The sequence below is a fragment of the Bemisia tabaci genome, chromosome 3, assembly GCF_918797505.1.
Source record: "Bemisia tabaci chromosome 3, PGI_BMITA_v3".
NCBI lineage: Eukaryota > Metazoa > Arthropoda > Insecta > Hemiptera > Aleyrodidae > Bemisia > Bemisia tabaci.
The window spans coordinates 54,509,824-55,086,539 of NC_092795.1; the positions used below are offsets into that span (position 1 = coordinate 54,509,824).

General features: G+C 39.2%; 8 protein-coding genes and 1 long non-coding RNA gene across 14 annotated transcripts; 4 read left to right on the forward strand and 5 right to left on the reverse strand.

Moving 5' to 3' along the window:
• The first annotated feature begins 9,672 nt into the window (after positions 1 to 9,672).
• Positions 9,673 to 328,333, forward strand: SLO2 (slowpoke 2). The gene is made up of 28 exons (XM_019045466.2): positions 9,673 to 9,961; positions 25,138 to 25,587; positions 265,134 to 265,213; positions 268,719 to 268,818; positions 271,027 to 271,225; positions 272,611 to 272,685; positions 275,393 to 275,476; positions 285,400 to 285,494; positions 286,404 to 286,587; positions 288,827 to 288,991; positions 289,580 to 289,780; positions 290,314 to 290,531; positions 294,012 to 294,161; positions 295,181 to 295,410; positions 295,777 to 295,905; positions 297,295 to 297,439; positions 304,091 to 304,153; positions 305,196 to 305,301; positions 306,168 to 306,412; positions 307,332 to 307,466; positions 308,203 to 308,314; positions 308,989 to 309,174; positions 310,453 to 310,584; positions 311,808 to 311,846; positions 313,514 to 313,588; positions 318,210 to 318,415; positions 322,015 to 322,435; positions 324,626 to 328,333. The coding sequence occupies exons 2-28, from the start codon at positions 25,322 to 25,324 to the stop codon at positions 324,800 to 324,802; spliced, it is 4,218 nt and encodes a 1,405-aa protein (XP_018901011.1). The 5' UTR covers positions 9,673 to 9,961; positions 25,138 to 25,321; the 3' UTR covers positions 324,803 to 328,333.
• Positions 37,545 to 58,882, reverse strand: LOC140224327 (uncharacterized). The gene is made up of 2 exons (XR_011899629.1): positions 56,404 to 58,882; positions 37,545 to 38,863 (listed from the first exon to the last, which is right to left on the reverse strand). It is a non-coding gene; the product is annotated as an uncharacterized lncRNA (long non-coding RNA).
• Positions 328,334 to 334,229: 5,896 nt separating the features above from the next.
• Positions 334,230 to 359,395, forward strand: LOC109033065 (organic cation transporter protein). Of its 2 annotated transcripts, none has more exons than XM_072298853.1 (12): positions 334,230 to 334,431; positions 346,816 to 346,901; positions 347,809 to 348,037; positions 348,402 to 348,579; positions 349,280 to 349,383; positions 350,161 to 350,315; positions 350,984 to 351,152; positions 351,557 to 351,683; positions 353,390 to 353,546; positions 355,212 to 355,394; positions 356,080 to 356,264; positions 356,983 to 359,395. In XM_072298853.1, exons 2-12 carry the CDS (start codon positions 346,883 to 346,885, stop codon positions 357,151 to 357,153), a joined length of 1,677 nt encoding a protein of 558 aa, XP_072154954.1. In that variant the 5' UTR covers positions 334,230 to 334,431; positions 346,816 to 346,882; the 3' UTR covers positions 357,154 to 359,395. The 2 variants fall into 2 exon arrangements, with proteins under 2 accessions (XP_072154954.1, XP_072154953.1); XM_072298852.1 differs by lacking the exon at positions 334,230 to 334,431 and adding an exon at positions 342,015 to 342,265.
• Positions 359,396 to 361,215: 1,820 nt separating this feature from the next.
• Positions 361,216 to 394,217, reverse strand: LOC109033036 (sortilin-related receptor). 2 transcript variants are annotated; one of them, XM_019045444.2, is made up of 22 exons: positions 393,657 to 394,217; positions 391,204 to 391,458; positions 389,892 to 390,053; positions 386,919 to 387,182; positions 386,150 to 386,409; positions 385,192 to 385,405; positions 383,406 to 383,591; positions 381,900 to 382,173; positions 380,277 to 380,469; positions 379,336 to 379,726; positions 377,290 to 378,946; positions 376,483 to 376,744; positions 373,922 to 374,325; positions 373,254 to 373,462; positions 371,615 to 371,855; positions 370,951 to 371,049; positions 369,982 to 370,391; positions 369,326 to 369,609; positions 367,766 to 367,962; positions 366,946 to 367,143; positions 366,010 to 366,024; positions 361,216 to 365,480 (listed from the first exon to the last, which is right to left on the reverse strand). In XM_019045444.2, exons 1-22 carry the CDS (start codon positions 393,858 to 393,860, stop codon positions 365,416 to 365,418), a joined length of 6,444 nt encoding a protein of 2,147 aa, XP_018900989.2. In that variant the 5' UTR covers positions 393,861 to 394,217; the 3' UTR covers positions 361,216 to 365,415. The 2 variants fall into 2 exon arrangements, with proteins under 2 accessions (XP_018900989.2, XP_018900990.2); XM_019045445.2 differs by lacking the exon at positions 366,010 to 366,024.
• A 510-nt stretch (positions 394,218 to 394,727) lies between these two features.
• On the forward strand, positions 394,728 to 414,298 carry LOC109033055 (uncharacterized). The gene is made up of 14 exons (XM_019045478.2): positions 394,728 to 394,911; positions 396,369 to 396,555; positions 397,233 to 397,395; positions 398,383 to 398,518; positions 399,034 to 399,200; positions 399,891 to 399,996; positions 401,034 to 401,280; positions 401,855 to 402,000; positions 402,520 to 402,691; positions 403,206 to 403,371; positions 404,337 to 404,471; positions 404,911 to 405,095; positions 405,968 to 406,170; positions 408,667 to 414,298. Exons 2-14 carry the CDS (start codon positions 396,489 to 396,491, stop codon positions 409,678 to 409,680), a joined length of 2,907 nt encoding a protein of 968 aa, XP_018901023.1. The 5' UTR covers positions 394,728 to 394,911; positions 396,369 to 396,488; the 3' UTR covers positions 409,681 to 414,298.
• A 1,082-nt stretch (positions 414,299 to 415,380) lies between these two features.
• On the reverse strand, positions 415,381 to 418,235 carry ND-MWFE (NADH dehydrogenase (ubiquinone) MWFE subunit). Its single transcript, XM_072298854.1, has 3 exons — positions 417,966 to 418,235; positions 417,046 to 417,138; positions 415,381 to 415,512 (listed from the first exon to the last, which is right to left on the reverse strand). The coding sequence occupies exons 1-3, from the start codon at positions 418,065 to 418,067 to the stop codon at positions 415,465 to 415,467; spliced, it is 243 nt and encodes an 80-aa protein (XP_072154955.1). The 5' UTR covers positions 418,068 to 418,235; the 3' UTR covers positions 415,381 to 415,464.
• A 224-nt stretch (positions 418,236 to 418,459) lies between these two features.
• Positions 418,460 to 426,810, forward strand: LOC109033046 (Zinc finger CCHC-type containing 7). The gene is made up of 5 exons (XM_019045456.2): positions 418,460 to 418,798; positions 419,858 to 421,763; positions 422,671 to 422,879; positions 423,303 to 423,434; positions 424,949 to 426,810. The coding sequence occupies exons 2-5, from the start codon at positions 419,882 to 419,884 to the stop codon at positions 425,228 to 425,230; spliced, it is 2,505 nt and encodes an 834-aa protein (XP_018901001.2). The 5' UTR covers positions 418,460 to 418,798; positions 419,858 to 419,881; the 3' UTR covers positions 425,231 to 426,810.
• Positions 426,811 to 431,190: 4,380 nt separating this feature from the next.
• Positions 431,191 to 451,046, reverse strand: LOC109033047 (sodium-dependent neutral amino acid transporter B(0)AT3). The gene is made up of 10 exons (XM_072298851.1): positions 450,792 to 451,046; positions 448,671 to 448,895; positions 443,459 to 443,569; positions 441,822 to 442,063; positions 440,567 to 440,708; positions 439,152 to 439,353; positions 436,737 to 436,896; positions 435,883 to 436,045; positions 433,681 to 433,881; positions 431,191 to 431,513 (listed from the first exon to the last, which is right to left on the reverse strand). The coding sequence occupies exons 1-10, from the start codon at positions 450,996 to 450,998 to the stop codon at positions 431,379 to 431,381; spliced, it is 1,788 nt and encodes a 595-aa protein (XP_072154952.1). The 5' UTR covers positions 450,999 to 451,046; the 3' UTR covers positions 431,191 to 431,378.
• A 59,491-nt stretch (positions 451,047 to 510,537) lies between these two features.
• norpA (no receptor potential A) lies at positions 510,538 to 547,092 on the reverse strand. Of its 4 annotated transcripts, none has more exons than XM_072298857.1 (21): positions 546,864 to 547,092; positions 535,249 to 535,428; positions 534,570 to 534,629; positions 532,882 to 533,019; positions 530,714 to 530,793; positions 530,055 to 530,190; positions 529,506 to 529,606; positions 528,618 to 528,784; positions 527,761 to 527,971; positions 527,312 to 527,405; positions 525,705 to 525,869; positions 524,434 to 524,764; positions 523,236 to 523,393; positions 522,560 to 522,766; positions 521,856 to 522,020; positions 521,418 to 521,622; positions 520,195 to 520,573; positions 519,280 to 519,483; positions 517,758 to 517,923; positions 517,151 to 517,231; positions 510,538 to 516,111 (listed from the first exon to the last, which is right to left on the reverse strand). In XM_072298857.1, exons 2-21 carry the CDS (start codon positions 535,417 to 535,419, stop codon positions 516,043 to 516,045), a joined length of 3,288 nt encoding a protein of 1,095 aa, XP_072154958.1. In that variant the 5' UTR covers positions 535,420 to 535,428; positions 546,864 to 547,092; the 3' UTR covers positions 510,538 to 516,042. The 4 variants fall into 4 exon arrangements, with proteins under 4 accessions (XP_072154958.1, XP_072154957.1, XP_072154956.1 ...); XM_072298856.1 differs by lacking the exon at positions 546,864 to 547,092 and adding an exon at positions 540,149 to 540,386; XM_072298855.1 differs by lacking the exon at positions 546,864 to 547,092 and adding an exon at positions 536,468 to 536,807.
• Positions 547,093 to 576,716: the final 29,624 nt, after the last annotated feature.

Genomic DNA, 576,716 nt, shown 5'->3' on the forward strand with positions numbered 1-576,716 from the left:
CGATGTTTTTAAGAGCCTGGACTCAAGATCCAATGTGTTTTTTTTCCAGTGTACTACGAGAAAACCTGGACACTATAATGCTTTATTTTGTGAATTTGACCTCTTAATGGTATGCCACAGTTATTTTAGAATTAGGAAGGATTAATGGTCGTTGGATTTTCCGTAATAAAACATTTAGTCAGTCAAAAGCTGACAAAATTGCTCTTACCCGAAATAATCGGTCAGCTGCACTTAGTAGTCTTAAAGATCGTGCTTTAATGGTTTAAACTTATTCATCAGAAATATTTTTCTCTCAACATGAAGGAAGATTTCGCGCACCGTAAATCGACGCCATCCACCGCTTCTCTGCATATACCAGGATTTGTTTCACATTGGTTCCATTCAGTACGTAAGCGATGCACGCATTTCCATCGGTTGTTAGACATGAACGCGGAAACCATGGTGGAAGAAAGCACGGTACTGCGACGGTGGATGATGTCACCTACTGTGTTTTTCGATCAGCGACTTATTTGTTGTATTAGACGCAAAAACTTGCCGTTTAAGTGGATTTCTTACTTTTTTGCGGATTGTATGCGTTAATTATCTGATGTCTAATGTCTACTATGTCTAATGCAACTGACCCATTAAGGTAAGCTGTAACGTACGTGAGTATTCTTCCGGTCAAAGATGAGTCACAGCCGCCGGTCTCCATCCTTGGTTTTTTATTTTCCTTCAATTTCAATGTCCCTCCAACGTCAACATCAAGTTCTTTTGCCAAAAATGTAATCCTCGCAAGTCCATTTCTTAGGATGCGACTATTTCGACACGACTCTTTGCCTACTCTTTGAAATGAAGGCGAATCACAATCTGCGGCGGCACCGATAAAATACGTTATTCGCCTCGATATTTGAGGATGCGACTGTTTCGACGCGAGGGAGCCGTTTTTGCCTACTCTTTGAAATGAAGGCGAATCACACTCTGCGGCATCAGCACATTGTTGAATATAATAAAATTCCGTCGCCACGTTGAAGATGCGATCGAAGCAACTTCGACTCTTCTTTAAGGCGAATTTCACCAGACTGTATTTGGTTATAATTGACTAGGATTTGCTCAAAATAAATAAAAATTAACTATAATTGACTCTGAATTACTTTGATATCTTCTCAGTTGAAGTCTCATTCGGCTCGATTCACGAGTCAATTGATGGGACTTATTTTCTGTGTGAGAACAGAATGGTATTATAGTGTTAATATAGGAAGTAAAAACACTAAGTAACACAAGCTGTTGGTTGATTTTTTTGTGTGTGTGTTAGTTTTCCCTGTGTCATCTCGACCAAATCTTTGTGTTGAAAATTTGCGACCTCGTTAAAAATTAGTCACCAACCTCCAGGATCGGAATAGGATCGCATCGGTGTAAATCCGGTGTGCCAGTCGCAAGTCGCAGCCTCTGTGTAGAGAGAGGAAAACAAAGAGTACAAAAGTTCGGCAGGACACTTCCTTCATGATCCGATGTCTCTGAATAGCCTATAGTGTGGGTAGATTTAACACAAAACTGTGTTGAGCAACCCAGTCCTATAGGTTAACCTGGGTGACACACTGGCACATACCACGCTGGGTATAGTCATTTGCCTGTTGACAATCTCACTGTGTTCAAGGATGCTCCGAGATTGCTGACGGGGGTGCTGTCTCTCACGTGGCTTTGTCGCCCAAAGCTCGAAGGAGTCAAATAAAAAGTCCGAACTTTGGAGACCGAGGGGGTCTTATGTCTTGCGTTTGTTATGTGCTGATTGCATGCTCGTTGGTTCGTGCGTTGATAGAAATTTTTGTATTCTTGTTTTACTTTTGATTAATAGGAATTGAAACACAAACCAACACAGATTGTGTGTTAATTTTGGTGCAGTTTGCGTTGAATTTAGCGCAGAAACCCGCTTCGAAAAACCCAGGAAGCTTTAAAATCGCGTTAAACACAGCGTCCCAGCATTGAGTCGTAGGAAAGTCACAAAAAATATCGAGCGTACCGCACAACGACATTGCCGTTTTCGCACAACCCCAGGAAGCTTTAAAATCGCGTAATACAGAGCGTCCTAGAGTTGAGTCATATGAAAGTCACAAAAAATGTCACGCAACCCACACAACCGGATTGCCGTTTTCGCACAACCGAGGAAGCTTCAAAATCGCCTAAAACAGAGCCTAGAGTTGAGTCATATGAAAGTCACAAAAAACATCGCGCGAACCGCACAACGGGATTGCCGTTTTCGCACAACTCAGGAAGCTTCAAAATCGCGTAAAACACAGCGTCCTAGCGTTGAGTTGTTCGAAAGTCGCAAGAAATATCGCGCGAACCACACAACGGGATCACCGTTTTCGCACAACTCAGGAGGCTTCAAAATTGTGTAAAACGCAGCGTCCTACAGTTAAGTCGTTCGAAAGTCACAAAAAATATCGCGCGAACCGCACAACGAAATTGCCTTTTTCGCACAACCCAGGAAGCTTCAAAATCGCGTAATACACAGCGTCCCAGCATTGAGTCGTAGGAAAGTCTCAAAAAATTTGCAGCGGCTAATAAATCGCTCAGTGCACATACGATCTCTCATTGTGAGAATGAGATCAATTTTGAGACTCCGAACGTGTCAATGACGTCAGCAGGTCGATTGTTGAATCGTTATCGAATGATTCTGATCGATAACTCCCTATCTTCACAATGCTATATATCGATCAAGGTCATTCGATAACGATTCAACAATCGACCCGCTGGAGAGGCCAATTCTCCGGAGGCTAGCAAGATTGTGACCAGCACAGACGACAAAGAGGGAAGTTGCAGAATTATCTCCAAAAACAACGAATCAACTGAGAAAAAACATACGGTAATTAGTTTTGAGAGTTACAATCAGCACGATGAATATACAAGTGAGATATTAACTGAAAGCTATAGTGAACAAAACAGTAATACTGCAAGTTTAATCGATCATCCTTCCTCTCCCCCTCCTCCACCCAAGCAGGTAATGGCGGAGGCAGTCTTATGGAATCAGACATACCCGAAAAAATTAATGAAAAAACTCTTTCTCATCCTTTTCAGACATAGATGCAGACTTAGGTAGGAAAAAGGAACCTCAAACGAGTTCTCCAAAACACAAAAAGCTTATTAAAGTTTCTAATCTGAAATTGAATCTTCATCTGAAGGAAGCAATAAAGGTAAAAAAGTCAGGAGGGTAGTGAAAACTAAGGAGAAAGTAAACATTGGAATGAAGGTTAACAAATAGCCCTGGAAACACTCTATTTTACTAAACAGGACAGATTTGGATTCAGAGGAGGTCCAAACCGACAAATCGAAAGAAATTTCTATTCAACAAAAGGAGTGAATGTTGTATGAATTTATTGTTAAAAAAATAGTCTTAAACCTAAACTTAGGTTAAGAGTTAGTAATTAATAACCATTAGACAAATTGTAATTGACACCCCAGATGGGGTGGTTATAAATTCTTTCAATTAATAAAAAAAAAAAAAAAAAAAAAAAAAAAAAAAAAAAAAAAAAAATTCAACAAAATGAGACTCGCGAGCGAACCCTAGGAAAATGCGAGAGAGGAAACTGGTGAAATTGTTCGAGAGCAAATGCCGAGGATGATACAATTTGATGATAATAAAGATTCGGAAGCAGCTTTTTACCATGAGAAAGTGACTCCAACAAGATGGACAACAATGTTAGAGAGTTAGATACTTCAATATCTCCCTCAATTAGTGTAATTTTCAACCAATCTTTGAACTTTTCTTACCATTCCCATAATTTTACTTCCTTGAATCAGCAGCATAACTACAAGGGTAATACTTTAATTTTGTACTTACGATGTGTCACTTGAGTTCGGTGTTTTTCCCTTTTTCGGCTTCTAGTTTTTGGCTGATGTGATTTATCAGCATTTTCTATGTATGAACATCCTGGTTCTTTTGCTGGATGAGATACCTCAGAATCATTTGCAGATATGTTGTCCTTTTCAATCTTAGTGTTCACTCTGTACAGAGAAAAAAGGTGGTTAGTTTCTTTTAAATATGGATTGAGATCCCACTTGCGTTGGATGTAAGTACCGTTGGTCAAAGAAAAAATCACATTGGAAACTTGCATAGGGTGGCTCTTATTTTTGAAAGTTGAGGAAAGTTCAGGTGAAGTTTACTCAATATATGCTACAATGTAGCAGAAATAAGAATAGTTTTGTTAAAAATAAATTAAACACATTTTTAGACGTGTCTCGGGCGCTGTAAAGGAGGCACATCTAAATATTGGTATTTTGGAAAGTGTATTGTTTTTTCTCAAGAAAATTAATCAAATTACAGTCGTTGAGAAGTGAAATTTTGTCAGTTTGTCGTCTCAACAGTTGGATCGCCGCAAACGGCCGATTGAGGTGCTGAAACCATTCTCTGACGCGAAAAAAAAACTTCAATAATCGGCTCACTGGACTCATTCTCTAGTCCGAGAAAGAAGAAAAAGCGTTGAAGACTCCATTGAATAATCCAAGATGAGCTGCGGGCTGATTGTTGAAATTGATTGACAAAGCGATAAACAAAGGAGACACAGGGAGTATGGAGCAATCCTATTGGTTGGCATGGGTGGCACCTATTGACTTGGGGAGAAATTGATGGTCCATCTATGTGCATGGTCTCTCGTGGGTTACCGATAGTTAGTCTATCACCTACCTTTTGTCCATCGCAACTACCTGCTTACACCAGTAGGATCCCTCCATAGCCATTATTTCTTCTTTGTCCATAGCTTTGTCTATCAATTTCAATAATCAGCCCGCTGTGCATCATTTTCGGTTTCCTGATTACTCGTCTCGATTAGCATTATAAATGGATTGCGTTAAACAGAAAGGAACCAAGCCACATCAGCTATTGCCAAATTTAATAGAGCAATTAAATTTTTTACAAGAGAACGATTTTGCGGATTCTTTTGACATTTTTGAGGAAATTGCTTCCTACCACTCAGAAAATTCACTAAAATTTGCAGAAAAATCCGCACAACCGTTTTCACGTAAAAAGTTAAATTGCCCAATTCAATTTGGCAATAGATGATGTGGCTTGGTTCCTTTCTGTTTAACGCGGTCCAAATATCGTTGGTTTTATGCTGTTTGGCAACGTCGGGCGGGAAGGTATCTGCCACCGTTGAAAGGATCGCGATGCGAGCTCGCCAGGACTGGCCTGCGGGCCTGACTCGGGAGACAGAGCGTCATCGCGGAAAAAAAGGGAAATGAAGGGGAAAAAAGCAGATAAGCGGGATGGCGGGATCGGGATGCAGGTAGGAACCGCAGGAGGCAGCGCGGTCACTCATCTCTCTCCCACCTTTGTCGTGGCGCATTCCCTCTCCTCCCTGGAGATGAGGACGAGGATTCCCGGCAACCGGCACCGGCACAACAGAACCAATTGCTCCTCTCGTTTTGATCGGCCATTAATGCCTACGGTTTTCGGCTCGATCTTCCGCTCACACCTGTTTCAAGAGTCAAGGTGCGAGGCGTGCGCCGCACAGTAAGGAAAAGTAACAGACCTCTGATGTGAATATCCACACTTCAAAATTGGAGGGTATGGATTCGATCGATCAGCAATCCCGTGAGTCGATCGGCAAACCCGTTAGTTGATCGACAGACGCGTGAACCGATCGACAGACCCGTGAACCGATCGACAAACCCGTGAATCGATCGACAAACCCGTGAATCGATTAACAAACCTGTGAATCGATCGACAAACCATTGAATCGATCGACAAGCCATTAAATCGATCGAGAAACCCGTGAATCGATCGACAAACCCGTGAATCGATTAAAAAACCTGTGAATCGATCGACAAACCATTGAATCGATCGACAAACCATTAAACCGATCGAGAAACCCGTGAATAGATCGATAAACCTGTGAATCGATCGACAAACCCGTGAATTGATCGACAAACCATTAAATCGATCGACAAAACAGTGAATCAATCGACAAACCCGTGAATCGATCGAATTTTGTCGATTGCGGTTTACGTTTTTGTGTTTCGATCGATTTATGGCGATCACATCGACATCGGTTTTTTAATCATTTTTTGGTCGATTCACGATTTCATTTTACCTCGATACCCTACTAGTAACCGAGCCTCTTGTTGTGAATATGCACAGTTAAAAATTTCCGCGTTTCTTTTCACTCTGTGTTACTTTTTTTGTGTCAAGCAGCTTAAAGGACTTAGTTTCTCAAAACAATTTTGTGTTAAAGTGACCCTAATCGCAGACTACTCTGAGACATATCATGAAGAAAGTGCCCTGCCGAACGCATGTACTCTTGTTTTCCTCCACCCAATCAGAGATGGCGACTGGCGAGTGGCTAGCGCGTTGGACTACCACCGATCTGTGGTCCAGGTTCGATCCTGGGGGCTGGCTACACATTTCTATACGAGGTTTTCAGCACGAAGATTTGGTCGATTTGACGCAGGAGAAACTAACACACAAAAAAATCAACCAACAGCTTATGTTGCACGTAAGCGCACATCCTCCGCGCTTTGTGTGTTTTAAACTCACACGTGAAAGATCTCGAATCGCATGATGCTTTCGACGGAATAGCCGTGTTTGCGCCCTTAGGAATCTCCTTAAGCACGTAAAGGCACATCTCTTACGCTTTGTGTGTTTCAAACTCACAAACGAAAGATCTCGATTCGCTTGATGTGTTCGACCAAATAGCCGTGTTCACACCCATAGGGATATGCAAAAGCACGTAAACGCACATCTTCCGCGCTTTGTGAGTTTTAAACTTACAAGTGAAAGATCTCGAATCGCATGATGCGTTCGAACGAATAGCCGTGTTTGCACCCCCAGGGATCTCCATAAGCACGTAAGCGCACATCTTCCGCGTTTCGTGAGTAAGTGAAAGATCTCGATTCGCATCATAAGTTTGACCGATTAGCCGTGTTTGCACCCCTAAAAATCTCGAAAAACGCGCAAAAACACATCTTCGGCGCTTTGTGTGTTTTAAACTCACAAGTGAAAATCTGGAATCGCATGATGCGTTCGACCGAATAGCTGTGTTTGCACCCCCAGGAATCTCCGAAAGCACGTAAACACACATCCTCCGCGTTTTGTGTGTTTTAAACTCACAAGTGAAAGATCTCGAATCGCATGATGCGTTCGAACGACTAGCCGTGTTTGCAACCCCAGGGATCTCCAAAAGCATACACAGAGGGAAATTGCAACACAAAAGTTCGGTTAATGCGGGAAGTAAAACACTAAATGACTCCAGCCTTCGGTTGACAACGGAACTGTTGCAAACTTTTGTCAGAGCAAAAATAAAAGTTGTTTCTTTAAGTGAATGTCTCAAAAATCACGATGAGCGCATTACCGAAGTCTGAAATGCACTTTTAACTTCACAATCTGCGTAAGAAATCCGCGTTTTTTTTAGCTTCCTGCTTAAAAAACTATACTACGGCACAGGTGAACATTCCGTTAGAAGTGTCGTTCCATCCAACCCTTATGCAGTAGGTATCTACACAATATTCAACATGGCCAACAATAATCCACCAAAACCTATGTGCTTGGACGAGATTCTAACAGTTTTCGTTAACAATCCGGCGTGTTTACATTCACGATTTCTTCGCGTTTATGAAGATCCGCTTTGGTTGATGTTCGCTGCCGATGTCAATTTGCGCGCGGAAGCGTCCGCTGTGTTCGGTATTGCTACTGCGAGAGGGTTGAATGGAACGACTCATCTAAAAAAATGTTCGCCTGTGCTGTGGTATCATTTTGGAAGTGGGAAGCTCAAAAAAAAAATCGCAAATGTCTTTCACAGATTGTGAAGTTAGTGCAGTTCAAACTCTGCTGATCTATCGTAATTTTTGAGACACTTATCGATAGAAACAATTTTTATTTTTGCTCTAGCAAAAGTTTGCAACAAGCCCATTAAAAAAAAAAGCCAACTAGGTTTACACACGTCCAAAAAATCAGGAAAACATTCAAGACGACACTAAGTATTTTTTCATTAAGTTACATCTGAACAGGAAGTCTGCACTGTTTTAAAAAATGCGAGGATGTGCAGGTGACTTCGGCGAGAAGCAAGGTAAAAAGTCTTCAATGAGTCCCACAACTTTTGTACTAAAAGAATAAATCACTTCCCTTTAAACCCTCCAGTGTGGTAAAAATGGGAACGTTTTTTTGGACATGGGTTGAATATGGAAAATCTGTCATTACTTCGCACAATTTGCACGAAATTTTAAAACCTGTAGCTTGTCAAAAAGCTGAGGCTATGTTTGTTCTAAAACCGGTCTGGTTTTCTTTCTAAAATCAAAAATTTAGAGACAGTAATTGGGGAAACTCATCACTTAAAAATTCACCCTTGTAACATGAAACACGGAAATCTTTCTGTGTAGGAATGGGCGTACTCCTCTTCACAGGTACTCTACGTCAGCGACGCGACGATCCAGCTCGATCTTAATGAAGCCTCCAGGCTGGAAATTTGTGGGGGGGGGGGGGGCTTAGTATCCCTCTGGTTTTAAAACCAATAGTTTGTTAGAAAGCTGAGGATATATGGTCGTTCCAAGACAGGTCTGATTTTCTCTTTGATATCAAAAATTCAGAGACATTAAATGGATAAACTCACTTTAAAATCCACCCTCGTAACATCAAACACGGAAATTTATACCTGTGTAGGAATGGAAATACTCCTCTTTACAGGTACTCCACGTCAGAGAAGCAACGCGACGATCCATCGTGATCTCTAAGAAGCCTCCAGGCTGGAAAAGTGAGAGGGTTGGGGGAGGGGCGGCGTAGTATCCCCGGTTTTAAAACCAATAGCTTGTTAGAAAGATGAGGATATGGTCGTTTGAAAACCGATCTTGTCTTCTTTCTAAAATCAATAATTTAAATTGGTAAACTTACTCAAAATCCACCCTCGTAACATCAAGCACGGAAATGTTTACCCGTGTAGGAATGGGCGTACTCTTCTTTACAGGTACTCAACGTCAGCGACGCGACGATCCAGCGTGTGATCTTAAGGAAGCCTCCTCTCCAGGCTGGAAAAGTGAGAAGGTTGGGGGGAGGGACGGCGTAGTATCCCCGGTTTTAAAACCAATAGCTTGTTAGAAAACTGAGGATATCCTCATTCTAAAACCAATCTTTTTTTCTTCCTAAAATCAATAATTTAAATTGGTAAACTTACTTAAAATCCACCCTCGTAACATCAAGCACGGAAAGTTTTGCCTATGTAGGAATGGGTGCACTCTTCTTTACAGGCACTCAACGTCAGCGACGCAACGATCCAGCGTGATCTTAAAGAAACCTCCAGGCTGGATGAAATATTTTAAACATATAGCTTGTTAAAAAGCTGAGGATATGATCTTTCTAAAACCAGTCTGGTTTTCTTTTTAAGATCAATAATTTAGAGACACTAAATAGGTAAACTCACTTCAAAATTCACCCTCGTAACATCAAGCACGGAAAGTTTTACCTGTGTAGGGATGGGCGTACTCTTCTTTACAGGCACTCAACGTCAGCGACGCGACGATCCAGCGTGATCTTAAAGAAGCCCCCAGGCTGGAAAAGTGAGAGGGTCGGCGGGGGGGGGGGCGGGGGGCCTAGTATCCCTGTGTGGCTCGGGGGCAGTGGAAGGGACCGAAAGGTGCACTCTCTCGCTCGTGGGCCCGGGGGTCGGGGGGGCCGGGGCCGGGGCTGCGGATCGATGGGGGTCGGGGGTCCCTGGGCGCTATTCGCGATTCGCGACGTGGACCCGCAGATGCCTCCGCGTCCTCCAACCGCGCGCACGTTCCACCCTCTGTGAGTCGCGCCGCGTCGCCTTGTGCTCGTGCTCGTGCTCGCGCTGTGCGTCTTGGCGCGCCACCCGCCGACGAGCGGCTCTTGACACAGTTGCATCTCGCCGAGTGCACACGGGTCCACTCTCGCCCGACCCGACGTCTCGACGACCGAGTGTGTATCGCCGGAATCGGGGCGCCTGTTTTTGCCGGGGAATTCAGAGGAAAATCATACACTGTAGGCCCCATATCCAAGACGTTGATGAAATTGCAGTTTTGTTTTATTTTTATCAATTGCTTAACTGCCAAATTTAGATTTACAGTAACTAATTATACACTGGAAAAACTAAAACACATCGGATCTAGAGTCCAGACTCTTAAAAACATCGACAAGAAAAAGGACTCTTGATTCAATCAGATTTAAGCCTAAATCAAAAGGAAATCTGCTTAAATCTGATTGAATCAAGAGTATTTTTTCTGGTCGATGTTTTTAAGAGCCTGGACTCTAGATCCAATGTGTTTTTTTTCCCAGTGTATTACCAACCAGGGAAAAATTGTCCATAGTAGGTCCGATATCTAAGACGCTTATGAAATTGCAGTTTTTTTTATTTTTATCAAATTTTTAACTGTAATTTACATTTACAGTCACGAAAGTTAATTGCTACCACTCTCAAACAAGAGTTCAATCTTAAAGCAATGGCTTTTAAATGGTTCCGTCTTAAGAACCACACTGAAATAAAAGTGTCACAATCCGACTGTACTCCTAGCTGATTTTGGTGCCAGTTATAAGAGTAGACACACCAGCTGGAGGTTTGGTTAATTCAACCACCACTCTGACAGGTGTAACTACTCTCATATCTAGCACCAAAATCAGCCGGGAGTATAATTGGGATCGTGATTCTTTTTTTCGTGGCATGCAGTCAACTTGCAAGAAAACCCGTAAAAAAAGCTGAACGCGTGAAAATTAGGCGTGGAAGGCCCGGAATCAAAACAATTCGTGCTTGCCACAAGTATTTAACTTCGTAGTAATGTCTTTTTCGATAATTCCGATACTGCAACTATGGTGCCCTTTTGCAAAGTAAAAAGTCCGTAAGATTAATATGCGAAAGATAACGATACAGAAAAGGCACACAATTCAACAAATCTATGAATTAGACAGGATTTTATAGTGTAGGAATTAGAATTATCTCCCAAAAATAAATATTACCATGAAAATGATTCGCAATTAACGATATTTTTCCAAGAAACTTGCTGAAATAGAATGAAGCTAAATCAGGTGGAAAATCATAATGGTGGAAAATGGAGTGAATTTATGAGTGAGACACGGATTCCTGTAAAATTAACTCTACATTTTTTAGTTTCTGTAATCATCAGGTCAATGTTTGGAAAGAACGGTTCAACTTGTTTCATTTTAAGTTGATTCCATGTGCAGACGAGCCAAGCAATCTTGCAGAAAAGGTGTGCAAATCACGATGTGTCATGAGTTAGATCCGAAAAATTTAACTTCGCTGCCAGATTGCTTTTAGAGTTTTATGTTCAAGCGAGTAAAGGTCAAATGTTGCCAAGAAAATGGAAATAAAAAATTCTAACGGTAGTGATAAATTAAGAAAAATAATCGTCTTATTTTCGCGGGAAAGTATTTGGACTTCGTTGCCTCAGTACCTACTTCAGTCACTGAAGTACTGAGGTCTCCGAGCCCAAAAATCCACTGTGGTCAAGAAAACAGCAAGTACTCCAGTTATTGCGTCATTCATTGGTGGTTGGTGAAGTGCGCAGCTCAGATTCAACAGGAAGACACTAACCTTGACATTTTGAAGAAAACCCGATAGTGCAAAATCTAAAGTAGACCGTGGGCCACAGAAAAAGTCAATAAGTCGTAGAGGCCTTTATGTCAAGCTTCAGCTATACTGATTCATGTCGTTAATTTTTATCATGAGGCTCAGATTTAGAGATTATCTCCACTCAATTATTCTGTGGCGGTGCCTAGCATTGAATGAGTTGGGACTTGAAGAAGCATCCCTTATTTCACTTTGCCTCTTTTATTGTTGCACTCGAGGGCTCTCAGTGAGGTAAAAAAACCCACACTGGAAAAAAAATACATTGGATCTAGAGTCCAGACTCTTAAAAACATCGACAAGAAAAAAATACTCTTGATTCAAGCAGATTTAAGCTTAAAGCAAGAACCAAGTCTCTTAATTTGAGCGGATTTCCTTTTGATTTAAGCTTAAATCTGAGTGAATCAAGAGTCCTTTTTCTTGTTAATGTTTTCTAGAGTCTGGACTCTAGATCCAATGTGTTTTTTTTCCAGTGCATCTCGGTTAGAAAAAACACCTGTCCCCTTTCATAACAACAGAATTAATTGAACTCCAAACTTCATCCAAACTTACAGAAATCGACATAAATACTTATTTGTTTTTCTTTTATGTTCACCCAGACTTATCGCGTTGGTGTACTTTAATTTTACAGTATGCATTACGTTCGGTATCATATAAGTTATTGGTGAACGAGTAGTGTGACAGCTGGATCAAACTTTGCGTATTGTAATAAAGCGCACATTCTGTGGGAGGTTATATATTATGTGTGTCGGACTACTTCAAAGTGTGGAGAGGTAATTTTAATGAGACCAAGCTGCAATACGCACTCTGCGTGCTTCGAAGCAATTATTTGTGCAAAATAGTAGGCACAAAGTTCCTGGTTCGCGGAGTGAAATAAATCATGGATCACTTCCCTCGCGCAATTTAATTTTTGTCGCGGCAGTGCGTGAACCAACGCTCTGTTCCGCGAATTAATTGAACTAACCCACGGTTAATTAACAATGTAACGAACTAAATTGGCATGAAATCTACGTTGACTCACCGCGAGCGGTGACGGCATTTTAGCTGGCCTAATTTTGGGAGGAGCTCGTCGCTTATATGAACGTATTTATGCTGAAAGATCCTTTGTGCATAGGGTTTGCTTGCAATGAAGCTCCTTCCAAAATAACCATGTTCATTTAATCTAAGTTCCTTTTAGTATTATCCATGCAGAAAAGAACCATGTGTTGAGTGCAATCAGAAAGAAATATGTATGCACACAGTTTGTTTCAATTTAATTCAAGTTTACCAATTTCTTTTAAAAAAAATCCGTCCGTATCTTCGGTGAAACTGCCAGAACGCATATTTTGATTCGCGGCTTTCTATCTTCGTTTACACAAACTAATTGCGGTAGACGCACGAACTGTAAGACAGAAAGTTGGAATTTTTTGAGCTAAGCGTAGCAACAGCATATCTCTTTGAGAAAAAATTGTGCTCAAATGAGTTTCTTCCCTCTGTATTGAGATTTTCAGTTTTCTGGATTTTTAACGCACTTTGGCTAAACAATTCAAACTTAACATCTTCGTTTAATGGAAAATCATTTAAAGGTCCTGATTTTTAATGTGTTCTCGAAGAATATTTAATGAAAATGCCAAGCAGTAATGTTAGTTTGTTTTGCTTCGAAAAATAGTATATGGACGACAGTCTTAAAATAGCGCCATCAACTGAAAGACTTCTTTCGAGGCTAAAATTCTTTCATCCGGCTCCTAAACCCACTCATTTCTTTTAAAAACCATTAAGCACAGATCATTATTGGATTCCGAATAATTATGTCCTTTCCTGTTCGCTGGACGCATGCAACGCGCGTCTCCTCCTGAGTCAATAGTTTCTAAAACCACCGTTCAACAAGCACGAGAGCTGAACTTTAAATCGGTTTAAGGTAACTGCCCAAGTGACTCTCCAGTTAGTTGCCTTGTAAAGGTGAAGTTTACGCTTCCCCGTGGAGCCGTGAATGTTTAAACGTAGTTAGCGGACGCGTGAAGTAACTCTGGTCATTCTCTACACTGCCGTGCTAAGGAAAAACGCCGTATTACCCTTTGTGCGTCGCCAAACTTCCTTCAATAATAAACGAATTAATTCGGAAAATCGTGAATATTTTTCTTCAAAATTTTCAGACAATTTTGTTGGCAATTTGATCTAAAATACTTGCAAATTTCAAGGAACAGTACGAATAACTTTCCTCAAAAATATACATTCTATCCGGGGAAATTTGAAAACCCTGGTATGTTCATACGACGTTTTTCTTTGGCACGGTAGCGGTAGTTTAGGTGTGCGTCAGTGGAGAGAGTGCGTGACCAGTCTGAAATATCCCTCAAGGACCTAACAAATCGGCAAAGTTTTCTCGATTTATCCCTGAAAAATTAACTTGGTTACTGTTCAAGACTTATTTTTTATGATTACTGTACATAATTGTTTACTTACTCGCTAGGAAGCTAGTCTAGAAGTACCTCGTTGGAAAGGGATGACAACTGTGGACTACATTTTGCATTAAGAAGCTTCTACACATCTCCGACTCAGTTTAGAAACTTTTTTTGTTTCATTATTTCCCATAAGTTTTCCAATACAGAGATCCATTTCACCTTTCACTGATGAGCCATATTGGTTCCTTATATCAAGATATAGTGCATTTATTTCATCTAGGTCCTCGCCAAATTGACGTATTTCTGCCAAACAGATTTACAAAAACTATGTGCGAGTGGAAAGGATGGAGTGTGCTTCAGAAAGCTCCATAAGAAGCAATGTTAAAGTGGGCGTGATTCCCTTTGGAGAAATGGAACAGCAGGATTTTACATTCTATCAAGCGGAACTGTGTGCCAACTGAATGTGGCACTCGTGAGCCATGGGCATGCGACAAAAGCGTTGTGGACAGGGCTCATGAGTTGATGACTCCCACGCGGAGCCGCGGCAGTGGCTTCGTCACCGCTGACGTCACTGGCGCTTTATGATTCCCATTCATTCTTACGGCCCTCCACTAACGAGCATGGCATACCCCCTCTTTCCCACCTGTCTATTGTTCCGTCTGGCATAAGTACGTCCAATTTATGTAGGGAACTCGTTTTCCTAATTGTTTAAATTGAGGATTCAATTTCACAAAATACTTTCGAACATGAAGTTGGAAGGGTTTTTTTGCTACAAAATCATAGGAAAGAACGCAATTTTTATCAAATTGTTGAAATTGGCCCGAAAATATTAAGAATGTTCATAAAAGTATTCTAAACAGTATTGAAATGTGGCCGTCCGCGGTAAAAGTGACCTCAGTCCCCGAACACTGAAAATTGAGTCATTGATTCCAGAATATATACTAGGGTTCAACAGAAATTTTAAGATTTAAAAAAAAAAAAAATCCAAAATGAAACCGGAGCTAGAACTTCGCAGTTTAAAAAATAACTTTCGAGAAAAAGCCAGTATAATGTCTCATATACCAAGATCAAAGTGCAACATTCTCGAAACATTACCTATGAAATGTTATCGGTACCCTACATCGCGTACTTGAACTTAAACGACTAAAAGCGACTTATTCACTAAGTCTTGAAAGAGCTGTTTCCATCAGAAACGTTAAGATCCAATTTTTCGACCCAACTCAACGAAAGTCGTTTAACTGACTTTTTGACCTCCAGGAACCAGCGTCCCTTTTTGGAACGGTCACAAACAGAACAACATTTAAATATGCATCCGTGTCAAATGTTTCTAAATGTTCGTCGATGTTGCTTATTCAAAAAGGATCTAAAAGAAATGTGTAATTTCGTAAGAACGTTTCTACTGAATGCTGATACGTTTGTCAGGAAGAAAATGATGAGAGTGCTGTCAGCGGGTCGGTCCAAAGACGATCTACATCAAAAGATGTTTCTCTCACACAACGTGGCAATAGTGTTTCTATGTTTCATCCTGTTTCCGCATTGAGGAAAACTTTGCAGAAGTTTTGTTCTGGACGGCTATTCAACTACAACTTTGGATCCATGTTGAGAGCTTGGGAGTCCATGTCTACGGGGACAACTTGTCTCTCGGATAATATTACATTTCGGGCTGATTAAATCGTTTGTTTCTGCTTTCGCTATAGCTCTTTTCTTTATTGCCATGAACACTCGACTCGAAAGAAGCGCCCGTAAAATACCTGAATGAAGCCCTTAGTTAGACTCAAACAATATTATTCATCGGGACTTTCAGCGCACCGAGTGATTTTCTGAGGCAATTAGATCCTATTGTTGTGCCCATATTGTTCTTTTTCTAAAAAATAATGATCATTTCCGATTACGGTGTCAAATAGCTGCTTATAATGAATATATGTATATTATCCGAGTCAGAGTAGATCATCACACAATGATGCTCGGATGAAAATTTACGACAAAAATGAATCCTTACCCCGTGATTAGAGTATCGGGCTCGAGCCATTAAATGAGCGTTATCACTCCTAATTTTGTGGTTAGGTAGCATCATTTCCTTAATGCATTTTGCAACGATATTTATGATCCCGTAATACGATACAATTACTTGAATCTAGAGTTTTCTTCGCAATGAGCTTTTGAATTTCCCGTCTTTGAGCTTATACATACTTTCAACGCAGAGTGGAAAGTTCTCTTGGACTTACCGAGCGGTTACAAGGCTCGTGTTCGGAATAATTTACCCGCTGAGGCAACCCCAGTTTGACGAGAGCTCGTCCTACGGTCTTCTTTCCCTTAGCCACAATTTAAAAATTGGCAAACGCTGTTTTATTCCTCTCCCTCTCTCTTTCATCAGAAATCAGTCCATTCATCTCTTAATGTAATAATATGCTCATCGGTGGAATAACTTTAAGAACTTTATCGAAGATGCCATCATCATAATCCTGAAAGACAATTTTGAAATAAAGCCTTAAAATGTTATCAGCGCTATTCACGTGGGACACACTTTAAAATCGTTCTAAATCCCTTAAAATACTTTCTCACAATGTATTATTTACTTAGTAACAGTCAAGCATGAAAATCAACTACAAAAATTCATACGTCGTTTATAGTACCCGTGTATTATTGTAGGTATGTATCACTGTTACGAGACTTGTTATTCTTCAATATTTACTTACTTTTCCATTTAAATCAAATTATGTGGTATTTGAGAGTCGCAAAAATCGTATTACATGGGAGACATGCCTCAACAAATCGCAAGTACATGAATAAACATGATGGATGAGAGGGTTCCTTGTCTGCGGATGGTATGATGACAGCAGCTATTATGATAGTTGCAAAGCGACGCCCGCAGATAGCCATGTAGGCAAACAGATTTGCACCCATAAACGATGCACCCAGTAGGACGAGTGAATGGATCGCCTTGGATCGTTTTTAAGCACAACTTTTACCTACACCTCTACATGAAATTATCAAGAAAACTGTTTTACAAAAGGCAAAAAAAATCCGTTAGTTATATCTTAATGTTTTGGTTTACATGGATGAAGTGCGCACACATGCGATAATAATTAGTTGCGCGTAACCGTAAAATTCGGTCTCTGTCGACCAGTGTGCGCTCAACAAATCAGAGAAGTTCGGCCACATGCATTGTGCGCAGTTCAACCATTTCAACTGAATTTTCGTCCTTTTCGATTCATTCCTTTTGAGGATTTATACAACACTGAACGCGTTGCAAAAATAATCGTATTTTTATAATGACTCCCTTTTTTAATTTTTGCCAAGCTCCAGATTTTGGAAGGTTACCTAAATTATAATGAATATAAGGTGTGAGTTCCGGGTGTCGATCGGAACGCGAAGAGGTGATTCTAACGCCGTGTCAGTTCGCCTGTAATTTTTAATGTAGGCAACTTGGGGGCTCCCTCGTGTTCGAATAGTGGTATCATCGCCAAAACGAGACGCTCACCATAGAGAAAGAAAAGGGGTTTGCATTTCGCGCATCTTGGAATTTTTTTGATGACGAAGGTCGGTTCAGCGACTTTTATCATCGATTTTCTTGGAAATGGTGTCGTTTATGGGAAAAATGCATTCTACAAAAAGTGTTTAAAATTATATCATGAGTTGATTCAAGCAAAAAAAATCGGACGTTATGGTCCGTTTTTCATACTTCGAATTCCGGATTTTGCTGATCAGATTGTACCGACCTACGTCACAGGGTACACAATCCTCAAGATGCAAGCACCTCCTTTTTTTCTCTCTATGGACGCTCACTTGTATCTTCAGAACATCATCAGTAACTCCAATGGAAACTTATCCTAAATCGAACCTTTCCACCAATCGTGTGAATAGTCTGCGAATGAAGAGTCATGACGTCACTATGCATACGCTCGTATGATCGCGAACCCGTTTATTAGGTATGTTGACGGGTGCGCTTTATCGTATTCGTTCTTTGTAATATCGAAAGCGTCGAACACTGCCAAGAAATGAATTTCGAAGAGTATTGAACATTCCAAGCATCTGCAATGCTCACGTTCATTAGACGTTCGTATGTTTGCAGATCCTTCGTCTCAGTGGCGCGGCGTGCTTTGCGATGTATCGATTGTTATGCCATTTAAGCCTATGGAAAAGGATCGATAAATAGGGTGTTCGCAGAGTTATATTAACACCTTAATAATCGATTCTTTACCATAGGTTTAAAGTGCGTAACAATCGATGTATCGCAGTTCACGCCACGCCACTGCTTCGTCTCTGAATTTCCATTGTACGTTCAGAGCCGAAAATGGACCACTAGACAAGGTACGAATTTAAGCATTCTGATACATGAATCTTAACCAGAATTTCACGTAAAACACGATTCGCGCAACGAAAATTACTGGAACCAACTCCTAAAGGAGATATTTACATTTTTATTTCACATTGGTTAAGAGGAATTTGAACTGCCCGCTGACAAGAAACTCAAAGCTCTACGTGAGTCAAATCGCGCACTACAACGGTTTCAGCAAGCTTCTCATAATCGAGCAATGTTCCTTTACCACCATGTGTTGTTCCAACTATAAGCAATTTGCTATAGCTGAGCCAAAGTCTCAAGATTGAGGTTGCCAGATTTTTATAACGCAGAGACTGTCACGATAAACGTTTAGCGCGATGTGTATCACGTAGAGCATTGAGTTTTCATGAGCGGGTGGTTTGAATTCACGCGTCAAGAATCATTAAATATCTTTGAAAGGAGTTGATTTCGGTAATTTTCGTTGTGCGCGTCGTGTTCTATGTGAAATTTTAGGTAAAAAACATGTATCAGAATGCTGAAATTCGTACCTTGTCTAGTGGTCCATTGTACAAATTGCTTGAATTTCAGTCATAAGATCCTGGGAATACGTACTCCTCATGGCTTTCACGCTAATATCGTCGCCCTCTGGCGTAAGGGCGTATCTTGATTTCCGCACGTGAGCCTTGTTCTCCGTATATAATGCTATGCTTTCCTGGGCGCTTGTGAAAATAGAGGTACGCCCTTACGTCTGAGGGACGGCGATTTACCAGGGAGCTTAGGCCTTGTCCACATGAGCGCAGTTTGCGGAACTTATTCCTCGAACTTGCTCAGTTCCCGGAACTTATTCCTTGAAACGAGGCATGCTGTCCACACGGGTTCGTCCGAACTGGAACCGGAACATCAATAAAACTATACAATTATTGCAAAATAATAGATTATTATGACCGCCAAAGTAACAAAAATAAATGTGAAGATCATGTGTAAAGGACGTGAAAAACAAAAACAAGCAAATTCACATCAAAAGAAACATTTAGAAGCTCGGAGCACGGGGGAAATTCCAGGTTTTGGAGGAATAAGTTTCAGCTCAGCAAAAAACTTGTTCCGGGAACAAGTTCCTCGAACTGAGTTCCGCGAACCGCGTTCGTGTGGACAAGGCCTTATGCCTTCACGAGTGATTAGTCGCGAACAAGTCCATCGCTTCCGGAAGCTACAAATCTAAGTCTGGCACCTCGTGTGACGCTCGCGGTATTACAAAGCGAGCTGGGAGTTTTATTGGACCTTTAAACTATAAAAAGAACACGAGAATGTGAGCTCATTCCGAACACTTCTCAGCGTTCGCGGGAAACTCAGTAATAAGGAAAATAAGTACTCCTGATCGCAATTAAATTCCGTTCCTGCCTAATGTATTCTGAAGACTTCCGCTATCCAAATTCCAGGAAAATATCCCCGAATTCTATTAACGAGCCTTAATACACGAGAATATAGCCAAAATGGCAAAAGAGCATATGTCCTTTGCGACATTGGAGATTTCTTACTCCACATTACTTTTTCTTAGGAAAATTTGTCGATGTAATTTTTTTATGACACCCGTGACAAATCTCCTACGTTACTAGAATACTCATCATAAATTTTAGGTTAATTGATCTTCCCTATGTAATGTAAAAAAAAAATTTACCATCGCTGGTAACACCAGTTGTGGTGCCACTGAGGATCCATCTTCCCTTCCTGACGATCCTTCTTCCTCTTCATGGCTTCTCCTTCTATCCTTCTTGTCCCTTTTCTTCTCCGTAAGAAATTTACGGATGTCAGCATCGCTAACTCCTTGACATGAAAGTAAAAAATAAAAAATTAATTTATCACACAAACACGACGCAAAAAATGATACTTACACGTCTTTACTGATTTGAAAGCAAGGAATTTTACCTCTCATACATGGTTAAAAGAACTTGCAAAATCCTCGCATCGTTGAAAACATAAAAACAAGCTGTTATACAACCCATTATACCTCAAAGTCACAGTCTTAAAATATATAATCCTTTTAAAAAGAAAAAGAAACTGGTTCCATTGTTTTTATTTTTTGCAATACCTTTATTCATCCTAACATGTGCTGTCAGTTTAAAAAAGTAGAATGCCAGTTCTAATTTACCTCACTCCTCCCACTTACTGGAAATCAGAAATCCTGTCGTACAAGTTGTTGAATAACATGATCACTGATGAATCTCGAAATTATGAATATTTTTTCTTCAATCCCTATACTTTTGAAGGATGGAAGGCGGGCTGTTTACCATTTGTCAACTTTAGGGTGTGATGTTGTGGTTGGCAGGCTGCTATGAAGTACAATCTTTCCTCTCTGGTCGTCTTCTAACTCATTCCTGGTCATACCAACCATTAATTAATCATTGGAAAAAGAATGCACCAATTAAGTTTGTATGTTCCAAGGAAGAAAACAATCAATGCAATCACAATTTAAAAAGGCCAGATTTTATCAAGAGCGGAAAGCAAAATACCAGAATATTCTTCAGTCTTACAGCTTACCGATTAAACTGCTGATCAAAATCAGTGGTACATCGTCTTCGAAATCCTGCTGGATTGAGCAGCACCGCTTGAAGTGTCTGTGCGCCTCTCGATACTCCTATATCGGCCAAAAAAGAAAATATTAAATAAAAAAGACGAAGAAACGAGTTCATTTATCCGTGTTTGAACTTACATGATATAATTTCTTTCTTTAAGGAAGAATATCATTTTCCTACTTCTAGTTTGAGGAAAATTGACTGCAGCATAACTGTATGATTGAAAAATTTAAATTCTATAATCAAAATTTGCCACAACTGGAAAAATTAGGGCCTTCATTTCCCTGATGTAAATTTTGATGCTGAGCCATCTGCTTCCATTCGACCCTGGTTTTTGCAGATGAATTTCTTCTGAATCATTAAATCAAAATTTTTGTAAGCCTTATCGTGGTTGTGGTCACGGTCATGGCACAATAGATTCATAATTTTTGGTTTTACAGTACACAAACATCATGCACTGATGGAAATATTTTTATTCTTGTGTTACTTTTGGTTGGTGAAACACAATCCAACGCAAATTTTGTGTTGATTTTGGTACAGTTTGCGGTGAATTTAGTGCAGAAAACAATGGAGGGACTGCACTGGAAAAAAACTCCGGCCGTGGGAGCCGAAATTACGGGCTATATATAGATACCGTTCGTTCCGGGCTCAAATGCCTGAAATTCCGGCTGCTGGAGCCGTAACTTCGATTGCTCCGGGTTCAGAGGCCGAAGCTACGGCTCCAGCAGCCGGAATTTTCAGCCTCTGAGCCCGGAACGGACGGTTTCTCTATATAGCCCGTAATTGCGGCTCCCACGGCCTGAGTTTTTTTTTCAGTGTGGGAATATGTATTCCTCCGATTGCGACTGTGGTTTACACCATTTGTTCTTTATTAAATTTCTTTAAGATAACTAGTTGGCATATCCTCTTGCGTTTTACTTTATCAGATTATCATTTTACAGTTATCAGAGCACCTACCGTCCTTTTCTGTAATCAGATCATACATGATAATCTAGCGTGTACTTCAGGGCTGCACTGAGAAAAAACTATGGTTTATAAACCTATTAGAGGTAAATATGGAACACCTATAATAGTCGTAAATAAACTAATGATTCTCGGTCTGTGAACCATACTAAGGTCTCTGTACCTAATTAAGGTACCCCGTACCATAACTAAGGTATATGTGCTATTATTATATGTAGAAGTACTACTATTAGTGGTGTTCCATATTTACCTCTAATAGGTTTATAAGCCATAGTTTTTTCTCAGTGTGTGACCTCTAAGGAAGTCTACTTATTGTACTCTCCACAGTCTTCTTTAATTTAACTGATTGATCTTTCTTTACTTTTATGATTTGGAGTATATGGTAGCCTCAATGTCACCATCTTGTTTGATCAACACCTAAATTACTGCACTTTTATGAGTTGAATTACGGAACTTGGCAGACACTGTCAATGGATTCGCGGAGCACCCCAAGTGCTGACGTTTCTCGGAAAAAAAAGATTCTCCTCCACTATACGTCCTTTAACTTTCTTGAGAATAATTTTTTTACATTTAGAGTTGCAAAAGGAGAGAGACCAGTACTTAGATAGTCATTGAAACCAATAATCAGTAATTATCCTTGTATTTTTGTAAAGTTTTAAGATAATTACTCTGTTTTACTAATTCTGTCCTACAATTTTTTCCGCTTACCTGTGTTTTGTAGAGGCAATTATATTCATGTTAATCTTTTAATTCTGAAAAAAAGCTAGCAAGCCGTCTACGTCTGCGGTCTCATGCTTTGGTTTCAGCGAGGTAGGTACTTCATGTATCTGCTTAATCGACACTCTAGTTTGGATTCTTCCACGTATGACTGTGTCTTGCAGTCTTATCATTTAGATAACATCTTTCAGTGAACTCCAATCTGGAAACCCTACTCATCAGCGAATAATTTTTCCCATTTTCAAAGTGAGAATATTTCACTTCACTTCTGAAAAGACTGTGGTCGCCTTCCAGCTAAACCTCCTTAGTCAACAGCATTTCATGCCGTCTAAAAACTGGAATACTGACTTGGAGGTCTCCCCCTACGACTTTACGTTTGTTTGAATTAACAATAGACTTACATGGGAAATTTTCCTCGTAGATGTACAGAGACCAAATAATTATCCTCAGGATAATTTTTCATAGGTTCAATCACAGCCACCCTATTTCCCTCTTAAGCCAATGGATACTTCCTGATTCTTCCTGTCCTTTGGCACATACCTCACATTCATACCTCAATTTGCAAGATTATCTACTTCAAGTACTTAAACCAATATGAGCACTCTAAAATCTGTCGATATTTTTCCCAAAAATGATGAAAAAAATGACCAATTGTTTCATTCAAGTCTATTGGTATACTTTCGTTAAAACAGGAGAAAGAAGTTAAAATGGAACCTTTGAACTATCAAAAGCGGATCCAAAATTGTAAAGCCCATAAAGTAATTGACCCGAAGAGTAGAAAAAGTGGCAAAAATAAACTGACTGACAACCTGTGTTATTTGATTATCGCTTTTGCACTTTTACCCTATTGATGTAAAGATAATGAATTTAGATTACATCCCATGACATGACTAAAAAGTTTTAAGCGGAGGTAAATATGCAAAAAATAAAGCCATGAAACCAAAGGAACTTTCCCAGCAAAGGAAGCAGGGAAAATTCCCAGACATGCTAAAAGTGAGCCATACTCAGTATTTTGGGCGCTGAGTTCGAGAATGACCTTGCTTTTCCTCATGAAGTACCAGCTTTTGATGAAGAACGTTATGGTTCTTTGGATTTGACCAGCAATATTAGTCCCCCTTATCTCTCTTGCTCCCCCACCCTAGTGTAATAAATTTATGAGCTTTACACCAAATTTAATACAGTAAGGCCTCAACTGATCAGCTTTCACAGGACTGACAATTGATGCAGAGTCCATTAGCTTGAAGCCCTTCAAGCAACCGGAACATTGTTCCTTAAAATAGCTATTCCATAAATTAATGTCTCACTGTATTTACGATACAAAAATCAGTGTTTAAAAAACACGTTATTCGTGGAATAATTACATGAAAATTATTTATTTCTGACTGTATAAGAAGGAAAATAACATCAACAACGAAATTCCTTCAAAATTAGTTAGTTTTATTTTACAATAAAAATTCAACAATGCAAAACATCGAAACAAGTTTCGATATCACCTAAAATAACGAATGAAATTTCTCTCAGTGTGTATCGAGGAAACTTGTATGGCATACGACTTATCGAAGGACTTATCAACGTAAGAACTATACGTTTCATCAGGCAGTCTGACTCAGCCTAGAGTCGGTTTTACCCCTTTTTAGTGTAAGGAGACTGCATTGAAAATGAAATAATGATCCGAGCGTTTGGTTTTCCATAAAGATGGAACTATACCTATTCTATTTGCCAAAGCGAAAAGGTTCGTACGATTAAATGTCCGTTCATTTGACTGAACTTCCTTCCTCGGTTCAAGTGAGAGTTCAGTTGACGAATTGGATAGTTCGATCAATATGAAGTACTGAAATGTTCCCGGTTTATTTTTTTTCATTTTATTTTATTTTTTTTCCCCCGGTGTGTTTCTCCAAGTCATCTCCAAGAATATGGGAAGGCTAAATCAGACTATCTTTTCGTCCTCAACGCGATCTATGAAGATTGATTCAATCAAGTCGGAAATTTATCCACATCATGGAACATAAAATAAGCGATAAATACACTGAAACAAACATACATATACTATGATAGGCTAAATGAAGAAGGAAAAAAAAAAACAGCTAAGGCGTTTCAAGCCAATTACATGCCCATTCTCAACCGGAACAAAAACAAAATGAAAATGAACATGTAATTGAAACCTCCTTGCTGTGCTTATTTCTATTATCGAGCCTTGTCATACTCGTTTTTAATGCATTTTTCTTGTACGTGGAAAAAAATTGATTGTTGATGTAGCATTTATACTGTTGAAAAACATGCAACAAGCATATCAAATTTTTTTTTTTTTTTTTTTTTTTTTTTTTTTTACTTCTTCAAATAGCCCACAAGGGCTAATCCCACACTTTAAGTCCCATCCCCCCTCCGTCCCTACTGAACCAGTCCCAGGCAACCATTGTTTGTTGTTTGTTGTTGTTGTTGTTGTTGTTTGATACTGTTAAATACTGATTTTACATTTTGAAAAAATGGTCATCAACATTGAATGTGTTCATTTAATCTTGGACGTAGTTATCGTAGCTTTTTTTTAAAATGTAAAATCAGCATTTATAATTTTCGCACATTTTTTAACATTATAAAGGCTGAAACAACCTTTAATTTTTTTCCGTGTATTTTATCGATGAATCGGACTTTAAATTTGTGTCGTGTCATAGAACCTACAAGGAAGCGTGCGGTGCTTCATGGAACGGTCTGTCTCTTCGACCATCCGATGTTGGTCCAGCGTCGCGCCGAGTGACTGGATGTGAGCTCAACCATTGGATCGGTCTCCGAATATGTGTTGAACACGAGTGCGTGCGGGGACTATGAGGTGGACATTTGGCGTGGTTCGATGACAGAATGTCGGACAAAGGGGGGCCACGGAGCCGCTGGTCCCTGTACGACATCTTCAAAGGCGGGAGCGAGATCCCTTCGAGCGAGTTCCTGCTCCAAGAGGAGCCGTACCGGACCCCGCCCATCGTGCGGGTCAACTTCTCGCCGGGGATAGAGAGGCCGCCCGGGTCCTCGCGCCGCGCCTCCAGGGTCGTCCAGCAGCTGAGGAGGACCTCCCGAAGCATGAGTGCCTGGAGCGACATCAGCCGGTCCAGCTGGAAGCTTGATGACAGGTAAGGTCTTTCAATATTATTTATTGTATTTATTTGATCTTTGGCACAGAAATGTAAGCTCCTGGTAGAGCCATTGTACAGGTCAATTACACAGTATAACAAACTTTTAAACAATGCATATTCACATTACTTTATCAAATGTCTAGGTACTGAGAAATTCACTAATGTCATAATAGGCTTTCTGCAACATTAGCCTTTTTATTTGCCTTAGAAAAGCGTGAACGTCATGGGATCGGAGGGAGTTCTTAATGTCTAAAGGGAGAGCATTGAAAAGTTGGATAGATGAGTACGTTACATAGGCCTCGGTCGAGACAAGGGAAGTAGGAATGTTGCAGATTGAATGATGGCGAGTATTAAATCTATGACCTGGGGTAAGATTGGTAGGTGATAAGATCCCATTATTGACAGCATACTTTAAACATTCAAAAATTTACAGTGAAGGGAGTGTAAATAGGTTGTTGGTAACTATTATGCTACTTCTAACGTCAATACACGAATAGACCCCGAATGATTTAACTAACAAACACAAGAAAAAACGGGTACTGCTAATGACAAGTCGCTCTTAGGCCTTGTCGGTGCTAGGTCATTTTTCCTAATTTTTGTTTTCCTACATCAGGTTTTCCTATTACTTTTTTCCTACTCGTTTTTTGTCCTATTACAGTAAGTCCTACGAGTGAGATGTCCCACTGGCTTTTTTCGTAAGGGTGTTTGTCCTACTAATTCAATAATAATTGAAACGTAAACATGAGCTGAGTAGAGGGAAATTTTTCAGAAAGAGTAAAGTTTTCTCAGCGAGCCGAATATAAGTGCGTGAACAGGAGACATTACAAGCTGAGCCTTCTATACCCTCAATATAAGGAGGAGGATGAAGCTCCACTACTTACGGGCATGCGGCCACAATTTTAACTTGTGAGGTACTTATGTTGTTTTTTTACTTTCTCGATCCCCTAGTTTTAAAAAATTTCTTTTTTTTCTTTAAGAAATTTTCTTCTTTAAGAAATTTCTTTCGATTTGTCGATTTGGACCTCCTCTGAATCCAAAGCTGTCCTGTTTAGGCCTTGTCTCCACGGGACGTTTTCATGGGATTTGGCCCAAGTTCCAATCGCAGGAATGAAACTCCTGGGATTTTTCCCAGTTACCGTCTCCACGGGACGGGGCTCATACAGTCCTGCGACTAGTTTGCGCGGGAAGATAAATTAGTTAAAGTCGAGCTGTTTTGTGAAAATGTCATGCACTATGTTGTTTTCGACGCCTTTAATTTCACGTATCCTCTCATTTCGAACGTGGTCCTTTCTCGACCCTCCGGCCAATCTACGCCAGTAGTCCATTTCGGTTGCCCTAAGAATGTCCTGGGACCGTTTTTCACCTGCCATACCTCGCTGTCATAGGTTAATATGCGTTTGATGATGGAGTTATAAATTCGGGAAAAACGGGTAACCAAGGCTAAAAAAAAAAATCAAAATACTAATGTAACCTTGGATTTTTATGCATGAGTAGCACATGAGAATGAAATTACTTCTCAAAACAAATTCAAAATTTCCTTCGAATAATAGTTTTCAATGAGAAAAACTAATGAAGATATCAGAGGTGCGAATTTCGATCCGATAGATGGATACAGACTAATAGTGACCTGTGCTGCGGAAGAGATTTTCTACTTCGCCGGGGTACATCCGTTTAAATTTACGTGATGCGAAATGTAGGCTGAATTGTTCTACGCGTTTTTTGCCTTCATTTCGTCGCGATTCCTTGTTTGTTGGTGGTGAAGTGCTGGGCTTGAAAGGAGAACTAGAAAGCCATGTTCACTTTAAAACACATACATACATAAAAGTCGCTTTACAGCACTCCCTCGCGCTCTACGACTCCTAACCTCCACTGCTCTCTTTCAAACCACAAATCTTGGGGGATTGAGCACCTTAACATTTCTGCTTCAATCCCTTCCCTCCAACCTTTCATTGGGCGCCCTCTGCGTCTTCTACCAGGAGAAACCCAGTCAAGGATCTTCTTCGGCAACCTGTCTCCTGCCATTCTCTGGACATGACCATACCAAATGAGTTGTTTTGTCACAATGTCATGCACGATGGTCTGTTTGGCATCCATGATCTCCCGTACCGTCTCATTCCTGACGCGATCCTTTCTGGAAATACCAGCGGATCTACGCCAGAAGTCCATCTCTGTTGCCTCTAAAACCCCCCGGGTCCGCTGTTTCATCGGCCATACTTCACACCCGTAGGTTACAATGCTCTTGACAATCGCGTTGTAGATCCTTCTTTTGTTCTCTGTGGAGATCCTTTGGTCCCAAAGGACTCCATTCAACATAGCGATTGCCCTCCTACCCTGCATATTCCTCTTCTTGATGGCCTGGTCCAATCTTCCATCCTGGGTTAGAAACACTCCTAATTATTTGTAAATATCACAGCTTTGAATTTGCCGCCCATCCTCTAATTCTATACTTTGCTGATTCCTGCCAACCGTCAACTTCTCGGTTTTGCTGACGCTCACCTCGAGGCCCCATTTCCGATACTCAGCCACCAACTTTTTGGTAACTCCACAGCCTTTGCGATTCCTATGCGGCCTTCTGGTCGGCAGCCTGTTAACGACGAATAAACATGATCAATCCCGGCCTTTGTAAAGTATAGGCAGCATATGACGAAATTCGCTTTTGTGATCACGTGAATCATGGAGGATTTGGACGATGGGTAAAGAACATCTACGAGGGCATCGTACAGTGAACCAAAATAATCAGTCATCAATGCGGTATCGACTGTGATAATGCGGGAGGGGATTTTCACTCTTGGTTCTGTGAACTGTGTGGCCATAATATCAAGAATTCCGCTTGTTGGTACTTGCCTGTCTGGAGCTTTTGAAGCTGGTCGAGGCGGAGGGGCGGTTCCTGGCATTGTCCGTTTGACAACAGTTTTTGGCTGCTTTTCTGGCGGAGCTTCTAGCGTAGTTTCAGCCGGTCTCTTCTGTGCAGATGAACCTTCACCACCTTTAAAACACGCTTATTCATTTTAAGTGACACACAACCATCTGATATATCATATCACCAAAGAGGACATACGCAATGCAACGTCCATGCCGCCATGATGGCCGGCTCGCGAATGAGGGCTGTTGTCGTCGATGGATGGTGAGCCACCGACAACCCCAACAGTCCCCTTTCATCAGCCTCACTTCGTGCGTAGTGATTATTTCGAAGTCCTCATCTTGTTGACGCTCCTCGGGCTCTGGTGTAGTCAGATCTATGATTGGTCCTTCGCTGTATATGCCGGGGTTGGTGGAGGAGACATGTAATTGAAAGTGAAGCAAGGTTTAGGTGAATATTTAAAGGCTACGGGCCGGCTAAGTCCCGTAGTTCCGGCGGAGAGAGGGACGCTACCTTTGCTAATAGTTGGTCTTTGGTGGCAATTCTTAGTTTTTGTCCTACGTTGCCCTCTTAAGGCTGAATGAGTGCCCTGCGAACTAATGCCTCTGTACATGAGTATAGAAGCGCCGCAGTTGCTTAGATTTTCTTGTTGAGTCACAGACACTGTATATCGTCACCTTCCAGGCAAAGTATCACAAGCGCCATTCGACGTTTAAAAATTTCCGCCGCCATTATATTTTTTTACAGAGAAATTGTTCAACGAAGCTGTCCGAAAATTTCACTGAATTTTCTTTGTGCTGCCGATAAAATTTAGTGAAATTTCCAAACAGATTCAACCAACAATTTCTCAGTAAAAAAATATAATGGCGGCGGAAATTTTTGGCGCTTGTGATACTTTGCCTGGAAGGTGACGATATGTGCTCCACGTGGACCTTGGTACCAGCCCTGTGCAGAAATCTCGCATTAGAGAGAGGGACATGTTGGCCGTCTTATCGTCATACATCGAATCCATGCGGATGATTAGTTTGCTTTGAAAATCGGCGCATACTAAGTATTGCCCGGTCGGGCAATGCACTCTGGGATAATAAGCAGATCCGGACGCCTGCCTAATTTTCTCATATTAATATTTCAGTTTTCAATTTATTTATTTTCTTCAGTTTAAAATGTACAAAATAGTTACAATCAACTTAACTCATCCGTGAGTTTAACTCGTGTGGATGAGTCAGTTTTACATATTTAATTTAAGTGTTTGCATCCACACCTTTGATATTCACCTTGTTGTAACAGTGAGGTGAAATGTTACGCCCTTTTGTGATGAGGGTGACACAATTTTACATCTTAGCTGATAAAGAAAAATGAAAAGCAAAGCATTAGGGACGCGTTTGAGACAGTGCACAATTTAAAAAGCATTGAATTTTTAACATAAAAGTGTCCAAGAAGTGATCTGAAAGTAGGAATTGTGATTTCGGAATTGAGATCAAATATTTCGATTGGCCCTCCTCTTAGCCAGAAAGGTCACGAGCACACATCGATAGGTTTGCATATTATGTCGATTGAAGTTGGATTTTTCGTCCTCGTAGTTCAATCCTACTGGTAAAGTGCCGATTCTCAGTAATGAGAACATTTAATTCGTTTCTTATGCTGTGAGTAAGTGCTTCTTACAAGAGAGAGAGAAAAGAAAATCGACCAGCATACCACACTGCACTTATAATAGACAATCATAACAGTATTGCCTATTGCGCCTGGGCTTTTGGGAATGGACCTCAAAGGGATCAGGGGGCGGGGGCATACTCCTAGTAAGCTGAAAACAAAGTCTTCCGCCTCAATTTCGGAAAGTGGTAAACAATAAATCTGATTTGCATTTTTCATCGTATAAAAGGTCGCTTTAAGTCAAGCTGCTATAAGTCTCTGACCTTTTTATTTGAAACACGCTCATGCGTTCTGACTTTACTTGCGTGTCGATTAAATTGACTTCAACATGAAAGTATCTCGGGCTCTGAGTAAATTTCCTTTAAAATCCGTACAAAAATTTAAATGGGGTTGCGAGGCGTGACTGGCGTCCAATGAAGGACTCGATGAAGCATGTGTGGTATTGATTTAGCCGGAGATGCCCCGGCAAGCAGGGTAGCACGGAGGAATTAGAGGCATTAGGGTCTGCTACGGTCCAGCTCACTGCAAGATCATTTCGGGAATATTAAGTAGGGTATGCCGCCACGCCACAAAATAACGTAAACGTAGCTCTCAGGTTGATAAACGACTCCGAGAAACCGCTCTGCTCCGAGTTGAAGTGCATTCTACGTGTGCTAAAAATGACCGTATTACATCTCCATTGATGTTTTTTCTGACAGAAAATGGGCTCAAATTAAACTCCACTGAAAAAAAAAACACATTGAGTCTACAGTCCAGACTCTTGAAAACATTGACAAGAAAAAATACTCTTGATTCAATCGGATTTTTGCTTGAATCAAAACGAATTCCGCTTAAATTAAGAGGCTTGGTTCTTGAGTTAAGCCAGATTCTGATGGAATCAAGAGTACTTTTTCTTGTCGATGATTTTAAGAGTCTGAACTCTAGATCCAATGTGTTTTGATTTTAATTATAATCATACTCGATGTCTAAAAAAGCCAATTAATATTAAACCTTGTGTTTTCTGTAGTTGTAGCAGCGGTATCACGGCCTGAAATGACGTTTATAAGAAGTGCAATATTGATATTAGAAATAAATGAGGGCATCATGGCGTTCATGGCGAAATTTTATAATCAAAAAAGTTTTATCACCTATAAAGTTTGTTTAATTGCAAACACTTCCCGCTGCGGGCGGACCTTTCCTACATTTCTCCGAGGGATCAATGCTTCAGTGCGAGAACACTCCTGTGTACACCGGTGCTAAGCGCCACTTCATCAAAAATTGCAATTCTTCAGCTCCGAAGATGAAATTTCGAGTTCATGTGGAATGACATTATCAATGAGCTCGAGCTCGTCCTTTTACCTGACTTCTAAAATTAATTATAAGCCAACTTTTAGGAGCTTTTTGCCGTTCTATCGGGAATTCATGACTCAACTTTCGCGCACCCGAGGATAATTACGAAACTGAGAAACGTGCCCCAGTTCGGAACTTTCTTTCCATTACCAAGATGTTTTCTCTGGCTTCTATTATTTTGTTTGATTTTCTCGTCCGAGCTCAGCCGTCGAACAGGCATTTGGCTTCCTGTTGACGTGGCGGTGCTTCATTCCCGTAGAACTTTGCGTATGCCTCCTCGAAACAGAATTCAGGGTTGCCACAGTCAGGGGATACCGGGAAATGTCAGAGGAAAATCGTCAATTTGCATTCTCGAGTCGATTTGACGTTTCGAACGACGAATTTTCCCTGAAGACTATTTCTAACTGTCTTTTTAAAAATCTGACATTTTTTCAATTGTCAGGGAATTTCACCAAAAAGTGTCAAGGGATTCGGGGAATTTAATTTTCCAAATTCTGCGGCAACCCTGAGAATTTCAAGCACAAATGTCTCATAACCCCGGGTGGAAATTGAGTAGGAGCTGGTGTCTGCAATCGCAAAGAGATTGCTATAATTTTCATGAGAACTTTCTTCCGAGGGTTTTTTTTTTGTCTTCGTGCAGTTTTTAATAGAAGGACTCAACAAGTGCTCTGCTGAAAATCGAGGAGTGAACTTTGGTTCCAGAGTATTTGGATCCACCTATGTTGACAGTGTGGAGTGTTATCTTTTTTCATTTTCTAAAGGGTCTGCAAATATTGTGTGAGCACTGGTCTGAGGGACTCTTCATGTGAAGTTCGCCTTCTATTTCTATGTTGGTAACAAATCTAGACCATTCTCATGAAGTAGTGAAGTGGCGTAACTTGCCAAGCGCGGAACTGCCCCCAGACTGTATTTCTGAGGCCCCCTTAGTACCCAGGCTTGATTGCGGGATTTTTAAGAAAATTAACAATTCCAGTTGGTGACTTGGCCTTTTAGATCCGTTGGCCCTCCCGCATCGAGGGGCCCTTCATTTTCTACGCCACTGTCACTAGGTAAGACGGAGCAAAAAAAACCCAAAAGAAACAATGACAACTCGCGAAATGTAAATTCTGAAACTGACGCAGAGGTTCGATTTGTTGACCAACACGATGGTATCGGATGGAACTAACCAAAAAGCCAAACATGAAACGATGACCGATAGCTGGACTTCATTTTACAATTCGGAACTGTAACTTCCAACCCATCTGTATAAGCTCTTATCTGGATAGAGAAACTAATGGTACATACGATGGTTTTAAACTGAGGCACAATTTATCTTAATATATAAATTGAAAAATAGAATGAAATTGTGAATCAACCACTGTACTAATTGCGAGGGGCGTTGGTTCATTTGAAAGGTGTTGTTCTCAATGCTTCGGGAAAACTATAAATTATTTTCTGGGGTTCGTCCCCGATTTTTAAATCCCTAAAAACTCATAAATTGGATGAGGGGAAGTGGGGGTTTTTTGTTTTTTGTTTTTCGGAAAAGTTTTGTTGCTACGCATCTTACTTTACTGTTTGCTGTCTTTTTATCAGCTGTTTTCATTCAACAATCATCATTAAGTGAGGTTACTTCCAACACTCAACTGCCATCAACTTACATTTTTCTTTTCCCGCGTTTTTTTTTTTTTTTTTTTACGGTTTTTCATGATTGGTTCCATCTTTTTCCTATTGCCAATTTTTCCTCATTAAGGCAATAACCTCCAAGTTTTTTTTCTCATTTCCGATCAGAACTTTTCACGCTGTTTCTTTTCAATGTGTATAAATATGTTTATTATTAATTTCCATTTTCATTTCATCCTTTTTCTTCTGATTTATTTTTTTTAAATTTAAAAATTGAACTTTTCAGTTATGATTTTGTTAAAATAATAATAATTTTTACTAATTTTAATTTTAAATTTAACAGTTGTTATGAGTGAAATTTTCAATGACCGAGGCGGTCGTCCTCCAAAACGTGGTCGCGTTTTCCAGAATTCTTCGCATGTTCGTTTAGTGAAGCAAGAACTTAACTCTGTTATTAGTATAGAAAATCAAAGTTTCATTTCTTCATTTCGGAAGTATAAAATTGATGATCAGAACTTTGATGAAAATTTTGTTACCAAATTTTCAGTCGGTTCAATGAATATAATTTGTCATCATTGTGATGCTCGCCATTTTCAGGGTGAAATGTCCAATGGTCATTTTAATAACTGCTGCCAAAATGGCTTAATTTCTTTACCGAGTATTCGGACAAATACCGATTTGAAATCATTATTTTTATATTCTCCAAATTTCATAAAGCATATCAGAAATTATAATAGTGCTGTTGCTTTTGCCTCTTTCTCTGCAAATCGAATTGATATTCCGGGTGATGGACCTTATTGCTTTAAAGTTCAAGGATCCATATATAGGTAAGTTTATTTAATATTTACCGTTACGTAACGTACTTTTTTCAGTTTCTCAGTCCGTCCCTCCCTCCTTCCCACCCCTTAACGCATCCGGAATGCAGCTGCATTCCGGACCATGAAACCATGGAACCATGAAAAAAAGAACAGCAAAAATTAAAGACTCAAAGGGCAACGGGGTAAGAAAAAAGAAAAATTATTAAGTAGCGCAATTGTGGAATGGGAAACGGGGCGGAGAGTCTAAACACCAAAAAAACACCACTGACAATTAACAAACGACAAAAAAATTGAAAAATTACATTTCAAAAGCAGCAGAGAGAGGATTTTCTATTGTATGAAGATTAAAACAAAATTTTAGTTTAAAGTTTACTAAATAAAATTACAATTTTTGAAAACATTTGTTGCATTTATTCTCTCAAAGAAATAATTAGACCCGATTCAAAGACAAAACAGAAAACTAAATGAAAATTAATAAATAAAAAAAAAAAAAAAACATGTGAAAGTGAAAAGTGTACAGGAAAAATAAGGGGCTGCGGAGCAGCCCCATAAGCCCCTAGTAGTTCCTAATTGCAAAATGAAGTCCAACTGTTGGTTTGGTCGAGGCCGTTGAGACGCAATGACTGGATAGCAGGGAAACAGGAGGTCCAATCTCGAAGTCGGAGGGAACTGAAGTTCCCATAATAATAAGTGGCGATGTGACAATCCGCTAGCAATCTGTTTTCTCAGGAAGAATGTAAAAGTCCGAAGTTGGTGTTCAGTCTCGTCTCGGCGATATCTCTACCCCCTTCCCCTGCAACCCCCGCATCAACGATCTCTCTATCGTTCTTTTACTTCTCGGGTCAGGCTGGTTGTTTTTTACTACTGAATCGTCCCATGGAGACTCTTTACAACGAGGCGTGGCACAGCTTTAGTTCGCCCAAAAGTACCATCTGCGAACGTCGTCTCCCGTATAAAATCGCGATTGATCCATAAACAAAACGTCGTGTTGCCTCAAATTGCGGCCGTGGCCATCGTTCTCCAAGCCCTCTCGATAAAACGAAATCTCACCGACGCACAGTGGATCGACTCTATAGAAGAGGTCGGACATACTTTCGAAACTTTAAACGGTAATAACTACGATTACACAAATTTTAAGGTTCTAAAATTGGTTTCATTGGTTTTCTCGTGAAATTTTCTTCCAAAAACACCCATTAAAATTTAAAATGTGAGGAAATAAACATCACAATTCGCAGCAATAGTCAATAATTTCATGTCCGACCTCTCTGATCCACTGTGCGACGCGACGAGATTGCATGCAGATCTCGAGAGTAAAACAAAATCGTAGTATTTTCGTGATTTCATCCCTTCCGTCTTTTGATCACGTGAGCGTTTTATCGTTCGGCTCGACCAGGTTTTCTTCGAATTCAAATAATTAAGGTGACTTCCCATTTACTTCTTCCGTGGAGTTCTCCGAAAGAAATACAAAAAGACCATTTCCCCTTTGACCTTTGGAAACTAATAGGCAGGCTGCCCGCTGAGCCTCAGTGAGATCGTTAAATGCACCGAGTGCGGAGTCCTGGGCTTCTCGTTAGTGATTCCATGCATGTGAATATCTCGTCTCTGCCTCTCGGCTCCTTCCACGCCACTTAAAAAGAGTTCGCGAAATCTAATATTGACGGTGGAACTTCCCAACCGCGTATCTCATTTTGCAATTTTGCTAACTTCCTGTTATATGGATTGCATTTTGCAAAAAGGAACCACTAGCATTGCAATGTTGCTAAGATTGTGCAACTTCTTTTGTCTCGGAGGAAAACCCCGATTATCCATTCATAGTTTCTATTTTACTCGCTTAAAACCGTAAATTTATGACACAAATTACCATCTAACTTTCATAATTTTTCACGATTTCTGCAATTTTATTGCAAAAGATGAAGTTGCACAATCTTAGCATCATTGCAATGCTAGTGGTTCCTTTTTGCAAAATGCAATCCACATAGCCGGCGCCGCTTATTCGTCGTTTTCCTCACAAAAGAACATAATTCAATTTCAAAATTGCAGAATTTCTTCGCGCAAATTACTTTTATACCAAGAGAATTTTTGGAATTTCAAAAATTACACTGATTTTTCCTATTACATCGTGAAAAAGTTGGGCGTGTTTTTAACTAATATTGCTCGGGTACGGTTTTGTGAAAAATTGAATTATTTAAGTAAATTTTGCAACCTCGGAATGGAGTTACTTTCCCTCGTTCGGTAAACGACGTATTCTGCCGTGCTAAGGAAGAACGCCGTATGAACATTCGAGAGTTGCAAAATTTTCTTGGATAAAATTGTTATTTTTGAGGAAAATTATGAACATTTTTCTTTGAAATTATCAGACACTTTCGGTCAAACTACGAACAAAATTATCTGCGAAATTGGCGGGAAAATATTCAAAAATTTTCCTGAAAATAAGTGATTTGCCAGAGGAAATTTGGCAACGCCTGAAGGTTCATACGGCGTTTTTCCTTAGCACGGCAGTATTATGATCAAAATAAGTTTGATTCTTTTCAGTGGCTGATTCCAAAGAGCGACGAGGAAAATAAAACGATGAAATTATGTAAAAATATACCCACGTTAATTTTCCTGTGAAATATATAGTTGATTTTCAGATCAAGGGAGGAGAGAGGATTAACTTTTCGTCACCTCCCGGCCAAATTAGCACAAGCGCCATGCGACACTTCAAAATTTCGCCGCCATTTCATTTTTTTTACGAGAAATTGTTGGTTGAATCTGTTTGATAATTTCACTGAATTTCATCGGCAGCACAAAGATAGTTCAGTCGAATTTTCGGACAGCTTCGTTGGATAATTTGTAAAAAAATAAAATGGCGGAAATTTTGAAACGTCGTATGACGCTTGTATTACTGTGGTCGAAAGGTGACGATTTGTGGTTGAAAACGGTAGCGAAAACGGTGACGCTAAAGATAACGATAACAGTTACGTTAGCGAGAACGATGAGTATGCATTTTGCATCGTTTGTCAGACCGTCCGCCCAATCAAATCGTAAAATTGAAACTATCCGTCTGACAGTGTTTAATGGGCCTCGAGTTGAAACCGATTATCGAAGAAAATGCAGGGAGTCAATGAAGAGTAAAAGCTCAAATTATCGAGGGGAACAAAGGAGAGAGGTGGAGTGATCGGCAGGAGCTTTGAAGTTTAATGAGTATAAAGGAGTGCTCGACGATGCTAAACTTATTAGCTGAGCAACCCAACACCAACATCGACACCCCGTCCCGCATTTTCCCGGAATCTCCGATCCACTTCAACTTGATTCTCCTCTCCACTTAATCCTCACACAATGCAAGGCAAATTGAGAATATATTAACTTCAGCGCTCACTGAGCGTGATCTTCGAGATTACCGTCTCAGAGAGCAAGAGAAGCACGAGTATGTCCGATCAATTGTTTTCGAAGCACGATACACAAACGCGATCGAGCGATAACTATCGATTTATTGTATGTATATGATGAGATAAATTTTCGTAGCCCGAATATTACATACAAGAAACACGCAATGGTACAGGCCCAAGGCTAAAAACAAGTTTAAAATGTATTACGGAACGTTTCGGGGCTGAACAGCTCCCATCATCAGCCGAATTTTAAAAATATGTTTATAAATATGTATATAAATGATAAAATATGTATATGTATTTTATATGTAATTAAACAAAAATCACGAGTACTTTTCAACCTTTTTATTACATTTTGCAATCTTCACACTACATTTTACAAACCGACGTTTCGGAGACAAATTCTCTCCATCCTCAGGGCAGACGAGTTGTTCATGGCGAGGCGTTCATGTTGTTGTTGTATTGGCGACTAAAAAACACAGGAACAACAAGCAACCAAGGCTAAAAACAAACAAAACATAAAACAAGCGGGGCGCATACGTTTCGGGGTGGTTTTAACCCTCTCCTCGACCAGGAAACAATTAAATATGCAACATGTCACTATAATCAGAATACCTAGACCCCATTTAGTGATAGCAAAAAATGTCATCACTAAACAACATTTTTTGTCCTTATGGGCGGCATGAGGTGACCGTTCCTGAGCTCAACATTTTTGGTTTTTCCTTTGTTGAATTATCCACTACATGTACATGTTAGGTGTGAGAAATGAAGAAGTATTGGAGTTACGGTATAGACGCCAGGATGTCTGTATTCAATGTGCCGCTTCGACATCTGCCCTGGCGGCTAGGCTTACATGCAGTGTTGCTAGATTCCGACCCTGGCAACTCCCTTCTTTTGTAAGGGCCAAAAAAATGAATAGAAAAAGTTGCAAAAAAACAGATTTTTTTTTGGCAACAACCTCGTCCTTAAAATTATTCCTATGACTAAATATAAGATCAGACAAGCTTGTGGTGCGTTTTTCTGTGTCGCTTGGAAGTGCCAAAACTCCCTTCTTTTGAAAGGGCCAAAAAAAAATGAACAGACAAAGTTGCAAAAAACAGATTTTTGTTTGGCAACAACCACGTCCTTAAAACTAATCCTATGACAAAATATAAGATCAGACAAGCTTGTGTTGCATTTTGTCTGTGTCGCTTGGATGTGCCAAGTTTTTATGGATAATCACTTGGCGAATATTGCCAGGTGGAGAGACATGGAAAGGATCTGGAGGTGGACTGGCTTCCTTCACTTCCTGCTGCAGTCTGCCAGGCATTATCTCTTCATCAGTGTTCATCGATGTGTTGGCATCAGTGTCAACCTGTTTCTTCCCCTTCTTTCTGTTCGTCGACTGTTCGCTTCTTGATTTTATGGAACTTTTCTTTGACCGTTGGACTCTTGCCTCTTTTTTGCTGTGTCGCAAAGGCATTTTTCGATATTTCCTTGGGGTCAGCAAATTCCATCAGTATGTGTTTTAGGTAGAAATTATCCAGCTTTGGAAGCATTTCCTTCCACATCTGCTCACCATAAAGAATTTTCTCTATGTGACAGTCCTTCAGGGTCCACACGACGAAGTAGCAGAACTTCGTGTCTGTTATTGCCAGTTGCCCTTGGACCTGGTGCATCGATACATAAGATATTCATTCAAAATGTAAAACATAAAATAAAAATATCATCAAAAATATAAAAATAAAGTATAATATATAATATAAGAATAAAACATAATATAAATATAAGCACATTTCGGTTTGAGCTTGAACTGCCGCTGGGTTTGACGATCTTTGTATAAATAGGTTACCTTCTTGTTGGTAACAGCTTCTTCTGTGGACATGTATCGAGCGCTGTAAGGGCATTCGTCTTCTATGATGGCATCTTCTCCGACGACGACTCTGTCAGGAGAAGCTTCGAGGTACGGTCTCTATGTCAATAAATATGCCACAACTTTTTGTCGATATGGCAACTATGTGCGCCTAGCCCCCTAGGCTCCTGCGGAAGCGGCCCCTTCAATACACTTCTGTCATGGCGTCCTATCACCAAAGTCGGTTTTCTTCCTTTCTTGCCATCTATGTTGTTAAGCCTCATCCAAAGCAGGTAAAAGTATTGACAGTTTTAGTCTGAAGTCCAGTTGGGGTGGTGAATGCTGCACAGGCGTCACTTTCGTAGTCTTTTTCCCATTGCACCTGCATTGGATTGAAGCGGGCTCTGTATACAATTTGCTCCTTCAAATCTCCATCAAAACCGATACGGCACAACAGATGCAGCCAAAGTCTGATGCAGTGGCCCTATACAACCTTTCTTGTCCCCATCGTCCACGAATATCTTGGTCTCTCGTGAGAGGATTCTATTATTTCACGCCTTTCTACGTAAATCAACCTTCAGCAGAGCGAGTCTGCGAGCCAAAGTCTGATGCATTGGCCCTATTCGACTTTTCTTGTCCCCATCGTCCACGAATATCTTGGTCTCTTGCGAGGGATTCTATTATTTCACGCCTTTCTATATCAACCTTCAGCAAAGCGAGTCCGCGCTCCATTTGTTGCTGGAGCGAGGCTTGGGGCAAATCAGGCTTTTGACAGGTTTTGCCGTGGTAGGTGGAAGGATGTGGTGAGAATGAATTTCTTAATTTACTAATTTTTAAAGCATACATTGTTTAATAATTGCATATATAATTACCAAAGAAAGTAAAAGATAAAAATAAGAAGAAATGAGAATATATTGAAAGGGAAAGATATGAATTTAAAAATAAATTAAAATTCATAATAATCAATTTTAAAGATTGTAACAAAGATAGGAAAGTGGATAAAAGTAAGCCTTCTAATTTGAGTAAATAAACCAATCAGCACCAAAATTCAAATGAAACTTAAGGAAAATTTATGAGTTCTAGTAACTTTTTCGATTATAATTACACCACATGTGTAAGTTAAAAGAACTGCAACACCCCTTATAAATAATATAATTAGTGCATTTCCATAATCGTATCTTCATTGGGATCCGATGAAGGATTGGCCAATGAGTTGTCGGAGTCTGACTCTGATGCTGAAGAATCAGCGCCAAACAGTCTTCTTTGGACCTTCAACGCTCGTTTCCGCTGAGCATTCCCAGACGCACGCTTGGCTCGCTTCTTATCCATTTGCTTCAGTAAGCTTGGTGGACTCTCTTTATATCTGAAGCGGTGCATTTTTGACCTCCAGTGCAGCCCATTGTTGAAATTGAGGCCTGCGCCATGCACACGATATGTGTAGGACGACCTCCTTCCATAAAACACCTGTATTACACTTGTCCCATCCTTCTGTGTGCATTTTGGTTACTTGGATTAAAATCGGATCACTGAGAGTTGCATTTTTCAATTCCTGATACCTTTCATTGGAAATTTGGAAATTTATATCAAGGCAGTGGACAATTTCCTCTAAGTTTATTTCATCTTCTGGGCGGGAAGTTTTGATGAAATTTCGAGACAGCTTGTCTGCTACATACATTTTCTTACCCGGTAGATATTTGACTTTTAGGTCGTATGCAATTATTTTTAACAACATATTTTGCCTCGCTTGTTATCCATTTGCTTCAGTAAGCTTGGTGGACTCTCTTCATATCTGAAGCGGTGCATTTTTGACCTCCAGTGCAGCCCATTGTTGAAATTGAGGCCTGCGCCATGCACACGATATGTGTAGGACGACCTCCTTCCATAAAACACCTGTTTTGCACCGGTATATTTAGAGATAAGACTCATCAAAGATTCACAAAGATTAGTTGTCTGGTACTCCGTAATACTGCTAGTATGTTCTGTCGGACGCCCAATTATATCACTCAGTTCAAAGAGAAAGGCAGTGCTTAAGTTGTAAGTGTTTTGTCTCTGACCACTCTTTGGACAATATTCCATCCGGCACTTGGTGTGATCTCCAGTGCAGTGAGCACCCAAGTTTCGAATAATAGCAGATTTACTGTTAGCATCCTCATTGCTTTCGGATAGGTCCTCCACTACGCTCCGTACGGTTTTCCCTATTTGTTTTATTCGGTTATCTTTCAGGAACTCTTTCTCGTAATTTCTATTATCTTCTCCTGGTACCTTTTCTTTGCTCTTAGACCATTTTGTCTGCAACTCATACAAGTCTATCGTTCGATTCTTCAAAAGGTGATTCACACACTCTACCTTAAAAATCTGTCTACCGTACGGGCACCTCTCAACCAGTTGTTTCAAAACACTGGAGTCTCCATCGCCAATTAATTTTTTGTAGCGGATACCATGAAGCTTCTCGCTTTCTAGAAAGCCCTGTACAATGATATCTGCCTCCATCGCCGGTGAACTTTTCTTCCAATCCTTGAAACACGTATGCTGGACAAGGACATGTATCGAGCGCTCTGTCGATGCTGATAATTGCATAAAAATTGGGCTTTTTAAATAAAAGTTTGCCCACACTATGCAGTTGCTTCAGTCGCTTCAGAATTGAGGAGCATTCCGGAAAAGTGGCACATACGCATAAGGGCATTTGTCCTCTACGATGGCATCTTCTCCGACGACGACTCTGTCAGGAGAAGCTCCGAAGCAAGGTCTCTCTATGTCAATAAATATGCCACATTTTTTCATCTGAAGTCCAGTTGCGGTGGTAGGATGCTGCACAGGCGTCTTTTCATGGTATTTGCCCCATTGCACCCGGACTGAATTGAAGGGGGCTCTGTATACCATTTGCTCCGCCAAATCTCCATCAAAACGGATACGGCGCTAACAGATGCGGCTAAAGTCTGCTGCAGTGGCTCTATACAACTTTTCTTGTTCCCATCGTCCACGAATATCTTGGTCTCTCGTGAGGGATTCTATTATTTCACGCCTTTCTATATCAACCTTCAGGAGAGCGAGTATGCGCTCCATTAGTTGCTGGAGCGAGGCCTTGGGCAAAGCAGGCTTTTGACAGGTTTTGCCGTGGTAGGCGGAAGGATGTGATGAGAATGAATTTCTTAATTTACTAATTTTTAATACATACATTGTTTAATAATTGCATATATAATTACCAAAGAAAGTAAAAGATAAAAAATAGGAAGAAATGAGAATGTATTGAAGGGAAAGATATGAATTTAAAAATAAATTAAAATTCATAATAATCAATTTTAAAGATTGTAACAAAGATAGGAAAGTAGATAAAATTAAGTCTTCTAATTTGAGTAAATAAACCAATCAGCACCAAAATTCAAATAAAACTTTAGTAAAATTTATGAGTCATAGTAACTTTTTCGATTATAATTACACCACATGTGTAAGCTAAAAGAACTGTAACACCCCTTATAAATAATATAAACAGTGCATTTCCATAATCGTATCTTCATTGGGATCCGATGAAGGATTAACCAATGAGTTGTCGGAGTCTGACTCTGATGATGAAGGATCGGCGCAAAACAGCTTTCTATGGACCTTTAGCTCTCGTTTCCGCTGAGCATTCCCTTGGCTCGCTTGTCATCCATTCGCTTCAGTGAGCTTGGTGGGCTTTCTTTGTATCTGAAGCTGTGCATTTTCGACCTCCAGTGCTGCCCATTGTTGAAATTAAGGCCTGTGCCATGCACACGATATATGTCGGATAACCTCCTTCCATAAAATACCTGTTTTGCACCGTTATATTTAGAGATATAAGACTCCTAAAGATTCGCAAAGATTAGTCGTCTGGTACTCCATATACGATAATAATATAATACTTCTATAATAATATAATACTAATTCCCCTCATTTGTTGCTGGAGCGAGGCCTGGGGCAAATCAGGCTTTTGACAGGTTTTGCCGTAGAAGGCGGAAGGATTTAGTGAGGATGAAGGTATTGAAGGTTCATTGGGATCCGATGAAGAATTGGCCCATGAGTTGTCGGAGTCTGACTCTGATGATGAAGAATCGGTGCAAAACAGCTTTATATTCTATGGACCTTTAACTCTCGTTTCCGCTGAGCATTCCATCCCGTTGGCTCGCTTGTCATCCATTCGCTTCAGTTAAGCTTGGTGGGCTTTCTTTGTATCTGAAGCGGTGCATTTTCGACCTCCAGTGCTGCCCATTGTTGAAATTACGGCCTGTGCCATGCACACGATATATGTAGGACGACCTCCTTCCATAGAACACCTGTTTTGCACCATTATATTTAGAAATATAAGACTCATAAAGATTCGCAAAGATTGGCCGTCTGGTACTCCATAATACTATAATAATATAATACCACTATAATAATATAATACTACTACAATAATATCATACTGCTACAATAATATAATACTACTAAAATAACATAATACCACTATAATAATATAATACTAATTCCCTCCAATTCACGGAAGAAGTTCCGTGTCAGTCCGAAATTTATTTTTTTGCAGGAAAAACTCATTTCACCCATTCCTTGGCGCCTGCCGTGAATGAGGATTTTGTGGAGGGTTGCAGTCATCGGCTTATCGGGGAATAACTGCATGTAAAGTCTACCAGTTTTACACCTACCGATTGCGGTGAACGCACGGGTCAGCATATCTCTTTGAGGGAAAATTGCGCTCATGTGAGCTTTTTCCCTCTCTAATGAGATTTCAGCTTTAAGCTGAACTTTTTACGCACGTTGGCTAAAAAAAACTCCAACGTCCCGTCTAACCAGTTTCATGACAGTATTCCTTGAAAAGTTCAATATTTAGTGGCAATTTGCAAGAGATGGCTACCAAGATGGTTTGCAGGCGCTCTATCAACCGAACATTGACGTTGGTGATTTCGGAAAACAGTTCGGGATTGCTGAATGCTTTTCTGGCTGTGCTGCCTGAGTTGGTGTTACCTGATCCTCCACTTTTGGGGATATCCAATCTGAGGTTCATGTTCTCCCAAAAAAGGCTCTGAATTCTCTTCTTGTTCAGTGCATACGCTTTTTTCTGGTCATCTAACTTCATCTGCCACCCAGCTATCCCATCTTTGTAGCCCAGATGGAGGATGCATTCAAACAACCGGATCCAAGCATGCAGAGAACTAATACCGAACTCAAGGGAGCTTTCTCGTGGTTTAAACTTTGGAGAGCCAAAATACTTGATGTATCTAAAATCCTTGATGCATCTAAAATCCACAGGGGTGGCACCGCAAATAGGACACGATTGCGTTGATAACGTGTCGGTCAAATAATTTAGAATTTTGCCATCGACTAAGGTCATTTTAGACGAGGCTGAGTAACAAGGCTTTGTTCATTGTTTATTTTAATTGTGACCATCTCAAGACTCGATTTCCTCATCCAGCTCCTCTTTTTCTGCCATCACCAACTCCTTTGATTCCTTGGCAAATTTGAGTTTTAAGGGTCTACAGAATCTGACAGATTGTGGTGTCCTATTGACCCATAAAATATCCCCGAATCTAAGGTAGTGGCAAATAAAGATGAGTCCGATCTACTAGAGCTTTCATGAGAAGTTTGGAATTTTTGGCAGCAAGTAGACTGACTGGTGGTGCCATCAAAACCCTAGCTAAATGTCATCTCGGCGTTGGCCTCCTTACAATCTTTACACTTTCTCTCAAAAAATGTTTCAAGGACTTCAGATTGTAACAAAGCGATTCGTCTATATACACAAGCGACACAAGGTAACACATGTTGTCTGTCTAAAAATATACGTGGTTACTGTGCGGGTTCTCAGCGCCCGTATCAACTAAAATTTGCAGAAGTTGTCGCGCACTCTCATGAACAAAGATTCACGGAGTTTATTTCCGACAAAGAATACTGTTTCCTGCAAAGGAGAAACTTTGAACTCATTTTTAATATGAGATACATAATCAATTAAAAGATATACACACACACATTTATGAAGAATTAACAGAATATTTTCCCGGATGCATTTTGACTAAAATCCATCTTCCGCGAAAAAAAATTCACAAAAACACAAGAAAGAGATAAAGATGTATCACAATGCAAGTTAAAGACTATGATAAAAAAAAAACTAAGGAAAAGTAACGAAAGAGTTATCAAAAAATTAAACACAGACAAAAGTGTGAAATCAACATTCAGGTGGAACAACGAGTGATAAGGATCGAACTATGCGAGCACTAAGAGGGACTTATCAGTAAACATAGTGCAGTCGGGAAAGATCTAGCTATGCAACACGTGCTGCAGGTTAATTTGAGAGATCCTCGCGTAGGTCTGTTAGGCTGGACACACTTTTCTGTAAGTCATTTTGTGCGTTTAACAAAGGAATGTTTTTTTAACATAGCACGCCTTATTTCAATAGATTCTAGTGCAATGAGCGTTTTCTCATTGTTATTTATGTGCGCAATTGTTAAACTATTTTGAATATCAGTCAAGGCATGGTTGGTCTCTATTGGATGTTGGTAAATGTTCGAATGAGGGTCTTTCAAATGTTCCTCAAAACGCTTAACGCTCATTTTTAATGCAAGCCTCGCACGCGTTATAATTTAAGTATTGTGGTTAATGTATATTACGATCATTGTTAGGGAGGCGTCGGATGCTATCAGTGGACGGCCAATGATAGCATCGGCCGAAATCGAGGGCCAATGACATGACCGACCGGCCAATGATGTCATTGGCCACGAAGCCCGGTCGGACCTTTCGGTCATGCAGAGCGGAGTGTCATCCCTGAGTGCTCTTAAACAGCAAGAACAATCTGAAGCCTCCCACGTTTTTTCGAAGATAAAACTGAGGAAAGCTTTTTACGCTGAAGGGACGCTCTGGACTGGCAAGCTTAGTCGTTGTAAATGCTGTCATAAACTATTATAAGATGTGACCCTAGATCGATTACACTCATTAGCCAATGCACATTGCCAATATTGCAGGGAATCAGAATGAAATCCAATTGGTTAAGATGTGACCTTAGATCGATTACACTCAATAGCCAATGCGCATTGCCAATATTGCAGGGAATCCGAATGAAATCTAATTGGTGTATATCTACGGCCCTAAAGCGGCCTGGCACATGCCTAGGGCTGTTTTGGAGATAGCTCGAATAGAAAAAACTGTCCACCACGAAAATCCGCGGTAAGCCCGGATTCTGGGCGGCCCTCTTTTGTAGTAGCGCACCGTATGCGTTTACCATCGAATCGTTTAACCACTCGTTAAGGAGTAGTTTGGCAATATCGCTGGATGAAAGCTCCATTTTTAACTTGCTCTGATCAAAGTGACTGTGAGTTGGCTATGTGACTGTGACTGAGAGTCTTCGTAAATGGACCGCGTTTAGCGGCATGGAACGCCTTCAATTGATGCGTGATACTTCACGCATTCCGGAGAGTTTGAATAGTTGTATCATTGCGCCTTGATAAAGCGACGTAATATTCCAGTTAAACCGTATTAAGTAGAAAGGAACCAAGCCATATCAGCTCTTGCCAAAAACTGGGCAATTTAATTTTTTAGAAGAGAACGTGTGTGCGGATTCCTTTGGAAATTTTAGGGAATTTGCCTCGCACTATGCAAAAAGTGCACTGAACTTCGCACAAAAATCCGCACAACCGTTTTCACGTAAAATTAAATTGCCCAATTAAATTTAGCAATCCCTGATGTGGCTTGGCTCCTTTCTGCTTAACGCGGTCCAATTGAAGATCTGCTGTCAGACCACAATGAGCATGTCACAATATTGACCAATTGAGCACCGCGGTGGTGATAACCTCGCTTTTTGTTTTGCACCGCCACGCGGGGCACGTGGGAGGGTTTTTGCGTTTGGCCCAGATATTCCAGACCAAATTTTCATCAAAAACCAAAGTCTGTCATCGGTGTCAAACTTGCTCCTAATGTAAACAAACGAACGGCGACATAGTCCGGACATAAACAAAGCGTACCCAGAGCGGACTTCCTCGAGATGTTCCAGACTCAATTTCTCAGCGTTAGCGTTTCTTCGATTGAGCGTTTTTGCAGGCAAAGACCCCCTACGAATGAGCAGGCGATCACAGAGCGGGAGTAGCTGGTGGAGAGTGCATGAAGCTCGCTCGGACTAGAGTCATGCTAGAGTCCCTTTATACTGAGAGTCAAGACAATTTGAATCCATTTCTGATTGGTTCCCGTATTTTAGGCCTCCACAGTGTCACAAACGGGAATAAAGATTACATTTTCACCAATTGCAAAGATTATAATCTGGAATGGACCAGGGAATTACGGGTTCGGCAAGGAACAAACGGAATGAGAGGAGGAACGGAGAAAGGCATTTGAGAATGGGCCGATCAAAGATTACGAAAAACGTTCAATTTCTGTAATCTTTATTCCCGTTTGTGACATCCATGAGCCGAATTGTCTTGACTCTCAGTATAAAGGGACTCTAGCTCGGACTCCATAATTGTACTCTGTTGCTCTCTCCTCTCCTCTACTCTTTGCACATCACATAATGGCGCCAAGCACAAATTTCACTCTCCGAGAAAAATTAAACTGCTCAGCTCAGGGAATTGACCTTTTCATCGGGATTAAATTTCTAAAAGAGTTCAAACGAAGTACTAACCAGGGTAATTCTCAAAATTCTTTGGCAAGACATTTTTCTGATATAATTTAAGGATTACCTAAGGAGGGAAAATCTTTAGCATATCTGGAGAAATCACAAGCTTGTGTGGGGGCCCCGCAGCGTTCTGAGGCATTGAAATCAAATTCTAAACGTACCTACTTACATTTTGAATTTTGATGGAAAGTAAGGGGGGAGGGGCTTCATTTATATCTGAGCCATGGGGATGCTAGATGATGAGGGATGAGTTTGAGGATTTTTGCCCTCAGCAGAGATGTTTTCAGGAGCATTGAGGGAACTAGTTAGGAGGAGGGGGGAGAAATATTACCCTCTCCTGACTTCAAGAAATATGAGGGCTTTTGCTTAGTTAGCTGTGTTGCTAGACTTTCATTGTGGAATTTGTAATTCTACCAAAAATATTTCCATGTGAAGATGAACCATTAAGCTAAAAATTCAACTCCGCATTCGCACAAATCTATAAATTTTTTTTGTGGCACAATGGTACAACTTCTGGGAAACATCCTGTTAAAGGTAACGAGGCACTTAGCATATTTCTTGAAAAATTTGCTAAAAAATATCTTTGCACATTTCTGCTTTTGATAACTTATACCTACAAAAGTACATAACGATCCAAAAAGTGGTGAATTTTACCAGTCAGGCATCAAGGGGTGAAATATGGGAGCATAAATATAGCATTAGGTTAGCTAAGATGACATTTGAATCAGTGAGTTCGAAAATACGCACCAACTCGGAAAAAAAAATTTTTCAGGAAACACCTAAAACTTCGCAGCGGGCGAAGAAGTTAGTTTAAGAAAAACTTTTTTGGTGCCAAAGGACGCAAGAAGTACCTACTCTAGAGACTTTTAACGCACCAAGTTTCAGATACTGATTTTTCATAGTCTGCCCTGAAAAATTTATATTTTTTGACCTGAATAACGCTTGAATATTTATATAACTTGTTGGCACAAGGTATACTGAACCGAAAAAAGAAAACCGCATCGGATAGTCACCCGTTTCCCTTGATCGGCCAAAAATTGGTATTTCCAATGAAATTCTTCGATTCTTCCCTTTTCCCGTCGCCGTTTCGAGCACTTCCGATTGCAATTTCGAAATATCCTTTTGCGTGCAGATGCTTCTACTTATCCAGAAGTGTAACTAAACCGTAAAAAAGTGAAAATCGAAAAAAACCCGTGTTGGAGTGTTTCCGAACTCACTGATTCATTTTACATTAATGGAAACATGATTATGTGGATGGATAAGGTGGGGAGGCGGCAGACGATAGGATGGGTTAGAGTAGGTATTGGTTAGAGAGTGCTCGAACTGCTCTGAGTTCCCGTCGCGCCACGCAGCCATCTTGCCTGCTCATTCCGAGGGGGTCTTTGCCTGCAAAAAGTAAACATCCGTTTCTTCACCTCGACAAAAGAACTTTCGTCCGCGTCTAACATTTATCCCTTTCGTAAAATCAAATATCAGTTACCCCGTTGATCTGTTCATGGTGATTTCAAGTGAAATTGCGGCGAGATACTCCAGACTCCTAATGTAAACAAAGCGGCCTGTACCTGGTCGAGATGTTCCGGACTCATTTCTTCATTTACGTTTCTTCATCTCGACCAAAGAAGTTTCTCGCGCATTCAAAGTAACATTTTCCGGTTCCATTGTTAGAGAAGAAACAAGTCATTTTGTTGTAAGTTAGGATAATATTTGTGTTGATTAAGTGGCTTGAGCATTGGACTACCTGGCTGCGCCTTGCATAGCTGCCTCTATATCAAGATGGTTGGGAGAAAAGCTTACTGGTTGATGTGCGAATCTGAATCCCAAATCCCTAGGAACGGTAGTTGTGAAAACCAGACGGATGTACAATGCTAGGTACCTTGCTCCTCACTCACTTTCTCATGGATGTTCGCTGGTCTCTCCAAGGTTCTGGTTTTGCGATGCGTTGAAGCCAATGCTTTAAGTTCAGCTATAACAACCAGGCTTCGGAGATACTAATTAACAATCCTAGCAGTCACCAAATTCTCCAGCAAACCCGCATAGTTGTCTATTAACAGCTGAAGAAGCAATGGAAACTGTATTTACCTATGACAACAAGATTTTTTCCGTTGGAACTCTGATAGTAAGTATGAGGGGGAACTATCACCTTTAAGGCACGTTTCTCCATGAAGTTTCTTGTTTTTTGGCATCAAACTAAGTAGAACTCAAGGAAAATGAAGCAAAACTTTACAAGTTACCATGTGAGGTTCATCTGCTGAAAAAATAGAATAAAGTCTAAAATTCCTAATGAACATCACCAAGATGGTTCTGCCACCAGCAGTTCATTTTTTAAGGCACGGATCAAATACGGTTATCTATTATTCTCACGGTGCCCATCAAATTATAGGTAAGAAACCTAGTCCTGTAATAATAATGGCATGGAATGACGGGCTCTAATTGGTGACTTGACCATCCCCAATAAGTTATCGAAAGAATTTACTTCTTAAAAGATCCTTTGCGAATAAAGCCAAGTAAATATGCAGATAAAAGTCCCTGTGATATGTGAAGTGTACTTATTCAAAGTAATTTCAAAGGGAAGGGATGAAATGTTCAAAAGGTAACGTCCAAATTTGCAAAGTTGTAGAGGCGCTAGGCACAAATTGGACAAGGTGCCGCTAAGTAATGATTAAATGAATTTTTTATTGTTATTAATTACGGAAAAGAGGAAAAGAGAATCAGGCCGAATGCGAAAATCTAAAATTCGAAAAGTGTAGGGTGTTGTAGGAGCCGAACCTTCTTCGAGATTACGGGCGGCGAGCGGCAACCTGATTGGCTACGAAGATTGCCGAGCATGGCCGAAGGCCTACTCGCCGCTTGGTAGGTGTTGACGGCGGTTTGACAAACAGCAGTTTTTGGTGAAATGTGGTCCGGAATATCTGGGCCAATCTGTTCACTCCAAAGACATAAAGACGGAGCGCTCGTATCTAAAAGCACGGGGAAAAAGTGAAGCTAGGTTCGGCGCTGCGCGCTTGTGTGAGTGTGTAAATGAGCGCGGGAATCCATGGCGGCAAACGGAAATTTGATTTGAACTTGTCCTCTTGATTTTTGCACATTTCTTCTTTGAAACGTATTTTAAATTCCTAAAACGAATATACTAAGAAAGTTCGGTCTGCGTCCTAATATAATACACCTACTTTTGCTCGGTAACAGGCAGTAATCTCAGATAAAGTTAGTTTTTCTTCTGCTCATGGTGGTTCTGCAGGTTCAAACAGGCCGTTACAGTTCTAGATCAACGTTACTCCCAAATGAAATTAATCGGTCGACGACGGACTGAAACTAACTTAAAGTTACAAAAAATATGAGTGTGTACCTGAATTTGGGCAAAAATCAACCTAAAATACTTTGTTTCCGCAATTTTATTTATTAGTTCCCGCCCTACATTTGAATTCAAACTTGTCCCGATTTCGCCGCCAATCCTCTAGCCAATAGTAGAGGTGATTGAAAAGAAGCTCTAGAAGCTTCATTTTTTGCTTTTAGTGCTCCGTCTTTATGTCTTTGGTTCACTCACGTGGGAGCACCAAGGTGGTGATAACCTCACTTTTTTGTTTTGCACCGCCACCAGAGACAAGAGACCCTCCACTAGTATCTTGGCCATGGTGGAAGCTTTTACTTTCGGGACTTCAGCATTCTACTGTTGACTTACCTACATGGTTGATGTTCAACAACGTGTTGGCAGTTTCGTTTTGCAAACAAGCCGAAAATGGCCGACGTTTGGGAAAGTTGTTTGGCTCATGACGTCATCCGAAGCTCATCATCGACCATGTAGGTAAGTCAACAGCCGAAACTAGGGTGATGACAGTTGCTCCCTAATAATTGTCCATAAGGAATTGTTGAAACCCCGAAAGTAAAAGCTTCCACCTGTCGCTAGGAGGCCAGTGGAGGGTCTCTTGTCTCTGACCGCCACGCAGGGCACTTGGGAGCACCGCGGTGGTGATAACCTCACTTTGCACCTCACTTTAAGGCCACGCGCGTATAGGTTATGTCCCGCACGTGTTCACGCTACCCGAATCTTTATCCCTTGGGATCTCGCGATCCCACGGGTCGATTTTCGAATTTTTTACGCCGTTCGATGCCCTAGGGCCTACTCAGCTTTCTGACACTAAAATCACCGTCATGCGTGAAGAAAAAACCACTATTTCGCAATGAAAAGGAGGAGCACGATGTGCTCGCCTCCACGCACTGCACTGAACTCCCAACAACCTCCACAGACCACAATGAGCATGTCAAATCTAGCTAATCTCCGATATTTTGTATGCCCGCGAACTCTCTGAGTATTCCAGTCAGATCTACTTGAAAAAAATGGATACATAGCTGAACTTTTCAAACAATAAAAGAAACCGAAAATATCCAAACGTCCCAGTTGACTTAATTTACGCTGCTAGGTTGTTTTTTTTTGAAGCATCGCGAGCTCCGATTGAAAGGCAGAAAGTCCTCGCAGAGCGCAAGAAGGAGTAATAATGATTTCATCAAATAAGTTGTTCTCAGGGGAAGGAATCAAAGTGGTCAAAAACAGGATAGTGGACCGAACTTATCCTTAAGGCTTAACTATAAGTCACTATATGGTTTTTCTTCGATATCTGACTTTCTCCAAATTTTATTTTTCAACTTAAATCGGCAAAAATCGCTACATTTGTAACTTTTCCTCCGTGAAGACCCATAGACGTCGCTCCTTTGACGTACGGACGAATCTTGATTCCCACGTAAGACCTAATTTCCGCATAACTTTGTGCTTTCCAGGGCTTATGAGGAAATAGAGATACGCCCGTACGTTAGAGAGGCGACGATAAGTGGAGTTGCGGAAATGAGGGTAAAGAAAATGTGACTGTTGTGCAAAGACACAGGTGTAACTGTTGGACCGCGATTGAGTAAATAGCACTGTCTCGGACGAAACAACGCGGTCAGCTAGTTACCTAACTGGTCAATTACAGCGAAGGAATTAGTTTCATTATCACAAATAAACTGTTTCTGCGACTGTTTCTCGTTTGCGCTGGGGGAAAATACCGCGGGGGAGGGTCTGGGGATTACACGAGATTAGTGAGTCGCGCCGCTAAGCTAGTGCTCTTGAAATGTGTTCCGGTCAAAGATAATTCCATTTCATTCTCACGAGTGAGTTGGTAACTCAACTTCAACCCTTTTTTATAACTTCAACTGCGCGCGTGTAGGAAGGGACTCTTCTTTTTGTATTTCCGACGCATCTTTTGTGCGGTTACCACACACTTTTTTTAAGGCGCATTTTACCGAAATAATATTTCTGGTAAAAAAGTTACAGGGGTGGTCAGTGACTTTTGGATAACCCTGTATACTGTCATCTCCAAATTCGTCACCAGTGAAAATCTTCAAACTTGCCATCGCTCCGTGTTCCCTATGTGAAATGTATGGAAGCACGGTCTGCGCGGTGTTTTATGTACTTTTAGTAAGCGAGGCTACAAACAGGCGTGTAACCGTTAAGTTCTGTGCTGATAGCTTACCAACTCTAACAGGTTTCGCACCGCAGCACCGACATCAATAACGTCTGGTTGCAACTATTCCTGCTCAAGAGCTGTCTATATTGCAGTGATAGAAAATTGAAAGCGCCTTGTCTTGCTTTTTACACGCGCATCCGTTTTAAAGCAGCACAGTCATTTTAGACCATCGTCGTAGGAAAATATCGATTAACTTGATTAGCTAGCAGCGGAAGAAGTTTTAACTAATGATTTTACTGAATTCTGTGTAAAATATATCTAGCCTCTTCATCATAGTACGTCTGGACTCTGGAATAGTGTGTCAGTGGACCTCCCAACCCTCGAGAGCTCAAAGATAACTTGTTGGAGACTTTTTAGGGAAGTAATCTCTTTGCGTCATGACAAACGTATCTCAGTTCTCAAATTCTCCATAGCACAGTTTTAATATCGAGCCCTACTAAAACTCAAAAAAGTCATCCTAAACTTTTGAAGAAAATCGCGTTAAAAATGTCCCTTTTAAAGATATATTTTTAACAGAGACTACAGAGAGTTTTTGGCAAATCTGTAGTTGAAAATTGCTTATACCAGCGTACCATGCCCAGAGAGGATTGCATCTGAACTGTTTCGTAGTCTCAGTCAGGAAGTTAGTAATCACAGATTAAATCCTTTTTTCCTTGTGGATATTGAATAATCTGGGAGACTAGAGTAAAAGCTAATTATAAGGTTTCTTTTTAATTCTGATGTGTTGCTTTCCATAAAAAACCTTATCTTCTCTCATATAACGTTTTAAAGAGTCATCCAGGCTTCGTATATTTCGGGGAAATAATGCAAAATTTACCTAAAAAGGGAGAAGAGGTATATTGTCAACATCTTTTATGGCTAAGTTTCAACTGCACAGTTCGAGCAGTTACGCCCGAAGAGACTTTTTCCGATACATTAGAATCTGTAAAGTGTGTTGTGTTTTTTCTCAGTCCTGACGTAACCTGATTCCGAATTTTGACAAACTGTGTTTAAAACACAAGGACTCAATTCGGTGGGCTAATGCATTTTCCCGAGGTAATTTATTTAAGCTGAAATTCTGAAAACGCTTTAAATTCTCCAATCGTTCGGGAGTAACGAAAAAAAACACACTCCGACCCTCTCCTAAAATTCGTATGATACTTAATTCTATAATTTCACACATATCTGTTTCTCGCAGATCAATACGAGCTATTACACCTTTGCAGGCCATGGGTCGTGAAACGTTTTCTTGCCCACATTGACAGAATGGTATTTACATTATGGATTTTACTTCGCATGTCAAGGATTGCTGCATTGAATGTTCTTGAGGAGTTTCTATTAGCCGCATACATAGATAAAGGTTGATCGAAACGTAAATATTTGGTTTTTATATATTTTCAAGCTGATGTATCAGCATCTAACTTTTTAAGAGCCTTCGGCAACGTTGGGGTGCATAAATGAAATGCTGACTCAAGCTAAAGTGCCAGCTAAATGTGAAAGTTTACTTTATCATTAGCTGCCATCATTTAAGCCATATTTCATTGACCCGCTCAGATATCCAATACGGGGTGAAAAAAACGCCCACTTTAACGGAGGCTCCTTGCTTTTATAATGAAAAATATATGCAACTTGGCTCGCGACAGCAATGTCAACATAATTACCGCTCAGGATCTTGGGACTGCGCTCGGAAATGCCCTCCTTTCTAATATGATTAATACCCTAATTTTAAAGATAGTTGCATATTTTAATTTATCCTCGTGCTTGATCTTATTTTTAATTTTCTCAGTATCTTTCTTGCAGTTTGCCTCTCCTTAACAGAGGAATGATACAGAACGGTTTTTAACAGATAACAGAACGGAATGAATCACCGGAAGATACACAACTAACTTAGAGCTAATAATATCGGCTGTTTTCACAAAACATTCTATGATGAAATAATGTGTAGGGTGCATGTTATACGTATAGTGAATGGGTACTTCGCACACAGAAAGCTTTGAGCAGAAATCTTTGTACGCGAACTGGAATTTGACTTAAATACGTTATTTAGTTGGAAAGTACTTCGAAGAAAGAATAAATAATGTCAAAAAAAGCATATCGTCATTGCATAAAGTGCTACACACTAAAATAAAAGAAGCAGCATTAACAAAAAAATAATAAATACGTAAAATATTTTCACGCCGCAGAAATCCCAATGAAGTAGACGCTCAGTAGAAAACTTCAATTTGCCATCATCCGCTCTTTCGCAGTAATTAAAATGTATATGGTAGTAAAAACTTATATCGTGTATTATTCATACATATCCAAACCAAAAACACATGAGACAACGAACGCATGGTTTGGAAAAAGCAACATATTTATTTCGAAGATAACCCAAATGTTAGAGAAGATTTCAACCATTTTATACGGAAAACATCTTTCGATGACAGTTGACTGACTACCGAAATGCGATTAATTGTTCCGCGAAGGGATCTGGAGAAGATACGTCTCTGAAACAGGAAACCACGAAGCCAAGCGAAAGTCATTTATCACTGGAAACAATGTGTTCTTCACAGCTGTAATGCTCAGTCGCGCTGCACGTCGCTGACTTCCGTTTCCAAAAAGTGCGAATTTGTTTAAAGATTTGAGCTCTTTTCATGGTTGGCCAAATGCGCCATAATGTACGTACATTTCGGAGAGAGATGAAAATTTCAAGCCGCACCTTTTAAAATTTTCTTGAAATGATAAGGATTCTTAACATACTCAAGTCGGAATTTTCCTCGCGGAGAAAAGAGAATCTTTACTCTCAATCATTGATGCTCATGGTGGATCCCAGACCCTACCCTCTTTTTTAGTTACAATTTTTGTTTCGCATTACACTTATTTCAGCCCCATAGTATCAATGCTGATTGTTACCGGGACCGAAATAATGCTTGCCAGAAAAGTAACTTTGTAACCAAGACCAGAATAGTAGGAAGTACCCAGAATCGAACAAGCACCGTAATCAGCGATTATTCTCTCTCTCCGTGCCATTACACCAAATCATGTGCAACTAGTTTTCTTTGTGCACACACATCATGGCATAGCTAAAAAAAACTAATATTAATGTAGTATGTTTTCTTAAATATCCTCTTTAATATGATTTCTTGGTATGCGTCAATTTTTTTCCCACATTCATCAGGCTATTTAATTTTTATTACTTTATCTTTTTTTTCTATTTTCTTCAAGAACTTTCAACGAAAAATTGTGATTTTTCGATGAAAATCAACCTATGCGGAAATACCCCCGAAAAATGGCATCACGAACCTGAAGGAGGAACAAGGCGTAAATTTGACCAACTTCGTGCAAAGGGGAAAACTGCCGGCAGGATTTTACGTGACCTGTTGAAAGTTTGTTAGCGATTTGGTCCTATTGGCCCGTGGCCAGGCTTTTCTTTGCAGTTAATGTTGAACTGACGCTCGTGCTCTGAAAACAGAAGAGGTGTCAGTCATTTTTAATGAAATATTCTCGCGTGAAGCATAGATAAAAGTTAACCTTTGCACACTAATCAACCTATTCTACTGCCATGTATTGAAGGAACTGATTATGATAATACAGTATTCTCTCGCTATAACGACACTCATTATAACGAAAAGCTCTCTTTTGCGAAAGAATCGATCGGCCCCTTGCTGATTCGTTATAGCGAGAGAGTATTGCACTCTTTCAAACGGAATTTTTCATGATATCGCTGAAATTCTTCTCTAAGAATCTATCTATAATGGACCACCAGGCGAGGTACGAATTTAAGCAATCTGATGCATGTTTCTTAACCAGAATTTCACGTGAAACACGATTCACTCAACAAAAATTATTGGAACCAACTCTTAACGAAGATATTAACGTTTTTATTACACATTGGTTACGAGGAATTTGAACTGCCCGCTCACAAGAAACTCCAAGCTCTACGTGAGTCAAATCGCGCACTACAACGGTTTCAGCAAGCTTCTCCATCGAGCAATGTTCATTTCCTTCCACGTGTTGTTCAAACTATAAGCAATTTTCTATAGCTGAGCCAAAGCGTCAAGATCGAGGCTGCTAGATTTTTATATCGCAGAGACTGTCGTGATAACGTTTATAGCGCGCGATCTGAATCACGTAGAACATATAGTTTTCATGAGCGGATGGTTTGAATTCACGCATCAAGAATGATCAATGATCTTCGTAAGGTATTTATTTCGGTAATTTTCGTTGTGCGCATCGTGTTTTACGCGAAATTTTGGTTGAGAAACATTTATCAAAATGCTGAAATTTGTACCTTGTCTAGTGGTCCATTGACTAGAGATCCATTCTTAGTGCTATTCAATGGATGCGCTCTCAAATTTTCCTTAGTTTAACCGCATCACCGATTCACAAATTATGTATAACAATGCTAATTTTCACATTCGGCCTACGGAGCATCAAATATATCTCATTGCCAATTAATATGCAACCACCCATTTCAACCAAAAGGATTGCTCCCTACTCCCCATGCCTTCTCTGTGCATCGCTTTGTCAATCAATTTAAATTATCAGCCCGCCGGCACCTAGGGAGTGAAACTCGGCGGATAGAAAATCACAAAAGCGGGAAGTTTGTCCCCCGGATATTATCCATTGCGAGATGATATCTTGTCAAAGCAAGGCTCGTGCCAAAGGCCCATTTAAGCGCTCCTAAATGGGGTGCTGCTCTTTCGACTTGTTTTCTCACAAAAGAAAAGGTGTTCCAAACATGCAAAATGCAAATATTAAAATGTCCGCTTCTCCTCACGGCATGTTTCATAACGGCTCACTTTATGCACCAAGACACATAGCGCAGCGGCGCCAAAAAGGTACGCAAATATGTCTGTAATTCTCCTCCTAATTCAGATTTTGAGACCTAATGGCGAGTAGGTATGCATTTTAATAAAAAGGGGTAATTTTTGTTGCATACAATAATTTGCCTCCCGCTGCCCCCCTTCAACCAACTCTGTACGATAGGTGTGAGATTGCTATTAAATATGCCTTTTTGCAAAATGTTTCTACTGGATCAATGTAACTCACGTGTGAAATTCTTATTTTTTATCAAACGAATTAGGTCAGAGACGTGTCGGTATCCGGCTTGTGATCTTGATATTTATGTACTTATTATTTATTTATTTTTTCATATAAGTTGTATTATCTCTACTAATGCAGCTCCTATATTAATAGCACGTCATTCAGAACAACTCAAAAACTCGCTTTAGTAATGGTTGGGTCAGACTGACTCACTTTTACTAGGGCGCAGCTCAGTAAATCGACAAGTTCTACAAATGGACACAACCTCTGCAGGAGAAATAAGACGAAATTCACTAACTTTTTATACATCTCGCCGACGCATCGACAGAAGCAATATAATCCTAAATAATGAAGCTCTTAACTTATCTTTTTGATTTTCATGCAGAAACCCTTCATTTTTCTAATTTTATCTTAATTTCCCCAAGAAAATCAAGCCATATACGAACCGAACTTTTAATATAAAGTTCAACGTGTTTGGTTACGCGACACAACAACGCACACAGCACACAGCGTGAAATGTTAGTACTTAAAACTAGTTCATTTCACCATCAGGGTACTCCGAGTCGCCTCTCATACCACTTACCCCCGTGTAACGTACCCCCGTCTCCTCACACCCCCGTATTCATTTTTATTTTCAAGGATTGCACCCGACGCGCCACGCAGAATCAACTCATAAAAATCCAGCGCACTGGCTTATACAGGGTGTTTCGAAAGTCCCGCTCGCCTCTTGAACTCTCGAGCCGTCCGAGATGATAGAAACGGAAATTTTGGAATGTTTCCAATAGAAACCCGCCCCCCTCCCCCCACCATTGGAACCTCTATAATATAAAAGGTTTTCATATCAGGTAGGAACATCCCCAAAGGTTTTTTTTTATCCCTACCTGTTCAAAAGTTATAGGGGCACCCCCCCCCCCCCTCCAGTAGAACCTCTATGATAGAAAAGGTCCTCCTATTAGATATGGACACTCCCAAAGGTTTTTTTTTTTTTTTTTTTTATCGCTACCTGTTCAAAAGTTAGAGGGAGAAAGCGTGACTTATAGAACACCCTGTATTTCCCACTGACGTCCGTACCAGGGCGAGCGTGTAAATTCTTCGTTACTTCGTTTCGAGGTTGTACTCATTGCCCGAGTCGGAAGATTACTCCGATTGCTGATCAAACTCGCGGCGAAACCAATACCAGCGCCGTTCCACGTCTCGAAAATCGTAAGACGGGCACTTGTGTGAACTTTAACCGGAGGAAAGGGGGCACTCGGCGGGGGGGGGGGGGAGTAACCAGTAAAAGCGCATATCGATCGGAGCACCGCCACCTCCGTCCCCCTCCCCTGCAGCGGGAATTGCATCAGAGTACTGCAACGGCAACAGCATACACCCCCGCGCCCTCCCCCGTGCACACTCGCCCCCGGTTGCCCAAACTTTATAATGCAACTGATGCATCCACTTACCCTTAATCATAAATTCAACGTTAATCTCAGTTAGGGCTCGGAGTAAATAAACTGCCGGGAGGACGGGGTCCCTCCGTAGGTTCGCTTGCACGAATCGTGCATTGAAAAGGTTAATAGTTTTTTTTTTTTTTTTTTTTTTTTTTTTTTTTTTTTTTTTTTTTTTTCAATTCCATCGGTTTTCATACTTTATTAAGCTTTTTTTTAATGACTGAAGAAACTCATCTCGCGTGTTATTATCAATGAAATGAGAAAGTATACCAGATCACGCATTGTTTGTGTTATAATATATTTTACGTACTTGAATGCATTTTGGGAATACATTCCATCATCGGCAATTTTTTTTCAATTATGACCGTCTTTTTCTCATTCATACCGCTCTTTAAATAATAATGATATTGAAGCCTAAATGAACCCTTGTGTGGCCAGAGATGGGGACGAAGTTGGTCAAAATACATCAATATGAATAATACATGGAGAAATAGTACATTAAAAAACCATGAAGTTACGTTCATACTTTAAGTGACGCCAGATTCTGGAAGTATGTGCAGATTTCAGTAATTGGAAATACTTTATTTTATACTGACTTCAAAAAAACTCATCAATGTCGTAAATGCACAAATCAGCTAGGTGCATATTTTACCTTTGGAAAAAAAGGAGGTTTGGAGGTTGATTGCCCTAGTTGAGGGTTCGAAGTTTCTAAGTGGAAGAGGTTTTGCCATTTATCCTTTGAATCCCTGGTTGCGCTTGTGTTTGCGGTTGTGGTTGCGCATAGCGTATGTGAAGCTTCTTTTATGGTGCTTTTTTGGAGGGGCGCCGGGTATCCTCCTTAACCGCCCCCTCCCTCCCCCTCCCCCCAGCAGGACTCGAACGATTCTTTCATTACGATCAGAAACAAAGTCACAGATTTCATAACACCCCATTATATGATTGTGGTTGCGTATAGAGAATGTATGGCCTTTTTTTGGTGCTTATTTTGGAGGGGCGGGCGCCGAGTATCCTCCTCAACCGTTCTTAACAGGGCTCGGACGATTCTTTCATTGCGATCTACATTGTACATCTGAATCAGATAAAAAAAAAAGAGATAAATTTATGTTTTAAGGCAAAAAAGTTTTAACCAGAGTAGGTTAAGAGCAGGAACATAATCTAGCTATCTAAAAACTCGCGAACTCAACAAGATTTCAAGTTGTACGTTTTCTCAAATACTAGCTGCATCCTCCAAGCATAATCTTATTTTCACTTTAAAAGCGGAATGTGTGGGAATGTGAGATGTTTGGTCGGAATACAAATTACATACAACAAAGAAAAAATGCGATCTTCTTAAGATGCTATCGTTCATTTCAACTAGAGCAGCTCGTGTATTTAACGCTGTACAGCTATTGTGAAGTAATTTGAATTCGTCCTCTTTATTTCCTGGTAATTTCCCTTTCAAATTCAAAGATCAGTAATACTTTTGGACCTTTAAGAACTCCGGAGGAAAAGTAAACAGCGTCAACAAGTTAGTTTGTCAACATCGTATGGATCGGAGACAACAAGTTTCATTCCCAACTTTCCTCCACGATTCGCATTCAAAATTAAGTGTTCTGCTTGCAGATCGGTAACCTCCTCAACTTGAGATCTCCTGCAATTTTCACTTTTTTCTCTCTGCTTCAACTCAGACCTCCGGAAAAAGCTGCTTTTTAAGGACTTCTCTTATCAGAATTGGATGTATTTTTATCGAATGGAACTAAGCGCCATCGGTGGAGGAAGTGAGAGGGGGGGGGGGGGCTTTGATCGGCGGGAGTTGCGGAACGCGATGCTAGTTCCGTCCTATATTCGCAACACTTTTCCATGACGCTTAGTTCCGTTTGGCAGAACGCGCTATCCGGGATCTTGAAATTCTCAAAAGGATCTCAGTTAGGAGCGTAGTTCCGTTCAACTGAAATACGTTCAATTGTAGTCGGTACAACTTCATTTGGAGCTGTTTTTTATTTATTAATATGAGATCCAAAATGTGCATGTGCATACATGTCTTTTCCAAGTGGTCAAGTGGTAATTCCAAGTTGATTTAGATAATTTCAATCGGAGCCTCGAGTACACAATAGTAGTGGCGTGCCGTGCTTTGCGATGTATCGATTAGTCTGCCATTCAAACTTATGGAAAAGGATCGATATATATACTATACGGGTGTTCGCAACGAACACCGTAACAATCGATTCTTTACCACAGCTTCAAATGGGGAAATATCGATAATCGTTCACCTCTCGCCACTGTAGTTTTTCTTCTTTCTGCTCCGAGGTAATCGATGCTTTCAGCATCAAACGCGGCACCTGGAAGATACTGCGGAAATTGTCAGGCATATTTGCGACACGACTTTCTTTAAGTGTACAAATGATTTTAATTTTTCCCCTTTTGCAGGCAATATCAGCCTCTCTTGCTGCATTTAATATAAAAATGGCTGAAGTTTCCTTTAGACGACAAAGGCAATTCGCAAAACTTTCTATCAGGATCTCTCATTCAATTTTTAGCCTTGAATGCGCAATGCACTCCTAAAAGAATAATCAAGATTGTATTTTTTTCATCATTAGTCCAATCCATAGCTTACAAATATAGTCTTAAAAGAGAAATCAAGATCGTGTATCTGGCATCGGTCGTTTTAAAATGGTAGCTGTAGTCCCTTATCTCTGTGGAAAACCTACAGATGAATCGAGAAAAAATTACCAGTAATACTTATTTTGTGCTCATGAAATTCTAAATACATTTCCATTAATCGAAATAGTCAGAACTTCGTGTGTTTTATTAAAACTTTTTCATTATTCATCATTTCATATTCATCCCATGTTCTCGCCTCAGCAAAGTCAATTATGGTGTTGGGTTTGTGAAGAAGGAGCAGAAACTTCTCTTTCTCTTCAATACCGTTACTTTTCCGCGTGCAAATACTCACCCCAGGGATTTCGATAGAAAATCTCAAACCAGCAGTCAATTGTAAGAGTAGTAGGCGAAGTACGTCTTTATAAAATAATGCGTTAACAGATGACTGCCTCCTCAATTTTTCGATCAATTTATCGACCTTTTCTACTCTGATTTTCTTGCGGTTTTGATGGCACATTTTCGTATCCGCGAGTCGGACAAATACATTCCTTACTGCATAGTTTCATTCTAATTTTTTTAATCTTACAGGTTTTTAAATGTTTTCCAAATGAGATTTATAATTCGGGTTGAAAGAAGTTCCTATAATTTGTAATGCATTTTGTATGATTGGAATTCAAGTTTTGCGTGGTATTTATACTTAAGCCCCGTTAAGCGCTAGATACACCTGCGAGTAGTAAGTGTGTGTAAAGCGCGTTTAGGCCACTCAACGGTAGCATCGGAGCTCATCGATGAAATTTACATACCTTTCGGTTTACACCTGCTAGCACAGACTAGAGTACCTATATTGAGAGAGTATGGCCACTGGACCCCATGGAGAGGCTTAGGACCCAAAAATGGCGGTGCTTTGTTTTGGTTTTTGTGGATGGGAGGGGGGTCATTGCCAACTTTTGACGGTTGTCACCAACCGCACTTGCTGCCAACCTTACTACATCTCAGATAATTTTTCTCAAAAATTGCACACGATTAGCCTTAAAATTATGTAAAGATGTCGCATTAGTGCATTTGAGTAAATTTCTCGTTACGATAAGCAAAGAAAACTACATTTTGAGTCATTTTGCATTACATTAATTTATGGCGTCCGCCATTTTTGGGTCCTAAGGGCTCCATTTAGCCTAAGATGGCTGAGCCAATCAGAGGTGGTAACCCCAGTGGCCATACTCTCTCAATATAGGTACTCTAGCACAGACGCGCTTCCTCCTTGTTTGTTTACAAAACACATCCTATAACCTTTGAATCGCATTTTCACGGTGTGACGGTACTGTCCTGAAGGGAAAAAACAACGATTAACAGCGAATTAACAGTTAGTAAGTTTTGCAATCGCCGGTTCCTTGCGACTTGTTCACTTTCTTCAATTCAGCAGAGTATGTCCTTGATACTTTTCAGTTTTAATTCTAGAATAGCTGGTGAAATTGTCGGGGCCAAATTTGCGGCTTTCAGGCCCTCCGCTAATTTCCGTCAGCTCTCCGATTTGCGGAACCCATTTTTCTAATCTCCAACTGACATGTCATATAGGGACGGGTAGTTTGGGAGGAGCTCCAGGAACAGCCCAATTTAGCTGGAGCTCCACCGACTATTACTCAGTTCTGCAGCTGGTTCTGATGATTCTAATGAGTCTAACTGTACATTTACCATTTTTACAATATTGTAAAACACGCGTGATAAAAGTGAAAATATTTGACGTGACACTGGACACCGCTCTCACTTGAATGCAACAGCAACAAAAACATTGATAATACAGGTACGTGATTTCGACCAATAGGAGTCGAGAACGGCGCGAGCTACACGCAAAAAGTAGGATCGGATCCCACTTTTTGAGTGTAAACAGAGAGTCCGTTTAGCTTGTTGCGAGTTGCTGTATACACATGCCAGTTCAACACGCGCTCGCAACAACCGCTTAACACGCGCTTGCAACTCGCAGGTGTATCTGACCCTATATAAATTCTGGGCAAGTTTATGGCACGCTGCGGCGCAGCGTGCTGCCAGCTCGAACGCCTACAAACCTAAGGGGATACTTCAAGCATTGCGCAATGCGTGAAGTAGCCCCTTACAAACCTAAGGAGATACTTCAAACATTGCGCAATGCGTGAAGTACCTAGCCCTTTAGGTTTGTAGGCGTCAGTGCACGTTTCGCGCTGGCAGCACGCCGCGGCTCTCCCTGCGGGCGGGTGGTGACCGATTTTTCGCTGGGAGAGCTCCCCGGCGGAGAAACTCGTGTATCGTGTAATTTTTTTTTTTAAATTTCGACTTTTAAAATTAAACGCTGGTCGTGTGAAGTAACTAGTGAACTCTCAACTCTAGATAAAGTGTAATAATGATTTGCGGGTCGTGCGCCATGCGCGTTCGCAACAGGCGCTTGCTTCTCGCAGGCGTGTCTAGCGCTTTAAGCAGAAAGGAACCAAGCCACGTCAGCTTTTTCCAAATTTAATGTTTTACAACAGGACGTTTGTGCGGATTCCTTTGAAAATGTTAAGGAATTTACTTCGCATCATGCAGAAAATTCCCCATGAAATTCGCACAAAAATCCGCACAACAATCCGCACAACCTTTCTACTTAACGTGGCCCACTTACAACTAATTGTGTTTGTAAGGATTCCTCATTGTCCCCCCCCCCCTTGTTTTCTTTCGTTTATGTTTGAATTGTCATTTATTGGTTAAAAATACAAATTTATAACGGGAGAACTAGGCCCTTCGCTAAAGGCCTAGCAATTATAGACAAAAACAGAGAGAACATTAGAAATAGGTAAAAGAAGAGTGAACATAAAATAAGGCGAAAGCATGAGATATTATAAATGAACCTAAAAGCAGAGAAGCCGAGACTGTGAGGGAGGCTGCAGGACAAAGAAATGCAGAAATCTTCATTGCTTGGTCGTTCATTTCTTTCTCGTGACTACATAGGGAAAAATTTTATTCTCTCATAATTTCAGGAAACATATTTTCACTGCCATACAGCTAACACGAAATTCGTTTTGAAGCAGTTGTTGGTCATGATAACCTCCGTTTTTTGCTCAGTCCGCCACTTTTACTTATCCGCTTATTGATGACGTAGATTTGTTTGTGAACATGCAACCTGTTGACTGCAGACTTGAATAGTCATCGGATCGAACGATCGGATACTCAGCGCTGCGCAATTTGGACTGTACAAACGCGTCTGAATTCGTTGTGTCGAATCTCAAGTAAAAAGTCGCACTTCTGCACCTCATAAATTCATTTTTAGTGTATTTTCCGAAGGAAATACACTATTGCATTCTCCCATGATGTCGGACCCAGACCTGAGACATCGTGAAGAGCACCGATCAAGGGTCGTAGATCACGAAAATATATGCTATTCAAATTCATGTGTATATATATATGTATGTATATATATATGTATGTATGTATGTATGTATGTATGTATGTATGTATGTATTTCCGCCTTTTGAAGATTTTTCGATTTTTGAGTGGTTATATCTTTCTTAAGTTGAAAGATATTTTGACCAATTTTTTTGCATTTTGTAGAGACTCATTAGGACTAATATTCTGCGAAAAAAAATTGAAATTTGAGGCAATAGATTTTGAGGGGTGGGGCTCGAAAGTGGGGGGAGGTCAAATCTTGTCCACTCGATAACTCGAGCGAAAATGAATATTTTGGGCTGAAATTTTTACGGGTGGTAGTTCTCCCCTAGGACTGGTTTGGTATTGAATTTGAGCTAAATCGGCCGTGCCGTTTAAAAATGGCGAGCTTTGAAAGTTTTAGGCGAGGGGTGCGCGGCATGAGGGGAGCCGACCGGAGCAGGGCCGCACAGTGGGTCGGGGGAGAAAGTTTTTGGACAAGCTGATCGTCGCACAGTGGGTCAGGGGAGAGAAGTTTTTGGACAAACTTTTCGTCGCACAGTGGGTCAGGGGAAGGAAGATTCTGGACAAATTGTTCGTCGCACAGTGGGTCAGGTTAAATGATCTGTTCTTAAACAAAATCTCACCATTTAACCGTCACAACCTTTCGCAGCGCGTTCGCTGGCAACGTACGCAACTACTATCTTGTGCTCAAGAAATTAATTCATTCCCTTACAGATTGATCCCCCCCCCCCCCCTTCGGAAAATACACTCTTCCCGCGGTGGACGCGCGGGTCGCTTAAGAAGACAGAACAACTGGAATGGACACTCAAACTAAAAAGCGCGCGCGGAGCGCGCGTCTACGATACGCGCGCGAAGCGCGCGTCCTGGGGGGGCTTGGGGGGGCGAAGCCCCCCCCAAAAAACCGGCGCGGAGCGAAGCGGAGCGCCGGTTTTTTTACGGAATCGTGCGAAAACTTGACATCATTTATCGACTAAGCCTTTGCCGGGTGCCCCGAAGGTGTCTTTAGTTTTGCGGCGTTCCACTCAGGCGATTGCGCGAAACGACAAAGCGGCGACATAGAGTCGATATCATTTCAATAATCGCCCCGCTGCTGGTTTTAAAGCTCACCGATTACTTTAGCAAAACAAGGGACAGAAACCGAACCAACATTATTTTTGTAATCTAGTGAATTCTGCAGGATTGCAGACTGTAACCATCATACGGAATTGCATTTCATCCTCCATTTTTCTCATGTTTGGATGCGCTCGTAGACTAAATTTGAGATTGAATCTCTCTGCTTCCTCAAAAATATACAACATTCCGCTTTGTGCGGATAAGGAGAATAATAATGTGTTTATTCGTGGCTATGGGATTGTGAGATAGAGAAAGCGAAAGTCTGAAATAGGAAATCTTTAAGCATTCACGCCAAATGTTCTACAATAGATCTAAGGAGAGTAAGTAGTCCACCTCGTGGATTGTCTACTTGTACATGGGGATTAGCAAATCGATAGATAATTTTCCGCGTGTTTGTGTATTGGAATCCTGAAACTTGTATCATTCATTCATTGGCATTTTCTTTAACTCTCGCTGAACTCATTTGTGACTTATAGTTCAGGAATTTACCCGGAGTTTTTTGACCACCGGAAACTCCCAAAAAATCAACTTAAAACGCCCCAAAATTTGGATTTTCAGAACAGTCACTTTAACGCGGGAACGTATCCTGCACTTTCGTGACGTCATAGTACATGACAAACCTGATGTCTTCATCGTTTTTGAATGGGTCTGTTCCTAAAAGAGCTCATTGTGAGTTGTAAAGGTGCTTTCAAGATTGTTTAACAGCGCCATTGTTCTTTTCGTGAAATTCGCCATTTGAAGCAGTTATCAAGTCACAAATCCCCGCACTTTGCAACAGGCTCATTGAACGGATGAGTTCAACGCTGCAACAGCCGGAATTGAAGAGGGTTATGACGCTGGAACTGTAAATAGTACCGCGAACAAGCTCTTCATGTGAACTGGAACATTGAACTGGGTTCTTAATGAGAAACATGTTTTACATTACGTGCAAGGAATTCGCGAGGGACTTCGCCGTCACGATGGGGATTGCAGACTTGCGGTTTCACGAAGGGTCTCGTGCCACACTGCCGTGCTAAGGAAAAATGCCGTATGAACCCTCAGGCGTTGACAAATTTCCTTCCTTAAAGCGCGAATTCGCTGGTAAATTTATGAATATTTCCCTCCCAATTTTTCAGATAATATATTTCTCAATTCCATCCAAAGTCCCTGAAAATTTCAAGGAAAAATATTCATAACTTTCCTCAAAAATGAACATTTTACGGAAGGAAATTTGGCAACTCTCGAATATTTATACGGTGTTCTTGCTTAGCACGGCAGTACATGAAGTAAGTACGGGCACGTGCAGCGCATGCACTTTGAAATTGCCGCTTGCCCACTCAGCACACAGTCCTCGACCATCACGCTAGAGAGCGTTAGGTGGCGAGGAGTTGAAATCCAAGCAGCACTTACTTCCGGCTTTTTCCGAGAGAAAGCGCTGGTGGTTCAAAAATTTCACCTGACGTCTTCTCGTCCCTAGGGCCCGTTTGACCGCAACTTTGAAATGCATTAGCCGTTCGTTTAATTTGTGTTCACGTTTGTTGGAAGATCGACTGGTTTGGCTTTTAATTGGGAACGAAGCTCCCTATCGCCGCGCATTCTCTGCGGGCTTATTCTTGAAATTGATAGACAAAGCGATAGATAGAGTAGTCGTAGAGAGTTAATGGGTGGTCCCTTTAGACTGAAGGAGGAAATGATGGAGTAACTATAGGGGCTTTCGTGGGTTACCGTTAGTTAGTCTATTACCTATCTCCTTTGTCTATTACAACCACCTTCTTTCACTGATAGGATTACTCCATATCCCTTTTGTCTTATGTGTCTATGGCTTTGTCCATCAATTTGAACAATCGACCTGAGGAGTCGTAAGCACTTTTTCCTGCACTTGCTTTATGTAGTATGACGGAAATCCGTCGTATGGCAACCCTATCCAAAATCGTCCAAGTGGTATTTTGGACTAATCTTACCTACAAAGGCTGTCTCATTATGGCCCGGACTGGTGCTGTAAGTCGATAATTAATCACCGGATTGAGCTGATTTTGAGCTGATTTGAAAGATGAAGTCAAAAGAAAGCGATTGCGCTAAAGATCACTTTCTCTGGATGAAAATTGATCAAGTTATGGCCCTTTAAAAATAAGTTGAAAAAACCTGGTAGAGTATTTTCCTACAGCCTGTTTTTAAAGTGCCATAACTTGGGTCAATCTTCATTCAAATAAAATGATCTTCAGCACAATCGCTTTCTTTTGACTTTATCTTTTGAATGAGCTCATCAGCTCAATCCGGTGATCAGTTTTCGAGTTACAGCACTGGTCCGGATCATTGTGGGAAAGCCTTTGTATGTAAATAAATTTTTCCCTGTTTGATTATTACGCCCTTCTCTCTAACTGATCGCAACAAACGCTTTGACACATTTTTGGAGGCGTGACACGGCATTTTCATGCCGTGAGCAGATGTGATCATCCAACCTCCAAGACAAGACAAGGATTAAAAACTTTCGTGAGTAAATTGAGTGAGAATGAATCACAGGAGAAGCAAATAAAAATAGTGTTATCCTTCCGTATTCCACCCAGAAAACGTTCGATTTGATCAATGCGGCGCCATTTTGGGTTGGATTGTGGAGAGGAGGAGGAAGGGAGAGCAGACGGGAGCAGTGGCGTGGCGTGCTTTGCGATAAATCGATTGTTATGCCATTTAAACCTATGGGAAAGGATCGATAATCAGGGTGTTCGCAGCGAACACCTTCATAATCGATTATTCTCCATAGGTTTAAATGGCATAACAATCGATACATCGCAAAGCACGCCACGCCACTGGACGGGAGCAAGCATTATTTAAAAATGAAATAAATTCAAATAGGAAAGAACAATCTTTTTCTTGTCATATTCAGCGTGAATTGTCCAAAGGCTAGCACAGCCGTCTCCTTGTCTTCCTCCCGGAAACTTCATTGCAGTTTAATTAAGTTATTCATACAAAGGGAAGGCAAATCTAATTATAATGTAAATTCTGCTCTCGAGAGTGCAGAACCAAGCGTCTAATAGCTTTTAAATTCATTCCGGAAACGATTTTCCCGCGGAAGTGTCCTCCGCAAGGTGAATGTGATGTCTCGATTAAGGCATTGAACTTTTTGTTCCTTCATCTCCTAAAAGTAAATAAAGCATGACTTGGGTAATTGACATTTTCTCATTTACTTTGCGCACCGGAAACTCTCTGCAAACCAAGGTAGTAGAATCTCATGAAATATTGCCGGAAACGTCAGAAATTTATAATAATTGTTAATTAGTTCCTGAGGATCAAGGGTTCTTAGAAGTAAGTGCGGGTTGCATTTAGCAATTGAAAAATAAATTCAAGAAATACAATTAATTTCACAGGCCCGTGAAATTTCCAGAAATATTTCTCTGAAATTTCCAATGTTTCATAGCTTTCTTTCGTTTCATGCCAGTCACCCTGATGCGCTGATAAGGGAATAAGCTCGAGTTCCCGAAAATGCCGATAGATCGCGCGACAATTCTCCTGCTTTGGAGCGTTCGTTGTATGGTGCCAAATTTTGTCGCTTCGTCAAGCGAATTTTCGCGATCGAGAATCATTCACCGTTGAATCATATTCGACGCTTGAACATTTTTTTTAAAAATGATATTCGACTTTTCGTTGGTCTCACCGGAGACCGTTGAAATCCATCAATTTGAAATGTTGAATTTACTTCGGGACTTGAATTCGATTTTTGAATTGATGCAATCTATGCCAGAAATTTCATCTTTCACCAGAATTTTGTTTCGTCATTTCTCTCTGTTCTTGTGTTTTTTCAATGCAACTCTGCTGTCTTTGCAATTTGCTAAAAGTTTCTACTCCCAGTTTCTCATCCAGCCGCTTCCTGTAGAGCGTTTTCTCGCTTTCATGCTGTAAGCTATCGATGTTGTAGTGCACTTGTTCGATCTTCGTTTCCTTGTGGCTGGCACTTCTGATGTTGCAAAGTATTCTTAAAGCCTCAACGGTATATGTGGAAGCAGGAGCTGGCCCCCAGGCATCAGACTCTGCGGGTGGGGCAATAATGGGGACCCAGTCTCCATCAGGGTGTCCATTGAATCCTCTACAGAGGCCGAAAAGGACCGCGGCCATTGCACCGGAAGTCAAAAGGTCCAGTGCCGCTGGACTTTGTGCGCTGAACTTGTTCCTCGCCCAGGCACCAGCAAGAGATACTGCCCTGACAAGGGACGCATTCACGAGGACGGGTAGTTATATGTCATTTGGGAGACATTGCGGTCGTCCGCCGTGGTGCTTGATCGGATTTGGACTCAGCCATAGAGTACATAGAGTCGTAATGTAAATGGGAGAGCTAGCGCCATGTTCTGTTCGACGAATTCCGAGCCCGATGTGCGCCGAGTTCGGGTCGCTTTTTCGATACATTTTCGATCCAAAATGGCGGTGTGGAATACGTGGTAATTCCTATCTCCTTTGTGTTTGTTGTTGTTGTTGTTGTTGTTGTTGTTGTTGTTGTTGTTGTTGTTGTTGTTGTTGTTGTTGTTGTTGTTGTTGTTGTTGTTGTTGTTGTTGTTGTCATCGGATGGCCGGGTACCCATGTATCGCAAACAATCGATTATGTATCGAAAAAGTGACCCGGCGTCACACAGGAGTCTCGGAATTCGGGACATGGAAAATGCTTAAAAGTGGCGCCAGCTCTCCCACTTACATTACGACTCGATGTACTCTATGGACTCAGCGCGAAAAGAATCAGATGGAAGCCGCACGAGAGACGAGAACCATAAAGAAAACGAGAAATTTAAAAATAAAAATAAAAATTTAAAATAACTTATATACCTATGACCTGAACAACGAAGAAGATTTGCGAAACGGAAGAGCTCAACGCCCAGTCGTCTTAAATCTCGTTAATCTTCTCCTCAATTACATTTTTAAAAAAATCTGAACTCTGATTAGCCCCTTCTTTCACCAATCATCGGCATCGCTCAGCACTCATCAATTTGTTTGATGAATGATATTCGATCGCGAAAATTCGCTTTTTCACACGGCGATGGAACTTCTATCGTTGAGTCCAAACCGCACCCCCGGCCAAGCATAAGGCTAAGTCGAACTTAGGTGCGGTCGAGACTCTTCCTAAGTACATTTAAGTACGGTGGAAGGACCGACAAAATTTGTCGCCGGATAATGAAGAAGGTGAGCGGCAATTTCCGCAGTGATAAAACTAAGTTTCTGTCTCCATTTTTGATTCTTTAAACTTTTTCGAATGTCGAATTCATGACCAAACAATCATTTGTCGTTTTTTTTTTTGTGTGTGTGTGTTGGGTAGCCAGTGTTTTAGGTTAAAATAAAATGTAAACTCACATTAACTTGAAATTGAAGAATTAATTAGTCGAAGCTTTTCGGACTTAGCAAAAAACATAGTTTGAGACAATACATTATGAATTTTGATAAATGTCAGTTCATACAAACGTTCATTCATATGATGTCAATGTCTGTCATTATACATTGACATCATATTTATGAACTGATATTAATCAAAATGAATCTTGTCTTAAACTGTGTTTTTTGCTGAGTCCTGACGATTGCTGAGGCCGGAAAGTTTCGACTTATAACTTCTTCAATTTCAAGTTGATGTGAGTTAACATTGTATTTTAACCCAAAGCATTGGCTACCCAACAAACCAAATATACACTGCTACCACCATAATGTTGTATATCAACACTTTCATTTGTCGGCGTTTAAACTTGAGCCGCCATGAACTTGAGACTTAGATGCCGAATTTTTCGTTTTTACTCAGCTGTTAATTCGGAGTGCAAAATTAGCACCGGGAGAGGGGGGGGGGTGTGTGTTAGGCGCGGGCCAAATCAAAAATGCAAGAGCTGAGTGCCCCAGTTATCCCGCCGAGACTAGTTGGAACTAGTATTACGACGACGGAGACCGAGGAACGTCGAAGTTATTTTGCCTGAGTTCAAGTCAACCGATGTTATTTTGGTTCTCTTGCTTGGGCAAACTTGTATTTCCCATTACACTTTGGGCTTGTTGTTGTTGTTGTTGTTGTTTTTTAAGCTTGTCTCTTTGCCGATTTTTTTGATGTAGAATACACGGTGAAAAACCTATGGCTTTATAGACCAAGCAGTGGTTCATGTGGAACACCACTAATAGTCGTAAATGAAGTAATGATTCTCGGTGTGTGAACCATACTAAGGCACACATACCATCACTAAGGTATATGTGTCGCAGGCAATCTGCACTCGGTTTGCGAATTGCCTCGGCAATATGCAAACTGCCTAGCCCAGGCACTTCGCAAGCCGCTAGTGCGATAAATAAAACATGTAAAATATCACGGTAAAGAAAGAAAGGAAACAATCATAAGTTTGCCTTCTTGTGGTGAAGTCTCAGTAGAGTTACGAAATGAAGTAGCAGCTGCACCATGGTTGGTAGTGGTTGCGCGGATGATCTCACGAAACTCGAGTTTAAATATTATTAAAGTTGTACGCGTTTTTACAGCGGTACACATCGCTAAATTTTAGCTCTCTTTAAAGCATTTTCATGCGGCATTTGCTTCTCAGCATGACAGATAGTAAACAATTTAGTAAACTCTCTGTTGATGGCTGCAGTAACTTGTTCCTTTTTTTTAAAATTAGTGCTTCATTTTATCCCTCCCACCATGCTCAGTTCTTGTGTGACATTTAACCAGTTTATCGTACAACTTTCTGTATGGAACCGCGAAAATAACAGGATCTTCAGGATCGCTAGTGTTACTCGAAGATCGGGCCACATTTTTAGTGTTCTTTTTTTTTCTTGCTTGTTGTTTTCTTATTCGACCCAGAATATTTTTTGGCATAATGAATTGGTGAGGAAGTTTTTCTCCGGTTCTTGGTTACTAATTCATTTTTGCTTATTTAATTTATCTAGTACGGAAGTGAAAGGTGACTGTTTCGCCAAAGATTTATCCATTGTATCACTCAAAACTTTTTTAACTGAAAAATAAAAGGAGAAAATACACTACACACGTAGCCGATCAGTAAAAAAAGGCCGCAAACTAACCTAGAGGTTAGTTCTTCCCTAAATTCTTTATGCAGTCTTCAAACTCGATTTTTCAATTGTTGGTTCGAATGAAAATGGATCTAAATCGTTTGAAGAAATTGCATGTAAATCGGGTCTAGATATTAGATAGAATGCATTCATATGATTGACTTCAAATCATCATCAAAAAGCTCACACCATTCGTAATCTTTTTATCATCAACCTATGATAAGCAAACAAGACAAAACAGTTTTTTAAATGATTCAGCTGCTTGATTTTTTCTCTTTAAGAAAATTTCATGGAGGGGAAAAAGGATTAGACGATTTAAGTGCATTATCAGGGCACCAGTTATTTATTCGGTGGGAGTGTCTCTTTTCAGAAAGTATCCGCTATTAAGCAATATCAACCGAAGAATGCAAGTCCTATAAATTAAGACCCCACAAGATTAAAAATGATGCTTGAGAGCATCTCAAGATTTTTGCGGTTATTAAGTGGATCGCAAAAGATTATTAATCACCGAGACAAAGTGCGCGAATGCACTCTTGGCAGGTTTTCGTGGAAACGTCAGCTACTTAAATTTTGAATGAGTAAAAAATATTTTACTCAAAAGCGCAATTTGGCAACTCTTGTCATGGGGATGTAACAATTGGATGGGAAATAGATCGATTCATCTATTGCCTCCTCCGCGTCAGAAATGGGCAGACCTATCAAATTCAGCTTGAGGTCTTACATCTTCTGAAGTACTCTCCTGAAAATTAGTCTGATCACTTCATTTTCATAAAAAGCCACTCTAAAAGCAAGACGGAAGCCCCGTTCTTGATGAGATTTTTTTCTAGGCTAGGATTCTTGTCTTTCCGCCCTATCAGCCATCTGATTTCCAGTGTTGCAGCACTAAAGTCAATGTTTCGCAGCACTAAAATCAACGTTTTGCAGCACTCAATCAATGGTTGTAACCTCCCTCTTCTCCGATCGAATGAAACAATTTAGTAATCTCGCATTGCATTGCATAAGAAATATCGGCAGTTCTTGTCTAGCGGGAATATTTCTTACATCGATAAATGCTCCATAATGCTAAGAGAAGGTGAACACTAACAATGAGTGCAAATAGTGTACTTTCTTCGGATAATACACAAAAATGAAGTCGTGGTATAATGGACCTAATATGGACTCAGTGGACAATTGTATTGAAGAAATCTTCCGTTCCTCGTAAAATCGTCATTATTTGTCCAAAAGACTCTTTTAAATTGTTTGGTTGATTAATATCGACGAAATTAAGCTTTCTTCTGTATGAAATGGACTTAGTTACTATTATTTCAAGCAAGACAGCAATACATATGAGTTATTATCTGCATGTATAGTTCTCTCGCGGAATATTGTGGACTAATGCTGTTTAGTCTAAAATAACGTCTATACTTGTTTACTCTTTATTTTCTCATAACTCTCTTATTCTTACAAACAAGACAAAGTTTGCTGTCTTCGCCTAATCAGTCAGTTTTTTTGAAATTAAATCAGTCAAATTTGAGGAAAATCCAATTATAACAAGATTAGCTAAAAACATCTTTTTGATGACGCGGCAAGCTGCCTGGCGGTTAATCCTTCGAGAATACGTGCATTTTCAATGAGATAACTATTCGAACACCAATGTCGTGGGGCTGCATATGTGTCGTTTTGAAGGCGTCTTTGCGCCATCGTCCAAATTAAGTGGCATTTACATGCGCTGGCAAAGCTGGATTTGAATGCCTTAACCACGCATTTCCGTATTATTTGAATTTTGTCAAACGAACAGGTTGATTATTGAAATTTATAGATAAAGAAGACTTATGGAACATAAAGCGATTCTAGCGGTTGGAACGGATAGTTGTCATATACTTGGGGGAAAATGATGGACTACCTATAGGATCTCTTGCGGGTTGGCGTTGGTTAATCGTAAGGAGGTAATACTTACCTCTAGTGTCTACTGCAACCACCCGCTTCTACCAATAGGATAGCTTTATTTTCAGTGTGTCGACTTTGTCTATAACTTTGTCTATCAATTTCAATAACAAGCCCTCGGGAAGGTTCTCGGTCTGTCTGAAGGTCTGTTCAGTCAGTCTTCGGTTATTGTACGTATTTCGCAATATTTTTTCTTCAATTTAAGATGACATGAACCTCTCCTCTCTCATTTTCATCAGTAGAATGATCAGGTTAGGAATAGAATAAAATCCTTAAATTTTATTGCGGAAAAGGCCGAAAGTTCGCAAAATTTGTAATTTCATTCTCATTTGTGAGGTGCGTTTGCCGACCCAAGGGTAGTTTTACAAAGTGATATGAGTTGGATTTTCTGCAATTTCGTTTTCAGTTGAAAGTTATTTAAGTATAATTCTTTGTCCCAGCGCCATTTAATTTTTTCCGTTTGAGTGTGGCAATTTCAATGGAAAGGACTTTACTCCAAAGAAAAGTCTTTGGGCAAAATTATTTCACCCTATGCGCTTGTATTTTTCTTGAAACTTGGATTTCCCAGATCTGTTTCAGTATTTTTCCAAGAAAAATAATTTTTCAACGGAGAACCGTCGAACAAATTAAAGTTAAAAATTCTGCGTCTTTCTTCACGAGGGTCAAATTGAATCACTCTAAATTTCAGGGAAATTCATGTGACGATTCTCGTATGAACAGATAAAATGTAGGTAAGTGAGAAATATTAAGACAGCACAATCGAGTTATCTTCCTTCGTGCGGGAGATGACAAATTGAGATGCGTGTTTTATAGTTTCATTCTCTACGCCACAATTCGACTAATATTGAAAGGGAAAATAAATACTCGCTCGCGAAACTTCATTATCATTTAAGACATAAGAAAAAAATGAGCTTTTAGTGTGATTTTACTAAAAATGGGCCTCGGCCCCTAACCCCCCCCCCCCTAATTTTAGCGTGTACCCCAAAATCGTTTGACGTGCATAAGGAGACTATAGATGTGGTGTTCTCTGCAAAGTTTGAATGAAATCGAACAGACAGATTCTGAGATATCGCTGTAGACAGATTTGGGGGACGCCGGACGGACGTACACACATTTTTTCAAGCATGGTTATTCTGACTCCTGGGACCTTAAAACGTCCAGAAATGATGAAATTTCACCTTTTTTTTGCCTTAGAGGATGACAATACTTCTTCTACCCTAGGGTAGCGAGAAAGTAAAAAATCGAAGAATAAATAATTGATCCTAACAGGAGAAACAGTTTACCATATACTTCTCTGCCGACTGTCAAAGTATGTAAAACCCATCTATGTGTATCTATAAAAATACACACGGATCATTAGTTTTGTCTGTTCATCAACTTTGAAACGTCAGCTTTCGTTGAAAGAAGGAGTTAAGTTCCTTGACACTGACTCTAAGGATTGAAGGTGTCACAGAAGCGGCTATTAATAGGGCTCAGGAATGAACGCATCTTGGCCGAACAAATAAATCAATACATCGGATAATCATTCTTCAACGCGCCTGTATCCGAGAGCCAAGTGATTAATGCCCTGCTTTTAAATAGGGAAGAAAAAATAACGTCTTGGAGGAAGGATTCTCCCGGTTGCCAATTCGCCACGAAAGAACGTAACTACATTTCAGTGTCGCCGAATTTCCTCGCGCAAATAGATATTTTATCCGCAGAATCTTGGGCATCTGTAACTGAAAATTGCACTGATTTTTCATCTGGTCTCATGCAAAATTCAGAATTTTTTTTGATGAAAATCGCTCAGGTACATTCTTGTAGAAAATCGAATCGTTTGAGTCAATTTGGCATCCTTGGAAAGGAATTACGTTCCGTCTTCCGCGATGACGAATGATTCGGGCGTCACACAGTGAATCGAGTCAATTAGAGAGGTCGGACATGAAATTTTTGACGAAAACCGCAAATTTGTATGTTTAATTTGTCACGTTTTAACTTTTAAGGGGTGCCTTCTGAAGAAATTTTTACGAGGAAACCGACGGAACCACGTTTAAAACCTCATAGTTTTGTACAAACGGAGTTTTAAAGTTTTTTAAATTTCCAAATTTTGTCCGACCTCTCACATTGACTCAACCCATCGTGCTTCATCGGAAAGAACCCTGCATTATCACGATATTTCCTCTCGTTAAAAGTGACACACCCATCATGATTAACAAGTTTTAAGATCACTAATTCCTCATTTCATTTTTTACTATAGCTATAAACCCAATGCTTCGCAAGGTCATATATGTTTGGTGGTGGAGTCAGAAAAAAGGGATTACAGGTATTCATAAATTTCTGCCTAGTATGCAATCAGTTAGTCTCAAGGTGTTAGTTTCTAAACTCTAGGCTTTGGGACATCAAAACTGTGAGTTAATTCTTCGAAGTTACTTCGAAACAAAAATGATTTACTTTCTATTTGCGTGTAGTCATATAATGAACTATTATTTAATTATTAATTTTTGAGAGACAGGGTACACATGAAATGGGTAACGTTTCCCAAAAAGGGAACCAAATGATATCAGCTGCTGCCAAATACATTTATTCTTCTTAAAAGAGAATATCGGATTCTCTTAAGAATCTCAAAGAATTTGTAGCATACCACGGAGGTAATTTTTTGACACCCACAAAATCCTCCCACAAGGTAGATGTTTCCAGCATATCTGATACTCAAGGGAGGGTATGCATATGTTGTGATTTAAGACGCAACATAAGCTGATGCGGTCTCCAATAGCTAGGGGAGCAAATAGAATAGAGAGAGAAATAGGACAGAGGAAAGAAGAATAGGGCGAAGCGATCTGGCAACCTCGGAACGACGAGTTCCGAGCCTATCATAGATAGCGCATGGATGGAACCCGTCGAACTCAAAGCGGCCAGTCCATAAAGCGAGAAAATGGGGATAGATCTACATGACAGAGAGAAAATGCACTATAAAAATATGAAAAATATGCACTCTAAGCACTCACCGAAGTCCTCAGTCTGGTACAGCCATGCGGCGCTGAAGCGGCATGCTCTCGACGTCACGGGCGAAACCTGGCGCCATCTCACTCGCGTAAGCTAGAAATCTAGCCTAGCATGGTAACAGCTCTCAAGCGGGGGCGTAAAGGATCAAAAGTGCGGACATATCAGGAAAAAGGGAGCGGTAGCTAAGGGCAAGGGTGCGGTTGGGCGACACAAGCACACTCTCATTCATACCATCATAACTAAAGCAGGAAAATGGTCGTCTACTACTAAATAAGCGAGCTTGTTTTACCAAGAGTGATGAGAAGCGGTAGAGCGAAGGCAAATGTCAGCAAAAGCGGCGATACCAAAGGTAGCAGCTGGGCAGCAGTAGAGCAGCAGGGCAGTAGCAGGAGAAAGCACAGAAGCGCGGCGACGTTCTCGGCGTAATCGACGTAAGTGGGGCGACGCGAGCTGAAGTCTGAAATGGCTCACTGGGAAAGTAGGGGAAAATCTCCAATCAGCTCTGATTGGCCGATCAGCCGCCTCGGGGCTCTCTCCTCCTGCTGTCCTGCAAGCCCGACTTGTAGCGACAAATATAGCGAAAAAATACGATGAAAATCGGCGCCAACATAAGCTTTCAACTGAATATCGATTGCTCCCCATAAAACTGTCCCTCAGAGGTATGAAATTTCCCATAATGGTACTTAAAAGGACCGCACTGAAGATCGTCGTTTTCAAACTTCGCGATCCGATTAAATTTGGGACCACTAATGTCCTTCATTTTAGTGACAAAAACCTTAAACCTATTTCATACGTCGTAGAATGGAATTTAAAGTAAGGTCATCGTTGATCGGAGATCGCGTTAATTTATGGATATAATGAGAGAGGCTGGAGTTAATCCTCTATTTTCGATGTATGAAACTGACCTTTAATGAAATTCTAATTGGTTTGGGAAACCTTTTCCTACATGCACGTTCGTGAAAGTCTGTGTGATTGCGTTTGACGTAGCTACGTTGCTACGTGTGACTTACTACTGCTGGAGATTAGTATTCATTACGTGATTACATCAAAGTCTTCGCATAAGATTCATGTTCAGTGGATAACAATTTGCACTATCCACGCCACAAACATTAGCCCTCTTCGCAGACATTTTTAAGTAATTCTCTCAACATTACATCACGTATCATTTTTCAGCAATTGTGTATTGAGAAATGTTGGATTTTTACGAGTTAATTTTTCTCACTCGAGTGTATTTAACACTGGGATGAATCTGCCGTTTCAAGCAAGAGGGCTGTTCGAAAGTATTTTTGAATTTTTCATATAGTTTTCCCTTTGGATTTATCTTTTTTCCTCTTCCAAGATTTACGTGAGGTTCGTAATATATCAGAGGGCTCTCTAGGGAAAACTGACTGTATAGAAAGGGCCATTTTACGAAATTTTACGCAGTTAATCCTTTTTGTTATAGCGTCATTCATCTCGTGTGCCACTAACAACTCAGATAACATTGCTCTTATTGTATGGTCGAAAACCGAATGTTTGTAAGCGCTTAAGGCTGCTAGCCCATCAAGAGTCTTCTCTAGAATCCCTTTTAAATTCTTCGCCAATTCTTCTTGCTCGGACTCTGTGAGCTGGTCAATGTCACACCATTCATTTTCCTCTCCACTCGAATTCAGAATTGTGGTTCGCACCTTCTTTTCTGGTGGACCAGTATTTTGCTCAACAGTAACCGTCTCTACTCTCTTGGTTGGTGATATGGGGGCTATAGGAATTGCTGAGGATGAGGGCTGGACTTAAAATAACTTCTATTCGCTCTTGATTTCCTGTCTGCAAAAATGGAAAAGGGAAATGAATAAAGGCTGGAAAAAGAAGTAATAAGAAGTAAAGAATATACAAGTAAGGAGATAACTACAAACTTTCATACCCTTCTTCATCTGGAACAAGTCAGTGCTCATATCAACGATGAAACTTCCAAACCATGTATCTCGGTTTGCAAAATCGCAAGCATCCTGCCATGCTAAAAAAATTTTTCTCTGTGCGAAGCAAATGCTGATAAAACTTTGATGTTGATATGTTTTTCCTTTAAAAAATGAAATAGCAGATATTTTTAAACTCCGGGTAGTAGATACGTGGTTTGGGATTTGTAACTTCGATATGCAAGATTGACTATCAGGTACGCTACAACTACCAAAGAATTAAGAAATCTAAAGAGTTTGCTTTTAACCAGACCAACAGCAATAACATCAAACAGAAAACAATTAGAAAGAAAGGAGGTAAAGTTTAACAATTCATTATTAAATTTCAAATTACCATGCTTCTAGAATGTGAGAGTAGAGTCACTGTTTGAACTACGCCATTCGATTTTAGTGCAAAAACCAAGATGACAGATCAAGGGCCCTCTATAGCACCACAGCAATTAAAGATAAATAATTAATTTAAAAAAGTTGGGCACATTGATGATACTTAAGGTGATTTGCCTCGACGTGATCAGACTGACGAGTGATATTTCGCATCGATTAAGTTAAGTTTTACTTGTTTTTATGTGTTTTTGCAGCTGAAAATGAGCTGGTAACAGCTCGAAACGTCCTGCCTTTTAGTGTTTTAATAATTTTTTAGCCTTGTTTACCCATATTTTAATTAAATCTCCTCTTTTGTAGAAACTTTCCTGGGTTTTTGAACCTAGATCAAACCTTTATTTCAGATTTTGTCATTTTGAAATGTAACCATTAATATATGACTATTTCCGTGACTACCGATATTTTCGCACAGCTTTCGTCTTAAGGTTTGCCATTATTGAACACTGTCTTCGCTCTTATAAAATCAGGGTCCAACTCCCAGTTTTAATGGTCCTGAATTTAAATACACAGCATTTACGGCAAAATCAGTCGAGCAGCGTTGAGAAAATTATTCACATTACATGTGCACACACATGCAACAGTACATGAAAAGTGAAGCTTCCGATGTCGTTCGAGAACATAATAATCGGACTGCGGTTGCTTCTATTTCAGAGGACAGCTCCGATGGATGACAAAAATGCCAGTGGCGTGGCGTGAATTGCAATGTATCGATTGTTATGCCATTTAAACCTATGGTAAAGAATCGATTATTAAGGTTTTCGCTGCGAACGCCCTGCTTATCGATCCTTTTTCATAGGTTCAAATGGCATAACAATCGATACATCGCAATTCACGCCACGCCACTGAAAAATGCGGTTATAATGCGCTCTGGTACCCCGAGGGTGAAAGTATTAATAGGGATTCGATTTCATGCGACGAGGACAAAAAAATAAGCAGGAAAAAAAGCGACTTTCGAACGGCAAAAAGTAATTGCTCAGTGGTAGCCTCCGTATCTCAATGATATGAATTTGATATACCGTAGCTGAACACCCGAAGGTCATGAAAAGCAGCATCGCATTTCCGGATGATTTCTTTTTTCCGGAGGTATGCACGCAAGATCCAAACCGCACCGGTAATTTTCCCCACATAAACGTGGACTCCGGCCTCCGATGACTACTCTTTATCTAGTGAAGTAAATTTTAAATTTCAGCCTAGCTCCCTGATTTCGAGAGAATGAGGAATTGAAAAACCAATCGCACATCGTGTGAAAGAAAATCTTTCTCTGTTTCGTCTCGCCGTGGGCTTCAATGGATGCTAATAATTGAATAAGTCAAAGCCAGAGGGGCTCAATTGACAAGCATTGCGAAGTTTCATTGTGGCCTTTAATTCACAACGCATGTTTCCAGTATGTGCTTACGCTTCATAAGGTATGGGTCGGAGCCTTCTACAGACTATAAAAAATTAGAGTCCATTTTAGAACGGACTCTGACTCCATACCGTATTAACAGTAAGTTCACACACCTGCTTTTCTATACACAACATGTTTCCAGCACATCTCTGCTCTAGTTGTGAAAGCCTCGCTAACGACGCGAATCCAAATTCTCTTCGGCCTGCCCACCCGCAACATGCATAGCGCCTTCAACATCGAAGAAATACTTCAAGCACTACACTGTCACACCACGCTCCGTTGTGCGAATCGCCTACACTGCGCCTGCCGGAGTTTTCGCCTAGTTTTGAGGTGTACAAGTCGATTTGATGCACAGGTCGAGCCCAGAGACAAGAGACCCTCCACTAGTAACTTGGCTATGGTGGAAGCTTTTACTTTCGGGACTTCAGCATTCTACTGTTGACTTACCTACATGGTTGATGTTCAACAACGTGTTGGCAGTTTCGTTTTGCAAACAAGCCGAAAATGGCCGACGTTTGGGAAAGTTGTTTGGCTTATGACGTCATCCGAAGCTCATCATCGACCATGTAGGTAAGTCAACAGCCGAAAATATGGTGATGACTGTTGCTCGCTCATAATTGTCCATAAGGAATTGTTGAAACCCCGAAAGTAAAAGCTTCCACCTGTCGCTAGGAGGCCAGTGGAGGGTCTCTTGTCTCTGGTCGAGCCTGTTCTGCACGTGTGAACAATACCCCGAATCATGTCGGGGTACAAAGGATCGTTATGGCGGTTGAGTCTCATCGGTCTGCTTTGTAGATACCCGTGTGGATTTTATCAGTTTCATAAAATTGGACAATTCCACCAACACCGAAAAAAATGACGCTAACTTATCATTTTGGCTGCACTGGAAAAAAAAACACATTGGATATAGAGTCCAGACTCTTAAAAACATCGACAAGAAAAAATACTCTTGATTCAATCGGATTTTTGCTTGAATCAAAACGAAATCCGCTTGAATTAAGAGGCTTGGTTCTTGATTTAAGCTAGATTCTGATCGAATCAAGAGTACTTTTTCTTGTCGATGTTTTTAAGAGTCTGGACTCTAGATCCAATGTGTTCTTTTTCCAGTGTGTCGTGTGTACGAGCAGTTCATACCTCAGATTTTCCAAGCAGTATTGACTCTTACCACATGGCCATTTTTTCAATGTAGCATTAGTATTGTAGGTGATGCATTTAAACTCCTCTGAACTTGATTATTTCTTGCTCGGCTGTCTTTGTCAGTATGCACCGTTCGTCGACGTGTGTCAATTTACGTTTCTGTATTGACGCCAGGTGTCCTTAAAGAGCCCTTTCACCGACACGCTTCGTCTCTGCTTCAATTTCGTAGGCTAATTTTGCGAGTATTGTAACGGGAGATAGTTTCGTCTAAACTGCATGCAAACAAACGTCGTGCGGAAGGGAGAGGCGTTGCTCCGGGCGGCTTCTGCCTAACACATTGAATATTAATAAAGCTGTCTCAGGTGAAAAAGCGTCATTTGGGAGGTTCCCCTGCATCGTTGCTGAACATGGCGAAAAGAGGTTGCATGGCGTGTGTTCGGGCTTTTGTTCACCATTTGACAGCAGAGTTTTTCGCTTGAATTTCCAGGCGATGTTCCGCAATGTCTGTTTGTAATCAAGTTGCTCCCAACTTTGCGAGAAGAATTCAAGATTGGCGCTCTATGCGCTTCAGTGGCGAGGCGTGAATGGTCGATTATCGATCTTTCCTCATTTGAAGCTGTGGTAAAGAATAGAGTATTGAGGCTTTCGTTGCGAGCACCGCTAATCGATCCTTTTCCATAAGTTTAAATAACGGATCGATCGCGATTTATCGCAAATCACACCACGCCACTAATGTGTTTGTTGGCAGAGATCTTGGCTTTCGAATGATTTTATCAACACGTCAAATGGTTTCTTTTTCCCTCGCTTTTTTTTCTTTAGCGCATATCGATTCTCTGTCTGTTGAGATACTGGACAAGAGGAACCAAAGCTTTCTTTCACTTGTTTTCTTTTTAAAATTTTCAATTCTCTTCATGGTAAAATGAGGGGCTTGGAGGATAAAGCGCATAAGTGCAGTTTTCGAACACCAATTTCAGGTAACTTAGTAATTTCAACTAAAACCAGTCTAAATATTTATTCTGTGAAATATTCACAAATGAAAGCCGATTTTTTACCTATCAAAAAGTGGGTTGGATAACTTACAGGTATTAAATATCGGAAGTAAAAATGACGTCATTTGTGTAAATTGTGTTCAATTTGTTCAATATTTTAAGTGGACATGTTGACATTTTGCATGGAAGCTGATTAGTGATTCCTGAAATTCCCGTTTCTTCTTCCCAGAGAGACCCTTTATTCGGTCAGGTGTTTTAGCAACCGATCATCCGTTATTTTCGTATTTATCCGTACTACAAGCGTGTGGTAGGTTTAGGTATTGTGAGCAATATCATTCTCAATAACATAAATTTTTGTTGTTGTTGTTGTTGCTAATTTGTCATCAAATAAATAATTACAAGTGCCTCGGGCGGTCGTGTAATTGCAGAAATTCCGCCATCTGGCATTCCTCGGCTAACTCTAAATGGACCACATTAAAGCAAACAGGAATCAAGCCTCATCAGCTATCGCCAAATTTAATCGGACAATTTAATTTTTACATGAAAATGGTTGTGCGGATTTTTGTGCAAACAGTGACTTTTCTGCATAGTGTAAAGCAAGTTCCTCAATTTTTTTAAAATAAGGAATCAGCACAAACGTTCTCCGGTAAAACATTGAATAGCCCAGTTTAAATGGTTATAATATCAACTGAACACGGTCCAACTATCTACGAGAAATGAAAAAAACATTTATTCAACAGAGTTTTTTTTATCGTAGAAGAAAAACAAGCGGGAAGGCTCTAAAACGATCTTACTAGAGAAGCGCTCAGCTGTTTTCTATGCAGGCATGTTCTTCAGCTCCCCGAAAAAGATGAGCAACTTTGAGTGAAAAAACTCGCCTCACCAAAATTTCAACTATCCATTTTGAGAAAAGTACACTATCTTTAAAAAAATAATTTGTAGAAAAACTATTATCGTTCTTTGTTCTTTAATAATAAAAAGCATTTAATAGATCGCATTTAGCAAAAAGGAACCAGCGCGATTACAGTGTTTTCAAAATCGCGAAACATCTCGTTTTCTTTTAAAAACTCCAAACATATGTACAGTATTACAATCCACACCATTAATTTCCTTTAAAATTGACAATTTTTGGGAGGGAAGCAAAAAGAATTGCTGTTTGGGGAGATTTTTTAGGTGATTGTGAAGAAGCACAATTTGTAAAACACTGTAACGGCGCTGATTCTTTTCGCTAAATGCAATCCTGATATAGCTACAATGGAAAAAAAACACATTGGATCTAGAGTCTAGACTCTTGAAAACATTGACAAGGAAAACGACTCTTGATTCAAGCAGATTTAAGCTTAAATCAAAAGGAAATCCGCTCAAATTAAGAGGCGCTTGGTTCTTGATTTAAGCTTAATTCTGATTGAATCAAGAGCACTTTTTCGTGTCGATGTTTTTAAGAGTCTGGACTCTAGATTCAATGTTTTTTTTCCAGTGTATGTACAGTATTACAATTCACACAATTAATTTCCTTTAAAATTGACAATTTTTGGGAGGGAAGCAAAAAAAAATTGTTGTTCGGGGAGATTTTTTAGGTGATTATGAAGAAGCAAAATTTTTAAAACACTGTAACGGCGCTGGTCCCTTTTCGCTTAATGCGATCCCAACATCGCTATAATAGAAAAATCTTTTCTAAATATCCGAGGCCCGGCCCCTATCCGCCATCTCCTTGTTGAGCAGGTGCGCCCTTTGAGAATTTTTTTCGGACAGGTCTAAATAAAAAAGCGCTACCTATCGACTGGGCCCTTAACAACTGTTTGGATTCTAGGTTTACGGATCTCGGTGGATAATTCTACATGATGATCAAATTTCGAGTCTCCAAGCGCATAATTTATGTTCCTTGTAGTCTCTACTTTGAAGAGGAGTTGATCCGTTCCGCACCAATCACGAACAAGTTCATGCTCCCTCTCCGAAGCCTTTAATCTTAACAAATTACACGTAACGCACGTGTTTATCAAACAAGCAACTTACCCCTTTTTACCCGGTTTCGCGGGGGCGGGAATAAGGGTACAATCATCGTCTGATGTTTATTTATTCCGCTTTGAGACGGGTCAAGGTTCCGGTCAGTTACTCCAGTTCCGAATCGATTCTCGAACTGTGGGTAGTAAACCTACTCGATACATTCCTACGTTTCGCCGCGCTAGAATGCGTCGGGGGACCGTTTCCGATCCACGTCTAGCTTTTCGATGTTTCCCGACGATTTCTCACGGAGTTCAGTGGCGTGGCGTGAATTTCGATGTATCGATTGTTATGCCATTTAAACCCATAATAAAGAATCGATTATTAAGGTGTTCGCTGCGAACACCCTGTTTATCGATCCTTTTCCATAGATTTAAATGGCGGATCAATCGATATATCGCAATTCACGCCACGCCACTGACGGAGTTGGTTGACGCGAACCATGCACAGAGCGTGTACGCAACCTCGGCAACTTAATTTCATGTTTGTACTGAGCCTCTACTCCGTCAACTCGTCCTCGACCGTTTTGAAATTTTCGCTGACAGTTCAGCCCTCAAGTCCTTGACATTCTGGGACGCAAACTACAGGAGTTGATCCTCTATTGCTAACAGCATAGCTACAGATTGCTTCGACACAAGTGAAGTATTGTAAGAGACCAGCAGGCCGATTATTGAAATTGATAGACAAAGCTATAGACAAAGAAGACATAGAGGGTATAAAGCAATCCTATTGGTTGAAATGGGTGGTTCTCATAGACTAAGGGGGAAAATGATAGACTAACTGTCGGGTCTCTCTTGGGTTGCCGTTAGTTAGTCTATTACCTACCTCCTTTGTCCATCGCAACCACCCGCTTCTACCAACAGGATCCCTCCAAATCCTTTTTGTCTTCTTTGTCTATTGCTTTGTCTATCAATTTCAATAATCAGCCCGCAGTAGTGAGCGCGAGAAGCCATTGTCAGTGCTGCCGTGCGAAGGAAGAACGTCGAATGAGCCATCAGAGGATTTTCCGCGGGAACGTATACGGTACATTCGTGACGTCACAGTACATGACAAACCTGGTCTCTTCATCAAGCGGCTGTCAATTGCTTACGGTGAAATAAATTAACGATACGCAAACGATGAGGAGACCAGGTTTGTCATGCACCGTGACGTCACGAAAGTACCGGATCCGCTCCGGCGTGAAAGTGACCGTTTTGACAATCCTAATTTTGGGGCGTTTTTAAGCTGATTTTCGAGGAGTTTCCGGTCAAAAAACTAGGGGAAAATTTCTGTGACATGAGGATCTGTAGTTCTACCGATACAAGGCACAAAGAAATTGTGCGACACTTCCGTTTTCTAATCATAGTAATTTACCCCTCTCAATTTCTCAAACCAAACTTTGCAGATACTTGTTCTTTCAAAAAAATCGCACAGATCTACTGATGTTTAAGCTAGTCGGTCAACGAGATCCAGGTCTGACCCAACGACAGCCTCTCGTTTCTCATCAAAATGGATGCTGTAAATGCACATTTTTTACGATGGGCTCGATCTGTCATCTCATCCCATATCACAAAAAAAAACCCTTTTCCGGGTTTCGACCCTTCCTCTCTTCCCCCCGTAACAAAATCCAGGATTACCCCTGGCTAAATCCTCCTTTTTAATTTCCACAGGGTTTAGATCAAAGGCTGAAAAATATTTTTCATCGAAAAATGTTGCAATTCTTCAGATATAAATGGTTGCTTAAAACTGGGCTTTGCCGCCTCTCTCTCCTCCGTAACTCAAAGTTACACGGCCGGGGCTCCCTCTATCTGACGAGCTTTGTACACCCTGCAGCTCCTGCAAAGGAGTCGTATCACTCAACAGGCTTAAATTGATGGGCTTGGTTAGATAGGCAACTATTTCAACGTCTGTTCGGGCATGTTGCATAATCGCCGACTTGAAGGCTGTCTCAATAGCAGTGAGCAACGCTTATGTAGACGTTATATGCGCTCTCTATTTACCTGTCAAAAATATTCCAAGGAGTTTCCTGTTGGTGCACATAGAATCAGTTATGTATCACCATTTACGAGAAAAAATCCAGGGTCAGCTTATAAATACGGTGATTTTAGGGTTTTTTTTTTTTTAGCGAAAAGCGTCGTTTCGCCCACCGATTTGGTAGCACCGCGCGGGTAATATATTGGATTGGATGAAGGAGTTTCACGCGTTATGAAATGCGGCAAGGTCGGCTCGCTCATCGATCACAAAGTGCGGTGCACCGATAGTCGCAGAGTTGCCAAATTTCGCCGGAATGGGAATGCAACGAGTGGGAAAGTAGAGTTGGACCACTAAATTTGACGACATGCACTTAATATTTTTTATATTGAAAAGTAATGTTTTGATCTGGGCTATAGGAACCAACAAACATTGCAGGCCACAGCCTTGGATCCTGTTTTCCTCGGTTTTTCCCGTTCGCAAGGAACATGTCAAAACTTTGTATAACGTTATTAGGTTGAGAATTGAAAGATGAGAAGGTCAGTTTGTTCCTCATAGTAGTTCCCGGTCGGCGAAGAGCTGTGGCGATTCTTGAAAATCGGCAACACTGTTTTTCCTCCATTTGAATGTATGTTGAACAATCGATTCTTGGTGAGAAATGAAAATCTATGTTTTTAATGGATTCAAAAAGAAGAGAACAACTTTATCAACTTGCAAAATCGCCACTAGCGGAGAGGACTAGGAAGATATAACCGAAAATTCAACCAAAAGTAATTTCCCATGTCTATTCTCTTTTGTAAACATCAAACGCCATCTTCGTAAATTATTCTCTGTTGTCTGAAGAAACACAATAATTTACAAATTATAAATTATTGTATTTTAAGTGCATTATACTGCATTTATTTCATTTGTAAATTATTGTGTTTTCTCAGCCTCGTCCCCGTCTTTTCTTGTCCTATTTTATATCTATGTTTTAAATGTACATTATCTATACATTTAGGAGCATGGGGTGCGAATACGCGAGACTAAAAGTTTCTGTTCGCAAATTAAAGTGATTTTTTTAATACACTTTTTCCAGCATTTTACGTGACGTTTGTGAACTCAGTATCCACCTGAACGTCCATTCTGATGCGCATCATATTTGCTCCATTCGAGTAGATAAAATACACGAAAAATACAGCATGCGACGGACAAGGCTTAAATGGAAGTATTAATTCAACTAGGATGTTTCGGGCTAGTTACATGCCTACTCTCAACTGAAAGAAAGAGAGTTGTAAATTATACCAAGAACTTGAACGATTTAACTTTACTTTTCGTTCCAGTTGTGAATGGGTACGTAATTTGCCTGACACGTTCTGGTCATGTTCATTTTCCCAATTAGCCTCATCATACGTATTTTATAGTGTATTTTTCTCGTATTTTATTGTTGAATCAAGGTATTTCGATCGTGCTTCTCTCATCATTAAAGTAGATATTGTCATTCAGGTATCCCGAGAGAAAAATGCTCGGTAATAGCTAGATACAAATCTTGTATATTTCATGTATTGTTCATATTGTATCATGTTGGTTCACATGTTGAACACCGAACTGGAATTGTGCGGAGTTCAGTATGAATAGAAGTTCAGGAACTGTCACCGAACTCTTTTTCTCAGTGAAGGCGTATTCTAGTCCAAGGTGAAGTCATTCAATCCTTCGAGGAAAGGGAAATTCAATTTTTAAATCCTCATAGCTCTCCTCTGTCCTGGCCACCACGTTTTTCAACCGCGGACTGGCGTCTTGTGATTTAGCCAATAGTTTGCGGTATCGCCGGATGCTGGATTAAAAAAGAGGACGAATCGTAGAAAGAAACAAAGGCAAAAGCTGTGTTTTAGTTGCATCTCCGAAGCCTCCACCGCATGTCGCATTTTGGAATGATGTTAACAAGCGTGCGCCGAAGAAAATTCCAACCTCCAAACGAAATGCCTGAAATCTTTGCTTTGTTTCGACGACCGTGTTGTGAAATTAAACCGAGAAACAGGGACGTCGGTCAGAATTCTCATGGGCGAAATATAAAGTGCACGTTTGCAAAAATTTGGCGGTTTATACGGTGCTTCAGGAAAAAAAAAGTGGCAGAGCACCGAACTGTTTCAAAGCACATTTACCTTGTTTACGGGACGAAAACTCGAAGTACATGTCGACAAAGCATGCAGATTTTATTTATGAAGTAAAAAGTTGAGGAAATCGTGTAAGCGAAGCGGAGTTAACTCCAGATATATAACTGGTGAGCACTCTCTTGCGGGAGCTGCATCAATTCTTAATAAGGGGACCTTTTAGCTGGAAGTCAATTGTGCATTCAGCGGACGTTAAAAACACAGTAACCATACAGAGAGGTACAGCTTACTTTTATAGGGAACAATGGACAATGTATAGTTAATTATTTCGCCGCTTTCGAAATGGTGCTGCATATGCTCACATTACACGTTCTGTACAGGTACGCAAGAGCCGTGCCGTGCTGCTCGCATGAAACAGCTGTATTTGTGATGAACTAAACCGTAAAATTAGTTTCCCTGAGAGCTTCCCCGCGATTTCCTTACTTGCGAGCAAAATTAATTTGCGCTTTACTTCCATTGTACGCACCATATGCAACAGCGTAATACAATTATCCTTCCTTTTTCCGGCACTCTAATACCACTTTTCCTCCGCAAAATCATTCGATTAAGAATTTCCTCGAACGAAAATGTATTCTGCCAATTCCGGAGGGACAGAGAAAGGAAGCAAATAAATTGTGGAGGCCTAGATCTAACGGTTGAACTAAACCGTGACTGCATGGAATAACGAAACATTTTGATGAGCATTTATTTTGAATCGAAATTATCTTGCTATACTCAGAAATATTTCGGCACTTTAATTCAATAAAAAGTCCAATCACTGTAATTAAATAAAAATTCCAATTACTTCGATTCCATAAAAAGTCCATAACTTGTTTGTTTGTTTTTTTCGTTTTGTTTTGTTTTGTTTTATTGAAAGGAGTGGAATGTGTATTTGAATAGACCAATGTCATTCGTAATTACGAATCAATTTCAACTGATCAGCTTGACAACCCTTATTAACAAATACTCGTTTCCGTGCGTTCAGTTGCCTTAGGTCATATCTCTGGAAAAGATGTTTATGGTGTGTTGAACATACGTTTCGATTCTAACCAGATGAAATGGCTCACTAAGTGACGAGTCCTAAAACGTGTTGGGGTCGCTGTTCACCTTTTAGTTCCACTCATCGCCACCGCTTCAATATATTTAAGATCATAGCCATACATCGCGAGGACCAAATCCTTTGAAAAATCAAAATGCCTGTCCATAGATCTAGATCGATCATTTACAAAATTTCTTAAAATAATTGAAATCTTAAAGCCCTCATGTATATTGAAAAATAGTAACCGATTTCGATGCACATTAGTTCTGACACCGCAATAGGATCTTGAATTACGTTTTTTAGAGTATGTTTTTTTTTTTTATTAATAGCTCTAAATTCTGTTTTTCCGATATTCCCAAAATAATTTCTTCAAATTGAAATCTATCGATCGGGCAATAAGAACGCATTGCACCCAACTTGAGGATCCATCTTGACAGTATAAAATGTTTCGGCTAAGTTCTCCCTTCATATTTGATCCTAGTTCGAAAGCCCGCAAAGCGGCGACCCTGTTGAATGGCTATCTGTATTTCTTGCCCGTCCACCCTCCTTGGTTTTTTTATACGGATGAAGAAAGGAGTATCTAATGCGGATGATTGATATTCTAGAATCACTTATTCCCTCGCTCCGAAAAGAACATCCGATACCAATCCGACGGAAGCGCGGAGGAAGAAATTGGACGCGATGATGAACACCCGATCCCTGGCACCTGTTTTTTTTCTCCTTCTTTAAGTGTCTCCTTTGTTACACCGAGGGAACCGAGGCGGAGGAAGATCTGGAGATGACTCCGCTGGCTCCGCGCATCCGGCCGAGGAGGTGGAAATTCCGGATTTTCATCGCACTCCTCTATCCGAGCGCGACCCACCCCTTTCCGTTAACAAGATTAGATGAGCTTTAAGAAGCTGGAGTGTGTTATTTTTACCCCTAAATTGAGCTCTTTCACCCCGCCGCCCGCCCTCCGAGCCGCGTTTCACATACTTGCTCACGTACACTTTGTCAATTACCGCGGAAAATGATGTAGGGGTGCGGGGCCTCCGGTTGCAGCCCCCCCCGGTTGCGTCGTGTTCGACGTCGCGGTTGTGTGCGGCTCCGAGAATGACCGACGCGGGCTCCGCGCGGCGTCGGTCGCGGCGCGCAAGAAGAGGACGGGCGGACGCCGTGCTGCGCCGCGGCGCCCGGCCAGCCGTCCTGACGAGCAGGTGAACCTGCGGACGCCTTAGTATCGCGTAAATACCGGCACTTGCACCACGCGCCCACCCTCCTGGCTCGCAACCGACTCCAAACCCTCTTCCCAAACTCTGTTGATGCGTCACTTTGATTCCTCGCTTTTTTTACACGCGCTCTTTTTCAGTCGTTCCTCCCTCGCTCTTGATCCTACTTCCCGCCCGGCTGCGCCGAGTCCACCCCCGCCCCCGCCCCCTCGGCCACCCCCTCGCGTACCGGCCGTATTTATTCCCGACCGAGTAAACATAACCCCACTTTTCGTCAAAGGTCGCGCGGTGTCCCGTTCCCGCCAAAACAGCTCCGTTCAACGTGCCTGAACAGGTCTCCTTTCGGGAAAACTTCATCCTGCCACCGATATTTCTACTCCAGAATTTTTCTACGTGATTTTCCTCTTTTTTAACTCTACTTGTTTCACTACTTGCGTTCAATTTTATACAAAAGACATTCTCGGTTAGGAACTGCATCCTTTTTGACGGCAAAATAAAAGTTCGTTTTGTGTATTTCTTTGATTCGTTGTTGGTCTCGCAAGACTCAGTGTTCTTACATATTGAACAGTTCTTTCGTGCGATTCGTTTCAGTTTGATTACACAAAGTTTCTAGATTTACAATACTTCCGCGTTGATGCGCAGTCGTTTTTCCTACTTAGTGAAGGACTAAGCTGTCCAACTGTCATAATTAAAGACAATTTAGTTCTCTGTACCAGTAAGCAAACGCTTCACCTGCGGATAATCGGACCTGACACTTGAAAAGTTAACGAACTTTGTCCGAGTGAATTACAACTAGCACATTTTACAAGAGTGCGGGTGAGTTTCATAAGTTCATTTAATTATGTTCCAACAGGTGCTGCTTACCAGAGAGTGACTGATCGTATCGACATTTTACACTCGGATTTCAAAATGTGTACACAATTTTGTCCAAACTATTTATTGTATAAATGAAGAAATATAACTATGTTCATGAAGGCGATTGCTTTCCTCCAAAATTTTATCAAAGAAGCTCTCGAAATATTTAAGGCAACTTATACGTTCCTGCACATGTGCCCTTAAAATCCCTCCCCGGAATCTTTACCCCCCACCCCCCCTTCAAAAGCATACATAATTGGTATTTTCAAATCTATAAGAGGAGAGCCGCTCCAAAATTTAAATACCTCACCATCAGGAATGAAAGTTGGAAATTATGAGAAATTCGTCGAAAGCGAGTTATCTAAAAGCTGTAAGCAAGTCGTGGGACAGGTTCATTTTTTAAAATTTGACTCTCTTGATTGCATTTAACAAGAGGAGAGTCCGGACAAAATTGAATTCCTCCCATGAGGACGTCTTTCTGCCAAACGGAACTATGTGCATTATGACGTGAGCCCTGTTATATGCACGTATTCTTATGGGTCTCAAGGCTCATATCTCAATGCACATAGTTCCGTTGGACAGAAATACGTTCATAAATGAGATCCAGCATTCGAGTATCTCAAAAATTTATTGATTTGAGACCATACACTGAGATATTTGTGCAGACATATTGAGTGTACCGCTGAACCATCTTCGCAAACTTTTGACAGTTCCATGATTGGGGAAATTCTATCTAAAGTTTGACACGCATCCCGAGTTAGATAATAATATACCCCACATGTCAACACAGAGGTGTAGATAAGCAAACTTCTCTGAATGTTATCCGTTTCCCAAAGAAAAGAAATCGATTGTCTGCGCTCCAACATACTGATCAAGCGGAGGGCAATACCTCCGGGAAGTTATGTTTAAGGAAGGGATGAAGTCTTGGAGTATTCGAAAATTAAATGTTCCAGAAGACATGCTTACCCTTTTAGCAATGTTGAAGGGTTGCGAGTTTCAACACTGAAAAATCACAAGCTATCAATAAATAATCAAACATGAATAGGTTAATTTTACATTTTACCTACCATCATCTCGATTATAAGGCGAAACTCTTAAATTGCTGTGGGACTAATAAATCATGGAACTATCCAGTGCCTTTTTTCCCCCGCTCTCCTATAAAGGTGCACTACTTGGCATAAACTGTCTTTATTTTTAAAGTACAGGCGGCTAAATGTATTTTTCAGTTGTGTGGGGGAGGGGGGGGGGGGGCAAAAATTATGAGGGCACTAAAAGTTTTCTTGTATTTCAGAACAAAGTTGTCGCATTGCTGATTCCATTATCATTGTAAAAAGTATTAAATATTCCCATCGTTGACGGAACTACTTAAAAGTCACGCACGATAACTTGGATTCGCCTTAAGTAAACTGGTTTGATCACAAAATGAACTCAGCTTCTTTACAGTTTCCTCGAATATTCAATTCTGAGCTGCATAATCGCGTATGCTTTCTTTTTTACTCTTGGATGGCCGAAATGAACATCACCGACCCATTTTGTTCGCAATATCTCGGATACGAAGAAAATGTGATGGGATGTTTAATAAATAATAATGTACGAATTCCGAAACATCGGGGTACGTTGCTCACTGCACCCCCTGAAAATGATCAACATGATCGAGAAAAGTGGTCTCTCGGGTTGGAACCGACATTCCCAAGATAAAATAAACAATGCATCATTTAAACCTCGTTGTGGGATTCGGAACTACTTTATTTGGCTCAGTTTAGATACCACGTATGTACTATTAGTTCCCCTATGTGCACATGAGTGGTCGCTCGTATGTGCTAGTAACTGTTGTTCCTAATTGCAAAATTTAGTTCATTCGGCTCACTCTGGAAAAAAATTGTTACAATCCCAACCGTACTCCTGGCTGATTTGGACGCAAGATATAGGAGTAGTTGCTCTGGCCAGAGGTATGATTGATCCAACCACACTTTCGGTAGACTCAATCGTACCTTTGATTGGTGCAACTACTCTTATATCTCGCACCAAAGTCAGCCAGGAGTTTAGTTCGGATTGTAATATTTTTTTCCCGTTTATGATGGTTTGATTCATCCAACCTCACACTGGGAAAAAAAACACATTAAATCCAGAGTCCAGACTCTAGAAAACATTCACAAGAAAAAGGACTCTTGATTCCATCAGATTTAAGCTTAAATCAAAAGGATATTCGCTCAAATTAAGAGGCTGGGTTCTTGATTTAAGCTTAAATCTGATTGAATCAAGAGTATTTTTTCTTGTCGTTGTTTTTAAGAGTCTGGACTCTAGATCCAATGTGTTTTTTTTCCAGTGCACAGCTAAGAGTGCTGTGATGAGTTCTGTTGAATAGGTATTGGCCGGGACAAAATTAAACCGATAAATTGCTAGTTTCTATATCATTGGATTCGGAGCTTCGTCGAGCTGAGGAAATGCTATCATCGAATGAAAAAGAGGGCGAAAGGAGAGAAAGGAAAGCGAAGAGAGAGAGCGCGATGCAAAGACGGCGATACTTGGTTATGCATGAGCATGCATTTAAATCGGTGCAACGAGAGTCCGGCGCGGTCAATACACACGTGATACAAATCGTTACTCACGACTCGCGCGATATGAATCTGATTCCTTCCCGGCTCGTCGCCGACGTGGTGGGACACCGGACAGCCATCAATTTCCCTCGCAAGCCGACCTTCGTCCACGTACACCCTCTACAGTATCGATTCGGAGCACTTTTAATAATTAAGACGCATACTTGCACAGTTCCAGCGGGGGTCCCCACCGGCTCACGGTGGATCGAGCCAATCGGAGAGGTCGAACATGACATTTTTTACTATCACTGCACTGAAAAAAAATTCTCGGCGTTTTTACCAAGGTCCGTTGGTACCTTTACCATTTCACTTTTTTTCCAATTATTGGTAATTTTACAAAGACAGACTGGTAAGTTTACCTAAAAACCGGTATTTTCACTGTTTTTTCCAGGTAAGAATACCACTTTTATTGGTAATCAATTCCCGGTAACTTTGCCATTTTATCTCGGTAATTCTACCACAGTCGATAAAAAATATTGGCGTTTTTACCAGGGATCAGTAAAATTACCGAGAAAGTCAATAATTTTACCGAGATTTCTCGGTAAAATTACCAATTCCATAAATGGTAATTTTACCAAAAAAAAACTGGGATCAAATAGAACCCTGAATTCTTAGTAATTTTACCCTTTTCTTAGTAAATACACCGAGATTTTTTTTTCAGTGTGAGAAAAAAAGTTCGGTAAATCCGAACTAGTTTGGATCATATGGAACCACGATTTTGTTCGGTACACACAACCGAATTATTCGGTCTGTTCAACCGAACTGTTCGGTTCGTGCAACCGAACAATTACAGAATGAGGAACAACTTAATCAGCCAAAATACACAACAACATCAACCGACACAAACTGTATACATACATACATATACTGTATGTATGTTGTAACGGTACAAACCGAACAATTACAGTTCGGTTCAGTGGACCGAAAAGTTCGGCTGAGCAGACCAAATAATTCGGTCGTGTGTACTGAACAAAATCTTGGTTCCATATGAACCAAACTAGTTCGGATTTACCGAACTTTTTTTCTCAGTGTAAAACTGCAAATTTTGATGTTCAATTCGGCACATTTTAAATTTTAATGGTTGCTTCTGGAAGGAAATGTCATAAGGAAACTAATGAAACCATTTTTAAAAGCTCAAAGTTTTGTATGAACGGAGTTATTAGCTTTAAAAGTTTCCAAAGTGTGTCCGACCTCTCCCCTTGATTCGATCCACTGTGCGGCTCAACTTCGGGAGGACACCACCTACCCGAGCTGAAGAACGCCTTCACTAAACTGGGCTGGCAAGGTCAAGAGCGCACACAGAGAGTATTTTAAGAGTGGGGTCAAATACCGCTGGAAATGGAGCACAAGACAAGGTACGCAAATCCAATACATGTTTCTGAATCAAAATTTCCCCTAGGGCACAATTTGCGCAACAAAAATTACTGGAAATAACTCAGTAAATTGGAATTTTTTAGCCAACGTGCGTTTAAAATCAGCATAAATCTGAAAATATTAACACAGGGGGAAAAAGCGCATATGACCACAATTTTCCCTCGAAGAGATACGCTGTTTGGTGCAGCACTGAAACTGTGTCTTTCACTGTGTGAAATTAACTCCTGAACAAAATATTGAAGGTTCCTTTACGCGTGATTTCTAACTCCCGCTCGGGAAAAACATTGGTCTACGTGAGTCAAATCGCGGCAGTTTCTGCGAAACGAAAATATGGCAACCTTAATCTTGAAGTTTTGGCTCAGCTATAGCAAATTTTCAAAATTTTGAACAATGAAGGATTATTTTTTTCACTTAAAAGGCATTTTTGCTTAACTTCATCTCTCTGTTCATTTGTCAAAAACTACAAGAAATTCTTTTTATGGATGACCTGCGGTACTAATCATTTTCGAATGGATGGCAACTCGCTTAGTGAGGACCAATACAATATTATGTCTTATGTCGCCGTGTACTGTACGAAAGTTCTTAACTAAATCTCAAGGTTGAAAAATGTCCCTTTCGCTAATCCTATCTGTAGTAGGAGACTGTGTGTGGGGAACTACTAACTGAAAATTTTACCGTTTTTTTTCTTTTTTTTCTTCTAATTTTACATGCTAAAATCTGCTAAATTTTGGTCTGAGATTGCACAGCTGTATTCTGTTGAACTAATTTGACCGTTGGAGTGAACTTTGCAACTCTGGAGTAGAGTCATGTCCCCTCGTCTGGGGAGCGAGGAAGTATAATGGTATCGATAGGCACACGCTTATGAAGACACCAGAAATTGGAGCAATTGCGTGACTTAAAAAACAAGTTATTGTAGTGGTGTATCGATTTCCTAAGAAAATAGGGGGTAATCTCGACTGTCTATTCTCAGGCTTCGGTCTAAAGATTCGTCATTGTATTCTTGGACATTTTTCATCGAAAGAATTCGGGATTGAGGTCAATGGAAACTAACTAAGCAGACTCAAGAATCGGTCATCTGTCTTGCAACCGATTACGCTAAAAAATTTGGAATATTGTGAAGGATCGGTGTAGAGATTCCTGATAGGTTGTGCTTTATGGATAGGTTTACTTTTGTTGAAATACTTTAGCAAATATTAAGTTTGAGAATAATTTACGCCCAAAGGAATGGATGGAGAGAAAACTCAACCCAGAAGTTTGGTTGATACAGGAAGTTAAACACAAAATAATCCAAATCTGTAGTTGACTCATGTGTTTCCCAGTCACTCCTTTTTTTGCGCTAAATTTACCCCAAACTGAACCAAAATCTACCAAAACTGCGGGTTGGTTTGTGTTTCTCTCCCTTTAATAACCAAAAGTAACACACATCTTATCATCAATGGAGATTCTCCAAGTCATTTTTCAGCATTACAAATACTGTCCCGTAAAGCGTCACGGTAACTCCTGTGGAAAAGATGTGAAAGCTTATCATATCCCTTTCAGATCAAATCAACTTCCCTACCATACGTGAGCTCTAATGATTATATTTTCAATCGTTGCTTTAGTTTTTATTAATCACAAATTCTGCGCGATATTATGAAAATAAATGGGCACGTGTAAATTCCTACACGAAAGTTGGAAATTCCTACACGAGAGAAAAAGAACGAAAAAGCAGAATGTAAACTCCTAGACAAGTCACATGAAATCCCTGAACCGAAAGGTCTATGTGTAAATTCCGCCACCAAATAGAAAACGCAAAACTTACGATTGTAAACTCCTAAGACCACGTTCATTGTGTTCACCGAACAGTGTTGCCGTCCTGCTGCCGCTTTGTCTTCAAGTTTTTCTTATTGTAATAGGATAGCGCTTTCACCAACTCGTAGCCTAGGTTATTTCATGTTTATCATGCTGTTGAAATTTTTATTTTATTTTCCTTTCTTTCAGGAGTAGTGTTACTACTACTACCTTCTTTTTGAGCCGCTCCTCTCCTACTGACACGCTACGTATTGTTATATAAGAATCAACTTGAAAATCCTTCAATTTGTCAATAGATGTGAAAAGATTCGGGTGGTGATGAGTAAAGGATTTATTGAATTGCGCATGGAAAGATTCCTATGCGTTCGTCGTTTCTCTAGAAAAATTTGAAGAATCCGCCTGTCGCGCCCACATTTCAGGAGGGAACCTTGACGTTTCTAAAATAAAATTATCCAATAGTAATCCATATATTTGCCAATGTCAGAATTGTGTGGCATATCGGCAATAAAATCGTCAGTGAAGCAATCTTCAATATCGTCTATTTTCATTCATGGCAAGCCAAAAGTATGCACTAAAAATTTGTCATCTTCATTATTTTGATCGCAATATAAATTTTGAAGTCACAGTGCTTGTATTTTTCTAAACCAGGCTTGGGTTAAGTGGAAATTACACCCTCTGATCTTTGCCAACGGCCACTCGCTAGCAATCGCATTATGTATGGCTCTTTCATAGTCAACGAGTATCACCTCTGGGGAAAAATTTAAGCCATTTTTCTGGCACTCTTTAACAAGTTCTTCGAACAAATTAGTGTAAGATGTTTCCGACTTTCCATCAAGATATGCATAAACAAGAGGAATAAAAAAGCCATTTTTCTGGCCGTGTATTGTAAATAACTGTGTAAAAATAGGCATGCAATACTCAAAAGTACCATCCATCAGCACATTTTCGATATTTTTGCAAAGGAACTTAAGATTTGCAGCACACGTAAATATTATTATACGTTTTTCAGCGTTTATTACCGGGCAGAAGTTTTCCCCCCTGTTAGTCTTGATTTCCATATTTTCCAGTGTAGCAAAACGCCTCGTCAGCACTTGCCGGCAATTTGGGCAGGAACTTTGATTTTGAATTATATAAATTTCTTGTGATCAAGTCAATATCTTTTTGTGTTAAAAATAGTTCATTCTCAGAACTTCTTAACTCCTTCCGCACAATTTTTATAGGCACACAGGTACGGGTTTCCTTACTGGCTTCTATTTTTAATATCAATCGATGCATATTCATCACTTTATTAATCGAGTAATTTACTGGAATTTACCGAGCTAATAGACCTGGATCGTTACGATCGTTCCATTTCACGACGATACAACTATTCGACCACATGTGAGCCCGCATTTCCTACATTGATAATGAAGGCGAGCCGACATTAAGTTAATGTATCTATTGCCCGTTTGGTAAAAACCTCCTTTATTTTCTCATGTCTTATCTTTATAACACACACTATACTTTTCTACTTTTCCACCTTATAATTTTCCGTGTCTAGTGTTACACTGTGTTATGTAAGATTAACGCAAAGTACTTGGTTGCCCAACACTATTTTTTCTTAAATCGACTCGAACCGTAAGTCTGCACACCTTGAAGAGAGAATAGGTATTAAAGGAAAAGACACAGAATATTCGCAGAGGATTGGACAGCATTGTCAGCAATGCGACAATATTAGTATTGATAGTATATTTTTTAAATATTGAACCGATAATATGAAAAGTATGTAACGTGAAAGTCCAGAAAAACAAATACCCGTGCGTTCTCATGAGTACACTGAAAAAAGAAGATTGGTAGAATTTACCATTCCTTCACGCTGTATTTCACACAGCGTCGATTTCAGAGTCAATTCTGCCAGAAGAAAGGTGAACGTTACTATATACTTGTATAGGTAACCATTCCTCTGGCAGAATCGACTTGAAGATCGGTAGAATTTACCATTCCACCACGCTATGTGAAATACAGCGTGAATGAATGCTAAAGTCCACCAATCTTTTTTTTTTTTTCAGTGATAACACCATCAGATTTTTACAACTGAAGCGGATAGTGTCATCGGCCCCGATTACTCACAAAAGTGAAGCAAAGAAAACAATTTTTTTTTTAAAAAAAATAAGCAGAGATTATACCATCCTTTGTATTGATTACACACAGTATCACAATCTTCCACAACCATAATCGCGGTTACTGCGTCCCAGATGTAGGAATCGCGAGAATAAGTATCCCGATGAAAAGACTCTGGAACCCGCAAGGATGTTTGTAATTACTCTTTCGGGAATGTTCCGGTCTTTCAACAGGTGCGAGTGCAAGCACGAACAGCCAGGTCTACGGGCCAACTTTGTTTATGAAGGAACTTGGAGTTTCCGCCAACGCTCACCGAGCGGTGTCGCCGCGTCTCACCAAGTGATTCCAATTTGAATCGTTCGTGCGGAAAACTAATGCTTCATAACTCCGATCTGACAGCCGTGTTGCTAAGTGCCGACGACGTTGCGGTAGCTCATTCCGCCGTTTAAAATTACTGAGAGTAAGTGCTCGGGACTCGATGCGTGCGAGTATCAAGCTTAGGTGAATGCTCCAGTCCCGCAAGTGAAACCGAGTCGACGGAGCACTTAATAAGTAGTCCAGGCGCCTGGTAGCTAAAAATGAGGCTACCTGGAATTTTGGGTACACAGCGATTTTTTTGGCTTACTTTATGTTTTTTGGGTCGCTGAATCCGAATCTGAAGTTTCCGCACGCGTATCTGGTGAGCATTTTCCGCTATTTTGAAAAAATGGCCTAAAAAGGCCTTTTTTTGCGGTTTTTTTTATATAGCGGCTACGGATGAGGAAAAGTCCCGGATTTAGCTAATGTTTTGAATAGCTGACAAAATTTGGAAGAAAATGATATATAAATATGCTAGGTTTGCTCAAAAATTGAGGAACCTCGGATTTCGGAACTTTAGAACGCTTCGGAACTTGGCTGACCGCGGCGAGCCGGATCGCGCGTTGACGGGGACGCCGCGAAAACGTGAATAGGCGCGATGTTCACGATGCTGTATCTTCCTCAATTTTTAAGCAAACCTAACATATGTATACACCATTTTCTTCCAAATTATGTCAGCTATTCAAAACATTAGCTAAATCCGGGACTTTTCCTCATCCGTAGCCGCTATATCAAAAAAACAGCAAAAAAAGGCCTTTTTAGGCCATTTTTTCAAAATAGCGGAAAATGCTCACCAGATACGCGTGCGGAAACTTCAGATTCGGATTCAGCGACCCAAAAAACATGAAGTAGGCCAAAAAAATCGCTGTGTACCCAAAATTCCAGGTAGACTTACCAGGCGCCTGGACTAAAGCGCGCGGGATAAAAGAATGGCGGCGGTCACTACCACCTAATCACGAGTACTAAGTTCACTAATCGGAAGTTTGATTTTGGCTGTCATTGGCACACCATTGGATCTAGAGTCCAGACTCTTAAAAACGTCGACAAGAAAAAGTACTCTTGATTCAATCAGAATCTAGCTTCAATCAAGAACCACGCCTCTTAATTTCAGCGGATTTCGTTTCGATTCAAGCAAAAATCCGATTGAATCAAGAGTATTTTTTCTTGTCGATGTTTTCAAGAGTCTGGACTCTAGATCCAATGTGTTTTTTTTCCAGTGCGGGTATCAACCATGTATTTTTTGTATGGATTTCCCCATACAAGTGAGTAACTTATTCGATGAGAGTTGGGTGTGGGCAAAGAAAATGGGAAATCGCCCGATGGGAATGAGGATGGGATGGGTTGGTAATGGTAAAATGATAAGTCAGCATCTTTTTTTTTCGGCGTTGGTGGAATTGTCCAATTTAATGATACTCATAAAATCAACACGGATTACTACAAAGCAGATCCATAAGACTCTACCGACATCGATCCTTTGTACATCGACATAATTCGGGATATTCTCCAGACGTGCAAAATGTGCTCGATCTGTGAATCAAATCGATTTGTACGCCTCAAAACAAGGTGGAAACTCCGGCAGGCGCAGTGTAGGCAATTCGCACATCGGAACGTAGTGAAATGGTGTAGTGCTTGAAGTATTTCCTCGATGTTGAAGGCGCTATGTATGTTGCGCGAGGGCAGGCCCAAGATAATTTGAATGCGCGTCGTAAGCGAGCTAAAATTGTGAAAAGTGCATCATGCTGGACGGTGCTGGGATAAAAATTATCAAGTATCGCTCGGACACTGATTTAATAGTGTAAACTGTTGCAGTTGTCCTAATGTTTTTTTGATATTGCCTCGACTGTGATCACTACCATCTAATCACAAATACGAAGTTTGATTTTGACTGTCATTCTTAAAATGCAGTTTTTTCTGAGGTATCAGCCATGGATTTTTTTGTATGGATTTCCCCATACGAATGAGTAACTTATTTGAGGAAAGTTGGATGTGGGCAAAGAAAATGGGAAATTGCCCGAAAATGGTATGGGAATGAGGATAGGATGGGTTGGGGAATCGAGAAATCCATTTAAAAAATCCATGGCCGCTAACTCTGAAACAACTGCATTCCTGGTTATAAATCGATGGCCGAAGTGTAAAACTGCGTATCTCTGTTTGTGACGTTGCATGCCGCCTGCCTTAAATTATTTTTCCTTAAGCAAACTTTTCTACATAATATCTTTACAACTGCCTTGATTTTTCTTATCCGTCAGTAGACTATCCTGTATAAATTTCAAGGAATAAAATTGGTTTCTTTCTGTTGAAGAAAATGAAATTGGAGCGGAAATGTTGAAACACAACCACAGAGATACGTGCTTATGCACTTTAGCCATGGATATGCAATATCGGGGAGTTCTACTAAATATTAAGTTTCTGGTAGCAGTTGTCCTGCGGATGGTATGGGGATCCCATGGGGTTTTGGCCGGTCGAAATATCCGTGGGAGTTCGCCCGGTTCAAAGCGCCTTGCGGAAAATGAATAAGATTTGGCAGCTGCGCCATTCAAATCGAACTGTTCAGTATCGGTACCGGTGGGGGGGGGGGGGCAGTAAAATTAAATTTGAAAATTGAAGAACTATTCAATTTACCTGGATTAGAGGGTGCGTGAATGGTGCATAATTGAGCAAATTGCTTTGAAGAAGCAAAAGTATAATCACCTAAATAATTACTACTAATAAATAGAATAGAAAAACAAGCGAGGCAATATCTACAAACTATGAGAATAAATGCAACAGTTTACAGTATCAAATCAGTGTCAGGGCGGTAATGAATATTTTTTATCCAAGCTCTGTTCAGCAAGATGGATGCATTTCTCAAAATTTTAGCTCGCTTAAGACGCGAATCTAAATTCTCTTGGGCCTGCACGCCCGCAACATACATAGCGCCTTCAACATCGAAGAAATACTTCAAGCACTGCACTATCACGCCACGTCCCGTTGTGCGAATTACCTACACTGCGCCTGCCGGAGTTTTCACCTAGTTTTGAGGCGTACAAGTCGATTTGATTCACAGGTCGAGCCTGTTCTGCACGTGTGAACAATACCCCGAATTATGTCGGGGTACAAAGGATCGTTATGGCAGTAGAGTCTCATCGGTCTGCTTTGTAGATACCCGTGTGGATTTTATCAGTTTCATAAAATTGGACAATTCCACCAACACCGAAAAAAATGATGCTAACTTACCATTCTGGCTGTAAAAAAGTGTGCGACACTTCACAAAACGCTGAGTTCACCGCCACAGCAGGTACTATAGCAATGTCAAAACGTAAAGCTAACCAATGTGGTGGTTAACTCAGCGTTGTGTAAGTTGTCGCTCTCTTTTTTACATTTAGAATGTTAAGTCAGTATCCTTTTTTTCTCGGCGAACTCTGCGTCAAAAACTCGGTTTGTTAAAGCCTATGGATATGGACCAACACAACCACCTGAGGATGTGATATTCGGCTAGCACGGTATTGAGAAGAGCACCTTTATCGACAGAGTATGGCTACTGAGAGCTCCACTCGCGATTGGCTCAGTCATCTTTGGCCTTCTTCAGAGCTTTTAGAACCCAAAAAATGGCGATCGTTACATGCAGACCATTCCCAAGCGCTTTGTGGTTTTACTTGCATGCATGTATGATCTGATCATAAAAACTCACGTTCCGAAGGTGAATCCAATATTGTGCATTGCATTTGAAATTGGTTGTTTAATTTGGACCTCTACTATTGGTAATACAATGACCAATAATTAGGAGAGGTCCAGGTTACCAACTTCAGTGGGTAAAAAATGGAGCACACGGAGAAAAATCTATGGCTTATAAACCAGTTAGTGAGTCATATGGAACATCACTGATAGTACATATACCTCAGTTATGGTATATATACCATACTATGGTACGAGCTACCAAAGTATGGTTCACGGACCGATAATCATTAGTTCATATACAAGTACTATAATGGTGTTCCATATGAACCGCTAATTGGTTTATAAGCCATAGCTTTTTCTCAGTGCAGGGGATGAATGTCAAGGGTTGGCAACAACCCTTTCTCACCCGCTCCCATTTTCTCTCACCTTCAGTCGCCGCCATTTTGTTTGATCCTGAAAGCTCCAAGTAATCCAGTGTCAATACTCTCCCTAGAAAGGTACTCCAGTGTTAAGAAGTGACCCTCATTATAATATCCATACGGAGGAAGGCTGTTAAGAAGCTCGAACGATCAAGGCTTATCGAACTGACAAGTTCTCAAAGGGACTACTTATTTGCTTGAACGACAACCCGGCAAAGAATGAGGAAAACTGTATCATTTGAGTCGGGCAGTCGTAAATACGCGATGAGCCGTTGCATTGTCCTTCTCTCAAACAAGGTGAAACGTTAATCAATGGCGTGCTCTGACGAATGGCGAATGGCAAATGTAGTGAATAATTTATCACGAGCAGTTGTCGGCGCGGAGCTCGGGGTGCGAAATTGAAATTGAAGAGGAGAAGATTGAGACGAGTCGGGTTTAAATGAAGATCAGGAGCCAATCTCACCCGCTAAGGGCAATAGTAATAAATCCGCTTTAGCCGCCGCCAAGAGGCGCCGCCCCGTCCCCAATAGCTTTTCGTGCCATTTCCAGGCTTCCCCCCGCAGGAAAACGTGATCCCCCCTTGGACAAGCACATTATCGTCCGACGAAATCTCTCAATATGCGGTACTTCATGCAAGACTCTATTTTTTCGTCATTTTTGTGGAAATCCGCTTTAAATCCATGGTGAAACTTCTCATTTTATTTGATTCATGGGCTACTTGCGTTCGTTGCAGAATCACGTTTTGATGGTTGAACCTCATACGTACGTCAAGAGAGACTGATGAAGTCCATTCTTTCGTCCCTATGATGACGCATTTAGAACCCTTTTGATTGGAAGGAGGGACAACTGTTGCTTCGCGCTGTTTGTATAGTAGGGCGGGAAGGATAACTGAAAGCGCAGGATTACCACTTGTGTAATATTATTTAAAGTTTTTAATAAAAAATGGATATTATAAAAAAACCTTCCTAGTCCGTCTATTTATTGTATGGATTCCGGTAGTTATGTTAGAAAAATTATCACGGCCAGGTGAAGCGGGAGGGAGCAAATTGTCCGTTGGTGTGCGGCACAACCTACCGTGGTTGTAACCTTGCAAAAATGAATTTTGGATATGTTTCCTGTGGGTAAAACGTAACCCTCCAGAATTAAAAACCGTCATTTACCGTATTTTACTTTTTAGAACTTTAACTTCTCATTTTATTTGATTAGTACACAAGTAACTTGTTACGTATATTGAATCAGCATTACGTTTTAATAGCTGAAGGTTGTACGTAAATTAGCAAAGAGTCAGAAGCACTATTCCTCACCAATTTTCACTGCAATTGCGGAGACCATTGACTGCGACCACACTGATAAAAATATGTGTGTTCTTGTGTTATTTTTGGTCAATATAGGAAGTGAAGCACAAACCAACCCAAATTTTGTGTTGATTTCGGCACAGTTTGCGGTGAATTTGGTGCAGAAAACAAAGGAGACACTGATAATATGCATTTCTCCGATTTTGACATCGGTATTCACCACTCGTTTTTTATTGAATTTCTTCAAAAAAACTAGTTAGCATTTTCTCTTGAAATTTTGTACCGAAAGCTAGGGCTATTTAGTGTTTTCCTTCCCGTCTTAACAAAACTTTTGTGTTAAAATTTCTCTCTGTGAACGCCCTCCCAGTGTAACAAATATACCCTATATTCGGGCGCCCTATACACGTATATAGGTGATGATACCAGGAAAGGAGGAACCCTAGAATGTCCGAGTCTGTTGGTTAACTAAAGCTATCATTTATAATCCACTATTTTTCGAATGGACGTGCGTTTGAAAAAAAAATATGAATCGGTAATTGTACTCACTACAAACTGAAAATATAGATTTTAAATGAGGAAAACTTTAGTGAACGACAAATAGAGATTCGTGCTCTGTGAGTCTACCCGCAGGAAAGTAAGTGAAATACGCATCGCCGGACACGCAATTAAGAGCAGCGCGACTGCGCTCAAATTTAATGAGCAAACGGCAGAAGTTTCGAGAAGCGATTATACACAAATTGCAACAGTTAGATGGTTTTCTAAGTGGAGCTCGAGCAGGTTTTACGCCGAGTTACATCAAAAGAACATTTAACTTCATAAATAAATTAAAAACCTTCCAGCTACAAATAGGGTAAAAAACGGACGGGGAGTAACGCTGCCACTGCTCATGACAATATTCATCGAGGCGCGAAAAAATGCGCAGCCATTGATACGTTAAAAATGGTCAGGAATTTTCCTCGGCCCCGAGGTGAATGTATTCAGTTGAGCATGCAAGTCCAATGCATGATCCAATAAAAAAAATATGCTATTCAGCGTGATCATGTTAGTCTTTACAGCCTCTACGCACACAGTCCACAAATCCAAAAAGTTAGCAACGTCGTTTTCTCTCCTTTTAAACCTATGAAAATGTATCGATTATGTGAGAGGCCTGCGGGTCGATTCTTGAAATCGATAGACAACACGGTAGACGAAGAAGACCAAAGGGATATGGAGGGAGCCTATTGGTGGAAGCGGGTGCGGTTGCAATGGACAAAGGACGTGGGTAATTGACTAACAAACGGCAATCCTCTGGAGACCCCACAGTAAGTTCATCATTTTCTCCCTTAGTCTATAGGAACCACCCATTTCAATCTGTAGTATCCCTCCGAGGCCTGCGGGCCGATTCTTGAAATCGATAGACAACACGTAGACGAAGAAGACCAAAGGGATATGGAGGGAGCCTATTGGTGGAAGCGGGTGGTTGCAATGGACAAAGGACGTGGGTAATTGACTAACAAACGGCAATCCTCGGAGACCCCACGTAAGTCCATCATTTTCTCCCTAGTCATAGGAACCACCCTTCAATCTAGTATCCCTCCGTGCATTATGTCTTAGTTTCTGACAGTATGTCGATCATTCCTCCTGACAAAGGCACGACAAAGCAGCGATAAGACATAGCCGACCAATCACGCTCCGCCTTTTAACCTATGTCATCTATGTCGTCCCGACAAACAAGAAATTTCAATAATTGCCCCGCTGTGTCCATCAATATCAATAATCAGCCGATTAACATATCACAACTCGTGCTCATCGGATTTACCATAATAGTAAGGAAAAATAATTTTAACAAGATTTCTTGGTCAGAGGTACGAATTTTTCTCGGCAATTTTTTTTACTTTTGGAGGGTTGAAACTTATTCTCAGGAATTTTTAAGACTAGGAAAACCGAACGGAAAGAGACTTGAGACCGCTTGATACAGTGTATGCGTATATTCATCTAAATTAAAAGCAGAACATATCGGGCCCAAACAGAACAAATTACCTCGTAAAGAACTTTCAGCTCTTGTTTCCGTCACGTTAAGGATTTCTCGTTAGAGTTGCTTTTTTTTGTTTTTCTTTAATATCTTAGGATCATTTGCATAAGTGGCGGCAGCTACAGGTCACAGCTACGACCTTTTGCTTTAAATTTGGCCGAGGAACTTCACGAGATCAACCTGAGAATACGAAAGAGGACAGCATTCTGCATGAGAAATGTTATTTTCACCTCGGATGGACTTTCCGCTGAATTACACACAATTTCTTTCTCCTGTAAGTTGAACCGCATCCCTTTTTTCCTGATATAAAATGCGAAAAGTCACAGAAGAGCTTCAAACTTAGCATCAAATCCGAGTGGAACTTCTTGCCAATGTTAACGCAAACGCAGCCTGCGACTTTAAAGTGAGTTTTCAAAACTCTTAGCCCCCTGCCCCCCTTTATTTTTGGTTGCAGAGCTGGTAAAAACCGGGAAATTCACTACAAATAATGCCCGAAACTAATGTCCAACTTGAGGAGGACCCTTGAAACGTTGCGATCAGTCGGAGCATTGAAATACAAGGACTGCCACCCCCTTAAAGTACGGAAACATCCAAAACACCCCCGCTGCCCCCCTCATTTTTCGTTGCGGAGCGGGTAAAAACCGGGAAAATCGCCAGAAATGATGCCCGAAACCACTGTAGAACTTGACAAGAACCCTTGAAACGTTGCGCTCAGTCGGAGAACTGCAACACAGGAACTGCCACCCACTGCCACCGGGAAATTCGCCAGAAATGATGCCCCGGTTCTTACCAGCTCTGCAACGAAAAAAGAGGGGGGCAGCGGGGGTTTTATGGATGTTTCCGTCCTTAAAGTGGACGGCAGTTCCTGTGTTGCAGTTCTCCGACTGAGCGCAACGTTTCAAGGGTTCTTGTCAAGTTCTACAGTAGTTTCGGGCATCATTTCTGGCGATTTTCCCGGTTTTTACCCGCTCCGCAACGAAAAATGAGGGGGGCAGCGGGGGTGTTTTGGATGTTTCCGTACTTTAAGGGGGTGGCAGTCCTTGTATTTCAATGCTCCGACTGATCGCAACGTTTCAAGGGTCCTCCTCAAGTTGGACATTAGTTTCGGGCATTATTTGTAGTGAATTTCCCGGTTTTTACCAGCTCTGCAACCAAAAATAAAGGGGGGCAGGGGGCTAAGAGTTTTGAAAACTCACTTTAAAGTCGCAGGCTGCGTTTGCGTTAACATTGGCAAGAAGTTCCACTCGGATTTGATGCTAAGTTTGAAGCTCTTCTGTGACTTTTCGCATTTTAATGCAATGTTTCATTGTAACTAGGTAAAGGCTACTTGCTGTTGCGTGAACAATCCCTTCCGTTGACGCACGCTTGGTGACTGTGTTCCGGTTTCTCTTTTCTGGTTTTTGATGCCACTTTGGGTCTCGCTTCTTCGTTTCCTGCACCGTTTTTTCCTTTTTGAAGCTACAGGTCGGGGGTATGAAGGGCTCCGCAGTTGAAGGTTTGCACTAAATGGTGAAATGGTGAAGAAATCGCGTAAGCGCCAAAATTGCGAATGCTAGAGAAACTAGAAAAACCGTTTTATTCGCTTTGTTGACAATTTTCGAATTCCAAAAAATGTATATTCTTCTAGGGAGGCCTTCATTTTGCCGGACAGATGTGATTTGATGGTTGATACCAGGACATGTGAGTTATTTTGTTTAAAATATGAGTGTAAAACATTGCTGACTTGATTGATTATACCAGAGAAAAGAAAGAAAACACAACATATCTACCACCAAAATAGAGATTTGCGCTTACGTGATTTGGTAGTAATCGGCTCAATTTATTACAATTTGCACCGAGCATAATAATGAAAATATTCAATATGAAAAATGAGGCCTTTATCTCTGCGATAAGGATGTTTTCCACTTTCCAAACATGATGCCATTCGGTATTTGCATTAAGGCTTAAGTGAGAAAACAGTGCCGATGCAGCAATAAAGTTTTCCAAATCTTTTGAATCTATGTTAAATTGAATAGGATAACACCTCATTGTTCTGTGCGAGCTCTGATTCACAATGGCAACTGGGAGGACACCTCCTCATTCGGCCGAGATTGATGCGCTGCAGTACTGCCGTGCTAAGAAAGAACGCCGTATGAACATTCGAGAGTTGCCAAATTTCCCTTGATATAACATGTATTTTTGATGGATTTCATGCACATTTTTCTTTGATTTTTCCAGACATTTTAGATTAAATTGCGTGCAAAATTATCTGAAAATTTTGGGAAAAAATATTCACAATTTGCCCAGTAAATTTGGTTTTTATCAAAGGAAATTTGGCAACGTCTGAAGGCTCATGCGGCGTTCTTCTTCAGCTCGGCAGAGTAGGTCTGGCTCAGCTTATAAGCCGGAGGGTGGAGTCGTCGCTCGATTGTTTTTGGATTCCGTGCGTGGTCATTATCGTGGTTCGCGAGGCGAAAGGTCATTTAGGGTCACCGCGATGGGTCTCGTGATTTCCCATGCCTCTATACTCCATACCCTCTGCACCAGTTATCATCCATGCCCTCTCATCAGATCAATAATTTGTCGGTCACCGTGCCGAACGCTCATTTCAATCAGAGCTCCGAAGCCACCCGCTTACACTGAAAGGTAATTCGATGGACGCCACAAACTGGAGCGAGTCAATGGGAGAAGTCGGACACAATCTGGAAACTTTGAAAGTCTATATTTTCGAAAATATGAGACGATAAAGTTCAAGAGTGGCTTTAATGAGTTTTCCGTGAAAATTCCTTACAGGAACACCCCTCCATATTGAATTTGTGACTATTTAAACATCAACATTTGAAATTCCAGCCGATAAATTAATTTAGTTTTGAAGTATAACCAAGGTGATGTAATGATCGTTTTTTATTAATTTACTTAGGACCTTTCAGCGTTTCGCCATCTTCAGAGTACAGTCATTAATACATAAATGTATCACAGTTATTACACTTTCGTCCTAAACTTAATAACGCACATCAAGGCACATCATACACAAAAAAAAACAAAAAAAAAATATCATTACATCACCTTGGTTATACTTCAAAACTAAATTAAAATGGTGTTGTTCGAATCAAACTTTATTAATTGATAAATTAATGTTCGACCTCTTCTATTGGGTCGATCCACTTTGCGCCATATCGTCACCTTCCGGCGGAAGTATCGTAAACGCCATGAGACTTTTCAAAATTTCCGCCGCCATTTTACTTCTTTACAGAGAAATTGTTGATTGAGTCTGTTTGAAAAATTTCACCAAGTTTTATCGGCAGCACAAAGAAAATTCAGTGAAATTTTCGGCCAGCTTCGTTGAAATATTTCCGTGTAAAAAAATAAAAAGGGTGGCGGAAATCTTAAAGCGTCGCATGGCGCTTGTGATACTTTGACCGGAAGGTGGCGGTATTTTGTGTCGGAACGACATGCGATGTATCAAAATGCAGTATTTATTTGGAGGAGAATTATCGCATTTGATATGGATATCGAAACTGCATTTGAATGCGACATTTTTTTACTTATAAAACCCTGCCTTTATTACGTTGAATTTGTTTGTCAAATTTGGTAGGTGAATTCTTCAGTCTCGTGACAACAGAAATGCTATCTTTTTAAAAACTAGATAAAAATGACAATCAGCTGAAGTCGTGGAACTAATCGATACGATATATTGCGTTTCGACACAAAGTATGGCGTCCATCGAATTTCCTTACGTTTTTTATTCGCACAGTTGTTAGGCTGTGTACAACAGTGTGACGAAGGGGTTTGCGCATATTTTAGATCTCCTCTGCTCAATATATGTGCATATGAAACATAATCATCTCCTAATAAAATATTTTCTTTGTTGCAGGTGAGTACAGAATATGCTACACGTCACTCAAACTCTCTTCAGTGGCGATTCATGTGTGAGTTATGTACGATTTAATTTAATTGTCGTAAACATGTACATCAACGTGTGATCTCAGTCGTGGACTGTTCTCCCGGAACTTAATTGCGAAAACTTCTCGTGTAACTCATGACTTTCTGAGGTTTCTCATACCACTTTTACACTTTTAATGTTACTGCACTTATACACCTAAGGATGAAAGCATTTAACAGTTCCTATTCCAGTACACGTCCAGTCCTACGTAGGTCGTAGGCGAAGGCTTCCCGAGAAACTCATGATTTTATGAGGTTTTACATTCAGGGTGTTCGAAAAGTTCCCGCGTAACTTTTGACCAAATTGAGGTAGAGACTTGAAACTTAAAGGACGGACCCACGTCAAAGGGACCTACTTTTTGACTCCCCTAAAATTTTTGGGGGGCCCTCTGTGGGAGGTAACGAACCTCAACTTTTTTCTCAAATGGGAACACCTCTTTTGTGGTACCTCGTTCGAAAGAACATAAAAAAAATGCAATTCTCATTTTTCATTTTTGGATCAGGAATATCCACGAACACCAATAAAAGGGACATTTTGAAATCGTGAAATTGTCCAAATCATCAAAATACACGTACCCTAACTCACTTCTATTGAAAGTTCACTGCACGGAATTCAAGCATAACGTGCTTGAAACACGACTGAAATATTTTAACCCCCCCCCCCCCCCCCCCCCGATACCTACCCAGTTTTTAATGACAATACAGTCACAGAAAATCCGCAACGGTTTAAAATAAAAGATTTTTTCCGCCTGAAAATCGTGAGTAAGGGCCATTAATTAGTAATCTTACCTTCCCAATAATTGATTAAGTGTTCGAACTATATAATAACCCATCGCTGTCTGACAGTGTTACAGCCCTCTCGTCAACATTGGCGGATCTAGCAATTTGGCAACATCGGATTTCCTTCATTTAAACCTATGGAAATGTATCGATTCCTGAAGGGACCAGGTGATCCGGCGAGAATCGATTATTTAGCATAGGTTTAAATGGAGGAAATGCGGTGTTGCCAAATTGCTAGATCCGCCTCTGCTCGTCAATTATCCTCTAAGTTCTGTTAGATCCGCCGGTGCGGTGGTGTCTGGTGAACGATGCTTTTTAGGTGTCCCCATGAGAAGAAATCCAGAGGTGAGCAGTCCGAATATCTTGGTGGCCATTTGATGGGACCCCTTTCTGCCGATTCAGCTTCCAGGAAATTCGTTGTGCAGATACGCTCTAACATCCAGAGCATAATGTGGGGGCGTCCCGTCCTGTTGGAAGATTGGCCATGACCAGGTGATAATCATCAAAAGTCGGCAATGACTTCCCTCCCATCGTCAAACACCAAAACAAAGCGCCGTTATATTTTGGTCCTAAGCTCTTCATGGGGCTCAGTAGCCATGCTCTCCCTGCCTTATGCAGGTATTCTAGCGCTAAAAAGATAAGCTTGTGTCTGAGTTTGCACAGAGGCGGAACATCATCTTTCAACTGAGAAGGATGATTTGTCGAGGACCGCATTCTCGTCTTTTGAAGACGTCGGTTTCTCCCTTAGAGTAGGCTGTACCGCAATACTCGCATTAGCCGAGTTCTGCGGTGGGGTTGGGACGTTAAACACTCGTTGAGGTTACTCGTCGTGTATTTTCCTTATTCCTCTAAGTTTTTCAAACTTTCATGTCTATTTTTGGGATCAGGTGTGGAACTGAGAACGTTTTAGAGATATTTTGCTCTCAGTGAAGAGGCGTATTTTATGCTTAATGCCGTTCACCTCACTCGAAGAGAAGCGTGATGGAGGTGAGAGAAGGAACTTACAGAAAGGACGAGGATTTGAAATATAGGTTAGCGGATGGAAACTGTTTTTAAAAAAATGATGCTTTGCTCTTTAATGTATTTTTGCGTCTTAAACTAAGCAAGTCATACATTTTGTTTATATCTCCTCTCTGAAGTGGTGGCAGACATTGTTTCACCTGATTTTTCTTCTGCAGCAACTGTGAGACAAGACAAGGTGCTATCTCTTTCGTTGCTTTCTATTTACGAAGCTTTGAGCATTCTCTTTCTCAGGACTACAGCTGTTTCCAGCAGGGAGGTCAGGGATATCAAGAAGCTTTCAGGGCGTAAAAGGGGTTTGGTACGACTCAGTTACGACTGTTTTTATAATTCAACCATTTTGGCACCAAAGCAGCTAAAATTATAGTTTCTTAGAAATACCTGCGTAAAAAATGGAATCTTTTCCGCCGAATCTCGCCTATCACATTGGAATTGCAACATGCCACATCTTGCCTTCCAGAATCATTCATGCACTATTTGATTCATACCTTTCGCTGTTCATCTGTAAGAGATTTCCTTTGCTAAACCAACATTCATGTTGAGATTGCCATTATTTCACTGAGATATATACATGTACGTAGAAGAATAAGGTCTCTGCTTCAAGCTGAAAGTGAAAGATCTCGAATCACATGTTGCGTTCGACCGAATAGCCGTGTTTGCAGCCTTAGGAATCTCCAATAGAGCGCAAATACACTTATTCCGCACTTTGTGTGTTTTAAACTCACAAGTGAAAGATCTCGAATGGCACGATGCGTTCGACCTAATAGCCGTGTTTGCTTCCATAGGGATCTGCAAAAGTTTGTAAGCGCAAGTCTTACGCACTTTGTGCGTCTTAAACTCACATGAGAAATTTCTGGAATCGCATGATGCGTTCGACCGAGTAGTCGTGGTTGGCGCCCTAGGAATCTCCAAAAGCGCGCAAATACACATCTTCCGCGCTTTGTGTTTTAAACTCACAAGTGAAAGATCTCGATTTGTATGATGCGTTCGACCGAATAGTCGTGGTTGGAGCCCTAGGGATCTGCTAAATCACCTAACTGCAGATCCTACGCACTTTGTGTATTTTAAACTCACAAGTGAAATTTTTGGAATCGCATGATGCGTTCGACGGAATAGTCGCGTTTGCAGCCCTAGGAATCTCCAATAGCGCGCAAATACACATCCTCCGCGCTTTGTGTGTTTTAAACTCACAAGTGAAAGATCTCGAATCGCACGATGCGTTCGACCGAATCGTCGTGTCTGCTTCCATTGGGATCAGCAAAAGCACGTAAGTGCAGATCTTACGCCCTTTGTGTGTTTTAAACTCACAAGAGAAATCTCTGGAGTCGCATGCTGCTTTCGACCGAATAGTCGTGGTTGGAGCCCTAGGAATCTCCGCAAAAGCGCGCAAATACACATCATCCGCGCTTTGTGTGTTTGAAACTCACGAGTGAAAGATCTCGATTTATATGATGCGTTCAACCGAATCGCCGTGTTTTCTTCCATAGGGATCTTTTAAATCACCTAAGTGCAGATCTTACGTTCTTTGTGTGTTTTAAACTCAGAAGTGAAAGATTTCGAAGCGCATGATGTATTTGATCGAATAGCTGTATTTGCACCCTTAAGAACCTCGAAAAGCGCGCAAATACATATCTTCCGCGCTGTGTGTGTTTTAAACCCACCAGTAAAAGATCTTGAATCGCACGATGCGTTCGACCGCATAGCCGTGTTTGCAACCCCAGAGATCTGCAAAATCACCTAAGTGCAGATCTTACTCACTTTGTGTGTTTTAAAATCACAAGTGAAATCGCTCGAATCGCAGGATGCGTTCGACCGAATAGCCGTGTTTACTTCCATACGGATCCGCAAAATCACCTAAGTGCAGATCTTACGCTCTTTCTGTGTTTTAAACTCACAAGTTAATGATCTCGAATCGCAGGATGCGTTCAACCGAATAGCCGTGTTTGCTTCCTTAGGGATCTGCAAAATCACCTAAGTGCAGATCTTACGCTCTTTGTGTGTTTTAAACTCACAAGTGTAATATCTCGATTCGTATGATGCATTCGACCGAATAGCCGTGTTTTCTTCCATACGGATCCGCAAAATCACCTAAGTGCAGATCTTACGCTCTTTCTGTGTTTTAAACTCACAAGTGAAATTTCTCGAATCGCATGATGCGTTCGATCGAATATCCGTGTTTGCAGCAATAGAAATCTCCAAAAGCGCGCAAATACAAATCTTCCGCGCTTTGTGTGCTTAAAACTCATAAGTGAAAGTCCTCGATTTGTATGATGCGTTCGATCGAATACACGTGTTTGCAACCATAGGAATCTCCGATAGCATGTAAACGCAAATCTGCTGCGCTTTGTGTGTTTTAATTTTACAAGTCAAAAATCTGAAATCGCATCATGCATTTGATCGAATAGCCGTGTTTGCTTCCCTAGGGATCTGCAAAATCACTTAAGTGCAGATCTCACGCACTTTGTGTATTTTAAACTCAGAAGTGAAAGATCTGGAATCGCATGAAGCATTTGACCGAATAGCCGTGTTTGCTTCCCTAGGGATCTGCAAAATCACTTAACTGCAGATCATACGCACTTTGTGTGTTTTTAACTCACAAGTGAGATTGCGTGAATCGCATGATGCATTCGACCGAATAGCCGTGTTTGCGCCCCCAGGAATCTCAAATAGCGCGCAAATACACATCCTCCGCGCTGTGTGTGTTTTAAACTCACAAGTGAAAGAACTCGTTTTGTATGAAGCGTTCGACCGAATAGCCGTGTTTTCTTCCATATCGATCTGCTAAATCACCTAACTGCAGATCTTTCGCTCTTTGTGTGTATTAAACTCACAAGTGAAATTGCTCGAATCGCATAATGCGTTCGACCGAATAGCCATGTTTGCAGCCCTAGGAATCTTCGATAGCACGTAAACGCACGTCTTCCGCGCTTTGTGAGTATTAAACTCAGAAGTGAAGGATCTCGATTAGCATGATTTGTTCGAACGAATAGCCGTGTTTGCACCCACACGGATCTGCCAAAGCACGTAAGCGCACATGTTTTGCGTTGGGTTAAGTCAGGGATATCAAGAATCTTACAGGGTGTAACGGGGGTTTGGTAGGACTCATTTACTACTGTTTTTAAATCAACCATTTTGGCACCGAAGCACCTACGTATAAAATGGAATCTTCTTCGCCGAATCGCGCCTATCACATTGGAATTGAAATATGATGCATCTTGTCTTCAAGCTCAATAATGCACAATTTGATTCGTACCTTTCGCTGTGCATCTGTAAGAGATTTTCCTTGTCAAACCAACATTCATGCTGAAGATAGACATTAATCCCTGGGATATTTACTATGTTCGAAGACGAATAAGATCTCTGCTTGAAACTGAACCTGACTTTATACTACACTGAGAAAAAACTATGGTTTATAAACCTATTAGAGGTAAATATGGAACACCTATAATAGTCGTAAATAAACTAATGATTCTCGGTCTGTGAACCATACTAAGGTCTCTGTACCTAATTAAGGTACCCCGTACCATAACTAAGGTATATGTGCTATTATTATATGTAGAGGTACTACTATTAGTGGTGTTCCATATTTACCTCTAATAGGTTTATAAGCCATAGTTTTTTCTCAGTGTACTGTAAACCCCCTGATATAGGCGGCAATATAAGCAAATTTAGATTTAAAAAAAGGCGTGATTTTTTCGTTAAATTAGTGACTCAAACCTAAGATGTTGAGTTACCTCAAAGCTACGAGCTTAAAATGGTGAGAATAGGGGATTGAGAATATGAAAAAAAGCAAACGTCATTCATGCATGTACCCATTATAGAGTTCACCGATCATGTATTTTTCTTTTCTTTTTTCTTCTTCCACTATTTTGCTATAACAAAAATTGATTAACTTCTAGTATAAACTATAAAGAGACAAACATGTATGAGAGCAATTCTTCACCTCAAATCGTTTTAGGGTTAATGTGATTCCATATACTCAAGCATTCAACGGTCCCATCCAATACACACGACGTATTTCCATTTTGATCATATTATGCCTCTTTCAATGAGCACCGTCGATATATTGATAGGCGTACCCTTAAAATCATTCCATTGTACTCTATCTCTGTCTATTGTATATTTGTACTCCTGGATGTAATCTTAGCACTTTTCGTTCCTCAACGGCTTGTTATAGCCTCGAAGAAATTCACTCACTCGGTATTGGTATTCAAAGACTCAGTGCGGACACACCATAATGCCGATGATGCAGGGCGTCTTTTTACTGTCAAAAGTTCACGTAAATATGCATGAAGCCGGATGAGGAATAATTGAAGTTTCATTACTTATCTGTATGAAAAGATAACCTCGATTCGGCGTTGGCGTGTGTGTATAGTACACGAACGGGAGGGATCGTACATTAGTGTTGATGACTGCAAGGGTGCATTCTGTCCGTGCTTTGAAGCCGTAAACTGTTGGCTCTCCGCTCGAGATTCCAACAGGTGTGTAAGACCCGTGCGCCTTTCAAAATATTGTCCGTTGAGTTTGTTTTTCTTTGTACCGAGGAGTTCGCAAGAACAGGGCACGCTCGCCAATTCAAAGCGCTCCAGGGGAAAACCTATCCCCGTGCTGAAATGGCTGCTTTTCGTGGGAAGAAAATCGATGAATGTTGCTAAAATCGCATCTTGCGTGTTTTTACTAAAAAAATAATCATTAAAACAATGAAACAATTATCGTCATTCACTGTGCCATAGCGACAGATTTAATGGTGAGATATGTTGCATACTCATCGGCCCGTCACTAGGCATCAGTGGCGTGGCGTGAATTGCGATATTTCGATTGTTGTGCCATTTAAACCTATGAAAAAAGATCGATTATCAGGGTGTTCGCAGCGAACACCTTAGTAATCGATTCTTTACCATAGCTTTAAATGGCGAGATATCGATAATCGATTATTCACGCCACGCCACTGCTAGGCATCTTAAAGAAAAATAATCGCGGGTAACAACGCTAGAAAAAACGTATGAAACCAAGATATTTCGGTTGGAAAGTCCACAGCCTTCCTCTTTGGATGAAATGCATCTAATTTTTTTTTTTTTTTTTTTTTTTTTTTTTTTTTTTTTTTTTTTTAAATGGAAGGGGGCATTTTCATTTCCTACATGCAACTTCAAACTTATTCAGGCCGAGGGCAGTCCTGAAGGTATATTATTTTATTTACACTCCAGCGAAAAGACCTAAATTCTACCTTTTAATAAAAAAAGGACATCTGAGTTTGGTGTAGTTGAACTTTTTTTTCAATTCTTTCTTAAATCGGAGCATATTTCTGACAAACTTACATTTAATTCATTTCATTTGGATGCCGACTGGCACCGCCCTACCCTGCACCACCGAGCATTACCCTGATCTACTAAGTCAATGGATGACATCCAAAGTTTCCTTAATATTTTATTGTTTTCCAAAACGAGCTGAATAATTTTTTTTTTTTTTTATTCATAAGGACGACAGGTGTTAACGTCGATTCTAATTTATGTATGATGTGTGTGACGTTATGAGTTAAGTTCATAATATAATAGTGAACATCCTCTATGCAAAAATTCTGTAGAGAGACTTTAAACTTATTCTTTCATCTCAATACACGTTTTACCTTGTGTAAACCTTGCATAATATGTTTTACTTGGACACATTTGAAAGACAGGAATTCCTTCAATTCACTGCATTTTAGAAGAAAACATTTTCCGACAAAATTTTAGCACCAACTTCCAACTGACTTTTCTAAAAAAAAATTTGAGAACCTTATAGTTCGATAGCCTTGTAACCGACGTACTTGCAGATATGACAGGGAGCGATAGATGAGAAATGGTGATGCGGTTGTCAATGAGGATCGCAAAGAGTAAAACATTGCAGGAAAAGACGCTTACCAGAGATCATGCAACTAAAATGCTTAAAAACCATTAAAATCAAGTTGAAAAGCACGTTAAACTCTGTGCAAGACATGAGATATTGATGATCCCATGGAATTTTATCGCCAGAAAATCGCAACTTTATCGCATTATATCGTGATTTTTCCGTTGAAGAATGCGCTACTTGGGTGATGGTTGTTTCCCTGAAAGCTTAATGGTACACGACACTCTAAACCTACAACTGAAAAAAAATTCACCAAAAATTAATTTCTAATGATATTGCACTTCGAATCTACTATTCACGTATACGCGTTAGGATGTAAACCACCCCCTCTTCCTTCTTATACGCTATCTGAAACAATTAGAATAATAGGTGAACGACTGCATTGAGTTCGAAAGATATTAGACGCGATGCGGCAAGAAGGGACGTATCGTTCAGTATGCGTGAAGGCAGCGTTTCATCGTCTTAAAATCCTCAAAAAGAGAGGAAGAGTCAGGGAAGTCAGATGCGCAAGAATAATTTCCAAAGAGTGTAAAGAATCGAAATTAATTTCTTGGAAGCAGCCAAGTTTGACGGGAAGCTTTCCGTTGGAGGGAAATTAAAATTTGAACAAACTTATTAAATAAAGTGTACTTTGGCAGCTAGCACGTGTGAGATGATGACACAGAGACTGGAGCGGATATTAAAAGCCCTGAGATATGCATTTTGAAATCCGACTCCAGGTTTCGAGTGCGCAAATGGCTGCGGGGAATATTCAAATGTGTCTTCTTTTAATTTAAATTTTTTGGAGCGGCACACCTTCTACCCTCCGATGACGCGCGGAGTATTTTAAATATCACTGTGAGGACCTGCGGCGACGAACTTTTAGGAGCTTTTGAGAGGTCCTAACAATTAGCTTCGCTTCTTCAACTTCGTGTCCGCCTGATTTCAGGGTGTCACTGTGTAAAGTTTTATAATGTCAAAAGTACGCCCATCTGAAAAGAAATTTCTTGGAAAAGGGCTAAACCAAAATTCTGAGGTGAGGTTTGGATTGAATACTCTCTCCACCTTGCTCTCTTCATTACTCTTAATTTTAACTTTTCGAAGGCAAATCACAGGAAGGAAAATAGCCTCCTTTGTCTCGATAAGAACTTTATTTCCGAGCATCTGATCGTGTTCATCACGGATCAATTCATCAGGGCAACAGCAATGCTCCTGCGACAGGAAATCGCCGATGCCTGTTGCTCAAACGTCTTGCTTAGTGAAAGAGTTTATTTCGTACAAGGAAAAGAGACTCTTAACAAAAAACAACATAGAGAAACAGTAAGTTTGTCGCACTCTCATGATAAACCATCCATTCAATGATTCATTTCTTCCCTTTTCTCTTTTTGTTGGTCATAATTATAACACTCATCAAAACCATGAGCATTTTCATGTTTTTCTTTGAGTTTGAGTACCGAACAAGATCATTGGTGCTATGTTCAATAAATTCGGCATGGACAGTTTACGTTCACGCTCAAAACGCACTCACGCGTAAAAGCCTTGAAGAGTCAAAACTGATGGTGACTTATTACCTACCTGCGTTAGTGGTGTGTCAGGTGCTGGCACGACCTTCTTCTGACAAACTACACCCAAAACGAACAGGACGAAAACAAAATTTAGTGCGGAAAAATACAGATTCTCCATTGTTTTTTTCAATAGAAGGATCAGGCCAGCAGTAGTAAAATTATTGACCCTTATCCCTTTTCTTATTCCGTAAGAATTCTTCTTCGCTGTAAGTAACCAAAATTCGTATTTTCTTTCTATTCTCAGATAGAGGCATGCGATAACTATAATAAGATCACTTGTTGTACATACTGCCGTGCTATGGACGGACGCCGTATGAACCTTCAAGAGTTGCCAAATTTTCTTTGATAAAACACAAATTTCCTGGTAAACTTATGAGTATTTTCCTTCCAATTTTTCAGATACTTTGGTTCGCAATTTCACCTGAAGTACCTGAAAATTTCAAGGAAAAGTATTCATATCATTCCTCAAAATAGAAATTTTATGGATGGAAATTTGGCAACTTTCGATTGTTCATACGGCGTTCTTCCTTGGCACGGCAGTGTAGAATATGATCATTTTTTAACCGTCCCACCGTTTCTTCTTTCACGAAAATTACACGTGTCACGTTTACGTATAACGACCATGATCTGATATTTAAGTCCTACTTAGTCTTCATGACATAGCGGTTGCCTGGTGTTGAGGAGTCTACAAAAAGAATCACACTTACACACACAAAAAGAACCGAGATTTTACTTACAATGAAATGGAACTTCTTCAATTCAGTGGATACTGATGATTTCTGCCAGGTTCCGAAAAGCAATGTTCATCAGATAAGGCGGGAAAAAACTTAGCATCAGCAAAGAGGGCTCTTGAATAATTGCACCTCCGAAAATGGTTTTGATTATTATTGAAACCATCGACCTGAAGCTTCCTTCCGAGAGAAGATTCTCACAAACGGAGGAAATTTCGGTAGATTATACTATTTGCACTACTCATTCGCTTGTTGCTTGTGCTTTTTTTCGAGTGAAAATGACAGAAATTTGGGGGGGGGGGGGTTGTACTCTTCAACGGAGGATGGAATGCTTTCCAAATTGACAGAATTAATCGATGAGCCAGATTCATCGGTTGTCTTTGAATTAATAGCATTAACAGATGGAAGAGGTGTATCAATAATTTTCACATCTTGTAAATTGACTAATCTAACATCTTCATCAGTAATATTAATGTCATCTGAACTGATGGACGGAACTATTTCATCGGTTTCTGAACAAAGAGACAAAGGTGTGTAGTGAAAAAAAAACTAAGTATGATGAACTCATGTGAATTTGCCTCTCACTATCGAGTCCATCGCCGCAATTTTATTTATACACGCATTACAAATTACATTTTTCAGACATGAATATATTTTTTACACATCTTTTATTAATCTATTAATACAATCTATTGTTAATAATTGGACGTATTTCTGCCAAACGTAACTATGGACGAGTGCGAAAGATGGGGTGTGCTTTAGGAAGCTGCATAAGGAACAATGTTACGATGGGCGTGATTCCCTTTGGAGAAATGGAAATGCGGAATTTTACATTCTACAAAACGGAACTATGTGCTACAACTGAGTGCGGCACTCATGAGCCATGAGGATGTGACTAGAGCATTGTGGACAGGGCTCATGAGTTAACGACTCTGGACGTCGATCCCCATACCGAATACGTCGCCGCTGACGTCACTGGGGTTCAATAATTCCCATTCATTCTCACGGCCCTCGACTCACGAGCGCACCCCTTCTTTCTCATACCGGTCTCTCGTTTAGTGTAGCAGAAATACGTCCAATTACACTGAGGGATTCAAGGGATTTTTTTCTCTCCTTGGTTCACCTCTTGATCCGGGCTGAAGAACGCAATTGCTCGACAATCTGCAGGATTTCATCAGTCGAGATCTGCTGTAACCTCAGGGAATACGGCAGGGAAGTTGAACTTGTTCTTGCTGCCGAGTGGTGAGATCTTCAATAATAATAAAGCTCGCTCAATTATGTCTACCGCGCCTGAATTCTTACGACGGTGTCAATTTTAAGGAAAACTTGAATTTCTTAAAATGTTTCGGCAATGTAAAATTCAATCGAACCGTAACTTTCTGGTTGTTGACTTTTCTCTTTTTTCCATAGTCTTAAGAAGATGTATTCAGTTCGATAAATTGCTCCATAAATAAAAAATATTCACACTTGTCTATTTTTCTCTGATTTCCTTTTTTCTCGGCTTGTTTTAATATTTTTCATTTAATCCAGCAATATTTCTACTAAATTAAATTCATTACTAACAAAATCAAATTCTGAGTTTGTTCCGAATTATGTAAGATTTACGTCGAAAGCTTGTCTTGCGTCAGATTCTGTAGACCAAGCTGTTGGGTACATTCATGCAAAACTGTGCACGGAATCGCTCTAAGGAAAAATTAACGTTTGATGTAACTCTAGAATTCTAATGTTAGAATCCTATCTATGTCTTTACGAATATTGAATGAAAAAGAAAGATAGAAACAAACCCTTGAAGCTCCTCGATAAAGCAAAACTGGGGCATTTTTATTCGAAAACTAGCCCCGAGAAGCTTCATATCAAACTTGAAATTTAACCTGGTATGCGATGGTTGATTTTTTTTCTTTCTCTCAAATTTCGGTATTTTAACGCTCGGAAGTTGCATCACTTGAGAGGTAAAGTATCGGTCCAACCTCTTCTTTAAGTCTCATTAGCGCAAAAGTTGATCAGTAAAACTTTTAAACTGGAGTTTCGAGGCTTAAAAGTTGTTCTCAAGAAGTATCTCTTAACTAGCATTAAAGGTTTTCATTTTCCATGCGCATCGTCCTAACCCTTTTTTTTTTTGCTTTGTAGTCTGAGTTGTAGGCTCTCTTGTCTCTAATAAATTGAATCAAATATTTTTTCGACAATCCCCGGAAATACGTCAAATTGTGATCTCTAACGCCGTTCTGACAGAACCCAAAATCTAAATGAATCAGTGAGAACGAAAACACACCAACTCGGTAGCTCAAAAATGCTCAATTTTCATCAAAGAGAGTTAGTTCTTATAAAGGTCATCGACGTTAACGCATCTGTTCCAACTTGGACCTTTGAAGTGTACTTAAGTACTTGTCTTTCGGCACTAAAAATCTTTTTCTCGTGCTAACTTCCTCAACTACTGTGCAATTTTGCGTGTGGGTTGATTATTTTCATTTTTTCGAGTTGGTGTGTTTTCGCTTTCACTGATTCAAATGAAGTCAGGTTTTGTTCAGGCCATTCGCGGTTCCGAACGGGTCCTTCGGAATGTGCTAAGTTATAACTTCTCTTTCAAAATAAATCGTATTTTTTTTTTTTTTTTTTTTTTTTTTTACTTTTATTTATTTATTCAAATTTTCAAGATTAATCGACAACATGTACCACACTGAGAAAAAAAGTTCGGTAAATCCAAACTAGTTAGGATCATATGGAACCACGATTTTGTTCGGTACACACAACCGAACAATTACAGTTCGGTTCAGTGGACCGAAAAGTTCGGCTGAGCAGACCAAATAATTCGGTCGTGTGTACCGAACAAAATCTTGGTTCCATATGAACCAAACTAGTTCGGATTTACCGAACTTTTTTCCTCATTGCAGGAGGTGGAAGCCTTATCACATTTAGAACGGTTCTTTCGAGCGGTTAAGCATATCGAGACGGTCACCGCTTTAAGAAATGTTGAATGTGAAACTCAGAGCTCTTTGGGAATATCGCATACAATTACGTATTAAAAATAGTGATCTCTTTTCCTTTCAGCTTTACATTTAAAATTTAAATATTACCTGATTTTGACGCAAGTGAATCATGACAATATAAAGGTGGAAAATTTTAAGGACGTGCCGAACCTCCTCCATTCCGAAAACTTCAGGAAGGCTTACCGTCGTTTAAGTATATTCATTTGCATAGTCGGAAGCACTATCAGCTTTGTCAGTCCCACTGTAGCTTTACCCACCGCACGCAAGAATTGCTATATTCTTCACTCTCGCGAAAATGGTGGGTGAGAATGAATGTTATAGTCTATAAAGTAATAAAAGTAGCACTTAGAAGGGTCCTTTAAGCACCTCATCCGAGAAGTTTGTCCTCACGTCCACCCACTCACACAGCGCGACCACCACTGCAGACAACTGAAAATAATTCACATTTTGTCGAGTAAAATTAAGAATACTTCAGAGGTGTATAAGAAGACAATAATGTAAGTTAAAGATCAAAATCATCAGGTTTTTGTACTTCTACCTGAACGGACACGGATGCCCCATGAAACATTTGATGTATCGTAAGATTTATAATAAAAATAAAGACCTTATTTAATATTCGGTGGGTTGCCGAGTTGGCTATACCGTCGCATGATCCGGGTTAGCTCCTATGAAAAAAAGGCAGAGGAAGACATATTTTTTAAAATGGCAACGTTGCTTACCACCCATGAAAACTTCAGTTTCTTTTTTTTTAGGGATGTCAGGTTAGTTAGACAGGTGGGGGTAAACATATTTTTAGAACGCTATGATAATATTACTCATTAAGTCTTAAGGATCACAAAAGTATTAATGTGTGATGGTTCTTCAATGGAGTTCGCGTTATTGTCACCTGATTCTCGGAATATTTGCAGATAACCGATAATCTCCGGTTTTGCCGATCGAGTGGCGTGTTCGATAGCATTAAACAAAGAATTACTATCGTGTTAGAAGGATTATAAAAATAAAATGAGAGGGTTTTTTCACCGGAGTTCGCGTTATTTTCACCTGATTTTAGCACCATTCTTCCATGGTAGATGAAAATCACAGCTCGTAAAAACAAATTATTTGCTGCGGAATTACATTATGTGCAAGAACAAGGACAACCATCTCATCTGAATATAACTCATGGAGCCTCGCTCCGGAAATGACTGATTTTTACTGTCGTGAATTTCCCCTGCTTACGAGACCGAGATTACAAGAATGATGAATATTTGATGTCCTGGAATGACGCACTAAGATACAGGCTTGCGTTCCCATTATATTTTTATAACTTTTGGACATTCCCCGTGCCTTCTCTCCGTGTTGTTTTAATTTAAGGACGACCGCTCGTAAGCCGCGGCTATATTGATTATGTGTCCGTTGAGATTTGCTGCGGTGAACGTAAGGTTCTTTCGTCACAAATCTTTTTCCTCCCTTTTTCATTAATCCGTTGTCTCGGAGGGAATCACGACACAGTGAAGCTCTATTTAAAATTTATTAAAACGGGGATGAGATTTTGTTGTTTACGGGCTTAGAATTGAATGAGGCGAAGAATTAGGTGGCCATTTTTGCGAGACGGTCTTGAAGTGTTAGCGTAATTAAATTCGGGGCGAGGTGCCGCGTTGTCAATAGAAGCACGGGAGGAAAGACGCCAAAAGTGAAATGAAAGGGAAAGAGTCAAGCGCATGCATCAAACATGCTCAGCGCTACTCCTAGTGGAAACAAGATTTGCTCACCAAGGCGTGAATGTCAATGAACTGGAAGAATTTTCAAGTCCGAAAAAACTTGAGCGGGCGCCAAGTTCACGTCCAGAAACTTAGCTTGCGTTGAAGTTCGTTTGAATTATTTCCCTGAAGTATCTTAAAGACGAATTATTTCGTCACTGTTTGCATTTCAAGCTGCCACCCGCAGTCACCTAGATACATTCAGTGCGATAATTTACATCTTCGTAAAATAAATAAATAAAAAAAATCGGGAAAGACTGCCCTCAATGTAAGTTACGTACCCATACTTACATAAATCGTGAAATTTGGGGAATGTCGACCCTTGAACACTTAGTAAATGTCGGAACTAACTCGCATCTAGAGCACGCATTTGGTTTAAGAATTTGTTCAATATGATATTATTTATCCATACCTAAAAAGAAGTTCAATTATGTTAATTACGATGTTATTGTTAATTATGTTAGTAATGTTATTTGTATGGGACTGTAAATTATCCATTCCATTTTGAGTTGAACTAGTCAAATCAAACAATCCGTGCTTCTGCGTCGCTCATTTCACTCAATAAATACAAGTGGACATTTGACCACCGAAATTGAGGAAGAAGTTGGATGAAAATACTACCTATAAAATAATTTAATTGACTCTCAAGATATGGTTTTGCAGCACTTTCAAGTGACCTCTACGTAAATAGCAGTGGGCGCATAGCATTAAAGAGCTTGCCTGCGCTTGAATTGCTTTTCGAGAGCTTAGGAGCCAATTTTAGTTTTAAACGGTTGGAAAATTGTTGTCGTTAGCGCGAATCACTGAATAAAAAAGTAGCTTGGATCAAGTATGATAATTCTTGAATTTGCCGCCAAGAATTTTCTTTATCTTGCTTTAAGCTGACTTTTTCTTGATTCAAGAAAAATAATGATTGGGTTAAGCATAAAAGTAGCTTATATTAACCTGCAAAATTCTTGATTTAAGAAGAAATACTTCTTGGCGGCTTTAAGATACTTTTTTTCCAGTGAAACTCCACCGAAGGTATAGCTGTCAATTGAGTAGCTTATAGCGGCATGCACGGAGGTGCTGTATAGATTGTTACGATGTACTTCCTCGCATGTTAAATATGAAAAGTGTGAATTTCTACACGAAATTAGGCAGCATCGGTTATAATTGAGAGATAAATGTATCATCTAGCAAATAATAGCATATTATATGACACTAAGACGGCAACAGCTCACTTTTAATCGACTAGTAAAGCGCGAGGAGGCTCGGGATCGCAAAAACCTGAGCGCTGAACCAATGATCCCCAAATAATCCTATTAAACAGCACTCAATTAAATTTTGGCTTAACTACACCGTAATCACCTGTATCGGATGTAACGATGAACAAGTTGTGTCACTTTCGGCTCTATTAGAAATCCGCCGTTTCGAGATTTTATATTCCGACGGTCTTTGAGTCATTCAGCTTCAAAAATAGAAAAGAAAAAAACCTTATAACTATACTGTCTCTTGCATTCTTTTCAGCAAGGATGTGTTTTCCTTGAATAGAGTTAAATTTACTCAATTTTTTTTCTTTCCCTTTTCAATGGATTCATTCTTGGTGACAAGCGGCTCGATTGTTGATCCCATATCGAATGACCATGATCGATAGAAAGCATTGCTAAGATAGGGATTTATCGATCAGGATGATTTACTAACGATTTAACGATTGACCCGCCGGAAATACTCTATCAAGTTTGGTTTGATTAAGAAACATTAGTCCCAAACTTGGGAGATCGCGCGGCAGTTATGATTAAGATGTACATTTGCATCAAACTACATTTTGTGAATGAGCGTAGGTAAAAACTCAGCTGAGACGCGGTCTTTCTGTTTAGCCGTAATGTATTATTGGAAATATTCAATTTAAAACCTAATTTGTAAATGAAAGTTGAAATTGAGTGACAGCACTAAATTGTTAAGATTAAAAAGATGTAACAATTTGTATAGTCCATCAACTGTAACAACAATCAGTGAATTCCGTGCGTGTCGCGACTCATTTAGGTGAACACAGAAGTGTGTGAATGACTGGGAAGCTTTAAACTATGTTTTCATATCATGATTCCGCAGATGCCGCACACGAAACCCTTCAGATTCTCGTGTAGGCAGCACCGCATTACTCCAGAGTTAAAATAGTCGCATCACTTGGGTTCGATCAAGCTGGAGCGATCTCTCTTTCATTATTACTGACGTGTGTCAGTTCGTTGAAGTTAGCGGCTCGAGGTCTTACACAATGCCCCAGATTTTTGTTTGATTCAATTTGTAATGCTTCTGGATTTTGAAAAGTCGTATTGCTGAAATTTAAGTGATTACTAACTTGCCGATTTATGATGATGATAATTTTTTGTGTTCCATGAAATATTAGGCAATAAAATGTATATAATGAACAAGTTTCATCATGAAGATGCGCCTACTCCGACTATGACTTAAAGTAAAGTCATTTTACGCTGGCAACATGTAGGTTATTTTAACCGAAAAGGCCGCGTAATTGCATTGTTGCCAAATTAAAGAAACAATTGGAGCATCTACTTGCTAGCATCCACGCAATCTTTCGCATGTTACAACCACCTGTTGAAGGCCACTTGCGTATTTCTACAGATTTGTCCTCCTCCTACAGTGCCATTAATTTTCGTTTCTTACAAGCTTTTTAGCACTTTTTTGTACACCCGCGTCTCTCGTATTTAAAACTTCATCAAATAATTTTGTTCGTGTCGTAACTTAGTAAGAAGAGATCTTAGGGGCCGTCCCTAAATTACGTAACGGAATTTTTCCGGAATTTTTATCCCCGTTTTGTTACAAAAAGATAAAAATGTTTTTTTTTTCATCGTCAAAAATCGTCACAATAAAACCCCATTCGCAGTGTTTCATCTTGTACAAAAACTCATCTGTACATCTTGCACATATTATTTGTTGTGTATTTAACTGGCATTGTCAAAATGGTGATCGACTACAAGACCATTCGTCCATTCCTCCTTTCTCAAATCAGCCGCTAAACCGTGAACGAATTTTGACGTGCGAATACATCTTTTTCGAGGTAAATGACGCGTAAAACACGATTCGCACATGAAAAACGCGTAAAAGTACCTCAAAGACCGAGAATTACGCAGTTCAAATAGCGCAACCTTTCCGCAAATTTAAAATGCCCCGGTTTCGCGCGCGGAACCGGATGATGTCATCCGGCACCTATCAGAAGCGAGCACGGGTCTCTATGACTTCCGTCAAAAGTCTCTCTACCCCTCGTTTATGAACACAATCGGTAACTTGAAACTTTATCTTCAAAATCAAAGAATCGAATCTCATTCATGCGATCCGTAAGTAAACAAGCAACAATTCCGCATTGAAATAAGTTTCAATTGAACAAACAGCAGTGGAAAATGAGAATAGACAGCGAGTCGACTACCGCAGTCCTTCACTGTCATCATTTTCCCGCCATTACAACGCGTTTGGAATTCGCTCGAGTCTCTGAACTCTTCAAAAGCTGGCTTGTCCAGGATACTGGCTCCAAAATTACCCAATGAATCACCATGCAATCTACTCACCTGGCACTTTCAGAATACTAAATAAAAAACACAAGGTTTAGTGACCCATTGAATGAAATAGTATACTGCCTTGCTGAGGAAGAATACCGCAAGAGCCATCAGGCGTTGCCAAATTTCCTTCCGCAAATCACGAATTTTCAGCAAAATTTGCGATTATTCTTCGTCCGACTTTTTAGCGGATTTAGTTCGTAATTTGGTCTAAAAAGTCTAAAAATTTCCAGGTAAAATATTTATTACTTCTAAAATAAATGTTTTCCAAGAGGAAATTTGGCAACACGTTAATGCTCATACGGCCTTTTTCTTCAGCACGGTCCACCCAATCTCCATTTTCCTCGGCCCCATCCAAAGGTGAGACGATTTTCCCTACAATGTCCTGTATCCATCCTCGCTGAGCCAATTTGAGGTCCGAACCCTCGTCCTCCGGCCGGACTCGGGCGATTGGAAGTGTTTAAATTTTAACTAAATTTGCAGGGTGTCCACCCTCGCGGTCGTGAGTTAAACCCGCGGGTGCGGATGAGAGGGTGATTTAAGCCATCCTAGAAAAACGGACGTTGCGGGGAGGAAAAATTCCGAGGCTCAAGGGTCGAATTGGGCTAATTTACGACCGGTTTACGACACTCACCGACGGCGAATGAAAACGGGCGTAAATTTTATGCCTCCGTTCCGTTCCCCACGTGCTGGTCGCCTGAGGGGAATGGGAGTGTGCTGAGTTCTTCAATTCCAACTTGTAGTTTTCCAGCCCGCTTTGCTCTTAATGAGATGCTCGAGGATTCCTCCGGATTAATTGAATGTGTTACTTCGCTCTCAACCTGAGCCCCTCCGTTGTGGTTGCCCGTTGAAGCACTCTTTCGCCTTTGATACTGCATTCTCTTCCGAGCTAATTCGAATGGTCGGATTAGAGCTAAAGTCTACGTTAAAGTTGTGGCACCCTACCAGAGCTGGACCTTCCTGCGGTACGTTATAATCGGTTCAAATATAGGGTTTCTTCACAGTGGGGCTGACCACTAATTTATATTCAAAGAAAAAACAAGCAGGAAGCTCCAACGCATTGGCGTCGGAGAGCGGCTCTGGGGGCAGTAGTTGTAGTCAAGAATGAGGGCCTAGACACATTTTGTCATTGATGTACAATCCGACAACTGTCGATTCAATCAACGAAAACGATTCAAACTGTCGAATCGCCCCAATGGCCACGATAGTTGTTAGACGTTTACGGTTTCCCTGGTAACCTTTGTTTGCTATCAGCTGATATCAAGTATATGACTAGGAAGCTCCAACCCAGTGGTTAAAGCTTCCTTAACCGCGAAACTTTAAAATTCAAATTTTCAAATTTTGAACGTAAAGTACATTTTTTCCATCACGAGATAAAAGCACAAACAAGTTTTGAATTGTTGACTGTATCACCATGATTCCAAAAATACAATACACAACATAGCATTGACTAACAATAAAACAGTATGCAATAAAATAAAGTCATGACAAGGAACATAGCCGAAAATGGCGCCGATTCCCATCAACCAACGCGCGGTCTCTACAATGTAACATGCTGCATTGATACTCCCCAGCTGGGACCGTCCGGAATAGCAGCTCTAGTGCAAGCACCAGAGCCGCTAACAAATGGGAATGTTCCAATACGTTCGTATTAGAAAAGCGCTCGTGCGTTTACGTGGTATTGGAGATTCGTATGAGAGCAAATACGGCTGTTCGGTCGAACGCATCATGCAAATCGAGATCTTTCACTTGTGAGTTTTAAACACAGCAAAGCGCGGAGGATGTGCCTTAACGTGCTTTAGGAGATTCCTATGGGTGCAAACACGGCTGTTCGGTCGAACGCATAATGCAAATCGAGATCTTTCACTTGTGAGTTTAAAACACACAAAGCACGGAAGATGTGCGTTTACGTGCTTTTAAGAGATTCCTAGGGGTGCAAGCATGGCTCTTCGGTGGAACGCATCATGCTATTCGAGATATTTTACTTGTGAGTTTGTAACCCACAAAGTGCGGGGGATGCGTTTAATCGTGCTTTTGGAGATTCCTGGGAGTGCAAACACATTTATTCGGTCTAATAAATCATGCGAATCGAAATCTTTCACGTGTGAGTTTAAAACTCACAATGTGCGGTAGATGAATATTTACGTGCTATCGGAGATTCCTACTGGTGCAAGCACGGCTTTTCGGTCGAACGCATCGTACGAAACGAGATCCTTCACTTGTGAGTTTAAAACACACAAAGCGCGGATGCAGTGTGTTTACGTGCTTTTGGAGATTCCTGGGGTTGCAAACACGGCTATTCGGTCAAACGCATCATGCGGACCGAGATTTTCACTTGTGAGTTTAAAACATACAAAGCGCGGAAGATGCGCCTTAAGTGCTTAAGGAGATTCCTATGGGTGCAAACACGGCTGTTCGGTCGAACGCATCATGCAAATCGAGATCTTTCACTTGTGAGTTTAAAACACACAAAGCGCGGAGGATGTGTATTTACTTACTTTTGGAGATGTCTGGGGGTGCATAGACAGGTATTCGGTCTAAACGCATCATGTGAATCGAGATCCTTCACTTGTGAGTTTAAAACACACAAAGCGCAGATGCAGTGTGTTTACGTGCGTTTGGAGATTCCTGGGGGTGCAAACACAGCTCTTCGGTCTAACAAATCATGCGATTCAAGATTTTTCACTTGTACGTTTAACTAACGAAACGCGAATGAAGTGCGCTTACGTGCTTTTTCAGATCCCTGGGGTTGCAAACACGGCTTTTCGGTCAAACGCATCATGCGGACCGAGATTTCCACTTGTGAGTTTAAAACACACAAAGTGCGGAAGATGTGTATTTGCGCGCTTTTGGAGATTCGTAGGGGTGCAAACACAGCTATTCCGTCTAACGCATCATGCGATTCGAGATTTTCACTAGTGAGTTTGAAACACACAAAGCGCGGAAGATGTGCCTTAAGTGCTTAAGGAGATTCCTATGGGTGCAAGCACGGTTGTTCGGTCGAACGCATCATGCAAATCGAGATCTTTCACTTGTGAGTTTGAAACACACAAAGCGCGGAAGATCAGCCTTAAGTGCTTAAGGAGATTCCTATGGATGCAAACACGGCTGTTCGGTCAAACGCATCATGCGGACCGGGATTTTCACTTGTGAGTTTAAAACACACAAAGCGCGGAAGATGCGCCTTAAGTGCTTAAGGAGATTCCCATGGGTGCAATTCCGTGTACAGCACTAAAAATCGTTGATTCCGTGGGACGGAACATGCGGGTTGAAAATAATCAGGGTGGTGAGATTCAGTGCGGAGGCACTTAGATGCACCTCGCACCGTAGATCCGTCCTCGTGGGTCTTATTTTCTCACTGCAGAATCGAAACCGTCCAGAATACTATCCTAATGTTCTTTAAGTGTCGGGTACACGAAAGAACTCAGTGCACGTAGCTTTGGATTTTTCATCACCAATTATTCCGTACAAAAGTCGATAACGTTGTCATTTAACTGTGTACGGGGTCTCCAAGTGTCCAAGCCCCCTTTTTTAATCACGAGGCCGAATCTTTCCACCAAGAGATTTGACGGGTAGGTATAGCTTACAAACAGTAATAATTCCCAGGATGAAGTGAGCTTATTTGACTTGTTGAGAATATAAGAGGCTTCAATGCGGTGTCCTGATTTACTTCGAGAAACAAGTTTGAAGTTTCAAAATTACATTGAATGTCGTTGTTGAAAGATAGTTTCAATTGCCCTTGTGAAGCTTCAAATCGTAATGCACATGACGCACCACCGGCCGCGCTGATTGTCTGCTCGCAGTGGCTTGAGCTGGCACGTGCCTACGTGACTTTTTTAGGTGGGTTGGTGGACGCCGGCCTATTGAGTAGGTACAGACTGCGCCGCACAGTGGATCGAGTCAATCAGAAAGGTTTGACATGTAATTGTTGACTAAAACTGCAAATTTTGTCGTTCATCTCATCACATATTGAATTTCAAGGGCTTCTTACGACAGAAAATTTCACGAGGAAACCAATGAAACCACTTTTGAAATCGCCAAGTTTTGTATGAAATGAGTTATCAGCTTTTAAGGTTGCCAAACTTTGTCCGAGCCCCCCCCCCCCCCTCCCCATTGACTCGATCATCAGCATCTAGCGATTATTCTCGATCTTATCGCGATGAAATCGCGCTTTTATCGCCATCCAATTTATCGCGATATTTTTGAAATAAACATCACGAAAAGTGGCGATTTAATCTCAATTTTATCGAACCAAAAATTGTGATGTGTAGCGATTTAACCGCCATGTATCGCAAGTTTTAATGCGATAATATCTCGATATATTGCCACCAACATAATCGCGATTACCAACCTATGAAATCGCTATTTTTCGCGATCACTGCCACTGCGGTAGGCTCAGCACTTCCAGGCATCTTAACAAATAAAAGAAAATAAAATGAAGCAGAATTTTGAGCATTCCTCTTCGAAAAATCTCGTTGATATGCAAAATATACAATGAGGATGTCATCATCATAACAGAAGGATTTGGAAGCTATTTGGCTGAACTTTTAAAAACACGTAATTTTTTTTATTCTGTGGCTGGAGCTGTTGAGGGAAACTCATCAAGCTAAAATCATAATCAGTAATCAGTTTCGGGAAGGGAGTTGCGCCAGGAATCTCCATAGACGTTCTTCAAACAATTTCATCCAGAGTACATTCTCGAAAATTTCTTATCACAATGTATAACATTCCACCGTATAGACAATAAGTACATTCTATGTTGCGCGTGCTTTGGTTTTTAGTGTGGTAGGCAGAAACGTCATCGGTAAAATATTGCGCGAAAGGTTTTCGTGAAAATTGAGCTGAGACGTTAATGGAATGAAAAGTGTGCGCGAACGTGTTAGAAACCTACTTGAGCGCCCTCAAAACTTTCGTATGCTATCTTAACAGACTTACAGACCACGATAGTTCCAGACACTGCAATAAATAAATCACAGTGAACACTCCTTTAGATGATTAATTAAAGGGCTGTAGAAAATTATGGCTTCAGCAGGTTTTCGAGTTAACCATTTCTCCGCTCAACGCGAATATGTTCGTCATAAGCGACAATCACGTGTGGCAAGGCAGGAATAATCGATTATCGATATTTTCCAATTTCAAACTATGCTAAAAGTTCGATTATTAAGGTGTTCGTTGCGAACACCTTGTTTTCGAATCTTTTTCCATAAGTTTAAAACGCAGATCAATCGATTTTTCGCTGAACACGCCACGCTACTGCCCACGCGCCTTGTCCTCTGAGCTCCTCATTTTTGGTCGCTCAAGCGACAACACCATACACGAAAAATCAAGGAAAAGTTATGCTGCAGGAGAGGTGACTGAGCTCGAAAACGAGGGTTAGCGGATTTGGTTTTTCACCGCAGAAAAATAAACATTATTTTTTTATGCCAAGACGCAAAAGAGAGCGCTGCGCCATGATTAATCGACGACATGTGAGCTTCAACCGCTGGAAATATGTTTGTCCAGGATCCTCATTGCCGAACGTGACAAGTAATCCCTCCTGTCAGGGTCGAGAGTCTAACGGGAAAAAGGAGTTTTCGAGAGATTTGGCAACGGAGAGCACGGCAGGATAAATGAAAGCAAGGAGGTGAGTCGTGAAATCCTCGAAGAACTGCGGGTGGGGACTGAAAAGGATCGGAGCTTTTTGACAAGTTTGAGTGCCGTGGTATCATTTCGGACGTTCGCCGCGAAGTTTTAACGACCGGATTCATAGCCCTCGGAATAGGTTGCCTCGAAAATGTAACAATTTCTCGCGGCTGAGGTATACTTGATATCTGACAACGTGGAGCTATATTCTTATGGGCGGTGCGTGAGGTCAAATTGAGGGAGGCTTTTCAGTGAAAAATCTTCAACTTTATTCCGTATTTTTCTCCTTTATCCTCTTCTTAAAATGTTGCCTTTTTATTTTATCATGTAAAAATGTGACGGCCGGGCGTAGACGGATCCAGGGGGAGGGGGGCGTAGGGGGCGTACGTCACCCGTTCACCCGCGAAAAGAGAAGGAAGAAAAAGAGAACAAATAGAAAATGAGGGGAGAGACGAGAGGAGAAGGAGGGACGTTTGGATTATGTAAAATGTTCACGGCCAAGTTGACTCAAACTGCTTACTATATGTTTTAAAATGTTGGTTGTCCTAAACGCGTAAATAGATGACCTTCGTTTCTATATCAAGCTAACAATTCTTAACCTCGAATATGACCGTGCAATCCCTCATATCATATTTTCTTTGAACTACTGTTTTTAAAACGCAACATTTCAATGAGTCAGTTGGATTGTCATCGAATCGCTTTTTGATGGTTTAAGCTTTACAGGAGAGCGAAAAATAATAAGATCTGTTCAAAAATTAAGTTTCAACGTCCAGTCTAAACGGAGATATCGCCTTTCGCAAAATGTACGACTTTAGGCTGCGACTTCAATATTTTGAGTTTTTGGCACTCAGGTTTTTTTCCAATTACGGGCAAATATTTAGCTTCTACGCTTCCTCTCCTTATCCTTTCAATTCTTGTTTTTCCCTCTTATTCTTCTCATTCTTATTCTTCTTCTGCTTCATCCTCTATTTCCTTTTCGTGTTCACTCTCACTTCTCTTTTTGGCGTTGCAAATTAGTCAACAGCAGCATAGAACGAAGCATTGCGAGTTAATGCCTCGCGCCAATTTGCCTTCAGTTTTGCATATGCAACACGGACATCCATCAAGCACGAATAGTTGTATCTCTGCGCCGTTATCAACACGCGTCAAACTCAGTACTTAGGATCCTAACTGTATCGTGCGCTAACTTGTTATGGAGGATTACTGCTCCACGAACATAATCTGAGCGGGCCTACCATTATAAACCTTATTTTCGAGTTTAAAATACGAAGAGCTAACGAGTTTTCAGTAGTTTGAAAAATTACCTATCAAATATAAGTTTATTCAACACGCTCTACTAGGATTTTTAATGAGTAATTTGTCTTCAAAATATTCAATACTCGTTACCTCTTCGTCATACAATTTTGTAAACCATTAAAAATTGACCATTCGCCTGACGCGACGGATGTACTGGTCCCTTTAAAGCACACTAAGCATATGGCGCTCCGCAACGCCTAACCGTCTCATGAATATATTATGACAGAGATCTTCTGGAGGCTGGCATCTCTCTATCTTTTCCAGCATCTTTCAGCTGAAAGGATGATTGAAGCCATCTTCAAGAAATACTTATTTAAATTATTTGCCCCTGCACTCGGAAATGTGGTCTATAGAAGTGGACCTGCACAGGTCGTGTTTGCAGGGCAATAATTCCCCATAACACGTTAACACACGAGCCAGTCAGAATCGAATATACTGTGCTTGACGCGCGTTGATGACGCCGCAGAGATACAACTATTCGTGCTTGATGGATGTCCGTGTTGTATCTGCAGAATTGAAGGCGCGTTGCTTAAAACCAGTCAAACATTGCTATTCTCTTGCTATTCTTGAATCCCATGAGCTAAGTTTTACTGAGGTTTGTGAAGCTGAGACTCACATAGTATCTGATCTTTGCCGTCATGCGAACGTAGTAACAAGAGAACTTCGTCCTCCCTCACCCATCATGCCCAATTTCAAGCGTCGTGTGGGTTTTCGAGCGTATCTTTAGAGGCAAAGGAACACCGCTATAACTCAGCGACAAAGCGCAACTTATGAAACGGTCTATTAGATTTAGATGAGATTACGAGCTAAAGCATCTTAGTTTCCTTGTTCCGCACGAAAGTTAACTCAATGTATAATACACTTAATTTAACGAGTCCAGAATTGCGGTGGTGCCTTAATCTTGCTTTGAGTTCTATTAGGAACCGTATACGCAAAGTTTCTGCAGTACAAATTATTTTCGTCCAAATACTTCTCCTGTTATGTGCGTAACACGAATAAGCACTACGCTGATGTTTTATGTCTAGAGCTGATTATGCACCAATACGATTTTCTCAACGGCGAGCTAGGAGGAAACTCAGTGTTGCTTCCTCGGGTTCGTAAATTCAGTTCAGAATTTTAAGTTCTCCTCCACAATGTTGTCCAAGACATGCAACTGAGTTTGAAAATGATTTGCAACCGCAAAAATTGGGATTTTTTTTTTTTTTCGAATCCGAAAGTTAGATCCCTTAAGGTAATTTATAAGTTACCTGGCGCTCTACACGAGGTTATTCTCCGCTATACCAAAGGACGAAATTATTCAGTAGTGCCAACATGTTTTCTCATAGTCTCGGTTTTGATTATTGGATTGTTAATACAGATAAGAGGCATACAATACTTCTCCAGACAAATAGAAACAGAATAATTGCAAAATGGTTCAGAAAACAAATCTTTAATATTCACTCTACCCTTTCCCAAATTGCAGTGATCGCGATAAGTTGAGAGAATGCATCGGAGAATGTATCGCGACTTGATCGATGTCAATATTTCGTTACACTATCGGATATTAAAGATTGCTATTTCATCGCATAAATTGGCAATAAAATCGTGATAATATCGAAGGTGATTTATCACAATAGTATCGAACAAAAATCGCCGTAAATTAATATAAAATTTTCATTTCATCACACAGTATTTTTCAAAGATGAAATTTCGATTTTATCGACTGCAATTTTATAGTGATAAAATTTCGATCTTATCGAACGCAAAGCAGCGATAAAATTGCAACAATATTGAGGATAACCGCTCCGATGTTGATAATCCTATCGATTTAATCGTTAAAAAATCGCAACTTAATTTCAATATATCGCGAATTTTCCGTTGAACAATGCTACGTGGGTTGAGCGTATTTCATACTCAAGTCCTGATTGGTATACGAATCAATGTGTTGTTTTTCACAGCAGCGCAATTTCAATTGCGCGCTATTGACTCCGAAGACCCTTGATGTCTCTCTAAAATTGAGTCCTCTGACACATTATTATGAGCTGTTATTGAGCATATCTCAAGCATTATATTCTCGTCTCCCGAGATCGTTTATCTTCGACGCTAACGATTGTTGACAGGGTGACACGACTTCGCATTTCTGCGTCACCCTGTAAACAAGACGCAACTCAGAAGTAATTGTGGTCTCTCGTTTCCGCGGCAATCTTTCGTCAAGTTCGCACCTCGTTATATGGCCGCAGATATCTAGTTAAGGATCCCACACACACGCTCTCTTCACACCCGCGGCTCAAATGTTCAGATATCGATTTATGAGCTTTGTTGCCTATACCTTTAGTTGTGGAGGCTTAAAAACAACTGGATGACCTCAGCCCGAGTCGCCGGTTTTATGGTATTAACCTCCTCTTTTGATGGTATATCAAGGAACTCTTAATGATGCATTATATCAATTTGCAACGCATGTCTAAAATGCTAAAATGCACTGGGAAGAAAACCCCATTGGATCTAGAGTCCAGACTCTTGAAAACATTGACAAGAAAAAGGACTCTTGATTCAATCAGCTTTAAGCTTAAATCAAAAGGAAATCCGCTCAAATTAAGAGGCTTGGTTCTTGATTTAAGCTTAAATCTGATTGAAATAAGAGTATTTTTTCTTGTCGATGTTTTAAAGAGTTTGGACTTAGATACAATGTGTTTTTTTCTCCAGTGCGGGTGTAAAGAGCTCTACGCGTCACATACACACCAGAAAAAAAATAAAAAATCCGAAGAAGGCAATAGGAAAGTCACATTATTTTCACGAGGTAATATCAGGCGAATTTCTGTGTGAGGCCATGCTAATGAACTTAAATAGAGCTTTGTTATTACTATCGGCATTTTGCTCGAGTGCGTGGGGTTTGCGAAAACTTTTTTTGCGAACGCTTTTTCCGTATCGTGAATCAAATTTTTCTTCACGATAATGCCACCTTCCACCTTTAAAAATGCTGCACAGCCGCGTTTTGTGCACCTCCGCCTTTCAACGCCATCGTCTAGTTCCTTATGAAAACCAAACTTAAAATCATTGACCACGAAAAGATGTTTCCCCTTTTCGCTTTGCATGGTATCCATTTTAGCGGGTTACAACTTTAAGAAACCAGTCAGTTTCGCTCCCAGGTATGGTGCGGTAAAACAATGGTGAATGGTCCCTTACCATTTGCTAGGAAATAGCTTCCGCATGGTAGTGTGACTAAGTTCCCAAACACCTAACAGACTACATGAACCTCTTACCTGTATGAACCTCCACCTCTGCTTCCACGTAGAAAACTCGGAGGGTGAATGGCTCGTCATATTTGCCTGCCATTATGCCATTAATTGTTCACTGTTTATGAGATTCGTTGTTTTGAATCACTATTAGATAACACCAAACTTAAAATATCTTGAATCTCTTGAACACGATAACACCAAACTTAAAATATCTTGAATCTCTTGAACGTAGAACGCATAACAATTGAAGGGGGCTGCTCTTGAATCTTGTCCTTGTAGGTTAAGTCAGGTAGCGAAATCATGACACGAGACTTGCCGTTGCCGCCTTTTTTCGGCTCTGGCCTAGTGTTACTGCGGTGAACGAAAACTAATGTACGAGGTAAAAGCGAAAAGCATTGGACACTAAACACAAGGAGGAAGTTATACTGATGCTCAGAGATAACAGGTGCATTTCATTCATCGAGTTTATTTATACAAATTCGCAATTTTAGAAGAGTTAAACGCATATTTTACTGAATAAGACGCAATCAGACGCAAGACGCCCAATGGAACGCCAAGGCGTATATAAGACGCACCGCGTCTAATTAGACGCAAAACGGAGACACTGCTTTCGAACACAATGATTCATCATCAGGCACATAACACAGTTAAACATCTTTAAACACATTTTAGATATAGGTATAATACAAGAAAGAAAAAAAAAATGGAAAATTCCACATTTTTAACCATAAAATTGAACATCAGCAATGAGCTTACATATCAAGAGCCGTGGTAGAGGCGGTAGGCTTGGATAAAATCAGTGCAAACGGATTAGAAAACAAAACAAAATTAGCTAATTACACAGTATCGCACTCCAATAAGCAGCCAAGAAAATAAACTTAGATGTGGGAGGTAATACTAAATAAAATTAGAGTGCGCTGTTGCAGTCTAGAGATCTATGAATGCATGCGCCCAACGGGCGAAATCCGAACGAAAAGTATACACCTTTTCGCAGGTGTTTTTTACATTAGTAATATTGACATTTGTAGATGAATTACGGGTAACTAAGGTAAAAAAAGGATTTTTTTGGTAACATTATCAACAACAATGAGGATCCAGTGATGACTAACGTTTATGGGAATAATAATCTTTCTCAGACCTTTATAATTTATCTGGGGTAACACAAAAAGAATATCTTCAGGGGATGCATTTTTATCTAGAATCTTTTGAGTGAATGCAGTCTCAAGGGTGAAAATGCCCTGCTTGCCATAGCCATGAACTTGCAAGAAAATATCGATTACTGCATCATACAGCCTGCCTTTAACAAAATCTTCGGCCATATTTTTCCAAAATGCAACCTCTGTGTCTGAGATGTTAGGTCTAGAGACTTTAGTTCAACTTCACTAACATGGAGATCTTCAAATCTGTAAGGCACAGTTGCGCTTTCATAAGATGTTAAGGGGGGAGAAAAGCTGTGACCTTTCCTTCGGCGAGATGGTTTGAGATCTTAAAGATGTTATTACTGAAGTGACATTATTTGGTGATGGTGCACTTAGGACAGTTGCAACTGAAATTGATTGCGGATGAGAATTTGGTGCTAATGGGAACACTTCAGTAGCGTTGCCTTCTGCAACAATTGATACATTATTCTCTGTCATTGATACATTATCACTTATGTAAGTAAGAAGTTCTTGGGATAAGGCTTCAAATACTTCCTTATCTGGTTTTGCAAAGGATTTACGAGAAACTTTTCTTTTTTTTATAGTTTTATACATTTTTGGTTGACATGGGGATTTCTGGTTTGGAGAAAATGTACAGAGCATTGGAGGAACTTGTACGTTTGATTTCTTGTCTTGTGCGATAGTCTTAGAGGAACTTAGTGTTCCTGATTTCTTGGGTTGACTATTTAATTTACAGAAACTGATTTCAGAACTAAGGGAAGTTAAAACGTGGGACCGTAGATTTGAATTTGAACTTAATAAATCTAGTATACTGGGTACCGGAAAACTTCTTCAAAAAATTGTTCACCTTTGTTTCAAAATCATCTACATTTCTTTCCCCCATCAGTACTCGTAAGTATTTATTGATGAGTCGTCTTAAGGAACCTCTCCTAATTTTGTTTAAATTGTCTTGCCATGACCGAAGGACATGCCATTTGCATAGAAGATGCTTTCCGTCCCAATTTGAATTATCTTCTGAAAAAACAGATTTAAATGATTCCCACAAAGCAGGATCGTCGTCTGTCACAACAATATGTACCGGTAAATGCGGGCACTTTTTTTTGATCGAGCGGAAGAGAATCCCCAAGATTTGAGCATCAAGGTGATTGGTCACAAACTGCGCAAAAACTAAGCCTGACCCATATTCGTCAGGAATCAAAATATTCAATAAATTCAATAAATAAAAATCATAACGTTTGGTTTTGTGGGTGGCATCAATACACAGCCCACGACTAGATCCCTCTAGCATTTCTTTCAATTGCTGCTCAGTTTGAAACCCGTAAACAAAACGGTCTTTGTGGTATGGTAAACTATCAAAATTGGCATCTCCGATGTAAGTGGGACACCCTTGAGGCTTGTATTTAACATTGCTTTGTATTTTTACTTTTCAACAGAGAACTTACTACTTATTGGCTAAAATAATGGACGCCTTATGCACGGAGAAAAAAAGTTCGGGGATTTGCGCCGACCGGTTCGGTAGGCCCGACTTCGGCGTGAGGAACTGAATATTCGGAGGCGTATGCGGGCTTGTTCGGCATAACACACCGTGGTCCCAAATTGGCCTTTGTCTGCTGATCTGAGCATTTTTCGTTCTCCGTCCCGAAGTTTTTCGTTTTGCCGACTGAGTATTCGTATCAAGCTACCGAAGATTTTAGCAGACAGGGAACGACGCTAGCGCTCTCTGTCTCTGAACGCAGGAATTTGATGACTCCGCAAACCAGTGCGCGAAGCGCGACGTGCATCGTTCCGTTCGGAACAAAACTACGTAGTGCGTACGATCCGAAGATTGCGAGATGTGAGTTTACGAATTCCTCTTATCGTACACTTTAAACACACACGAAAGCATATTCTTATCCATTTCTAAATTTTGCAAGTAAAAGCCGTCCGCTTGAACGCCTTGATCCAGCTCGGCTGGACTTCAGAAAGTGCGTATCATTTGTTGTTTTCTCTCAATTGTAGAATTCAAAGTGACAATTGTTTCTCAAGTGACTCATTAATCATACAGTTAACTTCGAATATCGACTTAGAAATCAGCTCATAGCTTCTCTCAGTGCCGGAACTCAATTGTTTTTTCTCTTATCGACCTAACCTACAAAATCGTTTCGCTTATCCGCTTATAATCTAGGAAAGGAACTAAACCATCCAGATCAAATTGTAGAAGACAGGTTTGAAGTTTAATTACTTTACGAGACTTAGGTATGCCAGAGGGAAAGTTCATTGCCCATTTGCACATTTCAAAATGTTTATACTCAACTTTAAATTTCTGACCAGAGACGGTCATCTCTACTCTCATCTCATGTACCTTACTTTTGTCCAAAAATGACTCAGTTTTCTCTGTTTAGCTTAGTCCTAGTCACTCTCAAGTATGAGGAAAAGTTCACAAAGTTGAATTTGTGTTTCCAATTTGCTGAAAGGTTATCATTGACCTTGATTTATTTTATTTTAACTTATTCTTTCGTCTCCTACAAAACATCAAAGCCTGCATCGTTCATTATTATAGTTTCCAGCTCTTTACTGTAATTAAATTGCGAAACTATAATTTGATCATTAGCAGAATATCCTTCGATGTACACTTTCAACCCATAGAACTCGTAGCGCAGACTACAGAGCTACAGTGATTGGCACGGATGAGAAGTCTGTAAGTAAATTTATGCACTAACTTAACATGGCCCCATTATCAGTTACAGTGTTAATATTATGTCTAGATTTCATAGAAACGGTTACAGCTTCATGTTTGTCTCCCTGCATGCTTTGTTTTGGTTTGGCTATTATTAAGGAGTCAAGAGTAGAGAATTGGAAGTCTGCGGGAGAATTGATCCATTTATTTTCAACATTATCAGTACCTATACTTAGCCAAGTTTTACATTTGTAGAGAATGATGCGGTGTAGGAAAGCTTGAGTCCTCCTTTCCTCTGATTTCTTTCAATTGTAGATATGATTTTAAATTTATTATGTTTGTGTAAGGGAGTGTACATATTTTATTTATTGGTGATAACAAATGGTTCCTTATGCTGGGCACTTTCAATTTAATTATATACTTAGTAGACCTTTCGTACCTAATATTATCTATTTGCTATCTACCTAACTTATGTTCTTGTTTGTACCTTGCTAAGTGCAGTGATTGTTATCATTTAAAAAAATGCCTTGAAATTGAGCAAAAGATATTATCTGGTGTGAACTTTGGGAACTGATAACGGTATAATGTGCGTTTATAATTTGAGTATGTACTCTATCCTCGTTTCTTTCCTTGCTATCTGATCTGAGGTTTTTTTTTTTTTTTTTTAATTTTCATCATTTTTTCATGTTCCATAGAGAGAGTAAAATGAAGTAAAATAATAGAATAAAATAAAATAACGAACAAATCCATGTAAATTAGATATATCCTGGTTGTCCACAGTTCAATTCGAACATTAATGCAAGTTTTTCGCCGTCATATCCAAGCGTCCGGCATAGCTCAGTAGGTAGGGTCTTCGATTAGCGTTAGGTAGGTTCTAGGTTCGATCCCCGATGTAGGCAAAAATTTCTACCCATCAAATCATTGTTCAGACGTTGTAATACTCTTCAATTTTTTTTTTTTTTTTTTTTTTTTTTTTTTTTTTTTTTTTTTAAATTTATTTGTGGGGGGTTGGGTAAAAGGCCCCCTCCCCTGGCTAAGAGCAATAAGAGCCCCCCTGAATTTAATGCAACCTTGATAAGATCCACTAGACTTCGATTCATGCATCCAAGAATTTCGGTTAGGTGTACAGAAGCCTTCGGCACGATGAGCCGAAGTTCGGTTCCCCGGACCGAGAACTTCGTGCTGACAACCGAAAAATTTCGGCTCGTTCTACCGAAGAACTGGAGTTCAGTGAACTGCTATAATTGGTGTTCCATATGAACCAATCATAGCGGCACAGGCAACCGAAGTTCGGTAGCTGACGCCGAACTTTTTTTCTCCGTGTGGAAGAGAGGTTGATCGAACGTAACGAAGCATTTCTTTTTTACTTTCTCGCTTTCTTTTGATGCAAATAAAAGAGCCGAATAGATAGTTGGCATGTTTGTTGGATCCAAATTGATAAAAGGTAGTGTCATTACATAGGAGGTTTCAAATTCAGGTTTATCTTTTAAGATGTGTCTCATAAAACCGTGCCATCCTGTAAACAATTGAGGATTACTACCACTGATCGTAATCCCCGAAAAATACAGAATGTTGTGAAGTTGAATTGTTTTTTGGGACATGTTTTTCTCCAAACTCTGTGACACCTTCTTAACAGTTATGTTTCGCAGTCCTTGGTATTTTAAATTATGGACATATTGAACCACAGGAATGTTGAAAGAGCCATTGATTGTACACGATTTTATTTTAGAAACGACGTGACTTGAAATAACCTCAGATGCGGGGGTGATACACTTAATGCCTCCGAGAGCATGGAATGTGTCTTTTCCGGATAGGGTTCGTTTGTTGTAGTCTGCATTATCAAAAACAAATTGCGAAAAAACGCCTTCATTTTAGATCGGTGGTCCCTCATTACACAGAGACATTTGATATGAATTCACAAGATGGTATGAGATACATGTGCCTAAATTATTTAATATGTCGATCAAATGGCGTGAGCCAAAGGTTCGGGCTGGGTACAAACCCAAAGCACACTGAATGGGAGAGATAAAAGTGCGGGGCCTGCAGATGGAGATTATCGAGTGACAAATATTAATTTGTTTCCGCAGTAAATTCGGGTTTTCATTTATACTTTTATTTTGGCTCTCTTTCGATGTCACAAAGTTTATAAAATTTTAAAGAGAATCTGGAATAGTTTCCTTTCCGCCATTTTGAATAGACTGTGCTGAGGGATAATTTTATGAGTCATAAGTTAAACTCTGAATATCAGAGCGTATTATCTTTGCAGCAGCTTTGATAATTCGCAACTTTCCCTCTGCTTCACTCTCATTAATTTCCGCGGCCCATTTTTTGGGGAAATGGTTTTCGAGAGAGTGAACTAAACACACAATTTTAGTGTTCTGAGGAAAGATAATTCTTTGTCCAAATTTATTTTTTAAAGCAGCCTTTAACGATGTCATGGCATACTTGTCGGTCATCTCTACGCTTAAAGGAAATTTTGCAATTAAATCTGGTATACTATGCTGACACTCGTCTGCGCTCTCTAAATACTTGATGATGTCCTTGATCCATTCTGTCATACATTCAGACTTGAGACGTCCCCTGGTTTGAAACTTCTGAACTCGATAAAAAGATGCATTACATTCCGTATGATAGCGCACTTTAGCCGTTATTAAATCTCCTATTGCATTGATACGAGCTATCACTGTTGCTCCCCAAGAATCCTTTCGCGAGTAAGCCACTGAGAGAATGCTACCTACTTTATTTGGATCTGCAAGCAGACAAGTTTGTTTGTTATCCTGTGAAGGTTTTGATTTGGTATTCAGGTTTTTACCACAAAAAAGGCAGCGAGAAGTCCGGCAAAAAGCTGAGGCTGATGGAAGAAGAGTCGTGGAGGTTCCGGAGGTGGAAGCTACCTCCCTCATCTTTTCATCAGCCTTGATGGAAGTTTTTCTTGTGTAGGATTTTCGGCACTGGACGTGTAACACAAGGGATGGTTTTCCAGCCCATTTTTCATGAAAATTGTCGTTCCGTGCATAGCTTGCTTGGATCAGCGTCGGGAGGCCGGAAGTAACCGTTACGGTTGCGCCTTCTTTAAGACTACCATCACAAATTGAACAATCGACTTCCATATCGACTTGAATCTCATCTAGTCTAAAAATGGAAAAAACAAATTTATAAAAATTTTGAGTCATAAATTTATGGAAACCAAAAAAAAACCATGGTTTCAAAAACATAGATGTCCAACATTCGATAGGAATGTGTTCATCGATAGTCCATCGGTCCACGAGCACAATACAACACTTACTTAAAAACGGACACTAATTCAACAATACATAAAAATGGACACTAATTCATCAATACATAAATATGGACACTAATTCAACAATACATGAAAATGGACACTGATTCAACAATACTTAAACACCTTTCCAGACACAAAATCTGGCAAACAAAATACACTAAACAGAGTAAAACAATACATAACCACACACCCAACAACCCGGCACAAAGTGTCGCAGCCAATGCATGTCCCTCCAGTGATGATTTCAGTACCCGAGCAGATATGCATACGTGAGTTAGGTTTAGATGGTCAGCTTGATCTCGGCCCCCGATCACTTGTGTTCCTAATTTTATCTCCTGATCAGAAAAATTTCTTTTCTAGAGCCAAATCAACGTATAATAGCTTAACTCCTTAAGCGACCACCACGGTCGAAACCCTTCACTGGAAAAAAAAAAAAACACATTGGATCAAGAGTCGAGACTCTTGAAAACGCTGACAAGAAAAAATCCTCTTGTTTCAATCAGAATCTAGCTTAAATCAAGAACCAAGTCTTTTAAAAGCGGATTTCGTTTAGATTCAAGCAAAAATCCGATTGAATTGAGAGTATTTTTTCTTGTTAATGTTTTCAAGAGTCTGGACTCTAGATCCAATGTATTTTGTTTTCCAGTGTAAGGTAGTGCGAAACAGGTGGGAGCCATTTGGGGGTTGAACTGTCATGTCTTCGAGAGGATTCGCCTCTTTTTCTCTCGGTTACAAAAAAAAAAAAAAAAAAAAAAAAAAAAAAACACAAACAAACCATTGGTTTAAGACGGATTTATACCATCCATCCATCGCTTCTTCATAAATCAAGATAGGGACGCTCGGCGGAATTCCCAAAGTTCATCTATGAACCACCATCGAACAATTAAACGCTGTGGATGCAGCGAGAGCTTTCCTATCGATCGCTCGTCCATTCCATGCAAATCTGAACAGTCTCATTGTCATGTTGTTCTTTTAAATATGAGATTTTTCACGCTGTCGGATGAAGTTGGTTCATTTTTGTAGCCGACATGCCGGTGGAGCAGCGGATGAGTGGTATCTGCGCCACGGAAAAAGTTGAGGGGATGATGTCACGCGGGAACTGTCGACCAAGGCCGCCAGGTTGTGAAATAAAACTTGAATATTTGACATGCGCTTGCACTGAAAACAAATCTCGGTGTATTTACTAAGAAAAGGGTAAAATTACCAAGGATTCAGGGTTCTATTTGATCCCAGTTTTTTCTTCGTAAAATTACCATTTATGGAATTGGTAATTTTACCGAGAAATCTTGGTAAAATTATTGAACTTTCTCGGTAATTTTACTGGACTTCGTTAAAAACGCCAATATTTTTTATCGACTGTGGTAAAATTACCGGGATAAAATGGCAAAGTTACCGGGAGTTGATTACCAATAAAAGTGGTATTCTTACCTGAAAAAACAATAAAAATACCGGTTTTTAGGTAAGCTTACCAGTCTGTCCTGGTAAAATTACCAATAATTTGTAAAAAAAAAGTGAGATGGTAAAGGTACCAACGAACCTTGGTAAAAACGCAAAGAATTTTTTTTCAGTGTCGAGAAGTGCTAATTTTTCAGCGCACTCTGGCGACGATGCTGTTGACCTACAAGTTACCATCGAGTTCTTCCCTTCATCTGAAGAGGACGTAGAAATCGATTCCCGGCACTCGACGACTCAACTTTCATTGGTTCCTAAAATAGTGCACGGGTAATGAAACTTCACTCCTGTATAATGGACGGAGGGAGATGCTATTTTTCGACCTGGGAAAATTTAATAACATTAGTTCAGGACATTTTTCAAACATGACACTTTTATTCGAGAAACACACGCGTAAGATTTTGTAGCATCAAGGAAACGATTTCGCTTGGATTCCACAAAATCTTAACAAAGTTTTTCGATCAAGTGACCAAACGCTTTTTACACCCTGAATTTACCGTAAAAAATGCCCGCGACCTCTTTGATATTATCACGCCCACGGTAAAGCTACTGTCTTCTACCACTTCTTTTTTCTACTGGGGCTTAAGCCCTGCTCCTTCCTCTAGCCGCAACCGCATCAGACACGTACTAAAAGTTATAAAACTGATAATGTATTAAAAGTGATAAAACTGATAAACATTGACATTTCTTAAAGTTACTGTGACCATGTTTTCCCAGAGCTGCGACAAACCGCCTTAATTTCTTCGTACCAGCAGAAACGTTACTATTGAGTTGAAATAGTTGCACGTTGTGCCTGTGCAACAATCATTACGTTATGTTACATTCACCATGTTTGTACTCGTCAGTAAAATTACCAAATTCGCGTTTCAACCGAATCGTACTCGTGGGAGACATTAAATCTGGGTACCCGTAGATCAACCGTTTTTTTCTCTTTCTGAGCGGTTTTATAGTCAAGTCTAATGTGCATGATGCACATCTCTCTCTTAGTTCTCTATTTCACGTTTAAATCGTTTCAGTCTCTGTCTCTTTTGATGAGTTTAAGTTGTAATCTACACTGGTAAGTAGGAAAGAATCAAGCCACGAAAGGTATTGCCGAATTTAATTTTACATGAAAACCGTTTTGCGGATTTTTGTGCAAATTTCAGAGAAATTCCTGCATAGTACGAAGCAAACGATTCAAAATTTTTAAAAAAATCCGCACAAACGTTCTCTCATAAAAAACGAAATGGCCCAGTTAAATTTGGCAATAGTTGATGTGGCTTGGTTCCTTTCTTCTTAACACGGTTTAACTTGAATCTTACGTCGCTTTAATAAGGCGCAATGATACAACTATTCAAACTCTCCGGAATGCGTGAGGTATCACGCATCAATTGAAGGCGCTCCATGCCGCTAAACGCTGTCCTTCTACGAAAACTCTGCCCTTAAGGTGGTTCGATAGAGTGTAAAACTCTGCTGACTTTACGTTTATTTTCCCCATATGGGGTTTTAGTTTTCGTACTAATTGTAAGTAGTCTCTTTAATATTAGATTAAATCAGTTTAATCAAAGTTGCCCTCAGAGGGATATGTAATTCCTTTTACGACACCCTCTATAGAAGATAAGGAGGTGAATATGTCTTCACCAAATTGTATTTGTATTTTCTACAATAAACTTATCTTTTAAAACAAAACAAAAAAAAAAAAAATAAAAGGTGGTTCGATGGACGCCATATTTTGTGTCAGAACGACATGCGACATATCGCATCAATTGGTTCCATTTTTTCAGCTACTCGTCATTTTTCTCAATTTTGAGATCGCAATTCTGTTGTCAAGAGACTAAAGCACTCACTCACCAATTTTAACAAATAAATTCAACGTAATAGAGGCGTGGTTTTTTTAGAGAGAAAAAATCGCATTCGATACTGATATCGAAACTTCACTGAAATGCAATACTTTCTCTCTGAAAAAACCATGCCTTTATAATGTTGAATTTCCTTGTTAAAATTGGTAAGTGAGTGTTTTAGTCTCTTGACAACAGAATTGCGATCTCAAAATTGGAGAAAAATGACGAGTAGCTGAAAAAATGGAACCAATTGATGCGATGTATCGCATGTCGTTCTGACACAAAATATAGTGTCCATCGAATCACCTTAAGGGCAGAGATTTCCTAAAAGGACCGCGTTTAGCGGCATGGAACGCCTCCAATTGATGCGTGATACCTCACGCATTTCGGAGAGTGAATAGTTGTATCATTGCGCCTTATTAAAGCGACGTAAGATTCAAGTTAAACCGTGTTAAGTAGAAAGGTACCAAGCCACATCAACTATTGCCAAATTTAACTGGGCCATTTGGTTTTTTTTTTTGAGAGAACGTTTGTGCGGATTCCTTTGAAAATTTTAAATCGTTTGCTTCGTACTATGCAGGAATTTCTCTGAAATTTGCACAAAAATCCGCACAACGGTTTTTGTGTAAAAAATTATATTCGGCAATACCTTATGTGGCTTGACTCCTTCCTACTTGGACACAAAATATGGCGTCCATCGAATCACCTTAACATTCGCTTACCGTAAGGTGTGAGACTAGGGGCCGAGAGAAGTGGACAAAAAAGAAGTAAGCCAGAGTGTTCATCCGATCGTAAATTTCATTACTGTATCAATCGACGGATCATTCCTCGCGATGAATTTCCGACGTGAGTGGGGAGACCGGATCATCATTCTTCAAGTCACCCCATTGTTAAATCCATAGCACGCCACCACCGCCAGCCTCGTGAAGACCCACATCTCGAATTAGACGCCCCCCGACGAAACGATGTAACTATATTCCAACATCGCGAAATTCTAACTCGCAGACTGTACATGTACCGCGGAATTCTTTGGTATTTTTCACTAATGCATCTTTGAGTTACGCTCCAAAGTCGGTGAAATTTTTGACCGTGATTGAAGGTTAGATTGCTGTAAAAAATTGCGGATTGATCGGTCAGTTGTACTACGTTGGGATGGAATTACGTTTCTTTGTCTGAGGAACGACACATTCCGTTCATGCCAAGAATTCTGCTGCGCCAAGGAAAAACACTGAACCCGCGAACGTTTTCAAATTTCTTTCGATGAAACACGAGTTCTCAGGAAAACTTGCGACCATTTTTTTTCAATTTATCAGAAATTTTTTCGCAATTCTATTTAGATTATGTGATAATATCAAAGTGAAATTTTCACAATTTTCAAGATCAGTATTTTTTCAGGGTAATTTCGGAAATATTCGAAGATTACGGCGTTTCTTATTGGCACGACAGAATCTTTTTTTGACCCAATAAACTGATTTAGTGGTTACGTCATGGTTCGATCGTAAATAAACGTTACCTTGACTCTGATTTGAGCCACTGTCGTGTTTCTTGCAATCGAAATTTCTCGTTATAATGAGACACTCCGATCAATGACCTGGCAATGACTAAGTTGTGATGAAGTAACACAATTAACTTACACAGATTTTGTAAACGAACCAGCGAGAATGAAAACACACCAACTCGGAAAAATGAAAATAATCAAGACACACACTAAACTGCACAGCAGGTGAAGAAGTTAGTTCAAGAAACAGATGTTTCCTCCCGAAAGAAAAGAACTCATGGACACTTTAAAGGTCCAAGTTGGAACAGACGCGCTAACTTCAATGACCATTATGTATGTAAATTAACTGTCTTTAATGGAAATTGAGCATTTTCGAGTTACCGAGTTGGTGTGTTTTCGTTCTCACTGATTCAAATGTGATTAGTGGCCGTTCAAGCATAACATAACGCACTTGGTGGGGGGGGATCGATCCCAACGTTACAAATCCGAGCCGGGTGAAAAAGAAAACTTTGGATAAACCTGCAAAAAATTGAAAATCCAGCCTTTCTCAAATTAATCTTTTCACACCATGGTCGATCTCTTCCCGTCGTATTTCAGCGAAACATCTCCCCAAAAAAACTCTCGAATGTTTTTCAAGCCGTTTTCTCACAGCGTTTTCTTGATTTTTTTAAACTGGGGGGGGGGGGGTCAAGTCAACGTTACCTAATTCTAAAGTGGGGGGGGGGGAGGAATGCAAGGCTGCGTCATGGATGCGGTACAAGGGGGAGGGGGGTCCAAAAATCGGAAAAATTACGCTACGTAATACTTGAACAGGCTTGTATGGGTCTGAACCAATGACGTAGCCACTTAATTAGTCCACAGGATCGCGGGCAATCGTGAGGGGGGGGGGGGGCGTGAGGGTGTCTTGACCCCAGTTACGGGATGAGGAGCGGTAACAGGCGTGAGTAACTCGAGTACGGGAGGTTGCGTGACAAGGATTCGGGGCCGGGCTCGTCAAGGAGCATACGTGGTGTTTTTCATTACTGTAAGACGCAGAATCTCTCCATCCAGTTCCATTTATCGCCTTCCATTAACCGGAGCGAGGTGCGGCGGCGTTCCTTGTTCGTTAGCCGCCGCTCTACAATTTAATTAAATAAACGGGCTCCGGGAACGGAACCCAGCCGTGACGTCACATCGTCGCTCCTCCGACGTAAGCGCGTATCTCGAACTCCACGTGAACCCTCATGTCCGTATACCTCGATGCCCTCCGGGGCTCACGTGGGAATGAAGAACCGCCCCTGTGTGCGAGGAGCAACGACATGAGCAGCCTCCGCAATTTCCACCGACGGCCGACGGCTCCTAAGACCGTGCCGGATTCTCCACCATTGCGATTTGCCTCTGCGACAGACCCGCCTAAAGCTTTATCGAGAACGTCCGGCAACGGTGTCCGAACTTGTTTTGTGCCGCGTTTTTTTCGCTCGGGTGTATTTGCCATAATAACTTGTAATAACACTCTCCCTCTCTCTTCGTTTGTCCCGGTGTTAAGTAGTTGAAATTCATGACATTAAGGTGACAACCCTGTCGAGGAGCCTCTTCAGGTCTGCCCTCTTCGTTTTGGCATTAAATCTTGGAAATGTCGGGGGGGGGGGGGGGGGTGAGCTGGAGCAGTTTCATTCGAGTACCTTAAAATGTGGAATTTTACTCGTGAAAGGCCTGGTTCTTGAATATGTTGGCACGGAAAAAATTCCGAGTGAAGAGCTCTGGCTCAGAGATAATTTAACTTAAAGCTTGCTAAGTCTCCGAAGTTCGCACAGTTTCGGTGACTGTAAATCCTATGTCTTGAATCTTGGATTAATGGCCTAGGTTTTTGTAATGATGTGAGGTAGCTTTTGGATGGGATGGGGCATCAGTGTTTCTCGCGTTTGACACATGGTAGCCTTGTATGGGATGGGGCATCAGTGTTTCTCGCGTTTGACACATGAATAATCACTCCAATCGAAAATCCCTGTGGACTGTGGATGTGGAATGTGAAAGCTTGAATTCTCTAAAATATGGCAGCATCTTATGTCATCTTAGTGACTGAAAAATAATCGATACCTAACGATTCATAGCGTGGCAGTCTGGCCCACGAAAAATCGATTCTTTGCCTTCGAGTTAAATTTAGGAATCAGCGTTATGAACTCATGATAATCTACGCCCACCCAAAAAGGGATCGTCCCTAAGTTTTTTTCACAGCTTTTATGAATGAAACTTATATTTCTAGCACCTTTTCCCAGTTATATCCATGATTACTCGATATTTAGAAAACAGTGATTCTAGAAAATGCCCTCAGCTGGTAAGAATAAATATTCACCAACGATGAAACATTTTAAATTGTTGCTCCAGGGCATAGTTGTTAAATTATGATAAGGGTCACGATACCCTCGCCGTAATCTCTCGTTCATTTGATAACTTTCGGACGTGAAGTTTTATAAGCTTTTGAGCTTTATGAAAGGAAAAAAATGGAAATTTCACGGAACTTAGCCCATTCAATAAAAATATCAGAGCAACTCTCAGGACGGGTTAACAAGAGATTTTCTGATGGCGAAGTTTCAAATCCCAGACGCAAGGGAAAAGTAAATAATAAGTTTACCTAGAGCAATCGTCGATTTGAAAAGGAGGGAAAAATAACGAAGCTGGATGACAAAAGAGGGTACTTGCGCAATCCCAGTTCCATTCAGATTCAAATACATATTCCTTTTAATTAATTTAGAGTGCCGCTGAGAAAGATTTATTTCGAACAAAAGTTCCAATATTAATTACTGGTATACCTCTTTGTTCCTTTCATAACCCACCCATATCTACATCTGCAAAGCTTGTAGAATGGCATTGTTAATATGTGAAGAATCGTCCCTGCATCGTTTATGCAGACCTGAGATAATATTAGCGGACCAATTGTTGGAATTGATACAAAGTAGACAAAGAGAAAATGGAGCTATCTTTTCGGTGGAAGCGCGTGGCTGCAATGGACAAAGGAGGTAAGTAACAGACTAACTAACGGCAACTCACAGAATACCCTGTAGTTAGTTCATCTATTCCGCTTTTTGTCTCAAACAACTATTCAGTTCAACCGAAAGGTTTGCCCTATTTTCACTTTGTCTATCAATGTCATTCATCAGTCCGCAGGTCATTTCTATGATACTGGGAATCACACATGGACTCGGATTCTCAGAGGTAAATGACGTTAAATGGTGATCGTATAACATTGAGAATTTGGCAATTTTGGGTAGGGCTTTTCTATGAGGGCAGATATCGACCTTTATGCACGTCGCTGACCTTAGAGGTCCCCATTTTTCTCATGTATGACTTTCTGGATGTCAAATGTACGATCCCCAAATAATTTAAAATGGTAATTCCATAACGTGCTCGCTAACTCTTAGAGACTTCTTGAAGAGTGTTAATTTTCTAACTTTTGCTCACAAAACGTGTTACTATTTGTGATCTTAAGGGACTCTAACACTCATTGGCATTTATGAGCAAGGATTCAGGGATGATGATAACGACTTTATTTCCGCATTTTGAACAGTCCAAAAAACCCCTATTTTTGTGTAGAGTTCATCTTTCTATTTGGCTGCGCAAGCCGATGATACCCGGGTATCAAAAAGAATCGAACCTAAGTTTTTTGAGGTTTAATTAGAAGAGAAAAAGATCTCCATAGCGCAACGGGAAAATTTGATATCGATGCCACCACAGCCCGACAATAAAACAAAAAGTGGAACGCGACGATGCATCAACAGCTCTTTTTTTACTTCCTCGATTCTCCGAGGGCATTTCAATCGGTCATCTGGAGAAATTACCGATGAAATTCGGTTCTCAGCGAAAGATTTAAAGGGATTAGTTCCCCAGCGTTGTCACGCTACAACAATTAAGGAGGCGTTAAAGGAATGCTGCAAGTGAGAGGAAGAGCGGCGTTCCCGGATAGGAATCGATAGCTGCGCCAATGTTGTGACGGGACGGGAATCAATTGGTAATTCCGGCAGGGTTAAGGAATGCTGCAAGTGAGAGGAAGAGCGGCGTTCCCGGATAGGAATCGATAGCTGCGCCAATGTTGTGACGGGGAAAACGGGATAATTGCAGGATTGGTAATTTATCAGGTCAGTGGGCCGGCTCTGGCGGAGGTCGGGCTAGGAGGGCGAAAAAATCGATGAGCCCTAAAAAATTAATGCGCTGACAATGAAGAAATGTTGACGAATATTGCTAATGTATGGATAAAACGCTGCGCTCCGCGGCACGGCGCGGCGGGCGTCGCTTCAGACGAAGTGAATGAAATGAGCAGTAAACGCACAACCATATTCCCTCTCGGCTAAAGCAAACACTCCGATAAGTGTAAAGCCCTTGCAATATTTACTCATCTCCTGCAAATCAAATGAAGGGGAGCAATGGTGATTAAACGGCGCTCGCTTCACTCGTATTCGTGTTTCAAAACAGGAATGTTTTACTTAATCCTCCGATAATAAAATTAAATGTTTTTTTAGAATATTGTTAATACTCAGAAACGTGAAACAATGTGTAATCCTCCAAGTATTGTCATGAACAGTTGATATTATTGATTTTTCACCCCATCCGGAACTAAATAAAAATGATTATAAAAAATTAAACGAAAAAATTCAAAAATCCTACCTTTAAAAAAAAAGAAGAAAAAAATACATGCTTTCTGACACACATACAGTCATAGACAGTCTTGGCACGCACACAGTCATGGACAGTCTTGACACTCACACAGTCATGGACAATCTTGTTCAGCGAACAAGACTGTCTTGCTGCATGAATCAAAAGTCCAGTTTTGGTATTAAGAATGTTATTTTCTGACATGTAATAACCATATGAAAAGACAAATATATTCTTACCTGCACCACTTCAATTCATACTGGAGCAGAAGCCGATTTTTGGCGTATGCCTTCAGATTTTCTCCGATGCTGCTTTTTGGTCCCGGACTAAGAAAATGTGATACGGACGAATCTTTGAATACATATAAGTCGCTTTACAGCGCTCCCTCGCGCTTTACGACTCCTAACCTCCACTGCTCTCTTTCAAACCACAAATCTTGGGGGATTGAGCACCTTAACATTTCCGCTTCAATCCCTTCCCTCCAACCAACGAATATTTGAATTCCACAGAAAATTTTTGCTTTTATTCCTTTTGATTGCGGTTGATCCGTCAAAGCCGTATTTCCAGAGGAAATGCAAAAGATGGGGAATATCTGTTTGATGGTTAAACATAAGCTTAGAACGTGAACAACTGCGACTGACAGAATTATAGCACTATAACGGAAGGAAAAAAATGAATGGCGCGCACAATGGAAAAACTTATTTGGTAGAAACTTTGACTAGGTTAAAAGGAATCGAATAGTACAAATTACACTAGAAAAAGGACACTATTAATACTTGAAGGGTTGAAAAACACAGAGCGTAGCGGTTTTAAGACCCTGACGGCTCCTGATGACGGCTCGACAGATACTCGATGGGTTTTAAGCAAAGATTCATACTTCGTCCATTCGGCCTCTAAAAGACGGTTTGCAGTGATATCAAGTAATGCTTGCATTGAAATTTCGCCGGAGATTTCTGTAATTTTTATTGCATCATTTTCGGGCATGCATTTTTTCTTTTATTCTAAAACTTCATTATAAGGGGGAAGATGTCAGCTTTCCTGAGTTTGGAATCTTTCCTTGTGTTAACATTTTGGGATTTGGTAAAATTATTTTCCATCATGAAAGCAAGAGCTTTACTGGGTAAAAGTGGCACGGGCTCTTCGATATTTCGTCCTAATACAACGTTCTTGAAATCTACTACTTTTTCGGGTGTTGACGAAATAGCCCTAGCAACCTGTGATTTAGATCTTCCACCTGCCTTCTATAGTGCAGTTTGATATGCTACTTCGAGCTGTGTAGAGGAATGGCTGGTCGCCAAATCATGAACTTTTCGCTGCTGCACTTTTTTCCTAAAGTCTGTAGAAGGTCGTCTCGTTAGGATGGAGCGTTTGATTTGATTTCTTCTTCTGACAAAGTAGATACAAGTGGAGGCACAGTGATGGTTTCTGTGTCCCAGTCAATTAACTCAGTATAATTCGACGCATTGAAGACAGAGGGAGAGGGTGGGGGAGGATGGGGGGTTGCAGAGGGACTCTGAGTGGCCTCACATTCATTGCTGAAGGGCTGTTCTTGGCTGCTAAAATTCTTTCAACGGCAGTTTTCCGCACATTTCCGGCTAAGTCAGCGAGCATGGAAACCAGGATGTTTTCAGGATGCGCAAAGAAGGCGTTCCTTTGAATGGAATTGTGGACCACTTCCTTCAGTGTTGGCTCTAAATAATTGCTCAACTACATTATTTTCCAAACATACCTTGGGCCATCAACACAAGAATGCTGGGTTTTTGATATAAAACCACATTGGGCAGTAAACATTCTGGATGTATTTCACTAGCTGCTTCAATTCTTCACTTGGGTGTTCTAAAGTAATCTGTAATCGCAAAACTCTGTTCGTAGTTGTAAGCCAGCGCGAACAGAGTGTATGGCGCCTGGGGATCGAGCTGCAACTGCTGCAAGGCGCAGGGAGCACTCGCCCTTGGCCACGGCTAGGCACATTTCGTAGAGATATTTCTGATCAGTGCTGATTGTTTCGTAGTCAACAGCTGGAAGATTACAGGGCACAGCTTCAAACGTAACCACAAGTAACTCATGGCAGAGGATTATTGCTTTGCCTATTGCACCGCAGAGAATTTGCGGCTCAGTTGTGGGTCCATCCAAGAAAATACAAATTTTTCGTAATGGCAGCTCGTTGAAATGCAGCTAACAAATAAGCCATTGCACTGGCTGACCTCGCCTTCTTTCAAAAATTAGTACGGCCGTCTCGTGTTTTGATGAGCATTAAGAGAGGGATCTCCACAGAGAGGAAATACTACCTCGCCAAACCAATCTTCATGCACTTTTCTCAGCTGCTCTTCGGAACCGCGACATTCCTTCCACCTACGTCTGAATGACGTCTAACGTCATTACTAGCGAATATAATTTTCTCTCTCCATCTTCGGAAATAACGGCAGCGGTTATTTTGCGCAACACAAATGCCTTCAGAAGATCCATCAACCAGTTTCATCCAACAGATTCTTGAATATCATTGGCCACTTGGGAGCAAATTTAAGGGGGAAAAAGTATTCCTTCTGATTATCATAGAGTCAACTCAGTATGGTTGGACAAGGGCAGATTTTTAGTTTAAAGTTAATCTACCTCAAATGTGGTACATAAAAATAAATCATCCAGTCAACAAAAATTAGAAAAGTAACATTGCACAAACAATTACAATTTCTTCAACCACATTTAATAATAAGTAAAATCTTCAGCATAATGAGTAGATTGAGGTGCTGGTCAACCCAAATTTCATCACCTCTTGAAATGAATCCTCTCTTGACACAAAAACGACTGTATTATCTAAAAATTAAATAAAACTACTGTAAAATTGGTAAAAATAATTACAAACCTCAGACCTATTAAAAAAATAAATAATATGTATTTCTTGACTTTGATACACCTGACATTACAGGGATAATCAGCCCTTCCTAGAGGCCCTTTTGGGGAAAAAATCAATAATTTACCGAAATTTGGCAACAAGATTTACAATTTAAATTTGTCATAAACTATCGAAAATGGCATACAAATCTGCGACTTCACATAAATTTGTCATTTCAGCGATAATCGGCCTTCCCTGGAGGGTCTCATGGAATGTTATATTTTCGGCCAAATTTGGCATCAATGGATTCTGATGCAATTTGAAATTATTGAAATTGCAATAATATATGCTAAACTTGGCAACACCGCATAATATTTGACCGTGCTCCCTAGGTGGAAGAGACGGGCAACCTTAGCTATCATGTTGTTGAATCAAAACCCGAAGTCACATTTCAATGCACTGAGATGCACTCGGGAAGAAATAAATTTTGACCCTTAGGGGACAAAAGGAGACATTCAACTTAGCGTCATTTTAAACTTAAGGATATGTGGAATAAGACTTGTCAATTCCCAAAGCATTAAATAGAATTAAAAATTTAGAGCTTCCTGAAAATTATAAATTTCACTGATTTCTATCGTCTATCGGCGCATGTTTGCAGCGTTGAAAAGCATACAGATTTCAGCTCAAAATTAATGAAACTGGGGGAAAAGGACGTCATTTACCATCAGTTGGATCCATGTTGCCCAAAAATTCACATAGATGAGGCGTAACTTGGTAATAATAAACACTTTGTGACGCACTACTGAATGTGGCCAACGATCAGCTAATGAAGACTTGTTGCGCGCTCTGGTGGTAAGGCCTGTCCCAGTCTTATCAATCATTAATGTAAGATGATAACTCAGGTGATGATCCCTGAGAGTATGTATGACAAAACTGTGGTGCCAAACTTTCATTTTTTGCAACTTCAAAATTTGAATAAAGTTCCGTTTAATACGGTCTGTGGACCAAAGTGCGGCGCAGAGACACAACTATTCGTGATTAATGGATGCCCGTGTTGCATCTGCATAATTGAAGGCGCGCTGGTGCGAGGTCTGAACTCGCAATGCTCCCTTTTATGCTGCCTATGGGATTTCTTCGCTCAGGTTCAACGGAGAAGTTAGAAACGAGGCCCGAACACGTCTCTCCCATCCTCGACGTCGATGTTTTTTTTATTTTTTTAATTTGAGGTCTGATTCTTTTCTTAGGGTGTATTTGTAGACTTATATTTGAACTACATTTTGCAATTTGGAACTATAAATTCTAGCTCGGTTTAAAAACAACGTATGTGCCGTTAATTTTCCTATGCGCACAAGTGTTTTTCCAGAAGAGTCAGAATCCATAGTTCCAAATTGCAAAATGCAGTCCATTTAACGTTCATTCGCACGGGCACCATAATTCCCCCAGAATAGTCGTCGGGTCGATTTGACCCGGTTTGGGATTTCCAGGGGCTGTTGTCTAAAAAATGCCGTGACACTCGATTTTTCCTTTTTTAAAAATTCGATGTCTTATTCTTTTTTACGATTTTGAATACCTTTATTTGAAGCTCATGTGTACCGGCTCTTTACAACTCTTAGGCCACGTGTTTTTAGTAAGCCTCGGGTTAGTTAAACAAGACCTCTAACGTCTACGTGTTAACCTTCCTCAGAAGGAAGTTCCCGGGAGCCCTGATCCCTTTTATGAGGGGACCGAAATCGTCCAGAACCCTTTCCGACGAAGTAAGAAAGTAAAAAGTATCCAAGTCTAAATGAAAAATACAAACTCGTGAAGAGGAGCTTACACAAATGCTCAATGAGCATTTGTGTACGCTCCTCTTCGATGCATCCTCTTTGATGCATTTTGGCGTGGCGTGAATTGCGATATATCGATTGTGGTGCCATTTAAACCTATGAAAAAAGATCGATTATCAGGGTGTTCGCAGCGAACACCTTAATAATCGATTCTTTACCATAGCTTCATATGGCGAGATATCGATAATCGATTATTCACGCCACGCCACTGATGCTCTTCTTGGATGTCCTCCCACTCAATCTAGACTCACGGAACCGATTAAAATCAGCAAAAGCTATGCAGTATTCTTCCGTGCTAAGGAAGAACGCCGTATGAACACTTGAGGGTTGCCAAATTTTCCCGGACAGAAGGAAAGTTATTTTCCTTATTTTTAAGGAAAGTTATGCATATTTTTCCTCGAAATTTTCAGATATTTTAGAGTAAATTAAAAAAAAAAAAAAATTATTGAAATTTTTAATTAAAAATATTCACAATTTTTTATGTGAATTCATTTTAACTGAAGGAAACACTGCAACGTCTAAAAGCCCATCCGGCGTTCTTCCTTAGCACGGAAGTATTCTTGCGACTCGCTTTATATGCATCTTTGATCTGCTCCTATACCCAGGCCGGAAATTGCCTCTCACGAAAGCGACGGAGGACGTCAGAATCGTCAGAAAACGCATGATTGCACTCGCCACACCCTGGACCGAGTCAATCAGAATAATTGGACAAAATTCGGAAACTTGCAAAGCCCCTTTCATCCTGAAATTCGAGGTTTAAAAGTGGTTGTACTGGTTTCCTCGTTAACTTTTCATCCAAAAACACCCCTTAAAATTTGAAAAGTGACGAAATGAACATAAAAAACTTGCAGTTTTAGTTGAAAACTGAACGTCCGACCTCTCGTGATCGACTCGATCACTGTGCGCCAGTCAACTTTGATTCTCTCTGATTCCGCTGTTCTGTTTCTGTGTGTTGCAGGTACTTGAAGATGATTAAGATGATAAGCATCTGCGTTTGGGCGAGGCGTTGGTCTTGAGGGTGGGCTCTGCTCCGCGTTAGATATGTCGATGTTCTTTTTCCGATTGCACAACTTACAAAGAGCAGAACAAAAGCGGCGACAGCGGAAGAAAGGCGGGAGAGTGGTACGCAGGAGCCCGCTCACCCTGGCCCCGAGCCGCCTTTTCGAAAAACCCCCGCTTACCCCGTCGGACAGTCTGGACGAAGTGGCGCTTACCATCCCGAGGTATTTAAACCTCCCGTTAATAGTCACATGCTATCTTCAATACGTTTTACTCTCTTTCCTGGTGCATTTATCACTTCGAAGTAAACCTAGACGAAAAACATTGAACATATATATTTTTTATGGAAAAAAGTTACCTTTTTTCCCCTGATGTCCTAGTTGTGGGGTGGTTCACGATAACTGGAAAAGTTTTGACGGCAGATGTCACAAATCGAATGAAAGATTACACAGTTTGAACGGGTTTTTTTTTTGTATTATTCTTCGATAAACTCATTCCCCAATTCCTCTCCTCAATTCATACCACTTTTCTCCTGATGTATTCCAAATCCTCGGTCCATTCTAGTTCATAATAGTTACAATCAGCGGAAATGTAATCTTTTAATTAATAACGTCTCGAAATACCTAAATCAAGATGTAACACGGTTATAAAACAAATTCCATTCGTGAACTCACCCCAAAAGTTCCAAAAACGGGATTTCGTACATCGACTACGAGCGCATGGTCGTCAAAGCGGGAAATGCCCTCATTATCAAAATTTCCTCTCATAGATGGGGTTAGGGGGCTTAAGGGTTATGCATTATGCCTAATGATCCCTCCTCCCTTTAAACTGCCGTTGACCACCAACCGCGCGTTACGCAGTTACCCTCCGATTTAACGTAAACCCTTTCCACCCCTCTGCCATCGTCGCTAACAGTGATGAGGTGGCTGTTCGTCGGCTGAGTTAAAATAAAGTGCCAGGAAAAACAAAAGCGACAAGAAGAAGCGAGAGAGATAATCAAGAAAAAGCAGATCCACTTTGCCGTGTATCGGTAAAACTCTTAGCCTGCTGTGATAAATAAAACAAAATGTCCTTCAAATGCGATCTCTCCAACAGATTATATTGTGTAAGGGGTGTTCAATAAAAAGAGTTCTAATTTCACGAGGACGAAAATGCCAGTAATGACGTGAGATCCAGCGGCGAGGGGAGAACGGTCGATTTTCGATATTTCTGCATTTGAAGCTATGGTAAAGAATCTATTTTTGAGGTGTTGGGTGCGAACACCCTGTTTATCGATCCTTTTCCATAGGTTTCAATGGCAGATCAATCGATATATCGCTGAGCACGCCGCGCCACTCGTGAGATCTCTTCAGCACTTTAGCAAATAAAACCCTCGAGCAAACGAGAGGAATGACATTGGACGCCTAAGAATACCTCGTGTTCGCAGTTGCCGAATTTCCTTCGAATCAACGGGAATAATGTGAAATTTATGAGATCCCATTCACGAATCCAGAGGAGACCATCAATAAAGTAGTTGAAAGAAATATTGATAAGGGTGAAATTAATTACTTGGTTACATTGGCTGATGAGTTGCTGACATAGTAATTATAAAATGACTTCAGATGTTCGGCATGGATTGTCCGTCGACCCAGGCGAGCTGCTCGCTTAGCAACCGAGGAAAGTCACCTGAGAAAAAAATGTGTTTGCTCACATGGTCGAGAGCCCGAAATTAAAAATCTGAATCCACCTTTTCGCTGTTTGTTTAACTTGACGATTGCGCTCATACTTGAGTTGAAAAATGGGACGAATGTTGTATTTGTTACGGGGAATTGGGGAACTTTTGATGGTTTTATTTTTATAAAAAATTCGATGTTATATTTCGTGTTATTTGATCTCCACCGTTGTTTATTTGAAGAGGAAACAATTCGAGCCTGTGCAAATGTCAAAGGACCCTAGGCTATTAAACGACCACCACGTTGCCACCGTGTTGGTCTCTTTTTCGAGACCGAACGCGAATATGTGTAATTCAACCTTCAGTAATTTGCATGGATTTAGCAGAAAAGAATGTGATACACTGGAAAAAAAAACACATTGGATCTAGAGTCCAGACTCTTGAAAACATTGACAAGAAAAAATACTCTTGATTCAATCAGATTTTTGCTTGAATCAAATCGAAATGCGCTTAAATTAAGAGGCTTGGTTCTTGATTTAAGCTAGATTCTAATTGAATCAAGAGTTCTTTTTCTTGTCGATGTTTTCAAGAGTCTGGACTCTAGATCCAATGTGTTTTTTTCCAGTGTAACATTTTTAAAAAAATCTGAAAAGAAAGATTGCTCCAATTGATTCTGAGCTGAACCTTAGTATTCTTCCGCTATCAGTTGAGTATCCAAAACTTTTGAAAGAATTTGACAAGTCTATTCAATTAGAGACCGGATTTTGATGATAACTAGCCCATCGCACGTACCTGATTTGAGTTTTGGAAACAAGAAAACTGTCTGCAATTTGATGCAGTAGCAGTGATTAAGGAAAATTATTTCATGGAGCTGCGTGCAATCCACCTCAAGGAGCTCAAAACGAGTTTTTTTTTTGCAATTGAAGCGGGATTGACGGAAACGGATTGATGTAGGGTGGGGGGGGGGGGGGGTCGTGCAGAAGGATGTAAGTTAAGTAGGTACTAATATTATGGTAAGTCAATCTTTAACTTACAGCATGTAACAATATTCATTTAAATTATCTGCTAAAAACAACGACTGTGAGCAAGTGATTACTTTTTGGAAGGAATTCCCTCAAAATCGCAGAATTTCGCAAGGATGCCTTACTTTTAATCGTGTGCCAACGAAGCTAATTTGAACTTTTCAAATTTGTGAATATACTGTTCTTTCGTATGTTGTCAGTTTTCAGAAAAGTTCAAAAAAGTCCAACTCGGACGTCCGGTAGGCCAGCTATCACCAAAATCCAGGCTCTAATTGAACAGACCTCATATACGACGCTTGCACTCGAATTTCATTTTTCATTTCGAGCTTTATAGAGGAGGAAAATCTCAAAGCCCTCGTGGCTTGTTTTTAATTTGAAGTGCCCTAGTATTACCTTGCGAAACGCGCGCACATACTTGTCCTCTTTAAACAGACGGGACTGACTTGAAACCATAGAGATCATCTTTTCCTGGAGGTTAGTCTTCATCGAGGGGACTATGTTAAATTGTACTCTTAATGATCATGTAAATAATGCAGAGTTTAATGACCAAGAGAGGGTTTCCCCCGAATGGACCAACTCAAGGACTCTACCCTTGAGATTTTTACGCCCTGGAAAGTTCGAGAGTTAAGCAGATACAGGGCTTTTTCATCAAGCTTTGGACATACTTCACGCGGTCGGATAAGTTACTGCAGCGCGGCGTACCAAAACTGAAAGGATGATCCAAATTTAAAACCCACGGATTTCATTCAATTTACCGTATCTAAAACATCTCTCCAAAAAAATAAAACAAATCTTGTATAAATATTTGCAGTTTCATGCTTTATCACTTGAACGACGAAAATAAATGCATGCATACCAGTTGCTTTGCTTTCTGCTACCCGGTGTGTTATGTTGATCGATTCATTCAATCATCCGATTATTCGCACCGACCTCCTATCCTATTCGCCTCCCTATATTGCCTGAATATTAGGTACCTTAAATAGATCTTAAGTATGAGCCAGGAAGTGAAATTCCTTATTGCTAAAATGAAGTTCAATCTATCTGTCTGGGCCGCTTTCAAATACCGCACGTTTCGCGCCGTGAACAGGAATCAAAAACCGACCTTTAATTGTTCGGAATGATTTTACGGCTGATGGGCAGGGGCTTTTGTTCATTTTTTGACTAAAAATTCAAAATTTGCCGATGAGATTTTTCACATACTTGATCGCCAAAAACCGGGATGAATTACCTTATCACACTCTCAAAAATAAAACAGATGTGTCACCTTCAGTAAATCAAAGGGAGAAAATAGAAGAAAATAAAAGAAAAAATTCAAGCATAAATGTAGCTAGCTATCAAAGTCTATTTTGTGAAATATGTCACAATACCTTGTTTGACTTTAATAAAAGGCTTGGAGGACTTACGTAAAGGGCTTCCAATATGGCAGACGCAGAGTTAGCGTTGGAATTAGCCGATTCCGATTTAAGGGCCTGCAGTGCTTTCAGAAAGATTAGACGGTCCCCAAGAGGTGGTATTAATCGTTCAGCACACTTTTGGTCAATGCATTTGAAACTTTTCTGCGAGATACGTTGTTCTAAAAGCAGATAATGAATCAATTAAACAAAAAAGAGGGTACCAACAGGGAAATCTGCAAGTCTGGATATTTGAAATGAGAGGTGAACCACGAATGTCAATGTATGACTCTCGCTCCTCGGTTTGGTGCAATTCAAATGCAGTTGTCCTTTAAAGGACGGGAGGTCTGCACTGGACACCGGACTGCCCCAACGCAGTTTGCATTGGTTGGCGGTCAGGTCCCCCCCCCCCCGAAATGGGCCCTCTCGCACAATTTGTTTTCTATGTATGTTTATCTAAAAAACTGAGGACCTTCATATCACAGGAAGTATCCCGGTGTTTTTTGACCACCGAAAACCCCTAAAAAATCAACTTAAAACGCCCCCAAATTCGGGTTTGTCGAAACGGTCACTTTTACACAGGAACAGATCCGCTACTTTCGTGACGTCGCAGTACACCGCACTGAGAAAAAACTATGGTTTATAAACCTATTAGAGGTAAATATGGAACACCTATAATAGTCGTAAATAAACTAATGATTCTCGGTCTGTGAACCATACTAAGGTCTCTGTACCTAATTGAGGTACAGGTACCATAACTAAGGTATATGTGCTATTATTATATGTAGAGGTACTACTATTAGTGGTGTTCCATATTTACCTCTAATAGGTTTATAAGCCATAGTTTTTTCTCAGTGCGGGAAAAAAAAAAAAAAAAAAAAAAAATACATTGGATCTAGAGTCCAGACTCTTGAAAACATTGACGAGAAAAAATACTCTTGATTCAATCGGATTTTTGCTTGAATCAAAACGAAATCCGCTTATATTAAGAGGCTTGATTCTTGATTTAAGCTAGATTCTGATTGAATCAAGAGTACTTTTTCTTGTCGATGTTTTTAAGAGTCTGGACTCTAGATCCAATGTGTTTTTTCTCCAGTGTACATGACAAATGGTCTCCCATCGTTTACAATGTATTTCTCCATAAGGAATTGACAGCCGCTTGATGAGGTCAGGTTCGTCATGCACTGTGACGTCACGAGTGTACCGGATCCGTTCCTGCGTAAAAGTGACCATTTTGAATTGGTCGGTTCGTTAAACAGCCTTTTTTGAGTTTGAGGGGTGCTTTCAAGATTTTTTAAAACAACGTGAATGAAGGAGGAGGAGGGCTAGTCTCACTTTCCATCCAAATTGCTTATCCCTAGATTAGCTGCTCTTTCCTTTCAAATAGAGTGATCGGTGAGTGGACTTCCATCGTATTTTCTTGTAAAAATGCCAGTGTTGGCCGCAGACTGAATAATTGATGCAGGTAATGCAATTCAAATAAGAGCCATCGATGCACCGTAATTAAATCACTCTCTCAAGCGCATTGAGAATTTCTAAGTGGGGTCGTAGCACTAAGTGCGATTTCCTACCCCGCGGTAGATGGAATAATAAAAGCTGACAGCATCATGACCCCACCTAATTGACTGCAACCGAGTGGTGCATTTAATACGGAAGCACAGAGTTGACCCAATCTAAAAGCCCTTTTAAATTCTATTAATAAATCAATATTCACCCCATAAATGTATCCTTTGAGCGGAGCGGGGGAATTTTATTTGTGACAAGCGATCGAACATGCATTGGAAATATGCAGTATTTGTTACATCTAATTGGATTGAATGCAAATCCCGTGTTGACTCTCGCGCGCACTCTGAAATTCAGTGGTTGCAGAGATGGTCGAGTCGTTGCCGAAGGACGCTACATTATTTTCAAAACAAAGCTTAGGATTTTACAAAGATGCATTTTTATTTTACCACTAATACGAAGGGTTGCGAATGCATTTCGGGTAATTTCCCATATACAGAACATACATTGTCGACCAATGATTGAACGTAGTTGTTGTTAATGGACAGCTGTCCGATGTTCTCGAAAGCCGAAAAAAATGCGAAACACTCTCCCTACACGGAAAAAAGTGTTTGTGGTTTTTCCCTAAAATCGTGGCACCATCCCAATTGGATTGCACTTTGCGAAAAGGAACCAGGAGCATTCCAATGTTGCTAAGATTGTGCAACTTCATCCATTGCAATATAATTATTGCAAACCAGAAAAAATATGAAATTCACATGGCAATTTTTGTCGTATAACAGTTTTTAGCAAGTGAAGTAGAAATTGTTTATAAATAATCAAGTTTTTCCTCCAAGGCAAAAGAAGCTGCATAATCGTAGCAACATTGCGATGTTCCTGGTTCCTTTTTGCAAAATGCAATCCAGTATTTCAGATAATGTGGACAGTTCCAGTAAGTGTGGTAGTACTGCAAATTAAGTTAGGATAGCACCGCAAGTACTAACCTACTATATCGAGATACTACGAAAATTAATTGGAAATGTCCATATCATCCACTCTGGAAAGAAAAACACATTGGATCGAGAGTTCAGACTCTTGAAAACATTGACAAGAAAAAATACTCTTGATTCAATCAGATTTTTGCTTAAATTAAAAGGAAATCCGCTCAAATTAAGAGGCTTAGTTCTTGATTTAAGCAAAAATCCGATTGAATCAAGAGTATTTTTCCTTGTCGATGTTTTTAAGAGGCTGGACTTTAGATCCAATGTGGTTTTTTTTTCCAGTGCAACAACCTCTTGCTCTTTTTTTCCGTAAATACTGTGGCCATAAAGAAATTAAGATGTGAAAATTGCCATAAGGTACATGCTCTTTTTGGTCGAGTACACCTCACCATTTATACATCGATAGTAAAGCAGCGCATTATTTAAAACCACACAATTTTTTTGAACACAAATTTGATTGAAATTTGACGTAAGGAAGTTATTTGATGGATTACCTGCATTTCACAGCCAGCTCCTCGGCGCGAAACCAAGCGCAACTCCATTCAACGTCGTCTATTAAGTCTTCGCGCATTACCGATTTTCTAATTATAGTTAACTCCCTCCCACATGAACCTATACGGTTCGCTAAAACAAAGAACCGGGGTTGTTGTCGGACCGATGTTGTGGCAGCTGGCACAATCTGTTCGAGCCCTTGCGTGGTAACCTGGTATAACAGCCCTTATCTACCGCAGCTAGAAGCCTCCCTTAATTATACAACATGCATGCCACGTTCGAGGGGAACCACTCCTAGCTCATGCATAGTTGCTACACTACTTCAAGTGCGCCTATTCTCACACGAATTCACCGGACGCCCTCAAGCGGTTCTAGTTGTAGTACATTTTCCAATGAGGAACCACGGTTTTTGGCTACATTTAGGTTTATCGTGCGAAGTCCAGGGATTTATTGCTCCTGCTCCCCCCTTTGCAATTGTCTAAACCCCCCCCCCCCAAAAAAAAAAAAACCGGATAATTTAATAGGTGCATCACTGAAAAAAAGGTGCTTGGCGCAAGCATGATAATTCTTGAATTTGCCGCCAAGAATTTGCTTTATCTTAATTTAAGCGGAATATTTCTTAACGCATCATGGCAGGTCTAACGCATCATGCGAATCGAGATTTTTCTCTTGTGAATTTAAAACACACAAAGCACAGAAGATGTGTGTTTACGTGCTTTTGGAAATTACTCGGGGTGCAAACACAGCTATTCGGTCTAACGCATCATGCGATTCGATATCTTTCACGTGTGAGTTTAAAACACACAAAGCGCGGAAGATGTGCATTTACGTGCTGTAGGAGATTCCTGGGGGTGCAAACACAACTTTTCGGTCTAACGCATCATGCGAATTGAGATCTTTCACTCGTAAGTTTAAAACTCACAAAGCGCGGAAGATATGCGTTTACGTGTTTTTGGAGATTATTGGGGGTTCAAACACAGCTATTCGGCCTAACGCATCATGCGATTCGATATCATTCACGTGTGAGTTTAAAACACACAAAGCGCAGAAGATGTGCATTTACGTGCTTTTGGAGATTCCTGGAGTTGCTAACACGGCTATTCGGTCGAACGCATCATGCGATTTGAGATTTTTCACTTGTGAGTTTAAAACACACAATGCGCGGAAGATATGTGTACGTGCTTTTGGACTCTTGATTCAATCAGATTTAAGCTTAAATCAAAATTAAATCCGCTTAAATTAAGAGGCTTAGTTCTTAATATAAGCATAAATCTAATTGAATCTAGAGTATTTTTTCTTGTCGATGACTGTGGCACACGTTTAGTGTTAGTGACAAAAAGATCAATTGGATTTCGTATGTTACGTATAAAATTTCGCACCAAATCATTATTAGATAGCTGTGGCTCAAGGTTAATGGTGGTTAGAGTATTAGGTGGTTTTGGTAAAATTTTACTACCAGCCGGCTGGCTCTGGTTGAGTTGCACTTCGCGTAAAATTTTTCGTTTTGGATTAGTATTAGAATTCTGTCGCACAAGTTCAATACTGGTTGGAGTATCATTTAGTTCTTGCAAAATTCGATTGCTAGGTGGCTGATTCTCCTTGTGATGCATGTCGCGTAAAATTGCCCACACTGAATTATAATCACATTTCCGTCGCACAGTTTCGGCACCAGTTGAATTATCAAATTGCTGTTGCACAATGTTAGTACCCATGGAGTTATCAGGTTCTTGTAGCACAAGTTCACTACTGATGAACCCGTTCTCGTTCAGATTCACATCGACTATCACAGCTAAAGATGATGTTGCTGCTACAGTATGACGCTTAGGTTCGACTCTCTCAACGATGCCTCCGGTTGGTTGAGCTTGAGATGAGTTTTTGGGGGGCAATGGTTCATTTACAGTGTCACCACGAAGTGGCTGTTGTAAGGTGGCACTGCTAGATCTAACTTCTTGATTAACATTTTCATTCCTGGCCGTACCAGCTGTAGCTTCTCCATTTCCAAGGTTACGTTTCTTGACGTATTCCTTGCGAGCCTTTGATTTCTCTTGATCATAATACAGATTGGACTGTTCCGCAATATGATCTAACTGCACTCCTCAAGCAATAACCAGTTTGTTGAGAGATATAATTCAATGCTGAGCAATTTAAAATATAAGACTTAAAAAATTGATAATATTTCTCCAATTATCATTTTCAAAAACTGTTTATAGGAAGACTTATACAGCTCTGTGGCTTTGAGTGCAATCTACACACATGTAACCAGATAAAACCTAGCTCCATCAGATGTTGCCAAGTTTTTTCTTATTTTTTTTAAAAGAAAACCAGACAACTCTGAGACTTGAAATTTTGTGAGGACATTCATTTTTGCTTTTAATCAGAAGCACTTTCCTTATTTGCAGCTTGATTTTTTACAGTTGCACCGCTCACACCCCTGCCCAGTGCCTACGGATTGTTCTCGCACGGTTTCCCGAATACTTAGTGTTTCATCAGGGATGTCAGTTGAGGCCAGCCCTCGAAATTTTGAAGTTCAAAGCCGTTCCTTGTGAACCACGTTTCAATGATTCCCGATCGCGTACTTAATTGGTATTTGTCATCTTTAATTTTTAAAACGACACCGACCATATTCGCCGCATCACCTCCTCCCCGATCAAATTCCGGGAGGAATCGCATAACGCAATCGCCAACTTGAAACGCACCCAGTTTCTTGTTGGTTTGGTTTACCATTTTCTCTGCTTGTTTTTTCGAGTTGACGCTGGCTTTTTCTCTAGCAACAATTGCAGGATGTTTGTCAGGGCCGGAGTCACTTTCTAAGGGCAAAGCCGCCAAAATCTCAACAATCTGTAGTCTGTAGATGTTAGGTTGGGGATTGGAATCTACTTGAAATTTTTTCCATTGAAGTAGCCCAAATTAACACAAAATACATAAAAAATGAAGTTCATCCACAGTTCGTTTCACACTTCACTTTCGATAAAGTTTTACCGAGTCACTACGTTGCCTGAGCCGGTCGGTGCCTTGGTGGACTTAGAGCCCATTTATGAACGCGATTTTTGTCGCCGTGTCGCCGGCTACATCGAATCGCGCGATTTCAAACTACACGGGAGGCAATGGAGTCCTTTATGCAAGCGACAGCAAATCGCGGCGGCAAAACTGCCGCGGCGATTTCTAGATCATGTCGCTTGTAGTTAGAAACCGCCCGGCGATTTCCTGCCGCCCGCGATTTGTAACTACACGGAGTCATATGAGCGCATTTATGCGCGCGACAAGTTTCGGCGACCGCCGCTTGGAATTGAACTTCTTGAGAACGTGTTTTGGACCTTCCGCGCTCCAGAAAAACGGTGTCGCGGCGGCAGAAAAAAGGTGCCGCGGCGACAAAAATAAGGATCGCGCGATTCCAAAAAATGTCGCGGCGACAACTGCCGCCGGCGACACGGCGACACGAATCGCGTGCATAAATGGGCTCTTAGAGCCGAACAGCGCCGCCGCTTTGTCGTGCCTTGTCGATTAGACAGTATGTCTTGTCTTAACCCGTCCGAAGTATCCAATAATCGCAATGTGCTAAAGTTAAGTTGTCTGTCCGACAAGACACACTGTCGCCCGTGCTTTGTCGATCGGTCTCAACAATCAGGTTGCAGAAATGTCAAATCGCAAAAATCACCGGGAATCATGTTGATTCAGGAAAGTCAAATATAGATGACTTAGCGCCGGGAACACCGACAACAGCGAACGAAAAGGATCGGAAAACGGGAGAAACGCGGAGGGAAATCAATTAATTTCTAACACGAATTCCCGATGCACAAGATCTCTGGCGCAGGGATTGGCCGCATTAGCGGGGCAAGTTCGTGTTTTCACGGAGGGATTAAGAATTAACTCGCTCCGGCGGCATCGGAGGGATTACAGGAGGATGAGCGTGTAATGGAGACATTTTGAGTCCTGCCTCGCGCTCGCGCACGGCGTCGAGCGACACAACCGTCGCTGTTCCTTCATCTGCCGCTCCATAAGCGGCCGGGCTACGAACTATGCTGCCCCTCGATCAACTCCCAACATGCAAGCAGGGATCCCTCAGGTTCCCGTCAATGGATTTCTAATAGCCTGTCCATATTATCACCAGTCAAGAGTATAAATACTCAAGTACACAATTTTTAAGTTTTTCAAAAATCATACATGACACCTTAAACCATAATTTGAAGCACTGAATGGACCGCGTCTAGCAGAAAAGGAACCAAACCACATCGGCTATTGCAAAATTTAACTGGGCCATTTCGTTTTTTATTAGAGAACGTTTGTGCGGACTCCTTTGAAAAGTTTAAATAGTTCGCCTCGTACTATGCAGGGATTTCTCTGAAATTTGCACAAAAATCCGCGCAACCGTTTACGTGTAAAAAATCAAATGGCCCGATTACATTTGCCAATAACTGATGTAGCTAGGCTTGTGCTTAACGGCTCCTTTTCGGGAACGTAATTACTGTTACTGCTACTCAAAAATCACAGTGAAAAGTAGCAGTGATTTTTCACAGGATAAGGATAACCTAAAAATACCGCCATTGGCGCCATTTCCAACAGTTCGTTGACTCCGGTCGAATCACATGTGAAAAGTAGCAGGTGGCAGTTATGCTGTGATTTAACACAGGTTAACCTCATCAAACGATCCTTCCCAAATGCTTTCTACATCTTTAAAATTTAAAGTACCACTGATTTTCCACATCATAAACTCCTAAAAATCGAGGACGGTCGATAGTCTTTGATGAAAACATTCATTATTTTCCTGTCTAAAACTTTCTTGCCTAGGAGCCCAAATTTTCCTGGTATAAATTTTTTGATTGAAGGTTGAACAACGGTATGGGGGATTTGGGAGCAGCGGATGTGCTGACAGATGCTTCAGCATTGGAAGCTGTACTGGTAGAACCGGAGGGCTTTTCGGGACATCTTGGTGGTATGCCAGAAGTAGTAGGTCGAGGTTCTTGCTCCATTGGTTCATCTGCATCTTCTTCCTCGTCTATGTTAATAATACCTGCACTTGCCTCACTACCTCCTGCACTTCCACTACTACTTCCAGCATTTTTTTTTTTTTCGATTCTAATTTCGATAAATTTCGTTGTGTGCATCGTGTTTTACGTGAAATTTTGGTTAGGAAACATGTATCAGAATGCTGAAATTTGTACCTTATCTAGTGGTCTATTAAGACGTCTACCAATTTGGCATCTATAGAAACAGTACCTTTCATTTTAGTGAGTTTTAACAATAAATGGGACCAATGGGAGGACTAAACGTGGGAATTTACCTGAGCTGCTTCTGCAATGCAACTGTTTAATACTGGAGTCAAGTGCGCAAACTCTCTCTCTCTCTTTTCCTTTCTTTCTTTTTTCTTATTTTCCCCCGCAATTTTCATCTTAGTCAGTAGACAAGCAACAACGGAAGGCAGATATTTAGAGAATTACCACCCCTATTTATGCTCTTGGTGTCCTATCTGTGGTACCGCGGGGTAACCTACCGCGGTACCTCCCTTTTAGTGTATTTTCCGAAGGAAATACACTATTTCTTCTTAATCGCACGATTCCTCGATATTTTTTGAAAAAATAGAACGATCTCCTTTTTGGCTACTTTTCCTTTTATTCGTAGTGAAGTCCCTTTATTCGTAGTAAATTCAGCTCGAGCACTATCAAAGACTTCCTCAAGTAAATGATTTTTCGACCTGAATTTACGAGTGAAATCTCTTTTAATGACTTTACTGTCTTTCAAATTTCTTCCGTCAATGTTGCCACTTTTCAGATAGAATTGAAGCCTATTTAAGTCTTGTCTCTACCTCCATTAAATTATTGCTGCCAAATATTGCCCATGGTTAGATGCAGGGTATGGTTTGGCTATTTTTCTCAGCGGTTTGTAATTTTGATGAGGAAAATGATTTGTTTTTGGAGATACTTAAAAGTGTCGGCTTTCTGCAGAAATACAGACTAGATACGGTGAATATCGTACAATCTAGCAACTGGGACAAACGCACTCTTCCTCGAAACCCAACGTCAAGCTTGAGAGTGCACGAATCCTACGTTGTCAGGTTTAACCCTTACCTGCACGCATTAAGGGTTTTGAACTTTTTTTTGAATTTTTGTGTTTTCTAGGGTCCCTCGGGTGTAAATAAGTCAAAATATTAGTGAAAAAAAAAATTTTTTGACTTTTTTTTACCCGAAAATTTTGACAAAAAAGGGTGGTCAGTATGACTGACCACCGAGCAGGTTAGGTATACGCAAATGCCCTATTCACCTATGTTGATATAATTTTCGTGTTTTTTTCGTTTTTATGTAAAAAATTATTGTTGTCTCTCTTTATCCTCGCAAGACATCCACTCCCTGCTCCCCAACCCCCCTCCTCTTCCTTCACAGACCTCCCTTTCCCCTCCATACTAACTTTATTAGTGAAATATAAATGCTGACTCGGTAGGTTTCGTAAGTTTTTCACTTCTTCTTGCATGTTTGTAAGTGATAAAGTCTCTTTATTTGGAAATTGAGTAAAGCTAGTCTTAGAAAAATGTACAATTTATTATAAAAAAGTACAAAAAGAGAAAAAGTACAGAAAAAAAACTTGAAATTAGGAACATTATGAGAGTAACTGGGATGAGCAAGGAGGCAACAAAAGACTAGTCAAAATGAAATAAATTCATTTTTTCAAAATGAAACGCTAACAGTCCTTTTTCACATGAGACTAGCTATTGTAAATTAATAATTTTAGTCAAAAATTAAAATTAATGAACATAATCATAAAAATTATGAAAAAAACCTAAAAATAACTGAGAATATTAATTTCTCTTAGTTCAATGAATAACTTCATTTTTTTCAAAATGTAACTCTAATAGTCCTTTTCTACATGAGACTAGCAATTGTAAAATACTAATTTTGGCCAAAAATTAAAAGTAATGAACACAGTCATGAAAATTTCGAAAAAAATCTTAATAATAGTAATGAACACAGTCTTGAAAATTTTGAAAAAACACTTAATAATAACTGAGAATATTAATTTCTTTTAGTTCAAAAAAGCACCTAAAATTTGAGCACGTGCAAAAAAATAAATAGAATTTTGAGTAATGAACACAGTCATGAAAATTTTGAAAAAAAACTTAATAATAACTGAGAATATTAATTTCTTTTAGTTCAAACAAGCACCTAAAATTTGAGCACGTGCAAAAAAATAAATAGAAATTTAAGTAATGAACACAGTCATGAAAATTTTGAAAAAAAAACTTAATAATAACTGAGAATATTAATTTCTTTTAGTTCAAACAAGCACCTAAAATTTGAGCACGTGCAAAAAAATAAATAGAAATTTCGGTAACAAAATTAAAAATGAATACATGAAAAAAATGTAAACGAAAAAGATAGTAAATGCCAGAAACTTGTCGCAAAATAAATAGAAATTTCGGTAACAAAATTAAAAATGAATACATGAAAAAAATGTAAACGAAAAAGATAGTAAATGCCAGAAACTTGTCGCATGAATTCAGTCTACCACCACACCATCTCCGTCCTCTCCTCCATCACTGTCATTTCCATTTTTTCTGTGATACGGGGCGAAGCAATTTCTTGTCGGGGCCAAGCACAATGCCACTTTGCAAGTGGAGCATGCCCAGTGGGAACGATGCGCTTCTTTTTTTGTGCTACAGTGTGCACATCTTCGAAATGTACCAATTTTTGGGAGATGTGCGTTTGAGGTGTACCTAGTTTCTAAGGGAATGATAGGTTTGAATTTACTAACAGGTTGTGGTGTCGCTCTCCTACCTCGCGCAGCTGGTGTGGATACACCGCTAAGTCCTGAAGCAACAGCCATGCGGAAACTTTTCATTGTTAGCGAGGAACCTTCAGACTGAGATTTGAACATCACATAGCTATTCACCACAGCAATGTCTAGAAAATAAAAAAAAATGCGATGCCACCACTTGTTTGACTGGCGGTCAATCTCATACAGCGTTTTCAGATGATCCATTCGATCGACATAGCCCATGTGCTTATTATAATCCTTTACTGCCATGGGGCATGGAATATTTTGTGCTGTCCCATCTTTTTGTTTCCGACTGACTGATGTTCTCATTCTTGGGTCGTGGACCGATGAAATAAGGTGCACATCTTTTGCATCTTTCCAGCGCATGAAAGAGATTCCATTTGTGTCTGCTTTCCAGACATATTCACCGCGCTCATCATTTTCATACCCAGGTAGTTGTGGAAGATGTTTTCTTTTTTTCATAATGGTGCCACATGCATAAATCTTATCAGTCAATAACTCTTTCACCAGCTCATACCCAGCAAAATAATTATCAAAATATGCAATGTGGTTTTTTCCAGCAAGACGACGCGTAAGGTCTTGGACGACTCTCTTACCCAAATTTTTCTCTGGACTGTCAGCTTTGCCTGTATAGATTTGAAATTCACAACAGTATCCAGAGCTGTCTGCCCTAACCCAGACCTTGTAGCCCCGTTTTGTGGGCTTCTTGGGCATGTACTGCTTCAGGCTTGATTTCCCTTTGAAGCGAATCATTGACTCGTCAATAGATTGTTCTCGACTAGGGTTCATGGCATGGAGAAATGATGTGGTCAAAATATCAAGCATCGGCTGTAACTTATAGAGTTTATTGAAACCATCTTCCCCTTTTTTGGGGGCAAGAGTATTATCATTCAGATGAAGATTTCCAAGGATCCAAGAAAATCTTTTTTGCGGCATCAAAGAGGCAATGAAATGATCTCGAAGTTCTAAATGAGCAGACCAGTAGTCTCTGTAAGATGGTAGTTTTTTTATGCCCATGAGCAGGTTTATCGCCAAGAATTGTTTAATTTCTGTGTCTGTTACTGGTAAAAATGGCTTGCCTCTTTGCGTAGCATAAAGATTTGTTTGAAATACAATTGTTTGAATAAGTAAGTCTGGCCAAACTATATTGAAATAATCGGTTGGGGTTTCAATCAAATGAGGCCATGTAAAACCCACAGGCTCTGAAAATTCTTTTACGACCGGTGGTTCTGGATTGTCCCTCCAAGGGCCTGCTAATCGTACAGATAGCGGCACATCTTCCTCAGCCGTGTACTGAACCTCATTATCATCGTCGATTTGAGGTATCTCTTCCGGTAAGAAAACATCTAGTATGAAGCTATCATCAAGCCCGGGAGCGGGCTCAGCAATGGGCTCTAAAAATTCTGCAGCGGTCGAGGGCCCTGCGATGGGCTCAAAAACTTCTGCAGCGGTCGAGGGCCCTGCGACAGGTTCTAAAAATTCTGCAGTGGTACATTCCTCTGCGTTGGATTCTGCAACGTTAAATTCTGTAATGTTGTCTAAAGGCACACAGAGCATCTCTATATCTAAAGGCGAGTCACTTTTGGTTGGTTCACTAAATGTGAAAGGCTTCCTTGGGACACGGATTCTAGCGCCTCTTCTTGATGGTACTAGTGAAGGGTCCGCACAAGGCCGATTTGGACTGTAAGTTTTTATTGAACGTCTTTTATTACCTGATGAAATGGGTGTGCACCTGGTTTTGCCTGTGCTGGAACTCTTTGGAGTGAGTTTACGAAGAGCTGAAGATCTGGGAGTTATGACACTATCATCCTCGCTGTCTGGTTCCGGATCGGTCTCTGATTCATTATCACTGGGAATCTCTGCCAGGAGCTGCTCTATCTCTTCGTCCGTTACGTTATCCATATTAAAAATGTTGTCTGCACAAGAAGCATACGAAAATCAGATAAACTGGTAAAGGTTGAAAAATCAAAACACCCCGAAACAAAACACTGCGCAACACTATACCGAAGCTTGAGATTGACATGAATTCTGTCAAATATGATCAAAGATGGAAAATAATTTGTGAAAGATTGAAAGTTTGATTACCTGGAGGTCATGTAATTATTTGTGTAGTAAGTTTGAGACAAATAAATTAAATAAATCGCCACAATGAGGTGAGGGTGAATCCACTCAGCAACAAGTATCCAGTGCCAGCTTCTAGCCGCCTGCTTGGTGGTCAGTCATACTAACCACCATGTTCCAGCATGAATTAAATAATCAAAACTTTTGAATTTTTTACTTACCAAAGGAGTTTCTTACAGCAAAGTCTTCTAACTTTATACTCCGCCACTAATCCATGACCATTTGAGGCGTACAACTAACCTACAACCGGAAAATTGGAGGGAACGCCGGCGGGACCTAACCTCCAACGAACTCGCGGTAAACAACTAATGATAAAACAATATTGCCAACGTGACATTGCTTGGAAATATTTTTTTTCATATTCTGGACCACACTGAGAAAAAACTATGGTTTATAAACCTATTAGAGGTAAATATGGAACACCTATAATAGTCGTAAATAAACTACTGATTCTCGGTCTGTGAACCATACTAAGGTCTCTGTACCTAATTAAGGTACAGAGACCATAACTAAGGTATATGTGCTATTATTATATGTAGAGGTACTACTATTAGTGGTGTTCCATATTTACCACTAATAGGTTTATAAACCATAGTTTTTTTCTCAGTGCATACCCCGAGTATAACTACATGGTTGGTAAGAGTATATGGCGCAAACACGGCCAGGAATAATTATTTAAAAAGGTGGTCAGTGTGACTGACCACTGAGCAGGTAAGGGTTAATAGCAAGAAAAGGAGCAAACCACGAAGTATATTGTTTTTGAGGTGAAATGGGCAACTATGGAAAGCGCGCGTTGAAAGAGCTCAGCGAACCGACAGAAAACCACGAAAATGCATCCCCGAACCTCGCTAATTCTGTGGAGTCGGCGTGCGCGCTGTATCCTTTCAGGGATACCCAATGCGCGAAATCCGAAACTTCACCGCAATTAGGCGGCTTTCACGGTCGCGATCTGGACGGCGGTTTCCTGAAAACCGGATACCAATTATCGCGCTCGTGATTGCAAACCATGTGCGTGTGGTATTCGGCCAGGGATATCGATATGCAAGCTGAATGCAACCCTCCCAGTGGCGTCACGTGAATTGCGATATATCGATTGTTCTGCCATTTAAACTTATTGTAAAGAATCGATTATTGAGGTGTTCGCTTCGAACACCCTGTTTATCGATCCTTTTCCATAGGTTTAAATGGTACAACAATCGATACATCGCAAAGCACGCCACGCCACGGAACTCTCCGAATTTGATGGATGCACGTGATGCGTTATTTCACGAAAAAAGAAAAAAAAATTAATGATTAATGACCAGCAGCCACACAGTGAATCGAGTCAACGGGAGAAGTCGGTCAAAATTTCGAAAATTTAAAAGCTTTACCTCCGTTTACACCAAACTTTGGGATTTTAAAAGTGGTTCCAGTGGTTTTTCTTGTGAAGATTTCTTCCAGAATCACCCCTCAAAATTTAAAATGTGACGAAATAAAAATCAGAATTAGCAGTTTTAGTAAACAGTCTCATGTCCGACCTCTCTGATTGACTGGATCCACTGTGAGCCGGTCGAAATATCGGATATCTGTGTTTTTACTCCGCTTGAATTCAACTCTTTCGAATTCAGTAATCTGTATAAAGAGATTATTCGGTACTTTGTCGTTTCAATAAAAAATATGGAATCATTTGATTATAGAGGTACCTTCCATTCGCGTAAAAATGATGGTTGATTATAGCTGTTTATTTTTACAAGGGTATTTCTAATTGACAATTGAACCGAGTTTATCTGAAAGGATCCGACCCACATTTTCGGAAAAATCAAGTTAAGAAAGTTTTGAAGTCGTATATTTTCTCCTGCCAAAAATTGAAAGTCGCCAAAAAGAAATTAGTGGGTTGAAGTTTATTTTCTGCGTTGAGACTCCAGCAGGAATAAAACTTCAAATCTATTTTTCTAAGTTTCGACTTAATGTGGGTTGGTTCCTTTCTGATCAACTTGGTCCAAGTATCCCTGAGAGTTAATGGCAGCTGAAAGATAAGTGGTTGCGTTGGGTTGCAGTGGGCTGCACGCGTAGCTCTCGAGGCATCACTGCAGATAAGACAAACGGAAGCAAGCACAATATGGAAATGGAGCCAACGAAAGGACGCGAGTTGATGACGGCGCAGTGATACAACTATTCGTACTTGATGAATGTCCGTGTTGCATCTGCAAAATTGAAGGCGCGAGGGCGCGAAGCGTCGAGTCACTTTGACCTGGCCTGGGATTTTGGAAGCCGATGGCCGTGAACCGATCGACACCAATTCAACCGATAAAATATTAAAAAACCGGTGTCGCTTCGATCGATTCATGAGTTTTCCGACCAATTCACGTTTTTACTTCTCGATCGAATCCATATCCTACCCTTGGAAAGGATTCATTGATCAAATGAACTTCTTCTTGCATTCAGGAACCACAATTTCCCATTTCGTTTGAAATGCTTTATTGATGAAATGAACTCTTTTTTGCAATTTGGAAACCAAAATATCTTACTTCGTTTAAGATTAACGCCTTAACCGTCAGTTTCCTTTTACAGATGAGCTAGGAATTGTAGTTCCGAATAGCAAAATATAGTTCAAATGATTACGGCATTACGTTGCTGAGCGACGAGAGCACTTACACGTAAAAAGACGCTTCACTTGCAAGCTTTCATTTAAAATTTTTTATAAAAGTATATAATTGAAGAGAAGAAAATTGGTTGGGTCTGTAATATTTTATCATTTGAAATGACAATAAATCCAACAAACTTTTACAAAAGCTTCAAAATCATAAGTTGAAAACCGTCGACGCCGCAAGTTTGAATAATCGTATCAAACACATTGCGGCCGGCGCGGAAAGCATAGTAGCGCCTTACAAGACCGTAGGATACTTCATGCATCGCGCGTGCAGCACGGTGCGCGCGCGGCGGGTAGTATAGCGCCTTACAAGTCTGCAGGATACTTCATGCATTGTGCGTACAGCACGGTGCGCGCTCAATTCGTTGAAAAGTCGTATTTCCTTGGTGTTGAATAAATCCCGGTGTTCACAATTTCCGAACAGTATACACCGCGAGCTTTCAATCCTAGGACTACAGGATTGTAGAGATGTTGCAATCCTGTATGTTTTTCGGTGAAATCCCAACACACTCGGTTTTTTTCTTTTTTGTCAATTTGATCCCTGATTTTTATACAATGTACTTGTAGACCTATAGCTATAACTCGCACACTGTTAAAAATCATTGAGTAGAATTTGGTGTTTTTTAGTTTTTTTTTTCCTGTTTGACCGCTGAATCATTACTAAGGATGTATTTTTTAGACCTGTATCTAAACCTAGTATGTACCGGCAACATACAACCCGTCGAACATTTGTTTTCCGCAAGCTTTGGGTCAATTTGACCCGGCTTGGGCATCCTAGGGTCAAAGATCTAATTTTTTGTTGTCCATTTCTGAGATTCTTTGCTCGTATAACTTACGTTTATCGACACTAGGAAAAAGCTACGGCCTCTAAAGCAATTAGTGGTTCATATGAAACACCATACTGATAGTAGTAGGGGCGACATGTAATAACAGCAAGATTTTTAGGTTTTCGGCTACTCATAATGCAAGGAAATGAATGCGTTTGTGTGTCCACCATGTTAAGGGAAAATTGTATATATTTTAACATCCTCTCGCACATTGTTTTTTATTAAAGCATGGTCTGAATAGCAATTATTGCATATTATATTTGTAAAGCTGGCTGATAGCTCAGCTTTTTCTTCGTAATAATAGCGCATAGAACTTAGTGATGGTATATATACCTCAGTATGGTTCACAGACCGAGAATCATTAGTTTATTTAGAATAGAATAGAATAGTATTTTATTTTACCCAAAATAACGGGTTTATAAAAAGAGGCTCTTGACAATTATATAAGGTTCATTAAAAAAAAAACAAAAAACAAAAAAACAAAAGCATCATAAGCCAGGTTTAAATGTATAAAATGTGTAAAAGTGTAAAAATATAGGGTCTACTCGTCTACTCTTTCTACTCGTTTAGGATAAAAGATCTGATTTTCATTGCTGATGACAAAAACATATATAGTGCAGAAATGTGCTCAATTTTTGCTGATTTTTTTAGGATTGACATTGAACTTGGTACATTTTTAAAATAGAAGTTCCTAACGCTTTAAAAATGTACCAAGTTCATTAGTTTATTTACGACTTCTAGTGGTGTTCCATATGAACCTTTAATTGGTTTATTTTTCTCCGTGCACATCTTCCCCTGTGAAAAGTGAACTGTCAGCGACTGAGAAGTAAATACCCGCTGTGCTCGCCTTGATTTTCGTGCAGTAACTCTACTCAGTTGGCCGTATCTCTCGTGTGCAACAGAGCCATCGGCAAGAAAGTAGCTTACTGCCACGTGTCGCGATCGCAGTCGTCTTACCCCTCAGTCAACGTTTCCTTCTTCTCGAGTCTGGTTCATACGCCGAGCGGATAACGTGAGATGAAAAGAAGCCCCGTGCGGGGAATAATCGGATCTGCGGCACTCGTCTCCAATCCGAAATGCATAATGCACTTTGATTGTGAGCTGCGAGGAGTCCTCGCTATTACACGCGGATACATCAATTTAAAATTGCACGCCAGGAAAGGGATGCATAAAATTTTCGCCTGGATGACATTAGGGCGTAACGTTATTCAGAGATCCGCCTCGGGGGGCATTGAGAACTATGTGCATTGTGACGTGAGCCCTGTAATGCATATATTCTTATGGGTCTCAGGGCTCATGTCTTAATGCACATAGTTCCGCTTGGCAGAAATACGACCAAATAACCCTCCGATCTCTCGGTTGTCGAACGTTGATTTAAAAATCTCTCAGGTTGCATATAACATCTGAAGGGATTGGAGGACAAGACGTGTACGTGCAATTTTTTCTAGAAATACGTGATAAAACTTTTAAAATTTTACATTTTCCTCTTCTTCTCTATTTGAATTTATCTGATGCCCTGATTATACTTCAAAATTTCAAACAGGTTAAAGCCTCGTAGAGCTTAAATTACCCTAAATTTTTACACAATAATGAGCCCTCTAGACCAAACAACTTTAGTTTTACTTCATGTCTCTTGATTGGTACACTGTGTACTTGATTTATAGTAGTCAATGCTTGATTATCATGTAGAGATGTAATTATTTTTGCCGCTTTTCCTTTTGAAGGATCTTCAAATTTAAAATGAAGTTTTGTTGGAAAGGTCAAACAGCTCTGGAAAAGCGTGTGGCTTAAATTAAACATCAATTTTCAGGAGAGAACCTCAAGGTGAATTACTGACTATTAAAGGAGGAGTATTTAGTTTTTTATCATTCTATTCAGGTTCATTCTACTCAATACTGACAATGCATGCGGCCATATTTGATTTCACATTATTTGTATTATATTATATATATGTTTATTATTAGTATTAATTTTATACTAATACGGAATTATGCCGAAGTTTTAAAAGTTAGTAGCAATACCTTCAAAAAGCTCCTAAAATTGACATTTTTGCATTCATACTTTTCCCGCATACAAAAAAAATGTTGATAACTCCATGAATATCTCTATCAATCCCCAAACAATTTATCCCAAAGTACTCAGAAAAATATGCATCTGTAGAACTAGAAAAAAATGCAACAACAAAATTTAAAGTATTCAATTGGTTTACTACAAGCTTCTCTAGTAAGTCATTTGCGTATAAAAATAAATTAGAATGAAGGAGAACAAGCCACTTACGTATGATTAACGAGTAGAGGCCTAACACTTTAAGAGCCCATTTCTGAGGTTTATTTTTAGCTCGCTTCCCTTGTAGGGAGAAGGTAGACAGCAAACTTAAAGTCTCGAGAATTACATGAAGCACTGTGGCGTAAAAAATGCTCAAACCTTAATACTGGCTTTTAGTCCTGATTTCATCACAGATTTATTTCAAATTAATCTAGTTTTTCAAAAATTGCGCTCCTGCGCCTTGTCGACCTTTATTTAAACTGTTACAGAGGATTCATTTTTAGCGGAATTATTATTCTTCCAATAGTATTCTTTTTGACCGTGATATTTTATACCTTCACTTCCTCATCACTGAAAACATCTTATATTTTGTACGAGTACTAATCGATCCGAATTTAAGATCACTGGAGACGTAAAAAATATAGATTTTCTGAAATTCCTTTTAATGGAGAGCCATACATCATGATCAAAATGCCCCCCCCCCTTCAGCAACCTCATATTAAGTCATCCGCTGTGTTCCTTGATGGCGCGACTGTCCGTCGAAGGTACTGCATTGAGTTGCCTTTTACAGATTTGTTATAACAAAGCGCCGCTTTCGGTCGCAGACTTTCGAGCCTTACGTTCCGAACCCTACAGTACGATAAACCATTTATGTAGAAACTTGGCGTTTGGAAGGATCTAATTAGTTTTGCTTATCTACATGCCATTCAATCATCAAAAAGGCTGAATTTAGTGCGGAAGAACCATTACACTCTCAAAAATAATTGAGTTATAATCGACTTAAAGCTTTACTCGTATTTAATCACATTCCTAACGAGAAGAGGCTTTAGTCTCTTCGCAACGTGGGCGTCGAATAATTTTTTAGCCATTTTCGGCGAAGCCAGCGCTGTATCTTTTATGAATTTTCTGATTATGTGCCAAATATGCGGGTTTTTGAGCTTTAAGTTCACGATTTTTTCGCTTTACATTAAGTTTACTTGCACAGCTGCTCCCAGCTCTTTCCTTATTACTAAGTAATTAATGCACAGTAAAAACAGCGTTCGCCGGGGTATTACGAAGATCACAATATATGAAGGGAAGACAGTTAATTTGCTGTTCTCCAGATGTGTGGCATAATCCCCAGGGCGGGCGAAGCAAGGGTCAGTGGCACCCACTTTTTTAATTTATTTTCTGAAAGTACGGAGTTAATTAAGCTGCTTGGATTTTTATTAGATTTTTTAAAGCTCAAATGGCAAAGAACTCAGTCTTGAAAATGCCCAACATGGGGTCCGTTGGAAATCATTAGTTTCGGCGCTTATGACGTAGCCATGAGAGAAATGGCATATCGACGGTGTAAGTCGGCTAGTCGGCAATCACATAACTCGTTTGCGGTGTCTGAAAATCTCCGCCTCAATAATATTTTTTTACAGGAGAACAAATTGATATCATTTCTTGAAGTTTTTGCAGAATTTTCTTCGCATAGAGAAGAAAAATCACGACAGTTTTAAAGAATTGTCGTCGAGTAGTTTTCCGTTTAAAAAATAAAGTATGATAGGAAGTCTGCGACGTCGCAAACCGAGTTATGTGATTGCCGACTTACACCGTCGATATGCTGATTGGTTGAACTTAAAATAATCAAGCATAGCCTTGCTTTTGTTTAATGAACTTTTTCGTGTTTGAACGGAATCTTGCGTTAGAAAACCTATACTACAAGCTAGCGAGAATTCCGCGCGACTGATCTTTTTTCATGTGCGATGTCGCAGTAAGGAGTTCTTCGTGATTTTAATAGAATTTAGAATGATAGCCAATCTAATATCAAGCACAGCCTTGCTTTTGAACTTTTTAATAAACTTTTTCGCGTCGAATGAAATTTTACGTCAGAAAAACTATACTACAATCCAGCAAAAATTCCTCGCAAGTGACCTTTCGTCATGTGCGATGTAGTAATAAGGAGTTTTTTGTGATCCTAATAGAATTTTCCTACTATTCTTCAATTTCTACCATGTTGTCGTCTAGAAGGTATGAATTAATAGTAAGGGCATTGCAAAACCTCACACAAGAATCTATGTTCTTTTTAATTCTCTAATCCATCTGTACAACAAGAAATGCACACTGAAAGAGAATGAGTGCTTTCATGGCAAATTCGGAGTGAGTTTGAAAAGCGATACGTGCCTATTTCAGATTTTTAAGAAATTTCGACACAGGAGATCCTTGTTTCAAAGTCTCGTTTGTGTTTTAAAAACGATTGAGAATGGAATATGGAGCAGAGGTGTATTCGACGGGAGGCTGTAAACTGCCACCCATTTCCTGGAAACATGGACAACTGCCCCTCGTATAAATTTGAAAACTGCCACCCGACTTGACAACTGCCCCCCGTGTAAATTTGACAACTGCCACCGGTAGTGACAACTGCCACACTTATATTTTTTCCGTCCGGCACAAGTCCATCTTGTCACACCTCCCGCTAATTTTTTTTGAAAAACAAACTTATAATCGCCCCGAAAAATCACGTCATTTCCCCTTTGGCTCCCGCTTGAACCATAGAATCATCGCACATCTTGTTATGATGCTTGCACGAAACGCTGCACTGACTGTGAGTCCTGACCCACAAACTACTTGTAAACAGACATTATCTTCTTCACTCGGACGTTCCACTGATTGTGAGTCCTAACCCACAAACTGATTGTGCACAGACATTATCTTATTATTTCTACTTCTCCTGGCTTGAGATTCACAATCAGTCTTCCTATAATACCGCTTCGACCCTCTGTGCGCCGAAATTTATGTGGGTGGCAGTTGTCAAATTTACACGGGTGGCAGTTTCCTCCGGCAGTTTTCACTACCCGTGGCAGTTTTCATACCAGTTTTCAAATTTATACGGGTGGCAGTTTTCATACAAATTTCTTGAAAACTGCCACCCGGGTGGCAGTTTGCCGTCGCCCTGTTCGACAACGATGCCCAGGACTAAGCTGAGGCGCCAAGCTTTAAGGCGCCGCCGACTTGCTGATGAGATTAGGAACGGGGGTGTGAATTGAATCAACTCGGCCCGAGTTACAGACGTCACGTAGCCGAGCATATTAATTTAGCCCGGCGATCTCATCTCATATCATCGTTGCCGCCCCGTTGCACGCCCCGTCTCGATTAACGAGGCCAATCGATTGTTTGTCAATAACTTACTCACCCAGCTCAACAGATAAAGATTGAACTCGAGTCTCTTTATACTGAGAGTAAACACAATACGAATCCACGTCTGATTGGTTCCTTTATTTTAGGCCCTCACAGCGTCACAAACGGGAATAAAGATTAATTGCATAGATTGTAAACTAGAATGGACCGGGGAATCGGTGGCACGGCAAGGAACAAACGGAATGAGAGAAGGAACGGAGATAGGAATTCGGGAATGAACTGATCAAAGGTTACGAAAAACGTTCAATTTGTGTGATCTTTATCCCTGTTTGTGACGTTCATGAGCCGCGTTGTCTTAACTCGCTCTATAAAGTGACTCTGGACTTAACTAGCGGCATGGAAAACCACCCATTAGAAATGCAACGGTTAATGTAAACTGCTCCGAATCTGTCTGCATCCATGCGAGGATCTAAACGAAGACAAACTGACCCACTTCATTTCACTTTGTCCTCCATTCAGCGCTGAAGGAGCACCAAAATGAAACGCACAACTATTTTAACTTCCAAGTAGTTAATTTTGCTTATCAATTTAATTATTTATAATTTTTTTAATATTTTTATAATTCTTTTTTAAATTTAATTATTATTATTATTTATCACTCTTAAATAAATTGTACTGATGCACTTCATTTCACTTTGACTTCTATTCAACGCTGCAAGAGCACCAAAATAGAACATACAACTATTTTAACTTCCGAGTAGTTAATATTGCATATCAATTGAATTGAAGGCGAACCTTATTTCTTGCCCTTAAGTCAAGTTGTCTGTCTCGGCTCCCTCATCCATGCCTTGACCAATCTGAATTGTTAGTATGTTTTCACCTAGTGTAAGATGTGACTTTCCTGATATTTTCATTCCCGCACAAAATGTCTTGCCCCCCGCGGCAGCGTTGCTAAGTTGCAGACTCCAAAATATCGAATTTGATAATACAATGAAGGTTTCGAGGTATGATCTCCAAAATTTTACGAGAAATCTGCAATCTGAGAGTTTTAGACAAGGAAAGGCATATTTAAACAATTTAGAATTGCATTTTTGCCAGCTTTACGATCTAAAATGTGTCAAAATGACCCGAATCGCGTCGCAACCTCTAGAGCTGGATTTTTATTTTGTTCAGAATCGGTCATTTTGATTCTTCGGTATTCTAAACATTTAGGTACCATGAAAATTATGCCATTTCTTACTTGATGAGTGCAGTTAACTCAACAAGAGAGGCCAACGATGAGTCGGGGAAAAACGAGCGTTTCAGGTTGACGGAAAGTTCTTAAATCTACTCCATCAACAGGAAGTAGAATTTGAAAACTTTCTCCTATCCCCACACCTTATCCCTGTCGTAGTCAAAACTTTGAACATCCCAGCTAAAATTTCGCCCCCAATTTTTCCCCAAATACATGAAAAATAAAAACACAAATAAAATGAGTGGATAACAACGATTCAGAAAACATTTGAAAGTTCCTGAATTCGACCTCCTCTCACAGCGGATTGGATAATTCGAATCCAGAAGACTTCTCACTGTAATGAAATTTACCATCGATAATGTAAAGAATAAAAAATTTGCAAAAGATCACAGTAATTTTGAGTTATATTGAAAATAAACTCCCCGATAACAAAAGTAGTTCAATTTCGAGACTATTTCGAGACGTCATTTTAACAAAATTTTGTTTAGAAAAATAAAACTAATCAGTAAAACACTATTAAAAAGCCTTGTTAAAATACAGTTAAATATCGAGGCGAAACAAGCACTACAAAAACACTTTTTAAACTTAACGGACTATGGACATAACTAACTCACTATAACGGACTTTTCAGTAGCTTTAGTGTACTACAGAGTTTCGTGTCTGATAAAAGCTAATTTTTTGGTTATTGCTCGATTTCTGCAAACGATAACCTCCATTGAAAAATTCATTTTAGGACTTGGTTCTTGCTCATCAATATTAGGTTTACATTTCTTTCCTTTCTTGAAGGTCTTTGCATGTGGACTTGGTCAATAATCTGTTTACAGCAGAAATAACAATGGATGCTGAACAAAGCGCCGCTTCCATTTCAGCATTCCTGCTTCGGCTACTGGGCAGTAGAAGCACTATCATGCACACTCGAGATTATTTCCCAGTTTTACAACGATTCGTTCGATTTTAAACGGCTCAATTCAGACTGGCTCGATCGGAATCGGCCCGGACTTATTCCGATTAGCGTAAGTCATCGAGGTGCTATTCAAATCGGCCCGGGCCGATCGGATTCGCCCGGGCAGATTCAGATCGGTCCGGGCGAATCGCAATCGGCCCAAAATCGGGATTGGCCCATAACATACATACACTGGCACATCTTCCGCGCTTTGTGTGTTTTAAACTCACAAGTGAAAGATATCGATTGACATGATGCGTTCGACCGAATATTCGTGTTTAGCACCCTTCGGAATTTCCAAAAGCACGTAAGCGCACATCTTCCGCGTTTCGTGTGTTTTAAACTCACAAGTGAAAGCTCTCGAATCGCATGATACGTTCGAACAAATAGCCGTGTTTGCTTCCCTAGGGATCTGCAAAATCATCTAAGTACAGATCATACGCACTTTGTGTGTTTTAAACTCAGAAGTGAAATTGCTCGAATCGCATGATGCGTTCGACCGAATAGCCGTGTTTGCATCTCCAGAGATCTCCAAAAGCACACAAACACACATCTTCCAGGCTTCGTGTGCTTTAATAAACTACAAAAACCCTCAAAAACATTTTTCGGGCAAAAAATCCGGTCGAGGAAATTGACGTGTCACTTCCTTTTAATCAAGTATATGATAGGCAAAAACCTTTGATGAATTCCCAAGGTCCACTAAGACTAATAATCATCAAAAAGTTCCAAAAACTTACTCGAAGGAAAAAAATAAAATGAAAAATAAATCCCTTGCCAAAAATAAATAAAAAACCGATTTTGAGATAAATCCCTCGAATGAACTTGAAATCACAAAATCGGTCGCGGATGTCAACTGAAATTTTCCCCCCTTTAATTATGAGCTCCGCAACAAGCGTGACTCGCTTGTACCTTTCCATACACGAGCCGCACGAATTCATCTCTTCTTTTCTCCTCTCCTTCCGTCCGTGGACAGAGGTCCAAAATTTTTCGGATTTACTGACGCGACCGGCTGCGGCTCGATGCTCTCAGTGAATCGGTGCCTTCTTATCATCCCTGATGTCGGCTTCAAGTCGGTTGCAGTTTCACCAGTCGATCCATTTTACCATAACCGCATGTTAGACTTTTTCGAAACATGATTCATCTGAAACATGGATTTTTTTTTAAGGGAGCTTACCATTTGCTTTGGACGGTAGATAGGTTATAAGTAATAATTGTTGTGGCAATCGAATCAATTTTCAGATTAAGGGAGTTGCGTGTGACTAAGAGTGTCGGCCACCCGTTTGTTATCGGGACTTTAGTAGGACGTCATTTTCCTCGACCGGGGGTGGCTACCGCCACACTTGATCTCACAAGTGAAAGATCTCGATTTGCAGGAAGCGTTCGACCAAATAGCCGTCTTTGCAGCCCTAGGAACCTCCAAAAGCGCGCAAATGCACATCTTCCGCGCTTTGTGTGTCTTAGGCCCACAAGTAAAATTGCTCTAATCGCATGATGCGTTCGACCGACTAGCCGTGTTTGCAACTATAGGAATCTCCTTCAGCACGTAAAGCACATCTTCCGGGCTTTGTGTGTTTTAAACTCACAAGTGAAATGGCTCGAATCGCATGATGCGTTCGACCAAATAGTCGTGTTTGCAGCCCTAGGAACCTCCGAAAGCGCGCAAATACACATCTTCCGCGCTTGTGTGTTTTAAACTCACAAGTGTAAGATCTCGATTTGTATTATGCGTTCGACCGAATAGCCGTGTTTGCAACCGAAGGAATCTCCTATAGCACGTAAACGCACATCTGCTGCGCTTTGTGTGTTTAAACTCACAAGTGAAATTTCCCAAATCGCATGATGCATTTGACCAAATAGCTGTATTTGCTTCCTTAAGAATCTCGAAAAGCGCGCAAATACACATCTTCGGCGCTTTGTGTGTTTTAAACTCACAAGTGAAAGATCTCGAATCGTTTGATGCGTTTGACCGAATAGCCGTGTTTGCTTCCCTAGGGATCTGCAAAATCACCTAAGCGCAGATCTTACGCACTTTGTGTGTTTTAAACTCACATGTGAAAATCTCGAATCGCATAATGCGTTTGACCTAATAGCCGTGTTTGTACCCCTTGAAATCTCCGAAAGCGCGCAAATACACATCTTCCGCGCTTTTTGTGTTTGAAAATCACAAGTGAAAGATCTCGAATCTTATGAAGCGTTCGACAGAATAGCCGTGTTTGCATCCATAGGGATTTGCGAAAAAACTTAAACGCACATTTTCCGCGCTTTGTGAGTTTCAAACTCACAAACGGCAGATATCAATTAGCATGATGGAATCTTTTGATTTGTTCGACCGAATAGCCGTGTATTGCACCCACAGGAATCTCCAAAAGCACGTAAGTGCACATCTTTTGCGTTTCAATATGCCAGGGATATCAAGAATCTTACAGTGCGTAACGGGGGTTTGGTAGGACTCAGTTACGACTGTAATAACTCTGCCATTTCGGCACCGAAACATCTAAAATTTTACTTTCTTAGTAATACCTGCGTAAAAAATGGAGTCTTTTCCGCCGAATCTCGTCTATCACATTGAATTGAAATTTGATGCATCTTGACTTCAAGCTCATGAATGCACTATTTGATTCAGACCTTCCGCTGTTCATCTATATGAGATTTTCCTTGCCAAACCAACATTCATGTTGAAGATAGACATTATTTCCCTGAGATATATACCTATGTACGTAGACGAATAAGATCTCTGCTTCAAACTGAAGTAAAAGATATCGAATCGCATGATGTGTTCAAACGAATAGGCGTTTTTGCAACCCCAGAGATCTCGAAAAGCACGTAAACACACATCTTCCGCGCTTTTTGTGTTTTAAAATCACAAGTGAAAGATCTGGATTCGCATGATGCGTTCGACCGATTAGTCGTGTTTGGACCCCTGGGAAGTGGGAATCTCCAAAAGCACGCAAACACACGTCTTCCGCACTTTGTGTGTTTTAAACTCACAAGTGAAGATTTGGAACCGCATGATGCGTGCTTGCAGCCCCAGGGATCTGCAAAAGCACGTAACCGCACATCTTCCGCGTTTCGTTAGTTTTTAACTCACAAATGAAAATCTCGAATCGCATGATGCGTTATACCGAATAGCCGTGTTTGCACCCCTCGAAATCTCCTTAAGCACGTTAAGGCACATACATGGTAACGCGACAACGCTTGGGGGAATAGTGTTGGAGTATATCCCCTGAAATTTTGGTACTATCCCAATATTTGATTAATACGGACATTTTCAATCAATGGTGGTAGTACTGAAACATTCGGATTAGTTGCCTAATTTATCGGAGTACTACGATAATTAATTTGAAATGTCCATATCATCCATAAAAGCCTAGTTTTTTTTTTTTTTTTTTTTTTTTTTTAGTAAAAAAAAGAGATAGAAATATATTATTTAGACTTCGGTGAAAAGAAGTTGTTAAGGCGGGTACAAGCGGGGGACTGGCTGATTTGATAACGCAACACGACGAGCCTAAGCGTTCCCAAAATTTGGAGTGTTTAATAATCTATGATTCACAAAATACGGTAAATTTTGCCAAGAACTTCATTTCGTACGAACTTAGATTCGGCGATTGACGAAGCTCGAAAGGTGCTCGCTGTTGGCAGACGAGCTGGAATCTGCGGGAATATCTTATTATCGACGCTCAGAGGTGAAATCTGGCGAAAGAGGCTGCGTCAAAAATGGAAGATCCGCTCATGAATAGGGTCGTAAACTTGCGGAAAGGTTATGACCGTTATTAGATCCACAGATCAAGCTTATGGTTACGCGGTTGACGGGGCGAGCAATAACTCGGCGGATAAGGCGCTAAGCGCGGTGCCCGGATCCTGGAACCTCCGACGGCGAGCCGCGGTCGTTGGAATAAATCCCGGGAAAAGGTGTAGGTGTACACGGGGAAAGGGTTTCCCAGCAACACCCAGCTGCCGCGAATTATTCGACCTCGTACACGATTTTCCCGGACTCCCGCCAAATTAGCTCCGAATCGAATAACTCAAAATAGTCGATGAATTTCGGGAATTCGGAGAACATGCCGCGCGGGACGTTGAGCTCACTCAGCCAATGAAGCTCAGTTTTCATTTTTGTGTACCCCTGTAATTAACGTTTTGGACCCTTAACCCCCCTCCCCCCCGCTTCGATGCTCTGCAGGTAATTTACCGCAATTGGTCTATGGAGACAGTACTGTTTTTTCTAGATTAATCTTATGGATTGCATTTTGCAAAAAGGAACCAAGAGCGTTCCAATGTGGCTAGGGTTGTGCAACTTCCATTCTCTGGAATGAAATTACTGGAATCATCCAAAAACATAAGGTTGCAAAGGTAATTTTTGTCTTGCATTTATTGTTCATCGAAATTAAAGATCAAAGGACCTTATTCAAAATCGAGCATTTCCAACCTCGGCCAAAGCTTCGTATCCCGACTTCAATAAGATTATCAGCTGAGATACTGTGAATATAAATGCATTGATAACCTTATACATTTCATGGTACATAGTGCTCCTCGCCTCAGACACAATATAGAAACAATAGATCTACTCAAACAAGAAAAATAGTTTTCACGCATCATACATACACAATAATATTAAATCGCTGAAATAACTGCATTGTCAGGAATCAAGTCAAAACACGTTGGCGAAACAGATGACTGAACGTATTCATGCTAAAAAGAACTATGTGCCTAGGGGTTGTGCGTAATATAGTTCTCTTTACAGCATAAATACGTCCAACTGGCTGATAACAGTGAGATTTGTTTTACACCCTATAGCGAAAATATTACCTTGCGGTGAGGTAACCATCACCTTGAGGCAAGGTATCAGCCTTGCCATCAGTTGAACTGACCTCTCTACACTTTGTGTGTGACAAGAGATATGCCATTGAAGGCGAGGAAAAAATTATTCTAACGTGTTAAAGAGCCGCCCGTAAATGACGTAAGATAACGGAAGGAGAGGAGTGGAGGACTACTAGATAATCCTCTTCTTTAAGAGAGGACGGGAGAGGAAGATGTGGCACCTGACATCGGGGAGAAAGGGGTTAAAAATCGGTAAAAGTGCCTTATATCATTTATACACGACCCCCATATCGACTTGCGATGTAGCTGCGAGCTTTTTCCATGTTTATGGTAATTAATTGAAGCTTGATCCACCTTGTCTTCTTTCATACGGTTCTTTCGTATTCATGGAAATCATATCAATATTAATTTGTCGCTTTTTTCTGTCGCATAAATTTGCTCAAGTGCTGAAACACTGTTCCTCGTCAACTTCACGTGAATCTACTCGTGGGTGAGACGGTCCGCTGATAACTTTTTATTTTGCGACTTTGAAGATTTAAGTTAATGAATCATCATCCGTCATCCGGTGAAACTTTGTCGAGCTATCGAGCGCTGAGGCCATAATGTCCCTCTCACTCCACGCGTTTCGATCGTATCCATCAGAGGGGCACAGACGTTGCCAAGTTAAAGTATCAACACCGCAATTTCTTCTGGGTGAATTTGACCGGTACATTGACCACTACACACAACAATAAACAAGGCCACTGCGCTTATAAATAATGCACTGGCGCCTTCTTTTCATCGTTTAATGCTGTTTTAGGTATCGGTTTTTTTTCAAGTTTCACTCCTTTGTGTCGGTTGAAAGACATGAGGAGATGATGGCCGTATTTTATAAGACTCTAGGCCTATTCTGCTGCGGTAAGTAAGAACGTCGTAAATCCATCAAAATTTTCCCTCGTTTTTTGGAAGTTAACACTTCATTAAATAAAAACTGTTTTACCCATGCACCCTTAAATTTCAGGTTAAGTTTTTGATAGTATTTGCGAAGGAATTCTGCAAAAACACTGTCCCAAGGTACACACCTTTTTCTGCTATGATACACTGTTTCCCAAAAATGTAAAATGGTATTTACGCAGTTTTAGCGTTGCAACAGTGTTATTGAAATTATGGTGGCATGAGAAGACACGGTGGAATCTTGTCTAATCCATGCAGTGAATTGCATTTTGATGTCTTGCTATGCTCAATAATCGGTCTGCTGGTTTTTAGGTTTTAAAAATGTCTTTATTTAGGAAGGAAAGCTAAGAGACTGGAGCCTAGACCATATTTTTCACCGGAATGGTATCCAGCAGGTGATTTTCAATGCCCCTGGACTTTAAAATCTAAGAAAGTGAAGCTTAGGATATATTTTGAGCGGAACGGCAACGGTGGAGGTGATTTTTAATTCGCGCGCGCTGCCGATGCCGCAGCGTCTCATCAGCCCGGCGCGGCGCGGCCCGGCCCAGCGGAGTTTTGGCAGACGAGGACTCCATTTTTCTTCATTGATCCACGCCAACACGATTTTATTTGATAGGTATCACATTATGAAAAGCTGTCAGTTTAAGTAATCAACGCCACGTTGTCGAACTGGACTCACCAGTCGAAAAATCAAAATTACGTCGTCTAATTACGCGGGATCGTAACGACAATGCTCCCGCGCCAAGGAAGAACGCCGTATGAGACATCAGACGTTGCCAAATTTCCTTCGACAAATCACACATTTTCAGGAAAGTTTGTGAATTTTCTCCTCAGATTTTCCAGAGGATTTTGTGCGTAATTTGATCTAAGAAGTCTCAAAATGCCGTGGAAAAATATTCGTTACTTCAAAAATAAATATTTTCAAAGAAAAGATTTGGCAACATTTGAATGTATATACGGCGTTCTTAATTAGCACGGCAGAATGGCAGAAAGTATAGGTAAGTAACACTTTGCTCAAATTAAATAACGCGGAATTACTGTTTATAAAAACTCATTTGTTAGCATACTTACCTGAAACTTTTGTACTTTAGCCATTTATCAATAAAAATCTAACAAACAACACGCAGGACAGCGTAGGGATTATTGAAACTATATCAGCACGACTTTTTCAATAATGATTACACCACATATGTAAGCCAAAAGAACCACATTACCTCTCATAAATAATATAAACAATATAAATCTGTAAAAATAAGAATTAATAATAAACACAAGGAAAATTCTTGAAAAAATAAGACACAAAATGAAAAGTAACCCTACCATAGCCATGCAATATATCGCATTTCGATGTCCTATTAAGCCGCTTTAAACTTTCAATAATCGGCCTACTGGACATAGTCATATTCCTAGGCGCGAGCGAACGCCAAAGTAGGCGTTCGTGTGTATAGCAGTAAGGAAAAATAGTACTCGCTGCACTCTTTCCACGGTTTTCATCTCGCTTTATTGCAAGCAGCAATGCACTGTTTCTCCAGCGGATGCCACACCAACAATTTCCTTTCTCTTGTACGAATTTTCGTGAAATCTATCAACTCGTACACCGTGCCCGTTCTTTGAGTCTGGGTAATTTGTCTAGACTCAACGCAGTCCTTTACGTGACGGAGAATCGAACGTGTCACTCATCCTTAAGTCCCTCCGGATGTAATATGTTTTCGGCCGCAGTCACAGGTGGTATGACACTTATCGATTGTAAGGATTTTCTCAAATGTATTAGCGCAGGCCACCGCTGCACATGCTAAGGAAGGGTCGGGTCGTGCAATGCAAAATATCATCAAGTGAGATGACAGAGACGCAGCAGAGCACGCGCGCAGCAACGGGCCGATTATTGTTGCTCTGTCACTACGACAAGACAAAACCCCATCTTCATCATGCGATACATGTACGAGTAAATAGAATATGATTTTGATACTACTCCTAACACGCCGATCTAATAGCGCTTCCGCTCGCTCTGCTACACGCAATTTACTGACAGCAGTCCAGCCAGAGCTCCTTATGCAAATCGCAATATGATTTTGATGATTTTTCCAATATGATTCTCTCAAAAACACGACGTGTTATTCAAGAAGTATAACTTCACACGCGTTTGTCTCAAAGCAAGGTTTTTTTTTTTTTTTTTTTTTTTTTTTTTTTTTATTTGTATAGGTCATTATTGCAGCTGCCTCCTCAATTCTTTAATATAGAAGACAACTGACGTGCAGTCTATTTTTCCTGGGCACTGCCTACCACTGCGCGTAACAACACGGCGTCTTCTCGATTTTTCCTTGAAGCAGGTATGAAAAATGCTCGGCCAAGAAAAAATGGACCACTAGACAAGGGAAGAATTTCAGGATTCTGATACATGTTTCTTAACAAAAGTTTCACGTAGAACACGATGCGCACAACAAAAAATACTGCAATTAACTCCTTACGAAGATATTTAATGATTCATGATGCGTGAATTCAAACCACCCGCTCATAAAAACTCAATGCTATACGTGATTCACATCGCGCACTAAACATTATCATGACAGTCTCTGTGATGTAAAAGTCTGGCAACCTCAATCTTGACGCTTTGGCTCAGCTATAGTAAATTGCTTATATTTTAAACAACACATGGTAGGAAATGAACATGGCTCAATTGAGAAGCTTGCTGAAATCATTATAGTGCGCGATTTGACTCACGTAGAGCTTTGAGTTTCTTGTGAGCGGGCAGTTCAAATTCCTCGTAACCAATGTGAAATAAAAACGTTAATATCTCCGTTAGGAGTTGGTTTCAATAATTTTCGTTGTGCGAATCGTGTTCTACGTGAAATTCTGGTTAAGAAACATGTATCAGATTGCTTAAATTCGTACCTTGTCTAGTGGTCCATTACAATTAGTATAGGATATTACTAATAATACCAGGAACAGGTTGTATGCCAAACGGACCCCTGAAAAAAGTTCGAATTAACAGTAGTTTGAAAAGTGGGCTTTGAACCCACCTGTTGCCAGATTTTACAAAAAAAAATAATTTAATTTTAATTTTGCCACGTGGCAACACTACATATTACACCGGTGCCTGTTTATGCTCATTTAAATATTGGCACGACTTGGTGAGAATGCAGACTTTACGGAACCTAACCGAACGTAACCTAAGAAGACCGTATTTTCTAAATCCGCCCTATATCCTAACCACTAACCTAACCTAGGGTAAACAAGGAAACGGCATTTTCCAAACAAAGAGGAAACTAGGAATGATATCCATTTGTTCTCTTTTTACATACATAAAGCCGCTTTTATAGCGCCGCCTCGCGCTCTGCGACGCCCAATCGCCATTGCCCCCTATCCTCCCACAGATCATCACGCAATTGGCACCTTCTGATCTCCTCCTCCACCCCTGTCGCCAACCTTTCACAGGACGTCCACTCCTCTTGTGGACAGGACTTGTTCTCTTCTTAAGAAGGAAAAAAGGAGCCATACATTCCGACACCGCAAACGAGATACGTGGTTTGGGAGTTTCACCGTCGATTTGCATCCGCGGCGTGCTTTGCGATATATAGATTGATCTGTCATTTAAAGCTATGGAAAAAGGTCGATAAACAGGGTGTCCGCAACGAACGCCTTAATAATCGATCTTTTACCTCAGCCCCAAATAGAGAAATATCGATAATCGATCATTCACGCCTCGCCACTGATTTGCACGAATCTATTTGCATGACCGAAAAAATATTTGCTTTCTGTAAGCTTCAACATTTTTGCGTGTCGCTTATCAATGGCACGAAATCTTGCATGACGAAAACAATCAGTGATCAATTTCGAAGAGATGTATTTCCAAACCTGGAATATCGTATCATCATAATCTGTTGATTCCTTCGTAGGTTCTAAGTTGAGGACAATGTTCTTTTATTTTGGGATCTCTTTCCCCCAAATTCACATTTACATAAAAATGTTTAGTCTAGTTCAAATAACCACTACCTCGTATGCGCGATTACACAGATGCTATTAAGAGGTCATTTTTTAAAAGTTATGGAGGTTTTTTGTGTATCGCAACGATTTACCAAACTCATGGTATAAACGTTGTTCCTTAACTGAGCCAAATATTGTAGTTCCTATTGGGTCAGTTGCGCTGCTCACAGAATCGTATCACAGTATCGCTCCAGTAAATTGCATTGCCAAATAAGGCCTTCCAACCTGTTAGCATCTGTATTTCAACTTACCTCGCATATTTAATGCCCAATATTGCCGCGACTAAAATTGTAAACATTAATTAAACATTTTGCATTCGACGTGTTCAAAGCAAATATTACCCCCAAGTAAACACATCGAGACTCCGCTCTCCGTAGGTCGCGGCCGGGATAATATAAAACGCCTTCAATTGTGAGTGATACTGTGCAACACACCGATGTTTAAATAGTTGTATTCTTAGGTTGGAACCTAACTCCAGTGAATTGCATTGCCAAATGAGGCCTTCCAACCTGTCAGCATCTGTATTTCAACTTACCTCGCATATTTAATGCCCAATATTGCCGTGACTAAAATTTTAAACATTAATTAAACATTTTGCATGTGACGTGTTCAAAGCAAATATTACCCCCAAGTAAACGCATTAAGACTCCCCTCTCCTTAGGTCGCGGTCGGGCCAATATAAAACGCCTTCAATTGTGAGTGATACTGTGCAACACACCAAAGTTTAAATAGTTGTATTCTTAGGTTGGAACCTAACTCCAGTGAATTGCATTGCCAAATAAGGCCTTCCAACCCGTTAGCATCTGTATTTTCAGGACTCTTGATTCAATCAGATTCAAGCTTAAATCAAAAGGAAATCCGCTCAAATTAAGAGGCTTGGTTCTTGATTTAAGCTTAAATCTGATTGGATCAAGGGTATTTTTCCTTGTCGATGTTTTTAAGAGTCTGGGCTCAAGATCCAATGTGTTTCTTTTTCCAGTGTAGCTAAAAATAATAAGATATGTCCTAATAGCAAGTTTCCACATAGAATATCATTCCGCTTTGAAAATCTCGGTGCTTTCGTTGCTTTTATCCGATATTCACGTTGAGCAGCCAGTGCGAATGTGCGCCACACTGACTGATGAAAGCAAAGTGGAAGAAACTAAGGGTGCCACTACCGCGGTGGATAAAATCAAAAGCTCGACTGTTCAAATGACAATATCTCAATTAATATTGAACGTAGAAAGTTGCTGTTTTTTCAGAGCTTAATACTTTTGGCTTGTCGGCATGAATCATGCATCCAAACCCAGTTATGAGACCTGCGCAACTGATCCTTTAAGCATCGAAACACGATTCTGAGACCACCGCAACTGACCCATTGCAAAATACAGTCCAACTTAAACCATGATTATTGAAGGTTGACAGGAGTGCAAATCTACACCTGCTTTGATCACGACGTGTGCCTTTAATTTTCCTGTTTAATTCATAACAGAAAACACCTCTGTCTCCAAACACCACAGACAAACAGAATATGTTAAACTTAACGCAGCCCACCCAAATCGACAGATTATTTTCTTTTTTATCATGCGCCCTGTTTCTAGAAGCTTTCTCGTTTCAGTATTTGGGATTAACGTGTTTGATAGGTATATTAATATTTAGTCCCTTTTTTTCGTTCGAGTGATAAACGAGCTTTTTCGAAGACATTTTACACCTCTAGACCACCTTCTTATGTAGATTAAATCAGATAGATCGCACCCTTCGTATCATATTATTATGGAGGCCACGGAAAATTTCAAGGTTTATATTTTCGATCATTTTCGCTCCTTTTTTCTTCTTCGATCAAACTACAAGCCAATTCATCTCAAGATAGAAGGGCCACCTTTTACCTCTTGTCAGACATTAAAGCCTCCTCCTTCCTAAGTACCTAATGTAATTAATAGACGCATTAAGACGCTTTGGATAGTCATATCTTTCTACTTTTCAACCTTCCTTTCTCATCAGGAAAAGTTCCGAAGAAAAAACTCCTCGCTAAAGTGACCTTTACGTTCAAGTTTGAGTTCGAGTTGAGGTATAATGCTTCGAGTAAACTTTTTCCGTCGGTTTTCTGCGATGAAGAAAAATTTGTTCACCGCATCAATTTGTTCTCTTGTGTACTGCCGTGCCAAGGAAAAACGCCGTATGAGTTTTCAGACGTTGCCAAATTTTCTCTGTTAACCCTTCGACTCCTGAGTTAGATTTTCAGCCTCGTGTTCCCCCATCCTACTTTAGGAATGGCAAAAATGACTATTTTGAGTTTTCTTATCCTTAATAACCTATTTCTTAACCGAACAGCTTGAAATTTGTGTGCCTCATCCTTAAGTATGTAATAGTGAAGATCGTTACCAAAAGTTAATTATTAGTGCCTTTTTTTTTTTTTTTTTTTTTTTTTTTTTTTTTTTTTTTTTTTTTTTTTTTTAAATAAGGAACTCCGAAAATAAATATTTTTGAAGGTCCAAGACGAGAATACTCGATCGTAGGGGCTCAGTGCGGTTTTGCGATGACGAGTATTCTCGTCCGTATAGGAGGCAAAGGGAATCACGTTCGAATTTTCAGGGGAATTTGTAAATATTTTTTCCTTTAAGTTTTGAGAAAGTGTTATTTGCTATTGGAAATAAAGTAAAGAAAAAATTCAAAACGAACATTTTATCGAAGGAAATCTGTCAACTCTTGAATGTCCAAACAGCATATTCCCTTAGCACGGCGCACAGTGGATCGAGTTAATAGGGAAGATCGGTCAAAATTTGGAATCATTAAACGCTTAAAACTCCGCGTTTACGACACTTTGAGATTCCAAAAGTGAGGTCATTAGTTTCTTCTTGAAATGTTCCACTATCAGCACCCCTTGAAATTTAAAATATGGCAAAATAAACATCAAAATTTGCAGTTTTAGTCGAAAATTTCATGCCCGACTTCTCTGTTTGACTCGATCCACTGTGCGGCAGTACAGCGAATATTTCATTCGAGCGAAAACCGGCAAATCTGGCAATGGCGGATCGGCCGGTGGAGTCGCTACTTAAAAACCAACCCGACCAATACATCTTTGTCACTGACGGTTGCATCGGCACTCACGAGTTACACGCAGGGAACAGAGAGTATGATCCGCCGACGCTTTGCACTGGATAATTAACAAGTTCATCGCAAACAAATCACCCATCGCATTCAGGTGACGATTGGGCGGCCATTGATAAGTGATGAATCGATAGAGCCCGTTGATCCTCATATTTATCACCCATGATCGAGCTATGACAAGACAACATAACAAGCTGTTGCTCGCAATAGACCGTGCCAACACAATGCAGTTAGAGAGTTCCTCGTTCAGTCGCTTTGTTCCTCAAAGCACCCATCATTCAAGCTGGCTTTGCAGTTTGCAGACACCCGATTCGTAGGTGGATCTCGCACCCTCGTGACATGTTTCACTTCAGTCATGTCCGAAGCATCTGCTTGGATTCGAAAAGATTAACTTCTATCCTTGTATAATTCCAGGTCGATTTTTTTTAGGTCTCACGGTTGGTGGGCAGAGAACAGTTTTCACAGTCTTTAGGAGGTGAAAAAGATATACATTTACTTGCGGGGATCAATTGAAATTCAAATTTCACTTGGTTCTGGTTTATATCATCATCCAGCAGCTCATAGATGACATGGTCTTGCAAAGGCAAAAATTGAACTTTAGCCCTTTGTGACCTGGAGATCGGGGGGGGGGGGGTGGAAAAACAATTTTGTGTGCGTTTTATTATTCTTTGCGGTCTGAATAATGGGAGCATTTTCTTAAAATTTGTTTTCGTATTTATTATACATGTGAAGATTGTCTTTTAGAAAGGACAACAGGACCAAAACCACTTATAGTCATGAATTTTAGATGTCAGTTTATTATTCGACGTTTTGAGCATAAATGAGAGAAAATAGAGAGGTGATGCATAGAAGACAATTTTCAGAAAGTATGCAGCTCAGAGAAGGGTGTTCAAAATGACATATTTGCTAGGTTGATTTTCGCGACTGGTGTGTAGAGACCAGTTTTTGCAGCCTTTAGGGGGTAAAACATATATCAATTTACTGGAGGAGCAATTGGAATTCAAATTCCACTTATTTATGTGTCGTATAATCACCCCAGCATCTCATAGATATCGTGGTCTTGCAAAGTCATTTTGACTCTCATTCTTTGTCACTACCATGATCTAAGGAAGTCGGTAACTGATACCGCAATTTCCATGACAGTCAGAACTCAAGTCCATTTGAAATCATTGCACAGCACATAACACATAACTAATCTAATCCAGCCGATAGCAATATTATGGAGCCTTAAGTGCCACACTGACCCACTGAGACACTTCCAGAATGTTCCAGGTAAACACTTCTCCCGCGGCATTTAAACGCTAGCGTAGCGCGAAGTTTTAAAACTAACTTTGAGTGCGATGAGGCAATATTCAAAGACAAAATCGAAGCTTATCAAAGTATTTTAATGTACGCAAGAGCGAATTCAACAAAACAGGTATATGCCAAAATAGAATTTTCAATGTTTGCAACAACAAAGCACTCACATTTCTGAACTAGGTTGTACATATTCAGCTCAGCCCACGCATTTTTGTTTCTGTCTCCTTTTCCTTTGAAGTCGAATGAGTTGTGAAGACTTGGTGTGATGGTAATTCTAATAACATCACGAGTTGTTTTTGCTAATGATGTTTTGTCAACCTTCTTGTATAGAGTGTGGACCTGCAAAGGAAACAAAGAAAAATTTGAAGATCGTATTGAACACAGTTTCGGAAACCATTCTGTTGTAATCACGGACTTTGGCCCAAAGTTGTGCTTTGCCAACCTAAAAAATGTTCATACCTAGGGTACATGTTCTGATAGGGCCAAAAAAAAACAAAAAAAACGAATATATATTATTCTACATATTTGAATAAGACACAATACCGGGCTCCGAAATCGCTGCACAACTCCAATTAAAGGGAACATCATTGCAGGAGAGGTATCCAGCAGTTCACAATCAAAAGGGTCAAAGTAATTCAGAAAGGTTGATTTCGTATTCCGCACAGTAACGTATTTTTTGGCCTATCCAGTCAACTGGAAGGGTGAAACATAATGTCGGGTTCGCCATACCAGAAGTATCAAGCCGTTCTGATTCATATACCTAACTCAACGCCCCAATCGTCTAGGCTGAGCGAACCAGAATTGCTGGAGACTAGGATCATTCTGAAATGCCTGGTTATCCTAACCAGAAACTCTCGTCCGCAGAAACAGATTCGCGGCAACAATAACTGTCTGGTAACGCGAACCAGCGGATATATGTGCGTCAACCGATACAGCTGATAGTCGCATCCAGAATTCTGTTTGTGATAACCAGAATTCCCATAATCAGAAATTCTGATTAAGGTATGAAGCTTCTTTTTTTTCAGTGTATACTTGATACTTTCAAGTAATATTCTTGAGTATTTAAAGAAAACACGTAGCACTAAAAAGAATACATTTAGCACTAAAAACCTTTCGAGGGCGATTTTAAGCACGGCTGTAGGTATACTTGATTGAACATGTCTCGGCTGACGCGTAAAGACGTGAAATTCAGGGACTAACAGGTTAGGAGGGAAAATGTCGTCGTTCCTGGAACGAACTCTCATTGGTTGATTGAAATAAAAAATCCCCTCTTACAACTGCCGAGTTCAGTAATGCAAAGGGAGTTTAGAAAAAATAATGACCAAATCCATGTTGATTATTCACCTGATGTCCACTCTAAGAGACATAAATTAAATGCTGTCTCTGAGGAAACTAAACGTGGCTATGGATCAGTTTTATTTTTCACGACCCCCCATAATATCCAATATCCTTTTAATGAAAATATTTTTCTTTCCATCCAAAAACAGAGAAACCTAAGTAAGTCCGCACCCAAGATATTTTTTCTAAGATGGCGACTTTGAATATTTATTATAAACTAGAAATCTAGGTATGCAAATCATGATTCTCCCAACACCACTTCGACAGAATCTAAAATCGAAAAAAAACGCGGTTCGCCAAATTCTCTGACTTTGTCTGGAATGGAGCACATACAAATTTCGAATAGGGTGTCATCCTTTTTTCTTTTCTTTTTTTAAACAATTACAGTAAAAAAATAATAAACTGATTGTTCTGTTGTGTTTTCGACAATATCCTATACATTCAATCAAAGTTAATTTGAACGCAATTCATCAACACGAACCAGCACGTCACCAAATGCACGTCGCAACGCAGCAACAAATCAGCGCACCAATAACAATCGTTGGCTTATTATTCAAATGTTGGTTGCTCTGACCCTCGACATTTAAGCACTTACAGTTTCCGCTTCTCAGCGATAACCGGAAGCCCCGTCGCACAGTGGATCGAGTCAATGGGAGAGGCCGGACATGATCTAAAAACTTTAAAAGCGTATATCTTCATTAATATGAAATGTTTATGTATTGAAAGTAGTTTCATTGGTTTTCTCGTAAAATAATCCATAAAAAGCATCCCTTGAAATTAAAATTTCAACTAGATAAACGTAAAATTTTACAATTTTTGTGATAAATTTCATGTATGACTTCTCCCGAAGGCTCAGCTCACTGTGCGTCGTAACGCTCCCTAGGTACCGCGGAACAGCTTTTGTTTTTAAGAGTATTTAAATGTGTGCGTGTTTTATTGTTATGTCCCCTATTGCTTCCTGAATGCTTTTTTATGTTCATTATTTATTTATGTAATACTAAGTGCCCATTTTGTGTCCGCAAATAGACAAGCCTTCAGATCCCTACGATGCAGTGTTTCAAATAGTCTACGATGCTTTTAAAATTAGTTGTTTTTTGCGTTTTTTGTTTTCACTTTAACAGGGGAATAAAGCAGTCACTTTTTCTGAACTCAACTTTTTGTTACTCTTATTATGACTCTTAACACTCTCTGTTGACTCGTTAACTATGGCCATTTGAGGGCTACTTAGGGCCCTGTCATTAGGTAAAATGCCGAAAATTCCGTCAGGAAAATAAGAAATATTTTCTCTCTCCCGAGGGCTTGTCCATGGCTGACAGAAAATCCTCTTCAATTAATGTAAATCGCCGGCGTAAGTCCGCAATATCATATCTCGTTCGCGGTGTCTGAAAGTCTCCGCATCTATGTTATTCTTTAAAGTAGAGCAAATTGACATCATTCCTTGAAATTTTTGCCGAATTTCCTTTGCACGAAGGAAAATCACGGCAGTTTTAAAGAATTGCCGTTGAGTAGTTTTCGGTTTAAAAAAAAGTCTGCGACGTCGCAAACCGAGTTATGTGATTGCCGACTTACACCGTCAAAATATGATAAGCAATCGTGTGCAATTCGGACTAAACGGGGTGAAAAACTGATGATATATCCTATTTTTGAATGCAGAAACATCATGCTTCGACGCGACACACTAAATTACACGTAAAACTGGGCTGAAAATTCCCAAAATCAAATTTTATGTCTACCTTATCCAAGAGGTATGAATGTACCTCTTATACGAAGATAATTCCTCAGGACCCAATACAAGTGTTACTCCCGTACAACATTGATATTCTAGTAGTTTTGATTCCTAAACCCTATAGTCTCATTAACATAATTTTCAACGGTATTAGCAATTTTATTTTAGACGAGTGCACTCGTAAATTTAGTTTTTACTTCGTTCATGCCCGCTCATGCCGCTCATGAGACATGCATTCATCTCAGGAACAGAATTAAATTCGTTCGTGATTAATAGTGTAACCTGTTTTCTGCCGTACGAAGGATAAATGAATATTCGAGTGCTGCAAAATTTCTTTAGATACAACATTTATCTTTGAGGAAAGTTATTCATATTTTTCCTTAAAAATTTCAGATATCCTAGATCCAATTGCGAAAAAATTATCGAAAAATTTGAGGAAAACTAGTAGGCATTTTCTAAGAAAATTCGGTGCTTATTGAAGTAAATCTGTAAATGCCTAGAAGCTCATACAGCATTTTTCCTTCGCCGGCAATACTGGTGAGCCTCTGAACAACTGAAGCGGGGCAATGCAAAAAACTTCAGGTAAAATAAATATCCATGGAAAAATTACCTTACAATTTACAGTCCATCACTCATCGATCGGCGTCAACTTATTCCTCTGTGTTACAGGCTGCCAATTAAAGGGATTTTAAAAATTTAAATATCCCAGCGGAAAAAAGCGCCGGAGCGAGGAGATAGAGAGGGATATTTTATCGTCGGCGTTCCTTCCCCAGCCCTTTAATCCCTTTGTTTCCCCCTACCCCCCCCCCCCCCTCGCACCATGAATATCTTTCCTCAACCTAATTTAATTTGTTGCGTTTTCCTTCTTCCACATTGCTAAACCTAATTTTTGCTCGTGTTTTATACTGCTTGATCACGCCGTCGAGAAATCTTTTTAACATTCTTATTATAACTCTCGCTTTGAAATGGCAAAATTCGTTTTGACTGGCGCAGCGAAGAAAACAAAAGGCGAGATGCGACGATTATTGTATGCAGCTATTTATTTTACTGGATGCAGATGTTAGCGGACGATTACTTTAGCCGGCGATTCCAAAAGAGTGTAAAGTGAAACGGTCAGCTAGGATTTGGGGCATCTCGCATCCTAAAAGGTCATGCATTTTTAAAATTTTCTTTTCTCTCTAATCTTAGAATTTGTACGAGAGCGCAACTTTCCTTTTTATTTTATGCAGAAGATGGCAGATTTTGTGTCACAAGATACAGAAAATTCTCTCTAGATTAACGTAGATATACTATCTGCAGCGGTGTAGCTTTTCAAAAATTGAGACTTATTTGAGTAAATACGTAAATTAAAGGGTTTTTCCTTATTTTCTCCTCCAGACCAATATTTTGATTTGTGACAGCACAGTACCTTCATTTATAAAGGGATATTTTCATCGGTAGGATTAACCAAAGCGTTAAAAAGAAAAAAAAATTCCTAAAGAATAAAAGAGAAGATAATCCATTCAAATTCCAACCTGTGGTAGTAAACAAAAAGTCAATATTTGGTTACTTACTCCTCAACGGCATTGCTGCCGCCCTTGAAGCACCACTACAAATAAGACAAACGCAATCGACACAAGAAGAAAAGAGAGCAAGAGAAAAGCACGAGCGTCGATGACGGCGCAGAGATACAACTATTCGTGCTTGATGGATGTCCGTGTTGCGTCTGCAAAATTGAAGGCGCCATGGCGCGAGGTGTGAACTCGTTATGCTCCGTCCGATGCTGCGCTACAATGAGGTGTCGCCCAGATTTGGGAAAAAAGTAAAAAAGAGGTCCAAGTACGTCTTTCCTATCTCTGGTTGTCTTGACACTCGATTTTTTTCTTCGATTTGATGCCTGATTCTTTTTACTGTGGATTTGTAGACCTATATCTGTAGTTCGTTAAAAATCGGGGAGTGGATTCAGTGCCGGGGTCTATACAGCGCCAAAGAACCTCGAGTTATAATAATTCGGAGTGAAATTAGCACCATAAAAGCATATAACGCTCCGCAAAAAGATCAGATTCTTCTCAGTAATAGTGAAATTCACTCCGCGAGGAGAATATGTTCAGCTCATTTCACTCGGGGTTTTCACCCCAAAATGTTTAACACTGCGTGCACCGGCCCCGTAGAGCTCGCGGGTCACGTGTTTTTAGCAAGCCTTGGGTCAATTTGACACCGCTCGGGCAGCAAGGGGTTAATGTGATGTTGATGAAAACTATAATTTTTACGTTTTTTGCTGACCGATTACGATTTTTAGCATCTGTGCAGACTTGGCTGCGATTTTACCGCCTCAAACTAACGACAAACTAAAAAAAGCAAAAGTCTTATACTGCGTAAAAGCTTAAGCTTTAGTGGTTTTTCCTCTATCAAAATGAGGGAGCTCAACATATATGCATTTTACAATTCGTAACGTAAAACAACATGGGTACGAATATCTGGCGATTACTTCGATGGGAGAAGACAGCTTTAAGAAATCTACAATTCAAGCTTTTAGAAACTGATTTTGAAATATTACCATCATCTCCTTTTTTTAAATACAAGTTGTCGGGTTTCCGTTAGAAAACATCTCCCTCTGAGCTGTCAGCGCTGTCTGAGTGTTTCATGATTTTTTCAGCCATTGGTGATTCTGTAAAATTAAGAAGTAATATAGATTCCCACATTTAAGATTGCCTTACTACGTTTGGAATAAAATAAATATTTTTTGCTACTTTACGAGTGAGCAGATAACTTAGGCATATTCAATGTCAGCAAAACGGACACTTTGACAATCATTAAGTAATATTGTCTTGATGGGTTTTGTTGTAATTAGGGTACAATACGATCGGATTTTTTTTTAATATCAAATGGACCGATTTCTGATACCTTGTCCTAAGCATATTGCTAAAAATAGCAACAAAATCTGAAGAAAGAACAAAGAACAGCTTTGTAGCTGATGTATTTCGGAGGGGGCTTCAGATAATATAGACTGTAATAAGCGTAAATTTTTTCTCGCAATTCTTTTTTAATCAAACTGCACACAAAGCGATTTTCCTATTTCTCAGAATGTCGTTCTAGAATCTTCAATGGCAAGCTCAATTGGACTGAATGCTACTTCCATTCACTGAATTCACTCAGTTTTTCATATCTTTCAAGGAATTACCCTGCAATGTTTAATTGTTTCATGTATAAATGTAATCGAAATCCCCAACCTTTGTCGTCACAAATAATAAGTAAACTGCAATTTTTATGAATTTAAAGCTAGCTCTCCTACAAATTGTTTCGTCTCGCGCCCATTACGTTAATGGTTTTTATTATCACTAACGGAACACTTTATACGCACTACGCTTCGAACTACGCAATTTCAAACGAAAATACATTGAATGTCAAGTATGTCAGTGCTTATTAGCATCCTGGTGATATTTGATCTCCCTAATATCTAGTAGCCAGGACTAGATTTCTTTCTGTGTTAATCATTCATCTGGCTACGCGAATCAGCCGCTCGAGAAGCACTGCCAGATATTTTTTACTGGCTACTAGCGTTCTCGGCGATCGTATTAAATAACCATGAATGTAGTAACTACTCATTTTTTCTCGCTTTCACGAACATCTCATCGTTTAATTCATTTGAAGCTGCGCCAAAATCACCCCTCACCCCTCCCCCGAAATCCGATACTGTGGATAAACACAAATCAAAGCCGGGCACTTGTTGCAGGAATTGGCAAGTCATTTATATTGTTTTTACAATCTTCTTCAGCTCCACTTAATCCCCCGACGGAAGTCATATTTTCCCACGTTCAGTTTTACGCGGAAATACGCTTTACGTGGATCGCGTTAAGTATAAAGGGATTAAGGCACATCAGCTATTGTCGAGTTCAATCGGGCAATTTAATTTTTACATGAAAACGTTTGTGCGGATTTTTGTGGAAATCTCGGTGAATTTTCAGCATAGTACGAAGCAATTTTTTTACAATTGTTAAAGGAATCCGCGCAATCGTTTTCATGTAAAAGATTAAATTGACCACATGGAAATAACGGGTTTAGGATCGGGTACTGCGGCGCAGGGCCCGGCCCCAAACCCGGGTAGGTGAAATTGCTTCACCTAAACCTCGGAGGTTCAGGCCCAAGCAGAAGGTAGGGTCCAGCCCTACCTGCATATCGACGCCGAGCGTAAAAAATCCGTGCCCTCGCATGGATTCGAATCCCCATCGCAGAAATGGTAGACCACACTGAGAAAAAACTATGGTTTATAAACCTATTAGAGGTAAATATGGAACACCTATAATAGTCGTAAATAAACTAATGATTCTCGGTCTGTGAACCATACTAAGGTCTCTGTACCTAATTAAGGTACCCCGTACCATAACTAAGGTATATGTGCTATTATTATATGTAGAGGTACTACTATTAGTGGTGTTCCATATTTACCTCTAATAGGTTTATAAGCCATAGTTTTTTCTCAGTGAGCGCGGTACCACCAGCCTACGAGGCCTCGATGATTGGGGCGGCGAATTTACGCCTCTTGAGTGCAATTCTCCCTCTCGGCATATCAATGACACCTGATCATACGGGCATCAGTCCTCAGAGAAATGACGTTATTCGCTACTCCTGCGCATGCGCAGTAACTAAAACCTCAAAACCCAGTCGGTGGCAGCGTTCGCAACTAGCTCATGGAGGTCTCGTGCCTGTAATCTGTAGGGACGTGAGCTACCTCTCACTGCCCTACCTCTAGTTAGGGCCCCATCCTAAACTCGTTTTTTCCGTGCAGTTAAATTTGGCAACAGCTGATGGTGGCTTGGTTCCTTTTTGCTGAACGGAGTCCATATAATGTTTGTTCTGTCACGCTTACACCACACTGGAAAAAAAACACACACATTGGATCTAGAGTCCAGACTCTTAAAAACATCGACAAGAAAAAGCACTCTTAATTCAATCAGAATTCAGCTTAAATCAAGAACCAAGCCTCTTAATTTAAGCGGATTTCGTTTTGATTCAAGCAAAAATCCAATTGAATCAAGAGTATTTTTTCTTGTCAATGTTTTCAAGAGTCTGGACTCTACATCCAATGCGTTTTTTTTTCCAGTGCATCAAACAAGCAGTGATCTCTGACCTGAAATGTAGAGGAAGGAGAGTTGATATGAAAATGGTATGGTGGTTAAGCACCAATGGCGAGGCGTGATAATCAACTATCGATATTATCCCAGTTGGAGCTATGGTAAAAAATCGATTATTATGGTACTTCCTAAAGCTTTAGAGCCAATTTATTTACAAAATGACCTAGAATTAAGACGAAGCGAGCATTTCTACACGGAGGAAAATCTATGGCTTATAAACCAATTAGTGGTTCGTATGGAACACCACTAATAGTAGTGAAGGCAACATATAATAATAGTACATATACCTCAGTTATGGTAATAGTAACTGTTTTATGGTCGTTAGCATTCGTTTGGATAGGGTTTCAAATGAGATTTACAACCTTTACCCTTATAATTTAGTTATGGTATATATACCATATACCATACTATGGTACGAGCTACCATATACCATACTATGGTACGAGCTACCATAGTATGGTTCACAGACCGATAATCTTTAGTGGATATACAACTATTAATGGTGTTCCATATGAACCACTAATTGCTTTATAAGCCATAGCTTTTTCTCAGTGCACTCCGTAAAGAAACATTTCAGCGACTTTACTGCAATATTTTCGGAGGTAACCTCAAGCAATATTCAAGGTTTATTGACAGTGTGTAATTCACATGCCGTATACTCCTGTGATTATCCGAGAAGTTGCGTAAAAATTAACAAACACTAGGTTTTGATACAGTGTCCAACAACAATCACAAAAATTCAGCTCAGTTCACTAAACTAACGAAAGTCTATAAGCGAACTTGATCAACTTTTTAGATAACTTTAAAGTAGTTTTCAAACATTTTTGTTAATTATAATTAAAACGAAGATAAAAATCTGGGTACTTTCCATTTTATTACATGTTATTATACTCACATAGCTGAAATATTTTTCAGCTCACCACGAGCTATCGTCAGAGCTTCAACACAATACACTGGAAAAAAAAAACACATTGAATCTAGAGTCCAGACTCTTGAAAACATTAACAAGAAAAAATACTCTTGATTCAATCAGATTTAAGCTTATTTCAAAAGGAAATCCGCTCAAATTAAGAGGCTTGGTTTTTTATTTAAGCTTAAATCTAATTGAATCGAGAGTATTTTTTCGTGTCGATGTTTTTAAGAGTCTGGACTCTAGATCCAATGTGTTTTTTTTCTTTTTTTCTAGTGTACACAAAATTACTATTAACACATTCTTAATACTCAGAGAGCTTAAACACTCGGAGAGCGTGAATATCACTTAGATCTGAAAAGGATGACATTTGAAAGCCTCAGAAAGGCACGTCTTAAAATCCGACGAAAATTGATTTATTTGCCTGTGAGCGCCGGGGCCTTTTTGTTAACTTTATCAACGCACCCTACGAAGAAGGATCGTGAAACAATGCCTAAAATGAAGCCGGGCGATTTGATTAGGGTTATCAACTCGAGTCGAAAGGAGGCGTGCTCTCCAGCCACCCGGAAAACCCGCGGCTCCACGAGGAACACTTGTCGAATGTCAATTGGGGCGCCCTCAGCCCTCACCCCCAAGACCAGCGCCGCTAACAATCTTGCAGGCAAAATATTGTGAAGCGCTGTCAAGGTTCATACTTGGGGGTAGTAATTAGAATACAGGTTGTGGCCGGGGGGTCGGGGGACTAATAAAAGGCAGGGTACGGTAGGTGGGTACGGATTACGCGGTATGGTTGAGCGGGGGGGGGGGGCGCCAGGGACGCTGGAAAGGTGGGGGCCGGGTGCGGCAGGGGGAGGCTCTCAACGGTGCTGACTCCAGCGAAACGGTTCAGTTGGTGTTGACGCGTGGCGCGCTCCTGTTCATCCTTATTTTATATGGGGACTTCGAGTCGCTACAGTTCCTACAATTGCCTCACCAGCTGGGATAGTTATGACAGGATTCCGAGGTAGGTCCTCCTCTTCTCTCCTAGCGTCTTTCAGAAAGTCCGATTTCGGAATGCTTCCCACCACAGGTGGTGTTAGTGTGTCAGGGGGAGAAATGCCAGCGACATTGTGGAATGATCGTTGACTGTTTAGACCATTACACCTGAGGGTTTTTGTGAGCGGTCCCTGGACGGTAAATTTAACCGAACTCTCTTTGGGACTAGAACGATTGGTTCGTAAAAATAAGGGTGTTGCATTAGGTAACTGCCAAACATCAGAAATCCACTCGAACAGTTTTTCAAATTACCTAGTGTAGCCTTTCAATTGTTTCTAGTTAGTAGCCATCAATGAACCACGTCTAGCACTTATTTAGGTTTTCACCCTCCTATTCTCAAGCAATTTGGACTCCGTAGAAAAATTTCCAGGCTGAGTTTACTTCCTTCACTCTAATTTTCTAAACAAACAAGGAAAACCTCTCAACAAATCTTAAATTTCACGTTTTTTCATTCGTCCTTCTCCACATACTTTTCAAATGTTCATACTATACGGTGTTTCTAACATAATTCTCGCGGAAAATATCGGAAAGGTGGTAAAAGACATACCGCAAAGTGAAAGGGGGACAACGTGTTTTGATGAGAAGTACAAGGTAACCGAGCAGGCTGTCACACCCACAGTGGCAATATTCCCTGCACCTAAGCTTTACGTCAGGTTAGAATTGACCCTCCCACCTTCCCTCGCCATCCATCTCTCGGCGTCCGTCTCTCTTCCATTTAGGCAGCCGACTGAGTTCAACTTCCCTAGGAGAGGATGAGATCAAATTGTTCTCCAAATACAATGGTTTCTTGTACAATGAGAAGGTAAACTTACTTTGATAAAAAGACCTTAGATAATATTTTTTTAAATCTCATGCTGGGAAAAGATTCAGATCGCTTTTATGCCAACGTTTAAGGGAGTGCTCATAAATTGAGTAACGCACTTTTTCGGTATTTTTACCCGCCCCCTCCTCCTCCTGTGACGTATAAGCGCCTATCTTTTAGCGCGTCAAAACAAAATGGCGTAACGTTCTTTTTGATCCCCCTCTCCCCCTAGAGCGTCACGTAACTTATGAATGGTCCCTAATACGAATCCGATGCAGTTGACATGCGTTTGAGACTGCCTCGGACCCTATTTTTAAAAGCTCTCGATCGATTATTAAGGCATAGTTGTATTTAACAAGATCTTCAAAAATCTTACGATAAAGTCACCGGTAATGTTGCCAATTAACTATTGATATCGAATTCGAAGCTACCTTCAAATTTTCGACAGAATTGTTGGCTTTATTTGAAGATTATGGAAAATTGTGGCAGCGCAAATTTTGAATGATCGATCCAGATACTTAAATTTTGATTATTCCGAAGTAATCCACCTAACCTCTAAAATTTGAAATTTATCGATTAGTGCCTCCATTCCATGTCCGTCAAAAGTTCCGGAATTCGGAACTTTTTTGTTCGAATTTTTCCGACTCCATGACCGTCAATAGTTCCAGAGGATGCAAAAAATCCGGAACATTTCGGGAGTTTTAAAAGTTCCGGGAAAAATTCAGCAAATCTCAAAAGTTCCCAATTCGGCACTAGTTCCGGGAAACGCGAGCACTAATCGTATACCCGAAATGCATCGCGCCAACACTACGGATCCACCCCAACGCCTAGAGTCCCTTTATACTGAGAGTCAAGACAACACCCCCTCATGGAGTCACAAACGGGAATAAAGATTGCACAAATTGAACGTTTTTCGTAATCTTTGATCGGCCCATTCTCAAATTCCTTTCTCCGTTCCTCCTCTCATTCCGTTTGTTCCTTGCCGAACCCGTAATTCCCTGGTCCATTGCAGATTATAATCTTTGCAATCGTTGGGAATGTAATCTGTATTCCCGTTTGTGACACAGTGAAGGCCTAAAATACGGGAACCAATCAGAAATGGATTCACATTGTCCTGACTCTCAGTATAAAGGGACTCTAGTCAAAAGTTCCAGAAAATGCAAAAAATCCGGAACATTTCGGGAGTTTTAAAAGTTCCGGGAAAAATTCCGGAAAATCTCAAAATTCCCCAATTCGGCACTAGTTCCGGGAAACGGGAGCACTAATCGTATACCCGAAATGCCAAATGCATCGCGCCAACACTACGGATCCACCCTAACGCCCGAGAAGATGCTCTTGTTTACGCAACTTTCATTATATTTCACCTCTGATTGACGTCTCCTTGTATCAATACCTGCTGCGAGACGGCAATTGCCTTCGGTTAAACTCGTTGCTCGGCAATTTAGGAGCGCCAATGAACGTCGGAGCGGGACAAGACGTGTCACGGCACCGCGGCCGAGGGGGGGGGGGGGGGGGGGGGGCAGGGAGCAGAGTGATGTCCGGCTCGAAATAGCTGTGTAGATAACAGCGCAGCGCCGCACGGTGGATCGAGTCGATAGGAGAGGTCGGACAAAATTTGGAAACTTTAAATGCTTATAACTCCGTTTATACAAAATTTTGAGATTCTAAAAGTGGTTCCACTGGTCTCCTCGTAAAATTTTCTTCAAAAAACACCCCTCACAATGTAAAATGTGACGAAATAACCATCAAAATGTGCAGTTTTAGACAAAAATTTCACGTCCGACCTCTCTAATTGACTAGATCCACTGTGCGCCGTGAGGATCCCCGCTCCCCGGGGAGCGCCGCAACTTTACTTATCCCCTTGTTGTTTCCTTCCTCGAATTCGCGGCAACAAGAAAACTTTTTCTCGCGAGTCCACCTTGATAGTTTGCATGCTGAAAGCTCCTTCGCCGAGTCTCCTCGAAGTTCGGGCGACCTTTTGAGTCTTTTGAGTCTCCGTTTAGTGACGACCGACATTGACATGGACTTTGACTGTAAACTCTCACCGTAAAGAGACTGGTTTTCGTAAACTGTTGCACGGAAAGTTATTAGATATTATGATATTCATCCCTGTTTACGACAGTGATGAGGCGTAAATGATCGATTATCGATATTTCCCCGTTTGAAGCCACACCGGAAAAAAACACATTGGATCTAGAGTCCAGACTCTTAAAAACATCGACAAGGAAAAGTACTCTTGATTCAATCAGAATCTAGCTTAAATCAAGAACGAAGCCTCTTAATTTAAGCGGATTTCGTTTTAATTCAAGAAAAAATCCGATTGAATCAAGAGTATTTTTTCTTGTCAATGTTTTCAAGAGTCTGGACTCTGGATCCAATGTGTTTTTCTTCCAGTGTAAGGTGTTTGTTGTGAACACCCTGTTTATCGATGCTTTTCCATAGGTTTAAATGGCAGTTCAATCGATGTATCGCAAAGCACGTTTCCGAGACGAGACCTCTTCTTAAAGTTGACTGTATTTAGGTATTCCGATGCTTACGTACACCGTAGGCGTTGTTCCTTTCTCTAGCTATTTTTCTTGTTAAATATTTATTTAGAAAGATTAATATCGGGAGAATGTAGGCCACGTTAGTATTAAGCGAGAACTTTATCCCACGTTCACCATTGAAAAATTGTTTCGATATTATTGCTGGTGTATATGTTACCAAAAAGCAAAGCGAATCGAAAAGTCACGAACGCGCTCCTAAATTGGTTTTTTTCATCATTGATGGAAAAATAAATTGAAAAGGTGAGAGACCTTTGTGCGTATGACATGGCACGCATGACATGCGCTCTCTCATGATCTCTGAGGGTTGCCTTTTCACTCAAAATGAAGCAAAATACCACCTCTTCATCAAACTCGTCGACGCCCTCACCTTCACGTCATAATTTCGTAATTTTACGGAAATCCTTTATTATTTTCCCTTGCGTGGTCCAAATGTCTCGTGAAGTTGTGATTTGTTCATCCTACTGTTTAAAATTAAAATCAACAGTAACTCTCTTCGACCTCACACATTACCCCTGATAATGTCAATAACCTGAATGTACATCATGTTGAAATGATCTTGATTTCACTCAATTGCTGTCAATTAACAATAAGGACACGAGTATCACGCTTACACACAAAATAACGCGATTAAATTAACGCTGATCACTCAGCGTGAAACTTGGATAAAAGCAAGGTGAGGGGTGTCACTGCCGCGGTTGATGACGTCATGAACCGAATTTTTCAAAGCGCGATATCTCTGCTAGTATTGAACATACAGAAAGTTGCTGTTTGGGCGGATCTTATTATTGTCAACTAACCCACAAGAATCAAGCATCAAAACATGATTCTGTGACCAGCTGACTAATTTGTTTTTATAGTATAAAAGATGCGGTGTCCCACCCACAGATGGAGCATACAGTGCACTGGAAAAAAAACACGTTGGATCTGGAGTCCAGACTCTTAAAAACATCGACAAGAAAAAGTACTCTTGATTCAATCAGAATCTAGCTTAAATCAAGAACCAAGCCTCTCAATTTCAGCGGATTTTGTTTTGATTCAAGCAAAAATCCGATTGAATCAAGAGTTTTTTTTCTTGTCGATGTTTTTAAGAGTCTGGACTCTAGATCCAATGTGTTTTTTTTTTTTCCAGTGCATAATTTTATGAGCCGCCCTGCGCCGTACGCAGCACGCATGGCGCACGACCCGCCAATCATTATTATACTTCATCTAGCGTTGAGAGTTCACTAGTTACTTCACACGGCCAGTGCGTAATTTTAAAAGTCGAAAATTAAAAAAAAAAAAAAAAATACACGATACGCGAGTTTCTCCGCCGGGGAGCTCTCCCAGCAAGAAATCGGTCACCACCCGTCCGTAGGGAGAGTCGCGGCGGTGCGGCGTGCTGCCAGCGTGAACCGTGCACTGACGCCTACAAACCTAAGGGGATATTCCACGCATTGCGCAATGCTTGACGTATCTCCTTAGGTTTGTAAGGGGCTACTTCACGCATTGTGCAATGCTTGAAGTATCCCCTTAGGTTTGTAGGTGTCAGTGCGTGGAAAAACACGTTGGATCTGGAGTCCAGACTCTTGAAAACATCGACAAGAAAAAATATTCTTGATTCAATCAGATTTAAGCTTAAATCAAGAACCAAGCCTCTTAATTTAAGCGGATTTCGTTTTGATTCAATGCAAAAATCCGATTGAATCTAGAATATTTTTTCTTGTCAATGTTTTCAAGAGTCTGGACTCTAGATCCAATGTGTCTTTTTTCCAGTGTTACTAAATCGGATGGATTAATCGGTAGATTAAATCATCAATCGAGTCGGTTGGTTTCATACGAGGCGCGAGTCACTCACATTGTTAGAGCTCACATTTCGATTAAAACTGATTTTTAGTTACAGCCCGCGGTAGTACATCTAGGTTGCCGGTTGCCCCCACACATCAGTATTCAGACGGTTCCGCGCCTGCCAAAACTAAGTGGCATGGTGACAAGAGAAGCATCAAGGAAGTTCAAATCGCTGTTTGAACTACATATCGAGTATTTATGACAGGCTGTCACGTTGTCTCGCAGGATGGCAAAGTGAATGACAAGAGACACACGAGTTTGCGCCCTGCGCATCTCCACCCGAGAGCTTTTTCAAGTGGGAAGGAAGTTCACCCACGGAAGTTATCTGTTCTTGAACTTCGAGTTCATCAACTCTCTTAGTTGATCCTCACGTCACTCAGTCTCTAAAATACGCATTATCCTATTTAAATCAGTCAGCAGTAGTAGGAATGCTTGATATAAGTTCTTTTTAAAACTGCAAGTTTCTTATCATTATAGACTTCAATATTTTATACTTTACTGGAAAAAAAACACATTGGATCTAGAGTTCAGACTCTTGAAAACATTGACAAGAAAAAATACTCTTGATTCAATCGGATTTTTGCTTGAATCAAAAAGAAATCCGCTTAAATTCAGAGGCTTGGTTCTTGATTTAAGCTAGATTCTGGTTGAATCAAGAGTACTTTTTCTTGTCCATATCTTTAAGAGTCTGGACTCCAGATCCATTTTTTTTTTTTTTTTTTTTTTTTTTTTTCCCCTAGTGTTCATTTTGAAATTTAACGGTAGGAATGTACGAGTTCACGCAGAAAAATGTTTATCTCTTATTTTTTCCCGGTCACGTTCTCATACCACTCTATGCTTCGAAAAAATCAGCGAATAATAGTACTGGTCTAGACGATACGGTAGACAGAGTCTTAGCCAATGGCGAGGCGTGAATGATTGATTTTCGATTCACCTCCATTGAAGCTGTGGTAAAGAATCGATTATTGAGCTTTTCGTTGCAAACAACGTGTTTATCGATCCTTTAATAGGTTTAAATGGTAGATCAATCTATAATTCGCAAAACACGCCACGCCACTTAATACGCTGTAACACAAAAGTTATTTCTAGAGCCCTAAAAAGAGTCCATTGACTTTTCAACTGAATTTTAGTTTAGTAATTGGTAAATTTTTAATCAAATTCTCGTCAAGCATTACCTCTGAAATCATATGAAAAAATTTGGAGAAACTATTAACCATGCAAAGTCATTTTGAGTTTCATAGAACCGTTAAATTGTGCGTTTTTGAGATTCCACTGCAGCTTTAATAATGCATCTCCCACTCTGAATCTTTTCTAATTAACAATCTGACGTTTGTTTGTAGAGAAAAGCAAATTAATATTCAACAAAGACCGCGAAGGCAAAGTTATTTTGATAGTTCGTTGAATGGTTGGATCTCTTATGTAAGCACAAATACCTCCGGAGGTATGAAAATAAATCTGGAAAGTGATTTCTGTTTGGATGCGTATGTCACGAGCACACGAGTGAGCCACAAAAAAATTACGCTCATTTTCAGTAAAAGCAGCCGAAAGCGTCGGATCTCGACAATGGGGAACATAAAAATTCCATGAGCAAATAACTCAAAATATTCAGGAAGAGTGCTGAGCAAAGAAAGGAAACGTTTCAAGTAGGCATTATGTTAATATATAGGGCGCAGAAATTCAAATGGATACGTCAACACGCCAGCCCAATTATTCAGCCTTAGCCCGACTACGGGAAAAGCCTCGCTATCCGTCTCTTTTCGTCCATTGTGGCATATGCTTAAAAAATACCATCGAATTCATGATCTCAGTCCATCGATAAAAATATGCCATTTACCGTATTACTAATAACACGCACTGAATAGATGTCCCTCCGGTTTTCCTCAGAATGTTCTTCCATATTGTATATTTCAGAGAATCTCATCAAAAATATGAACACTGGAAAAAAAAAACACATTGGATCTAGAGTCCAGACTCTTAAAAACATCGACAAGGAAAATTACTCTTAATTTAAGCGGATTTCGTTTTGATTCAAGCAAAAATCCGATTCAATCAAGAGTATTTTTTCTTGTCAAGTTTTCAAGAGGCTGGACTCTAGATCCAATGTGTTTTTTTTTTCCAATGAAGAGAAACCATAGAAATTCCCTGATTTTTTTATTTCTGAGAGAAGAAAATGTAACTAATTATTAAAATTTGATTTTTAATGTGATTAAATTGTTATTGCTGCAGTTCTTAGCTGCTTGAAGCACATTTGCATTATTTTCTTAATTGGTAGGTAGAATTACGTGTATTTTCCAAAACCTGCATTAAGAAACTTGATGCACATTAGAATGTATGGTGACCTTGCCTCATGCGCATTCTAGTGTAACTACATTTATACACACACTGGAAAAAAAACACATTGGATCTAGAGTCCAGACTCTAAAGAACATCGACAAGAAAAAGTACTCTTGATTCAATCGGATTTTCGCTCAAATCAAGAACCAAACCTCCTAATTTGAGCAAAAATCTGATTGAATCAAGAGTATTTTTTCTTGTCCATGTTTTCAAGAGTCTGGACTTTAGATCCAATGTGGTTTTTTTTTTTTTCCAGTGCAGGAAACAATGATTGTGATCAATTTACGATCAACGTACAGATCGACCCAAAACGAGCATTCTTAATATTAATGATAAGATAGAAGTGGAAGGTAAATCTGCTCTTCGGAAATATTCTTCGTGTGTTAACCGAAAACCTTTTCAGTTGCGTGAACTCACCGACTTTTCACGCTAATCTTCCGCTCCAACTTTCCAGTGCTCCACTCTAAGTCTCCGCAGCTCATAAGCCCCTGCATTACTTTAAACTTTGTTATAGCTTTTGATTAAATTCGCATCTTGAGCATAAACAGTGAGGAGCAAGGCACTTCTTGAACGCCTTCTTAAAACATTTCGAGAACCTAACAAGATTTTAAAGTTAAACGCATTAACCGAGGCAATCTCCATTAACTTGCGCCCAACTAGTGGCGAATTACGGCGAGTCGTTCTTTCTCATACTTACCTCAGAAGGATTTGAAATCTTGACGCGGTCGGGTAAAATCAGTAGTTGTAGGGCGGGTTAAGACCTCAAATCTCACACCATTTTTCTGTTATTTGATAAATAGTTTTTTTCTAAGCTCAGATTTAGAATCTTCTTCGATCCGAATTCTTTGATCTCTTTAATTTGCATTCTACGTTATTGACTCATGTCAAAAGCAGGTCAAACCATTGGGCGGAATGTAAATTTTTCGATTGAAGCAACTGACTTTCAGTGATATGACTCGACCAGCATCATCTTTGCCTCTGCTGCCCGACTTTAAAGTGAGGCGTTATTCAAGCGCATAGTCTCCAAAAGAACCGTCTCAAACTTTTCTAACTCTCAGGAAATCGCGCAAAGTTGTTTTTTCTCATTTATCGATCAATTTTATTAGTAGATAGATATTTACCGGACCCGTGTAGTCCTACGAGAACCAGATCTGGGGTACAGCTGCATCTACCTACTAATAGTAAAATAATTCCAACTCTACAAAATGTACAGTTTTGCCAGTAATTGTGCAAGGCCACTCGTTACAAACAGAACCAAGATAGGAGATTGCTTATAATACTTTGTACCGTAGTTAACATTGAATATAAAATATAAAAAAGGAAAAAAAAAGATAGAACAATAGAGCCTAAGACTTTGTAAATGCCAAAAACTGATAGTCTTTACTTATGCACGATTTCGAGGGCAAAAAATTGTTACTTTTTCAAAAAACAAGAGTAGAAACTGGTGATCGTATGTTTTGATCCTGTCAATTGAATTTACTTTTTTTTGGTTCAATGTATGATGCCGAGCTGTTTTTAACATGGCCCATCGCAAATTAATGGTCATCTCGTAATTAAAAACTATGAATCGGCAAATCGAAGCAACAGGCGTATACATCTATTTCTGCGATGTTGACCAGATCAGCTAATCCCGAACGATGGTCATTTCGGCCCTTTCCGTACCTGCCCGTCGCTAACTTTGATTACGAGGTTTTTGGCTGCCGCACCGGTTGCGCAAACCTTGAAAAAACACCCGAAGAGGACGATCCTAATTAAAAAGGCGGCTTTCGAGATGGCAATCAGCTCAACAACTCGCTGTGTCACTCCTGACGAGGAGGAAGAAGCGAAAACATAGTAGAAGTAGAAGTGCTTAAAGAAGGAGAATTAAAAGACGAGGGTGAAATCAAGAGCGAAAGATGCCGCAGGGCGGAATATGAAAGACGTAGAAATTATGCGGAGGGCGGAAAATAATTGGAGCGGGAACGAGTACGCATCTTGCCCAACTCGGGGCCCGGGCAGAGATGCAAAATCGCGGGGTATTCATTAGTCAACATGCTCCTCGTGGAAGCCCTTCATTCAGTTAGCGCGATTCATTCTCGCTTCGGGATCCACGTCCCAGAATTGTATTCAGGAATGCCGAGTATTTACAGGCCACGCTGAGATACGTTCAAAGTTGCTGCATACGTTTGTAGCCGGCTCGTTGCGTTGAGACATTGCGCCGGTAAAAATATCAGAGAGGAATTCGGTGTGTATACCAAGGTGCTCTTCCCGACCCTTTCAACCAGAGCTCGCCTTTTGGCTCCCGCCGCGCGAAGTTTGAATCTCAACAATTTTTCAGTTTTGGCTGAACACAAATATAACCGTCTACTGTTGATAAAAGTGGACAAATTCAATGCAAGCGCATTCTTAAAAAATTAGATTAAATTTTCTTTTAGTATTATGACTGTTTTTTTTTTTGTTTTGTTTTTTTGTTTTGTTTTGTTTGTTTGTTTGTTTGTTTTTTTCCCCATTTTTATCAACAGCAAACGGTCATTCGGCCAAAATTCGGTTGAGCACAGGGGAGAATTTCATGAGCCGCAGCCCACCCGCGCCGCACTATGGTCCAAAACTAGGAAAATATAAGGATACTAGGAAAAATAGGAAAAAATAGGAAGAAATAAGTCGGAAAATGACTGTAAGATCACGAAAGTTTCGATGTGGATGTTATGTGAGTCGCTAATTTCGAATTTGACGTCAAATTGCCAAGATTTTAACACCCTGACGAAAGCGCCAGATACACCTGCGCGTAGCAAGCGCGTGTAAAGGGCGTTTAGGCCACTCAACGGTAGCATCAGAGCTCATCGATGAAATTTACACACCTTTCTGTTTACACCTGCGAGCCCAGACGCGCTTCTTCCTTGTATGTTTACAAACTTCGGGTAAGAAACTTCGAGTTTTAAGTATAAAAACAATGTATTTAACTGCAATGACATTAGTTTTTCAATCATAGTATCGGTTGAAATCAGGTTCTCAACAAATTCCTAGCTTCCTCAGAAAAAGGAAGAACTTTGACTTTCAGCTCAGGTCGTAAGGCAGATATCACAGGATCCGAAGATATCAAAAACAAGTTATAAATATCCTCGTTGGTCGCTATTCTGCTCGTTTTTCGAGAATTATGGGTCCTGAAATGTCTGTAATGTTTATTCATATGCTCTTGCGCCTCTTCAGAAAGGGCACCAATAGGCAGGATACAATTTGTAATGATATCTTTACCGTGGCAATGAATTGTATGCACTGTGGAGTGTGGGTGGTGAATAATACCAAGGGTACAAGGATACGGCAAGTTTACGTGTTTCTTTGGCATACTCATCAAACTTACTGTAATAATATAACTTACTATACTTTAATAATATAACTTACTAATACTATAATAATATAACTTACTATATAACCTACTTATCTATAAAACAATTACTTGTAATAACTTCTAAAACTACAGCTAAACGAATGATCAGAGCTTTGTCAATCTTAGTGATTTCGGAAACAACATCGCAATTACGGAAGAAACGCCTCGACGTATTACCATAATTCGTTGTACCAGCCCCTTGCTTCACTCTGTCAACCTCTATCCCTAGCCTTCTCGAAAGTTCATATTGGATGGCCTCCTTCGTTGAGTTTCTGATGTCTTTTGTTTTGTCCGTCACCCACTCTTCTTGAACGGTTCATTGTAACCTAAATGAGGGATGTATTCCATAGATCCCATCCTCGCATGTAAAGGGGACTTACCTAGCTTTAATCCCTCTTTTTTAGCAGGTCTTTTCATTACTGCTTCCAAGTCGTTCATTTCTGTGGGTTTTTCATCACAGAGAATGCAGTTACTTGTAGCAGTGGTGTCAGTGATGGTTGTCGCGGTTTTACCATCGATCACGGTAAAATGAAGACGATGATACATTTCTTCCTCAACCCGATCTTTTTCCCTGTTTAACTACGATGGGTGTCAATGAAGTGCCAACAATGAAGTGTAGATAAACCATACTTGTAGTTTTTTTTATTAGGAATAAATTTACCCACATCTAAACTATTTATCGCGCTAGGTTTGGCCTTGCAAATAACGCATACCGAACAAGAGTTCCACTTACGATGGCACTTACTTTACCGTCAATCATCGTAAAATGGAACTCGGATTCCACATTTACAAACTAATTATTGATATTTACGTCACATTTCTCAATACCGTTTTTAAATAAATCATCAAAATTTTTATATTCCTGCAGGATGATGTCTCTATTTTCCTTGCAGAACAAACATTTTAATGGTCTGCGATAGTGGGGCGAGGATGGTCGCGGATTTCGTCAAAGTATTGAACCAGATTGTTTTTCTTTGACAAGTATTGGGAGGAACGCTATAAAAAATAAAAATTCACCTGTTTGTGAGTTTGGATCTTTTTTAGTGTTCTGGTCAGTTCCTGAGTCAGTGTCATGATCCGATTCTTGATCAGTGTTTTGGTCTGTTCCTTGATCAGTGTTAATTTCATCTCTGAATGGGAGTTTATTTGTACTATGTCCAGAGCTACCGTCCATGCCCCATTTAAAAACAACAACGAATTCGCTAGAGGCACAATAATTCTTCAAAATTTCTTTCTCTAACATTAGGAAGAAACTACTTATTGTTTTATTTATCATGTCCTGAGTGTCTACTTGGACTCGAGTGTCTGACGCGTACATAATTTTAGGTAAGAATTGCTTTTTAAAATTATTCAAACTATAGAGGGAGGGCATCATACCCGCATGCACGTTGTTTACAAACTTTCTTAAAATATCATACTTCCGCTCAGACAAGTCAAGGTCTAGTGTCAATGCAAGTGTTTCATACACAGACATTACTCGCGTGTTCACTGGAGCAGATGGTGATTTCATTCTTGCCGCAAAATGCAACTCCTCTGCAGAATACGCTAGGAGAGGCCCAACTTTCAACTTTTTGGTTTTCGCACCGCAGTCTGAGAACCTTTTCTGGGGCGCTCCAACACCAGTTTTCTGGGAATGAGAAGGCTGTGGAAGACAATAGTCAGGAAATGAAACTAGAGTCGATAAAAAAGATTCTTTGTACTTTGTAACCTTTGATCGGCTTCGAAGATATTTGTTCCACATCTTGTCATAACTTAGGCATGTCATCCTGGCAAACTTACTCCAATTTTCATCTGGAACACCTTGAATTGGGAATGTCCCGCGGAGCTTTTCCTCAATTGTAGCTGCACGGATCTTCAGAGGTGTCTCCGTCCACACGTTGAAGAGTTCCGAGTGTTTTAGAGCACGACCTTGTGACAGAAAAAGCTACATAACTTCATTATGCGCAGCTAGACGCAGATGAGACTTAAAAATTCAGAATCTACATGAAATTTGCAATCAATATCCTTTGTCAAGAAAATACGATATTTTACGTTTTTTTTTTTAAAAAAAACGTCTTTAAAGTTAAAGTAAGAGGGAAAATGGTAATTTTGAGTTCCATCGATAAACATGCTGATTAGCGATGATTAAAAGTTGGAAAAAGGATTCTTATGATTAAATATACATTAAAGGACTTACCAGGAGTATTGACAGCCATTTTCATAAGAAAGTAAACATTCGGTAGCTTGTACCACTGCTGTCACAACACTAGCGCATCAGCTGGAGGTGTCGCCGCGCGCGGAGCTTATCTGATCATTTCCCCTCTCGCCCAATTCGATGATAATCAGTAAACAAACATTGCAAATGATACCACCAATTCCCCCTTTTTTCATAAATCTCATCATTTTTTCCATTTTACATGTTTGAAAATGTGAATTATTTCCATTGGACACTGCACTGTGTAGCGCTCCAACCTGCAGCTATTTGCGAAATCTTTTTTGACCAATCACTCTTTAGACTATTGCCCAAGAGCCTGTAAAAGTCTCAAAGTGTAGCTCAATGGAGCTTTTTTTAAATGAAACCTAAAACAACACAAAAATCGCATTTTTCTCATCCTAGGTTTAAGTGTCAATATTGGCACGAACAAGAGGTTTTTATGATTATGTTAATATATGATTTTGCAGCTTTGACTACGCTTTTACAGAGTATAATGTTGGTTTTTTTTTTAAAAAAAAAAAAAAAAAAAAAAAAAAAAAAAAAAAAAAACTCTTTCCATTAACGTATAGGCGATGATCACTTTAGCACCAAAAATAATCATTTTCTTCAGTGCCCGACAAGAGCCTGTTTGAAAGTCATTGAGGAAGGACCGAATAAAATTGATGCTACAACTTGATTTTCTGTATCATAAAGCTACAAAATCATCCAGATACTTTTGCCTTTTGGGGTGGATAAAAATTTGTCCACATCCTGAATTTTTCCCGCCCACCCGCTAGTGGCGGCGCGGCGTGCTGCCACACTGAAAAAAGTGCCTTGTCCGAGAGACAAGGATTCTAGTCTCCCAGACAAGACCGTCTTGTTATATTTGATCCACAAGGTATTCTAGTTCATGGGACCCATACAGTCTTGTTCAGGGAACAAGACTTCCTTGTTGCATAAGTCAAAAGTCTAGTCACGGTAACTAAATTGTCTAGTTCTGGGAACAAGACTTGTCTTGTCACAGTATTTGGAAGAAATTAAAATTGCAAAATAAATATCAAAAATGTTTATGAATCGCACGATTTATATGAAAATATATTTGTTCCCTACTTCCTTCACTTCTCTTACATCAGAATTGTCCCATTCGACCTTTCAAATTTTGCCGTCCTGATCGGGAAACGCGGGACCGTCTGATCACGGACCTAGTGTTCTACTGACCGAGCTATCTTGGCTAGTTATTGGGGGAGCCGAATTTTAAGTACAAGTACAGCCCACAGAATTACTTTTTCATTTTGTTGCTATCTCAAGTCTGTGGAATGCGTAGAGCATCAGATTGTTTGATATTTTTCTTTTTTACCATTTACTGTTTTACGAAAAGGAATTTACATTCTACATCAGATAGAAATGGACAATTTAGGCCGATAAAATGTGTTTCTTCAAGCAACGATGTTTCCTTTGTTCCGTGTCTATGATTCTAATTTTTATTATTATTTTATATCATGATAATAATTAATAATATATAAATAAATCAAACGTTAAACAAATAATTATATAATTAGGTATATTTGATTTTAAAACCTTACGCATCATGAGCGATTTATTTTTAAAAAAGAATTATAAACTTTTGTTTTTACCTTTTCATTGAACATCCTGACAAATTTTCGGGGAAAAATTATTAAGCGTAGTTCTTAAAATAGTCTTTCAAAATATATAAAATAATACGCTCTCTTTGAATTTGACCATTACTCGCGGTGCGTAGATAATCTTGTCACAGTGACAAGACTATCGAGTCCGGTGGCTCAGAAACCTAGAATATAAAACAAGACTGGTCTTGTTGCATTAACAAACGAGTATTGTTTCCCAAACAAACTGAGTTGTTTGGCAGACTAAAAGTCTTGTTCCTGAGACAAGGTAGGTTTAACAAGTTTATCTTGTCTCTACGGCTCTACTATTTTTTTCAGTGCAGCTCGAGACGCGCACTGACGCCTACAAACCTAAGGGGATACTTCAAGCATTGCGCAATGCGTGAAGTAGCCCCTTACAAACCTAAGGTGATACTTCAAGCATTGCGCAATTCGTGAAGTAGCCCCTTACAAACCTAAGGTGATACTTCCAGCATTGCGCAATGCGTGAAGTAGCCCTTTAGGTTTGCAGGTGTCAGTGCACGTTTTACGCTGGCAGCACGCCGCGCCGCGCGGGTCTCCCTACGGGCGGAGGGTGACCGATTTCTTGCTGGGAGAGCTCCCCGGCGGAGAAACTCGTGTATCGTGTATTTGTTTTTTTTAATTTTCGACTTTTAAAATTACACACTGGTCGTGTCACATTGGATCTAGAGTCCAGACTCTTCAAGACATTGACAAGAAAAAATACTCTTGATTCAATCGGATTTTTGCTTGCATCAAAACAAAATCCGCTTAAATCAAGAGGCTCGATTCTTGATTTAAGCCAGATTCTGATTGAATCAAGAGTACTTCTCTTGTAGTTGTTTTTAAGAGTTTGGACTCTAGATCCGATGTGTTTTTTTTCCAGTGCAGGGTAAACAAATTCGTATGTAGAAAACATGTTTTATTCAAATTTCACGAAGAGCATTTTGCGAATTTAAAAATCAGCGCATAGAAGCAAAATTTGCGTTTGATACTCACATTGCTATTGCAAGGAGAATATAGGTATGTCGCCGGCACTTAGTTAAAGACGTAGGCAAGTAGTCAAATATAATTTTTTACTTAAAGTTTGTCAAATTAAGTCTTGTGTGCAATACATAAATCGCTAAACATTTCACTCATCAGTGCTAACAAGAGAGTAGTTTTTATCATCGGATTAATGGTTTTAGCATTATTGAAATTTTTTTGATGTGGGGTTTCGAAAGCACTCCGTTCTTGATTAAACACTGCCAATGCGGTACAGTATTGTCATGTAGCCTACCTATCGATATAAATAAAGAGTTCGTCTGTCGTCACAGCACACAGCATGTCAGCGTGTCTCATGAAGTTCATTCAGTACGTTCGTGCAGTCTAGTATGTAAGATACCACTATTTTAACTCCATGGTCGAGGGGAAGTATACCCGGAGAATTGAAGGCGTTTTGGTCGCTCCGCAAACTCTTGCGAACACGCAAGCATTGATTCATTTGCTACCACGTTGATAGCTTTTTCTTGTTCAACATTTGTTTGCGAGTTTTTCGGGCATGTTCGTCGTTGAGATTCGTTTTCTTTCATTCATCCCGAATAATGAGTGAACTTTCGGTCTTCAAAATTGGGTAGTATCTTACTTCTTAACTTTACCTCCAAGTACTGGCGAACTTTCTTTAATTACAGCAGCGTAAGAAAAAAGCAAGAATAATTACGGTCGTGCATACATATAATACTTCATTTTATCTATGTTCTAAAGATTTTTGAAGGGTTTAAAAAATTATTCAGATCTGTATGCTTGTAGTTATGCACGAACATGGCGACGGGTTTGTAAACTGTACCCAGTACCGATGCAGGCAGAAAACGCGGAGAAAATGAAGAAAAAAAATATTCTTCCAACTTCTGTCGCACGTTTTCACGCCTCATTGATTTTGACTTTTCATAGAAAGCTTATGCATACCGTTATTTTTATTCATGAGATTATTTAAATTCGAACAGAGAGGTTGAGTCATGAAAAGATTATGCGAACCAACAAACTTAGAAGATATGCGTGTTGCGATGGATAGTACGCAAGCTCTAAACGCTTTTAAAGTATCGTTTTTTAACAGTGTTGTACCGCTGGTTGAAACAATCCTTTCTATTTTGACTGCCTACATTTTAAGAGCGTCAAATCAGATACACTTAATACACTCCATTAAAACATCTTGTCCATGTAGACAAAGTATAGAGCGTAATCCACGGTCGGTCTTCTGAGAGCTCTTTTCTGTACGGAGGCCAAATTATACGGCTTACATTGCTTTTAATAAGCAATGCTCTTAATTAAGAAAAGGGGTTTAAAAAAGCCCTTAACAAAGCTCATGTCATAAGACCCTCTTGACATAAGAGCGCAACTACATTCAGCGATGAGCCCTGTCACCCATAAACCCAATGCTTTCTTGGGCTCATATCTAAGAGTATAGTTCTGCCCTTTTGTCTGTCAACCGACGATATGGAGGACATTTTTTTGGTGCCCCAAGTGAAATTCATGAAGATAGCTTACGTCCTTTTGAGAGGTTAAAAAGATTTTACACGACAAAAACTCTAGAACTTTCACAAACTTCAAGGTAGATTCGGTCTGAACTTAGAATTCTCAGAATTGCAATTGGATTACATTTTTATTTTGTAAGAGTTATTTTATTATTTTATTTATTATTTATGAACGAATAAATACGGTCATATGTAAACCCTATGGCGCTGCCTGTAAGAAAGGGGTTGACCAGGAATGTCCACTCCTGCAACTTATCGGAACACTTTCTATCGAGAGACTCTTGCACCTAGTGTTCGTCACCTTACAATCGGACCGCGCTAAGCAGAAAGGAACCAAGCTACATCAGCTATTCCCAGGTAAAATTCTTTACATGAAAACCGTGCGGACTTTCGTACAAATTTCAGAAAATTTTCTGCTTAGTACAGAGAAAATTCCTTGAAATTTTCAAAGGAATTCGCACAAACGTTCTCATATAAAAAATTAAATTTCCCACACAGACGGATCCAGACACCTCAAAATGGGGCGGGGTGTCCAAGGGCCTTCCTCGGAAAATTCTTGAATTTTTGAAGCATCTAATATGAAGTTTGAATCAATTTCGTCATGAATTATCACCAAATACATGCGCCATTCCTTCCTCTTTCCTTCCTCCGTTTCTTCAATCTTCTCTCTTTTCTTCCTCCTCCTTTTTTCTGGCTACTGGGGAGGGGGGCGTCATTGGCGGATCCAGCAAATTGGCAACATTGTCTTTTCTTCATTTAAACCTGTGGAAATGTATCGATTCTTGGAGGGACCAAACGCTCCTACAAGAATCGAGTATTTAGCATGGGTTAAATGGAGGGAATCCGGTGTTGCCAAATTTCTTGATCTGCTACTGGGGGCTGCGCTGCGCTCTTCCCCCTGGATCCGCCCATGATTTCCCAGTTAAATTTGGCAATAGCTGATGTAGCTTGGTTCCTTTCTGCTAAACGCGGCGCAATTAAAGGCGCGGCGGCGAGCGGAAGGGGAAAGGCAACTAGTAATTTGCAAACTGATCGGGAAAAAGGCGGCATTTATTGGCGACTCGCGTGATGTAATCCGGCGGTGCTCACGAAGGTCGCCCCGTTTGACGGCGGGTCAAGTGTAATCAGGTCAGTGTGATGAATCAGCCCGAGCCGAGACGGATGTCTACATCAATAGGTTTTATCGATCAATCGCCCGCGGGGCGTTGTACACTCTCCCGAATCCGAAAATCGATTAAATAATTACGCGAACAAGTACAGGAATTATCTTAATTAAAGGGGAACTCCGTTTCGCTATCTTTGAATAAAACATTACCGTCGATCCGGCGCGGCCCGGCGCTTCCAACCTCCTCCGTCTTCCTGTCTCTTCCGGCCTCCTATCCCAAGGAAGAACGCCGTATCAACATTCGAGGTTGCCAAATTTCCTTCGATAAAATGTTCGATTTTTAGGAAAATAATGAATAGTTTTCTTCGAAATTTTCAGGAGTTTTAGGTGAAACTGCGCACTAACGTATTTTTGAAATTGGAAGAGAAATATTCATTAGTTTACCAAGGAATTTGTGGCTTATCGAAGGAGATTTGGCAACGCCTGAAGGATTATCCGGCGTTTTTCCTTGGCACGGCGGTATCCTTCGGGAGCGTTTCCTGCAACACTGAAGGACCTCATTTAAATTCCGCTCTCTCTCAATCCCTCTCACAATTAACTTCTATTCGCTCCGCCGAGAGATCATCGCAAAGGACTCAATTTTCCGTGTCTGTAAGTAGCGGCGGGAAAAATTACCGGTATGCAAGGCGAACTGAGTACCTTGGGTATTTTATCTCGGTTGGGAATCATTCTAATAGTATTGGCATTTTTGCAGTTGTTGTTATTTAATGCAGTTTCAGATTGGTAGCCTTTAGCAGGAGAGGGAGGAGGGTATTGGGACTAATTGGGATAGTTTTGGGAACTAATGAAACAGCACTTAAATAACAATGTACAGATAAATATAAAGCATATACTTAGTAAACATGAGTAAGCAAAGAAATAGAATAATTTAATAATATTTTAATGCTGTACCAATAAACCAGTACACTTAACTAAATTTTAATAGATAAATATAACGAATATATTTAATAAAATATAAAACAATTTAACAGATTATGTAATATTATAAAATATAGCATTTAGATATAAAAATTGAATGATGGGTGCATGTATGGGAAAGTAGAGAGATAGAAGAATATATTCAATAACATTAAATTGCTGCACCAATAAGAGCCGATGGGGATCTTAAGAGTGTTTTTCCTCAAAAACTCAAAACGAGATTTTTCGACCCAACTTGACCAAAGCCGCGCAACTAAAAAATTTTCCCCCGTAAACTACGACCTTGTTCCCCCATTTAACGCTCACAACCTCACAATCTCTTCATCCCTTTATTTTCTTCTTCAATTTTCAAGAGAGTGCAAAAACTCATCGATCGTTCCTCGAAGTTCTCGTTTTCTTGCAGTGACTTCTCGTGAAATTATGCACAGGTATGAATCAGTTGTTTATTTCCTCGATGAGTCTAGTTTTATAAAAGCCAAGGCTCATGCAAAAATGGACTTGTGTCCTTTTGAAAACAACTGATTATATGGAAAACGATTCGACAGTGCTCATTTGGAGTGATAAGTGAATAAGCGGTGGGAATGAGACTGAAAGAAGGGGTGTCGAAAGTAGTATCGTATGTAGGTCTTGATGGAATATTCATAACAACCCAAGAGTCCTCAATAAATTATTAGCTATCCCTTCAGCCTACCCTTTTGCACGATTCGCGAGCCGAAGATATTGTCATGCAAACTGAGACACCTCCCCTTCCTCTCTTTTCCTCCGTGACCACCAAAACGCCTCTGCGAATTGAACCACGGTCAATAACCATAGTTGCCAGAATATCCCGGCTTAAGCAATTGGTGAAGTGATCGTAATGGTGACAGTATTTTGAGAGGAAGATCTATCAACCGCGAGGTATCACTTCTCCTATTTGTGCCGTTAAGCACCAGGAGAATTGGACTACATTCTCTAATGAACTACTACTACTTTTTTTAAGAACTACTAATTCTGACTCAGTTCCGAAAGAACGTATGTACCATTGGTTTTCTGATGCACATACGTGTTTTTACGGATGAGCAAAACATCATAGTTCCTTATTGCAAAATGTAGTCCCATTCCTTGCCAGAACATGTGTCATTTGGTGATACCGGGTTGGCATGATCAGCGAGATTTTTTTTCAAGTGAAGGAATGAGCTTGACCTCCACACACTTCGTGACCCCTTGTATTGAGTTCAGGCCTTCTGTACCCTTCAGTGGCTCACGTAATACTTAAGAAACTCTCTTAGGCAGCAAGCCTTAACCGAGCGGTTTGCCTTCATCACGGAAAAAAGTGTGGTACTACCACAATTTGTTGGATGATACGGACATTTCTAATTAATTGTGGTAGAACCGCAACCCAAGTTAGAGTAGTACCGCAACATTTGGGCTGGTAACCTAATTTATTGGGATACGACCACGATTAATTCGTGTACTAACACAATTAATTCGTGTGCTACCACAATTAATTGGAAATGTCCATATCACACAACAAACTCTTGCTTTTTTTTATCCGTGATTTTAAGGGGTGGGCAAAAAATGTCTAAAATAAGCGGGAATAGTGGTATCATATTCGACCATGTAATCGCATTTCCCGTATCCAACAGTTTTTCCCCTGCAATATTATAGCTATCCTACCCAAACGAGAGGTGACTTTGCGTCATTTATGTGAGTCTCTGAATTTACGGAGCGTGACGGATGTAACGTCCAGAACTTTTTACGACCGGTGCGGTATTGTTAGTTTAATTTGTGCTCCGAGTGGGATAAAATTATACTATACTTCTAAATGGATCGAAGAACTACGTCTTACACCTGCGCTCGATTGTTGTATGATTTCGGCAACTTATAATTGGTCAAGAAGGGCATCATACGACTTGCGTCCCGCGGTCAAAAAAACTGATATCTGAAATTCGACTTGCGTCCCGCTGTGAGAATGCGGAAGAACGAGTGTGTCCCGCGCTCAAATCCAAATTTGAACTGCCATCATGATTGGCAACACCGCGCACCTGAGTCAAAATACTTTCATTTCAAATTGGAAAATATACAATAAAATTACCTGAGATGAGATGAAGAAACAGGCATCGAAATTTCTCCATACTCATTGGCAGTGCACGTCTTGAATTAAAAATTCGCTTGTGTTTTACAAGCACAGCAACAATTGAAATTGTAGCACTGAATAACGCCGGGACACTACGAGGGTACAAATTTAAAAGACGCTTCACGCACATATTTTAGTCGGGAATACTCCTCGCTCCCTAAATAACTTTGCATAAGAGCATTTAAATCTGCCTCTTTTTCAGTATACTTTTTCCTTTTTCTTCGACTTGTATTAATACTATGTGGTGGTACGAAGTGATGTGTGGACTGCCACTAACCAAAGATCACAATTTGGTCACGTGACTTAAACGGTGGTCTTGCCCAGGTGCCCTTCGTTGGTGACTTTCGTGACTGCTGCTGGTTTCCGCGGGCACTCGCGGATTCTTGGCAACCCCCAAAAAGTTATTTTCTACTTTTAGAGTTTTTTTTTTTTTTTCTTTGAAACCGGGGAGAAAACGCGGGGCACCTACTCCTCCCATGTGCCAGGAACGGGCGGCTAGTCCCCCCCCCCCCTTCGACAGCCGGAATCGGCTGACAGGGGGATCGAGAGGGTCACCCGCACCCAAGGAACACTTCTACGAAGTAATCCTACGACATTGAAGCTGGATTCACACGCTGAACTCGAGAACTGAACGTGGGCGTGAATGATCGATCATCGATCATCGATATCACCTCTACGGTGAAGAATCGATTATTAATGTGTTCGTAGCCAACACCTTGTCTATCGATCCTTTCCCATAAGTTTACATGGCTTATCATACGATATATTGCAAAACACACCTCTCAAGTACTATTGTAGTCTCTCGAGAACAAATCTGAGTCCATAACGATCCAGAGATCACCAGCAATAGCATCAAGTGGACCGCGTTTAAACAGAAAGGAACCAAGCCACATCAGCCATTGCCAAATTTAACACGGAAATTACATTTTTTACGAGAGAACGTCCTTGCAGATTCCTTTGTAAAGTTTAAGGAATTTGCTTTGTATTATGGAGAAAATTCACTGGAATTCGCACAAAAATCCGCACAACCGTTTTCATGTATATATATATAGAGTCGCTTTATAACGCACTCTGGCGTTCTACGACACCCAAACGCCACATATGCCTGTCTTCCCAGAGGTTATCGGGCAACTGACACCGCAACATCTCTTCGTCAACGCCCTGCCGCCAACCCTTTACGGGACGTCCCCGTCGCCTCTTCCCAGGTGGTACCCAATCCAAAACTTGTTTGGGCAACCTCTCCTCCGACATTCTTTGCACATGTCCATACCAGCATAACTGCCTGGACATGACGTCGTGCACGATATCTTTCTCAACCTTCATCACCTGGCGAATTCTCTCATTACGGACACGGTCCCGTCTCGAAATGCCGGCAGATCGCCGCCAAAAATCCATTTCAGTTGCCCTCAACATTTCTTGCGTTCTTTTCGTCAAAGGCCACACTTCACTACCATAGAGCAAGATACTTTTAACGATGGCATCATATATCCGGTGCTTGTTTGCCTTTGAGATGCTTTGATCCCAGAGCACCCCGTTCAGCATCGCGATGGCTCTCCTGCCCTGGATGATCCTGTCCTTAATTGCTCTATCCATCCTTCCATCCTGATCGAGCCAAACACCGAGATACTTATACTCGTCACACTCTTCGATGCGCCGTCCATCCTCAAGCTCTATGCTTTGCCGTTGATGCGCTGCTCCCATGACCAGCTTCTCTGTCTTGGACACACTAACGTCCATGCCCCATTTCCGATATTCTTCGACCAACTTCCGCGTCATGTAATCTGCATCTTCCTCATCTTGAGCTACAACGATCTGGTCATCGGCAAAGCATAGAGTATAAAGGGTCTGCCCATCAACGAGTGGAACGCCCATTCCCGCAACCTTATTTTTCCATTCCTTTAAAACGTGCTCTAGGTATACCTTAAATAGTGTTGGTGACAAACAGCAGCCTTGTTTTAGCCCTTTTGTGACGAAAAAACCTCCGGACAACTCTCCACGACATTTAATTCTTGCTATCGTCCCGTTATAAAATGATTTAATTGCCCCCACAAGTCCTTTGCTAAAACCCCTTTTTTCCAAGGCTTCCCAAAGCTTCACTAACGGCACGCTGTCATAAGCTTTCTGAAGATCCACAAACACCAAGTGCAGCTCCTGGCTGACCGCCCTTTTCTTCTCGATGACCTGGGTAATGGTGAACAGATGGTCGACGGTAGACCTACCGGCTCTAAAACCAGCCTGTTCTTCGGCTTCCTGGCCGCTCCAAAACTCTTCGACCTTTGCCTTGAGAATTTTACCATAGACCTTGCTCAAGGTTCCTGTGACCGATATACCTCTGTAATTAATACCTCTGTAATTAAGTACCCGTTTTCATGTAAAAAGTTAAATTGCCAGATTAAAGGCAATAGCTGATGTGGCTTGGTTCCTTTCTATTTATCGCGGTCCAAGTGTCGGGGGGCGTATAAGGACATGATTGTGCGAATGCTACAACGGTTTTTTCATTCTCAATGGCCGTGGTGGTTGCGGAAGGGCAGCTTTCGAAAGTTCGATAGGTCCCCAATAGCAATGGCCTTTAATAGCACGAGCTCTGCATTGAGCGCTTCCATTTTTAGTTGTACTCTACGTTTTGTCTCGGAGTTGGTTTAGTAGCCTGTCCGATTCAAATTCACAAGGGCTATGCTTTTCACCACACTTTCACCTAAGTGTGCTTGTTACTACCTTGGTTTTACAGAGGAAAAAGAGTCTGATCTACGGCTAGTTCGGAAAAAATCTGGGGCTCATCAGGGAATGAGAACTACACTGGAAAAAAAAAAAACACATTGGATCTAGAGTCCAGACTCCTAAAAACATCGACAAGAAAAATACTCTTGATTCAATCAGATTTAAGCTTAAATCAAGAACCAAGCCTCTTAATTTGAGCGGATTTCCTTTTGATTTAAGCTTAAATCTGCTTGAATCAAGAGTCTTTTTCTTGTCAATGTTTTCAAGAGTCTGGACTCTAGATTCAATATGTTTTTTTTCCAGTGTAGGGGAAAATCATGGAATCTATTTTTCCACCTTTTACGGACTATTTCATTTCAAATTTTGCGGAAATTTTAAGTACCCATTGTTATTTTTTTACACGGTTTATTTTATTACACCTGAGTCGACATTAATGACCTCTTTATTATTACAATAGAACAGCTTTCATTAACTAGATAACATAAACACCAGGAGCGCTTTCGGAATTGGAAATTTGAAGTGCACCAAAGTATCGGCTGAATGATGAGAAGTCTGTGTGCTGCCGATAAAACTCAGAAAAATTTTCAAGCAGATTCAACCAACAATCTCTCAATAAGAAAATAAAATGGCGGCGAAAATTCCGAGACGTCGCCTGGCGCTTGTGATATTTCGGCCGGAAGGTGATGATGTGTGGAAGAAAAATGCGAAATTTTGATCGGAGTTGTGACGTTTTCCCTGTGTACGGCAGTTAACTACTCAAATCACGTTCATTTATTTCTGAATCGTATATTTTTCCAATTCCTTACTACTAAATCGGAAATCGCCGGCGATTGCTGATTGCCTTGATGATGAACGTTTCGGCCGGTGCTTTTCCGGAAAATTCGGCAAGGCGGCGTCGAAGCAGCTCACGCGTGTACACGATGCGCTACATCGCCCCGTCTTTTAACTAACAATGAATAGCTAATGTTATTTTTTCCCCGGGTTGCCGGGCCGCCCGCCCGCCCGCACCCCCGACCGCGCGGGCGACGCCGCTCGGCGACCCGTCAACGGCGCTTTGTCCTTTCTTCGCGCACCGCACGCTTCATTTTTCCCTGTCCGGCCCGACCCGCTGCCCCTCCATAAATCAATAAGTTTTCCATTAATTCCTTTGCATACCTGTTAACCGCACTCCTTCCATCGCCGTCGGGCTCATCCTCCTTATCAGTGGCGTGGCGTGCTTTGCGATATAATCGATAAACATGCCATTCAAACCTATGGAAAAGGGTCGATAAATAGGGTGTTCGCAGCGAACACCTTAGTAATCGATTCTTTACCATAGCTTCAAATGGAGAAATATCGATAATCGATCATTCACGCCACGCCACTGCTCCTTATATCTCCTCTAATCACCCGCGCCCAGTGCGATTCCTCACTTCTTCCGCTCTCCACTCGGGTCTCGTCCTCGGAAATTGGTTCGAGTTCCGCGGAGCTCCCGGTGTTGGAATAATTGGCGGAAATGGCAGCACTGCCCACTTGCCGGGCAAGGCCGAAGTTATGACTGAGAGTAGCGCTCTCTGGACGGCGTCGGCGGGACGTCCTTCCTTGCGGCGCGGCGGGCCATGAGCCGTGACGGACGCCTCGCAGTTGTTCCGCCTCGCACCAATCATCGGTTCTCCGTTCTGCTCACCGGCGCCGGCTCCCACCTCGCATGGAACCATTGGAGCCGCTGCTCAGTCCACGCATGCGCAGACCTCTACGGTAAATCACGTCATTCTGTCTAGCACCGCCCGATCCCTCTCTTTAAGCAGCGTGTCATTACCCCGCGGCCTGATTTTTGAAGCTATGTCGCCACGACAACACGAAACGCACCCCTATTTTTATCATGAAAAAGTCGACTCGCGGGCACGCAAAATGGCTTTGCAAAAAGTTTTCGCACAAGATTCTCAGAGTGACGTAATGATCAACTTGCGGCTCACCAAATATCCCGACGTGTCATATCCCCGGCAAAATCAGCAACATGTGTGTAATAATGAAATGGTTTCCATTTTGAAGTAAGGAGCCACTTTCTCCGGCTCTTCCATGGAAACACCTCCCCGCACCAATGGACCAATGGAAACCAATGGCATTTATGTTGTTTCCATAATGAGCCGGATTTTGGTTCCTTATTGCAAAATGTGCTCCAAATCTCGCTGTAATTTGTTTCGCTGATCTAAAAGTATTATCTATCTATTTTACCCTAACCTCCGAACCTCCAATTGGATTGCATTTTTCAGTTTGGACCTAAAACTTCTTGCTCATCTAAAAAAACTGTTATGTGCATAAGGACACGAATGGCACATAAGTTGTTTTTAAACTGGGCCGGAATTTATAGTTTCAAATTGCAAAATGTAGTCCAATTAGTATCTTCGTTACTAATTGTTATCATCGTCATTTCCTCTTAAATGACGATGCAAAAATGTTGAACCTTGTCTGTGGGGGCATGGATCTTCTTGGGAGTATAACCACCCCCTTTCTCCCCTAACACGCCTCGCCAATGTCTAAAAAATAGTTATCAGAGTCCTCAAAGGCTTGAAACCCCGCCTGTACCGTTGATTTTTTTTTTCAATTTGACAGCGGAGGGCACCCTTCTCCTTCCTTTGAGGCTTTCGGAGCACGAAGATTTTGATTCTCACAGGTTTGATTCTCTGGGCCCTTTCATTCTTTCCCAGGACCCATTTAAAGCTTTGAATACAACACTTTTAAGGTCTCGAGGGCCCATCCGTTTATTCTGAAGCTTGAAAAACTGCACTGCGTTACCCTATAGGAAAAGTGGAAACCGTAATCCAACCAAAAAATCCGCTGAAAACTTCAAACGCGTTTTCCTCCAAACAAGGTCCTCCGGCATAGGCCATTATTGGAGCTACCGCATAATATCTTTAAAACAGAAAACGACTTACAGTTTCGTTACAGATCCCAATAGTTGCTGCTTGTAATACTTTAGCTTGGTCTTCTGCGAGTTTTCCGTGTAGTATTAGCGGACTTAGGATACTTTCCTCTCATCATGTTCAGCACTCATCATGATAAACTTTCCTTCAGTAATTTGTCCTGATACTATAAGAGGCAGGAAATGGAAGTTGCTTGAAACACGTTAGCAGAGTTGGTAACAGCATTTAAATGTCAATTACCCTTGTAACACTCTGATTTACAACCTACGTCATGATGGGGTGTTTTCGCACGTTTTGTCATGTCCATTTACAATTATCTTTCATTTTGGAGCTTTCACCCGGAAGCCTTGGTAGGATAAGATGATAAAATTAACTTCACCAAAGGCTTATAAGCCATTATGTTGAGGGCTCTGCTATACGCATTCACAAAACGTATCGGAGCTAAAAGCTCATAGATGGCATCACTTTTAAAGCGAAATATTATGCTTCAAAAGAAGGGCTCTCAAATTCGAATATTGTGTTTCCTACCATACAATTTCTTTCCGATGCTACACAGAATAATCAAACAAGTGCACAAATATTTAAATTGCATAATTGACGTGAATATCTAATGCAGTTAGGAGACGTACCGCCTCGAAAGTCTCCCCCAATGATGCACCAAAAGCTGAAAAAAAGCAACCATGTGGCATAAAGTCGGAGCATTTTAACAACAGTATTTCATAACCTTCCTTTCAGTCAAGATGTCCAGAACTGTTATCTAGAAGTATCAGATATTATTGTTCTTACGTCATAAACTTTTGCTCCCCTCCTTCTCATTTGATCTTCTGTTAACGTCATGACAGCAAAAACATGGAGGCTATTTTCGAATACCTAGTCTTAAAATAAAGTCATTAGACAGCGCTGAACTTTCTAGCGAGCAAAATTCAATTTCCACGATTGTCTACTGTCCTTTTGTCTCCCTTGGCATCGATTTTTCACGCTCTGACGCTATCGAACTGAAAAAGTTTCGAACTAAATTAATGACTGCTTGCACTTATATTCGACGCTGAAAAAAGATAATTAACGGTTTGGGAGAAAAAGTAATTGTTTTTGGATGGTCTGTATACGCATGCATGCCCCTTTGTTTCGAAAACTCAATTCACTGAAGTCAGTTTTTCAAAAGAGGTACAATCTTCCTTTTTCCTCTACGACCCTACTTGTCCTGCTTTCGCTGCAGATTGCCACACTGCAAAACTTTTCGTAATACGTATATTTCAATAATACTATGACCTAGTCAACAAAAACACAGAGATAGCCATCGTATTGAACGAAGCTGAAAAGATGGGACGGTTACCTTTGCTTTAGGTTGACAATACGGGCAGGTAACTATCATCTTTCACATTAATTTTAAGTCAGTCGAAAGAATTTTATTACTATTAAATTATAAAAGCATTTCTTCTGCTATGGGTCCTAACTCTATGTCAATGAACTAAATGATCTTTCAAAAAAATGAAGCCATTCATAGATTCATACCCAGCATACAGTAATATTAACTACTCGTTTTACTACTCCTTTAAATAACTTCAATGTATACCTATACTATCTCCAGAGAATGATGTTACATCCAAATTCACGGCGGAAATGACTTCTGTGCGCGTTCATTTGAGATGATGAAAAATGGAGAGGAAGAATAACGAGAGAGAGCTTCGTCAAAGAGACTTGCGCGGAGAAAACGCCTTCAATTGAGGCCACGACACCACGACACCGATACTCTACCACGACATGAGAGTTCAAATAGTTGTATCCGGCCAATTGTCCAGGGGGCCAGGGGCTCTATTTGAAGACGAACGCGGATCGTTGTGCAAAGCATAGATTTTTTATCATTAAAAAAATGTTTATGAAAGTATGAAAAAATAAAGTTTGTACATTGAAATACTCTGAAAAGTCGTATTCACTATATCACGGTCGACCTAGACATTTTTTTTTCCTTCCGGTCGGCCCGGAGCAGCAATCAACCAAATTACCATGCCAAAAGGAAAATTTCCGGAAGAACATCGAGCTCTTTGCAAATTTTTCTTGACAAAAGTCGACATTCCTTGATGGGTTTTTTTTACATTTTTCATAGAATTTTTCACACGCTCTCATTTATGGCTCATTCTAATAAGTCTGAAAGTTTCTGATTAAAACTATTTATAGTTTTTCTTTAAAAAAAAAAGAAGAAAAAAATCGTCTTGAGAAATTTGGTAAAATTTGAGTGTTCATACAGCGTTTTTTACTTTAGCGTGTCCCAGTACCAAACCGCCATCTCATAGTGTCTACTGTCAGCAAAAAACCAGTAAATATCAGGAAATGTGTTGCCATTACGGGGAAAATCAGGAAAATGGGTCATGGGTCGGAAAATTCCGACTGCGTCAAACACTTTTCACCTACATGACGTTTATTTCATGCAAAAGTGGAAAATACGAGAATTATTCTGTTGAATAAATGAAAGGGCTAGTGAAATCGAATAAGTCAATTTATCCGCTCAAAATACTAGCAAATTTCATTCAAAGTATCTGGGAAAATCAGGAAAATCCGAGATGAAATTTTAACAGACACCCTTGTTAACTTGTTCGCCCGAATTGGCTACTCCTGTTGGCGTATGCCGTGCGTGTTCCATACATCACAAATTCAATAGGGCTCCGTACTTCCAGCATGTCCAAATGTCCGCCCACATTTCTGTCAACGTAATGAAGCGTAATATTTTGCCCAAATTCAGGCTCCGCGCCTCTCATGACGCATGGCGCGTCGCTGTCGCTGGCCGGAGTTCGACATTTTCTCTGTAGTTTCTACTTTGCAAGAGTAGAATGGTCTTAGTCTAATGGCGTGCGGGTAGGACTTGGAATGGTATGAAGGAAAATGAGAGGCACAAAAAGATCTAGCAAAGCTATAAACCTCAACGAAGAAATTAAGCTGAAATAGAAAAATAGATTATTTACGTGCCCATGTTCAACTAGCTGCAGAGGAATCGCACAACAAACGTCATAAAAGAAGCAAATTGAAAACAGCTTGCGAAGAAATTTATTCATTTGAATTTGAAAAAGTGCAAAAATAATGGAATTATTTTGGAAGTAAATTCGGGCATGGACTCGAACTCAAATTATACTTTGTGCAACAAGAATTTCAAAAATATAGATAAGTTTGTTACTTTCGCTTAATTAAAGCACATATGAATTTAAATTTGATTATATTTTAGAGGAGGAAAGCTTGTAGCTACTCCCTCATAGAAACTTTAAGTAATCTTGATCATAAGAAAGAAAAAATCCCCTGGAATGGTTTGAAATCATACAATTCCAGAAATATCTTTTTTGTGTTAGTGGAAAACATTTGAACCACGTTTAGCAGAGAGGAACCAAGCCACAGCAGCTATTGCCAAATTTAATCGGGCAATTTAATTTGTAATAATGGAACGTCTCTGCGTAATCCTTTGAAAATTCTAAGGAATGTGTGTTTTACTATGCAGTAAATTCACTGAAATTCGTACGAAAATCCGCACAACCGTTTTCACGTAATAAATTAAACTATTTCATTAAATTTGGCAATATCTGCAGTCGTGGCTTGGTTCCTTTCTGCTCAACGCGGTCCATTATTTTATACATTAGAGAATAAAAGGAGGTGTTTGCATCTCGGGCATCTTGGAATTTTTTTTGGTGACGTAGGTCGGTACAGCGACTTTTATCATCGATTTTCTTGGACATGGTGTAATTTATGGAAAAAAGTAATTTTACAAAAAGCGTTTGAAATTATATCTTGAGTTGATTCGAAATCCGGATTTCGCTGACCAGGTTGTACCGACCTAAACAAACCTCAAGATGCTAACACCTCCTTTTTTCACTATGCATTTATCACATTGGTGGAGTACACATGTGCTCTTTTTATGGTAGCAATGGAAAATATTGGAAGAAGTAGGTGTGCAATTTATGAATCCGTCAAGTCATGCACTCAAGGCCGCCATCGATTTGAATCATCACGATGAAAGAATTAAAGAGCTCTTCAGTGGGGGATAAGGAGGGGGAGCGTGGGTTCAAATAATTTGATGGTTGTGAAGAGTAAATCGTCGTCAATTATTCATTTCAAGCCTTCCATCGTGCAGTTTTAAACATTTGTCCAGCGGTTGAATTTGCGGCTGCTACCCATTATGCTAATGGAAGAGACCACACCGAGAGCGGGTAGCATGAAAAACATTTGGCACGCTTTCAGGAAAAAGTTTCGGAAAATATGTTTTATCCGCCTTCTGTTGCCGATTTGTTTATTATTAAAACCGCGGAAGTAGGGAAAGCTCAGCAACGCCGTTGAAATATTTAATAACCCCGCCGACCGTTAAATATTCTCATGAATTCATAAAGCCCCATCAAGCCAAAACGAAATGGGTGTAGAGATTTTCTGTTGAACTTGTGTAAAACATAATTTTTACTTGCAAGCGCCCAGACGATAGGGAGTGCTGTTTGATTTTGACCTGCCTATGAATCATTCCACATAAACTGTACCGGGCTCGGAACCCGGACACCCCCCCCCCCCCTGATTTGGCTGAAAATTGGTATAAGAGGTCTTTACATCATTCTAAGAAACTAATTCGAAGGGTTTTCTTATCCGACGTTCCTTTCGCAAGTTATCGACACCCAAAGACGGGGTATCTTTGACTGTCCTTGGTCAGACTGTGTACTGATCCAACAAACTTTTAAAAGGTATTAAATGTTTTAAAAGTTAGACCGCTTTTTTATGTGAATTCGAAATATGCCATCGAAATTGGGCTAAAAATTAATGAATTGCGGTAATTCAGGGTTTGTTAAAATTCGTGCTGGAGCTTTAATGAAAGGAAGAATCGTGGAAAATATCTACGCATACAAATCCGCATACAAATCTTGATAATCCAAACTTAATAAAATTACTAGCATATCATTTTACTCATCCGCTAAATATTACTATAACAAAGAAAACTATTTGCAAGTATAAATAAACTGATAAGACTGAAATTAAAATCATTAATCTTACCGAAAGCTTCGAACCAATTTGTATTCAATGGATTCGTATCGGAGAGATTTCTCTAAATTTCTTTAAAAAATCAACGAAATGTCCGCGGTCAATTTTCTTTTTATTTGAGTGACTCTCTGAAAATTGAATCCTGTAACAATTTTTTTACTCATGAAACCAAAATTAATTACTGCGAAGCATTGCCCTATCTTCATCGAAAATGAGAAGATCCCCCCGGGAAAGTTTGCAACAGTGTCTTCGGCCGACGATATTCTTGGAATCAGGTGACAAAGTGGAGGATTTGAATATGAAATAGCCTCTTGGAAGAGTAGATTTAGTTGGAATGGCGGCCGACATTCGGTTGGTTATTGACCCAGCGGAGCGCATAAAGTAAACAAGAGCGAAGGCGAAGACTAGCGTGTCAGTGAGGTTACATATCGATTAATTGATTTCAATATTTAACCAAGTTGACATTTCACGCATATCGCAATGAAACTAGAGCAATTAAACAATCCCGGCTCAGCTGTCCGGCTCGTGATTATGCAAATGCTCTACGTTTTTCACCGCATCATCCGTTTGTTTCGCCCCATCAATTAGAATTCAATTACGCTTCCAGATGAAACCCAGCGCATCGTCCGTGCAACCAATACCCACCTCGCAGTGCAGTCGAAAGTTTCGAGAGCTAATGAAACTCATTCTTCAGCTGAAGTTACACGGGGTTTTCTCTCAGAAGGAACACAATTACGCATTGCGTAAGCGACTGATTTTCTGATATCTTCTGAATAAAAAACCCCATTAAGTGGGCCCATGGTGTCTATTATGGGGAAAAAAAAGCTGCAGATATTTCGTTTAGAGCTGCAGAATGAGGAAGGAATTCTATGTTGCAGTGATTGCGATAAGTTGCGATTCGATCGGAGAGTGTATCGAGATTTAATCAACGGGAATCGCCCTCTTATCGGACAGAAAATCGCAATAAATTGGGATCAAATTTCGATTTTATCGAACGCAATTTTGTGGAGATAAAATTCCGACGAGATTTAGAATAATAGCTCAGATGTTGATGATCTGAGCGATTTTATCTCCAATAAATTGTAAGAAGATAGCAATTAATTTCAAAATATCGCTATTTTTCTGTTGAAAAATGCAACTCGGGATGAAGCGTCACGCGACGTGAGGTTTGAAGCACGACAATGGATACTGGAAGACATTTTTCGCTGTAAGGCAACTTGAATACGTATTATTATGTTTGGAATTCAAAAGCACATGTTACGATATCTTAACTGTTTGAATTACGTTCAGATGCGTAAAGTGGTGGTGTCAAATTTATTAAAAGTGCCGAATGAATTTGCTTGCGACGAATAGATTTTTAATGCTGAAATGCAAACACGTGGGACAGATATAGCGGAGTTTATTCATACCCAGCGCATATTAATATTAACAGCTCGTTTTCTCCTTTAAATAACTTCAATGTATACTTTGTGTTATCTCCAGAGAATGATCTTACATCCACATTCACGGAGGAAATGACTTCTCTGCGCGTTCATTTGAGATGATACAAAATGGAGGGGAAGTATGACAAGAGAGAGCCGCGTTAAAGAGACGTGCGCGGAGAAAACGCCTTCAATCGAAGGGCTATACTCTACCACGACATGAGAGTTAAAACATTTGTATTCAGCCAATCGTGCGGGAGCTTTATTGGAAGTTGCACCGGATTGCATTTAGCAAAAAGGAACCATCGTGATTACAACGTTGTAAAATTCCTTCATAATCATCAAAGAAATCTCTCTGAATAGCAAATTATTTTTTGCTCCCCACAAAGAAATTGTTAATTTTAAAGGAAAATAATTGTGTAAATTTTAATTCTGAACATGTTTTGAGTATTTTTAAAAGGAGAGAAGAAGTTGCGTGATTTTGAAAATACTGTAATCGCGCAGGATATTTTTTGCAAAGCATGGATTTTTAATCATTTAAAAAAACAAAAATGGCGAAAAGGTATTTCTGAAGAAACACTAAAACATCAAAGCTAAAATTGTAATTATGATTAAGTTTCTCCTGTAACGAATTGCGTTTACGAACATTTCCGCCGTAAACTGTTACGTCTAGAATAGTCGACGAGGACAAGACGGTTACTTATCCCTCAGCATGGAGGGAGGGGGCGGACAAAGAGAGGAAAGAATCGAGGAAAACGAAAACAGGAAGAAAAATGAAGGATGACAGGAGGTTTCGTCGGAAAGCTTCTTTGCGTGCGATATCAGTTTCAAAGGAAATTACACGGTGACGAATCGACTCGAGCCAAGGTTCCCGGAAACATCCATCTGATTACGAGCTCCTTGACCTTAAGGATAAAATGCGTTTCGACGTACCCGCGTAGGACTACTCTCTATTGTTAACGCTAGTACACGCTGCCGTGACAAGTAAAAAACACGGATATCAGAGGGTTTACTGTCACACAGCCGAAGCACTAGCTCGGGTTCAAGATGCTCCCACCAGTCCGCAGACGAGACCAGTGGGCTCATTATAATGGAATTACATTTTGCAATAAGGGACCACTATTCCTGGCTCATTTTAGAAACTACATATATGCCATTGATTTCTCTATGCAGATACGTGCTTTTATGGAAGAGCATGAGATAGTGGTTCCTTATTGCAAAATGTAGTCCATTGGACGTATTTGGAACTATTAGCAAGTGGAAAGATGGGGTGTGCTGGTGGAAGCTGGATAAGGAACAATGTAAAATTGGATATAGTTCCTTTTGAGAAAATGAAAAAGCGGTTTTTGACATTACATCAAAAGGAACTGAGCGCTAACTCGTCAGCCGTGGGCATGTGACAAGACCCTTGTGGACAGGGCTCATGAGTTAAAGACCGTGTCGTTGATCGTCGTTGCCACTGCCCACTGACGTCACTGACACTTTATTTTTCCCATTCATTCTCATGGCCCGAGCACTAATGAGCACACCTCTTCTTTCCACTTGCACATAGTTCCATTTGGACTGCTTTATGCAAGTTGGAACCATAAATTCTGGCTCTTCTGGAAAAACGCTTATGTGCATAGGGAAACGAATGGCACATACGTTGTTTTTAAACCGGGCTAGAATTTATAGTTCCAAATTGCAAAATATAGTCCATTTAGCATAAATACGTCCTATTGATATTGATGGGCAAAGCTATAGACAAAGAAGACAAAGGGAGCGAATATTGGTAGTATATACTTGACTCCTCATAATACAATATTTACAATTCGCACGGTGAATGTTATTACAGGTCAAGATAACTCTTTACCCTATAGTACTACCGTGTCATAAATGAGGTAAACTTAAGGTAGGATTCACCATCTTTTTTTCTAGTGAATTAAAATCGTTATTGAAATCGATAGACAAATGCGATAGGCAAAAAGGAACATGGAGCGATTCTATTGGTGGGAGTGAGTATTAAACTAATTAATGGCTACTTATATGAGAGAGTTATTACTCTGAAATTTTGCATATGTCAGAGACAAAATTGAAGAACCTAGAACAAAGCTCTGATCTTTTTAGCGTGGGCGGAGGCAAGAAAGAGTGGAAAAGCATTAGGAAGGAATAAAAAATACAGTAGGACGAGATTAAGGAGGAAAAGAAGAGCATCACTTTTTTCACCTCGAAGGGGGGGGGGGGGTTCCGGGGGTCGGGGGCCTCCCTCAATTTATTTTTTGAAGCATCTATTATGCTGTTTGAGTCAATTCGTCATTAATAATTATCACATATAAGCAATTTTCTTATCGCCCCCTGACCACCACCCCCCCCCCCCGCGGATCCGCCCATGATAACGGAGAGGGAGACTCGTGAATCCGGCACGGATAAAAACTGGTAATCGGATCGGACTCTGAAATGCACGTAACCCGAAAACGGGTGAAGCGGGTCCAGTGGCGCGGCGTGAATTGCGATATATCGATTGTTATGCCATTTGAACCTATGGTAAAGACTCGATTATTAAGGTGTTCGCTGCGAACACCCTGTTTATCGATCCTTTTCCATAGGTTTAAACGGCCTAACGATCGATGTATCGCAATTCACCCGAAAACGGGTGAAGCGGGTCCCGCGAGGTTTCCACCGAGCCGGCCGCGTCCATTCTCTCCCTTGACACGGTTTCGTCGGTCATAAAAGCTGTGACAGTGCCCGCTACCCTCGCCCGCCCCTCTCCCCTGCGACAAGCCATCTGGCCGGCCGCGGCCTCCTCCCCCGCCCCCACCCCCCACGCGGCAACCACCGGCCGATCCTCGTGGCAATAAAACTTGCACGCTGCCCCCTTGACATTTCGATCAATTTGCAAGCGGCCACGCACCGACCGCGCTACCCGTCGCCGTGACGTCAAAACTGACGCGCTGAAAAATATGACGCGGTAGACGTCGAACGTGGGCCGGGCGCCTCAAGATCCGCGGCGAGAATGGGGTGAATGCAAATGTGGGAGCAGGAATTTATGGTCTTGGGTTCGTTCCTCTTTTTCATGAGGAAGGGCCTTGCTCGTAAAGCACGAATGCTGGATGAGGGGAGGTGTTTGAGCTTGCTTTGCGCATGCGGTATGAGAGAAGGGGAGTCCAGGGCTGCGTTGCGTAACGCGCTGAAATCGGCATTTTTTCGAAATTTACGATGAGGCATCGACGCGAGGTTGCAAAGTTTCGTCCAAAATTCATCACAGCGTTGCGTAACGTGCTGAAATCGGCATTTTTTCGAAAATTTACGATGAGGCATCGACGCGAAGTGGCAAATTTTCGTCCAAAATTCATCACAAAACGCTAATATGAGAGGGGTCGACGGTCAAATGGTTAGCATTTTGCATAAAGGAAACAGGAGCATCCCAATGTTGCTGGAGTTATGCAACTTACATTTTTTGCAATAAATTACTGAAAATCTTGCAAAAAATTGAATTTTTAAGGGTAATTTTCGTCTTAATTTCGCAATTTATTGGGAGCACAGGTAAAACTTGTTTAGATGACCGGTTTATATTTGCAAGATAAAAAAAGTTGCACAATCTCAGTGACATTGGAATGCTCTTGGTTACTTTTTGCAAAATGCAATCCAAATATAATCGAGCGAATAGAACACTTTTTTTTTACTATTACAACGATGTGCAAACTTGCTTTGGAGGAAGAGATAGTTGAAAATTTCGATTTTCAGCGTTACGCGTATTTCATGAACGGCTGTCTATAATTACTCTTTTTAGCCAATGGGTCTATTGCACCTTGGGTAAAATAGCCGAGAATAGTCGGTTTTGTTCACATTCTTTGTAGAATATTTTTCCACATGACTTCTCGGCGCCAGTGCACCATCATTAACCATGTCTCCATTTACAAGATTTCACGTGACACTGTTGAACTTCATCTTGTCGGATATTATCAATCATTGAAAAAACGATCACTCAACATACAGCTCATACATTCAAATTAAATAAAGGATGTATCAAAATAACAGGGACCGATTACATTGTTTTTAGCTTTTGTTTTTTTAGATTTTTTAATTCCTTTTCGACGGTTGATAATGACCGAGAGACCGGTCGGAACGTCCCGTGTTTTGTAAATTATTGTGTTTTTAAGCCTCATTCCCACCTATTCCTGTCCCATTCTATATTTATGTTCCGTAGTTGCCATACTGTGTACATTTACCTGTATCAAAAAATATAGAATAGACAATGCTTCCAAAAAAAGATGGGCAAAAAACTTCGGTTCATAAGGTACATCAAATTTGTCCGTCCAGATAGCTAGAGCTTTAGGTTTTAAGGATCTAACTTCATTTCAGGTTTTTATTAGCCATACTGCAGTGTTGTAGGGCTCGTATCTTTTTTTACTGGAGCTTATGGTGATTTGGAAGAAGTCCTGATTCTATGACCGAAGTTTCGATTACCTGAAGCGGAAACTAAGGTGTGTTGCGTTTGCACTGAGGATTAAGTTCTTGTAACCGAAGTTTGTGCCACCGACAATTTCAATGGTCGATTTTAAAACATAAAGCGAATTCAATGTGGAACTACTCAAGTTCTTGACCGTTGACAACGCAAACATCGGTACGTAATTTGATTTGAAAAATTTAGCGAATTACAAAAACCGGGGCGTAGCTCTTGTAATCGAGGTATTTTTCCCGCGTGAATTGGGCTGAAAACAAAAGAGGATACACGGGAGAATAATGTACTTCTCTCCGAGCCTTCTATTATTAACGAAACAGAGATGAAGAGGCTGCATTGTAAGTGTATGTGCAGGGGTAAAACTACTCATTGCCATGGTGCAAAGTGCACAGTGTTATATTTTTGAAGAGTGCTCAGCTTCTAACAATATGTACCTGTTATATCGACATCGGAGCAGCCCGCCTGAGGCTCAGTGAGCGAGGAGCCATTGTTGCCATCGCCTTTGATTTTTTTGCCTCGGATGAAAGTCAGTCGGAATGACAACACGAAAAAGTGTAAAAGGTGCATCCATGAGGAGAGGGAGCAGTTGAATATAAGGGGAAAAGACTGAACTGGTAGCATCGAGAATGAGGACCTTTTTCCCGATCAGATGATATTCATATTGATACGAATAGTCCTAAGAGAGTTGAGTATCGTGATCATGCATCATTTACAATTGAAAAGTTTTTAAAACTTGCCTAGAATTTAAACATCGTAGCTTACGATGCTTTGATTTTTTTTTTATTTCGGACTAACATTTTTCAGTTGTTCACGAGCTCTACGGTTAGGAACGTGTTGACAGCCGTTTTTTGAACTTGTCTTTTTCGGCGGTATATTGGTGTTTTGAATTTGTCAATGAAATCATGTTTTTCGGGCACAAATACATCTATCATGGTTTTAAAAAAATTCTTGCAGTGCCAAAATCAAATATTTTAAATATCTCTTTGAAAGTGCATTTTATATTGAATTTTTAAGGACTCATGTCAACTTCGAGTGTAAAAATATTGGACTTAAGTACGATGTTTCATGTTTTTCATCATACATGTACGATGTTTCATGTTTTTCATCATACATTGCAAATCGGATGCATACTTTTTCGTCTAGAAATTTAAAAAAGCATCAAGAGAACGAGGAAGCAAGAATTATTTTCTGAATAAGCCAATGATGGCCTATCTCTCTTTCTCTTTCCCCATCCTTCCCCCCTCTCATTTTCTTTATTTTTTCCTTGCGGTTGGCCAGTATAATTTGTATTCTAACTACCCCCCTCGAATTGATTTCTTGAAAGGCCGAGAGTGAGAAAAATAAAGGGTTTATTTATTGGAGTCATCGAGACATTCAATTTGTGCAGTCGAAGCTCCGATTTCCTGGAGGGAAAAGAGGTCAGAGGAGTATGTGACATGCAGTGGCGAGGCGTGCTTTGCGATTTATTGATTGATCTGCCATTTGAACTTATGGAGAAGAATCGATAAACAGGGTGTTCGCGATGAACACCTCAATTATCGACTCTTTACCTTGGCTTTAACCGGGGAAATATCGATAATCGATCATTCACGCCTCGCCACTGGTGTCATGGAAGGTCGGGGAAGAAACTCGATGCTGAAACTGCCCGCTTGGGGAAAGAGACTGCGCACCACAACGTAATTTACAGTGGAAATGGCTATCCCTAGCGATTCCTAATTTGATTTTTGAGGTCGCTGGTAATTTCGATCGGAAAATTATCTCTGGGACACTGCGAAATTCCCTATTTGCGTCATTAGTGTTCTTAAATTGTATCTATCAGTTTTTTATATTGAATTCGAGCAAAGCCGTCTTTTAATTTTAAAAAGACCTTGAGTCACAAGTATTCGACAAATTAATATGCAGCCACAATTTTTTCTTACAAGGCTGTCCTATTGTGCTAATCCGACCAAAAAATGTCTAAATGTCCGAACTTTTATAACTAAAAATATTCAACTTGTCTGTTGAATTCATTCACCTATCCCCCACTCTGCTGAAATAATTTTCATGGGGATTAAGCCATTTAACTCAGAATTCCCGCAGTTCAAGCTCCTGATGTGCTGAGAAACTCACCGCACAAACTCTGTCAAAGTTTAAGTTTCCGCTCGAAAGTTTCGCAGGCAAGCGTGATGTTCTTAACAGCTCAACTTTTTTATCTACAAAGTGGTTTGAGTCTTTATATACACCGATTTCAGTAAATATCGCTCAAGAGTTAGTTAGTTAATTTTATTAGAGACTTTCAGCATCTCAAGCTATCGATGTCTTTACAGGAAATTTTAAGGGTGAGTGCAAATACCAAAATTTAGATTCTTTACTCAATGGAAACAAAAAATGTCAAATTTTTGGTTAATGCCTCCTTGCATGCTCCACGCAGTATGAACTGCTGAGAGGCTAATTTGTATTAATATTAAATCGATGCCACCTTTTTCTCATTAGCTTCTTCTACTATCATACAAGCCTCATTATTTTTTTTAGCACCGAAATCGTAATTTTGATCCACTTCATTCATATTTTAATCTGCTTTAAGCAGGTGGTACACACAATTTGACATGGCAACTTAGTGAACTTACGCGTTGTTGCGATTTGGTAACCGTTTTACCTGAATTCCACGGCATTCTCGGGTCATCACGCCTACTTTGAGGATAGGCTGGCAACACTTCGTGGGAGTCCGGGAAGATGCAAAGAATGATTAATTGTCGCCTTGGGCGTGGTTTCAATTCACCGGCTAGGCGAGAGCTTAGAGTAGAAACTCTGTAGACAAACTGAACAGGAGAATAAGGGAAGTTTCGTAAAAATGTATTACACCTCATTAATAAATAGACTCTTTGTTACAGGATGATGAGCTTTTCGATCTCAATATTTCTGACCTTTCAAAATATCGCCAAACAAAAAAGTTCACAATGCTGTCCCAAAGCTGACTACCTTCAATAAATCAAGAACGTGGCAACAACGGTTTCAGTTAAAACAAAATTTTATCCTTTGTATTTTTTCCCATTTCCTCGCCAGTACCTCGCGGGAAAGGAACTCGTACCCTGGGAGATAGAGGAGGAAATATTTTAATTGATCATTTCATCGAGCGTAATTGCTCCACATTATGGTGGTCATCGTTCCGTGCAGTATCAAACCGGAGTACCTTATGTCCGTTTAAAATTTTAGCTCTGTCACAATACACTCTTCGAAACGGGAAGCTTTAAATATGCCAATTTCCCGGTAGAAGGTAAAAATTCTATAACTTGTCGATACGCTCATCACAATTTTCAAGCGCTCCTGCACAAAGTGCTTTTGTCTCTTTAGCCTCGGTTATATTGATCGCAACATACGTATATTCTCTCGATACGTTTCATGGAACTAACGAGTACGTCTTCTGAAACAGATTCCACCCTGCATTAATCCCTAAAAATATGAGAACCGGGAGCGTGGGTGTGTATCACATACTTCCGATTAAAAAAGTCATTAGAAAGCCGTAGATCCGGGATATTTTCAACGTAAATCATTAAAAAATACCCCAACAAGAGTAGGACGTATTTATGCTAAAAGGAACTTTGTGCATTGGGTTTGAGTGAGACATAGTTCCTTTTAGCATTAGTACGTCCAATAAACAATAAAAAGTCTGAATTGGACGTATTTCTGCTAAACGAAACTATGGATGAGTGGGAAAGATAAGGCTTTGCTCTAAAAAGCTGCTTAAGAAGTAATGCTAAAGTGGGCGTGATTCTCTTTGGAGAAATAGGAAAGCGGGACTTTACATTCTACCAAACAGAACTAAGCGCCGACTGTGTGCGGTACTCATGAGCCGTGGGCGTGGGAAAAGAGGGTTGTGGACAGGGCTCATGAGTTAAAGCGGATCACGAACGATCGCGCCGAACGAACAGCGGCTTCGTCGCCGCTGACGTCACTGGTGCTCTATAATTCCCGTTCATTCTTACGACCTTCGACTAACAGGCATTCCCCTTCTTTTCCACCTGCTTCTTGTTCCGTTCAGCGGAAATACGTCCAAATAACGATCAGCATTACCTATATTGCGAGTGCTATTGCGAGACCCAGTCTTTTCAGGTTCAGGAAAGGATGGCAACAGCTAAGAACGTTGATTTATTGGATGACTCGGGTCTGCGTTGTCGTGTCGCGGAGGACATGAACAAGTAGCTATGAAGGGGCGGTTCATTCACTCTCACACACGTTCAAACCGAAGGTTAATTTATTCTTCGTTAAGAATAAATCCGTGAAAAGCATCGTATTGTAAAGCCGCAAAATGCACGTACTCTTTTAAATTCGTGACGTCTAACGAACCTAACATTTATTTAAAATTAATTATCCAGCTCACTCAGAAGAATAGACAGCTAGAAAATCTCTTAAGAAAACTTTTACTGAAACTAGGGAACTACTAGAAAAATTTCTTTGCCGCTCAGCGAAGCACGTAATAAAATCAAACTATTCCATCCTAAGTAGAAAAATTGCTTCTATTGTGAGCTTTTTTATTCCCCGCGTTTACGTTGTTTCCGTTAGTCCTAACAAAAGCTGTGGAGAAAACTGATTCCTCGGGCAATTGTATCGGTTTTTCTCAGTACGCTCATGACGGCGCAGAGATACAACTATTCGTGCTCGATGGATGTCCATGTTGCATCTGCAAAATTGAAGGAGCGGTGGCGCTTGCGTGTACTCTGTATGTACTCGCAGAGTTCCGGTCTATGCTGCCGATGAAGTGTCGGTCAGATTCGTCAGGAAAGATAAACGTTTCTCCTATATTCGACTGTGTCAATACTTGATTTTTCCCCCTCTTTCTCCTATTCGGTGTCTGATTATTTTTTGGGGGGATCTTATTTTCAGGCCTATATCTGGACGTATTTCTGCCGAACGGAACTATATGCATTAAGACATGAGCCCTGTGGCCCATAAGAATATATGCATAATAGGGCTCATATCAAAATGCACATAGTTCCGTTTGGCAGAAATGTGTCCATCCAAAACTCGTATGTACCGGTTCCCTACAACCCGCGAGCCACGTGTTTTTAGCAACTGTTGGGCCAATTTGACCGGGCTTGAGCATCATTGGGTTTAATTTTGGGTCGTCCATCAACAATTTCAAATCAAATATCGGTGGCTAACGAGCAATTCCGCCTCTCTGTAAACTGACTATTTTTTGGAGCGAAAGAAAACTCAGCCATTTTTGTAATTGGACGTATTTCTATCAAACGGAACTATGTGTATTAAGACATGAGCCCTGAGACCCATTAGAATATATGCATTACAGGGCTCACGTCACAATGCACATAGTTCCGTTTGATAGAAATCCGTCCAATTTTAAGGTCAGATTTGCAAATTTGCCACATATTACAGCATCATCGCAGCGCTCTCCTACAGAGTGTGAAAAAAACTAAAATCATCAGCTTGCATATTTTATACTGTAGAATGCGGGAAAGTCACTGATTCTTTTTTGCCGAAGTTGTCAGTCAGGTGGTATTGTCCGATAGCCCGTATTATGAGCTCAGTGCACTCTTTCAATCAGCAATTTAGCCACAAAACACATCGCAAGATATGGATTACATTTTGCATAAAGGGACCACTATCTCTGGCTCTCTCATGAAAGCACATATCTGCATAGGGAAATCAATGGCATGCATGTTGTTTCTAAAATGGGCCAGTAATAGTGGTTCCTTATTGCAAAATGTAATCCACATGGTCCCTTGCATATACTCCCAATGCGGCAAAGTAGAAGGAATAAACCAAAAAATCCCTCAAAGACTTGCTGTCTTTAAAAGGTCTACTGTATTAAGTGTATTTAGGAAATCAAATCCCTCTTAATAGACACTCCTGCGTGCATCACGCAGTTTTTCTAGGGCATAGCCTTATCCGTTACACAGCGGCGTAATTCAACGGATCGGTGGTAGAGCCGGTGCATTATTGATGAATGAACGTATTCGTTGGAACTTAAGGACACAGCCGTGGCAATCATCAACATGCGAGTACACGTCTCTGCGCGGTTGTCAGCTGTAAAAAGTAGACGAATTTATAAACGTGTCAATCAAGAAGTGAAGAAGTTTGGTGGTTCTTCGTGGTAAATTTGGCTGCGTCAGGCGTATTACACATTCGAGGCTACTTCCCAGACGACCTACTCCAAGTTTACTTTTTCTTCCCCAACGTAAATATGCAGAAGTTTTGTCTGGAAAATGCTGAAGAGAACTCACGTCTTTTACGTATTTTGTTTTCCCTCCTCTTGTTCCCTTCTTCATATTCATATTGAAACAACTTTTCCAATAACCCGAGTTTCTTACATCCGATATTAATACCAAATATCCACTACCTACTTGTACACTGGTTCCATAACCATAGCTATATGAGGAATTTGTATTTAATATGCACTGCATCTAGTAATCTGATTTCTAAAATGTCTGAAATCTGCAAAATTGGTTCAAAAGCTAAGAGTGACATAAGGAGAAGTCAGATGAAGTTAAGATGAGCAGGTAGATAATTGAACAGAATTAGCGTCAAAAAGTTGAGGTAAAGAACGGAAGTTGGACAAATCCTCAACTTTTCTTCAGCCGGAAGTAATACATTATTTACACCTCCAAATGCACTTAACGGACCCTGCACAGAGGTCTACAGTATGAGGATGCTCATTCAGGTCGCGGTACTCCTTTTTTTTTTCAAGGTTTAAAATCGCACAACAGTCAACAAAAGATTGCAGGCGATATCGCACAAGTATTTGTCATGTTGTTCTATATCTTGGAACTCGTTAAAATTTTCAAAAAATGCTCTTTCAGATCACAGTTTTTTTTTTTTTTTTTTGATCATTCTTACCGTGAAAGAATCCTTCAAGTAGCAAAGAAGTGAATATCTCATCCCTCTGAAAAGCTTCAATAACCTTCGACCTAGAGGGATGAGCCCATTTCAAGAGCGCGTTCTTCTTTAGCGAGGAAAAATACTGGATTTCAGTGGCGTGGCGTGCTCTGCGATATATCGATTGATCCGCTATGTAAACCTATGAAAAAAGATCAATAAACAGGGTGCTTGCAACAAACACCTTTTAATGATCGATTCTTTACCGTAGCTTCAAATGAGAAAATATCGATGATCGATCATTCACGCCTCGTCTCTGACTGGATTTTATTCTTGGAAAAAAGCCTGCGGGCGCGCGGGCATTTGGCCCCGAAAATTTTCGAAGGGAATCTCTCTCACGCTGAGTAAAAACGTCGTGTGAACTTTCAGATGTTGCCAAATTTCCTTTGATAAAGCAAACTTGCGGATATTTTCCCTCTACTTTTACTAGGAATTTTATTCGTAATTTGATCGAATGTGCGTCTGAAAATTTCAGGGGGGAAATGTTCATCGCTATCTTCTAAAATATACATATTATTCGAGGAAACTTGGTAATATTCGAGTGGTTTTACTGCGTTTCTTTTTAGCACGGCAAATCTGTTCGCACCAGTGGCGTGGCGTGAATAATCGATTATCGATATCTCGCCATTTGAAGCTATGGTAAAGAATCGACTACTAAGGTGTTCGCTGCGAACACCCTGATAATCGATCTTTTTTCATAGGTTTAAGTGGCATAACAATCGATTTTTCGCAATTCACGCCACGCCACTGGTTCGCACGCGTCCTGCGGGGCCGGAACCCGCATTTGGCAACGCTTGAACATCAGGCTCATCCGACCCAGCCCAAGAAATCAAATCCCTTAATAGATCCATGCTTAAAATAAATGACCTACTTCTGATTAACGCTGTCAAATTATTTTCCTTGTATCATCATAAACTTTTAGCTCCTTTCCTACCTCCGTTGGAATTATTTACAGAATAATGATAATGGGACGATGCAATGCTACCTTCTCGTAGATTTATTTATTTTTTATTTTATTTTGTTTTTTTGTGGCTTCTTTGTAAAATGATGACGATGAGTTGATTATATCGTTAAATAGCGTTTTTTATTGAAAAGGTTCTTTACTGTCGATCAAATCTTTCAATGGAACACTAGTCAGGTACGAATCCAAGCATTCCGATGTATGTTTGAATGTTTCTTTTTCAATTTTCACGATTTGCAGAACGAAAATTACTGACATAAACTCCAAACCAAGATAAAACGCTTTTACTTAACATTTGTTGCGAAAAATCTGAATCCTGCGCCGTCCGCAGCGCGCATGGCGCACGACCCGCCTTTCATTATTACACTTCATCTGGAGTTGAGAGTTCAATTATTACTTCACACGACCATTGTGTAATTTAAAAGTCGAAAATTTGAAGGAAAACAAAGAAAAATTACACGATTCACGAGTTACTCCGCTAGGGATCTCTCCTGGCAAAAAATCGTTCCCTACCCGCCAGTGGCGTGGCGTGACTATATCCGGTAGGCGTTCGGTAGGAGTGTTAACTTTAGGGGGGGGGGGGTCAGAAAGGTTCACTCCCCTTCCTTAAAGGGGGGTTCGGGGGGCCTCCCCCGGAAACTTTTTAAAAAATGAAGCCGCAAGAACACGATTTTAACCCTTTCTGGTGAAAATTGTGCTGGTAAATTGTCATTGAAATTTTGTTCTTTTTACCGATCGTTTTCCTGTAATTTATTTTGTTAAATGATAACGTATTTTCGCAACACGCACCTGCAGAGAGAGGTGAGAGAGGGAGACGGGGAAACTGGGAGTTGCGGCCCGCAGGCGCAGGAGGGGAAGCGGAGGGCGAATCGCGGCATAGAGGAAATTCGGCGGTTCGCATACCCCTGCGGACCACTGCTATAGGAAACAGCTGGACTGATGAGCGGCTTTCCTCCCTCGTTCTTTTCCCCTCCCTTTTCTATCTGCTTTTCTCCGCGAGCGCGGTCCGCACTCGTCTCCGAACCCAATGCTCACGGTCCGCTCTGCGCCGCGCGCCGGTGCCTCTCCTCTCTCGCGTACCCTTTGCCCCTTCATCATTGCACCCAGGTTCTCCCTCCTCACCGTACGCAGATCATCCAGGTTCGGTAGCCGGTGCGGACCACGCGTCACAGGATTTTCTCTCTCCGCCGCGCCACATGCCGCTGTCGGAAGCCAAGCACCCGATACTTATTTGCGATCTACTATTCTGTATTCTGTATTGCTTCCCACATTCTTAGCCATAATTTAATAATTGTTTCAAAATATTTTAGGGTGTTCGGCGAACACTGCGAACCTATGGACGCCACGCCACTGCTACCCGCCCGCTGGGAGAGTCGTGGCGCGTGCTGTTAGCTCGAAACGTGCACTGACGCCTGCAAACCTAAAGGGCTACTTCACGCATTGCGCAATGCTTGAAGTATCTCCTTAGGTTTGTAAGGGGCTACTTCACGCATTGCGCAATGCTTGAAGTATTCCCTTAGGTTTGTAGGCGTCAGTGCGCATTTCGAGCTGGCCGAAGCGTGCCATAAACTTTCCCACAATTAATAGGTCAGGGTGTCAAAGTATTGGGGATTTGACTTCAAATTCGAAATTAGCGACTCAAAAAACATGGGTAATGAAATTTTCGAGATCTTTCAGTCATTATCCGACTTATTTCTTCCTAAATTCGAGTTTTGGACCATAGTACGGCGCGCGGTGGCGTTATGAAATTCTCCCGTGTGCTCAATCTTAGTTTGAACATCGTGTAACAGCTGAGCCGAGGCGCCGAGTTTGACGTGGCATATTTCCATCCCGAAAGACTGTCGTGATAACTTCCAATGTGCGATTTGACTCACGCACTTTTGTTTTTTCGTAAGCGGGACCTTTAAATTTTTGCTTCGAAAAACATCAGATAGATAGTTAATTAGGAGTTGATTTTCGCCATTTTTATCGCGCAAAACTTGTTTTACGTTCGAAATTGTAAAAAAGAAACATGTATCATAACGCTTAAATTCTAGCTCAATGTCCAGTGGTCCGTACTTTTACCTTTTTATGCATATATTTCGCATACTTCATGCGAGCAGCGGGAAAGAGAAATAATTGAATCAAGGTAAAAAACCGAGCTTCAAGTGGTGTCGGAGAAGAATAATTAATAACAGAGCGGGCACTGACGCAAAAGGCGAAACTTATTACAAAGTGATGACATGGTCGGGCAGTCCTCCTTCAACGTTGTCGGCTCCCCGCGCGCATGAAGGGGGCATCCTTCCCCTCGGCATTGCTCCATGTGGGAAATTAAACGAATCCCTCGGAAATCAGCAACTTCCCTCCGCCCAAGGGACAGGTGAAATTCGAGCCAACGCTCTCGCCTCGGGATGTCGTGGGATCAAGCTACCCCGTAAAGTTTGAACGAAGCTTACAGGGTCAGGGGGTGGGGAGCACATTTGCATGGGCGAGCGGGGGCTGGGGCTGGGGGGGAGGGTTATCTCAGTCTCAACTCCGTTGATGGAGTGCCGATGATTACCCGAAGCCGACACTCGCGTGTTGGCACTCATCACGGAAACAGAGGTCGCGACAACCGGTGCTCCTGTAACCATGGAAACGCGCATTAGACCAATTCGCATTTCCACCGTGGGAACCCGCGTTTTATGACGCCGCCGAACCTGGTTTCAAACGTAGGAGACACCTCGCCACCACTTACGCCGGGAGGGCATTGTTTCAAGATCATTGGATTTTTTCACCTTCGGGATAGTGGCATTCTTGATTGTTACATTGGTCACAGGCCAGTTCAACCGACTATTTCCACAATAAGTAGGCTAATTTTTAAAATGGAATAGGAAATGATTGTTATGTAAGGCTTAAATGAACTAATTGAAGCAATATTGCCAGTTTTTCAAGATGAAACGGAGATATCATGTTCTGAAATTTCTTCGTTTTGCTCGAGAGAAACCTAGAAATTAGCACACTGGAAAAAAACACATTGGATCTAGAGTCCTGACTCTTAAATAAATCAACAAGAAAAAGTACTCTTGATTCAATCAGAATCTATCGTAAATCAAGATCCAAGCCTCTTAATTGAAGCGGATTTTGTTTTGATTCAAGCAAAACTCCGATTGAATCAAGGGTAATTTTTCTTGTCAATGTTTTCAAGAGTCTGGACTCTAGATCCAATGTGTTTTTTTTTCCAGTGCATAATCGTTTTTGAAAACACCATTTTGAACTTGTGTAGCCACTTTGCATTTCCCTAAGGTATGGCAATAATTAGCCTGCCGGGCAAGAGTAGAGCTGCGCACACATTATATTGAAAACCTAATATTTTATAGTATTCAAAACCAATAATTTAGAAACGGTGCACATTTCAACGAAGTGCAACCTTAGGCTGAAATACAACCCGAGAGTTTGCTCCGCTGTAATCTTTCATCTGAGCAAAATTCCATTGACCTGCTCCATTCTCAAGAAAAAGGGATGATTTTTACGGATATTCAATTATCTGTTAATCAGAGAACTGCCGGTTTTTAATTAAGCGGAGAATGTTATCCTTCGTTTGCTGTAATTTGATCCTGTGTACAGTGATATGTTCCTGGAAAAGCATGGTCTTTTCGAAAAATTAATCTGTATTTTGTTTTGGTTTTGTTTCAGAGTGAGAGTTGAATATTACGTTAATGAAAATACATTTAAAGAGAGGCTGCAACTTTACTTCGTGAAAAATCAAAGATCGAGTAAGTATTATCTCACTCCTACTTTCACCAATAAATTAATTACAGTTTCATTTGTTTTTTTTTGCTCTCTCGTAAATCAGGTCCATATAGACCAGAGAAAATCTTTGTTTCACGCACACGGAAAAAAGAGGCAGGAGTTATGACCCAACTTGGGCATTTCCAAATGAGTGTGGTAGTAGCCTAATAAATTAGGTTACTAACCCGAATGTCGCGGTGCTACCACAATTAATTGAAAATGCCCTTTTTTTCCATGTTGTATTGTGGCAAGCAACACTTCGCCTGCATACATTTTCAAGGGAGAAATTGTGACCGAAGCCACACATGTTGCCTGACAACCTTTTCGTGGGCGTTTTGGTTGATCTGAATGTAGCACAATATTTGCTCTTCATAATTGCTCTGAGGCGAGGTACCCGAAATAGTGGTGTCGGCGTTTGTGGCTTGTTAATAATTTGACTCGGTGTGATTTTTCATCGGGGTCGGTCACAAAAATACCTGAAGATATTTGGACTGCATTTTGCAATTTTGAACTATAATTTCTGGCTCAGTTTATAAACTACGCGGGTACCATTAGTTTTGCATGAGTTTTAACAGATTAACCACAAACTGTAGTTCCTGATCGCAAAATGAAATCCATTTCATTCCCTGTGGTTCAGATATTGTTGGTGATATTGATGGTACCCTGTGGTGGTGAAATTTGCGGAGTTAACCATAGATTTATACCTATGATGGTTGAAGTGGTTCTAAATCAAGGGTTTTCAGTTTGGTTAGAAAATTGAAGGTCATTAAAAAGCTTAAATAAGTGTTGATCTTTTAAATCAATCATTATAAACCCGCCTATCTTTAGTGAGAGTCACTTAACTTTGATACCGCAAATGAGGCCATTATGAGGTCCCTACCGCACGGTAACAATGTACCAGCCACCGACGCTGATGGGTAAAAATTCTGCAGACACAAGATTACCAGGAAAGATATCGATGATCTTTAATTCCGATTGGCTTATACCACAGCATTTCACAAATCCAAGTTTGCAATTATGCAGGGGACGCTTTTTGCTATTTCTCACGAACGAAGAATTCTGAGAAGACGCGCAACTTCCGCATTTAAACAAAGTCAAACGGAACTCGTTGTTTCTAGAAGAAAACACGTATTCATTTTTACATGAGCCTCAAGCGACATCATAGTACTTGTGTCTTAAGGCCATCTTAAAATAGACGTGTTCTCTTTTAGGAACAACTCGTTCAACTTTGCACTCGTTGCGTTGACAGTCGGAAGCCCTCACTCTCTCTCCCTCCCTCGGCCTCCCTCCGTCTCTTTTTTTTATTCTGTCTACCGCTTACCCTCTTATGTTTGATTGTATGATAAAATAAAATAAATAAACAACGAATGGGTTTACAAGGTTAAACAAGTTGGTTTTTGCAATCGCTAGCGATAGCAATATTAGTCATGGGAACTTTAGCTTCTGGGATATGAAAATTTTAAGGTACAGTTCGTTTGCAGTATCTTCAGAATTGAAGGGGCTATGTAATTTTGTGTCAACATCTCTTTTTTAACATTTTTAATTTTTTTTTCTTTGCATACAAGAAAGCTGTTATTTACCAATTATTTATTTTCGTTGGATTATACATGGTTTTCGGAAGTTAACGCATTTAACTTTCAGTTTCGCTTTTTCGGCGTAAAGTATGATATTTTTACTCTACACATATGCCCGAATACGCATCATAAGTGACCTATGTGCCTCCTAAGTTGCCGTTTTTTCATTCAAATAGATGTAACTAAAATGTTCGATGTGCTCTATACTACTTTCATGTCATTGCTTTATTTATTTTTGAAAAAAGAAAATACCATCATTAATTTGGGCGAACAGAGAAAATATACATCAATATTTGGGTCAACATCCCCTGATTATATAACGGATGAATATATTAGTATATCTGTATCAAAAAACTTAGCTTTTGTCTTCAGAGATACACTGATTCTAGTCCAAGTCAATTTGTTTTATTGAAAAGACAAAAAAACAAAAAAACAAAAAACAAAAAAACAAAAAAAAAAACAACTGAAATGTTAGACATACTATTTTCATGTCTTTCTATTTGTATCAATAGGTACATCTTGCTTAACTTACGAACGTTGAATGCAAATAAACTTTATTGAAAAAAAGAAAATAACGTCATTAATTTGGGGAAACATGTGGCTGATTATATGAAGGAGGTATATTCCAGTATTTTTGTTTAACATATTAACTCACGAGAAAATGTTCGTACATTTATCATCTAGTATTAATTATTTTTTGATGATTGGTCTAAAATATTCAATACAACCATTAAAAATTAACTCCCATCGCCGGGTATCGAACTCCCGATCACCTATTGCCCGCACCTTAACAAAAAAATGCGGCGCCTCAGTCAACTAGGCTACCACAGATCCACGGTTGGTCGAAAAAAAATAGCATTTAAAAGACTCGGACGATGGGCGGGACTTATCACAAGAGTTGTCCTTGAGCGATTCGCGTCTTCGATATGAGAGAAACGAGCTAAGCGCCTTTCTCTGTGAGACATTGTTTGCCTATGCTATCATGTGTCTCGAGGTTCATCCCAGCGTGCATTCCGATCGCGGCAGTTGAGCTAAGGCAATATTTGCGTATCCATGAATTAAATCAATCAATCGAGGTCTGATTTTGACTTATTTGTCCGTACCGATTCCTCCAGAGCAATTTTCCACCTTGTACGATGGTTATTATGTCTTTATTTCTATTTGTAAAATTTGAGGTGGGATAATGGCGGCTTCTCAAGAGCAACGAGGTAGGCGATCTTTTCTGCACCAACGAACAGAAAACTGATGGCGAAAAGTAACCAATCGGAACCTCCCAAAAAAAAGAATTTGCCTAAAATCGGAACTTCGTGGTTCTGCGCAGATTTACCAGTCAGACGCGACATCTCAAGGAGAAAAAAAACTCGCGGAAAGCGAATTTTAGAATTCTACACAACCTGACGTAGAGACATGATTGGCTAAAAAACACAACGATTTTTGATACATCCGAAAATGAAGCAAAAATCGAACACTGGGCGAAACGCTCAAGGTCGCATAGGCATAGGGAATCCCATAGCGATGGCAACGGAACGATTCTAATATCATGGGGAACTCCGTTCCCATGACAAAAACAGAATATAAGCACGACCAGGACGTTTTGGGTCAACTACATTCCCATTCTCAACCTGAACAAAAATCTATTTGAAAAATTAAATCAAGAAAGTGAGCATGCAACTTTTTTTTGTTTTAATTTTTTAAATCGTAGCTTTTTTCTAGTTGTGAATGGGCATGTAATTGACCGGAAACGTCCTGGTTGTGTTTATATCCTGTTTTTAGCCCTTCACATACATTTGTTGTTACTTTATTACTTTTTATCGTTGTGGATTGCGTTGCGTGCTATTGCGATGTGTCTCTCATACTATTTTGATTGTATGTAAATCATGAGAAATAAGTGCCTTTTTGCTTGCTTGTTTTTCAGGTTTACGGATTCGAATAGCAAATCTTCTTTTCAAGCTTGTAACATGTTTCTTATACATATGTCGAGTAACGACAGACCGCGACCCTACGTATGCAGCATGGTAAGAAAACAATGCAATTAGTGTTCCTGGTCGTAATCCATGCTCACCAATTTTCACCTCACGAATCGTCGATCCTCTGACGTAAGGGCGTATCTCGATTCCCACATGAGCCCCAGAAAGCGTGGATTTATATGTAAAACAGGGCTCACGTGGAAATCAAGATAAGCCCTTTCGTCAGAGGGGCGACGAAATCTCTTCACCGTTATCAAAATCCGCACGAAGAGAGGATCCGTCTATACTGCAGGCTTCAGCTGCGGTTTTCCTTTAAACGGTAGATAAAGATGCCTTTCATCTTCTTCTTGGCACAAAGCGTCGCAAGGGTGCTGGAAGAAAGGCAAAAGGCGAGGGATATTCTCCGAATCTCCGAACAACCGAGATATTCAATTGAAAGAGGGAGCATGAAAGGAAAGAAATATGATACATGGGTGTGTGCGTTACGCCTGCTTTTGACACTGGTAGCGACTCAAAGTGAAGCGAGTTTCACACAAAGCTGAAAAAATATCAAAACATTGTTTATTCTCGAAACACCAGTGTTTAATAAATGGTACTGCTCTACGATTGGCAAAAAATTCTACGAGTAATCTGCGCTATTGCAAGCTTCCCGTTTTGAGAATTAAAGCATGAACCAGTGGAGCGTCTCAAAAACAACTCTTTTCCCCCCCTAACTTTTCTCAAAAAATGGCTGTATTGAAGTTCAATGAATTATCACAGAGAATTTTTATACAGTGTATCTGCATTTGTCGTTACTTTTTCAATTGTGCGCTTCTGCGACTAAAAACTACTTAGCTCAGTCATAAGTTGAGCCTCATGTAAATATTTGCTAGATTTATGGCGGCCGGCCACGTGTAGCACCAATCTGCACTGCCCTCTCGCAACAGCCCGCGCTGTTTGGTGCTATGTGTGGTTGACCTCCACACCCGTGCGCTAGCAGAGATGGCCAATCCGCGACGAACTGAGAGGCGCGAGGCGCTGATTGGTCGGTGGCGGGAAAGCTGTGTGAGCTGGAAGCCAACGCAGTATCGTTTTTTAGCTTTAAATTTTTCTAGGTTAAAAATTATTTGAGCTCAAACTTACATATTGATTCTTGTGTTTTTAAATGCGTGTCGATTTATTGTGTAGTTGGATTTTTAGTCCAGCAAGAATAACACGTTCAGAACCGCGCTGGGTTGAGACAATTATGACTTTCGAATTTCAAATTTCCTTCACTTTTTTACGCTTTGATGACGCATTAATTTCCAGAAATGAAACTCATGCAATTCGAGGGTCGTCAAGAAAGTAACGTTCCCTACATTTTACCTTCCAAATGTAAAGAGGTAAATCAAATTGGTAAAAAACAGATATCAGACATACTCTAATCTTTAAAATAAGTTAAGTTTTTGCAAATCGGCCAAGGATTTCGCGAAAAAATTCAATTTTACTGAGACAACCTCCTATCGCCGCGTGCCCACCTCCGGAGTCAGAATGCGCGGAGAGTCAATTATTTCAAACTTGGGTTATCGCCGCTGAATAGCAATGAAAAGGAATTCAAAAGTTTTTATTGTGTAGACCTTACCTCACTTTTTGACGTAGTCTCCGCTTCTATTTGTGAATTAGTATCAGTATAGCAGCTTCGTGATGCTTTCGGCGTAGAAGATCTTGTCTTGGCACCGATACCACACACCACAGTCATTGTTATTAGACTCTGCCCCTCCGATTCAGTTGGAAACCGCTTGCCACCGAGAACGTTTTTAAGGTCAGGGAACAAATGAAAGATCGAGGTGCTAAATCGAGAGAGTATGGAGATGGGGGAACATTTCTTTGTGCAAAGCAACTGATTCGGAGGTGCGGAGCTCTGTACATGACTGGTTTTGGTGCCCAGACATGAAAAAGCAAAAGCCGAAAGCATGAAGAAGCTGCTACATTGATACCGAAAATTCCAAAACATAAGTGGAGACTATGTCAAAAAGTGAAGTAAGGTCCACTCAATCAAATGGTCCTTTCTTGATGACAGGTCTACAGACTGACATCTCGGTTTTTCAAAAAAGTACGCATGATGGCTAAAATCTCCATCCAAATGGTGGAGAGACGCGGGAATAAAATCTGAAGATTCACATTCATTCAGAATCATTTATTCTCTTCTGAAGGGCAGTGGGAGTTAATGACCCACCATTGGTGTCATAGGTAATGAAATATTTTTTATTGAATCCTTTATAAATTCTCTGTGCACAGTTACGGTTGCACACCCGGGAACAAAACCGAGTTCCTCATATCACACAATTTGACAGAGGAAGAGTTCCAGGAGCGTCCGATCATCAACTGGGAGGCCATCCTCTGGGTCAAGCGTCCCGGCGAGCTGTGGATAGTCCAAGTGTTCCTTGCTTTTATATCCTTAGTTGAGACCATCATCCTAGCTTATCTCGGTTATAAGGTACGACGTTTTACCACTGTATTTCATTATCATCATGGAACCAGGTCAGTTCTATATCAATTAAGATGCTCTTTGGAATTTCCCGATTTGGCGATGAATTTCGGTGATTTGATGTTTCTCTCATTTCCAAACGTTTCCCCGATTTTCGCCCCCCCCCCCCTCATCTGCTTATAGGATCAGTGTAATCGGATTGGGGGAACGGCAGAGTGGGACAAGCAAATCGGGGGAATATTTTGGCAACTTGGGTTCTTTCAGGATATTAAATAAAAACCGCAAGGTTTAGTGACTCATTCGAACCTGTATATCGATGGTGAAACTACTAGACCACGTAACTCGTTTTGAGACGTTGTAGACTTCCTGTCATACTTCATTTTTTAAAATAAAAACTTCTCAACGTCAGTTCTTCGAAATTTCCGTGTTTTTTCTTCTCTGTGCGAAGAAAACTCAGTGACATTTTTCTAAGAAATGATATTGATTTGTTCTCCTTTAATATAAAACAAAATAGGAGCAGAGATTTTTAAACACCGCAAACGAGGTATGTGGCCCGGGAGTTTCACAGTCAGTATGTGTAGCAGAGTGTAATGAAAGGATGTGTAAGAAAATGTGAGGCATTTAAATCAACAATGCTGAAGGAGACGCGAATGAAGGACACTACCTCGTGATGAGTTGTTGGATGCAGAAACAAAGGAAAGGGGGCTGGGATCCATGGATGCGTTTGTGATGGCTCCCGGCCGGGGTGACGGGACAAAATATAGCCGTCTCCCTCATCAGCCGTGACATTGATTGATTGATTGGTTGACTGGTAAATCAATTGAGCGACTGCTCAGTTGCCTGCTTCATGCAAATCTTTGTTCTGATTTAACTACACCAACTGTTTCAGTTTTGCTTCAACTCCCGCGCTAAGTAAAAACACCATATATATGAGCCTTCAGGCGTCGCGGAATTTCCTTTGAAAAAACACACATTATTGGGAAAATTTGCGAGTATTTTTCTTTAAATTTTTCAAAAATATTTCCTCGTAATTTGATTTAAAACGTCGGAAAATTTCAAGGAAATATATGTAAATTTCTTCTTAAATAAACATTCTATGAGAGGAAATTTGGCAACATTTGAATGCTCTTACGGCGTCTTTCCTTAGTGCGGTAGTCTAGGTACAGGGAGTACAGCGTTGGTCATTTCCTGATTTATCTTACCCTTCTGTATAGCGTGGATAGTTGGAATTAATAATACTTCAGCCGATATCCCAAGAATTCTATTACATTTTCATCGAAGAAATGTGTCTTCTTTCAAAGCATTTCAAATTCATTTTAATTCATCTCATAAATGTGAGCGGTCCTCGACCCTTTTGAGACCCTTCAGTTTTAACCCTTGTTTTCATGTTACAGGGTAATGTATGGCAGCTGCTGCTATCCTTCCATTTTATTTTAGAGCTGGTAAATACTGTGCCGTTCATGTTCACAGTAAGTATCCATAATAAATTATTCTGCGCCAATATTTAATGCGAATCAAATCAATCTTTAATCGAATGGAAAAACACTAATTAGTTCCACCTTTATTAGCCTCAAAATCAGAATAGACTCCTCCATTGTATATTACCAAGTTTCTATATTTTTATATTTCTTGCACAAATGGATGCAAAGCAAGAGTCCCGCGCATTTTGGTATTATTCAAAAATTGTTCAAGATAGAAAAGTATTGAAGATAATCACAGATCCACTATTCTATCAGCCTTAATTTGTGTTCAAGTTCAATACAAGGGGCAAACGAGACGCGTAAAGCGTCAATTTTCCTGCCCTTGTATTGGTGCGGTATCTGCAATAACGCAAGTGATTGTCATTATCGTTCCCGAAACTTCTGACCAAATATATCATCTTTACCTTCATGAAGTTCACTGGGCTAACCGAATCTCTCGGAACGCATTAATTGCTGTATGTGATGCGTAAAAAATGTTGCTTCATCCTCTAACGGAGTACATAATATAACCGGATGCGGGAATACTGTTCTTATGAAGTTCGCCTGCAATGTTGCAGTTAGGCAACAAACCTACCGCAGAGCGTGAATAGTTGCCTATTCAGCAAACACGTCAGGCAAGCAGCAATCGCCAGCAAAGCCAGTGGTGAATAAATGGAATAGCATAAAATTCAAAACTGATGCAACAATATTTGAGTGGTGATTTTGTTGCCTTAAGTGTGCATGGATACTTTTTCCCTCTCAAAAACAGCGGAAAAACAGGCACACTCTGAGGAGCGTGTAGTGAACTCTGTGACATCAGTTGGGTTTGAATCGGAGAGGCAACTAAACTAACTTCGTGACAACGCGTAGAGTATCAGAAAAACTGAAGGCGCTGCAAGCCGAGATCATGCTTTTGAAGGACATAGTTCTTAAAAGTTCCATTATGCTGATGCGCATTGTAGCGATTTATCGGAACTGCGTGGGAACCGCTTACCAAAACTGCTGTGATAGGGAAGAGAGCGGTAAGAGCATTTCTGTGATCGAGCCGTGATTAGCACATGCTTTCGTGTGTCTCGAGGTTCATCCCAGCATGCACTTACCGCTCTCTTCGCTTCCACGGCAGAAATGCCGTCGATTGCTAATTGCCTTCGACACATGTATGGATGACAGTATAACACTGTCGCTTCCTAATTTCATTCAACCGTGACGTGTGAGGTTGTTGGTCTATCTTTTGGTAAATTTGCCTGCAATTCCTCTCGCACAAAGCCTACCCGGAAACAAGAATGGTTACGTATTCGTAAACTGACCATATTCGTATTTATTCCTTTAAAGAAACCATCATTTCATTTTATACTTTGAATGAACCACAAAAGGCATATGTACTATTATCTGTGAGTATAGTGTATCTATATATATAGTATGTATCTATATATAGAGTATATATAGTATATCTCTCTTCCATTCGAAATGCAAGAATCACACCATACCCATCCAAGCATCGCGGATGCCTGTGTATTGGACGGGTGCTCATTCGTTTTAAGTTGTCCTTCTAACCATCATTTTGAGTAATCTCAGCAATTAGTAACATCACCATGATCGTGTTAATCCTTTCATTGGCAAACAGCTCAAGGAAAATCTGTCTTTTTCTTCATACATAAAAGTCACTTTCACAGCGCTCTCTGGCGATCTGCGACGTATAACCGCCAAAAAACTCAGTCCCCCACAACCCGAGAGGGAGTTGGCCCTTCCTGTCTTTTTTCAAAGACGAAATACAATTTATAGAAGATTCTTAATGGGATGATCATAAAAAGTCGAGAGCGTTTTAATACATGATGCAGAACTAATTCAGTGGCGAGGCGTGAATGATCAATTATCGACATTTCCTCACTTGAAACTATGGTGAAGAATCGATTATTAAGGTGTTCGTTGCGAACACCCTGTAAATCGATCCTTTTTCATAGTTTTAAATGGCAGATCAATCGATGTATCGTAAATCACGCCACGCCACTGAACTAATTGTAAGTAAAGAGCTTACGACACGGCTGTATGCAGGAGGGTCACCTTACAATGGTGGCGGCGTTGAAAATGTGCTATTAGTGTGAATTCATGCATGTATTTTCTATGTATAAAAGTAGTATCTCATGCGTGAATTCCCGCTAGTTTTGAAACTTTTTTTCATCACTGTTATCGAGCCCTTCGAGGTAACGGAAAAAGTATCGACGCGCAATGGTGCGGTGGCGCGGAAAAATCGGCGCCCTGCGAGTTTAATCAGTCCGATTTTAATAAACCTTGGACTTCAATAGGCTTTCTTTCTCGATAGTTTTTGAATAATATCAAATCGCGCTCAGAGATGGAAAGTGAAATTTCTATAGGCTCAAATAAATTTCACAAAATTTGAAATTTGTTGATTTTTATCGGAATAATTGATGGAACAGTTTTAGTCCAAAATCCTCAATATCCTCGTCATACATATTTTGTATATTACGACAGCCAGTAAAATATATAACGCAATCGTTAAATTCTTCAAAACTATTCATTCATTGAGTCATCGATTCCGTGAGTTTTGAAATGCATCTCAATAGGTCTCCACGATTTTGATCCATCGGAAATTGTTCATGCAAACAGTTTAAAGCTCATCGGCTCTCTTCTTGCGGGCTTTCTGCACCTACATTTGAGTATTTGAAAGACTGATGATTTATTTTCTTATTTTTTACAGATCATTTGGTCGCCTTTACGACACTTATTTATACCTGTTTTTTTAAATTGCTGGCTGGCCAAAAAGTCTTTAGAAAATATGTTTGTAAGTATTCCTCCGTTTTATTTATTTCCGTCTTCATTTTAAATTGTACAGTTTTCAATTTTCCACCATTTCAATGTTTTATCATACCCTCATGTGTTTTGTATGTGATGACTTTTTCTTGAAGTATTAAGTAGCGTCAAAATAAAAAAAAATGTATGTAGCAAAATTTATTGACTTCGCGCTTGAATATTCACGACAAATTTTAAACATCTAAATAATCGACCTTTTGTATTCTTTTACGTTTAAGAACCTTTATTTAAAAGCGCACTCTTTCGTAGACCTTTAAGAATTATATCCACACAAATTATAAAAGCTTTTAATTTGTTTTAACGTCTGACGAATTATTAAAGGGATGCGTGCGTTTCGAATATTTTTCCTCTTTTTTTTGTGTGTATGTGTGCCGCACTAGCTGGTTTTAAAATCACTAGGTGGTTTTAAAATATGCGTTTCAAATGATGGGTTTCATTTTAATGATGACTTTCTCTTGAGATAAAGTAGAGAAGTTTGTCTTAAAAAAATATCCCTTTATCGAGCAGCGACACCAAAATATGTGTCTGATAAAAGGACAGGGGGAAGTATAAGTCAACAGGTAGCTGCGGTGGCCAATGTGAGTAGCCGTTATTTGAATTTATAAGTGAACATTTCAATATACTGTCGCTCCTCTGAATGACGTAAGGGCGTATCTCAACATCCGCATGAGCCCTGTCTCACATATAAATCCATGCTCTCTGTGGCTCATGTGAAATTACAGATACGTCTTTACGGTGGAGGAACGACGATACAGTGGTGACAGTCCATCCGGATGACGTGGCACGGTCCGTTTTATAATCGCAACCACAAGTAAACGATTCAATTTTTTTTCAAAACGCTCTAAGTCCAGTCTCAGATGAATCTCAGTTCGCGTGTATTTTTATACACCGTATGGCTCATGCCAAAACGAACCTTGCCCTATTGCTAACAACCGCTTGAAATAGTGATCGACTCGCTTCGATGAGTTGACCTGTTTATTTTGCGTCCGTCCGATTTCTTTTATTTACTTGATCCCTTTTTTTCGTCCGGGGATGAATGTATTTCAACATAACGCTCGAATAATCTGCCGCTCCGTAAAAATAACCACGAGGAGAGTGGAAGAGGCTGGCCGCACACCAAGTGACGGCTGAGGCGTGGCCTGCTTTGCGATACATCGATCGCTCTACCATTTAAACCTGTGGAAAAGAATCGATAAACAGGGTATTCGCGACGACCATCTTAAAGATCGATTCGTTACCATAGCTTTAAACGGGGAAATATCGAAGATCGATCGTTCGCGCCTCGCCACTGAGTGACGGGTGCTCGGGGGATTTTGGCGGTGGTTGCCGAGGAAAATTGAAATTGACGCTCTTCATTCCGGCTGGACTGATGTCATGTGGACTCAAGAAATAAAAATAAATAAGTGGGAATACGGAATGCATCCTCCCTTGTACGCAGTGAAATTCTCTTGATGCGTAACTCATTACGCGTACTTATTACCTTGAGTGCTGTGGGTTCGTGTAAGTTTATGGATCGTAGTTCGATACATCAAACAGGTGAGATTGTATCGATATCGATTGGTTCAACATGTAAACGTAGCCTCAAAAGTCATTTGAGTAATTTGAGGGAACTAGTTTTTGGTGATAGATTTTTTATTCTCATGAGTACACAGCGTCAACGAAAAGTGAAATTGTTATGAATTTTTTCAGTTTTACCAACTTGAATCCTAAAATATTTGTTTTTGGTTGTTTTTTACTGTTTTGAACCAAACGGTACATCGAACCACTATCGAATACGTCCATTGATGAGAATAACCATGCTCATCGTGGGAATATCGTGCTTGTTTTAGCGCAGGTGCAACATGCAACTATTTTAACTCAGCGGTAGAGTTTGCACCTACACGAAAAATTGAAGGGGCTCCGCCGAAGCGTGAGTTCGGTAAACGCGTGCTCACAGTAACTTTAACTGGTGACAAGTTTTATCAATTTCTATCCATTTTATACGTGTCTGATGCGGTAGTGGCTGAAGAATAAGGGCTTTCGCCCCACTCAAAGGAGGAAGAAGAAGAGGAGGAAATAGAGGACAGTAACTTTCATTGTGCGGACGTGATAGTATCACTGTGCTCAGCTCACTGCTCGTGACATCCTTTGTTAAGAGGAGAATTCGGGATGATAAAAGGATTTCCTTATTTTATGCATCTATACTAAATTAAATTTTTCTTTTGTGTGTGAGGGTGTGTGTGTGTATTAGAAATGACAAAAAAAAGACTTAATTAAACATGTCTAGTGTGGAACAAATGTAGCTGAGCGAAACAGACGATGAAAATAATTCTGAAAATTGGATGAAAAGTATTTTACTTGACTTCAATTTAACCAACTCCATATTGTGTCGAACCCACACACACGCAGAATTTTATCAGGATTTCTACTTGTTGAAAGAATTGAATTTTAAAATAGATTCTCAAAACGCAAGTCCCAAATTTCCAATGTCCGTGACGCTCTATATTGCGGTGTAGGTCCCTCTGCATGAGGTTTAGTTTTTAAAATAGAACATTGAAGGTAAGAAGGGATCCCCCTCGCATGTCTTTATGATCTTTCTACATTTTCTGAGCCTTTAAGGCACTTTTAAGTGTTTGAATGTTGTGTTTATCACAAACAAATTATTTCTTCATTGTACTGGACGAAAATCCACAGTTTTATTGCCGTATACGTGAATTCCTTTGTCATTACGGTCCTGGTCCGGTCCTGGTTTACGGTCCGGTTTGTAGGTCCTTCTGAGGTTTAGTTTTTAAAATAAAACTTTGAGGGGAAGAAGGGATCCCTCTCGCATGTCTTTATGATCTTTCTACATTTTCTGAGCCTTTAAGGCACTTTTAAGTGTTTGAATGTTGTGTTTGTCACAAAAAAATTATTTCTTCATTGTACTGGACGAAAATCCGCAGTTTTATTACCGTATGCGTGAATTCTTTTGTGACATTACGGACGCGTAACAGCAGGATACCCCGTCGTTCCCCGGACGAAAAAACGTAACTGCATTTCAGCGTTGCTAAATTTCCGCTCGCAAATGTATTATTACCGGAAAAATATTAGACAATCCTAACTGAAAATTTCACTAAGTTTTCTTTTGATCACAGGCAAAAATCAGTTAAATATCGGGCAGAAATTATTGCGCAGTCGCACTCCTGGTAAACAAGTTAATTGACTGATCCAATGTTGCAACTTTCGAATGGACGTTTCTTTGTCAGGGGATGAATCGTGTTTTTCCCCCTGCAAGCGTTACCTCCAATTTAAGGAGAGCTCCCTGTTAAAAATTTTCAAATTTTTCAATTTTTAGCCCCTACGTTCTTTAGATCAAGTATAGTCTTAATTTTCTTTGACACTATTTGTTCTTCATTCTGACGATTAGAACGCTGTCAGCTGATATGTTAGTGAGTGTAGTGAAAAGCACCAACTCTTGGTTGTGAATTTTTCCATTTTACTCCTGAAAATTCTGCTATTTTAACACTCATGTACCCTTTCTCTGGATCGAATCAAGATATTTCCATTTTTTGGTAATATTCCCGGTTCTCCGTCACATACACAGACAAAAGCGTTTTTTTTAAAGTTTGTACACTTGAAAATATCAGAGGTTATCGAAGTCGAAAAAATTCATATTTTCCTCAAGAAATTCAAAAAAACGGCCTAAATTTAAATTTCAAAATTTTCAAAAACTGGTCCCTCCATCCATATAGAAGGCTCCCACCTACAACAAATCGTTCAAATATCTTCAATGGCTCTTTAGAAAAAGGTACATGAAGTGACGAAGATTTACATCACTGGAATAAAAGTACACATCGGATCTAGAGTCCAGACTCTTTAAAACATCGACAAGAAAAAATACTCTTGATTCAATCAGATTTAAGCTTGAATCAAGAACCAAGCCTCCTAATTTGAGCGGATTTCCTTTTTATTTAAGCTTAAATCTGATTGAATCAAGAGTCCTTTTTCTTGTCAATGTTTTCAAGAGTCTGGACTTTAGATCCAATGTGTTGTTTTTCCAGTGATGCTTTTAGTCCAGTCAATCTAGCATTTTTCTGGGAAAATCTATATATAGAAGGTTTTTTTGCGGAAACATGTTGCATTAGGCAACCAGAACAACATATCAAAAGTTTACCAAAATCGGCCGTCCGCTAAGGCCGCCATCTTGAAAAAAGGGGGGGCGGGGGGCCAAAATACGCCGCCGGCGACCGGTTTTTAGCTTTTATCTTGAAAAATATCGATGCTACGGAAAAATGTCACTGAACCTTTTAAAAAGATCATAAAATTTCCTATTAGAAACACTATACATTTATCAAGTTGCGACTTCTGGTTCGTGAGATATGGCGGTAGTTTCCTGCGGCTAGGAAAGTCAAATCTTGCGAGAAATCACGTTTTTTCAACAAAATCTGTAATTATCTTAAAAACGGCGAGTCTGAGGCAAAAAAGTGTTCTCACCGGAATGAAAGAGCATGAAATTTCCATGCTAAAAATGCTTATGAATTCACTAGGGGGTCCGCCCCCGGAGCGCTATGCGGTCCGAACCAACGGCGGCTACTACGCGGTGAGGCTCGGCTTGGCCGCGCCATGCATTGTTGCGGTCCAAGATGAAACGGCTTCACTTTTTTGGTAGATTTACCGCGAGGGTAAGTCATATTATCCATTTAAATATGTGCTAATTTCCTTTCATCATGAACCCCCCCCCCCCTCCCCCCTTAGGTCATGCATGTTGTATAGTTAACAAATGTCAACGGTCGCGCTTGAAGATAATGTTATTATTTTATGCTTTCTTATTCAAATTAAATTTGTCAAACAACAAATCTTCTTTTTTCAAAGTAACTAAAAGGAAATGAATTAATACAAAATATAGAAATAGGAATAAGACAAGCATTTCTTCGTTTATTACCTTAAGCGGTGGAATCGTTTATTAATACCTATGTGTTGAAAAGCATGATGGTCTTGAAGGTTCAATTGTTTTTGATGGATACGAACAAAAAGCGCAACAGATTCTACAAAAAGCGTTGAAAGGTGACGACGTGATATCTTTAAGAAATGTCCTGCCTTAATTTTTTGTGAGGACACTCCTCTATCCGTGGCCCAGGACTTGCTTCTATCTATAATGAAAAGAATGAGGCGCGTTTGATTTGCTTGCTATCGAAACACTTTACTACAGGGAGTCAAGTTAAAGTATCTCAAGCAGAGGACGATGCGGATACTCTCATCGTAAATGAAGCTCTCAGTCTGCCGAGAGGAACGAAGAAACAAGTTGTTATCGTTGGTAGAATACCTATATTGAGAGAGTATGGCCACTGGGCCCCATGGAGAGACTTTTAGGACCCAAAAATGGCGGTGCTTTGTTTTGGTTTTTGTGGATAGGAGGGGGGTCATTGGCAACTTTTGACGGTTTTCACCAACCGCACTTGCTGCCAACCTTACTACATCTAAGATAATTTTTCTCAAAAATTGCACACGATTAGCCTTAAAAATATGTAAAGAATCGCAATAGTGCATTTGGGTAAATTTCTCGTTACGATAAGCAAAGAAAACTACAATTTGAGTCATTTTGCATCACATTAATTTATGGCGTCCGCCATTTTTGGGTCCTAAGGGCTCCATTCAGCCTAAGATGCCTGAGCCAATCAGAGGTGGTAACACCGGTGGCCATACTCTCTCAATATAGGTACTCTAATCGTTGGTGAAGACATTGACCTCCTTGTTCTAATGATAGCTTTGACGCCTGCATCAAGCGACGTCCTATTACTCAAACCAGGTAAGGGCAAATATGCAGCCCAAATTTTTAGCTCAAATCAATTGCGAACATCGAATGTAAATTTGAAGAAGAGCATTCTGTTTATCCATGTCGTCAGTGGATGTGATACTACTTCAGCATTTCGTGGCAAGGGCAAAGGCAAATTTATTAAACTGTTGGAAAAATGTGGCGAAGTCTCTTGTATTGCTGAGAAATTTGATGAAACCGACTGCACTCAAGATGAGCTTTGTCAAGCGGGTGAGCAACTCGTTCTTTTGCTGTATGGTGCTGAAAAATCAGTTACTGCTTTGAACAAATGCAGATTTCAATGTTTTAATCGTGCTTTGGCAAGGCAAAAACTGAGGTGAAACTGCAAACGTTGCCTCCAACTTCAGATGCGTGCAAACAACACTTCTTACGTGTATATTATCAAGTTCAACTCTGGAAAGGAAGAAAACGGAATCCCAAAGAATAGGGGTGGAAATCTTCGGAACTCAGGCTTCTCCTTGTGCCTATGCTCAACCCGCCTGACCCCCCCCCCCCCCCCCAAGAACATTTGCAAATCATCTCATGTACATGTTCGAAAGGCTGTAGTAACCGCTGCTCTTGTAAGAGAGCTGGTCTACCATGCAGTGACATTTGTCTACATTGTTCCGGCTTGGGATGCAGCAATCAAGCAGAAACACTCATCGAAGAGGAAGCAGAGGATGAATTTAAACTCCCTCTTTCTATATTTTGTATTAATTAATTTCCTTTTAGTTACTTTGAAAAAAGAAGATTTGTTGTTTGACAAATTTAATTTGAATAAGAAAGCATAAAATAATAACATTATCTTCAAGCGTGACCGTTGACATTTGTTAACTATACAACATGCATGACCTAAGGGGGAGGGGGGGGGGGGGGTTCATGATGAAAGGAAATTAGCACATATTTAAATGGATAATATGACTTACCCTCGCGGTAAATCTACCAAAAAAGTGAAGCCGTTTCATCTTGGACCGCAACAATGCATGGCGCGGCCAAGCCGAGCCTCACCGCGTAGTAGCCGCCGTTGGTTCGGACCGCATAGCGCTCCGGGGGCGGACCCCCTAGTGAATTCATAAGCATTTTTAGCATGGAAATTTCATGCTCTTTCATTCCGGTGAGAACACTTTTTTGCCTCAGACTCGCCGTTTTTAAGATAATTACAGATTTTGTTGAAAAAACGTGATTTCTCGCAAGATTTGACTTTCCTAGCCGCAGGAAACTACCGCCATATCTCACGAACCAGAAGTCGCAACTTGATAAATGTATAGTGTTTCTAATAGGAAATTTTATGATCTTTTTAAAAGGTTCAGTGACATTTTTCCGTAGCATCGATATTTTTCAAGATAAAAGCTAAAAACCGGTCGCCGGCGGCGTATTTTGGCCCCCCGCCCCCCCTTTTTTCAAGATGGCGGCCTTAGCGGACGGCCGATTTTGGTAAACTTTTGATATGTTGTTCTGGTTGCCTAATGCAACATGTTTCCGCAAAAAAACCTTCTATATATGGATTTTCCCAGATGACCCTTATTTAGAGCTAAATTGACTGGACTATTAGCATAGGACAGGGGACTTTCTTAATTCGATGGTTAGGTTGGGAGTTTGGGAAACTTTCGATGATTTTTAAGGAAGTTTGGCAGGGGTTAGGGGTTCCGGGACGTCAATTCACCTGACAGCCGGCAGCCGAACTGATGCCATAATCTTCGCTCGAGTGAGCCCGGGGCTCAAGATCCCGGAAAGCCGTGAGCCGTGAGCTGGAAGCTGGGACTAGGCCCGGGACAGACGCGGTCCCGACACGGCCATGCAGATTTCCCGCGCTTAGCCCGCGCCTCGCCAACATCCCGGCTCCAGCCACGGCGCACACTGGACCGAGTCAATAGGATCTATTCCTATCAAACGGAACTATGTGCATTATGACGTGAGCCCTTATGAACTTATGCTTATGAGTCTCAAGGCTCATGTTTGAATGCACATAGTTCCGTTTGATAGAAATACGTCCAATAGGGAAGTCGGATAAAATCTGGACAATTAGAAAGTTTATATTTTTAAACATATCGACGGTGAAACTACCAAACCACGTATCTCGGTTTGCGACGTCGCAGACTTCCTACCATACTTTATTTTTTAAATAGAAAACTACTCAACGTCAATTCGTGAAAACTTCCGTGATTTTTCCTCTTTGTGCTGAGAAAAATCTGTGAAAATTGTAAGGAATGATATTGATTTGATCTCCTTCAAAAAAATAACAAGCAGTTCCAACGCCCAAGCGTTGGAGGGCGCTTCTTTGACAAAGCATATTACTACCAACTTATGTACCCGAAGACTGACGAAGATGGAATTTAGGTGCGTCAACGCGATCTAGCGGACAGCGGCGTCGCGACGCCGCGAGGTACGGCGCGCAGGTCGCGGGGGAGCGGGTGAGCGGGGCCGCGTGAAGAGGAGTTCAGCAGTGGGGAGGGGAAGCGCGGGTCGCGGGGAAGGGAGGGACCGGCCGGCCGGCGGTGACATCGGCCATGGATGAAAATATAGGCAGCGCTAATGTCTCCGCTAACTGGAGTTGGGGGTCCTTATTCATTCTCTTGGATGCTCTTGGTCCATGACATAACCTTAAACCTTCCGCTCAATGCCGCAAACAGCTGACGTGTCGATGCTGCGCCAAGAAAATGAACCAATCACAAAGTAGCACAGTAATACGTCACTAAAATGAAGAGATCACGTGACTGTTCGTAATATTTTCAAATCGATCTGAAAGTACTGCCTCGGATATAAGTATTTAAAGCATAAGGAGGCCCTAAAATACTTTAACCAGGTAATACGTCCGTGCGAGATTGTTATGCTTAAAAGCAAAACATTTCACGAAAACTTTTACGAATACCAGATGCAGAAAAAAATCCAATTTTCCCGGGTGTACCAGAATGGCGTCATTACCCATAAGGCAAAAGGGCATGTAGTATAGTACATGTTACATCGGGGGAGTCGAACGGTTGGAAAGGGCGCATCTGGTACCCAGAAGCGCCCAAAATGTGAGTGAAGAATTTTAAACACCGCAAACGAGATACGTGGTCTGGTAGTTTCACCGTCGATATGTATAGCAAAGAAGCTTAAAAGTGGTTTCATTGGTATTTTCGTGAAATTTACTTTCAGAAACACCCTTTGAAACTGAATTTGTGACGAGATAAACATAAAAATTTGAAATTTTAGCCAAAAAGTTCATGTCCGACCTCCTCCATCAGTTGGTTCCACTGTGCCGCGGCTCTCTTTCGGAGCAATTACACTTGGAGCTCCCGACTGACAGACATCCAAAACCTTTTAACAGCATCCGCAGCCAATCGCACCCCGGATGAAACGCTCCAGGAGGTGCGGCCCGCTTTTTAAGCATTTTACTCCCAATAACAAAACCAAGCCCTCGGATAAAAAATGTTTCCTCCGATCTGTCCATCTCGAGCAAGCCGCCTTTCACCGCATACAAAGCGCAGATCCTACCATGCTTCGACTCGTTGTATGTCAGACCAGTGACTCGTTAATGCCCGACTAACTCATTTTGCAATAACTTACGATTATATGGTGCACTCAAAAAAAGATATGACTCTGAGACCCATGAAAAATGGCTCGGAGATCCATAATTTCTAACCAAAGTGAATTACCGTCTACAGTATGGCTTTCTGAGTCATACTTTATTGGCCGTGAACCTATAAGCATGGCTCCACGAACCATATTTTATGGCTCCATGATCAACTCGGCCGGCAAGTCACTTTTCCCATACTTTTTTTTTGAGTGTAAAATTATACCTTGCGTCGGAGTGTTGTGTCTGTTATCGATTTACTGATTGAAGGGGCTCATCTCAAGGAAATGCAAAGTTTTGTACACTCTGTCCATCTCGAAGCTAACCGTCTTTCACCGCGCACAAAGCGCAGATCCTACTACACTTCGACTCATTGTATATCACACCAGTGACTCGTTAATGTAACTCATGTTGCATTAACTTACGATTACATCGTAAAATTATACCTATTGCGTCGGAGTGTTGTGTGTGTTATCGGTTTACTGATTGAAGGGGCTCCTCTCAAGGAAACCTTTTCCTGCTCGTTCGGTAATGATTTAATTTAGTAATGGTTTCCGTTTTGTTGCAGAATGACCTTCATCGAGCTATGCAAAAGTCGCAATCGGCGCTCTCACAACAGCTCATGATTTTATCAGCAACCTTGTTCTGCCTCGTATTCACTAGGTGCGAATTTTTCTAGATTCTTCTTCTGATTCTTAAATGGTATATTTAAAACTCTCAACTAACTCGGTTTGCTGCGCCTCCTCTCATGCAAAAGTCCATCAAAGAGACCCATGCGGAATTCATCTTAATTCTAAAATCACAGAATCTCAAATTGACGTTCGACATACGTGAGCGCTATCCGCTTTCATTCTCAAAATTTGTCATGAGTTTTCCTCAACTATTTGGGATGATTCCTGAAGTCCGATGCACAATTATTTTAAGCAATATTCTTCTTCTAAAAAAATACAGTAAGCGCCGGAGTTTCGAAGCATCGGAATTGAGGTACAATAACGGCTCGCCTGTACAAACCCCGTTAATTTGACAAGCCCTTCATACATGTTACTACGAGTTGGATTGCATTTTGCAACAGTAGCGTAGCGTGAATGATCGATTATCGATATCTCGCCATTTGAAGCTATGGTAAAGAATCGATTCCTAAGGTGTTCGCTGCGAACACCCTGGTAATCGATCTTTTTTCACAGGTTTGAGTAGCATATCAATCGATATATCGCAAAGCACGCCACGCCACCGGCAAAAAGGAACAAAGAGCATTCCAATGTCGCTAAGATTGTGCAAATTGTTTCACCCTGCAAACGTTAACTGATCATGGAACAAGTTTCATCTTTATTCCCAATAAACTATATGAATAATAATTCAAGATGAAAATCACATCTGTATAAATTTAAGTTTTTGCGTGATGCCAGTAATTGCATTGGAAAGAATGGAAGTTGCGCAATCCTAGCAACATTGATAATGTCTTGTTTTTGCAAAATGCAATCCAGTTACACTGTTGATACGAAGCTAAGTTTTATTTCTATACTTTATTAATGATATTCATTTATCTCACTGAAACCTGTATATCTGTTTCAGTGTTTGTGGTATCCAGCATTTTCAGCGTGCTGGCCACAGGCATTTGAATCTATTCCAAGCCACATATTATGTAGTAGTCACATTTTCAACGGTTGGGTATGGCGATTTTGTGCCGGATATATGGCCGTCTCAGCTGTACATGGTTATCATGATATGCGTCGCCTTGATAGTGCTTCCAACTCAGGTCAGTATACTCACTGACACCAACACAATATAATTTGAAATTTAATATTGAGAAGTATCTAAACCCAGTTTTTTCATGATGAGACGGTACAAGTTGTTTTGATTTTTTCCCAAAAATCGATCAAAAAAAAATATCGATTTTTCCCAAAAAATCGGTTTTTCGCAGAAAAATCAAGGCCGAAACATCGATTTTCAGGAAAAATATGATTTTCAAGTAAGATTTTCAGTCGTTCGTTCGTTTTTCTCAAATTCTCGCCTCAATGAACGTTGAGTTTCATTGCCCCTTGAATTGAAGCAATACCAATGGTTTCCTATAGTGTTGAATAATAATATAGGCTTATTGCTTCCTAAATTTTTGTTCGTAAACAATCGAAAAATTTCAGTTTTTGAGTAAAACATCGATTCAGCAGCCACATTGTGTGCCAAAAATCGATCCAATTTTATCGATTATTTTGTGCAAAAAATCGATTTGTACCGAAAATCGAAATAAATAAACAACACCAGTCAGTGAAATAAAATGATCAACGAGAACGAAGAGCAGATGGCATATTAATTACAGAATCACGGCCTCTCTCTCCTCAAAATATTTTGATTGTAGTTATCATGATAATATTGTATCATAAACCATTGGTTATAGATACAGCATATTTTTACATTGAACAGATGGATCTCCTCTAACTAGATTAGGAAATTAATGTGGGGATGTACTTGGATTGGAAGAAAGCATTAATAAATTGTTCCCCTTTGAGCGTCGGGTGAAAGGACGAGCAAGGATGTGATTGGTGAGATAGGATGGGACAAGTCTAAAAACCGAGTGGAACAATTAATCCTCTTGGCTTTCGATAGTCGGGACAAGAGGCAAGCACTGACCTACAATTCGTTTTATCTGTAGAGGTTTCACTCAAACCCTTCGCTTCCTTTGACCTATAAAACTTTCACAGCGTTTTCCATTGACTGATATCCTCCGAAGAGTCTAGAGTGACACATCGCGGCTCATCCATGTTGACAGTCCTGTCGTGCTAAGGAAAAACGCCGTATGAGCTTTAGACGTTGCCAAATTTCTTCTGAAAAATCATGAATGGCCGGGGAAATTTGTGAATATATTTCTTCCCCTTTTTAGAGCATTTTGTTCGTAAAATACTCTGAAGTTTCTGAAAATCTCAATGAAAAATATTCATAACTTTCCTCAGAAATGAACATCTTATCCGGAAAAATTTGGCGACTTTCGAATGTCCATTCGGCGTTCTTCCTTAGCCCGGCAGAGTTGTTGAGTAGAAATTTAAAACTTGATAAGTGCGCCATCGGGTATTGCTGAAGTTGCACTATGAATGTATGTTAAAATGAGCAAGAAAATAAAGTTTCAATGCCTCTCGATCTTGGTATTGAATCTAGACCAGGGCCGGATTTACCTACTTGCCGCCCATGGGCCGCCTGCATTTTTCCGCCCCCTTCTAATTCGTTAAGTGAACGTGCCGGTGGGGGAGGGGTGTATGAGACGCGTTCACTCGTGTTGGGCACATTTTTTGTGAAAGCCCTGTCAACACTAACAAAAGTTCAAGGAACTTTACGCGAAAGTTAAGTTCCGCAAACCCCGCCCTTTTTGGACAAGGCCTTACATTCACAACAAACGAACGAAAAAATTATGAAAGAACAAGCATAAATGTAGTTTAATAATTTTAACTTTTGCCGCTGCGCCGACCGCCCTGTGTTTGGCGCAATGCGTGAAGTAGGTATTCATAAAGTCTTGTAGCGCTATGCGTTTCACGCCGACTGCTGCTGACCGCAGTGTGTTTGACGCAATGCTCGAAGTATTCATGCAGTCTTGTAGGCGCTATGCGTCTCATGCCGACCGCTGCTTCGAAGGCTTCTCCTTTTCATCTCAATCCTCATCATCATTGCTCTCTGCGCCGCTCCGCTCAAGGTCAAATTGCGTGTTTGGTTTCTCTCTTAACTCGACTAATTAAAGGGGTTATCTCTTGTATCACCGAAAGACGCCAACATTAGATGTTTATTTTCCTGTTAATCTCAGGAAATGAGAGATTTTGTCACATTTTCTCGTTCGTAATTTATTTTCTGAATCCGATTTTTTTTTTTTTTTCTTTTTTGATACCTACATTCTAAAAGATTGCAAAACTTGCCGCTCCCTACATTTTGCCGCCATGAGCCGCGGCCCATATGGCCACCTTCTTAATCCGGCCATGATCTAGACTGTAATTAGGTGCGTTTGTGTGTTTTTGCAGTTAGAACAATTAGCTTTCACGTGGATGGAGCGTCAGAAATTGGGTGGATCATATTCATCTCACCGTGCTCAATCTGAAAAACACGTGGTCGTGTGTAGCACAACCTTGCATGCGGACACGATTATGGATTTCCTAAATGAATTCTATGCTCATCCTTTATTACAAGTAATGATTCGTTACTTAATTAGCATATGTTCTTACTCTCAAATTAGACATTACTGCTTGATATTTTTCATTTTTGGACTCGAATTTCGGAATCTCTTGCAACCATAAGCATAAAAATATTCGTAGTGTTTGATAATAAACACGCTTATCAGCATTTTCTTCGCCATTTATATCCTTTCTCTAGACTTATGAAGGCAGTCATTATATTTTTCCTCCATTTTCATTTTTTTTTTTTTTGAAAATTTCATCTGCAACCTTTTCATTCGGAGTTGCTATCCTTTCAACTCTTCATTGAGAAAATTGTTAAATTATCACGAAAGTTTTCATATGCCAAGTTTGTCTGGATATTTGGCATTTATTGAAGGTACCTTTTCAATCATCAAAAGTAAGTTACCTAAATTCTTACAGCTCTGAACATTGAACAGTAAGCAAACCAATATTCAACAATAAAAATACTCCTTAGTGTTGATCTCAGTGCATTTTTATTTGCCTAGCTTGAGGAAAACAGTTAATCGGTCATTATACGTAAAATTTCTTGATATTATAAATCTCTTAAATATTTGAATGTAATTTATTCCCCTTTTGCAGGATTTTTATGTAGTACTCCTATCTCCGATGGAATTAGATACCACTATGAGAATGATACTCCAAGTGCCGATTTGGGCACAAAGAGTAATCTACATTCAAGGTTCCTGTCTAAAAGACAACGATCTTTGTCGTGCAAGGATGAACGAGGCTGAGGCTTGCTTCGTCCTTGCTGCTAGAAATTACGCTGATAAGACTGCTGCCGTAAGTATTTATCAAAACTCCTTTAGACTGTTATAGAATCAAAATTCGGGATACTATAAAATATTCAACGAATTTTTATGATACGTTATGAACTTCTACCTATCGGTTTGTTCTGTCTCTATTTTTTTTTAAAAAAAAATAAACAAAATACACTGATATTGCGTCTGTTTCGCTGAATCATTTTTTAGTTCTACAAAAATATCTTAGGCCTTATCTTTGCACTACATTTTCATGGAATATTTGGACGCATTCTGCCAAACGGAACTATGTGCATTAAGAAGTGATCCCTGGGACCCATAAGAATATATGCATAACAGGGCTCACTTCATAATGCACATAGTTCCGTTTGGTAGAAATACATCCATTTGTCCCAGGGAAAAGTCTCACTTGTAAAGCCGGAACAAATATAGACTAACTCGACGTGATAGTCGATGAAATATTGATGAAAAATATGTCCATGGTATTTGTACAATATTTTTTGATTCTTCCGAAAAGCTATGCCAAAGTTAATATATAATTCTGTCTTGTCCTAGGACGAGCACACAATTCTTAGGTCTTGGGCTGTGAAAGATTTTGCTCCGGATGTGCCTCAATATGTACAAATTTTCCGACCGGAGAACAAATTGCACGTCAAATTTGCTGAACACGTGGTATGTGAGGACGAACTGAAGTATGCATTACTAGCCAATAACTGCACTTGTCCTGGTGCCTCAACGTTAGTTACACTTCTCCTGCACACCAGCCGAGGGCAGTAAGTAACGTATTCGATCGATTATCAGTTCCGCACATACAGGGTGTTCCAAAATTCTTGCACCACCCGTACTACACACCACCGCTGTGACTTTTGAACAAATTGGCCCGCTGCATAATTAAGCTGGAGCAAAAAGAAGAGTCATATCCAATAAAAAATGGCGCAGAAATCACAATGAGTGCATTGGAAAAGTCTTAGATACACTCCTGATTTCACAATCTGCGTGGGAAATATGTGTTTTTTAGGCTTCCCGCGCTTCAGAAATGATACTTCGGCCCCGGTGCACATTTCCCAAGAGAAGTCGTTCCATCCAACCCTTGCGCACTAGGATGCTACATAATATTCAACATGGCCGATGCCGAACTGCCAAAACACACGTAACGATACGAGATATCATCAAACGGCGTGTTTATATTTACACTTTCCTTGCTTTGATGAAGACCATATCGACGGCGTAAGTCCGCAATCACATATCTTGTTTGTGATGTCTGAAAATCTCCGCCTCTATGTTATTTTTTAAAGGGAAACAAATTGACATCATTCCTTGAAGTTTTTGCAGAAATTTTTTCATACAGAGAAGAAAAATCACGGCAGTTTTTAAGAATTGCCGTTGAGTAGTTTTCCGTTTAAAAAATAAAAGTATGACAGGAAGTCTCCGGCCTCGCAAACCGAGTTATGTGATTACCGACTTACACCGTCGATATGGGTTGCTTGCTCACGATTTGGGAGGAAGCGTCAGATATATGTCGAAAATTGTGTAGAATTTTCGTGAACAAGGGTTGGATGGATCGACTCTTCTCACAAAATGTTCACCTGTGCCGTAGAATCGTTTTTGACACGGAAAGTTTTAAGAAATTTCTTACGCAGATGGTGATGTTAAGACTGTGTATCGGACTTTCCTGATGCGCTCAACGTGATTTTTGAATCATTTCCATGAGAAATATCTCTTCTTTTTCCTTTAGCGGAAGTTTGCGACACGCTCATTAAGTTTTAAGACTTGAAATTTCGTGAGAAAGGTGCGCAAGGTGACGTCGATCGATGCATAGTACGGCCTACTGCGGGTCGATTATTGACATTGATCGACAAAGCTATAGACAAAAAAGACAAGGAGGGTATGGAGGGATCCTGTTGGTGGAAACGGGTGGTTGCTATGAACAAAATGGGTAGGTAATTGACTAACTAACGACAACCGACGCGACGGGAGACCCGATTTTTTGTCCATCATTTTCTCCCTTAGTCTATAGGAGCCACCCATCCCAACTAATAGGATTGCTCCATATCTCCTATGTCTTCTTTGTCTATCGCTTTGTCAATCAATTTCAATATACAGTCCGCAGATAAGTTATGGCAGTACCGCTATGCGTTCAAACGCAAGACCGCCGATCCTGTTTTCGGTTGATCCTACGTTCCTTACGTATGTCTCGTAAGTAACTTGGTGGAGCGTGCTAAGTGCAGTACTTTTCAGATATTTTGTGCTGCTAAGACCGATAACGACCTCAGATTTCAAGAATTGTTTTTCCTTGCGTCATCACAAAACGTTCTCTAAACATTTCATTCCAACTTGTAATTTTTCCCTCGAAAAACTCGATAAGTGCGGACGTTTTGAACTACTGCATTTGAAATACGTCTCATCATAGATATCTCTCCACTGAACCATGCAGACTTCCTTTCTATTGTTAAAAATCAATGCTGACGTAAGCTCTTGAAGCGCACGAAAAAAAGAGTTCATTTATTTCAAAGTGAAGGTACACGCTGTTGTGGATTGGCCCGTCGGCCCCCGATAAAAAAACTCAACATTGTTAGGATTCCGTTTTTATCACGCTTTACGAGATATTTTAATTTTAAAAGTATGAGTAGCAACTAGACGCTTACAAACAAAAAGATGCATTTATTCATGCTCTCAGCTTCAACGAACTTGCCGTAGATAACAAAAAAACGAAAAGTCACATCGAGAAAATTCTCTTCTTCAGAAGTCAGATCGTAGGAACTTCTAAGTGAATGAGAGAAGGGTAGAGGTAAAACAATCTCAAAGAATATGAAGCTCCGCAGTCTCGCAAGAAATCATTCTTTCTCAATGTTTGAGAGATATTAATGGGCCTGGTGCAAGGTGCGGTTATCTGCGTTTCGATAAGTGACTCCAATGACTTTCACAAAAAGATTGATGCCGATATTATTTTAACAAATCTTGAATTCACCTCCCAAACTCAAAGTAGGCTGTGTCAGGAACCGACCCATTTATGGGTCGGTTCAAACGGTCACTTTTGCGCGGGAACGGATCCAGTGCGTACTTGTGACATCACCGTGCATGACGAACCTGGTCTCTTCATCAAGCGGCTGCCAATTCCTTAGGGAGAAATACATTGTAAACGATGAAGAGACCATGTTTGTCATGTACTGTGACGTCACGAGTGTACCGGATCCGTTCCCGCGTAAAAGTGACTTTTTTAAAAAACTGAATTTTCAGGCGTTTTTGAGTTGATTTTTTGGGGGTTTTTCGGTGGTAAAAGCCTCCGGGATAATTCTTTTGTCATTAGGATCCTTAGTTCCTTTGATACAAGCGATTTAAAAAAAAAATGTGCAACGGGTCCATTCCCCGTACTGTCGGTCGTTTCACCAAAGCAACGTCCACGGATCATCCATGATGTTTTCATATCCATGGAACTAATATCCGGCCTGACGGATACTGGTTCTATTTTCAAACTCAACGAATGCCAATTTAGGTATCGAAAGTACATTTGAGGCTACTAGTTCCAAAGTGTACAATGTCCATTTTGGTCGAAATTGAGTTAGGAATGAATTCTTGATCAGCCATTAGAGGAGAATTGGAAAATAATTTAATTGTGTGCCAAAACAGCCAAAATCCTTTTTAATTAGCAGTATCAGAAAGGTAAGTTGCAGCGAAACGTACAGTATTAAAACAGTTTTTTGCGTTTCTATGATCAACCACTTTTATGGACATTGTACACTTTGGAACTAGTAGCCTCATTTGTAGCCCATGGCTCAACTGTCAAACGTTAGCTGATGACCGAGGATCATCGACGTTCATAGGACTTCGTAGGAAAACGTGCCGGCAAACGCAACAACATGGCGCGCTGTGGGAGTAAGGCAAGTCGGAGCGCCTTCAATATTTGCGCACGCAATCCGGACATCCATAAAGCACGAATAGTTGTATCCACACGATCAGTTCAAAACCCTGACGAGCCAGTCGTCGGTGACTTGAACTGATCACTACTCTTTCCTTTTCCATGTTCTATAAACGGATCATAATGTCAGTTTTGTTCTCTTTCTTCAAAACAAATACCGCTGCATGGCAAGTTTAGATATTCCTCTTAGTAAACGAAAAAATACCCAGCGTTATTCACGGGTTTCACTTGATTTTCAGAGTGTCTGCAAGGCAACTACCTAAGATTTTAAAAGGGCATATTGTGTCTGAACAGTCATACAGAGGAAATTAATGATTTTCTTTGTTTTCTGTTTCAGAGAAGGGCAAGTTTCTTCTGAAGAGTGGCATAGGCTTTATGGCCGGTGTTCCGGCAATGAAATTTACCATATCTCTCTGGCGGAAAGTAGGTTTTTTAGTGAATATGAGGGCAAAAGTTTTACGTATGCGAGCTTTCATTCACATCGAAAGTAAGTTAATTTACCCAGACAACAATCACACCCTCAAAATCTCAAAGCACCACATACTAGTATATTCATAATGCATATCAAAGTATCGATGTCAAAGTATACAAATAATTCGAGTCTTCCTAAAAAAACATAGAAACAATGCCAACATACCTCGCTGCAACTTTCAAAATTGATGATTTGGTTGAAAAAGAAGAGCAATAAAAGAAGTTGGTTTTGTGGACTGGCAAAGAATGTCTTCCTGGGTTATGATTAAGCTCAGCAAGTATCAAAACAATACCATATATATTTACGGCTAAAATTCTCCGACCTAAGTAACAGTGATCGAGATAAGTTGCGATTCGATCGGAAAATGTATTGCGATTTTATCGAGGTCGATTTATTGCAATATTATTAGATAAAAAATTGCGATTTCATCACATAAATTTGCAATAAAGGCGTGACTTTATCGACGGCGATTCGTCGCAATATTATCGAGCGAAAAATCGTGATAAATAGAGATAAAATTCCGATTTTATCGAACACAATTTTATGGAAATAAAATTGCGACAAGATTGGGGATTATCGCTCAGATGTTGATGATCCTTGCGATTTCTTCGACAAAAAATCGTAAAAAAATGTCTACTTAATTTCAAAATATCGCGATTTTTCCGTTGACAAATATTAGTTGGGGTTCTTCTCTAGGCTGACTATCTTTTCCGCACGAAGTACATAAGTGGTAATTTTTCCGATTATCGTTGCCGCACAAAGTCATTTCCATTCATTCATCTATTTGTGTTGCCTTATGTTTGAGATCTGATTTGTGCGAAAATGATTTTGCGCGGCGACGATGATCGGAAAAATTACCGCAAATGTACTTAGTGCGGAAAAGATATTCTGCCCCTCTCTACCGTCAAAATTATTTATTTCCGTTATATGTCCTACCGATACCTCTGTAAAATAAATATGTTCTACTACTACTACTACCACTGCTACCTACTACTTTCTACTGTTACCGGTAAAATGTTCACGACTTTTTCCAGGTACGGCGTTGCGCTTGTGGGCGTGAGGCCGGCAGAGCTGCCTGAATTCTATGAAGATACAATTCTATTGAATCCTGGTCCTAGGCATATAATGAAAAAATCCGATACGTGTTATTATTTAAGCATAACAAAAGAAGAGAACTCCGCATTCATAGCTTCGAATAAAAATGGAGCCATCAAGCCACCAGACATCACAAACGAAGCATACGCATCCAACCCTGATAAGACTGGTGAGAAATAGCAAGTTCTCTCCTTCATCAAATACGTGACTCTGAAACGAACAAAATACGAATGTCGGAAAGTAAAGAAATGACTTTTTCGACTCCGGAATCACTGGCAGAACTGTATTTCAATCAATTTTTTTTTATTTTAAAACAAATTTCCGATTAAAAAAAGAGTAAAAAGTCATAATATCCGCCCATGCTAAAATGATCACCGACAGAATTGTAGAGAAAGCATGTCTTCAGTTTTGATAATCACATAAAGTGTGTCCTGTAAGATGTACTCCGTAATTATCCGTGTAATCCTGTAATCTGTGAGATGTCCCTGAATTTTATAATTCCTAACATATTTTTAACTTCTTATTACCGTTTCAGAGATCCAAATCACAACTAAAACGGAATCGGAAACCAGCGAGCCGATGACTGGCAACCATTTAGGGGTTCCCAAGTCAACAGACAATAATCCAAATTTTCTGAGCCCAGAAATCCTGAACCAACGAAGAGGTAAATTTAGCTACGAAAGACTCGACGAATTTTATTTCAAGTACACTACTTAATGCTCAACTATTCATCGTTAATGGTTTTTAGCCAACCTATGAGTGTCGTCTTTAAGATCAAACAACGGATGGGAACTGCAACATAATACCGTCCTTTTTTTGCAACTGAGGTTTCTTGCGAAAGAATAAGTACACACACCGGAATAAAGCTCAGAGGCATCACGGCGTTCCGACGATCTCAAAAATTTGAACGAAGAATTCTGCAATTTCCGGAATTTACAGCCAATTTTTAGAATTTTGATATTTGGCGCGATTGAGAATGTGAATTTTGCGAAGTGGCAAATTTCGACTTATGTCGGATGCTCATCGGTATTAGCATTGTAATTGGAAAATCAGCGGAGAAATGTCCTTTTTCATGTTTGATGACGCGAAAAATTCTAGGAGGCTGGAATTTTTAATATGAGGGAAGTATAATTCATGATCTCAAGATCCCTCTGTAGGATTTTCATTTATTTGAGAAAGAATTTCCAAACAGTAGGTATCTAAAATCCTTCAATGCACCATACTTGTGTCAAAATATGAGAAAAAAAAGAGAGAAGAAAACGCGATAAATTTCAATCAAAAATTTGCTAGTTTACATCGAGAATTTTACTGCAATGAGTTGGATCATTATAAATCACGAGAAGGAGGGGATCTCTAGTGACGACAGAAAAGACACTAGTTATTGGGAAAGATTGTCAAGGATGAAACTCTCAAACAACGTATCTTGCTTGCAGTGTTTAAAAATCTCTGTTGCTACTTTATTATTTTAAAGGAGAACAAATCTACAGCATTCCTTGAAGATTTTTCAGAATTAACTTCGCACGGAGAAGAAAAATCAGGGACGTTTTTAACGATCCACCAAGTAGTTCTCTATTAGAAAAATAAAGCACAACAGGAAGACTTCAACGTCGCAAACGGAGATACGTGGACCGGTAGTTTCACCGTCAACATTCATCGAGCCATGAGAATGAGATATACAGGGTTATTCAAAAGGCACGCACCAGTGGCCATAACTTTAGTTCTAATTAAGATATCGATTTGCGGTTTGTGACGTTTTTCCTCATATTGAGAGGGAAAAGTTTTTAGGTACTTCTCAGTTTTTTACTCCCTTTGGGGGAGGGGGGAGGTGCAACTCGAACATTTCGAATGGTCACCCCCGTCATGGCCAGTGGTGCGTGACTTTTGAATAACCCTGTATGATTTGGATTACCGAGAAGGCGCGGTGATACAACTATTCGTGCTCTCCAGAACGCGTGAAGTATCAAATCAAAATGAAGGCGTTTATAATTCTGATTGGGAAGTTTCAACATCGGTGTACTCCTGAGAAATGAACTATTTTTTTTTTCTCTTGAAGGGAGTCGGAGGCCAAGTATACTGCCGGTGCCGGACATGTTCACGAGCTCAACATTGAACATGGTGGTGGGTCACCAGGACACGGAGGACAGCGAGGACGAGATGGACGACGACGTGCCGTGGAGATCGCCCAGCGAGAAAATAGCGTAAGTATCCGTCCGTCACGCCCTCCCCGCCTCCAAGTGTGTTTATATCTCATGTTAGTTGCACTCATAAGCGTTTACTCCGGCTCAAACTGCCCCAACAGCTTTCGTGTTCCTTGCTCCTCTGTTTAACCTGCACGGAAAAGCATTTCCTTACATCGTTAGTGAACCCATTAAAATTACGCACCAAACAAATATTTGTCGAACGAAGATTAGTGATTTAATACCTACCGAGGGCTTTCGCCGCACAGTGGATCGAGTCAATTGGAGAGGTCGGACATAAAATATTTGACAAAAACCGCGAATTTTGATGTTTATTTCGTCACATTTTTAAGATAAAGGGGTGCCGCTAGAGAAAAATTTCACGAGAAAACCAATGGACCCACTGTGAAAACCATAAAGTTTTATATAAACGGAGTTATAAGCGTTTAAAGTTTCCGAATTTTGTCCGACCTCTCCTATCGACTCGATCCACTGTGCGCCGCCCGGCAACAACGCGGCCCAACTCCCAGAGAGCGCAGCGCTCTGTAACACCCGTTTCGCGGGCTCCTCTCCTTCAATCTGAATAAAGCGAGCTAATATGGCCAGCGTTAAGCAAAAAGAAAACAAGCTACATCAGTTATTGCCAATTTTTTTTTTAATTTAATTGTTCATTAAAAACGGTTGTGCGGATTTTTGTGGAAATTTCAATGAATTTTCTCCACATTACGAGGCAAATTCTTCAAAATTTTCAAAAAAATCCGCACAAACGTTCTCTTGTAAAAAATTAAATTTCTCGGTTAAATTTGGCAATAGCTGATATCGCTCGGTTTCTTTCTGCTAAGCGCTGTCCATGTAGGGGCTCTACTACTGATAGCTACAAATATCATGAAAATTCGCCCGCGGCAGATCTGTAGCTCGAACTGCCCCAGAAAATGAACATTTACATCCTTTAAATGGGAGAATTCAGCCGAATCAAGGCGAATTTCTGCATGAACCAAGAAGATACTTGATCAACACCTGGTCTGATTTTACCTTATGTATAGACCATGCCAATAAGGCAGAAATAATGTGTGGTTTTTCTCATCATTGGAATCAGTTGCCTCTGATTGATAGTCAAATGAACACATATTCAAACTGTTAAAAAAGGAGAACCAACAGAAATCTTTAAGTCCTCTGCTCCTTAGCTGAAGAATCCTATCTCTGATTTTACATTTTCTCTCCTGGAGTTAGTCATTATGTATGGTTAGGTTAGCCGAACAAGCCTTCCTCCAAAACTGCTGATCTAATATCTTCCGCATACAATTCTCTTTTCTCTTAAAATCAAGGAAATGTTTTTCCATGCAGTTACCCTGCCATAATTTAGACTGTCCCTATTAAAAATCATAAATTAATGGAATTAGGAGGTATAATTTTTGAGTACATTGTCACCAAATTGACGTCATATGTATGTCAAAAATCAGTTGTCTGGAAGTTCCCATAGGTTTAGCTGGTTTAAACTCGCGATGGGAAAATAGGTTTTATCAGGATCAAAAATAATTTTCCACAGTATAATTATGTTACAGGGGATGAAAGTATCATTGCATCGTGTAATGAAAAGCTGTTCAATTAAATTTCACAAGCGACGCATTGCGTTTTAAGTTGCAATTATTAATTACGCGGCGCCTGAACAGCAGTAGTGAGGCATGAATAATCGATAATAAATATCTCCCCATTTGAAACTGTGGTAAATAATCGATTATTAAGGCTTTCGTTGCGAACGCCCTGTTTACCAATCTTTTTCCATTTTTTTAAATGGCAGATCAATCAATTTATCGCAAAGCACGCCACGCCATTGCTGAGCAACCGTATGGTTTTTACGCCCGTTAAAGTCCCACCGCGTGTAACCTTACAATACAGGTTGTGTCGGAAACCTGTCTCACAACCCCTTTTAACCTTTTTTGAATACGTGCGGAAAATTACTCCTCTTTAAAATGCCGACGATTCGACCTATTTCCGACAGGCCATTGGGAGGCACGAAGAGACTAGGGCAACTGTTTATTCTTAGAACTTCAAGAATATCTCCATTTTCTTCTATTCTCTGTCTATTTGATGTTCTGTGTGATTTTTCCGATTTCATGTTAAGTGTCATACAATGTTTCAATTCATCGACTTAATTAACTTATGTTGAATTATCAACTACAAAAATATCATATAATGAATGTTTGTTAATGTAATGGGCAAGACTGTCGAGCAATCTTAAGAAATGTTAAGTGGCATAATAGTAACTCACACATTTGTTACAAAGCTAGTTCATTTATTCTGAAATTTTGCACTAAACTACGGTTTTTCACTGAGTCCTGCAAAATTTTAAATTTATCATAGCTACGGTTTTCTTTTTCCTTCTCGATAAAACCGATAGGTCCTTATTTCCTCTCTTTAAAAAAACTACTGTCTTAAAATTGTATCAATTTTCCATACCCTGTGCAAATTTTTTTGAATCATTATAATTTTTTCTGACAGTATGGCATAGCTATGATTTTAATTTATTGAACAAAAGATAATCCCCTTGAAGGTTTTAGGACACTTTGTCAACGATTTTTTGCCCGCGCACCTTTTTTGTCCAGTAGTTTACGCCCACACGTAAAATTAGCAACAGTGACTTGGTCCAAGCGTTGTATTTTAGTCGGTATGTAAAATTATATTGACAATATGGAAATGAGAAATTAAGAGAGAAGGAGGTGTTGTTATGGTTGCCCATTTTCTAAATGAAATGTTATTACTTTCTCCTTTTGAATCATCTTTTTAAATTCTCATTGGTGAATATTTGGTTTTATTTCTATCCTTAAAATATTCGATGTACATTATACCTTATATATGTACAGGTACTTTTTTTTATTTTTTTAATTTTTTCTTTACGAAATTATTACTTCATTTTGAAAACATTTATATTTTTAAAACGTGACAAATATTTGTAAAACCTTTTCCGAGCGACATTAAGCTCAATGAGCCGCAGTTGTGCCGACAGAAACTGCAGAAATGAATAAAAGAGGGGAAAAAACTAAGAAGCACGCAATCTTCCGTTTTAACCCATTTGTACATCGATCTTATAGAGTCAAATATGTCAAATTTTGAGCGTTTGGTTGCGCGTACACCTCGCTGCAGCCCAATAAAAGCGCAACATGTAGAAGAAAAAATTAAAGTGCTTTGGAAATCATTAAATTTGACACGGAACCACCAATATTTAAAAAACACACATTATACTATTATTCTCCTTTGATAAATTGATACATATTTTTTCCCATCAATTTAAATGAGAATAATCAATGCAGAGTGTGCAAACATTTCAAAATCATGAGTTAAAAAACGCTGACTATGCGAGTATAAATATTAAAGCCTAACAGAGCGGAGCGGCGTGCTGCCAGCGCGAGAGGCTCACTGGCGCCTACAAACCTAAGTGGATACTTCACGCATTGTACAATGCTTGAAGTATCCACTTAGGTTTGTAGGCGCCAATGCGCGTCTCGCGCTGGCCGCCCGCCCGCCGTGCGGCTGCGCCTGTAGCAGCTATTTCACAACAGAGGTGTTGCACAGTATTATACGAAATTGAACAATTAAGAATGACAGGCATCCTTTGAAAGTACAGATCTTTCCTCGCAAAATAAATCAAGATACTTATCGTACACACGAAAAATCTAAGATCCTTTAGCTGAGACAATTATAGAGGTTTATCCGGTTCAGGTTTAACAATGTGGGAATTTCTTGAAAGATAATTAAGTCCTGTTACACTAAAGAGGTGTATAGAGTTTTTGTGAATTTTGTCTCATGGAATTGACGCTCCCTCATTTTTACCAAAACTCTCCACTATATATTATTCTCCGTTGGACCAAACAGACAAAACAAAAAAACAAGCAAACCCTCATTCTTCCAAGACATTATACATTTTCATTCAAAAACGTCGTGAGCAATTGTCGTTTGTATTTACATGTGCGCCAATTAACTTTGGGTCTCAAATGGCACGTGGACCGAAACTCCCGTGCCGAAAAAACGCTTGGACATAAATTACTGCGAAAACAGGTGCGCGGACAAAAAATCGTCGACGAAATGTCCTATAACCCTCTTGAAAAATCTTGGAATTTACCATCCAAGAAAAATTACGGGAAGTATGTTTCGTAAACTGTTTTTAGTGCCCATCTTGTAAGTGCTCGGTGCGTTCAGAGTGTAGCCATTAGACAATCTTCGTCTTATAAATCTATCCACGAGTGCAAAAATTCTCATGTAATGAGGATATGTTTTAGCATGTTTGAACCATAATTGATAAGCATAAATTGATCGAGAAGTAGAAGACCTTTAAGAGGATGACCCATTTTTAGGGCTCCTTATTTTATATTTTAACTATATTAAGAAACAACCTAAAAAATGGGTATTAAATGTTCGTTGAATGGTTTTGAATTCTTACTAAGGTGCACTCTAAGACCTGTCGGACCTGTTACGTTCCGTCTTTCATGATGTAATCCGAGATGCTTGGTGTTAGAGTGTGACGAATTGAAGATTTCACGGGTTCATTCAACGACATTTTATATTAATTTTCTGACTACTGCGAAGGATCTTTTCCATCCTTATTAGAAAAAACTGATCTTCGTAAGGGCCTTGGATATGTTTTTGTACATAAGAGACACAGGCAACTAAGTCAGCACTGGGGTAAAGATGCACGAAAATCACGTTGCGTACATTATAGAGGCTAACCTTCGCTTCTTAACGTATACAATTACATTGGTAGTATCTGGATTTTGAAAGAAACACCCCGCCAACTTTCCTTCTCCTTAGCCACGAGTCACCAGTACAGAATAAAACGGAACCAAAATTTTGTGTTAGCATGGAAAGTACAGCAAGAAGTAACGAGCGTGTAACCTCAAGGTGAACATGATGGTCTCCAGCGTATGAGAAATATATGCCGGTAAATTTGAAAAAGTGTGATATGGAGTAACTTTTGACTTGAAAATCAAGTTTCCGGTCAAAGTTTGCCATCTGGGACCAAGTTTCATAAAAATCGATCGAACACGAGAGCCGCATATCGTACGATGAGTAGGATTCTACTCAGCGATAAGCGATACCTGTCAATTTACACACTTCAAAGCGCCTTCAATTACGTTTGATACTGTGCAATACTCCGGTGGCCGAATAGTTGCTTAGAGCGCCTTCAAAGAGTATCGCTCGGACTTGACTGACGGCAGAAGATCACGATTCCCGCTGCAAGGACGCAAAAGCGCGTGCGCTGTCACACATTTTCTCATTACTGACGGTGCGATAAAAGCTCACTTTGCGACGTTGCAAGTTTTTTTGATGCCTATATTTAATGCGGGGAACGAATATGAACACTGTATAATCTGCCATGTTTTCTTTTCTTCCAAGATATGACGAAAAATATTATTTTAATTTTTCATTCACGTCTATTTATGCTTCCCTTAAAAAGGGAAAATATGTATGAGTAGGAACCTTTGAATGAGCAAAAGCGAATATGGAATTTGAAGAAGAAAACGGTCACGGAGAGCTAAAAAAAGCACCGAAACAAACAAACCGATCAGCAGTGTTATTACCAGCTTGCCTTTGCGCTTTTGCGTCCATGATGTTAATATCATGAAGTTTAATTATATTCCCCTGTAAAAGGAACAAGAAAATAAATACATGAGTAAAAAATCCAGCAGTTTTAATACCAAAAAGTTGAAGAATCGTTGGAAGTTGAATATCGGGGTCCAAATTAGGCGAGAGCACATCGGTTTTGAACTGAACTGAACAAGACTAGACCTCCCGATTGCAAAGCTGGGTAGTTTTGAAGGCGCTAAGATAGCATTTTAGGCCGCATCCGCCATATTTGTTTTGCGGGTTTTGAAAATGCGCTAAGCAGTGGATTTGAAAAATTTCGCACACGAGTCAACACGATTTCCGTGCGACTTTACGGATCGAAGGTCCCCTAAGTTGGCTGTATCTCTTGTACACAACACATTCATTGGCTGAAACAGAAGAATTTCCTTCATTTTTGCAAATACGTTACTTTTGTCGATCGGGAATGATAAAACTCTCTGTTCGTAGTATCCTGGGAAGCACCATTGATTCTATTGATTAGGCTCCGAACAAAAATGCTAATTTTGTAAAGTATTCCCATGATCGAATAAATATAAAATTTCTGTATTCGTCTCAAATTAAAAGAAGACAAATTATCTCTAAAATTTTCGCAGTCAATTTTTCTAAATAGAATTCTAAAAATTTTGCGGCGTTCTATTTTTCCACGGCAACCTTTTTGAAACTCCCGTTTTGAGCAATATCATTAGAGTGTAAAACCAGACTTGGAGGATTTCGAAACGATAGAGAAGAGGTTCAGGTATATGTTTAAATTTTGACGGGAGCAATTTGCAACTTATAATTCAATGCTCTATCATCCTGTAAAGTAAGACTTCAAGGATTTTGGAACTTAAGAGGATAAGAGATTCAGGTCATGTTTAATAACTTGGCGGGAGCTAATTTTAACTGACAATTCGATGCTTTTCAGTATTATTTAAACCCGCCTCCAAAAAGAGGTCTATCGAGCCACCACTTTGATCGCACCTTGATTTCTTAATCGAATGCAGCATTTGTTTGCATGATCACTGATTTTTGTGATTTGATGTTCGTTTTCTTTTCTCTTTCTCGCACTTTCAGTCTTCATATCAGTTCTGAAGGCGAAGATTATATAACTCCCGTTTGGCATGCTGAGTGGGCACGGTAAGGACGATTTCATATGTAAATAGGGCAGAGGCGGATCCAGCAAATTGGCAACGCCGGTATCCCTCCATTTAAAGCTACGCTAAATAATCGTTTCTCGTCGGAGCTCCTGGCCCCTCAAGAATCGATACATTTCCATGAGTTTAAATGGAGAAAACACAATGTTGCCAATTTGCTGAGTCCGCCAATGATAAGGACCTACCAACTAGTTGCATGCGTAGCGCTGTTCAACCCTGTATTTTCTGTTATTTTTGAATGATGATCTCGATGTGTGAACATCAAATTCAGCGGTTTTTAACAAAAATCAATAATTTTAATTAAATCCACGCGTGGCTGCACGGTAGACAACATATTGTGTTGAGGAGTTGGCAATGCACTGGAGATGAAGATGACATTCCAAATTCTGTCGGAGCTGAGGGTCTTTAACGTATTGAGCAAATAACAGTGTTACACATACATCTTTAAGCTTTCTATTAATGAAGTGGACTATTTTTTATTCACGGAAATGGCTTTCTTTGTTCGTTTCGATACTGATTGGTTTTTTTTTTTTAAAAAAAATTATTCAAGGATTTATGAAATTAATATACGAAAAAAGAATCTACAAAGGTAGCAAAATCTGTCAGTCAAATTGATAGAATGCCAATCAGAGGAGGCATCGTTTCCAATCAAAACTCGGCAATACGGGAAGGAACAAATTGATAACATTTTGCAATAAGGAACCACTATCTCTGGCTCTTCCATAAAAGGACGTATCTGCATGGGGAAATGAATTGCATATATTTTGTTTCTAAAATGAGCTTGAAGAATGTTTCCTTATATCAAAATTTAATAAACATAGTTACTTTCTCTTTTGGCTACTTTGACTGCATAAGAGATCCATCATGTTTAGAAAAGTTGTCACTGTTTTCAACACTTAATAACTGATTTCAAAATAGATCGAGAAAAAAAAGAGGGAATGGAGGGGAAATGAAGTGTGCCACCTCTTTGTCTAACCTATTCGTTTTTTTTTCTTCTTTTTTTCTTCTCCTTCTTCGAATTTCAGAATTATAAAAGGATTCCCACCAGTTTCTCCATACATCGGCGTCAGTCCAACTCTTTGTTACCTCTTAAAAGAAAAGAAACCACTATGCTGCCTTCAATTAGCTCAGGTAGGTGTTAAGTAATGTTTCCAAGGTTACGATATTTCAAATTTTTTTTTGAAAAGTTATTTACATTTTATAAAATTTTGCAACTAGAAACTACTATATCTGGCTCACTTGCAAAAGCACTTATCTGTAAAGGCAAATGAATAGCGCATACGTTTGCTGTGAAATCAGCCAGAGTCCCCTATTGCGAAGTATCGTCCAGTTATCAAACCAAGCAACAAGCTACATTAGCTGGACACCAGCATGTCAAGGATAATTTGTGTAATTAAATTAAGAGGCTTTATTTTGCGCACATTTCTCTGAATTTGACAGCGCATTAATTGCAGCAGGGTCTGTGGGATCGTTTTCATTAGCAATTGGAAAGTCCAACCTCATGACGTTTTAAAGCCAATTTCTCGCTCATTCATTTATTTCGTCGCCCCTCTGACATAAGGGCGTATCTCAATTTCCATATGAGCCCTATTTTGGATATAAATCCAAGATTTCTGGGGCTCATGTCAAAATCGAGTTACGCATTTACGTCAGATGAGCGACGATTTAAGCCAATCCGGGACATCATCAAAGTGTACCGCTTCTAGTATCGCTTGCTTTTTTGGCGGTAAAACTGCTACTGGTGAGTTTACATTTGATACTAACAACAAATATTTGATCAAATTCGTGCGCGCATTCGAAGTGGGTTTCACAGCCAAAATGCATTTGAAGTTGTTGATCTAATTAGTAGACTTTTATCCAATAAATATTCCTGCTACACCTTTAGTACAAAGAATGACCTTGCAGTGTTTATTCGTCAAGTGTCAAGTCTATGTCTAATAAAAGAGTCTAATAATAAGAGAATTTAATGCGAGTCTATGCCTATGTTTCCTTTTCAGGTTTGCGAACACTGCTCCTATAGGAATGCCAACGAGTACAACTGGCAGAACAAAACAATCATACTAGCCGCAGATTACGCATCGAACGGAATCTATAACTTCATAATTCCTCTACGTGCTCATTTCCATGCCAAGACGTCGTTGAATCCAATCATTATGCTCCTGGAGCGACGGCCTGAGATCGCTTTTTTAGATACCATTTCCAATTTCCCTTTAGTTTACTGGATGCTTGGCTCGATAGACTGGTTAGTTCCTTACCCATACTGTTTCCTCTACGAAGATTCATGTTGTAAGAAAAAAATTTCGGCGGAGTAAAATTTTACCCCCATCTCACGGTGTTTTTTTGAGAGAATGCTCATCTAAAAAGTATAAAAATTTTATAAGAACGGAATAAAAACTCTACAACTAGAGGAGAGGTAATTTAAATAAAGTTACCTGAAACGGAAATTAAATATGGTACCGTCTGCTCCTGTAGCCGTCGATTTTTGCCTCGCGGATGTGAGGACGCAACACGTGACGTTATTTGCACTTTTCTCTGCTTGATGGTCGTCATGGTGGCTTGGAATTAAAGAAAATCATGAAAGATTGGAAATTCTTTCAAAATATTTTGTGAAATTTGAAGAAGCTATGGTTATGAAAAATACGGAACACCCATTTCAAGGGCGCGGTTTGCAACCCGCAACGTTGATTTTTTGACTAGACTATTATTTACAAGAATGGGCGTAATTAGCGATGTGGGTTCATTCTCATTCCTCCATACGAGATTTGCATCGTTTTCGTTTACTCTTTTTATACATTTCAGTTTCTTTGCGGTCATTTGCCTCCCCGTTTCCGAAATTCGGTTTGATTTCATCGGTCAGTCTGCAGACTGGGCGCAGTTAGTCCACAATTTAGCCGTTTTTGAGGTCATCCCGCGGTGAGGCTAACGTGACCTGTTATTCCGTGAAATGGCCGATTCTGTAAACGGGGCGTAAAAGTCACCCAGAGACTTTCAGGGAAGTCTGGTTTTTTTTACGTACCGCACGTCAACCAAGTTTCCTTCGTCATTTCATGCAGTATTGGCCTTGTAAATGAAACTTTGTAGGCGAAAATTTGCTCCAAAAAGGATTTAGCATTAACTTTACGAATTACAACAACTTGGTTCTTTTTTGTTTCGATTTTCAGTCTTGACGACCTTCTGAGAGCCGGGATCACGCTAGCTGAAAATGTAGTTGTAGTAAATAAGGAACTGTCTAATTCTGCCGAAGAGGACACGTTAGCGGATTGTAATACGATAGTAGCTGTCCAGACAATGTTCAAGTAAGGATAATCCAAGTTTAACTAATCACACAAATTAAGTTTTAAAGTTATCTGGAACTATTTCTGCAAAAATATAGATCGAAGGATACATATTCTTGAGTATTTTTTCTGTGTTTAAGCAGACGAAAAACTTTCAAAGTGGTAAAATAATCATGATTGATCACTAAGAATTAACGATCAAAACAGGATGATAGCTGATACAAGACTGTCCGGCTGCAAGTGGTCCCTAGAGAACCAATTAGCAAGTACCATATCTTTGGTAGTATTTAAAATGTAGCCAGTAGGTCTACTGAAATCGAAGTTAACACTTTTTTCCGCGTGAAATAAGAAAATAGACCTGCTTGATGTCATTCATACTTTGTAAAAATGTGATCAATTGGGATGTTGGAGCTTTAAAAGTGGCTTAAAAATGAGAAAAATATTTGCCATCACATTTAAAAATAATTGAGAAAAAATAGCTCAGAGATTCGGGAAATATGGATAATCGAATGCGAATGCCCTCAGTTGATCCTGGATGTGCTCATACTTATTACATTGTTCTGCCAAAATTAGTAGAAACTGCAGTGCCAAAAGGGAAAAAAATTATTAACAATAAGTGCGTTTTTCACTTCTGCATTAACCTGAGCACCGATAGTTTTCTCAGTGTATTACCAGGTGCACAGTTCACTTTGCATATTATAAACTGCTCTTTTTGAAATGTAATAACTCACTGACAAGATTCTGTAATGGATTTCAGGTTCTTCCCAAGTATCAAAAGTATTACGGAGCTTTCGCAGTCCTCTAACATGCGGTTCATGCAATTCCGAGCTCAAGATAAATATGCCCTGCATCTCTCAAAAATGGAAAAGGTATAATTAATTTCTTGTGAAATTATAAATCCAGCTAACTCTTAACGTTTAAACCTCATGTTTCATCATTTACGCTTAGGTGAAACTCATGGCTGATCTGTAATCTTCACGTTTATGGGGGCAGATAACATAGCTGTGTTTACCATATCAATTGTTTTGCATTTCCTCCAGTATTTCAATATATTCAGTGTCACGCAAGTTTACAGGAGCTATAATACCGAGATTTCTCACACCGTTCATTAAAGATCATATATAATAAAAAAACCGATTTTGTATAAAATACAAGTTGGTACAGAAGAAGCCCGAAACTTTAAATGTTAAAATATTTTAATTACTAATTATTAATTCTAGTTAGTCCTACATCAAGTTCTCCCTAGAAATGTTCTGTATCATTGTACAAGAAATGCGCCCCCTTTTTTTTCTATTTAACGTAGTAGGAATTTTTCAAAATGTGCGCCAACATCTTATCCTTAACTTCATCTTAATAATGATGTTAACATTACCAAGACCGTATACCGAGACGTTATACCGTAAGACTAGGAGGAGATAGGTGGGTTATTCTGACGGGTGCTGTTGCCGCATTGTATCTAATTTACTTATTTTTTCATTTGATTAGCACTTAAATTCTGCGAATTCCTTGCAATTCTTAATCATTTTTATTCCGTTGGTTTCAGCACGAGAAAGAGCGGGGTTCGCACATATCATATATGTTTAGGCTACCATTTGCTGCTGGTGCTGTTTTTAGTGCAAGTATGCTAGATACCTTATTATATCAAGCGTTCGTCAAAGATTATGTGATAACTTTTGTAAGACTGCTGTTAGGTGTTGACCAGGCGCCCGGATCTGGATTCCTGACTTCGGTAAGCCTCAGTATAGTTCTCAATGGTTAATGTTTATTTTTCAACCCCAAAAATTTTTTATACGAGTAGTTGTTCTGGCTCATGTGTCTCTGGGTGAAGGTTTTTCGACCAAAGTCGTTAATCAACTTATCAATACTTGCATTGCTGACGAAATCAACTAAGTGCATAGCAAGGTAACAAATAATTATTTTTCGACATCATCCTCCCTTAACCAGACACAACCCAGTGTAATACAGGGTAACACAACATAGAAAATAACGCTGTAATAGAGCTATTTTTTTATATCTACCACTCATAATCAGGCTCAATCCGGTGTATCATCGTGGCAAAAGTTTTTGTTAATCCTAGAAATCCTATTTCATGTAAACAGAGTGACCGGTTAGAGAGACATTTATGTTTCATTTAAGTTTTACGTCAACATCGCAAAGTTGAGTGACTTCAGGAGACAAACAGCACGATCGATTGTTCAATGACAAGTTATAGGGATAATGGGAACTTTTAACATCCAAATGAGGGATTTGGAAGACAAGAAACAGAAGTACAGTTTTAGAAATTCGAGACCAGAGATTATAGAGCCCAGCCACCCCAGCTGCAAGCCATAGCTTGGTATGCTTTTATTTCAACAGGTGAGGTACAGAAAACGACTGGGCCTCACTAAAAGCATAGCGGATAAAAACAGGAACGAAAGGCGAAGGGAAAACAGGAATCCGAAATCCGAACCATTTCGTGTTTTTCTGTGTTGAAAAAGGAAGGATGAAAATACAAATAAAAGCGTGTGCTCAGGAGCATGTCTTTGATTAAATTTGAGTTGTGCGTCTTTTTTGGTAGTTGAAGGTATTCTATCAGAATGCCAAGCGATTTTGTCTGGAAGTCATTTGACGCGGAGTGAACCGCGAATTGCGATAAGTATACATTTTTCGTTCAGAAGGGACGCGAGATAAGTGCACGCGGCCTACCGTCACTTTTAGCCCAATTGCTGGCCTCAATTTGGCTCAACTGAGCTAAAAATTTCAGAAGACGTTCATGAAGGTGTGAGACAAACACGTGTAAATCTTGAAGGTATTCGGAGCACTCTGTAGGTCCGAGTAGAATCCAGATAACTTTAAACTGTTTTTTCTTCTTCTTTTTTTTCGAAATAATAAAAACTGCATTAATGCACCTTGTCTTCCAAGCCCCTGAAAAATGACAGCTCTCAATTGATAAGAATTTAGTGTCCTCAAATTAAATGATTCCAAAGCGCAACTTGTACGTTAGCAACTCGGCGAATCTTGATTCCAGATGAGGATAACGAAAGATGATATGTGGATCCGAACATACGGGCGTCTGTACCAAAAACTGTGTTCTACTACCTGTGAGATTCCCATCGGTATTTATCGAACTCAAGATTCGACAAACATAGAATCACCTCACGTAAGTAACCCCACCTTCATCCTAAAGCATGTATTTCTGATATCAAAGCACATGAGTTATTTCCCCTGAAAAACCTTCCAGCGTTTGAATTGCATTTTGCGCATCCTCCTCTCTTAATTGTTCCGATGGGGATTATTTTTTTGTAGTGTTTTGCTATGCTATGGTGATTTTGGAATGAGACTCGTCGCAGAAAAAGCGCTTAAAACTGCGGACACTCTAAATACCCAGGAGAGTTGGAGGTCAAAAGTGTTACTCCAGTACCTAAAGTATCGGCGTTCATATCATATTCACGACCTCTTTAGGAGAAGTCTGTTATGAATTACGAAGATAGTTACGGTCAGATACAAGTAAATGGAGAATTTGCCAAAAAAAAAAAAAAAAGAAAAAAAAAGTCAAATCGTATTGCTTCATCCGAGAGTGCTAAATAAGCTGAGTTCGCAGTATTTTTCATGATTTTTCTGATATGGGGAATTGCAGAGCAATAGATTTAAAACTGAGAACATTTACCGTCTTGTGAATCACTTAGCGGCATTTCCCATTGAAACACATGTTATAGCTGATTCAGTTGTTTTGTCATATTTCCTCCAATAATTGTTCAATTCAATAGCATTTTCGTGCTTAATTCTCTCAGTAGTTTCATCTTAAACATGAAATTCGCCAAATTTCAGTCGCCTGCAAACTCTCCATCGTTGCAGTTGTTTCTTTCTGTAACTTTGTTCAATGAATGCCAATCTCTTCGCACTTACTACCCAGTTTTAGTGCAAAAATTTCTATGACTGCGTATTCTTTGCGAACCTTAAACTCACATCTTTACGGTATAAACTTTTTCTAAATGGTTGTCGGCAAACGACGTGAAAGTATATTGCGAGTAGTTGGTAATCGAGCATGTGTTATTTTCTCAAACCGTTTTTTGAGAATGACAGTTTTTCTGCAACGCGTCACAAAAAGACCATCTGTTTAATCGAATGCGAGAATGATCCGAAAATGCTTGTTTCCAAGGTTAATGTGCTGATCCGGTAAGTTTTGAGTTTCAGTCGTTGAATTTTAGTTTTTACATTCAGTTATTTTTTTTTTAACAAAATCAACGAAGACGTTCTCATAGACGTATTCCGATATGCAGATATTTACGTCACCCAAATATTTCCACTTGCAACCTCGAGGGTTATGGTTTAACTTTTTGGCAATCGATGTCTTTTAATGTCATCTTTTCTCTCTTTTTATAGGATTTAACTGAGGAAGATATTAGTAGTAAATCTAAAAAGGTATGTTCCTCGTTTGCTTTTGTGTTGTGTGTTAGAAAGGTTCTAAAAAAAAAAAAAACTTCTAAATTCAACAAGTACCAATGTAATTAAGCCAGAAAAATTCATAAATTCATTAGCTTTAATGACGTAAAAATAGTTCACGACAAACAAATGACTCGTTAGAGACGAAAAAAGATAAAGAAAATCATCAAAAATACAAAGAACAGGACCGGTTGTACAATCTAATGTCGAGACAATATCGGAAGCGTACCAACCGAGAGAAAATTAAAAAGTAATAAACGGCAATTGTCTAAAGCCAAAAAGAAAGAAACTTGTTTTCAAACGTGCGAGACTTCACAGTTCCGTCCAGGAGCTTAGCATGAATTTGACAGCTCCTATATAGATCATATTCGATACATCAAACCGGTAGAATTGTATCGATGTCGATTGGTTCAACGAGTACACATAGCCTCAGAAGTCAAGTGTGTAGTTAGAGGGAACGGGTTTTTTTGTGATAGTCGTTTGATTCTTAAGAGTATAAGATGGTAATGAAAATTGAAGTTGTCAGGAATTTTCTCATTTTCAGCTTTTCCGGCTGAAATCCTAAAATTTATGTTTGAGGTTATGTTCTATTGTTCGAACCAAACGATACATCAAACGACTATCGAATACGATCCACCCAAGCCGAAACAAATTGACCTGAGTCTTGCCAAAAACTAGTGGCCCGCGAATTGTACGGGCCCGGTACATACGATCTTTAGATATGGGTCTGCGAATACATCCTAAACAAAGAATCAGACATTAAATTGAAGAAAGAGAAAAAAATTCGAGTTTCAACACAGCCGAAGTTAGGAGAGACGTGATGGAACCTCGTTTCTTCACTTTTCTCCCTAATCTGAGCGACATCAGAGCGGAGCATTGCGAGTTAACGCCTCACGCCCTCGCGCCTTCAATTTTGCAAATGCGACACGGACATCCGTCAAGTACGAATAGTTGTATCTCTGCGCCGTCACCAACGCGCTTTGAGGCGTCTCTTATTTATGAAATTTAACAAAAGTTAAGCCTTAGTTTGCTCAAAATATACTGTGATGTGTACTTGTGTTCTACATGAAAGTGAAGGAATCCGTCTTCCTCTGAGAAAGCGTAGGTATACGAATCTTCGCTCGCGAAAAAATCAAAATCGATGTATATTAGATGGGTCATTACAAATAAACTTATTTTTTTGGCGAGCAAGTAAGGTTGGGCTGTACAGACATTTCTTTCTTGTCCTGATGCAGATAATTTGTTTTTATAAGATGTATATAAAAAAAGAGCAAAAACAAAAAAAAACAAAAAAAATAAACAACGTAAAACATGGTGCATTATAATTCAGATTTTCAAAATTCACACATATGTATATTTTTTATGGTGTAGGATGCGGTTGTATGTACACTGGAAAAAAGAGTTACGGGCCATATAGACTTACCGTCCGTTCCGGACACAGATGCTAAGAGTTCCGGATGCTGGAGCCGTAGCTTCGATTGCTCTGGGTGCTACACCCGAAACTTTCAGTCTCTGAGCCCGGAACGCGGACGGTATGTCTATATAGCCCGTAAGTACGGCTTCCACGGCCGGAGGATTTTTTTTTTCAGTGTATTTTGACGTAACACGATCCTTTCTAAGCTTATGATTGTGTGCTCACAACTTAGGAACCAGACCCTGAATCGTATATGCCTATACCGACCAACTGTTTCCCGGGCACCTGTAATCGATCTCCGTACACCGTAAGTGCTGTCTCCGTAAGCATTTCACGTAGCGTATCATACTTTACGCAACGTGCAAGCCTTGTTCTATGCACGCGTTTTATGCTTCACGCATTACAAAATTTAACGCTTTCCGCATTACAAGATTTAACGCTTCACGTATTTTACTCTCGCTTCTTCCGCTGCATGCATTTCGTGCTCTTAAATAAAACCGCTGCTTCAGCTGCTCACATGAGCAGTATGAGCACTCCTTACGTACTGTATATATTCAAGGAGGCTTTACCTTCAACTTCTCCCCAATGGATCTATCAGCCTCCGTTTTGCTTGCAACAACGTCTGCTTACTATTCTACTCCTGCACTGAGCATATAAAAACTTTAAAAAACTTGAGATTGGATGAGTTCGAGTGAGTTTGGATACCCGTTAACATCTTGGGCGAAAATCGCCTGAAGTAAATCATGAAAAACTACTCTAAAAATCCTCATACTGCACGAAGATTTTTCTTCTGTTTTTGACGCATGCTTTTCCGCGTGGGAGTTTTGGATTTGCTCTTGGTACTTGCATTTTTTGTCACGATCATGTTTCCTTACCTTTTTTTGGGCCGAGGCCGAATGATGCACATCCATATGCACTCACGCGCAAATAAATATTTTATCAGTTCATTTTTATTTTAGCAATGTGTAAAATATTCAGCACATGAGAAGAGTTATATTACAGCTCACAAGGAATAATGATTATATAGATACTACGCCACGAATGACGCTGTTAACAACGCAACTAAGCGTATTCCCTTGAGCTTGATTCTGGCAAGGAATACTTGAAGAATGAAGTCACACTTGAATTTCTCTTCTTTTGGGTTTCTTTTAGTCTGTTTTTTTAAGGCTTAAAATGTCTTTTTTTACTGAATTGTCGCGCATCGGAAGATTGAAATCAAGTGAAATATGAGCTCATTTTTGAGATTTCTGATGAATTCGTCTATTTCGTTCGCATGTAAATTGTTACTTCGTGCACAATTCAACAATTTCGCATGCAATTTCGCATTGCATCCGTCAATTTCGTTCGTATGTAAGAAAAACATTGGATTCAGACACTGCTAACATATATCAACGGTGAAAAATTCAAACTACGTATCTCGGTGTGAGACGCTGCAGACTTATTGCCATACTTCATTATTTTAATGTAAAACTACTCAACGGAAATTCTGACAAAGTCACGTGTTTTTTCATCCTTGTGCGGAGATAAATCCGTGGAAAAATCAAGGAATGATGTTGATTTTCTCTCTTTTAAGAAAATAAAATAGGAGCGGAGAGTTTAGAACACCGCAACTGAAATACGTGGTTGGGGAGTTTCATCGTCTATATGCAACGTCGACAGCCACCAAGTAGGAATAATTGCATGAAGGCACTCTTACCAACGTTCGTCACGCAGGTGCTTACCAGCAGATAAGTACAAGGGCACTTTAAGTATACCTCCTTGAACACCGTTATGTATGTCGATTTTTCACAACACAGATAAGTAAGTCTTTAGTTTCATATATTAGCCTCACTCCTTCACAGTTTGATAAGTTCGTCTTGCATTTGTTGAACCTTAACAGTTTTAAACGTAGTGTAGCTCCTCGCCCGTTATATTCATAATCAATCGAGTAGTGCATGTTAATTACATAAATCTTAAAGGCGTTATTATATTAGCCTCATTAAGACACCTGATCATGCGGAAGATGGATTGAATCAAGTTATTTCACCAAAACTTCACGGGATGCTTCTTTTTTATCCTTAACACGGTGCATCGCAGGTAGTGCCGTGGCGTGAATTGCGATGCATCGATTGTTATGCCATTTAAACCTATGGTATAAAGAATCGATTATTAAGGTGTTCGCTGCGTACACCCTGTTTATCGATCCTTTTCAATAGGTTTAAATGGCATAACAATCGATATATTGCAAAGCACGTCACGCCACTGATCGCAGCCTTCTATACTCGAAGACGGCGATAATATTGAATATGTAAGAATAAATTTTTGGAAGTATCGTATTTTTTACGGAGATACTAGATCATTCTCCATTTTTGTTATTCTCGTAACTCGTAAGAAGAAAGGTGCATATTCCAAAAGCAACCAAAAGCTAGAAGTTCATCCCGTGGAAATCGATGGCTATGAAAAGCATATAGCGTCAACTGACCTGTAAAAATTGATGTACGAAGTAACAATTTACATAAAGAAGTTCCCAATGTACATTCACTCCCCCTCTCCACATTTCTAAAAATCCTAAAGATCAATCTCAGAAATATCTTTTTCCATGCATGAATTCTCAACATCAAATTTGTATACATCGACCTCTGTCAGATATCGGAAGTGAAATAAAATGTAAAAACACATCGCTATAGGTCAAACTTTTAAGGAAGTGACAGAATTTTGACTTCCACGGCTTCTCATGTTACCCAATTTTACCACTTAGCGTGAAATAAGCTACAAAATTCGAGCTGAGAAATTTCAACTGACTTATTAGTGATTTTTTAAGTTACTTCTCCAAAGTCAACATTACGTCATAAACTTTCAATTTCTCGATACGAATGTTCAAACTCTATCTCTTTACTGCCAACAAATTATCGGAGGGAGGATATCTAAAGTCACAGATTTTGAAGTTTTTTCTTCTATTCTTTCCTTGAAAATACAGTTACGTCATCGTATATGCTTAGTTTCTTTCTTTCAAAATCGGTTCTTTCTCTTAATTTTTTACATGTAAAATCGAATTTTGGTTTGGTTTTCCGCGCGAAAATTCTTCCACTTTTAAGCATCTTTTCCTCCGCGACAAGAATCACAAATTTATTTTATTCGTATAGTTTTCTTTTATTACCCTTTTTGGTGGTGTTTGGAGACCGAGAAAATGTTCGACTTGAGCGAGATTTCGTCTTCACCGTAGTTATAGACTTAGCAGTGGAGCTTTTGCATGTGTCAAGAATTTGCAATTTAAGTACTAATTCCTACGTAAAATTTCACGAGGAGCACGATGGTGCCGCTATGGTTTCTCTCAAATCAACTCCAAAACACTCAACAGTTCTCAAAGTTGAGGCCGTAATAGAGATGATATCCCACTACCCTGACAGTCCACCTACATATCAAAACAAACTCTTTGCAAAGATAAGGAGCGAATAAATAAGCAGGGTTGCCGTGTTTTGAGTTTTGGAGTCCTTCAACCAAATGGCAACCCTGTCAATGTATATTTGTATGTGTTCCCTATCTTCGCATGCAGAATTTGTCCTGGTGTAGAGGTGAACTTTCAGGGTAGCGGGATATCCTTTCTACCACAGCCTCAACTTTGAGAGCTTTTTTGTGCTTTAATTGGAGTTGATTTCAGAGGAAACCATAGTGGCTTCATTATGCTTCTCACAAAATTATACGAAGGATTGGTACTTGAATCGCAAATTCCTGACACATGCAAAAGCTCCACTGCTATAATAGTCTATATACTACGGTAAAGACGAAATCCCGCTCAAGTCAAAAAATTCTTCAGTTCCCAAACTCCACAAAAAAGAACAATGCAAGAGAACTATAAATAAAACGGATTTGCGATCCTTGTCGTGGAGGAAATGCTGCTTAAGTTGAATAATTATCGCAAAACCCTGACAAAATTTGATTCTATACCTAAAAAATTAAGAGAAAGAACCGATTTTAAAAGAAAGGAACAAAGTATATGATGACGTACACTGGAAAAAAAACCACATCGAATCGAGAGTCCAGACTCTTGAAAACATTGACAAGAAAAAATACCCTAATCGGATTTTTGTTTGAATCAAAACGAAATCCGCTTAAATTAAGATGCTTGGTTCTTGATTTAAGCTAGATTCTGATTGAATCAAGAGTACTTTTTCTTGTCGATGTTTTTAAGAGTCTGGGCTCTAGATCCAGTGTGTTTTTTTCCAGTGTAATTGTATTTTTTAGGGAAGCGTGGCATTTTTGACACGTGTACGAGCTCTATTCACTGTGAAGAGGATAGGGAATGGACCACTAGACAAGGTACAAATTTCAGCATTCTGATACATGTGTCTTGTCCCAAATTCCACGAAGAACACGATACGCACAACGAAAATTACCGAAATCAACTCCTTACGTAGATATTTAATGATTCTTGATGCGTGAATTCAAAGCACCCGCTCATGAAAACTCAATACTCTACGTGATTCACATGGCGCGCTAAACGTTTATCATGACAGTCTCTGCGATATAAAAATCTGGTAACCTCAATCTTGACGCTTTGGCTCAGCTATAGCAAATTGCTTATAGTTTGAAAAGCACATGGTGGGAAATGAACATTGCTCGATTGAGCAGCTTGCTGAAACCATTGTAGTGCGCGATTTGACTCACGTAGAGTTTTGAGTTTCTTGTGAGCGGGCAGTTCAAATTCCTCGTAACCAATGTGAAATAAAAAAGTTAATATCTTCGTTAGGAGTTGGTTTAAGTAATTTTCGTTGTGCGAATCGTGCTCTACGTGCAATTCTGACCAGGAAACATGTATAAGAATGCTTAAATTTGTACCTTGTCTAGTGGTCTGTTGTATTCTTTAGGGAAGCGTGACATTTTTGACACGTGCACGAGCTCTATTCACTGTGAAGAGGACAGGGAATTGTGACTGAACCTGCTTTTTTCAGTTTTCCGTGAACGTGGGGGACGAGGCACGGGACAATCACAATCAGATGATCGAGAGGGCCGAGATCGCGAACCTGGTGCGCTCCCGGATGGAGAGCCTCAACCTGCCCGGCATCGACTACGAGGACGTCAGCGAGAAGCGAAACAGTTTGTCCTACGTCATCATCAACCCTAGCTGTGATTTAAAATTAGAAGAAGGAGATATCATGTAAGTCAAATACACCCTCTAAAATGCTCAGAATGCCAACTCTTAACGTGTAATAAAGCTTGCACTGAAAAAAAAAAGTAGCTCGGATCAAGCATGATAATTCTTGAATTTGCCGCCAAGAATGTTCTTTATCTTCCTTTAAGCTGACTTTTTCTTGATTCAAGAAAAATAATGCTTGGGTTAAGCAAAAAAGTAGCTTATATTAACCAGCAAAATTCTTGATTTAAGAAAAAATACTTCTTGGCGGCAAATTTGAGATTCTTTTCTTTCCAGTGTGAATGAAGGGGAAAATGAGGATCTAACTTTTTATCTAAAATACGATAAATTAATATTTAAGTGAGACATCTTAATTTAAATCGAAGGACAAGGAGACCCTTTAGAATTTCACAAACCAGCCAGCTCAATTGATTTTGTTTGTTAAATTGAGGAGAGTCACACTCCTCTTACACTGGACCCTAGTAGCAGAACCATAGAAGGAAAAGATAAATATTATGTACGAAAGTTAATTTTTTTATATAATGCATGCATACAAAAGTGTTAAAACTGAACATTTTTATGTAACCATTATATAAAAAAATGTTATAATTTTCCTGAGCTTTTCGCGAACATACTAAAAATTCTTCTAATTCGCGAAAAGCTCACGAAAATGATGACCTATTTTTTTATATAATCGTTACATAAAAATGTTCACTTTTAACACTTTCGTATGCATGCGTTATATAAAAAAATAAAAAATGTGTGTATAAAAAAAAATTACCTTATCTAGCTTTTATCATTTTTCATATATTACGGTCAGGTCTGAACTTTGATTTTTTTTTTACACGTTTTTTATATAAAACGATCATTTAGGTAACAGATATGTTTTTTTTATACTTTTTTTAGAAAAACAAAAAATTTTTCTGCTACTAGGGAGGCGTTTCACGTGAAATCAATGAGCCTCCATAAAATTTGTAGCCCAACCGGCTCAATAATTGTTAAAACTGTAATCGTATTTTGCTCGAAATAACAAAGTGTTTCTGTTCGTATTTCTTGTTTTTTCACTCGGTTCTGAACAGCCGATGGGAGAGCACCTTCCAATTTTAGGTTTGGAAAAAGCGTTATTTTGGGGACACATCATCCTCTCTGAGTACGTTGCAGTTGTTGTACAATAGAGTTGCTTCAAGGGTTCCCAAATTTGGCGCGAGAAAATAAGCCCCACCCCCACAATACAAAGCGAATTCGAAAAAAATGTGATCGTTGCTTGTTTTCGCAACACAAGACGAGTGATGTCTCTGGACAATGTAGGTCTTGTAAATACATGTTCATGTGTGTATTTTGCGTCGAAGCTTTAATGCTTTATACGCGAACAAAACTGAATCCATAAAACAGTAATTCGCACATTCACATTTGCATTATCTGATCGCTTCTCGTGCATCGCTGATGGGTAAGATGGCAAAGGGGAAGAAAATAATAATACAGTAATCTCTCTTACATAACGAGAACTCAAGGGACCGGCTGATTTCCTCGCTACAGAGAGGTTCTCGTTTTAACGATATTCGATCTGAAATTAGACGGACGAGCTCCTACATCAATGACACAATAGACTAACGTGCCATTCAGAGGTGCAAAATCTCTAAAATCCTGTAACATCCTAGGATTGCAGGCTATGGTGTGGACCGCGGTAGGTCCAGTACCGAGTTATTACGAATTTCCAACGATTAAAGTGCGCTCTGTCGTGAACGCGCAATGCTTGAAGTATTCCTACAGTCTTGTAGGCGCTAATAATGCGTCTCACGCCGACCAGCGACCGTACTGTGTTTGGCGCAATGCGTGAAGTATTCCGACAGTCTTGTAGGCGTTAATAATGCGTTTCGCGTCGACCAGCGGCCACACTACTATTATATGTTTGGCGATACTAGAAGCGACCATACAGCATTAGATTTGAAAGGAACTTTAGAAATAGAGGAGAGATAATAAGTTCGAAGAATGGCTGGATAAAATTTATGAAACAGTTCATGTAAAGTGCAGACAAAAATATTCGAATAAAAAGTCTCTCGAATATTAAACGAAAACAAGAAGCAGAAGCTAATGCGAGTAAATTTTCACCCAAGAAAAAGAGACTTGCAGCAGAAAGAAATTTTGACGTTGAGGCACAGTGTTTATTTTGTCAGTAAAGAATTCGACTGAGGAATTTGAGAAGGAAATGAGGGCAGATTTGCGTCAACAAGTAAAAAAGTTCTCACCTTAAAATGTAAAACTACACTTTTTAAAAAAAATTGAAAATCTCAAGAAGGAATGGGTTGAAAAAAGGTACTAACACGAGTTGTAAATAGCTTTGATCTCTTCGCCAACGTAGCAACGCCCTAATCAGAATGCATTGATAAGCTGTATCATGGTTTTCATTCTAATTTGCCACATACTAAAACGGATACTGTTAGAATGGAGAATTAGAGAAATAATTAAGGGTGGCCCAGAAACTACCCGCATCGACAACCCGCCCTTTTTAAATTGTGTATAATCTGTGGGTTGAGAATTGCTGGATTTCCGCCTATTTTTAGGATTTTTAATTAAATGATCAGTATAGTTAGTTATTTTCGGTGTTTTAAGTTTAAATTTTTGTCTCTCGTCACACAATTAAACAGCAGTGTCATCAACGTATCGAGGTCAAGTGCTGGCGATCGGTTCAATTCATCGAATAAAGAGATACACTGAGAGTTGAGACAGCGCAGCTCATGGTTCTCACAAACGGGAATAAAGATCTCACAAATTGAATGTTTTTCGTAATATCTCATCAACTTATTCCCGAATTCCTGTCTCCATTCTCTCTCTCATCCCGTTTGTTCCTTGACCTCCCTTAATCTCCTGATCAATCCTAGTTTATAATCTTTGCAATTGGTGAGAATGTAATCTTTATTCCCGTTCGTGACTTTACGGAAACCCAAACTACGGGAACCAATCAGAAATGGATTCGTATTGTCGTTACTCTTAGTATAAAGGAACGCTATGAATAAAGAAATCATAGCACCTGACCTTGAATATTTGATGACTGGATTTGATCGCGTGACAAGCTTAAAGAAATAGGCCTGAATACACGCTCAAATGTCCATCAATTTCCGATCAAATGGTGACTTGTGCGCACCATCTACCATCAAATCTTTGCGGCCTGCAAAAATTTATGGTAGATGATGGAACTGTGGGTCTCATCCTTCGTCTCATTTCCACGCAACCGTGCTTATTTCATGCTTATTTCAACCAACACACTGTTTTCATTAATTTTATTTCAAACTCTCGACCGCCATTTTTGTCATCATTTTGATCGGGACTTGACGGAAATTTGAACGTGTATCCAGACCAAATGGACGTAGTTCTGTCAAACGGAACTAAGCGCCAATTTGAGTTCCTTTTGAGGAATTTAGAATGCCAGATAGCGCGTTCTGTCAAACGGAACTAAGCGCCATGGAAAAGCATTACAAGTATAGGACGGAATAAGCCAGAAGCCCGATTCCGCCGCCAATCCAAGCCCCCCTCTACCTTTCTCCCCCTATGGCGCTTAGTTCCGTTCGACAGAAATACGTCCAAATGGACTTTTTGACTGATTCGCGGGGTGTTGTTGTTGACAGCTACCTGATCCGGCCGAGCCCGTTCTCGGCGCAGAAGACGTTCGAGCGGCACAACTCGCGGCGGAAGTCGAACATCAGCTTCTGCTCGCAGCTGGGGCTCTTCGGGGGGTCGAGCGGGGGGCCCGGGGGGCCGGGGTCGCGGCGGAACTCGGGGTTGACGTTCACCCTTCCGAGGCCGCCGCCGCTGGTGACGACCAAGGCAAACTCCCTCTCGCTCCCGGACAGCCCCACCGTGGCCGGCTGCCTCCGGGCCCGCTCCAACTCCCTCCGCATGGAGGAGATCCTCCTCCGACGCTCCAGCTCCCTCCGCCAGGGGCTCGCCTCCCCCATGGCCATGGCCACCCGGAAGAGCAGCCTCGAGGAGCTCGGACATGGCTCCCACTTCCCCATGTTCACCGCCGAGCGGAGGCAGAGCATTCAGGTATGTTATACTCATCTTCTCCTCAGTGGCGTGGCGTGCTTTGCGATATATCGATTGTTATGCCATTCAAACCTATGTAAAAGGATCGATTAACAGGGTGTTCGCAGCGAACACCTTAATAATCGATTCTTTACCGTAGCTTCAAACGAGGAAATATCGATAATCGATCATTCACGCCACGCCACTGCTTCTCCTCCGTCCCACAGTGGATCGAGTGGATTTGCATACACGATTTTTATCGCTTCATCTGGAAGTGCTTTAAAAGCTGATTTCACAGTATTCTTTATGACTTTTTTTTGACATGGGAAATAGTACAAAAATCGATTTAAAAGTGAGAAAATGCACCGCCTAGTGACTTCATCCGGAGTACAAAAATCGATTTAAAAGTGAGAAAATGCACCGCCTAGTGACTTCATCCGGCGGCGTTTCCCATTTAAACAAACGTATTTTAGCAGATTAGATCATTTTGTCATATCTTCTCCAATAGTAGAGCATTTGCAGGTGTCAGAAATTCGATGAATTTCGTGTTTAAGTGGAAACTACTGAGTGAACTGAACACGTGGATACCCTTGGTTCATGATTTGAACGATAATCGGAGAATAAATGACAAAATGATCCAATCTGCTAAAATACATGTGTTTAAATGGGAAATGCCGCATGATGACGTCACTGGGCGGTGCATTTTCTCACTTTTAAATCTATTTTTATACTATTTCCCATATCCGAAAAAATTTATAAAAAATACTGTGAAATCAGCTCTCTAAGCACTTTCAGATGAAGCAATAAAAAATTTGCATGCAAATTCTCCATTGTTCAATTTATGAACCAAGGGTATCCTCCGGTTCAGTTCACTCAGTACGTAGTTTCCACTTAAACACGAAATTAATCAAAATTCAGACCCCTGCAAATTCTCAATTAGAGAGGTCGGTCATGAAATTGTTGAAAAAAAAAACTGCGAATTTTGATGTTTATTTTGTCTTATTTTAAAGTTCAAGGGGTGTTTCTAGAAGAAAATTTCACGGGGAAGCCAATAGAACCACTCCTAGAACATCAAAGTTTGGCATAAACGGAGTTATGAGCGTTTAGAGTTTCCAAATTCTGTCCGACCTCTCCTATCGACTCGATCCACTGCGCGTCCTCGCATCCGAGGAAGAACACCGCATGAGCCTTCAAACTTTCATAACTTTTTTTTTTCAACCAAATGAGCTGATCTTGATCTCGTCAGAAAGCTGTTTCGATGGTGAAACTACCAAGCCACGTATCTCGTTGTGGGTGTTTAGAAATATCCGCTCCCATTCTTTTATTTTGAAGGAGAGCCAATCAATACCATTCCTTGAAGTTTTCACGGAGTCTTCCTCGCTGAGAGAAGTAAAACTACGGAAGTTTTCAAGAATTGACGTCGAGTAGTTTCCTATTTGTAAAATGAAGTATAAATGGAGGTCTGTATAGAATTTTTGTACCGATTCTTTTTTAAGCGCGGAAAAAAAAACAAAAAAAAAAAAAAAAAAAAAAAAACAATTGATTTGTCTTGTCGCTCAAAGAAGACCAAGAAAACGCTTTTACTTAGGTCTTACTTTTGAAGTTATAGCATTAGGACCGCGTTTAGCAAAAAGGAACCAAGCCACATCAGCTATTGCCAAATCTGACTGGGCAGTTTAATTTTTTACAAGAAAACGTTTGTGCGGATTCCTATGAAAATTCTAGGGAATTTGCTTCACTTCGCAAAAAATTCACTGAAATTCTCACAAAAATTCGCACGACAGTTTCCATGAAAAAAATTCGATTGCCCAATTAAATTGCAATAACTGATAAGGCTTGGTTCCTTTCTGCTTTATGCAGTCCACTTGTCCCCTTACGTTTTGGAAAGCTTATGTACCGTCACTGGAAAAAAAAAAAAACACATTGGATCTAGAGTCCAGACTCTTGAAAATATTGACAAGAAAGAGGACTCTTGATTCTATCAGATTTAAGCTTGAATCAAAAGGAAATCCGCTCAAATTGAGAGGCTTAGTTCTTGATTTAAGCTTAGATCTGATTGAATCAAGAGTTTTTTTTCTTGTCGATGTTTTTAAGAGTCTGGACTCTAGATTCAATGTGTTTTTTCCAGTAATCGATGAAACCTCTTCCGGTCGAATTCTTCCAATACTTGTCATGTTTCTAATTTTTTTTTTCTTTCTTTTTTCTACTCAGCCGTCCGACACAGCCATCAAGATCGCGCTCAATGGGAGCATTGGACTGGAGGTGACACCGCCGGAGGAAGTGAGCTCACCGTCAATCACGAGCAACACAGGGCTGGTGTCCTCCCACCCCTCCCCCACTCCGTCTCCGAGTCAAAACGCAGAACACCTCCAGGGAACGATCGTATGATATAATCTAATGTGGGGCAGGAGGCTCTCTAGTGCTTTCCGAAACAATAAATGGATTTAAATATCCATTTAAACCTGCTCCACACTCCCTTTTAGAGCCCTATTTGGAAATGATTTCGACAGGGATAGAATTAAGACCAGAGCACACATCTTTCATCAATTACACTTTTTCACCGCAGAGTGCACGGGAAAAAGTAGGGAGGGGTTGTCGGATGGTATGGGCATTTCCGATCAATTGTGGTTGTTCCCCAATAAATTATGTCACTAACCAAAATGTTGCCCAGTTTGAGCTGCGACACGACCACAATTAATTGGAAATGCTCATTTCATCCAACAAATTGGGGTAGCAACACAAATTCAGGGGATAACTCCTGACTTTTTTTTCCGTGCGGATTTATAATTAAGAAAATTTCGGGGGGGGGGGGGTTGCTGAGGGACCTAACCGGCTAAGAAAGTCTGTGACATAGCAAAAAATTACATTTTCGAACGATCTCTTTCCCGCCCCTCCATTTAAATCCTCTCTCGGGACGTACTGAACATTAACCGCAAGTTTCTGCAATATTGAAAAGACTTCTGCGAATTCACAAGAGATTGACAAATTTCCGTAAATTCTTCTTATCATCAAAATTACATCTGCCCTTTGAAGAAGTCATATTCAATTGAAATTTACTTTTGAAAAACCACGATCGTTCCGAATTTTCAATTTATTTTAACCTCCCAGAGTTCTGTAATGTCAAAGTTTGCAGTGCTAATTAAAACCCAGATTACGTTTTGCCGCAATTCCTCGTCAGAGAACTTCAGAGGACGCATTGTTCATGACGCTTTGTATCTGTCCTAAAAAGATTCAGTTATTTTATTTTCGGCCCAGAGAGTTCATATTTTTTATTCTATCCCTGTGAAATCTGAAAAAATTTTCCCCTAGATTTCCTTGATTTTTGTGATCTTTGCGAAATAATTACTCCTAAAATACCCCTTCATTCATGTGCTTTGCACTGATGAATCGGATTTACGTGAGCCTTGTTTTAAAGTATTCGTTTAACTCGTATTGCTAAAAATATGATGGAATTGAGTGCAAGAGAATGATTTTAAGTCGTACATATTTGTTTTTTGAGCGATTTAAGGATTATAGATACAAAAGTTTGCACCATTTCTAAATTATCCTTTCCGATATATGTACAGCTGTGTTTTTTGGGCGCATTAAATAGAGTAATCGGTAAAAGCCGCGTGTCAAATTTTGTATCAAAATTTACGGAAGTACTTAAAGCTTTTATGGAACTAATTGAAAGTTAAGAGAGCATGTATATTTCTATTTTGTTACGTTTTGAATGAAGTTTTTAAATAGGGACCATTTTTGACTTCGCCAATCATGTATGTAAGTAACCGAGGTATGTTATTATCGAAAATTATATAGCATCTTAAATTTCGATACTTTAATTTTTTAAGTATTTCTCTCACATTCCTGACGAATTAGAGGTTTAAGTGTGTTTAATGGGAATGCATAGTAAAACTATTTTTACCTCTCATAGATACCGTCTATAAATACAATTTCATCTCAATCGCTCATACTTATTTTTCGCTTATAGGCACTGATCTCATAAACATCTATCTTTTTTACGTTAAATTAACTTCAAAGAGCTGTGAAATTTAATTAATTGCCCCGAAATAAGTGCATATGATTCCGGCATATGTTCAAACGCTTTGTTGAGTATAGTGGCTACAATTATTAGTCTGTGAAATATTTTCAATTAGTGTAACTTGCCAAGGGATCCAAACCTTGTTTCTATTTTTATTTCAATATGCTGGTTGCGAGGCAAGCTCTTCATTTTTTGCTTTTTTATAGAAGCAGCAATCAGTTTTCATTTTTTTGGGGGATATACCTACTCTATGGAAGCGGCATTGAAATAACTATGAAAATGTGGGAAAGATGGGAGACAAATGATAGAAATGCTTTACAAAACGGGTTGACCCGTTTTACAACATGCTAGACCACTAGAAGTTTCATTATCCAAAAAAAGAACCAAATTTTCCAAACCCTTCTAGTCACAGAAAATGATATTGGAATACATATGAATATTAATACCTATCAGTACTGAACCAACTGAGATAGATGTATTAATACCTAAGAGTACACAATATCGCTTTGCAGAATTTAATCTATGCTTAAATCTGAAGTAGCAAAATCGCTGACTGCCGTGCCTGCATTTTGCAAGTTGGATTAGGTATATCGACGGTGAAACTACCAAACCACGTATCTCGGTTTGCGACGTCGCAGACTTCCTGTCATACTTCATTTTTTAAAAAAAAAACCACTTAACGTCCAGTCTTGAAAATTTCTGTGATTTTTCCTCTTCGTGCAGAGAAAATTCTGTGAAAATTTCAAGGAATGATAGGTATTGATTTGGTCTACTCCAAAAAATAAAATGCGAGCGTAGATTTTTAAACACCGCAAACGAGATACGTGGTTTGGTAGTTTCACCGTCGATATCCTCCATTAAGGAGAAAAAGTTGCCACAGGAAAAGTTGTCATTGTCAGCTCAGTGAATTGAGAGTATATGGTTTGGTTCCTTTTATTTTAAAGAAAAATTATTATGTTTTCCTAAATGCGCATCATTTAAACCCAAATCAATGGAATCATTTTCGAGAAACTTCTTAGAAAACTGCATGATATTCTTCCCTTCTGAAAATGGAGAAGGAGAAAGAAACATCACGATCATGATACAATCTTCTTGACTCTCACGATTAATATTCATGCTTTCGTAAAATTTAATATTAAGCATCCGCGTTCGGTTTTCACACGAGTAATAGAAGGAAGGAGTGATTGAGAATCACAAATATTGTCTTAAAATCTGGCACACTGGCAAAAAAACCACATTGGATCCAGAGTCCAGACTCTTAAAAACGTCGACAGGAAAAAGTACTCTTGATTCAATCAGAATCTAGCTTAAATCAAAAACCTAGCCTCTTACTTTAAGCGGATTTCGTTTCGATTCAAGCAAAAATCCGATTGAATCAAGAGTATTTTTTCTTGTCAATGTTTTCAAGAGTCTGGAATTTAGATCCAATGCGTTTTTTTTCCAGTGCATAGTGTTTCAAACGTAATCTGTTTTTTCCCCGGATGCTATAAATTTACATCTAGACACGCTCATAGTTTTTTTTTTCTGTGGGAGGGAGTATTTTATTATGACATCGATAAAACACAATCGAAAAGCATAAGCTATTCAGTCATCTCGTGTTCTATCGGACTAATGAGAGTTTAGTCAATGTGAAATTCGATTGTCTTGGTCCTAACTTTTCTTTTTCATTCCTTGTACATTACTTTTTTTTCAAAAGGAGCGCAATCTGTAACAATTTTCTCTAAGTGTCCTTAAGAAATTTTACTAATCTACTTGTGTAAATAAGTTATGTACACATGTTACACACTTTGTTAAAATATCAGTAAATAGATATATAATTTATTGTAATAGAATTTAGTTGAATATTTTTCTTTGTTACATCATCTTAAATCTAAAATATATATAATAATTTCAGTTTATTACGCTTAATTTGTGTTCATTACCCTCAACGCTTTGGTCGGATGAGCTGTTCCTGCCAGCTCTGCCATGCCCGTCCAAGAGTGACCGTCTACTTACCAAGCAACGCTTTTCCCCCCATTTCTTAAAGGCAAAAAACTCGGAAATTGATGGATTCTCTAGTTTTCAAATACTTCGACTTCTCATAGTTCCCAAGCGTTTCGTAATTCTGGGCTTACCTAAGTGACGCATCGTAATGCAAACTTAGACCCCCCTCGAATTGCATGCCGTATGTGGACGGCCTCACAAACTGGAACAATCATGTCACTTCAAAAAAACAGCACACGCATGCTTCCGCCACCGGTAAATGCGTAGGTACCACCTAAGCCGAAACGCCTTCAATTTTTTAGATATGCAATACAGACAGTCGTGGAGCTGGAATAGTTGTATCTACGTGTTGTGGACGGCGCGCGTCCGTTGTTCTGCTTCTTAACGCACGCCGCGTCGTCTACTGCCGAGCTAAGGAAAGACGCACTCACGATGAACATTCGAGGGTATTGCCAAATTGCATTCTACAATCTGTATTTGTAAGGACAGTCGTGAAAATTCCTCTTGAAACTTTCAGATAATTTAGATCTGATTTCGAATAAAATTCTCCTAAAAAAACTAAATTCTCAGGTTTCCCTGGAAATTCGTACAAGGAACTGTAGCAACATCTGAGGGCTCATACGGTGTTCTCCTCCCTAAAAGTGGACCAAATGGACCGCACTAGACAATAAAGTACACAGTAAGAAAACGTAACCAAAATTTCGTGTTAATATGGGAAGCAAACACGAGGTAGCACAGGCAGTTGGTCAATTTTTTTCCCCTTAGTTTTCTCTGTGTCAAACATATACAGTTTGGGTCGATGCAACGCAACATTTTGTTGAGCAACCAAGTCCTTTGTGTTCATCCGACACAAAAAAAGTAACACAGAGTAACTCTGAATACGGAAATGTTTAACTGTGCACGAATTGAATCATTTTGATTCATGATTCCCACTTAAAACACGCAGAACTCGATTCTGGTAATACATTTTGCTGAAATAAATCCCAACTGATTGTGAGATATGATTCCAACGTTCTTCGATACGTAAATTTTTAACCTTCCGCACATCAAAAAAGAAAATTCTTCCCAGTGGCGATTCCACCAAGTTGGGAACACGGCCTATCATCCATTTAAACCCATTGAATGTATCAATTCTAGGCGAGACAGGCTGTCTCACCAATAGGATCTTTTATTTAACATATAAATTTAAGTCTGCAGAATATTGCTTCATCGACTCCAATATCCGTTTGTTGCCCCTTCATTGACATCTGAATAAACAGTGCGGAAGGAAGCATGCAACTTATCGAGCTCTTGCGTATGCTGTGGTATTACCTGAAATTGAAGGCGCTCCCCCATTTGATAGAACCTACCGTCCGACGGAATGTCTCTGTCCAGCATGTATAAGTTTTTTCACGCACTGGTTTGAACTTGCAATCGGCTTCACCGCGGAACATGTACTTGGGTAGTGAAAAAGGTTCCACTTGAAGCATTTCTATCCGCTTTTGTTGCCAAATCATTTCTCACTGTAAGGTATGCTTCATTTTTACATAAAAAATAAAAAGAGTCCCCAAAGAGCCGGGGTGGACCACTCGCTAAGATAGAGAATTAAACATCGATGGTGAAAGTTCAAAAAAGCGTAGGTATCTCGGAAAACACGATTTTCCAGGAGAGTAAAAAAAGACATCTTCAACAACACTTTCATGCAGCTATCTCAAAACTATCAAAAATCGACGCACTTCTGCACTTTCACCATCGACATTGTGGTCATTGAAAAAAAAATATCACTCAGGGGGCCGTTGGGTTAAGGGCTCGGGGTCCCACAGAACCCCATCTATTCCGGCCTTGTATAGAAAATCAAGAGTGAAATTTAAGGGGCAGCGAGAGTTTTATGCATACCTAATGTCGTCCCCAAAGTGAGCGGTCGTCATGTGTCTCTGGTATTCTGACCGGTCGCATTTATTAAGGGACCCTCGTCAAGTTGAACAGATTTTCGGGCATCATTTCAGATGAATTTCGCAGTTTTCCCTGCTCCGCAACGAAAATTAAGGGGGGCAGGGGACTTTGAAACCCCTCCGTCAATTCACAGGCCGCTTCCGCGGTTACATTGGCGAGAAATTGCACTCGGACTCGATGCTAATTCGGAGCTATTTTGGACTCTTCGTATTTTAATGAAATCATTCATTGAAGTAGATAATAGACCCAACCCCCTTCCCTGTAGAGGCTGTGGTGGCTCGGGGGAAAATGAAAATTCGGATGTCACAATTAGTGGTTTTTAGGACTTTTTTAGAAGAGAAGCGGTCTGTCCAAGAGCCGCCGAACCTCCTCTGAGAAATCAAAGGCACAGACCCCCTAAATAAACTTTTAACTCCTATGACTTTTGACAGAGGGGTCCGATCGGCTTGCAGTTTCGCTAAACATTTTCATTTTTAATGCTCTTTCTAACGACGTATCCTACAAATGAAAGTATGAGTCTATAACAGGCTCGGACTGGCCATAAGGTCAATCTGCCATTGGCAGATACGCCCCCTTGGCGCGCCAAAAACACGCCCCTCTCCCCTCTGACCGATAGCAAATTCAGAAGAGAAAAAAATTACGACCGAGAATATATGCGGCAAACTTAAATGAACAGAAGAAGAGAGAGTTAGGAGTGAAGAGAGGTGCTTTTACGCATAGTGGCGAACAGAGGTCTAAGATCTACTTCCTGAAGAAACACTTTTCTGTGAAATTGTCACCTTTTTGTTGACATACAGGCGCTTTATCATCTCCCTCCTTCATTCTCTATATGTAACTCCCGTAGAAGCGATAGCCGGTTCGATTTTTAGACATACGCACACTGTATAGACCTCTTGAGAGACCTTTAAACATATTTCTTCCTTTTCAAAATGACTATTGATTCTGACATATCATAGCATATCTCGGGCAAAATTAACCTTACTTTATTTCGAAATTCAATAGTAAGAGACATCTACAGTTTAAACGCGATACAACTACTCTCGCAAGATGGATGTCCAAATTGCATATGAAAAATGTAAGACGCGATGGCGTGAGTCGTGAACTTGTAATGCTCTGCTCTAGGTATACTACTATAGTTTGAAGCACCATTACGAATAAGACAAACGCAAACAAGCACAATATGGAAATAAAGCGAGGGAAAGGATGATCGTTAACGACGGCGCAGAGATACATCTATTCGTACTTGATGGACGTCCGTGCTGCATCTGAAAAATTGAAGGCGCGATGACGCGAGGCGTGAGTTCTCAATGCCCTGCTGTATGCTGCCAATGAGGTGTCGCTCAGATTCGGGAGAAAAGTTAAAAAAGAGGCCCTCACACATCTCTCCTACCTTCGGCTGTGTTATTCACGTAGTGCTTGAAGCACCATTACGAATAAGACAAACGCAAACAAACACAATATGGAAATAAAGCGAGGGAAAGGATGCGCGCTAACGACGGCGCAGAGATACAACTATTCGTACTTGATGGACGTCCGTGCTGCATCTGAAAAATTGAAGGCGCGATGACGCGAAGCGTGAGTTCTCAATGCCCTGCTGTATGCTGCCAATGAGGTATCGCTCAGATTCGGGAGAAAAGTTAAAAAAGAGGCCCGAACACATCTCTCCTACTTTCGGCTGTGTTATTCACGTAGTGTTTGAAGCACCATTACGAATAAGACAAACGCAAACAAGCGCAACATGGAAATAGAGCGAGGAAAAGGATGCGCGCTAACGACGGCGCAGAGATACAACTATTCGTACTTGATGGACGTCCGTGCTGCATCTGAAAAATTGAAGGCGCGATGACGTGAAGCGTGAGTTCTCAATGCCCTGTTGTATGCTGCCAATGAGGTGTCGCTCAGATTCGGGAGGAAAGTTAAAAAAGACGCCCGAATACGTCTTTCTTGTCGTCGGCTGTGTTGATACTCGTTCTTTCTTCTTTTTTCAGGTTCTTGTCTGAATATTTTTTAGGATGGATTTTTAGACCCACGTCTTAAGCTCGTGTAAATCGCAGCACTGACGCGGTTCTTATGGAAATAATGGTGCTTGGAAGTGTCTAGTGGCTTTAATTTTTTATGTTTTCTTTAATTTTAGAAGTCCGTCGGTCACTTCAATACGTTCAATTTTACAATTTTTACTTGGGACGATTAATAAACTTTGAACCTAAAAATATAGCGTAAACTTGTGCTGCTTTGCCAAAATTTTCTGAACCCCTCTGAACGAAGGGGATGCCCCATCAGGAAATATCACATTGCGCCCCTTTAACCAGCCAAGGGCCTACGCCCTCAGATGCGAGCCAGAGTGACCCTGGTCTATAATTGTACTCTATGGACAAGGCTGCCAGCAGTAGTCTGAAAGCTCTTCGATTTGAATTTGGCGGTTAAACCAGCCTACGAAGAACAACACTAGAGCGCTGCACTATCTGAGATGTGGTTATTTTTAGGTTAAAAGTTTGTTTATTTTTATTTGTTGAAAAAGTGTGGCGTTTGTGTTTAGCAGAGTTTCACTCTTGGTCGGAAGGCTTGACTTACAGTATATCCTTGCCGCAGATCATCAGTAAGAGGAGCGTGACACCGATGCGCGTATGCTCTCAGCCTCTGGGGGAGAAAGATGGAACTTCAATTGCACTTATGTATTAGCAATTTCACCATTACATCTATCTGCGCATGGCTCCGTGGCCCACAGCGCATCGCCTCGGCCGGGAGATTCGCGGTTCGCGTTCCCAGCTCGGTAATATTTTGACGTCTTAAAATTAAACATTATGTCAATAAATGCCGCGAGTGGGCCGTAAAGGAATACTTTTTTCCATAAAATAAGAGTGAGGCGTGCATTTTGCGCACGTTTTTGAAAAGGGCTCCTCTTGCAGTGAAAACCTCTGGACCTTGGGTGGAAGGCCCTCTAATTCTTACGTAGACCGTCCAATAATTTTTTTTAGAGGAAAAGCAGACTCCGAAGACAGAAATAAATGTAACATTAGTGGGCAGTATAAACAAATAATTGTAAGTATTGCCTTTTACACAGGGGCCGTCCGCAAATTAGTACCTAATGCACTTACAGGGAGCTTGGGAGGGGGTCCAGTGGTGCGCTTACCTATGCACTATACGTAAGCCAAAAGCAAATAATTTTGTTTCTTCCAAATTCCGTTAATTTAAAGACTTACATATAGTCAAATTTCGTTTTTTAGACGTTTAATGTTTTTCGGTTTAAAATGTAATTTTACTGATACTTTTTTAATATTAAAAAACTGATGTTTTTTTTCAATACAACTGCTATTTTTCATGATCTCCTACCAGCGTTTTGTAATGTTTAAAACAATACCGATTTGTTCAACACACATTTTTTTATTAAAATTAGGAATTTAATCGATAGAAGAGGGGGGGGGGGGGTCATAAAAATCGGAAAAATTGCCTTTCGTAATTTTTGGACGGCCCCAAAGAGTAATTTGTAAATTTCCTATATATTTTTTGTTTTCCTTATCGCCTACGGTCGTTTTACTTCGAAGTCCGTACCCATAAATAAAAGAAAAGCAATTGTGCAGATTTTTCTTTACATAAAGGGACGTTCACTTTAAAAGATTACCGTCTTGGTCCGCAGGAGTTTCTGTCAGCCCCTACCTTCAGAGATCAAGGGCTGTATCTCTGCCTGAGGCGAGCGACTGACAGAAAATCCTTCTCCGGGTGCGGAGTGCTCTTGACGTCTGCAGAAACGGGAACATGATGCTCCGACTGCGCACCAGACAGTTTGCGATGGTAAAATCGCAGGATTTTTGTTTTTTTTTTTTAAGTCCTGACCTTCGGGAATTTCTGGAGTGAATCTCTGCTGAACATCGACTCAAAAAGTGTTGTGATGCAATGCAAATTTGTGTACGAGGAGTAATGTTTCATTTGTGTAACATTCTGAGATAATGATGATTTTATCATTTCAATGGTGCAGTTAACTTTCAATGCAGTTGTTCGTCTGAGGATCAAGTTCTAAAGTTAGACATCAATGTAAGAACATCTTCCATGTTGACTGCGTGGACAATCAACGCTATTAAATGATGTAAGTCTGTTATCTATTCTTATGTTAGAATATTTCCTAGTTCAATCGCAAACAACCTATTGGAGCCTAATAAGGAAACATTACAACTTATTTACAGTCAAGTGGCAATTCTGGAATGATAATTGTCAGACATTACAGAGAAGCGTACGCTGCCATTGATTGTAGGTACTATATTATCGATACAAAAAGGCTGGAAGTCTTGTGTCTGTCAACTTTCACTTTTCCTGATGAAACGGGGGCTTTCATAATACATATGATAGTTTCAAGGCACCATGAGCTTCCTGGGTTCATGATGATGTTGGTTCTCGGTATGCGGTTCTGTATCCCAGCCATTGTTTTGCCGTAAAAAAGTCAAATATTAATCATTCTTGAATGATTAATTAAATGACTTGAATTAATTTTTGTGGAACTGGTTCTCCAGCAGCTGAAGAGATCATACAAAACACTCAAATTCAGTGACCATTGAAATAACAAAAGGAATAAACGCTCTCCTTCCCCACCCGGGGGGGGGGGGGGGGGGGGGGGGTTGCAGAAAAAATCGCGTGTTTGCCTTTTGACCACAGGCATACATTTATGTAAGCCCAATTCACACCATTCAGCTTTTCTTCTGCTTTTGTCAAACGAGAAGTCGGAGGGTGTGATACTGACACCAAAAAAAAAATTTGATGGAAAGTTGAACGGAAACTTGAATGCGTCGTTTCATTCAACATTTCGTTCTACTTTTCATCTAATCAGTGGTGTCAATTTGACGGAAGGTTGAACAGAAAATTGAATCAAAATCTTCCGATTGATATCAGCCGAACCTGTATCTTCGCAAACTGGAAGCAGCCTGAGATACCTGAGATCCGTTTGATGATATCACAAGGGCAACGTTACTTGTATCAAATTTTTTTGCGTTCAACTTTCCTTCCAACTTTTCAAATACATTTCCTGAATATGCATGTGGTTCATAACGTCCGATGTCACGGTGTTGGTAACTCAGCACAAAATATACCTAATTTTAAACCATCTCTCGAAGTAATACCCCCTCCCCCCCAGATAAATCGCATTTTTTTCGAAAAGATCAATACTATACCAAAAATGTCTGTATACCTGCTCATGTCATCGCCGTCTTTTTCCGCGATTTGATTCTAGTAGATTTTATCTATTGCTTTTCATATGAGCAGGGTATTCACTCTAAGGACTTTATTATCTTTAGAGTTGATTTCAGTAATTTTTGTTGCGCGTATCGTATTTTCTGGGAAATTTTGGTCTAGAAATATTCATCAGAATGCTCAAATTCGCACCTTTTAGAGTGAGGCATTGCAACGGAATTTAATCTCGTGAGGTGGAGATTCAATCATTGCAAAGTGTATATTTTACAGGACGTTTTAAGCTTATCACATCCTGCCTCGTTTGAAATTACGAGAATATGATTGATTCGATTCGGGTTGACGTGCAACGAAGAGTGTTCTGTGCTCTCGCAAGTTATTTAACGTCCGGCTATCAAGTCTCATTTGAACTTGAAAAGTTTCTCGTGCGTTTTCATAACATTCGGAAACGACAGCAGAAAAGTTACGAAACAACGTGATTAAACTTAATCAAAGAAAACATTTGGTTTAATTTATCACCAACAAGCTTATATACGAGTAAAGTATTGCACGCAAATTTTCCTTCTAAGTTTCCTTCTCTTGGAAAGAAGTATGGTAAATTTTAGCAGAAGTGCGGTACATTCCATCATAAGTCTACGTAATTTTTGACGCAGTATGGTGCTGCAGGATAAAGAAAACCAGACATCTGGTAGTATTTACCATACTTTTGGTGAATGCGATTCGATTTACCGTATTTGCTACTACAGAGCCTGATGGAGATTACCATACTCATATCTCCGTCGCTCAAATCATACTTTTGTTTTCCCAGTAAATTTGGATCCAGACCCCTAAGAAAAAGTCTTCGAGTTTTTGTCATTGTTTAAAAATAAATAAACAAAACTGACCAGCAAAGCTCCTTTAATTCTACAAAAAACCTGCTTTTTTCAGCGCAGCATGCTATGAAAGGACCCGCGTTTCCCCAAAAAACTGCGTCTCTTCTCATGTCATCCTAAAGTTTTTTTCTTTGATCATGACGGAACCTTGGCAACTTCTTCAATACGTATCACCCACACTGCCGTGCTAAGTAAGAATGCCATATCGACGGTGAAACTACCAAACCACGTATCTCGGTTTGCGACGTCGCAGACTTCCTGTCATACTTTATTTTTTAAATGAAAAACTACTTAACGTCCAGTCTTGAAAATTTCTGTGATTTTTCCTCTTCGTGCGGAGAAAATTCTGTGAAAATTTCAAGGAATGATATTGATTTGGTCTACTTCAAAAAAATAAAATGCGAGCGTAGATTTTTAAACACCGCAAACGAGATACGTGGTTTGGTAGTTTCACCGTCGATATGGACCATCAAGCGTCGCCAAATTTCCTCCGACAAGTCACAAATTTTCAGGAAAATTTGAGAATATTTCTCCTCCGATTTTTCAGAGGATTCGTAATTTGATCTAAAACGTCTGGAAATTTCAAGGAAAAGTATTCTCAACTTTCCTAAAAAATACATATTTTCAAAGAAGAAATTTGGCAACATTTGAATGCTTATGCGACGTTTTTGCTCAGCACGACAGTGTGCAAGGCGCTTTCATCTCATGCACGAAGTCACCATAGAAACGAAGAAGAAGAAATGCTCGTAAAAAATTGGAAAACTTGGGCGAATGTTACGCGTTCACAAACGTCTTTGCGAGTTGGGACGGCCTATCGAAAACTTTTTTAGACCTAATCGATCATTTCACCGTCGAGTCTTGCCGTCATGTTTAGGGCGAGACTATGTAATATTCGGCAAGGCATTGCCGGTTTTGTTCAAGTTGACAACATTACAGGGGGATTTCCTCCCACGAATTTGCAGATCAAATAAGTGCAACGAAAAAAAAAAAAAATTATTTTACCGTATACTTATTAAAACTTACCTAAGTACTTAAACATATAAAACCGTACACGCCGTTGATGCGTTTAAGTGTCAATTTTCATTTCAGCCTCTGTAACCTTTGGTTTAAAGAGGAAAATGCGCATAATGCGTTGTCGAATGCCGTGCTTGCACCCAAAACCTCATGCTAACTTCACGTGTTTTTCGGTCAATCTTAGAGGATCTCGCGACTTCTCTTATGCTGTAGGTCATTTCCTCCCCACTTTTTAACGCTCAATTTCGCACTGATGAACTTTCAGATAGCGCATTCGGTCAATTTAATGAGCGTGATCTAACATGCAGCTATCAGGTTGACAAAAAAAAAGCTCCGTTCGTGGTGTCCCAGACGCAATTGGTATCCTCGCGAAAAAACTGAAGTGGAAATGATAAGCGCAAGTTGAAGCTGCCATTTTAATTGAGCCTTGTTTTACGTCAGAGCGGTACAGTGACGTCCAAACGGACGGGAGAGCTGGGCAGCTCCCACGGCTCTTTCCGATGGCCATGCATGCTAATTTGGATGATTGAATTTGTACGGAATCGATGAGTTGCGAAGAGAAGAGAAGGGGAACTTGCTCGGCCTAATTATTCCATTTTCAGTAATGCACGCACTTGCTGAGTAACTCGTTTGAGGAATGAGCTTGGGCGAAGGCTAATGTGGACGTGATTTTTCATTCGACTAGTTGGACTTGACGAACTTGCAGCATAGGCGTCGTACCTAGGTCGTTTTCCTGGTGGGGGGGGGGGGTGTCTCCTGGCCTCTCTACCATTGGGGGGAGTTCAGGAGAGAGTCCGAGGGGCCACACCGGGGGAACTTTTGAAATTTTAAATCTACTTGGACGCATTTTGAGGCTCCCTTGACGCAGATTTTCCATCTATTTTTGCCGAAAAATTACGTTTATTTTTTTTACCCGCAGTGAAGAATACTTTCAAATCGTTGCATTCAAAAGATCCGGAAAATTGTTGAAATTTTAAATCCATTTGGACACCTTTTGGGGCTTCCGTGGTAAAAATTTCAGAAAATACTATTTGCTTGAACACGGTATTTTCATTTAAGGCTCTGCATGGATTTTCCTACATTTTCGCGTGATACCACATGATTCTAATAGTTGCGTTCTCTTTTTCTGTATTTTTCGCAAAATTACTTGTATTTCACGTCCATGTTGTGGCAAGAATACTTCAGAGTTCGAGTAGTTTCGTGCTTGATTACCGCTCATAAGAATGCGAGCATGATACCTACGGTCAAAAATGTCAGTGATTTGAGATGGGCGAAAAATTAAGATTTTCCTTCATTTTCGCGTGACACGGCATGACTACTCTAAAGCTCGAATAGTTGCGTTTGGTTTCCGCCTTAGCCAGCGTTGATTTTTTGAACATTTTTATGCAAATTTCCGTTAACATTAAAAAGAACTGGAGGTTTCGTAAAATTATAAAAAATTATTATAACTTATTGATTTTCATCTCAATATCGCAGCAAATTTTAGATTTCTCCAGCACTTATGTAAAAAAAAAAACAATGAGTAATTACGCTTTTATCATCTCTGTATATTGGGAAATACGAGATTGTCCCGGCGGTTTTGTAAAAACCTAAAAAATTGCTCGTTTTACCTTAATATCACGGCAGGTACACTCCTAAGATCGAATACATAGTTGTACGTTTTATTTTCACGTCTAACAATGGGAACAGAATGCCTACATTCCTAAACGTCTAAAATCCATTCAGAAATTACATACATTTCAAATTCATGAGTTGAAAAACGTTAACTCTCGGGGTTTGAATATTAGAGCCAAAACGCAGTGCGCCAAACGCGTAGTAGCGCCTGCAAGACTGCAAGAATACTACGCGCATTGCGCGTACGCACCGTGGAGTATTAACCACCACGGCCACGCGGTGTAAAGCATGTCACGATGCTATACCCAATGCGTGAAGTATTTCTGCAGTCTTGCAGGCGCTATTTCGCGCAATCCGCACTGTGTTTTGGCTCTAATTTTCAAACCTCCGCAGTTAATGTTTTTGATATTGAATTTTTTCCAATTTCGGAATGGATTATTGTCATTTATAATCATACAAAAATAAAGAACTGCATGGAAGGAACTATACTACGCATGTGTTTTTCAAATATCAAGGTGATTTATGAACTTCTATTTGTTTGAATCGTTTTCGGCGTGGAAGAGGAGGGAACACGAAAAAAGCCTGATGGCGGGAAAAAAGTTGAAACTAACTTTTTAATGCTGTCAAATTGAATTTTAATCGTGTATTTTTCACAGAATATATTTCAAGACTAGTTTCAGTTGAAATTGTTGATCTATCAACTTTTTTCAACAACCGAAATCACGCGCCTTGTCCTCCTACACTGGAAAAAAAAAACACATTGGATCTAGAGTCCAGACTCTTAAAAACATCGACAAGAAAAAGTACTCTTGATTCAATCAGAATCTAGCTTCAATCAAGAACCAAGCCTCTTAATTTAAGCGGATTTCGTTTTGATTCAAGCAAAAATCCGATTGAATCAAGAGTATTTTTTCTTGTCAATGTTTTCAAGAGTCTGGACTCTAGATCCAATGTGTTTTTTTTTTTTTTTTCCAGTGAAGCCCCTCATTTGTATTCCACTTGCAAACCATCGCCTTGAATCCGTGGTGTTATCAACACGGATACTGCCGGAAAATTCGCCAACAATTCGTCGCTCTACTGACGTAAGGGCCTATCTAAATTCTCACGTGATCCCTGTTTCACATATAAATCTATGCTCTCTGAGGCTCTTACAGAACTCGAGATCCGCTCTTACGACAGAAGAGCGACGGATTGTTCCTAGACCCCTCTCTCCTCTCTCATCTGTATCAACCGCTACCTCCATCTACTGGTTGCTTAATGGCGGTGTATTCAGGTTGAAAAGTGCCCAAGAGACGACTGGATTACAACGAGAAAATTGTACTTGTCTCAAAACTTAAAATTCTGCGCGCGAGTGTTTGTTTTCTCTTGAGACTAGCGCATCCTCATCCTTCTTCTGCTCTGTTTTTTGTTTTAAGAGTTTTTTGTCTTTTATTATTTCTTTGCTCTTGTTTCGAATGGATAATTCATGGACACTATAAACAAGGTATTAACATTCGAAGGTTCCTAGATTTCTCGTGATAAAATATTTATTTTTGAGGAAATGTTTGAGGATCTTTTCCTAACATTTTCAGACGCTTCAAATTAAAGCGCGAATAAAATTAGCTGAAAATTTGGAAGACAAATATTCACCTTTCACCTGAAAAGTGTCCAAAAATGATCAAGAGATGAAAAATCATCCGGTCATAAAATAAACGAACGATGACTCTGTCATTAGCAGAGACAAGAGACCCTCCACTAGTAACTTGGCCGTGGTGGAAGCTTTTACTTTCGGGACTTCAGCATTCTACTGTTGACTTACCTACATGGTTGATGTGTTCAACAACGTGTTGGCAGTTTCGTTTTGCAAACAAGCCGAAAATGGCCGACGTTTGGGAAAGTTGTTTGGCTTATGACGTCATCCGAAGCTCATCATCGACCATGTAGGTAAGTCAACAGCCGAAAATAGGGTGATGACTGTTGCACGCTCATAATTGTCCATAAGGAATTGTTGAAACCCCGAAAGTAAAAGCTTCCACCTGTCGCTAGGAGGCCAGTGGAGGGTCTCTTGTCTCTGGTCATTAGCAACGGGTGTTTACCGAAAACAAATTGAGTAACGTTTTTGATCAATTGTTAATGCCCTCCCCCGAATTTCATCAGTCACCGGCCATAATTCACCAGCAAACGATGATCGGTGAAGGCAATCCCCCCCCTCCCACAAAGAGATATTCTAGCGAAGTAGGTTAAATATCTACGAATGGAACAGGGGCCGAAAGAGGGAACTGCATGAGTATTTTACAAGTTATGATTGACTTATAATTTCGCGGGGAAGAATTAACAATGCACTCGTTTACACTGCAATTCTTGGCCGACGATCGTATGTATGTGAGTCAATCACCTTTCATTGTCAGTGTCGGTAGCGCCGCGCCGCACAGTGGATCGAGTCAATAGGAGAGGTTGGACAAAATTTGGGAACTTTAAACGCTTACAACTCCGTTTCTACAAAACTTTGAGGTTCTAAAAGTGATTACATTGGTTTCGTCATGAACTTTTCCTCTAAGAGAACCCCTCACTGGAGAAAAAAACACATTGGATCTGAAGTCCAGACTCTTAAAAACATCAACAAGGAACATTACTCTTGATCCAATCAGATTTAAGCTTAAATCAAGAACCAAGCCTCTTAATTTGAGCGGATTTCCTTTTGATTTAAGCAAAAATCTGATTGAATCAAGAGTATTTTTTTCTTGTGAATGTTTTCAAGAGTCTGGACTCTAGATCCAATGTGTTTTTTTTCCAGTGTGTGACGAAATAAACATCAAAATTCGCAGTTTTAGTCAAAAATTTCATGTGCGACCTCTCTAATTACTCGATCTCCTGTGCGACGGCGGCGGGAAGGCGTTTATTACGTCATTGTCGCTGTCGTTGTTTTGACTCGTGTCCATCCGCGGCTTTGTGATAATGTCACAGCGGAGACCTACTGCGAGTATTCATGATGGATTCATCTATTCACCTCTAGGTCACTCAGTGCTACCACTAGTTCATCTCGGGTCTCGGTCTCTCGGTTCGCCGGTCCTCGGCCCTCAAGCAACCGCTCGCTCCTCCTAGTCTTCCCGCTCTCCAGTGCCCACAAAATATGATTTCTATCCGGAGTGCGCCTCGCGATTCCGCCTTCTCGGCACAGTGATTCACCTGTTGGTTTTGTTCTACTCTTTTACTAGTTTCCTCTCGCCAAAGGATTACCTCCTGTCTTGCTCTCATACCGCAGCGGTAAGATTTTTTGGATTTTGATAGCATTCACTGGGGGGAAAAAAAAAAAAAAAAAAAAAAGGAAAAAAAAAAGAAGAAAAAAACCACCACATTGGATCTAGAGTCCAGACTCTTAATAACACCGCCAAGAAAAAATACTCTTGATTCAATCGGATTTTTGCTTGAATCAAGAACCAAGCCTCTTAATTTGAGCGGATTTCCTTCTGATTTAAGCTTAAATCTGATTGAATCAAGAGTATTTTTTCTTATCAATGTTTTCAAGAGTCTGGACTCTAGATCCAATGTGTTTTTTTTTTTTTTTTTTTTCAGTGCAGTAACAATGAACGTAAAGCACTTTTCGATAACTTCTACCAATACTGCCAAATATTATGCTTATGAAGACATTCTTGGATAATTTTTCATGTAAAATTCACATCTGGTAAAACTTCCTTTACTTTACGTATTACTTATAGAAAAATTAAAAAAAAAAAAAGAAAAAAAAAATTCTTAACCGTTTTTTAACAAAATTTGAGACATTTTAAGTATTAAAAGACTTCGGTGTACTTTTAAGAGTTATTCCAGGAAAATATTGAAACATTTTACTTAAAAAACACTTATCAAGGATTTTGTGGAACATCAATTTTAACAGTTTCTTTAAGAGTCGTCCTTTTAAAATTTACGAGTTTTTTAGACCTTTTTATTAAAATTGTTGAGACCTAATGAGCAAATTTTCACTGGAAAATTGCAGGGTTTAGGCCCTCTCTATTAATATTAATCTCCGAGCTTTTAGTCCTAGCAGTTTCATCGGTCAGATGACAAGGTATAATTAGCACAACATCACATGCATTTCCTCACCGTTTCAAGTAGTAAATTATGCATTTATTAAAAAGTTCAAAATCATCATCTCTCGGGAGGAATTCGCAAATCACCCCAAGCTTTATTTCCGGTATTTGACCCCCTATTCCTTCGCAGGCACCTCACAACTACCCTCACAAACGATATTAGGCGAAGCGCTCTTTTCTACTTCGTTCTCCCACTCAAACTTATGAGAATCAAACTCGGAAAAAAGTTCAAGACGACTATTTTCCAATATTACCTGTTTTTAACATGTCCAATTTTTAATCTAGATGCGCAGAGCCTTGCAGAGAGTTCAAGCTTGACCCCCCTCGCCTATTGTCAATCATTTTGCAGATACCCTTCTACCCTCCCCCTAATTGCAGTTCCTACCTAATCTATGATTGGTCCCTCAAGTAAGGTATGAATTTTTGCAATTCACATTCTACTCAACGAAAAACGCTAAAAATAGGTTGACCGTTTTTTCAGATCTGATAAATTCTAATAAAGCCTCCATGATCAGAGATCATGTCTTGCTGTAGGTAGGCGGTTTATGGTATGTCGAACACGCTAAAACAGAAAGTCAACAGATGCGTTGTTCAAGTCAACAAAATAGGCGAAGAAATCTATCGGCTAAAAATACATCTTTCTGATACTTTTCTCTGTTTTTCGGAATAGGAAACCAATCGACATTTCCTCTTGAATTTTTTTGTTTAAATCCCTTTCCCTAAGATATTTGCAGGAAATGTTTTGGTTAACTTCCTTTTGATAGGAATGAAACATAGGTAATATAGAAGACACTAAAATTTTCCTATCTTTCGGCTTTCGTCATCGATTTGATGTATTCAGTTTTTTTTTCCTATCCCCGAAGATACATCGATATCCTCTTTTAGGTTTCCCTTTTCCATTTCCATCCGGATGAGTGGCATCATTATTTACTCGCGTTTGTTTTGAACTGAGTTGAACGTGTACGAGACACTGTTCAAGGTCGTTTTTCGGCGATCCCGGGTCAATTATTCCGGCGGTATTCGAAATAAAATTGGCCCCGCGCCAACGATGATGTAATGAAATTCTGTTTCTATGCCTCGTGCAACCTAAACGATTTTCCCTACTGCGTTCCGATGTTTCTCTCCCGCAATTTTTCCAGTTCCCCTCTTATCTCGCAAAAAACTATTATCTCCGATTATTTTTACTATCCATTTCACGAATTGACTCCGCGCATATCGCTGCTTGGATTTGAGACAACAACTTGTGCAAAGTCGTGTGAATTTTTCTCCGTGCGATGCTCTCTGAAAACTTCACTGCTCACTGATTAAATACTTAATAGTCTCTAAAATATCCTCTGTATGCATTGTCACTTAGTGTCACCTGATGAAGGGTTTAGCACTCCTTCAAGTGTCATTTTAATGTTTTATTACCCACTCCAGAACTCTCAACTCCTTTTTCATCTCGCTCATCTGGCCAAACCCACAGAACATCTATTAACTATGCTATGCCTTTTCCTCGTGACGGGGCGAACTATCTCATGTGAGATATATGGAACCGTCATGAGGTTGGCGCCGGCTAATTAAAGTGTGACCAAACTTTAAAAATCTAACCAAAAAGAATATTTTTATGGCTGATCTGTTGAAGCAGATAGTGGAAGCCGAAATAACCTAGGAGCGTTCCAGACTATGTATCGCCTATGTTCAAAGATATGGTAGAATATCTATTTATTAACGGAAAGTACCGTCGTTTCCCTCACGAGAGAATGTAACTGACTTTCAATGTTGCCAACTTTCTTCTTGGGAGTAGCATTTTTCGCAGGAGAATCCTGAGAATCTCTAACTGAAAATTTCACTGGTTTTACCTCTAATGTCACGCAAATATCAGAATAAATTTTGTCAGAAAAAGTGCAGGTACATCCTCCTGAAAAATTGAATAGTACTAGTCAATTTCGCAACATTGGAACGTAGATACGTTCCTTCGCACGGGGAACGACGGTATGCTCTCCATCTCCAAGTTTATTTATGAACTTTTCTCTCTTTTCATCTTTTGGCATTATTTGCAAGTTACGAAGGAGATATGAAAACCGTGCCTTGCGAGAATGGACCACTAGACAAGGTGCGAATTTAAGCAATCTGATACATGTTTCTTAACCCGAATTTCACGTAGAACACGATTAACGCAACGAATATTACTGAAACGAACTCCTAACGAAGATATTAACGTTTTTACTTCACATTGGTTACGAGGAATTTGAACTGCCCGCTCACAAGAAACTCAAAGCTCTACGTGAGTCAAACCGTGCACTACAACGGTTTCAGCAATCTTCTCAATCGAGCAATGTTCATTTCCCACCATTTGTTGTTCAAATTATAAGCAATTTGCTATAGCTGCCAGCGCAAAGCGTCATTTACAAACTGCTTAAGTGATTCGATGGACGCATTTTTTGCAGAGACTGCATATAACGTTTGGCCATGTATCAGTAGTTGATTTTCGTGAGCGGTGTTTGAATTTACGCATCAAGAATCATTAAATATCTTCGTAAGAGTTAATTTCGTAATTTTCGTTGTGCGGGCCGTGTTTTACGTGAAATTTTGTTTAAGAAACATGTATCAGAATGCTGAAATTCGTACCCTGTCTAGTGGTCTATTACTTGAGTAACGTGGGCATTTTTAAGCTATAAGACACTCGATCACATGCTCAAAATAAAGGAGGAGAGCGCCGGACAAGAGTCCGATGTCTCTTTTAAATAGTAGGTTCACGAAGGCCTACGAGGTTGACAGATAAAGGAAATTTAATGGAATCGAGGAATCGAGTGCATGAGCGAGTTAAGTAATGAGCATTTGTAAATAAAACGCGATATGGCGGGCCGATTATTGAAACTTATTGACAAAGCTGCAGACAAAGACGAAAAAAGGGATTTGGAGGGATCCTATTGGTGGAAGCAGGTGGTGGCAATGGACTTAGGAGGTAGGTAATGGACTAACTAACGGCAACCCACGAAAGACCCAACAGTTAGTCCATCATTTTCTTCCTTAGTCTATAAAAACCAATCATGTCAACCAATAGGATCGCCCCCTACTCCCTATGTCTTCTTTGTCTATAATTTTGTCTATCAGTTTCAATAATCGGCCCGCTGATTCTTTCGAAGACAGCTACTCTAAAATCTCTCTAAACTGATTGTGGGGACTTATCCTCGGCGTCTGCGGCTCTCTCCGGGGGTTAGAAAAGTCAAAGCGCCTTCATCTCTCTCCGTATGCAATGTGGATAGCTGTTAAACATGAATAGTTGTATCCACAAGTGTCCGGGCGCTCTGAACAGTGGCACTAACTTTATCGGTCCGTTATCTTGACTTGGTCCTTTTTTAATTCTTGATTGAACCGCACTCATCTAATTTTACCTCGGTGATGAGCCTACTATTTTCATGTGCCTTATTTTTGTGATCGTCTAGTTCCCTCTAGCTTTAAAATGAACCCACACCGAACCTCCGGTGGTTGCGTTCGGGAAAAATATATTGGGACTGCATTTTGCAATATGGAGCTATAAATTCTGGCTCATCTGAAAAAACACTTATGTATGTAGGGAAACTAAGGGCACATACGTTGTTTTTAAACCGGGCCGGAAGTTATAGTTCCTAATTGCAAAATGTAGTCCATTTATTGTCTCTCTTCCAGTTGCAATTAATTTCAGTAGTGATTCTAATTCTCTTTTATTTTAATTCATTCCTCTGTTTTCTTTTGTTTGTGGTTCAGGCACTCGCCGAAACATCTGCTGAGGGGCACTGGTGACTCTTAAGAATTATTATTCTCTGAAGAAAGTATGACTTTAGAAGGAGACGGTAAGTTAATTTAAAAGCTGAGGTAAATATTATTACCTATCTCAAGTTGAAAATTTTACGGTACTTTCTGAATCTCCTCCAAAACTATTTTTGGTTTAATCATGTATTAGGAGCTTTTAATTAATTTTTGCATTGATTTATTTTGAATTAAATTTAACCTCAAATTCTGAGCTAACTAAAAATGTAGTGGGTGTATAATTTTATGAGATTTTTCTCAAACTTTTTTTTTTAAATTTCTAGCTTCTTTGGAGAAAAATCTAAGTTGGGAGGCTCTCAAGACAATATTGAAGCAGAATTTGAAAATTTACTTGATAAGGCATGCCCATCAAATAGTTTCTCAAAAATTAAATCATTTCGAAATGATATAATTTTTAATGTAGCAAAAAGCTTTTTTAATTGGTGAGTACTTTGTCTTCTTATTTTTCAATATGAAAGAGGTTTTAAATTTTACAAAATTTAAAGAGGCTCATTTTTTATGCTTTCTTAAGTTTGTGCCAAGTGGATTCCCAGTAGCAACACCTATCAAAAGACTTTTAAGTAACTCGTAAATTTTAAGAGAACAAATTTTCAAAAGACTTTGACAATTTATTCATTAGGAATTTCTTTCGGAGTATTTTCTTAAATACAACTCACGAAAGGTAAAATTGAAGTAAAAAGAAGTGTTGAGGCACTCTTGAAAGTTGTAGTTTTTAACCCTTATAATGAATGACAGTTTTTTTTTTGGAAGTTTCTTTGAAAAAAATAATTTTGGACCTTTTTTGACCAAGTTTTACATGATAAAAGATGATTAAAACAACTGAACTAATTATTGTGACTTCTAATGTTGTTTCTTTTTGTTATAATTCATATTTTAACTCTCAAATGAGTTGATTTTCCTATCTTGTGTTTCCTTTTTTTGTTTTGGCAGAGAAAAATGGGAACAGTGATGATTTAGAACCTGCTTTGGAGAGCATTGGCCAAAAAGTTCGTTGGCAATTTATCTTATTTCTACTAGTCAGCGCTCCAGGCGTTCTTAATGCAATCCACATATCCGTCTATGTTTTTGTCACTCACAACTCGCCACATTGGTGCACCATTCCCGACTTGGAAAATGCCAATTGGACCTCCAGTCAAATTAGAAGTTTCTCCATCCCAGAGTGAGTCATTTGAACATTTTTTTCTTCTCTAAGATTCGTTGATCTTTTGAATCTGGATCGTAAACTAGCAGTTACATAAACAACCACATTTACTCCAAAATTGTCTCAGAAGCTGAAAGGAATTCCCTGTAATGCTCGTTGGTAGGTATTTGATAAAAAAAAATAACAAAGAATGACAGTAATTTATGTTTTTACTCGTGAATGTTTCATTAGCCTCTCTGAATGAACATAATGCCAACAATCATAAATGAAAGAATAATAAAATAATACGTTGGATTATCTAAAAATAGGAATTATTTCATTTCCCAGGAATTTGCTTTCAAAACACAAAAATAATTTTTTTCATTTTTTAAATTTTTTTCAGAAACGTCAAAGACTGGAATCATAGCTGCACCTACTACAATTGGAACTATACACTCCTAGCACCCCTCGGCTTTGATGATGCGAAGGCAGCTGTCTCAACAGCTTCAAAACCGGAAATATTGGAATGTAAAAAGAGATCTTTTCTGGAAGATGAACCAGAGTCCTCCATTGAAAGTGAGGTTTGTGATCTGAAAGTTTGTAAATCAAGAATATCTTGAAGTCTTGTCCCTCTCAATTTTGAAGGAAAATGGGCGACTGGAGAAGGTCTGAAGTATAAGAAACTTTCACTGGGATCAAATGGAAGTTGGATCATACAAATGACGTCATTTGCATTTTAACCATTAAACGGGTGTTTATTTTAATCATAAACACCTATATCTTGTTCAGGAGTTGATTATTTGAGAATAGCTTAAACCTGGGATGCCAATCTTAATTGGTAAACCAGTTTATTCCCAGTCACCGGCTCAAGCACCGTGGTGTCTTTAGCCAAAAAGGGCCTTTCATACAATACAAAGTGCTGCCCCAGCAGTTTCATATTCTTTACTATATTTAATTAAATTTATTTATTTGGAAGTGAAAACAAAAGTTGAGCTATTAGCCAAATTTACAAATACATGCAATAATTGTGACTCAGGCCATGCTCTAATAAATAAAACAGTGCGCAAGAGGATTGTTTTTTTATTGAAGCATAGCCTGAGTCGCAATTATTGCATATATTTGTAAAGTCGGCTAATAGCTCAAATTTTGTTTTTGCATCATGAGTAGCCGAATACCGAAATATCTTGTTTATTTGGAAGTGTATACTTGTTACTGTCATTGAAATTTGTTCATTGTTTAGTTTAACAAAACTTTTAATCATCCTCTTTGGCACTGTTTCAGTGGGATCTTGTCTGTGATCAAGGGTATCTGAAGTCCGTGGTCCAGAGTGTCTTTGCTCTTGGTAAATTTACGGGTGCCATAATTTTTGGATTGTTTTCGGACAAGTAAGGCCATTCTTCTATGTCTCAATGGTATTCCTAATTTGAGTATAGGCAGTTTTATTTGGTATATAGCTAAAAATACTTCGCTTGTATTATTTTAAAGAAAACTATTTCACCTAGTCATGTGTGTAAAAAATTATATTCTAGTGCAAATATCATTACATTATTTCGTTTTTTACAAATTCCTTCTAAATATTTACCTTTTGTTCTGTAATATTTGGACAATATTTTTTAATGAGAATCAATTATTTCCAGGAAATATGTGTAAAAATAATCTCAATTTTTCATTCTGGTCTAATGCTTAATTATTATTTATACAATTCATCTAATATTTCATGACAATGATGAAACTGCAAAAATTTGTATTTAGGTTGCAGTGTTAAAAACTTCCACTCTTATTTAATTTTTTGAGAGTAGACCAACATCATTGATAGAAATTTTTACAGAATATTCTTCACATGGAGAGGAAAAATCACTTAAGTTCTCCAAAAATGAAGTTCAGTATTCCCTGTAAAAAATTGAGTATGACTGGAAGTTTGTGAAACCGCAAAACTACAAACACAATTCTGCAATTTCGTATAATAATTGATATGCTCCTGTCCCCATCACAAAGTATGTTTGGTAATTTGTTTTGTTTTCTTCTCTTGATGTGATGACGAGATGATAACTAAGAGTATAGTCGATCCATTTTTATCGTACTTCAAAACGGATTAACCATATCAATTTCGAAATGTAAACTCTCTCTTGAACATGCTGAATAAATAATTGGAATTGTTGCAGATTTGGTCGAAAAAGAAGCTTTTCCTACGCTGCCTGGCTTTACATGATCTCAGTTCCTGCAAGCAATTTTATTTACTCCTTTCCACTTTTTCTTCTGTCACGATATTTGATTGGTGTAGCAGGAGCGGGTGTTTATGAAACTGCTTACACTATTTGTAAGTAAAGTCTTCTTATGCAAGTATAGTAGCACAAAAACGAAAGTAAACGAAAAAATTAAAACAAAGGATGCCTCAAAAAGTTTCTTCCACGAAAAATTACCTCTTTTTTATTTTTTTTTCACAACTTTAAAGCGAAATTCTCATCTCCAATTTTGGTCTCATATTGACTCCTTTCTTGAGGTTTGATTTCTCCTTCCTACCAAATAGTTCAGCAGTACAACTGAATACATTCTCATGGAGGATTAGTCAGAGGCAATAAATAGAAGAAAATTTCAAAAAGGAATGTCTTGAAAAATCTGTCCTATGAAAATTGCCTTCTTTTTATTTTTAACTACTTTTGTGTAAAATTCTTGTCTTAAATTTTTAATTGTATGTTTATTTCTCTCTTGAAGTTGGATTCCTCCTTTGTACTAAATGGTCCATCAATAAAACTGAATACATTTTTAATGGAGGATAAGTTCAAGACGCATCAGATAATCCATTGTCTTTCTAATTTCCTCCGTGAATTTGAATGCGTTTTCCAAGGACAAATTTTGCAATAAACATTAAAATAATTAAAAACCCTTCCTCGCATTTTGTTCTATTCACACTTTTTTGAACGAAGCTGTTGATATAAATATTATTTCATCCCAAATAATTTCTCATTTTGTTTATCTTCTTTTCAGTATCAGAATTTTTGGTGGGAAAATGGAGAACTCGATTTTGTACATTATTCAACATCTCCTACCCTGTTGGAATGATGATACTACCTCTATTTGCATACTACTCAGTTACTTGGCGAACCTTGCAGTTGTATTTAACGCCTCTTGTTTTTGTACTTTTGTTGGATTGCTGGTAAGTCTTTCTATTCTAAAAACTTACTCATATTTCTCGGCTCAATGATCATTTTTTGAAACTTTTCCTTTAAGTTGCAGTTTCCATTCATCCTAGATTTTTTGTTGCAAAGTCAACAAAAATTAAGCGTAATAAATATCTGTTCGATCTCCCATGTTTTATGGAGGGAAGAATCGAACCAATATTTTTCCTGAGGGCCCAAACGCCAAAATCCAAGTCTTAAGAAATACGGGGAAAAGAGTGCGGTTCGATTCAGTCATTTTTGCCTAGTAGGTTAACACACATTAATTTTTTGAGCTCAAAAGCTTGAGCGTAGGCACACTCAATGGCAGTCCTTAAATTTAAGCATAAGTTGCGCTGGAACCATCACTGTATATTATAACTGAATGTTTTTGCTATTGAAGGCTCCTTCCTGAGTCCCCAAAATGGCTTGTAGCAGAAAAAAGGAATGCAGAAGCATGGGCTGCTTTAAAATGGGCAGATCACTCCTTCCAGCCACCATCAGGGAAGAACGAAATCAATATATTTGAGGTTTGCATCAGAATTTTTTTCTATCAACATACTTTTTTTGCCCATCTTTGCTCAGCATTCAGCAGACCATTCACCATCTTCACTCATTCAAAGCCATTCGGTTTTTCTCTTTTTGATAAATGAATCCAAAATTCAAGTTATAATGCAGTGAAAGACTTCTCAAGTCTCTTTGTAACTGTAGGCTGTTCTCAGGATGTTCTGAGTCTGGCAAGCCAAACTGAATAACAATTACTCAAAATGCAAGCTGCTGGAATGCTCAGAGATGTGTGTCCTTCTTGGGGGCTCCTACCAGACTTGAAGTTCTGAGATAAATTACGATCCTCTAGATTTCATGCACGCAGAAGTTACTTGGCTGTTGAATGAAAAAACAGTGGATGGATTGTTGGACTTACCCGAAGATGCAAAATAGTATTTACCAAAAGTCGCTTTAATTGAAGATTTAAATGTCAGTCTGATGAGACCAGTTATGTGAAGTAAATGGGGCCCTATCATGCTTGGGCGTGCGTAGATTTGGTCTGCATGCGTTCCTGTTTGAATCTCTGGACTCAGTTTATCATGACAAACATTCTAAGATCAAAATCAATGAATGTAGCCCATGTTTATGAAGCTTAAAGAGTGGGGTAACATTCTTCGTAAATAACTTTCACACTTGGGTAAAAAATATAGTAGATATATTGAGCACTACCAAGCCGAATGTTGAAATTTTATGTCCATTCACTGGACAAGACTAGACTTGGGTGGAATAAAATCATGTAACTAATCGGTTTCCTTGTTTGTCTTCTTTAGTGTGGTAGTATTGGGTGGATTATCAAGAAACTAAAGGCATTTTCTAGGTGACCAACAACCAATTGATAATCTGGCCTCATGATGGCACCATAAAGAAAGCCAGCGAGACAACCGATCAATCGCATTATTTTATTCTGACTTATCCTTTTTCCATCCAGTGGACAAATGCGAAGTTCAACAATAGACTGAGACAGATTGCAAATTCAAGCATAATGATGTTGGTTTCCTAAGCAAAATATTACGTAGAACACAATTTGCTCACCGAAACTTACTGAATTTAACTCCTAACAAAGATATTAATGTTTTTAGTTTACATCGATTACGGGAATTTTCATTTTTTGCTTTCCCCCAAAAAACCACAGTCTTTTTTAATGAAATAGCACACTCCAAGGTTTTGGCAGGCTTCTTAATCGAGCAATGTTCCTTCCCCCTGTGTTGTTCAAAGTGTTAGCAACGTACAACAGCTGTGTCGAAACACAGAAATTGAGGTTGCCATATTCTCATACAGCAGAGACTGTTATGGTAATGTTTAGTGCGCGATTTGACTAACATAGACTTTTGCTTGTTCATGAGAAGAAGTTTTGAATTCATCTAATAAAAAATGTTAAATATTTGAGTCAGGAGGTAAATTCAGTAACTGCGTGCAAAAAATCATTTTTATGTGAAGTATCGGTTAGAAAAATGTATCATACCGCTTATATTCACACTTTGTATAGTGGTTCTTTGTGTTTACAGAAAAGTATGACTGTCCCTCAATACCTCAGATCAGTGAACATTTTATTCAGGACGTTTTTTAATTTAATTAATGAAGTCTTCATGAAATAAACTCATAGAGCAGTAGTCTTCATAAAATTAAAAAATTCCTAAAAGCATTGTATGATTTATCCTCATTCCTAAAAAAAATTTACTTTTTTCCATAGACACCAAATATTCGGAGAGAATCATTGCACTGGTACCAGCAGTTTGGTCGAACTGTCGAAAAGTTTACATTTCTGTTCACCAACTTTGAGCTCTGCAAACGAACTCTTATTAGCTACACCGGATGGGGTGTTTGTGCTTTGGTATATTATTCGCTCAGTAAGTTCATCACGCATGTTTTGTTCAAGTCATAGACTCAATGATTTACAATTTCTGTACATTGTAGATAAGGGTGGGTGAGGACCAAAGGCTGTCTTTTTTTTATTTTTGCCATTTTTTGGCTGCCATATTGTGTACATCTTCCGGAAATGCTTTAAAACATAAACCTCAGACCCTAGGGACTAACTAATGCTCCTATCAAAAATTCAAAAGCATTCTTGAGATCATAGGTAATTCTTTTAATGAATTTCAATTTCCTAAGTGTGTTTTTTGTTCCATGATTTGCGAATGGCCACTAGTGATAAACATATGTGTTTATGGTTAGTGAAGCGATAAGTTTCATTTACTGCTATTCTAAAGAAATAATTTATTGTAACATATGGGAAAAATATTGAAAGACCTCCTTTTATTGAACCTGCTAGAAAAGAACCTTTTCTGATCACTTCATTGAAGTACTTCATTGAAGTATTGAGTATTTGAAGACTTCATTGGATTGCAGTGTCTGCCCTATTTTGAAAACAACCTTCTATCGTATTGTAAACCATGATATACAATACAATAGCATAATACATAGTCATTCATAAATTTTATTGATCCTAAGCGTTTAAAGTTTTGTGAATAAATTGAGCAGATTATGAAAAACGTTTATTTTTTTTTATTATGTTTTTGAATTTGACCTTTTGTTTCAAAAATAGAAATTGCCTTTCCTTTTTAAGAATTTTGCCTCAATAATTTTGAAACTCCTGCCATTGATGAAGTTCAGCATTTCCACTGCAACAAACATCTTTTTGTTGCCAACAGAACGTTTTTTTCAATGGAAGAGGGAGGTTTAGCCTTTTGCCTGCACAGCTTTTTACTCCCACCTACCCTACTACAGGTTGAATTCAAATTCTACGATTTCATGACTTATCGAGGGTGCATAGAAGGGGGCTGAGATCAACTGACAATATGTAGTAAGCAAGGCCAAAAATACGACCTTAAGTGTCTTTTTGGTTATTCTCGACGCATTTTGCCTAGCAGCGTGGTTCCTAAGAGGAAATGTGTACTCTATACAGGATTCTCAGTTATAGGGAAAGTAAGGAAACCAAAAAAACTCAGAAAATTCAATTTGGTAGGGACTTTTGGCTTTTCAGAGTATTGATGATTGAAATTTGTAAGTTTTGACAGCCTGAATTTTATGTCTGAATTCTGCTATTTCTTTTCTGGTAAAAACTCAGGAACACAAAAAATTGGGAAATTTGAAAATACCGTGAACTTTATGTATGAAAGTTTAAGCAAATTACTCAGTTATTTTTTGTAGAGTCACCAAAACCACCCTGATTGTATCTAAAAAAAAGAATCTTGCCCAGCGTTTGAATTCCATTTGGAAATCATAGCATACCAGTCTTGGATTTTTACAGTGGAAATTTGGAAACGCAGTAAGCTAAACTGAAAATCCTTCTCCACTTTTCTCGATTTTATTACATTTTAAATGTAAAACTTCAATTTCGAAAACTTATGCACTATGCTTTATCCCTCTTTAAATATTCAATTTTAAATTTTTCACAGAATGAAATTTCTATCTTTCAGCTTTTAGCGGAGATATTTTTTCTGCCAACAAGTACATCTCCCTCTTTGAATTTTTCAATTTTTAATTTTTCACAGAATGAAATTTATATCTTTTAGCTTTTAGCGGAGACATTTTTGCTGCCAACAAGTACATCTACATTGCTTTGAATGGATTAATAGAGGCTTTTGCATATCTGGCTCCTTCCATTCTGTTAGCTCTATGGGGACGAAAAGTTGTGTGTGCTTTTCTACTTGTTTGTTCCGGTATTGCTCAAATGTCAACGCTCATATTTCATAGAGGTAAAAGCATCATAACTACTTTTTTTAAATTTGCAGATTGTGTGTAAAATACTTGAGCTATTACAAAAAACTACCCTAAACATGCTCACTGGTTCTGTTTAGCTGTCCAGTGGAAGGCCCCTCAGGCATTTAAAAAATGTTAGTGTGGCAAATCCAATCTCTAATACATGCATCTAATGTTCAAAGCGCCTTTGTTTTTTTCCCCTTGAAAAAAGGCGGAAAATTTGGAAGGGGTCTTTGCAGCATAGCTGCGAAAAAATGTTGCATCGTGGTCGATTGTGAAACGAAATGTGCACAACAAAGACTCATTTCGTTGGTAAAGAGGCAATCTAAAGATCCCATCAAACCATAACTTGATAGCTTTTTTTTGTTGTTTTATACAGTGTATTGATGCAAAACTCATAAGACTGTCTTTGTATTTTATCACATTTCACAAATGAAGAATGTTAAAGATTTTCATTTTTAATAGCCGGAGGATCTGAAATTTTCATTATTCAAAGCAGGAAATTGCTTGATTAATTGTCTAATTGCTTCATTAGTTCCATATGTAGTTTGCTTAGTTCAACATGAAGTATCATGAAACTTGATGCTCTACAAAGTAGCTTAAGCTCAAAGACTCTCATTTACTAATAGTTGGCTTTTGTTCTGTTTTCCATTTTAAAGTTCTATTCTTGTTGTCTTCTAGATCAAACCAATTACATCGTAACAGCTGCACTGATTGGCCGATTTTCTGACAGTGCTGTGTTTTGCATTATGATTTTAATCACGTCTGAAATTTTCCCCACTGCTCAGCGAAACACTGCTGTTGGAACAGGCTTGATGATGGCACAAGTTGGCTCCGTTGTAGCTCCATTTTTTGTTGATATGCTGGTAAGATCTATACTTAAATACCCACATGAGGGGCTCAGACGACAAGGTGCATAAGTGCAGTTTTGCTATTTCAAGAAAAACGTATTTAAAGTTTTAACATTACATAGAGCCTCATAGCGGAAAGAAACTTCAAACTTGTCTTTTGTTTTGTAAAAATTTGAACTTAGTGTTGAATTTTTCATGGAATATATTTTAGACCAGTTTTAGTCGAAATCATTTTTATCTCAATGTTTTCAAAATCTGCACTTATTTGCCTTGTCCTCCAAGCCCCTTATATGTATTCAATCACTTAAACTCTATTCACAAAATATGCATGAATCAAAAGGATGACAAATAACTCGCCCAGATATCAAATTTTAGATGATTTATTTTGACAGTGAAAGTCCCAAACCACATTCGTTTGAATTTGTTTGAAATCAACGCCTCCATTTTATTTTTTTAAAGAAGAACAAGTCAACATTATTTCTTGAATTTTTCTCAAAATTGTCTTCACACCGAATTTCAATAAGTTTCAAATGATATTAATCCCTCAGTGGATACCCTTAGACAAAAAAGCTCCGATCAAAAATGTCTATGGTGTCATCGTAAGAGAATGCTGTGCCAGGTCTAGGATATGCACTAGTGCGCCAGGCACGCAACATGTTAATTCTGTTCTTTGAAGTTAGGAAATAATTAACTGCAAATTCTCTAATTATATATTATTTTGATCTGATTTCAGAGTATGCAAGGATGGTACATTCCAAGTGTAATTTTGGGTGGACTTTCTATAGTCACTGCATCACTGTTTTTACTGCTACCAGAGACCAAAAATAAACCTTTGTTTAATACCGTTGATGATATCTCTCCTGAAGATAGAGTATCATTTTCACAGTGTTGTCGTTACAGTTAAAACAAGGTGACATTGAAGAATCCTCATTTGAGGTTGTTAATTTTTAATTTTGTGACAAGAAAAGGGTGTTCTTAACTTCAAAAAATGTAAATATTAGAAGTTGATTGCTGTAGCCAGACATCATTTCTTATTTATTGGCAGCTCTCAATGCATTTATATTTACAGTAGGGCATTGTAGAATAAAATATTCTTGTAAGGACCAATATTTTAGTTGGCATTCCTACTACTTAATGGTCTAAATTCAAACTACTTCACTGTGGTAACTGATGACATTTATTCTCTTTTATAAATCCTGAGGGTTCAACCTTTTTACTCCTTTCAGTCTACCTTTTACATGAAGCTGATTAAGTAAATTTAAAGAAGAGCTGACTCCCGTTCAGTTCATTTATTGTATTTCTCCAGAATAGATAATGCTAAATCACGATTCAAGAACTAAGAGACTAATTTTAGAATGAAATCTGTTGTTTGACTTCATGATCAAAAATTGTATCCTACTTAACTGTAATTAGACTATTTCCAATGTTGATCAATATGAACGGGAAATGACATAACCAGTCCATCAGTATTTGACAAGCCATTGATGGAACCTATTGATGGAAATAGACTGGCGGTTGCATTATTTCTGGTCTTTTTTGGGAAATCTATTGAAAGTGTGACCAAGGCTTGGTGTTTTTTTTTAAGTTCTGTGAAAAATTATCGGGACAACTATTGTCGCTTGGCCTCTCCAAAGTTTTATTTACTACTTACAAAGTCTTACCAATATGATTCCTGAGTCCTTGATTTGTTGCTGTGAATTACCAAAATAAAATAATTGACTCCTAAAGTGTGACATAATATCTGGTGTCCACTTTCAGTGATAAAATTCATACCAAAAAAAACTTTAATGTATGAAATGTAAATGTGTATTTACAAGAAACAAGATGGTGAACCTGCCATCTCATTTTAAAAGTCTCCAAACGTTTTTAGCATTGATTTTATTGAAAGTTCAGGTGCAATGGGTCAGTTGCGCTAGTCATAAAATCTTGTTTTAATGATATAAGTTGATAAACTAGCAAAAATTAATGAGATCTATCCAATTTCCAAGGTTCTACGTTCAGTATCAACGGAGATATCGCTCATTGGAAAACATGGTGTATGACATCATCCACCGTGCATACTGTGATTTTTTCTACCTTAGTTTCATCTTTGTTTTACTTCAAGCAACCAGGCCATTTGCGCATTTTGATTAATGAAAACAAGGAGGAAAAAACAACGACATGCACTGCCACAGAGGATAACATCATGTTTTTCGATGTGTGATATGTCTGTTAATGTTGAATGTAGAAACTTGGCGTTTAATCAGATCTCATTTTTTTGTTTTTAACTTTTAAGCCTAAACAATCAATACACAATTCAGTAATCAGCGTCACTGACCTATTTGGCAGTGCGTTGCAAAAGGGAACCACTCACTTTGAGAAATGAGAGATTTCTTCTTAATCTGTCGAAAGAAATCTCCATGAAAGATGGTGTGAAACAATTCCTTTTTTTCTGAAATAAGTGTCTTTCTTGGGAAGTCACTAAGGAATCAACTGATCACGTGATTCACATCTGTAATTTAATTTAGCTTTTAGTCCGGTTGGCAGGAAGGAAACAGCAAACAAAAAATGAAAAATAGAAACTCTTTTTTTGGCCAAATTCAGTTTCTTTGCTGGCAAATATGAGAGATTATAGTCTATTTATAAATCATTTAAAAGAAGTTTGTGATAACAATACGTAAATGCAAAAATCCACCAACTGTAATTACTGATCAGACTAGTTACTGTCAAAACCTAGCTCTCTCTCACTGTCTTATTAGGAACATCCCAATCCTCATCCTTTCTAGACAGCAAAAACCAGTTTTTAATCTTCTGTCTCTAATCATGAAATTTGAAGGGAAAAAATAAGCCCATATAATCTTATCTTAACTTATTTTTACGGTGATTTGTATTTAACTCAGGGAAAATAATCCTTTTTTTTAATTTATTCCTTGTATTTTGAGTGGAAAACAGGGTAGAAGAACCGAAGTTCTTGTATTGATTTGACAACTATCATCAGGTTCTCTCCTTAGAATGACCGAGTTACATTTTGAGTAGAAAATTTGACTGTTTTATTCTAACTACATTGTATTGTTAGTCCCATTTTCCTTGTTGTTCTCTTCGTTTTAGAATCTCTTTATAAAATGTTTGAATTTTATAATAAAACATTTTGTATGTTTCCTATTAAACGTGCATCTATTTTTGGTTTACCTCACACCAAATGCATCAAAACGAATGATGTGCAAGTAATGAGAACAAATAACGTTCAAAAACACTCATCAATATCCACAAATAAGGCGCCAATGATCGAAACCTGCAATGTCCAACCCACTATCTAAAAATTGGACGAGTATTTTCATTTTATACATAGGAGGCAGGTGACTATTTACTTGCGTGCTTTCTCATGCACTTTTATCGTCATTACAAGGAAATTAAGAAATCATACCTACATAGTCTTATTACTCTTCATATTTAAATATGTTCCAAAGCATTGGACATCAGATAAGACATAGCAGCTTTCTATTCTTAGGGCTTCAAAAAAAGATAAAAAAGAAAAAATGCACCTTTGACTGTACTTTGCCGGATACTACTCTGTAACCATATTCATTCGTCTCTTCTACTTAAACATGACAGAACACAAAATGGAATCGCGGATAACCGCAGATATTCGAGCATGCTCGAAAGGATGCAACAACGCTCGTTTTTGACCGTTCACTCGGATCAGGAAGCCTCGCCGAGTCCGTAGACCATGGAGAATTGATTCTACGCTCCTTCTTACGTTGGATTCGACACTAATCTAGGAATTTTTTCCCCCGTTCAAAAGCGATAAAAATCGACAGGGGTTACTTGGACTAAAATTTGGGACTAAAAACGAGCATGCTCGAAAGGATCAAAAACGCTCGTTTTTGACCGTTTCTCGGTTCAGGAAGCCTCGCCGCGTCTCGGGACCGTGCGCAATCGATTCTACGCCTCAAACTACGTAGGATTCGACACTAATCTAGAAATTTTTTTTCCCGTCCAAAATCGAGAAAAATCGACAGGGGTTACATGGACTAAAATTCAGGGGTCAAAATCGAAAGTTCTCCGATCGGGCTGAAATGAAGCGAGTCCCCTGTAGAATGAGTCGAGAAGTCCGAATTTCTGGTCCAAAACGCTCCACGAGTCGACCCGTCCTCACTATCGCGGATAACCGCGGATATTCGAGCATGCTCGAAAGGATCAAAAACGCTCGTTTTTGACCGTTTCTCGGTTCAGGAAGCCTCGCCGCGTCTCGGGACCGTGCGCAATCGATTCTACGCCTCAAACTACGTAGGATTCGACACTAATCTAGAAATTTTTTTTCCCGTCCAAAATCGAGAAAAATCGACAGGGGTTACATGGACTAAAATTCAGGGGTCAAAATCGAAAGTTCTCCGATCGGGCTGAAATGAAGCGAGTCCCCTGTAGAATGAGTCGAGAAGTCCGAATTTCTGGTCCAAAACGCTCCACGAGTCGACCCGTCCTCACTATCGCGGATAACCGCGGATATTCGAGCATGCTCGAAAGGATCAAAAACGCTCGTTTTTGACCGTTTCTCGGTTCAGGAAGCCTCGCCGCGTCTCGGGACCGTGCGCAATCGATTCTACGCCTCAAACTACGTAGGATTCGACACTAATCTAGAAATTTTTTTTCCCGTCCAAAATCGAGAAAAATCGACAGGGGTTACATGGACTAAAATTCAGGGGTCAAAATCGAAAGTTCTCCGATCGGGCTGAAATGAAGCGAGTCCCCTGTAGAATGAGTCGAGAAGTCCGAATTTCTGGTCCAAAACGCTCCACGAGTCGACCCGTCCTCACTATCGCGGATAACCGCGGATATTCGAAGATGGATATTCGATAACGAAAATCGATTCTATGGTCTTTCTTACGTATGTTCAGACACTAATCTTGTTTTTGACTGTTTCTTGGCTGAAGATTTCGTGGGGTGTTTTATGTTATGTTATGTGTCGTATCTGATTGATGTACAAAGGTTTCAAAAGAAAATATTTTAATGATAAATAGTTTAGCAAGTACAATTGGAAAATAATCATAAAACATTCACAAGTTAGGAAAAAGATGTGGCAATTTTTTACATATATTACATCTTTTTTCTAAAATAATAATTAAGGTACATTGAAATTCTAACTCTTAATTTTACTTACAATGATAACAGCTCAAAACCAGGAACTAGAATGATAACATCCTCTGAAGAGTTAAATCTCTTGACTAAATAAAATCTATGAAAGTAAGTTAGTGAAATTAACTAGTGGAAGAGGGTTTATGTTTTACTCATGAATATTCAGTTTTTTTACTACTAGTGAAATACCCCCCAGAAACGTGGTAGTTCGGTACAATCCTTGTACCTACTACCCCTGTAGTTACACTCACCAATTCATCGTTAAGTTTACATTTACTTCTCGTGCTTGAGGAAAAAACTTCAGAATTCATAATTAACTGTACATACTTTACATCAAATAGAATCAAACTGTACAAATTTAACAAAACCTAACTTGAAAGCAAGATAAACTGGTTAACAGAAGAGATGTCCTAGTTATCTCAAGAAGTAAAATCATCAAGACTCAACTTAAATCAACTTTGCCCTATAATTTGACAAAACGAAAAAGTCAATGAGTTATGCTCATTAAGAATTATGCTTGAAATTATGGTGTATGTAATCAGTATGGGATGTCGAATGGATAAAAGTTATACGATTAAACCAATATCACGAAAAATCGAAGATCACTTGAGTTAATAGATTGGACTTTTACACAAAGTGGGAAAGATATAATAAATGGTTGGGAAGTCATTCACACTCGCTTAAAATGTTTTGCTGCTACAAAAAATTGAGGGAATGGGGCATATAACTCTATGAGCGACACTTTTTAACAGGATTCCGATGATGAAATATGATTTTTTCTGAAAGAGAGAACCAAGCTGGTCACCCAATGTTACTGTTTAACTCCAATTGATGGAAATAATTAGGCTGCGCTTCTTGACTGGAGCAAACCATAAATGCAACAGGCACAATTTATTGTCCTTTTACAGGATACATTTTACAATTTCGTTTTTTAAAATACATAAATTGCAATTAAAAGTTTGCATGATACTGCACAACATCCTATCAACGGACGACTCACACCTTACATTAACAGTAAATACTCCAGAACTAAGTATAAATCGAGACTAAAGTCAATAAATGCATCAGGCTAAACTTTTGAGATCAAGATTTTTCAGAGAACCATTGTGAAACTCTACATGAAACTAATTTCATTCGACCACTGCCACTTTCAAGCGAGAATGGTGAAAAAAATATAGCACATGCAGGCACATTTTATACTACCAAAATTATTTTAAGTATAGCTGAATTTGATAGATCTGAGATGTTTTCATTGAATAAGCACTATTAGTTTAAAATTTAATTTTTTTGACTGACTTTCAAATCAAGAGAGGGAGGCACCAGTGATGATAGAAGGAAAAAAAAGGAAACTACATTGGAGATGAGAAAAGAAGGAGTCCCAAACTTCTGACTTACAGCTTTAGCAAAATTTTACTGATCAACCCGATGAATTCTGAATCTTTAGCATTAAATTAATACTCAGCTTAAAGGTAATTTTACAAAATACTTCTCAAAATTTCCAATAGAAAGTACCATTTGGGTAAATTTGGTATCTTAACTTCTTATTGAATTTTTTTAAAGAATTATACAACTCCATTTATCTCTATTTATGACAGACAAAAAGTCAATTGAACCCACCATATCTATTCATGACGGATTTGATTAGAACTAAGGTAATTGGTTGCTTTCACTGCACAAATGTCTAATATCATTTTCTTTGTAAAACAACCATTATAAAATCAAATTCAACCTGAGAGATTCTAACTCAAGATAGAATAAGACAGTTCACACACCGATTGAACTACACAATAACTTTTTATAGTAATGGTAACATCAATTAATAACTACATAAGAAAATAAACAATCAATAGGGTAAATAGTTACAGCAATCAAGTCTTAAAATTTTGCTGATTCAGATGAGCTGAACCACAGGTGTAAAGTCTACAGCAATTAAATAGAATGTCTTTCATATTAAGAGTTATCTCGTGTTAAAACTTCAAAATGTTACTGTGACAGAAACATTTTTTGACCAATTAAAATACATATTCTCATTCCAATACACTACCAAAACTACATCCCATAAATAAGTATGTAATACCAGGGTTGCCGCAGTGTTTGGAAAATGAAATTCCCTTCCCTGATTTCTCTGTCATATTTTGGTTCAATTCCCTGACAATTGAATATATGCCTGATAGTTCAAAAGACATAATTTGAAATAGCTTTCATGCAAAATCTGTTGTTCATTAAGTCAAATCCGTTCTAGAATGCAAAAAAAGGTGACTCAACAATTTTTCCCTGACACTTCCGTCAGATTTCCTGACATTTCTCGGTATTCCCTGACTGTGGCAACCCTACATAAACAACCAAATAGCTTTTATGCTACTGAAAGAATGTCTTGGGTCCAATTTTTAAATAAAGTTGAATACTCTACAAAAAAAGGAGCTTGCTCACATACAAATAATAACTCTTGTCACGTAGTTCAAAATTGATGTTGACAAAAATCTACTAACAAACAAAAATCCTATTATAAAATTGAAATTCACAAGAATGTTGCAATGTCAAGATACATGTACCTCCAGTAACAACGCTTAACATAACATATTCACAGTTTTAGATTTATAAAAAAGGGTATAAAAAGAATAAGGTTATGAGCAGTCTTCAGTTGAATAGCAGATGAGAGAAAATTGGAAGAGGAGGCAAACCCTCCATACGATAATTACATTACAACACCAAAAGAATGGAACAGAATGCTGATTATCTGAAGACTCATTAAGAATGATTAAAATATTTGACACAATATTTAAAATTTTAAAATTAAAACAACTAAAAGTGGCCTGCCATCAAAATTGTGACTATGCGTAAGGATACAACTAATTATGAGACACATCGTTTTCTAAACTTCTTTGAGAGATAAGTTGCTACTCATCAGATACTTAGATAAAGCTATACCTGGTAAATAAAAAATTCAAACCTATTTTTAATGTCTTTAGAGTTGCTTTCAAATTTTTCTACAATGTCTTTTCATTTGTGTTTGGGTAATAGAAAATAAAATCTCATTAAAGTAGTTCTAAGAGAAGGTATCTACAAGGTTGTCGATAAATAAATTTGTAAGATGAAAAATACAGGCATACTAATGTAATGAAAACAGCACAGCAGACAAAGAAGTTCTTTTACGGCTAAAATTTATTCAGTTTCCAGATTGATGGGATTCGAATACTTAAATACCATCCACTTGACATTTTGACAAGAGTTTAGAGGGGAGGAGGGAGGAGGGAAATGAATCAAATTCATGAAATTTAGAAGCTGTTTCAAAGAAACTACAGGCAATTTAAATTCCTCTTTATGTAAAAACACTACATAAGATTTAAGTTTCCCATACCTTACCCTTTATTCTGTTGTGTGAGACAGGGCAAAAATCACAAAAATACTGTGCAAGTTTCCATTAATAGTGTAAAGTCACGGTAAAAATTACCCACAGCTTCCCAGTCAACTAAGATACTCTTGTTGCCGTAAATTTTTAAGTTCCTGAACTTCAAAACAGGACCTGCTACTCAGACTACATAAGGTGCCTTGGAGCAGAGGAAATCTTTCGTGTGAGATTTCAGTAAAAATAATCAGTCATGCTCAAGGAGGTTCCTGTAATTTTTGTGAGAGAACTTTTTCAAAAGGAAAAGAAAAACAGAGAGAAAAAAATTCAAGCTTGCAAAAAAAATTCTTTCACAAACTACATTATGAAAAAATAGAAATCTTGAATCAATTCACATGAAATTCTGTATATAAGTGAGAACAGTCTGAAATGATAGTTCGGAGAAAGTATTCCAGAAAAGTAGTCTAGGAACAGAGAAATCAAGACTCCTGCCTGAAAGAAACAGGGGTTTTCTCCTGGTGAATGGCATGTAAAAAATTTCTAAGTTCAGCTTTGATGTGAAAAACAAATTCACAGAAGAATAAAAAATTTTACAACTCAGTACTCAGTTACTCAATATCATGACTGAAAAACGTTTTTTTTTATCACAGGTCAATTAATGTAACAACAAAAACAAAATTAATAATAAAAATTAGTGACTCATCTTCTTTACGCTACAACCAACGGCTCATCATCTGCAAAGCTTTGAATCACAGGCGTGTCTTCTTCCTCTTCTGGAAAAAGGAGAAGATAAAAAAATTAGTGATCATTACATATATAAATACGCAGAGTAAGGCAGAATAACGCAAAGTAGCGGTTCACTTTCAACTTTCTTCGACAGTCAACAAACCGAACTTGTCAAAATCTGCTTACATCAGTGGGAGTCACAAACTACCAAATTTGATACATCGGCCATAAATTGCATGTAGTTAACATACTAAGTTCAAGGAATTGGATATCTTCGCTAAAAGGGGATAACTGTTATGGCGATTTTGGTTATAGCTCCAGTCGACTGGATATCCTGATACCTGCAAGATGGTGAATTAGATACACTTTTATATTGCGAGCAAAGACAACTGATATTCTCAGAATGAAAAATATCTGAAATTTTGACAAGGAATCAATTTTGACAGATTTCCAATCCTTGATGACTGATTAAAGGAGTTTTTTTTAAAGGGTGGCAGGGATGACGAGGTAGGCCCTTCAGTTTTCGGTCTTAAAAATTTCATGACAAATTAATGACAGGAATTAAAACATACTTACTTAAGAATGGCATTCCTTTGGAAAGCAAATGAGAAAGAGAATGAAACAATTTAATAGACTGACACAACCATCAAAATCACAGATCAAATTCTCAGTATAGCACATTTTTTTTGTCATTGAAAGGAGGATAAGAAGCCTAATCGAACTTATTTTTTTTTTTTGTAAATAAAATTTTAAAATATAAATACATATTTATCATGCTAAGTTTTAGTCTCACCATGATTTTTTACCACCACCATGCTTCATGCCATCACCATGATTCAGGTATGGAATAATAAGCCAGAGAAAACACAAAATCAGTAAGTTTTGTATTCCTAAACACTCCTTTCCTATGGATGGATATTTTAAAAACATCTACCACCAAAAAAGAACTTTCCTCAGGCCTGAAGAATCCTAATGGCAAATTTCACCTTCATCTCTGGAGTGGTTTTTCAGCAGAGGGTGGGCAAACATTAAAAGGTAAAGAAGATGAGGGACTTAATCTTTCTGTTAAGATGTGGTGCCGACAATGTTGGCTTATTCCCCCAGCAAGTCATCGTTGCTTGCTATATTGCTGGCATCTATGCATTTTTGGCGTTGAATTTGCAAAAAATCCTGACCAGATGAAATTTTGCTGACATTATATCAGGACCAGCTATCACCTGCATTCTGGCCGAAATGGTATGTATCTGATGAAGTCTACTGGAAATCTTTTGAGAAGAGCCATGTTACACTTGCTATTTGATACTGTTCTTTCCCTAATGAATTAAAAACTTTCTTATCCTTCCTAAATAGAAACGTAAAGGTCTAAGAAAGATAATCCAGGGAGAGAAAGTCCTGAAGGCTATTAGAAAATGGCCCAAGAGACATTAGGTATGACTAAGAGACAGGATCTCTTTCCAGATGAAAGGGCCAAAACTCAGAGAAAAATCGAAAAATCGAGGGCAAAGAGCTTACCAAGTTGATTTGAGGCCATGAATGTTGCTGAACCAGAACGGGAATCGTAATGGCTGTTAACAAACTGCGTAAAGTTGCGCCTCCGTTTTCGCATCGTATAGGCAGCTCCAAAGATGAGACCAGCACAGGCTACAAGTAATAAGAAGACCAAGAGACCACTCATGACGCCACTTGAGTGAAGCGTTTCTGACCAGTACCCTGAGAAAATGAGCTACAGTTAGAAAAGTAATCCTAAAATTTTGCAGTACAGTGTAAGCCCAGTTGACTAGGTTAGTCAACAAACACTGCAAATATGCGGTAAATAATAAAGTCAGATTTTTCACAGCGAAAGCGCTAAATTTAAAATGCATTTTTATAAATTTTCATCTATACGCAATCAGCGTTCATTTGAGGGCTACCTTTAGGAATGAGCTCAAGAATAGTAAGAATTAATTTAGATGACACTCGGTTTTTTTTTTTTTTGCCGGTTCTCATTCCTTTGTCCATCAGGAGATCGAAGTTTTCAATCCCAGCATCTGACGAAACACTTCCCTCAGAAGACGCTTCATTGCAGTAGTGGAAGGAAAATGAAGATAAGGAGGAGAGAGACATGAAATCTGATTCTGAAATTCTTCCAATTCACAGTTGATCTTGTCTGGAATTTCTACCTTATCTTCTGATCTAAGTCACTCATCATTGAGGATCATAATCTGAACTACACGTGATGAGCTGCATCTCAAATTTTTATTCTATTCTTAGTAATTCAAACTTTCGATTGAAGATTATTTTCTTTTTGATCTGAAGGATTTGAATGAGTGTTGAAAAGATGTGATGACCTTACCAAGGGGAGTTCCAAAGGAGAAAACTTCTGAGAGGCTAGAGCGGTAACCATTAGAAGTAACTAGTTGGACACCAAACGAATAATTGATACCATCCTTGACGTCTGTCAGGATGTAGGGAGGGGAATTCACTTTATACTCTTTGGATTTTGCAAGATTCAAACTCGAGCCCTCTGATACGACTACAACATAAGAGTAACTGAAACAAAAAGAAGGATACACATATTAGGTTTACCTGATTGCTCACAAAAATGAAAATTGAAGAAAACTGGCCAGGTGAAAAGCCAATAGATCAGTGATAGAATCGTATCTCAATGATTAAATCTTGTAGATAAACTAAAAAAAATGAGATTCACTCAAACAGCAACTTTCTACGTTGAATATCAATAGAGATATCGCCCTTCGAAAAATTCGGTTTATGACATTATCCACTGCAGTATTGACACCCTTGGTTTTTTTCACCTTGTTTTCATCTGAGTCTGACATTGAGTAACCAGTGCCCATCTGTGTCTCCCCAACTGATGAAACCAAGGCGGAAGAAACCAAGGGTGTCACTACCCGGTGGATGAATTTTTCAAAGCACCATTTCTCAATTGATATTCAACGCAGAAAGTTGCTGTTGGAACGGATCTCATTATTTTAGGCTAATTTACAAGTATAAAGAATTGAAACACAATTCTGAGACCAGCGCAACTGATCCATCACCAAGATTTCTGCATGCAGATCAAAATTCTGAAGAAAATCCTGACATAAAAGTTAGTGTTAAGGCGGACCGTAATATAATAATTTTACCCAAGAGGTTCACTGCAAAGGTTTGTATGCTTCATGTAAAATACTACAATTTTGATGGAGACCCAATAGTATTGATTTGAGTTGAAAAGAAACCATAATGCTGGATACCAGATAATTTGCTAGAATATCCAGCAGGTACTGAATAATGCTTTTTTGCATGGGAAAAATCTCCTGATTTTGCTTGCATATTTCAAGTGTTTACTCTATCTTCTCTGAAACTAATGATATGCATTGGCAAGCCTACTTGTCGATGATCAACTCTCTTAATGCCTCAGTTAAATATATTGTTTTAACTGTCGTGTTCCAAAAAATTACAGGTCTTCACCATTACCCTGCGTGCTTAACTTTCCAGTTTTCTAATGCTCGTAAATTCGGAACATATAATGGAGTGTTGACCAATTAAAATGTTCACTGTTGACGTATTTTTGCAAAATTGCTCTTGTTGAGCTGGGGAGACCCGCAAAAAAAAGCGAGACTCGAACGCTTCAAATCAGGGTTTCCACTTACCCGAGTGACGCTATCTAGTCTTATCTATTACATAAGTAACTAGTATTCGACAATTCGTTACTCAGGGAACCCACAGGTAGTGCTTTTATCACACCACAACGCAATGGAAAAGCACTGTTTAAAACCCTGGATAGTAACTTCAAGCGTTCTAGCACGGAGCAACCAACAAGAAAACGGTCATTATGACCGCTTTAGCGGTGAAGGAGTTACAAAAGTGTTGAGAGCAAGTCAAAATTTTAATGGGACAGAAAGAATCGACATACTTGACATTCTTCATGTATGATGGTAATTCATGCTCTTTCCAGTACAGGACATAGCTGCCATTCTTTTCTGGGAATACTTCAAACTGGTGTGGGACTGGCAGAGGTGGTGCCCAATGAGTCAAAGATTGACTCATCCTTGAGCCGAACTCTACAGTGCTAACGGAGACATTGTAGTGGGCTCCATAATTAGTGTCAAACATGTAGTGAAGCTGCGTTGCATTGGTAGGAGCGACTTTGCCGATCATCGATTTTCCATGGCCATCAGTCAACTCTGTGACATAAACCTACGGAGAAAAGCAATTGTTAGAACAATAACTTTTAATTTAAAAAAACATTGTCACACATCCATCAAATGAAAGTCATGAACGTTTAGGCTTCAGACAAAAGTAAGTACTTGTAACTATTAGCCTAATTTATCCTCAACAAAAAAAATGAAAGAGCGTATTTACCCATGCACTCCACACAATTCCTTTCAAAATTAGATTTTTAAAATTCATCTGAATATGATGCTAGGATGTTTTACTCTGAAAAAAGGAACTTGTAACACAGTAAAATAACACACGTTTACCTCGGTTAAAATCTGTCTGAAGGTGTAATGAAATTCTCACAATTAAAATTAATAGCAAGGCGATTTGCAGATGGAACACAAAACTCACCGAGTAACCGACAGGATCTCTCATGACGCTGCAGGAAGATGACCATGTGACAAGAGCTTGAGAATTGTTGGTCGGATTGACCATTACTCTTAAATTTTTGGGTGGCGCTTTTGGATCATACTCTGTTACCAACGTGATTGGTGGGGAAAGAGGTCCTGGTCCAAGAGGATTGACCAGGCCCACAGAGAAAGAGTAGGCTTCACATGCATCTAGATCCTTGATTTCAACCGATGTGTTGTACGTGATTGATCTGGCGAGCTTGCAAATGTTCTTTGTGTTGTCATAGTACACTCCATACTGCCATTTCTCTTTATTGAAGTATTTTGGCGCCTCCCATTTCAGTAGCACAGTTGTGGCATCGTGCTTTGTGACTGAGGCACTCAAGTTTGACACAGTTGGAAGAGGCTTGCCTGAAAACAATCATCAAAATGAGATAGGAATATTTTGGTAAAATTCGGAACATCAAAGAGGACAAAAGTTAACATTTTATGATTGCTGGCTTTTAAAATTTTCTGGTTTTCAGAGAAAAAGGTTATTTTGTCTATAGCTGGCTGTAGATACCATATAAGGAATATAAGCCAATAAACCAACGGAGGAAGAAGAAGAAGTGAAAAAGGTTATGTATGATTTGATATCAAGGTATTTCTTCAGGAAAAATTTAACGTTGCAGAAAAAAAGATAGGAAAGAGCATCAGATAAATGCTTCTCAGTTCCTTTGGATAAAAGAGAGTTTTTACACTCCCCTTTGGATTCTAAAAACTTTCCCATTTAGTTACCAACGACAATAGTAGTCGCATGGGAAATAAAAGTAACTTAAAGGAAAAGTTCTCAGACACTAGAATCTTAAAACTCGACAAAGACTGGATTTAGCTGGATTCCTACTGCCATTGAGAAAAAGTTTGAACTTTGAAATTGGATCATGTATAAAATAGGAAGAAAGAGGAGATGAGCAAAATCAGATGTCTTTACCTTTAGTTACAGCCTTGACGGTGGCAGGAGTGCCTTGATACCGTTTATTATAGGCGCACACATCTATGTTGTACTCAACACCAGGGGCTAGATTAGTTACTGCAACAAAAACACATTGAAATAAGTAAATGAAGGAAATCAGAAGGGGTAGAGAAAGCAAAGCTTTTCAGAGAAGCTGCTCGAAAAGATGACAGTGAGGTAAAATTTACAGAGATTGTACCAACTAAAGACTTCAAAGGAAGTCACTGAGCAGAGAGGATCTATTCATGTATAATCAAAGTTTGAAGAGCAATTTAAAAACTAAATGATGTTTCTTGAGAAGTTTCTTTGTAATTATCTTAATGACAAGCAAATCAAGCAATTCATCAAATCTACTGTTGGTCGTATTAGGGCTCCATTAAAATAAAAAAGTTAACTATTTGTAGGATTAAGATTAAAATATGATAAAAATTGAAAAAGAAGAGTACATAATGAAAATTACCAAAGGTTTTTCATCTCCATTGGGGGGGGGGGGGGGGGGGGTTGTAGCCAAGATTAAGAGTAAAAGTTGAATAATTGCACATCTCCGACAGAAGGGCAATTTTTAAGGGTTGATGTCCTTCTGTGAAGCCAATACACTTTTCCTGGTATTATGGAATTACTTTAGTATAAAATAAAAACAAACCATTAAATGTAGTCGTAGAAACAGTGCTCTTTGGATGATCAGGGTAAGGACGCCAAGCAGCACGAGGAGTCACATAGTAGCCCTCTGCTTTTTTCACAGGGTCCCAAGCTAATGTCACCATTTGCTCGGTGACTAAAAGAACTTTCAACCCTGTTATACTGTCAATCAATGACTCGCTATCATAAATTATTGAATCTGTTGCCGAGTAGTTGGATTCATAAGCAGAATTCTTTGCAACAACCTAAAATAAGAAGGACAAAATACAAAATTACTGCAAGGCATGTGTATTTGATTTAATCAAACTTTCACCTCAACATACAAAGTCTTACAAGTGGTAAACTTTTTAGAAATAAAAGCCCTTTTTTCCGACAGAACGTTAGAAAACTTAACGATGGAGACAAAAAATACGTCCAAATTAAACAAATTCCTGACAATGTAAAAACCCAGATTCAGACTTATCCCAAATTGATTAAATTGTTTACACTAAGATTTTGATAGAACCAGAGAGAAAATATGATTTATCCAAATTTTTGACTCATTGGTAAGCAGACTTCATGTGATTCCACTTTAGTACATGTAGAACTCTCTCAATCGAAAAATAAAGTCTCATTCAGCTTATGAACATATTATATTACATATCCCCTCAAAAAGTAGAGTTTTGCAGCATAAATACAAAGGATGTTCAAAAAGTTTTGCACATTTTCGGGTTTTGAGCGAACAAAAGTAGCTATCAATTTGCGGTTTATGTGTGCTTATAGTAGGCGTAATTACCAATAAAACAAGACCAAGAACAGCCCTCTAGCTTAAAAAATGACAGAAATATAGAGTTTTGAAAATGACATGTAGCGTTACCGCCTCCAGGATTTTTAGCTATATTTGTCAAGAAAAAAAAAGTTAAATGAGAATTGAGTGTTTTTATTGAAAAAACTTACGGAATCTTACGGAACTTGACGAACTTTAAGCTTCTTCATTGGATGACATGGCTGACTCAACATTCGGCTGTTTTTCGAAGTATTTTCCACCACTTCGAACGCAAAGCTTCAGCCGCAGTTTACCCAGGAGTTCATGGAAAAACACAACATTGTCCTTTTCCTGCACCCCTCCAACAGTCCGAACCTGGCTCCGTGTGATTTTTGACTCTTTCCTGAGTTAAAAAAAATTTCTGAGAGGCACACGGTTTGATTCCATGCCCGAGGTCAAAACCGCTGTTCAAAAATTCTTCAAAACCTTCTGTTAAGAAGACTTCAAAGACTTCAAAGCCGAATGTTGAGTCGGCCGTGTCATCCGATGAAGAAGCTTAAAGTTCGTCAATTTCCATAAGATTCTGTAAGTTTTTTCAATAAAAACACTTAATTCTCATTTAACTTTTTTTTTCTTGACAAACAAGGCCAAAGGTTCTAGAGGTGGTCATGCTACATGTCATTTTCAAAACTCTGTATTTCTGTCATTTTTTAAGCTAGAGAGCTGTTCTTGGTTTTTGTTTTATTGGTAATTACGCCTACTATAAGCACACATAAACCGCAAATTGATAGCTGCTTTTGTTCGCTCAAAACCCGAAAATGTGCAAAACTTTTTGAACATCCTTTGTGGATTAAAAGCTACATGAATAGGCTACCCATGTGCTCAGAAATGTACAAACCCAGAATGTATAGGTCTTGTTGATTTCGAAGTTGGTTTCCATAGTGAAGCTGGTCTTGGTTGTGTGTTTCACGATTGGTGGAACTGGTGGCATCATGTAAAGATCGTATTGAGTGATTTGTCCATTTGGATGAGTGGGCGGCAGCCACTTGACTAACACCTCTGTGGAACTAATCTGCGTTGCTGTCAGATTTAGAGGTGGGCTTGGAGCTGCAAGAATTATGCACAGGATAGAATATTAATCGAAAAACTTTTATGTCAATGCAAACAACTTGATAAGATTACATCTCTGTACTCAGTGAAAGGAAAGTATAAAAACAGTTTGAAATCGGGCTTTTCGGTGATCTGTTAATGAAATACAACTAAATTATTAACCAGAAAGCTCTACTTAGATGTACAATTTAAGCTTAATATTAGAGGGGGAAAAATTATGGGAAAAACCACTGGTGCAGTGCTAAAAATCTATAACTGGAATCAATAATTAAATTTTCGGGAAATCTTTAAGAAAAAAAAAGGCTTGCGAACCAGGGTATTTTATTGATTTTTTTATATGGATATTTGATTAGGTTTTTGTCTTTTTAAGACACTTGAATTCTTGCGCAGCTTAGAGAAAAATGATGAAAAGAGAAGAAGAAGAAATATACACCCAGAACACATGACTATACTTACTTGCTTCATTCGTGGCAAAGATGGCATACTTTGCAGGTGGATAAACGGTTTCATTTCCCTTGACACGGACATAGATGGTGATGTTATAAGCTGTGTCCGGACTCAAATCCTCAAACCTGTACTCCAGCTTGGGAGTCCACGTCTTATTATGCCACAGTATTGAGTTTATGACAGAAATTGAGGGCATGAACTCCAGCTCAGTGTCATGGGAGATAGGAATCCACCAATAGATGGGCAGACTAGTACTTGTAATGTTTTTGATATCGGCAACAATTTGGAAAACTTGGTAAATTTTTTGAGTATTGTTAGAGCAATTGCTTTCATCGTAACCATCATAACAGTCTTGATGACCATCACATAGGTGTGATAGGGGATAACACCGACTTCCATCACAAGGGAAGGACCTAGAGGGGAAAAAGTAAAAAAATGAATGAAACATTGAAGACCTTATGTTAACAAGTGTCTGGAAGAAATTTTAACTTCCCTGATAAGGTAAACAAATGTTAAGTTCAACACTTCAATAAAAAATGGAGAGAGAATAAATATGCAATAAATGAGAACAATTGATATTTTAATTTAAATATGTAGAATGAAAAAAAACATTGTGGATTCATCATTATACACTTCTTTTACAATTTCACGAAGTCACTGACCATTTTTACCGTTTAAGCTTTAATCAGTGTTGGAAAGTATTCCTTTTAAGTAAATTATTCCTGACTACTTATGCAGGAATACTACAGTGCAGAAAGAAAAATTGATTATAGCTCAAGGAACAAACGCATTTTGGCACGCGATGAAAATGTCAAGCGCAAAGAGCAATAGCAGAGTCTCTCTCTGCTGTAGGCCTTGCTTCCAAAGGTGTCACGGTAAGGTCTGAGTCTCAAAAAATTTGGATCAGGGCATGGTGGCATGGGTCTCTCAGTTAAGCATTGCTTTAAACAGCTTTTAACGTGTACCAGTGCTACAGCTTTAAAGAACTGTATGTTCAATGAAGAAAACATTCAATTGCATTTGTAGATTTAACGTACTCTCGATGCAAAGGAGAAAAAAAGAAAATGTTGAGCTGAACATAAGTTTGTATTATGGAAAAAAGAGCACAAGAGCTCCCTCTCATGGATTCCTCTGAGTACAAAGCATATTTGCCTCAAGCATGGCGTCTAGAATTTTTGGCCATGCTCATTCCTAATTTTCAAGAGCTAATTAGCTCCGGGTAAGGGAATTCCCTGATGAGGAATCAAAGTTTTCTCTCACTTTTCTAGAATTTCCTTGGAAAAAAAAGATAAAACTCTCCATGGCTCCAGATATGAATATCGATTTTTTTTTTTCATCTTTTAGCTTATTCTTCAGCGTTCATTCAAATCTTTTATTCCAAAAGCATTCCTGATGTTTCCAGTAAAACTCGCATATATCATCCCATACTTATATTGGAAACTCACTTATGAGGGCAGTTGCGCGCGGTCCCGTTTTTTGGCCCATAAGAACAATCTAAAAAAATCCCAGGTTCATAGGAACTGCTCATAATGGAACCCGCTTAAATCGTGACAAATTTTCCGTCCGAAACTGCCCCAAAATTCTGTACAGTATAAAGAACCAGTGTGATCTGATTGGCTATTGTGTTTACAACACGCATGAGATGCAGACGCTGCGCTTTCCTCCCTCTCTGATCTGCGACAGCGAGGAGCAAGAGCACACAAACACACATTTCCAAGTTTTGAATCCCCTCCCGTCATTTCACACCTCTTTTTCTCGTCCCGCGGTGCAGTGCGTCAGAGAGTAGCGTAAAGTGTCGAAAGATATACCCGGTTCCCGCGTTAGTGAAGGGGGTGGGGCATAGTCATTTGCGCCTGATACAAAATTAAACCCGCTTACATCGGAAATTTCGGCCGGTCCAGAAGCGATCCAATGTATGCGAGTTTTACTGTATATTATCTGTACAATGAAAGATTCCCTATTATTCTGATGAGTTGAAAATTCAAAAATTTCTCTCAAGAGGTCAATAACAACGGCTCAGGTGCAATAACATAAATCTTAATAATAATAGGTACTTAAAATTTCCTTACCACAATTTCTTTTAGCACGCAAACAAACTTAGAATTATACTTTTATATGTTCCGCAAATGACGGTAAAAAGATAACCTGGAGAGAATTCAAATAACTTTAAAGGGGAAAATTAAACTGAAAACAGTAGCAGGAGAAATTCCTGGTTTTTGGAACAGATTTCCAAAAATTTTTCATTCCCTGATCTCGACACCGTGATTTAATGAGGAGGAGGAAAGAACTGATCGACGGTGAAACTACCAAACCACGTATCTCGGTTTGCGACGTCGCAGACTTCCTGTCATACTTTATTTTTTAATGAAAAACTACTTAACATCCAGTCTTGAAAATTTCTGTGATTTTTCCTTTTAGTGCGGAGAAAATTCCGTGAAAATTTCAAGGAATGATATTGATTTGGCCTACTTCAAAAAAATAAAATGTGAGCGTAGATTTTTAAACACCGCAAACGAGATACGTGGTTTGGTAGTTTCACCGTCGTTATGTAAGTTGATAGGACCACTCACCCTCGAGGACAGGTTGGTGCTGCAGGCGTGCTTGGAGAGTTACCGCCTGAATAGGAACAGAGCGCTTCATCCGAATCATCAAGACAATGCGAGATACCATCACAAACTTTGCTGTATGGGATACAATTCCCAGTGAGTTTACATTTGAATTGGTTCTTATTGGAGTGGCAACCAAAGTTAATAGATTTGCAATTCTCTTCATCTTCACCTTTATCGCAGTCATTGAAGCCATCACAAAGCCATGAGTTACGGATACACTCACCTGAGAGGAGAAAAAACAAACAAATACAGGATGAGTTTTAGAAAAAAACTTATGTCAGAAAACAGGAGAGAGGGAGAAACATTGAAATTGAAACGAGTGTTGAGACGCAAGCCTACCTTGTGAAGCAGTGCTGCTAAACTCATACAGGAAGATCACTTCTAAAACAACTTAATTGTCTTCAAGAAGAAGGCTAAAATATAAAAATGAAACACCTACAGAGCAAACAGTGATGGGAACCATTTGAGGAGGAAGTAAAAAAGATAGGATCACTCATTTTCATAAAAATCTAAATAAAACCGTGCCGACTTGTCACTCTGATATCACACAGATGCAGAAAAGGTGGGATTTTGAGTCTCATTTTGCAGAGCAGAGGAACTTAAATCAATTCCCAAAATTTTTTATTTAATTTGTAGGTCACATATGATAGATGAATTGAAGAAATAGGTACTAAACTTTAATAGGGCTTGTAGCTTAATTATTAATTGTGAACTCATCATTTTGTTAAAGATATATTGAGTGAATATATGAATACTTTGGATTCTCACCTGAATAACATCTGAACTGATGGTCTGAACAGCGAGGCTGAGCAGGCGGAGCAGGAATGATGTTTTCAGGATTTTTGTCGGGGCTTGAGGCACATTCAATTTCATCGGAATTGTCACCGCAATCATTGACAAAGTCACATTGCCACCAATAGGGGATGCATTTCTTATTTTTGCACTCGAACATCCACTCATAACAAGAGTTAGTCGGCACGAATGGACGAGGTGGCAATTTTGGAGTCTCTGTGACTTCGCAATTTTGCTCATCTGATTGCTCTTCATCACCGCAGTCATTGTCACCATCGCAGACCCAGGACTTGAAGATACAGTGGTTGTTCTTGCACTGGAACTGCCACTCTTCACACTGTGTAGGACCACAGTCAGCTTCATCAGAATTGTCATTGCAGTCTTTCTCGCCATCACATTTGTACGATTGTGGTACGCATTCAGAGCCGTCTTTGCATTTGAACTCGCCAGGTTTACAGGTCGTGTGAGTGTCATTTCGACAGTTCAGTTCGTCAGAACCATCGTGACAGTCATCTTCACCATCGCATACCCACTTCTTCGAGAGGCACCTGCCGTTATGACATTTGAACTGTGCAGAGGTACATGGAGAGTACGTGCAATTCTGCTCATCGGAGCCATCCTCACAATCGTGATCGAAGTCGCACTTCCAATAAAGAGGGATACATTTTCCAGTGGATACGCACTGGAACATGTTAGGAGCACAAGTCGAAGTGGTGCACTTCTTTTCATCTGAGTTGTCTCCGCAGTCATCTTCACCATCACATTTCCACAAATAAGGTACGCAAGGTCCATTGTCACAGGCGAAGTGATCTGGTGCACATGAATTACCGCTCGATGGGCAGGTGCCATTTTTGAATGGTTCAACTTTCCCTGGACACAAACATTTATTGTCAACTTTGATCATGATATCGGGGCACTCACAAACAAATTTGTCCGGCAATCCAAAGCAAAGGTGAGAGCAGGCAGTCTGGTTGGTACATCTGTTCGTGCCTTCCTGGATACTGTGAGCATACAGTTTTAAATCCATGAGCCCAGTTAAGTTACTTGCAACATTCTGAATTCCATAACCATGATCTTTATCAGCCCTGAAAATGCTATTTGCTTTCCAGTCATCCCAATACATTAAATCTTTGAAAACTGCCACTGCGAAAGGATGTGAAACTCGTTCATCACTGCTAATAATTTTCCTGAAATGACGACCATGGAGATCGCATGAGGCTATGTAATCCTCACGAGCATCGACCCAATAAACTCTTTCAGCAATTTGGTCAATAGTGATTCCATTAGGCCACTCAACATTAGGTTTTGTGAACAATTTCTGAATGTCACTTCCGTCTGCGTTAGCGCGACATACACTAGGTTCACCTTGTGCCCAGTCAGTCCAATATAGATATCCAGCACGAGGGTGAACGACAATACCTCGAGGCTTCTTCAGCTTGTTCGGGCCTATAATTGTTTTACGCATTCTTCCACTATGAGAGATGTCAGTTCGGATGACTTGGATGCTTGCTCTGTTGCCATCGACAAAGTATAGTAGGCTTGATATCCAGTCAAACGACATGCCCTCTACAGATGATAAGTGACTCTCAACAAGTATTTCAGGCGCATGCTTACCATCACCAAAACATTGTCGCTGAAAAGGAAGAAAAAAACTAAAGTAAGAGAGACGAAAAACAGTGGACATAAATAAAACGATGTTCAAGTTTTCAACTCAGAAGGTGAGAGGGAGAGTGACAATTAGATTAGATTTTTTTAAAACATTCCAATTTTTCAACAAAAAAAAGAGAGAAAAGGAGAGCTTCCGAACCGAATATCAGGTAATTAGAACAATTTGTTGTTGCCTGAATATTGGTTTTGAGTGATGAGATTCATTCTTCAGAATCAGATACACTAAAAAATTTGATAATTAAAATAGAAAATTGAGTCTAATGTTAAAACTACAAAAGAGAACACAGGTCATGGAGAGTGATGAAATTAGAATTTTAGTCTCAGTCTGGAATTATTCTGATTAACTAAACTTACCCCGATGACGTCCTTCACAATGTCTGCCCAAAACAAACAATTGTTTTTCAGGTCAAATTCAATAGCAACAACATTCATTAAGTCTTTGATCGGCAAGACTTGCTGCTCAATTTTATTTGGGTTTGAAAGGTCAAAACGCACAATTTTCTCCTTTTGAGCTAGAAGCAGAAATTCTTTGACTTCTTTGTACGGACATGGTATCAAGTCTGGAAGGTAGTGCTTCTCGAAACCACCTTTGCACGCATCTTGTGGGATGTGTACATAGCCTTTCGTTCGATTGTAGAACTGTCCAGGTTTGCAACTTGCTGGAACTTGATAAGGATCAATGAGGCCATTGGACTTGTCACGAATGCATTGATGACTGTTTTCATTTCTGATAAAACCGATGTCACTGAAAAAGAAAAAAGTCTCTTTAAATGAGAATTTTTATTATTTTTAATGTTTTATTTTATTATTTATTATATTTATTTGACAATTTTTTTGAGGCCTATCTAACTGGGTAGATCCCAGTTGAGCTACCTCAAAACATCCATGCTCCAGGCTTCCAAATTTTCAGGAATTAAGGCCAAGTGAAGTCTGTTTCTGCAGGTCTACTTGTCAATTCTATTAAAAATTTGTCCCCACTTTCAGGATTCCAACCTGAGACCTATTGACACCGAGTCAGACATGCTGACCACTTGCACAAAACCTTATCCTACAGAACGCGCCGATGAAAATTGGGCTGTTACATACTGTTATTGGAGCCAGGATCACACATATTTTCACGCATACATTTTGCATGTATTTTTTTACGAAAGACAAATACTTATACTTTGTTTCATTACTATCTTTTTTCACACTCTGACTAACTCTAGGTTTGAAAGAGATGATCTGCTTTGATCGCAAATTAATTATAAAATTTTGACCTCCTAAATAATTACAACTCAGCAATTCATTCTCACCATTGATAATCTTCGATGTCACATTCACAAATTTCAATCTTTTTTGGTCGGTCATAATTTTCTCCATTGTAACAATTTGATTTTGGGAGCCTTCTCTCGTAGGTTTCCTTCCGACCCATCACACAAGGCATATGTTCGCCTGTTTTACTGCTTGGAGACCACATCTTATAATCATCCTCTGTACAGTTGGCACCTATGCAAAAGAGAGAAAAAAATAAATTTTCTTCGGAGACTTAATGAAGGTACAGTTATAAGCCATCCTCTGTTGTGACTATTATTTTTTAAACCAGATGAAACATGATACAGTAGATATCGGTTAATACGACATTCAAGGGGTCACGGGATTTCGTCGTATTAGCCGATATGTCGTATTAACCGTTGTCGTATTAACTTATGGAGTTTCCCCGGGGAAAACGAAATCCGTCGTATTAGCCGATATGTCGTATTAACCGATGTCGTATTAACCGATATCTACTGTATGTACTTAGGTTGCCCTAAAAGAAAATAGACTGATAAAGTAATTTTAAAACTAATGATAATAGAGACCTGATATTGGTTTTACTCTACGAGCAGACCCTAAACCATCGATTGAGATCAAAATAATCTTGTTTGCTAAAATACTATAATGTTTTTCAACATAATATTAAACTATTATTTTAATGTTAACTAATTATTGGACTATTATGAACGCAAGGTAAGAAAACAGTTGTTTCTATTTCAAAAGCTTAGTGTGCAAGATTCTGCTGGAAAACAGTTCCCTCCCTTTTCATCCTATTTTCATGTTCCGTGATCAATGCTGTAAATTTTCATTTCACACTTATCTCTATCTTGTCTACGACAGTACACACAACCACCACACCAATGCTTTCTATAGAAAACGCATTTCTCTACTTAAGGTACCCAACATAATGATATAACAGAAAGTTTCAACTGAAATTAGTACCCAATAGTCCAAAATTCGCCTGCCCTGGTTATGTATGAGACTACGAGCACTTGCCAAATCAATCTGCATAATCCATAGTCCACGCTACAGTTGGAATGGACCACTAAATAAAGTACGATTTTAAGCATTCTGGTATAGGTTACCTTTCTAAGATTTCACTTGAAAAGTGATTCGTGAAACAATAATTTCTGAAACTATCTGATAATCAAGATATAAATGTTTCCATTTAGCACTGGCTACGGGAACTTTGAACTTTCTGCTCACAAGAAAAACCAGAGTCTAAAAGAGTAAAATCATGCACTTAAATTGTTTTGGCACGATTCTTAATCGGGCAGTGTTTCTTTCTTGTCCTGCATTGTTCAAAGTGTAAATGACATGCATAAACAGAGTCGAAACGCCAAATTTGAAGTTGCCATATTTTCATAAAGTAAAAACTACCTTGACGTTAAGTGTGCACTTTAACTCAGGTAGATTTTGTTTTTTATAAACAGGAAGATTGAATTTATGCATTCATCCGTATTAACATTATACCTTGGTTAGGAGTTACTTGTAATATTTTTGTTGCAAAAATAGAGATCAAAATAACATTTTGATTCATTCATGGAAGGTGCATCCAAAACATTTGAAGGGCAATACTGATTTGACAAACTTTTGCAAATCCAAGTTTGTGGTGTACTTACTAAAGGCATTTCTAAGGTTGACTTTCACAATGAGCCATTTATGTTTGTTCAAAACTGAGCCAAACATAGTGAACACTGTTGTGTTTCCACCGGGTTCCGTCATTAGTCCATACATTTTTAGATCTTCATTAGAAAATTCATGGCGTTGCCAGTGTTCTCCTTCGTCAGTGGAGTATAAAATTTCTCTGGTCTCTCCATGCGTCTTGAAATACTGAACTGCGACTAGGATACCTCCATGGTCGCCAATATTGTAGAAATAGATTCCTTTGAAAATCTATCAGGAGAAATAAAAAAAATTAAATGAAGATGGATGGATGAGAAAAAACAAAGGAATTGACTACAAAAAATGTTAAACTTAAATTTACTGCAAATTGACTGGGGCCCAATGCAGACGCTATTCAGATTTCTGTCTGGATACTATATTGGTGATTTTGCCAATGTGAATTAAATTTAAATGTAAAACTGGTATTCTCACTTTAGAGAAGAAAAGTTCATTAGAGCACAAATTTTCTTTCACAATTTTCTATCATGAGAATATTGATTTTATTCTAAAATTTGACGCATGTTGGCAAAATAACCAACACATTGTTTGAATTTACAGATACCTTGCCTTAGGTAAGAACTAGCATTACCCCAGCCAATAAGTGATTATTTTTATTCGGCAAAAATTCTCTACCTCAAGTATTCAAAGAATCGTTCACAAACATTGTTCCTCAAGTAGTTTACATGATATTCAGTACCTAGTCAAGATACCCGAGTCACAGTATCAAGAAGAGACAATGGACAATTCTGAAGAAGTAAAATATTATTTGTAACAACAATGTAAGGGTTGGTTTCAAGAAGATGTCGAGTCAGATTTTTCTCGAAATTGAGTTTTTGATGGAAAAGTAATACACAGGAGTGGATGCATTTACACCAAAGAGGATATTTTTTTGAAACTGTGATCGGAAATGCTTCAAGTAACAATGACTATCAGTCGCTCATTCGGGAAAGGTGCCAACTCATCGTCCAAATCATCAACACATGTGCTCCTTTGTTCTCATTTTGAGACAAAATTCCAGCGTCTCAATACGAAAAAAAGTTGAAAGCTTTTGTTGAATTTTTTTGACAATAAGGGGGACCTAATTTGATTTTTTTTCAAGTTTTCCTGTTTTATTTGCTATTAGATTCAAGTTTTCATTGAGAAATAAACATCATGAATACATATGCTTGATTTTCTCAATATTGAGTCAAAATTCCAGCATCTCAATCTCGTTCATTTTGAAAAAAAGCCAACTTAGAAAATTTAAAATCCAATTTTTACGGTGAAAAAATGTGAAGGACGTCTTGCAACTTTTGCGCCGACAAAGTAATAGACCTGTGACACCTAAAATTTTTTTGTTGTATTAACCTATCTGCCTATTGGGTATTTTTCTTATCTCCTGAAATATTTTGTTTTTCAGAGTTGGTACCTTTTTGAAATAAATGATTCATTTTTGCTGACTATAATTGGTAACAGATACATACCTGTTTCCATGTCAATCCAGCATCTCGACTTAAAAATATACCAGGCTTATTCTTCAAGCTTGTTCCAATGGATCCAGTAGCTAAAATTATGCCTGGCGCGGATTTTGATGATAATATTGGTACACCTCGAGTAAGAGGATACAGTTGAGCAAATTTCTGACTCAGATGCAGAGAACATCCCTCAGCCTGAAACAGTACAGTTTTATGAGCATTCGCAAGTATGGGCAGGGGGATTGACTTTTTCTTCATATCATTTCAGATATTTCTTATCAAACTATTTTTCGTTCACACCTGTTTTACAGTTTATTTGAATTAAATAGGATGACATGAAAATTATCTGAATTTTTATAAATTTGGCAAGAATTAAGATTGAACTGAAGGGAAGCAACACAATAAATAACTTTCTTTTTTAATTTACCAAAAAGGATTCGATAAGAGGAGCCCGACGTGAGCGGATGCTTCGGCGCCCGCTCCTGCTTTTTCGGTCGTTTCCCCTGGTTCGCACAGTGCTATCAAGTTCGAACTTACACCTTCGGGTATAGTTTTCATTTTTCTATCTGTTGAAGATAGTATATCCAACAATAGAGTTTAATCATGTGTAGTTTTCCGCGATTTTCATTTAACATCGGAGCGTCGAAACTCCTCCTAGTAGCAACACTTGACACTTATATTAAATGTGATATTAACTCTAGATAAGTTCGTCTTCAAATGTGGCATTGCCACATTTCCGAGGATTAAAGTCTGCTGCTCTGTTCTGTGATCGCGGCTGTGGACCCGACATCAAGGAGGGGCGGTGATGCTAGAAAATGGTCTCTCTCTCCGCCAGAAGTACGCACACCGTATGGCCCTCTTTAGGTCATGAAGCAGAAATTTAGCGTTTGTTCTACCCTTGGTCCAGTGTTCGTGGCAGTAAATGTGGAGCATCAGCATGCAACATGGCGCCATGTAGCTCCTCAACTATAGGAACCAAAGACTTTGATCACTCCACACTTTAGGGATCAGGCCTACCATCTTATTTTATCTGTGTCGCAATGGACATCTTTATTAGACTCAGTCAATTTAAATTATTGCGCTGCAATAGAAACCAAGCTTGTGTGACCAGTGGAACTTCTTATCGATCGACATAACGCTGAGCAGCGGTGCTCATCAATTATAGAAGCCAAGGGAACTTTTCCCAATTTTTATTTTATATGTTTAATACTTCAGAATCTAAAGGGTTTTTTTTTTCCTGTAAAGGTTTTCCCTCTTCCAAGGGGAGGGTAACCTGACTTTGTTTTGGGGGGTAGTTCGAAAGTGCGTGGGTGCAGTATCCCTTGTCTTGCGGAGGGAGGCTTTCCCCTTCTTGCTTGGCGCCAGTCAGTAGCAGGTGAGATTGAGGAGGATTAAAACCTGCTGAGCAAAAGTAGTTCCGAGAGAGCGGCCGGCTGACAACTGGGCTCGGAGGGGGGGGGTCCCCTGGGGCATGGCGTGGGGTTTGTATCCAACCTCTCGTATGGAGGGCTACTACTCCGGGGCTTAGGAGAGCCGTCCTCTATTTTAGACCAAAAACACGTGTTTTTGGTGTATTTTTTGCCCGTGTTAAAATTATGTAATTTATTATGATGTAAAATACCTTAATACTGTAAAGTAGTTGGTATAAATAAAGAATTTCATTCATTTACCAAAAATGTTTCGGAGAGAGCAATCTTCAGAGTACTTTTAAACCGAAACTTATGAAATAAAGTCCGTGAGGAATATTTTGTAAAATTTAAAAAGAAATATTTTAAACACAAATAAAATCACTAACCAGTCTACAGATGATTGGTTGACCTTCATCATCTACTGTTGGAGGTTTCAGGGGTTTCCATTCACTGCCCCAGTTAAATGTTATCAATGTTATGAGGTGCTCCACTCCGATAATGGTGTTTGTTTCATTCGTGTGTTGTGACTGAGATGCAATATAAATCCCTCGCATACCTTCAACGCGGTGCAGATCTGCAAAGGCCTCTTCTGACACAGCACTGTAAGTGAACACATAAATTTAGAATCCGCAAAAGAAGAAAAAAAAGGAAATACCTAATAAACACAAATAACAAAAATTTAATTACTGCAACATTTAGATCGTCGCTAACAAGGTTAAAAAGTTTGACATTCGACGATAATAACTAATATATGGAGCTCATAGGTGCAGATTATTAAAAAAAAAAAAAAAAAAAAAAGAATGGGCGTCATTGTATTCTGCGCAGAATGATGAGGAACATGTAAATAAGTAGGATGAAGATATATAATGATGGCACAGGGATGTAGAAAGTTCGAAGCCTTACCACTTTGTAAACCAATTTTATCTCAAATATTTCAAAATTTGAAAAATCATTTGCAACTTTGCAGATTTTCCTTCAAAATTTTCTAAGTGAAGACTTCTTTTTTATTTTGTATCATTCTTTTAAAACAATGTAATAATTAATCTGATGTAGAAAACAAGGGATAAGTGAATTTTAAAGCAAGAAAAATGCCATGGCGAAAAACTGTTGGCAGTATTTTTCATTTAAACATGCGAATTGATGATTAGGTTATAATTCCTTCAATGTTTGTTTAATTTGAAAAATAAGGATATCGCAGGCACAGTTCACTCAAATTTTCTATGCACAAATATAAGTAATCAATTATTTTAGGTCCAAAAATTCTTAAATGCATTCATATTATGTGATAAGTTGTTTTTCCACAGCAAAAAATAAAAAATGCATACAATAATTAAAAATGTTTACCTCATGAGCGGATGATTCCAGGTTGCGTTAGGAAAGAAACACAAGATTCTCTCCATAGACAAAAAGAACTGAACTCTGCCCGTAGAGGAATCAAATCGGTCAGACACGTACAGGTGAGAGAAAGTAGATGAATGGCGGACAGCAACAAAAACGCGATCTTCGTAGACATCTGCGATATGATACTCCAGCCGATCCAACTCGGAATTGAAGATGGACCTCATGAAATGAGAATTCTTGTATGCAATGAACATTTCTAAATTCTGTTAATAAAAGAAATGATCATATTTAAATTTTGAAAGATATCAACCTTTCCTCAGTTTGACAGAACACTTGAATACCGATAAAAGAAATAATGAACCATTGGAACACAGGGCAAAAAAGAGCAAAAGTAATGACTGCTTTTAAACAAAATAAGCCCTCTACTATTACAAGGGGCAAGGAGGCTGAGACATGATCATAAAGTACCTTTGAGACTGAATGAATCTATAACAAACTTAGGTGAAAAACCAATTATAAGCTTTAAAAAGCTCCACAAAGTTCCCTTTGTTAAAAAGATTAGTGTGAAATTAACGGAAAAAAGAAAATGTTTATCACTAGCTGCATAGTCACTTAATTATGGATATCTAGTGTACTTTATAGGACCTTTATATAGCTTCAACAAGAAAATGGCATGTATAACAAATAAAAAGTTTTAAATCTATGTTTAAGTACATAAAATAAAGTAAAGTGGTCGGGAGAAAAAAATATTATTGAGAAAAACTTTACAAACCTTTTCACTGAGTTTTTTGAAGGCAAACATGAAGTCACCTTTCACAATAAAGTTTTCAACCTCTGTGAGAAGCACCTGATTTTGACCTGAGAACAAACTTAAATTTCGGACAGATATTATGTTTGATCTTCCAGAGGGTTCAATTCGTTCAACTAAGAGCTCTTTTTTGTTGGAGTTGATGTTCTCGAAAGGTGACCAAAAGTAGTTCTTCACGTATGCCTGGGCCACATTCCAAGTTTTTCCAAAGTCTTGAGTTATCCATAGCTGCAAAATAAATTGAAACAAATTGATAAGAAATGCTGTTTGAATTGTGATACAAAACTAAAAATTATAATTATACTGCAGGGAACTAGATTTTTGGATTAACCTTAAATGTACCTATCTGCATAGGGAAACTCATAGCACATACGTTGTTTCTAAAATTAGCCGGAAATAGTATGAAGTTCCTTTTTGTAAAGTACAATCCAATTAATTGATGCAGTGTTGCTATGTTATGGTGATTACACTTTGTGCTGCAATGATTCATGGACCTTCTTATCTTTTTTAAACCCATTTATTGAAATCAATATTCGCTATTCACTGAAATGCTTGGTGTAAAAAAATCAAGTAACAAGTAGAGATACAGAAAGAAATTAGAAACTAATGCATGAAATAAATTTGAAAGGAATGAGTAGATGAAATAAAAAAGTCAGAATAATTCTTCATTCATTTCAGCAACAAATAGTTTTTGAGGTCTTGTGACATCATCCAGTGAATTGCAGTGTTGATAAGGGGAAAATGCCAGGGGAAAAAATAATTTGATATGCTCATCAGAGAGATACTACACACACCGGATGGTGACACATATCCCCACATGAGATAGAGGGGAGCAAAAGAGAGGCCGTTGATCAGCAGCATGTTAAGAACTTGTTGCAATTGCCCACATGGTGGATGACAGTTCTTGATAGGGGTAGTGGGGTGGGAGTCTTCTCACTTGGTCTCCCTCTTGAACTCAATCAAGGTCAATTGAAAACGAAACACTCACACTGACTCATGTAGTGTGACTCACAGCTCTTCTCTAAATCTCTCGTTCAAACATTGGGACCCATGACATTTACTCTCAAAAGCTTAAACTGAGGCTTCACAAGAGCTGACATTGATCAATAAATGGACAAACTCACTTCCAACCTGACCTTCAGCAAAGAGAAACCATACTTCAGTTAAGAAACAAATGGATCAGATTTTAACAAAGGTTTTGGAGATTTTAATATTCCTCCACTTCGTTCATGAATGCCCTAATGAGTGCTCGTCAGTGTTCAGCAATATGTACTTGTTATTGAAAGTGAAAGGGGGGGGGGGAGTGGGCACAAGTTTTCAGAACTCCGAAAATTCACTAAAATTTACTTCTGAAGATATCTGAAAAAGGTTCTATTTAAACTCTTCAGAAAGCAACACCCCCCCCCCCCCTTTATTACATTATGTACACAATAGGGTAACTTATTAAGTGAAATTTCAAAGAAAGTTAAGTTCATACATATTTAAAAAAAAAAAAAAATATCATATGAGAGTCTGTTTTAAATTTAAGTGACTAACAATAAGTCTCCTTCATTCTCTTGTTTCCCCATGCATATTCAGTGCAGAGGGAAAATCGATGTGGAGTTTTGGCAACAGAACTTATGATTGGATTACACTTTACAATAAGGAGCCACTATTTCTGGCTCATTTTAGAGACAACATACATGTCATTGGTTTCCCTATGCAGATAAGTGCTTTTATGGGAGAGCCAGAGATAAAGGGTCCTTATTGCAAAATGTAATCCAATTACACTCCTCTATGAATGCATTCCTTAATATTGTAAGGATAACTTTTTGTGTAGATCAGTTTCATTTTAAATGTTCTACCTTTCACAGGAGGCCTTATCAGGCAGACAAGAGCCGATACAGGAGTATGTACATTGAGGTGCTTTTTTAAAAGGAATCAAATATATTAAGTCATTGCAAATGACTCCCTGGAGTCACCTATTAAATTCTTTGTGTGGAAAAGAGTTGTTGAAATTGGAATTGGCACTTATGGAACACAGATAACAGTTTGCTTATCTCCTTCAAACTCTTAAAGTGTTTTCTTAGATTTGTGCGCTAGTCAATTGTCAATATCAGTTATCAAAATGCAAATAGTTTTTTTTTTCTTACTGCCACCTCAACTTTTCGCTTTTAGGCTGGGTTATTTCAAGATTTCTCTACTACCAGCACGGTTATAATAATAAAGAATTTAAGAAGAAGAAAAAAAGAGATTCCACACATGTGGGGAATATGAAAAAAATTACAGGCTTGAATTCAGATAAGTTTCTGGTGAGGAACAATGATTAGCTAATATTGCACATACTTCTAGTAGTCAAGGTTGCTACATTTTTAGGGAAACAAATAAACAAACAAAATAATGGCAATATTATAAAATTATAAAAGTTGCCATTCATTGAAAAATATGACCAAATTTCATCTCTGGTGCAGCACAGGAATTCAATTTTGTTGTTGAATCATTTAATACTGCCCCCTACCACTCCAAAAAGAGACCTACTCAGAATGTTTTAATTTCCTGCCTTATAAGATTTTCTAAATGTTTTCTTTCATTTTCACATATTTTTAATATAATTATTAATTCAACATTAAAATTTTCCTTGAGGGCCACTCAGGAATTACTTCGTACAAAGGGGTAGAGAAAAATCTAATTTTGTCTTGCAAGGGGGAGGGGAGAGGGGATCTAGCCCTGGGCTAACTGATTTATTGCCTTTCGCTCTAAGGAATGAAAAAGTTTCCTTTTTAATTTCTTGAACATCTATGCGTGTAATGTGTGCAAACATTAGGGGAAGCATGCATGACTGATAGGTCTCTAATGACTGATATACAAAATAAACATATGTTCATTTTCATAGTGGTTCAACACCTGATCAAACAAAAATGAATCTCCTCCGTTTTGAGAGGTAGTAAAGGTACTAACCTGTTTTTTAGGATCACTCTTGTCATGAGAAAGGAACACAAGAGGCTTGTCTTGATGGAAAGTTACATCACTTGGTGTGAAGGGAAGAGAATACCGGATTATTGTTTTTCCATAATCCATTGTGGTAAAAATCATTTTATTGGTAGAATCAGTGAAGACAGTCTGAAAAGAATCATGTTAAAATGCATTTAAAAATGAAAAAATTAGGTGAATAGTCTGAGCAAGATTCTGACCCGGTTCGATTTCAAAAATCGGAGTGTTAATACAATAAAGAACGCATCAATCCACTACCACCACTTCTCCAAGGCAAATGCTTGGACTCCATCCATTTACGAGGGTCTTTCTAATGTTGTTAAGTGAGAATGATGAACTTCTATGAGAACTGGGCTGAATAAGAGGTCTAGTAAAAGTCACTGAACTTGTCAGTCTTCACTGCACTGATTCAAGTACTTACTTACTGAAGACATATAGAAAAAATTATGCTACGACAGCACTGAATAGTTCGTAACTTATCGGAGCGACTTTCACATCGCACTCAGTGCACTAACTGCTCCTAGAGATATAACTACTGATATAGATATGCTTGACTATGTTACGGCCATGGCTTTGGAAAAGCTCGTGAGGAAGGCTCTCGTCAAGGCAGCATGGAATTTGTTTGGAGTAGTTAAGCGCTGTCTTATGCTGCCATGTCTTGATCGTCAGGTAAAAGTTACATTAAGCTTAACAACAACTGTTTTTCTCTGTAAGCTTTGGAGTGAAGTTAAAATTAAGATCTAATGATTTCCAAGACTTCTTTGGTAAAAATTATAAAATAATAGAGGTTGAAAAATTTCGGTTGGCAAGGACATTTTTGAAAGGTCTTGCTTGGTACTTAGACGCAAGGCAGAAGGTTTATTAAACACCAGCTTAGGAGTCAACAGCTGAGACAAGAGAGAAACAGAAAAAATACAGCTCAAATTTGGATATTTCTAGGGAAACTCTAGTTAAACTCTTTACTTGAAATTGAGGGAATTAGCTCTAACATCTGATTATTAGGACAGTGCAGATGAGGTTGAACATGAAAAATTAGAGTTTGAAAACATTTACTGCTAGGTTTTGACCAGCTATACCTAGTTCAATGAGAGAAATTAAAATAAATTTTGCACTTCACTTAAACATTGACTCAAAAACTGCATTTCTTCTTCAATTTCTCAAATTAGAGTTTGAGAGAGATCTTTAGAGACCTTTCAGCACAAGAACTTGGCAAAGTACATCAATAGTGTCTGCAAACTTCAGTTTTTAGATTCTCAAAGGGTGGGCGTTCAGTACTTACGTGTGAATTAAATTTTGGATGCTTATAAAGCTTGTCTACAGATGCATAAACAGCCTCAGGACTGTTGATTTTGAAATGCTCTGTCATGTTGACAAATGAATCTCCATAATCATAAGAGAAATAAACAGCGGATGGAGTGTTACAGCTCTTTTGTGTGTCGCAGTAAGGACTTCGCGCAAGACAAATCATTACTTCAGAGCCCTCTCCTGCCCAATGAACCATCAGCTGCTGGTGGCTATCATTGAGGGCACTAACCTAAAAACAGGAGCAGACCAAAAGTAGTTATTAGGATTTCCAAAATTTCTTTATTTTCCAATTCCCTGACTTACCCTACACTTTTTTTCTCTTCGCCTGACTCAAAATGACCTTTGACGAAAGCTAATGGTGTTGATTTTTCCCCTCTTTAATTATGCTAACTTTTGCTAATCTTTGGACATATTTTCTACTTCTAGAGATTTAAATTATGGAAAATGGCATTTGGAGATCGTTTGTGCTCTCTTGAATGGCAACAGCTGAAGTTGCTGAACCGACACAACACTCAGAAAATGTCTCAACTTTCTAGGTTTTCCAGACTGCCAGAAATCCAGGTTATATTCGATTAGGTGGGTATGAAGCTCTGCTCTCAGTCCTGTAAGTTTTGCGGTGAAATGCATTCAAGTTCTCCGTGAGATTGATAGACTGAATTTATTCTTTCTCTTTTTTTTTTTATCATACCTACCTCCTTGTTTCAATTTGTATACTTTAATTATTAAAATAGTACTTTATAAAATTATGTATATAAAGAGGGTCCCCCTCCTTAGGCTATGTTTTTGGGGATCCTTCCTTGTGCAAAAATTACCATGAAGGTATGTAAATGATTTAAGAGTAGATAACTACTTGGAAAAAAAATCAATGAATGAAAAGAGCCAGAAGTATGTTGATAGTTCAATACATAGAGCCTTTAGAAATTGCCCTCTACAGGGTGATTAAGAGGCGAAAAACAAAAGAATCAGTGTCCTTTAAACTTCATGTTTAACTTGAATAGGTACCTGGATGCCCCAAGTGATTCAATATCACTGGACTTTGAAACTTCAACATAATTATCTATGAAGCGATCTCCTAAAGTGGTAAACATCTGCCCTAATGATTTAGGCATGCACAAATAATCAATGTTACATAAGGGTAGTTAAAACCAGAGACTTGAGATTTGATAATATGATACTTTCGTGTAACTCTTTTTTGACCACCATCAAAGGAATTTTCAAGACATATTAACTGATGAGGATGGTATTCATCACCTCTGCTCAGGATGGTAAAATTTCATGAAACATAAAATCTTGAATTTTCACGTGGAATATTTCATGAAATTACAGAAATTTATGAAAGATATTGAAAAATACCAGTTCCTTTCCATGTTTTGCAAATGTAAAAATTGTGACTTTCTCCTATTTTTGTGTGTTCGAGTGTGGGTTGCATACTCTAGCCCCTGAAAAATATGATATATTTCCCAGCCTCGTGATATTTTATGCAATATTTCACTGAAATTTCCAATCCTTTATTTCTTTCTTACCCTGCCTATGCTTAATCTGAAGATAGTTAAAAAGGTAACTTCTACGGGGAAAATCCCGGAAAAAGTTTAAGGTACACGAAATAGACCTGGATCAGTTCAATGCAATACCACAGGGAAGTTGAGATAAAAGAGGAAGTAGTGGTACCCAACGATTCTGCCTCAAATTTCTCGTCTGTCTTTAAAGTAAGTTTCCACTGACAATTTTGATCGGAACTAAGCTTGGTTTTAAGTACAAAAATTATAACAGGACCACCATTTGCAAAGCTGTTCCAGGAGCATATTCATTTGAAAACCAATGGATTCTTAAGATAATGGCTTGGGTAATATAAGATAAATAACCCAACCGATTTTGCGAGGATTATGAAACCAGCACAAGGCAAACAAAGCAAAAAGTGTATTTAGAATGTCTATAAATTATAAGTAATGCCCAATTTAATGGTTGGCAACTTCCAAATGAAAAAAATCCTGAAAATCTTTCATAATGGAAATACCCCTAAGAATAATGTGTAAAATTGATTTGTCCTGGTAAGACTGATTTTTTTTTTTTTTTTGTATAGGAGTGATGGATGTACATTTAATATAAAAATAGGTTAACCTAGAGGGAAGTTGGGTTCAGTTGCGATGCTTCACATGCAATGTGAATGACTCGTCGGAAACTAAACTCCTGTTGATATCTTAACCTAACAAGTTCATTATTTCTTATTCAGGTATCCTGGTAATAGCACAGGCAATAAGGAGCTCATGAAAATTATGAAGGTATCGGAAAGTATCTTGTATCTTGACTTCCGTGAGAAAACAGAGATTTCGCCTAACCTCTCGCAGAAAATTTCAGTTTTGATAGCAAAAAATGGGAGCTTAGGCTTACAGGCTGAATACAGCAGTGAGAGAAAGAACTGTCTACTACCTTGGTTGTGATATTTCTGTTTCCAACATCTCGGACAGGTCTCTTGTGATATTCGCTGCTGTAAAGATTTTGAAGTATGCCTTCACTCCTCGGTAAAGCATCGGACATTAGCACTGAATTGGAGGGAATTCCTTCGGTTTTGTCACTGATAAAAATTGCAGCAATGACTGGAATGAAAATATATTTCCACTTGACATCACCCATGATCTTTGAAATTTAAATATAAACCATTAAGGGGCACAAGTAGTTTAGGACGGATTAACTGTCAAATGAGTGTGAAGTGATGCTGCGTTCAGCAACGGCGGTTAAGTAGCTGGCTGATAAAAAATTGATTATATCGTGAGTCTTTCAAACGTCACTGTTTCACCACAACACAATAATTGCTAAAACTTGAAAAACTTCTTCTAAATCTGCTCACTTCGCAGATTACGTCGGGTGACTCATCATGAAGAACGTGGAAAGATCAACATGAGAAAATTGAAACCGAGGACTGTAATGAAGAACAAGAAAAAACAAAATAATTGCTGCTAAAATTGCACAGTAAAAACAATCGGCAAGCAGGAAGAAAGGAGGGAGTTTCCTGATTTCAACACTCTTCTATTTGGAGCGCAGCAATCGCTACACCACAGGGTAACCGAAAAGTTACTGCATGGCATAATATCCTGGTAATATCTCTCTTAGAAGATTTTCCTCTCCCTTCTTTCGGAGGAAAATTTTCCAGAATATAAACTTCTCCACCCTTGGAAAACTTTACATACGGATTTCATGAGGAATGAGCTCGCTGACTTTGACTGCCGGGCTCCATTGGCTCCATTGTTTGTAACTTTTTATCTCTCGTGTCGTGTGTCGGATCAAATTTGGTTAAAGAAAACAGGAGAGTGAAAGCCTGAAAGCTCAGTGAAAGCACCTACGCCACTCTGACGTCACCATGAGACTGAACATGAAGTCCTCATTTTCTATTGGCTACTTCCATTTTCATGTTGCCCATGGATTTACTTCTGAAGTTTTTTACGCAACACAGACAAACACACACTAGGGTAACCTCGAACTCCAGTGCTTATTGCTTTGCTTCTCGCTCCTAGAGTACCCTAACACACACCAACACAACATTGCTTTGATAATGAATGTGATGTGATAAGTAATAAGTGCATCCGATTACGTCCATTAAAATTCTATTTTTCAATAGAGTTTCACCTTGCAATCATCATCCCCTCATGCCTAATGTATTTCCTGAATATTTTTCTAAAATATCGTTGTAAGTATTTCTCCATGAAGTTGTTATTCTTCATTATAGGTCCTGATGGGGATACAATAACCTCATCCTGAGTCTCTTCCTCAAGGAAGTTACTGAAATTCCAACCACATTTTTTATTAGTAATCAACAGATACAATCGAACGCGGTGTTTCTTTAATTTGATTAACCTCCGCTTTAAACTCTCGCCATTCGCTTGTTGAAATGTTTCTGGTTTGTCTCGCACGAGCCTCTCATAAGATCAGCCGAAGACTACTTATGGCGAATGAATCTTGTTGCATTCTTACCCCTCTTTTGTCTGACTTGGGTTATCTCATTGCCAAAGAATTCAAGCAAATGAGATCTTTTGAAAATTTCTTGGTCTTTGTTTGTTGCCTGCCTATCCAATATAGATGATCAGAATCTCAGTCTCCTTGTTAAACTATGGAATCAATCTAAATTTATCATCATGCCCTCCCTAATGGGCTTGGTCATCAAGTGAGCCATGCAAGTAATAGATTTAGTCAATGATCTATTGTCTTTTTTACTGGAATTTAAGTGTTTTTATTTTAAGTTAAAGCCAGTTATAGGACTAGGATTATTTTATCGACATTTGATATAAATTTTCTGTCAGATGAGATACCTACAGTTTTTGTAGGTTATGGTTTTTGGTATCTGAAACCAGTATTTTGAACCGAGCATGTCGAGTGACTGTTATCAATCTGTTTTCTCAATTCAAGTACAAAAAAAAAATACATAAAAGAAAATGTAACTTTTTCTTCCAACTTCAAGAACAAGTTAACAAACATGAAGTGAATTCAAGAAAAGTTAACTGCAGCATCTGGTTCTCAAACATTTTGCCTCTTTGTGAGAAACGAATTCATGCACTTCACCTTGTTTTCACTTTTTTTTTACTGTGTTTTCTCCCCCGGTTTCTAGCCTAATTTTCATCATGTATCGACGGTGGAACTACCAGACCACGTATCTTGTTTGCAGTTTTTAAAAATCTCCGCTTCCGTTTTAATTTTTTGAAGGAGAAGTAATCAATATCATTTATTTAAATTTTCACGGAGTTTTCTCAGCACAAAGAAGACAAAACACGGAAGTTTTCACGAATTGATGTTGAGTGGTTTTCCATTCAATAAGTAAAGTATGGCAGGAAGTCTACAACCTCGCAAACCGAGATACTTGGTCTGGTTGTTTCACCATCATTTTATTTTTTTTATTCATATAATTTATCATGAGCATTGAGTGAAGAAACCTATGGTCCACGTATGATTTGGTTTTTACATTTGATTTGATATAAATCCAGTCTTCAGTTGTACATTCTGACAGAACATCAATTTTCGTATTCAGCATTTTATAAGTTATTTTAGCCCTTGTAATTTTCCATGGTATGACAGATCTGCGATGTCTCAACCCAAGTCCAAGTTCAATAGGTACTTAAGTGTAAATAATCTTTTGTCTTCTTTTGTTCTCAGGTGAAGTACAAGGATGGCATGACTCTAACTATTTCAAGACTGTTTACGAAAAATAATCCTAAAAGTCTAGTTTGAACGAACGACATAACGAATCTCTGTGTTACCATTATAATAGTCAGCATGAGTTCAATTCCAAAACCAACCCGGTATTTAAACTATGCACCAAACAATCAAAACTGTCAGGATGGTGAGTTTTTTTTGAAGTCTTAAATGCATGTAAGGTTAGATGTGTAGTAGTTCATGTCCTCTCTTGGGAGGAATATTGAATCTATTGGCTGCAATATTGTCCTTGATAATTTTGCCCTCAGCATTAATAAATATAATAATAAAATCAACAGCAGCCTGATTTTTTAAACTATTTCGGCATAACAAGACAAGACTATCCTAACCTTGTAATATATCTCATTTTGATGTCTTACCGGGCTACTTTAAAAGTACAATTAATTGCCGGCAGCTCCCTTCAAAAATAAACTGCTGACGTTATCACCGATCTCTGTGTAGTGTGCAGTGAGAATTTTGCATTTAATCATTCTCCCTTGTGATTTTTTAACTTTAAAAGCATAAGCAGTTGTTTATTCCCTGGCCAGTATTCATTAACACCAAAAACCACATGAAAGGTCACAAAGATTCAGACAGAGGACCTTAATTCTAGAAACCAGATTTTGACGTACTTAATATCACAGCCACGGTGCTTATCCTATAAGTATAGAAATACTCATTTTTTATTCTAGTTCACTCTAATTTGATTCTAATCCATCATATTCTCCTCATCTGTCAAGCAAATTTTTTAGACAAAGTTACAATATCAGGCTCCTATCTCTTGAAACCCATAATGTTTCTGATCTTCAGCTGGCTTATCCACAGGTCAAAGTGACAGTGAAACAGACCTGTCAACATCCACAGAAAATTTAAGCCATGATGAACGATACTCAATGCGGAATATGCCCCGCCAGGAGCCGCAAGGTCAAGAGACTCGAGGAAGTCAGGACTCAACATACAATACTCTTATCATACATGATGAATCTAGGTAAAACTCTCCATCAATCCTTTTTTTTGAGATGCTGAGCATTAGTCTACCTTCTAGTCTATCCTTCAAGTATTTTAATCTTATCAATTATTATTTTAATCTTATGTTCATGTTTTTTTTTCCTCCCTATCGCTATTATTTATCCTACTTTAAGGTGCTCATTTTGTGGACCATCAAACAATAGACATCCTGATCAAGAACCATACATTGACCTCTTGATTGCAAAATAGTTAATTTATAACACTGAGTCAGAAGAGATTTGCTCTGCATTGAAGCTTGAAATTTACTTTTTACCTCCAAAATTTATGTAGTGCAAAAACCCGCAGGGAAAAATAAAGAATTGGGTGCTGGCTAAATTGAATCATTATCTTAAATTATTACAACTTCCTTAACGTGATGGACTCCAAACATGTAACTTCTTTGTGCTGATTTTGACAAAAGCTGTGCTGTAAAGTGAATTTTTTAGCATTTTCACACACATTTGCTTAGAAAGATGTGCCCATGTGTTAGACATGTGGAGCCGTTTGTTCTGAATTAGTTGAGGCAGCACCTACTTTATTTTTGCCGCTGGCTTTCTATAAATCACCATATAACAATGCAAAAATACTTACGCGATACTTATCTCTGTGTTTTTTTGCACTACCCAGGTAAAATGGCTAATGCCGTTGTTCTCAGAGAATATAAAATTGATTTAAACCAGAGGTCACCAAATTTATGCCATTTTAGGGCTAAGGGCATCAAATTTAGATCATTATCAACCTCTTCTTGTGCAGTGGGAGTCTTTAGAGTTTGATCCTAGCAAAAGTTGGATAAAATGAATTGGATGGTATTAAAACAAAATATTGTTAATTGGTGCCTCGATAATATGAAATCAGCATGAACTCTTGAGGTCTAGGAATCGTAAAAAGCATTACAAGAGTAGGAGCTCAAAAAATGTTCCTCTTCCTTTTTTCTGCCACTGATACCTAGTTCTGTTTTTTATTGCAGGATACCAACGCGAAAAGTACAAGGTATGAACAGCAGCAACTATAAAAATCACTTGCAGAAGGAACAGAAATGCGTAGCTGTTCAAAGCGTGAGAGAAATTAACAATATTCCAGATGACTACTTAAGCCAATCCCAGGTGAGGATTTTAGCTGATGCTTTAATGAATTTTTCTGTAACTCGACAAGGGTTTAACGACTTAAAAAAACAACGCACTCGTCAAACACTGCGAATGCAAAGTCTTGCCGAAACAAAACAAAACTTCTTATGTTGTTGCAATTTAATCCAGCGACTCACCATAGTTCCTTTTCACATTTTTAGGGATAGAACTCAGAAATTTGAACTGTTCCTAAGTTACAGCAAAATTCCAGGGGTTTTTTTGGTCCCCCTTTGCAAGCAACAATAATTTATAATTAGCTCTATTCTGTACCACAAACTGGGTGGTATCAAAAAAAGAAGAAAAAAGAAAAAAAACAGAGTCAGCGCATGTATAAAATAATTTTTTCAATTATTACAAAGATAGCACAACAATCTAATTTTCAAACTGTATTAAAGAAATGATTTGACCTGTTATGTTTAAATTTGTGAATAATTTATCAGTGCCTATTTTTGTGAATTTGTCTAGTATTTTTTGTTTTGTTTTGTTTAATGCAGGTCCTAAAGCATTTAGCCAAAGAAGTAAAGGGGTCGGAAGATAAGAGCACAGGATGGAGAAATGAATCTCGAATGTCGATGCGACATCTGTCCAAATCTCAGCCTGACTTATCTCGTCTGAGTAACCTTCAATACTATAACTTTCAAAATACAATGGGAGACTCAGTGTAAGTATAATAATTGCTTTTTAATTTTATAGAGCATGTAAATCTCTTTCTACTAACAATAAGTTGTGTTCTTTACATTTTGATCAATTTTTTTTAGTTACTCTCAGGATTGTAGAAAGTTTCAGATCACACACTATTTGTACCAAGCTGCCATTTATGCCTCACAGCAATGATTTGATTTGCTTCTTGAAAGTGTTGAGAAAATACTTGATTTGCTTTTCGACAGTTATGAGCAAAGAATGGAGTTAGTCCTCACAGCCAGGGATGCAGAAAATGTCCGAGCGCGCCAGCCCTAGCTCAAGTGAGGGGTGAGGAAATGTGTGAGGTACATTAGTTTTTCTCCACTTTTTGGGGATGCCACAGTCGAAGAATACCAGGAAATGTCAGAGAATTTTTAAAAGTCAGGGAAAACCTGGAAATGTCAGAGAAAATACCGAAAACGTCAGGGAAAATTCGTTAAATTACCTTTATTTGCTTTGTAGAGTGGGTTTGAGGTTTCAAACAACAAACTTTGCCTGAAAACTATTTTCATTTATGTCTTCTTAACCATCTGTCACATCTTTAATTGTCAGGGAATTTCACCAAAATGTGTTGGGGAATGTCAGGGAATTTCGTTTTCCGAACTCTGTGGCAACCCTGGAAAATATGCCCTTTTGCATTGGGATTCATTTTTTTAAAAATAATTTCCAGGAAAGAGCAACGGTGTATGCAGATGGTTGACCTTGTTCTTCAAGAAAATAATAATCTGAAACTTGAACTGGAGCATTGTTACCAAAGAGTAAAAAAGTCCTTGAAGGTAATGATTTAATTATTTTATTAAGATATCCTCTCTTTGATCTGTTTGAAAGAAAAGCTTCAAAGAAAATATCCTAGATCTAATTTCAATATCGTAACACATATAATAAACGTAGAAACGTTGTATAAGAAACGTAGTTTTTTACATGGAATTGGACAATTTTTTAACTCATCTTTTCATTGTGCCAGTGAGAAACTCAGTCGAGAAATCATAGATGCAGACAAAAAAAATCTTTCACAGCTGCATCACTGGTTTTGGTTTTGTTAGAGCACATCAGGTGGGCATAGCTAGTCAGTTCTAATTAGAAGCTTAGGCACTCTGCAATACCATACATTTCAGAATGTCAACCCCTGGCCAGAGATGCACCACACGCCCTCTGTGGTCTAACCACTGAACAACTTCCACCGTTTCTCTTCTGGCGGCTATGCAAGGTTATTTCACTTAACTCTCAATGACCAGGTCTCTTGCTTGCACAATAAAAAAAAATCAATAGATGTCGGGTACTTCATAAAAAACTGCATTTTCACAGATAAACAAAATTTTTGGTCAGATATACATATTGATATTGTAATATAGTATAAATTTTCATATAACAAATGAAATTGTTCAAAAAATACAACTCCAGAAATTCCTAAACAAAAAATTTGAGAGATTCATTAGGTAATTCTCTTTTTAATAATGTTGCTGGATTTTTTTTTTAAAGAAAAAATCATCCAATTTTTTTCTCTGCTGCGAAGTGGCCTTTCCTTTTTTTAAGTCTTCTTTTTGCAGCCCTACGTCTTCTCAGTCATTAATTACTTCAGTTTTACCTGATAAGTACGCTTTAATAAATTTTAATTGTTCGTCATGGTTAAAAAATTTACTCATGAGATAGTGTTTGCCATTGAACTGTAACTGTCAATTTTGATGAAGCCATTCTTCCCTTCCAATACAGAGTAGCCCTTTCACTCCACCAGAGCATGTTTACAGCTAATACAATTTTAAATGAAGTGTGGTGGCTTTTATCTCAATAAAATTGACTGGATCGTTTTTTTTAGCTTGAAGAAGAGATTGCAAAGGTGCACCGAGGACATGAAGAACTAGTCGCCTCCTGTGAAAGGAGAGAAAAGCTTGAGCGTGCAGCTCGAACTAGACTCCAAGCTGAAGTTAGGCGTTTACAGGATGCCAATCGAGCACTGAGAGAACAAGCTGAAGTACTCAGTTCTCATGCTCATTCCTCTCAGTTTGTAGATGTGTCTGAAATTACCAAAAGAGAAGCCATAATTGCTCAGCTAATTGCGCAAAGTAAGTTATCATCTTGTTTATCTACTCCCTTAAATCTTTCTTTTAAGTTGCTCTGATCAGAACAGGGTTCCAAGTGTCCCCTGAGTTTTTGGCCCATATTTTTCCTGAGATAATCCTTGGGTAATTCATTAGCAGGGGCCAACCAGGTTTGCTAATGGCCTTCCGGACACCAACAACAAATTTTAAAATGTGTAATAAATGCATGCATCCACTAACTGGACCCTAACTATTTTATTTAACGCCTTAGAACCTTATCAGTGACCGTAGCGCACTGATTAGTGGTGTTTCCAGTCACCTGTGGTTGCTTTGTGCAGCAAAGGGTTCAAATCTTCTTTGCACAAATTAATTTCCATGATTTTTCTCTCTCCTAATCTGTTTTTCTGTCAGTGTATTTTTCTTTTATACATCAATGTCAGAAGTTGAAAATCCTGTTTTTGCAAAGCTGCAAATCTCTTTTTTCTCAATAATCCCTTCAATGTAAACAGTTATTGTTACTTCGACAGTAATTTTTCCCAAAATACAATCTTTATTCCTGACTAACCGTTCATTTTGGTTTTTTCATTCAATTTTTTAGACAAAGAACTTGGAGCAGCCAAAGAGAGACAAGAAATTGAACTTGCAGCTCAACGAGCAACTCTAGAAGAACAGCGAACCCACATTGACATCCTGGACACAGCCCTCACAAATGCGCAAGGAAACGTTGTTCGATTGGAAGAAGAAGTAAGAACTAAAATGTCGAACATTTTTACTTGCGGTTCATTGTATTCACTTGATCTCATATACCAGGGGAACTTCAAAGAAAACAACCACATGAAATTCAAATTTTGCAGTCTCAAAACTTCCTCCCCCTCTCCCCGCCTCTCCTTAGGAGTAAACAGGGGACCATGCCAGCAAATGATTTTTAAAGTTGCAGTTTACAAGCGAATTTTGAATTAATTCCACCAAAATTTAAAATGGTATAACATTATAACATGAAAAGGATTCTTTTAGAGAAAGTGGTACTAAAAAAAAAAATATCGTGTTGGTAGTAACAAGTAACTTTTTGCCCTTCCAGAATTTACTCTCACAAAAAATGATAAAAGTAACCCCCAGGAATTATTTTACTTTGTCATCTTCAAGAGTTCCTCAGCTTTGCACTAGTGCTTTGGCCGTGCTCTCTTTGAAGAGTCAAGCATCTAAATTTCTAAGAGTTGATGTTACCTTATTACCCATCTTTTAAACATTTTTTGTCTCTTTTAGTGTCGCAAGAAACAAATCCATGTAGAAAGAGTTGCTCAACTTCAGCGTGCTCTCTCATCTCTTCAGTTAGCAAGTGATCGAAGAGAACAAACTGAACGAAAACTGAGGCTGCAGCTTGAGCAAGAACTTAGAAATGAAAGAGCAAGGAACACTCAAAATACATCTGGACTGGGTGATTATCTATTTAGCTTACCTTCTTGAAAATGTATTGAAAGATATTACCCTTATAAAAATGTGTAATTTGTTGATCTGATGTGTAATTTGTCTAATCAATGTTAACCATGAACTGCTTAGCAGTATAAAAAATTACAGCAATGACCATTTAGTCATCTTTTTTGAAAAATACTTTGTCTGCAAAAAAAATTCAGTAGAACATATTTAAAATTTTGCTGCGTTTTCAAGCCTGATAATTTATTCGATTTCAAACATAGTTTTAACTCTTCCATCACCACAATCTCAGCATTTGCGCTCAGGGAAATCATACCTTTCCTGCAGCGTTTCTACCTGTTCTCAACGACCCTCATTTAGGAATAATCACACAGGTTTGTAATCATTGATCAAGCTAATAGAGAGACATACAACTTGTAGGCTGAACTGTCTCAAAATTGCTTTAGACAGCGAAGGAATTCTGACTTCCTTTTTTCTCCGTGCCAATTGTTTTATAATTCTTTTTTTTTTATCATCAGGTGTTGAGTTCGAACCTGGGGAAAGCTTGCCAGAATTGAAACGGCGACTCCGGGAAAAAGATGAAAAAATCATGAGGCTTGAGGGAGAGGTCTCAAAGTGGGAACAGCGCTATTTAGAGGAGAGTGAGCTAAGACAAGCTGCCATTGATGCAGCCAGTATTCCCAAGTGAGTCATCATGTTACAACTACTTATTGCATTTTGCAAAAAGGAACCAATAACATTACAATATCATTAAGATTGTGCAACTTTGTTTACGTCGCAAGTGTTTACTGATCATGTAAGCAAGTTTTGTCCCTACTCCCAATAAACTATAAATTCAAGATGAAAGTTACCTTCGTAAATTTAATTTTTTGCAAGATTTCAGTAATTTTACCGCGAAGAATGTATGTTGCACAATCCATTGCAACATTGAAATGCTCTTGATTCTGTTTTGCAAAATGCAATCCAAATGTACTTTTAGTTTTACTGCAGGCCTGCATCATACCAGAAAAGTGAATGGAAAATAGCCCTTCAAATAGCTTCAGTGTGAGTAAAAGTATTTTGTCCTTGCGAATGTCTGAGTCTCACCATCAGAAAATATTTTGAGATGGTTGCATAGATTGTATGCCAACTATAGAACAAACAAAGTGCAGCCATGAGCGCTTTTATTATATGAATTTACCAAATGGACTTGGAGAGAAATTTTTTCTGAATCTAGGTGTAATTTTTCTTCTTCTAAGGGCTGGTTCCATCACCTCTGGTCAAATCTGTTGTATTCGTAACCAGGAGTCAAGCATTTTCCCCCCTGACAGAAAAAATACATTCAGCTTTTAGGCAGCTTTTATATTTTTTCAATTAACCTAACTGCAATTACCCGGTTGTAAGTATGCTTGAGAACTATGTGCAATCCTAAGGGGTCTCTAATTCAATTGTTAAATTAAATTGCAAAGTGAGTAAAATTTTAAGTTTTCAAGTATACTCTTGACTGTATGAGAAATCTCATTGACAAATCTATCTGTGTCTTTGTCTAACTTTCTACTATTAACTGTAATAATGATTGGAATAATGTTGTCTTGTTTTTTGTACCAAGCATATTTCACTCTCATTTTCATTTAAGTTACAAGTCAGTGGAATTGTTTTCTGTTTTTCAGAGATGCCAAGATAGCAGCATTGGAAAAAACTAGTCAAGAAAGTGAGAAGTTGATTGCAGAAGCTAGGTCTGACAAAATTAGGCAGATGGATGAGGTGCATGCTGCTCAGAAAAAAGTCACAGAACTTGAATCAAGGTATGAACACTTATGCTTCTTTGAAAAAAGTTTTTCCTGTGTAAAATGTATTTTATAAGCTACCTTTTTACTTCCAAAGCTGATAGCAAAATCTCACTGGGAATTCAGAGAGAACTTATTGACACTATTGAGGTTCTAGCCATCTAATTTTTGCCTTACAGTATAGCCTCACTCACGGTTCGGTGCCCAAATCAGAAATCCTTAGCATGAAAAATTGTGGAAGTAATCGCAGTATTATTTATATTGAATAGCCAGCAAAATTACTTCAGAAATTCTTAATTTTCTCACTGCTGTATGCGACATCATCATTAAGCATCAATTCCTGTAACATTATTTAGTTCCCAGATGTTCAACAGTTTCTCTATGTCATTTTATCTCTTTCTTTTTTAAAGAGTAATTTAACTAGCTCATGTTAATTGATCATTTGTTTGGTTTTCAGAATGAAGGAACTAGAATCTAAGTTAGCTGAAAGAGATGCCATGATCCGCGTCTTACAGAAGAAACACACGATTGACAAAGAAGTTGTTTCTGGCTCCTACCCCAGCATCTCATTGAGTCATCACACTCAGCACTCGAGTCTAAATACTTCTGATTTGTCCAATGTTCTAACAGCTGATGATCTGGGTTAGTCCTTGTTTCCTCAATCAAAAGTGAATTTAAAATTGAAATGATGGAAAAAGTCAAATGAGGGACTTGAGGCCAAAGAAGTAGAGAAAATACAGAAAGTTGGAAAATATATACATATGCCCGACCGTTTCTGATTACATTGTATACAAGTGCCGAAAGAGAATGTCCATTAAAATAAAAAAACAAATGGATGAACTCAAACAGAGAACATGGTAGCTATTGACTGATGTTAGACTATGTCCTGGGTCAGTCTAGACGTAGGTTTGAAGGGTTAAGCAGAGATACGGATCAAATGGTATTTTTTTAAAGATTCCTAGGAAAAATTGTTTAAATTTGAAAGATTTCATGGAGTTTTATAGTGGAACGAAAATTCAAACTGACGGTGCCAGGGGTACAGAAACTTCTCTGCTTTCACATTTTTTAAGGCAACCTTTGTTTTGAACGTCACTATTTTCTTTGCACAAAAGATATGTCACACAGTTTTCTTTGTAGAAAGTAAGGTATTCAAGAGTTTCTTTCTCAAAAAATAATGTTTTTAACGGTCCTACTAAAAAGCGCATTCATACCAATTACAAAGTAAAAATTCGTATTTAAACTTAAAACAAAATCCTGGATGCCTTCTGCCTCCACATTTTCCCCTCATTTTAAGTGCTTTCACTTTTATCTTGCAATCGGTTTATTTAATGCACTTTGAGATGGTGTGCAAATTCCCGCTCAAAATCAGTATTGTGTGAGTCTCTGCTCTCTAATAAAGTCTCTCAACCCTTTCCTCCACCATTTAATTGCAATGAAAAAGTATTACTTTTTCTTTCAGAATTGAGAATATTTTTAGATTGTACAAAATTAATTAAATAAGCGTAACATTTCAGGTCCCGTTTCTACCGGAGTATTCTCAACAGTCTCCAGTGTTCTGACAAGTTCAACTGGTTTTGATTCAAGCACTTCTTACACAGGAAGCGTTGATAGTGCCTTCCATCATCGAAGGGATAAATACTCTTCAGCAAATCAGAGTTTTGACTTCAAGTCAGTTGATGATCAACTGAAAGAACTTGACTCCCAGATTCTTAGCAAGGTAATCTTTCTAAGTTGGTTTGTATGTTTTTAAGCTTTTTTTCTCCCTCTATCCTCTCTTCACTTGATCTCTCAATTGAACAGATTATTTTCCAAATGCGTAAGCGCCAATCTCTACTTTGGTGGTAGAGGGTCGTTTTTTCTTTGTTTTCTCTGGTATAATCAATCGTGTCTGATTCCAAAATAGCCTTCAAAAAGAACATACATTTTTGAAGATTGTCAACAAAGCAAATAAAACGGTTTTTTTTGCTTTTCTTACATTTGCAATTTTGGAGCTTTTGTGATTTGGAAAATAATCGGCTCGATTCATGGGTTTCTGTCATCTTATAATAAACTTAAAACCTCAGCCTTATTTTTAATATGATACTGGTCTCACCATACGCCCCTTGCCTGGTAGGTGTGGGTATTTGGTATCTTTACCCATTCCATCTTTTAGGACCTCGGACATAGGCAACCTTGCCAGTGCAGCTTTTCTGCTATGTAAAAGGGCTCTTCAGTAAATATCAAATTTTTTACCACTATCAAACTATCTGAAACAATTGGAATGAATCAAATGTCATGGTCATCAAATATTCTAGAGGGTTCTTTATCACTAGTTCCCCAGAAGTTTCCGAAATCTTCTCAAACTTTTTGATAATGATGTGGATGCAAAAAATGTGGCATGTAGTCGCCACCATCACTCTCTGAGGGAGTAATGAAGGCCCAGGGAGTAATGTCGGATCGCTAGCTGTGTAAAGTGCACCCTCCATGGCTAGTATCTTGCTAAGTTTCCCAGACCTCGGTTCGATTGAAAATTACATAACTCCCTTCGATATCTGACAAAGAAATTGAGACAATTTTATGTCTTAATGAATCATTTCTGAAATAAATTATTTCGGTCAATTTTTCTAATATTTAAGTTGTGACAGACTGATAGATAAGGATGAAGGATTTATTCAGATTTCAACATCTTCCCAGGCAGAGTTAAAGTTTCCTGAAGTTTGCTCCTAGTGCAATATAGAGTATGGACTTTTTCTGGCTCTTGAAGTGGCGAAAAAACAAACATTTAACTCCAGAAAATTTTAATTGTAATATTATATAAATTGTTGTCTCACATGGAAATAAGAACTATCTATATATTTATAAAATTTTTTTGGAGTTCCCTTGTCTTTGCTCAATGACTTTTCTTGCATCCTATTGTATTTGTCAGTAGCAATAATAAGAAATACTTTCAGCGTCTTCAAGTATAAAAAAGGTCTGAGGTCTTACGCCTCTTGTCTTTGGATTTCGGAAAAATAAGGTATGATGAGCTAAAGAAATTCTTGTCAAGCTTTGAATGGGTCAGTTTAAATTTTATGTCTGTCATCTATTTTGTATTTGATTTTTGTCGCATTTTGAAGCTTGATTGTTCTAACTCCATCTCTCTTTTTTATGTCCCTGATAATTTGATTTAAAGTAGGGGTGTGTCAGATTGCCTATTATTAATAAGTAGCCTTTCTCCAAAACAGCCTTCCCCCTAGTAATGGTTTTTTCAAGAGGTCCCAGTCCCTCTATATCGTGGATTCTACATTTTTTCTTTTACATTTCTTTTATCTATTTTTCAATTTTTATATTACTTTTAACTCACAAAAATGAGAAAAGTATTAATAAACTAATGAAAGTGCTTAAAAAGGAGGGAAAAAACTCTAAAAATATTTTAAGCAATATTTATCTTTCTTGACTCTCAAAATATTGTAAAAACTTTGAAGCGAGCTCTTGATTTTCTTCACATTGATGTCAGATTTCTCCTGAGAAACCTGAAGTTTTGCATACCTGAACAAAAATTTGAAATCCTGATTCCTTGAGTGTACTAATATTGAGTCTTTAAAAAGTTTGTAACCGTGTGTAACTAAATTTTGAAATGCATTCCACATCTTTACTCATAATTCACAGGTTTTGCTTACTGTTGAAATTTTTGTTTCAAATTTTATTTGTGGTAAATAGCTCACTGAGTCAGGGTGTCTACAGAGCTGAAAACCTATACAAATGGGTGAAAAGAAACGAAATTCAAAATTTTGGGTATTTTATTTGGGAGAGTGGAAGTTTTTGTCTGTTTAAAAGTTTTTTAATTGTCACAACACATTTTGTAATGACATAATTGAGACACCAGAACAAACATTTTACAGAACTATACTCTTTAACCAGGAAACTGAGAATTCCAAAGTCAATTTTGATAGAAAAGGTAATTGCTCCTACATCTTTGGAAAAATTCTCAGTCATGAACCAGAAATATTTTTTATATAGTCTGTGGACACCTACTGAGGATTTTGTTTTTGGAAATAATTTTGTGGTTGTTTCTTACTTCGATAGTCCTCTGCTCCCTAATCACAGAATTTTTTTTTGATCCATATTTCATAATTTTGCATGTCCAGTTAGTAGGTACTTATTGAGTTTGAATTTGTCGTGAGAACTAACCCCCAACTAATCTTCATCCGCCGGGGTCCTCACGTACAGGTTCTTTTTTTGGAATGTTTTTCAGAGAGGTCTTTGCTGTTTTCCAGGCTTCTCTCATCCAGGCACTTCGTCGCGAAAAGGAAAAATATCCCAACCACTATTATCAGGTGTAGGCCCAAGCAGTTTACCTTTGTTTGAAGCTGGTGGTTTTCTAAAAGGTCTAGTCAGTGGTGGAAGTAACCGCGAAGATGACATGGTTCTCCTTGAAAAGCAAGGACTCTGCTCACAACAGCAGCGTCAGCCCGAACAAACTCGAGGCAGTAGTTTGCCTCCGTCTTCGCTACCGCGACCACGACGACATCGTAATGCTGGAGGTGGTCGTCTCGGTGAGTATGGTCGATTGAGCGACAGTGAAAGCAGTGTGCGGAAACTCAGCAGTGATAGTACTGATTTGAAATCAAGAGAATCTCCTCGTAAACTAGGAGAATATGGTAGATTAAGCAATAAAACATCTAGCATGGAGTCAAACGTAGAAGTCAATTCTCAAATATCATCCAAAAAGCTCCAAGAGTTTAATAGATTGAGTGATAGAAGTCGCAAAACATCTGCCAACTCCAGTGCTGATACAACTTGTGATCACTCGAGTTCATCCAACCGTGAGTCTCCTGCTCGTAAATACCCATCTTACCAGTATTCAGACCGAAAAACATTCAATGATGAGAATGCTGGAGTAATCAAACCCCGAGACTCACCTGGAAGATCATTGATTGTTAAGTTGGGTGATTATAATCGATTCAGTGACTCACGAAAGTCATCAGTCAATTCAAGTCCAAGCGAGGTTTCAAACATGAAAGCACGTGACTCACCTGTTAGGTGTTTCATTCCTCCACCAAGGAAACTGTCCGACTATGGATGCTTTGCTTCTCGTTCAGATGTGAAGCATAGCCCCAACAACGACTCAAAACTCCCGATCTTTTCTCCGACCAATGCAATGAAGAACAGAAGAGGCTCATTGCAACATAGTTCTCCTAAAACTAATCTTAATGATGAGGGAGTTCGATCTCTTCCTACACCAAATAAGTATCGTATACAGTTCTGAGTTCCTAATTTTAGTTTGTACTTTTACCTTCTAATGAGTCAGTTGAGCTGAGGAGGAATTGGCCTGCAAATAGTCGATTTCCACAGTTTTTAGCTTGAGTAAAACGGATGTGCATGGTAAAATTGCTTGAAAAATCATCCCTGCTCTCAGATGTAATGATTCTTTTTGCATGTTCCTCTGAAACATGGTTGAGCCGTCCTATGTTACTGCCATCTAAATTTGAACTTACGCATCATAGGTGGGGAAATGGTTACAGCAACGCTTTCTTTCCAAGTACAACCTTGCTGCTGTTTGAATCGTTGTTGAAGTATTGTTAAAAGTTAGGTCAGTTCTGTGGTGTTGCAGTAACGATAGAGCATTCTGAAAGAAAGGATCTTTCAGAATGCAGCAATGGGAAAATCCTATAAGTTCGTTACGTGTCAGCTGAACTTGTCAAAATCGCACGGCCTAGCCTTTAACCTCTGGCTAATCAACAACACATAATGACGCAATGATGCTTCCGCTCATTCTTCTGCTACAGATTCTGTTGTCATATTGATCGAGATGTGATTCAAAAGTAATGAGCACACAGTTCAAACCCTATTTTCAGTCACCCTGTTTTATGGCCTTTTTGCGTGAACTCTTTTTCCGGTTACTGTTATCAAAAAACATCCGGAGTAAACAGTAAGCTTAGTTCGCTTAATACTTTTGAAAGACACGGTAAAAAAGTATGACTCAACTGACTCATTTGACTCATGTTTTAGTAGAATGTATGGTTCGAGGTTATCCATTTTGAAGGCAACAAATCCTAGTTTTTTTGTGCTTGCCAAAGAAGCAAAGCGCATTTTTTTTTTCCCTTTTATTTTTCACTCTAACTGCTAGAGAACAGAACAGAATGCTTAAAATTTCTTCATGAAGAGAAACAGAGTGCTAAATCTTCCTATCTTTATTGAAACTTTTAAAACATTTTTTTTAAAAAAATGTTTAAATATGAGTAAAATGAGGAAAAGTGAAAAAAGAAAGAATATTAATTTTAGTCTTTATCTGAGTCTCAACTCTCACAAATTTACCTCAGTCCTTAATGAGAGAGAGGTCTGGAATTTGAGTGCATGGGCGCTTGAGTTTTTAAATTGTTCTCTTTTTTCCATATTATTGTTTCTACATGCTTGAAGCGTAAGCTCAGAGAAAATGAGATAATTTTAAAACCCACTATTAGAATTTTAAGAGTATCTATTATCATGAACAGTCATAAATATCAGCTGCTAGTCTTGCGGCTCTACCTTATGAATTTATTAAGCTTTCTTCTGAAGGTTTATTCAAGAATCGTTTCTACTTTTCTTTACGTTATATTGGGTTTCAATTTAAATACTTCAGGTACATGCACTTGAGTGTGAAAGGGATTGATAAGGATCATGGGAGGATAAAGAACACCCACTCAATGGAGGATATTATGAACCAAAAAGAATATGTGGTTCCATTATTGTGTTTAACATTGGATGTTTAGCTTTCTTTTATGATCACTTGACTCCTTTAGTTTCAGTTTTCACTCCCGTATGGAAAAGTTGTTTTCTATTATTTTTGCTACTTTTATTCTGAATTTTAGGTACTACTACCTAGTCTGAAACTTAGATAACTCTTCATGTATAAGTGTCTATAGAGAAATCCAACAAAAAGTGCCTTCCTAAATAGCTGTGTGCCTTTGCAGATTTGATACAAGTAATTTTTTTCCTTTTTTTTTACTAACGTATTTTCTAACATTTTAATATGAATAGGATAAGCTAGTTTGTTCTTCTTTATGCCTTGAACAATTTTATACTGTAGAACTTCTAAGTCACATTGAAGTGGATATCGGATGTAAATATCTGTTTCTTACATTTATAAACCAAGTAGGTGAATTTTAGTCTAGAAGTTTAAGGTGTATCCCCTCGGGCGAAAGGTAGGTACACAACTTTGTAAATTGTTGAACATACCTTTTGTGTATTTGTTGGGAAAGTTCCTTAATCTAAGTCACTATCCATCACAAAACTTCAAGCTCATACCTTTTTCTTTATATATATATATTCTTTTCACATGGGATAATTTTTTGCAGTAGTAATATGCAACCTAATTTTCAAATTACTGGCAATCTCTCTATTTTTCATTCATTGTTTGTTAGGGGGAAGAAGGGGAGGAATAAGTAGTTAAAATAAAGAACGAACAGAGGAGAAGGAAATCATTACTGTTTAAGTTATCTCTGCATAATTGGAATTTTCATTCGATATCAATACCTCCAACTGTTGGATTTTCTATGTACCTCTCTGAGGTCTTGTTACCACGGCATGTTAACCTGTGTAATTTGTTGCTGCAAAAAAAGTCATAGCGACAAATATTGACTTAATAACTATTAATTGCTGTCCTTAGAGTAACTGAGAAAAAAAAGAAGTGATAGCTAATTGTGCGGCATTTTGTTGTTCACTGATCGTTTTTGTTTACATTTGGTCAGCATTAATAATCGTTAAATTTCATCCTGTATCTACATATTTTGTTTGATTGTTACTTGTGCTTATGTCTCAAGGACAAGAGGGCCCTGCCTTGTGGAAATGGTAACCGCAAAAAATCGCCAAAGTTTCTCTCATGCTATTTTGCACTGTGTCCTCTGATGACTGCCTGTGGAGACAAGGCCTCAGATATTAACTTTTACAACATAGACTTTCTTTTGTCGTCCTTGTAACCTCCCTGAGAGAGAAAAAATCAGATGTCTCTATGTTGAGCTGATCATAGCAGTATTAGTCAACCAATGCCTTTAAAGCCCTCATTTCTTTCATTTTTTTGAAGTTAAAAGATGGATAATAATGACGGTGTAGCCTTTTGTGCCTTCTCTCTCAAGCAATTAGAAATTCTCTCAACAAATGCTATAGTTGATTATTTTCAGTTGTATGAAAACCAGCACATCTCTATCTCTGAGTTTGTACCATCAGCTAACATTCGTCTTATGTTTTCTGTACTTAAGAAAGAGTGTAAACTTTGAGTTGTCATCACAACACACGTTTAGTTCAGTCCTTCGCAAGTACAGGAAAAAAAATTAAAACTTAATCAAAGAGTAATTGTTAATTCTTGCTGACTATGAAACATTTATCTCTCCCCATAAGTAGATATGAAAGCACTATCTCAGAAACTGAATCATTGCAATAGGATGATTTTTTATTAATAATCTCAGTGATTGAACGAGGGAAACATGGTGCAGCTGTGATTGATTCGTGAGCATGTTTTTTCATGTTAAGTTGAGTTTATCGTTATTGGTATCAGCCTGGCTGCTGAGTAAGAAGGTAAATATCATTGTTGTGTAGTTCTGGAATTCCGTCTTATAGTCTTATCAGACAGGTTGGACTGAACCATTGTGATTGGGTGTGTTTTGCTATTATACATGTGAGAGCCCAATGCACTTTTGGTGCCACTAAGTCGAAAATTTTTAAGTGACTGATTGTTACATTTTAGATTTATGGCACACTATTCGAAAGTGCTCTGAGTGTGCACTGACCAGGGATTTGGCTTGGGACAAAAGAAGACTGTTGGATAATTAAATAAAACTTTCCGAAATTAAAAACGTAATTAAAGATACTTTGTGAGTTGGAGAACCGATTTCATCAGCTGTGTAAGAAAATTGAATTGTTTTTTAATTAAAATATGCAAACCCATGAAAATAAATATAAAATCTTTAAGATAACAAGTTGGACTTGAAACAAAACTATGAACTAATTTTACCTATAAGTAAAATTTTACCTCATTTCAGAAGATGCGTAGATAAACTCCAATATATCAACAGTTAAAAAAATACTGATTCCATTTGTAATCTTCATGTAGGTAGGTTCGTTTGGTTCCAAGAACTTGAACTGAATGAAATGAGACTGAATCTGCCCCAATAATATTTAAGGCTGATACCACAGGTGCCTGTTAGTGATCTGCACCAATTTTTTAACTTCACATGCCTAAAAATGTTTCAAGCCAATGCTAAATGCACTAGTGCCCCCCCCCCTCCCCCCCAAGTGGCTTAAAATCAAGGTTTGGGCCACTCATGGGCGTCTAAGGTAATAATTATGACGAGTTCTAGTCCTCTAATTTTAGAACAGTGATATCTTTCAGACAAGGTTCATATTAAGTATGTTTTGTGATGAAAAAGTATTGATGCAGCTGGCAAATTCTTCCTTCTGTTGTGTTTTAAAAACTCAGACTGTGTATTCAACTATTAAAACTTGTTTGTTGTGAGAAATAATTGCTTACCTAATTTTTGACAAAGCGGAGCTGTTGAATAAGAAATGTCTTAAATTGAAGGAATGTAATTAGATCATTTTTATTATAGTTAATCTGGAGCTTTCGGTGAAAGCTGTTATCAAATCAATTTGAATCAAAAGCAGAAAACCAGGAAAATATTTTTTCTTATATGACAAGTGTCTCAGTAGCATATTTTAAGGTTTCGTTTGGTATTTTAAAACGTCAGCTATGTTACAGCCACTTTATGAAGGAAGTTAAAAATTACATATTTGTTCTATTTTTCTCTCCCACAGCATGACTTGTATTTTTTAAAAAAATTCTCTCTTGTTGCCTGAATTTTTTGTTTGTGTTATTCAATGACATTTTATTAAATTTTCATCATACCAGTCAATTTTCTATTTCATCAAGCAAACCTTCTTTTCAGTCCCATTCTAAAGAGGCTTTCCTATTCAAAAATAACTATTTGACACTTACTTACTTTTTTGCTTGATGTAATTATCTTGGTTGTCAAACTTTAGACTATCACTATGGCCATTTCGGCTAGTTTTTAGTTTGACAACTGAGATATTTACATGGGGCGAAAAAGTAAATAAATAAGTCATGATGCAACCCTATTAATAAAGTCAAAACATAACTAACCAATTTCCCGTGACTCTGATTATTTCCAATTTTCAGTATTTAATTATGTTCTGCTATTTTGAAGAGCCCCATTTTTGGAAATTTCGAGTCCAAAAAGTGTTTTCACAGTATGGCAGCGTTGACAGGTTGCCACCGTGAAAATTTGATCCTTCTTAAATTTTCATCTGAATGGTGCGTGACATTTGATGGGACCGACCAAAAGCTATGAATTAGGTTATGCAAAATACTCCATAAATATCTGAAATAATTAAAGATGAACCATTGGGCAGATCATTCAAGACTGAAAAATACCTTTTTGTGAAAGTGATCTCAATCTTTGCGGCAAAACTCCCCAGACAAATGTGCTGGTTTAAAATTGGTGCCCTGCATCAAAAAACATGCATAAAATTGCTCGAAAGCATTTTTAAAAACAAATTAACCTGATCAAATTGAATGCCTGAAAAGTAAATATGTTGATGGATGCAAAATCACTTGAGTGACTGTTACAAAAAAGTGATTTCGAAAAATAAAAAATTCAAGAAAAGTGATGCACTGTCAAAAATTGTACATTATATGAAGATTATTTACAATTTTTAACGTAAATTGCATGTCAAGAACTTTACTGGTTCAAAAGCTAACAAAGTTTTAAGTTGGCAACTTGGCAACAATGCCATACCATGGAAAAAATATTTCGGGACTAGAAATTTCAATTAAAAAGGGAGGCTCTTTATTGTAATCCAACATCATACTAAAAATTAGAAGCAATCAGAGGCAAATAGGATGTAACTGTTGTAACAATCACCTAATTTCACCATGCAGATATTTATCGAAGAAAAGAAGAAGTTAAAAACTAGAAACAGGGAAAACGTTTTATTTACCAAAAAAAAAAAACATATATACTAAAGGTAGAGCAACTAAAACTAGAGAGCAGAGTTTCCATTATTTCTTAGCTTGTTGGACTGGCTCATCAGGGAGGGCGTTTAAGTCCTGAAATAATAAAAAAACATCAGTCAGTTGAATTTTTGCAAAAATGTTATATATGTAATATAATTGATCTGTAGAAATCGACAGGATCTATAATTGAAAATACAATTGAAAATTAATGCTGATGGAAAAAATGGTCCACTTCAAAGAGATGTCAGCTGGTTGATGAGTGAAAAACCAATTATCAAATATGGTAATTTAAGAATTGAATCGGTTTTTTTGTGAAAGCCCAAGCACCAAAATCCAAGTTTCAAGAAATACAGAAAAAAGTGTGCTGCTCAGCAACCGTTCAATCAATTAAGCTCAGTTTAGATAGGTATCCTTTCAATATGTAAAAAACAAAAAAAAAATGAATATTTTTTCGGGCTCTTAAAATTGAGCAGATGCTGCATGGCACAGTTTTTCCTGTTTATCCCAAAATTTTGGCAATTGAGCCCTTAAGACAAACATCAGTTCAACTGTGTTTCTATACTTCAGAATTGCTAAAGACTAAGGTACTGTCGTAGGTCTCAATTGCAGTGACCACATTTTAAGTGCAACTTAAGCTTGCACAATTTCCTGAAATTTGGTGTCTGTCTTCCTCAACAGACACCTATAATATTTGCCCTTTTCCCATTTTTTCATTAGAATCACAAGTCGAAAACATTCAATTCAATTACCTAGTTCTTTATTTTCTCAATACATTAATTACAAAAATAATTCACAACAACTGGACCTAGCCATGAGCTGTTCTCATTTGGCTAGGATGTGAGGTGACTCTTGTGGTAACATCAAATACCAGGAGGGACAATGCTTAGACATATTATGTTGGACGCAACAATTGTTTTCTGTTATGGATTTTGTGTTATTTGCATCACTTTTTCACAACCAATGAGAGCAAAGCAGCTAGAAGTGAGGTTGGAAGCCCTGTTAACAAATGCACACAATAGTCGTAACAAGCTCCGAGGACGTTCCAATTGTTTCGAAACAATGATGAGAAAACGTTGAATTGTGCAAAAAATAAATGAATAAAAATAGGCCACGCCCCTTAACATAAAGAACATCCGAACAAAATACGATTGTTACAAGATGTCCCGAGTTGTTGCGTTGAATAAAATACGGCTCTTCCTTGCCAAAACTGAACTAAGAGAGCCTCGAGACAAAACTCAACTAAGAGAGGATGAGTTTCTAACATAAGCTAGGAGCAGATCAATGAAATCCTCAGCTATTGCCTTTTATCACAGGATTAATTCTGATAAATACCAGTGTTGTAGTTACAGCATGCAAATTGCTCTAGGTCTCTGCAATTTTCAGCAATGCGTTCAGTTTTCGCGACAAAATGCATCATTCTTTTTTGACCAGAAAAAAGATGTTTTTTGTTCTTACTTATCCGGTTATTTCGTCGTTAATTATGTAAGCAGACCCTTTGTACAGGAGATGATGAAATCGGTGCTTAACACCATTTCTTTAAATTGTATTACATTGTAGATGGAATACCTTTTATTTAAGTCTTTTCTATCTTGTTAACATTTTGGGTGAAAAAATTACTTTACGTACCTTGATAATGTATGGATTATCAACACCAGATACACGCTCATCTCTCAAGAAAGATCCAAGCATTCGTGGCATAAAAACATTTCTTTGATGTGGCTGAAAATGAGGCAAAAAATGGATCTATGTTACTTTGTTGCTTTCTTGGTCAGTATAAAACACAAAAATAAACATAGGACATTTAAGGGGCTTGGAGGACAAGGTGCATTAGTGCAGTTATTTCAAGAAATACATGGTTAAAGTTTCAAAATTAGGTACATTGATCTTAAGGGTGGAAAGAAAGTTCAAACTGACTTTCTGATGCTTAAAAATTTGAATTTAGGAGCGAATATTTCAAAGAATATACATTAAAACTAGTTTCACTTAAAATCATTAATAACACAATTATTTCAAAAACTGCACTTATGTGCCTTGTCCTCCAAGCCCCTCATTTGTCCTGTATGGCCTTTGGCCCCCTCGTACCTTGAGGGTCCAATATGCCGAATGCAGGTTGAGATTCGACAAACAACTTCTGCATGATCTAGGGATGGACTGGCTCACAATTTTCCTGGCAACAAGATCCACCAGGAAGGAAATCAGTGCCTCCCCTGTAATCAACCTCCCAATACGAACAGAAAGCGCAATTTGTTATTTGAGAGCCATGAAGGTGGGATCATCCCAAATTCCTTCCTTCGCATTTATGTAAAGAATCACCATGAATTTGATTTTAATGATGTTTTAAATTGTGCTTGAACAGTCCAGCGTTTCTTGGCTTTGAAAGAACGCCTGAGAGTATCTGTCTCATGATTGATCGGTTCAGGGTCAGGAGAAGGTTGGCTTGAATCCGTAACAAAGTTAGATCTGGTTTGGATTGCAGATGTAGGTGTTAAATAGATCATGTTGAATCGAAGACTTAATATCTTGGAGATAAAATGGATACAACTTACATGACCATTACAGGACCATTTGTTCGTGTAAAACACCAACAATTGAGGGAAGAAAAGGAGACTTCCGACGATCGCGAAAGCAGGGAGGGTTTCATACCACATAGTGAATGATTTTAAATGACAATTCTGCGGGACAAGAATTTGCTTTCACACCGATAGACTCATGAGAGTCTTTTCTGATAAACTTGTAGTAAGCAAAAGCCAATAGATAAACACTCTAGCTGACGATTTAATCTGGCTAACCTAAATTATTGAGACAAAACGTAGCCTAGGTTCCACTATTAAACTGTGTAGTTAAGACACCAAGGTCAGGTGATATGCTTGCTTTGCTCATTCAATGACTTGGACCAATCACAACACTTGGCCTTTCCAATTGTAACAAGGCTGGCTTGATTGTGTGACTGGGGCTATCACGAAATCCATCAAATTCTTCGCTGTCAACGACGACACCGCTCACCGATTCCGACTGCATTTTCATTTTTTATTTGCACTTCCAAACATGTCCAAACTTCCAACTTCACGATCACACGATTGCTTCACGTGTTGTCCGAGTCGTCCATGTTTATCATTCTTATTGTAGAAAAGGATTAAAGTGCTTCTGTCTGTTCTATCTCTTAGGAGATAATCACCTGTATTTGTTCCAGTTGTGCGTTCTTTATTTTTCTAAACTTAGGAAAGTACCTACGTTGAATTTTAATACATGACACCTCTAAAAATCTGTGTCCATCAACGTGTGTAGCAGCTCTACACACTCTGCTTGTGGTGTCCTTATCACCGATTTCTCAACTTCTCCCAATCTCTTTAAAGTCTGCGATAGAGATCCACATCTTCTGGTGAGTATAAGCTAGCCTTATAAATTTGTGTCTAGTAATGAATGTAGGATGACAAGGGGTGTACGCATGATTGGACAAGCGACCCTCATTTACTTTTTGTTTTGTCATTTTCATTACACATGGAAGCGTTTCCTGCATTCTCGGTGTCTCTATCTCACTACTACTTGTTGTCAGTCAGCATGCCCACTGGAATCCTGCATGTAATTTTGTTTGGACTGACTGAAGATTTTACTAATTAGTCCCTTACCTAACCTAACCTAACGATCCATGCACCAAATTACTCAACAGTTCCGCAAAATATTTTGTATTCTGTGTTCGGCAATCAACAGCAGACTTTTTTAAGATATGTAGAAGTCTGAGAGCAGCTAGGGGCGAGCAGTTGCACCACTGTTCACTGCGCAGCCAATTACACTGGTGCCGCATAGGGTCAATGCAAACAACCTCTGAGGCTCTGAAGTATGGTACAAAAGCGGATCAATTTTACACACTAGTTGGGCAACCTTCTTGTATTTATTAATGGCCTCTTTCAGGATTGAATAACTCAAGTCTTCCCAACTCATACAATCTGCCAATTATTTCAGTGGTCTAATAGCTCTTGTGATATTCAATATCTGAATATTTTTTTACTATTTTACCAGTAGCAGACACCTGTTTTCCTCTTGACTAGGGTAACCTCGAACTCTAGTGGTTTTTGCTTTGCTTATTGCTCTAGGAGTGTTCAGCCAGGCAATAAGCACTGGAGCTTGAGGTTACCCTACTCTTGACAAGTCAAGTCCAATTTTTGGGATGAATTTTTGTAAAATTGGTCTTTTCAGTCCCTTCTAATGCTGGCAAATTCCTGTCACAAATCTATCTCAGTTATCCTTAACATTTCTCCAGTTAGCCTTGTCAATGGCTACCCTTCACTTCCACCCTAAATTGATGTTACCTTACCAATACTTTGATATGTGAATGAAGTCGCAATGCTAGATTCATAACTCATAGGAAATTGTTTAAAAAATCTACTCAGAAAGGAAGTAGAATAAGTAACCCCCCTGTTTATTCTTTTGCTTTTTGCAGACCTCGCAATGATCAATGTGAAGTATGTACTCATTTTGGGAGAACCAGAATTCATCGGATGAATCGTCTGTAAACTCTACCTGTAGTGAAACTCCCTCAGAACTGGAAGCAAGGTTATATAGTATCCTGCATTACAATGACCTAAATGAGCCTCTACCTCCGGAAATCACTTCAAATTATTCCATCACTGTCTCTGGAACAGACGTATGTATAGCGGTCAACAAAAATCAACTTCGATCTGTTGGTTCGGATATGCCAGAGAGTCTTTGTCAGGAGAGGAGCTCCTGCAAGCAAAATACAGGCAGAAATTCTTTGAAGCAAAGTCCTCTTGAATTTAATCATGTGGAACAAATTGATGTATCCAAATCGATCGCATTGAAAAATAACAAGGAATTTGAAATAATTTGTGACACCGAGATAGAAACTAACCGAAAAGAACATACAGTTGCAGATTTTGACCAAAAATTATCTGCTTATGTCTCTTATGTATCGTGGATGAAAACTGAGTCAGACAACTTCAGACAAACTGTTCGGAATATAGTGAGAAATTTACCGTATCCTCATTCTGATCCTACCTCTTATGCCAAGTGCAAGGAATTAGTTTTGAAGTATGCGCGCCCCATCGATTCTTTGAAGAAGAAACTGAAAGAAAAAGACCTTTTTCCGAATGAACTGAAACAAATATTCTCTCAGTTTATCACAGAGGCTTGTACGCCTCGTAGTACTTTAGTTCACAAGGCAGTCTCGGAGTTTCTTGATTATTTAAACCCAACAAATGTAGATACATTCGAGTCTTTTAACCTCAATGAAATCAGAAAGTTGTATTCTAACATCCTTCTAAAGAATTCCCCCAGAAAAGAATCTGTTAGAGAGATTGTGTTGAAGAAGTTTAAAAATTTTGTAGCTGAAAAAAGCCATGCATCAAAAAATGAATGTGTGAAACGTTTTTGTTCAGAAATGCTCAATCTTCCTGGTGAGTCAGTCCTTGTAATTGATGCAGACTTCAAGGAACAGATGTTTGCTACTTATGATATTTATCAGGCATGTATGAAGGAAAAGATGGTGACTGAAACTGAGAAATACCCAGACTTAAATGACAATGAAGACTCCAGCAGTGAATCAAGTGATGGTTTGCCATTGAAGAAGCGTAAATTAGATAGTGGCGAAGAGTCCATTGTCTGTGAGAAGGATAGCGAAAATGATCTGGGTAATTTACTGTTGAAACATAATCCTTACATATCTGAAAATGAATCATTGCGTAGAGTGTTTAAGCAGTTCCACGAATTTTCAATGAAAGAAAAGCGCTGTAATCCAAAACATAAATTTGTGAAAGTCCTTGCCAAATACAAGCGAACATCGGATTGTTTTAATACACTATATTGCGGTTTGATTAAAGAAAGTCTCTTGAGAGAGTTGTTTATTTTTGGCAATCAACTTAAGGATCATACAACAGCAGAAGGTGTAAAAGCCACAGAAGTTATGATAGAATCTCTGGTTAAAAAGGCTCTCGTCGCAAAGTCCCTAAAAAAATGTAGAGTTCAAGAAAAGGTCTCCAGAAGTGAACCAGGAGGATTGAATGAAGCTACTCAGAGTGAGATCAACTTGAATGAGAACGTCATTACTATCTCAAGTGATGAAAGTGACATTGAGGTAATCTCCAGTCCTAATGCAAATCCTTCAAGCACAGTCACGCAAGATAAAGAGATGATCCTCAACATCGAAACATGCTCTGCTAAGAACCAAGCAATTTCCAAAATCACTCGGCCTGCCTCTAATTCAACCTCAAAGAGTAATGGTTATGCATCTAACTGTCCGCCCTCCTGGTCCGATGAAATGATCAGTTATTACTGCAAAAGTTGGGGTGGCAAAACATTTGATCATGTCGATATCCTGAAAGAACTGAAAGGTAAGTTTTTTTTTTGGGGGGGAGGGGGGAACTTTAGGATTGTATATTACCCTAGAAAATTTTTCAGAATGATAATGAGTAATTTACCCAAAAAAAAGAAAGTCCTCTCTTCTTACTAGATTCAATTAGAGTTGATAATTTTGAGTTCTACTGAGTAATGAGCTCTCTCTCGTGTGATATTCATGACAGCGTTTTAATGCTTACTGACGACTGTGATCCACTGATGTCTCTATAAAGACCCAAAAAGTTGTAAATCTCTTGGTGTGGCCTCAGCTTGATATTCCAATGCATCTGCCTGAGCCAAACTCTCTCCTCCCTCAGTCTTGTACTGTTACTTATTAGAACTCAAAATTTTTTACTCCAATTGAAATTTTTCAATTTTTTGGCCTTGTTTTCCCCGCAAAGTAGTGTGGACCCAGCACTGTTCTACCACCCTGTTACTTATAGTACGGGCCACATTTCTTATGCATTTACTTCTTCTTATGTACATATTTAGATTTTAGTAAGGTGCAATGATTTTTAAATTCTACATTAACTATGGTAGTTTCTAAAAATTAATGACATTGCAGATGTGTTTTGCAAAGTCAAGTTTCATTTATTTGCTATATTCTACTGGTCAATCAACCAATCCTGTTCCCCAATTTTATATTTCGTTCTTGCTTGACTGTCAAATTTCAAAGTTTTGAACATCATGTTTATCAACTCAGTCCTATTAACATCAATAACAAATACTTACCTCTGCAAATAGCTTCCACCTTAAAATGTAGCGTAACCATAAGGGACGTTCCTCTTAAGACATTTAATACATTATGAACAGATTGCATTTTTCATTTCTTTTTTTCTGAAGAATTGAAGCAAATAAAAGATTTGTATAATCATAACCGTTATCTTCATTTTAATTTTTTAGCAACAACCAAGCCCTCTGACTGGAAAGTGAGCAGTTATCAGGATTTGCTTCCTTCTCGAAAACGGAAAAGAGGGAAACAGTGTAATCGATGTCTACAGTGGGGTCACCTACAGTACCAGTGTAAAGAACCAAATAAACCAGTTGTTTGCTCAATATGTGGTGGTTATAATCATTCTCAGAATGCATGCACCGACACCAAATGCCTGAGGGTTAGTATCTTCTTTTGTGATTCAGCTGCATCCTAAATTAAGACACTCATCATTGTCTAGTCGATCTAGACCAGACCAAGAAAGGGTTTACTTCGCAGATGGAAAAAACTCTCCGACTCGTGACTCCCATGCACTATTCAGTTGTATTTTGCATTTTCTTAATCCAAATTTGAACTCTGCCACCTTTGATTGTTGCCGCTCAAGCTGTCATCTTGAAAAAACATTGCCAAATCTCTTAATTTGTCCTGAAATCGGTAATTATTTGTTTCCTGTGTGGCAGATGGCACACTGAAATATTTGATAAATAAAAACTCATCAAGATTTGATTTCAGAAATTTGTTTATAAGAAAGTTTTGGTTTAAAAAAGTATCTTAAAAAAGTTTTTACGGATTTGTAATACGTTTTTTAATGATTTCTTTTCAGTGTGGCTCAAGAACAAAGAGTTTCCAAGACGGCTGTCAAAATTGTCGAGCTCCAAGAAAATGTACTCTGTGTGACTCGACCACTCATGACCGCACATATTGCCCCGACACCTGGAGAAGCTATCACTTGACAGTAAGTAATTTTACCAACTCATTAATTACTTAACAAAAAATTTCTCTTTATTAAGGAGTGACGTAGACAATCTATATTAGAAATGACAAAAGAATGTTTCTTTTACCATCGGTTCTAGGGAAATTCCTTTGAAAGTATAATTCACATCTCCAATGACTGTTAACCAAGTCAACTTATTACAGCATGACCAGATGCTTACTTACATTGCTGCTAATATTAGATTCTCACTAGCAAAACAGCTATCAAACTATGGTGCGCTGTCGCCAAAGTTCGAATTTGTGTGGTTGCAATTTTATGTAAGCAACCCTGCATGAGCAGCAATTTTGAGACGCTCGGATGATGAGATGTATTCAATGTCTCTGACTCAAAATCAGCTGATAATTTGTGGCCCTGTACGTCAAATCCTACAGCTTCTTAGTTCCTGGCTGCAATTTGTCCTCACTACTCACTCTTAATCTTGTTCTCCAACTTTGAATAAGCTGATAATTTGTGGCTTCGCAGGCAAAGTCGTTCGGCCTTTTAGTTATCAGGCCACAATATCGTCTTTTCCACAGAAAGTCAGCTTAAGTGCGGCTAGTTCAGTATCCCCTAGAAACAAATACCTGAAGATACACAACTCACGTGAGAGTGTGTGAGTGCTTTATGTTGTGAATTTATACACAGGCTTCTATAGGACGAGGTGGAAAAGTGAATTTTAAAGTTCTTCAAAACGAATGGTGCAAAAAAGAGATCTTGTCTTGGAAGTATCGGGCAAGTGAAACGTAATTGTCCAAAATTTGCCCACTGAATTGCTCTCCTGAAGAAGAATTCAACACATTTATATGAGGTTGACCCCCCCCCCCCCCCCAATCACCTTGAAGCAACAGTTTCATTCAAATACGGCAAAAGTGTTTATTTTCACAAGAAAAATGTGTAGTTCTGAGTCTGATATGTCCGTTTCCATCATAAATATTATGAGAAATTACCTTAAAAGAGCTATTAAGAGTGTATCCTCTGGTTTTGCAGGGTTCTTTCCTCACTTTTAAATGTATTTTTCTTCAATTTTTACAAGAGAACGAAATTGTGAAAAATTCTATGAAGCCAGCTTAAAATCAGCCTTTTAGTATTATACACCAAAATTTTCCTACGGAAATTCCCCATTGCAAAAAGGGTAAGGATTTCAGAACTATTTATACCCCTGATTCAATGAGCCATGCTAAACTACGTTACAGTAGTAGCCTCTATTGGTGGAAAAGTAATAATCAGGTTTAGGAACGGTAACATAATGCAAATGAAACCTAAGTTTGCAGGATGCAAAACGATTTTTACATCGCAGTCGAGTAGGGGATTGAACGTAATAAGTACAGTTCTTTTGTTTCTGCTATATGATAGCCTCAGATTCACCCAATTTTTATCAAATGTTTGGATCTCCACAAAAATTCTTGAGTCAAGATTTTTCCAAACTTTACCTTTTAAAAGTTAATAAAACAGCTGAACAGTTAAAAAGTCAAACTAACTTTTAATCATCATTTCAGGTGGAGGGAAGTATCAAAATACCTCCAGAGCTACCTATGAATCAGCGGCAATTCTGCTGTAATTGCACCAAATCTGGCCACTTAGATTACTTCTGTCCTTTGCTAAGAGGAAGCAAAACTTTCAACATTATCAATAGTCCCTATGTTTTAAATTATAATGTAGATAACGTAAATACAAATCAGTGTAGTTATAGTAGCATCGTCACAAATTCAGTCAGTGTACCAAATGCAAGAAAGAATAACCCTGTAACCAAAAGAACCAAAAGTTGGAAAGAAAGTTAGACTCCGGTAATAAATTGATAGTGAAACTCCCAAACCAAGTATCTCTTTTTCAATGTTCAAAAATCTCCACTTCAATTTTTTTTTTCTTGTAGGAGAATAATTCAATGCCATCCCTTTAAGTTTTTTCAGAATTTGTTTCGCTTTTAGAAGAATAATCACAAAAGCTTTCAAAAATTGGCAAAGTGAGTTGTCCTTTGTTCAAAAAATTAAGTGCTAGTATGACAAGGAGTCTGCAATGTTGCAAACAGAAATACATTGTGTGGGATTTTCACGGTCGAAAGGTGACTCAAAAAATTTAGTCAACTCTCTGCTGGTCAGACCTCTCTGAAATAGGCAACATTCAAAGTCTGAGTGAAAAGTCTTTTTTACTTTTAATTATTTCTGTAACTGTCAAGAGTAAACATTCTCAAAAAATGTGAAATTCTCATGATCTCTTTAATTAGTTTTCTGATCGTCAATTATTTTGGATCATAAAAGCTGTCAATTCGTTTAATTTTCAGATTTCAATCTAATGCCACGGAAAAAAAAAATAGTAGAGCATTTTGGTGTCAGGGCATTATTTTCCAGATGATTAGTAATAAGATGTATGTATATTGGTATAATTCAATACAGGAAACTAACTCCTGTATTTTTTTCAGATGATAGTCTTTCTTTTCATGTAACTGTATGAATGAACAGTGATTAAAGTGCATTCAGGAATGCAAATTGGAGTAGAGTAAACTCATTTTTGTTTTAAGTTTTACTTTTCCTCTTTTGGAAGAATCTTTCTATTTGTAGATACTTTTTTGGGGTTAAATTGAAGTCTTAAAATATTTTATGTTTTTTTTAGTCTCTCAAATTACCCCATTCTGAAGCGTATAAATTCTAATTTTGCGTAGCTTAATTCATACATTTGTGTCATGAATGCATAATAATGAATATAGCCTTTAATTTTTTCCCCTAAACTTATCGTTTAGGTAACTGTTTTTTTTTTGTTATTAGCTCCAGACGCTAAATTAATGCGGTAGTCTATCAAGTTATATTTGTAATTTCTGTAAACAAATAGTTGAAGCGTTTAAATGTGACGTAAGTGCCTGATAAGTTGATCTTAATCATTTAATGCTTGTGTTGTAATTGTTGTCTTTCTTTTTACAGTCTTTTGTATTTATCTATAGAAACCATTTAAGGCACCAAGGGATACTACTCAAACTACTGATTTGAAACATAAAATTTTATTTTGCCCTTATTTAAAAGGAGCTTATTTATTTTTGGTCAAACACAAAACTCTAAAATTGTTTCAGGAGTGATATAGGGTCTAATGTTTCACCTATTCTTATAGAAAAAGAAAAGGGAGAGGTCATAGTAAAAAATGTAATTACAACATAAAGTCTTAGCAGTTTTTCGTAGAAAGGTGATCTTGCTGTCAAATTTTAAAAAGAAACGAGATTAATAAAATAGCTGTAAAAGTAAAATTTCTTTAAAAATTTTTACTTTTTTTTGGGTAAGTATGCAGGGCCTCTTATTTTTAAATTTTTGTCGTCAAGGCTTTGGAGCCAAATAAATTTTAGAAAGCAAAACAAAAGCAATATTAAATTAAAGCATGTAGATGGTTTAAGGTTTAAAACAAGCCTAAGTTCATCCTTAAGGATTAGAAGCGGAGTTATGAAGTCGAAGCAGCGTCTGGGACTGTAGCCTAGTGTGTTTTGAGTCTCAAGGTTACCTGAGCTTTCCCTCTGCAAAATTTGACTTCAGTGGATCAAAATTTCAGTATGGAATAGCTCCATTTGTCTGTTCGAACTAAAAGCTGGTGGCTCTCTCTAAATTGGAATGAAAAATCATTTCCTCACAGTGAATCGTAGTGAGAAGTCTCTGGGGAAACCCAATATTTACCCCTGAGAAAACTGTAGGATTCCTTGTCCAAGCCGATTTAGCTGGAAAGACGTACTCTACAGATATTCTCTTCATCATCTCTCAGCATCTGCTTATCTCTTCAGCATCTTTACCCAGACCCTGTATTTTAATGACCTATTTTTCTTCAAATGCAAAAGTATTAACGAACATTTATAAAATGTTGCCAAGGAGTTAATTCGATGCATCCAGCTCAATTTTACTTCGCATTGTTGGTTTGTAAAGCGCAAGGAGACTTAATATCGGAATTGCCCTTCATTTGGTGCTTTTCTTCAGTAGTATTGGCAGTTCATCAAAGGACAAACCTACATTAGGTTAAACTGTTACTCAAGTTTCACGAATTTAGGTCTGATAAAATGATTCAGATGCAGCTATAATAAATGAATTTGCTAAAGAGGAACAGCAGTGAGCATATTTATTTCTCTCTAAAACATTCGGTATGGCATAATAAGAACTATCTACATTTACAAATTTTCATTCTTTTGTCTACATATATACAATGACATCTTACAAATTGATGAAATCTCAGGGCTAAGGAAAGTAAAAATTGGATTTCTTTTTACGAAGTTATGAAAATATATCTAAGTTGGAGATACATCAAAATTAAGAAGCCACATTCTTAAATTATTTGCTTGTTTCAATTGAGCGAAGAAATATATTTTTTGCATTTGTTCCTAAGTATACTGAAGATCTATACATAAAGTAATAAGTGCTACCAACTGCACGCAGCCTGTTAGATTCAATCAGCGGTTCCATACTTACAAATTTGTTTGAACCATCCAAAAAAGTTGTTTTTTTTTAATACAACAACAAATTCGAAGTGAGGATGAGAAAATGACCCTCCAACACTCATGTATTTTGCTAGGATGTAATCTAATCTAAAATATTAAGCATCGTTTATGAAAATCATTTAAAAAATTGAATTTGAGAGGTGTCAGTTTTATACAGGAGTTTAAACAAACCAAGGGATTGCTTTGATTTTATGAAAACTTTGTTTGCTTAAGCTCTTTGGTCTGGTGGACGATATTTATTTGTACTACTAATTAAACTGTGTGTGATTTCATGGTATGAATAGCCCTGAGACCAAAAAGCTTAAGCAATTAAAGTTTTAAAAAAAATCACTAAAACGCTTTGGTTTGTATTTCAACTCCGTTTTGAAAAGCAGCTGAGTAAAAACCCCAAAAGGTTGCCTATTGCCAAATATGCTCATAATGGCATGGTCAGCTTCTCTGCTCTTGCGTTAATCTAAATCATTGAATTCGTGTCTCCAAAATGTGATGGAATGAAGACATTCATTAATTTTTTTATAAATAAATGGAAAAACCTGTTGGGCACATTTTTAAATTTTCTTGTTAAGACCTCTATGTGTATTTATTCTCACTTCAATGAAAAACTTTTATATTTTGGAGGGTTGTTTAAATTTTGTTATTCAAAATATTATCTTTCACATCTCTACTCTCATTGAAGAAATGTACACACTTTTCTTGGAGAAACCTAACCATTTTCAACATGTATAAATCATTTGAATCATCGAGTTAAACTTGTTTACAGAGAAGTATAATTCTGTTCTGAACCACAAACAATTCAGTGAGAATGAGAACACACCAACTCAGTAACTTCAAAAAGTACAATTTACATGATATCCTTGAAAGATAGGATGTCTACTTCAACTTGCGCCTTTAAAGTGTCAGCAAGAGCTTGTCCTGTGCCACCAAAAAGCTTTTTCTCAGATTAAAATATTCATCTGCTGTGCATTTTTTGTGTCTTTCATTTTTCCATGCTGTTGTGTTTTCATTCCCACTAAATCAAATGCACTGCGACTTAATTGATTTTTGGTTGAAGTGTATATTATTGTTCAAGATTCTCCTATTCAGAGATTTTTATTAAATTGTGTCAAGTTTAAAGGGTTTCATTTATCTTTTTTCAATGTTTATTTGGTGTTCTTATCAATTTTTCATTGATTAAATATTCTAGAAAATTAAAATTATACTCTTTATGCCTCACATTTTTGTCAGACTTGGATTTACAGTTGATCTTGTGTTTTATTTTGTGAATTCTGAGTCAGTAAGGAATATTTGCAACTCATTATTTAAGGGTTTGTATTTTGTTATTAGGGTCCAAAAATATTTTCAAGTTACATAAAAAATTTGTTCTTTGAATTCATCAATGAATTTTTATCAGCTAAAATTTTTTGGATCATAAAAAAATAAAAATATAAAACTATCTCAGCGTTAATTATTTACACAATGTCTTCCTTTTCTTTTAGAATGGGAGCGTATGTATTAAAAAATATAGGCCTCAGAAGGAATTAAAGTAATAAGTTAGGAAACGGACACTGCATAAAATTCCTCAAGGCAGCAGAATCTATTCATTTTCTTCCTCAGACGCTTGTCAATAATCAAGTGGTTTTATTATCCTCTAATGAAATGCTGTTTTATTTTCAACAGCTGTAATCTACCAAATGTTTTCTCATGGAATATTGTCTGTATGAAGTTTTCAGTGCTGAGCACTTGTGCCATCCTCCCTACGTTTTACTTGAATCTGAAATTAGTTTCACTTAATTTTTGGGTTTGGCAACAAACTGCAGTAAATTATTTTGAAAATGAACGTAGCCTGTAATCATTGCTTTTTTACTGTTTAATTTGTTCGCCAAGTTGATTTGTATCACAGACTTCCTTTGTATAACCTATGCGATGAAGTTGAATATTCTATTTTATTAAAACATTGATCATGCAAATAAACTAGTCACCTGCCTCCATATTTTACTTTTTCTAAGTTCAGCGTCCTTGGACAAAAATAAAAAGAAACGTTCCAGTTAAATTCCTGTCAAAAAATCATGAATTTATTTGCTTTATGTTACGTATCTTAATATGAACAGTGCAAAAGTGACTCTTCCTCAAAGAGTACACATGTTCATGAGTACTACAAGAATGATGTTGAATTAAATACTGTTTTGATGCAAACACTACCGAACCTTGTTCAGTGAACTTGGGATTTCTTTTTATTCATTTATTTTTCAAGAATTTAATGAGTCTTTTACATCTTAATTTAAAACTTGACAAAGGTAAAAAAAACCCACTTGTGATGACTTTTACAACTTTCCATAGCAAGTTTTTCTTTAATTTTAGATTTTTACTGTTTTGTGAAGAGCAATTTTAAGTTTTCTATTTTTTTCACTAGATAGATATGCATCTAATCGAGGTACTGAAGGTGGATTTTTCTTATTTTTTATGAGAGTTTCTCGGAGGAATGAACAATTAAATTATTCTAACACCTATTGATCCTGACTTGAATATCCCATAAATTCATACTGGTTCAACATTCAAGGGGTAATGCTATTCTATAGTTAAGGAAAAGAAGATGAAAGTAGGTAACTAACGTTTTAAGAATCTGACTGGATTTAATAATTCACACAGAAATGAACAAAAATGAGAAGAAAAAAACAAAGAAAAAATACTATAAGCGTAATAGGAGTCATTTTGGTAATATACAGTACGTTCTGGAGTTGCTCTGTCTTTCTCAATGGACTTACAAAAATTCACAGTTTTCTCCACTTTGACTTAATTTGTTAGATTGCTGTTCTAAGGAATCTCACGAAATCTTGGCTTAATCCTGAAGGATCTATTTCTGCCATCAGATGAGACCTGCATCTTTCCATCAGATGTAGGTAATTTGATAAAATCATCTAACTTCACCCAATTGATGGTCTAAGTGCAAAACCACGTCTAATTTTTCTTCAAAAAACTAGTGATGGTAATTTCTTGAAAACTTCCTTGATTTTCTTCTCTGTCAGCAGAATATTCTGTCTAAGTAAAATTCAAGCCATAAAGTTGGCTTGTCTTTTTTGGATCAAAGAAAATAGGAAAAGAAATGTTGAAACATCGCAATGGAGATACGTGGCTTTGCACTTCGACTATTGACATGTGATATATCAGAATAATTTATCATAATATCTAGAAGTACCGAACAGTCTTTGATTAGCCTCCAGTTCTTTTAATTGAAAGGAAACAATTTTTATGACGTGGAGAAGTCATGGCATCAATGCTGATTGAGTGCTTCCTTCATTTTCTTTCTCTGAGGCCCAAGAACCATACCTAAAGTTGACAGCAAGAAACCAGGCACCAAGATTCTGCCAATATATCCACATCTCTAATAGGCATGTGAAAGAAAAAGTGGTTTCCAAAGTAACAGTTTTTGTAAGGAGAAGGAAAACCTGTGTACGTTACGGTCCCAATTCCAAAAGTCACAATAATTGACCTCTTTAGAAATCCATTATCTCTAGTTTGAAGGTTTTGCCAATCCGTTGATTAGCTATTGTGTTGGTCATTGTTGGTCCATCATCTTCATCATTATCTTCATCATCCAGATCATCTGGAGAGTCTCTAAATTCATCAGACTGAAAATTCAATGAATAAATAAGAAATATGATTTCGATCACAGCCAAAAGTAAGTACTTGCTTATTATATCAATCGGAAAATTCCAACCATGAATGAACGTACCAATTGCACCGCATTAAACAGAAAAGAACTAAGCTACATCAGCTGTCACCCAATTTAATTTTTTATATGAAAACCCAAGTAGCACAGATTGCAATACGTAGCAATTACATAGGAAAAATATTGCAAATTAACTGAATGTTGTGAATGTTGCCTACCTCCTATTTGAAGGGGCCCCATTTATTGAATCTTATTGCAATAAAATTGAAATACGTTGCAATTTTTCATTGCATTGCGTATTGCCTATCTTTCTGACACATGGAGCTCATTTCATTTGTTGCGTGTTCTCACACTGCCAGGAGTTGGGTATTTTGTTGACATAAGACAAACTTAAAGCGGACGCCAACCCTAAAATCGTAAATGAGATAGTATTAAAAATTGAAGCGGGAAGGTATAAGAAGCAAAATGGCTCCGTCCCGAATGAAATATTGAGGTTGCCGTCCCTTGTACCTAAGGACATGCACATAAACAGACATAGACATAAGGTAACATAAAACGTAAGAATATCAGGCAAAATGTACATAGATTGATTCCCAATAAATCCGTCCGATTTTTGGTGAGATGCTGGTTTTATACGATCAATGGAACGAGTTCCAAGCACCAGAAAGCTAGACAAAATTTGCGATGCTGAGAAAAATTGCAATTTATTTTAATTTTATTGCAATGGATTTCGATAAGAGGAGCTCCTTCAATTAGCAGATAGGCAACACAGACAGCTCTCTGATACAAAGCAACATAATCTTCTAATTTCTATACGTCGTCTTAATTCACTTTTTTTCTTTTTTTTCTCGTTCTTCTTATTTTTTCCTTATCCTCTCTCTCATCCTCTTTCCTTTCACTCCTTCGTCTTTCTTTTCCTTCTACTTCCTCTTTCCTTCGCTTCCTCCTTTTTCTTCTTCTTTATCTCTCCTTCTTCCTTCTCTTTTCTTTTTCTGCTTCTCCCTCTTTGTTCTCCTTCTTCTTCCTCTCTTCTTTTATTTCTTTCTCCGTTCTTATCGTTCATTGCTCTTCTGATTATCGAAAGATCATTTTAACAACTTGAATACCTAAGTCGACTCGATACTTATAGACTTTATGGTGTCTCTGTCTACAACTAATTTGCCGACGGATACCGCTTGCCTCAATGTGGGGATGATACCACTATTCGACCACTTAGGAGCTCGTGTTGCCTACACTAAACATTGAAGGCGAGCTTTCATGACGTTATGGTACCTAACCTCCTCGTGTTCGGTGAAAAGTTATTTATGAGTGCGCTCCGTTATTACCAGCGCCTAGATACCGACAGTGAAAACTACTAGACTACGTATCTCGTTTGTGGCGTTTAGAAATCTCCACCTCAGTTTTATTTTTTTGAAAGAGAAGAAATCAATATCACTCCTTTTTACGCAGAGTTTTCTCCGCTAAGAGAGGAGAAATCAGGGAAAGTTTTCAATAATTAATTTCGAGTAGTGTCTTCATTTAAAAAGTACGAGTAAAGTATGACAGGGAGTCTAACGTTGTAAACCGAGGTACGTGGTTTGGTAGTTTCACCGTCGATATGTATATGTGGACGTACCTATTTCTGGCAAATGGAACTATGTGCATCATGACGTGAGCCCTGTTATGCATACTACATTATTATGGGTCTCGGGGCTCATGTCTTGATGCTTATAGTTCCGTTTGGCAGAAATACGTCCATTTAATACCTGTACTACCTATAAACGGATGTGCGCTATACATAGGTGCATACATTTGCAAAACACAATACTTAGATATCGACGGCGAAACTACCAAACCACGTATCTCGGTTTGCGACGTCGCAGACTTCCTGTCATACTTTATTTTTTAAACGAAAAACTACTTAACATCCAGTCTTGAAAATTTCTGTGATTTTTCCTCTTTGTGCGGAGAAAATTCCGTGAAAATTTCAAGGAATGATATTGATTTGGTCTACTTCAAAAAAATAAAATGTGAGCGTAGATTTTTAAACACCGCAAACGAGATACGTGGTTTGGTAGTTTCACCGTCGATATATCATATAAACCGTACGTAAGTAAGTGTGTAATTTTTAAGGAGAGGAAACTTACATCCACATCCGCCATCATTTCTTTTGTTGAAACGGTAGTATCTATTCGGCGGATTGCGCCCTGATGTATTGACATATCGTATTTAAGACACTGGAAGCGACGGAGTAAAAACACAAGTAATATTGGTAAAATAGAGGTAACAATCATTATCACAGCTATGGTCAGAACACTGCCTGGATACGGCGTTTCAATAGTTTGTCCCTGAAACAAATATTTTAATCATCGGTATAGTTTTTCACTTATAATGCTGCCTACTTAGTTTCAAATTTCCAACAATAATGAATTATTATTTCCAAGAAATTGAGGATTAATTTGGTATAAAGTTAGTAAATACATAGTAGGTAAGTAATATCCCGAGAGTGGGCACAAATTCGGTATATCTCGTATTAACGTTTCTAGTACGAGCGTAAAAACGCCTTCAAAAACTATGGGTATACAACCCCCACGACATGCATTCCTGAATTACGAGCTATCGCTCAGTCTTAGAACCTGGTTGCACGATACACAGGCTGCGATAGGATTGCGCGAATGCCCCCTTTCCCCCCTTTTTGGAGATGTATAGGATTGCGCGAATTTTTCTGGTACCGAAAGTGGAAGCCACGCGGCCGTCAACCACTAAAAAAAACTGCACGAAAAAAAATTGTAGAACAACCATGCTTAAGTTTTTTAAGAGATAAATGGATGCAAAAATCCGACGGGTGCACCCGAAAGGAAGCGTATATTTATCTCTGATTGCGACGTTAGACACCGCTTGTATGCTTTATTTTCAATAAATGTTTTTTAAAAGCTACACTCAGTTTTTCTGACAATAAGTTTCCGTGAATTTATCTATAAATGATCTCAAATATAAATATCGAAAATTTCGAAGCGATATTTTCTTTCGTTCTATTTTCTTTTAATGTAACCAAAAAAAATTCAATATCATTCGAGTTTCTGAATCGTTACCACGAGGATACATATTTTCCCTTTAATTATGGCAAAAACTGGAGCAGAAAGTCAAGAATGACGACACGTCAGTCCTACAGCATTCCTACAGTCTTGTATGCGCTAATATGCGTTTCACGCCAATTGACCGACTGCACTGCGTTTGGTGCAATGCGAGAAGTATTCATGCAGTCTTGTAGGCGCTGATATGAGCTTGACGCCGACCGCACTGTTTGGCGCAATGCGTGAAGTATTTCTAAAGTCTCGCAGGCGCTAATATACGTTTAACGCCGGCCGCGCTGTGTTCGGAGCGATTATTCAAACTCGCGGTAGAATAATCGCGGCATCGAATAATAGAGCTTAAACGGCCATGTTGTGTTGCGACGCCGGTATGAGCATTCCAACGTTGCCTCGTTCCTCCCGATTGAATATGTTTTCTGAGAAAAGTTAGGAAAGTTCTTTATACCCACGACCATTATTCAATCTTTTCACTTCATTTATGATCAGAAGGTAAGACATTGATGACTTGTCAACAAGCTAACCTAAACTAGCGTTAACATAAAAATGCGTTCATTTTCCGACTGTTTCCTGTTTTGCCAAACTTCTACCTTAAATTATCTTCATTTTAAATTCGCGCATTCCTGTCGCAGACGTTAACGTTTTTATTCGCGCAATCCTTGTGCCTTTTTTGCGTAATCCTAATGTATTGTATTTTCTTAGACCTTTCGCGCAATCCTGGATTACCGGTTGCGCAGGAGCGCTCCTAACTATAACATAAATTGATCTGGAATTCCTTGGAATGCGATTAAACGAAAACATAGAGACGTCGATTGATTAATAGTAAAGCGATCGCCGTGAAAACTGACATAATTTAATGAAACATTAATTAAATACTTTAAGGTGACAGAACCGAATTGGGATCTATAAACGATATACTCTGTAAGATCTAAGTATTATTTCTTTATGACACTCATCGATAATTGACTGAGGGAATTATCACTGAAACACAATAATTAAGGTAAATTTTTGCATAATACATTCAAGTAGGTATGACCCAATTTATTCTGTGACTCTGCTGTCTCGAAATTCTTAAAATTCAATGATCTTTTTCTCTTCTAATTCTCTCAATAATTCTTACTATTTGTGGCGAAAAAACTGAGTAATGAACAGTGCATTTCATTACACTTATTCGAGTATCCCAGTTCGAAGATGTTAAAGTATAGAGCGATGGCTCCATATTGATCAAACAAGGAGAAAACCCCAAAAAATTTTCCTTACCGTAGATGCATCCCATGCACCGTATTTAGGAGTGTGTAAAAATCTGAATGCAATTGACGAAACCAGTATACATGACATTATGAGCGGTGCCAAAAACCTCCACGTAACCTGCCAGTATATACCCGGCCTGTATCCTGTCATGTCATATATATCTTGAGTGAACCTAGGGACAATGAGGTAATATCAATTAATACATTTCGGGAAGAATTATCATCCAGATTTACATCGACCGAGACATGGAATTAATGTCTTGCCAAGATTTTTACTAAACAAAATATAAAAGCTTGGACCGATTATGAATGCAAATATCTGTAAATCTTTGATATCCTGTGAAAAAATGAACTGACTCGTATCTTCTCTATGTACCTACATGTAGATTATACTAAAATGAAAGCTAATAAGCTAATAAGCTATGAGGCTTTATTCGAATAGCTATTTGAATAAAATAACATGAAAATTCATATCGATGGCCAAAGTGCGAAACCATGTACCTCTATTACGATGTTTCAAAATATCCGCTCCTATCATATTGTTTCCAGAAGAAACAAGCTAATTGATTTACTTGGGATTCATACAGAATATTCTGCTGACAGAAAATAAAAATCAAGGAAGTTTTCAAGAAATTACCATCACTTTTTTTCCAAAGAAAAAATAAATTATGACAGGAAGTCTGCAACGTCGCAAAAGGAGATGCGTGCCTTCGCACTTTGGCCATCGATATGTGATTTTTCATGCACGAAATATTCGGGTTGTCGACACTCTGGAAGATAAATTTGTGATTATCGAAGAACAATTTTTTAAGGCATATCGTATTTTAACATTCTGTAACTATGTAGGTAGAGTATAATTCTTACTTTTGATGACCGTAAATAAACATCACAGACAGCATTTCTAGCAAAGCGATCATCACAAGACCAATTGTTCCGGCAAAGGAGTCAAACATTTTAAGCCAATATTCACCGGCACCGGTTGTGAAAATCAATCCCACGAGAAAACAAATGAGACACACGGCACCTGTGAACAAAGGTAATAAATGAGAACAGCGTACTTGAATATATTTTACGAGCAATCTGTAGTTACTTCTATTTTATTTGCGCAATTTTACAGTTTTTCTCTCGATTTGCACTTCAAAGAAAAATGCATTTGTTGCTTGCCCAGGGGCCCGCGCCTCCTTACCCCCCCCCCCCCCCCTCACGCACAACATACTTTGGCTTCTTAGGGGCCTGGGGGGCGGCTCCGGCTTTTTCGCCTGAAGTCAATGATTCGCCTTCAAATGGCCGGGTATGCAAAATGACTGCCTTGACGCACGATTAGTGGTATCAGGATTTTGCATTATGTTTACGGATCGATTTGAAGGCGCTCTTCTGTATCCATTGTGAGTAGCCTTTTACAACGATGTTGACCAAAAAGTTCATAATTTTGGGTTTTAAATCGATCCGCATATTCGAAAAACGCCGAGGAATATTATTTTGAAAAAATAATAAGATTGTTTTTGGTTTCTACGGCTTATTTCAAAGAAGAGAGCGCAAGCGGCTGGATCAGATTGTGTATTTTAAGTCCCTTGGTTCGGTCATCGTATTCTGAAGCGAAACTGAAAGAGTCGCCGTTTACAAGATCGCAACTTACTCAAAAGCGGTTTTGAATTTAAAAAGTTTCGTACGGATAAAATGAGCTTTCGTTGATTAACTGTGAATAATCAAAATTGAAGAAAAGGTACTTTGTCAACTGGTCCATAGGAAAGCGGAAAGCATGGATGGATGGAGCATCGATGACAAACTAAATCTTATCTGATAAAGAATTTTAAGTGTGAAACCCTTTTTTCAGTCTTTAAATGATCCAAATCCACCAACAAGTTTAAAACACCAATTGCAAAAATGCGTATCTCCTGATGAAGTGTCGATTCTTAGTGGCAAAAACGCGAACCTCGGCATTTCTGCCGTATTTTCTAACAGTTCGAGAAATTATTGAAACTGCTAATGGAGTTTGAAAAAACATCTTATTCTTGCTATCCTCAAGAATTATTACCCTTCTACGACAATAAAGAGGAATGCAGACAGTTCTTTTACTCTCCTGGAAAATCGTGTTTTCCGAGATTCGCACTTCTGTTTTTTTACCATCGATAACGTGCTTTAGTATTGTTTCATTAACATTTGCACAGTCAGTGATTGTGATTGTTCAGTCAGTAATTTTTTTTTTCTCATTAATTTCTTCACAAACATTCTCAGGTATATAAATTGCAGGCAATTAGCAATCGCCGGCAAATTGCAATCTATTCGTGTTTAATTAACAAATTAAATCGTTTTAAAGTGAAAAAACGATATTGGAAATAGGGATTATTATGCTTTGAATTCAAACATACGTTAGCCCTTCCTTCTTGGATACATGGTGCCAGCTAGCACACTCGCGAGTTCGTAAAATGCCATCAATAATATGTGTTAGGTTCGGTTAAGCAACTAAACTAACTCCTTGGCATAGCGGAAGGTATCGCTGGATTTGAAGGTGTTCCGAGTTGAGGTCGTGCCTTGAATTTCTCCGCTAAAGAACGCATACGATAGATACTATACGTATCATTTGAGTGTCAGCTGCAGCCCGTGGCCGGTGCGCGGGCAGTTATCACAAGTGCATTAGAACCCCCGCGGTGTCTTGCCGCGCCGGCCGGGGAGAACACTGAGAACAGTGGATTCTCATATCCGCAGTTTTTACAAATAACATGGTTTTCAGTACATATCTCGCCGGAAAATTACGCTGGAAGTCTGAAACTGTGCACAGACATTCTTAAGCAGGGCTCCAGAATTCGAAAAAAGCGTTTGCCCTAAAAATGACGGATGTCAGAGACCGCAATTGTTTCATATATGTCCTCATATATTGTGCTTATCAAATTTGTAAAGCACCTTACTTCACTTTCAGTAACGTCCTTCCAGAAAAAACGGATGGTGCTCACTTATTAAAAGTTGGTTAAAGGATTGAAACGTTAAAAAAAGACGCTAAAGAGGAATTTTGGTAGCATCACTCGGTAATAGGATGCACTTACCCTTGCGGAATAGCATTCCGTCGATAAATCAATTAATGAACATTTGTCGGTCACGAGGCCCCAGGCCTCTCTTCGATTAACCCACTCAACTGAAACCAGTGAAATACTTAAACTGTTGCAAGCAGCTATTAGTGCTTCTGAGTCACTAACATTGCCTACCAGCTTATTGAAGGCGAACTGGTGAGATCAGAGATACACGTGGTCGAGAGAAGTAACATAATTCATGCTTGGTATTCACCTGTTAAAATTGGTTTCCGAATCCTTTTAAAAATTTCTATGTCAAAAATTGTGCACAACATGCCCTCCAGTATCCCGATCTGAGATCCGAGGCCCAGAGACAGCAACATCATGAAAAAAATGACCGACCAGAAAGGTGCACCGGGTAATTCTACCATGGCTTGCGTAAAGACTATGAATGCTAAACCAGTGCCCTCTGCCGCCTGAAATTTGAAACAAGTCAATAGATAAATATAATTGAACGAGAAACGTTGCTTAAACAAGAGATTGAAACCGACAATGCATGCAGCACCTTTCTTTTCCTGCTTTCTCTCGTGCTTTGCTATGGGACGGGTTTCAGACCCTGATGGATTGGGGTATGAGTGAGCTCATTTTTGCACCACCATGATTAGGACACAACAAACAAACGAACAAAAAAAAAATGCAATCAGTAATTGAACAAAATTTGACGTTTTTGTCTGAGTCAGAAAATGTTTTTCACTGATTGAGTAAAGCTGGAAAATGTTTTTGCATTGAAGGAGTTCTTAAATATTCCCATTGACGTGCATACCAACGTCTGTTTCTTGAGAAGTTTTTTCAAAACAATCTTCTCAGGAAAATTTGAATATCGCTATTAAAAACAAACGGATGCGACAAAAAAATTCAAAATCAACAGTATACCAGGAAAAGAACTCGAAAATCGAAAAGTCAAATAGAAAATAAAAAGAGGAAAATTGAAAACTTGTACGTCATGTTTTCACGAAGTCACAGCACAGCGTTACAGTCGTAAACTGTTTGTTTTGCAGATTGTAACTGGAATTCCATAACCTCAGACCCTATACTGCCAAGTTTCATCGGCTGAATTTGTTTTCAATGGTAGTAAACAATTTTTGGACAAGCGGAATTTTTTTGTTACGTATTTTTGACATCGTGTACCATCTGCTGATGGAAAATATCAAATTTTAGATACAATTTTCCCCCCAAAGTAGCGGTAATAATACCATAAATTCAGGGGAACATGTAAATCCACATTTAAAAAATCTGCCCTTAAATTAAGCCAAAGTGAAATCTTCGTAATAAGCCATGATAGTCGAATCTTTCAGAGTTTTGCAAACGAGGAAGGAAAAAAATCTGCCTGAGCGCCAAGTTTGCGGAAGATATCTGACCTTGAAGTGCAACAGTATAATATCATTGCCTTGAGCTTCAAAGGACGGCATCTTATTTTATATTTCGATTGTAGGACTTTGACGTTTGAAATAATGAAAGTTATAATTATTTAATTTCCAATCTGCAATATATCATAGGTGTAACGCACAACATCTGAGGCGCGAAGCGCTTCGGGGGGTTGGACTACGAAGCGGTCAGAGGGCGCACCCCTTAGTTATAATAATGATTAATATTCAATTAAGATTCCGTGATACTCATTGCAATACTAACTTGATCGAGTTGTTTCGAAAGACTACATTCTTCAAGCTTCAGGTCAGGTTTCCCCTGATGGTGAGCTATTAGCGACTCATACTCATCTTGAGTTATATCAATACTGGGTATCAAACCAAGGAAGTGCAGTCTGTGTTTGTTGCTGTAAGAGAAAATTGACAGTTCTTTAATGTTCAGAGATTTTCAAGTAAAAAGCGATAGAAGCTATCTAGGATTTGCCATGCTGTGAACAAAATATTCAAACGACGCCGAGGATCTCAAGTATCCAACTTTCCTAAACATATTTCAGAAAACCTTCATAGTTGTGCCTTTTGCTGGCATAAAGTTTATTGTTCCGTACAATCTTTGCGGAAGCACTTTTTGTTCTATTATTCAGTGCGATTTGAATCGTAACGCTTGGATGCAACTATTCGATCTTTGTGGATGTGTGGGTTGCATGCGAAGAAATGCAGGCGCGTCAGTTTTTTTGTCCACGCATTGACGCTGCGGCTGTGCCGTTTCAACTCAGTCGTGAGACATTGCATCAACCATCGTTCTTCTGAGGAAAAAACGTACTTGCAATTCAACGTAGCCGAATTTCCACCCTTATATTAAAATTTTGGGCATTTCTAACGGGAAATTATTTAGTTGATTTTACTCTTTCATCACACGTAAAAATCGGCGAAATTTTAGACAAAAATTGCACGATCATCTTCATGGTAAAAATTGAATTTTTTAAGTCAATTTTGCAATCTCGGAAAAAAGTTACGTTCTCTCGTCTGGAAAAAGACGAAATTGACGCTAAATTGAAGCAAGGGGATAAAAGGGTTTTTAAGTCGATTACTAACGGTAGAGGTCGAAATTTCGAGGAAGGATGGTTGTACCTTGAGCGAGAACTATGTGGCATGAAAGAAATTAGACGAAACTCAGCAAAAAGAGACCACAAGCTCAAATGGATTGCATTTTGCAAAAAGGAACCACGAGCATTTCAACGTCGCTAAGATTGTGCAACTATTTTCACCTTAAATATAAACTGATCGCCTAAATAAGTTCTATCTTTACTCCGATTAAACCACAAATTCAAGTCAAAAATTACCCTTGTAAATTTAATTTTTTGCATGATTTCAGTGATTTTATAGCAAAGAGTGTAAGTTGCACAATCCTAGCAACATTGGAATGCTCTTGGTTCCTTTTTGCAAAATTCAATCCAAATTATTATCTTTGGTTCATTCTTGTTAAGTGGCATGGACTGATTGAACTCAGAGTTTATACTCACCTTTCTATACATTTATCAACGTTGCTCATAGCTTTAAAACCTAGGATTGCGAAAACTACGATACTAGCGTAAATGGCGGTGAGCGCGTTGCAGATGGATACCAGGATCACATCACGAACGCAGTTGTTTTTGGGCGGGTTGTAGCTACCGAAGGCAATCAATGACCCAAAAGCTAATCCGAATGAGTAGAAGACTTGCGTCGCTGCATCCATCCACACGGTAGGGTCCAGCAGTTTCTCGACCTGAAAAACGGATGGAAAAAAATTAGAGTACCTGTACAGGGAGAGTACCGACGGATCGGTTAATGGAGGGCTTAGGCCCAAAAGTGCAGCCACCCTTCTAACCAACTTCTAACGCACAAAATTTCCACTGCCAGTCTGCAGATTCCAATTCTAACTAAGATGCGTCAAGAATGTACAGAAATGAGCGTTCTTCCGCGAAATTGAGTAAAAATTTATGCAAAAACTGAGTCAAACACGTGCTTAGTGAAGGACGGTTCGTAACAATAGTATCTGTAAATCGCTCTGAATAATTGAAATTCACTAGGTTGGCTGCCCTTTTGGGCCCAAACTTTATTCGCGGAGAAATCGGTGAAGGCCTGATGGACTTTCGGAGTTTCAGATCTGTCGGTACTTCTCCCTATACAGGCACTCTAGAAAAAATGTAAAATCTTTCAATTGCAAGGATGTCTCTTTAGTGGCTCAAGCCAGGAAAAACTTATGCCTACTTCAGAGAAAAATGAGAACTTCCGTTGATCGACGTTTGACTTTTGCTTACCGCTCTGCCATGTTAAGGAAAAACGGCGTATAAGCATTCGAACGTTGCCTTTCCTCTCAGAAAATATCTGTTTCAGAAGAAAGTTTTTTGGAACAAAATCCTCCGAAAAATCGAAGAAAGCGTATATTTATCTCTGATTGCAACGTTTGCAACAAAAGCTACACTCAGTTTTTCTGAAAAGTTCCGTGAATTTATCTATAAATGATCTCAAATAGAAATATCGAAATTTTGAAGCGATATTTTCTTTCGTTCTATTTTTTTTAATGTAACAAAAAATTCAATATCATTCGAGTTTCTGAATCGTTACCACGAGGATACATATTTTCCCTTTAATTATGGTAAAAACTGGAGCAGAAAGTCAAGAATGACGTTACGCAGTCCTACAGCATTCGCACAGTTTTGTCGGTGCTAAAGTGCGAGTCACGCCAATTGACCGACTGCACTGCGTTTGGCGCAATGCGAGAAGTATTCATGCAGTCTTGTAGGCGCTGATATGGGCTTGACGCGCGCCGGCCGACCGCGAATCCTCCGAAAAATCGGAAGGGAAACGTTCACGAATTTTTCTGCAATTTTGTCGTTTTTTCGAAGGAAATTTGGCAACGCCTGATGGCTCATACGGCGTTTTTCCTTAGCACGGCAGCGCTAAGCGGCAGGCGGATTGTTCCTTTTTTAATCGGATATGTTTTTCTTTCTTTCTTTCTTTCTTTTTTCCTTTTGTGAGGGCGTGTATGTTTGTGTATCAATGTACATAACTAATACCTCTATGTCATTCGTCATTTTGTTACATCCCGCAAAGCATTATCTGATGTCAAAACCGAGTAAGTGCCTGATGAGCCAATTATTTCTTTTCGATCACTTACCTTTGGCGTGTACATATGTGCAAGCCCGGCGCTGGCTCCTTTTAAAGTGATGCCTCTGATGAAAAATATCGTCAAAACGATATACGGGAACAAAGATGTGAAATACACAACCTGTAAACGAAATAAAATGTGATTTTACAAGATAAAAAAATTGCCGTATATTTCTTCCGGATGGACCACTAGAAAAAGTGCGCATGTAAGCATTATGATATCGATGGCTAACGCACAGTACCGCCCATCTGCAAACGGACGATTTTGCAGAATGAAGAGAAAACTTCGTAATTTTTGTACTTTTAAGGTTCGCGTTGCATTTTTTCCATACGTTACAGCGTCATTGAAGTGCTTGTCTGCAGAATTGGACAAAAATTGAAATCACCAGCTCGCGTATATGATACTATAAAATGCGGAAAAGTCGCTAACTCTTCTTTGCCAAAATTTCAATCAGGCGGTTTTGTTCGTTAGCCATCGCAATGTTCTTTTATCAAAATTTAAGATTGAACGCGATTTGCACCGCGAAAATTACTTCAAATACAGACATTAAAACCGCAGGTTCACTAAATTAGCTTTTCACCGACAAGGGTGGATAGGCAAGCCTTTCCAACGCCGCACGGTGATCGTGTCATGGGAGAAGCTAGACAAAATTTGGAAACTTTAAAAGCTTCTAACTCTGTTCATACGAAACGTGAAGGTTTTTTAAAGTGGTTCAATCGGTCCCCTCGTGAGATTTTCATTGAGAGGCACCCTTAAAATGTAAAATTTGACGAATTAAACATCCCAATTTGATGTCCGACCTCTCTGATAGACTCAATCCACTGTGAGCCGCCCTGGCAGTTTTCGACGATGCACATGTCAAGTACTCCGTCCTGAGGGTTGAGTGGGAATGATAGGGAGGGTGGAGTGAATGGGCGGCAGAGAGCACATTTTTGACGCCTATACGATTCCTTCCCACCTCAAATTAATGGTCAAATGAACGTATTTCTGAAAAACGGAACTATGTGCATTATGACGTGAGCCCTGTCATGCATATATTCTTATGGGTCTCAGGGCTCATGTCTTAATGCACATAGGTCCGTTTGGTAGAGATACGTCCAAATGTTCCACATAACGTCGTTTTCCGCACGAAAGAACGTAACTACATTCCAATGTTGCCAAATTTCCTTTCGTAAATTGCATTTTAACCAGAAAAGTATTGGGCATTTCTAACTGAAAATTTCACCGATTTTTCTTCCGATTTCATGCAAAAATCAGACAAATTTAGGTATAAATTGCACGCTTACATTTTTGTAAAATAAATTAATTGTTGGAGTCAATTTGGCAACCTTGGATTGGAGTTACGTTCCTTCGTGCGAAAGACGACGATAAGAGGCCCACGAGCGCAAAGGAAGATACGAATTCACCACTCGATTCGAAGTCAAGTGATTCAGTTGTTTGCCCTCGCCAACATGGCTTCAAAAGGCTCCTTTTCCGTTTTACAGCGGGAGCACTATTTTCTTACGGGGGGCTTTAATTGATTCTCCGCATGAAATGGCAACAGCAGGGAGTCGTCATGCTCCCTCTGTGCAGTGGGTCAAGGGGGAAGAGGGGAGGGGGTGAATTCAAAGGAGGTCAAAAGCATGTGATCGGTGCGGATGCCAAATTTTTGTCAGGAATTAATTTCACACTTGAGGTATATCTCTAAAAAGTTCAGGTGTGAACTCTTGCACAATTTCAACGTTTTCAGTTTGTGGAATGTGACATTAAAATGAAGAAAATGGTTGGATCTTCTTTCGTTGCAATTTTTTTTCTCTCGTCTATTAAGAAACGTTGAGACTACCCTTTTTTCAAAATTGAAAAGCCCGCACTGAAAAGAAAGATTGAAAGAATTTACCATTCCAATGGAAAATTCTACCAATCTTTTTTTGCAGTGCGTGGTCCGAGCACGCACTATCCTCAGATAGACGTGAAATTTTTTTACAAACATTAAAATTCACCAATAAATTTCAAACTCGTGTCTCCTCAATTAGTTTTCGCTCATTTCAAAATGAAGAATTGCACAAATATGACAGTTCGATTTTTAAAAAGTTGAAAAAATCCCGAGTTAAATGTATTAAAAGCTCTTCGCATACATATTATTTGGACGTATTTCTGCTAAACTGAACTAAGCGGCAAGTATAGGGGAAGATTAGGAATGTGGGTTGGATTGGCGGATGGAGCTTAACTATCGTACGAGCTCATTCCGTCCTATGCTCACAATGCGTTTTCATGGCGCTTAGTTCCGTTTGACAGATGAGACAAAACTCATAACTCTCCCCTCAAATTTTATACTGTGTTAATAAATAGGTAATTTTTGCTAACTTCGAGAAAATTTCTGTATATGTTTTTGAAGATTTCGTTGAACAAAATTCCGATTCACTACAATAATGACGGACGACTTAAATTTGAAGTTAAATTTTTCCTTTTGCACTATATTTTGCAATAAAGGAACTATTTCTGGCTCATTTCAGAAACAAGTATAAAGTTCGCATTAGTTCCTTCGGGTACACGTGTTTTTATGAATGAGTCGGAAATGGTATAGTTTCCAGTGACGTGGCGTGAATTGCGATGTATCGATTATTATGCCATTTAAACCTATGGTAAAGAATCGATTATTGAGGTGTTCGCTGCGAACAGCCTGTTTATCGATCCTTTTCCATAGGTTTAAATGGCATAACAATCTATGTATCGCAATTCACGCTACGCCACTGGTAGCTTCTAGTTGCAAATTGCAGTCCTTTTCTTTTTCGCATAATTGAACTTCATTTTGCTATTAGGAACTACAATCTCTGGCTCGATTTAGAAACAACGTAAGTGCATTGTTTTCCTATGCACGTGCGTGTTTTCACAAATAAGCCAGAAATTGCGAAGTTTCCAATTTCATAACGAAGACCAATTCCAATTCAGCAACAGTGGAGACAGCGAGGGGTCGTAGCTTCGCATCGCAGTGGTGAAATCACTGAGCCACCGTTTAATGCCATTATGCAAGTATCGATTCGGATTTTAAGCGGTGGAAATTTCACAAGCAAATATAACAAGCTTTTCGCGTGTTGTAACTGGACGGATTTATGCTGAAAGGAACTATGTTACACGCAAACCCCCATGCACATAGCTCCTTTTAGCACAAATACGTCCTACTTTGCTCGGATGACTCCTGCCATGACTTAGCCGTGACATTATGTCGTGTTCGTGCACGCAGCCCCTCGGATACTCTGCCGCGGCACGGAAAAACGCCGTATGAACCTTCGGGCGTTGCCAAATTTCCCTAATGAAACACGAATTTCCTGGTAAACTTATGAATATTTTCCTTCCAATTTTTCAGAATATATTGTTCGTAATTGCACCTGAAGTCCCGATAAATTTCAAGGAAAAATGTTCATAACGTTCTGCAAAAATAAACATTTTCGCGAAGGAAATCTGGCAACTCTCGAAGGTTCATACGGCGTTCTTCCTCAACACGGCAGTACTGGTCCCAGGATTCCCGTGGATTTTCAATTTGACGCCGCCTCTATCTCCGCGATATTAATATCAGTTTTTGAAGGGTGCGTGTCAAAAACCTGTTACTTTGCTATTCAAGATTCGGTTGAACGGAGCCAACCTACATTTTACGAAAATGACTATCATTTTAGATAAGGTTGAGCCGTGCCTCTTCTATTTGTATAAAATGCTGCAACTTCAGAGTATGTGACAGCTGCGCATATCCCAAAATCTAGTTTTACTGCCCTGATCCATGTAAATTAACCAAAAAGATCTGCCCGATTAGCAAGTATCTGAGTCCATCATCAATGGCGATTATGCTTCTCAAAAACACGTGATGGAAAACAAAAAAACGCCCCTGCCATTGCTTAACATGGTTTCCTCCCTTCTGATCAAGTGTAAAATACAAAGGGACCACATTTTGCAAAATGAAATGAAAAATATTATGGCGATGCCTAACTTTTTCATATTTTTACAATAAAATAGATAAGTAGGAAATGAAAACATTTCATCGTACTATAACCGAAAGAATTGAGGGGGCACTGTCGCTCAGATCCCCTCAGCACTGCCCCCGCCGCGCCGCGCCACGGGTGAGGCGATGGATGCCTAAAAAGTTAAAACGCCTTCAATTTCATGCGTATGCAACACGGACATCCGTAGAGCCCGAATAGTTGTATCTCTAGTTGTACCCAGGCGTTATAATGAGATCCGCTCAGTATCTGTCGCATACGAGTTAAGAAAAGAGATATGCAAACAACAGGACAGGGCACACACGACAGCAGGGTTGCGCAACTTTCCGCGACTTTATTGAGTCATGTTGCGATAGTTTTAGTTCCTAGGAATGAAAGGTCATGCACTACTTTGCTTGAGTTAGTTGAGTTCTTCATAAGTTGCAACGATCAAAAAGTCTTATTGAGAGTGCAAACTATGCCACTGTGGCGTGATTTAATTCTCTTTCGTGCTTCATTGACATCGTCCTTTCTGTGGCATTAGGGCGTGCGGTTTGAAAATGAGCCCTGTTGGCTGTATAATTACACTCTCTTCGGAGCTCATGAGGATTTAGAAGCTTTTTGGCTAATCTAAGATCCGATGTGGAAGTCATCGTCAGTTTCCAGAAAGTAATAATGAAAACTTCTGACGCATTTTTCTCAAAACACGTTTTTCGAAATGACCCCTTTTCCCAGAGGGCTCCTCAATGGAGGTAAGTATAGAGGGGGAAAAAGATAAGTACATCAGAGGAACGACCATTTGTGACAAGGTTAAACGAGGGGCTTGGAGGACAAGGCGCATAAGTGCAGTTTTTGAAAAAAAAAAATAAATGAGGTATTAATGATTTCATATAAAACTATAGTCTTCATGCATATTCTGTGAAAAATTTGCTCCTAAATTCTAATTTTTAACCATCAAAAAGTTAGTTTGAACTTTCTTTCCGCAATAAGGATCCATGAAATTTTGAGACTTCAAACACGTATTTTTCGAAATAGCAAAGATTGCACTTAGGAACCTTGTCCTCCTGGCCCCTCAAATTTACTATGTCTCGTAGTAACCCATTGTGTTCTTAAAAGGGTGGTAACTTAGTAAATGTACGAGTAAATACTCGGCATTTGAACAGATTTTGTTACTTTTTCTAATCTAGGTATGACTTTCAACCGTCAAAGCACGTCTCTGTAACAAGGTCAAACAGTCGACGGTCAACGTGGGTTTTTTGATAATTGTATTATACCTTTCCGGAAGACTGGATTCCTTTCATGACGATGAAAAACACGATGGTCCAGGCGAGGATGAGGCAGAGGACGATCCACCATTTGAGACCTTCGGGTTGATCAATGGCCGGCGAGACGTCCAATGTGGTCCTGTACCAGAAATACGCTGTTTCTGATGACTTCTCACATTCGGGAACGGCCGACCCGTTTGCCAGTTGTGGACAGCTAGCCCACGGAAGAGGACTCTGCAACAATGATAAATTGATATCATGACATCCCTGGATTACGGGCCTTTGGACGTACTCAAAATGCCGCTTCCACCGCAGTTTCGGGCAGTTGACCCAGATCACAGTCTACCCCCGCCTAGAGTGAGTTATTAATTCTGCTTCTCGGCTTTAGCCTGCATATTTTATGCCCATTATTAGAACGGGTGAGCACTGAGCCTTCATGGAGAACTTACGGTTTGATCTTCTCTTAAAACGGCAAGAATAAATCCTGGGTATGGCTGATCTGAGACATCTTGTATTCCTTTAAGGGGCCGTCCCTATAATTTACGTGCCTACAACGCTTTTTTCCGGCATTTTTGAGTCTCCCCCCCCCCCACCCCTTTTGTAACGCTTTCATGACGTAGGTCTTCATCCTTCAATGCGTATAAACAAAATGGCTTAACGCTCTCCTCGCCCCCTTCCCCTCCCACTCTGGAGCGTTACGTGAATTAGGGACGTCCCTTAAGAGAATATTTTTTTTCTCTATATAATTGACGCTAATCATTAGAAATTTCGTTTTGTTTGGAGTTTGACTCGATCTGCGAGTAAATTGACTCAACTTATCTTTAATATGCAAAAATAGTATTTCACTTTTAAAAATTTTGGAGTGAACCTATGTACAGGGTGTCTCACGAAAAAGGAGCCACTTTGAATATCTGCCGAACGCGTCGGAATTTCGAAAAACGGTAAAAGACGTGTTCGTTTATATCGAGGGGGACACCTTTTGACGTATTTGATATTTTCTCAAACCGCGGGAGGGGCGCGAAATTCCGACGCGTTCGGTAGATATTCGAGGTGGCTCCTTTTTCGTGAGACACCCTGTGTATTGGAGTCTACATAAACCTAAATACTCCGAGTGCTACACATACGGAGCGGCATTTCTTTCCATATAGGCATGACTTACACTATTCCGGAGCGGAATGCGCACTCGGACTCCGGCACCAAAAACTCCTCGATTTTTGACAGTGTATATTGGATCCCGTTTAGCATAAGGGATCCAAGCCACATCAGCTATTGCCAAATATAATTGGGCAATTTAATTTTTTACAAGAGAACGTTTGTGGCGATTTCTTTGAAAATTTTAAGGAATTTGTTTCACGCTATGCAGAAAATTCGTTGAAATTGGCACAAATATCCGCACAACCGTTTTCATGTACAAAATTGAATTGCACGATTGAATTTGGCAATAGCGGATGTGGCTCGGTTCCTTTCTGCTTAACGCGGTTCTATTTTTCTTAACCGTGTGGCTATCAAGCTATGCAACGAGAAAATGATGATATTGTTGGCATTGCTTGATAAATCTGTAGATGAATGATGTATCGACGGTGTAAGTCGGCGGTCACATAACTCGGTTTGCGACGTCGCAGACTTCCTGTCATACTTTATTTTTTAAACGGAAATTTACTCAATGGCAATTCTTTAAAACTGCCGTGATTTTTCTTCTCTGTGCGAAGAAAACTCTGCAAAAACTACAAGGAATGATGTCAATTTGTTCTTCTTTAAAAAATAACATAAAGACGGATATGTTCAGACACCACAAACGAGATATCGACGGTGAAACTACCAAACCACGTATCTCGGTTTGCGACGTCGTAGACTTCCTGTCATACTTTATTTTTTAAATAAATAACTACTGAACGTCCAGTCTTGAAAATTTCTGTGATTTTTCCTCTTCGTGCGGAGAATTTTCTGTGAAAATTTCAAGGAATGATATTGATTTGGTCTACTTTAAAAAAATAAAATGTGAGCGTAGATTTTTAAACACCGCAACCGAGATACGTGGTTTGGTAGTTTCACCGTCGATATGTGATTGCAGACTTGCACCGTCGATATGTATCTAAAATGAACATGAAAAAGGAGAAATGAGTGGATTACCTGAAACGAGTTGAATAGGTAATAAAAACACCATGTAATGATGACATTATAGTACAGAGCAACGAAGAAGGTAACGATACAGCTGGCTATGCCGATGCCGCCGAGCCAGGGGTGAATCGTGTTCCACACCCCCAGAGAGCCGAGCCGCATTTTTTGGCCGATCCCCAGCTCGATAAGGAACAGTGGGATTCCTTCCAACACGAGCATAATGGCAAACGGAATGAGGAACGCTCCTAGAACAGAAAAGAGTACATATCATTAAAATAAGATGATATTCTTACAGCTGCGGAGAATACCAAATGAACTAAATGCCCATCGCTCTGAGAGTTGCTGTAATTTTTATGCACCGTGCCGCATTTTTTCTCACCGTTTCGATGCTGGAACTATTCTTTTGTAATTATTTTTTTAAGGATGACATTATTCGTCGGTACCATACCTTCAAACGGATCGTGTTTAGCAGAAAGGAACCAAGACATATCAGCCATTGCCAAATTTAACCGGGCAATTTATTTTTTTACAAAAGTACGTTTGTGCGGATTCCTTTGAAAATTTTAAAGGATTTACTTCGTGCTATGCAGAAAATTCACTTCAATTTGCACGAAACGCGCAGCCGTTTTCATGTAATAAAGTAAATTGCCAATATAAATTTTGCAATAGCGATGTGATTTGGTTCCTTTCTGCTTAATGCTGTCCAAATACAGCATTATTCGTCGGTACCATACAACCATTAAGTTTTCTTAGCACCGCTGAAGTGACTTCACAGGATAAGTTTTTAAATTAAACTTGATTTTTCGCGTTGAACATCGTATCAATAGAAGATTATCAACAGAACATCGCCTCGAGGTCATTCTGACTAGTTCACCTTCAATGCTGAAATAGGCAATGTGAGCGGCTTAGGAGCGGTAAGAGTTGCTTGCACTCGTGTAGCCACGTTCATTCGCATTAAACAATGTATCAAATCCCAAGTAGCATTTTTCAACGGAAAAATCGCGATTTTATCGCCGATAAAGTCGCGATTATCCTCGATTTTATCGGCGATAAAATCGCTAGGATCATCAACATTTGAGCGATTATCCTCGATCTTTTCGCGATTTTATTGCGATTTTATCGGCCCGAAAAAATTGCGATTTTATCGCGATAAGATCGAGGATGATCGCTCAGATGTTGATGATCCTAGCGATTGATAAAATCGCCAAAAAAAAGGGGTTAAAGTTATCAGCCGATTGCCGTTAGGTTCAGCCGTCAGGTCCTTTGACGAAGACGAGCGTAAAATCCCCGGAGCCTCCGCGGGGATTCGAACCCCAATCGCTACGGTGGAAGGCCAGCACATTGTCACTATGCTATGACCGCTATATGACTTGCGTGTGCGAATTGAAGCCTCTTATACATGGATCGGCGCTTCGCAACCTCACAACTTATGTCTTTGCGTTGACTGACACCGATTTTTCCTTGGATTTTTTTTTTTTAATTTTCCCTTCTCTGTATTTTATTTCATACCTTGAAATACGGTTGGTAAAATAAGGTTCTATTGGTAATCCTATCATTCTGTCTTTGTAAAATTACCAATAATAGTGAGATGGCAAAGTTACCGATGGACCTTGGGAAAAACGCCAATAGTTTTTATCGACTGTGGTAGAATTACCGAGATAAAATGGTAAAGTTACCGGGGATTGATTACCAATAAAAGTGGTATTCTTACCTGAAAAAATCAGTAAAAATACCGGTTTTCAGGTAAGCTTACCAGTCTGTCTTTGTAACATTATACTAATAATTGATAAAAAAAAATGAGATGGTTAAGTTACCAACGGATCTCGGTAAAAACGGCGGCGGCGGAATAGAAACATCTTTCATATGCGTCATTCATGCGTTAATGAAAAATTGCAATTTATTGCAATTTTATCTCTATAAAATCGCGTTCGATAATATCGCGATTTTGTTGCAATTTATCGCGATTTTTCTCCCGATAATATTGCAATAAATCGCGACGTCGATAAAATCGCGATACATTCTCCAATTAAATCGCAATTTATCGCGATCACTGCTACTTGGGATGAACGACATCTTTTGAAAGTGCACCATTTCACACTCATTCCGACTACTTCGGCTTCAGATTCGAAAATAGGCGATGTGATATGCTTAGAAGCAGTAGTAGTTGCTTAAGTAACGTGGCTCCGTTTATCTTTTTTAAAATGAGGACAACATGGCGATGTAATTTATCGAGGTATGAAGTTTGAAACGAAAAAATTAAGAGTGAGTGTATACGTCAGCTTAATCTAGAATGTGGAAAATACTACACAAATTAAAAATAAAGAATTCGTAGAATTCATACTTTCAATCGGTTTCAGGACATTTTGTCAACGATTTTTTGTACTCGCGCCTTTTTTGTCCAGTAGTTTACGCCCACACGTGAAATAAGCAACAAAGACTTGGTCCAAGCGTTATATTTTAGACGGTGGAAATTATATTGACAATATGGAAATGAGAAATTGAGAGAGAAGGATGTGTTGTTATGGTTGCTCATTTTCTAAATGAAATGTCATTACTTTCTCCTTTTGAATCATCTTCTTAAATTCTCATTGGTGAATATTTGGTTTTATTTCTATCCTTGAAATATTCGATGTACAATATACCTTATATATGTATAGGTACTTTTTTTTAAATTTTTTCTTTATGAAATTATTACTTCATTTTGAAAACATTTATATTTTTAAAACGTGACAAATATTTGTAAAACCTTTTCCAAGCGACATTAATCTCAATGAGCCGCAGTTGTGCCGACAGGAACTGCGAAAATGAATAAGGAGGGAAGAAAACCAAGAAGCACGCAATCTTTCGTTTTAACTCATTTGTACATCGATCTTTTAGAGTCAAATACGTCAAATTTTGAGCGTTTGGTTGCGCGTACACCTCGCTGCAGCCCAATAAAAGCACGAAATGTAAAAGAAAAAAGTTAAAGTGCTTTGGAAATCATTTTTGACACGGAACCACCAATATTTAAAAAACACATTATATTATTCTTCTCCTTTGATAAATTGATACATATTTTTTCCCATCAATTTAAATGAGAATAATCAATGCAGTGTGCAAGTATTTCAAAATCATGAGTTAAAAAACGCTGACTATGCGAGTATAAATATTAAAGCCTAACAGAGCGGAGTGGCGTGCTGCCAGCGCGAGAGGCTCACTGGCGCCTACAAACCTAAGTGGATACTTCACGCATTGCACAATGCTTGAAGTATCTACTTAGGTTTGTAGGCGCCAATGCGCAATGCGCGTTTCGCGCTGGCCGCCCGTCCGCCGTGCGGCGGCGGCGCCTGAAGCAACTATTTAACAACAGAGGTGTTGCACAGTATCATACGAAATTGAACGTGTTAAGAATGACAGGCATCCTTTAAAAGTATAGATCTTTCCTCGCAATGTAAATCAAGATACTTATCGTACACAGGAAAAATCTAAGATCCTTTAGCTGAGGCAAATATAGAGGTTCATCCGGTTCAGGTACAACAAGGTGGAAATTTCTTGAAACATAATTCAGTCCTGTTACACCAAAGAGATGTAGAGAGTTTTAGTGAATTTTGTCTCATGGAATTGACGCTCCCCCATTTTCACCAAAACTCTCAACTATATATTATTCTCCGTTGGACCAAACAGACAAAACAATAAAACAAGCAAACCCTCATTCTTTCAAGACATCATACATTTTCATCCAAAATCGTCGTGAGCAATAGTCGTTTGTATTTACATGTGGGCCAATTCACTTTGGGTCTCAACTGGCACGTGGACCAAAACTCCCGTGCCGAAAAAACGCGTGGACGTAAATTACTGGAAAAAACAAGTGCACGGACAAAAAATCGTTGACGAAATGTCCTGTAACCTTGAATTCACTCAGCATTAAATGCCGTGGGCCACCTCTCTCGAAAAGAACGAAAAGGAGGAATGTTTGTGACGAAAATGTATAGCCAAATATGCGTGCCCGGTAACAAATGTAAAATTTAGATTTTCAGATGCAAATATTTAAAGATAGCGGAAATAGTAAACGATATGAAACTGAATAAACGGAAAGTGTGCTTTGAAAAAACATCCTTATCACGTTCGGTGGGATAATGGCATTGGTTTAAAGTCAGCGGTAAAAAGTAGGGTTTGGACATATTTCTGCTAAACGGTATCCGACACGTAGGGGAAAGATGGAGTGTTGGTTGGTTGGTAGATACGTCTATTTGATGATTTTAACATCATCTGAGCCATTAACACCTCGTGCACGTCGTGAGGTAGATAAGAAACAATTTAAAAGTGAGCGTGATTCCTATCGGGGAAATGGAAAAGCGGGTTTTTACATTAAATCAAACGGGACTTATCGTCAACTGTATGCTAACTCATGAGCCGTGGGCATGTGACAAGAGCGTTGTGAACAGGGCTCATGAGTTACTGGGCACTCTTGTTCCCATGCCCGTGTGCGTCCCCGTCGTCGCGTCGTCGCCCCTGACGTCACTGGAGCTTTACAATCCCCATTCATTCTTAGGGCCCGAGTACTGACAAGCACACCCCTTCTTTTCTACCTGTCTTTGGTTCCGTTTAGCAGAAATACGTCTATTCATCACCAAAAATGTATTTTGCGTTATACGAATATTGACGACGATCCTTCCATCGATGGAAAAATTGGACCGAGTTTATCAGAGAGGAACCAACCCACATTTTCGAAAAAATTGAGTTAAGAATGTTGTTGAGGTTCACTAATCGTATATATTCCCCTGCCAAAAATTCAAAGTCGAAAAAAAAAATTAGTCTGTGTTAACAGGGATGAAAGTTTATTTCCTACACGAATGGAGATGTTGCATGTGTGATGAATTTGCGATTTGACTGTTGATTCTTACCTAAAAGTTTGCAAGAAACACGATGGTGCCACTGGTTTTCTCTGAAATTAACTTTCAAGCTCAAAGAAAGCTCTCAAGTTAAGGCCAAAATGGAGGGGATATCCCACGCTATCCTGAGAGTCCACATCTACATCAAGACAAACTCTCCATGCGAAGATAGGGAGCAAATACATTAGCAGTGATGCCGCGTTTTCAGGTTTGGAGTCCCAAATATAAAGTGGCAGCCCTGTCAATGTATTTGCTCCCTATCTTTGCATGGAGAGTTTGTCTTGATGTAGAGGTGGACAGGATAGCGTGGGCTATCCCCTCCATTTTGGCCTCAACTTGAGAGCTTTTTTTGAGCTTGGGAGTTACCTAATTTCAGAGAAAACCAGTGGCACCATCGTGTTTCTCGCGAACTTTTACGTAAGAATCAACAGTCAAATCGCAAATTTCTCACACATGCAACATCTCCACTGTAAGCCTTATGGAGAAATACAACTTCAAACCTTTTTTTCTCAGTTTTAAATTTATGTGGATTGGTTCCTTTCTGTTAAACTAGGTCCAAATCGAGCAAACACCGCAATATTTGAGTAACCTCCTCGGATGCGGAGTCCCCTACCACAGTTTTGACCGAAATCCTCTATAAGTTTGATGAAGTTAACTTGGCTTCATTCACGGACGCACGATGCACGTCGCCTCCAGGATGTCACGAATGAGCGCCGGGATTCATAAGCGAATGAAATGTTTTCAGCCTCAATGGTGGATCCTTCATCATAGTCTCTGCTACCCTCTTTCGAGGCGGCCCGCAAATTTCTTTCATCTATTGTTTCCTAATTTCATTCAATGTAAACCGTCTGTTTCACAACACACGCTAATTGCTCCAGTTTTGCAATTAATGCTCTTCGCTGCTATGTTTCTACAGTCCGTTGCTCATTTCATCGCGCAGGGCTTACTTTCCTACAAGGGGATTATGATAAGACTCCGGTGCTGCAAACCGTACGGTGAGGCTAGCAGGAGCTGCAAATGCGCATCTCGCTTCATATAGTACACATAAACTGCCGTGCTAAGAAAGAACGCCGTACGAACATTCGAGAGTTGCCAAATCGCCTTTAATTAAATGTTTATTTTCGACGAAAATTATGAATATCTTCCCTTGAAATTTCCAGGACTTTTCGGTGGAATTGCGAGCAAAATTATCTGAAAATTGGAAGAAAAATATTCATATGTTGACCAGGAAATTCATATTTTATCGAGGGAAATTTGGCAACGCCTGAAGGTTCATATGGTGTTCTTCCTTAGCACGGCAGTAAAGTGGTGACTTTCACAAGTAGGCTTTTGCTCGTGATAATAAATAGGTACCTGCTTGAAAATTCATTTTCAGTGGTATGAAAATAGCAATCCGTGTATCATCAGTTCAGAGATTATTGAACCCATCCCACTGTTGTTTATTGAATTTTACGAGTATATTCAGAAAACAGGGTGACATGGCTTCCGACTTTATGGAGTATGGTTAGTTTAATGTGTGAGGGGACGTCCCGTGAAGGAATGGCGGTAGGGTGTTGACGAAGAGATGTTATATTCTGGTGTCAGTTTTCCGATAATTTCTTGGAAGATAGGCATATGTGGCGTTTCGATGTCGCAGAACGTCAGATTGCGTTGTGGGAGCGATTTTATATACATAAAATAAATATAATGTGTGTTTATCATCTAAAAAATGGTTGCAGAAAAACATTAACAATATCCATCAGAAATCCAGATCCAACATTTTTAGCCACAAAATCTGCTGTTTTCTAATTCGTCGGCCTCCTATGATATAATGGTTTTGGCGCTGCACTGGCTCTATAACCGAGAGGTCCTTGGTTCTATTCCCGGCTAGGCGACTAGGTTAGGTCTGAAACAACAGTTGCCTTGGCCTGGTCGTATAGTAGGGACTGCGGGGGTGGGGCTCTAGCCGGAAGCGCAGGATTACTACTCGTGTGGTTTTTGAAGTTGTTAAAAAAAAAAAAAAAATTAATTTTACATTCTTAATCACAATTAAATGTTAACGCGGTCCATAGTCACTTATATTTATAAGTCATGTAACAAGGTGGAGAAATGGTGATGGGTCCACACCATTTCGCGGTTTTCACCATTTATATGTCATGTTGAGAAGCTATTCAGTAAGCTGAAAAGAAACATTCAATGAATTTTCAGATTAAGGGTTAAAGGACGAGATCAAAAGTTGACACTAAGTGTCGTCTTTTTTTCCCTGTCAAGAATATTAATTTTTACGTGCGCCAGTTCCGCATTATTTAGATTTAATAACGCCTTGTTTCAACCTATTAATAAGGAAACTTCCAACAAATACCTACTTCAGGGAATAAATTGTTCAGTCTTTGATATACTTCCTCCAAACCTCATCCAATTTTCCACTCGAACTTTCAGGAGTGGTTTCATTTAGGTAAGCTGGCAGAAGTTTCCGAAAAAATGCAACTTCGGAACAACTTTGTTCCGGAGCTCTCACTTTGAGGCTTTGCGGACACCGTTTTGCTTTGTGTGACTTTTCAAAGCCGAGCGTTTCGACAGAATGAGATCGGTACCTAAACTTCGTGGTCGCAGGGTTTGCACACTACAACCACATCGGCAGGTTTTGTGATAGCGTTGCGACTGTTGTAACGCAGGGTTTTCCACCTCTTTATCTCACTCAAAACCCTTTTACACAGGGTGTTCTTGAAGTGCCGCCCCTCATTCCCTGACTTTTGAACCATTCGTGATAAAAAAACGAGACGAGATAAAAAATGTATTTCATTATTATCGAACAAAAAATTGTGTTGAATTGAGATAAGATACAAGGAAATACTTGTAGTAGTTACGTTATATTTAAATAAAATTCCTTCAAAAAAATTAGTTAAAATTTCGCTTTCATTGAACGCGATTTTGTAGGGATAAAATTGCGACGAGATCGAGAATAATCGCTCGGATGTTGATGATTCTAGCGATTTTATCTCCAAAAAATCGGGGGAAAATCGCAACTTAATTTCAAGATATCGCGATTTTTCTATGGAAAATTGGTACTTGGTTATGCGAATCTGGTGAAACTTCCACGGAAAATTATGTGTGCACAAAAAAGTATACCCTGCTGTAAAACCTGCAGTGCAGAGGTTAGTCTAGTTCTTAAGTTTGACTCGAGTATAGACTTTGGTTTTTATGTGAGCCGAAACGATGAATTGATGGACACAAAAAAGGCTATTGGTGGTCAAAAGTCACTCTTTGGTGTAATTTTTTACGTTTTAATTACTCACTTTAATATTTCACGTATCAGTGAATTTAGGTTCTGATTCTTTCTACGTGCTACGAGTGAAAGTTTGATGAGGAGACATATCTGATGGAGGTTTGATCCTCTCCCTGTCTGGTAGTCTACTCAAGTGGTAGAATCAGTTCTCTCGTATCTTAGTTTTCAAATCACGCTGAGTCATAAAATCGGGAGAACTCACAAGAATTGAAATCGATATGAGGAAGGTAGGAAAAATGCAATCTAGGCCAGAGATGAAACGCGAACGCTGCGATTTAAACGAATTCGATCATACTTCTCTTTCCTTCATGAGAGCTACTGAAAAATATTTAAAATTTATTTATTAACCAATATTTAGTAAATATTAGACAGTCATGGTAAAGTAATTTAGTTAAGTTCAGTCACATCCAGGCAGAAAAGAAAGTTCCATTCCTCGGCAGTGCGGTAAAAACGAAAATATTTTCTTTACTTTTCCTTAAAAGGTTTTCCCTGAAATATTTTGCGAAATATACCAGTCGGCTGGCTACGCCAAATTATTTTCACCTGTTAAGAGCTGTTAAGAGCGGATTGGTGTGATCCGACTCAGCTGAGAGGGCTACGAAAGCCAGATCGCCTTCAATTACTCGTATATGCAACGAGGACATCCGTCGAACACGAATAGTTGTATCCAGGCGTTAACGCTAAATCCGGTAACACGTTGAAGGCGCCTTTGCCTTAGTGATTTCCGCATTGGGTCCTCGTGCCTTTGCTACGAAATTTGACCGATCACGCGTTGATTTAAATTTTGGAATTTTATTGAATACCTACGATGAAACTAGCAGATCACGTTTATCGGTTGCGGTATTTAAAAATCTTAACTTACTCTACTTAAATTATATTTTTAAAGGAGATTAGATCAATAAACTTCCTTGAAATTTTCACAGCGTTTTCTCAGTACGAAGAGGAAAAATCATAGAAGTCTTCAAGAACTAAGTAACGTTGAGTAGTTTTCCATTTAAAATGATAAAGTATGAAAGGTGGTCTGCAACGCCGTGAACTGAGATACGTGGTTTGGTAGTTTTACCGGCTATACATTGATCAATTTTTAGAATGTCATACCTAAAAAGGTCACATAACTGTCTTTAACTTGATAAATGATTGAATTTAAATTTACAAAATTATTTTTGAGGTTCAACATCGTCAGTGAAATCACTCCCATTGATATAAGGGTATTAGGGTAGCCATTGGCATTAATGGGGTAGGTATACCTGCCCAAGTCAAAATCTACATATAATGACTAGCTTTTCATTTTATTTAAGTCGAACTTCCGTCATCCTCGGGATATAACACAAAACAAACAATTTTGGCTTATTCCATTAAAAGCACTGGCTGCCTCGAGACCTTTAATTAGAAAATCATTTACTAACATCAATTTTTGATACATGCCGCCTTAGCCACGGCTACTTGAGTCTATTGATCAAACTGTCTTCGTCCAATGGGTAATTATACGATGTCATGGCATGCACCACCGTAAGAGTAAAATCAAAGGGTGTCATAAATATGGGCCATCGATTGTTACCTATCGCTGAAAAACGTCTCTCTTCCTGTTCCTGAGTGGGCTCTCAGAACAGGACAGTTCATATTCTCATATTCTTTCATAACACAGAAGTCAACAGTTAGAATTCTGAGGTTGTTTTAGTCCATCGTGTCATCGAAGGGTGTATCAGTGGAATAGGTAATTAAATTATAATTTTGTTATGAAATTACACCGAGAACTATGAAAAATTAATCAGGTGATGGATTAGCGTCATGCTGAAATCAATGCAACGAAAACGATTTTTTTCAACACAAAGCATATACGTTGCCTGGCGGTGAAAAGTTACCGAAGCAATGAAGAGTTGAGAAAATTCAAAGTTCAAGGCTGATTCGAATTCTCTTACCACACAAGACAAAAAAAAAATCATTTTCATTACATTAATTGGCACAGTTTCTGTAGAATATCAAATAGAAAGTCGCATCTGTTCGGTACTACGGTGGATATTGGAAAAGTAGTTTATGGATGCTTCATAGTAGTAGATGTGCAACTATTCGTAGTTTCCCGTACGAAGGAACGTAACTCCACTCCAAGGTTGCAAAGTTGACTCAGACAATTCATGTTTTTACAGGAATGTACCCGTGTACTTTTTGTCGAAAATTTGCTCGATTTTCGTATGAGATCAGAAGAATAATCAGCGAAAGTTTGAGTCAAGAAAGACTAAGATTCCCCCGGTAAAAATGCGATTTGCGGAGAGAAATTCGGGAACATTGAAACGTAGTTGCGCTCTTTCGTGAGGGAAACGAATAATTGGACTGCATTTTGCAATTTGGAACCATAAATTCTGGCCCGGTTTAAAAGCAACGCATGTGCCATTAGTTTCCCTATGCACATACGTGTTTTTTTCAAATGAGACAGAATCTATAGCTCCAAATTGCAAAAAGCAGTCCAATTGAGGGTGAAAGGGAGCGGCCACTCTCTCACAATGCACTCAAAGTGAACGGAGTCAGTGCTATACATTCATATAATCTAATTGGTTTGTTTTATATCCAACTGATGAAAATCTATCATTAATGGATCGGCAAATTGGCCATCAAAATACATGCGGAAACCAATAAAGGAGTGTGAGGATCGTCTTGCCCACGACCTGCGAGCGAATTGAACATACGTTACAATTAGTTTGACACCAACAGGATTAGGACGAAGTCGAGCGCGCACTGGCGCGAAGTGTTTTGGTCCCTTATGAGACGGTAGAAGGGATTATCTGAGTCAAGGGAAGGTCGAGTTGCGACGCGTGAAAAACGCTTCCATGAAAAGCTGAAATAAAATGGCTCTGGCAATTTACAGGGCCGGATTAAGGGGGTGGCCACATAGGCCGCGGCCCATGGCGGGAAATCTATAGGTGGCAGCAAATTTTGCAATTTTTTTAAATGTAGGTATAAAAAAATCGGATTCAGAAAAAAAAATTACAAACGAGAGAAGGCGACAAAATCTCTCATTTCCTGAGAGTATAATAATTTCCAATTTTGTCGTCTTTCAGAGATACTAGAGACAGCACCGTTAATTATTCAAGTTAAGAGAGAAACCAAATAGTTTTTCCACGCAATTTGGCCCGGAACGGCGCGACTTAGAGAGAAATGATGACGAAGACTTGAGATGAAAAAGAGAAGCCTTCGGCGCGGCGATCGGCATGTAACACATTAGCGCCTACAAGACTGCACGAATACTTCACGCATTGCATCAAACAGAGTACGGTCATTGCGGTCAGCGTAAAACGGATAGCGCCTACAAGCCTGCGTGAATACTTCACGCATTGCGCCAAACACGGTGCGGTCAGCGCGGCGCGGCCGCAGAAGTTAAAATCATTAAACCACATTCATGTTTGTTCTTTCATAATTTTTTCGTTCATTTCTTATGAATGGAAGGCCTTGTCCACACAGAGATAGGTTTACGAAACTTAACTTTTGCACAAAGTTCCGTGAACTTTTGCTAGTAGTGTTGACAGGGCTTTCGCAAAAAATGTGTCCAACACGAGTAAACGCGTCTTATGCACTCCTCCCCCGCTGGCACGTTCATTTGATGGTTTTTATTGATATCTCAAAACGAATGAGAAGGGGGCGGCAAAATACAGGCGGCCCATGGGCGGCAAGTAGGTAAATCCGGCCCTGGCAATTTAGCAAAATCTCTCCATACAACTTTTGAGTTTTCAGTTATGAAATTACTGATCAAGGCACACTTCCAATTAAGGTATAATATAGTTCAAGATATGAGCTGGGACAGTCGATAATGCTCAACACGAGAGAGGAAATACTTTCCAATTCCAAATGATCCTAAGTTCCGTCACAGTTACTAATGTCACAATGGCATAAGGGAATTCAAGGTATATATAAAATCAAGATTCATCAGCTCTCGAAATACAAAATCATATTTTTTGGAGCGAGAGGTACAGGTACATTTCAGTCCCAGTTATGTACCCGTATCCGTAGCGAGGCGTGAATGATCATTTATCGGCTATTCCCCCATTTGAAACAGCGGTAAAGAATCGATTATTAAGGTGTTCGTTGCGAGCACTCAGTTTATCGATCCTTTTCCACAGGTTTAAATGACAGAGCAATCGATGTATAAGTACCGTGATACATTGTGCAAATAAACAACAACGTGCAAATTTTCTTTGTTCTAGTGGCTTAATAACTCTAATTGATCATTACCTAGAGTGAAAAATACTTTTCTTGCGGCATAGAGGAATTTCCTCATCTTCAGATAATCAAAACGTATCGAAAGTGTTATACGTCTCAGTGTAAGCAGTAAAAACGTGCAAAGAAATTAAACGCCTGCAATTATTCGTGTAGGCGATTTGCACCGTAGTGGAGCACGTTTAGTTGCTCGATTGAGCTTTTTGGAGCAGTTATGAACGAACGCTTGGATTACTTTACTAGGTAGGTACTTCTTTGAAATTGTACAAAATTACGATGAAACTCACTGTCATTTTGGAGCTAAGTTTCGTAACCTGCGCAACATTTTTCTTTGATATCCCCAGTTTCTTCCATGGCATCTCCTTCACTGCATCTCCACCAATCAGTGGCGAGGCGTGAATGACCGATTATCGATATTTCCCCATTTGAAGCTATGGTAAAGAATCGATTATCAAGGTGTTTGTTGCGAACACCCTGTTAATCGATCATTTTCCATTGGTTTATACGGCGGATCAATCGATACATCGCAAATCACGCCACGCCACTGCCATCAACGAGCGGAGGGGCGCACTTGAACTAATGAGCAATGATTCCTAACATTTACAACGATAATTTAAGCTTCTTAACAATCTTCGAATCCGAATAAGTCACTTTTCTATCGCAAGAGCGAAACTTTTGCTCGAAAATAGACCCCGCGTCGACTCCCACTCATGTTTTTAGAGTGCACGACCCTTCAATCAATCGTTTATATTCGTATGGATCTAGACTCCGATCAGTGGCGTGGCGTGCTTTGCGATATATCGATTGTTATACCATTTAAACCTATGGAAAAGAATCGATAAACAGGGTGTTCGCAGCGAACACCTTAATAATCGATTCTTTACCATAGGTTTAAATGGCAGAACAATCGATATATCGCAAAGCACGGCACGCCACTGACTCCGATCCCGGCAACATTACGAAAAACCCCTAAATCCCATCCTACCTCTTCTACACAGATCGTTTCCGGTTTTCGCTGAACAAAGCAGTGTGAACCCTCTCCCATGTTAATAATCTACTCCACTCAATTGCTCCTATTTTCATGCCCTGTCCCGGAGAAGCTCCAAATTATGTAACGTCTCCACAGCTCGGGAAAAATACATTATTCAAAGTTTTCGAGACGGTTCCTGTTTTACTGAGACGCAAATACTGTGTTGCGATGTTGCCAGAAGGTATTTAGGTAAAAGTTTTTTTTTATTTTTTTATTTTTGTTGATTTGATAAAACTGGAATCCCGTCAAGACGTCAACCAATGATTTTTAGTGCTGAGGATCGTAACTTGACGCGAAACACTGTAAATAAAATTGCTTTTTTGGTGCTTCTTTGAAAGTTCATTCCACATTCCTAGAGTCTTGTTTTGAAATCTTTTTAATGATGCAAAATATCCACCCTTAAAAAGAGGTGCGAAAGTGCAATAATTAAGTTCATTCGAAAGCCAAATAATTTGAACGACCATAGAGCCCAGTGCACTTTTCCAAAGGAAATTTTTTCGTGGTTAGTTTTTTTTCCTTCGTGCAGAGCATTTCTGTTTTACGAAAACAAGGATCGATGGTTTAGATAATGTCCGCATCTCTGTCTTTAATCGTCATATTTTTTTGGCATGAACCAGAAACGACATTATAACCAGTTCATCTCGGTCAATATTTCATTGTTTCTTGTGTCACGAAGGATCTTGACCACATTTCAACGCTACAAAATTTTCACGCGTAAATTGTGCGAAAACGGTTTAGCATTAACCGAGAATGTCATCCATTTCATTTTCATTACACGCAATACATAACATTATTTTGAACAGAACTATCGCAGTCATTTTCTTGTAAAAAGTGAATTCTCGGGACAGTCTTAAAACATTGGATCGGAGTTATGTTCCTCCGTCTTGGAAACGACAATTTAACGACCCGCTAAATATTGATGGGCCGGTCGTGACGTTATTTCCGGTTTAAACTGAAGAATGTATGGATAAAGTGTTGACGGTTGAATATTTCATACCGACTCAACTAACCCTAATTTTTCAACCAGAAAATGCCACCGGTCCCGTGTCGCGCAGCGGATTGAGTCAATGAGAGAGGTCGCGGTCGTTCATTCCTTGGCTAAAACTGCAAATTTTGATATTGATGTCGTCAAATTTAAAATTTTAAAGTATGTCTCGAGGAAAATTTTACGAGAAAAAAGATGAATCAATTTTTAAAAAAACCTCAATGTTTTGTACTAGTAAAGTTACATTGCCGCGCTATTAAGTAAGATCGCTGGATAAGCCTTCAGATGTTGCCAAAGCTCCTTCGAGGTATCACGAATTTTCCCGGAAATTCAAACATGTTTTTTTTTCCAATTTTTCAGAGAATTTTGTTCATAATTTGATCTGAAGTGTCTGAAAATTTCAAGAAAAAATACTCATGACGTTCTTCAAGAATATATATTTTCTGCGAGACAATTCACTCGAATGCTCACGCGGTGTTTTTCTCTCAGAACGGCGCAGTGTATGCTCTTAAATCAGTACTGCCGTTTCTCAAAATTAATTCCGAAATTCGGAACTTTTCAAATAATCGGAACTTTTCCCGGAATCTTCGGAATCCCCAGAATTTTCAACTATTTTCGGAATTTCCTCGAAATTTGCGGTTTTCTGCCAGTTTGGCCACTCATTTGATAAAATTTAGGGGCATTTTGATCAAATTTGACGATCTTCGAAACTAAATCCGGGCGTATTTCAGAATTTTTCCCCCGAATTTTTGAAAAATTTGAATTTTTTTATCGGAATTTTGGCAAATCGGAATACGTTGCCGGGAAACGAAATTATCTCGGAATCTTCCGGTAAAATAAAATGGCAGCACCGTTTTAAATGCTCCACATGGTGTCCTACCTCTCCTTTTAACTTCTTCCACCGCGTGCCGTAACTCCACACTCGCCCCACATGAAAACCATGGATGACCCTAGGTTTTTTACCTTTCCCCCGGAAAATTCCGCGGGCCTCCGGAGTTTCCCGGCCGATCTGGCGACGCCGCGACGCAGTGCATTCATTCGACAAAATTTACGACGTCGGTTCGAAAATCCCAGGTGTTGCTGTTGAGTAAGGACCCGAGTCCGGGCTCCGGGAAGGGCGCCACGACGATGACGTCACCGTTGGAGAGGACTCCTCTTATTGATTTTCCGGGTCAACCCTCCCTCCCCTCCCCTCCCCGGCGCCCTTCCTCTCCCCTCGCCGCGCTTTCTCCGACGACCGCCCCCTTCCCCCCCCCCCCGTCCCGCGAGTCGCGCCGGGCGGGCTTTCGTCATCGCCGGTCGAGAATGCACTTCCATTTCCCCATCCATCAGCTGCGGCCCCAAACCGGCACCGCTCGCCCTTCGTCCCCGAAATTAAGGTCGCGTTTTTTACGCCCCGGCTCGCGGAGGGGTCGTCAAAACAGGACATCCTCCGTGTTCCGCCCACGAAACCGAAATGCGGCGGCGAATGGGCCAGCGGGCTGATTATTGACATTGATAGACAAAGCGACAGACAAAGATTGAAGGGGAACATGGAGCGATCCTATTGGTTGATATGGGTGGTTGTTATAGACCAAGGGGGAAAATGATGGACTAACTACAGGATCTCTCGTGGGTTGCCGTCAGTTAGTCTATTACCTACCTCTTTTGTCCATTTCAACCACCCACTTTCCATCAATAGGATCGCTTTATTTTCAAATTGTAATCTTTGTCGATCGCTTTGTCTATCATTTCAACAAATAAGCTCGCAGTTGCGCCGGTAACAGAATCGTGTTTTAATGCTTGTTCTTGCAGATCAACTAAAAGTAATAAGATCGTCTGGACAGCAACTTTCTGCGTTGAATATGAACCAAGATATCGTCTTTTGAGAAGTCAGGTTTTTGACATCATCCACCGCGGTAGTGCATAACATGGTATGTACCAGACCGCGGTGGATGACGTCAGAAATCGAGTTTTTAAAGACGCAATATCTCGGTTAATATTCAACGTAGGAAGTTGCTGTTTGGACAGATCTCATTATATTTAGTTGATATGTAAGAATAGAGCAGCAAAACACGATTCTGTGACAAGCGCAACTGACCCATTGAAACGGAGAGTTTCATGAAAGAAACCTTTTTTTTTTTTTTTTTTGCTTCTTAAGTTTTTTAGGTTTTTTTTTTTCTCCTGTTGGGATACTACAGCCTTGTATGGGGGCTGTAAAAAGGAGTTAAGATTATACGGACGTACTTCTGCTACACAGGACCAGAGACGGGTAGGAAAAAAGAGGTCTGCTTGATAGTTTTCGGACCGTAAGAATGAATGGGAATTATAAAGCACCAGTTACGTCAGCGGTGACGACGACCGGCATCCCGGTCTTAAACTCATGAGCCCTGTCCACAACGCTTTTCAGACATACCCGCGGCTCATGAGTTAGAATTCAGTTCCGTTTAGGAGGGTGTAAAATCCCGATGTTCTATTTCCCCAAAAGCAGGAAACACCCACGTTTACGGTGTTTCCTATGCAGCTCACCATGAAAACACCCCATATTTCCCACACGTCTCTAGTTCCGTTTAGTAGAACTACGTCCATATGGGGCTGTTGAAAGTTGTAGGGGAGATGAAGGAGTTCTTCCTATCGATTTACCATTCGAGAGGCACTTCAAGTACGTCTTGGTCGAAACATATAGAAAAAGGCACTGTGCCAAAGATAAGGGTCAAGATCCAGGTAGGGGTCAGTGATAGAAAGAGAAGGATTGGGATACGCATGTTTTTTCGGGCTGTGTGATGATTCAGGGAGTTATGCGATTCCCTTATTTTTAAAATAGATGTACACTGAAAGCAAACAAAAATACAAACATTTTTCATGGTTTCACCTGAAACTTAAGTCTAAAAACGAATCCGCGACGGCTGAAAGCACATCAGCCGTTTTTTTCCCACAATATGCCTCTTTTTTAAAATCTGAATTTAAGAGCCTCTTTTTTAAAATCTGAATATAAGAGCCTCTTTTTTAAAATCTGAATTAAAGCTCCTCTTTTTTGAAATCTGAATTAAAGCTGTAGGTATCGAAATTTAAAAAATAAATATTCGATTTAAAGAATCAAACGCAATAATACGGTTTAAATACTTTCAACTTCAGAGTTTACAAAATAGATTTCAGCGTGAGAAAAACAGCCGAAATGTGCCTCTGGACGAGATGAATCCGCTTTTTTGGCAAAATTTCGATTGGGATCAGTAAATAAGCAAAATTTGTACGATATGTTGAAGTTTTGTTTTATCATCGGTGTAGATTCACATCCCAGTAATTCCACGCCCGAAATAAATAAGTATCGAGGTATCGAACAAAGTTTCGTGAAATACTAGTTGCACTTTCAATTTTTTGTAGATAGCGGAATCGTTTCGCCTAGAAGCACACTTTGGCTGGGTATTTCTGAGAATTTTATTGGAAAACCCAAAAATAAGGCTGAAAGTATGCGAGTGTAGCGTTCATTCCCAGCTTGATTTCACTACCTCAATGCTATGTTTAGCGTTCGAACACTAAATTGTTGCTAATTCGAAAATTGTTTGCTAAAATTTGTTGAAAGGCGTAACAGTTCCATTTCGTTCATCATTTGAAGTGAAACCACGGTTCCAGCAAACTATATCTAATATGTCTGTTCCCTTACTAACAGGAGTGGCTTAACGTAAATGTATTCCAAAAAGAGAACGTTATTGATTTAAGCATAGATTAGTGACTGCGCTCTCAAAATGTTGGTCTTCGCGGAGTGACGGCTAACGAGCGCAAATCTATATTAACCTGAACATTGTAATGAAATTATTACCCCTGTCCTATGGGCGTAGTATGTGTTGCATGTGAGAAAAATGAAGGCGTTCTACTTTTACGGTGGCGTGAGATGACCCCTCGTGCCTAAGTAAACTAAGAGCTGTAGCTAATTGTAAAGTCCACACACTAATGTCATCTCCGGATATTCCTTCAAATTAATTCAACGCAATGACTGAAACTCGCCGATTGGCACGATAATTATCGACATGTTCTATATGCGGGCTTCAATGAGTCAAAATGGATTCTGATCATTTTGAACCTCCCAGGAGTGTTGAATCCACCTTGGAAAGCGGTGATTCTTCCTCCGGGGAGTAGTATGGTTCCTTCTGCAGGGAACTGTGGCCCATCCTCCTGGATGTTTTGATCCCCCTCCTGGATGTTTTGATCCCCCTCCTTGGAGTGTTGATTCGCTCCCTCCCGAAAGTGTTGATTCCTCCTAACAAAAGTGGTTTTCCCTGCTGGGGAAGCTCATCCGTCCACCCTGATTTAATCAAGGTTGAACATTTCTCCATCATGTGGATCCATAAGGATTCATCATGAGGCGGAGGAGCCAGCGGGCTTCAGGGCTGGCAGATCAACCGTCGACAATCTATTTTGCATCACCCAGGTTATTGAGAAGAAGATGGCGGTTGGTCAAGAATTGCACTTGGTGTTTGTGGATTTGAAAAAAGCCTATGATGATCAGTGAATGGAAATGAATAAACAGGGCGTTCGCAACGAATCGATTCTTTACCACGGCCTCGAATGTGGAAATATCGACAATCGATCATTCATACCTCGCCACTGGTCATTTTATAAACTCGTCGGCACCTAAAAGCACACCTCTAGGAGGCAATACCACGCAGTAACCGCGGAACGCCACAAATCGGTGCGTGTATTCAAAACTCCTTCAATTTCGTGGCTATGCAATTTGATCTCCGAGGAGTTAAAATAGTTGCTCGATGTGAAAGTATGCACACGGCTATACGCCGCAGCGCGATTAAATGAAACGGCTGACTATTAACATGAATCGATCGAAAAATAAAAACGTGAACCGATCGACGTGATTAGATTGATTCGCGGGTTTGTCGATTGATTTGGGGATGTCGATCGAATCATGTCGATCGATTCACGATTCCACTTTTCGATCGATTAATGTCGTTCAAATCAACGCAGTTTTTTTTAAACACTTTGTTGATTGATTGTTTTCATTTGCCGATCGATTCATGTCGATCGAATCTATGCCCTCGCATTGTTGATCCAATAATATTGCAATAAATCAACAGAGAATTATCGACAGAATTATTTTCTCTCCGGCGAAATTAGTTAGTGTTCTGGAGAAAAATACTTTCTCTTCGGAACGATAAGTTATTGCTCCGGAGAGAATTATCGATAAATCGATAAAATCACGAGACATTTTCCGATCAAATCGCAACTTACCGCGATCAATGCTGCTTGGGGAACGGGCGAGCACGAGACAGGAGCGGATCCAGCAATTTGTCAACATCAGATTTCCTTCATTTAGGCCTATGCTAAATAGTCGATCCTTATCGGAGTAGCTGGCTCCTCCAAGAATCGATAAATTTCCATAGGGTCTAAACGGAGAAAAACAAGGTTGCTAATTTGCTGGATCCACCGACGGCGCGAGAAGGGATGAACCGGCGGCAGACAGTGGATCAAATCAATCAGAGAGGTCGGACACGATAATTTTTGGCTAAAACCGCAGATTTTGACGTTTATTTCGTCTCACTTTAAATTTTAATATGGACGCTTCCAGAAGAATATGTTACCAGGAAACCAATGGAACCACTTTTAGAACCTCAAAGTTTTGTATGAACAGAGTTACACTGCCGTGCTAAGGAAGAACGTCGTATGAACATTTAAGAGTTGCCAAATTTCCTTCGATAAAATGTTTATTTTTGAAGAAAGTTATGAATATTTTTCCTTTAAATTTTCATAATTCTGAGGTGAGATTGCGAACAAAATCACCTGAAAAATTGGGAGGAAAATTCTCATAAGTTTACCAGGAAATTCGAGTTTAATCAAAGGAAATTCGGCAACGCCTGAAGGTTCATATGGCGTTTTTCCTTAGCGCGGCATTATAAGCGTTTGAAGTTTCCAAATTTTGTCCGACCTCTCCTATTGAATAGAGTCCCTTTATACCCAGAGTTAAGACAACTCGATTATCAGGTGACTGGCAGCCGGCCTTGGCTGGCCATGGAGGGCGAAACGAGTGCACCTAAACGAACGATATTGAGGGATAAGGATCAGGAATCCTGCGATGTCTGTCACACAAAAACAAAAACATCAACAAATTGATCAATTAAAACAAAAATTAGATTGGTTTGTGAATAATTTCTTAATCTATTTTCATTTTAGACCGATGGAAATAACAATTTACTCTTGATAAACCACAATTAGGTAATATTTTCATTATTCTTGTTCACATTCGAGGTACCGCCATCTTGGTGCACTCGTTTCGGCCTCCATGAGCGAGAACCAATCAGAATTGGATTTTTTTTTAGGCTACTTTCAGCCCAACCAAAAGTGAGTTGTCTTAACTCTGGGTATAAAGGGACTCTACTATTGAATCGGTCCAGTGTTCGGCACGCTGCGAAAAGCGCATTTGACAGGGAGGGGCGGCAACGTGGGAGCGGGCCGCTGCGCCATTTGTCATGCACGTTCGACTATTGACCAAGCTGTCGGGAAGCGTGAGAGCCTCGGCCGCCAATAAAAGTGTCAACATTCATATTTCAATGACTTTCAACGGGACCGGGCACGACGGGACGGGCAGGTCCAGAACTCCAGACGCCGAGCCCGCCCCGCAGTCTGCTCGGACGAACCCTTGCTCGCCGTCGCGACGTCACCACGACGTTCGTGCAACGACGCCGTCCGTCACCCTCCGCGCGCGTGTCCACTTAACCGTCCGGACGTCCACCCTCGTTCCATGAGCCATTGCACTATGTTCACGTGTGACGTAGAGACGATAATTAGTCGCCACGCCGCTCTAGAGAGATTCTCTGTTTCGCTTCTCTTTAATTGAATCGAATAATTCCCATAACACGTAAGCTCCAATCTCTATTTTGGTGACGTAGAGACGATACTTGGTCGGCACGCCGCAGTAGAGATTCTCTGTTTCGTTTATCTATAATTGAACCGATTAATTTTCAAATCACACGAGCGCCAATCTCTATTTTCGTGGCAAAGGGGTTGTTTTTTCTTTGTTTTCTCTGGTATAATCAATCAAGTCTGATTTCAAAATGGCCTTCTAAAGTAACATAAATTATTTGGAATTCGAAGATTGTCAACGAAGCCAATAAAACGGTTCTTTTTGTTTTTCTCGCATTCGCAATTTTGGCGCTTGCGTGATTTGAAAAACTTTGGTTCAATTGTGCACCCAGTATGTACACTTTGAAGCTCCTGTGGCGTATATTGCTATTTCGCCTTCAATTTTGAGGTAGGCCATGAGACATACTCGAATGCTCTCTCCGTCATCTCCTCCTGAATTTGTGGCTTTTGTATTATCCACAAATCCCTCTATCATCAGATTATGTTTAGCAAAACTTGAAACTGTTTATGATGTGTACATGGCACATATCTTCATTTTCCGTGCGAAGGAACTTAACTCCATTCCAAGGTTGCAAAATTGACTAAAACAATTCAATTTTCTATGAGGATATACCTACAAAATTTTCCTCTGATTTTTTCCAATTTTTGCGCGATATTAGAAAAAATATCATACAGTGTCATTTTCGGTTAGGAAAGTCCAAGATTTCCCGTTCAGTGACCCGTTCAAAACGGTCACTTTTATCCGGGAACGGATCCGGTACACTCTTGACGTCACAGTACATGATATACCTGGTCTCTTCATCGAGCGGCTGCCACTTTCTTATTGAAAGATACATCGTAAACGATGAAGAGACCAGGTTTGTCAGGTGCTGTGACGTCCAGGGCCGGATTTACCTACTTGCCGCCCATGGGCCGTCTGTATTTTGCCGCTCCCTTCTCATTCGTATTAAAACATCAATAAAAACCATCATGTGAACGTGCCGGAGAGCAGGGGTGCATAAGATGCGTTTACTCGTGTTGAACACATTTTTTGGGGATGCTTTGTCAACTTTACTAGCAAAAGTTAAGTTTTGTAAATCTATTTCTGTGTGGACAAGGCCTTCCATTCATAAGAAATGAACGAAAAAATTATGAAAGAACAAACATGAATGTGGTTTAATGATTTTAACTTCCGCCGTGGCGCCGCGCAGACCACACCGTGTTTGGCGCAATGCGTGAAGTATTCACGCAGTCTTGTAGGCGCCATGCGTTTCCCGCTGACCACACTGTGTTTGGCGCAATGCGTGAAGTATTCATGCATTCTTGTAGGCGCTACCCGTTTCACGCTGACCGCAATGACCGCACTGTGTTTGATGCAATGCGTAAAGTATTCGCGCAGTCTTGTAGGCGCTGATATTTGTTACATGCCGATCGCCGAGCCGATGGCGCCGTTCCAGGCCAAATTAAGTGTTTGGTTTCTCTCTTACTCGACTAATTAAAGGTGCGGTCTTTTGTATCACTGAAAGACGACAAAATTAAAAATTACTACACTCTGAGGAAATGAGATTTTGTCGCCTTTTCTCGTTTGTAATTTTTTTTCTAAATCCGATATTTTCCTATACCTACAGTTAAAAAAATTGCCAAATTTGCCGCGCTCCAGATTTGCCACCATGGGCCGCGGCCCATGTGGCCACCCCCTTAATCCGGCCCTGGTGACGTCACAAGTGTACCGTATCCGTTCCCACGTAAAAGTGACCGTTTTTAGGTTGATTTTTTGATGGTCACAAAATTCCGGTGGTCAAAACATTCCGGCAAAATTCCTAGGACATCAGGATCCTTAGTTTTTTCGATACAAGTAATTAAAAAACATTGTGGAACAGGCCCAAGGTTCGATCGTAAATCCGACATAATTCTTCGATGTCATTTCAATGGTCCTTTGGGCACATCCGCTGGTCCTTAATGTGCGTACGCACGCTAGCGTGACACAATTGCGAATATGTCTGCTTGAGCGTGGAGGAACGCCTCATCAATTCAACGATTCGCAATTTGAAATGCGGCAAAGGTTCGGCTGGAGCGGCGCAGCGCACGGCGGCGGTGGCGGCGGCCAGTGACGTCTTAATTAGGGCGGTGGAAACTGAGCTCCCATTAACTTCCGGTCGCGCGCGTGGCGAAGATTTTTTCCTGTAAAGGGTTAATTAATGCCAGCGAAACCTTCACCTCCAAGGAAGCGTTAATTGGCTCTCCTCAACATACCGATGCTCTCTTCGTCAGAGTTGTCGGAACTTGGTTGGAAAAAGCCTCTTCCCAATAGATGGATCCAAGGAGGGGGTGGTAAAGGGCCTGCCCGTTCGACAAGATTATAGAGAAAGAAATAAAAGGAAGAAAGAAAGGAGGAAGGGATGGAGGAATGAAGAAGAAAGATTTTCCAAATTTGGTAATTATTCATGACGAATTTACTAAATTGCCTATTAGATGCTATAAAATTTCGATAATTTTTTGGGTTACGCCCCCCCCCCCTTCAAAGTGTCTCGATCCGCCTATGCTCTTTCCCTTCCATACAATGATAAAGACATTTAAAAAATACATGTTTCGCTCCATCGTCTCCTCCGGAAGTTTGTGGGATTTTCTTTTCGTAGTGACCAAAGTCGCATCTGAACCAATGTATTGATTTTTATTTCGCTACAAGCTTAGCGCTTCGAAGGGAGGATGTTTCACAGTAGGAGGTCGATGAAGAACCATAGCGTTTCGCTCTTTGCACAGTCCTCTTTGAAAATTTCGTATATGAGACGAAGTTTACTCATCACATGAAAAGGCGCGAAAGCCATCGCTTAAACCAGATATTAAAGTGTAATTCTTGTTGAAAATTTGCAAGAAGTGTAATAATATATTTTATGAGTGACGTTACTTCTTTTTCCTTTCCATTATGGAGTCAGGGTCGGACTGGCTCGCATCTGAGGGCGTAGACCCTTGGCTGGTTAACGGCGTGTAATGTGATATTTCTCGGTGGGGCATCCCCTACGTGGAGGGGGGTTCAGACAATTTTGGCAAAGCAGCACAAGTTTACGCTATTTTCAGGTTCAAAGTTACTGTATCTTACGGAATAAAAATTGCAAAATTGAACGTATTGAAGTAACCGACACACTTCTGAAATTAATGAAAACATTAAAAATTTAAGCCACTAGACCCATCCAAGCACCATTATTCCCAAAAGAACCGAGCCAGTGCTGCGGTTTATACGAGCTTAAGACGTGGGTTTGCAAATCAATTCTGAAACAGAATCGGATGTGAACCTGAAAAACGAAGAAAGAATCGTATCAACACAGCCGAAGACGGGAGCGACGTATTCGGGCCTCTTTTTTAACTTTTCTTCCGAATCTGAGCGACATTTCATTGACAGCATATAGCAGAGCATTGACAGTTCACGCATCGCGTCATCGCGCCTTCAATTTTTCAGATGCAGCACGGACGTCCATCAAGTACGAATAGTTGTATCTCTGCGCCGTCGTAAACACGCATCCTTTCCCTTGCTGTATTTCCATATTGTGTTCGTTTCCGTTTGTGTTATTCGTAGTGGTGCTTCAAGCACTACGTGAGTGACACAGCCGGAGATAGGGGACATGTATTCGGGCCTCGTTTTTTGACTTTTCTCCCGAATCTCACTGCAGCATAGAGCAGAGCATTGAGAGTTCACGACTCACGCCAACGCACCTTCAATTTTTCAAATGGAATGTGGACATCCATCTTGCGCGAATAGTTGTATCGCGTTTAGATGTCTCTTAGTTTTGAAATTTGAGATAAGTTAAGGTTAAGTTTGCTCGAAATGTGCTATGGTATGTCTCAATCAATAGTCATTTTGAAAAGGGAGAAATATATTTAAAGGTCCCTCAAGAGTTCTATAAAGGGTGCACAAGTCTGAAAACCGAGCCGACCCTCGTTTCTAAGGGAGTTACATGTAGCGGATGAAGGAGGGGGATGATAATGCGCCTTTACGTCAAAAAGAAGGTGACAATTTCACAGAAAAGTGCTTTCGCTTCGGGGAAAGGTTCCTTGGACGTCTGTTCACCACATCTTGCACACGAGCACCTTTCTTCACTCTCTACTCTCTCTTCTTTTGTCCATTAAAGACATTTTCCGTATATTTTCTCGGTCGTAATTTTTTTCTCTTACTTTTCTACTATCTGTTAGAAGGGCGCGTTTTCGGCGCGCCAAGGAGGCGTATCTGCCAATGGCAATTGGCCTTATGGCCAGTCCGAGCCTGGGAGTGAGCGTTCATCGCTGACGCTAATTTTATAACTGATTTACAAATTTTCCTTGTATTGTAACTTTTACACTCGAAAAATGTCATTACTTCATTACAATAAGCTCTCTGACCTCATAAATTTTCATTTTTTGTCACAGTTCGTTCTACCGTCTTGCTGGGCCGAATGCCGGGATATTTTCAGCTATCGGAAGATGAAAGCTCCGAGATGAGCCCACTTCCTTTTAGATTAATTGACAGTGGCCCGCTATGCGGACCTTAGGGAGTGTGAAGCGACCTTTATGGGTTGGGCTGCGTAGCGGCTAGAGGGTGTATAATACCCCCTGGCATAATAATATCTTTCCGACCTCGTTTACTTCACTAGAAGTCTAATCCAATGTGTGGAGTCTAGGTAGCCCCTAAACAATTCGTAGCATTCATCCCTTTAAATGTGTCCCGAACGTTTATGTTCTTACGTTACATATAACTTGTATGCAACGTAAGAACAAGATCAAAGGTTTGCCATGCATGCACCTCTCTGACGGTCACATTGTGGCGAGTGTGAAACATTACCGCTACTCTAAAGATCATGAATTAGGTTTGAACAAAGCCCATCTTGAGGGATGGGATTTCAGGTGCTTAAAATTCTAACGCTTCGACAATATCCTCCGCTAATCTCCTCAGCTTGTCTGTGGTCGTATGACGTCCACCCGCTTAGCGTTGCTCGCGACACAACTTAACAAATGTTCCCCTGTCAGTCGCGACAACAGCAATGATTATACGTCCCTGAACGTAGAAACATCGAAAACGAGTCCGTCTCGGGGTTGCGCCGATTATTCGGATAAGTAACGTCTTCTTTCCTCTAACATTCGGATGTTTTTCTAATTAAAATGTCTGAATTTCAACTTGAGTCTCGCCGTAAAATTATGAAAAATTATGAGAGCAGACTGATCAAAATTGTTATTTTATGCTCAACTGCTCTTTTTTCTATCAAAATATCAAGTGCCGATTGGGAACGTATGCATACATTTACCCTTTCAATTCAATAGAAGGAAAAAATAAAATAAAAATTGAGGTACCGCAGAACTGCAACATTCAATATATTTAACAAATTAGGAACCACGCACCCACTTATAGTAACCAGATGTAACCATCAAAAGGATTGGAAGTATCACCTTTCATTTCTTTGAACATATGGATTTTGATGTGTTTGCTTTTATTCAATGTGCGAGGAAAACTCATTGGTGTGCGGATGTTGAATGGGGAATTTATAACGCATACGGCGTTTGATACCACTATTTTGACGTTATGGAGCCCATATTGCATACTTCCTAAATTGAAGGCGAACAGTGCCCATCATATCATAATAGATGTATCATACATTTTTAATTTTTCGAATACAGAGGAAATGTTATTTACTTCATAATCACAAAAAATGGCTCCAGCACACAAAGTATTTACAATGTTCACGCAAAGAGATGCATTTTGATGGCATAAAGATCACGCACTGGAAAATAAAACACATTGGATCTAGAGTCGAGACTCTTGAAAACATTGACAAGAAAAAGGACTCTTGATTCAATCAGATTTAAGCTTAAATTAAGAACCAAGCCTCTTAATTTGAGCGAATTTCCTTTTGATTTAAGCCTATATCTGATTGAATCAAGAGTCCTTTTTCTTGTCAATGTTTTCAAGAGTCTCGACTCTAGATCCAATGTGTTTTTTTTCCAGTGCGAAGAACCTATAGGCACAAGCCAACGCTACACAGCGCAACATAGTAACTTACAATTAGTCGGATCTATTATTTATATTTTCCTAGTATCTCTTTGAGTGATCAACCTCTAATGTGATTTGAGCTGATCGAGGATGACAAAAAATATCCTGCTATGACAGCACCTATCGCAGGAAATAAATGTAATCTTCGCTATCTGGAATCGAAAAATTTATCTTCGACTTTTAAGCTGTTTGCCGGCTGATGATCGATCTAGTAAGCAATATCAGATCATTTGTTATAAATTTGCAGTCTTCATTAAAGATTCATAGAAACTTGGTACGTAAAATTATCGTGTATTTAAGAAAAATTTGCCTAGAAACACTTGTTTAACCAGTGACTTACTAACTGAGTAACAGCTCAATAAACCAGCAAAAATCTGATATCTTTGGTAGCCAAATTCCTCACGAGTGTTTGCCTATTTGAAAGAATCCTACCCTCTATCTGTGTTACAAACGAACCATAGACACAGAAGATCAATGAGATCATTATATACTTAAAGAGTCATAAACATTAAAAGTTAGTCGGTGTTAAGGTTTTCAAAAGCACCACTCAAGTAACAGTGATCGCGCATAAGCTGCGATTTGACCGGAGAATGTATCGCGATTTTGCTAACGTCGATTTATTTCAATACATATACTTATCGGATGAAAAATTGCGGTAAATTGCGATTTAATCGTATATCTTTGCTATAACATATTTTTTTTATCGGACGCGACTTTTTAGTGATAAAATTCCGACGAGATCGAGGATGATCACTCAAATGTTGATGATTCTGATCCTAGCTATTAGATCGCCAACAAATCGTACAAAAATCGCGACTAAATTTCAAAATATCGCGATTTTTCCGTTCAAAAATGCTACTTGGTGATTCCCACCTAAGGAAACCTCTAGTCTTGCCGTGCGATTGCTCGTGGAAAATCCTTGAAAACTGTGGTACACGATACCTATGACTCATCGAAGCGTTCGTCAATCGATTATGAAGTGCAACAAAGAAAGGAATGCAGCCGGCTGCACAGTTTGCGGGGGAGCTGGAGTTGACAAAGGCCTGGAGTGGATGCATTTCCTGCTCGGAGGCGGCTGAATTGACCGTGCGGGGAACCGTCGGCCGTGGAAAGCGCCTCCCATCCGGCCGGCCGCGGCCTCAATTTCCCGCCTCGATTTGGAGCAAGGAACGGCAAAAATAAGCCCGGCGATGATGAGTCAATCGCCCACGAGACAGCGTGTGTAAACGATCCATTTGTCTCCCCCGGATGGATTCTTCCCGTAGACGTATGCGGTCAAATCCGGACCGACCGAGGTTTAACTGGTTAAGGTTTCTTTTTCATTACAAATTGCTGCCAAATGCGGAAACAACGTTGATTGTGAAACTAGAAAAAAGTAGCGTCAATATGGATTGCATTTTGCAAAAAGGAACCAGGAGATTTGCAATGTTGCTAAGATTGTGCAACTTCTTTTGTCTTGGGAGAAAACCTGTTTATCCATTAACAGTTTCTATTTTACTCGCTAAAAACTGTAAATTTTAGACAAAATTACCATGTAAATTTCATATTTTTCCCCTTATTTCAGTAACTTTGTTGCAAAAGATGATTTTGCACAATCTTAGCATCATCGCAATACTTCTGGTTCCTTTTTGCAAAATGCAATCCATATTATGTATGGGGCCACAAATCTATAACATGGCAACCCTAGCAGCAGGAAGAGTTACACTTCATTTAAAGAACCAGTAAAGGTTGACTTTGCGGTAAAAATTTAAATAAAATGTATAAAACACTTATATAACCGTAAAATTTTGATAAAATGTATGTGTAATACATAAATAACCAAATGTTGGAAATGGATATTGGTTTTTATAAAATACTTACATGAATAGTATACATGTTTTATATAAAAAATATATGAGACATCCTCTGGACTAGGGAAAGGAGGAGTAAATATAATAAAAAGGCCGTTTTTTGGCCCACTCTGAATTTCCTTAACTCTACGATTTTCTGCTCATTAATGGTCTATTTTACAGAATGCATCATAATTTGGCCAATTCCGGTCTCTTTCCGGGTATAATACTGGCCTACAGACATGGGTTGCCTGTGGGCCGATTTGGACGAAAAATACGAGTTCTGCATATGCAGGGTTCAAGTCTAATGCCGAAAAACTCACATTTCCCGCCAAAATCGGCCCTCGAGCCTATGTTTAGGCCAGTAGTAGATCCGAAAAGAGACCGAGGATGACCGAATCATGATGCACTCCGTTAAATATAGACCTTCATAAGCGAAAAATCGTGAAGTTGAAATTTAGCTTAGGTAGGCCCAACAAAATCCCTTATTGATACTCCTCTTTTATTTTAAAGGAGTAAACCTAATCATCATCATCATGGTTATTAGCAAGGAGCCCAGTTTAAAATACTAAAATTAGGAGCATTTCAAAATTCGCGAGCAACTTTTTATTTTTTTGTTAAGGTAGGTAACCGCCGTGTCATTCCGCCTGGAAATTTCAAAAAATATGAGCACCGTGTAAAATAGTCCTTACAGCTAGTAAATAACAGTGAAGAAAAATAGCAGAAAATTCTCGAGAGGAAAATTATGATAATGTTCCCATAAATAGCAATAAAAACTGAGCCTAAGGCTTTCCGAACCTCACAATGTCCATTAAGGGTATTTGAGCCATAACGTTGCCGATAAGCTCTTAAAACTTGTACCTAAGATGTTCTTTCATTTCTCTCCTCCCCCAGTCCCATTTTTCCCCTCTCTGTTATCCCCGAAAATAGGTACACATTCATGCATGAAATGCTGTCATTACTTTTTAGTCGACGAAATGGGATTTTTATTTTAGTGAGAGAGTTCTGCTTGAGTTTTTCGCGCAAAATAATCAGAGAATATTATATCAATATTAATATATAACACAGAAAATATAAAAACAGCTGCTGAATCAAACGAAATTTTTGCAAAAACTACGATGAGGCCTTCTCCAGAAAAGTAAGATGTCATTGTGTATGTATTAAAAGATTTCGCAACGTCGCGAACATCGGAAACTGAGTGGGTGTTTTTAACGAGCTGAGTAAACTGCAATTTTTTGGTGCATCGGGCGAGATATGTCAAATTAGGATCGTGCGTGCTTCGGCCGTCAAACTGTCATTTTGTTTATTTTACACTTGTTCCGTGGTTTGAGCCAAAGAATTGCAACTATTCCTGCCATTTTGATATGTTTCACAAATCTCTATTTTTAAACTGTTTTTCACTAGCAAACTGCAAGCTGCAACGAACAAGCTTGAAAAAGGTTATACGCACTTATTTTTAAATATTTTTTAATGGACTCAGGAAACAAATACTATCGAGTTTTGGAGACCGAATGGAATGAAAGTTACAATGTCGCTTTTTGCTCTGATTACAATGTAAAAAAGATAAGCAAATTAACTCGCTAGCTTACCCAGTATTTTTTTTATTATTCGGTATTACAGTAAAATAACTAGAGGCATGATATTTTTACCGGGTATTTCCAGAATTTTTACCGAACCTTGACTGATAATCGGTTTTCGGTCGTCATTTTAACATTTTGTGGTAAACGCATCACTCCAGGCCGCACTGACTGGTATTTGAATTCTGCAATCCATGGATACGCAGTGCACTGCGTATGATAAAAATTCAACTCTAGAAATATCTTCAGGCACTTAAGCCGTTTTTTCTAAAAACAAATATTTCTCACATCGTCCCATAATATACCGCTTATGCAGCTAATACAGCTACGGACTGCTAATAGTGCTAATACGTTGTTTGACACAATTGCCATTAATTATTTTTACCTCAATTCATACTCAAATTGCTACAGGAGATCGGATTTTGTTCATCTTTTTTCTGATAGTCTATACTCTCCTCAAGATGTTCATATATCAGAAATTTTAGTTGTAGGTACAGTATGTAGCCCGAAAACATGACATGATAAAAACAACCATATACAAACGTGGGAAACAAGGCTAAAAGAATAGGTACATCAACACAAGAAGTTTTGGCCGGTGAACCTGGTCTTTCATTAAAAAAGTAACAAATAAGAGGAAATTATCACATATTAAAATAAACCCGTATGATTAGTTCCGACGGAGAATATGACTGATTACTTCAAGCAGGACTGATCAGTCCTACTTTCCGTCGGGGGTGATCATACGGATTTATTGTAATATGTGATGGTTTCCTCTTATTTTTTACCTTCTCAATTAATTCAGCAGTTGATAATGGCCAGGGTCACCGGCCAAAACGTCTGGTTTTGATTTATTGTTTTAGCCTTGTTGCCCACGATGTTATTGTTGTATTTATTATAAGATGTTCACATATCTACGTTGAAAGTTATTTGATTAGCTAAAGAATCGATAAAGGGCCAGAAACCTCCTATTGAAGACATTCGATTCTGAAGTTAAGTTAAATGTCAAATCTCCCCGTTTTCCAGGCAAATTTAAATTTGCCATAAAAGGACTCAAATGTGAGAAATTCACAGAGTCTACGATGTGGCAACCCTTAACCACGCCCGGTCTGATCATCATGTCATTTCAGACATATCATGATGATGGATGAATGGCGCTGACGAGCTTTTGTTGATAAAATGCATAAAATATCGATCTTCACGCCTTATAGTTAATACACGTTGAGTCAGGCGTCTCTGCCTGAGAACTGGGGAATGGTTTCATGAGCCACACTCAATAATAACGTGTGAGTTAAAAAAAGTTTGTTCTACCAAATTGTTAGGGCTGAAAATGACGTGAGCTGGTTCAGACAGTTGGCGATGAAGATGAAAGTGGCAACCACTCTCAAATATGGAGGGAGATAGTCGGGAGAGCATTGTGTACCCCTCAAGGATCGCGAGTGTTCTGAGGCATTGTGGGGAGGGGGTGGAGGGGGGGTTGCCCTGGTCCAGTGCGCAGCATTGAATCTCTCATCTCACAGACTCACTTTATCACAGCGTTAGATAGAGTTTTAAGTGTTTTTAATGTATTTAATATGTGCATGAACCCCAAAGAAAAAAGAAAAAAGGAACAAAAAAAAAAGAGGATGGTAAAAAGCGCCATTCAATCGTGGGAAAAATAGCATTCGCCAAAATCTAATCCTCAACCGTCCTAACTTCAAAGCCTCTCAAACTAAAATCCAAAACCTCCATCATGCAGGAGTTTTGAAAACCAAAAATCTCAAAAGATAAAAAATGCACGGAGGCGGTTTTCGCATAAGGCGATTCAATTACCGACAGCGTAAGCTCCATAATTCCATAAAAATGCGGTCTTTTGTGAACCGAGACCTAACTTTTTTTCAAAGGACTATGACTTTTAAATACGATGCTATGTTGCCAGATTTTGAGCCAAATTTTCCCGCCATGAAATTTGCACTCGTCAAAACATCGAGAGAGTTCACTTGGACGTGCTTCTATCGAACGGAACTATGTGCATTATGACGTGAGCCCTGTTACGCACATATTCTTATGGGTCTCAGGGCTCATGTCTTAATGCACATAGTTCCGTTTGGTAGAAATACGTCTATTTGAAATCGGCAACATTGATTAAAGAACGAAATAGGGGAATGTAATTTTGTTGGAGTTAGGAAAATGTTTATCGAGTGGAGCGTTTATTTACAAAGGGGCGAAAAAGTCAACAGTCATTCTTGTGTCGTGGTCTCAAAAAGCTCCCCTGCTCCAAAAGTTGAGGTTTCTGTGTTCTGACGGCTTAAAAATGACTGTTCGTTTCCAAGTGAAATAGATAAGAATCATAGCTCACAATAGATATGAGATTTGTCAAGGGAAATTGCGTGAATAGAGGAATCGTAGAAAAAGGAAAATGGTAGAAAAGAAGGGAGAACAAATGCGCATTGAAAATAAAATTGAACCAGAGTAAGGAGAAGACGTAGTGAGCGGTTCGTAAGGTCTGTTTACTTTTTTCTTACCCTCCTTTCGTCCTCTTTTGGTCCTAATTTTTTTTAGCTTTTTCCTCTGTTTACTTTCTATTCCAGGATGATCTACATCTCCGAATGTCGAATTCCTCTTGCAAATGCCCTCACACTCACTCCGTTTTGTGTATAAACAAGGGCACCCACACACTCGCGTGAGACGAGGCGTAAGAATAGGGTCAAAATACACGTCGATTATCAACAAAGTTCCTGCCAACAAATTTCGCCTCGCAATGTTATCTTTTCATTAAAAACTGAACACATTCCTCGCGGCGCCAAGTCTTTGTAACAAAAACTCTTTCTGCGCTGCAGCTTTTTACTTGAATTTCTCCAAGAATTGGTCAGGGATAGGAAATGAAGATAAAATGGGACGAATGGATGGTGTACTTTGTCGTTGAGAGAATGGATACCTGTAAATTTCAATTTTACATATTTTAAACTCTGAAATTAAGTCGGCAAGTCCAAAATCATTTCACTGCAGGTTGTTGTCGAAAAATGTTTTTTTAGTGCAACGTTCCAAAATCTTTGATCGTGGTTTTCTTTCTTCAGGGAGCTACCCCTGAAGTTTTGGAAGATTCCAAAATTAGTTCCCTTTGACCTGGAAGCAGTCATAAAATTTGCTTTTCGCTTTCAATTTATTCGAAATTTACAGGGGCGTCGCCTGGTCCCGGTGATGCGAAATTTGTGGATCACCCTGTTGATGCAATATGTATGCGTTGGAACAAAAACTGATGATTGGTTTTCATTTTTTGTTATAAAAAAAAGGGGAAAAGGAGGCACGAGTATAGAGATTTGCAACGTGGCCTTTGGATGTGCCCACTTTTCGATTTTTGCCCATACTGCCGTGCTAACGGAAAACGCCGTGTAAACAGTCGAGAGTTGCCAAATTTCCTCCAACAAATGTTTCTTTTTGAGGAGAATTATGAATAATATCTCTTGAAATTTTCAGATAATTTAGATCTGATTGCAAATGGAATTCTCCGAAAAATTGAAGGAGAAAATATTCACAAATTTGCCCCAAAATTTGTATTTTTTAAAGGAATTTAGCAACGCCTGAAGGCTCATACGGCGTTCTTCCATAGCACGACAGCATAGGAATGATACACACGAAATACGCGCAGAAGATCACGAAAAAGTTACCCAACAAACGGTTAGGCACATTGGATATACAATTGAGAAGTTTCCGAAAGGAGCAGTTTATCGTCCCGCGAAGAGTTTTCTCATGGCTGATATTTACTTTGCCTCCGAAGAAAGTTGGTGGCGAAGGAGGGAGGGTGTGAGGATAAAGAAGCAAATTGAGCCACGTGAGAATTGGGCCAAACAGAAAATACTGGACTCAATCATTACCAGTAGCGCGGCGGCTTTGCGATATATCCGTTTATTTTCCATTTAAACCTATGAAAAGGATCGATAAACAGGGTGTTCGCAACGAGCACCTTAATAATCGATTCTTTACCATGGCTTCAAATACGGAAATATCGATAATCGATCGGTCACGCCCCGTCACTGATCATTACTTGAGCGTGCTCGGGAACATCCCGAGGCAGAAGCTTTTATACCCTCAGTTTACGGGCAACTTAATATTTTCCGAACTTTTGAGCAACGTGAAACGGATGCATAAATAATGAGGGAACAAGAAGGAAAATTTGCAAAGGTTACTGAACTTGCTCTGGTGGTTGATTTTGATTTCATCCTAACAAGAGCGACCTTATAACATCGTTTTTCTTTCCTTTATCTCTTGCGTAGGTCGGGGTGGCTCAGCATGGACATTCTTCTGCTTTTTGTCGATGGCTGAGCTTTCAGAATTACGACTCGAGTTAAATTTTACCGAGAGAACGCATCATTTTATGTTTGATCGCAACCTTGTTTAATGGATATGATGAAGTTTGTCGAAACTTTTTGTTGCCCGGGCCTTTTCTCATGAATGGGAGTGGGAGTCGCCTCATACGTTCGAATTTAGCAAGTGCTTTGCGCATTTAAAAATTGTCCGATCTTCAAAAACTAAAGAAGTTATATTATTCTAGTTGTGATAAGTGGAAAAGAGCGTTACTCTCAATGTATACGTATATTTCTAATTTTCCTATCCGTTGCCTCAATTATTTTCTTGGGTTTATGTCTTATCTGTTCTTTGCTCAAATCAATTAGAACCTTAGTGAAAACTCAATGGATTTAATGGAAATCCCATTTTTCGTAAAACACTCTTTGCCTGAAGGTTGATGAGAAATAATTGAGATGAGTATGTCGCCGGCAATTTCCAGGCGGCATGCATGTTGTGTTTCGATAAATTTCGCTAATTCACCCTGGTAAAAATTGGCAGTAAAATCTGTGTTCCAAAATACCATAGACCTACAGCCGGTTGTAAGATTTCCAATAGCTTCTATAGCCGGCTACACAATTTCTTATAGCCTTTTATAGCCGATGGCGATTAAGCAACAGCCAGGCGATAAAGTGTATGCTAAACGTTACTAATCACGGATGCTAGGACTTAGTGAGTTTTTGGAATACTGCTCTCTTTTTGGGCAGTAGTATCTTGATTTATTTTGCGAGGAAAGCTCTGTACTTTTGATGGATGCCTGTCATTACTAAAATATTAGAGCGCCTTCAAGTTCGTATGATACTGTGCAATACCTCTGGTGTGAAATAGTTGCTTCGAGCGCCGTGGTACGCTGCGGCGCGGCGGGCGAGCAGTCAGCGCGAAACGCGCATTGGCGCCTACAAACCTAACAGGGATACTTCACGCGTTGCGCAATGCGTGAAGTATCCCTGTTAGGTTTGTAGGGGCCAGTGCGTCGCCGCTCCGCTTTGTGTTAGGCTCTAATATTTAATCTGGCGGAGTCAGCGTTATTCAACTCATGATTTTGAAATGTTTGCACATCCTGTACGGATTATTCTCATTTTAATTGATGAAAAAAATATGTATTAAAGGAAAATATAATGTGTGTTTTGTAAATATTAAGGTGGTTCCGTATCAAACTTGATGATTTCCAAAGCACACGAATTTCTACACAATTTCTTATAGCCTTTTATAGCCGATGGCGAAAAAGCAACAGCCAGGCGATAAAGTGTAAAGCCCGGCGATATAGGAACTATAGCCCGGCTGCATAAATTTTTATCGCTTCGTATAGCCCGGCCGTATGCTTTTTTCCGCATTCTACGGCCAGCTATATAATTTTCTGTAGCCTTCTTCAGTCGGCTATAAGAATTCCTATGGTATTTTGAAACGCAGCTCTTATCGCCAATTATTACCAGGGCACATCAGCATTTTACACGTTGGATGGGTAATAGCCTTCGACAGCGCAATCTCGTCTTGGAGCCTCTTCATTTTTGGTGATAATCAACGTTTTTTACTGAGTTCGTCTAGTGGTCTGTCCAACCCAAACTCAACTTATTGAATCAGATATTTTAAATTAAATTGCGAACAAAATTGTTTGAAAAATTGGAGGACAAATTTGTATACCCTAATAAATTCGTATTTTATCAGAGGGAATTTAGCGACGCGACGGCTACAGGTTCATACGGGGTTTTTCCTTCGCACGGCATAATGGGCAAGGAAAAATATTAGCGTTTGAAATTATTCTATTCTGTGGTGTGAATATGGAGGGCAGTCCGGAATCCTTATTATTTACCGCAGTTAGCCCGCAACCAATTATTTTCCGGTGACATTTTACTGACCAAACCCTGCCCAGTTGAGAATGAGCGAGCGTGGGTTAACTGCAGAGTCCTTCGCCTTATGGGAGCTCAATAATTGCATTCCAGCGGGTTTACTGTTAGTTTGTAAATGATAAACTGAATTTTTGTATCATTTCAGTCGATGAATGTTCAAGTTTGCGATCTCTGACTCCAGTGGCGGGAAATATTTGCATGGATTCAGGCAAGAAAGACATACCTGCATTTTGATTAAAGTCCTGGGTCCCACAAGCGTATTCGTGGAAGGGAAGCTTAGGGAGAGATGCAAAAATGTACATGCGCTTAACTCATTAACTCAATCACCTTAAATTGGTGCCTCTATATTCGCGTAAATTATGTCCCATTGCTTTTTTTGCAACTTTCATAATCATTGAAATATTGATTAGACTTCATGTGAATTGGTAGAAGTTAAAACCTTACATGCACAAAACAAAGATTCTTCTCGATCTCAGAATCTCTCAAAAATTTTGGATCTCTTGAATATGGGCATGTTATTTTTAATATCATATTTTTTACATTTATATCAAGTCTCTAGAAAAAACTAACACATTTCAGGTCGCTTACGAAAATTCTGGGCCGCGTTTAGATAAGAGTAATTTTTTCGGCCGAGAGCGTTACTTTGCGCCCAATATATTCACACAAAAAGTAAATTTAATCAGAAAAAATAGGACAATTTTGATTCAGCCTCGAAAAAAGGATCGCTGGAACAGGTTTTTTCATTATAATAATTCTACTGACGGGTTCCTGAATTTTCACATCAGTAAAATGTTGCCATCAAGGTCGAACGTGGAACTTCCGCGTCAACCGTGATAACTTTCTAAAAGCTTTCGGAAAACCTTGTTGAAAACATCCCGTGAGAACAAAGACTGTAGCTCAGGACTGTCACTAAGATAAATGGTTAAAAGCCAAATTATCTCGCAAAAGAAGAAAGAACGAAAAAAAAACTTCATGTTCCGTCTTCGATCCTTAAACCATACAGACAAGGACAATATTCTCTCTGATCATAGGAGGGGCGGGGGGGGGGGGGGGGCATAAAGAGAGAGAAAAGTCACTCTTGAAAAACAGTGAGGTACGGTGAGAGCTTGATTAACTTACGGAAGTTTCTACGTAACAGCCGTGAATCTCAGTCACACAAGAGGAAGAGAGGGGAGCAGACAGCCCAAGTGGTAAAAGCTTGAGATGGATTACTGAAAATGGAGCGAAGCCTGCCCCAATTTACTGCGGCCAAGTGGGTCGATCGAGGGGCTTTATTGAGCATAGTATCGACGTTGACGAGACGACACTGATTTGACGATATCACATTGATTTGACGATCCTAAGTTTCTTCAAACTTGTAGACTGTGAATTTCAACCCTCGGAATACTCACTTACAATACCATTTCATTTGGACGACATTTTGCAATTTATACTTACGATTTTTCGCTCATCCGTAAAACCACTTATGTGCATACGAGAAGTAATGGTGCTTACGTTGTTCCTAGACTGAGCCAAAAATTGTAGTTCCTAATTGCAAAATGTGGTCCAGTTATTGACTGAACCACTAGACAAGGTCTGGGTTTAGGCATTATATCGATAGCCTAAGTGCGAAACCACAAATCTCCGTTTGCGATGTTGCAGACTTTTTGAAGTTTTTAGAGATAGATGTAACAAGTTATTAGATGACTCTCGTTCAGCGGGCCGATTTTTGAAATTGATAGACAAAGCTATAGACAAAAAAGACGAAAGGGATACGAAGGGATCCTATTGGTGGAAGCGGGTGGTTGCAATGGATGAAGGAGGTGGGTAATAGACCAACTAACGGCAACCCACGAGAGACTCTATCTATAGTTCGTCCATCATTAATCCCTTAAGCCCTGGATAGACGATCAAATTCCCGAACCAATTCCGATCAAAGTAGCATCAAAGTGTCGGGAGTCATCAGTCTTAAACTCATTAATTTGCTTGATTTCATCAATATCTCTCCATATCTCTTTGTCTCCTTTGTCTAAAGCTTTGTCTATCAATTTCAATAATTGGCCCGCAGGTGCAAAAAAGTCTCTGCAGATGAGACAGTCCGAACCATGTGAGCAAGTGTCTCTCGCAGGGCATGATTTACCTACTTGCCGCCCATGGGCCGCCTGTATTTTGCCGCCCCCTTCTCATTCGTATTGAATACATCAATAAAAACCGTCAAAAGAGCGTGCCAGCGGGGGAAGGGTGCATAGGACGCGTTTACTCCTGTTGAACACATTTTTTAGGGATGCCCTGTCAACCTTACTAGCAAAAGTTAAGTTTTGTACACCTATCTCTGTGTGGACAAGGCCTTCCATGCATGAGAAATGAACGAAAAAATTATGAAAGGACAAACATGAATCTGGTTTAATTATTTTAACTTCCGTCGCCGCGCCGCGCGGACCGCACCGTGTTTGGCGCAATGCGTGAAGTATTCACGCAGTCTTGTAGGCGCCATGCGTTTCCTGCTGACCGCACTGTGTTTGGCGCACCGCGCAATACGTGAAGTATTCACGCAGTCTTGTAGGCGCCATGCGTTTTACGCTGACCGCACTGTGTTTGATGCAATGCGTGAAGTATTCGTGCAGTCTTGTAGGCGCTGATATGTGTTACATGCCGATCGCCGTGCCGCGCCGATGGCTTCTCCTTTTCATCTTAAATCCTCGTCATCATTGCTTTCTGCGCCGCGCCGTTCCAGGCCAAATTGCGTGTTTGGTTTCTCTCTTAACTCGACTAATTAAAGGTGCTGTCTCTTGTATCACTGAAAGACGACAAAATTAAAAATGACTACACTCTCAGGAAATGAGAGATTTGTCGCCTTTTCTCGTTTGTAATTTTTTTTCTAAATCCTATATTTTTTTATACCTACATTTAGAAAAATTGCAAAATTTGCCGCCCTCTAGATTTGCCGCCATGGGCCGCGCCCCATGTGGTCACCCCCTTAATCCTGATTGTTGAAATTTTTTGTTTGTCGGGACGACAAAGATGACATAGGTTAAAAGGCGGAGCGTGATTGGTCGGCTATGTCTTATCGCTGCTTTGTCGAGTCTATGTCGGGTTGACCTCTCGACAAGCTAACGAGACCTCTTAAGTCTCCGACAGTATGTCGATCATCCCACCCGACAAAGGCACGAGAAAGCAACGATAAGACATAGTCGACCAATCACACTCCGCCTTTTAACCTATGTCATTTATGTCGTCCCGACAAACAAAAAATTTCAACAATCAGGCTGCACTGGTCTCTCGGCTTTAGCGTCAATAGTCGTATTTTCAAAAAGCGCTCACCCTTCAAGGCAATCTGATTTGCTTTTTCATTTGGGCGAGGAATCATGGCACTCGATATATAATTCACGCGATAGGAACGAATCCGCTCATTTTTCCGGGGCGCAATGAAAGAAATGACCTGTCATGTGTCATTGATCTTACCGTCCTCCATTCATTTTTAATTCCACTTCCACCCCTGTCCGCCGCACCTGTACTTACATAGTAGGTCTTCCTCCCGACAATGACCGGCCCGCAACAGTCTCCTACGCTGCCAACTCTAATTACGTAACCGTCAGTCACTTCACACAAAACCCGAGTTGATCTTTAAGCCGAAATTAGTCGTTAAATTCTCATGAGGGTGAAATTCGAGACACGCTCTACTTTAGCACCCGAATTTCGGATCACCGGAAGAACCACAGCGGCGAATAAAACTACGAATTTATGAGCTTTAAAGCAGTGCTCTCATTTTCCGGAATCCATGCCGAAATTCGGAACTTTTCAAATAGTCGGAACTTTTCCCGGAATTTTCGGCTGTTCTCGAAATTTCCCCGAAATTTGCGGTTTTTCGCCAGCTTGACCATATATTCGATCAAATTCAGAGACTTTTTGATCAAATGTAACGATCTTCGGAACTAAATCCGGGCGTATTTCGGAAGTTTCCCCTGGAATTTTTGAAAAAATCGGAATTTTTCTTGGAACCTCGGCAAATCGGAATATGTTTCCGGAAATCGGAATTATTTCGGAGTCTTTTGATAAAATAAAATGACAGCACTGCTTTTAAGTTCAATGTGTACGCTGCCGTGAAGCGAAGAGAGCAGTAAGTACAAAAATGAAGTTTTGAAAAAACGAGCTTAGGCGTCCGACCGGAAAATTTGATTGAAAGAAAGCCTCCGTTCTTTGTCAAATAGTCACCAATCATGCGAGAGAGAAATCGTTTGAATGATTAAAAATCGACCGATTTTATTTCAATTACAAAAAAAGTTAGTTTTTATTTTCATGGTGGGCAAGACAGCCGTAAGTGTTATATCTTCTGCATGCTTTGGTGGTTGCGTTTTGGACACACAACAAAAGAGGGCAGCACTCTACCTGAAAGCTCTGTTTTCATTGGCTCTCTGGAGGAATAATGTCACATACGGCTCTTTTGCCTGACACTACGTCATTTTTTGCGCTTTTACGACTTTCCCATATGTTTCGTTTTCATACAATTAAGATGATATTTGGCTTTTTTAGCTAATACAGAGATTTCATCTATTTAGAGGAGATGAGACGAATTTTGAAGGAGACTTGATTTCGAAAATTCGACACTTACTGATCTCTTTGCTACCACGGCAGCATGCGGGAGGATCTGATAATAAGCTTCTTATTCGCGCTGCGTCCTGAGAACAAACAAAGCCATCGCCTCATCGCCGTTTTACACCTGGGATTGTTGTAAGATGTCGCGTTTATTTGCTCTTTTGATTAAACTGGTTAGGTACTTTTGGGTATTAAATTTAATATCAAAGAAGCAATTCCCAGACCACTTTAGTACCTCGGTTTAAGTACCGCCGGTACCTTGGTTGCGGCTTTGCAGACTTCCTACATATTATATTTTATTTTCTCAGTGGATAACGAGATTTGACGTCGTTATTTAAAAACTTCCAGGATATTTCTTCTCTGTGTGGAACGTATTCTGTAAAAATTTCGAAGAATGATGTTGACTATCAGTCTCCGGAAAAACGTAATAGGAGAGAGATTTTGAAACACTGCAATTGAGCTTTGTAGTTTTGGAATTTCACCGTAGATACTTCATGTCCTGGATTGAGATATGGTGAATGTGTCACCAAATTCAAAATAAAACTAAAAATTCTCCACGCAGAGTTACTTACACTGAATTTAGCGCACGGTAGCGAGTACAGAACATACCACTAGTCGCACTGGTAGCAAAACGTCACTGAGTATGTTCGATGCCGCAAAATTACTCCTTTTGACAAAACAACTGTCGAGCTGAAGTAATTGAAAATTGTGTCTCATGAACGGTTAAGAGAGTTTTCCGAGTGAAAATCTCCGAATCGGGTCATTCTTGAGTGGTCGTTGGAGACAAGCTAAGGGTCTCGGCGAAATCAGGCACCACCGCACCACTCTAACACATTGATGTTGCAGAGTGCTATAAGAACCTGTGCTCATATACACAGTAAAACAAAATTTTACTAAATTCTCTGTTTTTCGTGAGCGCAAAAGCCTGAAATTATAGAGATCGGACCGGAATATCTTACGAAAAGGAAATATTCCTCAAAATTCCCGAGAAACCTTTTGACGAATCTACCACCAAGAATGAGAATTAAGTAACTTCATGTTCTCTTGCTGCTAGAACCGAATGAGGAAGATGAAACTGGTACAAGCAACTATTACTGCTCCAGAGACGCTCGCATTGCATGCTGAATTTTTGAAGGCGAACTGGCCAGATAAGATTGAACGTAAAGCGCACTGAAGGTCGGATTTGCAATCACTACGCTACACAGGCTAAAGCCTAGGGGCGCAAAAGTTTTGATACTCCGTTCTAAAACGTCAGAGCCTGTGTATTAAAAAATTATTCTTCTTGTCTTTTGTCTCTTTTCATTTTCCAAATTCAGTTTTTTTGGCGTAAATTTTCTCACAACTGGTACCTCAAAAATGTTCAAAATCGTGTTTTTGAAAGCTAGATTTGAAACATTTTCCCTGGTAGCTCACATACCTACCAATCTTGGATTAATCGGAGCGATTGGAGGAAGGGGTCTTGCCCTCCCCCCCCCCCCCCCCGAGAGCGTAAAATGCAAATCCGTCCCAGCACATTTTCAATTTAAATTTTGCTATTTTACCTATTTTGATTGAAAGAAAGGGCCTTATTCCAAACACGTAAGAAAGAGAATCGGACATGGACGGAAGAAAGAGAAATTATAGCGCGGCTGCTTTACGATTTATCGATAGATCTGCCATTTGAACCTGTGAAAAATGATCGATAAATAGGGTGTTCGTCACGAACATCTGATAATCGATTCTTTACACAGCTTCAAACGGGGAAATATCGACAATCGATCATTCAAGCCTCGCCACTAATCTTCTCTTTCTGGGTATTCTATTCCTTCTTCACTGCACATAATTATTTTCATTTTCACTCTCTGACCTGAAAGGGTGGGTTCCAGAGAAAAAAGTCTGAATCGTCTGAATTTCAGCCTCTGGGGGTAGGTTCAGAGGGAATTAAAATGTGAGACAGTTTCGAGAAACCTCTGGCGCAATGCAAGAAACTATAAAGGGCAGCAAGGAAATTCGATACTACCATTTTCATTTCTAAGAACACGGGCAGAAAGTCTGTCCCGGCCAAGCGGACAAACGTGAACGGTACGAACTTTCACAGATGCAGACTAGCGGTGACCTATATTCTTATCATGACCTTAATCAGTTGAATTTGATACCACTATCTCAATTTATGAAAAAGCGCGTTGCGTGCCGGCGAAATGAAGGCGATAATGGTTATTCGACCAGAAAACCACCCCACGGATCCAAATTCTCTGCAACTCGTCGATGCTGAACTCCACAAAATTCGTACCTCGATTGTGATGTTGCGCAGTTTCTTTATTTCCCTTATTTGTTTTTTGTAGATAACCGATTAACATTACTTTTTGCTCGAAACTTTGACAGCATACTCTGTATAGAAAAGAAACCAGAGACAATTTCAACAAAGTATGATCATTGGTTTAACGTAGACGAAACGAAAAGTGACGAGATATCTGCAATGGCAGAAAAGCGAGTCATGGGATTTGCGACTTTCATTATCGTTAGTAACACTGCTCATAATGGTCTCGTGTTTCTCGGTCTTAAGGTGTTGAGGACATCATTAAGAGAGGAAATTCAAAACGGTCGAGTAGGTACGCATATATTGCAACTGCTACTCTGTACATAAGTCGAGATCTAATGATCAAATGCTTGACATTTTTTCCTGGTGCAACGAAGATGAAGATAAGGAAAAACTTTTTCGATGGAAACATTCAACGTCCATCGTTTTGCTAACCAAATATTTTGCAACTTCACTTAGCGAAAAAGCCACTAGTTTAATTATGACGACGATTTGACTTGACCTATCCTATTATCCTCAATGCAACTGGCCCCTGAAAGAATCGATACATTTCCACAGGTTTAAACGGGGAAAAACAATGTTGCCAATTTTCTGGATCCGCCAATGGAATAGAATATTATTAATTTTACTCCAGTCAGAGTTTCATGCGGGGAATAAGTTTATATAAGTGTGCATAGACTCTGTGGTCTTGAATTTTCAGGAGTCGGAGGGGCGCATAATTACCCATATTAAATGTAAACTTGGAAAGCGAAAATAAATAGCGTGCACAGATGCCATCACGGAAAGGTCTGACGGAAGGAGGTGCAATACGAAAATAGAATCGGCCTGCGGTGGTATAGAGGAATTGCATTATTTCGCCGTGCTAAGGAAGAACGCCGTATGAGCCTTCAGACGTTGCCGTATTTCCTTTATTAAAACACGAATTTCTAGTTAAAATTGAGGATATTTTTCCTCGAATTTTTCAGAATACTTTGTTCGTGATTCAATCCAAGGTGTCTGAAAATTTATGAGAAAAATTTTCATAACTTTCCTCAAAAACAGGTATTTTTTAGAGTAAAGTTGGCAACATTCGAATGTTCATACGGCGTTTTTCCATAGCACGGCTGTATTGGAGGAGGGAGCATGGCAAATTTTGCAGCGCTGTTCAAAACCGACCCCCCCGCGAGGCACGCCGCTCTAAAACCGTAAAATGCAACCGGCTGCACAAGATCAATAAAGAGCACGGACTAAGGAACACCGACATCCCATCTCATTAGAAATTTATGCTTTTGATGTCTAGTGTGTGCTCTGTCGATCTCGTGTGAATTTAATTTTCTTCTTTCTTCCGCTTTATGTTTCCATTTCGAGGGCCCGAAAAAGATACTGAGAGTATGGACTTCATGCTTCATGAGATTAGGTTGAAGCTAAGTGACCCCTCTCTATAGAATGCAACTTTGAGTCCAGAAATTGCTGCGGCTCTCTAATACAGCATCTGCTGTTGGATTTCGCCATTAGCGGATCCAGCAAATTGGCAACATTGTTTTTCCCCATTTAAACCCATGGAAATGTATCGATTCTTGTAGGGTCCAGGTGCTCTGACAAGAATCGATTATCCAACATAGTTTTAATTGGAGGAAATCCGGTGTTGCCAAATTACTGGATCCGCCGCTCCGCTATTCGTTGAATTGTGTTTTAAAAGGCTCTGCTTATAGTTTACACACTGGTACACACAAAAGTGCTCAAGCATTGGTTAAAATCCTGAAAATTCCCCCTCATGGGAAGTTAACGAAAATATTGCCATCTCGATAATACGGAACATACAGTCATCTAGCAAGCGTATTATGACTTCAAAGTGGTTTTTTCCACTGTGATTTAATACAAAGTCGCAAAATTTGTCAAGTTATTTCTACGAGAAAATATGTCTTACAGTATTGAGAGCCAGTACCCATTCTGTCGTGCTAAGGGAAAATGCCGCGTGTAAGAGCCTTCAGGGGTTGCCGAATTTTCCTTGATAAAATACGAATTTTAGGGGAAACTAGTGAATATATTTCTTCCAATTTCTCAGAGTATTTTGTCCGCAATTTTATGTAAATCATCTAAAAATATCAAGAAAAGATACACTTAATTTTTCCCCAAAATAAATATTATATTATGAACAATCTGACGACCTTCGAATGTTCATGCAAGTGATGTATTTCCTTAGCACGACGGATGAGTATTGGCATTCATTTTAGCTCGGGCGTAACCAGGAACTTCTATTTCTCGCAATGCGTGAAGTATTCCGACAGTCTTGTAGGCGCTGTGAGTTTCACGCCGACCGTGCTGAACGCACTGTGTTTAACGCAATGCGTGGAGTATTCACGCAGTCTTGTAGGCGCTATCCGTTTTACGCTGACCGCAATGACCGCACTCTGTTTGATGCAATGCGTGAAATATTCGTGCAGTCTTGTAGGCGCTAATATGTGTTACATGCCGATCGCCGCTCCGAGGCCCGAGGGCTTCTCCTTTTTATCTCAATTCCTCGTCATAATTTCTCCTTAAGTCGCGCCGTTCTGGGCCAAATTGCGTGTTTTAACTATTTGGTTTCTCTCTTAACTCGAATAATTAAAAGTGCTGTCTCTTGTATCTCTAAAAGAAGACAAAATTAGAAATTACTATACTCTCAGGAAATGAGAGATTTTGTCGTCTTTTCTTGTTTGTAATTTTTTTCTAATCCGATTTTTTTTTGTACCTACATTTAAAAAAAATTGCAAAATTTGCCGCCCCCTAGATTTGCCGCCATGGGCCGCGGCCCATGTGGCCACCCCCTCTAAATCCGTCCCTGAACACCATCCATGAAGTTGATAAGGTAGGGGGCTAATAAGTCGTGCTAAGGAAGAACGACGTATGATCCTTTAGACGTTGCCAGATTTACTCCAATAAAAAACGAATTTTCTTGGAAAATTGCGACCACTCTTCTTCAAATTTTTCAGATAATTGTGTTCCTAATTTGATCTAATATATCTAAAAACTTCAAAGGGAAATATGAATAACTTTCCTCAAGAATTCATGTTTTATCTAGAGAGATTTAGCAACTCCCGAATGTTCATACGGCGTCTTTCCATAGCACGGCAGTAATGTGCAAGCGTGTGAAAGTGACAAAAGCTCAAAGCGAAAAAAAATTGAGCCGGTCAGGGGCAACCTTGACCGTGACTTCCCCCGAGATCAAATTAGTTGCGTTTGGAACACATTCATATCTATTTGCAGAGGCTATATTTACGATGTACACGAATTATCGGTCTAGGTTTTTAACCTCTTGGCAAGATAAATAAGGAAAAATTCATTTAGATTGGCACAAAATTTCAAGGCTCATTACGAGCGTGAAAACTTGAAATGAGTAGATAAGAACGTCTACCTTTCATCAAACGGAATACTTTCGCCTGATTCCTCTAAAGTATCAAGTCCTGCTTGGTCAACTCCGTGACCCAAAGTTCGACTGTTTTTGGTCTAATACTGTTTTTTCTCTCTATCTTTTTCAATTTATTTATTTACTTGAGACTTTTGGCGTTCAGCGAGCTAAGGCCAACATACCTCACGTTCACGTGGAATACACTAAGCATCTTTACCTTCAAACCGGGAAATTTTTTATTAGAAATTACTAAACCCTTGAAATCTATATGCCTCAAATCTGGACAAAACCTCCGATGAAACATAATAACCAGAAAAATCAACAGTTTTATTTTATAGATACCTAATCATTTGTTTCTAAAATATATTCATTTCTTTCTGTGGATTTGTTTTTTTCACTAGAGTTTAGCAAAAACTTTCATTAATTTATTGGAGATCTACTCATCACCATTTTATCAAGCTCATTAAATACACCGGGAAAAAACACATTGGATCTAGATTCCAGACTCTTGAAAACATTGACAAGAAAAAGGACTCTTGATTCAATCAGATTTGAGCTTAAATCAAGAACCAAGCCTCTTAATTTGAGCGGATTTCCTTTTGATTTAAGCTTAAATCTGATTGAATCAAGAGTCCTTTTTCTTGTCAATGTTTTCAAGAGTCTGGAATCTAGATCCAATGTGTTTTTTATACCAGTGTATTGACTATAATACCTGAAAGTTAATTTTGTTGGTCCTCGATGTCTGCAGGCTAATAAATCTGGCAACCTTGGTTCTTAAAGGGCTCTCGAGCTCTTTCTCTCTCCCTCAAATTGAATTTCTTTCCTGATCAAGAGGATGACAGATGAAAGGAGGGTGATCGTCTCGATCGTTATGCATTGAAGGTGAAACCTCGCGTTAACTTTGAAAATCGACCGCTCGTAAAAACTTGGAGGTACAATGAGATGACCGAGGTCCAACTTGCAAAGTGGCTGAAATGATTTTCTCCTTACTTTTCTTTTCAGTGTCCTTGCATGCAATAAAACATATCGACGGTGAAATGCAAAAATGCATATCGCCGGTGTAAGTCGGCAATCACATAACTCGTTTGCGGTGTCTGAAAATCTCCGCCTCTATTTTATTTTTTTAAAGGAGAAAAAATTGACATCATTCCTTGAAGTTTTTGCAGAATTTTCTTCGCACAGAGAAGAAAAATCACGGCAGTTTTGAAGAATTGCCGTTGAGTAGTTTTCCGTTTAAAAAATTAAGTGAGACAGGAAGTCGGCGACGTCGCAAACCGAGTTTTGTGATTGCCGACTTACACCGTCGATATCTTGGTTGCGGTGTTTCGAAATCTCCGCTCCTATTTTATTTTTTAAAGGAAGCCAAACCAACATCTTGTAAATGAAATTTTCATAGAATATTTTATTCAAAGAGTAGAAAAATCACTGAAATTTTCAAAAAATGACGCTCAGTAGTTTTCCACGTAGAAAATAAAATATTACAAGAAGTCTGCAACGCCGCACACCGAGATACACACTTCTACAGTTTCACCATCGATACATGGTTCAGAGGAGCTATTACGTTTACGGAACAACCAAAATACACGCTCCTTAACCCGATGGCAAAGTCGAGTCTATAAAATTAGTTCGGCCCGAGTTAATTTACACGCCTTGATGCAACGGATGCAACTATTCGTGCTTAGTGGATGTCGGTGCTGCCTAGGAACAAAAATGAAGGCGCTAAATCTTTCCATTTCCGGCGCAGTAATGCGCGTTGATATGAGTCGTTGGCAGGATGCTGGATGTTGTTGGAAGTTTTCATCAAGTTAGAGACATCAAATGAAGAAAACGCTTATTTGGAGAAAATATCAGGACTCCTAACTGTAAGCCTAGAGGCCTCCATGTGGAAAAGTAGGGGCCCAATGGATGGCATCATCAGGGCCGGATTTATCTACTTGCCGCCCATGGGCCGCCTGTATTTTGCCGGTCTTTCTCATTCGTTTTGAAACATCAATAAAAACTATCAATTGAAGTGCCGGCGGGGGAGGGGTGCATAAGACGCGTTTACTCGTGTTGGAAACATTTTTTTGCGAAAGCTCTGTTAACAGTACTAGCAAAATTTCACGGAACTTTGCGTGAAAGTTAAGTTCCGTGAACCTATCTCTGTGTGGACAAGGCCTTCCATTTATAAGAAATGAACAAAAAAATTATGAAAGTTTAATTTCCGCCACCGCACCAACCGCACTGTGTTTGGCGCAATACGTGAAGTATCCATACAGTCTTGGAGGCGCTATGCGTTTCACGCCGACCGCTAGCTGCTGACCGCACTGTTTTTAACGCAATGCGTGAAGTATTCATGCAGTCTTGTAGGCACCGTGAGTTACACCGCAACAAGTTTTTTTATAGTTCAGCCATCGACATCTCCTAGGTACAAAGTGGCTGTTCCCCCTCACATCTTATATTTTCAAAAGCGTGTATTATTCAGCATTTTTTCATAACACTTCCCGAGATATTATTGAAAAAGCGGATATAAATGACACGAAACTTAGTGCGATGCGTTAATCAGTCTTCCCTTGAAAACGTGAAGCGTGGCAGAAAATCTGTAACGTCGGAAAACCGTTCTGTACGTTTCTTCAGCTTTGCCATGAAAATTCACAGCAGTGGCGATGCGAGAATGATCGATAATCGATATTTCCCCATTTGAAGATTTAGTAAAATATCGATTTTTAAGGTATTTGCTGCGAACACCCTGCTTATCGATCCTTTTCTATATAGGTTTAAAAGGCGGAAAGATTGATATATCGCAAAGTACACGCCACTGAATCACAGTCGGACAGAGCGAAGCGTATCTTCACAGGTGAAAAAATTTCTTCACATTCTTATTTTCCAAAGAGCCTTGGGCTTTCTCATATGATGGTTTGTGGACATTTTTCCATTAATTTATGATTTTTTGCACACATTCCAGCCAGCAAAGAGGTAGCAATAATGTCGCCGGCAACGTTGCCAGGTAATTCCTCCGAAAAATAAAATATACATGCAGACATTTTAAAACACCCACATTGCTAAAACATGATTTATGTTTTGTTTGTAATGTTTATAAGCGATATTATAGCAAATTATCCGTCATATTGTACTCGGAAACGTTACTAGCGATAAATCTGTCATTCATATGCATTACCTACACAAAATCGTCACCAATATTACCGGCAACATTGCCAAATCAAAATTATATGCTGCAAAAATTAAGTGTCTCTTGAATAATGTGCCGTGAATACAAGAAAATCACAGTGTTACCTGCAGGCAAGATTGCAAAGGGTTGAAAAACGACGTTTTAGAAACGTGGCAACGCCACTATGACATTGATTCGCCGAGGGAGAGGTCTTCTCGTAAAACTACAAGCATAATTTCACAGGATTGTGAAAAATTTGACTGTAATCCACCCTAAAATATAAAACATATTTTTCTATGCCGCACTAATTTTAAACACCCTACCTTATCCTCCTTCTCCCACACTGCCAATTACTCTCCCCCTACCTCCAACCCATCTATAAACTCCCCATCCAACCTCTCTCCACAAAACTTTCCATTCTCTCTACTATCTACAATACATTCCATTAGTATTGACTAGAGAGTGTGTGTGTCATCCATCCCTCCTCTGTGATGTCATCGCTACTCTCGCACATCGCTTTTCTTATGACGAGTAGTTGTTTATTGGCGGTGATGGAGTACTTACCGGTTCTCAGCTATATTTATCTAACAGATATATAGATATATAAGTAGTATGAGTCCACCCCACAAAAACAACCCCTCTATATCGATATCTCTACTTATATTACCTCAACCAGACTCTCACTCAAACAATACATCTACTCGCTTACGCGTAGCTGCATCCTATTCTGGGTTTTTATTTAATTGTGTTGTACATAGTGTGTGTGTGTGTTCCACTCACATCATCTCTCTCAGATGTGTGTGTGTGTTTCAGTATGCTTGTCACTCTCTTTATGCTCCGTCGATGTGTCCCACTTGCCTAACCACAAGCGCTACGTTTGTCTTTGAGAACACCATTCAGAGATCCTTATTGTTGTGCACACATGTATGCTCCATCTTTCGTGCAGTGCTACCCCTCACAATGTGCTCTCACCCACGAAAAGCAGTCATCCTCGCGCCTAACCAACCGATAGAATACATAAGTCACCGCACTGTAGCCTCGTTGAATGTGAATACTACATCTCCCACCGTCCTCCCTGTCCCCTACCAACTATCTCCCACTGCAGTGCACCTATGCACATTATCCTCCCTGTTCCGATCTGCTTCTCGCAGATGAAAACGCTATGGCACACCTCTATGTCATATCTGCTGAGCGCGTCTAAGATCACGCGTATGTCGCACATGAACTTGTGTGTGTGTGTGTGTGTGACCAATACGTGTCTAGCCAACTATCTCTGTGGAGAGACGCATATAGAAGTACTCGTCTGTTATATGCTAAGTATGACTCACATGTGCCCTGTGTCTCCACCCGCCGTGCGATCTTCTTTATTGTCCCCTCGCTCCCAGCTCTACATATGTTAGAGACGCAGTTAGTTCTGGCTCATTATGCCGTCCGTGCTCGGGTCAAGCACTATTCACTAAGGAAGGATAGTAAGTATGGTAGATCACTGTTAGAGGTGAATAGCTATTTTACCTGATATAGTCTTAGAATTGTTGTCACCAGCTAGTAAGCGTCGGACGAAGAAGCGAGTCGAATCATAGGAGTAGCTGGGCACAGATATAAATAGAAAAAATACAGTCCATGTGCAATATTCAACTTTCAGTGCGCGCCCACTCTTGAGATGTTAGGTCATTGAGTCAACATCGTGTCTAGAGAGTGAATGATGAGAGATAGGCGCGGTATGTGAACTCGATGTAGAAGTTGTCGAAGCATGAAAGATCAGTGAGATGTAACCGCCTCGCAGAGTGGGCTGACTTATCGGTGTAGTTAGTAGAGAGTGCACTCTTACGTTGTGGTGATGAGAGCGTGAGCCACGAGAATACTGCGATTGAGATGCACGAGTGAGAAATATAGGAAGCGCGTGCAGGTGATGTGTGCACGGCGCGCTGAATGGTGTTTGCTAGTTGAGTGCGAAAGTGATACGCTGCATCGAAGTAATTTGGGTCACTCGTCAACTCTATGTGAGTGTATGTTCGCTCTATGATACCTGCCAAATAGGCTCGTGAGTGTGTGTGTCAGTAAGTGGTGGCTAATTGGAAGACGCGATCTATGAGATTATGCTAGTGACGCAGTGTCTAGACCACGTAGAAGTGTGAGAGAGACTGAGTTGTTGTCGAGAATGTGTGCTCTTCAGGTAGTGTATTATGAAGCGGCTGGACGCCTTGTGCTTGCGTACATGTTTAGTGTGTAGCTCAGTAAGAGGGCTATACTGCTCCCAAGACTGGTATGATCTAGAGTTGCTACGGGCGTGTGATGCCGTAGGCGAGGGAGTGCGTGTGAGGGTGGAGACTGTCAGCGTGTTGCATCTGTTGTGATAGAGCAGAGTCTCTTACCGCATTTTGCGCGCTCGCTAGGCGCTGCTGTGTGTCCGCGAGATACTGCTCGAGAGTGGTGCTCTTATCTATCCCGCCGCGCGAGACCCGCAGAAGTGCGCATTCACAGCGCCGAAACGCGGAATCGCCGAATGATCGTAGTGACGTCGCCGTCTCAGCAGTGTCGTTGGAGATAGTGTCGCTGAGGTATTGTCGCGTATCGCAAGTCGCTAGAATGCACGCCGTCGATGAGGTATGTCTATCGTCGCGCGCGAGCGTGGGCAGAGCCAATCGGCGCGAAAGTGTGCGCTCATCACGCGGATGTCACTGTCGACTCGCGTCTGTTGTGCGTAGCTGAGCGTTAGATGTACAGTATGCTCTCCGCAGTTTATGTGCTGTGAGTCCTGTCTCATAGTTTCTATTCTGTTACGCTCGTAGTCACCCGAAGTCCATCTATCTCTCTCCACCCCCACAACCACAGAAACAAACGGAAACCTAAATCTAACCGGAAACGGACACCTCGATCTCACCGGAAACGGAAATCTCGATCTTACCGGAAACGGAAATCTCGATCTTACTGGAAACGGAAATCTAGGTCCTACCGGAAACGGAAACCTCGATCTAACCGGAAATGAACACCTGGATCTAACCGGAAACGGACACTTGGATCTCACCGGAAACGGAAATCTAGTTCGACGGAAACGTGGATCAAACCGGAAATTGACACCTGGATCTTACCGGAAACGGAAGTCTCGATCTTCCCGGAGACGAAAACCTCGATCTAACCGGAAACGGAAGCCTCGATCTTCTCCGGAGCGGAAACTTCGATCCGACGGGTGAGAAAAACTTGAATTTCCGGATTCTTTGAAGTCCTACCGGATAAGTGGCGGAAATTACGAACAGATCTAATCGTGGATAAAAATTAATTACACTACAGTGCGTAAATGGTACAAATGTGGGCTTCGGAGGGAGAAAATCTCCAAGTATGAATGATGATTCCTCCGGTACTTAGTGGAGACTCGTTGGTTTTATGAACAACGCCGATATTTAACGAGAAACTGCAACTTATATCGCGCACAGGACAATTGATTCATGAATATTTACACCCGTGGTAACAAGGATCCACCGCGGATGGTTAGCTCTCCAAGATGATGAACCGGAAAGTCAGTGGCACGATTTGCTCGAATTTAAACGTCAACAAATAATACCGGAGTCCGGCGCGCTTCATATCTTCGGCGGCTTCCTTTGAGTTTCTTGGGCAGGAAATTGAAAAACCGCTGGCAAGTCTTGAGCTTGCCGTTCATGAAACTCGACGAATCAAATGTTACAAACTGTGCTGCCCGTCAAACTGGATGCGACAAATAAACACTGAATTCAGTAGAAAGTTCACCGCGGTGCGGATGATCACATTTAGAAACTTTTTAAATACAGAGTTGGAGAGAATAATTTCAACTCAGCGTTTTTTTAAGAGAGAATGTAGAATCAAACAGAGCATGGATTTCCAAATTTATCACGTTTGTCGAAACTGGAGCGGCACCGAAATGTAAGACGCGACAGTAAGCGATTGCACGAACTCCTGGTTGAAACTGAAGCCGGCCGCACGATGTTCGTTTTCCCGCACGGGGAAAAGACTTACAGCACTATTTTTTTCAATTTCCAAGAGATTCACTAGCGGAATGCGACGAACGTGAGTGGTAGAACGAAGGTGGAACCGGATTTTGAGAGCGGCACGTGACGGAGGGCGAAAAATTAGGCGCAGGACGGGCGTTGAACCTGGACCGCGACATGCGACTGTCACGCTGAGCTTTCTGCGGCTTGGTCTTCGCGCGTCGGCGGAATTTCAGCCGGCACCCCGCATGCCCACCGCGCCGACTCGGGGTGGCCTCCACAGCACAGGGGAGTGGGGTGGGCGTAGCGAGGCTACCTTCCACGCTTCGCCCCCCCCCCCTCCCTTCCCCCGCGCGGACCCCCACCACAGCCCGCGGCTTTCATTGATCTACAATATCATGCGCAAAAATTTCTCCCTCTCTCCGCCGCCTCCACTCCTCCACCGACGAGGACCATTGATGGTGTGCTCTGACGTGCTCGGGAAAAACGCCGTATGAGCCTTCAGGAGTTGTCAAATTTCCTTCGATAAAAACCGAATTTACTGGGAAAATTGGGAATATTTGTTTCCAGACTTTTCACATAATTTGCTACCCAATTTAAGCTAAAACATCTAAAAATTTCCTGGAAAAATATGCATAAATTTCATCAAAAATACATGTTTTATCGAGGGAAATTTGACAACTCTCGAATGTTCTTACGGCGTTTTTTCCTGAGCACGGCAGCGTTGATGGTGTGCTCGGGAAAAACACCGTATTAGCCTCCTGACGTTGCCGAATCTCCCATGATAATTTATTTATTTTTGGGGAAATTATGGATATTTTCCCTTGGAAATATTCAAGATTAAATTGTGTAAAAAATTGTGTGAGAAATTGGAAGAAATTCATCCGGAATTTTTCCTGGTAATTCGTTTTTTGTCGAGGGAAATTCGGCGACGCCTGAAGGCTCATACGGCGTTCTTCCATGACAGGGCGGTACCTACTGGAATACGCTCCGACAATATCGGGACGGTGGATTGTCATCTCCTACCTCCGTTAATGGGATTTGTAGGTTAGAGCCAGAGGAGAGCGCTTTTTCGCCAAGAGGCTGGACTCCCTGTACGGCCTTTATTCGTGCGTCGTCACTGCTTGGTCATATTGCTAGGGAAGAACGTCGTATGAATTTAAGTGTTTCCAAATTTCCCCCGAGTATATTTATTTTGAGGAAAACCACCTATGTGTGTTTTTCATTAAAATTTTTAGGTATTTTTAATTAAATTAGGTATCAACAAAGTTGAACGAAAAATTGAAAGAAAAAATTCAGAATTTTCTGGGAAAATCGGTTTTTATTATGGTAAGTATGGCAACGCTTGAAGGCTCCAAGATGCTTTTCTTCAGCGCGGCAGAATATACTGCGCGGTTTGCAGACTTCGTGCCGCGCGATTTCTTGAAGGTACCTACCTATGACCCCTCTCCTCTTTTTGAAAAGCACTTATGGAACATTTTCAAGCACAAAAACTTGCTCCTTTGCTTTTGAAAAAATAAAAGTGAGGCAGACATTTTCGAAGATGTCGTTTCTCAGGCAAAGCATGTAAATGCGTTTCTCCAGAAGTCCACATTTTCACACTCAATTTTATTTTTACCAGGAAACATTCGGGCGTTTCTAACTGAAAAAATGACCGCTTTTTCACCTGCATGAGTACTCGCAAAAATTGGCAGAGTTTTCGACAGAAACCGCGCAGTTGAATTAAGCAAAAAATTTACTTGAAATCGAAGTATGAATAATAGGTACACAACTTTGAATTTTCTGCATTATTTCGCGCTGTATGCACTAACAGGAAGTAACGTTTGCCGGAAATATTTGACATGACAGAAGTCGGTACTGCCGTGCTGAGGAGGAACGCCGTATGAACCTTTAGACGTTGCCAAATCTCCTTTGATAAAATACGCATTTTCGGGCAAATCTGAGGATATTTTCCCTCCAATTTTTCGGCGAATTTTATTCGCAATCAGATCCAAATTATCTGAAAATTTCAAGAGATAATATTCATAATTCCTCTCAAGAATGAAAAAAATTGTTGGAGGAAATTTGGCAACTCTCGAATGTTCATACGGCGTTTTTCCTCAGCACGGCAGGGTAGTTGGTATTATGATGAGAGCTCAAGACTGATGACAGAGATTCATTTTAAATGTTCTCATCAGGGTTTTACAGCTCAAATATTGTCGTCGTCACGGGGAGGATTAATAAGAAAATTGGAACTCACAATCGAAGGCGGTCATATAAGATTGCGCAAGCTGTGCGGCTTCATGAGGTACCACGCACCATGCCAAGAAAGGCGTCGAAATAGTTGCCCAATATAGGAAACGTCTAGCCGACGATTGCGCAAGGCGCGTCGACACCGACGGCTTGCCGGCACCGGCAAGAAAAACGAAACCAGTGCGCCTACATTCATTCGCATAGGCAATACGGACAACTACCAAGCGCGAATAGTTGTATCCGAGCCTCAACATGATATTGCACATATCGACAGTGAAACTTCCGAACCACGTAGCTCGGTTCGCGACGTTGCAGACTTCCCTTATACTTTATTCTTTGAATGGAAAATTACTCAACGTCAATGGCATTGCAAGGAACCAAGAATATTCAAACAGCACTCAGATTGTGGACTTTTTTTTACCTTTCAAATATAAACTGATCATCTGAATAAGTTTTATCTTTACTCCCGATAAAGTATGAATTCAAGACGGAAATTACCTTTCTAAGTTTAATTTTTTTAATGAGTTCAGTGCTTTTTTGCAAAGAATGAAAATTGCACAACCGTAGCAACATAGGAATGCTTTGGGATTTTTGTTTTTTTTTTGCAAAATGCAATCCAATTGACGGGCTTGGAGGACGAGGTGTACCTTTAAAAAATGGAGATATTAATGCTTTCAAGTAAAACTAGTCTTAATGCATATTCTGTGAAAAATTCGCTCCCCAATTCCAATTTTCAAGCACCAAAAAGTAAGTTTGAAATTTCTTTCCGCCATGAGGATCAATGTAATTTCGAAACTACGAACACGTAGGCATTTCTCGAACTAGCGATAACTGCACTGATGCGCCTTGTCCTTCAAACCCCTTGAATCTTCAAAATCTCCGAATTTTTCTTCGAACTTCAAGAATGATAACGATTTGCTCTCCTCTAAAAATAATAAAGTGGGTGCGGAGATTATTAAACACAGCAAATGAGGTTGGTGGTTTGGGACTATCACCGTCGATACCGTCTCCTAAGCGTAATTTTTCGCCCTCGGCCTAGTGCTGCATTCACAAATGTGACAGTATCATCATGCGGCTCTCATTTTCCACATTCCCTTCATTCTCCTGCAAGAGGAGTTGATTGTGAATGTGGTGGAACTTATAGATGACACTTTTTCAAGTTTCGCGAAGTATTTCTCCTAGTAGTGAAAATGAACACCGGCTGAACCGGCTCACAATGGATCGAGTCGATAGGATAGGTCGGACAAAATTTGGAAACTGTAAAACAGGGCTGGATTTACCTACTTGCCGCCCATGGGCCGCCTGTATTTAGCCGCCCCCATCTCATTCGTTTTGAAACATCAATAAAAACCATCAAGTGAATGTGCCGGAGGAGGAGGGGTGCATAAGACGCGTTTACCTACTCGTGTTGGATACATTTTTTTGCGAAAGCCCTGTCAACACTACTATAGCAAAATTTCACGGAACTTGACGCGAAAGTTAAGTTCCATAAACCTATCTCTGTGTGGACAAGGTCCTCCAATTATAAGAAATGAACCAAACAATTATGAGAGAACAAACATAAATGTGGTTTAATAATTTTAACTTCCCCGCTGCGCCGCGCCGCGCCGCGCTGATCGCACTGTGTTTAGCGCAATGCGTGAAGTATTCCTGGAGTCTTGTAGGCGCTATGCGTTTCACGCTGACCGCTCCTGACCGTGACGGCACTGTGTTTGGCGCAATGGGTGAAGTATTCACGCAGTCTTGTAGGCGCTAATATGTGTTACATGCCGACCGCTGCGCCGAAGGCTTGTCCTTTTCATCTCAAGTCCTCGTCATCATTCCTCTCTGTGCTGAGCTCCAGGCCAAATTGCGTATTTAGTTCCTCTCTTAATTCGACTAATTAAAGATGCTGTCTCTTGTATCACCGAAAAACTACAAAATTAGAAATTACTGTATTCTCAGGAAAGAGAGATTTTGTCCGCTTTTCTCATTGATAATTTTTTTTTCTGAATCCGATTTTTTTTATACCCACATTTAAAAAATGCAAAATTTGCCGCCATGCGCCGCGGCCCATGTGGCCACCCCCTTAATCCGGCCCTGCTGTAAAAGCTATAACTTGTATATCGACTTGTATAACTTGTATATCGACGGTGAAACTACCAAACCACGTATCTCGTTTGCGGTGTTTAAAAATCTACGCTCACATTTTATTTTTTTGAAGTAGACCAAATCAATATCATTCCTTGAAATTTTCACAGAATTTTCTCCGCACGAAGAGGAAAAATCACAGAAATTTTCAAGACTGGACGTTAAGTAGTTTTTCATTTAAAAAATAAAGTATGACAGGAAGTTTGCGACGTCGCAAACAGAGATACGTGGTTTGGTAGTTTCACCGTCGATATACAAAACTTTAAGGTTCCGGAAGTGGTTTCATTGATTTCTCCGTGAAATTTTCTTCTAGAAGCACCTGTTAAAATTTAAACTGTGACGAAATGAACATCAAAACATACAGTTTTAGTAAAAAACTTCATGTCCGACCTCTCTGATTGCCTCGATACTCTGTGCGGCGGCTTTGATTTCAATCAGGAAATCAAGAAATCGTTTACTTCTCAGTTCTCACAGTGAGTCTTTCCTAAATTCGGTGCCGCTTGAATTTCAACGCACTTGAGAAAAACGCCTAATGCACAAAAGCGCCAGAAAGGGTGCAGGGGATTCCTTAAATTGTTCTCCATGGCATAGGCGTACCTCGGAAAGGATCATAAGAGGATCACAGGATTAAAAGTTCGTCCGACCAACTCTGATTTTATACTGAATGAAAATCAGTTTGCAGCCTCAAAGGGTTGAGGATTCTGTTTTTCTCCATGTAGATTAAAAAGCAGAATTCAGGTACTTTGCTCGGAAATTCAGGTGCTTGGCTCGGTAATTCAGGTGCTTTGCTCGGCAATCTATTTTAAATAGGCAGTGGCTCTTGTTCTGCAGAGACTGATTGAAAAATGTGACATGCACAGAAAAAAAAAATTTGCTGCAGTAGGTAACATCCCGGTTGTTAAAAATCTGCGCAACAACTCTTGTTGTGGACACTCTGGCTGTTAAAGTAACATCCTAACTATGTTGAATCAACATTCAAGAGTTGTCGGGCAGATTTTTAACAGTCGGGTTGTTACTTCGGCAATTTTTTTTTTCCGTGTGGAATTAGACAATCAGACATGGATTTCATTTTGTTTTTGAAATGGAATCAAGTTTGATTCTTTGAGAAAAATTACCACAGACTGAATACAAGATTTTTGCAACAATAACAGGCTTCAGTTTTTCTGTTTGTCTACTGCACATTTTTTTGACTCAGAAAATCAAACTTGTGCACATTGATCACATTTCTAATTTTGAATGTAAATAAAGCTGTGAGAGAAAATGCGAAAAATGTTTAAACATCATGATTAACAAGACAAAATTTTATTTTAAATTAAAAACAAATAACATAAAATAAAATTTTCTACTTTGGATGAACTAGTTTACATAGCTCCAAAGATAATTCCAACATCAATTAAAATTTAGGATGCGTGAACACTTCAGAGAACTGAATCTGAAAATCTGGCACAAATGTAGGTAATGCGATGACAGATCATTGAAAGTGAACGGAAAGAATGATAAGAACATAAAATTTGGGGGTGGAAAATTTACAATACAAAGATTATCATTCTTAATTTATTTCATATGTTGATGGTAAACATGTCCGGTTACATACGAAAAATCAAACAGAAAATCCACCAGAGGAACTTAAACTTTAAAAACATCTCATCTCTTTTTCCAGACATTTTGCTTATAAGAGGTTAAGCCTGTGAAACCGGAATGATAATTCTGTCAGATCTAGTAAACCATGAATTACTTAAAAAGAAAGTTAAATTTCAGTCACATCAAGCGAGACACAGGCACAAACACAGATTGAAGCATATTTCAATAATAAACAGACAAAAAAAATCAGTGACGTATATTGAAAGACAGTTATGAACCACACGTCAGAAATATTAGAAGATAATTCCTTTGGAAACTCGGATTTTTACTAACTTTGTGTACCAACCAACTTAGTGTTGGTATATCTTGGATGTATGTTACTGCCTACGGGTACCTAGGTACTTTGATTTAAAAAGTTCTTTTGGATGATGAAACTTCCAAACCACATATCTCCTTTGCCGAACTTGAAAATCTCCACTTCTGTTTTATTTGATGATAAAAGTGAACAAATCATCATCATTTCTGGAAGTTTGTTTTCTTAGGATATGCTTCGCACAGGGAAGAAAAAGAAGAAATGACGTTGAGTAGTTCTCTGTTTAAAAAATAGAGTATTACAGAAAAACTGACACGTTGCAGAGCGAGATTCGTGGTTTGGGAGTTTCACCATCGTAACTTTCTAATAGGAGTCAAGAGTTGATGATGAAAGCCACCAGGCTCTGCAGAGAGTGATAGAAGATTTTTATTTCGCTGTAATGGGATGAATCTTCTATGAACATCTTTCCTGGGAGCCCTTCCTCAGCCGTAAATGGGCGACTTAACCTTGAGTGTACTCAGGACTGCAGTTTTTTGTTGATTGAAAGTGACATAAACAATAAAATAAAATCTTATGTAAGATGGAGGAGCTTCATACTGTGATTGGAATAATGTCTGGAAGCAATGAGCTATACGAGTACAGCTTGATTCTGGGACTAGAGAAACCAGTTTTATCCACATTTCAGAAAACTAAAACGAAACTTGACCATCCATCCGTTAAATTCATTCGGCTGGATGGGTGCTTAAGATAAAAAATATAGATAAGGACATACAAGTTCAGGATGGGGTTCCTTACAACTATAAGCAATCTGGAATGTAACTTAAAACAAAAAGGTACATTAATTTTAGAGCCTAGTAGGCAAAAATATTTGACTTTCACAATGTAATTATTTTAAATTTTAATACATTCTGTAATAAATGTGAATGCTACTCACTCTTCACCAGCACATCAAACAATCAAAACTTAAAGTCAACAGGAAGAACAAATGAGGAATTGTGTTCAAAAGAAAGAAAAAAAAGGAAACTAAAATTACAGCTGCTACTCAAAACATTGAATTAAATAAAATATAGGAACCTATAATCAACTGAACTTGCCGAATTGAAAATTTATTCACTCATGCACAAAATCTTACTACTGAAGCAAAATGCTTTGTTAAATCTGTAATTAAGAACCAAAGAAACGTAACTACTTAAAATTTTTTGAAAAAATTAAGGTATCATCACTCTCGACATATTTAGTCAGAGATCATTTATGTAAATAAATTGATAATAATATACAACACTACGCTCAAGATATAGGGTTTTTAAATTTGCAAAGTACGCTGCAGGCAATGAAACTGTCGAATCATTCATCCGAGATTTCCCAAATTGGTGAAAATGTAGTTGCTGTTCTTTGGCTCTTAACGACAAAAATAGTCTTTTATAATATGATAACGATTTTTTATTACGAGGCTCAAAATTTAAAGCTTTTTCGAGATTAAAGATTCAGATAGAAAATGCCTAACTTATTTAAATTAATCATTTTCCCCCTACCTCAAATAGCGAGAAGTCATAGGAAGTACAGAGTGAAAACTTTGAAGGTGGTTAATCATAACACAGTGAGCTAACAATATTTAATGTTCACTCATACAATGAGAACCACCAAGAATTCATTATAACATACTTAGTGGAAAATAATGATTTATTTTCAGATCTCCTTTACCTAATAAATAAAATTCCTCTGTCAAACCATCATTTATCAAATGCAACTTCGTCAGATTTTTTGGAACTTGCACGACTCTAAAGTAAAAAATGCGGTAGAAACTTTTTAATTTCTTTTTCTTAGTCATAAAAAGGGATCAGTTTACTTGAGTGGTACGAACACAAACAGTCCAAGAAAAATGAAAAAAGTGAAGCGGTAAATGCAATATGATAGTTTGAGAGTCAGTAAAAACTTATTCATACCTCCTCACTAGGGGAAGAAGTGTCAAGCTTAACCGGAAGTATTGATTTACATGCTAGGATTCAAAGGAATAAAATGTGTGCCCAGACAACCACAAATTTTGGAAATGACACTTAGGTTTTTGGAAGTTGACATTGCTTTTTTTAAAAAATCATAATTTTATTCTCTGTTTTTAAAACTTATTTGTATAAATATTAATAAGTACACCTTACATAATATTTAATCCTTTCGATTTCTTATCTAGAATTCCTGGCTCAAACTGCCAAATTCGAAGTTCTGCTGATCTAAAGTCTGAGTCTATAAGACTTTAATTGCAAGAAGAGATCATGACAAACCGCTTTCAAAATTGTTTTTAGGAGAGAATTTGAGCCTTCATTTGATAGTAGGAAAGAGCAAAGTAGTTAAAACAACGGGAAAAAATAATGTTTTCTAATTAATGGACTGTCTACATACTAACAATACTAATTAATAAGGACTGCTGGTAGGGCATTTAAGTTGATAAGTATGTAAGCACCCTCTAAAGTTTATCTATTATAATTTAACTTTCTAGGTTCTTCTTTTTCTACAAAGATTCACGGAAGAGTTTGACATTTTAAATGAATGGGAACAAAAGAGGAGTATTCATTCAATTAAAACAAATTTTTGGGAGGGATAACGAGAAATAATTTTAAGTTAATTTTGCTGATAAAAGAAAGTATAACAGAGTTCTTCCCACTTTCATTGATTCAATGAAATTTTGCTAAGAAGGAATACATTTATAATCACAGCATGAGATAAGACAACATGTGATGCAAAAATAAACACTAAAGAGGTCAACTAAAAATATTCAAATAAAAATAAAATGTTTGAAGATACACAATTTGTTTCCAGATTTGCACTATCGAAAGGCAAAACTATTCTACTCAACTCCGATGAAGAGTTAAAATGCTAAGGCTCAATATTTGGACCATATAATAAAATATATACATCCGATAAAAATATGATAGACTTCAGAATTCAAGAAGATACACCTTGACCTTTTCATTCAGACAAACCATTTGTAAAACAAGCATTTCTTTGGCATAAAATTAATCTTGGCATGATTCCCTTTGTAGCCTTCATCACATAAAAAAGTTGTAGAAAAGTTATAAAATTATTCTAACTCTTCGACAGCTTCCCATCAATTTCTTGCTGGGAAAACTACTTGAAGTAGCAAACGTCACCAAGCTCTTCTACTACCCTTTGTTGGTTACACCATCATGACCGTTCAGACAGTCGACAAGTTTCAAGAACTGATAGAGAATGCAAACACTATGAAGCGTATGATCTATTGTTCTAATGAAATACATTCAGTGTCCCCAAGAGTCTACAAGAATGAAGTATAGGGGGAGGAAGATCAAAAATAGATTTAATTTCTTTTTTGACCATCAAGTTCATGATTTTAACTGAAGGAAAGTTATAAAAAAAGTAGTTCTCATCTGAAACATGCATACTGCACTCGTTTACAGGTGTATGGAAACCTTAAGATAGGGAAAGCTTTTCTCCAGATACTTGATGTCCGTACGCTACTCGTTCCAGTATAGGTGATTCTCATACTATATGGGCATTTTTTCATTCTTGAGAACACTGAATACATTCCTGACTGCATTGTAATGAGAAATACATTCAGAGATTTGAGTATAATATGTTGCGACAGGTCAGCGCACAATGTTCTATTAACTGATATAATGTCAACAGTTCCTTATAATGATGAAATTTATTTGAATTGGATTTAAGCATTGTAAAAATACTTTTTTTCTATTTCGTCTGACAATACCAAAAAACTGATGTTTACAACTTTTTCATTGCTTCAAATTTGCTTGATTGAAGAGAGAATCAAAATTAATGCCAAATATGTTGATAAAAAATACATGGAATATAATTTGAGACATGCTTGTGAGTCTTTACCCCTTCGAATCGTCATTAAAATCTGAGACGTAACTACCTTCTCAATAATGGACAAAAATTTGACTGCTGTGTGTCAAAGGAGGTACTGCATGGTTGCCATTGACGTATTGTCAAGGTAAAGAAGTGAGAATGTTACTTCAAGTCACCAATAATCTCATTCAAACCATCAGAAACCATCCAGGAAGAATCATTGAAAGATTTTTCTAATTTTTACTGGATCATCATTTTTTTGTAGGAGTGACCGTATGTATCATAATCTTGTCATTAGAAACAATATCAGATAAGTTGGCAGTTGTTAACTTTTGACTGATCAGACAGTTTTAGTATTATCCCCTCAGAGGAAGGTACTGGTTTTCCGTATTTGCGCACAACGGCACCACAGTATCCTTGTCACACTTGGTCTATACTCAATTGGTATTGGACAGTGGCAGCGCAGTTGCTTGTAAACGCAAAGTAAACAACTGCCAATTATATGACACAAGTTTTAGGCATTAATCCTTTGTCACAACAACTCCTGACTGAAGATATTAATGCTCAAGGAGATTGTTCATCAATATTTCTTGTCTTTAATTTTAATGATACATCTGTGAAACAAAGACAATTGAAAGATGAGTATGTATTTCATTCAATATTCCTGGGTGGTTCAAATGAATATTGAGTGGAAATAGGGTGTTCCGGAGACAATACCTTGCTCACTAGTTGAAAGATAATTTACTTATAAATAAGACAGTTTAATAAAAATGCCTAGGTCCTTCTTAATCTCTCGTATTATAACTAGCAATTCAGAATATTTGTATGATATGACATAGAAAGAAATGTGTAGAGGCTAGAATTGAAATAATCGCAAAGTTCTGCAATATAATAGGTTTTCAATTGAAATATGTAGCTGCATAAAATATTCAATACAAATAACTTCAAGATAGATAAATTTGACTAGAGTTGCATAAGTTTAACAAAATAACAAATAATTACCGATAAACTATTAACACAGGATCAAGTAACTCAACACCTTTAGCATGGAGCCTCTGATTTAGGCGAAGAACTCAACTTTAGGAGATAGTTCATACTCGATCTCATCATTTTTGTAGTACTCCAAAAGCTGAAATGAAATGAAAACAGAAAGATGAAACACTTTTACATGTGAAAAACAAAAAAATTATTATTTCAAAAACCAAAACCTTCAAGATTGCAATCGTACATTGAGAGTGCTGACTGTGGCTGGAAAATTAAATTATTCCTGGATTACTAAATTGCCTATCAATGCCTACAAAAAATATGAAAAAGAATTTCTCGACCTCTCAGTTTATTACATTGATTGTTAGAAGCAGTGTTCGAAACTCACCTTTGAGTTTTAGGAGCCATGTGGCGCATCAAACCCGATTTTTAGGCGCCATTGAAGATTTTTTAGGGGCCAAATCGACTTTATATATTACAGCGCATTTAGTGAAAAGTTGTGAATCGTGAAAGTTGTGAAAAGTTGACGCAAGATGTTTTTGTAACAGAACTAGTAAGTTGCTGTAACTTAGGGAGGACAAAAGCACTAAGGATGAAATCGTGAAGAATAGAAAAAGCAAGCTTTCACTTGTAGTGCTCAAAATTCTGAGTTTTTCAATTCAAATAGATTTGTTTTTCTTTTTTTTACGTGACTTCCTGTGAAAATTCAGATTTTTAGGGGGCAATTTTTAGGGGCCACGTTGGCGCAGAGCCTTCATTTTTTAGGCACCATGGCCAATTTTTTAGGCGCATTTGGCGCGTTGGCGCCTGTGAGTTCCGAACACTAATTAGAAGGTTCTGAGACCATCTATTTCAAGACAAACTATATATATTTTCAACGATGACTTTTAGTTGAGAGAATAAAAGAGCCGTTAAAAAGTTAGATGAAGAGATTTTAGTTAAAACTAGAATGTTTGCAAGCCATTGCTGCCAATGAAAGTAAGAGAAAAAATGAGACATATTTAAATTGTTGTAAAATATGTAAATATAGTTAAAATAGCCAAAATGGTTGGGAACCAATTTGAATGCGTAAAGGAAGCTTTAAAATATTGAGTCTGCAGGCACAAGAGGATTGAAAATGAGATGAAGAATTTCCAGTAATTCAAAGTAAAACAATAACAAGGGATAGGCAAAGAAATACTCACATTACTAACTTCTGTGACAAGATCTTTCTTCCACTTGTCATGTTTTGCTGCTAGTTTCTCCTTTTCTTTAACTTGCTTCATCTGCATGAAAAAGTTAACAAAGTAAAAATCATTCATTGAGTATTACGAGAAATCTTATTATAAAAAGTCATTACATAATGGGGCAACAAAATAAAGTTGTATCCCATCATATTGTTTCTCAAATAGCATTCATTTGATCAAGACCCTATTGGCTATTGTTTTTAAATTGTGCTTAAAATAACATCATTCCAGAGAGAACGTTCAAACTTTAATGCCCCTTTGGCTGTTGTAACGAGATACCACTGTATACAAAGCAAAAATGAAGATGTGATAATAATGTCTTCCCAGCAAAACCACACGAGGACTTGGAAAAATAAAATCATTCAATCTTCGTTTTTTAGATGATATTCAGGTATGATAATCACTAAATTGAACTTTCTACAGTTTTGCCATGATAAGGTATTCGACACTTGAAAATAAAACTAGAGAAAATAAATGAATGCATGAAGATACTTAGGTTCAGAGTGGAGATCTAGTGAACATGCCAAACAATGATGTTAGACATTTTTAAGGGAAAGGAACAAACCTGTGCAAATTTTCGCTCCTCCATAAATTTTTTCGTATTGTTCTGTTTCTTCTCTCGCAGTCTCCTGTCTTTCTCTCCTTTCGTTCGCAAAGTTTTATCATTTTGCACCTCTTTCATTGTTTCTACTGAGATCTTGGCTTGCCTGGCGTTCATTTCTTTTAAATCCCTATAACAAAGCAACCACAGGAAATTACTATCGATAAAAGATGATTCGGGGAGTTTTTTCATTTTATTTGTTTCATGCAATGACTTTAAATCAAAGTATGAGGTAATTTTTACTTTCTCGCTCTCTTAGTTTTTAAATGCAGCAACAAATATTTTTCCAGTTCAACACTTATTGATATTTTTCATACATATTATTTTCCTGTATTATTTTTCTTTATATGTTTTATTTACATGAGAAGTTGAGGACATAATAACTGATGCTGACATTATTTTCTACCAAAGACTTGATTTTAAACAACATATTTCTATTATCACCTCAAAATAAAACAAATGACAATAGTCAAGGAACAATGATGCTAACCTGTAGACTGGCGATTTTACAGGACTAAAGCAAAACTTTGCTGCTTTTGTAATTCTGAGGTTGTTTCAATTGTTTTTATAAAATACAGCGTCATTACAGCGTTCCCATGCGGAATTGGAAAAAACTAAAGACATCATCTTAGGTATTCTATACTGTAGAATCCAGCAAACTTGCTGACTCACTTTTGCCAAAATTTCAATTAAACAATAACGTTACTTAGCCCTTGATGAGTATGATAAAATAACTTATTGTTAGGGGCATGAACAGTGCTAATTTTCAAATTAATGGGTCAGTTGCGCTGGTCACAAAATTGTGTTTTGATACTTGATTCTTGTAGATTAGCAAAAAATATTAAGATCAGTCCAAACCGCAACTTTCTACGTTCAATATTAATCGAGATATCGCCCTTTGAAGAGTTGAGTTTTTGACGTCATCCATCGCGGTTGTGACACCCTTAGTTTCTTCCACCTTGCTTTCATCCGCGTTTCACGAAGAGATACCAGAGCTAATGTGTGTCTCCCTGACTGATAAAACCAAGGTGGAAGAAACCAAGGGTGTCACTACCTCGGTAGATGACGTCAAAAACCCAATTTTTCAAAGGGCGATATCTTGGTTAATATTGAACGTAGAAAGTTGCGGTTTGGACAGATCATAATATTTTTAGCTCATCTACTAGAATCAAGCATCAAAACACAATTTTGCGACCAGCGCAACTGACCAATTGAATAGATTATATCTGATTTGTTTGGTGTGAGCCAAATTTCCAAAAATGTTAAGAAGTTAAAGGTTTTCCGTGATGCTTGTCAATCTGTTCAACCAATTCCTGAAGGAACAGATGGTTCAAAACTTCTTCTTTACTAATAACTAGGGCACGGCAATGTTTGTCAAGCTCTCGAATACAAGGCACATTTACATCACTAATAAGTAAATCATAAAAAAATCATCTAATAAAGAGAGAGAGAGCAAAAAAATTAAAAAGAAAGAGGGAAATAATACCTTTCAAATTTACTCTCCAATTGTTTGAGCTGGTTAGCTTGAATGGTTTCCATTAATTTGTCTAGAGTTTCTTGCTGCTCCTGAACTTGCTGTTTCAACAGAGCCCATTCCTCCTTTCTATGCCTTTCAACCAGCTCTGACCACTGTACTGTCTGCTCCTGAACCAACTTCTGAATTGAGCTATCAGTTGACATATCAGCACTCCTAGAGAATAAAAAACGTGTCAGTTAAGTAAAGTCGCAGCAGGATGCAACTCTTGCCTGAGAAAAAAATTATTCCATATTGGTGCCTTCAAACTACGCCTTTTTAAGGCTAATTACAATCTTAGCAAATCTTAACAACTTTTAGAGTTGACTAAAATAAGTTTACGCGCTTTAAGACTGCAACAAAAGAACAAGTGACATCAGTTGAGCATTGAGAGTAAATGCATGAATGAAGATGTCGGATCTTCTGCTGCAGTCTAAAAGCATGTAAACATATTTGATTTTGACTCCTCGAATCATTAGAAAGGGAAACTATGAAACACTGTTAGTTATTTCACTGGCTCAGATACAATACTCTCAAAAAGACATGGAATCAAATGGATTTTTAACTGCGGCACAAGTTTGACGAAGTAATTTACCTGCATATAATTACATTTTTGGCTCACAGTACTTTTGTCTCAGAAAACTTACATATTCACAAAGTTCCTGTAAAAATTGTGAGGCTTCGTGAGCTTTTTATGATATCCAAACAATTTTGCAACTCATATAACTCTCTTTTAAGTGCTGGAAAATTTTTCAAAGGCTGTGACACAAAAAATCAATTCAAGACATCAAGCTAGTAAATTCAGAAAAGTTCGTTGTATAGAGGTTCATTCCAAAAAATTCCAAATTCAGAAGATAAGATGAAAGGTATAAAAAAATGACACCTTACTTTTTCATTTTTGTAATTTTCTCAACTGCTGCAATTTGGTTTTTCTGCATTGTCACCTTCTCCTTCATGTGTCTCTTGCGAAGTGCATCTAGATCTTTTTGCTGTTTTTGCCCAGTCTTCTTGAAGCCTTTATCATTGCGCAGATACTCCAGCGTAATGGGCTCAAACTTGAGTTCCTCTTCCTCTTTCTTCTTCTCCTCATTTTTCTTGTTCTTACTGCCTTTTTTGCCTCCTCCTGCAGCTGCTCCATCGCCTCCACCGGCCACGATGTCTTTGGTGTTTATATCAGTTTCTTCAATACCCATGGCTTTCATTTGTTGGGCTCTCTTTTCTTGGGCTGATAAGAAAGCTCGAGGATCAGACAGAGCAGCCATGAAATCTATTGAACATAAGAGGCAAGACTTAAATGGAATCTATTGAACATAAGAGGCAAGACTTAAATGGAACAGTCAGTTTAATTTTAAAATATTAATTCATGTTTCCAAACATTTAGAATGATGAGCTCCAAATCTCTGTATGAACAAGTGGCCCAAGAACGTAAAAGACAGCCTTTATGCCAGAGTGAGCCTCAAAGCGCTTAGGAGCACATGCTATAGGACCACTTTTGTTGTAATTTATTCATCATTTTATTTTAAGTGTCAAGACCCGTTCAGACGGTCTACCAGTCTGCACAGCCGGCTCCCTTACAAGCATGTAATTGTTCCCCCAAATTACCACCAGCAGCTAGCGCTGATAGCACTAAGCTTATGAAGCCTGCCGTGCAGTCCAACAGGCTGTCTTAGTGCACCTTTAGGTTAAAAGTACAGTTTTATTCATTGGACCTATACTTATGCTAGTGGACAGCCCTAGTTTTTGTAAGTATTATATTTCTATCTATAAATGCTTGTAATTTCTTATGAGGATGAATTCAAAGGGGGAAAAAATAAGAGCACATGCTGACAGAGGTCCAGACTAACTATTCTACTTTCTTTCTTATCACAGCAGTACTTGTTATAATACTAATAGTGACAACATAATTTTCTAAAGGATTTTCTTCTAGTTTTACTATTTTTTTACAATATTCCTCTATCCTATATTTTTCTACCCTTTTGATTCTATTTTTCAGGATCATAGTTGAGTCTTTGCTGCAGTTTACTAATGCTTTGCTGCTTTATTCAGTTATTCAAAGAAAAATCAGGAAAACTTTCAAAGCAGAAAAACGCAATTGAAATTAAAAATTGTACCTTCAAAACCATCAGGAACATAGATTTTCAGCTCAATATTACAGAAGAGCATAGGCAAGGACAGAGGAAAATTAGCCTCCGTTCGAAGGGAGATATGCCTATATCCAGCTTGTAAACCATCAAGAGGAAGGATTCTTTGGCCCAAAAGTTTACCGTTTTCATCATAGACACCAAATCTCAATACTGCTAGATCAGGTAAGACAACCTAAAAAGAAAAAGTCCATTTCAAAACATTCATTAAGGCATTTTGTGTCGCAAATAGATTGGCACAAGAGGCTACGAATGAAATTGAGGATAGAAATCCTTACTGGGTATGTTCTAAAATCATTCAGACTGGTAATATATACATCAACTTTAATAAAAAAAAAGCTGATGGGATGAATTTGACAGAATACGGGCAATATTTGTTACGAAGTAAGAATAGAGATATGTGCTCACCTTTCGGAATAAAAATGGTTCTTCATTATAAACTGGATTTAAGCCATTGCTAGGGCACACCCTAGTCCGAAATTCCTTCCGAATCGTGTCAGTGGGTAAACCGTACATGTCAACTTCAACATATGTTCCTACTTTTTTGTCAGATAAGAATTGACCAGCAATCACCTATTGAGCAGAATAGAATCATTATAAACAAAACTCGTAAACAAGTGCGCATCAAAAGTTTCAAAAACAAAAATATTGAAAACATTTTTTTAAAAAAAAATTCAATGAATTCCGCAAATCAATCTTCATATGAAAGAATATTTTAAAGATTGTGACAGAGGTGTTAATAATGCATTGAAAATTGAAATATCTGTTTTATCCAGTATTATAGCTCCATGCATTGAGTCCATGCCAAATAAATTTGTGCATTTTTAGACTGCGGTAGTAGATTCGCCATCTTGATTCTTGCATTTATTTTCCATGCTAAACTGGCATAAGACGATCTTCTGTCGCACTTTAAAAGTGCGTACATTTATTTGGTGTGAACTCAAATAAAAGCTGCCAAGCACACCATATATAATTTTTCATCATCACTTGAACTGGTGGACAACAGTATGGATGCCTCATTATTTACTGCTATTGAATTTTTTATATTGTGTGGTAATGATTTTATTACTTTAATCCAGCAGAAAATTGAAGCCTTTCAAGGTTTCACTTACTTGAACTGCACATTGGGCAGCGATAACACCATCAACAGGAGACTCGGCAAATGGATCAAAACTTCGGTCTGATCGACGCATAAAATCTGGTTTCAAAAGGTAGCCACAATTTCCATTGTATTCGAACTTTCCTTGATTTAATTGCATAGGCAGATCTGGAGTTTGAAAATTCAAGGACACCATTTGGCAGCCAGCATTCCAGAAAACCTAGAAATAGTCAAATAATTATACTTCACTGACAATGTTTGAGAAGAAGTCACAGATTAGCTTTTTGACCCCTTTACAAAAACAAAAAAAAAGAGGAAAACTTCCTCCCCCTTTCTATTTAGCTTTGATTAGTTTTGTCTTGCTTGATATTCAAAAAAAAAAAAAAAAAAAAAAAAAAAAAATTACCTACATGAGGCTAACTGCCTAACCGACAATTTTGGCAAAAATGATTTGGCAACTTTGCCGCATTCTACAATATAAAATATGCCAGCTGATGATTTTAAATTTTTTCCAATTCTGTAGGAGAGCACTTCAATGACGCTGTCATGTATGAAAAAATTGCAAATCGAACCTTAAACTTACAAAAATGACAAAGTTTTCTCTTTGTTCTGCAAAATCGTCGTTTGTAGATAGGCGGCATTGTTCGTTAGCCATCAATATGGAGTTGCACAGAGTAAATCAAACTTACCTGAGGCATGTAATTTGAAGAGTCCGCACGTGTGCCTTTAGGATAGATTCTACTCATCTGTCTTTTGTTGTAGTTCACAAACTCAATTGCCTGCGATTTTAAATAACCTAATCCAGTGTTTTCGGCGAATGAACTCATATTGTGATGTATGTTTTTCTCTGAAATAAAAAACAAGTTACAATAGATTACTTGTTTGATACAGTAAATAGAAACAAACAATAAAACTATGGTGAGCATGATACAAAAAGGTAAAAAATAAAGTCTTATAACAGTGTTGATAACAGGAATTGAAAAGAAAATTGAAGACACTGGAATGGCAGTTTAGTTTCAATTTGTGAATCCTTGAGCATATATCCAAGTTCACCACAAAATCTTTCCTATGTGTCCAAAATAAGTATGAATAATTGCTCTTTGTGCTTTCATAAATGCCATTTTTTTTTTTTCATTAGATAAGCTAGAGAGTGTTAACTTGTCACCGTCATCAATCCTTTAATTGCCCAAACGACTAATGCTGAGGTAGCTATTGAAAAATGCATGATTACCTGAATTACGTCAAAACTTTTGATTTTTCAAGATTCTGGTAAAGGTACAAGCAATTTTAATTACAATGATAAGGTTTGATTCGAGGCTCAAGTTAGGTTTGGATTAAAATTGTAACGGGGTGTTCCCCCTACCCCTTCACTTTTCAAAATTTTAGCCCGCCAAGTAGCGCTAGTGGTCGCGTGGCGGCTACTAGCACTACTTGGCTCCCCTCTCTGTTTTTTCGTTATTTGAGCTCGTTCTTTTTCGCTCTGCTGTTCGGTCTGTCATTTCACATCGGTTCTTCCTTTTTTTCTCAAAAAATCTAAGTGTGAAACTTAGTATGCCCTGACGGGGGGCTAAACCCGTCAACCCAGTTTTTAGTTTCTGTTCTTTTTTTTCTTTTTGTGTGTATTTATTTATTTTGTCTGGCGTCGCTCGTCAGTCTTGTTCTTTGTTCGCCTATACCACCAACATCCGAGTGTTCTTTCTTCATCTCTAACCCCTTTTTAATGGGCCTTTCTTCCAGTCGGGGAAGGAAAGGTTCCAAAATTTAAGTTCCACACGATTACACTGACATATTTCATCCATCATATGATTTGAGCATAATCTATTCATGTCTAGCCTAACATTTTTCGGAACTTTTTCCTTCATTTCCAAATAAATAAAAAATACTTACGTTCAGCAACATCAAATCCTTGAAATTTTATAGGTTGAGCATAGTTGACCATGGATGATAGCCACGGATGGACGTTGGTGGTTGAGCCTGTGTGTTGAACGGGCACAGGAGGGGCATCTTCTGCTGCAGCCTCCGCTTCCTCTGCCTTCTTCTCCTCCGGTGGTGGAGCTGCCGCTGTTGCGTCTTCTTTTTCCTCATCCTCGATGACGAATTGTCCCTGTCTGAACAATTCCAACTCTCGCGTCTCCACCTCTCGCTTCAAGCGCTTATTCTTAATCATAATCTTTCGTTTCAGCAAACTTGGTGGGGGTAATGGTACACCAGGTTCACACTAGAATAATACAAAAAAACCATAATCATGAATAGAGGAGAAATAATAGAATAAACCTTTTTTGTGACCCATTGCTGAACATCAAACGACTTCAATGATTGATTTTAGAAAATAAGAATTAAACTCAATTTAAGTAAATTGGAATTGTTGAATGAAAGGATGATTTACCAGGATTGGTCCAAGTCAAGAAAAAACTGCGCCAAAGTCGAAACTTTAAAAAAAAATTCAAGTTTCCAGAATAGCCAAAATCTGCGGTAGAACCGCTCCCACAATTTCAATATCTTCACAAAAAGTTTCGACAGTTAACCAAATCAACATTCATTAAAATATCTCAAAATGCTGGGAAAGGAAACCAATACGAAAAAAGAGCACAGATGCTACTGCTATTTTTTGTGAAAATTTTAGAAAATTGATAGGAAAAATATTAAATATTTCATGAATAAGAAGGAGAAAACACCATAAAAAGAGATAACTGCGAGATAGTAAGATTTTCCAGTATTTAGCACCATAGGGTTCAGCGAAACTAGTTGTTGCATACTTCCCTACACATCTCTTCTGTTTCACAATTACTTTTTTCCTCCTTGCTATTTCCGCATTTTTATGACTTATTACCCTTGCTCTGTATCCATTTTTCAGGAGGTTAGAATCCCTCCAGTCCATGTTTTCACACGCCCACAAAATTTTTCTTTCGGCTCACCAAGAAGTATTCCTTAGATTTCAAAAGTAAAAACCTTTTTCTTGTTGTCTCCTATGATTTTCGACATTTGACCCCAGCACATAGTCCCTCCTTCCACATTATCACGCACCCTGCCCTGTAGTTGAACATTTTTTACTTTTTTTTTCTTTTTTATTTGAGGAATTTGTTTTGTTGAGGCACCCTCAAATAAATGTATTTACTAATCACCCAAGTCTTGAAAAATAAAGGAAAAGAGGTTCTTACCGGATAATCAGGTAAACATTCCTTCATGAGAAGATCTCCTAAAATTTCATCACAGTATTTTGCTAGTTTGTACTGCTGACTTTTGCAGCAATGATTTTCAAAGGATAGAATGACTGGATAATCACTGGTAACAAAAGCTGTGTCTCGCAAAGCATAAATCACATCCTGGAAATAAAAAAAAAATGTTGTGATGAGAAATTGAATGAAATAAAATGAACTTGCATAACGACGGTGAAACTACCAAACTACGTATCTCGGTTTGCGACGTCGCAGACTTCCTGTCATACTTTATTTTTTAAATAGAAAACTACTCAACGTCAATTTGTGAAAACTTCCGCGATTTTTCCTCTTTGTGCGGAGAAAAATCTGTGAAAATTGTAAGGAATGATATTGATTTGATCTCCTTCAAAAAAATTAAAATGTGAGTGGAGATTTTTAAACACCGCAAACGAGATACGTGGTCTGGTAGTTTCACCGTCGAAAGCCAGTAATTAAGAAAGTTTACCCATCTCCACTTCAGTTTGAGAAAAATTCATCATTTAAAAGAAATTTTTCATTTAGCATGAGCTAAGATCCTTATATTAGAGCCTGCTCTTAGGACACCATCATTGGTAATATAACAAGTAGCATCTAATTCGAAACACCGGTATCCTAATGAGGAAGGGGGTATGAATTTTTCAGGAGATGATTTTTGAGTGTTGATACACTAGATAGGTTGTTGATTATATATGAATCATCTTGTGACATGTAATGCCATGTTTCAGCGTTGCCTACGAGAATGGAGAGGCCGTAACTATGATTCTGTGACGTCACACTAGTAGATGAAACTCGGCCGCGGTTTAACACGCGTTCTTATGGGAGAACGCTTGCCGCGTGATGATTTCTTGCCGATATCTTTTTCAGGGTTGATCTGACGCAAAATTTCATGAGAACCTTTCCGAAAGAGGATGAAATTTCACTTTAGAAAACTAACTAACCGACTTGTGACATTGTCTAAAAATCGAGGAAATGAAAGCGTAATGCCGAAAATCGTTACTCCACTCAGATTCAAACGGGCCGCTCGCGCAACTTCGGCCGATCGAGGGCCACTCTGATTGGTCCACGCAGCGACTGCCTCACTCATCGATGCACCGATGACCCGAAGATGCTTGTTGTTTTCGGTAAATATCTACTAGCTTGACGTCACACAACTGACTAGTTACGGCCTCTCCATTCTCGTAGGCAACGGTTTCAGCAATGAATTGTGCCCCATCATAGAGGTGCTGTATAACCGATTGTAAAATACTCAAGATTCTAATGTACTACTCTCAGTGTCATTTCTTAATGCTCAGCGCTTTTTATTTTTTGGTGCTATCCGCAGTCATGAGCAGAATACAAGTTGTTACGGCCAAGAGTAATTCAGCTGCGTTTCGAGTGAAAAATTCAAAATCGCAAAATAGAATAGCATGAAGTTTGTTTAATTCGGAAATCCTGCTGAGTCAGAATGGGTCCTTGGTCCACATGAATTCTGACTTGATGAGGTTTAAGTGTAACACTGTAAATGAATAATGATTCTCACATCTTTAGACTACTGACGATATTCATGAAAATTAAATTCCTGAACATACCTTGAATAAGATATCGGTACACATGGCCTTCCCATGAGTAATGATGGGTTCTTCGTCTTCCCCTTTCCCATCCCAACAGTCGAGTTCAACGCACCTAAAAAAGGAAAATCATTTTAAAGACTGAAGAATTTAAAATATTACAAAACAACAGAGTATAGGATTATATAAAAAAAAAAAAAAAAATTCCTATTTCAGAAATATGAGTTAAAAATTCAAAGTTCTGGATATAATGTGAGTCTTTTGATCATTAATTTTTGGTTTGCAAAGGCAGAAAATTGAAGACTTAAGGGAGAAAAAGCAAACATCAAAACATAGGTTATGCTTTGAATGGCTGGCCTCATAAGTTAATCATAGTTGAAAACTTGACGTACATTAACATTGTGAAAAGTAAATTTAAAAAGTCTTTGAGAAAAATAATTTTTTTGCATAAGTGGAAAACAGATAATTACCTGCAGCCAGCAAGCAGAACTTGTCTGTACATTTCAACACTGGATTTTCCACCAAACTGTCGTCCGGACAAATAAGTGTTGTGGGAGGAATTGATGTAGTAATGAGCTAAAGGTTGGTCCATATCCATATAAAAATCAAGTCGATCAAGAAATACAGGTGCATTTTCATCAGACATCAAATAACGGATCAAACCGTCTTTCGAGAGTTTCTCTGAAAAAAAGAGGAAATGATATAGCTCAGAAAACTAGATAAAAGGAACGAAATCATGTGTAACAAGAAAAACATGTTATTTTCGCAACTGCAGCATTCTAACTTTTGTATCCCATGCTTTTAGCAGACAGGTAAGCAGACATTTTTATTACACTTGTTGAAGAAAAATTACTAAAGAAATTGTTGTGATGTATAAAGTATACTGTATTTTTTATTAAGTGCATCAATGCTTTCAATTTTTCCATCGCTTATAATATGGATCAGTTACATAAGTCACAAAGTTGCGTTCTGGTGGGTCAAGCAAAAAATAATAAGATCTTCTCAAACACTAAGTTTCTACATCTGATATCAACTGAAATATAGATCATCGGAAAACACAGTGTATAAGCCCTCCGCTGCCATAGTGCAAACTATGGTTTCTTCCACCTTGTATTGATTTTGTCGAGCATAGACACCTACATAATAATAATTATTTTTCTCTTGAAAATGCAATAATTTGAACACAGCAGTCAAATGAGAATATATCGATACAGAGCCATACGGATCAAATACAATTTAAAAGCAGTTCTGGAGAAATATGTCTGCTTTATCAAGAAATATACATTAAAAATATATACATGGAGATAAAAATGAAAATGATCCTTACTTTCAGTTTTGCATTCTTCAGCCTGTTCATAAGTATTGATAATTTCAGTAGCTCTTTTTTCATCGTAAAGAGGATATAAGATTTCGTTCAATCTTGGATCTCGTTGTTTTTCATTGAGGAAATTAATAAATTGTTCTAGGTTTATAAATTCAGCTTTTCCTTGAGTGCTGGAAAAAAATCATACTTCATTATAATTTTGCAAGGACAATGAATTTTCGGGAAAATGGCATTAATGTAGACTGAGTGAGATTCTAGTAAAAAAAAAATCGTACTTCATTCATTGAGAGATGATATCAATATTGAAAGCAAAGCATTCAGAGTTAAGACATAGGAATTAACTGAAAAATTTGAAAAGTCAGCTATAATAATAAGATGATGAGTCATTCAATATTAAACTTTCTAATTCTGAGGAAAACCAAACCTGAGCAACATGTTAATACGGTTCTGAGGAAAACATCTTAGATAGAAAATTGGTAGCCAGTATGTTTCATATCAACTGTGAAACTCTCAAACCACGTACCTTGGTTTGGTACACTGCAGATTTCCCTGACATACTGAATTTTTTCGATAGAAAACTACTCAACGGGGCAATCCTCGTAAACTATCGTGATTTTTCTTTCCTCTGTGAAGAAAATTCTATGAAACTTTAAGGAATGATGTTGAGTTGTTCTCCTTTGAAAACATAAAATAGGAGCATAGGTCTTAAAATACTGTAAACTAGATACATAGTTTGGGAGCTTTCCCGTTGATATGTTTCAGCCTGTATCCGTACATTTTGATTTTTCATCTGAAAATTGAGATGTAAAACTGATAGTTACACTTTTTTTTGGTGACCTAATGTTGGAAAAAGGTAAACTTATATACAGAGTAAACTTAATTTAGACTTACATGGATTGAAAGAGTTCCTCTATGTCATTTCTTGGACAGATCTTGTGATACAATTCATAAAATTTGTCAAATGTAAAATCAGCTGGTACTATGGAATCATTCTAGAAGGAAAAAGAAGAAAACATTTTAAAACTTACTGGAACATATTCGTAAGTTTGAGGCAATATCTTAAATTGGCTGACTAATGATTTCGGAGAAGGTTTACAAGTGTCATGAAAAAATCTTTGTGAAAAATGAACGAGCTTTGGATTTAAGATTTTTGTAATTTGAAACTTTAAAATTTAAAAGAAGATTGATTTCAGAGTTTATTGAAAAATCCATAGTTGTCTAAAAAGAATGGAGAGTATTATGACTGATCATAGAGAGTTGAGATGGGTAGATCCATTGCAGGAAATGATTTAAATAATTCAAAGAGTAACAAAAGAAAAAAAAAATTAATAATATCATGATCAAAAGATTCCTTTAAAAAAGTTTCAAGTAAGAACAAATGCAACAAACGTACACCACCTTTTATGATTGAGTGAAAAATTCTTATGAAAATATTATTACCTTGCCACTTGGTAATCCTAGATCAGATAAACACTGATAGACTAATTTTTCAGTTTTACCGGAGGCAAATGTTTTTGAAATAACTTTCACGGGTACATTTCCTTTGGGCTCCACCAACATACACAGCCGCATCCAACTAAGAGGGAGTGACAAGGCAAGATTAGAAATAATTCAAAAGCACTCATACTAAGATGAAATGAATGGAAATCCCGATAAAAAGTTAGGCATGCCTTTTTTTAATTTGATCTCAATTTAATACATTTGAAGTTTTGAAAATATATCAAGAGGAATACATTCTTACATGTGGACAAACATCACAATGATTATGTAATTAATTAGTTTCTGGTGGTGTTAAATGTCAAATAATGTTACAGAGAAATAAGTGTCTGACTGGTTGAAACTAGTGCACTTATACAACTATCTTTTAAATCCAGCTAGGGTCTGAATGAGCTTCTGAGAGGCCCAGAATGAAAAAAAAGTTAATATGCAGAAACGAAATCAACAGATGAAAGGACATTAAACTCTGAACATTATCCTTTGAGCAAAGAAGATCATATTTACAGAACATAGAAAAATTTCAAAGTCGACGAAACAAGCAGAAGATGAGGAAAATAGAACCTAAATAAAATGAAAAAGAAAAAAGAAAAATAATGACTCACTGCTTCATGAGATTAGTTCGAGGGCACACATTATTCATTTTGTTATTATGTGTTATCTTTCGTAGACCTTCCTGCCACGTCTGAACAGGTACAAATGTTCATGCAATAACATGCCACAAGACAACATCATGGAAAATAACAGAAAAGATACATTATTTGTAATTCGTAGAAATCAAAACTACCCATTCCACAGAGTTTGACTTTGAGAAACATTAAGATCAACCATGATTACACTAAAAGGGAATTGAGCACAGAAACTGGATGAAAAATTGAATGATGAAAGTAAAAATAAAAATAAAAACTGAGAAATGTAAAGTAAGGGTTAAAATCTTAGGAATAATACATGATGCATAGATAGAGGACTTCCATCTTTCTAGCGTTAAAATGAGTCTACTGCACACAGTGAATGTAACCAACTGAGAGTTAGTTACTGTAGGCTTTTAAAGGTTTACTTGCAAGAGTCATCTATGCATCATTTCACACATATGTATCCTATTTTATGTTTATTTCCAAAAATTTAATAGAAGTCAACAACTTTGATGGAAGTGATCAGTGGTGATTTTAGACAATCAATTCCAATTGACTTGTTGCTAACAGAAATAGAAATTTGAATGACTGAACCTGAGAACTCAATAGAGTTTCATCACAACCAACTGCCACTAAGCTTAGATTTTCTTTCACCTAAAGACTTCTCTTTGAATGCTGAAATGTTGAGCTGCAAGAGCTAATTTACACAAACGTATGAAGGTCGAGTATAAGATGATAATCAGGGGGAAAAAGACTATCACCAAAGAAACATCCAAGAATCTATTCTGTACAACAATGTATTCGATGAGTAAAAAATTTGAACTGCTTATCTCTATGGTGCTGTATACAAGTGTGGTTTTTCATCTATCCGCACATAATAGGGGCGCAAATCCAAAATTGAACTTAAGAAGACTTAGGAAGATTAAGACTCTCCCTCTCTGGGATCTTTAAAATTCTTTGGAGGAAAACCGAAATTCAAAACAATATAACTAGCTCTCTCCTGTCAAAGGCTAACATTCAAGAAAACCATGCAGGCTTCATGCTACAACTTGGGAAATTGACGTCTACATTGATGAACCTTTTACTACAAACTGGTTTGTTTCGCAATTGTAAAAATTGAAAAACAGGTAAAGGAAAAGAGATCATTCAGTACATAAGACACATTAGGTATGCACTTTAAAATAAAAAAGTTACCCTGGAGGAAAAAAGAATGAAAGTCACTCAACAAAATAATTTCTCGTTTGACTCTAATTAGAAGAAAAATTCATAGAAACAATTTTGGGGGCAGAAAAATTCACTGAAAACTGAGAATCTAACAAACATCAGAGCCAACTATAAACAAAAGGCTGGCACAAACAGACAACACATTTCATGCTTTCATTTAACATTGCAACTTACTGCTTTTTCAAGCATGTATAAGGGCAGACATTATTAGCTTTCACATTATGTGTAATTTTTCTCAATCCGTCTAACCAATCCTGTTACAAATTTAAGGATTATGTTGATTAAAGCAGAAAACTGTTCAATAAAATTAAGTAAATAACTGCAGCTTGACGAAAATTTCATAAATACATGTTTGCGCAGAAAAATTTTAAAGTGAAAAAAATAAGTTCCTCAGATTGCATTATTGCTTAGAAGATGGGAAATTCTTTAAAATTTATGGGACGATGATTGTCAGATTTTTTCAGAGTCTGGAAGTCTGATTTTGGCCAAAAAATTCTTCAACAATACAACTTCACAAAATTTTTAATGGCACGTGGAAGTAACTGATACGTTGAAATATTTAGAGAACAAAAATTTAGCTTCTTTCTACTTGCACTTTGAATGTAAATAAAAATGTTCACCAAATTTAGAACTAATCATTTAACTTGTTAACTTGTATTTCAACTTTTTTTTGGTCATTAAGTTCTCAAATCTACTACGTTTCTTGCCGTCTGTAGCTATATAATATACGCCTGGATTGTGATTTATGGAATTAGGCTTTTGGAATTTTTCTCTGACATCACTTGTGAGTCAGACTGACATCCTCATTGATTACAGTAAGCACCTAATCATTTTTCGGATCACTTTTCTACTCAATGAACTGATACATACTTCATCTACTAGAGCAGGGAGTAAGTATGATTAAAATTACACCGTACCTTGGCAGTGGCAGCATCCGGACAAATGACATGCTGACAATTGATATTGACATAATCTGTTCCACTGCAGATGGTTAGACTTTTTTCCTCTAATTTATCACCATGCTTTGTTGTGAGTTGATTCAAAAGCCGTTGGTCCTGGAAAAAAAATGCAAATTAGTTTCCCAACTAAGAGAAAAAACCCTGTCGCAATATTAAGGGGGACGAGAGATGGAAAAGTTGAAAACATTAGCTAAATCAATTAGGAAAAGTACTCTTCAGAGGCGAGAAACATGACGTGACTAATCACACTACATTATGCTTAATACCTTGCAAAATACAAAAGCCAGAATTTCCAAAAAATTCTACCTGGGACCAGGCAAAGTGCAAGCTAGGTTTTTACTACATGTTGTTTTATTTTTAATTCTTGCACTACACATTCAGAGGAACAATATGATGCCAAAATTAGGACAAAAATTGAAAAATGAATGGGTGAAAAATGAGGATAAATATCGATGGCCAAATTGCAAAACCACATATCTTCATCGTGATGTTTTGAAATTTCTGTTCCTATTTCAATTTCTTAAAAAAAAAACACACAACTTTATAAGTTGGAAGTTATACAGAATATTCTATCAAAAGAAAAGAAAAATCAAGGAAGTTTCCAAGAAATCACTTTAACTTGTTTTCCAAAGAAAAAATAACGTATGACGGGAGGTCTACCACATCCACATCGCTGATGGACGTACGTGGTTTTGCACCTAGGTCATTGATATCGGACTGGTCTATATGTCGCAGGCAAATAGTCAAATCAGGGCATTTTGTCTCATGCCTTGGCAAATAGTCAAAAACAAATGATTAGATTGAGATTCTGATTATTTTCCTGGTTTTAGACACAATAGCCAATTTCTCATGCAAGAGAAAATTATCTATTAACGTAAGCATCATAGTAAGGTATGTTATATGATTTTCAGTTCTTAAACAAACATTTATCTTGAAATTTGTATTGTGCTATTAAACAGAGAATTTTTAAAATATTTGCGTTTAAATATATGAGGAGCATTTGAAGAGGAGAGAGACTTCATAGATTTGATGATTAATTCCTTCCAACCTATTGAAAACTGGTGAGCTCATAGTCATAAAAATACAAAACTTTGTGGACGAACAAAATTTGACTATATGCATGGGCATTTGACAAAATGTCTGATTTGACTGATTGCCTGCGACATATTCAAGGCTAAGAAACAATACCACCCAACTGAAAGCTTTGGCGACTTTGCCGCATTCTGCAGAATGAAATACATAAGCTGATGATTTTAGTTTTTTCCAATCCAGTAGGAAATCACTTTAATAACGCTGGAATGTATGAAAAAAATGCAGATCCAACCTAAAAATTGCAAATATAGCAAAGTTTTCTCTTCATTCTACAAAATTGTCAGTTTGCAAACAGGCAGTATTGTTTATTAGCCATTGATATACAAAATATTTTTTAATTAATCCAAAGTTAAAGCCAATTTTCTCTGATAGCCTATTCTTCATTGACACTGTGTAGGACAGTGCATGGGTATTAAAACCTCTTAGCTGCAGGTCTCAAGAGATTTCTCTTGAGGAGATAGCAATGGGATCATTTTGCTTAAGTGGTTGGCTTTTTTAATAAGATCCTCACCAAGAGTTTCTTGTAGCAAATAAGAAATGATAGGAAAACTCACCTTCGGCAGACCTCCAGCCCTTATATCACTAACTTGGCATAATTCAATTACATCTCCATCCTGCAATAAAAAATGAAAACTAGAGACTAAATATTAAAGATAGGAGGAAAAAATGCAATCTTCATATTACAAAAATATTTTTGGGCCATCTGCTTCCAAAATTTTCTGAAGAAACTGATCCGTTCAATTTAATCCCTGAAATGACCTCAAAGCATATACAAAAAGAGTGGAATCAATTTAAGTTGTTAAAGTTAAAACCTCAATTTCTTGATTGAGATTTAGGCTATTTAATGCTTGTGCGCAGACTGACATTAAGTTCAGTCTGGTGGGCACCTTCAAAGCAGGATTAGAGACCCTTTGTGATCAACCCACCTCGTTTAGCATTTCATCATTGTTCTCGATTTTCTCGAGGGGTTGATCTTTTAACTTTCTGTCATGAGACTCACGTTCCACAAGAAAGCTCGAGAAGAAACAAATGTGTGACAAAATGTTTCAATTTGTACCTTGTAAGCCTTGCCCAATAGGATAGTAAAATAAAGTCAAGATGTGTGAGACATCTCAAGAGACATGCTCACTTTTGTAGGTACATTAAAAGAAACGAATTGTAAAAAAAAAAAAAAAAAAAAAAAAAAAATCAGGGACAGTTAAGTATTATACAGTCATAAAATGGCATACTTACTTTAGGCTCACTTTTCCAGAAAATGAAAAATCCATATTCATCGACTTTGAACATGCAATTCGGTTCAAAATCTGATGAATCCTTCTCTTCAGTCCAGCGGTCGAAGACGCACCCTGTTAGAAGTGGCTCCGGCACTGGAATGTGCCAATCAAACTCGAACTTCTTCGTCATCCTCTAGGTCTGCAACAAATGAAAAACTATGCTTTAATTTCAAGAATTAAAACTTCCTCTTGGCAGTATCAATATTACAGTGATTTGACAATTTTAAAATGAGGATTTCCTAAGAAATTACCCAACATGTATTCAGAGAATGAAATCAATTCTGGCAAGCTCAACATGTGATCATTTACCAGTTAGAAAAAAGAACTAGAGCTTTGTTTCTGATCTCACTGCACTGAAATCGCTTAATTGTCCAGCTTATATAGGCAATTTTGGAAGATTTAATGGTAAACTTTGTTCTAAATGGAAAACCCTTCAAAGAAAATCACATGGTATCTTGAGTTAACAGTTGAACTCTTATCAAAAGCAAAGGCGGTTTAGTCAAGAAAGAGCCTGCCTTCTCAGCTATAGTTTGGAGTTAATGATTGCCATCAACAAGCAGCTTTCAGAACCTCGGCAGGATTTTTACGACAATTAACACTGAAGATCAGATAGATTAAAGTTATCCTTATTACTCTGCGTATTAATTCTAGGAGCATTACCTTTAATTACAAAGGCAACACTGAGACTCGACTGATTAATTTCAGGGTGTTCAGAAATTAATGTAAAATTTGAGGTTAACTCACAGGCAAACAATTCCGCGACTAGGATATTCAGATTTAATTCATTTTTTCAAAGACAAAAATTTGATAGGGACAAAATGCTTATGCTTATTGTGGATGCCAAAGAAAATTATCAAAGCAAGTAAAAAGACATCCCTACAATACGGAGCAATTAGGGATGTACACATCTTCAAAGATCGGGCGTGGGATCAATTCTGCAGGATGTGGATTGCGACAAATTTGAACAGCAGATCGCAACCGCACACAATAAAGCCAAGGTAGAGCATTGGCTAAAACACCTGTGCAAATAAAATTTTATCACCCATGTTAACTGACTGACAGAATACCTAGGTTGAATCAGTTTTCTCAGAGTGATATTATGAATTATAAGAGGAAAACTGCCTTGTAAGTTTGTCTGTAAGAGGTACTTCATGGGGTAAAATAAAATAAAATCATACCGAATTCATGAGTACATAGTCGAAACCACTGAGATGTAATTAACAAAACGGGCTAGAAAGACGCGTGTGCTTGAAGGCACAAAACAAATAATTTGTTGACCCAGATAAGACGTTTACAAAACATCAACACTGATGCGAGTTGCGAAAAAGTCGCGCAGAAATATTCGAATTCTAGATGATTAAAACTAAAGCACAATCTGGGAGGAAGTTTTTAAAGTCTAGTTATATCAAAAAGTCGGAAAATTGGTGCAATACACTGACGGCAACCAGTAACATTCACGAACTCGAGATGGTGATAATAGGATCTCAATATCGTGGAATGTGTCAACACAACTCGTTGCACACACACACTCACACATGCACAAGAATCACCGGAATCACCTGATGCGAGGAGTTCAGAAGCTGTATGAGAATACAGCTGTGCGTATTGCCTACTTTTCTCACTTGAAGGCGAATATTGAGCATGTTCGTGGCACATCGATTTCGATGGCCACTTATCCTTATTGGCATGGGAGAAATTGAAAACTTAGTCCTATATTTGATAATTCCTGATTGAACACCATATTAGCATGATTATTACCATGTAATAACCATGTGGCATGTAATTTTACACTAACCCAAATGTATACACATTTATATTTACCTGCGACTTCTGGGACCTAGATTATATTGACGGAAGTGAATTTGTTGAAAATATTACTTTGTAAGGAAGGATTCCTTTACTTTAAAAAAAAAAAAAAAAAAAAAAAAAAAAAAAAAAAAAAAGTGCGGTGCCTGAGTGCATGTTGATAGGGCAACATTTGGTGGATTGATGTAAGTCTTAAAATGCGTATCTCTGTTGCGACGGTGCAAGCTTCCACTCGTAATTTATTTTTTAAAAGAAATTAAAGTAAGCTACGGTTTTTGTTGTAATTTCTGTAAATATTTCTCATTTACCCAATAGAAAAATGTTTCAAAAAGTTATTTTGTTTAATTTTCTTAAAAAAAAAAAAATAAAATGAAAAATATACCTATATGTCGGACACTGTCACACGTTGAATTAAAGTTACAAATTTTTCGCCTGTATTCATCGATGCACAGAAGGAAGAGTCACGGTAGGCGGGATGAGACCATCTTTAATTTTTTTTTCTCAATCGTGTGTGGGCGCCCAAAAATGTACTCAATGAAAAATTCAGCCGGTTTAACGCTTGTGTGATCAGATTGTGAACACAGGTACATATTGCTGCTCATGCGTAAAAACCACAAACCACTTTCAAGGTTTCTGCGAGAGAATAAATAGGCAATTCTTTTTTTCATGTAATTCACACGGAAGCTTCTGCCTAGTAAGTGAGCCGCCCCACGATTTTTGTGAAGGTTGTAAAGTATCTGGAGCGGATCAAAATACCCTGGTAAAAATTGACGATAGGAGCTGCGTTTCAAAATACCATAGGAGTACTTAAAGCCGACTGAAGAAGGCGATAGAAAATCATACAGCTGGCTGTAGAAAGTGGAAAAAATCATACGGCCGGGCTAGGTACACGAAGCGATAAAAAAATTAAGCAGACGGGCTATAGTTCCTGTCGCCGGGCTTTACACTTTATCGCCTGGCTGTTGCTTTTTCGCCTTCGGCTATAAAAGGCTTTAAGAAATTGTGTAGAAATTCGTGTGCTTTGTAAATCCTTAAGTTTTTACGGAATCACCATAATATTTACATAACGCACATTATATTTTCCTTTACTACATATTTGTTTTCATCAATTAAAATGAGAATAAAAGTCATGAGTTGAACAACGCTGACTCCACGAGATTAAATATTAGAGCCTAACACAAAGCGGAGCGGCGGCGCACTGGCGCCTACAAACCTAACAGGGATACTTCACGCATTGCGCAATGCGTGAAGTATCCCTGTTAGGTTTGTAGGCGCCAAATGCGCGCTTTACGCTGGCTGCCCGCCCGCCGCGCCGCACCACAGCATACCACGGCGCTTGAAGCAACTATTTCACACCAGAGGTATTGCACAGTATAGTACGAAATTGAAGGCGCTCCAACATATTAGGAATGGCAGGCATCCTTCAAAAGTACGGAGCTTTCCTCGCAAAATAAATCAAGATACTACGGCCCAAAAAGAGAGCGGTACCTAGTCCAAAAACTCACTAACAATAAGTCCTACCATCCATAATTAGTAACGTTTAGCATACACTTTATCGTCAGGCTGTTGCTTAATCGCCATCGGCTGTAAAAGGCTATAAGAAAATGTGTTGCCGACTATAGAAGCTATTGGAAATCTTACAGTCGGCTGTAGGTCTATGGTATTTTGGAACACAGATTCTACTGCCAATTTTTACCAGGGTACGTATGTATTTTCAAATGCTTTCCCCCAAAGTATAAAACATATTTGGAAAATGCAAAAAATAAAATTACTTTTAGAATATGTAGGTTTGTCACGTACAACGGCTTGCCAAAATTTTTATTTTTTTTAAAAGAAATTTTATAAATGTTTTAAAATTTCAGAGGTATGAGACACTTTATGCTCATATTAAGAGGAGAAATCTCTATCGGAATGTGAAATGTACCTAAGTGTTTGCCTACTGAGAATGGGTATGAATACAGAGTAACATGATTATTTAGGTTCAATTTATTTAAATTCAATTCATTCCGTATAGGAAGATTTATGGTTTTGTTGTAAATAAAAAGTTGCGATGTTACAATTGCAGCTTTACTTACATCAACTGTCGGGTTTAAACCGTGAAATTTACTGAATTTTTCCCCCGCTTCCCCTGTAAAAATGCTTAAGTTGAAAACGGTGTCATCCATTGGGATGGCAACAGGCATTTGATTTAAAGGATTCTGTACCTCAAAAACTTCGAAAAAGAACAATACATTCCTGTCCTACACAACTTCGCACTTATTATTAGTATTAATGGTTTACCTACTTAATTAACCTATGGTCTGGATATTCGTATAAAAACTAAATCCATTTAAGATTAACTCCTGTATGGAATTTTGATGGCTAAAAACTGTTGGCTATCTTCATTTTAAAATACGGCAAAAGCCAGATTTTTAAGAAAAATTTTCGGGGGATACTTTGGTACTGTTTGGAGATGAATAAGAGGCAAGGGGATGCAAGAGGGTACCTAATTTATAATCATTTCGATGTGGTAAGGGAAAAGGGGATTAAGATTCAAACTGAAAAAGTAAGTATACGAGCAGTAACTCAATGCTGGCAGCTTAAAAGTATCTCGGTTACACGAAACATCAATGACTATTTCCATAAAAATCATTGAAATTACACATTTTTGGTGTGAAATCATGATCACGGTTCTTTCAAGGATTTTTATGAATTATTACTCTGATAATCCAAATAGTTACTATCACGTCGCATTAATGAACGTATATCATTCAACCGAAAACTTCGAAGCGGAACAAAATTGCATATCAGTCGATTTGAAGGCGAATATTGGCTCGTAATTCACTTGAAAATACACATTCTCACATAATCGGCTTCTACCGTTCGGTGCGATTGAAAAATGTTGACCGCGTATTTCATGCCGGAAACTTGAAAAAAGGCGGAGGAAAGGGATACCATAAGGGGACTTCCGGTTTTTCGGCGGCTATATCCATAGTAAAAACAACTATGCATTTTCTCATTGCTCCACGTTGGATAGTAATGAAACAAATCACAAAAAACACAAGTTTACAGACCTAGGGGCCACTTGGCGGGAAAAAATTGAAGGCACTACGCGGGACAGGTGAAGGGACTCGAAGGCGAAAAAAGGCCGAGCCTTTGACCGAGATCCCGGCTGGCATTTACACTTGACTGCGCGTCCGTCACTCCGTGGCGTCGTCCCGACTACATGTTGCGCCCGTGAGTCGAGTCCGCTCAACACATGGCACAGGAACCCGGAGGGTGCACGTAGACACTGCGGGCTGCGTTCGCCCTTTGCAGGGGCAACATACGGCCAACGCGACGGCGACGTCTCACGTGGACGAGGTATATCGATCTCACTCGACTGCTCCGCCGTATCAGCAGTAAGTGAGTTTCGGGATGAGCCACGATTAGCATTAGCTCTTACGAGTCCCAAGGCTCATCTCGGGGACCACTTGATGGGTTTTTTTCCTGCGACACGACATTACTCGACTGTGACTCGGTCAGTCCCTGCCCGGGTCCCTTCCAATCCGCGAGCCTTTGCTCAGTACTATCACGTTGACACATGTCGGCTGGAATCAATTAAACTAATAATAGAAGCCCTATAACTCGACTTTCCTACCGGTCCCGGGTGCCCTACCTCGTCCCCGACGGTTGTGTAATAATCCGCGCACTACAAAAGCCACAGCGGCCTTGTGCCCCCCCCCCCCCCCGCCCCGCGCTCTCCTCCGCACTCCTTCCGAGCGCCCATGTCTATCCATAAGATTTTCTCCAGATCCGACAAGCTAATATTTAAGACGGCGCCGAGGACACACTGTTAAAAATCGAGGAGTAAAATTCGGTGCCGGGGTCTATGCAAGGTGACACAAAAGTCTTAGGACACCCCTGTAACTTTTGAGCGAATTGAGATAGAGACTTGAAATTTTGACGGTGCTCCTGGATCCAAGGAGGGGCTCTAAAAATTTGGGGGGCACTGGAAAAAAAAACAAAAAAAAAAAAAAAAAAAAAAAAACATTGGATCTAGAGTCCAGACTCTTGAAAACATTGACAAAAAAGGGACTCTTGATTCAATCAGATTTAAGCTTAAATCAGAAGGAAATTCGCTCAAATTAAGAGGCTTGGTCCTTGATTTAAGCTTAAATCTGATTGAAGCAAGATCATTTTTTCTTGTCGATGTTGTCAAGAGTCTGGACTCTAGATTCAACGTGGTTTTTTTCCAGTGGGGTCAAAAAAGTAGTTTAATTTGGTTTAGGAGCTCTGTGTCAAGTGTCAAAATGTCAAGTCTCTATTTCAATCCGTTCGAAAGTTACAAAGGTGTCCTAAGATTTTTGTGTCACCCTCACCGTGTATAGTGCCCAAAAATCTCGAGTGATATGAATACGAAGTGAAACTAGAGGTGAGCGCATTTCCCTCGTAGTCCGCATATATATATCACTCGGGGATTTTGGGCGCTAAATATAGACTTCGGTACAGAATTTTACTTCAAAATGTTTAACAATGCAAAATTATTAAATTGCCACCTCCTTTGAAAACCAGCCATCTCATCGTGACTCGGTACCTACATTGGTGGCCAAGGGAAAAAGCTATGTTTTCAAATCTTGACAATGACAAAAGAAAAATTCATTGAAATGCTTTTCTTTTCATTTCCTTCTATAACAACGAGATAGGGAATGCAACCTCACAGGCATATTTTTTTTAGGCCTCAGAAAGTGTAATCGTTAGTAAGCAACGAGAGACAAACTACGATACAAGAATTTTCCTTCATATACTCGTATTATTTTTTAGGATACTCAGACATGTAATCAGCATACCTACTTAAAATGACTGTAAATTAACCTGTTTGTCGTAAAATAAGTTCCCGCAAACCAAAGAAAAAGTATGGCAGTTAACTTTTGAAGAACGAAAACATGTGTTCAAACATCAACTGGAAAGAGCACGCTGCCACAATGCCGTACACATGCCGCGTACTTCTTCGCGGGCAAGGTGCGCCAAACCGCATTCAATTGTTTGTGTATGCAACATGGACACCCGTAGAGCACGAATAGTTGCATCAAGGTGTTTGCATCAAAATCGCATTGCGCCATGCGGAATGAATGTGAGAACGTACAGCCATCGTAGAGCCAGGAACGATCGATTATCGATATTTCCCCATTTGAAGCTATGGTAAAGAATCGATAATTAAGATGTTCGTTACGCGCGGACACCCTGTTTATAGATCCTTTTCCATAGGTTTTAATGACAGATTAATCGATATACCGCAAAAAAGCACGATACGCCCCTGGTAAAATTGGCAGTAGAATCTGTGTTCCAAAATACCATAGACCTACGGCCGGCTGTAAGATTCCCAATAGCTTCTTTAGCCGGCTAGACAATTTCCTATAACCTTTTATAGCCGAACTAAGCAACTCACAATCAGGCGATAAAGTGTATGCTAAATGACACTAATTACGGATGCTAGGATTCAGTGAGTTTTTGGACCACTGCTCTCTTTTTGGGCCGTAGTATATTGATTTATTTCGCGAGGAAAGCTCCGTACTTTTTATGGATGCCTGCCATTCCTAATATATTAGAGCGCCTTCAGTTTCGTATGATACTGTGCAATACCTCTGGTGTGAAATAGTTGCTTCAAGCGCCGTGGCACGCTGCGGTGCGGCAGGCGGGCAGCCAGCGCTAAACGCGCATTGGCGCCTACAACCCTAACGGGGATACTTCACGCGTTGCGCAATGCGTGAAGTATCCCTGTTAGGTTTGTAGGCGCCAGTGCGTCGCCGCTCCGCTTTGTGTTGGGCACTAATATTTAATCTGGCGGAGTAAGCGTTATTCAGCTCATGATTTTGAAATGTTTGCACATCCTGTATGGATTATTCTCGTTTTAATTGATGAAAAAAATATGTATTAAAGGAAAGTATAACGTGTGTTTTGTAAATATTAAGGTGGTTCCGTATCAAACTTAATGATTTCCAAAGCACACGAATTTCTACACAATTTCTTATAGCCTTTTATAATCGATGGCGAAAAAGCAACAGCCAGGCGATAAAGTGTAACGGCGATAGGAACTATAGCCCGGCTGCATAATTTTTTATCGCTTCGTATAACCCGGCCGTATGATTTTCTCCGCATTCTACAGCCAGCTATATGATTTTCTGTAGCCTTCTTTAGCCGGCTATAAGAATTCCTATGGTATTTTGAAACGCAGCTCTTATTGCCAATTTTTACCAGCGGCCACTGGTTACTCCGTTCCAATGCAGCAAAATTAACTAAAATAATTTAATTTTATACAAGAATACGACCGTGCAATTGCTGTCCAAAACTTTGCTGTTTTGTGCGTATAATTGGGAGATATATCTTCGAACTTTGTAGTGAGAAATGCTGAAAAGTTTCCAAGTAATACGACAATTTCTTTAGAGTGGTGAGAAAAAATTGAGAAAAAAGCTCTTAAATTGCTTTTTCAAAAAAGGAGGCAAGCTTCCCTTTTCTCGTCAAGATAAGTAACGTCCTTTCAGAAGATGAATTTTGGTCACAGTTAATACACGAGTCAAAGACTTCTTCTCATCGGTCACATTCGCGGATCGTGAAACTGAAGCCCTAGGAAACTAACGAACTTACATTGGTAAGTTGATTCGAGTGCGATGTGGCATATTATTCTTACTTCCGTAAATTAGGGCATAACTTTCTTATTTCCTTCATATCCATCATTTTATTATTTTTTAAATTCGATTTTATTTTATTTGTCTTTTCTTCTTTTCTGGAGAGAGGGGGGGGGGTGAGTAGGGAGAGTCCAAACAATATGATGTAAAAAGTTTGCAAGTTCGTCGTCTATGAATCACCACCACGGCACTTAATCGCAACAAAAACGGTACTCATGTTGCGCATTCAATCACGGCAGATAGGCAACATGTTCAGTGTTGGCTCTAATTAAATTACCTCCCTGAAGCATATCAGGTAACGGCGTTTTAATGAAAGAATATGGCGCAGGAGAGGGGGGAGCTACGCCATCTGATTATTCTGTACCTTAGTAATTAGTTCTTCATGTTAGTTCCATACCTAACGTTAACATACTTGTTATTTGCGGTAAGCATTGATAAAGCACTCAATATTTTTTGAGACTGTGAGGTATGCAACCAATGAACTCTTTAAACCTTTTTTCAAGCCATTACTCATTTTACCTTGTATTGACATATTTTTTTTTATCTCTCTACGGCTTCGCTTATACGTGAGGACAATATTGAACAAGCGCAACGATGGCCAAAGTGCAATTGACAACCACGCATGCCGGTTGCAGTATCTTATATCTCAATGGCGATGCTTAAAAATTTCCTCTCCTACTATATTTCTTCCAAGAGACGCGAGCCAGCAGTTAAGCTTTGAAATTTATGTAGAATATTCTGCTGACAGAGAAGAAAAATCGAGGAACTTTTCAAGAAAATGAATGAAATGAAAGAAATGAATAATTTTCCAAAGAAAAAATAAAGTATGTTTAGAACTTTACACCATCGCAAACCGAGATACGTGGTTCGCCTCTTTGACTATCGGAATTTTTCGGATTAAGACTTGCCTAAGCTCAGACTCAATCTGGAGACTCGTCTCGAAAAGGCGATCATTTTTGCGTCGAATTTTCACGGACTTGAATTTGACAGAAAAAAGACGGAAAGACGAGACATCTGAGTATAGCGAACGATGCTTGTCAAACCAGATAATTTTACATCCTCTTTGATAAAATTTACACCGGGCTTGAAGATGTTTTACTGTTTTCCCGTTAACACCTAACTTCATTAAAAATATCACATAAACTAGTTTTATGGCTGCTCCTCGTTAAGGTGGCGCAGATATTCAGCAGCGCTGAGAGGTGAAGTCATCTACTCTACATTCAGAAGAGAGAGACTAGACCGGAGTACTGCTATGGAAAAACGCCTTATGAGCCTTCAGGCATTGCCAAATCTCCTTCGACAAGTCACGAATTTTGGGGAAATATCTACATTTTTCCTCCGATTTTTCAGAGAATTTCGTTTGTAATTTGACATTCAGTGACCGAAAATTTCAAAGAAAAAAACGCATTAAGTTAGTCAAAAATAAACATTTCCGAGAGACAATTTGGCAACATTCGAATGCTCATGCGGTGTTTTTCCTATAAGCGTAGTTCTTTGAGTAGTTCTAACTCACGCTTGCGCGTGATTTTTACGATAATCGTAAAAATTCAGCTATAGGAGACGGTGCAACATCATCAACGACGCCACGCCGTACAGTGGATCGAGTCAATAGGAAAGGTCGGACAAAATTTGGAAACTTTAAAAGCTTATAACTCTATTTATATAAAATTTTGAGGTTCTCAAAGTGAGTCCATTGGTTTTCTCGTAAGATTTTCTTTGGAAAGCACCCCTCAAAGTTTAAAATGTGATGAAATAAGCATCAAAATTTGCAGTTTTAGTCAAAAATGTAATTTCCGACCTCTGTGATTGACTCGATCCACAGTGCGCCGCTGCAAATCTATACTTAATACGTCGGCTTCCCGTCATTAGCGTCGTTCGTTTTCTTTTACTCGCGTCTAGCTCAACTGATCCATTAATGCAGTCTGTCGTTCAGCTCATAGTCAGATAAATTCTTTGCGGTAGCGATTTTAGCGATAAGAGGTTTCGATCGCTGACATGCATTAACTTAGCCTAACAATTTTAAAAGCGTGGAGTGCGTAAAGAGTCTTGCAAAATTTAACGGGGCGTCTAATCCTGAGTTCCGTATTCTTATGACTAGCTTTGACCGAAAAACACAAATTGCATAAGCACGACGCATCTCAGAGCTGTTCTCATGTTTTCCTTTAGAAAAATGAATTAATGATAGAAAATGCTGAACTATACTCAATATTCTATTGCGCTCCCATAATTGTTCAAAACACCGTATATCGATTGCTAAAGTCGAAAAATGAGCAAACGCATTGCAATGTTCCAAAGTATGTAAGTACATACGTGTATGTACGTTCTATATGTTTTAAGCGGCAACCAACCATACTATCTCCTCGGAATTTTTGTGAATATTTTAGAATGAGTGAAGAAAATTCACAGAAAACTTTTAGAGAAACTATTGATTTGTTTTCTGATAAAAAAAAGAAAAAAAAAGAAAAAAAAACATAATTTGAGTGAAAATTTACAACGTCACAATCAAAGGTTACATATCACGTCAGGTCTTTTTGTTAAAAAGGAATCTTCCGTTTCTACAGTTGTGATCTGCGTGCAATGCTACTGCGCGTATTGCTATGCGGGCAAGGCTAGCTAAAACGCCTTCAATTTTTTGTGTATACAACACGGACATCCGTAGAGCACGAATAGTTGCATCAAAGCGTTTGGGTCTCTTCTGTAAAGAGATCAGTACAAAGGGTGATCATGAAAAAAATTCTCAGGTGCATACAGATATTTTCTCGTGCCAATCAGAGACCTTAATCAATACAGAATTCTTCAAGGAGGAGAATATAAAATAAAGGTGAAGGAGAGGGAGGTATTTACCGCTCTCTGATTGGCCACTTCCGCTTTTCACTAAAACAGAAACGTGACAATTAGTCCATCTCAGGTACTCGCAGCGACACTACCAGTCCCAAATCTGTCACTTCATTCCGTGTAGATATCAGAAACGAAGGAAATGGAGGCAAATTGCACGGTGTGTAGTTTAAGCGCCGACGAGCAAACGAGGCGGAAAGGTTAAATTTTTTTATGATGTGACATTAAACTTGCCACTCTTATTTTCCTCGAGAAAAAAAATGAAACATCGTAATAAATCATGAAGAACCTGTAATTTGAGCATCGAGCGGGGGCCATAGGTGAACGCGTTGAAATTGTTGGTGATTTATACGAGTGGCGGCGCTGATAGAATCCGGTTAAAATTCCCGCGAAGCATCTCACTTGGGCACGAGGAGAGACGTTGTCGTGCAAGGATGCCCCTTCATTAGGTGGCTCATGATCATCGCAGGATGGGTCTGGGTCTTTGACGCGTCGATGACGTGATGACGCGATGACGTGATGATTGAGCTCGCTCCGCAAGGTTGCCAAATTCTCTACTTTTCAGGGCACCGACATAGATAGATTAGGATCGTGTGATGTCGGTCCTAAAAGAAGAAGAAGAAATTGTGTTAGCCAGTGGCGTCATTTGGTGGCGGCACGGGGGCCCCTGCGTTTCAAAAGGCCTGGATAAACGAGAAAAATCAATCCAAATGCTGAAAACTTGATTTTCTTTCTATACATACTGCCGTGCTAAGGAAGAACGCCGTATGAACCTTCGGTCATTGCCAAATCTCCCTCGATAAATCACGAATTTTTGGGAGTATTTGTAAATATTTTTCTGCGAATTTCTCAGAGGGTTTCGCTCATAATTTAATCTAAAGTGCAGGAAAATTTATAGGAAAATATTTATAAATACATATTTTCTGAGAGGTAATTTGGCAACACTCGAATGTTCATACGGCGTTCTTCCTTAGCACGACAGCATAGGTATCATGTTAGGGATCATGTCAGGTCACTTGCTCCCTCCCCCTCCCCTCCCCGAGGTTTGGTGAAATGACGTTACTGGTGTTATGGCTTCATGAATAAACCTCAAAAAGAAGAAGAACAACAAATAACTTTACAGTTTAGCGCCGATTATCCACACCAAACCACCAAAAAATAGACTGAAAACTGCCGTTTCAGGCTCTGTTTGTAACCCAAATGGACAAACTTAGCCAATTTTTTATTGTTCTTGTAAAACAAGATCATTTGATACAGGACGAATCATAAAAAACCACACATATCCCCAATTTTTTCCCGAAAACTGGTTTCCTCCATGTCATGTCTGGAATAAATTGCACGTTTCAGCGGTGATAAAAAACCGCTCCGAATAATCGATGATCTACTATATTTTATATATTGTTAACCCTGGTACTTAAAATTTGGGATTTTATACATCTGGTCAGTCAAATATACTATGTAGTTCAATTATTGGGTATGTTACAGCCTCAGTAGTACAGTGCAATGGAAATACCGAGATAACTTTGCATTTTAATCCAACAAAATTGCAATGTCTTTATGGCTTTGAACGATAATTTTAATTGCCAATTTCAAATATCAATAAAATGAATTCCATGCATCAGAAATATATAGGCAATCGTTTCCTCTGCACACGAAAATTGCAACTTTTCACAATTTTATTATTACACTAATACATTTCAAAAAGAGGAGCCCCTTCAATTAGTAGATAGGCAATATACATAACTTTTCGACACGGTGGCAACGATTCTATCTTATTGCAGCCTATGCTATTTTGAAGGCAGATAAAAATTAAGATCACAGAGATTTCAATTATACAACATTTTGTGAAGAGAAAATTCCAGGCTTAGTAGCTAGGATTGTGCAATTGTTTCTCTCATTTCTTGGAAAACCAGTGACCTGAGAATAACAATTCTTGTCATAAAAATAAGATCGATATTTATACAAAAGAGCCGTATGCAAAAACGACATTTTTCGCCCCCCCCCCCCCACTAAAACTTATTCAAACTTCGTCTATCAGTTACTAATACTGGAGCGCTTCTTTTCCCAAATTTTCAGACCCCCAAAAAATTTTGGGGGGCGCTAGGGGGGGTGGAAGTCAAAACCTGTGAACCTCGATATCTTTCGAACGAAACAAGATATTGAGGCCCGGTTTGGACGAAAAATCGTCTAAAATTGCATACTTTAAGATTCTAAAGGTCAAAATCCCAAAATTAAATTTTTAAATTAACTTATGTGCTTTTTTTCAGTTTTTGAGGAAAAACAATTTCTTTTAAACAGATTAAACTGAAATTTCACATTTTTTGATTTGAACCAAAACCAGTTTTTTAAATTGCTCGTCTTTTTCCGCATCCAACGAGTGGTCGTATAAGCTGGGGAACCGAACGGTTCCGGAGTTATGATCGATTGAAGTTTCCGCCCAACGCGCGCCGACCGATTTTCGCGCGCAAAAAAGTCGGATTTGACTGTTATTAAATCAGATTGAATGTTCAAACTGAGCAAAATGCATTATTAGGGACTCTTGAGGGTCGCTGAGTTCAGAAATTACAGATACTTCCAAAAAATTCACGTTCTTAAAATTACAGCTCCGTACAGGACCACTGAGCGGCCGGGGTTTCAGGTCAGTAGGTCTACGTCAGAAAGTCTCCTTTTACTAAAGTCTACAATACATTAACGTCTATAATACTTTAACGTCCGCGAATATTAAGTCTATCTAACAAAAACTTCTATTTTTGTATCGTCCACCAAATGAATGTCTACTACGGGAGGAGGTGTTTTCAAATTAAAGTCTAAGTACCGCTGCAACAATTCTATTTCATTCTTTCGTCTATTTACTACGGTAGTCTATCTATCAAAATGTGGACACAGCGAGGATCCTTTGTCAATGAGTACAGCTGATACAGATGATTGCTAACCTAACACGCTTCCATGGCAACCATCAAACATGTACCTACATTTGGAGCTTTTTTCATTATCTAAATTGCAGTCGAGTAAAGCTAGATTATCGTCGTAATAAAACTAACTAACTAACTCACTCGTGAAAAGAACTTGCTCTTAGAAGAGGTTATAAGGGAAGAAAATTTCTTTGACCAAATTATTTTTGTAATCAGGGGAGGTAGGGGGCTGACGCAAGTAGGTACCCTAACGACGATCCTCTTTCCTCACATCTTCAAGCATACCAAAATAAGTATTACTTTTAGTCTTCCTGAATAGGAAATTCCAGAGACGCCTTTTTTTATAGACTATGTTTTCCTGCAGGCGTACACTGTGTGGACTAATTTCCGTAGACTGAATCGGCGTGTATTAATTCTGTGTTTCAACTTCATTCTACGTAGACTTACAACTCGTAGACTCATTTCTGTAGACGCAAAGTCAGTAGACTTTTTGCAGTAGACCTACAAACAATAGACCACATTCCCGTAGACCTACTGACCTCTAACCGCGGCCGGTCGGCGCTCAGTGGGCCTCTAAAATAGCGCTACGGAGCTGTAATTTTAAAAACGTGAATTTTTTTGGAAGTATCTGTAATTTTTGAACTCAGCGACCCTCAAGAGTCACTAATAATGCATTTTGCTAAGTTTGAACATTCAATCTGATTTAATAACAGTCGAATCCAACTTTTTTGCGCGCGAAAATCGGTCGGCGCGCGTTGGGCGGAAACTTCAATCGATCATAACTCCGGAACTGTTCGGTTCCCCAGCTTATACGACCACTCGTTGGATGCGGAAAAAGACGAGCAATTTAAAAAACTGGTTTTGGTTCAAATCAAAAAATGTGAAATTTCAGTTTAATCTGTTTAAAAGAAATTGTTTTTCCTCAAAAACTGAAAAAAAGCACATAAGTTAATTTAAAAATTTAATTTTGGGATTTTGACCTTTAAAATCTTAAAGTATGCAATTTTAGACGATTTTTCGTCCAAACCGGGCCTCAATATCTTGTTTCGTTCGAAAGATATCGAGGTTCACAGGTTTTGACTTCCACCCCCCCCCCCCCTAGCGCCCCCCAAAATTTTTTGGGGGTCTGAAAATTTGGGAAAAGAAGCGCTCCAGTATTAGTAACTGATAGACGAAGTTTGAATAAGTTTTAGTGGGGGGGGGGGGCGAAAAATGTCGTTTTTGCATACGGCTCTTTCTGAATGACAATTCGCACATAAATAATAGAAGAGTATATCTAGATTCTTTTACAGTGGAAAGCGCTGTCAACTATCTTAAGAACATTGACTACTAAAATCCACTAGAAAGACATCCACTCGATTGGAAATATTTGGAAGTTGCGTCTTAACCGACGAAGAAAAAATGAGTACCTGGATTGTTTCACGATAACTGGAATAGTTTTATCGCCGCTACAGACAACACATTTTTCGGTCATATTTTTAGTAGTAATGATAATCACTCGATTTTTTTTTTTTTTTTTTTTTTTTTTTTTTTTTTTTTTTTTTTTTTTTGCATTAATCTACACAAGGTTACGTGTTGTAACGTTTTTCAAAGATTTATCGCTCTACTTTTCAATTTTAATATATAAATGGCCGAAAGTGTGCTGTCTGTTTCGTCTGTTTCTTTTTACCGCGTAACAGAGCACATTTTCGGAATTTACATAATATTATTTGAGAAGTAGAGCAATCAATCATTAGAAAGCGTTATAATACGCAACCTCTTGAAGATTAATGCGAAAAAATTCGAGTGATTATCATTTCTACTAAAAATATGACCGAAAAATGTGTTTTCTGTTACGGCGACAAAGCCATTCCAATTATCGTGAACGTGAAACCACCCACCTGAGCGAAACTTATCTCTTGGTGCCCAACTGTACTGGGTACAGACGCTTTTTTTGCGTATTAGCTTTGAAAAAAGTAAAGAATGGCTGTGTTATGTACCCCAGATCCCCTGAGCTACCTAGATACGATATGACGTAGAATAATATATCAATTGATGGCGAAAACTGGTTGACAGAAGTGTAAGGGCCTGAATGGGCCCGACAGTGGGAGAGCGGAGAGCTTTGTCAGCTGCAGTTGATACATGGCACCGATCTAATTGCAGCGTCACAACTTTCCGCGCATAATTCTCGTCTCTTTGAAGGAGGTAAGAATTCAGATGAGCCTTTCGAAAACTGTAGCGTGCACAAGACTTCCAGGTTTGCGCAACGACGACGTAAGAACGTTGCCTCGCCGGCGAAAAAAAATTCTGATCCCGACTTTTGCGACGCGGCAACCATGTTGAATTTCACCTATTTTCGCATCTGTGCTTGATCTCTTGATAGGAGAGTTGGACACATTTTTGCTAAAAGGAAATATGTTGCACGCAAACTCTACACTTCCGTGCTAGGGAGGAACGCCGTATGAGCCATCAGGCGTTGCCAAATTTCCATAGAAAAATCAAGAATTTCCAGGAAAATTTGCGAATATTTATCCGTCTGAGAGAGCTAGAGAGCATATGTTTGCCATTTATTGAAATTTGCTTTCAGACGGTATGATTGACGCGTCTAGCAGGTTTAGTTGTTGAATCGTCATGAATCGAACGATCATGATCGAGAAATCCCTATCTTAGCAATGCTTTTGACCATAGAGTACATCGAGTCGTAATGTAAGTGGGTGAGCTGGCGCCACTTTTAAGCATTTTCCAGGTCCCGAATTCCGAGGCTCCTGTGGGACGCCGGGTCACTTTTTCGATACATAATCGATTGTTTGCGATACACGGGTATCCGGCCATCCGATGTAAACAAAGAAGATAGGAATCACCAAGTATTCCATACCGCCATTTTGGATCGAACATGCATCGAAAAAGTGACCCGAACTCGGCGCACACCAGGCTCGGAACTCGTCGAGCAGAACATGGCGCCAGCTCTCCCAATTACGCTACGACTTTATGTACCCTATGCTTTTGACAGATCAAAGGTCATTCGACATCGATTCAACAATCGAGCTTGATTTTGGGTGGGGGGGGGGAGGCTGGACGCTGAGCAAAAAAGCACCATTTTCGTGAAATTTATAAGCTACCCGCTATCGTTTCTGTCAGTAATTGCCAGATTTTAGGATGAATCCAAGCCAGGCCCTTGTAAATATTTCAAGGTAACGTCAACATCTGCTTCGATTATTTCTCTGCCCCGGAGGTTCAGGACTGTTTTCATCAGATCGGCTTCCGATTGTGTCGCAAGTCCCGATTAAACTTCGGAGTCACGCAGATTTCATACTGACGACTCCACATTCCGCAGCTTAAAATGTTCTGGTGATTCGAAAAATGCTCACTTAAAAACCGCGTCGCATTTGGATAATCCTAATTGCTGAGAACCATATGAGCCGTCCGTCCCTTCAGTTTGTGCCTAAAAATGTCGATATTTCTCTAGCGAATAAGCATCAGCATGCAGCACTTTCGAGGTGTCGATCACTGAGAAGGAATCGGCTAATAAAGTATGGGATTAACATTTGAATGGAATAGGAGACAGTCATAAATTACAACTCGGTTTGACGAATTATGACAGGTTGAATCCATAGCTGAAAGAGGCTTGAGTGCGGTTAAAACACTGGCGTGCCGGACAGTGAGCATTTTTCGAACGGAATAGCGTCCTTTCTCTTTCTTATTTTAGTCCGATAAAATATGCGGGTATTTTCTGATGCTTCTGTTGCTTAATTATTAAATACTAAGGAATTTAAATGAACGTGATCACTGGGTTAGCCGCTGGAAATGAACAGCGATGGTATGCAAAACATGCTATTTCGAGGATGCCGCTGTACTACAGAGTTTGTAGTCAGTCTATTACAAAAATGAAGGATTGGAAGTTTGTGAAACCGAGAGGGCATGGAATACATCGGAAAATTACGCTAAAGCGGACGAGATAGAAAATTTAAAATATTTTCTCTGACAAGAATTTCTGGATCTTGTCTTGGGCCAATGTCTAGGCATAATTCGAATTTAGACATCAGTTAAGAAGCATGTTCTCCGCTCAAAAAACGTTACGGTCGGGTTCGCACAAGAACTTAATAATTTAAAGTTGTATTTATGACTCACTTGCACGCTGTTTTTCTTATACCGGTCGGGCGCATTTCGGTCTCCCCGCAAGACCATCATCAGCGACACCAGTCGCTCTCAACGCGTCATAAACCACGAAAAACACATCGAACGTATCGAACGGAAAATCGTGATAAAATGAGACAAAATTTAGATTTGATCGAACGTGATTTTATAGAGATGGAATTGCGACACACTGAAAAAAAATCTCGGTGTATTTCTTGTTTTTTCTTGGTAAAATTACAATTTATGGAATTGGTAATTTTACCGAGAAATCTCGGTAAAATTATTGAACTTTCTCGGTAAGTTTACTGGACCTTGGTAAAAACGCCAATATTTGTTATCGACCCTGGTAGAATTACCGAGATAAAATGGCCAAGTTAACCGGGAATTGATAACCAACAAGCAGGAAGCTCCAACGCATTGGCGTCGGAGAGCGGCTCTGGGGGCAGTAGTTGTAGTCAAGAATGAGGGCCTAGACACATTTTGTCATTGATGTACAATCCGACAACTGTCGATTCATGTTTTGTAACTTAGCAGATTTACGTAGCCGGTGTATAAATGTGTATTGGGCTTTGATATGGCGAATACATGGCATTATCACTTGTTGTATACTTTTAATTTTGAAAGCTCTTTGGAGGTCCGCTTCCTAAAAAATCTCTGGTTGATAAGTCGTTTAGCGAGGCTGCAAAAAATTTGCATTTTTATATCTGAAAGTGTAGGTATTGGTTTTTTGTATAATTGTTTTTTTGGATTGCTGGAAAAGTAACGCATACTTCTATAATTTAGGACTGAGTCAGGGAAATATAAGGTTCGTTAAATAGTAAATATTCCTAGTACCGTGTGACACTATTGTTAACGAAAAGTTTTTGCAACTTGTCAAAGAGGTTGTTGAATGATCTTCGAATAACTTTTGATGAGCTAGAGGTAATGGTTCTATCTGCAGCTCGTGGACTTCTGTACGATATTGTCCAGAATCATCTGAATTTTCAAAAAGTGTCCGCTTGTTCGATACCCAATTTGCTCATTCATGCATACAAGGAGAAGCGCATGAAAGCTTTAGCAGACATTTTGGAGATGAATCAAGAATTAGATGAAGAATTTATGACTTAAATCACGGCACCTTAATCACGGGATGACCTTAATTACGGCAACTATTTATTGTCCATGAGATGCAGATGGTTCCATTTCCCTAGCTCATCAAAAGGTATTCGAAGATCAATTTCATCAGCCACCCGTACGAACCACGTTTCTAGTGACCCGTACTTGCTTCGCACGTATGAAACATACAATCAGAGAAAACAGAATTCATCTTACAATAATCAATAATCAGTAGGACATGAATCGTTGCGATGTATAATACGACATTATAATGCGGCATTACTATTGTAATTCATTTTAATGGATTAGGGGCATTATAAATCATTATTGCCACGTCGGAATGAAATGTTGTAGACTGAATTGAAAAGCATGTTGGCAAAATTTATTATAAAAATAGTATAACATGTAGGTACATAACATAAAGGTAATACAAATTAAATGATTAGAGCGTGTATATTTCATTACATTATAGGTATATTACAATCATTTTTGTCATTGTTGGAAATTTTGATAGTTTGAAATTTGATAGTTGATAGTTGATAGTTTGAGAGTTGAAAATTTGGTTATTTTATTTAGTTAAGGTGATTCGATAGACGCCATATTTTGTGTCAGAATGGCATGCGACATATCCCATCAATTGGTTCCATTTTTTCATTTACTCATCATTTTTCTCCAATTTTAAGTTTCGCAATTCTGTTTTCAGGAGACTAAAGCACTCACTTATCAATTTGTATATTTATATTGAGTTAAGGGTAGAGACGTATTCCTCACCGGAATTGAGGAATGGAGGTGTTACAGTAAGTCCGGCATTAGGTTCCATTTCGACATCAGCGACGATCAACGCTACGATACTGGAAGCCAGTCTTCCGATATTAAATCCCTAGCGGGGAAGAAAAAAAATGCCTAGATTTCGCTAAAAATCCCTAAATCCCCAGATTTGCTCAAATATACTTAAAAAATCCCTAGATTTTGCAAAAAGCGCCATTTTTAACGAAGAATCATGATGTCATTCGATGTAGCGATTTGCAATATTTAAATCTGATTGGCTCGTTTGAATTTTGGCGCTCTCTGAAAGCAGTGCTAATCCAGACCAATAAAATGAAAGAATATTAGTTGATTTCTTATTATTAACAGGTTGAATGCAGTTGAATGTCAAGTACATCGAAGGACGCAATCGTTTTAATTTCCGGCTTATTTGCGGGGAAAATAGTGTTGCCAAAAAGGCCTACAAAATATAGATGAAAAAATGTTTTCGATTGTCGAAGCTAGAATTGAGGTTAAAAAGTTGATTTTTGGTAACTTTACCTCATCAAAAAAAAATCCCTAGATTTCCTGAAAAATCCCTAAATCCCTGGAAATTCCGGAAAATCCCTAAATCTAGGGATAAACCCTTAGACATCGGATGGCTGTTGGAAGCATTAGAGTCAACATTTGAAACGCTGCTGCAGAATTTGCCGGGAGTATAATCGAGTGTTGAAAGTCAGTAGAATTGAACAATGTAATAATTGCTTTCCGAAATAAGCGTTATAATAAAAAAACCACGAATCTGAACTGTTAATACTGGAACACACCTTCTGTAAATGTACCTTGCGAGAGATAAGTAAAAAAATAGATGTACTGGAGGAGAAGTGCTTCTCCACAGAGTTTGAAGAAGGAAAAAAAATGCCCAAATTTACTTACTTCAGCATTTTCGGCAAAATCACTGCAATTTCCGAACCTTTTTCTGGCCAGGGGCCAAAATTAAATGATTATGAAGGGCCACTTAGATGTTGTAGATAAAAATAGGACTGTTGAAAAAGTCGCCGTTTTCAATAAATATGTTCCCGGAATGGAAAAAACAGCTCACAAATAAAAGCAAATTGCCATAGAAACTTCTTCACGAAATCACACACACAACGAAGAACGAGGCGCTACAGACGAGTCCGTCCAGGACAAGTTAAAAAATTCCCATGAGCCGAGTGCCGTAGGTTAAGGGCCCGTTCGCCAAAACTAATCGGAACTGTATGAATGAATTGCTCCTTTTAAAAATCAAAACAATATCGAATTGCGATATATTACACAGTTAAGATAGGGCTATGTCCTGTCGTAAGCGGCGACATACAGTCGATATCATTTCAATAATCGCCCCAATGGCCACGATAGTTGTTAGACGTTTACGGTTTCCCTGGTAACCTTTGTTTGCTATCAGCTGATATCGAGTAATTAACTAGGAAGCTCCAACCCAGTGGTTAAAGCTTCCTTAACCGCGAAAACTTTAAAATTCAAATTTTCAAATTTTGAACGTAAAGTACATTTTTTCCATCACGAGATAAAAGCACAAACAAGTTTTGAATTATTGACTGTATCACCATGATTCCAAAAATACAATACACAACATAGCATTGACTAACAATAAAACAGTATGCAATAAAATAAAGTCATGACAAGGAACATAGCCGAAAATGGCGCCGATTCCCATCAACCAACGCGCGGTCTCTACAATGTAACATGCTGCATTGATACTCCCCAGCTGGGACCGTCCGGAATAGCAGCTCTAGTGCAAGCACCAGAGCCGCTAATAAAAGTGGTATTCTTATACCTGAAAAAAAAACCAGTAAAAATACCGGTTTTTAGGTAAGTTTACCAGTCTGTCTTGGTAAAATTACCAATAAATGGTAAAAAAAGTGAGATGGTAAAGGCACCAATGTACCTTGGTAAAAACGCCAAGAATTTTTTTTCAGTGCAATAAAATCGCGGATGATCGCTCAGATGTTGATGATCCTTGCGATTTTACAACCGAAAATTCATAAAAAATCGCAACTGGATTTCAAAATGTCGCGTGATTTTTCCGTTTTAACTGCTGCTTCAGTTACGGCGTTTTTCCTTAGGATGACAGACTGAGAGTATCCCTCTTGAGGACCTGAACCCACTGGTCCATCACAAACCGCTTGATTATGCGCAAATTGTCGCGGCCGATGCCGGTGAGCCGGTGACCAAACGAGCGAAGACACTAGGAAGAACTCGGGCGCAAACTAGTTGCAAGTTTCAGCAAGCGTTAGCCCCGAGCGGTGGACATTTAGTTGTTTACTCTCCAATGGCAAATGATAAAATAACAGTGAAGTGCAAGTTTGACTGGTTTATGAACGCGATAACGTCCTCAGTTTCTGTCAGTGTACAGCACGGAATGCGTTACGAGTTACACTGCGTCTCTAAGGAAAAACCCCTATGACCAATAGCACTTTGCCAAATTTCTCCTCTTAAAATATCAATTTTCGAGAGAAGCTACAAATATTTCTACTCTATAACTATAACCGACAATCGCCATTGCCTCGTTTAGAAACTGCGCAATCATATTAATTTTCTGCGATAAGCAACCAAAACTTCTTGCTGTTTTAAACGTTTTTCCAAATTTTCTCGCTTGATAACAGAAATTTACGAGAACATGAATCAATATTAAAATTATACATGATATCGCACAATTTTCAGACAGGGAAATGGATTTTGCTTGTTTTGGTTCTAGACGTCTCAAATTTTCAGATAATGGGTCACTGAGCCTTGGACGAATTTTGACTTGCAAATACATTTTTCTGAAAGTTAATGACACATGGAAACACGATTCGCACATTAAAATAACGCGAAAAAGTAGCTCAGAAACCGAAAACACGCAGTTAAAAAAGCCCAAATTTGTCGCAAATTTAAAACGCCCCTTTTGATGTCATCCGGCTCCAATCAGAAGCGAGCTTTATACCGGCATTTTCTCCAGTTTTATCTATTGGATTTCATCCATTTTCACACAATAGATGTGCATACATGAAAAGAGTTCAAAAAATCAATAGAAACTACCTCAAAAGAATTGGACCTCCACCCTTTTAAAAATAGTGGATTCCCATTATGGGGGTGTCAAAACTATGTCTCCAGAATCAAAGTATCGAAGCCCATTCATGTAGTTTATGTAGCTAACGAGCAACAATTCCGCATTGAAATGCGTTTTATTTTCACGAGCGCATAAGTGGGAAATGAGAGGATATTACGATTTGACTGCCATAATAATACACTTTCATAATTTTCCCGCCACCGCGGTGCGTTTGAAATTCCTTTGAGTCTTCTGACTTTTTAAAGAGGCGGGCTTGTCTGCGATTTCGGCTCCAAAAACACGCAATAAATCACCACGTAATCTACTGACCTGGTCCTTTCAGAATATTGAATAAAAAACACAAGGTATAGTGATCCGCATTTACATCACATTGTGCAGAAAATTCTGTGTAAAATTGGTCGGAAAATACGCCCTAGTTTTCCTGTAGATCCATGTTTTGTCGAAGGAGATTTGGCAACGTACGAGGGTTTATACGGCGTTCTTCCATAGCGCGGCTGCACAGGTGCTTAATTTCCTAACCGAATCCGCAAACGGAGCGATCTTCTGTCGCTGATAATGGGCTCAGCATAACTGCCGGCAATAACTATTTACATTTAATGACCGATAAATTAAAATTATTTGATGATTAATCCCTCTTCTCAAATATTTTTACCCCGGTAACGGCCTCCGCATCGCCAAGATTTTTTCTGCTCTCTCGATTTTAATTATTTCTTCTTTTTTTGTAGATTATGTGAAGCAAGTTTGAATACTAAGTGCACTGAGAGTGAGATGTTATTTACATAGTTGAATCATACCGCGGGACCGCCGCACAGTGGATGGAGTTAACTGGAGAGGTCGGACATGAAATTCTTGACTAAAACTGCAAATTTCTATGTTTATTTCGTCACACTTTCAACTTCAAGAAGTGCTTCTGGAAGGAAATCTCACAAGGAAATAAGGCCGGATTTACCCACTTGCCGCCCATGGGCCGCCTGAATTTTGCCACCCCTTCTCATTTGTTTTGATACATTGATACAAACCATCAAGTGAACGTGCCGGAGGCGGAGGGGTGCATAAGACAACGTTTACTCGTGTTTGGCACCTTTGTCAACACCAGCAAAAGTTCACGGAACTTTGCGCGAAAATTAAGTTCCGTAAACCTATCTCTGTGTGGACGATGCCTTTCATCATTTATAAGAAAAAAAAAACGAAAATATTTTGAAAGAATAAACATGAATGTGGTTTAATAATTTTAATTTCCGCCACCGCGCCAACCGCACTGTGTTTGGCGCAATGCGTGAAGTATCCCTACAGTCTTGTAGGCGCTATGCGTTTCACGCCGACCGACCGGTAGCTGCTGACCGCATCCTGTTTTTAACGCAATGCGTGAAGTATTCATGCAGTCTTGTAGGCGCTAATATGTGTTCCATGCTGACCGGCGCTCTGAGGGCTTCTTCTTTTCATCTCAAGTCCTCGTCATCATTGCTCTCTGCACCGCGCCGCTCCAGGCCAAATTGCGTGTTTGGTTTCTCTCTCAACTAGACTAATATATGAAAGGCGCTGTCTCTTGTATCACCGAAAGACGAACAAATTAGAAATTACTATACTTTAACTCTCAGGAAATGAGAGATTTTTTTCGCCTTTCCTCGTTTGTAATTTTTTTTCTGAATCAGATTTTTTTCTTGATACCTACATTTGAAAAAATTATAACATTTGCCATCCCTTTGCCGCCATGGGCCGCGGCCCATGTGGCCACCCCCCTGAATCCAGCCCCGCAAGGAAACCAATGGAACCACTTTAAGAACTTCAAAGTCTTATATAAACGGAGTTATAAGCGTTTAAAGTTTCCAAATTTTGTCTGACTTCTCCTTTTGGCTCGATCCACCGTGCGCCGCGCGCGCGAAACCAGATCAACGTGACGAGCGAGGAACGAGGAGCTTTTGACCAATCATCTAACGTGCACTACTGACACAGTTCCGTATATTTTGCCTCCGTCCTGGGAAATAAATGAGACTTTTTCAATCATTATCAATCTTTTTACTTAATTTTATTTTACGTATTTTTCTCGCATTCGATTGTTTAAGTCATGCCGGCTCGGTTACGAGGAAGGCCATGTGGGCCCAGCTCCAGAACATTTGGAGAAAACCAGGAGGATCTTAGGAATTTGTAGCTGAAAATTTCACCGAATTTTCCTCTGATCTCACACAAAAACCAGAAAAACTATCAACGCAAGTTGCGGAGGTACATTCTCGTAAAAAATTGAACTGTTTAAGTCAATTCCGCAACCTTGGAATGGAGTTACTCTTCTTCGTCCGGAAAACTACGAGATGTCACGATTGCTCGAGGGAGGATGCAGGAATTTGATCGAGGCGAGGAAACGATCATCTGCGTTTGAGAGCGCGAAGCATCTATGAAAGGGGAGGGCTGATCCCTTTGTAATTTATGGATCGTATTCGATACATCAAGCAGGTGAGATTGCATCGATATCGATTGGTTCAACGTGTAAATATAGCCTCAAAAGTCAACCGAGAGAACGGGCTTCTTGTGGTAGATTTTTAATTCTAATGAGTGTAAAATGGCAATTAAAAGTGAAATCTTTAGGAAAGGAGGAGTTGCGTTTTGGGCCTTTTCCGGCCCCACCTGGATTTTGCTAAATGTTTCATATTTTCAAAGTACTAGTTTTAGGTAGACTCTGTGCCAAATATTAGACCGAACGGAGCCCATGCAAGGGCGCAGCAGCGCCTCAAACCCAAAATCCTGGAATCGAAAAACAATTATTTTCGTCGACTTTTTCGACTGTTATCACTCTTCCAGCACATGATTCTTATGTATTTTTTTGCGTACTTTTCGTTTCTGGCCTTTTTAAAGGCCTCCGATAAATTTTAAGGGGCCTTATGGCCCATTGTTGCCATTTTTGGCCCATTTTTAGGGGTTTTTTCCATTTAACACATTCAAAACTCAACTTAATCCAAAAACTGTGTACATTTTTGAAAAGTACGTAAAAAAATGAATAAAAAATGTTCAGTAAAATTTTTTCCTATGTTGCCAAATTTCCGAGAAAATTGGTCCCAAAGTGTCGAAAACGGCAAAAAATCGATAAATCGCCGCGTCTAAGGTTCAAGAAAGTGGAGTACATTTTTCATACTGTACCAGATAACAGCTCTTATCCATCCATACAACATACTAAAATATCATAGTTGTACCTGGATTCCCACGATGTGAAAATTGACCGAGATGTCGATTTTAGCGGCCTTTTTATACTTGAAGGCAGCTCTTTTGAATGTTTTTCGACCTTAGTCACCCTCTATGGGTGTGTACTATATGTATTTTTCTACGTACTTTTCATATCTGGCCATAAAAATGGCTTCCTGTGAGTTTTAAAAGGCCTAACGGTCCATTGTTGCCAATTTTCACCAATTTTTAGGGGTTTTTTTCAAGTTTACGTGTGTGAAACTTAATTTAATCTAGAAACCGTGTACAATTTCGGAAAGAACGTAAAAAAATACATAGAAATGTGATTTGTACCTTTTCCCTACGTTGCCAAATTTTCGAGAAAAATCGTCCTGAAGCGTCAAAAATGCCAAAAATTGGATTAATCATCACGTCGGAGGTTCCAGGAAGTGAATTTCGAGTTTTTTTTCACTACAAATAACGTATCGAAAATGGAAAATTGCAATGCATCTCAAGGAACATGTAATGGCGCAGATGAACGTGACAAAACGGGCCCTCAAGGTGCTTTTACTTTATCCTTCACTCCAGTTCACCTCTTTATTCCTGTAACCTCGAGATAATCCTTGGTTCTCAAGATGCTTGCTACAGGCCAAATATACCGAAGAACAGAAAATGCGTGGAGAAAGTGTCCCACGATCCACATGAATGTCATAATTCACTTCCTGGAACCTCCGACGTGATGATTAATCCAATTTTTGGCATTTTTGACGCTTCAGGACGATTTTTCTCGAAAATTTGGCAACGTAGGGAAAAGGTACAAATCACATTTCTATGTATTTTTTTACGTTCTTTCCGAAATTGTACACGGTTTCTAGATTAAATTAAGTTTCACACACGTAAACTTGAAAAAACCCCTAAAAATTGGTGAAAATTGGCAACAATGGACCGTTAGGCCTTTTAAAACTCACAGGAAGCCATTTTTATGGCCAGATATGAAAAGTACGTAGAAAAATACATATAGTACACACCCATAGAGGGTGACTAAGGTCGAAAAACATTCAAAAGAGCTGCCTTCAAGTATAAAAAGGCCGCTAAAATCGACATCTCGGTCAATTTTCACATCGTGGGAATCCAGGTACAACTATGATATTTTAGTATGTTGTATGGATGGATAAGAGCTGTTATCTGGTACAGTATGAAAAATGTACTCCACTTTCTTGAACCTTAGACGCGGCGATTTATCGATTTTTTGCCGTTTTCGACACTTTGGGACCAATTTTCTCGGAAATTTGGCAACATAGGAAAAAATTTTACTGAACATTTTTTATTCATTTTTTTACGTACTTTTCAAAAATGTACACAGTTTTTGGATTAAGTTGAGTTTTGAATGTGTTAAATGGAAAAAACCCCTAAAAATGGGCCAAAAATGGCAACAATGGGCCATAAGGCCCCTTAAAATTTATCGGAGGCCTTTAAAAAGGCCAGAAACGAAAAGTACGCAAAAAAATACATAAGAATCATGTGCTGGAAGAGTGATAACAGTCGAAAAAGTCGACGAAAATAATTGTTTTTCGATTCCAGGATTTTGGGTTTGAGGCGCTGCTGCGCCCTTGCATGGGCTCCGTTCGGTCTAATATTTGGCACAGAGTCTACCTAAAACTAGTACTTTGAAAATATGAAACATTTAGCAAAATCCAGGTGGGGCCGGAAAAGGCCCAAAACGCAACTCCTCCTTTATCATTTTCAGCCTTTCCTAAAGTATCACACAAATTTTTGTTTGTGGTGATGTTCTATTGTTTTGAAGCAGACGATACATCGAACTACTATCAAATACGATCTATTAGAAGTTAAGGAATTGAATACATGAGTCTACCCACATGGTCATTGCGTTGCAGAAAACTCGAAAGCGTTAATTGAACACGGTCATTGAAGCTTGTGATCCTCTCTATTCTATGACAGGGTCATGGGATAAAAAGGAATTGAATACGAACTAGCGATTTTAATAGTGATATGACGGAACGGATGAAGGGGTGTCAATTTTTGCAAATGATAAACACTTGTCTTGATCTGATCTTTCGGAGGCGGACTCAAACTGCGGGACGAACGAATAGACCGTGTTGCCAAAGATCGCGCGCGCGGTTTGCGCTCCGACGCACAGTGGTTCGAGTCTGTCAGAGAGGTCGGACATGAAACTTTTGACTAAAACTGCAAATTTTTATGATTATTTCGTCATATTTTAAATTTTAAAGAGTGCTCCTAAAGGGAAATTTCACGAGAAAACCAATGGAACCACTTTTAAAACCTCAAACTTTTGTATAAACGGAGTTATAAACGTTTAAAGTTTCCAAATTTTATCCGACCTCTTCTATGGACTCGATCCACTGTGCGACGGTGGCTCATTTTTTATCGGAAGAAGTACTTGTGACTTACGTCCTCCTGCCCTATGAATGTGAAAATATATTCTCACATACTCAAATTCTATGCAAAACCTATGCTGAATAATCGATTCTTGTCCTTTCACCTGACCTCAACCGAGAATCGATACATATCCGTAGGGTTTAACTTGGGGGACAAAATGTTGGTCAATTGCCGGACCATCCAGATTCCCTTTAATACGAGAGAGTTACAGACATCGCGGCTCACATTGTCACAAACGGGAATAAAGATACACAAATCGGACGTTTTTTGTAATCTTTAATCACCTATTCCCGTATTCCTGTCCCGTTCCCTCTCTCATTCCGATTGATCTTTGCAACCTGGGAAAATGTAATCTTTATTCCTTGTTTATGACACTGTGAAAGCCATAAAATACGGGAACCAATCAGAAATGGATTCGCATTTGTCCTTTACTCTCTCTCACAGTATAAAGAGACTCTAGAACCGCCAATGCTGCATTGCCATTCGCAAAATACGAGTAACTACATTCAACTGAAGCCACGATTATTTCTTTTCTTTTCTGACTCGAATACCCGTCGAACAGAGCGAAATAAAAATTTGAATAATCTTGGATCGAGGCGACTACCCCGATGCGGCTGTGCGTGGATTAAAGAGAGGAAGGTGTGGAGACTACCGAGCCGGGCGTAATTGCACGTGTAATCAATGAGATGACTATCATTATCCTCATTAGACAATTATATGCTTGGAAGAATCCACTCGGCCATCGTCGCGTCGTCGAACTCGAAGCCGTTGGCGCCGCGTTGGGTAGGCAACCCGCACGTCACCCTACTCCTCCCGGGTTTCTTCGAGTCGGACGCCTCATTCATTCTGCTCTGCCGAGGAAAAACGCCGTATGAGCCTTCAGACGTTGCCAAGTTTCCTTCGATAATAACGGAAACAGAGAATTTGCAGGTGTCTGAAATTTGATGAATTTCGTGTTTGAGTGGAAACTACTGAGTGAACTGAACAAGAGGATGCTATACCCTTGGTTCATGAATTGAACAATTATTGGAGAAGGTATGGCAAAATGATCTAATCTGCTAAAATATGTGTGTTTAAATGGGAAATGCCGCCAAATGACGTTACTAGGTGGTATATTTTCTCACTTTTAAATCTATTTTTATACTCTTTCCCATATCAGAAAAAAATATAAAAAATACAGCAAAATCAGCTCTTTAAGCACTTTCAGATGAAGCAATAAAAAAATTTGCATGCAAATTCTCCAATACTGGTTTTGTGAATATTTTTTTCCAAAATTTTCAGGCAGTCTTTTACGCAGTTTAATACAAACTATCTGAAAATTTTAAGGGAAAATATGCATGATTATCATTAGAATGACATATTTTATCGAGGGAAATTTGGCAACTCTCGAATGTTCATACGGCTTTCTTCCTTACAGAACGGCAGCATTACTCAGAGCACGCCGAACGCCACGAGACGCACCTCCTTGAGAACGACGCTTAAATTCGTCGCCTACCTGACATAAGGGCGTAACCACACTCTTCAATGAACCCTGTCATCCATACAACTCAATGCTTTTCCGGGCTCATCTCAATGTGTAGTTACGGCTTTATGTGAACCAAGCGACGAACTACGGATACGGATGACTTTTACAGCTTCGCGAGAGTCAATTCGTCGGAATGCTGCGTCTGCTTCCAGCGAACCCATTCACGTTGGGTTTTACGGTGGTTTTGTGTAGTTTTGCGGAGACCGCTCGCTTTGGCTTCGCTGCCCCGCCCGACACTCATTATTTATTAATTGGTCGCTTGTTTGCTCAACGATGACGGTCTAAGTAATTGTAAGGTCTCAATCAACCTTTTACTGCGAATTCCGACGAACCTTAAGGCACTTTTACGGAGGCCGGCAAAATCACGCGATTGCGGAATACTATGAGCGGAGGGACACGCTTTTGAGTCGTTTCTTGGAACCCTGAAAGCTCTAATTTTTACTCAATGATACGTTTGGAGATCCGCACTAGGCAAATGATCAGTAAATTTGTTAAAAACTCACGTGCGAGTAAAATGTTAATTTGCGTTTTTCACGCAAATGGTTATTTTACGTGCAAGTGAATTTTTTAAAAATTTTACTAATTTTTACTGTCCGCGAAACCAAGGCTAAGGATTCGCGCATGGAAAATTAAATAAAAACTGTATTTTGTTTGAAAAATCAGACTCCTCTTACAAAGTCTTTTGATCATATACTGGTGGTTTTTTCTTCTTTTCTTTTTTTCCTGTTAATTTTATTCAACCCTTCTCTTCGCGTTGACCTCCGCCAAGTCTCTCTCCTGACCAAAGCAGACACAAAGCAGATTCTGGTAGGTAACTAGGTACATGTGTACCAATAATAGACAAAAGATTTCAAAATAACACACACACACACACCAGATTACACAGGTTTTAAAACAGATTTTAATATAGAGATTTTGATAAATTGACGTTTTGTCTACTTCTAATGGAGAGAGACGTTAGAATTTCTCAAAAAAGTTAATCAATTAAATCTCCTCAGGGCCGGATTTACCTTCTTGCGGCCCATGGGCCGCCTGTATTTTGCCGCCCCTTCTCATTTGTTTTGAAACATCCGTACAGACCATCAAGTGAACGTGCTGGAGGAGGAGGGGTACATAAGACGCGTTTACTCGCGTTGGGCACATTTTTTGTGAAAGCCCTGTCAACACTAGCAAAAGTTCACGGAACTTTGCGCGAAAATTAAGTTCCGTAGACCTATCTCTGTGTGGACGAGGCCTTTCATCTTTAAGAAAAGAACGAAAAAATTATGAATAAGAATGAACATGAATGTGGTCTAATGATTTTAATTTCCGCCACCGCGCCAACCGCACTGTGTTTGGCGCAATGCGTGAAGTATCCCTACAGTCTTGTAAGCGCTATGCGTTTCACGCTGACCGCTGCTGACCGAGTGACCGAACTGTTTTTGACGCAATGCGTGAAGTATTCATGCAGTCTTGTAGGCACTATGAGTTTCATGCCATCCGCTGCTGACTGAACTACGTTTTACGCAATGCGTGAAGTATTCATGGAGTCTTGTAGGCGCTAATAGGTGTTTCATGCTGACCGGCGCTCCGAGGGCTTCTCTTTTTCATCTCAAGTTCTCGTCATCATTGCTCTCTGCGCCGGGCCGCTCCAGGCCAAATTGCGTGTTTGGTTTCTCTCTCAACTAGACTAATGAAAGGCGCTGTCTCTTGTATCACCGAAAGATGAACAAATTAGAAATTACTATACTTTAACTCTCAGGAAATGAGAGATTTTTCCACCTTTTCTCATTTGTAATTTTTTTCTGAATCAGATGTTTTCTTGATACCTACATTTGAAAAAAAATTACAACATTTGCCGCCCCTTTGCCGCCATGGGCTGCGGCCCATGTGGCCACCCCCTTAATCCGGCCCTGAATCTCCTTCGTTTCAACGGCTTTGCAATTTGACCTACTTAGAAGTTTTAAATGTGGTTTTAACGTTCTGTTTCACTTCCACGTGAGGATGGTTGAAAAGACTGAAGCGTACGATATGGTTTTTACTATTTCAATTAGATTCACTTGTCGCAAGCAGGAGCTGAAAATAGGATCATCAACGACCTAAGCTTACACCGGTGACCAATGTGAAGGCTGGAAAAAAAACTTCGGTGGCTCTGTTTTTAGCTTTTGTCTTGCGACGTGTGGAAATAACATTACAATCGATGGTGAACCTACAAAATTATTCGTATCTTAATCTGCAATTTTATATATTTCCTTTTTTGGAGGATGACCAATCATCGGGTTTCGTGTGATTCTCCTAAGCCCTCTCAAAAATAATCTTCAAAAATCTCGACCAAAACTTTCTATACGCATTCCTCCTTTAAAAAATTAAGTAGATATTTTAAAACATCTTCTTGTATAGATTCACCATCAGTGAGCAGCAGATAACCTCCTATAATTAATAAGTAGAAAATGGTTACACCCTAGCCCAACACTTTTATTAGTACATTAATTGAGGTATAGGGGTCGAAAATTTTCCTACCATCGATTATTTTCCCCGGTTAAGATGAATTAGGCGTTGCCGCTTAATTGAGGGGTTTGGAGGACTAGGCGCATAAGTGCACTTTTTGCCATTTCAAGAAAGACGTGTTTTAAGGTTAATTTGATGCTTTAAAGTTGGATTTCAGTTATGTAAATTTTTCACAGAATATACTTTCAAACTAGTTTCTGTTGATTTACGAATATCTCAATCAGGGCCGGATTTACCTACTTGCCGCCCATGGTCCGCCTGTATTGTGCCGCCCCCTTCTCAGTTGTTTTGAGACGTCAAAAACCATAAAGTGAACGTGCCGGAGGGAAAGGGGTGCATAAGACGCGTTTACTCGTGTTGGACACATTTTTTGCGAAAGCCCTATCAACACTACTAGCAAAATTTCACGAAACTTTGCGCAAAAATTAAGTTCCGTAAACCTATCTCTGTGTGGACAATGCCTTGCATTTATAAGAAATGAACGAAAATATTGTGAAAGAACAAACATTAATGGAGGTTAATAATTTCAACTTCCGATTCCACGCCGCGCTGTCTGTACTGTATTTGGCGCAATGCGTGAAGTATTCATGCAGTCTTGTAGGCGCTATGCGTTTCACGCCGACCGCACTGTGTTCGACGCAATGCGTGAAGTATTCACGCAGTTTTGTAGGCGCTACTAGGTATGTGTTACATGCCGACCGCCGCGCCTAGGGCTTCTTTTCTTCGTCATCATTGCTCTCTGCGCCGCGCCGCGCTGTCTCTTGTATCACCGAAAGACGACAAAATAGAAATTACTACACTCTCAGGAAATGAGAGATTTTGTTGCCTTATCTCATTTGTACTTTTTCTTTCTGAATCCGATTTTTTTTATACCTACATTTAAAAAAAATGCAAAATTTGCCGCCCCCTAAATTTGCCGCCATGGGCCGCAGCCCATGTGGCTACACCCTAAATCTGACCCTGATCTCAATTTTTTCAAAAACCGCACTAATGCACGTTGTCCTCCGAGCCCCTCAATTTGCTTACGCCGAGCGGGGTGCAAACTGTTAGACGTCCGTTCATTTGACCATGCTGCCGTGCTAAGGAAGGAAGCCGTATGAACATCCAAGGGTTGCCAAATTTCCATTGGTAAAAGACGTATTTTCAATGACACTTATGCGCATTTTTTCTCGTTTGCGGATATTTTAAATTAAATTGTGTACAAGATCGCCTTAAAATTTGGAAAAAAATATTCACAAATTTCCCGCAGTGATTTCGGTTTTTATCGAAGGAAACTTGACAACGTCCGATGGCTTATACATTGTTTTCCCTAAGCACGGCAGTATGATATGGTTCATTTTCTAGGACTTAACCGTGGCCGATATCGTGCGGAGGTATTATGGCTCATTTAAAATAATTTAATGCTTTTAATGATGTCTTTAACAAAGTTCGCAAGCGCGTATCAGCCGTCGACAGCGAAGACCATGAGTTCAAAACGGCTCGAATTCAATTCTTGGGAGTTCTGCTCTTTATATCGTGATCAAGTTACGCGCTGGAAGGCTCATTTAACATAATAATGTTCGATAACTTTCCCAACAAATTGTTGAGGAGTCGATCCCGAAAAGCATGCCTCTATTCATGATTGGTTGCGGTGCCGTTAAAACATAGCCTCCGGCTCTTATCCACAAAGCATATGCGCTTGCTGGCTGGAGAGTAGTTTATTAGCCATTATACCAGCCTTCGATCATACTTGGAACATCGACTGATGTTTTATCACACCATTTATAAAATCGCCATTTCATCATCGGTTCGACTACTCTATTTGCGGCTAATTGTATACGGGTTGACTTCGCAGGAAGTACTTAGGGGCTTTTTGAGCTGATGGCCAATGCAGTGTCCTAATTGTTTAATTTGTTGAGACTCTTGAAGAGAAGTATTACAATATTTCAAAGGTTGGCACATTTCATCTCCGCTCTATGATGAGGAAATTATTTACTTTTAGTTCTTGAAATGTCAAGACTTCCGCGATTTTTGCAGAATAGAATTTATCGGAGGGTTTGTAGGATAATTGCAAAGTCGACTAAAATTGAATCAGGACGTGCAAAAACCGCTAATGTCAATTTTTCCAGTCTTCTGTTTTTTGAGTTGATAATCCTTTTCGGAGTTGGTTGCAACCACGGAAGTGGCGTCAATACTCATCTCCGGGTTACCTTAATCCCAAAACGAGTCCTCTTATCACTTTTATGGTTGTATCAACTCTTTGAAAGTATCATCAAATTAAAAAACCTGAAGGCTGGAAAAATGGACATTAGCGGTTTTCGCACGTCCTCATTCAATTATGCCTAGGAATAATTAGCGTAACAAAGATGCCGAACACTATAACGTCATGGATGGCTAAAGCTTAAAAAATTCTATCTCGATAACGGGAAATATTAACGTAATTAGTTACATAAAATTAAATTAACGTGAGCGGACGAAAGTCCTCGAATGATCAATCAAGACTAGTTCGTCACCTTCCAGGCAAAGTATCACAAGCGCCATGCGACGTTTAAAAATTTCCGCCGCCATTTTATTTCTTTACTGAGAAATTGTTCGTTGAATCTGTTTTTTACTAAATTTTATCGGCAGCACAAAGAAAATTCAGTGAAATTTTCGGAAAGCTTCGTTGAACAATTTCTCTGTAAAAAAATAAAATGGCGGCGGAAATTTTTAAACGTCGCATGGCGCTTGTGATACTTTGCCTGGAAGGTGACGAGTTCTTGCAGCTTAAAGGAAATGATGTTGTCTCCTTTCAGGCTCGCCAGCGTCCGCTAATAAGTACCTATACTTTACAAAATGCATGGTTAAAACTTATGTTAGTAGCGCACCGCTCATGCAAAAGGAAGCTTCAAATTACAAACCTTCCCAGATTTTTTTTTTTTTTTTTTTTTTTTTTATAAATAATAAAATTATCATGAGTCTCTTTATAGAATCGAAGAGCCATATTTACTTTTATCCTCTTTTCTTCTGTTTTCAAGACTATCGGGCTCCCTATTTGAAGTTGTCCGATGCAAATGCATATTTATCTAAACTTTATCTAAAAAGTCAAGCTGACACTTCTACCCAACTTTTACCTCCGCTAGAACCCCCCCCCCCCCCCCCCCGATGGATCATAAAACTGAACCTGCGAAACGGTGCAAAATGATGGTAGATATGATTAAGGATAATAATTAAAAAGGTACTTATGTATGTATAATAAGTAGTTGTATTTGTGCCGTCCGAATCGACCCGGCGCAGACGGCGGTGGCCCAGTTAGGTCGCCGCCCTTTGCCGCCCCTCCCCTTTGGACCCCCTCCCCCTCCCGTTTGATAGATCAATTATGCAATGTGTTGACTCCGGTGCGGTTCGTTGCACCGCCATCGCCATCGCAGCCCTTGTCCGCGAGCTCAGTGTTTTAAATCGAGATAAAATCGCGGTTTTATCACAATGAAGTCGGTTGAAATCGCTCAAATGTCGCTATGATCTATGCGATTTCCTTTCGATAGTGGCGATTAAATCGCCACTTTATTATTCCTATAAATCATAACTATTTCGTTGAAATTTATCACTTTGCTGAGATTGACCTTGAAATTTAACTGTAAATTTCACAAGAACTTTCAAGGAAAATGCCTTCATCAATTTCATGATAAATGACCTTAAGTTTTAACTTTGTGATGTTTCAATGACATTCCACGAGAAATACAACATGCGAATTCAAATTCTCGCGCATTTAACCTTACAATTTTCTTCAATCTTAGCCACTTGGACAGTGATTTAAAATCTAAAGAGACCCAAGGGATCTTACAAGACGAGAGGGAATTTTAATGAGATTTTTCAACTTTAAGATTTTAGCTAGTTTGATCCTGTGTTTATATTTAAAATACTTTCCACGGATAATGAGTGAGATTTGAAGGACTCCCATGGGAAAAAGATAATTTCGGGGGAAGCTTTTGAATTACTTAGAGACATTGATATAATGGTTCACAATCTCAGAAGCACTGCGTGCGGTAAAGAGGCCATCACTTAAAACCTTCCAATTTAGGTCAAATCTATATTCGCGCTTATAGCGATGCGTCCTGCGAAACAAAATTCGATACACCGTACGCTTTGCATTAGTGAAGAATGTCGATTAACGAGGAGCTGCGCTCGGGTTTTACGATCACACTGGTGCATACGATTGAAAGATCTTTAAAAGCAGCGTAAGTAAAACGTAAACTATGGTCAAGAAGTTTGAAGATGCCCCACCAGTCATATCTACACGTAGGTACGCAAAATGTTATCAAAACATCTGCACAGAAAAATTGAAGGCGCGATGACGCGAAGCGTAAGCTCTCGATGCTCTTACATACTGTCAATGAGGTGTCGCTCAGATTCGGGAGAAAAGTTGAAAAAGAGGCCCGAACACATCTCTCCTACCTCCGGTTGTGTTACTTACGTAGTGCTTGAAGCACCATTACGAATGAGACAAACGGAAACAAACACGATGTGGAAATAGATAAAGGAAGGGAAAGGATGCGCGTTTACGACGGCGCAGACATACAACTATTCGTACTTGATGGACGTCCGTGCTGCATCTGGAAAATTGAAGGCGCGATGACGCGAAGCGTGAGCTCGTAATGCTCTGCTATACGCTGTCGATGAGGTGTCGCTCAGATTCGGGAGGAAAGTTAAAAAAGAGGCTCGAATACGTCTTTCCTGTCTTCGGCTGTGTTGATACTCGTTTTTTCTTCTTTTTTCAGGTTCCTGTATGATTCTTTTTGTAAATAGGATGACGGAAGAGAGGCTGCCAAAAAAGATGCTTGATTGGGTTCCTCCTGGGAGGAGACGTAGGGGACGCCCAGTGAGAGGTTGGCGACAGGGGGTGTTAAATGAGATAAGAGATTGTCAACTCCCTGATGACCTGTGGGAAGACCGAGCTTTGTGGCGATTAGGCGTCGCACAGCGCCAAAGAGCGCTATAAAAGCGACTCATATATATATATATATATATATATATATATATATATATATATATATATATGTATATGATTCTTTTTTAGGATGGATTTGCAGACCCACGTCTTAAGCTCGTGTAAACCGCAGCACTGGCTCGGTTTTTTTTTAAATAATTGGGCTTGGATGCGTCTAGCGGTTTTAATTTTTTATGTTTTCTTTAATTTTAGAAGTATGTCGGTTACTTCAATACGTACAATTTTGCAATTTTTATTCCATAAGGTTAATAAGCTTTGAACCCGAAAATAGCGTAAACTTGTGCTGCTTTGCCAAAATTTGAATTGAAAACGGTTGTGCGTAATTTCGTGCAAATTTCAGTGAATTTTCTTCATAGTACGGAGCATATTCCTTGAAATTTTCAAAGGAATCCGAACGAACGTTCTCTCGTAAAAAATTAAATTGCCTTGTTAAAGGACCTATGCACGACCCCCCAAATTTGCCCGTTTCAAAAGTTAACGAAATTCATACCAGTGATAGAGGGGCACTTCCGGTCTCCAAATCCGGGGTTGGTTTAGTCCCCAGCCCCCCGAGTGCGACGTTGCCATTTTTTAAAGTTGAAACATGTTAAACCCCATAACTTTTGAGCAATTGAAGATACGAAGGTGCGGTTTGTTTGAGTCGATAGAACATAAAAAGAGCTATCATTTCGTATATAGTTTTTATCCATTGTTGCCAAATTTACCCCAAAATCGACAATTTTTTCGATTTTTTCAAGGTGCAAAAATACGGTTAACCTAAAAAAGTCGGTATTGGGACACCACGTAGGAAAATAAAAAACACGCGTAATTAAAGCCCTTAATGTGAGCTTTCCAACGGTATATCGGTTTTTCCGGGGAAACGATTCTATCGTGAGATACAGGCCTTCAAAGTCCGACTTGGCGTACTTTTTGGAGGTCCCGCGTCATTCGCACCTCAAAAAATTAGTATTGTGAACGCTGGTAAAAAAACGAAACTCACATGTAATGAAAGCTATTTATGTGAGCTTTTCAACGGTATATCGGTTTTTCCGGGGAAACGATTCTATCGCGAGATACAGGCCTTCAAAGTCCGACTTGGCGTACTTTTTGAGGTCCCCCGTCATTCGCACCTCAAAAAATCAGTACTGCGCACGTCCATAGGAAAATGAAAATTACATGTAATGAAAGTCCTTTGTATGGGCTTTCCAACGGTATATCGGTTTTTCCGAGGAAACGATTCTATCGCGAGGTACAGGCCTTTAAAGTCCGACTTGGCGTACTTTTTGAGGTCCCCCGTCATTCGTACCTCAAAAAATCAGTACTGCGCACGTCCATAGGAAAAAGAAAATTACATGTCATGAAAGCCCTTTGTATGGGCTTTCCAACGGTATATTGGCTTTTCCGGGGAAACAGTTTTGTCGCGAGATACATGCATTCAATGTTCACTGTAGCGGGGTTTTTAGGTACCCTGCGCGGCTTGTTTCTTCGCCCATCGTGATGGTGCAAGTCCCAGGTCATATTAAATAAGACATGAAACAGGGAACTAAATAGACAATTTTTCGATCTTGTTTATCGATTCCCTGCCTCGGAAAAATCGATGGTGTCAAACACTGAACGTGAATGAAAACACTCAGAACGCATAAAGGGTGCAAGAAAAAAGTCGCAATCTCAGGGATTGTGTTATATAGGGGAGACATGATACATAGAAATGGATCCGTTGTCTCTGAGATTCCATTGAAGTTTTATGTTTAATATTCGTTTAAAATTTGGTAATATACAGTTGGCAGTATGTGTCAGGTTCGTCTCTATATCTGCATCTCTCTCTGCATATCTGCATCTTTCTCTCCCTGCTCGCCGCTGCATGAACGGCAGCCTACTTTGATAAGAACTCCCCTGTTTCATGTAATATTCAATAGGACCTGAACCGCTACAACGAACATTCAAGGCATGCATCTCGCGACACAAATTTTTCCCCGGAAAAACCAATATACCGTTGGAAAGCCCATACAAAGGGCTTTCATTACGTGTAATTTTCATTTTCCTATGGACGTGCGCAGTACTGATTTTTTGTGGTGCGAATGACGGGGGACCTCAAAAAGTACGCCAAGTCGGACTTTGAAGGCCTGTATCTCGCGATAGAATCGTTTCCCCGGAAAAACCGATATACCGTTGAAAAGCTCACATAAATAGCTTTCATTACATGTGAGTTTCGTTTTTTTACCAGCGTTCACAATACTAATTTTTTGAGGTGCGAATGACGCGGGACCTCCAAAAAGTACGCCAAGTCGGACTTTGAAGGCCTGTATCTCACGATAGAATCGTTTCCCCGGAAAAACCGATATACCGTTGGAAAGCTCACATTAAGGGCTTTAATTACGCGTGTTTTTTATTTTCCTACGTGGTGTCCCAATACCGACTTTTTTAGGTTAACCGTATTTTTGCACCTTGAAAAAATCGAAAAATTGTCGATTTTGGGGTAAATTTGGCAACAATGGATAAAAACTATATACGAAATGATAGCTCTTTTTATGTTCTATCGACTCAAACAAACCGCACCTTCGTATCTTCAATTGCTCAAAAGTTATGGGGTTTAACATGTTTCAACTTTAAAAAATGGCAACGTCGCACTCGGGGGGCTGGGGACTAAACCAACCCCGGATTTGGAGACCGGAAGTGCCCCTCTATCACTGGTATGAATTTCGTTAACTTTTGAAACGGGCAAATTTGGGGGGTCCGTGCATAGAGTCCTTTGGTAACAACTGATGTAGCTTGGTTCTTTCCTGTTAAACGCGGTCCAATCCATACCTTACCTATCGTATCCAATATCGAATATACGAAATTTTTTCTTTCTTTCATTCGTTTTCTTTAAACTTGACTTTCGGCGCTTACGTCCGTCTTCAAACGAATCGTTCAAATGACGACAATGTTGCACCATGGCGCCGTTTGATGAAGGGAACCACTAGAAATCGATAGCCTCGTATCGGCCCAATGAAAAAGCTAGGAATTGATTTGTGGCGCGTTGAGAAAGACATTGGCACCAGATTTTAAGCTGCACAGAATCTGGTTCTGGGGATTAATATTAAGTCACCTTGTTCCGCGGTCCTGGACAAACACTTTAATCTCACTTTCCTAGAGCCGCGCTCTTGATCTATGGTGACATCAATGGGACATGTTTTGACCAACAAATCGGCGCACTCTCCTGAACCCATTTCTTGTCAACTCGATCTCATATCGCGAGCTGGTAAGTGACGCACGAAAGTAGTTGACCGCGTCTGAAGTCACCTAAGAAGAGCAGCGTGATCTATTGCCCATCCTGTAGGTTACCCCGGCCCTTCTCACACTGAAAAAAAAATCTCGGTGTATTTACTAAGAAAAGGGTAAAATTACCAAGAATTCAGGGTTCTATTTGATCCCAGTTTTTTCTTGGTAAAATTAGCATTTATGGAATCGGTAATTATACCGAGAAATCTCGGTAAAATTATTGACTTTCTCGGTAATTTTACCGGACCCCGGTAAAAAACGCCAATATTTTTTATCGACTGTGGTAGAATTACCGAGATAAAATGGCAAAGTTACCGAGAATTGATTACCAATATAAGTGGTATTCTTACCTGAAAAAAACAGTAAAAACACCGGTTTTTAGA

Bases quoted from the DNA above. Each gene is read 5' to 3' on its own strand.
- LOC109033065 (XM_072298853.1), top strand. The intron at 348,580-349,279 runs GTTTGTGATCTG...GCACTGTTTCAG, and splicing joins AGTCCTCCATTGAAAGTGAG to TGGGATCTTGTCTGTGATCA. The intron at 353,547-355,211 runs GTAAGTTCATCA...TATATCTTTTAG, and splicing joins TTTGGTATATTATTCGCTCA to CTTTTAGCGGAGACATTTTT.
- LOC109033055 (XM_019045478.2), top strand. From the start codon at position 396,489: ATGAGTTCAATTCCAAAACCAACCCGGTATTTAAACTATGCACCAAAC. The intron at 397,396-398,382 runs GTAAAACTCTCC...TTTTTATTGCAG, and splicing joins ATCATACATGATGAATCTAG to GATACCAACGCGAAAAGTAC. The intron at 403,372-404,336 runs GTGAGTCATCAT...TCTGTTTTTCAG, and splicing joins GATGCAGCCAGTATTCCCAA to AGATGCCAAGATAGCAGCAT.
- norpA (XM_072298857.1), bottom strand. From the start codon at position 535,419: ATGACGAAGAAGTTCGAGTTTGATTGGCACATTCCAGTGCCGGAGCCA. The intron at 534,630-535,248 runs GTAAGTATGCCA...TTTTTATTGCAG, and splicing joins TCTGGAAAAGTGAGCCTAAA to GATGGAGATGTAATTGAATT. The intron at 523,394-524,433 runs GTAAGTATTTTT...TTTTTATTTCAG, and splicing joins AGGATTTGATGTTGCTGAAC to AGAAAAACATACATCACAAT.
- LOC109033036 (XM_019045444.2), bottom strand. From the start codon at position 393,860: ATGGGTGATGTCAAGTGGAAATATATTTTCATTCCAGTCATTGCTGCA. The intron at 386,410-386,918 runs GTTTGTAAAGTT...TTTTATTAACAG, and splicing joins TCAAAAAACTCAGTGAAAAG to AATTTAGAAATGTTCATTGC. The intron at 367,963-369,325 runs GTATGTCGATTC...TTTTTGTTTCAG, and splicing joins TCATACATGAAGAATGTCAA to TTACTCTTATGTTGTAGTCG.
- ND-MWFE (XM_072298854.1), bottom strand. From the start codon at position 418,067: ATGTGGTATGAAACCCTCCCTGCTTTCGCGATCGTCGGAAGTCTCCTT. The intron at 417,139-417,965 runs GTAAGTTGTATC...CCTCATTTTCAG, and splicing joins AATGGTCCTGTAATGGTCAT to CCACATCAAAGAAATGTTTT. The intron at 415,513-417,045 runs GTACGTAAAGTA...TTATTATTTCAG, and splicing joins ATAATCCATACATTATCAAG to GACTTAAACGCCCTCCCTGA.
- LOC109033047 (XM_072298851.1), bottom strand. From the start codon at position 450,998: ATGCTCGTGTTGGAAGGAATCCCACTGTTCCTTATCGAGCTGGGGATC. The intron at 436,046-436,736 runs GTAAGAATTATA...CATTGTCCCTAG, and splicing joins TTTATTTACGGTCATCAAAA to GTTCACTCAAGATATATATG. The intron at 433,882-435,882 runs GTAAGGAAAATT...TATTTGTTTCAG, and splicing joins GTGCATGGGATGCATCTACG to GGACAAACTATTGAAACGCC.
- SLO2 (XM_019045466.2), top strand. From the start codon at position 25,322: ATGTCGGACAAAGGGGGGCCACGGAGCCGCTGGTCCCTGTACGACATC. The intron at 275,477-285,399 runs GTAAGTATTCCT...GTTTTGTTGCAG, and splicing joins AGTCTTTAGAAAATATGTTT to AATGACCTTCATCGAGCTAT. The intron at 285,495-286,403 runs GTGCGAATTTTT...TATCTGTTTCAG, and splicing joins TTCTGCCTCGTATTCACTAG to TGTTTGTGGTATCCAGCATT.
- LOC109033046 (XM_019045456.2), top strand. From the start codon at position 419,882: ATGTACTCATTTTGGGAGAACCAGAATTCATCGGATGAATCGTCTGTA. The intron at 421,764-422,670 runs GTAAGTTTTTTT...TTAATTTTTTAG, and splicing joins TATCCTGAAAGAACTGAAAG to CAACAACCAAGCCCTCTGAC. The intron at 422,880-423,302 runs GTTAGTATCTTC...ATTTCTTTTCAG, and splicing joins CCGACACCAAATGCCTGAGG to TGTGGCTCAAGAACAAAGAG.